Raw genomic sequence first — 576,716 nt, 5'->3', positions numbered from 1 at the left:
TGTTTATGTAAAAATATTTCTAATATGATTATACTTAGATAAAAGTCTGAAAGGATATATATGAAATATTAACAGTGGAAAGATTATGGAAGATGTACATTTTAATCTTACTGTTAGTATGTATTTGTATTTTGGGGGAAAGTATGTGGGTTATTTGAGTAATAAAAAATAATTACTATAAATGATAATACTGCACTGCATACCTGAAATTTTCTAGGAGTGGTGTATTAGGGTTCTCTAGAGGAACAGAATCAACAGGAAGTATGATTATAAAAAGGGGATTTATTAGATTGGCTTACACGACTAGAAGCTGGATAGTCCACAAGGGTCATCTGTAGGCTGGAGAGACGGAAGACCAGTAGCAGTGCAGTCCGAGACGCAGTCAGAAGCCCCAGAACAAGAAGGATGAACGGTGCTATCCTAGTCTGAGACCAAGGCTTCTGGAAACTACCTGGAGAATCACTGGCAGAGTCCACTTTGGAAGAGTGAAGAAGCAAGAGTCCTGGGCTGGGTTGTGGCTCAGTGGTGGAGCGCTTGCCTAGCATGTGTGAGGTACTGGGTTCAATCCTCAGCACCACATAAAAATAAATAAAGGTATTAAGTCCATCTACAACTAAAAAAAAAAGAATCGAGAGTCGGAAATCCTCAGATGATCATAGCAGCAGTCAAGAACCCATTCAAGAAGAGATGAGCTTGCATCTGCTTCTGCCTCCTTGTTCTTCCAACTTTTATTCCATCCAAACCACCATCCTATTGGGTCGTGCTGCCCATGCTTAAGGAGGGTCTCCGCTTCAGTTCACTATCCCACATTCCAATCATTCCTAGACACGCCCTCATTGACACACCCAGAAACCTCTTAATCATTGTCATCTCTTAATCCAATCAAGTTGACAATTCAAATTAACCATGACAAGTAGACCTTAAATGTCCTTACCACTGCCTCCAGTAACTATGTGAGGTGATGGATAAATCACCTAATTTGATTGTGGTAATCATTTCACAATAAATATGTATATCAAATCATTACTTATATACCTTCAAAATATGTAATGCTTTCAATTATGACTCAATAAAGTGGGAAAAATAATTGTTCATGTGCAGTGAAAAAATAAAAATGAATTTTCATTTTTCTATTACAAATAAGAAACCCCACAAAATTATACTATTTTAAAGCATAAAGCTTTTTAAAGGAACACTCAAGCTGGGTGTGGTGGCACATGCCTGGAATCCCAGCATCTTGGGAGGCTAAGACAGGAGGACCATAAGATCAAAGCCTACCTCAGCAACTTAGCAAGAAGACCCTGTCCCAAAATAAAAATAAAAAGGACTGGGGATATGGTTTAGTGGTTAAGCACCCCTGGGTTCAATCTCCATATTACAAAGGAAAAAGAAAATACTCGAGCCCTTTATTTAAAAGTAAGTGTACTGAAGCCCTGGGAAGTTAACTGACCTGCACTAAGTATCACCGTGGCCATGTGAAAGTCAAGCAGAGTCAGAATTTGTACCCACATCAGAAGTTCATTGCTCCTTCTAAAGTCCTGTTGTATCTCTGAAGGGCCAAAGGGGCCCAAGCACAGAGGTGTTGCCAGGAGGGCTGTTGGCATGTTCAGCCTGGTGTGCAGGCATAGTCTTTCATTGGCTCTCAAGAGATCTTGAAAATGGCCCAGATCATGCTCAGTTGAGAAAAACCACTTGGAGCATGAAAAATGCTCCACCAGGCTGCCTGACAAGCTGCGTTTTCCCATTTGGCAGTGAAATTCCAGAAAATACTGTGTTATAAAGAACACCCTTTTTGAGAGTGTCAATGACATCTTTCAAGAGGAAGGTTCTAAGGCGATCATCTAGATGCCAAGCGTAATTAAGCAACCTCCATAGCCCAGATGACACTAATAGGACCAGCCTTCTTTCAGGGCAGTCTGAACCAGACTAATAGATCACCTGAGATCAATAAAAGGGGAAAGTCATTTGAGATTCCTACTCATATGTGCTGTCCTTGCCAGGAGGTTATTTCTTGGGGTGATATTGGAGAGGCCTCACTGGTTCAGTTTTAGGATCTGGTTGACATTCTGCATCGATCCTTATATCTTGACATCTATATAGGAAACAATTAGCCTGTGTGAAGCTAAAGCCCTAGACAGTCGCCTTCCCCACATTCCCTCCGCCCAACTTCCATCTTTATCAATACTCATGGTCTCTCTCTGCTTCCTCTAGGAGCTTGGACTGAAACCCAATAAAATTTAAAATTATTTCTTTCTGGTCTGGTAAGTAGTCATCTTACCATCTTTGGGATGGTTAGAGGAATATTTTCAGTTTTATAACCATAACACTCTCAGTGATTGAGCTGACCTGATAGCTCAATTTTTGTTTTCTCAAACTGGTCTTTTGTACATTTTCATTGAATTGATCTTTTCTTCTCACTTTCCAGGGTTCCCTGGTCCAGGAGGGCTCAAGTTGTTATGTTTGAGGAACTTACCCAAATGATGAACCATAGTTGCATTAGTTTGGGCTGCACATAATAGAAGAATGCATCATATTCTGGCTTAAATTGAGACCAGTTTCTTGTCTGGAAGTAAGTGTGCAGTGTTAGAGCATCTTTTCTGTGTCATCAGAAATTTAGTGTACTATACTTTTTAGTTACTATCTTCAGAAAAATGAAGATCATGAGATGACCTCAAGGTCATGACCCAAGATAGATAAGAGAGCTCCAACCATCTCTTCCCATTCCAGGAGGCAGGAAGGAGGAAGAGCAGAAATTACATTAAAACCAGTTGTAATGGACACTCAATAGGTGGGGGGCAATCTGTTTTCTTCAGGTGACTTTACCCCTTCCTACTCTAATCCAGAATATCCAGAATGTGTTTCTCTTGCTTTTTAACCTGTCCTTTTTTGGTTCTGGGGACTGAACCCAGGGGCACTACTGAGGTACGTGCCTTTTTATTTTTTACTTTTGAGATGGGGACTCACTAAGTTGCCCAGGCTGACCTCGAACTTGGGATCCTCCTACCTCAGACTCCCAAGTAGCTGGGATCACAGGTGTGCGCACTGCACCCAGTGCCTTTTACAATTTTTCACTCACTTCCCACTCTGGTCTTACAGACATTTCTCTCACTTCCCATTCTTGATGGAGCACCTTATTATAGTCTTGAAGTAATTATAATCAGGATTATTTTAGAAGCCCATCAGTCTGTCTGTAGGCATCGGGCTAGAATTCCTCCAACTTGTCCTAAAGCACCACATTTTCAGAACTACCAGGGCAAAATGATCCCTGAAGAAATAGATTGTTACTTCTCCTCCCTCTACTCTTCTTTAAATTCTACCTTTACTGATAAAGAATCTTAGAGATGGAGAGCAGACCTTCCCTTTCCCTCAAACATAAAGAACTTCCCTACATCTAATTTAAAATTCTGAAATAGAAATCAGATGTATTTTATGTCTTATCATCCTTGAAAATGGAGACCACTAGGCCATCTTATTTTTTTTTAGAAAGGAAAAAGGTACTTTGGTTAACAAATGGGTATGGTGGATTTATTTAGATTTTTCTTAGTGAAGAGAGGGTTGCGAGGATTTATAGTATTTAAAATTTGTTCAGCAAGCAGAAGAACATATTGGAAAAACAGTGGTTTATAAATATTGTAGTCCCATCACTCAAAAATTCATGGAAATATTCATGAATATCAGGGTCCGGTCTTACAATTCCGACCGGGATAGACGACCAGCTTCAAGGTCAAGGGGATAGAGCTGACGTAGGAATCAGGAACAGAAATTCTAGGCCTTGTCTTCTCTACCTATGATGAGAATTCAAATTCTTCTACATCTGCAGCAACTATGTGTAAACTGAAAGTTTTCATTTTAAAAATCCTTACAAGTAAATTAAACAACAATCACATTTAGTACCTCAGGATGCCCAGGAAGCCCAGTGTAAGTGAACCTGAAGACCGATCAACAGAGTTTGCTCAAAGAAAAAAATGGAGAGAAGAAAGATCTTTGTTGTTGTTGTTGCCTTTGCTGCTGCTGTTGTTATTTGTAATGAAAAGATCTGCAGTGACCTGAGCAACTTCGCTAGACACTGTCTTCACAAACAAGCCTAAAAAATAAAAGGGAAATTTGGGAGCCTAGGAAGTACTTCAGCTGTAGAGCACTTCCCTGACGTGCCTGAGGCCCTGGGTCGATGACCAGTATGTCCAAAGAACACAAAACGAAACAAAGGAAAAGCAGGGCATGAGAGAATGTGGCCAACACTTCACCCCTCGCATCAGGACAGCAACAAGGCACTTCGACCCTGGACCTGCCAGTTTCCAGAATGTGGGAAGGGGATTTCTATCTTCAATCAATCACCCAGTCCAAGGGGTTTTGTTAAGAGCAGCAGGAAGGGACCCTGGTGTGTGTCAACACCTCCCTTTCCTCTCCTAATGGGGAGGACGCTTTTGCTGGTTCTGGGATTGTCTGCTTCTGTATTGGATCCCTCATCCCTTTGAACATATCAATGCACCGCCTTCTGCGTGCTCCAGGGTTTCTAGGGAGAAATCTGATGAGAACCTTGTGGGGAAATGATGATGAACGCTCCCTCCCTCTCAACCCCATAGATGTTAATGCCTAGCTCCAGAGCATCTTAGGGAGCAGAGCATTCTGTGATAGCATTCCAACGCAAGTGGGCCCCGATCGCCCTGAGGTGGAAGACAGGCGAATTGAATACTTTTGAGTGTAGACATGATGAGGTCTTTAAAATCTGAAAGTTATTACAGATTTTCAGGCAGCAAATGGAAAGACCATTGAAACCTCCAACCGGTTTTCATCTCAAAACATGTAAATATCAGTCTCCAGGACCCATGGACACAGAAAGCTTCCTGGGTCCTTCCTTCTTATTATCATGTAAGTCCAAAGGGTGCAGGAGGCCCCAGAGTGAGATGAACCGTGGGGGCTATGCCTAGGCTTGACTTGGTCATTTCTTGCTCTGACCTCACAAGGAGCCACTGTGAGGTCACCTCAAACCCCCGCTATATAAGAGAGTGGCCGAGGGTGGGCTTTGTCCATTAAGTACAGGAAGCTCTTGGTGGTGACCTGTCGGACTCCCAGGTAGTTAGTGCGTTTGGTGGTTGGTGGTCGGTGGTTGGTGTTTGCGGTGGTTTGCTGTTGGTTTTTTGATTTGGGTTTTTTGTTTGTTTGTTTGTTTTGTGTTTTGCCTTTTGTTGGTTGGTTTTGGTGTTTTGTTTGGGTTTGTTATTTTTTTTTTAGATAGCATCCTCAGTTGGCCTTCAGGCTTAGGATGCTCAGAGAGTGTAGTGAGAGTAGTGTAGAGGCGCAGGGGCCTGGCTCCTGCTTGGAGTCGGCCCTCACCGACCATTATTGTGTCCTGAGGGCCATTGGGGAGGGGAGCTTCAGCCAGGTGGTACTGGCCCGCCACCTCCTGACCGGGGTCAAGGTGGCGGTGAAAATCGTGCCGAAGACGGAGGAGCACAAGCTTGTGCTACAGGAACGCGAATGGTTGATGTCCCTGGAACACCGAAACATGATTCAGCTCTTCCAGGTCATCGAGACCACCCGCAATATGTACCTGGTCATGGAATATGCAGAGGGGGGGCAGCTCCGGCTTCGCATCCCGCGGGAAGGTGGCCTGCCCGAGGTGAAGGTCCGCAGGGCGTTCAGGGAGATGGTGCAGGTCGTGCATTACTGCCACCAGAAGGGCGTGGCGCACCTCGACCTCAAGCCAGAGAACTTCGTGGTGGATGCCAGGGGCCACATAAAGCTCATCGACTTTGGCCTGAGCACCAGCATCACGCCTGGGCAGCAGCTGACCGGGTTCAGGGGCACTCTCCTGTACCTCGCCCCTGAAATCATCCAGCGCAAGGGATTCGAGGGCCCCCCTGCAGACGTCTGGAGCCTGGGTGTCACTCTTTATTTCATGCTCACGGGGAGAAGGCCGTTCATGGCAAGCACCAGTAAGGGGCTGCTGGATCTGGTCTTGCAGGCAAGTTACGAAATCCCCCCACATGTGTCCCGGGGGGCTCGCAGCCTCATTCGGAAACTCCTGACGGTGGACCCCACAAAGAGGCCCACCCTAGAGCAGGTCATGGGGCACCCATGGCTGAGCCAGGGCGAGGACCCGTCATCCAGTCGTCCCAGCCAGCCACTCCCCAAGCGGCCCGACCCCGCCATCATGACCATGATGTTTGACATGGGTTTCGACCCCTACAACACCTGGGTGTCCCTGGCCAACCGCCAATTCGATGAGGCCATGGCCACTTACCTTCTCCTGCAGCACCAAAGAAGCCAGGGGATGGGCTGCCCGCTCCAGACAAAGCCTGTGCGTCGTCGGGTGGCTGGGCCTCACCCAGGGCCCTCGGTGGATCCTCCCAGTGTCCACCCCAACAGGTGCACCAGTGAGCCTGCCCTTCTCCTGCCCCGTGAGCCGCAGCAGCCCGAGGAGGCCAAACCCTCAGGTCAGAAGGACACTGCGTGCGCCAGCGTGCCGGCCATTCCTCTGCGATTCCTCCACGAGAAGACACCTGCTCCCAGGCTCGCCTCCCAGCAGGACTCTGGGCCCAGCCCTGGTAGGCTGGTAGCAGGAGGAGACAGCTCAGCCTCCCAGGGCACCTCTTCGGGGCCTGCCCACGACAGAGGCAGGGGCTGGAGGCGTGTCACCAGGAGGATCGCCACCTGCCTTCGTGGACTCTGCTGCTGCCTTCCGTGCGTCCAGGGGCCCGCTCGGAGAACAAGCGTGGCTCCGGCGGACGGAGGACACAGACCCCCTAGGCTCCCCAATAGAGTGGTTCCAGAGATCGTGCCCACGTGACACAGCCCGTTGGACAGCCAGAAGACCCCGAGCTCTGAGCATCCCTCCATCACAAGCGGACTCGCTTCTCGGACTGGATTCCACCCGGGAGCGCATCCCAGTGCTCCAGGACTCTCCTCCACCCCCACCTGCCAGAGACCTGAGAGACTTTTCCCGAGGACGCTTCCCCCTGTCCTGCTCTTCTCTGCCATCACAGAGATGTTTCTTAATAAATTTGTTTCCCTCAAATTGTGTAATACGATTGATGTTCCAATGTTTTCTTCAAAAATAGGTTTAGAATAGGAGGAGGAAGGAAAAAGGAGGGTGGCCTCAGCAGCCACCCTTGTCCAAGGCCTGGACCGAGGTGCCTCCGCCTACATGTTCAGTGTCAGTGGCGACTCCTGCCCCTTGAACCAGTGTAGAACGGGGCTCTCACCTTGTGCTAGTGTAGATGGGGGACTCGCTTGTCTTAATTCCATTTGAGCTGATTGCTTTGGCGGCAAAGAATCCCTCTCCCTGTCTTCAGGCCCCTCCCTGAGGTGTGTGGAGAGGGTGGGTGGCAGCTGTTGGAGAAGGGGTCTTGGGGACTCCAGAATGTTCTGTGGCATCAGCTCCATATTCCAATGTGCAGGCAAGGGAGAGGTGGGTCAGTGGTATGGGTGGACCTGCCAGCGCGGTGACTGGGTGCTTCAGCACCCATTGTTGTCGTTGCTCCTGCTGCTGCTCCTTGAGTTAGTTTTAATGAATAGAGCTTCAGTGACCTCTGAGGTGGTCTAGCATTTATACCATCAGAGATTTCAAATCAGAGATGGAATATGGCATAGAAAATAAGTATGATTCAATTTTCCAATTTGGTCAAAGACACGAATCTACAGACTAAAATAGCTTAGGAAACTTCAGTGGGCGTAACTCAGAGAAACCCACTCATACCCACCGACATGGGGAGCCCTTACACACTAGGGATGAAGGAAAATTCCTGCAGTCGACTGGGAGCAAATGATAGCTTGTGAATAGACATGGAACCATGGAAATGACTGTGGAGTTCTTATCAAATTATGCAAGGCAGAAGGCAGGAAAAATAACATTTTTGAAATCCCTAAAGGAAAATCATAGTAAAAATCAAGATTTGACATTTAGAAAAATTTCTCAGGAAGAAAAGTAAAATAAACATAATTTCATAGAAAATCTAGGGGGACTAGGAAAAGGTGATACCACAGACATATGATTGTATGGCTGGATGCAGAATAATTACAGGACCAAATTCAACACCTAATGATTTTATAAAATCTCTCAGGTATGTAGAAGCAGGGAGTGTTATGGATTAAATTATATCCTTGGAAGAAAGGTGTAGGTTCAAAACTCCACACTGAAGGAAAAGTTGTTTTCGTTGTTATTGTTTTCATAAATGACATTATTATGGTGTGAATACCTAAGATGAGGTCATTGGGGCTATGTTGAGCTCATGGTTCAGCCTGGCTTGCATCCTCATAGTGGGGTGAACTCTTGGTTTGGTGTGGCTGGCTTCCTTATAAGAGAGCAGGGCAAGTTTTGATTGTGTGACTTATGTCGTTCTATGACTATCTTCTCTTCTGTCTAATTGATGTTTGTGGTAAAACATATGATTCTTATACCTCTCACTTTGCATATATCCTATAGATATTTCTTTGTGGTTCCCACTGGGAGTTCCATTTAACAGAAGAAAGGGATACCATCCAGATGTGAATCTGCATCAGGGCAACTTCAGTAGTGTAGAGAATGCTGCTGCTGTGTCTCTCCAGCTCCATTCCCTCAGCTGCTGATGTCACAATGTTGCACACATACACACCGTGTGTCTAATACCATAGAATACAGTTGAGGTTTTCTGCCGCCTTATTCTCTTATATCTTGTAGAAAACAAAAGTGGCCCTAGCTTTTATAATTGTCATGAATTTGCTTTAGCAAAGATCTTTCTGCCTTCATGGAGATCTGAGTTCCTAATTGGGTGTCCTTTGTGTCAACCTTAAGGATCCCCTCCCACACACACACAGGGCACATCTGGTGGGGACCAACTCTCTGGGCTCTTGTTTACCAGGAGCTGTGGTTGGAATGTATGTGTCTCTCCAAAGTTCCCTGTTGATGCTTCAGCCTCATTGTAAGGGCACTGAGAGGTGGATCTTGAGGAGGTGGGTAGACCATAAGGCTCCAACCCCAGGGATTGGATGTGTACCTTACCAGTGCTTCTCCCACATAGGCAAGAACCTGTTTTACTTACCAGCAAAGCCCCCCTGCCCATGACACACACACACACACACACACACACAGAGAGAGAATTATATTTGTCAAGCTGGACATGGTGGCGTATGGCAGTGTGTTGTTTTGTTTTTTAGGTCCTAGGGATTAAATCCAGAGGTGCTTAACCACTGAGCCACATCCCCAAATATTTTTTTTTTATGTTTTCTTAGAAAGAGGGTTTCACTGAGTTGCTAAGTGCCTCGCTAAGTTGCTGAGGCTTGATCTGAACTTCAGATCCTCTGCCCTCAGCCTCCTGAGCCTCTGGGATTTAAAGGCATTTGCCACTGTGCCCAGCTGCATGGCAGTGTTTTAATTACTTCTTCATCACTGTGGCCCTGACACCCAACAAGAAAAACTTGTTGGAGGGGAGGAAAAGTTTACCTGGGGATCACAGGTCAGAGGTCTCAGACCACAGATGGCTGACTTAATTGCTCTGGGCCCAAGGTGAGGCAGCCCATGATGGGGGATGGGCCCAGCAGAGGAAAGCTACTCCTCTGAGGGCAGCAAAGAGGTAGAGGCAGACCCAGAGACAGAAAGAGGGTGGGGCAGTGGTCACAGGGATGAAGCATCCTTCCAGGGCATGAGCCCAGTGATGCACCTCCTCTAGTCATGCCCTACTTGCCTACAGTAATCAGACAGTCAGTTCATTCAATGTAGGATGGATGGACTGATAAGGTTACAGCTCTCCCTTCCCCACCGGTTCACTTCTGAATTTTTCTGCACTAGAACAGGAGCCTATGCAGGGGACACCTCACATCCAAACCGTAACAGGCTGTAATGCTTTCAACTTGTGACACGAAGGCAGGAGAATCACACATTGAAGCCCCACCTGAGCAACTCTGAGACACTGTCTTCAACAAACAAACAAACAAATGTAAAAACAAAAAGGAAATTTGGGAGGTTAGGGAAGTACCTCATCTGCAGAACATGCAGAACTTTCCTGACATCCCCAAGGCCCTGGGTTCAATGGCCAAAAAAACCCCAAAAAACAAAAACAAAACCAAACAAACAAACAAACAAACAAAAAAACCAAAACAAAACAAAAGATTTGTTTGAGAGAAAAGGGGATTTATTGGCTTTTTGTGTGTAACTGGAACCAATAGATTAACCTATGTTATTAAACTTCTCCCTCCCTCTCCCCGTCCCTATTCTGTAGGACTTGCCTGGTCTTCAGGCTGCCTGCAGGCTTCCTCATGTCACAAAAACAAGGTGACCTTGCAGCTTAAACTTTCTAGCTTAACTTGAATATCATAGAAAAGCCCCTAAATAATCCTGCGAGATTCACACATGCTCTGTAACGATCACTGAGACTAAAGAGTTGGTGTTCCATACTTGACTCATCCTGGATTGTGTGTCCACTACCGAGAAGGGAAGGAACAGGATACCATCAGGTACACTCCAGTTGACCATACGGAGTGGAGAAGCCACAGTTCCCCTGAGGAAGTGACGCTGGTTGACTCAACATGTTTAGGCAAATACCCACCAAATCCTCACATTCCAATATCACAGAATGAGCAGGGCACATTCTTTACAACAGGATTCTGCAGGCAGGCAGAGTTGGCATGAGACCAGTCAGGTTTGTCATTCTTGGACTACATGATCTCCAACATCCTATTTTATGACTTAAAGCTGTGCTTGCAACATATTGTCCAATAGTAGAATTTTTCTGAATAATTCCTTGAATGCCAAGGGTTGACAGAGGAGATATTTAAGTTGTTTGGTGACCTTCAAACACACTTAACCTGAGAGGCATGTCTCAGTGGAGCTGTGTCACATCAGGAGGACCACCCTGAACTCTTCTGGAAGAATTCCTGCCCACAGTCTACTGAGAACCCTGTTCTCAGCCTCTTATAGCCCAGACCATTGGTCAGGGTCCCTGATTGACAGCATTTGACTAAAAAAGATGACTTGAGCTCCTCAGAAGTTATCTTAGGAATTAGAAGTAAAATACAGAGAGGAAAATCCCAGTGCCTTGTGGTCCTAAGGCATATGGTTCTGGGGAAATGGAGCATAGGTGGACCTTGTATAAGTAAGCAAGTGGAGGCTGGTTGGGAATGAATAAAACATGTTGAAACAGACACCGAGGAATGGACTAAGACTTGGTGTTGGGAAAGAAAGAGGAAGGGGAGTGCGCTGTGGCTACATATCCAGCCTTGTAAACCCTGGGCTATGCCCATGGAGGGCTACTCTGAGAGCTTATCTGTCCTTCAGACTTTGGCCCTGTGAGGTGTGAGGAAGAGTCATCCTACTTAGGGTGACCCTAGGGATGGGAATTCTCAAGGCGGTAGATGTCCTGAGAAGTGCACTACAGACTTGAGGAGGGACTTGAGGGCAGTGCTGCTGAAAGCAGGCAGACCGTGAGAATGCAGTGGACCATGAGGCCTTCAGGGAGGAGTCAGGCTGAGGGAGCTGGACAGATTGGGGCTGGAATGAGAGGGAGGGGAGAAGGGCCCCTCGGTGTCATAGGAGAGGAGAGCAGGAGAGTGAAGCACTTTCAGCACTCAGAGAAGGAACTAGGGACTCTACCAGATGCATGATTTTTCTATTATTCTGCTATTAGGCTGAATTTCTACCATTGCAGAAAGGGCTAGAAAGCAAGGTATACCAACTTCGTGGAGGCAGAGTGACCTGTGAGCTGGTGCCTGTGATTCTCAGTCACTGGCTAGTTGACTTGTCTAGTCCTTTAATTTGCCTCTGATCATGAAACCACCAGGGTGCAGGGACCCTCTTCATTAGGTAAGCATCTACCTGTCCTACAGACATCTTTGAAGAGCAAAAAAAAAAAAAAAAAAAAAACACCCCATCTTGGAAAGGGCCTTCAGCTTACTGCAAATGAGGAAAATTAAATCTGGGCTTCCTGATCCTATATTTATGTGTTTGGTCATTAGTTATAATTCTGGCTGTAACTAATTGAAACCACTTCATTTATAAAATTTATTCCACAAATATTGTTGAGAGTGCTTGACCCTGGAGCTCCAGGGGAAAGACCAATATAAACAAGAAAGCCTCCAACCAAATAAAGCCATAACTGCAAGTTGCAGTTAAGTCTATGAAGAATAAGAATAGGATACTGTGATAAAATATTGGGGTAGAGAGGAAGAACAAGTTTAGACTGGGTGGATAGGTAAGGTCTCTGAAACACTTGACATTTAAGCTGAAACCTAAGTGATAAGGAGGTGCACTTTGGGGGAAGGGGACTTCAGGTTGTGGGAATACCTTGTAGTAAGGCTGTAAGAAGGAAAACACATGGGTCAGGGCTTAATAAGCAAGGGGAACGGGGGCCAAAAATGAGGTCTGAAAGGGGGTCCAGATCACATGGAGACTTGAGGACTGCTTCAAAACAAAACACCCCAAAACTTGGAGGCTTAAGGTAATAAACTTTATCCTTGAAGTTTCTATGGGCCAGGAGTTTGGGAGCAGCTTAGCTGAATACTCTGGCTTAGTTTCTTATTAGGTTTTAGCCAAATCTGAAGGCTTGACTGGAGTTGGAGGATCCACTTCAAGGCGGGTCACTCATGTGTCTGGCAAGAGGCCCTGGCAACTCTCAACTTGACCTTTCCATAGCCTGTCCTCAGGACATGGCTGCTGGGTCACTCCAGAGTACGTGAGGTACAAGACAGCAAGGTGGCGTGGCAGTACCTTTTAGGAAACGGCATCAGAAGTCACACCATCAATTCCATCCATTCTAATTTTGTTAGTCTGGCCCACATTCCGGGACTGGGGGTAGAGGGAGGAAAGTTAGTCTTCACTATTTAAAGGGAAGAGAGTCAGAGAATGTGTGGCTACATTTTAAAAGCATCACCTAGTCCCTGGGAAGAGGTTGTTCAAGCAGAACCAAGGGCTTTGTTAGAAGGCTACAGGGGGCACAGGCAAACCTATGGCAGGCACAATTGAAGGTGGACCTCAGCCAGGGCTGAACCCAGGAACTGGGGGCTGTCAGAACACTTAACCCTTTATCTCTGGTTCTTTCTACCTGTTATTTTCCTTTCTCTTCAGGTTGACTTTCTTGCTTCGCCTGTCCACATGGCCGCACGTGATATATATCTCCCACCCTTACAGCATGCTCTGGAGCTCGCAATATGTACACAGACCAAGTTCTTGGACTCAATTTCAAATTCCTGGAACAGAGATGTTGGTTAGGCCTTCCCCTCAGGTCCAATCAGCTGTGGCCAGGGTGGTGGGATGTATAGAACAAACATGGCTTCCAGCAGCTTCCCCTGTGGGAGGGAGTGAGGAAGGGAGTTTCCTGAGCAAGGGAGTGCTGATCAGCGCTTAGTGTGTCTACTTCAGCCTTCAGTCTTGTCACTTTGTCATTTCATTCCTCACAGGCAATAGATTTTCTAAAGGTGGTATTTCCATCAATTGAAGTGAACGAGGCTTTGATCACGGGAATTTTGAAAGTGTAGTAGATCTTGCTTGTTAAAATAGCCCCAAGAAAGGACTCATGAAGCATTTTATGGGGCACTTTTGGAGACTGTTAAATAAAATGGTTTAGTTATAAAACAGTTGGAGTTAATCAGTTGAATAAAAATATGAGGGTTGTTTCAATGAGTTGGCTAGTGTAAGTCTTATTAAAATTAGAAATAGGAGCCCAATACTAGCTGTGAGACAGAGCGTAAACAAAGATCTCAGTAATCATATCAAAGTGGTTCCCAGGGCAACCTACCAGTGAAAGGCAGGAACTTTTATTTTGGAATAGCTACTGCAGAAAATGAGGGCATCAAAGTCTAAGTTCTGATGCTGTAATTGTGGCTGCTTTCAGGCAGGGACTTCCATTTCTCTGGCAGGAAGGTCAGGATGGTAGGCAGTTTTGTTGACTATATCTATAGTTGCAGGAAGGTAACATGACAAGGTGCAGCCTATGACATCAGACTCAGAAGTCACTTAATCCCCCCCAAATGCCTTCCCCCTCACCCCTAGCTGAGGTACTTTTAAGATGGGGGAGAAAACCTTATTTATTCCAGAGAGGTGATTTGATAGAGCAATTGTCACTGTGAAAGATAACACATGGGTTGGCATCACAAAAGCAGGCTTTGCTCAGATGTGCTCTGAATGTCTAACAGCCGAGTGGAGGGAGGTGCCAGGAGAAGGAGGTTACCAGGACTGAAAGCAATCTTCCAGTGTGTGAGCACTATGGCCTGGGGCTAGTTATGAATGAGGAAGTATGTTTCTCTGCATGACATGTCTGAAGAAGGTCTACTGTGGCTTAGTTGGAAAAGGAAAAAAATAGAGGGGCAATATTACCGTTCAATACTTAAATGTAGAAATCTTTTAATAGGCTTCATCTATAGAAAATAAAGATTTCCTGAGAAGTGGAACGTAGTAATAAATTCTAGTCCAGGATCAGATTGCTGAAAGGAAGTGGAAGTAGATTTGGGAAAATTCAAAAGGTAGAGCTGAGTTTGCTTTAAGGTAGGTAAGGGAAGCTGGTCTAGTTTGAGTCATCTTTGCAGCTTATTGTATTTTCACGTTATAAACCAAATCTCAGAAATCTTCCCTTTAATTTCACTTGTTTTTCTATTACCATTCATGAGTGGAGGCAACCCATCTAATTAAGTATACTTGTATAAGCAGGTGTTCCCATTACAGAAATAAAAATCAATGGAAGATAGTGTTAATTTTCACAGCCAACAATATTGGCCCATATTATTGGACCATTATATACTTAGTTTGCTGTCTATTTATCTGTTGGTTACTATTTTTTTTAAATGATAGCATCAAGTGTAATTATCAAGTAATCTTCAGGGCATAAAAAGGAGCTTCATTCAACTCCTTGGTAATAACAGTCATTACTGTACTCTCTAAAAACAATTGGCTAGTTACGTGCATCTTCCAAAGAGTTCCCCAATCTGGAAAACTGCAAATTACAGAGTAATGCTTATTGAGGTTCTGTGGTAACTCCAGTCATAATTTTAGTGCAATTGGTAGAGCATGAATAACTATGAATTATGTCATATATACAACCTATTTTCAGGGAACTCACACAGTTATTTGTGACATGCATAATAAAGCAAAACCTAAATTGAATGTTAATCTTAATAAAAATCACTTTTATACCTCATTTTCATCTGAATGGATACCATCTGTTTTAAAGTGCTAGCAGGGAGTAAAGTGAAATTGAACTTAAAAATACAATTGTTTGTAGTTTTCCAACTTTTCAAATTTAATGCTGAAAGCCCATATATGAAACAAAAGACTTTGATGCAGTATTGTTTTCTAGGGCAGGGGATTATCAAAGACAATTAATATTAGGACACCCCCTTATACTAAGCAAAGAAAGCTCTTGGATTCTAGTTTTAGTTTGCAGATTTGGGGTCCTTGTCCAGGTTAGGATCATTAGTAGCAAACACTCACAGTAGGGATTGACCACAGTAGTTTACTTGTGAGGTGATCCCAGGAAGCCCCTGTGGAGCAGTGTTGAGGAAGTAAGTCAGGAGGGGAAGGAAGTGAATAAAATGTTACCACCTTGGGCACGTGGAGTTTGAAGCCTCCGGGAATCTGGGGTCTGTGAGGAACGTACTTTAGAGTTATCCCAAGCAGAAAACAAGGAAGTCAGGACATTTAGCTGCCAACACCTCCTCCAGCAATGGTTGGGGATCCTTCAGGTGCATTCAGTCTCCAGGTTTGCTCTGAGACTGGGCAGAGTGGGAGATGAAGGTTGAGAGTTCTTGGGAATCACATTCTCCAAAGCACTCCAATCTAAGCACTGTTCAGATGTGGCAGACTTTTAACTGAAGTTGTTTGGTAATGGAAAGGATTTACAGGATAGAATAATTAAAATGGATGTTAAACATTGCTATTCTTTTTTAAATTTGTTCTTTCTAGATAAACATGATGGTGGAGTGTATTTTGCCATATTATACATATGCAGAATAAGTATAACTTGTTCCAGTAAGGATCCCATTATTGAGGTTACATATGATGTGGAGTTACATTGGTCATGTATTCATATATCAGGATAGGAAAGATATATCTGATTCATTCTATTAACATTGCTATTCTTTTTTTTTTTTTTTTTTTGGGTGCTGGGGACCGAGCCCAGGGCCTTGTGCTTACAAGGCAAGCAACATTGCTATTCTTAAAGGTCCTTGCCATCCTTCCCCAGAGAATTTATCCCAGCTGTGCTTCTCCTCACCATTTATTATGGAGTTGAATTGTGTCCCCCCCCAAAAAAGATATGTTGGAGACCTAACCCCAGTACCTCAGAGAGCAACCTTATTCAGAGATAAGGTCTTTTTATGGGTAATCAAATTAAAATGAGGTCATTAGGGTTAATCTTAATCCAATAGGACCGATGTCCTCATAAGAAGGGGAATTTTGACATAGAGACAGACACACTTAGAGGGAAGAGAATAAGTTGCTGAGTCTGACTTTGAACTCATGACCTCCTGCCTCAGCTTCCTGAGCCGCTGGGATTACAGGCATGCACCACTGTACCTGGCCTAGAGGGAAGACGATAAGAAGAGACACAGGACAAGATGGCTATCTGAAAGTCAAGGAGAGAGGTCTCCTCACAGCCCTCAAGAGGAACCGACCTTGCCAACACCTTGATCTTGGACTTCTAGCCTATAGAATTGTGAGACAATAAATTTCTGTGGTTTAATTCATCCCATTTGTGGCACTTGGTTTTGGAAGCCTACTTGTTGGTAACCAATCCCATTTATTAGTTTGTCCAAGGCAAAAAGTCTCTCCCTACCAACCTCAAACTGCAGATAGTTCTTAAAATAAATTTTCTCCTTTTTTGTTATATTTGGTTTTATCATTAAATAATCCCAGGATTTTGATCACATTTAAACATCCCTGTGCTTGGTTTGGATACAAATATAGGCTGGTTCCATAGATCCTGGAATGATCTCCCAGTGACTTGAGACTTTGACCTTTAGAATGGAATACTCTCTCTTCCACATTTTGTAGAGGTATTTGGGATGTAGAGGTGTTTGGTATGAGTGGAGTCTCTTGGGAGAGATAACAGCGCTATGTCTGGGATGCTAGGAAATGTGGCCACTGTGGGGGTCTCTAGGGCTGTGTCTCTTAGTTACCTTGTACACAGGAGTGCCACTTGTGAACCAAAGATCTTTAAGAAGGCCCTGTTCTCACTTCTCCTTCCTTCATTCCCTGTGTGCCAGCTGGAAGATGACCAGAGGCCGCAGGGGATGGTGGAGTCATTATATGGGAGACTGGGATCCTGAATCACCAAGCAGAAAACTGCCTGACAAAATTTGTAACGGGAAAGAGCAATAAGCACCCTTGCAATAAGCACCTGCAATTTAGAGGTGTGTAGGTTACAGCAGTTAGCAGTTCTTAATACTACGCAAATCTATATGTCAGGTGCCCTTCCCTGCCTATGGATTGGCTGCCTGTGGTTGACTAGGTAACTGTTCAACAGTATCTGGTTCCCTCCTGAGGAAGGCTTGTACTTTGCTACCCCATGCCTCATCCTTTGGAGGGATTGTGGCACATAGTAGAGGGTTCCTATTTGCGGCTTCACTATTGCTTTATCTCCGACCACTGGCACTCTTCAAAGTCCTTTGCAAAGGACTGAACAACTGCATTATTTAGGAATCTTTTGATTGTATCATAAACTTATTTCAGACTTGCTAAAATATTCCTTATTTTCAGACTATCGCAGACCCCTAAATTCTTAAGGCCCAGAATGCACACATATTGGTACACAATATAGTAAGGGTTAGAGGACAGATATTCCCTACCTACAATGAACTCAACACTGATTTCAGTTGGCTGGTGCTACTGTCTTGAATAACAATGATCTTCTAAATGTTTGGCATGCTTTGAGCACCAGTTGAGTTTCAACCTGCTTCCTCAGATATCCAAGGTTCTAGGATCCTTGCTTGTTGCTGCCCACAGACAACTATGACCCTGATCAGTCTTTTGCCTTTCTGGTTTGAGCCTCCTGGCTTGAGTCTGGCAGCCATAGACTCCCCTTTGCTCTATCCCACCACCTGGGAATCCCTGGCACTCCTACACTGCCAGCATCCCTGTTCAGCCTCTTTCCCATTGTGAGGGGCAGCCTTTAAGAGGTAAAAACATAGGGCTGGGGTTGTGGCTCAGTGGTAGAGCACTTGCCTAGCATGTGTGAGGCACTGGGTTCAATTCTCAGCACCACATACAATAGATAAATAAATAAATAAAAATAAAGGTCCATCAACAACTAAAAAAAAATTTAAAAAGAGGTGAAGACATGTAAAAACGCATTCTATTGTCATGTACAACTAATTCTATTGTCATATACGACTAATTAGAACAAATAAAAAATTGAAAAAAAAAAAAAGAGATGAAAACACCCTTTACACTCCTGCAGTTGGCAGGTAAAGCAAGGTAGGTATTCAATGCCAACCCTGGCGGGTAGGTTGTGGCTGCATATGAGCTGCTTGTTCTCCACTAGATGGCATCTGTGGAACCTGGGGAGAGAAAATGAGGGCTTTTCTTCTGTTAAAAAAGCACAAAGGAAGGGTTCTGCTTTTCTTTACCCTATTTATTCCATCTATCACCGTCACCACCCCACCCCAACTCCTAAACATTAAAACAAGGCGCCTTTCTACTTCTCCCTCCCAGGAGGGTTCCAGCTCCTCTCAGGCGCCTCTGACTGGGCAAGGCAAGAAGGCTGTTGTTCTTTTATCTCCTGCCTGAAACCATGGTCCATCCACTGTGCTATCAAGTTGTAATTGGAGCCCTCAGAACACCCCTAACCCTCACCTCATTCCATTCCTTCCAAGTGATTTTTTCCAAGGCCCTGCAATTAAGAAATATAGCCCTAGGCTTCCTTTTTTATTTTTATTTTTTAAAAAATTTTATTTTTATTTTTTTACAGACTGATACTTTTTCTTCTTTGCCCTTCTCTTTGTCTTTTTATTTCTTTCAACTTTTCTCCATTTTCAACCTACTTTGAAAGGAAGAAAGTGGGGGGAGAAAATCTCTCCTATGCACAGCGGCTTCGTGGTGCATAGGTGTCCGTGTGGGCAGAGGTGTGATTTGGCCTGAGAGGTTACACTGATTTGTTCCCACAAAAGAAACCGAAGTTATGCCAATGAAAGACCTTGGCATTTTCAAGGAATTTAAATAAGTTTGTAGTTTGAAAGTGAGTTTTTAGATGAATTCGAAGGGAAAAAGAAGATGGAATTTGATCTCTGAGTTCCTTTCCCCAGGCCACATCTGCATGGGAGTAAAAATGTGGTCATAGCATTAGTAGCAAAACCCTATTTCTTTCTTTCTTTTTTTTCTCTCTCTTTCTTTCTTTCTTTCTTTCTTTCTTTCTTTCTTTCTTTCTTTCTTTCTTTCTTTCTTTCTTTCTTTCTTTCTTTCTTTCTTTCTTTCTTTCTTTCTTTCTTTCTTTCTTTCTTTCTTTCTTTCTTTCTTTTTTCCGTGCTGGGGAATGAACCCAGGGCCTTATGCATGCACAGCAAACACTCTACCAACTGAGCTACATCCCCGGCCCACAAAACCTTGTTTCTTTGGGGCTACTCTCAATTGTTATCTTTGGGAACTCCAGGCCTGCTCAAAATCTTTCTAGTGAGTTCAGAAAGCCCCAGGTGAGGAAGTGAGTAAGATTTAGAAGGGCTTAGGCAGTCAGGGCAAGATGGCTAGAGAGGATGTTGGAGGCAGGGTCAGAACAAAGGAGCATGGACAGGGTCTTCTAATGAGGTCAACCTCCTGGTGGAGGAAAGTGCTCGTGAACACAAGCAGGGGACCCAGTCGGACAGATACTTACATATGCATGCTCCTAAGCGGGGATCCAATAGAAAAACAAAAACAGACACTTGGACAGAGGGGACACCAATCAATTGTAGTAAGGAGAGCATCGACAGGGGAGGAGATAAAGAAAGGAGGAAATTCCAGAAACCATAAAAAGAACAGGCCAAAACTCCCCCACTGGATTCCCAGCTCTGGGCCCCTTTTCTTCCGAGAAGTCTCTCTGTAACTCAGTTGCTTTTGCAATAAACCTACTTCTTGCTTGCTATCTCTGTATCCTGTTCTTCAATTCTTGGCTGAATGGAGACAATGAACCCAGCACCCCTAGACCATAACTGAAGTATTCTCTTAGATGCCTGGGAATTTACCCAGCCAGGCTGGGCTGCATTCTCCAGTTCTTGCTGTGACCTCACAAGGTCCACCCAGTGGCTCCCAGTCAACCACAGCATGGAACATGCTCTCTGGGTCCGCAGGCATGCTCCAAACATCACTTTACCCAGGAGGGAAGGACCCCCCACATCCTGACGTGATGGTGTCTTTTCCTTGATGGGACCCCATGCAGTTTTCCTTTTGCTCCCTCCTCCCAACATGCTAGTGTGTGAGAAACCTAGGCAAAGTCCTTTGTCTTTTTTTGCTCACAAAATGATTGAGTCTGCTTTGTGCCCCTTTCTTTGGTTTTGTTCTCTGAAGCTGTTTGGGGAAATCTCTTCAGCTCCTAGGAAAGAGAACACAGCCATACAACTACCAGGGGAAAACGCTTGTGCTAATTCTGCCATTATTGTAAATTAGTTGTGAGCATCTTGAACAGTCCCAACGGAGTGGGATAAACCATGATCTGGTTTTATATTCCAGTCTCTGGTTCCAATTATTGAATCTCTCTTTCTCATCAGTTAGTGGACCTCTTGGTGTCAGCTTAGATTCTATAACCTCCTGATCACGCTTGATTATTAAAGACATTCCAATTTTTCAAAGTTCTCCATTTTCCATCTTGCTAGGCTATGCCAAAAGGGATGTGAAGTGGTAGAGGTAGGCTGTAGATTGCTCTGTTCCTCTTCCTTCATTCCCCACAGGGTGGAGTTGGGGGAGACTTGCATCTCCTCTTGGGTGTCTCCTCTCCAACCTCCAAGCTTTTAGCTCCTCTGGGGTGTTGGTTGGGACCCCACTTATGACCTTACAAATACCTTCTCTCTTCTCTGAGTTGTGGCTGTTGTTTGAAGAGCCAGTTCTGCCCTCCCAGTAAGCCATAAGTGATCCAATGCTTAGCAGTTTTCTTTAGAATGTGGATTATTTACCACTTTTGTGTCTCCAGTGTTGGATCCCAAGTACCAACTTGGGGCAAAGAGAAAAACCTCACTCATTACTCTGTTCCAGACTACAAACCATCCTTCACACCCTCTTCTGTTCCCCCACACCCATGTTCTGAGGACCAGGAGCACAGGAAGACCCCAAGAGGCTCACCACACCATATCCTCCTTCTAGCAGATCTGCCTGCTGTTTCTCTACTCATGTCTGCTAGAGAGACCAGATGGGCCCATCATGACCAAGTTGTCCTGGCATGGGTACAGGAGAATCCTATTCTTTTTAGTGGGTTCTTTTCCTATAAGGCCTAAAATTATATTGATGTGTGGGAGAAAACATCCTCAAAAGTTAACTATTTTGAAGCCATCATCATTAAAGTCTTCATTTTAGCCAAACAATCCACTAACTTGAGTTCCTGGCAGAAGGCATGGCCCTTTCCACAGAGTCCACACACCCCCCGATTGTGGATTCCACTATTAACGTGGCTCCAAAGCCATGTCATCTTGTGCTCTAAATTGCTCAGGTTATAGTGAAACAACTTTCCTTGTTACCACCCCTTCTTCACTAGATCTCTGACACTAGCTCTTAGGAATAATCTAAGGTCTTCGTCTACAAAAAATACTCTCAGCCGGACATTTCCAGCTGGATTTAACAGATTCCTGTTCACACCTACTTTTTGTCTGTGGACCATCAGTTTTTCCTTTTCCTCAGATGAGGTTTGTGTCAGGAGGTACCTTGGCCCCTATGCACATTTAAGTTAAGGCTCCAGATATAGGAAGATTATCTGGATTATCTGGATGACCCAATGTAAACGTCAGGGAAAGAGGGAAGCAGGGGAGTCAGAGATGGAGATTGACATAGAGCCATGAGTCAGGGCATGCAGCAGCCTCCGGAAGCTGGAAAAGGAATGGATTCTCCCCTAGAGCCTCCAGAAGGAGCACAGCTCTGCCAACACCTTGACTTTAGTGGACTGAGACTGGTTTTAGGTTTTCTGACAGAATTGTATGTGGGTAAGTTTGCGTTGCCTTAAGCTACTACATTTGTAATTAGGACTACAATAGTCCTCCAGATAAACTGGGCCATTATGAGAGAATATTGGAATAAACAAAATGTGGGTTTGTTAGATGGGGTTCCTTTTCCATCTTTCAAGTCAAGGCCAAGATTGCTCAGGGTCTCCAATGTTACTCTGCTCCTGGGCTCCTTACTGGTCTGAGGCTTTATGACTTCATGTCAGGTATCTCATCAGCAGGCCTAGGGTGTGGCCCTGATTGACCACCCTGAGTCAGGTGACCACTCCGGAAACAGGGGGACGGCTTGTTCCTCCAATTGACATTTGGCAAGGATGAAGAATGGAGATTTCCTCAAAGGAAAGTGAAGATGATGTGACCAGAAGAAGAAAGAATAAATGTTAGGCATGAAAATCCATTATGGAGAATGAGGAACCAGGAAGAGGAGTCTCGAAGTGGTTTCACTGGAATATTAAAGCAACCTTGCATACCACATTTATTTCAAAAAATTTCACTCTTTAGCCCCCAATATAGTGAGACTCCCATTATTAATTTGCTTTACATCATTTCTTTCAGGTGAAAGTATTTGTTTCCGGCAAGTAAACGGTGTATGCTTTGGTTTCCTTTATGTGTAAAAGATAACAAATCCCATAATGCCTGATGGTACAACTGGCATGATGCTGTTTAACAAAGTCTGCCTTAACTACAAGCTGCCCTTCTCATCCTCAACGCAGCACATCACTGTGCTTTCAAACCAGCCTCACAAATAAAGCCTGGGAAGCAAAGTTAGCTTGTTCTACAAGAGGGTCCATTAATAGGCTTCAATAAAGAAAAGTTCAAACACATGCAGATCAAGGGAAAAGAAAATGACCTAAATGGAAAGTCTGAGACGCAAGAAGGAATCATGCAGAAATGTAGTTGTAACTATATGGGCATATCTAAGCAAAAATCATCTGAATACAATGATTAGTGTACAAATTGTGGGGTTCAAAAGAGATTTTAAAAATTGGATTACCTTGGCATGGAAATGAGGAGGAGATGATCAGAGTAAAAGTATTCTAAGGTTCTCATGTGATTTGTGAGGAGAGTAACATTATTATGAAATGGTGGAAAAGCAGATTATAACCTGTGAGCAGAGAGGGAAAACAGTAAAATAACAGAAACAAAACAAAACAACAATCAATTAATCCTAACAGAGAGAGTGAGAGAGAGAGAGAGAGAGAGAGTGAGAGAGAGAACAGAATAAGTGGAGCACATTGTACAAAATAAGATGATAGAATTAAATCCAAATATGACAGTAATCACAGTAAATGATGTGGATGACATCCTTCAGTTAAAAGACAAAAATAGAAAGGAAGAATGACAAAATCAAGTTCTAGGCCTTTTATACAGGACAAACCTAAAACAAAGACATAGAAATATTATAGTTCAAAAGAGAAGAAAATATATGTTAGGTAAAGACTATATAAAGAAATATGGTGTAGCTGTGTTAACATCAGACAAAACAGACTATTAGACAAAAAGGCAGAATAAGTTGGTAACTACATAGTGATAAAAGTTTTAAGTCACCAGAAAAATATTTAAAATTATAAACTGATTTATAACTACTAAGAGAACAAAAATTAACACACTATAAGAGAAAATTGTCATAACCTCCCTATTTAGAATAGAATGATAACAGTATCATGTGCCCAAACTTGTGGTATCTAGCTAATGGGATCCTTGTATATATATATATATATATATATATATATATATATATATATATACTCTTAATTGCTTCCATTAGAAAAGATGAAAAGCTCAAAATTAATGACCTATGCATGCAATCTAACAAGTTAGTAAAAGGAATAGCAGATAAAACTAAAAAAGTATTTTTAAGTAGAAGGAAGGGGAATAACAAATATAGAAGGAGAAATTAATAAGGTAAAAAGCAATCATATAATTGAGAGTATTGACAAACACTTTCTGAGAAGTTTAATGAAAATGACAAACCTCTGCTAAGATTAATGATAGCAGAAGAAACAAGACACAAGTTAACATGAGTAGGAAACAATGGGAAATATAAATACAAATGGAAAGATTTTAAGCAGAAGCAATGACAGACCATTTTATGCCAACAAATTTGACAATTTGTGAATTCCTGGGAAAAAATACAACTTGCAAAAACTGACTTAATAAAATATGGAAAACTTAATTTGAGTAACACCACAATAACAGTTAAAAAAAAAAAAAAGACATGATCATCCCAACAAGTCAGAACATGTTATCGATGAAATTAAACACTTATTTACCATAAAAACTTACAGCCAACTTGGAAAAAAATAGTCCTTACCCCAATTAAGGACAACTACAAAAAAGTTACAGGAAACAAAATCAATGGTGACTGGTGAAAGCATTCCCTCCACTATCAGGAATAAGGCAAGGATGCCTACTAACATTTCTTTTCTGAACTACACTGGATATTCTGATTTGTGCAGCATATCAAGGAAAGGAAAAAAGAATAAGAATCATAAATGAATAAACAAAGTTGTTATTATTTGTAGATGGCACAAAATTGAGTTTGAGTAAGCTTTCTGGATGCAAAATCACAGGTCAAAAGGCAATGACATTTCAATGTATCAACAGCAATCAATTGTAAAATGAAAATTTGAAAATAGGCCACTTAAAGTAATAATATATGCTGGGCATGATGGTGTGTGCCTGTAATCCCAGCAACTCAACATTCTGAGGCAGGAGGATTTCATGTTCAAAGCTAGCCTCAATAAATTAGTGAGACCCTGAGCAACTTAGCAAGACCCTGTCTCAAAATAAAAAAAAAAATAATAAAAAGGGCTGGGGATGTGGCTTAATGGTTATGTGACCCTGAGTTCAATCCCTAGTACAAAAAAAATTATGAATATATATAAAATTTACCTAGGAATAGATCTATCAAAAATTTACAAATGCATTTCAAAAGTTTATTAAAAGTCTTTAAGGATGACCTAGTTAATGAAAATATATACTATGCTTTTGGTTGCTATATTCAGTATCAAAAAGATATTAGTGTTCTTGATCCACACACTCAATGATAGTCCAAGAAAAATTCCAATAGAATTTTTTTTTTGTGAAACTTGATGAATTGATCCTAAGATTTATAAGGGAGAGTAAAAGTAATAGCCCTTTTGAAATAGACATTATTACCTCATGTACATATATGACTGCATGACTGATGTGATCCTATAATTTATATAATCAGAAAAATGAAAGATTACAAATGTATAATATATCAAAATGTATAAATGCATTCTGTCATGTACAACTAATGAGAACAAAAAAATTAAAAAACAGTCAATTCAAGATAAACTAGACTTAAATGTGAAAGGCATAAATCCTTAAAACCTAAAAGTCAACATATGGGACTACTTTTATAATTTGATGTAGAGAAAAATTTCTTAAAGAAAATTTTTGATAAATTTGGCTATATTAACTTATGAATTTTTAAAAAATCTTTTTTTTGGCACTAGAGATTGAACCCAGGGGTGCTTTACCACTGATCTACATCCCCAGACCTTTTCATTTTTTTATTTTAAGACAGAGTCTCACTAAGTAGCTGGGGCTGACCTCAAACTTCCATCCTCCTGCCTCTGCTTCCCAAATCACTGGGATTACAGGCATGCATCACCATGCCTGGCAAGAACTTATGTTTTTAAAAGACCATTTTAGTTGAGCAAAAAGGCGAGCCCCAAATTAGGAGAAGAAATTCACCAAACACATAATTTTTAAAAAATCAGTGTATGAAATATATAGAAAAGATCTAAAGAATCAGAAGAGATAATCCAACTGAAAATTGGACAACAAACATGATTTACACATCTCATAGATGACAAGTTCATAATAAAATGAAAAGATGTTCAACCTCACTTGTAATCAGGGAAAAAACAAGGTAAATCCATGATATGATATGATTTTATACCCACCAGACTGGAACAAGTTTCGGGCCAAGTGAGGGTGAGGAATAACTGCACTGCTGAGTATAGTGCCACTTTGTGTGACCGCTCTGCTTTGTTCCATAAAGTTTGAGAACACTGACTCAACCATTTCCCTTCTAAGTATTATATATAAAACCTTAGAAAATCTTTTGCACATGGGCACCAGGAAACAAGTACAAGAATGCTCATAACAACATTGTGCCAAAGGGCTCAAAACTGGAAAAACTCATATATTCACTCCCCAAAGAATGGACAAAGTGAAGTATACTCACGCATTGCAGTAGCATTACAGCAATAAAAGTGAATTATATCAAAGGCGAATCTCAAAAACATGAGGCTTCCTCATGAAGTTGTGCTTTCAGGTTGTGCCAATGGGCTGAGTAGGCACTAAAATCTATTCCACCCCCACTGGCACAAGGATGCTTGTCCTTGAAGGAAGGGGTACATTTTTTTTTAACTGCACCAAGTCTCTATGAATTAGCTTTGGACTTGCAAAATCATAATGTTGAATAGAAAGACAAGCCACAGAAGTAATAAATTCTGCATTATTTCACTTTCATAAAGTTCAAAGCCCAGCAAAACTAAACAATAATGTCTATATATGTGGTAAAACTACATAGAGAAAAGAAAGTGATTAGCCCAAAATTCAGACTAGCGATCACTTCCTGGGGAAGGGGAGCATCCAGTTAGGGAAGGGTACAAGATGGGGTTGGAGAGCTCTAAGGTACTGTGACATTCTGTCTCTTAGGCTGAGTCATATGGACTCAACTATGATGTTATTACTATTCTTTATCCTATGTGTGCATGTTTAAAAAATTCTCCTTATATAATCTGGGATGATTTTAAATAAAAATGACCCCACTCAAGAGAAGTGCCTGAAGGGGAAGGACTCCCAGTTAAGGTCGGGACAGAGTAGATTGCCGCAGACTCAGGGTAAAGGGTTTGTGTCCTAATTGGTTAGGAGAGGAAAGACCTGACTGCCTCTGAGGTGAAGGACTCCAGTGTAATCCTCCCAAAGTGCTTCATGCAAAAGTAAATTAAAACCACATGTTATCATCTGTAGAGTGGTTAATTTCTTTTAAATAGGTTGACAATACCATAAATCAGCAAGAATATGGAGTAACTGAAAAATGTATGCATTGTTAATGAGAATGCAAAATGGTGCGGGCATTTTGAAGATGGCTTAGCAGTTTCTTACAATGTTAAACATACTCTTACCACATGATCCGGGAATCCTACACCTTGGTATTTACCCAAGTTAAATGAAAACTATGTTCACACAAAACATTATTAGTATGCAGTGGATATGGATTAGTATGAATGAGATAATATTTATTATTATTTAATAGAATATCCTAGAAATTGGGCCCTATTTTCTAATGATTTCAAATAATTTCCTGAGGAAATGAATTGGGACTTCTGTATAAGCATATGCAGTAAGAAGGAATGCTTCTGTGATCTTCCGCGTATTCAGAGACCACAGACACCAAATGCTACAAGGTCCTCACTAGAAGGAATATGTGTCTGCCATGCACACCACTATAACCTCAGTGCCTAGAATAGTGCTCAATATAAAGAAAGCAGATACTTGCTGAATGGCTGAATGGATGGAAGTCCAAGATACAGATAGGAAAATGAGAAGTGGGATGAACTTTTCCTAAGGCTTGAAGAGCAAATTTTATTTAACTATAATCAAAATGACTTTTATAGATGAGGTGCTCAGGACCTAGACAACAGGTTGAGTCTCAGTTTAGTAAAGATACTGAACATGACCTAAAGTCAGCTAGTGGAAAATGAATGGACTAAGTAACTATAACTCAAAATCTCTCCATATATGAAACACAAATGAGAAGAAATATTTTTTTGAAATTCTCCATGGAGAATATATTTATTTATGTTCTTCTTGCATACTCTAAAACGCACAGTGTAGATTTTGTTTCTTCAAAAACAGTTGTGAAACTGGTAGTTTATCAGAGATCTTCAGAAGGTCTTCAGAAACATTGCCTTAGGTTTGAGCTAAGCGAGTCACAGAGATTGGTCATGAACTACTACAAAATTACAGGAGATCTAATTATTTCCAGCAATTACTAGAAAAGCATTGAGAACACCAGACATACAGCCAGACAGAGGGCAAGAGAAGAGCAGATGCTTTTGAAGTAATAGGATTTCAATATATATGATTCTATGTACAATATCAGAATTCTCTTACTGACAGTACACTTATGCTTAAATCATTATTTTAAGGGCACTCTAATATAAATACAAGTCTCACTAATTTTAATCTTTTCTCTTTGGCTCACAAATGCACGAAAATACCATAAACAGTATTCAGAACTTATTTCATTAATATATAAATAAGATACATTACAAATGGAAAGAAAATACAAGATGTCTCTTTAACATGGTAAATCTCTGAATATAAATAAGCAATATTTCACTGACCTACAGTTAAACAGTATTGAAATCATTACATATGTTCCCCCAACCCAAGATCAGACGACAGTAATATACACAATCTACACAAATCAATCTCTAAAAATGCAGCAATAGTACACCTGTAACAATGACTGCTACTGTTTTCCCCTAACAGGACACTAATGGAGAGGGAGTGATGCTTGTCATCTAGTAGTGCTTTTTCTCATCCATTATTCTTCAGGTGGGAGAAACACTGACAGTGAGGTCAAATCCCACCAACAGTATTCCCCTTGGTCCCTATGACACAGCATTTTGGAGACCATCTTTCCTGTGGTTGTTGGGCAAGCTGGTTTGCAACGTGTTCAACCCCTTAGTAACTGCTGAAAGTGACATTAATTCCCTTGGGGCAGGAGACATGCTGTGATCTAGTACTAAGCCACACTCACTATACATACATATATATATATATATATATATATATATATATATATATATATATGTAGAGAGGTATGTATAACTGTACATATATACTGTGTTCCTAATGTGCAACTTTTTTTTAAAAGAACATTATTTCCTGCTAACTCTAACAAGCTTAAGGTTGTAACAAGTATTCTCCAAGATATTATATTTTCCTTCACTGAAATGGCCTATGTGTTTCAGCAACTTATAGAGGTTTTTTCTAGAGTGCCAGAGAGGAAAGGGAATTTCCATCAATTCATATTCTGTGAGGGGATTACAGATCCTGGCCCAGTCTTTCTATCTCCTCAACGAGGAAGTCGATGTCCGACTGGGTGGCGCCTGGGTTTGAGATGACCATCCGGAAGAAGTTGGCCTTGTCCCCCTGAGGCTGGTAGCCCACCATGGTTGTGCCTGACTCCATCATCAGGGCTTTGATCTTTGGAGCCACCTTATAATGGAAAACAAAACAAAACTCAAAATTGATATTAACATCCTTTCTCTCTTTTTTTAAAGTTGTTTGTTCTTTTTAATAGTTCAACCCAACTGACTTTTCACCATTTGTGTCTACACTGACATAAGCACAAAGAAATATTTTATATCCAGGTGTCTTTCATGGTTAATATCTAATGACTATTTAAGCCTGCCTACTCATAAGATCCCTCAGAAAGTACTGGGTGACTGAATTTTGAAAGTCAGTCATGGAACCACAAAAATAAAAAGAAAGAAAAACAAAGACAAATTCAATGATATAAATTAAGGCTTCTGCATAGGAGCCCAGGATACTGGGTTGAACATGTATTTGTTCAATGGTTGGATAAACAAAATACTACATAAATTAAATATAATAATAACAACTCTGAATAATAGGTAAACTAATACAGAAATCAACAACTAAAATGAATCAACATTAGAGAAGACTTAGACTTAGTTAAAAGGTATCATAACAGGCATAGTTTCATGTAGAATGTTCCTAGGAATATGTCTATCATTCACTTGCTCTGCATAGGGCCCCTGTAATGAAGAACACCATCCTAAGGCAGGATGTGTCCTTAAGAGCTCCCTGTTATATATGAACTGCAGCAAGGGCTCAATTTAGACCTGAGAACAATGTAACAAGATGGCCCCTCCAACACCCCATTGCTAGAAATTCACCCCAAGTCTTAATTTTTTTATTTCTTTCTCATTAGAATGAGGCTGTCCTGACCAGTCAGAGAAACTGCAAAGAATTAGATGAGACAAAAAATGGGTCCATACCCTGTGTAATTTTTCCCGTCGCTCTGGGCTATCTGGAACACCTCTGAGGCTTTGTGGAATATACCAGAAACAGACGTTTGTGTGCTCGGGCTGCAGAGATTTTAACAAACAAACAAACAAACAAAAAAGATAATTAGGAGAACTTGAGAGAAAACTGTTCCCAAGCCCATACGCACCCTCAGTGGAAGTTTTTCAGATGAAAAATGAGGACTGAATGTCTGTCTCAAGGACCTGTTACCTCTACATATATGAGGCAGAAAAATGCCTGGTTTATCCAATCATGTCTGTTAGGAGAGCTGTTCCCTGCAACCAATTTTCTAGATAACTCCAGTTACCACTTTTAAACACTGAACTATTAACAATAAGTACGTCTAGGTAATTGAAAAAAGGGTTACTACTCATATTGCCATTTGTAGAGCCTCACATATAGAAGATCCTTGAAAGATAATTTAGTTTATTGATACTGAATATTTTGTTGTTGATGCTTTCACTTTCCTCCCTCATTGCGTTTCCAGCACCGTGTCTGTCACTGACTGGCTTGAGATACTGCATTTGTTGTTTTCAATCTGCTAGTAGAATGTTTAGAATAATATAAAGAATCAGAACAAGGGCCCACAGGTGAGATGGTCAAGTACTAGACCATTGATTTTAACTGCTCAGAGCTCTTCTGTGCCCATTTGGGAATTTTAGGTGTATTCCTGATAGTTGAGGTTGCCTGATAAATAGGCTAATGAGGAATGTAGTTGGTGTTGTATGAGTGGATTTTCTCTTAGCAGCACTGGCTCCAATTCCATCTTCCTTTTTTTCTTTTTTTATTTTTTTGGTACCAAGGATTGAACCCAGGGGCACTTAACCACTGGGCCACATCCTCAGGTCTTTTTATATTTTATTTAGAGACAGGGTCTTGCCTATTTGCTTAGGGCCTCACTAAATTGCTGAGGCTGGCTTTGAAATCTCAATCCTCCTGCCTCAGCTTCCCAAGCCGCTGGAATTACAGGCATGTGTGACCGTGCCCAGCCCCTCTTTCTTTATTCAACTGTAAGCTCCATCAGGGCAGAGAGAGTATGTGTTTTGGCCAATATTGTATAACCCAGTCCTTGGCATGGGTCTGACATATGGTAGGTATTCAGTAAACACTGGTATAACAAATGCTTTACCGTGTGCAGTGGGGGTGTGAACTCAGGGAAGAGACGATTTTATCTGAATTCTTTATTCTGTGCAGAATAGAATAGAATCTTATGTTAGAACTGGTCTTGGTGGTAAGCATATACCCATCCTAAGAGATCCCATTCTAAGTCTCTTGGAATTAAGAAACACTTTATCATAGAGGTCCAGTACAAGACTAACACAAGAATGATGAAAGAGTCAGACCCACATGGAAAGACCACCAGTCTGCAAAGGGCTGGCTGAGAGTGACATGGTTTTAGAGGAAGTAAAGGGGAAAAAGTTGGTCCAGTGGTGCCAGAAGAAAAGTTTATGAACACGGAGGAAATTAAATGAACTGTGCACAAGAATGAAAATTCAGAAGCAGCTTGTGGCAATGTGGAAATACATGGCTTTGGAAGATTCCCTCATTGGTTTTTCTGGAAGTGCCATGCTTCTGGTCCATGACAACTTACCTCACCATCGAAAACCATCTCAAATTCTTCTCTGTTTTTAATCTTGGCATAGAGATACTCAGCCAGTTCCAGGCATTTGTTGATTTGATTTTCAAATCCCACTGTGCCCTGTTTTAAAGAAAAAAGTCATGGTTGTTGATGGTAAGTTGTATTTCCCTGTGATGAGCATTTGGTAAGGCTATGCTGTCCTTGCCTATGGAGAATACCAAAAGGAGTGTTCTTGGATGGCAATAGTCAGGAAGAACCATCTAACTGAAAAAGTATAGCTTCTTCAAAGCTGTGTGTGCAGTAAAATGAAGTGGACTTGCTTTCTCTTTTGAAGGCACTCTGGTCTCTGGGCAGTTATTCTCAATAGGGCTTTGAGCTTCTGCTAGTTGTTCACAGTCTCAACTCGACACCCATTTCTGGCTTTAGAATAGTGCTACTCAAAGTGTCATATCTGGACTAAGGCCAGTCCACAAACGGTAACTGGTCCAGAACGACATGAGTATAGACACTGAGATTAGGCCTTAAGAAACTTTGAAAGCAATTTAACAGAGCAATTTTATGTATATTGGCTCTATGAAAATACTGGCTTATATTTTATATATTTTGTATTTCATTTTTTTTAGCAATTCTTTATTGCATCAGTCGACGACAGGTTATGAGAACAAACAACTGGTTCTTGAAAGATTACTATCTTAGAACCCATCTTCCCCAGCAAGTCCTGACTAAACACATTCCACACCCTCACAGGCAGGCTGCTTTCCACTTAACACAGAATTATTCCTTTTTAGTGACAGGCAGGAAGACAGGAGGATAAGGAAGTCACTGGTCTCAGTTCAAGCCCTAAGACTGCAATAGCTCCAACTATTGACGAACTGGTTAAGCGTGAGTTTGTAAAGCCAGCATGTCTGGTTACTAACAGCAGCACGAGGGTTGTTGAGTGGGCTGGTGTTAACAAGGAGAGCAGATGCACAAGGCTGGCTTGTGGATGGCTGATAGGCCTGGGCAGAGTCCAAGGCTGGCAAAGCTTGAGCCTTCCCTCGTAGTGTCACTACTGACTGGCCACTGGGAATGAAGCCCGCACCAGGATCCCACCTCGGCACTCAGTGCACCATGAGCCAGTCCTCCTGAGCATGGTCCAAGAGGTTGTCGTTAGGTGAAATGATTGAGACGGGCCATGTGGTCATTACAGTCTTTCAAAATGATAGGGCTCTTTCTCTTAATGCAACATATGGCATTTATTTATTCTGTGGTAGAAATTAAATTCAGACTCTTTCTATATTAAGGCAAACTTACTTGATGGGGAAAAAAACTAATAATCTGCCAAATTTTTCCTACAGAAAAAAATATTCAATACCTAGATATTTTGCTAGAAAACCTTGCTGTTTTGGTATTAGGTGGTCCTCATCTTAAACATGAAAATTATTAATTTATAGTTCTAGATAAAAATGAATGTGATACAAAGCTGTGAAATCAAAACTGCATTTGCTGGGTTACATAAAAATGCTTTTGAAACAAACAAATTATTCTCCATTATTCATATTTTGGGGAAATTCTAATAGTTAAACTTTTTCACCCCATATACTGAAATGTAACCCCAGAGGCTGGTGATTGCTAACACAGTATTCTATGCTTCAGTATAGTATAGAATTTCTCAGAATAAAGTATGCAGTTTCTAATCCCCAGCACCCCCCATACACACAGTGTGTAGTTTCCAGAATAGTGTAAAAAGTACAAATAATGTACAAATAATGGCGAAGGCATTTCTTCAATAGAACTTAAAACTGTTATATATATTCTATGATGAGAAGTCTCATAAAGGAATTTAGGGTTCTGCTCAATGTAATGCAGTAGTTTTATCTTTTATCTCTTTCTTTATATCTACACTAAGAAATTTTAGCCTCCCTAAGGATTGCTGTTACAAGAGAAAGTTAAGAAAATTTCATGATAATTCAAACTGAGGAGACAGAATTGAAGGAGGGAGAGAGAATTTGGCCTAAGGGATAAAGTTATTTCACTCACAAAGAAAATAGTTAACTCAATTATCTAGGCATTGATTACACATAGTGAACTATATGTGATATACCACTGACTCTCTTTCACCAGCCAGACTGTGAAATTTACATTTCTGCTTTATTTCCTGAATGTCCCTGCTTCATACCTTCGCTTTCCACATCAGCCAGAACTTGAAGATGTCCACGTGGCGGCCACACTGAATTGCCTTGTCCCCGGTATCGTAGGAGACATCATACTGCTTGTCTGGCTGGAAGAGGTATCCTGCGCACATCTGGTTGCAGCCTTGGAGTATACCCTTATCACAGAAATCAAGGTGTGTGCGTCTGTATTCACAGATTAGAGATGTGGATGCACAGATAGGCTTGGGGGTCCCATGCAGCCTTTCTTCTGACGTCTTTCTGAGAGCTTATACCTGTTCTGATGTCCTTCTCTAAAACCACTCCTGGAAAAACTTTTCCCCCTTTGCCCTCTGTCGTTGATTAGCAAATGATCTCTTGTCTCGGAAGACCTATCCCTTTTGCGGCATTTGGAAATGGGTGTGTGTGTGTGTGTGTGTGTTGTGGGTTGTTTCAAAGACTGGGAAGTGCTGTGGCATTCAGTGGGCAGGGGTTTGGGATATAAACCTCAGTGGGTGGGACAGTTTCACGATGTGAAGAAAATTCCTCCCCAAGGGTGCCTCCCCAAAGTCCTCTGACTTTTGTAAGATCTGCTATGAAGTTAACAGGGACTCTGTATGAGTGGACTCAAGGGCTATGCAGGTTTGAGTTCCTCTAGCTGGTCTTTCTGGGGTACCTCAGGGTGCAGCAATTTTAGGAGCAGGGATGCTTTGGAAGGCAAGCTCTTATTGTTACATGTCTGAGGAACATGGCATTACCTCATCCACAGAAGCTTTTTGGCCAGTGTTCCTTGTTGCCCTAAGTTGGTATGTGTAGTTCTTATTCCCTAGTCAAGAGTTTATTTTTCTTTATTCCAGCCCTTGGGACTATAAATTCATACTAAGAACCAGTGGGCACTTTTTGTCCTCACCTGATCACTCTCATGTTTGTGCAAACACAAAGGGATGCTCAAAAAATTGTGACAGGTTTGTACTAAACAAGGAGAAAGAGCAGTCAACAGCAAGAGGCTGGAGGAGAGTCTAGGTGAGTCACAAGGGCAGGAAAGGACAGCAACGACAGCCTCACAATGGGGCTGCCAATCTCGTGAGTTAGCTGGCGAGTATGTGAAGGACCCCACGCTCTTCCCTCCTTGTGCCTTCACAGAGACCGGCAGGCCGCCAGTGGCGGATCTTTGCAGGGAGTACAGACCTTTTCCCTGACGAGAATGGCAGAGCACTGGAGCAGCACGCCCATCAGTTTGTGAGGGTTCCAGGTGACTGAGTTGGCCCTGAAAGAAGCACATGATCCTTTGAGGAGAAGGTGCAGGAGTGAGGGCAACTGTCTCATGGACAAAACCACCACCCACTTTACTCCAGTCAAAAATCCTTCCCATGCATATTCTCCCAAGTTGACTATGAAGTGATAAAGATATATTTGCGGGCAGTTTCAGGGTTTTACATTGCAGAGTGCATCTGCTAAGTAACTGTTCTTAATAATACGTAACATTGATGCGTGTTCGATTGTTCTTTGAGCTTTAGGTATATATCAACATGGTAATGTGGTTAAGAGCTCAGATTTTGGAGCCAAACTGTCCAAGTCTAAATCCTGGCTCTGACATTTGCTAACTTGGGCACGTTACATAACTCTTCCAGGCCTCACTGTTCCCATCTGTAAGATGGGGAGTTTACCTCACAGAATCGAATAAAGGATAAAATCTGTTAATAAATATAAAATATTTATAATATTGCCTGGAATACATAATTCCCACACAGCCTTATGATATTGGTACTATTACTGCTCCTAATGTAGATGGAGAAACTAACGTTACAAGCAGGTTAAATGTATTACCTAAAGCCACATAGCTGGGAAGGACTGGTGCAGAGATTCAAATCCAAGGGAATCTAACTGTAGAATCCACTAGACTGTAGACAACAGACCTTGACTTCTTTGTGCCTCTCTGGTCTTATTTATAAAATGGATTGGTGATGTGGAACCTAGCTACTTATGAGGCAGTAATAAAAAGTGACACCTAAAAGCAAAAATCAACTGAGAGACTATTCTAGACTTTGACCACCTAGTCACATTGTTTTTTTTTTTTTCTATTTTTAAAAATTGTTTGAATTATTTATTTATTTTAGCAGCATTGTTTAAATGCTAAATGAGCATGATTTTGCCAGTTTGGGCTACAATGCTAACCCAACAGGCACTGTCTCCTAGCAACTGCATCACTCCATCAGACACAATTATAGTGAAGGAGCACACTGGCCAGGACATTACAGAAACAACCAAGTAAAATGTATGATGATTAAAACTTGGGTAATTTGCTTCAGAAGTTTACGGACTTCTTCTCCTTGGCCTGGTCCAAACTGGGCCATGTGTTTTAATACCTGTGAAGGATGCTTCCCCCCCGACAGAGCAATTGCCTTGGAATTATACTGCCTCTGCTCTTCTAGCACTAAACTCTTGCTGTGAATTTTTAACCTCTTCATCTTGCCCGAGTCTGTTAGAGGGGCACCAACTTAGTGCATATGTGCACTGCATTTCAAGGAGAAGACAGAAAGGCCTCAAGTACTTTTCCCTTAAGTGCATAAACAAGAAAACCTTGTGAAAGAAGCCTGTGAGAAGTTCCAAGGGAAAAAAAAATGTTAATTAACTGCTGACCTCATGAAAAAGCATTCATGTCAAGCCACATTTAAAAAGTAGTGAATTTTTATCCATTTTCTCACTGCTATCATTTATCAAGTCATTTAGAAATCACATTTAGAGCTCATTAAATGTCTTAAATGGTTCTCTGAATATCCTAAAGTTCTGAAGTAAATTATTATTTTTTTAACTGCTATAAATGGAAAGTAATAAGACATGGTATGAATTCAGTTTCATTTAAAAGACACATGTGCTTTAAAATATTGAGAGAAAAAAAAAGGTCTGGTGCAAAATATTTTAGGTTTTCCTGGATTCAAAGACAGAAAGTGAAAACTGCCTGAGAAATCTAATGTCCAGTTGGGCTGGCTCATTGACATTGCAGATATTATTCGTCAAGTTATAGGGCCACAAAATCACGCTTCAAAGAGCCAGTCTCACCCATCTTTAAAACTGAGATGGAAGGGAGACAATAGTGGTCACAAAACCCAGAGTCCTTGCTAGGAGAGATATCACTGGTGTACTTCCTGGTACTTGTTCTGCATCCTTATCTCCAATCTTAGTCTGCTCTTAACCCCTCCTGCTTTGCTCCAACCTTAGTGGTCTCTTTGATGTTCCTCCAATTTGCCAAGAATAGTCCTGCCTCAGAGCCTTTGCATTTGCCATTCCCACTGTCCAGAATACTCTTTCCCATATCCTTGCTTCCGGTTTTCCTTTATCCTAATATTGCTAAGATAAGGTAACCTGAGTTGAGCATCTTGCTTCTTTCCCAGGAGTCAGTTTACTGAGGAAACAAAAAAACAAAAAAACAAAAAAACAAAAAAAAAAACTGAAAGGAATTGCTGACTTTCCTGTGCCCTTGGCTAACTCTGATTTGGCCTCCAAATCCCTATACTGTTTAGTGTCTGTTCTCTCCACCTACAATTTCATCTGCTATCACACTGATGACACAGTGTTAATAATTGTTTGTTGAGGAATCTAATTGAATGCACAGAGAACTCATTTGACTGAGAAATCAATCATACAGTAAGTGCTCAATAAATGCCTGCTGAACTAAGAGTGAACTTAGAGAAAAGGTGTTGGCAAGCAGGGCAGGCTGACATCAGAGCACAGTGTGTTTGGTGTTCTGAATGCAAGGAGGCCTAGCATGCATGGCCCATACCTTTCTATGCCGCTGAGTTTATGGCGGTGCTTCCTGGACATGAGCAGCCCACCACCCCAGGCAGCCTGTGAGGACAGAGAAAGGAGGGAGAGGAGCAGCAACATTGAGATCTAAAACCAGTCCCTCCACACCTCTAGTAAAACACTGGGAGAATGTAAAAGGCAAAAATCAAGCTTCTCTGACAAAAGAAGCCCACGCTGTTCAACCAATATCGTCAACGTTATCGTTTCTTTATCAGAAGTTCTGGGCTGGGAATGTAGCTCAATGGTAGAGCACTTGCCTAGCACATGGGAGGCAATGGGTTCCATCTCTAGCACCACAGGAAAAAAAAAAAGAACAAAGAAACATGAAGTTCTTCCAATTGAATGTCAGAGGAGCTCTCTTATACCCATAAGCCAGATCTGAGCTTGCTGGTGTCTTTTGGGTCTAAGACCCAAAGTACTGTGGAAAGCCAGGGACACTCTGAGACCCCTAGGGAGGTCCTGGAAGCTACAAAGGGCTGGGGCACTCTGTCTGCTTCTTCCTAAAATAGAATTGTAAAAGTTCCTGAGAACTCAGAAAGCAGCAGCTCCCACCAGGTTTGGAGGTCTCACAAAGCTCCAACAGCAGCAGGACATTTTCGTAGGTACTATAAAACATGTTTACTAGATAGCTTGGCATGTCATCTGACACAGCAGCTTTTGTTAGTTATTGCTCAATAGCAGGGCAGATGTCCCCATTGTCCAGCTGTAAGAAGTTAAATGCATCAAAGGATGGACAGAAACAAAGAAAAAAAGATACCCAGTCACATGTGTGAAAGTGTACCTTTTGTGTTGCCAGGAAAATTTGGGACTAAATCATTTAATTGATAATGTCTTCCATATATTTCCTTATTTTTCCTGCATGTAGCAGATAGGCATTCTTCTTAGAAAAATGTCATAGAAGGTTGGACTTCAGACAGGTAGCTGAGTGTTCACATTCATGGTCACTTTCTGAATGTGGTATCTTACACTTTTCCCCTTTGAAATTAGCTATATTTTACTCTGTTGCCATTTGTTTGAACATAGAAATCTGGAAAGGCAATGGAAACTTATTCTAGGAAGAACCACAGAGGACAGCAACTGGACAGTAAGGAACTGGAGGAGACCCAGAGGGTGTACCAGGTCTCTGGGCGGTATCAGTCATGAGGGGCTGGTTGGTGACCAGGGAAGAGCTGAAACTATTTTGGTGTGCAGAAAAGGCCAGCTGAAGTGTTGGGAGCAGCTGAGGCAAATCATAAAACAGAGCTGCTTCCACTCCCTGAAGGAATTGGGCTGCTCTGTGAATTACAGTGCTTACATCAACGTGGAGCCAAAGGTTGTATTTCTCACAAATATCTGCAATCTCTTGTATCGGATCAAAAGCTCCGTAAACAGTTGTGCCAGCAGTTGCGTTGACGTAAAGAGGAACATATCCCTACAAGGTGAGAGAGATAACTGATTAGTGCTTTTAACCTTTTTCATTTTTTCACTTTCACATGAAGGGGAAGAATACAATAGCATTTATTTCAGTGATCAACAGAGCTGATATGGTAGTATTCTTTGTTGATTCATTCACTCATTCATTCAACTATTCAACAAATTTCTTTCAGTAACTTCTCTGTGTCAGGTTCTGTTGTAGATGATGGTGTTATAACACTGAGCAGAGTAGTTAAATTCTGTCATCACAGAGTTTACATTCTAGAAGGAGGGAAGAGTGATAGATCATAAAATTAAATCAGCAAAATACGACCTACGTTTAGTGGTAAGTTCTGTAGCAAAAAAATATAAATAAATGAAAAAAAGTAACAATAAGTGTTTGGAATGATGGGTGGGTATAACTCCAAATATTTCACTTCTGAATATCATCTGGATATTGTTTTTTTGCAGGTGTTGTGCTGTTCTAAATTCATTGACGTAAACAATTGAACCAAAATATTGTTCAGTTATTTAAAGCAGGTCTATACACTGTGGAACCTGAAACACTAACACCTGGTGAAATTTTGACGAGAACAAGAAGCCAATGAGGAAGTGAATTAATAAAACTAAAACAGGTTGGGGGAACTGAATCTAAGGAGCTGCTGAAGCTCAGGTCCACATCTCCTCCTTGGTCAGACCTAGCAACACTTCCTTCTCTGCTAAGACCCCAGCAAACAACCACAATTACAGAAGGAGGTACAAGAAGATAACCACAATAATGATACGTTGGAAATGGCCTGACAGCTACCTGGCAATGACTTGAGGATACATCTGTTCCGTGAAATTTGTTTGTTTAATAGAGTTTGTTGAGGCTGGATTTGCCAAATACTCTTGGCCATCTGCTAGGGCAGGAAAGCACTTTGCTTAACAGAATTCTAAACTAAAATGGTCTTTATTAAAATGAGATTATACTTAAGAAGAAACAAGTTTTTCGATGAGGTTGTATGTTCATAATGCCCAGTTTGTTGATTTGTTGAAGAACATCAAACTAATCAGAAGACAAGTGGTTTAGTGACTAAGCTTTTTTTCATTTTCCAAAAGAAAACTAATATTTTGTAGATATCAATCTATAAGTCATTTGAGGCCAAGTCATTTCATAAGTTGCAAATAAGCAAATATCTGAGAATAGAATTTTAAAAACAATAAAATTATCTCATTATCAAAGATTTTTATTGTCTAAGTCAGAAATAGGCCATTTTAGAAAATGTATAGTTGCTGGAGTTTAGATTTACTACATTGTACATACCTTTTGCTTGGCTTCAAGAATCTTTGCCTCTAAATCAGCTGGAATTATCTTTCCCCTGTAATTATTGTAAAAGGAGGGGAATTAAAAAGAAGAATCAATGAGACTGCACATGAAAAACTTACAGCAGCAGCAAAAAGTAATTTAATCAGGTGTTTTCAACAGACCATTAGCAGCTTGGCACACTGTACTGCACCAGTCCTTAAGCACAATAAAACAAATTTAACAGACGAACACATTTAATACATCAAGAACCTAATATTCACTCTCCCCTGCCTACCTTTCATTGCACTTTATCAAAATCACATTGTCAGTTCCAAAGCCAAGTGCAGCCCCAGCTTTCTTTATGGAATAGTGACTCTGCAACAAATGGAGGCTTGAGGTTAAAAATTAAACAGATTCTTGGAAAACACCACCACCCATGAGCAAAAGGCCCTGACTCACATGTTCTGAGGTGAAGAGGACCAGTTTGGGCACAGCGACCATGCCCTTGGTCTTGACTTCCGGGAAGTACTTGTAGCGAGCAGCCATGATGCCGTACATGTTGGATATGGCTCCCCCTATCAGCAAGCAAACATATGGGCTCTTTCATTATTGTTTCTAGCTCAAAGGCTGAGCTGGTGTGTCAAGAAAAGAGGTGAGGAAGGGGAAGGATAATATCCTGATATGTTTTGCTGGCTTCCCTAATACTAGGGCCTCTCTTCAGACCCTTTGCCCTGGGAATATAAGTGGCCACACTCACTCCCAAAGCCATGCAGGCAATTTGCCTGGAGTGATTCACGTATTCCAGTGCCCTTCCCAGCCGAAGCCTAGACAGAAATACAAGAAGAGGTAGCAGCAGTGGCTATAAAGAGATAGGTGAGTTACAACCTTTCAGTTTCCACTTTCTGTTCAATCTATTAACTGAACAAAGATGAATCTGTTCCCTGAGTCCAGAAAGACTGAGAGAGAGTAATGGAACTTACAGAAGGAAACAGTGACATTGCTTGGTTACTGGCCTGGGTATTGCCTTCAAAGAACAGCCCAACTGAGTTATTAAGTCATTTAGGAGAGTTCTGCGTTTACTTTAAATAAAAACAAACTCAAGTTTAACTAAACAAAGACACAAGGAGAACTGAGGTAACTATCTAGGTATGTTAGGCTGATGGAAACTAGTCACTTTTGCATCAATTACCTGAAAATGAAATAGGCATATTCATGGTCTGCTTGAATTGCTTGGACAATTGTATTTCTTATTCCTTCTCTCCATCTATACACAGTCACACTGTCTCTGACACCATATAACTCCTCCCTACTCCAAGAACACCTGTCCATGTTTTGAAGATTATTGATATTTTTTCTTTTCTTTTTTTTTGGGGGGGGGTGGTGTGTGCTACTGGTGATTGAATCTGGGGGTACTCTACCACTGAGCTACATTTTTAGCCCTTTTAATTTTTATTTTGAGGAAGGGGCTTGCTAAGTCATCCAGGCTGGGCTCAAATTTGCCATCCTCCTGCCTCAGCCTTATTGCATCTACTTTGAACTCGAGAGTCAAAGCAGATACACTATTGACTGAAATTGATCAGTTAATTAATAATCTTGATCCACTGATTCTCCAGCACATCAAATTGCTGTTGAGGAAAAAACTTTGTGTAGCATGACCTCACACAACCTTTGTTACTTTGTACAGATTTAGGCATAGCCTTTGCTAGTTCATAGAAAATGTAGCATTCTTGCTAGCCTTCATCCAAGAATCCTAAGGCCGCATATTAAAAACCTGAGGACAGTCAGAGGAAGAGAAGAGAAACCTACCAGGAGAAAATATCCCATCACCATCTTTACTTGACCATCCAATCATCTCTCTCATCTTCTTAAGAGTTATTTGCTCCATGAGGACAAATACTGGTGCAATTTCATATGTAAACCTGAAAAGGTGTTAAGAAAAAGGATGAAAATAAGGAAGTCAAATCACTTACTTTGGGAACACAGACAATTGGTTTAGAACTTGGATTCTAAAAATAGATGTTCAAAAGCACTAAAACAATTAATTTCCTGGAAATTCATTAAGTCACCAAACATAAAATGCTAGAAACCAGCCTGGGTGACCAAGAGAGAGAGAGAGGTGGTGGTGGTGGGAGGGTCTGCTCTGTGGTACTTCCCCAGCAGAACAGATTCATCTGTCTTAGGTGTGGTTCACCCAGAAGAATAGAAGGAAAGGTAATGACTTTCCTGGGTTGCTTTTACCTTTTACCTCTAAAAGTGTAGGACAGTGCAAATGTTAATTGAAAAATACATATTCTAAGTTCTCCTGAAAATTGGTTTGCAACACTTATAAAAAGGACTGCCAGTTTTATGCTTTTAGAATCTATAAAAGCCAGAGTCAAAGTCTATCTTTTACAAATAATGTAAACATCTGAACGCTAACTGTGAAAATAATTGGAAATATTGACCCATGTTTTAAAGATCTTAATATAATTATCTACTTGGTTTTTCCACTGATAATCCCCAAGGACAGCTATGTATCTATAATTCTCTGAGGTCAATATCTGTCAAGAATTAATATAAGTGATGATTTTCTAATTACAAATTATAAATAACAAGAAGACAGTCAACTGGCATACACAGTTAACTGTGGGCATTAGATCTCCTGGCAGGTTACATTTGACTCCTAATAAATTGATGTGAAAGTAGGAAGCCAGGTTCTTTCAAAACAATACAAAGCAGAGGCACGGTCTAGTAGAACAGCCACTGAAGCAAGATCATGTACTAAAGAGAGCCTAAGAGAAATGAAGGAAGGTCCATCCACAGAAAATTAAGCCAGAAGACCAAAAGATATTTACTAAGCTCTGAGGCTCTTTGTCATTCTTGGTTCTACTTGAACTTAAGCATTAGAATCTGTGGGCTGGGCTTAGACCATCCTGCTGAAGAGAGATGCCTAGACTGACTGCCAAGTGATGTGGGGAGGCATTCTCACTGGTTAAGATGGACTAGTGACTAACACTAATGGGAATTCTTGCTTGTTTAATGATTTAGAAAATCTATTTGCAAGGACGAGATAACTCTTGCTGTACATGAGACACAGGTGAAGCTACTAAGCTTTAATCATCAAGGAAAAAGCAGTCACATTAATCACATGACAGAAGAGGACAAAAAGATCCAAGAGGATCCTCAGGAAATGTCTGTTGATAAAGAATTTTGTTTCCAAAAAGAACATGTCCATTTTCCTTGGGAGGCCCCTGGAAATTTAGGAAGAAGACCCTTGGGAAACGTATGTTCAGTTACCATCACCTCTGGAGGTCACAATCATGCTTTGGTTCTGCTCTGAGCCCCATCACCGTAGCAACCAACACTCCCTCATGTCTGATGGCCTGATAAAGGAAGAAGAAGAGAAGGATTCCTGGTTTAGGCTGTACTCCTGAGTGTACCAAGAGGCAAACTCATGATGTGCTTTTCTACCCATTCTTGAATAAATGTATTATCAATGATTCCATGGATTTTTGGAAAGTTGGAATGGCAAAAATATTTGCATGGTGAAGAGGTACTAGTGGCAAGTGTGTGTGCTAGAATCTTACAAAGCTCTTAGAAAGCTCTCTGGGATAAGGAGAGGAATGAATGAAATCATTGATTATAATATCAGGACCATATCAAGGACTGGATAAAAGCTGAGTTAGAATCAAGTTAGTGTTAGACAGCCAGGTGGAAACCACATGGGGAAGGGAGAAGGCACAGTACCAAAGACTAGGGGCTTGGTTCAGCTCTGTGCTTCATGATTGCATTCTACTTAGGCTCCAAGTTTGCATGAATCGTTCTTCCTACCTAAGACCAGTAACATGGCTATTAATCTCAGGATCAAGAAGGGCTCTCAAGTCAAGAAGGTTCTATCATGAGGCTATCTGATTTTATCTGTTTCAGTTTCCTGATTTTTGCCAGACAAAAGGTTCCTAAACAGTTCTTTCAGTTCTATTCAACCAATGCTTATGAAGTGACTATTTTCTGCTAGGCAATAGCCTATGCATGACAAAGATGTTATAGGACACCATTTCCAAACTTGAGGAAGAAGCTTACTAGGAGGAATTCGGCATCCGGCTTTTAACCTGAGGTGCCTCCTGTTTGACAGTTCCTGCCTAGGTCTGAAGGACCAATTATTCAAATAACACCAAACTTATCCTGGCTCATGAGCTTAATCTGACATTCTTCCTCTCCTATGAGCTGGGAGACTGTTCCATGGCTGTTGATCCACAGCTAAGCCTGATAAATGGGATAAGGTGGTGTTCCCTGTTCCTAACTCCACTTCTGATCCAGGCTTCCCATTCTAGGTCATGTTTATAATTGCAGTGGGGGAAGAGTGCCTGCACCCAAAGCCTTATAGAAGGTCTTGAAGTTTACCATAGAGCAGAAGTTCTTGACTTAATGGGGGTCACATACCCCTTTGGGCATCCTAGGAAAGCTAGGTCCCTATCTCTAGGTAAAAGGTTAGGATACGCATATGATTTTGTGTATAATTATCGGAAATTCCCCTCTTATACAATCTGTACCCCAGGTTAGGTAACCCTTCCTTAATTGACAGATGAGAGCAGATGAAATGAAGAGATCCAAGGCTAAATATGGATTTAGAAGAAGCTAGTCAGATGCTTAAGTCAGAGTTCAAGATCATTTTTCAGAATCAGAGAACAAGATACTAACCTACAAAATACTTTGGGCCATAACAGCATGAGAACATGGGACTGGAAGTAAGGATTTAAAACTGTAAGATGGGGACACTCACAGAGTAGCACTAAAGGAGAATTTTGAACCTTTCTAAATTCTGAGTGGGAGGTGAGTCAGCTCTTTTTTAGTGGTTCAACTCACCTTCCCAATGGGATTTATTCAGGACCAAGGCAAATTGATTGTCAAGGTTCTGTAGTTCCTTTGTAGCAGTCTGCTGGTTACTAACCATATCAGTTTTCCCTTTCTTCATTAAATTTTATTTAAGGTTGCAGTTCACCCAAATCAAAGATTATGTTTTCTGGCCTCCTTAGGTTTGCCCATGGGACTAAGTTCTGGTTAAACTGTGGCTGTGGGAAATGTTGCATGTGACTTTTGAGGTTTCTTAGTAGTAGGGAAATTGTTCCCTTTTTCCCTGCTTGCCTTTCTTTCCTCCTTACCTCCACCCTTCCCTTTCTCCCTTCCTTAATCCTTCACTCTCTCCTGCTTCCCTCCTTCCTGTGTTCGGTAACACAGAAGTGCTGGCTAAAGTTCCAGCTGTCAACGTGAACCCTAAGGTAACTTTGTGGATGAGGATATCTGGTGACTGTCAAAATGAAGACTTCTTTAAAGAAAGAAAGAAGTAATCTTCCACGGTGTTATAGTTTGATGTGTCCCCCAAAAGCTCATGTGTGAGACAATTCAAGAAAGTTCAGAGAAGTGATTGGGTTGTGAGAGTCTTAACTGTATCAGTGGATTAATCCCCTCACAGGCTTAACTGAGTGGTAACTGGAGGCGGGTGGGGTGGCTGGAGGAAGTGACTCATTGGGGGAGTGGCTATGGTGTATATATTTTATACCCAGAGAGTGGAGTCTCTCTCTTGCTGCTTCTTCTGCCACACTCTTCTGCCATAATGTTTTGCCTCATCTGAGCCCTGAGGAATGGAGCCTGCTGTCTATGGATTGAGTCCTCTGAAACTGTGAGTCCACAAATAAACTTTTCCTCCTCTACATTTGTTCTGGTCAGATCTTTTAGTCACAGCAGCAAAAAATCTGACTAAAACACAGGGTGACCCTCTATCTTGACATTCCTTAGATTCCTCACTCTACAGATATGGTGGGTACCACACCTTAAAAGGTAACATGTTTGAGGGGAGCTTAGTGAAACTGTTGTTCAGATTTGATGACAGACCAGAAAAAAAAAAAAAAAAAAAGAAAAAGAAATCCACAAGGCTGAAGGGAGGGGTCTCAAATGGCAACAGTGATCTGTGGGCCCTGCCTCTTCTAGGTGTGTGCACTGTATCTTGTATACACTGGGCATTGAGGACTTCAGGACCACTTTGTAGGATATACAAAATTTTCTGCTGAAGAAACTTAGGCTCAGAGAAATTCTATGCCTTGGGTTAAGATTTCACTTTGGCATGTTTCAGAGCCAAAAGTTCAAGTTGTTCACATCACAACTGCTCTTTTTGTGACAAATGAGAACTACTTGCTTCAGGCTCCTCTCTAACAGCCTGCCCAGTAGCAACTGATGACTGATAACTCCTATAGGAAATTTCTCCTATGTAACTTCTATGAAAATAAAGCACTAGATGCTTGAAATCATAACCTCATAGCAAAGGGTTGTGATAGAGCAGGCCATTAAGATTATATATTGCCATCAGGTGTTTGAGAGAGGCTGTCATTTAAACTTGGGGATTGCTCAACTTGCACATTTGTTCTTGGAGAACTTGTTTTGGAAGAAATGAAGTGTTCATGCCAAGGACAACTACTACACATTTGCAAAGTTTTCTTTGGATATTCACTGGGTCCTTGCATGGAAAAACAAATCTCAAAGCTACATGCACAAGCAGGTGTATAGGCACAAGCATAAATGTTCAAATATTCTTTCTTTGCTAAGAGGCACCTTATCCTTTGCTACTTGAATGAGGATATTGGACAGTTCTTTCAAAGGGACTATGCAGAGAAATATAGCAATTATTCTCTATCACCACTGCCCTCAAACTCAGGGCAGGGTTAAAAAAAAAAAAAGTGTATCACTAATTAAATCAAATCAAGCTCCATCAATGAAAGATCTTTTTGTCATTCTTCCTCAGATGAATTTTGAATGCTGTTCCTAGCTGGAGAAGGAATTGTCCCAAGGGAGCAAATGCTGCCTAAGCTCCTACAGGGCTGCCACATTTCACCATCTTCCAGGGGAACTGGCTTAGAACAATTTCTAGATAATAGTTATTACTTCTTCAGACAATGCCTTGTCTCCGAAACTGACAGAAACTATTTCACTGTTTTAAATAACCTTCTCTATCGATCTGCTGGAATCAGATCATATTTTATAAATACCTACTGTTCAGAAGAGTGGCAATTACTATGTGTCATTTAGTTCGACTGGCCTTGACCTCACATGACTGGGACTTATTTTAGTGTTTCATGACTGAACTGAGGTAAGAGAAAAGTAAGAAATTTTTGATTTTATGAACACAGACAAAAAATAATTTGTGGGATGTATCTGGTTGAAGGAGAGTCTTTTAGGAGAATATCTGGTCATAAATGGTTCAAAGAGTGAGTTCCTTTTATTTACCTTGAGAGTGGCTAGATGTATTGGGAAGCCATAGCTGAGTCTGCAGAATTCGTATTTAAAGATGCTGGATAAATTCAGTACCTTTATTACTATGGATACTTGAGCCTTAATGAATATGTACCTTACAATCTGCTTTTCTCATTTGTTTTCCAAAATTGTTGACTTAAAAAACAGTATTTTCTAATTTAAACTGTTGCTTAGTGTTAGATGCTATAATTAAGCATTCGCGCGGTTGTTTTTAAGTTATAATTAGTCTAATATGATGCCTGTGCTTGCTGGAATATTTTTATCCCCCAGATCATAAGACAGAAAAGATTGACAAGAGGAGTTTTGATTCAAGGACATCATCCCTGGCAAACTGTGTCTTTGACCTGAATTCCTTTCTGTCCCTTGAAGTCCCTTAGACATTCTGTGAAGTTACTCATGACTCATGGGCAGATAGCATGAAAATCATTTTCATTTTTCAATCAGTTGATTTTTTTATGCCTTTTAGTACTGAAGTCTTCACTTGTCACATTTATTTTACAAAACTTGTCAGAGTGTTTTAAATTAGCAAACAAAGCAGGAATTCTTAATTAATAGAAACTTTTCTTGACTGTAGTTTCAGTATTTTGAGTCTCAGCACTAGACAGCTTTGGAAGGCACATGAAAAATATATAATTTTAAAATGCCCACTTGGTTTTGTGGTCGGTCATAGTTTATTTAAGAAAAATGGAATACCTTGAACTTTAATAGCTTGCATTCTGTCTTGATAGCAAATGGAATTTCTCATTTTAAACGATTCCACTCTTTGACCTAAATTCATTTTTCAGAATTGATTCTACCATGAACTTAAAAAGTCAGAGGGGGGCTGAGGGTGCAGCTTAGTGATAGAGCACATGCTTAGCATACATGAGACCTTGGGCTTATTTCCCAGTGCCACACTAAACAAACAAACAAATAAATTTAAAAGTGGGTAATTAGTTTCTTAATATTTCCACATATTAACTAACACCCTTATACTTCTTCTACAGCTATTATCAAATTATTGTAAAAATTTGTTTCATTAGTTTCCCTTGGTTACATTAATGGAATGTGGTGCCATTGTCTGTCTGTATAGATTGTGATGGAACACTGTGATTAAGAGAAAAGAAAGGAGTCTCTAAGCTATGATGACCCTTCATTTCATTATCTCCAAAGAGGGCATATGTATGCAGAGGAAACTCTGCGGTGATTACAAGAAGGCTACCCAGGTAGTTCTTGCACCCCCAGGACCTCAAAGTCAGTTTCGTAATGTAAATTTGCAGGAATTTAGAAATAATGAAGCCTTTGTCTATATAAACCAGTATGGGGAAAATGTCAAATTCAGCAAAACAATTACTTATTTTGAAAGGAATACAAAGTGTATCAGTACCAACTGAATTTCATTTTAGAAATTTTAGTTAAGTAATATGTTGATCAGTTTGATTAGTGGCTTTATGGCAGCTTTAATTATGGAGGAAATATCACCTAAGTGATAAGGATCAATGAACGGGAAAAGGAAACCAAGCTCATACCCCAAAACACAACCTTTTAAGATATACCATTAAGAAGAATGGAGTCTACTAATGTGAAATTTCACACTCTATTTTGAAAGCTAGAATTACTATTTCTCATGACTGTGCTCTTATTCAATTAAAAAAAATCACTTTTAAATGAGGGTTGTGAAAAACCTAAAATATTTTAAGGGGAAAAATGACCAGGAATAAAACAGAACCACTGAAACTGAACTTTGAAAGCAATAAACCATAGTCATAGATCATGGTTGCTTATATGAAAAGAATATATGAGACTTACATATTGGTATTGGCAGTTGATGTCAGCCATTCACCAGCTAAACCAATGATATCTAATCCAGAGGAAAGTTGGTTGAAAAATCGAGGATGACCTAGAGAGATAACAGGCAAGCATCAAGGCAAACCCAGATTTTTCACTTCATTTTCAAAGCAAAAGGTCTGTCCTACTGTATCACATTGATGGGTTCTCATCCCAGTGGTCTAATAGGGCTACCCAAGGATACAGAGAAGGAAGGGCAGATTGACCCATTCTATACCGATATTAGATTAAGATCGACCCCAACTTATGTGCTTCTAAAGCATCATGCTTTTAAATTTTAAAAAAGTGACCATCATAAAACTAATCATGCTTTCTAATATTTTGTTTGTTGATATTCAGTTAAATTCCTCTGTCATGTTTATTTTTTAATTAGAGTATGTGATGGTCCTAACTTTTTTTTCACAACTTTTTCAAGTTTTAATTCAACATCCCAAGGATTTTAATTTCTAAATCAAACTCTGCTGATGGAGAAGAGTCTGTAGACATCAAAAAGGGTTCTTAACTCTTGGATTAAATGAAAGTTGGGGAAAGTACCTGCTCTGATGCTGACACTGAGGCCATCCCATCATTCTTTGGGTTTCTGGGACCAATATGACATCAAGTGCTGATGCATTTTGCCCATATATAGCCAGGTGCCTGTTAAACTAACTTGATTGCAGAGCTGACCTAGCATCTCCTCTGAGAAATGGGAAGATACGGTCTTCCTTTCCTTATTGATCTGCTAGTGCAATAATTGTTATTGATACCCAACTCTGAAGTCCTGTGTACCCACACTATGCTTTAACAGCCCTTGTCCTCAGAAGTTCAAGACTGTTGTCAAATTTTTGCCAACTTGACATTCACCAGAAATTCAACTTCATAACAGCAGGCTTGGCTTGGCTATCCCAGAGGAGTCAACACGACATATTATCTAGGGATGTGTGACGAACTGGTAGAAAGTTGCTGACGATTGTGTTTCCAGTGGAAATTGCCTTTGCCTCTGAAATAACTGTCAGAGAGTTAGTGCCCAAATGTTCCTAGTCTAACTCCCCTCCCTGAGATGGTCTGTTCTTTCTGAGCTGTGAGGGGGACTCATTCACAACATCTGAACTATGATTTCTTACATTAGAAGATACCAATCTCTGCATCTCAAGACCCTCAAAAAATAATACTGCTTTTTAGAAAAAATTAAAAAATCATAAATAGTAAAATAGTATATACATGGGGCAGGTCCCAGATGTTCACATAGACGTGTCTAAATGGTGTAAGCCATTGCATTTTACTCTACTCTGTTCAGTGCCAACGGAATCTATGAGATCTCCTGCACTATGAAGAATCTTGTTGAGGCAGGAGCAGTGGTGCACACCTACAATCCTGGAAGCTGAGGATCACAAGTTCAAAGCCAGTCTCAGAAACTTAGCAAGACCCTATCTCAAAATAAAAAAATCAAAAGGGATGGGGATATTGCTCAGTAGTTAAGTGCCCCTGGGTTCAATCCCTGGTGCCACCCTCCCCACTCCACAAAAAAGTTGTTGAAATCCATTAAAATATACGGTCTTCCTTTCCTTATTGATCTGCTAGCGCAATAATTGTTATTGATACCCAACTCTGAAGTCCTGTGTACCCACACTATGCTTTAACAGCCCTTGTCCTCAGAAGTTCAAGACTGTTGCCAAATTTTTGCCAACTTGACATTCATTTGCAAACTTTTAAACAACAAATGTTAAATCTTACATTTTAAACAGAACTGAAACATACATAGGTACTATCACACTTGGTCTGATAATGCATTAAAAGCACACATCATGGCAGAAGCAAAAGGTGGACAAAGACAGACTGACACAGAGTGAAACATTATCTTTTTTTCCATTCAAATATAAGGCACACAGAGTCCCCCCAAACCTTATTTTTAGTGTGTAGATAAAACCTATGCCTCCAAAATTTTCTACCATAATTTCTATCAAGCAAGAACCTCGTTTAGATTTCAATTTCCAACTCTCTGTATTCAATGAAAATAACTGATGACAGACAAGACACTGAGCAGCACAGGCTTAAGGTCAGGTAACGGAAAAAAAGAAAACGTTATTTTTTAAAGTGAAGTTTTTCAAATAAACTGCAAGTGAAAATAAAAGGGGTAGAGTAGGAAATCTATTGGGGAGACATATGAACCGACTGCAAGGTGAGGGACTTATTTAGATCTGATTCAAATGAATTAAAACAAAATAAATCATTTACAATATGGGTGAGACAATTGGAAATTTGAAAGGAACTGCAAATTGTGTGTGTATGTGTGTGTGTTTAGACAAAACAATGACACTGTCGGTTGTTTTCCCTTTAAAAAAATGAGTTTTGAAAGTGAATATGTATGGAAGCAATAATACTGAGGATTTGCTTTTGTATAATGTAGAAGAGGGGAAAGAAGTGAAGGAGGAACATGTGAAATAAAGTTGTCAGGAGTTGATAATAGTTAAAGCTGGGTGTTGATACATGGGGTTCATCATATGATTCTACTTTTGCTTAAGTTTAAAAAATTCCATAATAAGAAGGAAGAAGGAAGAACAACAACAACCATAAAAGAGATGTGGTATATTTACAAATCACTGAAGTAGCTACTGTGACTGAAGCCTCACTAGTACCTGTATCAATTCATGGAGAATCTATAGATGCTGGTTCCTTCTTTAAAGCAATCTTTTGTTAATCTGCAGAGAAATTTCCAAATGCTTTCATTATCCCTTCACTATTCATTTTTTTGGCTATTAATGTACCAATATCCTTAAAAATTTTTCTTTTCACTGTGTGTAGCTACCTGAAAGGTTTACCCTATTGCTTCTGTATCTAAATCAGAGACCAGCAACCTGCAGCTGTTTTGACAGGGTAGTAGCAGTATACCTCAGTGAGGGTCAACTCCCTGAGATGCAGCAGAAAGCTTTACATGGCTGGGAAGATAACGAATTCGGTAAATGCACACCTGCTTTCAGGGTAACAGAAATGGATGGCTGCAGACTAAATATCTAAGTGGATTCATTCGTTGAACTAATGACTGCTTTCTCTGACCATCTTCAGTTTTGAGATGATATGAGGTGCTATTATGATGAAATCATGTATTTTTCTTTTCTGGTTTTTAATGATAAAAATATGTAGTCCTCGTTTCTCTGAGAAAGTATGTATAAAGTGAACTGACAAAAGAAAAAAATAGACGACCAAAACAAATCAAGCTAAAACAAACACGGGGACTATTGACTTGTTTTAAATCTATTCAAATAACACTTCTTGTTCTCTGAGGACTAGGATAGCCATCAGACCAAGGTGAGATGTGGTTAAATCTACTAGAGCACTTTTCTTTAGCCATCAGACTTTCTCCATATAATTGAGTCTGGTTCACCCAGAAGTTATTTAGTGAAGCTACACTTATTCCAGTGGAATTGTCAGACTTCAAAAGCGATCTGGAATTCCTTATTTTAAAAAGCCTCTTTGGCCAGTCTCATTATTTCATTGTAGCACTTTGTTTTTGACATCCAATAGCCTTGCTCAGCTCTGTCTCCCCCAACCTCCCTAGTCTTGGCTTTAAATCTCTCTTCCTATGGCTAGGAAGGGTGAGAAGGAAAATAAAGGAAAAGGAAAGAGAAAGAAGTAAAAATAACAGTGGGCAGCCAGTTGTGGCCTTGGGGGTTCCTGATGTGATGGTGACTATGCTAAGGACTGCTAATTCCTGAAGATCTGTCTGTCCAAGGACTCAGGAAAGTCAGCTGCGGAGGGGAGAGAGTTATAAGGAGAAGAAACTACTGCTTCACTCCTGTGCTAAGAAACAGTTCAGAGAGAGGACTGAAATGTCCTTCAACCGGTGGAGAGTGGAAAGAAATGACTTCAGCCAGGATTGCTGATTGGAGAGGACCTTGTAAAATGAAAAGGAGGCAAGAGGACAACATTGAGGTCTCCTAGTTGGAAACAAGATTTGGTGACTTGGGGAATGTGAAGAGAGGGTAAGAGAGAGAGCCAGAGAGAGAGAGAGAGAGAGAGAGAGAGAGAGAGAGAGAGAGAGAGAGAGAGAGAGAGACTGACTTTTTGGCTAGCCAATAAAATGGGTAGAACTGTATCCCTCAAAAATATATGTTCAAATCCTAATCCCTTGTTCCTGCAAATTGTGACTTTGCTTAGAAATAGGGTCTTTGTGAGCAGAATCATAAAATGAGGTCATGCTGGATTAAAGTGGGCCCCCATCCCAAGACTGATATCCTTTTGAGAAAACTTTGGACAAATGTGCCCAGGGAGAAGACCATGTGAAGTTGAAGGCAGAGACTAGAGGGACGTATCTATGTCAAGGAACACCCACAACCACCAGAAGCTGGAGGAAGCAAGGATGGATTTTCTCTGAGAGCTTCAAAGAGATTATGGCCCCACTGACACCTTGATTTTGAACTTCTAGCCTCTAAAACTGTAAGAGAATAAGTTACTAATGTTTCCAATCACATAGTTGGTGGTAATTTGTAACAACAGCTCTAGGAAACTAATACAGAAAGGGAGGAAAACAGGCCTACTTCTCCAGTGTCAGTGACAGGTAAGCGTAGGTAAGATTTGTTAGAACGAAACTGGTGTGAAAATGGAGGCAGGAAGAGTAGGGGATGGGTCGCTCTGTTCTTTAGGTTCTGAATAGCTTGAACCCAAAATGAACTTGACCTATTACCATATATCTATCTTTTTAATTTATCTTTATAAGAAATAATGATGAGCTATTTCTTTTGGTACTGAGGATTAAACACAGGGGCGCTCAATCACTGAGCCACATCCCCAGCCCTTTTTATATTTTATTTATTCTGAATTGCATAGGGCCTTGCTAAGTTGCTGAGGCTGGCTTTGAACTTACAACCTCCATCTCCCTGCCTCAACCCCCTGAACCTCTGGGATTTCAGGTGTGTGCCACTGTAATGATGAGCTTTTGCCAGGGTTAATTTTATGGACTCTGAGCACTTTGCCCTTCTTTACCAGGGTGTGTTTCTCCTTCATCAGGAGTTTGCTATCCTCACAACCAGTCAGGGAGAGATGGTTGGAGGATTGCTTCTGTGTGTTTACCTGGCTCTTACCCTTACCTGTGCGAACTCCATACTTCAGGGTGTCTCTGCAATCGACCAGGATCTGCTCCAAGGACTCTGGGTGGTCAGAGAGCTCCAAGTTAAAGCCCTCCATGCCTTCCAGCAACTGGTGCGGGTGATGGAAGTCCAGCACCTTGGTGGAGCGATCAAAGGTCTTGCGGACATAGTTGAGGAGTATGTCCACCACTTCAAGTAGGAACTGCACGGTTTGCTCCTCCCCATTCTTAGCTGGAAGCAGATCTGAGGGGGAAGGCCAATGGGTGGTTATCACCTGCCTCATACCTGGGTTTCCTTGGCCCAGAGATTCCTAATGTCTGTCATGATATCCCAAAAGGTCCAATTTCATTCCAGGATGTGATACCCACTGATGTGATATCCCCAGAAGAAGGCATGTAAGCACCTACACAGAAATTCTCCATATACCTTATGGGAATTCATGGACTTTCTGCTCATTGGGCTGCTCGAACATGAACTGGGGTGCTTGAGAAGCAGTGAGCAACCTGCCCCTGCAGTTCTGCACTTGAGTCTGAATGTGCACTTGTGAGTAGTGTAACTGAAGATACTTCTGATGGGCCCTCCGGGGACCAAGTGTCCCTGTACATCTGATTTGGTGTTAATGATATGCTTGCTCTACTGATGGCAGAGGTTAAAACCTTTGTTGTTTGAGGATGAGGTCCCTCCTGAAGAGGGTGGCCCTTCATGTTGTCCTCAGTTAACTAGAACTGAAGGTGGAGCCTCAAGAAGGTGATAGAAGAGATCCCTGCTTTTCTCTTGACCTCAACCTCATCCTTTGGGGCCTAGTCAGGAGGGGAGGGTTGGGTGGGGACCTGCACTAAAGTCAGCCACAGCTCAAAAGCAGGCTGCCTGGCTACACATGGTGCACTGTGCCTACTCCTGGATTACTGCTGAGGTTTTAGTGAAGTCACTGTTCTGGTCTGGCTTCTGGAACCTTCTGGGGAGTTAATGGAAGCAGGTGGTGGTGGATTCATCTTTGAACTGCTCAAGAGAGATGGTGGAGCACCTCCTGAGAACAGCATTATGGGGGCACAGGAACTGGTAAAAAATCTACTTAAGGAAAGTGAGTTTTAGGTTTGCCCTTGGTTAAGAGGCCCAGTTGAATAACTTCCCACAGGGTGATAATTTTGGGGGGGCAATATTAGAGGATAAATGTTATTAAGGGAATCACTAGATTTTCTTAGATAAGATTCCTTTGGATTCTGAGATTTTATGAATCCATATTTATCTCTGCATGTGCCTTACAATTGGCTGTTTCATGGACTTCACTTGTCTACCTTCCAGAATGATGGGAACCTAGGCAGGAGGGACAGAGGGTGTCTATTATACTCCGATGTTGGAAAAGCAGTTTCATGAGAGCTTACAGACAATAATGACATTTCTTAGAAAAAAGAAATAACATTTCATGAAAAAGTCAAGACCCCAAATAAGGAATCTACTGGCTAGTGCTGGAGCCAAGAACCAGGGGAGGAACCACCTCGAGCAAACAGGTTGGAGAAGTCAGTCTCTGTGCGACGGAAGCGGGCATCCCGGTCACTGTTTTCGCAGGAAAGCAGGTTCTTGGAGGACTGCCTCTCCTTGAAGGCGCTCACGAGGCGACTCTTTTCTTCCAGGCTATTGGTCCTCTGCAAGAAACCTACGATACAAGACGCTGGGTCAGAGAGATTGGGAACTACCCAGGCACTGCTGGACTGGGTCCCCTCTTCAAGCAGGGCTCTCACTTCTGCCGTGAAGAAAAGCTGAGGATCTGTGTTTTACATGTAATGGTTCTGGCATGGCTAGCCTTCAGGCGGCAGGGAGGTAGGGGCAGTGCCAAGTGCCATCAGTGGCACAGACCCAGTCACGCAAGAGAGAAAATAGTAAGTGAGGGTCAGGCTCCTCTCTGAATGTGACAATGAACTCAGAATTAAGTCAACTGGACAGCTTCCACTCCAGTAACCAGCCTCAGGACGAGGTTTTGAGGGAAGGGACCCAATTCGACAGGATGCTGCCAGCACTGGGTTTACAGGCAACCAGGAGAGGAGAAGAGAGGAGAGGAAGGGAGAGGACTACAGGGGAGGAGGGTGAGATCCAGCAGAGGGAGGAGGAGGGTGAGGGCAGCAGAGGGAGGAGGGTGAGATCCTGCGGATCATGGAAGATGCTTTCCTTTGGTGCCAGGGAACCCTCACAGGGTTGAATATAAGTGTAATTTTTCTGATCCAAACCCACAGTGCAGCTTTTCTTATGCTACTGGTTGTGTGTTAAAGGTATTGTAGAAAAAGCCAAGAATGTTTAAAATCTTATGGGACTTGACATTTAATTTGTAAGTGTGTACTGGGCACCTGTTGTGGAAAAGCAGTTTGGTATACATTTAGGGTGGGAACTGATGAAATCCCCACCTTAGTCTGGCAGATGACTACCAATGTTGTGATCAAGATAGAAAGTCATCTGAGAACTCGACAGAGAGTTCTGAGTCCAGTGTGGATTCACAGCCTGTCACCTCTTCCCCCAGAGGCAGGAGAATAGCTCTCACTTGGTGTGAGCAGAGCAAACTGTAGCAGCAGCAAAGGGGAAGCAGGTTGCAACCTGGAATGTACTCCCCTCAGCTGCCCTCCAGGGCTCCTGCCTGCAAGCCCCATCTTTCCCACAACATCTCTTCCCCCAGCACACCCCAGCCTGAGCCCCCAAGGCATCACACTAAAAAGAGAGAGAAAGAGTTGAGCTTCTTGGTGACCCCAAAGCTGTCTTTGTGGATAGTAAGATCCTTGGGGAGTCACAGACATCATAGACAGGCTTGGAAGGAAGTCCCAGGAGGTGCAAAGGAAGAGATTCAATGGTGATGGGTGGAAGAGGGATGGGGAGCAGAGGCCATGGTGGTTAGAATCCTCCCACACAGGAGCTGGGGTCTATTTTTGGAGGGAAGAATAGGAAAGCAGAAGCACCATGCCTTTCCCTATACCTAGCACATTTTAAACTTATTACTAAGCCTCAAAGGACATCAGAAGCTGGGAGATACACTGTAATGGCACTGCATATGTAGATCTGAAGATGGGAGTTGTATCCTTTCCCTCTTCTCTTGTACTTTCTTCTTCTTCTAAACCCCCAGTATCCAGAACCAGGAGCCAGCACTCATTTTCTGGATGTAGGGTCACCTAGTTCCTGAACCCTGATACTGCTCTCCTTGTCCCAGAAAATGACCTTGGAATTTTCCAGAGTGGAGAGACCATATCCCAATGTGGGTGAGGTCCTGTCCAGGTGAAACCCACTCTGCAGTCTCCGATCTCTAGTTGGGCTTTTGACTCACTCCTGGAAAAATCTTAATTCTCCCCACCTCAAAACCCCTTTAGAAACCAGTGGCAGGGAACAGGGCCACAGTTGAGGTTTTTGGATATTGTCTCCAAAGATGGCTTTCACACACGGGCTTATTCGGAGATGTCCTGATAGGGTCGAATGATGACAATTATGATACTGTAAACCTGTATCCTACTCCTGGACTACACATTCGGGAATCCAAATTTTCTTTAGATCGCTTAATTATCTTGTGAAGAACACACTTACATTACATTATAATTTGTGTGAAACACCATTAACGTGCTAATGTAAACTTTTAATCTACTGTCCTTTCTTTCACTTTGTTTAGGAAGGCCTTGTTTTTCTAAAACACTGGGATCCTTTCTAAAATGTAGATTTCTCTAGGCCCCATGAGGTCCTGGGAGAAACTGCTTCTTCAAGGATGATGAGGTGGAGGGTGGTAGTGAGGTGGGGCCTTTGACAACTGTCCTGGCTAGCAAGGGGTCCTGGGAGCAGGGTTCCTGAGATGGGCAAGCTGTCCTTCCTCTCACCTTGCACTCAAACTGTGAATAACTGTCAACGAATTCTACATTTTGAGAGCAAACAGGAAAGTCAAGGACAGTCACCACCGAGAAGTTGTGTTTGTACAGGTCATAGTTGGCCTGACTTAAAGGGAGAACAGTATGGCCCTGGGAGGACTCTACCTGTGGGCCTTGTACTTGGGGTGGGGTAGGGAGTGTTCCTGCTACTGGTTCCTCACCCTGCTCCCCAACCCCCAGGCCTGGGGGATGGTTTGGAGCAATGAGCTGTGTGGAATCAGAGAGCACTTGGCTCCCTCCGGTTTTTCCAAGTGAGGCCCCCGAGCTGTGCACAGTATAAGGATTCATAGGCAACAGGGGATGTTGGATGTGGGATGAAGCCCCCAGCACATTCTCTGCTCACGAAGCTTACTTTCACGAAGCTTAGAATTACTTTTACTTAGAGGAAGGGGCTCTTTTTCTGATTTTTTGAATGGGCTAACAGCACACTGCCAGATCTCCCACTTCTTTTCAAGAGAAACCAAAATACAGAATACTTGAGATCTCTTTAATTTTAAAAGTTGAGGACTAATACACAGTGGCTCAGGGGCTCTAATTGGCAGTAAGTTTGAGATCTCTGCATAGACTAATGATGAAGCCCAAGGACATGCTGGGGAGTGAGCAGAGGGCCAGAACTCAGGGATCCCTGAGACTCATTCTATTCAGGTCACACCACTAGGCCTGGAGCCCCTATCCAACTCTTAGCAAGACCCTGGGTTTCTTCTGTCTGATTACTTTCCCAGGGGAATTCTGCTTCCAGAACTCAGGGTACCACCAGTAGCACCCAGGGTCTTCTGTTCAGCTTCCTGGGTTGAGGGGAAGGAGGACTGGAGAGCAGGTAGGGGCTAACTCTCAGCCAGGCACTGAGGATGCAGTGGAGGTCACCCAGGGCAACGGGCAGGGAAGAAACTGGGGAGAGAACCATTAGTCCCTCTGCTATCTAAAGGTGAAAGTCAAACTAACCTTGATGACAGGTTAAGAGGGCACCTCTGGTACATGAAGGCCTGGTAAAAGAAGTGTGTGTGTGGCAGTGTAGGAGGTGAGACGGGATGGGGGTGGGGTCGTTGTGGTGGTGGAAAAGGGGCTGTGAATCCAGGACCCAAACAGACTGCATTCTGGGACTGGGGATGTGGCTCAGTGGTAGAGAGCTAGCCTAGCACGTACAAAAACCCGAGGGGTGTATGTCTTGGGGGTGGCAGGAAGACTGCATTTTGCTTCTCCTAGATTAAAACAGAAAACCAGAGTTGGCTCAATGTATGGAAACTAAGTCGACCTTACAAATTAAACCAAAAGGGAGTCTTCTAGCTTGTGGCCTCCAAACGCACAGCATTCTAGCAGAAGGTAATTTTCCCTCAACAGACTACCCTGTCCTTCCCTTGCCTCCTGGCACTCAGGTTGCAAATTTCCTGAAATTAGTGTGAGTGTGGGGTGTGGGGTAGGGTAAGAAACAGGGAAGAAACTCTCTGAGGATGATAGCCCTCAAATGCTCAAGAGTGTTCTCCCTCATGGCATTGACTGGCATCAGGGGAGGGGAAGTTGATGACAACTTAGGGCCCCCTATTCCTAGACTAAAGGAAGCTTAACTCTGTCCAGCTCCTTTACCCTTTCAGGGCATAGGGTATGCCCTCAAAAGGGAGCTTAGAATTTTTCTTCCTCCTACCCCACCTCCCCGAGAAGCATAGGAGACAGCAGCGGAGGCAGGATGCCTAGGGATGAGGGCTGCCCCTTCAGTTCCAGCAGTTCCAGAACCACAGGAAAGACAGCCTTCACCCGGAGCCTCCCCCTACCCAATCCTCCAATCCTCCGCTGGAGAGGCTCCCTCGGTTCTGCTTGCCGGGCTACGTAACAATGACAGCTGCAGGAGCCAGCTCCACAGCCGGCCACCGAAAGGACCTGGAGCGAAACGCGCTATTAAGCCCAGAATGGCAGTGGAGTCGGGTAAGGGTGGAGAGGAGGGGGCTATTAATAGAACAAAGCTCCAGGCCCGTGGCTGCCCCAATGCTGAGATGCTGCCCTGGCTTGCCACCAGGAGTGGGCCAAACCCCTAGGCAGCCCTGAAGCAGGGTTGAATTTTTCCTGGAAAATGGCTGCGTCTAGGAATTGAGTTCCTTTTCTTCCCCTTAAATGTTGGGCCCCGGGATCTGGGGGACAGAGTCCCAGAAACAGGGAGGGGGCGCGGCTAAGCGAGAATGGATAGCATTTCCAAAAGCTGCTACATAACCCCTCTCTGTTCCGAATCCTAACTGCCACCCCTCTCAGAACCAGGTACCCAAGGAAGCCGGGAAGATCAGGTCCAGACAGCACCGGCTGACCGACGGGCTTGTGGGTCTGGTGGGGCAGGCGTGCCCTGTGCCTGCTCTGCAGCTATCTCCGGCGCTCAGCAGCTGACGAATGGCTCTTTAATAAGCCCCTCGTTAATCTTCCCCCGCCTCTCCACCCCCTGCCCGGGGACATTCGTATTTTCTAATCCGATAAGGCTGGAGAATTTTAGACGGTGAAATGTAGCAAGGAAACCGAGTCCTCATTGTTCAGCCGGAGCCGCTCAGCTGTGTCCCTTCGAACAAATCTCCTTTTTTCCCTTAAAAAAAATTACATCCCTTGGGCGTTTTCATTTCAGACCCCCACGTCTCCGACAGCGGTTCTTTTTCCTCGCCAGCTCCTGGATCTATTTTCCTTCCTCTTCGGCAAATTTTGTCAGACAACACCCTGTCCTCCCCGCCTGTGGGCTCCCGACCTCGCCTGTCCCTTTTCCCTTCCTTCCTGGCAAACCCTCTGGCCTGCGGCGCTTCTGGCACCTCCCCTGGGCAGGCCACCGACAGCTGCAAGCAATACTTTCCTTTAGCCTCCAAGTCCCAAAGAACGAAATCTGAATCCATTATTACATCTCTGGGCAAAAACTTCAAGGTGGAAATGCCACTTTCGATGCCCCCAGACCCCGGGATGATTGGTGGAGGGTGGATGGGCAATGATGAAGGGGAGGAGTACTAGGCAGCGGCAGCCTTAGGCAGATACTGTGCTTTTGGTTTGGTCCCCAGGAAAGACGGGTCAGTTCACCTTTTCTAGAAGACCTTCCAGACTCCTGGGCAGAGTGCACCCACCAGGCGATCCTGGTGCAGGGCTGGGAGAACGAGGCTGCCACGTGGGGGCGCTGTGTTCCATTTTCCTCACCTACTCCCGAGCCCCAGCGTTCCTTCTAGCAGGTCTCAGGGAGCGGGGACCCCAAAGGAAAAGGCCCCTCAGATCGGGTTAGGGGAGGGAAAAGAAGGGTCAGAACCTCAAAGAAAGTGTCTTCCCTGGACATCGGGACTGTAATTACATTAGATAACTAGACTTAGGGGTCAGGATCCCCTCTGCGTGAGTCTGATTCTTCCAAACCTACATTGCCTGCGCGCCGCGCCTCCCCGCCCTGATCCGCCAAGCTTCAGCCGGCCCTTTCGCTTACCGCAGATCTTCAGTCCCAGTTTTCTGGTGCATCCATGGGCCACGCCACACCAGGTGTCATACGCTAGGAGAGAGAGAGCCAGACAGATGTCATTAGAAGGCCTGGACCGCCAGAACCTGGGTAGAGGGCAAAGTTTTTCACGGGGGTGGGGAAGGTCTTCAGCGCTCCTGGTTAAAAGCTTTCTTTTTTCTGAAAGATGCTAGAAGCCAGATCTGTGGGCAGACAGGTGGACTCTTGCTCTCCGGAATCCTAATCACACTCCCTTCCTGCTGTTGGCTTCAGGTACACAACGGTGTTTCTGTAAGGCGGGGCTCAGGGATTCCCCAAGCGATCCACACCCGACAGACGCCAAGATTGGGTCGGGGTGGGTTGGAGGCTGGCCCCTCATGTGCCAAGGGCCAGAAGGGCCAGGTCCCCCCGCTCGAGTTGCCCAGCCCCCACAGGCCTAGTTCCCTGGTCTCGGCCGGCAGACTCGAAGGGCGACCACAGCAGCACAGAAAGGGAACACAGAGGCATCTGGGACCGAAACGTCTCATAATTTCTTGGCGGGTCTCCAGCCGAGTGGCAGCTTAAAATAAACTGGCATGAAATGGGGTCGCGGAAGAGTTCAGGAATTAATTGGGTGAAAAATAGTATTTGACTAGATGATCGTGCTCGCATGGCTGCTCTTCAGTCAGACTGGGGAGTCAGCAAGACAATAGTGCGCATGGGGTCTTCGTCCCAGTCCCTCTTCCCACCCCGACCCTCATTAACCCTTCCCTTGGACACCTAGGCTCTGGAGCAGGCGAAGGCTAATAGAATCAGGTACCTTTCCTCTGGGTCTGAACCGCCCACCAAGGGGATACGGAATTTTCCTTCTTTACCTAGCCGTCCTCAAACCCCTCTGGGTTTACCTGCCTTCGCGGTTAATTTCCAGCAAGGAGAGAAAATGCTAGTGCCATGGGTCCAGCGTGAAATCTCCGATTCCTCAAAGCAAGGCGCCTCCAGTCCCTCCCATCCCCCAGCCCACCTCAGCCCGAGCCCCAGCCTCCAGCCGGCGCGAGTGTTGGCTGCGATAAGCAGAGTGACATCCATTAAAGCCGAGGCACAACACAGACCGAGTGGGGAGAAAAAACGGCCTGATGTCCGGGAGACAACATGTCACGGATGAAATTCCACTGACAGGAGATCGGTTGGAAAGCAAAACCCAAACAATAATACGCGAGGCGTAAAGAACTATTTCCACCGGATAAAGCGCTTTCATTTTAAACATCATCGCATCTTAACCTCAAAACAACCCTTTGAAACAGACAGGTGGAGTGTTGATCTAAGACTCATTTGACAAAGAAAAACATTGCAGCTCGGAGAGGGTAAGTGAGTTTTCCAAGGTCGTTCAGCTGTAGGCTGGAGTTCAAATACATTGCATTGCCTTTCAGAATTGGGGGATTACCACGAAAGAAAGGAAAATAGGCGGAAAGAGGGAGCCGGGCTGGAGGGCCCCTTTACTTTAGCGGAAGTGGGGAAGACCAAGTGGTTGAGGGCAAGGAGGGCTCCTTGCCTGCCCAGGGGTTGCTGGAAGGAGAGGGTAAGAGGTTGTATAGGTGGAGCAAGGGCATCTCCCAGGAGACCTTGAAGAGACAGAGAAGTGGAACCAGCTGGGGGCTAGGGTGTGTCTGAAAGAGGATTAAAGTGGAACAGAGTGTGGGGCCTGCCAGAGCATTCTGGGGTTCTGACACAGCTAGATTGTAAGTAGGGGATATTACTGGGACAGGAGCTTTTTGCTCTTCCCAGGTGGGGTCCTCGGCTCTCTTGCCTCCACCTCAGTAGCTTTCAGGGGTGCCAGGCTACGTGTGACTCAGGTCATTACCTCTGCTGGGTCTTGCACCTGGAGCTGGGCACAGTGACCCTCCGATGGGAAGTAGGGGCAGGGCATACGGTGGATGAATTCAAGGGCCTCCTAAACCGGCTGGACAGAAAAAGGGGGGCCAGGTGTGGGGAAGATCAGTAAAGAAATCTCTCAAGGCCAAAGCAACAGACAAAAGGCCCTGAACCTCACCTTCCTCTGGGCCTGCTCTGGTCAGTTATGCTGTCTCTGCTTGGCTCACATGCCACCAGGGCTGGCGGCTCTCCCAAGCCCCTCTTTGTTGTGTGGGTAATTGAAGCCCGCCTGGGTGGTGGGAAGAGGAAAATGGAACACAGCCTGAGGACTTAAAACAAGGCTTCCGGCCCAGGAGCCAGAGCAGTGCCAAAGGGTCCTTAGAGAGGGGGCTTTCCCAATAATGCCTCCCACCTTCCTTGATGACAATTATTTTCTCAAGCTTACAGAAAGTGCCATTAAAGCCCAGCAATAAGTACTTCTAACCACACTGTCCTCCCTGAGCCTCTCCTGAATAGAAATTCTGGGGTGATTACTGTCTGAAGCAGATAATTTGGGAGGGTGGGTGGGATGAGGAGACACTTTATTCTAATATGGAAAAACAATCCCTCATTCCCACACCTCCACATAGAAAATCTGAATTAAAGAGAGATTCTGCAAATGGTTGAAGAACGGTAGAGCTTAGGGTAGGGAAGCATAAATCCCACCCCTCTTAATCTGTTTCCCCCATTTCCCCTTCTCCAGGATTTGCCACCTGCTGACAGTTATCTCGGGAGAAAGGAGAGAGATGTTCTGTCTTCCCGCCCTGGAAAACCTTTTTGCTTCCTCCAGTTGCGTACCTCTTGCCACTCAGGATGTTGCTCAACACCCGCTCCCCACCCTTTTTTGTCTCTGAGATGTAATTAAGTGTAGGAAATGTCGAGGTTCAGTCTCAAACAGTTTTATGCACCTTTCCCGCCCCTGGCTTTTCCTTCACTCGTCAAAAGCTCCACGCAAATTTGGAGCAATTAGGGACCCTGAGTTTTCTAAAAGCTGCAATTAACGTCGAAATTTCCTCTGATTATAGACTTTGAGCACAGCGCAGGGGGAAAGGAGGAGGAGGAGGTCAGATCTTAGCTTAACGAAAGCCCGAAACAGAAAAACTCTATTCCCGCTAGGACATCGGCTCCTCACACTGCCCTCTGCTCTGACCCCTGTTGTCCCACCAAGCAAAGAAATTACACAACACAACAAAAACAGCACTCTCCTGGAGCGCCCCTAACCCAATGAGAAGCCCCTAAGGACCGCGGCCGCTAGAACCCTGTGGGGTTCTCACTCTTCGATGCTCTGGGGGTAACCTAGCGTCCCTGACAGTCAAATGACCTCTGGCAGGAACGTGGGCCAGGGCCCCATTTGTTTCCCAGCCTCCATCATCTCCGAGCTCCCCTTTCCCTTTCCGTCCGCTCATCTGCCGACGTCCCAGCGCCCCCATCTTTCCTGCAGACCATTTTATAGGAAACTGGGGCAGGACCTACTTGTGGGGCGCAGGTTGGTGGTATTGGGATCCGTTCCCGCGTTCGAGGAGGTTGCGGACGAAGAAGGGGTGGAAGACGCCATCAGCTCGGTTGTCCCGGGGCCTCTACTGTCTGGGATCCTCGGTGGACCGGGCTGGAGAATAGGCTGTAAAGAGATGCGAAAGCTGTGTGGCGAGGGCTTCTGGAGTCCTGCGTACTGGTGGCGACAGAGCGGCCGGGGTGGGGGGTGTGTGCGTGTGCAGACACTCCCCTTGAAGTCTCGGCGCGGGAGGGAGCAGGGAGAGGAAAGGCAGCGAGCTGGCTGGGTCGGAGTGCACGGTTGGTGAGCAGCGGAGGGGACGTGAGCGCTAGCTCAGGGACTCCGGCGCAGAGAACGTAGCCCAGGGAGGCTCTCCAGTCTGGCGGCGCAGCGGGGCGACCTGGAGTGTCCCTCTGAGACGAGGGGGGCCCAAGGCTAGTGCAGGACGCGGGGTTGTAAGGGACTGGGCTAGGAGCACAAGAGAGCGCTCAGTGAGCGATTTTCCAGTCAAGCCGCGACAAGCCCCATTGGGCTCTAGGCAGCCGGCGTGCAGGAAGGCGGGGGGTGGCGGGGCGCACGGGGCGGGCACGTCTGGTTCAGTGTCTGGTTCTCGTTGTTGTGTCTGGCTAATTCCCTGGAAAGGAGAGCCTAACTGCTCCGGAGACCCGGGACTTTGGTGAGATAAGGTGAGAGGGAAAAAAAATTCTTATCTTTACGCTTCTCCCTCGGACGTGGCCGGGTGAGAAACAAGTCACCTTGCACTCCAAACAGCCAGAAAGCGGAGGGTCGGAACCTCGCTCGCTCGTCTGCTTCTTATTCCACCGGGTTTTGAGCCATCTTGAAGCCTAGGGCGAGGCTCTGTCCCAGTTTCTGTGTTTCTCCTTTACCTACCCCCCACCCCCCCAGAGTTCTCAGTACAGAACCCGAGAGGGTGGGGGAAACGAATGTCACCCGGGAAAAGAACTTGCGCCTAAAGCGCAAGAGGCGGCGGACGAAGATCAGTATGTAGCGTCCCCGCCTGGAGCACCGCGCTGGCGCGATGGAGTCCAAAGGCTCCGGGACAGAGAGAGTGCGGGCTAATCTGGATAGATCAAAGATCCCTCAGAGAAGGGCACACTAACCACCACCTCCGCACCCTCTTTCCGGCCCTACACAGCCCCCTGAGCGCGCTTTCACAGCAACGCGGGCGCAGTTGGAACGCGGCTGCTGGGGAAGTAACAGGTTATCGCTCTTAGTCGCACCTTCTGTTGTTGCTATCCAGGTGCCCTTTCAAGAGACTGGAGCTCGCAGCCTGGAAGCGCAAGGGAAAATCGCTCTCCTTCTACTTCAGCGCGAACCTAAGCCTCTGTGTCACCTCGGGGCACGAAACGGCGGGCAAGGATAGGAAGAGCGCTCAAGGCAGAAGTCCTTGCGCCGCGCACCAGGGACTGGAGCAGACGGGAAGTACTCGGCTCCGGAAGGTGGGTGGTGGGCGCCGGGGGTAGAGGTTGATGAGAAGCTGTTCAGCAGAACAGCGGGAGCTGGGGCACCTGGAAGTTCCAGCGCTTGTATGTTTACCCACCTCGGCTCGGCGACTGCTAGCCGGACGCTCCTACTGCTCCTCTGCGCAGCGTGTTAAGAATCTACCAGACTCTGCTTCGCTCTGCTACAGGCGTATATGCCCGGCGTCACCTCCAGCTGCTAACTCGCTTTTGCTACGCCTGTCCAGCACGCTAGCCCCTGGAGGAGAAGAGAAAGATCCGAAGAGGTGGCTCTCGGCTTTGGGGGAGGCGGGGGCGGAGTGGGGAGGCGGGGACCCGCTCCGCGGGGGAATCACGAGGCTGCCGTTCGCGGGGGCAGCTCGTCGGCAGAGCGGCGGGGCTCCTTTGCAGGTGCCCGACCGCCTCTGGAGCTTTATAGGGCGATTATAAATCCAGCTCACGATTTTGCACCCAAAAAGAAAAAAAAAAAAAAAAAAAAAAAAAAAGGAAAAAAGGTCCTATGAGTAATCCAAACGTATTCAGCACGCTCTATTTTTTGAAATAGGCAGTGGGAGAGGAGGGAAAAGATAATTCCTACGACGATTTCTGCCTTGCTGAGCGTTCCTTCTTTCTTCCCTTCCTTTTCCTCCCCCTTATATCTCAGAGGAGACAAGTGGCTTTCCCCCAATCTCTTTCCGCGTGATTCCCCCAGATCTGAGGCCACAAAATGCTTCCTCGAGCAAAATCGCTCTGGGTGGGTGTCCTCGCAGGCTCTCTGCTGTGCCAGACAGAGATGAGGGGGGCCACTCAGATCATGGAGGAGTTTCCATCTCATTCCAGTTTCCTAATCCATCTTGAGGCAGCCCAAATTACCTCATCTGGAAAAGGGTCCCATTTCCCATTCTGTATACGCTCACTCCCTTGGCTAAGGGAAAAGAAATCCTCCTGATGGATCGTGTCTGAAGGTTAATAACACGCACGAGTGCCGCTCCACACGCTGGGGGAACCCCCGCACAGAGGTGGCCCAGGAGGGATTGGCCGGCCCTCCTTCCCCTGACTCACTCCCCTCACTCCCCTTCGATTTCACGCCCTTTAAAGGTTCTGCCTTTTCAGTATTTAAGCACATTTAATGACTTGGCTGCCTTGGGTCAAGTCCCTCACCGTAAAAAGGCGTTGACCCTAAAATCCCACCAGAGGGCGCCAAGCGTCCAAAGACAGAGTCCCTGCGCTCTCCCGGCCTTTCCTCCCGCTTCTCTGCCGACACCTGGAGAGGTTGACCAGGCTCGGTAACTTGTCAGCTTCTTCAAGCCTTCTCTTAGCCACCCTCCTTGCTAGTTTACCTTCTCCCCCTTTTTATCCCTCATTTTCTTTTTCTTTGGGGAAGAACAAAGTTGGTCTTTGTCCTTGTCTCGGTGTCACGGTGTACTCAATGATTGCTTTACTCGTTTTCCCCTCAGTTGAGATGCAGCAGTCTGGAGTTATTTATTCGCACGTCTGGGGCTTTGCTGGTTTATCCAAGGCCTGCCCCTTCCTCTGAATACCTTACCTCTTTTCACCACCACAAACTCCCAAAATCTTATGTCATCTAAAATTCCATAAGGAAGATCGAAGGCTCCGCCCTGGGAAGATATAGTTCGATCAACAAAGAGGGATTTTGAGGAGAGGTTTGAAATAACATCGTTGTTTTTGATATTAAAGAAAATATGGTGGCCTTCTCTCCACCTTACAATAAAAGCCCGGACACTTTTGACGGGCACAAAAGCATCCTGAAAAGCAGGGCGCATGGTAACAGCAGCTCCCCCGCATTAGTGCTCCCAGTTGGACACGGTGCATGTGTAGAGGTGCCTGTTCAGCGTAGGAAATACCCGGTAGCTTCTCTGAGCCCCTTGAAATACGCGGTTTACAGAGAGGTGAACTAGGAATTCCATCCACGCCCCCTTCTCCAGTCTTGCCTAAACTGTACGGTCCACCAATCAGGGAGCCGGGTGCCGCTGCTAAATCATTCAAGACCACAGGGCAAAGAGACAGGAGGGAGGAAGCAACAAATTCCGGTTCCCCGAGATGTCCACGGTCCTTCCTAGATACCCGTTCGCCCTGTCTCTTCGACCTTCTCCGGAGACCTGAAATTCCTTGGAAAGGAAGATTCATTCACTCACCCTGGCACTTTCTCCTTCGACCCCGGGACCCAAAACACTCCTAATATTTTAGGAAACATAATAGTCTCGTTGAAAAAAGAACCTATACGACTATTATTGCAAATTAAAGCCGGCTCTGTCCAGCTTCGAGGACACCTCTCTCTTTCTCCTTTGTAGTGGGGAGGGAAGGAATGAAGTCTCCTGCTCATTCTTAATCTTTAAAAGCTGAATTAAATATTTGTACTTAATTAAGTAAACAGGTGCTTATTAATGATCTACAATGTGACAGGCACTGATCTGCTGGAGCTTATGTTGATCCTTCAATTTATATTATCCTTGCTCTAATGGAATTGACATTCCAGTGAGCCAGGGAGAGTAGTAGACTTAGGAATTAATGACTTTGATTTATTCCCAATTGTGTTCCCCTCCAGCCCGACGCTTGGGCTCAACAGAGACGATAAGGAATTGAGGGCCCAGAAATCTAGCCAATTTCAGTATATTAAGTTTTGGTGTTGGGCACAGATCTTTCAGCACTGTAGACAGCTCCTGCCGCTCTGTCCCATCAGCCAGAGTTTTGTGGGCATTACCTGGTCAGCCCGCTGGGCTCGTCTTTTCCGCCACCGCCCTTGACAGTAATTGCCATGTATATTTTGCCTGGTTGTGGGGTGGAGGTGATGGAATTCTTCGCCCACTTCTCTGGTAGGAATTTGAATTGAGGATAGCTGTGGTTGTCATTTGGCTCTTGAAAACGTTTAGACCCTGTATTTTTATTTGTGTTTTTCACATTTCTTTTAATCTTAACATTCCCAGGAGGGATTATTTAGGATTATGGGGGTGGAAAAAAGATTCCTCTCTAGGGACTCGAACCGGTGGTGACTGGTGGCCCGGAAGGGAGTGGTGTCTGTCCAGCTGTTTCGTTTGCATTTGATCTAAGGTTCAGCACTTCAAAGAAATTGGAAAGCGACATCCAAAGCAACAAAAGGAGGGGGCGAAAATGCTATCCCTACGGTCTCTCTCTCTCGGGCGTAGGGTTTGTGAGTTTGGCCTGGCTATTCCATCCTGTTTGCCAAGTACAACATTCCTTTCAACTGGGACTGGCTGGGACTTAAGAACACGACCCTCCGCCCGCAATGCCCTTTCCCCCGGAGGTTGAAAGATATTCCAACAAAAGAAGAAAGGACGGCCAAACGGGCTTCCAAAGAGGTTCTCTCTATCCCCCACCCCCCCCGCCCTCTCTCTCCTTTTTTCTTTCTTCCTTCTTTTTTTGCGCACGGGGAGTCTGTCAAGGTGAGTAGATAAAAAACGTCAATTTTGGAAAATGTGCTTAGCATTTTTAGCCTCCAGAAAAAATGATTTAGAGTCACGGTGTTGGTTCATTTCAGCTGGTTCTTTAAAATTTATTTTAAACACGTGATTTATAACGACAACAAAAAGGCAGTGCTCAGCGTTTAAACGGGTTTCTCGAGACGAGGATTCGAGACCAGGATTCGGGGGGAAATGTTGCTTAACCTCACTTTCGGTTTTTCTTAAGTGGGAGCTTCGGTCTGTTTGCTGTTTGTGCACTTTAAAGATAGTTCTCGAATCATTGTGGTCTCTCATTGGAGGCCCATAGCTAAATCCACACTCTTATCCCAACAGATCACAACCCCGCCCCCCCACCCCCGCTCTTGGGGGGAAAGAAAGGGTTAAAAGGTTGGCATTGGTGGCAGAATTCTAGCAAGAGAGGACTGTGGACATACAATGATTTCTCGCATAGAAGAGAACTAAATACGTCATGGTCCTTGCTGTTTGGTATTTAGAAGGCGAAAATATTCTAACATAATAAAATTAATCAAGAAGGACTGTTTGAGTTGTATTTGGTTAAATTTCCTTGTGCAAATCTTAAAACGCCCAATTCATACTATTCCAAACACGAACACAAAGTGACCACCAGGTGGCGATAGATTACAACTTCTGGGCCGGACTCCATGAGAGAGCTGTACTAGGGAGCCTGCAGGCACTTCCATGTCACACTCATCCCTGCTGTTTTTCACAAAGCAGAGCCTTTTAAAATATTGAGAGATACTCCAGATGTGACACCCAGGGTCCTCTGTCCATCTGGTAGGAGAGAAGGGGATGCATGGCATCCATTTCTTTCCCACAGCAGCATCCTGAAGGTACCCTTAAGAGGTGAACCCTGTGCTTTGAGGCAAGAAACTGTTTCATCACAGACCGGTAAACCAAGGAATAACAGATCTGGACTTACAATTCTGACGGGATGCTTTAAAGATTCATCTGTGTTCTGTCCTCTCTTCTCAACAAAAACTAAGGCAAAATCAGTCTTTTCCCAAAAATGTGGGGTGTGAGAAGGAATTTCTAACCTGAGATACCTGTGTTGAAATGGAGTACTGAATGAAAGACTAGGAATAGAACATTTTACCCATTTCTTTTAGTGTAAATGCTCTTGAATTCTTTAAAATAATAGGCATTTAGTCCTCATTTTCAGGTGGTATTTTGGACTGCTGTTTATGAGAAGATTCCATAGGTTCTGATTTGGTTGTGGATAGTCTGTTAAGCTTCCAGTCTCCTAACTAATCCTGGTCAGTTAAGCAGGGGAGAAAACTGGAACCTTAAGGGGAGGGGTTTATCACAGCTGCTCCAACCAAGTCCCTTTTATGCAAAGAACTTATGTGAAAAAGTCCACTGAAATTTATGTGAAATAGTACTTTCACCCAACATAGCCAGGATCTCATTCTTTTCACCTTCAGTTGCCAGACTGAGGTCCTGTTTTCTTTGACTGTGGGTGAGCCAGGGATCCTTTGGATCTATTTGCCTAAAATCTCAAGCAGTCCCTAAACATGAGGATTACATGGGAATCATCTTCTCCCTGGAGTTATGGTTATATTGTCTCAACTTCATAGCCAGGGACAAGCCACGGAAAAGCATCAAAGCATAGGGAGACTTGAAAGTTCTTTTTCCTGGAACAGGACAGGATACTCCCCTCTCCACCCATCCCCTTGAGGTTGGGTTTGGCCACAGAAATGGAGCTGACCTGCAAACCCATGAATTGTGGGGGTGATGTGTTATGTATCAATATTATGGCAGTAGTTGATGAAAATACTCTCCCATACCAAGAAGGCCAAGGGGAACCAAAGTGGAACTCAGGGAACAGTCTTGGCATAGGCTGTCCAGGATTGCTTACTGTGGGACAGTCTGACTTTGTGGCGGTGGCGGAGACTGTCAGGGTACTAGAGATCTGTGTCTTTGTCTCCTCTCAGTCTCTCTTCAGCAACAGAAATGGTTTTATTTTAGAAGTTAGAAATAAATCTCATGGAAATTGTGTGGTGTGTTTATTTTATGAAATCTCATTTAATTATCACTTGAGTTCCTCTGTTGTATAGGTGAGGAAACTTAAATCCAGAGAGGTTACAGGAATTCCGTGACCACACAGTGGGTGAGAGGTGGGTAGGAAATTCTTTTTCCTTCAGTTCCAGTGCTCTGTGCCCTGCTAAGTGAGGTCTTTTACTTCTGTCACTTAATGATGATTTGACCTTGGAAAAAAATTACTCTCTCAGAGCTTGCATAATAAAAGGATTAGAGGTAAACAGATGAGGCTTCATTCATCTGAAATAAGTTAATATTTTGTGACTCTTCTCACTGGGGAATCTTCTCATGTTGTAAAAACTATGGACTCAAAGACCTCTTGGGCTGTTCGAAGTGCCTTTGGCTGGAGGAAAAGTAAAAACATTCAAGTCAGTCTTGAGTTTACATCTTATTCTACTTACCCCAGTTCTCATTTAACTGCTCTAAGTTTTCTCTTCAGCAAAATAGGGACTAATACCAGCTCTGAGAATTATCTTTGCTGGTGTTCATAAAACCTTTTCCAGCAAGTTCAACTATTACTGGCTGATGGTGTTCCATAAATGTTAATTGTTGCTCCTGTTCCTCCCCTTAGGTCAATGTAATTTTGATCCATTTCCATCCCCCTTCAGATGTGTAAGCAAAACATACTGTTTGTTTTGCTTTGTTGTCCATTTGTTTCAGCAGCCGCTGATCATTCTCTGACATGGGACTTGTGGTCTTCTTGCAGGTTGTTGAGCCCACAGAGAAGTTTTGATTCATAGAGGAAGAAATTTTCTGATGAAATGTTCTAACTCATTTAACAAGGGATGAAAGGGAGCCAGCTTCATGATGAGGTGACATTTGCTCATAATTACAGATTTCTATAGAACCCAATTTTTGTATCTTCTTTCTTTTCCTTCATTCCTTCTTTACCTTTGTAATCCCTTCCAGCTTCATGGCTTTAAAAGTCATTCATGGGACTTGGGGTTGTGGCTCAGTAGTAGAGCACTTGCCTAACATGTGTGAGGCACTGGGTTTGATCCCCAGTACCACATAAAAAACTAAATAAAGAAAATAAAAGTATTGTGTCCATCTACAACTAAAATAAAATTAAAAAAAAAATATGATGTCGGCTTCCCAATATTTACATATATACTCAACATTCCAGGTTCCTATCTCCAGCTAATGGACACCTTAAAGTGTCCCAAATTGAACTTGTGCCTCTTACCCCCAAATTTACTACTGTTATATTCTTGTCCATCTCAGTAAATAATGACTAGAGGTGACTCCATTCTTTCAACTGTTCTGGCCACAAACCTTGGAGTCATCATGACTTCTCCCTTCCAATCTGTCAGTATATGCTGTTGGGTCCACTTTCAAACTTTATTAACATCTCTCTGTCTCTCTGTTTCTGCCCCCACAGTCTCCCATTCTCTTCTCTAACACCCACAGAGTAAGATATTTGTTCATAGACCTATCCAGGCTTTCCTCTCTCAAAACTCTCTAGTGATTCTTTGCCTTGCGTCAAAGTCAAGGTCTTAACAGTACTTACAAGGCTGTCCACGATCTGGTCTTGTTTCTTCTACTGCTCTGCTCCATCTGCACTCGGCCCCAGCCCCACACTGTCTTCCTTGCTTCTTCCTGAACATTCTGGGCATGCTTACAGCTCAGGAACTTTTCAATGACCAATGTGCTTGACACATTCTTCTCCCAGGTATGCACAGGTTTTGTTCCTTGTCATTCTGGTCTTTGCTCAAATGTTCATATGCTCTTTTCTCAGCAAGGCCTTCCTTTATCCTTCTATGTACAATTGCAATTCTCAAAAAATAAAACTGCAATTGCAATTCTCCTCCAACATGACTCCAGATCCCCTTCCCTTTGTTCCCCCTAACATTTTTTGTCACTCAACATAATGTATACTTATTTATTGCTTCTTTCTTCCCATTCAATATAAACTGTGAGAACAGAAAGTTTTAATTTTTATTTTTTTACCACCATACTTCCAGCATAGAATGGTTCCTGAATACTGGAATCACTCAATGCATATTTTGTTTTTCTTTGGGCAATCGAATAGGCAATCTATTCCTAAAATCTTCAGATGAGGAGGCAAAGAAAGGAGAGAAGGAAGAAATAAGCCCACTAAAATCACAGTCACCTAGGAGACCTCATCTGGCCTATAGAGCAGCAGCCATTAGTGTTCAAACAATTGCTTTAACAGGTTGTAAGAAGCTCAATTCAGCACATTTTAGTTTGATAAATATCTTGACATATTCTCCTAATTACATTTTGTGACATACAATTTTTAACATTTTCCCTAGGCCTCAGTCTCTTCATATGGAAGTTGTGGATAATGTCTACACCATACAGGTGTTATGAGGATTAAAAACATTATCTTGTGGAAGACTTAATACAGTGCCTAACACAAGCTCTCAGTATATATTATTATCCCTCCTATGATGCTCACATCATTTTGGTCAACAACTGACCACGTACACAACTGAGGTCCCATAAGATTACATTACCTAGTGACATCATTGTCTTCTTAATTTGTATAAGTACATGCTCGGATGTTCACATAATGACGAAATCATCTAAAATTTCTCAGAATGTGCCATCTTTAAGTGACACACAACTATGATCTTTTTTGTGGTCCAATGATACTCCATCTTTTTTCTTTCTTCATATTCAAACTCCTTGTTTTTGCTTCTCTTACCACCAACGCAATCAAATTCACCCAAATGTGGCTCCCCGCCCCCTTTTCGACTGGTACTTTCCCTAATGCCACCGTTCACCTCTTTGCTGTGATCCAATCACCTTTTTTAGTTCTTATTTGTCATCTTTACAACTTTTGGCAAACTGGATCTTTCAGCTTCCTTGAAACTCTTCTGGTTTTCTGTGGTGACATGTGTATCAGCTATGATGCTTTTGGGATCAAGTGAAAGAAACCTTGACCCAAACTGGCTTTAACAATAAGTGTGTCTCAACAGTAAGCTCAAACAGGGGGCTGGCTCCCAGGGGAGTTGGTGTAACAACTGAATATTATCAGGGACCTAGGTTCTTTTTGTTCTTTCATCTGCAGAATCTGCTTCATCCTAAATTGGGTTTTTTTTGTTGTTGTTGTTCTTGTTTTTGTTTTTTACCAGGGATTGAACCCAGGGGTACTTAACCACTGAACCCCTTTTTAAATTTCTGAGACAGGATCTAAATTGCTCGGGGCCCTGCTAAATTGCTGAGGCTGGCTTTGAACTCACAATCTTCTTGTTTTAGCCTCCCTAGCCACTGGGAATATGGGCATGGCTGGATTAGTTGTCATGATCATAAGATGACTACCGGCAGTGACAGGGCAGCATGCTTCCTGGTTCTTTTTTTTTTTTTTTTTAAACTTTTATGTATTTATTTTTTTCATTATCTTTTTTTTGACAGTGTTATACTGTTATTTACTGTTTATTTTTATTTTTTTTGACTGATTTTTAAAAAAATTCTTTTCATATGTGTAAATAGGATAATAATGTCTGTCTCAATCTACCATCCTTCCCTGCTTCCTGGTTCTTACCCAGAGGAATAGAGGAACATCTCTTCTAATCATGAAATAAAGTTCTTGATCACATGGAACCAGTGGAAGTCAGAGTCATCAGGGAAATACCATGCATGGATTGGCTGAAGGTGGAGTTAGCTTTCTGGAGCCTCATAGCTGTGTGTGGGTGGTGGGGAGTGAATATGTGCACAGATCCAGGGTTCTTTTTACAAAGAAGCAGAAAGGGGTAAATGCTGAGTAGACAACCAATGGTTTCCTTTTCTGATTTTCTTTGGGACGATTCCTCAGTCTCCTTTGTGCTCTCTTGGACTACTACTTAAATATTGGTGATCATTGTAACTCTATTCCTGGTTCTTTACTATTCAGACTACTCTCTTTCCATGGGACATCCACTCTGTTTCTTTGATTACTGTCTCTGATTTGATTTCTTCTAAGAAAGGTGTATCTCCAGACCAAGTGTCTTTTTAAAGTTTCACACCATGAACTGCCAAAGCCGAGGTAACGTGTATCCATTATTTCCTATGGGAGGGAGAATAATACACTCCTCCACCCACAAGATGGCCACAACTTAATTCCCAGAACCTGGGAACGTTAAACAGCAAAGGGGAATTAAGTTGTTGATGAAATTAAGATTGCTTATCAGCTGACTTTAAAAATAGGGAGATTATCTAGGGAATTCAGATGGGCCCTGTGTAATCACAAGCATCCTTAAAAGTATAGATGGTAACCTGTGAGAGACATGTCTAGACACTGCTGGCTTTGAAGATGGAGAAATGTGGTCACGAGTCAAGGAATATGGGTGGGTTCTAGAATATGACTGGAAAAAACAAGGAAATATATTCTCTCCTAGAGTCTCTGGAAGGACAATGGCCTTGCTGACACCCTAAACTGGCCCAGAGAGACCTGTATTGGATTTATGACCTCCAGAACTGTAAGATAGTAAGTTTGTATTGTTTTAAGCCCCTAAATTGATGGTAACTCGCTCTGCCAGTAATTGGAAACAAATATACTTCCCATACTCAACTGGTACAAGTGAATCTTTGTCTTGTTGGCAAACCTGCTTTTCTGTATTACTGTTTTTGGGATATCTACTTTTCCAAATGGGATTCATCCTTGATGTTTATCTCTTCTTCACATTAAATTCATCACCCTTTTTTTTTTGTCAATTCTTTCTACTTCTAAAGTTAACTTCTGGGGCTGGTGTAGAAGTGGCTCAGTGGTAGAGTGCTTTCCTAGCACATGTGAGGCCCTGGGTTTGCACCACATAAAAATAAAATAAAGGTATTGTGTCCACCTACAACTAAATATATATATATATATTTTTTTTTTTAATTAAAAAATAAAGTTAACTCCTCTAGTCCACTTCATCTTCACTGTATCTCATCAGGTTACAATTTTGAACAGTTAACAATGGAGTTTTGTATCCCGCTTTGTTTTCTATTCTTACAGATCTTACTTTTATTTTTTATCAAGACCCATAGATAGAAATACATTTCACATCAAGGCCTAGGATGCACACACACATTTCTGAAACAAAAACTTTGTAAAACAAGACCTTTTTTTTTTTTTTTTTGGTACAAGGGATTGAACTTAGGGATGCTTGACCACTGAGTCATATCCCCAGTCCTTTTTTTAATTTTGAGACAGCATCTCACTAAGTTGCTTAGGGCCTTGCTAAGTTGCTGTGGCTGTCTTTGAACTTGCAATCTTCCTGCCTCAGCCTCCCAAGCTGCTGGGATTATTGATGTGTGCCACCACCCCCAGCAAAATAAGACTTCTTATGCTCTTTTGTAGAATACACTATTTTCTATTTCATGTATTTAATTTTTTAAAAACCCAGCTACTTGTGACTCACTATAGTGATTTCACGATTGAGCAACGGATTGATTTATAGTTTGAGAAAAGATTTTTCTTCCTGACGACCACACTGATCTTTCTAAAACACAATCATTTTCTTTCAAATGCCTCCCACTGGGCTGGGGATATAGCTCAGTTGGTAGAGTGCCTGCCTCGCAAGCACAAGGCCCTGGGTTCAATCCCCAGCACCGAAAAAAAAAAAAAAAAAAAAAAAATGCCTCCCACTACTCTAAGGATAAATTTCAAACTTTACCTTGACTTCTAAGGCCTCCATTACCCAGTCCTTTTATCCCCGGGAGCTTCCTTTTCTTCTCACCTCTGTTTCTGTTTGCAACTTGACCTTACTTTCTGGACTCACTGTATCTCTGGGCTTTTGCAAGTCATGTTACCCTACCTACACTGTCTTCCACACACCCTCTTCTTGTAATTAATTCCTATGTATTCTGCCTTCACTTTTCCTCTTGAAGGCTTTCTCTTGGTGCTTAGTCTGGCTTAGGAGTCCCTTTTGAGTGCTCCCTTAGCACCCTGGACTTCCTCAATGGCTGTATTACCCTGCATTGCAATGATAGTACTGGTTAAGAGCAAAGATTGGACCCTCACCCACCCGTCCAATAATATAAACCTACTAGACCATCAGTAACTATTGAATAAATAAAACTTTTTCAGTAGATTCCCGTTAGGTCTGAGTAGGCATTCTTACATTTTCTTCTGTTGGATATTTGGTGATGTTATTTTTTTATTTTTGTTTTTGTTTTTTGGTACTAGGGAATGAACCCAGGGGTACTTTGCCACTGACCACACCCCAAGTGCTTTTTATTTTTTATTTTGAGACAGGGTCTCACTATGTTACCCATGTAGGCCTCAAACTTGCAATCCTCCTGCCTCAGCCTCTGGAGTTGCTGGGATTATAGGCATGCATCACTGTACTTGGTGATATTTGGGTTCTTTACCATAAATGTAATGTTATGTTATTGAAGAAAGCAAGAGTTTGGAACTGAATTGTCTATACAGATACAACTTATTTGTTGACTCAGTCTCTAGAGTTAGCTATATGTGAGGAAGAATGGAATAATGGGTTCAAGATTCACTAGATCTCTAAAACCAGGACAAAACTTATCAACTCTAAGTTTCTATTTCCTCACCTGACTTCCAATACTTTAGTTAACATTTAACCTTATACGTCTTCAATCACTCCAAATTCAATTTGTATAATTGAAGGGGATAACATGCTCTTAAGACTACTGTGAGAAGATAATGGGTTAAATAATTTAAAAATACTTTGTAGATTACTTTTTTTATTATTGTTACTACATAAAGACCCACATACCTAGTGTCAGGCTATGCCAACACACCAATTTTCATTGATTAAAAAGTGCAAGTAGGATGAATTACAGGGAGAGACCATGCTGGATGAGCAAGACTTGTAAATTCTTAGATTTAATTGTAACATGGCCTATGATATTATGACTTTTTATTCATAGTTTCTTCCTTAGAATTACTCTATAGCTTTACAAGAAAACTAAAAATTGCACTGTAACACATTTAGTTTTCAGCATCAATTTGATATTTTGTGAACTTCTGATGGGGCAGGGGTGGTCACAAAATGCTGCAAATATCATGACATTGTGCTAACATAAAAATAAAGAGCCAAGATGTTTACCCTCCAATTGGATTGGTACATTCATAAACAAATTACTTAGGAATATTTTTCTCACTTTTACCTCAGTTACCTTACAACCTAATTTGAAAGTGGCAGGGATCCATTAAGGACTACAGAATCAGCAAAATGATGTTGATTGACACATAAGAAGTGGAAAGCCTTGTAAATGGTTCATTTTCTTTAGCTTTCACTTCATTTATTCACTTGGTGTATACACAGCCTATTATTTGCCAGGCACTTGTCCAGTTGCTAGGGATACAATAGTGAAAAAGAAAATGTCCTGCTTCATGGAGATTATGTACTATGCCAGCTAGGGAGAGGATAAGAAGAACAAGTAATGAAGTGTTTCAGAGCTGATACATGCCAGAAAGAACAAACCAAATGACCTAAAAGTGCCTGATGTGGTGGTCCTTCATGGGGACTGAAAGTATGACTTCTGGAGCCATGATGACCACCATCTAAATCCAGGCTCTATAAAGTAATAGGTGCACAAGATGCTGAGTAAACTACTTACCCTCTCTGCACTTCAGTTACTCATCTGTAGAATGGGTCAAGTTCATGGGGTTGTTCAATTAAATACACTAATGTGTGTACAGCAGTTTGAACAGGACCCGGCACATATTATTTCCTAATTCACACTGAGTTAAGGCTTAAATATAAGGAAGGAGCTCAAACTGAGAATATGGATAACTGAAAAGAACTCTGTACCAAAGAAAGAACAAATAGACAAAGACGCAGCTCTCCCTCTTTATATGTGCGTGAAATACAATAATGAAAATACACAAAGCTGAACCACCCAGCGACCCTCAAGATCCATCTTCACATTCATCAGAACTCTCCTCACTTGTGTCCTCGCTGCTTTCTTCCTCGCTCTCACCACTGCTGTCTTCTTCGCTATCTTCCTCATCTTCCTTGAGATTCTGAGCTTTCTCTGCCATAGAAAGGAAGTGCTTAAAATGTTTCTTGACATTGCCAGTCAAAATAAAAATAATTCTCCTTGACCCTCTCTCCACCAAGAAATATGTATTTCTGGAACAGAAGAATCGAGCTGAACTTTTGACTATTTGTAGGGTCAAAGTAGTAGAATGAGGGAGAAATATATTATTACTGGCATGAAAATGTTTGTAGGTTTAAAGTTAAGTTAAACATATGTCTATGAAATCATTTTTATTATTGTCAAAGAAGTTCTTAAATAGAATAAGAGGGACTGAGACTTAGGAGAGTTGAGAAGCTACTGGCTTTCCTGGAAATCATGGTGTAAACCTTCAACACATGAAGGTGGTTAGCATGTTCTCTTTCCCATATTCAATGTGTTGCAGCCAGGGGGCCTGGGCAGTTCCACCCCACAGTGAGAAGGGGGGTCCTCTTTTCTATCCACAGAGGACAAGCTGATTTTACTAAACCATTTGAGATAGCCATTTGGCTATTTCTTAACCACTCCTAACAAAGCATTTTGACAATATCCTGAGATAATGGGCTTCTAAAGACTGACTACTCATAGTTCTATGAGAAAAAAGGAACTTCAATTTTTAAAATTACCCATCAGCAACACTTCTTCAATAAGTGATAAAAACTCCTTGGCCTCAGGATTTTCTGGTTCGTAGATTAGGACTGAAAATGGACAACAGAATGTGTGTTATTAAGGTTCAAAGTGTTTCAGCAAACAGAAATGAGATTGAAACTGTCAATCAGAGCAGGCAGAAATGCACAAAGCAATAAGCATCAACAATTATACCACAGGTAGATCCAGGTACAAATAGAGAAAATGCTCCACTTATATTTGGTGCTTTATAAGAGAAATGATCCTCATTATATTTTTCCACCTCTTATCCAAATAATGCAATCTCTATCACCTCAATATGTCTTCCCTAATAGGAGAGTAGCGAAAGTGTTCCATGAATATAATCATTCTTCAAAGAGTGTACAAAGCCTGCACATGTGGAGACTTTGGTAATGAAAAGACAGTGTGCCTAAAGGTCTGTAATCCCTCATCTCATCATCAGTATCTATATAACATCCTTTGCTAAAGGTCTCATGTAGCACAAAGGAATGGAGTTTTCTTTGTGCGACTTCTTCCACAGTACAGGTGCCACTTTCAAATAACATCTTTTGCATAGGGAAAACCGATGTTGCTTCTTTCCCTTCATTCTGACAACTCTACTCTAGTCTATATGCCAGTCATCACCTGCTTAACAGAGCTCTCCCCTCTTCATTGAACCCCATTTATTCCTTTGGTTTTAGGTGATTGTTGACCTTCCTTTGGACCACACCAGTAGACTTTTGACATTTTGGTATGTTACCAATGTGCTAAAGATCAGAGTTTCTTTTCGGAGTTTTCTAGAGTATTTATTTTTGAGATCTCGCTACAGTTCACTCTCTCGCTTCTTCCTACATGACTTAAGGAGTATTCATAATTTGTTTCTATATCATCTGTTGAATTTGACTCCTTGTGCAATATCTTGGTGGCCCCCAGGGGGCACTGAAACATCAAGCGTGCTATTCATCTGGCTAAAAGTAAGAGAACTGCGGATGGTTCAAGGTTCCATTGACTCAGAGGACCCTACCCATGGCTTTCATCCTGACAAACCAGTAACTATTTCCTAATCCACTAACATAACAATTTATCATCAATCTGGGTTAGCATGATTGTGTGCTTTGTCAAAACTGCCTTTAAGGCTGAGGAGATAGCTCAGTTGCTGGGGAGATAGCTCAGTTGGTAAAGTGCTTGCCTTGTAAGCACAAGGCCCTGGGTTCAATCCCCAGACCACAAAAAAAAAAAAAAAAAACAAAACAAAAAAAAAAAAAAAAACAAAAAAAAAAACTGCCTTTAAGTATCCCAGGTATTTTATGCATTGTTATACATACATATAAGTTTCCTAATAAAGTACCTTTTTATACTTTTAACTTGAAATTAAATATACTTATCGCTAGTCTAAATCTTTCTCTGAGACTAAGCCTCTTTCTAGAGCAGGGTTTCTCCAACTTCTTCAGATACTAGATTTTTAATACATATTTGAGATACTAGGTTAAATAAAGTTAATCAGGTAAAACTTACATTAAGGAGTAATCACAGGACTTTACAGAACCATTCAGACGTACGAAACTATTATAAATCTTATAGAGGTAAATGTGATTTTTACAAATTTATTTGACAATAGAATCATTTTTGTGGTACACTTATTAATAAAACCTGAGCTATTCCTTGGAACTAGTTTAGAAAATTTCATGTGAGAATTGGAATTATTTCATGGGATTAGAGTTTAAGCTTAGCTACCCTCATGGTTTATCACAACTGCTACTACTTATCAATTTACAGAGAGTGAGGGAAAGGTATCTGGTTTGAAACTTGGCCCAACAATAACTATTCCAGGTGACAAATCAAACATTCTTATTTCACAGCCTAGGAGGGTTTTTAAAGAATTGAGATAATCATCTAGCCCATGCAGTTTTTGTTGTAGGGGTTGCTTTCCAACCTGGGCTCCATAATGGAAGCAGAGCCCAGTATGGATCTTGGAGAAAGACTGTCCGATATGAATTTTGGTCCTGCCACCATATTTAATATGGCTGTACTTCAGTTTCCTTTTCTGTCATAATTGTCATATTGGGCTATTTGGATGAACCAACCAGATAATCCAGATAAAGTACCCAGTTCAGTCCTTGGTGCATGGTAAGTGTTGAATAAATATTGGTTATTATTAGTTTTCCTGGAATGGTTCTTGGACTAGAGGATTGTTTGATTTCTTTCCAAACCTTCAGTGGGTGCTTCCTCTGACTGCAGCTGGTATGGGGAAGTGGGGCTTCTGTTGCTATGGGGCTCTACAGAGTGGGGCTATTTCAGGGTAGAAAACATTTTTCTTATTCACTATTTCTTGCCATGCAGCGTGCCTGCCATGCAGCAGGAGTCCCCAAACAGCAAAAAGGGGAATAAATGAACATAGACAAATGATAAAAAGCAGATATTTTTTACCCCAAAATAAGATGATACAGTAGGCTAATAGAAAGGGATAATTGATTTTACTTGAAAAGAAACAGAGCTTTATAGAAACCATCTTTTCTGAAGATACAACTATAATCAAAGTATTGGTTTCAAGCCATTATTCTTTACTATTTACAATGGTTATAACTGATGACATAGGTCTTGCAGCACCTCACTTTGTGTGTGTGTGTGTAGAATCTCCAGCTATCTGTGAGCAGAAGCTTTGTACCCTGAGAAGACTGAGTTGCAAGTTTCTCACTTACAGGTGAAGTGATCAAGATATAGGAAGACTGATTGGCACAAAAACCTCAGTCATGAATGAGATGAATGAAGAAAAGTACTTTGGACTCTTGACTTCCAGTCCCATTTAAAAACCATTTTTTCCAGGCTGCCCCCACTGCCTGACAGGAAATGGAGCAGAGATATAAGTTCTGCATGAAACAGCAGGAAAATGATTGAGGAAAGATTAGACTATATAAAAATTGTGTGGAAGACAGATAAAATTCAAGCCTACACCAATAGATACAATTTCTTTGGGGGACCTCAGTGCAAATTTTAAAAAGGCAGGCAAAGAGAAAAAGAAGTTGTGTGTACCTAGATGCCAAGTGGGATTCCCTACAGCCAAATGAGGTATACAAGACTAGACTGTAATTGGACTGCAAATAACCACCTCAGGAATCAGGGGCTTCTTTCAAGAAAACGAGTGTGCACATTTTTTTTTTAAATGTGCATGTGTGTATAATCTAATATATACCTTTGTGTGAGCGTATATATGTGTATGTGTATATATATACAGTTGTATATTAGTTGTAGATGGACACAATATCTTTATTTTATTTATTTATTTTTATGTGGTGCTGAGGATCAAACCCAGTGGCTCACACGTGCTAGGCATGCGCTCTACCACTGAGCCACAACCCCAGCCCAAGTGTGTACATTTTAAAAGGGATAGGATGCATTACTTATGTAAATTGACTGACTTTGATATAAACAAAGAAAATAAATATACTGCTCAACCATGGGACCTATTTCTAGCCTGACTGATCCATTAAAATATTTATTTTCGAAGTCTCTGCCTCCTTTACCAGAAAAATAAGCTTATTAACCAAATGAGGAAATAGAAATGGAGTAGGAAAATAAAAGACTTTCAAGTTAGACTTGGGATATACTACTGCATAGAAGCTATGGGATCTTGTATGAATTAGTTCTTGTTTAGCCTCAGTTTCCTCTTCTGTAGAGTTAATGATTTTTACAAAATTGCTTTAAGAATTAAACACTGTTTATTCAAGAATGTTCCTATAGTAGGTATTTAACACATACGTATATAAATGCATAAATACGTATATATATAATCTATACTTCAGGTGTCAAAGGTTATGCATTTTAAAATAAAAATACACAGCACATGCAAAGGGGGTGTTATGTAGGGAAGCTAGAAGATGATAAAAGGGACAGACAAGAATATCTATACTATAAGCATTTACATATAAAGTATTTGGGGGTTCATTTTGTCTGCAGCTATAAATAGATAGAAGGATTGAGCAGCCCTCAATTACCTTTTCCTAATAGCAGCAAAGAACTAGTGTTTTTTCTCCCTGAGAACTCTGTTCTCCCTTGACCTGGCTTGGAGTGCAGACCTGGGCCTCCCTAACTTCACACTCTCTCACATCCCTGCCTCTTGGAAGCAGTGTTCTTACAGGTGCCCTGGATCCTGGTGTCTGATGGGGACCTCCCTAGCCTCTCTTCCTGTAGTCTAATCCCCAGTTTCAGAGGCACCACTATTTGACCCTGACCTACATGAGGGAACAGTGTGAATGTGGAAGTTAGCAGGGGTGTGAAATAGACTTAAGTTTAACCCCCCAGAGGGTTGAGAGCATGGTGTGCCTTGATTCCTGCTTTCTCTCCAGTTTCCAGCATGTCTGGGACAGAGAAAGGTGCTTACTATGTATTTGTTGGAAGAAGAAAAGGAAAGAAGAAAGAGTGAGAGAAAGGGAGGGAGGATGTTTTTAAAGGGACATAGCCCAAGAAAATAGAAGAGTTTCAAGCGTTTCAACCCCATTGACCTGACATTCACTGTATAATCACTGGTTTGAGTCAGGCTGACAAGTATATTATTGAGCACCTGCTGTTCATGTAGCATTCTGCAGGGCACACAGCCAAAAGAGACTGACAAATGTGGTGATATCAGTACATACATTTTGTAAGCTTCAGCCAGAGGCTTTCTAAAATGATTGATGGATAGAGAAATAAAAAAAATACAGAAAAATTTCCACAATTAGGCTCCAGAAGAAATTCGTAGAATTGAAAATGAGTGGAACACAGTCACCTGTTCTACATAAACCACTGGAAAAGAGAAGGTATGGGAAAAACAGGCTTGGGTTTCTATTCTGACTGTGTCACTGTCATTGTGAGTAGTGCCAAGCCAGTTATTTACCCCTCTCTGCTTTAGTTTCTTTATACAAAAGGTGACTGGATGTTATCTTCTCTGAGGATTCCTTCTGATTGGAAATTCTGTTTGTGGGACCCTAAAAGTAGCTTTGACCAAAGTATTTTATTAATGACTCAATAGGTTAAAAGTGCTCTATAGGATTAAATAGGACAAATTATATACCTCTGATATAAAATAGGTAGTGCTAAAGGATTCATGAAAAAAACTAGCCAATCCAGTACTGTGTCCTTAGTGGGGACTCAGGCAAGTGAGGGTAGACCTTCACAATCCCTGCCCTACATTTTCACCTCAAGGGCTTTATCATAAGATTTAATATAATGGGTCCTACTATCAACAGGTTTAGATATAGAGCTGCCGTTTACTCTTTTAAAATAACTCTTGACAAATATACATGAGGAAAATATGGACAAAATAGTTGAAAAGATGGTGGATGTCAGTAGAGAGCTGAAATCTTTCCAATCATTAAGTGAATATTTGAAAGTTGGAAAATACAGTCTTTGACAATAAGAACTCATCGGACAGTTTTAACAGCAGACTAGACACAGCATAAAACAGGATAAGTAAGCACCCCAAAATGTCAACAGAAAATACACAGTCTGAAGTATAGAAATATGAAGAAATAAAAACAAAACAGAGCTAAGTAAAAGATACATGTGGGATAGCATGAAAAAAAAAGTTTAATTTCTGTGTAACTGGAAACCCAGGAAGAGAAGAGAAAGAAAGAATAGGGCAAAAATGGTATGAGAAAAGGTAATGGCCAAGAACCTTTCAATGTTGATGCAAACAACAACCCATAGATTTAAGAAACTCCACAAACCTCCCAACAGGATAAATACCAAGAAAACCACAACTATCTTGCACAAGTCAAACCTCTAAAAACCAGAGAGAGAGAGAGAGAGGACAGATCATTTCCCCTGACTCAAAAGCTTCCAGTGCTTTCCCACTTCACTCAGCGACAAGCCAAGGTCTCCAAATTGAGAAATGGTCCCATGCAGTCTGCCCAGCCCACACCATAGCCTCTCTGACCTGCGCGCCTGCCACGCTTCCCTTACTCCTCTACTGCAGGTGGACAGGCCTTCTCCTTGCTGTCGGCACACTCCAACTCAGCACGCCTGCTGTTTGTCCTGCCTAGCACACTTCTTTCCTCCACTTCAAATCTGTCATCAAGTCTTTCAGGGAGGCCTTCCTGAGTCAGCCTACCAAAAACTACCTTGTCTTCTCCCAGTGCCTTCTATTCCCTGTTCCCTACTTAATTTTTCTCCATAGCACCTAATATTTATGACATACCATTTATTAGTTTATTACCTGTCTGACACTAGGCATAAATGTGGGCTTGTTATTCCATCTTGTTGGCTACTCTATTTCCGGTGTCTAGAACGGTGCCTGGCACACCTCGTGCTCAAACATTGGTGGAATAAATGCATGTTCAGTTAGGCTTGAGTGTGTCACCACCTGACTTTTCTTTGAAACAAAAAGCATGAGGGTAAGGATTCTGACTTATTTTCCAGTGGTGGTAATTAGTCTGAATTACTTTATGTCACTAAAAGCTACTCTAGAAGTCTAAATTAGTCCATATATAACCATTTACTATGAAGTAATCACTGACACACTAGCTGGGAATTCACTAGACTTAGGATAATAGAAGCATCTTGCATATGATAGAATTTATTTTTAGAAACAAATGGAATATTGGAAAATGTGAAAACATTTTGTACTTACTCATCTGACATAATTTTTTTGCAAGATGGTAGTCTCGGCCCATTTCTGCTCTCAGGAACTGGAAAACATTAAATTATTCATATGTAAGAAGATTCAGAGAGAATTTAAATGTCAATTATAAATTTCCTAGAAAATATTCCATTAATGATTAGTTATTTTGCTTTTAAACATACTTTTCCAGGAGTGAATCTATAATCAATTAATGAACCAAGGATATATAAGTCCCTCAGGTAGCAGGGCAACTTGGAATAAGTATGCCACCTCTGCTTTGCTATAGCTACACTGTGGGCATATTACTGAATCATTTAAGAACACGTGGGTTGATTCGACTGGCACAGATAGTAAATACTTCAATTGCTTTATCTTAATATTTCTTTGGTTTAGATACAGGTTTCATCTGTGAATGTAGTCCACAGGACATGACAGTACTTAGTTGAAAAGAATAATTGTGGACTTAACAATTACGTACATTCAATATTTTCCAGCACTGCTTCTATATTATCTAGTTTTGCTCATTTGTATTTTTCTTATTAAATTAACATATATTTGTAAGGTAGGAAATTTAAAAGCTAAATAAACATGTTATGCTCTCAATTAAAAAGCACCTATATATCTACCATCTAGAGGTATTTAATATCTTCATGTATATCCTTTTATCCTTCATATATATCCACAAATGAACACAGATGTATTTATAAAAATTAGAATTATTCAGTAACTTTTTAAATAAATAAACTATTGTGATTATTTTCTCCCCATGGCATTAAATATTCTTATTTTGGCAGGGAGGGGAGCAGTGGGGATTGAACCCAGGGTTTCTTTCAAGCTTAGCAAGTGTTGTACCATTGAACTACATTGAGTCTAGCATTAAATATTATATAATTTTTACTTATTTAGGATACAATTTACTAGATGAATCTTTTATAATTAAATTTTTAACTGCTTCCAATTTAAAAAAAACAAAACCTCTACACTTTTTGCTGATAGTTCCTGCCTGTGTGTGGCACATCTGGGCCACACGCGGGTACATGTTTTACTCTGCAAAAGACAAGGACATTAAGTACTAAGAGACACTTCTCACACATTTCCAGATATGTGATGAATACCCAGGTACCATTTTAAGAAGTTCTCTTCTTTCAGTTTCTTCCTCAAAGTTTTTAAAAAATATTTTTCTGATATAAATAGAACTCTTTAGAGATTTTTCTATCATTCACTAATTTTATCAAAATTCTCATTTACTTACATATTAATAAAAACTATCAACTCATGCAATAGAATTCTTACATTTAAAAAATCTATTCTTATCCAAAATTAAGATGTTTTTATTTTTTTCCCATTTGTGATTTTATTCCATTTAGTTATGATACTTATTGGTTTATCTGCACATTCTTTTTTCTCATATCTAGTTCTTGGTATAGTAATTTGATTTTTACTTTGAATTTTTATTTTTCTTTCTTTTTCATGTTTTATTGTGTTTATTATTTTTCTAGTTTCTGGCATTGATATTTAGTTCCTTTATTGTTATTGTTATTTTTAAATATTTTTAGTTGTAGATGGACACAATACCTTCATTTTATTTATTTTTTCTGTAGTGCTGAGAATTGAACCCAGTGCTTCACACATGCCACAACCCCAGCCCTATTGTTATTCTTAATTCAATCATCATCATCATCATCATAATCACTGAAGCATTTAAAATTTTAAGCTCTTTTTAAAATTGTTATATTAAATGTTGTGGTTATCACTGTTTTCCAAATTGTTAAGTTTAATTTTGATTTCTCATTTTAATTTGTGTCATTTAGAAGAATATCTTTTAGTTCTAAGTGGTTTTAATTATTTTTGTTATAATGTCTAGTCTTAATGATCATGGTCAGAGAATGTGATCAGTATAATAAGGCAGTTGTTCCTATTTTTGAAATCTTGTTTACCAGTTGAATTCCTACACTCTCCTCTTCCTTCAAGTTTATAAGATTTCAGTCATGTCCCTTCCTTTAAAAATCCTTCTCTTATCCCTTGTTCTTCCTGTTTCTTTTCTCAGTCATGGAAGTGTCCCTGTTCCCAGAGAACTTCATAAGTACTTTTATTAGCATGTGTTTCAGTGTATTGTAACTATTTCTGTGCCTATTTTCAAGGACAGAACATGTCTTTCTTATTTATTTCTATATTCCCAGCAGTTAGCATGGTGCCTAGTATGTAGCACTTCTAGCACTCCTTGAAGGATTTTATACCAAAACTTCTCTTATTCCTGCCTCTGCCTCACTAGAATACTGTATTGTCACTTCCAGAACCTTCTTTCACTTCTAACCCAGTGAAGAGAGATGAATAGCCGGGTAAGCATCTATATCTGGCAAGGATCTTTTTTACTGATTTTTAAAACTTCACTTGATTAATCTACTTAATAATAAGACTATATACCATTTAGTTACTTCAGCATTTTAAGTTTCTTAAATTATAATGCAAAAGTAAAACTTACTTCTGCCATCAACTCTAATGGGGCACGAGTATCCTTTTTAGGGTTACTGTCTTCATCATCTTCATCACTGGTATCATCCTCACCATCAGCATCCGTTGATTCTGACAACTTATCAATACCCTGAACACAATATTCATTATTTTTCTCCTGCTTTGCAATAACTGCATCTTTGCCTCCTTCACCTAAAACAGAATACACATAATTTAAGCAATAAACAATGAAAAGTTTGGAAGTTAAATTTTGCCAGTTGCTATTAGCATCCATGAAACTGATATTAAATTAACATAACCACCAAACAAAAATCATCATACCGATCAGTGATCTAGGCTCTGAACACTACAGATATGAATCTATCAAAACCCCAGTAAGATAATACTATTTTTGTTCCTATTTATTGATGAAAAAACTGGGGGACAGAGGAGTGAAATAACCTGCTCAACTTCATATAGCTAATTAAGTGGTTGTTCTGGGAGTGAGTTTGGCTCCAGAGTCCATGTTCTTAACTGTTCTATAATTTTTTTCTAATGTACATCAAAAAATATTAAAATAAATATACTAGTATTAATTTAAAAATTTACCATGTGTTTCCTAAAATAATTTCCTTGGAGCCTGACTCCTTTGGCTTTATGGAGTCTTTGAGTTTCAGACTGATCTTGTGTTATACCCACCCTTTTCTTGTAAGGTTTTGAGTGCCTGGGACATCTTGGGAGAGGCCCTCTTTGATGGAACTGTAGCCATGAGCTACTCTAAAAAATGTATAAACATTTATGTCAGGAAGAAGAAAAAGAGGAAATCCAGGAGACCTCCAGAGAAGATTGGTTAGGAAGACACAGACAAAATAAAACGAAACTCCTGACTCTAAGCCAAGAGTGCTGCCTGAAAAGAGATATGAAGCCCTTTCAATAGAATGACAATGGTGTTATTCAAGCCACTCATCTAACCTGCTTCTGTTTCATTCATTGTCTCCATTGGCTCACAACCACCTTGATCTTCCAGAGTACACCCAGTCTGCGCACCAACTCACCACACTGATGTCTTCAGGGGAAGGTCATAATGAGGAATTAAGGACATTCTATGATGTCACAGGCACTGTCTCATTCATTTTACAGTTACCATGATGGAGAATTTTCCTGTTCCATAAATCAAAGACAGTCCTCTCCCCAGATGCTGTTTATTAGCACCTATCAAAACTTGAAATTATCTTGCATGTTTGTGTTTTTTATTGTTTTTTTATTTTATTTTGAACTGACAAAATTGCACATTTTTATGGGGTATCATGTGATGTTTTGATACATGTGTACATTGTGTCATGTTTAAATCACATTAAATATATCTATCTTCTCAAACATTTGTCATTTCTTTATGGTGAAAATATTCAAATTCCTTCTATCTTTTTAAAATTTACAGTACATTATCATTATTTATAGCCACCCTAGTGAACAACAGCTCACCAGCACATAAGAAGACTTACCCTAGAGCGTGAACTTTATAAGGGTAAGAACTTTGCCTATTTTGCCAACTATTGTATACACAGCTTCTAAATTAATGCCTGGCACTCTGGCTTTCAATCCTGGTTAAGTGAATGGAACTTGTTAATGCTTCCAAAGGTATTTAAATCCATACAGGATTTAATGCCTTATAATTATCATTTTATATAATGTATATCCATGGATCCCATATCTGACTGCACATCAGAATCAACCAGTACCTGAGTTTGAAAAACTACCAATTCCCAGGCTCCACCTTAGAGCTATAGGGTTGTCAACTCCCCAACGTCATCAAAAAGATCTAAATATGAAGACATAATCACTCAATTCAGTAAGACAAATGCTATTACCTGTACTTTGTTTTAAGAAGGAAGATGGCCATAAGTCAGACTGTAGATTTGTTAAGAAATCTTTATTTTCAATACTTTTTGAAAATACTCTTTTTTCAGTATTCTTTAAAGAGACTTTATTTTCAATCTTTTTTGAAGAGACTTCCTTCCTACATGTTAAAGTAGATAGTAAAAAAAATTTCCCTAGGTCACAATTCTGTTTAATACTTCATATGAGTTCATAAACATAGACACACATTTAATATAAGTTTATAATATATAATAACAATAACCTTAAATAGCTAAAAGGTAGTATCTTCTTTGTGGAAAAGCCTTAGGATGATTAAAATTCTATTTCTACCTGGAATTTGTTACCATGTAACATAAATTCTTAACATAAAACTCATAGAAATCAGTTATACAAATGTCATTGGTACACCATTGTGACATGATGGTATGCAACTATTTAAGGAAATTAAATAGTTTTTTGGTTTTTTTCTTTTTTTTAAATTTATAGATTCATGCCCTTGCTGTATGCTATACTTACAGAGTCCAACGCTAATATTAACCCTTGATCATAATATAAAATTGCTTTTTTCATCAAGGAACTAAATTAAAAAGGCATTAACTTTCTTTTTTTTAAGCCCAAAACCTCACATCAATAAACATGCATTGAGGCTGGGGATACAGCTCAGTTCGTACAGTGCTCGCCTATCAAGCACAAGGCCCTGGGTTCAATCTCTAGCACAGCAATTAAGTAAATAAATAAATGAGCACTGAGATAAGGAATTCTTGTATGGTGGCACTGTGTTCACAAGACAGCACCCATGCTTGTGAAAGACTAAATCCCTGCCTCTTTCTTAGTTTTAACAAACTCAACTTCTAGTTTGTATGGGAAGATATAAGATATAAAATATTATTTTCCCACAAATTATTGTGGCTCTGTTTTTTCTGTGTTGAGGTACGAATCCAGAACATTAGTAGCTGAGGTAAAGGTCTTTGGCTCTGATTTAGCAAGTAGGTTGACCAATTTGTTATAGTCCTTATTATGGGAGGGAATGGAACCTTTACTTCCTCCGCATACTCAACTAAATCAAAACCCTTTGCTGAAAATGAAAATACAAAGCAAAGACAATTTACATTTGTTTTGCCTCTGTCCCCTGATTTTCTAATTGTGTAAGAATGCATCCAGGAGAAAACTCTACATATAAAAAGTTGGAAACTCACTAAAATATTCTATTTCCAGAATGGTGAGATTCCTGTTATATTAAAAGTGATTGGGTTGGGGAGATAGCTCAGCTGGTAGAGTGCTTGCCTCACAAGCACAAGTCCCTGAGTTTGATCCCCAGTTACCACACAAAAAAAAGTGATTACTAGAATTTGTATGCTCTAATGTCTAATGGAGATAAGAGGGTTTTGATATTTATTTTCTTTGCTGAATTATAGTATTTCATTTAATCTAAGATATCTATTTATTATCAACATATCATTACTTTATGTACCACAAAGAATGGAAAAATACTGCCAAATGTGATCTTAAGAGGTGTTTAAATATGAGAAAAATGAATACCTAAGAATCTATACATATATGGTACTCGTATATTCAGTAAGTTATATCCCTTAAGTAGGGGAATTTAATTAGTATAGTTCTGGGTATTTGAATAATTGGAAATGTCTTTAATAACCTGAATGAAACATCCATAGAGGTGACCAACACACTCAACAGCTTGAAGACAAATGGTATATTATGTTTGGAAGCAATGATTCTGCCAAACAAACAAAAACCACCTAAATGAGAACTGACCAAATCATGATTTTAAGAGTAAGGTATAAAACCCTTTTCTGTTCACTTCCTGCATTCTTTCTCATATAGTTTCAAAGAATGAGAAGCTGGAAGTTCAGACTTCTCTTCGACAAAAATCTATTGACTGCCATGTGAGAAAGTGATGACATTTATGGTACTAAGGTCCCTAAACATAAGAAAACCAGAAAACTAGTATGCTCTAAAAGATTAGTTTTCACTAACTTAAATAGTTATAACCAAGGAAAGACTCAAATTTTTTATTTTATATAATAATATTCTTTGGAAATGGGACGTCTTTAGTACTTTAAATCTACATGCAGAGTGAATTAGGTTAGATATCCCATGGGAACATATTTATGTTGGAGGGTAGATAGCCTAGGTTTTAAGATTTTTTTTTTCCTTAGTTTGTAAAGAACACTTGGGCATAATTAGAAAATGTCCCCAAATTTCTAGTGGAATTAAAACTCTTTTCAGTAGATTTATACATTAAATTTTGTCTTAAAATGAGTTATATTGCTCAAACATGAGCCAAAAAACAAAATTAACTAAAACTTACATTTCTGAGAATGTCTTAGCTACACTTTGAGAGACTTGTATTGGTGAAGAATAATGTTTGTTGGCCAATCTTAGTCTGCATCCAATGAGGCATTTACTTAAAGTGTAAAAATGGGGATAAAAAAAATAGTTTGTCTTTCATGTCAGAAAAGATAAAACACGATTATGTAACAAAAAAAACCAAACTATTGATACAATTTTTTTTCAACTACAGTCAAAGAGTTGGGTCCTATAGATTTGCTTCATCATTTCCCCCATGATGGGACTGGAGTCCTGCAAAGACCTGGTGAAGACAGAACACCTCTAGTTTTTCCTAATTCAACCTAGATGGGACCTTTTGACAAATCTTACTTGTCTAGGCAGACACAGAGCCATGAGTGGGGTAAAAAGTGGAATAGAAGATATATGGAGAAAATTCATCAACATTGCAGATCAGTCACACTCTTCTCCAAACAAAGGTCACCCCACAATTTAGTATTTTACTACTTGATTATTTTTTTCAAAGACTAGCCCTGTTCAACTTTAACTCTGGATGAGGTAACAGAGGTGGCAAGGCCACACATCTGTGGCTACATTAACGACCCTTTCCCTTCTCTGCAAATGAATTAAAGGAACTGTGATTGATTGATCACTTTGTCCTTGCAAAAAGGAGTTTGATAGTTAAATGCAGTTATTACTGAGATCAAGAGAACACGTGGTCACTCTGCTTTTCTATTTTGACCCAGGTTGCATTTGATTTATCCCTGCACTCGTCTACCTTGGGATGCGGATTTCCCCTGCTCCAGTTCACATCTATGAATGCTGGGGTTTGTGGACACAATAGTGATTAATTTTCACCAAAGATCTACTAACTTTTATTATCATTATTGAAAATATCTTATATTTCCCTCAGAAGTAACTACACATTTCTTAGATTTTTAAATTCAAATGTTTTCAACCATGTAATATGACACATGATTAATTATATGTGTAGAATAATATTCTTAACAAGGCCTTTTTCCTTCCTTTTGGTTGTAACTTTAAATTGACATGAATGTAAATCCTCTGCATTGATTTGCTATATATTTCTTTTTCTTTTATATAAAACGTGTATTATTAAGTATATAATATACAATTTGCAATGTGAGACAAGGTGGACATTTTTAGCTTCAACAGTAAAAATTAAAATTTATGATGCATAAAGTAAAATTTTCCACAGTCAATATAGTCAGAATAAACCAAAATAATGTAAGATTTTTTTCAGTGCTGGGGGTTGAACCCAGGTCCTCACACATGCTAGGTAAGTACTCTACCACTGAGCTGCATCTCTGGTTCTTAAAAGCTACACTCCCAGCCCCAATAACATGAATCACAATGTATCTACCAACTTGTCAATAACCTCTCTGAATGTGTCTTATGACCAACTTTCAAAATATAGTTTTTCATGTAATAAATAATAGTTTTTTATGTTAACATTTGTATTTCAAGACTCATATGCTTTTATAGATATGAAAGTATTTGAATTTGCTGTCACATTCCTTATGGCCCTAAATCAGCAAAGCCTGGGGTTCTGCCATGACCAGAACCAAATGTTATCTTCTTTTTTTTTTTAAATTTATTTTTATTGTAAACAAATGGGATACATGTTGATTCTCTGTTTGTACATGGAGTAAAGGCATACCATTTGTTTACATAGGGTAATATTGTTTGATTCATTCTGTTATTTTTTCCCTACCCCCCCACCCCTCCCACCCATAGATTTTTTTCAAATGTTAGGAAATGAACATATCAGGAAGAGCATTAATACATTTTTAGAATCAATGCTTTGAATAGAGCTGGTACTTAATATTTAGCTATTAAATTGATATTGTACTATGATTTTTTTAGTACTAATTTCACCAGCTAGTTGAGGTGATTTTTTTCAACTTTAGTAGTAATGATTCATGTTATAATAAATAATTGGTTTAAATATTCACTTACAGATATATCCTGAAAGAAATGAGCAAATAGCAAAGGGAAATGGGAATGAGCAATGGAAATTATACAAGTAAAATACAGAATGTATGATGTTTAAGTATTAAAAAGTAGAAGTGGATATTATCTATACCTCTACATTTTTATTAAAATTCATTTTTTCATTTTATATATCCTTCTATTTAAATAACAATTACTTTTAAGCAAAAACTAAAGTGCTAATTCATTCTTTTCTGGCTTTTCAAATTTAATTAGGTGACAAATGGGTGCATTATCTAGTTCTAATTGCTTTAAAGGCATGTGACAGATCAGCTGCACAACCAAAGACATCTTCTTACTCTGACATTGCTTCATTTGGTTCAAGCATCACTTTTTCTGAAAGAGAAGAAAAAACTTAGTACTTTTTTCAACAGTGATATCCCTAATGTAAATTTAATATTGGGAAATAGTTTGGATTTTTTGAATGATATATAACAAAATATTTGATTGCTAAATCATAAAATCACAATCATTCCAATATTCTTCATAATTAATATTTAGGACAGAATCATGATCAAACACATTCTAAGTAATAAATCATTTACCCTTTGGATCAAACACTAGCAATCTGCCATTCTGTCTGGTTTTTAATTCCTAAAATAGAAGCAGGCATAAAAACTAGCATTATGATTATTATTTTAGTTTGAGGTGTTTGAAATAGTTTATTAAGAGCTTTTACATAAATATTTCCATCACGTATGCTAAAATGCAATTTTATGCTAAAATCAATTATTGAAAAACCGTATAAATTGATGGTAAAATAGACCCAACACATTCTTTAAAAAAGCTTATATACTCTTACCTTTGTAGCATCTGTCTTGTCTAGGTAATTCCTGCACAAAATAAAATATTTACTTCATAAGTCTCTAAATGCTTGTATAAATTTAAAATATAAATAAAACAACACAGAACTCAGTCTGTTAGTAGGTTATTAGGTGTTTATTTGTTTTTATATATATTAGCATTATTCACATCCTAACAAAACCTCTTTCTTCTGGACTACACTACAGAGTTTTAAAAATCTAGAGAAATTACGCCTTCCCTTTCTCATGTAAAAAGAGCTATGATTTTGCTTGCCTGTAATCTCAGTGGCTCGGGGGACTGATGTAGGAGGATTTCGAGTTCAAAGCCAGCCTCAGCAACTTAGTGAGGTCCTAAGCAACTCAGCGAGACCCTGTCTCTAAATTAAAAAAAAAAAAAAAAAAAATGGGTTAGAGATGTGGCTCAGTGGTTAAGCACCCCTGGGTTCAGAAGAGTTTGCATAGAAGAACAGCACAGTATTCACTAACCCTCTAATTTTGTTACATTTTTGGTTTCACTTAACTTGGGCTCTAGATCTAGATTCAAATTCAGTCAATAGCCAGCTGAGGACTCTCCTTTCCTGGTGAGCTGACCGTGGAAACCATAAATTCATCTTAGCTTATGTTTACACCACTTCTCTCCCCTACTTCAACAAAATAAAAATGCTATGTAAATCAAAATCTCTGCTACATTCCAATCTATTGGTGCCATAAGAAATGTCTTTTAGAGTGTGAGGTTAGGGCAATATGAAATTTTTCCATATTTCAAGATATGGTATTTTAATAAAGTATTATTTAAACAAATACCTATATAAATTGATGTTTGATTTTATCTGAAGATACATTTTTTAAGTATATTTTTTACTCATAAATTCCCTAGTGTGTTAATGCTTGAAAGTTAAAATGTTTTCTCTGATTTTTGCTTTTCTAAGCTACCCAAGAACAGGGCAGCTTTCCCTGAAATATCTGAATGAATACTCTAATGGTAAAGAGAAGAGAGTCTTAAGGGGTTTTGTTTCTTTTCCAAATATGGAAGAGTCACACTTAAATTTTCCATAAATAACAAGTCACTTGTTGCTCCCTCTAACCCTGGGCCCACATCCCAAGCTAGATGTTTAAAATTGTTATAATTACATACTTAGGGATCTCTAGTATATAAAATTCAGGGTCAAGACTGTGAACAATAAAAGCCAAACTTCATTATTTTGTATTATTTCTTTTTAAAACTCTGTCTCTCTTCACTTACAGATATATCCTGAAAGAAATAATGAATAAAACAGTAGCACATATACTACTGCCTCGGGCTTTGCTTTTTGGGAAACCCTGACAGTTTGTTATTAACTTGATTCTCCCCCAAGAAGCTCACAGAGAGTTAAAGTCTATCAGAAAAGCAAGGCATCTTCTGGGGGAAAACCAGGTGTAGAAAATCTACAGGATAAATGAAAAGAATAAATGATAAATGAAAATCTACAGGATAAATGAAAGAGTGAATTAAATAGGCCTTAGCAAAAGAAATTTAAGCTGATCTCTCCTGAGAGGTACTTTGACTCCACAAATTTCCATAGTCTTGTGGTACCTGGAGCACAGGAAGACCATCACCTTTATATTTAGAACCTCCTCTCCTTTCTATCTCTGGGATCTTCATGGATTACAACCCTATCCCCCTTACCTGGCTATAACAGCAGCACATATAATTCTCTTTCCATCTGCACCTGGTGTAAGGAAAACCTAGGTGGGCAGATCCCAGTCCCTGATGGAGACCCAGACTCTTCTCAGTCCAGCTTTATTATTACTTGGGAAGAATCCAGCTAACCTCCCTTCCTGAAACTGAATTCCTTGGGAGGCAGTAATTCTCAAGAGCTTTGTCTCTTGGTGGAAGAGTCTGGTTTCACATGTCTCAGGTGAGTCTGGGAAAATGACTTAACTCCTTTAAGCTTCAGTTCTTCCTGAAATGGGGATCACAATGGAGATGACCTCTCTAAATTATTGTCAAGATCTAATGGAGAGAGGCTAGGGTTGTGGCTCAGTGGTAGAGTGCTTGCCTAGTGTGTGTGAGGCTCTGGGTTGGATCCTCAGGATCACATAAAAATAAACAAAATAAAGGTTTTGTGTTCATCTACAACAAAAAAATTCATATTTATATATTAATTTATTAATACATAAATTAATTTAGTTAATTTTTATATATATATAAATTTTAAAAAGATCTAATGGAGTCATCTGGACAGATAGTTTAGTTAGCACAGAGCCTGGCACTTAGGAGGGATGCTGTAGAAACAACTTGATGTTTCACCTAAAGGGAAAGCTGGAAAGATGTCCTCTAAGGCTGATAAAAGCTTACTAGGATTGAGATGGTCTATCTCTTAGGGTTTTTAATTAATTAAAAAACTACATAAACCCTAAAGTACTGGTATTGTTCACAAGGTTCACTGACTTCAGGGAAAATGCAGTCATTTAGAACATAAGTTTAATTTTTTTTTTGGTCCTGGGGATTGAACCCAGGGATACTGAGCTATATCCCCAGTACTTTTTATTTATGGCCTCAAACTTGTCTTCCTCCTGTATCAGCCTCCAGTGTTGCTGGAATTACAGGCATATGCCACAGAATACAGGTAAATTTTAAAATCTGCATTATCATTTGCATCTCTATGTTTATCCATCTCCCCCAGGCATATGAGCAGTATGTTGGCCTTGTGCTACCTTAAGTCTCCTCTCTATCCTGTTGTAACTGTTCAAATTAGAGTCATGGTATCCAGAAAGAGCCGTCTTAAGATGTATACTCTGTGTATTCATGACCATTGATATGGTCAGCATTAACATCATGACACTCATTTAATCATTCCTTTGAATCTCTACCAAGTGCACCCTCTGGCTTTTGGAACAGGGTTGACTCACCTGATGTCTTTTAATAGTCCCTGTGACAATGGGAACAAATATTGTGAGGGTTGGGGCTATAGCTCAGTTGGTAGAGTGCTTAGCTCATAAGCACAAGGCCCTGGGTTCAATCCCCAGCACACACACACACAAAATTGTGACAGTCTCCAATTTTCATGCAATATTCAATGTCTTAAACATTTGGGATGGGGGTGTAGCTCAGTGGTAGAGTGCAAGCTTAGCACAAAGAAATAAACTTTTGATGAGCACCTACTATGTATGAGATATGTCTGAGCTAAGCTCTAGGGATATAGAGATGAAGGGAGAATGGCTGCCATCATCTATATAGAATAATATAAGGCCAAAGATAGAATCCTGGGAAATGACACCTAAGAAGCAGGCAGAGGAAAGGCACATAAATAAATATGTAGACAGATTATAACCAAAGAGTGTTAGAATGACCACAAACATGATAGAAGTTTCTTAAAAGAAGAAATTGGTTTTTACTCAGGAGTGTGGGTCATACATAACTTTAAAGGCACACAGCTATTACTGAGTGAATAAAGCTATTAAACGACATAAAATAGCCTGATTGCTTTAGAGTGCTCTTCCAATTAAAAAAGAAAGGCCCACAGAATTGGGAAGAATGATTCTGAGTAAAGAGTTGGGAAAAAGCAGAGATACTTATGTTTATAAAGAATAAAAAAATTTAAAAGAAATGCATAGGGCTTGCCTAGCATGTGTGAGGCACTGGGTTCAATTCTCAGCATCACATATGAATAAATACAATGAAGTCCATTGACAACTAAACAACATTTGTTTTAAAAATGTAGGAAGATAGGTAGTATTCATCAGGAGATAAATATATCTGATTCAATAAGTATATAATGTACACACAGCAAGATAATTTATAAAGGCATAATTATGTGATTGTATGTGTTTTAAAATATTCTGAGCATTTTGGGGGGCGGTATCAGGGATTGAACCTGAGGCACTCGACGACTGAGCCACATCCCCAGCCCTATTTTGTATTTTATTTAGAGACAGGGTCTCACTGAGTTGCTTAGCACTTCGCTGTTGTTGAGGTTTGCTTGGAACTCATGATCTTCCTGCCTCAGCCTCCAGAGGAGACCTCCATTTTTCTTAAAGTGACTTGAGCTGAGTCAAAGAAAAGCACTGTCTCACCGTATCCAAGAGAGAGGTGAACGTCCAAACTGTGTGGAGGGCAGGACACAGTGGATGTAACTGTGTCAAGGACTCTGGAGGCTCTCTCCCTAGTTCATCTCAGTTTCTCCCTGAACGTGGGTCTCATTCTTCTCTCACTGCAGACAGGTTTTCCACATATGGTACAAAATATGGCTCCCAGAATTCTTGTTTTATGTGATATAATTCCAGGCTTTAAGGAAAAATGGACTCTTTCTTAACAACAAAAAATCCCAGTCAAGAGTTTATTAGTTCAGCTGGGGTTTAGTTGCTATTGATTTGTACAAAGAACAAATAAGCTCAAGTCACTTTAAGAAAAACGGAGGTCTCTTATGAAGCCAAATATGGGATTATCATAATTTCATTCATGTATGCATGTATTCATTCATTCTTTGCCTTCCTTCCTTACTAGACTGAGTTTCACAAGTATAGGGACTTTGCATGTATTGTCTATTAGAAGGAAACAAGAAAGCAAAGAATTGAACTTAAGTTCTGCTGTTCAATGTGGTTAATATGCAACTATTCTATCCTTTTGTACTATTCATTTTATAAACTACCTTGTATTCTAATAGACAAAGAATAAATGCATAAATAGATAGCTCCAAGTTCAGGACCTGCAACTGTGGTGAGAGAGAGATAATTAATCACCCATCCTTCATCCTGAAGGAGCTTGGTGGAGAAACAACATGATGCAGGCACAATATTTTATTGCATAGCCCCAACTGTGTATAAAATGATTTGAAAGATCATCCATCACTTACAATCATTTAAAAGTGGCGTAGGGGATGTGGCTCAGTGGTAGAGTGCTTGCCTAGCATGTGTGAGGCACTGGGTTTGATTTTCAGCCCACATAAAAATGAATAAATAAAATAAAAGTATTGTGTACATCTACAACTAAAATTTTTTTTACGTGGCTAAATATAAATTTTGTATATTTTCTCCTTCACAGAACGACATAATGATAGAGTCCAGAATTTAAAGTCAGGGCAACTATGTTCATATCTCAGCAGATTGGGTAATGTTGAGTCGTTTCCTTAACTGCTCTCTGATTCAGTTCCTCAACTATAAATTGAGGATAAAAATTTCACCTACCTCATACAGTAATTGTTCAAAATAACAAACTGGCTAATAAATAATAATAGCGGCACTTATCTCCTACTAGATAACAATTACTACAACTCCTCCTGTTACTATTGTTATTACCTAAAGCCTAGAAAGGACAGTCCTGAAGGTGTACTGGGTAAAAGCAGTCAGTTCTAAGTGCCCAAATGCCACCCATGGGGCAAAGAAATGGAGAGAAAATACTGAGATGTAGCTTAATTAGAGGGTGTGGGTAGAAAGCTTTGGAATTCTGGAGTGATTGTAATGCAACCTCTACAAAGGTCTGGTAAACTCTTAACACTAAAAAAGGAGTGCTGCTGTTGTTTTCTGGAGATTAAAAAAAAATCCCAAACCACTTCAATTAGGAAAAAATTATCAAGTTGTATTTGATTTTTAGGAGAATGAAACAAATCAAAAGACATTTTCAGATTTATTTATTTAATTGAGATGGCATGCCGCCCTGTTGCCCAAGTGGTTCTTAAACCTGGGCTCAAGCAATCTTCTTACCTTGGCCTCCTTGAGTAGTTGGGACCACACACTGCGCTCCACTGCCCCAGTAATTTTCATTTTTAAAAAGCTACTTCCAGAGGTTCTCTTGAGATAAAACAGTTTCCGCATTTTCACTTAGGCCAAATGATAAATTGGTAATTATGTCACGTGCTACTGCAAATGCTACAGAGGCTCAGAGTAGAGTAGTTGAAAAGTCCAAAAACCACAGTATTGATTTTGGAAGTCTCTAGTCATCCAGGCTGGACCTTAGAAGTGACCCATTGTCGGAACCCTTCATTTTACAGAAGATGAAAACTAGATCCAGGAGGTCCAAATTCCACTGACAATTTTATGGTCAGCCAAGTTATATGATCTAGCAAGTAGTGATAAAACTACAGCCAGGGGGTGCTCGCTTCTATAAGCCATTAAGTTTATTTAAACAGAAAATGAGCAAAGGAATTGGAAACAAGGGAGAAGACTGATGAGAGAGCGGGAAGCCCTGAGATGAAACATGGCTATTTTCATTCTGGGGAGAGGAGAAGAGTTGGTACAAATGGGCAGGTCAGAGAACTGTGGTGCAGACACGCCTGTCAGACCCGTCCAACTACCATGCACAACTACGAAGACACGAACCTCTCTCAAGGATCGACTACAGCGGTTCACGGATCCTACCTTCTCAGGCGGCGCCTATGCAGCGGCGGAGCCCCAGAGCCCGAACCTGGAGGGACAGAGAAGTTTGAGGATTCAGGAGCAGGGTATGAGTACGTCCGAGATGAGGGCTGGATCCAGCTGTACTCGGGGACCAGGTGAGCGCAACTCGCAGTCACCCCGACGCCTCTCACCCGCTTGTGTCCCTTTCAAACCGATCATCACAAGGGCGGACGCCGGGTCCCGCTAGCCACCGACGCTGAGTTGGGAGCCTTAAGCCGGGGACGCCACGCTGCCATGGAGACAGGACCAAATGCTTTAGGAGCCGGGGAAGCAGCCAAGGCAGGGGCGGAGGGACCAGGGGGCGTGGCGAGCGAGGCCAAGGGCCGGGAGCGAGATTGGTTGGGCGGTTGGAGGGGCGGGGCGGGGCGGAGCAAGCCGGGACTGTGGTGAGGGCGGAGCCAGCTGCTGGGTTACCCGGCGCCCTGCTGTCCCGGAGCTTCGGTCACGCGGCAAATTGGGTACACAAACTCTCTGACCCACGTGCGCGCGTGCCCTGGTTACTTGGAGAAGGGCGGAAGAGAGGGCGGTTGAAATGTGGATTGCCTTACCGGATCCGATTCTAGGGAGTAGAGGAAAAGAGGCGGTGTTTTGAACTTGTGGAGTAAAAGATGTTTTGAGTTGGGAGGAATGGGTGTCCTTGTTGTGAATGATGAATGCCCCCTGCAGGATTTGGTCCTCCAACTTGTGGTCGCCCCAAGATGATGGGTTTCCTGAGCGGTCTCTGGACGCCAGTTCCCCCAGAAATCTGCATCAAGTGGTTGGAGGCTCGCTTCTCCCGCCAGGCCGAGCCATGTTTGAGTTCCGATTAGTGCGGAGGCTGCTACTCAGCTGTTCATCCCGGCCAGTGGGAGGTATTATGGCTTACATAACTGTTTTGGTCATGGAAGAGAGTGGGAAAGTTCTTCTATTAGGAAATTCTAATTGTCCCTCATGCTTGTCTTCTAGGAAAGAATTGGTGGGTTTTCTCCACTTGGGATTTGGAAGTCACTAGGCTCAACATATTTTGAAGGAAGCCCCTTTGTTGGAATCAAATCTGACTTAGAATTTCATATAGTAGTTACATAATATGAGGTGTAATTGCTGTTTAACCTCTGGATTAGGTACCTGGTAAATGATCGTAAACTTCAAATGATAAAAATATGTAAGCGTTGCTTAGTTATGGCTATTATTATTATTATTAAAGTAGAACCAATTAGACCAATCGGGAACCAGGAATATATAGAAAGAGATTCAGTTATTTTGAAATTCTCTTAATTATCTGTCCACATTTACTCTCTCAGTCTTGTTTGAGTCCTGGATGATAGCAAAGAGGCAAAGGTAAAAGGCCAGAATGAAGTTTAAGAATCATTGAGGGGCTGGGGCTGTAGCTCAGTGGTAGACCACTTGCCTAGCATGTGTGAGGCACTGGGTTTGGTCCTCAGCACCACATAAAAACAAAGGCTTTGTGTTCATATACAACTAAAAATATATGTTTAAAAAAACCTCAATGAAGTCACAAATACATTCCTTGTTTGATAAGAACATAGTGAACTGTTATCTTTTTGGTTACAGGGAAACCCTTACATAGGCTGATGTCTGAAGTTTAGTAGAAGACATTTCCACTCAAAGCAAAGGGAAATTCATCCTATTCCTTGGTTAACACCCTTGAAAACATTCGTTTTGTTGAATTTTCTTAGTCTTGATAAATAGGTAACTGGGAAGTATAAGAAGGCATCAAATTGATTAAACTTTCTCTTCTGAACCCCTTCCCCCTTAACAGAAGAGCTCAAGTCCAGGGTTTTCAGTGTTTATTGTTCCTGAAAGAAAGGGTAAGAATAGATTGATGATCTTGGAGAATTAAAGTATTCTCTCCACCTGGAGCTAGACAGACCTGGCTCCCACTTTGGATCTCAGGGTTTTTAAGTGCAAAGTGGGGGTGCATATACAATTTGGTATACTTGTAGCAGAGATTAAAAAAAAAAAAGTAAAGCTCTTGGGGAAACCCCATCACTCTCTTTCCCCTGACTGGCTGCACAGAGACCACAGGAAGCCTGGAGTTACTGTAAAAGAGGTAAACCAGCAAGAGTTCATTAGAGTTCTGACAGCCTTCCTTAAAAAATCCGGCAAGCTGAAAGTCTCCAAATGGGTGGACACAGTCAAGCTGGCCAAGCATAAAGAACTTGCTCCCTATGATGAGAACTGGTTCTACAAAAGAGCTGCTTCCACAGCACCTGTACCTCTGGGGTGGTGCTGGGGTTGGTTCCATGACCAAGATCTATGGGGGACGTCTGAGAAATAGTGTCATGTCTAGCCATTTCATCAGAGGCTCCAAGAGTGTGGCCTGCTGCATCCTCCAAGTCTTGGAAGGGCTCAAAATGGTGGAAAAGGACCAAGATGGGGGACACAAGCTGACAGATACCTCAGGGACAGAGAGATCTGTACAGAACTGCTGGACAGGTGGTAGCTGCCAACAAGAAGTATTAGAACAAAAGGATGCTGGGTTAATAAACCGCCTCATTCTTAAAAAAAAAAAAAAAAAGTAACGCTCTTGACACAGAGACTGGCCCATGGCATCTAATCAATAACTCTTAGTTATCATTGCTACTTCTACTACCCTATGAATGTGAATAAACAAACCTACTTTCAGGGTAGCTGTATCTAAGTAAAGTGCCTGGCCCCATGTTTATTTAAACACACATGGTTATTTTACCTCTCTGATGAAAAAGCATTACACATCATCTTTATTTGTACAACTTCAGAAATAATTCATCTATCTCTATAACTTAGTGCAGAAATTATTGGTGTAATACTCAAAAGTAAAACATAGTTTAGCTCCATCCTGTACATTCAAACCACTGAACAAATTACCAAAAGTATGTGTAGTGAGGGTTTGTCCTAATAATGTGAAGGAAAAAACCGAAAGCTCTTTTGCAAGTATTGCATCACCCCCAAACAACTGGCTTTTATTAAACTCTGTGGTTTTTTTGAATAGATCTGAATGTGAGCAGAGCATGATATAAAAAATTTAAATAACAGTGTTTTTCTGATTATAAGACTAATGCAGGGGTTGGGGGCATAGAGCTCAGTGGTAAAGTGTCTAGCATGTGCAAGGTTCTGGGTTCAATCCCCAGCCCTGCAAACTGCCTCTCCCCTGCCAAAACCCAAAAATGTAACACATGCTCATGATAGACAATATACAACATACAGGAAAGCACAATGAAAAATAAAAACCATCCAGAATACCATCACCCATTAATAACTTCAGTTACTACTTCTATTTTTCCTTTTAGCTTGTTTTGTGCACATATATATTTACTTAATAACATTTGTATTTGATGGCATACACATTACTAGCATTCCTTTTTGCTTAACATTCTCTCTTGAACATTTCCCCAATGTCTTTTAAGTCTTCAGAACATTTTAATGACCATATAATATATAATATATAAAAAACACAGTTTATCCATAATTTATTCAACCAGTTCCCAGTTTGGAAATTTCCAACTTTTCTCTTATAATGCATTGTATCAAAAAGACATGTTGCTCAGTACTGTGCTAGTCATAAGCCTTAAATGGTGAAGAGTAACTATGAAAATAAGGTTTTGATGAACATCTTTTTAAATAAATCTTTGATGGCATTTTTCATTCTTTGAATTCTTAGGACTATGAAAACATAACTTCAAAAGGCATTCTTTGGGCTTCAAAGACAAACAAACTAAAATTCTGAACTGTAAGATATTAACTCTTTGGAAAAATACCAACAACAAAATTAATATTTATTTTGTGCAAAGTGTGAACTTATCCAGAAGATACTTTCTTATTAGTTGCTGTGAAACACCAAGGGTATTTGAAGTGTATTGACTTTGGCTTTTACCTCTAATTCTTTCCAGGATTTGCTGGCTTTCTCAATAGTGTGAGATTGTTTGAAGTCTATGCAAATTGCCTTACTTCCTCTTCTCACAGTAAAATGTTAACTACAGTATTTTATTTCCGGCTTTCCTCTTGTAAACACATGGCTTTTCTACATTTCTTTCATTTATCTTTTTTTGTGAAGCATTTTGTATCTTTACACTTATTAACCTGAAGACAGATACCTTTCTTCTTCATTTTTTTTTTGTACTGGGGATTAAACCCAGGGGCTCTTTACCACTGAATTATATCCCCAGTTCTTTTTTAATTTTGTATTTTGAGACAGGTCTCGCTAAGTTGCTGAGGCTGGCCTCTAACTTGTTATAGGTGTGCACCTCAGCGCCTGGCTATATTTCTTTCTTTTAAACTCAAGTTTATTCCTATAAAGCACTAAACTTAGTGTAGCCTGTAGTTAGTTTTGGTCAAGCAACATGCAAATTAACTAGGGCATTTAGGAAATTTTATAATAGAGATGATTTATTAAAAGCAATGGCCACCCCTACAACACATACACATATACTCCCCACCACACTCTACTCTTCTTTGACAATTGAATTTTTATATATTAGGTCAAACTGAATAAAATTGTCATATATGAACAAGAAATGGTCAAATAATGGCAACTTCATATGGTTCTATCTATACAAATACTTGATGAATTAGTTTATATTTTTTTACCTTTTTCTAAATATTGAGCTTCCTGATTATCATACTGAGGAAATCCTTCACTATTGAAGAAAATTGTGCTTGTTTTGCTTTCATAAATATTTGAATATAGTCAGGAGGGTGCCATAAAATGTTTGTTTATTATTTTGGAGACAGTAGAGGGAGCCTGGAGCCAAAACATTGTTAATGTAGACATGTAAATGACTGTCTTTGAATTCTTGATGTGTGAATGAACTTAAATTTGAGTATATATGTAAAAGAGCAATATTTTTTTAAAATGGTTGATTGTGTTAAATAATCACTTGAATAAGATGAGAAGGTGGCTGACTACCAGTGCAGGCTGAACTTCATAAGGGTTCACAATAGGATCAACTGGAATCCTATTCTTCTGGGCTCTTCTCTGAGTAAGATCAGACACAGCACATTGCCATGTTGATGCACTTGTGCTGACAATTTTCCCCTTTTCAACCTTAACATAGGTCACCCTTCCATTTCCATGGCATCATATCATGATTATTTTTTGAATCAGAACTTCAAAATATGTTACCATTTCCAATTTTATGTTTTAATTTATAGTCTTCATAGTTTAGTTGATTGCTTCCTCCAGACACATGCAGAGGCACTTTGATCCTGTTTCAGTTTCTATACTTTAAGAAGGTGTCTAATAAAAGACCACTTCTTTCACAGAATTTTTGCTAACCTTAATTGAAGTGTTGTCTCTTGCTGACCCTCTCTTTAACCATCTTTATCTTTGGCCCAATCTTTTGTTAAGTGCCCCCTGGCCCTGGTGTTATGAAGAGGTTTCTAAGGTAATTGATGGTGTCACCGCTGTTCTTTAGTACAGGTAGCCTAGGGAGGGTTTCAAGCTCCTGAGATAACACCTCCTAACTCTAGAGATAAGATGGAAAAGAAGGAGAAGGAGGGGAAAGAAGACAAAGAAAGAAAAGAAAGAGAAGGAGGAGAAGAAGGTGAATCCGTAAAGATATTAAACATACTTCCTAAAGAAAATCAGGTTCGTGTCCACCCAGGACACCAAAACAAAAACAAAAAATAAAATTAGGTTAGCTGGTGTGGGTATAGGTGCACCAGAGCATGATCCTCCAGCCTCCAATTTTTATAGATTTTTATTTTGAGTCTCACTAAGTTGCTGAGGCTGGCCTTGAAATTGCAAATTCTCCTGCTTCGGCCTCCTGAGTTGCTGGGATTACAAGCATGTGCCATCACACTTGACAAGCATAGCTCTCTCAGCGGTGGTACAAGGGGACTCCCTCCCTAAGAGTAAAGGCTACTTTCTAGGCTGTTAATTATAAATCTAACATATTCCTAATTTATCAACTTTTCCATTGGTATATATTTAATATGTTCATCACTACAATCAAGATAAAAAAATATCATACCTCTTACCTCATTTAAAAACTTCTTTCTGTCCCTGCTATCACCCCAAGCAATCACTGATCTGCCTTCTACCACTCAGGGTAAATCTGAATTTTCTATAGTTTTATAAAATGGAACCATACACTATGTAATCCATCTTGTATGATTTCTTTTACTCAGTATCATAATTATGAATTTATTCATATTGCTTCATGTATCAATAGTTCATTCATTTCATTGCCAAGTATCATTCTGCTGCAATAATATGCCACAATTTATCCATGAACTTGGCGATAGACATTTGAGCTTCCAATTTCCTCCTCCCTGTGCTGTGGCTTAAAATTTCTTTCCAGGTAGAAACTGGCATATCATAGGATTAACCTTTTGTTTCTGGTCTTTTAAGGATCATTTTCTTTTGTTGCTAAATGTGCAGTATCTTGAGAACTATGATTCATTAGAAAAAATTTTGTTTTGAAGTTTTTTAAGGGTTGAGGGTAAGTTCCCTCCCATTACTCCATCTTGGCTGAAAGCAGATTTCATATTGCCTCACTCTTAAACATGAACAAGCAACCAAGGATTACCAGATATTAAAGAGAAGCCAAAAACGTGTAATAAGCTAATCCTGGTAAACTAATAAAAAGTAAATGATTTCGGAGAAAATAGGTAATTAAGGGAATGGAAGGAAACAAGTAAAAGTGCTAGGAACCATCCTCACAGTGATGTGGGAAAACAATATATTGCATCTATTAAAGACTATCAGGATGCCATAACAAATTTGTAATCAATCTAAGGATAAGAAATAGCTCTTGAGATACAGCCACATCAATGTTCATAGCTGCTTAATTCACAATAGCCAGACTGTGGAACCAACCTAGATGTCCTTCAGTTGATGAATGGATAAAGAAACTGTGGTATATATACATACAATGGAATATTACTCAGCTATAAAGAATAATAAAATTATGACATTTGCAGGCAAATGGATGAAATTGGAGAATATCATGCTAAGTGAGATAAGCCAATCTCAAAAAGCTAAAGGAATGATCTCGCTGATAAGCAGATGATGACATATAATAGGGATTGGGAGGGGGGCAAGAATGGAGGAAGGAGGGACTGTATAGAGGGAAAAGAGGGGTGGGAGAGGTGGGGGGGAAGGAAAAAATAACAGAATGAATCAAACACCATTACCCTATGTAAATGTATGATTACGTAAATGGTATGCTGTTACTCCATGTACAAACAGAAACAACATGTATCCCATTTGTTTACAATAAAAATAAAAAAAGAAAGAAATAGCTCTTGAAAAACTATAAATAGTTGTCTACTAAAGAATTTAATTAAAAGTTTGGATACTATAATGGCCAACAGGTCTATGAGAAAATGCTCATCAATATTAGTGATCAGGGAAATGTAAATCAAAACCACAGTGAGATGCCACCTTACATCTGTCAGAGAGGCTATTTAAGAAAATTAAAAACAGCAAGTATTGACAAGAATGTGTAGAAACTGGAACCATCACACATTGTTTGTGGGAATGCAAAATAGTGTAGCTGCTATGGAAAATAAGAATGAAGTACCACAAAAAATTAGAAATAGTACCATATGATCCAGCAGTCCCACTTCTGGGTGTATTAAGGACCTCATGCTAAGTGAAACAAGTCACCCCCAGTCCTTTTTATACTTTTATTTTGAGACAGGGTCTGGTGGAGGCTGGCTTTGAACTTGTGGTCTTCCTGCCTCAGCCTCCCCACAGGTCCTCATAGCCCTTCTGACTTGTCTTAGGCCATGCTTGATCATCTTAGTCATTCCCTGGCATATACCTTCCTTTTCCTTCTACATGGGTAAGGAATTTGTCAATAATTATGACGTACCAGTTCTAGAGAGTATTAGCAGTAAAAAATCTATATAAAAGTGTATCATGGCTTTTTGTCTGACATCTTGATGAGGCTGCAGTAGCTGCTGCTGCTCTCCAGTCTTCGTGATGCTGCCCAAGGATGACAAGAAGAAAGATGCCGGAAAGTCAGCCAAGAAAGACAAGGACCCAGAGAACAAATCTGGGGGCAAAGCCAAAAAGAAGAAGTGGTCCAAAGGAAAAGTTCAGGACAAGCTCAACAATCTAGTCTTGTTTGACAAAGCTACTTACGACAAACTCTGTAAGGAAGTTCCCAACTATAAGCTTACAACCCCAGCTGTCGTCTCAGAGAGACTGAAGATTCAAGGTTCCCTGGCCAGGGCAGCCCTTCAGGAGCTCCTCAGTAAAGGACTTATCAAACTGGTTTCAAAGCACAGAGCTCAAGTAATTTACACCAGAAATACCAAGGGTGGAGATGCCCCAGCTGCTGGTGAAGACGCATGAACAGGTCCAATCAACTGTACATTTGGAAAAATAAAATTTTATTAAATAAAAAAAAAAATGTGTATCATGGCAGAATCTAGTAGTATGCTGTGGTTATATTTCCTTTCTTGTAGTCCCTGCCCTGCATTTTTCATTGTCAGCCATTACCACATCTTTAGATTCCCAAAACCACTTGATCACAGCCTGGTCAGGTGCAGATCTCTAGCTTCTTTGTGCTTGAAGCACAGATTGACTTGGGGAAACACAGGCAGCTTCACTTCACAGTCATTGTGGCTAACCTCCAGGAGTCCCTCTGCACTGCCTTGCTGTCATATCACACGAGCTTTGTCCCTCTGCTGTCACTTTCCTGCACCGGTGGTCTTCAATCCGTGTTGCTTTTCAAGAAGAAAATAGTTTAAGGGAATTGGCTACCATATCCTCAACATCTGTGTGGACTTGTTCCTACAATTTTTTACCTGAGAATGTGTCTGCATTCACATGGCAAATTTCTTTCTCTCACTCTACAAAAAAGAGCAACCTCTGCCATCTCCAATCTCAGAGGTGGCCCCAGACAAAACCAAAAGGCAGTTTTCTTTTCTCCATTGATAAGGCATCATCAACGTTTATACTTCCTGTCCCTTTTTCCATTCTACATGTATTTCCCTTAAAGCGAAGCCAGCATTAGAAATATAGTGTTTTGACTCATGGACATTTTCTGTTCAGACACCTCATAGGGTGGGATGGTAGATAATTGGTGATAATTTTTGCAGAAATACCTGGTCTCTTCCATCATCGGCTTTTTCTCAAGAACACATCTTTCTTCCTGAAGGGTCCAAGAGAGTAAAGAGAGGATTAGTGAGAATATTGATTGATGAACTAATGAATATTGGTGGGAAAATGGCTTTTCAAATGTATTTTAATACTAGCAAATCTTTTTAACTATTTTCAATACTCATCCTTAGGGCCATGTCATTAGGTGGAAAGAAAAGTCTTTGAACAGTAAATCAGTGTTAAGTTGATAACGCTGATTCTTTCAGTGTACCTGGAATGATTTCTGGGACTACCAGTTTTTAAAAGATATGTTGAATGAAAGTTACACATAAAAACTTCTATGTGATTTCTTTCAGGTTGAGCATATGTTATTAAGTAAGGTAGTTAATACTTATTTTTTAAAATCTTACCATGAAAAATGTATTTCAATTACAGGCAATCTGCATCCTAGAAAATGTTAATTTTGTCTTCCTCTTAATAAAGAAATGGTTGTTACTTTCAAATTAATGTTTTTTAGCTTGGTTATACATTTCTACTTTCTAAAACACACAAAATATGATTCTGATTTGATGTATAGTGAAATTAATGGAATTAGTTCTGATTTGTATTCAAATATTTATTAAATTATTCTCAAAAGCAGGATACCAGCAATCATTTTCATATAAACAAACATTTATATAAATAATTTAAATTATCAAAAAATAATAGCACTATGTAGGCTAATAGACTATTATTTAACTACATATTTTATTATATTGATAAACAATGATAGGGTTAGTTAATTCAATTAGAAGTCATTAATAGCACTAATTAAATAATATATGTGAGAAACATTTTAATAATTTTCTTCGTGTCCTTTGATACAACAAATTATTTTAGCTCTTTTTTTGATATTTAAAATTTTAGGTCTTACTATTTTATGTCTTTAAGATATGTAAACACATGTATTTTAAAAGGAGGATACAAATAAACCTAATTAAGCATATATTACTATATTTAATAAAAAATAAAAGTGACATGTTTCCTTCTATCCTGTGATGTGATAGGTTATTTTCATTCTTTCTGTCTCCTTTTCTAATAATACTTCTCTGAATTGCCTGCAGCCTTTAAGTCATCTGTCTTGTCTTTTATGTAGTGATAACACGGGACACAGTGAGAGGCAAATTCACTTTGATTTGGAGCTCTGTTATTATCAAATTTACATTAAAGAAGTTTATAGAATTCTTTAAAGAAGAATTGAATAGAATTTCCTAAGATTTACATTTATACTCTGTCAAATATACAGGATTTCTTATTTGAATAAAATATCAACAATGTTTGACTTGTTTTCTGCAATTTCATTAAAATCTTCACACAAATCAAGAAAATTATTTGGAGCTCCATTTTAAAAATTAAATTTAAGTATCTGAGAGTAGAGGAGCATTGTTTCAATGCCATATAATTCAATTCATTATTTGATATCTTTTAGAAAGCATGATTATAAGTAAGAACTGATAGAATGAACTCTGCATTATAATGACTTGCACTGGGTTGAATTATGACCCCCACCTCCATTATGTTCACCTGGAACGTATGAATATAACCTTATTTGGAAATAGACTCTTTGCAGGTGTAATCAATCTAAGATGAGCTATGCTAGATGGGCCCTAAATTCAGTATGTCTGGTGTCCTTCTAAGAATAGGGAAGTTTGGACAAAGACACATAAACCCACAGGGAAGATGGCCGGCCATGTGCGATGGAGGCAGATACTGGAGCAAGTACAAGCTAAGTCATGCCAATTGCCAGAGCCTCAGGAAGCTAGGAGAGAGGCGTAGAAAAAATTCTTTTCTAGAACCCCAGAAGGAGAATGCTGACACCTTGATTTCAGACTTCTGCCTTCAGAACTGTGAGAGTAGAGATTTCTGCTGTGTTAAGATACCTGGTTTTTGGTGCTTGGTTATGGCAACCTAACACAGGAACAACACATCTGTTACCAAATTTCCCCCTTTTGTTTGCCCAGAGGTCATTTGAATTCCAACCTGTAAATCAGGAAGTGTAGCTTTACTGAGTTCCACAGAGCCATCATTGGAGTGAAAAAAAAATATGTGTTCCAGGCCAGGCATGGTGGTGCACATCTGTAATTCCAACTACTTGGGAGGCAGGAGGATCGTAAGTTCTAGGGCAGCCCTCAAAATAATACAAAAAAAAAAAAAAAAAAAAAAGCCCAGGGATGTGGCTCAATGGTAGAGGAAAAAATGTGTTTATTTATTCATATGGTATGCCCAAATTAATTTACTGGTCACTATTTTCAACTGAAATTGTATCTTTGGGAGACAAAACAAACTTGATTAAATTAGAAGTACTTCTCTGTCTAATCCCAGATTTGTGAGATAGATTCTCCATAAGTATCTCTACTGTCTCCTTCACCGTGGCCAATCCAAAATTGTTTTCTACATATTGAATAGCATGCTGTTTTGGCTATTTTCCTCCCTAATTCAGTTACACATGTCCTTCTGTTTCCATTAAGAGAACAGTCTTCAGTCCACTTTCCCACTGATATCTGGGTCATGCTGGTGATATTGTAGTTCTGTTTTGTCATGATTTGAACTTTGAAAAAATATTGTCCTGATATTAAAGATGTTAAAAATTAAACTAGCACTAGCTTGATATCAAGGAATCTGACTCCATTTTTTTGATGTTTGACTACTGACCGCTGTAAGCCTCACCCGTCTCCTTCTCACCTGACTGGTGCACTCTTGTTTTGGGGGAGATTTACATCACCTGTGCTCCTTCCCACAAGTGGGAACCCTCACCCCACTCCCCACCCATAAGCACTAGAAAAACACCAAACCAGTCTCCATCCCCTGCTCTCTCAAGCTGTTTTGGAGCTACTGTGGATCCTGCCCTGTTTCCCCAGAAACCTTGCATATGTGAGTAACCAACCTTTCTCTCTTGGTGTGTGCAGTGTCATCAGTCTTGACATCCAAACAAATTCTGGGAGGGGGTCCTTCCTGATTCTCGAGGGTGGTCACTGTAATCTTGGTATAAAGCACAACAGTTAATTCACAGGTCAAGTCAAACACAGACTGTGAATATCCAGGGTTGCAACTCAAGTTTGCATCGCTTGACGTGATGCCACATGGGTGACTGATGACTGTAAGCACAAGTCTCAGTTGCCATATCAGTGGTCAAGGGAAAAATGGGCAACAGTGACCACCAAAGGCAGATAGTCTATGTTATATCAATTGAACATTAAAAATAGCACTGCCTCCAGCCCTATATCGGGAGGGGGTAACTGTATGGCATTGTACTTTCTCTCCCAACTTCCGCAACATCACCAAAATCCAGAACTTTCCATGTTCTTGGGAAGGAGTTTCTGGGACACAGGACTTTCAGTACTACAACTGGGATTGTTTCAATGAGAGATCTTAAGAGACACCTGCTCAACTGAATCCTATCCCAATTCCTCACCAACAGAAACCATGAGTGATGATAATTAGGCATTGTTATTTTGAGTTGCTAAGTTTTCCAGTAGTTTGTTATGTGGTAATAGAGACCCTGTTTTTTTTTAATAAGAGAATTATAGTAATTGGGTTCATGTTGACAAAAATCATACATGCATGGAATTTGATTTATTACATTTCAGTCCCATTTCCCCCCCTTTCCTTCTCCTCTTCCCTCCCCCTATTTTCTTTCCTTTACTGATCCTCCCTTCTTTATTTATTTTTGATTGATGTTCCTGAATTTTTCCTGGAAAACCTGTTCTTCCCAAGTCTTCTCCATCTCATTAGGTGATTAACTCCATTCTTTCAGTTGTTGGGGTCAAAAATTCTGTAAAATGTGCAAGGCCCTGGGTTCAATCCCCAGCACTATTAAAAACAAAACAAAACAAAACAAAAACACCTTGTAGATATTCTGGACTCCACTTTTTATTCCACATCCAATCATTCATATTGGTTCTACCTTTAAAACACACCCAGATTACCCTCTCAGTAAAGCCTTCCCTGCTTAGCCTACCTCAGATGCCAGCCCCTTGGCCTGAGTCTTCCTATTCTTAATCCTTGCTTTAGTCTCTTCTTAGTACTTTCCATTATCCAGCTTGCTTCATATTTTACATCTTTGTCTTCTTAATATCTGTCTCCCTACTGACATGAAAGCTCTATGGGAGGAGAGGGGTTTTGTCTTGTTCCCTGTTTTATCTGCAGAGTTTAGAGGACAGGATCCCAAACACAGCAAACTCTTAGTAAATGTCTATTGTTTAATGAATAGTCATCAGAATAAAGATACTGTTTAATAATTTTCATATTTAGATCAACACTCAGGAAAATAATGAAAGACAATTATGATCACAGGACAGAATTGCAAGTGCTGTCTACCTGTCTATGATGACAGAAGTTTGAAGTGAAATGAGGAGAGAAGAAAAGGAGGGAAGGGACACCAGTATCTTCATCCTGCAAAATATCAGAGGCAAGGGATACTATCTCTGGTGACTGGAGAATGAAATGGCTATAAATACGGAATTAAAGTCTCAAGCATAACAGAGCTAGAAACAACCAGTCAACTAGAGGACCACGGGAGGAAGATGGGGGTAGATGGGAGTGATGGTATAAGTGGTATCTGGAAGTTCTTAAATAATAATAGCAATATCTGTCTTTGCCTGGTTTCCTGAGAACAGATTCAAGAGGAGGCTGGAGTGCTAATGTAATTCCAGCTCTGAAAACCTGGAGAAAAGAAGAGAGGCAGGGAGGACTGTGAGCAAACACAAGGTGATGAGTTACTGAACTGGCCATTGTCTCAGAGAGCCTGGAATCATCAGCGGGTGACTTTCAGAAATAAGGAACCTCTCTGGACAGGCTGTGTGGCAGTATCATGCCTGTGCCAGATCATCAGACTCTTCCTATTCTCCCTCTTTGCTTATTCTCTTCTTAATACTTCATTATCCAGCCCACTTGTTTATTGTTCATCTCCCCTTTGAGACAAAAATTTGGAAGGCAACGGTCTCTGGCTTTTGCTTCCCCAATCTGAGGGCAAAAGAAAAAGTATTGGTAAGCTCTCCTTGCCTCTATCTTCCAGTGTCAAAATGTGACACTGGGGAGTTGGCTCCCTCAAGTATCCAGTTTGTGTCCCCTGACCCCTTTGGTAACCACTGGGGAAGTTGGTTCTGGGCATGTGGCCTGATGACTCTTGCAGTGAGACCACATCCTCAGACTTGGTCCATCCGCTCCCCACTGGGATGGGCAAGCCTGAGGAAATCTAAACAAGCACTTAAGATGTGTCCATTATAGTGTGCAAACTTGATAAGTCAAGAAACAGAGATAGAAGTGTGTGTGTGTGTGTGTGTGTGTGTGTGTGTATGTATCTCATATATATATATGAGATAAGAAGAAAACCACTAGCAGAATAAAATGTTATAGTTACCTCTGGGAATGGGAAAGAGGTTGAAGATCAGAATGTTTATTGTTAGCTTTTCTTTAAAATTTTTTGAACACATGAATTATATTAAAAACTGCTTAAAAAAACTAGATTTTGATCCTTTTCCTCTCCAAATCTTTCAGTAATATCCATGGTTTTTAGAATAGTTAAAACATGTTAAACCACTCAACTTCCAGTAGGAATATTAGCTCTCAGACACTGCAAGTTATAGTGTTGCTATCTATTTAGACTAAATTTTTTGCTATTAAAATTTACTATTCAAATGCCAGTGAAATACTGGTGATTTTTGTAAGAGACTGCCACAAATGTAATATTTAAGGGAAAAAGCACAATTGCCCATTTTGAATTTTTTATATATTTTTAACTGACACATAGTAATTGTACATATTTATGGGTTATAGTGTGACATTTCAACACACGTATCCAATGTATAATGATCAGTTCAGGGTAATTGACATATCTATCTTCTTGCACATTTTCATTTTTCTTTTTGGCGGCACTGGGTGGGAAACTTTCAAACTTCTTTTTACTAGCTGTTTTGAAATATTCAATCATTTGTTATCAACTGTAATTTCCCTACTGTGCTATATAGAACATTAGAAGTTATTCTTCCTATTCAATCTACCCTTATACTCACTTTGATCTGGGGGGATTCAGATCTGAACTAAAGTCCCTGAATATCAGGGCTGTACTGGCTTCTCATGGCAAGCTGCAAGCTGCTCTTGCTTTCAGTTCATATTGTCCCTTGTTTCTGGAACCCCCCGAGTCTTTCTTCCATCTCGTATTTTGTCCCTGGTGAGCAGAGCTTTCTCTCTCTCTCTCTCTCTCTCTCTCTCTCTCTCTCTCTCTCTCTCTCTCTCTCTCCTTCCTGATTGTCATATCCCGAGCTGCTTTCCTCTGTCACACCCTCCACCCTGTTGTTCTGCCTAACCTATGACACAGAGCAATGGAGTTGGCCGTCAATGGACTGAGAACTCTGAAGCTGTGAGCACCAAATAAACCTAAAATTGTTCTTGTCAGGTCTTTTGGTCATGGTGGTGAAAAAGCTGACTAAAACTCCTTGTCTTGCTCATGATCTTAGAAGAAATGCTTTCAGCTTTTCCTATTCAATATACTGATGATATATAGCCTTTGTTACATTGAGGTACAATCCTTCTATACCTAATTTATTCAGGGATTTTATCATGAAGGGGTGATGAACTTTATCAAATGCTTTTTCTGCCTCTATTGAGACAATCACGTTTTTAATCCTTCATTCTGCTGATGTGATGTATTATATTTTTGGATTTGCATATGTTGTCTCCTTGCATCCTTGGGAAACCAATTCGATCATGGTAAAGGTCTTGTTGATGTGCTATTGACTTCTGTTGCCAGCATTTTATTGAGAATTTTCCATCTGTGTTCCTCAGGAATATTGGTCTATAGTTTTCTGTGTCCTTGTCTAGTTTTGATAACCAGGTAATTCTGGCCTTATGGAATGTCCCTTTCAATTCTATAGAAAAATTGGCAATACTTCTTTAAAAGTTTGGTAATGTTCAGTAGTTAAGCATCTGGCCCTGGACTTTTCTTTGTTGAGAGACTTCTTAATTACTGGTTTAATCTCATTACTTTTTATTGATCTATTCAGGTATTTTATGTTTTCATGGTACTCTGTGTGTGTGTGTCTGTGTGGGGTACTGGGATTGAACCCAAGACCTCATGCATGCTAGATAAGCACCATGGTTCACTTTTGGTAGATCCTATGTGTTCACAAATTTGTCCATTTCTCTAGGTTTTATAATTTGTTAGTGCCTGGGTCTCATGCCTGGGTTGTTAATTCAGAAATTGAATGAGGGCCATGGGGGATGAAGAAAAGACAGAGAGACACACATAGAAAGAAAAAGGCAGGGCCAGGTGGTCAGTCGAGTTAGTTCAGCAGATTATTTATTTATTTTTATTTTATTTTTTTGCCGTGCTGGGGATTGAATCCAGGGCCTTGTGCTTGTGAGGCAAGCACTCTACCAACTAAGCTATACCCCCAGCCCCAGCAGATTTATTACATAGGATTTCATCAAAAGGTTATTTGTGGGAAAGTTTCAGCAAAGCAGGCAATCTGAAGGGTGCAGGACTGGCGAGACATTAGGGTCATCTTGTTATGCTCAGAATTCTTCACTCCTGGGAGTTGGTGACTGAGCTTAAGTTTTTGACTAATAACTCTGGTCTGCACAGTTTCCTCAGGCTGGCATTACCATAGCAACTGGGCCATCTTGACCTGTACTTGCACAGGCAGTTCCCATTGCAAACACAGGCACAAGAGAGTCAGACCATGATTCAAATCAGCATGTTAGCATATAGTTTTTCCTATTAATCCCCAATGACCCTACTTATTTCTGTGGTATCATTTGTAATGTCTCCTTTTTCATCTCCAATTTTATTGATTTGGATCTTTTTTTTTCTTGGTTAATATGGCTGAAGACTTCTTGATTCTTTGAAAAAATAGACAAAAATTAACTTTTTAATTGATATTTTGTATTTTTATTTTTGTCTTTATCTCTGCTCTGATCTTTATTTCTTCTACTAATTTTGGATTTAGTTTCTTGTTTTTCTAAGGCCTTGGATATATTGTTGGGTTACTTGTTTGAAATTTGTTTTTTAAGCATAGGCATGTAACAGCAGTCCACTTTATGCTCTTAATATAACCCTTGCTGCTCTGCCACTGCAATTTATTTTTAAAGTGATCATGTTTCTTTCTCTTCTTCTCTCCCTGCTCCTCCCTAATCTCAGGGGAAACATCTCAGGGGAAACCTTTCTTAATCTCAGGGGAAACCTTCCTTTCCCATCCTAGGCAGAGTTATCTGTCCTTGAGTACACACCCACCATAGGAATGAAGTAATCCAAACTTTGAGGATGGTACCAGAAGACCTCAGAAATGACTATCTCCCAAATTAACAAGTGAATTACAACTCCAACAGAGACCACGTGGAATGTGGCCTTTGAATCACCCCTTTAAAAGCTCCCTGTTCCTGCTGATGGGCAGAATCTGGGACAGGAGTTCCCTGTGTTTCTCCTTTGCTAGCAAAGCAATCAACTTTCTTTTTCCTTTTTCTCAAAACTTGGTCCTTGTTATTGGATTGGCATAGGGGACAAGGACTGAACTTTTGGCAACAGACACCCATGGCTCTGTGAACTTCCGTTGTAGTACTGCTTTTATTATATCTCACAAGTCCTGCTATGTTGTGTTTCCATTTTATTTGTTGGAGAAAATTTAAAATCCCTTCTTCCTTGATAATCCACTATTTAAAAGTGTGTGGTTCAGTCTCCATGGATCTATATTATTTCTAAAACTTTTTTGTTGACTTCTGGTTTCATCCATTTTCATCAGAAAAGAACAGGATAAGATCTCAATGGTTTTGACTTTAAGACTTGTTTTGTGGTCCAGTATATGTTCTAGCCTACAGATAATTTCATGTGCTGATGAAGGGATTGTGTATCCTGCAGCAGTTAGATGAAATGTGTTATAAATGTCTGTTAAGTTCATTTGATCTACAGTATAATTTAACTGATGTTTCTGTGTTTTATTTCTGTCTGGATGATCATCGATGAAGATGGGTTTGATATCGCCTACTATTACTGTATTGGAGTCTCTTTCTCCCTTTAGGTTTAATAGTGTTTCTTTTTTAAAACTGGGCTCTCTGACATTAGGTGCATATAGGTTTACAATCTTTATATCGTCCTGAATTAATCCCTTGACAATCTGTGTGTTCCTTGCTTGTAAAGTGAATTTTTTGTAGGTAACACATTATTGTTTTTTTTTTTTTAAATCTCAATTATATGATGATGATTATTATTATCATTATTATTATTATTACAGTACTGGGGATAGGACCCAGGGCTTTTAGCATGCTAGCCAAGCACTCTATCTACCATGAGCTACATCCCCAGCCTAGTTTGTGTATTATAATTGGAGAATTTAGTCAAGGTTATTAAGGACTATTTTTTTTTCCTCTAGTTGTTTAAGTATTCTTTTCATCTTTTGTTGTGGTTTGATGGTTGACTGTACTGACAATATTTCATTCTTTTTCTCTTTTGTGTATCTACTCTTAGGATTTATACTCACATACTTTCATGATAGTAGTTCTTTATTTTTCACTTCTGGAGTACTCCCTTAAGCATCTTTGTAAGGCTAGACTAGTGGTCATGAATTCCCTCAGTTTTTGCTTATCTTGACAGGTCTTTATTTCTTCTTTGTTTCTGAAGATAGCCTTGCTGGGAATAGTTATCTTGAGTGGCAGTTATTTTCTTTAGGACTTGTAATATAGAGTTCCGTTCCCTCCTGGCCCATAGGGTATCTTCTGAGAGACATGCTTAAATGTAAGTTGCTGCTTTTCTTTGCTGACTTAAAAACCCTTGGGCATGGTGGTGTATGCCTATAATCCCAGCTACTTGAGAGGCTGAGGCAGAAATATGGCACTTTCAAAGTTGTCCTCAGCAACTTAGTGAGACCCTGTCTCAAAAATTAAAAAAGGGAGTGGGAAGGTTGGGGATGCAGTGCAATGGTAGAGTGCTCCTGGGCTCAATTCACAGTAAACACCCCCCTCCTCTGCCCCACCAATTTTTGGTGGGGGGGAATTTTGACAACTTGTAATATGCCATGGTGAAGAATTTTTTTTTCTGGTTGTTTATTTGGGGTTCTATAAGCCTTTGGTACATGGGTGTCTATATATTTCCCTGGGTTAGGGAAAACTTTTGCTATTATTTCATTGAATAGGTGTTCTGTGCCCTAACCTTTATCTTATCACCTTCCCATATTCTGAAAATGCAGGTGTTTGTTCATTTACCAGTGGCCCAAAGATCTTGAATGTCCTCTTCACTATAATTTATTTTCCCCCCTTTCTTTGCTTGCTTCATTTCTTTCCCTTTTTGTGTTTCTTCTTTTTTTTTTTCTTTTTGTCTGAACAGGATATTTCAGAAGATCTATCTTCAAATTCAGATATTTTTTTCTGCTGCTTGATCTAGTTGGTTTTTGGGACTTTTAACTCTACCTTTTGACTTATTGAGCTCTCTTCATTTTGAACATTTCTGTTTTCTTCTTTTTAAAAATCTCTTTGCTGAATTTCTCACTTATGTCCTGCAGTGTATTCTTTTTTTTTTTTTATTATTGTATACAAATGGGATACATGTTGTTTCTCTGTTTGTACATGGAGTCAAGGCATACCATTTGTGTAATCATAAATTTACATAGGGTAATGTTTGATTCATTCTGTTATTTTTTTCCCTTCCTCCCACCCCTCCCACCCCTCTTTTCCCTCTATACAGTCCTTCCTTCCTGCATTCTTGCCCCCCTCCCTAAACCTAACTCTAACCCTAACACTAACTCTTCCCACCCCCCATTATGTGTCCTCATCCACTTACTAGCGATATCATTCTTCCTTTGGTTTTTGAGATTGGCTTATCTCACTTAGCATGATATTCTCCAGTTTCATCCCTGCAGGGTATTCTTAACTTCATTTAACTATTTATCTTTATTCTCTTGGAACTCACTGAACTTTTTTATAATCACTCTTTTAAACTCTTTATAGGCATTTCATTCTCTTGAATTTCTTTGGTATCTGTTGTTAGAGAATTATTATGTTCTTTGGAGGCATGACATTACTTTGGTTTTTCATATTTCTTGTGTTCTTATGCTGAGCTTTGTGCATCTTTGGGATCAGATATCTCTACCACTTTTATGGAATGGCCTTCTTAGTAAGCAGTTTTGTCCTGAAGATGCCTCTTAAAAGTGTTAGTTACTATGCAGCATTGGCTTTGATTCCAACTGGGTGATATAGTGTAATCTTCCTGTTGCTTCTTTGGCTGTGTTTAGTGAGTTTGGGCACAGCGTACACTGTGTCAGAGTTGGACAGACCCACTCTCTTTGTGGGTCATGCAAGAGTAGGGACACATTAGCAGTTCAGGCAGGTGTATAAACAGCAGTACGTGCATGATGCTCACTGTATAGCTACTCTCACAATGGGGGTGGTGGCCCTTATCAGGCAATGGGTCTTCCTCAGACACTCTGATGCTAGCTCAGGTACTAGGAGGATCTCTGGTATTGGTGGCATCAGCAGTTGTCAGGGGCCTGAAATACTTTTTGTCCAATTAGTTGTGCATGTCCAAATTCTGCATTGGGAGAGGAGGTGGTAGTAACTGTAGAAACTTCGGTGGGGTTCACATTCAGTCTTAATAGCAATGCAGTGGTCAGAAAAGGCATGGGGATAGTAGCAGTGAGAGCTGTTGATTTCCAGTGTTTTCCTAACATCACTCATCTGAAAATTCAGCTGTTACCTGTTACTATAGCTTTTTCTGGAGGAGGAAGTGAGCCTGGGTACCTGTATTCAATTATCTTATCCTAGCTCAAGAATCTTAAGGAACCACCTGTCATTTCAGTTCACAGTTCTTGAGATTTCCAGGAACTGTACTAAAGGGGCTCATTATGGTTCAGATACAAGGTGTCCCACATACACACACACACACACGAAACCTCACATTAGGTAATATAGGAATGTTCAGAGGTGAAATGATTAGATTTTGAGAGCTGAAACCTGATCAATGGATCAATCCATTTGATGGATTAATGATGTGAATGGATTATTGGATGGTAGCTGGATTACTGGTGGACAGGTGGGGCATGGCTGGAGGAAGTAGATCACGGGGGTCATGGCTTTTGGGATTATATTTGTTCCTGGCTCCTCTGTTGCTCTGTCCACTTACTGGCTGCCATAAGCTTAGTAGCTTTCCTGTGCTATGCCCTTCTGCCATGATGTTCTCCGTCTCACCTCAGGCTCAGAACAATGGAATTGGCTCAACATGTACTGAAACTTCTGAAACCATGAGCCAAAAACACATTTTTCCTCCTCAAAGTTGTTCTTGTCAGATATTTTGGTCACAGTGATGAAAAGCTAAAACAGGGCTGTACCTAAGAAATCTCATCAGCACTGGCATCTGATTAGATAGCAAGATTTTGAAATTCAAAATGCAGTTATGGGATGAGACTCTGAGGATCTTGAAGGAGGAATGAGTATATTTTGTATGTGTGTGAATTGTTGCCATAGTGCAGATTGTACTTTTCCAAAAAAGTGGTGGCAATAAAGATGATTTATTTGTAGCGTGAGCTTGCCACTCATTTTCTTGAATCTGGGCTAGCCTTAGTAATTTGCTTATAATCAATAAAATATGCCAGGGTTGTCGCTAAGTGACTTTGGCTAAGTGTGAAAAGTGTGACAAGGTCATGTAACTTTTGCCTGCTTTGGAATACCTAGTTTTCCAAAGCTCAGTCTCTAGACAGTCCCTCTTAGAACCTAGCTGCCATGTTGTGTGAAGCCCTATCCACACAGGAAGGCCACAAATAGAGGCTCTGGTAGACAGAGTCAACTGAGTTCAAGCTTCAAGTCATTCTAGCTCTGGCGACAGAAACATAAGTGAAGCAGTCTCTAGGTGATTCTAGCTCCCAAACACGTGAATCACGCCCAACTGAGGTCCCAGACACTGTGCCTTTGGTGAAATCCTGTCCTGTAGAATACAGGAATATAATACTGTAATTGTTATTTTATGCCATCAAAGGTTGGATGGTTCAATTTGTCAATAGATAAATCAGAACAGTTATGTACGCAAACGTTCATAAAAATCATGTTATTTTCAAGCAGAAAGGAACCACAAGAGATCACTAAGTCATATTCTCTAAATTTTCAGATAAAGAGACTGAGCTTCACAGAGTTCCATGACTTGCCTAACATGCAAATAGCTGGAAATAGATGAAGCTATTCCATTATAGTACAGATAGGCCCACCATGCAGACTCCTATGAACCGGAATGGAATCAATTACTCTGCCAGGATTAGGTCCTTCACTAAAGTTCCATCTCCCTGCAGAGATAAGGTCCTGGTTTTGGGTAAATCTTTAAATGGAAGCTTCCCTCAAGACCTGTCTGAAGAGTCAGTCTTCACATTACTAGGCTACCCAATTTATTTCTTCTTTTGCTTAGTCTTCCCTGGTCTCTATTCCTTCCATGTGACTTCTCCTCTCCACTATTTTCTTCCACTTCTCCTTCCTCAGCACTGTGTATTGAAATGTTATATATCAACCAATGTCCCCAAAAGACATGAGTTGTGCTGGTACTTCATGGGGTATAGACTCAGCAGAAGTGAAAGGGATCATCTAGTAGTTTTCAGAGAAGAATGGGATATGAAAAGGAAGCAGAACACCCCTTCTACAGGGAGACTCCTGAGGCATCTTATCAGTCACCAGGTCTTCTAAGGAATTACATGGAAATCTCCTTAATCTCTTTCCTACTTATAGATGGGGAAATTGATCTCAGAAAAGTGAAATGATTATTTTCCCCTAGATTTCCCACATGATCTTTTTATTTCTGTGGATCTCAGAACCAAAATCCCCAAGAATCAAAATGGGCAGTTGCACTTGCCCTTTTAAAGATCTTATCTATGGCAATGTCATTTTAAATCACTGATATTCAAAGAATACATTTTTCTGGAAAATCAGTGGAGTAGAGGAGGGGAATCAGGGAGGAAGGGAGGAAACTGGGAGATATTGAGGAATGAAATTGACCAGCTTATGTGCACAAACAAATATATCACAATGAATCCCTCAAATATGTATAATTATAATGTACAATAAAGTAAAAAATATAAAGAATACATTTTTAAATCACAAATTTAGAGCATACAGATAACAACAATAAATTTTAGGGTTGACAGTGCAGGTAAAGGGTTTTCTTGAAGAGTTTAACAGAGCATATGTATCTTTTTAAGAGCAGAGGTCTTGAACAGACATGGAGGGGGAGAAATCTAAATGAGGACATACTCTGCAGAGATTTAAATCATTTTTCTTAACTACCTTTGGATTATAAATGCTTTTAGAATTCAATTAAATTTTATATCCAGAAAAATGCATCCATTAAAGAATTTTCATATTTTCTAATCATTCTGGGCTGCAATAGCAAAATACAATAAATTGGGTTTATAAACAAATTTATTCCTCCCAGTCTTGGAGCTGGAAGTCCATGATCAGGGTAACTGTCTGGTTGGGTTTTAGTGAGGATGTACTTCCAGGTTTCAGACTGCTGACTATTCATTATAGCTTGAATGGTGGGAAGAGGGCAGGAGAACTCTGTGGGGACTCTGTGGGGACAGCTAGACACTAATCCCATTTTTGAGAGCTGTGCTCTCATGACTGTATTATCTCCCAAGAGCGCCTTTTCCTCACCATCACATTGGGCATAAAGCTTCAACAGAGGAATACAAACATTCAGTCCGTAAGAGCATACAGTGCTCATTCATGGACCCCATGTCCGTGAATCTCCAGGTTAAAGAGAAGATACATGCAGATAATAGATAAAGCAGCTAAAATGATGAACTTCACTTACATTTTGAAATGGAAACTGAGCAATGTTACTGAGAGGATCATGTACATATATGACTGCATGACTGGTGCTTTCCGGCTGTCACGAACTGAGCAGCTTTTCTCTGCCATCCCCTTCCTTCGTGATGTTTGGTCTCATCCTGGGCCCAGAGCTGTGGAGTTGTTTGAACATGGACTGAACTTCTAAAACTAAGTTTGTATTAAAAACTCATGGAACTGGAACTTGTTGAATAGTCTTTGAAAAAGGAAATCAGGTCCAGGATGTGGAAGATGTATCTATAAGCATCTGGGCAATAATTCACTAGGACATGGGGAACTCCACTGTCTGTCCCACAAAAGAGGACAAAAGTAGACACATGTAGAATCTCAAAGGAAATAGTACCCGTTCCAAGATTCCAAAGAAGCAACATAATTGCTGTGGCTCTGACCACAGAGAGTTGAGTACTGATAAATCTTGCAAAATCAGAACTGTGCATTTGCTGAATTCTTGACCTGAGTCATAAATATTTGTCTACCTATGGGCTTATAGAAGAAAGTGTCAGCACTGAGAAATCTCCTCGGACACCTGGGCATGTGGATGACACAAGAAGAAAAAAGTTAAATAGGAGATATTGGGAATTTACTGGTAGTTTTGTGTATAAAATCAAATTTTTAACCTGTTTAAATATTTTTACTTATCTTATTCTTTCTCTTCATTTCCTAATGGCTCAATTGCTATAATACTAGTAAAATAAAATTTTTATTATAAAAATATATTTAGTCAGGTGATTAAGACTCAATTTGCCTGTATGGTTATGTGTAGGACCTCTGGAGATGAATTTTAATTCTTAGGGGGTAGTGCTGGGGATTGAACCCAGGGCCTTGTGCTAAGCATGTACTTTACCACTGAACTGCACCCCTAACACCTGTTTGACTTTTTAATTCCCTGAATTTATTTTGTTTATTGTATCTTTCCCGCCCTACATTATCAGCGTCCTGCAAGCATTCAGCTTGTATTTACCCTGCAAGCATTAAGCATATGTTTGCTGTTTCCCTGGTGCCTAAAACAGTGACCACTACATAAGAGCCCCATATATAAGAGCCAAAGAAGTGAAGAGTTGAGTGAAGTTCCCTGAGTATCTGAGCATGGGCAAAGTAAAAAGCAGTGTCCTCCACATCTCCATAGCAGCCTCCTAAGAGGGCATACTCAAGGTCGTGGGAGCTGATTTTAGGGCACCAGCAGATGCAGCCTAGGAGGAGCTAAAAAGGTGATGTCACACAGGTTTGTTTTCTCAAATTCAAAGCTAGCCTTAGCAATGGTGAGGTGCTAAGCAACTCAGTGAGACCCTGCCTCTAAATAAAATGCAAAATAGGGCTGGGGATGTGGTTCAATGGTTGAGTGCCCCTGAGTTCAATCTCCAGTACAAAAAAAAAAAAAAAAAAAGGTTATTTTTAAAATCAATACAAACCCTTAAATATTTTATTTACTATATATTTTCTTACAGATATTATAGTACTAAAATGTTCTAATCTTGTGCACAAGGCAACCTAGAAGTAAATCATCATGGGCTGGGAGACTAGTGGGATTACAGAGGAGGCAGGCTATATCTGGGAAACCCGGGTTGTTGGCTCTTGGCTTTTTTATCTTTTGATAATATTGGTGTTTGTTGCTTCCTCTGTGCAATGGAGAGGTTTGATTGGGTAAATTGAGATCATTTTGGTTGTAAACTTTAAAGAGTCTTTGATTCTGAATTGTCACAGCAAGGTATGGATTTATTATTTGAGGACTTGCCATCATCAGAATGCTCAGAAATGTCCCCACCCACTAGGATTTTTCTTGTAACGAAGCGTTTCTCTTACAGTGGTCTTCTAATCACCTATCTTAGGGAGACAGGGGAGATGGTTATGATGAAGCTAGTTTCTTGGGCCTCACTCCTGGACTTAATGAATTAGCAGTTCTAGGGATGTAACTCAAGATTCTGCATTTAAATAAGCATCCAAACCAGGTATGGTGGTGCATGCCTGTAATCTCAGCAGCTTGTGAGGCTGAGGCAGGAGGATTATGAGTTCAAAGCCAGCCTCAGCAATTTAGCAAGACCCTAATCAACTCAGTGAGACCCTGTCTCTAAATAAAATACAAAAAAGGGCTGGGGATGTGCCTCAGTGGTTAAGCACCCTGGGTTCAATCCCTAGTACCAAAAAAAACAAAAACAAAAACAAAACAAACAAAAAAAAACACAACCCAAAAAAAGGGGGGCATCCCAGGTAAGTTTCACACACATAAAAAGTTGAGAGCCTCTGTTTGCAGTCCTTCGGCTATTTGAGGCCAAACTTTTCTCGATACCATTTCCCTGAGCCTTCTCCATGTCTCCATCATCTCCAACTACCTCTCCCTTTTCTAGGCTGCTGGATTTCTACGGAGTTGGCTTTCTCTTTAGTGCATTAGAGATGATACTTGTTTCATTTGATCCAGGATGCTTTCAGTTTTCTTCTCTGTAAAATGAGAGGGTCAGACTAAATGGTGTTTAAGATCTCCAACTCCTGCATGTTAAATTTACCTAAATAGAATTTATAGCAAATAGAACTTATCTAGTCTTTGAGAACTCCTTTGATCTCCCAGTATCCTGGGGACATTTTGGGACTGTGTTATAGACAGCATCAACCTACCTTCTTGTTATTCACTAGGGGTCCTCCTAAAGGACCCCTGAGCAATGGTGATTGGGTAGTTTAAACTTGGGGACAAAGAGAGGGGCCTATTTACAAAATAAACAAACAAAAAAACCCCTTTGGTGTTATTTGTTAGAAACCTCCCTGGGACTGTTCATTCCCAGCAGCTTTCTAACTCCCAAGATCAGAAATAAGCTGTTTTCAACAGCCTATTTTACTCAAATCACATTCTTTTCTGAGAAACATTTGAGATGCATCTTGGACAAGAAATGTTTCATGAAAAAGAGCGGTGGGTAGGCTAACGACTGGGATGAAACCAGAGGAAGAGTCTGAAATTAGATCAATATCTACAACCTCCTAAGTTTTTTTTCAGGGCTTTAGAAAAGTCCCAGGCCTCTGCAGCTCCCTTGGGGAGATTTTAAGTTATTGAGCAAAGGAGAGGCTTGTTGTAACCATGCTTGTCTTTTAGAAGTGCCACTGTGGCATTCCTGAAGCACAGGGTGTACGTGTGTTTTTTCCTCTTAGTGGTGGAGTTTATACGTGCCCTGTGATATTTAGTTATTAATCATCCAGTGACACTGAGCTAGATGTTAGCCAAGTATTTCTTTTAAGAAAACAGATGTTGCTAAGAAGTCACTGTTCTACTTTGAAAAAAATTTCACTAATGTAAAATGATTTATTTTTTAAAACGAGAAAATTATTTGATTTATAATTTTAAAAAGTTAATCCTCCATTGCTATTAAATACTATAAAAGGACAATTATCTACATTATCATATAACATCCATGTTAAGAATCACTCTGTAAGGGCTGGGGATATGGCTCATGGTAGGGTGCTTGCCTAGCGTATGCAAGGTCTTGGGTTTCATACCCAGAACCACAAAAAATAAATAAAATAAATAAATCTTTAAGACTATTACTGTTTTCTCATTGAGATCCCACTTTTCTCAGTTGGAGGGCATGTCAGTTAAATGGTCTCTCCATTTCTATTTCCCCCAAGTAATTTGTAAGAAATGTTTTAGGTTAGTATTTGCTTATTTTCCATCTTGCACATGATTAAAATAAACAATGTCTTAAACCAGTGGTTCTCAAACGTTAGTGTGTCTTGGAATTCCTGGAAGACTTAATACAGATTTCTAGGCCCCCTGAGTTTCTGACTAAGTCAGTCTAGGGGTTGAACTCACAAATTTGCATTTCTAACAAGTGATCTCAAGTGATGTTGATGCCATTGGTCTGGGGACCATGCTGTCTTGGACCATCAACTCTGTGTGAAAATCCAATTGGGTTCTGAATGCTGCAGATAGTTTGTGAATAGTTTTTGAAAGCAGAATGCGCATTTATGGAATGAAACATTTTATCAATATTACATGAAGCAGTTGGGTTTGGTTATGGAGAACTCACAAGTGTACTGTGATGTCTTCCATCTTTGATGCCAGCGGTGTCAGAGTGCCTCGGTCAAGGCTACGCGGAGGTTCATGAAGGTAGTTGTATGACTTGGCGGAGTAGGCCCCCAAAGGTGTGTATCCTCAAGCTCAGTTGAGCAGTAATGACACCGGGGCTTGTGGTGGCAGCTGACACACTCTTGGTGTAGGATAAGAGGACTGTCTCCAGGTCCCATCAAGGGTTATTGTTTAGCAGCCATAGTCTCCAAGCCAAAGGGTGTGAAGGAGAACTCCCCCAGACTCTCAGGGTGAATTTAGGAGACACCTGGGCCTGTGGTATGAGCACCACAGGGTGGGATGGGACCTTCCCCCAGCCCCATGGGTTGAACACAGATGATGCTGGGGCCTATGGCTCTGGTAATCACAGACTCTAAGTTGTAGAACAAAGCAGGTCTTCCTTAGGTCCTATGGGGGTGATTGCAGTTGGTGCTTGTAATGCTATTGACAGCTTTTGTGGACTGTGTGACCCAGGTGATAAGTACAAATGGTAACAGGGTTTTTGGCACCAATAGCTATGGTCCCAAGTTCACAGGTTGTGTATGAAACCTTCCCTATGTCCCTGAGGGCTTGTGCATGTAATGTTTAGGCTTATGGTGCTGGTGTTCATGATGCTGGAGGCGAAAGAGATGGAGAAGACCTTCACGGGTTGAGCATGGGTGGTGTTAGGACTTGTGGCTTTGATATCTATGGTCTTGGAGGTGCAGCATATGGCTGGAAATGTCCCTAGATCATGTGGGACAAGCTGTGTCTTGGGAACAAGGCTTGTGGCATTGGTATCCACAGTCCTGGGGCTACAGGACACAGATGAGTCCTTCCCTAGGCCCCAAGGTACAAACCTGGGTGATGCCAGGGTTTTCACACCAGCGGCTATAGTCCCAAGGTCATGCACTAGGGACTTTGTACCTGCAGTCTTGAGGCTGTGGAATGGTGAGGAGACCTCCTTACTTCTCACAGGGCAAATGCACGTGGTGCAGGTGGTGGTTGGGCTACCAGTAGCCAAACTCCTGGAGCAATGGGACTTTGTAGAGATCTCTCCCAGCTCCTAATGGACAGGTGTAGGTGAAGCTGGGACTCTGCAATAGTAACTATAGTCTGCAAAAGTAACTTGTGAGCTGGGGCAAGACCTTCCCTAGTTTCCAATGAACAAATACTGGTGGGATTTGGACTTTTGACTGTTGCAGACATTGGTTCTGAAGCTGCAGAATTCCCAGTGAGTGTCTTCCACTCAGTGAGGCACATACTAGTGTAAGGCTCTGGCAGCATCAGGGTCATCTTCTGACCCCTAAAGCAAGAGGGCATCTAGCAGTGGCTGTTATAGGAGTTTAGGTTCTGGGAGCTGGGGGAGGCCCAAAGTGATTTCCTCTTTTGGAATGCAACAATCACTCAGACCAGACAGCTCCTCAAACTGAATTTAAGCCTGTAAGGACTGTGAAGTTCTCCTGCAGTTAAGACTGCCAGTTGGTCGCTGTGACGGGGTTTCTGGCACTTACCTGCTTACCTTTCCCTGGAAATGTGGGGTTCTCCACTTCTAGCCAGAGACCTGGGTTGAAATTGCAATTTGCTTTGCTTTTTTCTCTAGGTTGTGAGATCAGTCAAGGTTTGGACACACCCAGATGTAAATTCCTTAAATAGTCTTTCAGGAAAAGCATCCAGACCTTGGCTAATGATTCTTACAGTTTGAAACCAGTTTTTCAAGAATGGACTTTAGCAGAAGTCAGTTCATCTGGTCAATGACAACATAAGCTCAAACCCATGGGCACAGAACATAATTTCCCATTTAAAAAAAAAAGTGATTGTGCAGAGGTATGCCGTCCAAACAAGTAACTTCTGCTCTCCTCTCCCTTCTCACAAACTCCCCTGCTATTAACTGATTGAGGAGGCAGATTTGAGCTTCTAGCTCCTGGTCTCCTTGCTGGTTGGCAATAATGCTTCATTTTTTCAAAAACCTGATGACATGTCATTGACTTCTACGTGCATTGGACACTAAATGCTTGCACAGTAACAACTCTGGCAACCCAGATGTGACTTAAGTCCTTGGTTCTCTTCCCAAGGCTCTGTGACTCCATTGGCAGGAAGTGGCTCTGGATGCTGACCTTCAGAGGCCACCTGGACTGATGTTACTCTGGAAAGCTGAAACACCTGAACCTGCTGCACCAACTTCGTTTTTGCAAAAAGAAACTGCTATAAGAACAAAATGTCTTTGGGCAAGCCTATTAAGGGTAATTGTGTTTGAACTGCCTCTCTGGTTTTGACTTTTGGGGGTAAAATAATCCCTTCAGGAAATTGTCTATGTTCTGATTTCTGGAATCTGGGTTTTGAGGCAGAATAATGTTTCACTCAGGGTCTGCTCATCAGTCATGTGACCTGGTCTAGGAATGAACTCTTATTTATCATAATTATGATTTTATGCATTCTTTGATCTATTGTTAATCTGTTTTATTGATCTGTTTATAATTGACTTGAGAGAAGCTAAGGGATTGGGTGGCTGCAGCAATAGTCCTATTAGAAATACATCTGCAGGAGGGTCTTTTGGACACCAAAGTAGAGACAAATGCCCCCTCCACCCCACCTGGGTTCCCTTAGGTGACCAGAGACTTGACAATCCAGGCTGTGAAGTGGTCTTACAAGAAACAGGGATTTCAGAAGAAAATTCCTGTTCCTGGGTTGGGAAGCACTCTAACAGCTCATCTAGGAGGTACAATAAGAGTAGTCACCTGCACCTTGTGCTACCCTACACCCCTTAGTGTTTGAGGCTTTCTCAGACGCATAAAAGAGGCTATCCAGCCCATCGATGATCTGGGAGGGAACACCATGAAGCAGCACATTACCAACCCCAAACATTTCCTGAACACTGGCTCTTGGAAGCCTCTCACAAAATGGGTCTTAGAGATGGTACTGGGCAGAATATAACTCAAATACTTCAAGGTAAGCTGTCCCAGAATTCCTGGGAATTGTTTTTGCAAGGGTTTTCATGGTGGCTCTCTTCTTTTTGGCAGTGTTTTCTCTTGTACTTTTTAACATAATTGAGCTTATGGTAAAACTTATGGCCTTTTTACAGTGAATCCACTTTTGGTTCGGCATGCCTAGTTTAATGTTTTGTTTGAGTGGCATGCTTAATTGAAAACTTCTGGTAAATACCTTTAAGATAATTTTTAAACTGCAGTTATAGTGTTAAACATGTATAAGTTTTTAGCTTTTTTTTTTCTCTGCCTATTTTAAATGTGTTGATTATTCTAGGTTGTTTGGAAATGTCCTACCTAAAATGTCAACATTCAAGAGTTAACTCCTAGACTCATTGGGGACTTAGAAGAGGAGGAAAAAGTAAAGTTCTTTTTGCTGTTGTTTTAAACAAGTAGATATTTATTTAACAAAGGAATTTATTTACCTGAAAAATTTGGTCTAAAGCTTACTTAAATTTTCACCATAAGAACTTGTTTCATTTTGAAATGAATATAATATGGATTCATCTCTTTTTATAAACTGGTAAATTTTTGTTACTATGTTTGTCTCATGACTAAAATGAAAGCTATAAAACCTTTATTTGTGTATACGTTTCTGTATGTTACCTTTAAGTACGTTATATAGTGTCTACGTGATAAAATCTCCCAAAGAATTGTATTCAATTTGGTTTACCGATAGATGAGTTTACACAAAAAACTATTAACCAAATGTCTTTAGTTCAAAATTGTTAGCAATTTTACCTGGGTTTGCTAGCCAGGTAGGGTTATATTTATCTTGGTTAGATATTAATAAATATAAAACATTTGAATCACTTCTAAATAAGTTAAAATACTGAAACATCAATTATTAGATATATTTAAGCACTCTTCACTGCTTAAGTTTTATAAAACAGGATAATACATATGGGTCTATAAATGTATTTTCACAAGTTTTTGGTATAGCAAACAATTCAAGATTGCTTTCTTCTTGGACCTTACTGAAAGTTACTAAGAGTTTTAATTTTAATTAACATATGTAATTCTAGATGCAAAGGACACACAATGTGTTTTGATAATAAACTAAGAAGGGAATAAAATATATTCTTTCATTGAAGAAAAAATTGTTTCATATGAGGAGGGATTTGGTGTGGTATAAAAATTTTTGTCTTAGAAAAAATGACAGGACTGGGGTTGTGGCTCATGGTAGAGCACTTGCCTAGCATGCGTGAGGCACTGGGTTCCATCCTCAGTACTACATAAAAATAAACAAAATAAAGGTATTGTGTCCATCTACAACTAAAAATATTAAAAAATAAAACAACTGGATTGTTCCAGATGGAAAGAAAATGAAAAAATCTAAAGGTTTAAGCAAGTCAGAGAACCTGAGCATGTCAGAGATTTGTAAAGGACAAATCTTAGAAAATGTATGTAATCAAGTTGGAAATGTATGCTAGTAGTTTGATGTGTGCGCTCATTTATTGTAAACCAATTTGCATAAATTCCTTGGGACATTTTTATATAGATACTATCATGTACTCAAAGATAACACTCAGAAAACATAATTTTAAAATTATATTTTTTAAAATTTGCATATTATATGTGAATAAAAAGTCAGAATCCAATTCTCTACGTTTAAGGTAACAAGGCTTTCTTAAAATATTGCCCTATTCTTAGTAAAATTTGTAAAAGTCTGATGATCTGTATCATGTTAGCAGTTATGATTGTTGGCTTAAAGTGCTGTATGCAGGGGTTGTGTGTGTGTGTGAACTGCTGAAATCTCATCAAAATTTCACTATGGCTATCTGAAACTGTTATCCAGTTTTTTTCTCTAAGGCATGTGCAATCAGATTTATGAAAAAAGATCATCAGGTACTCTAGTTTGTTTTGTTGCTCCTCGGGATTGAACCAAAGGCGCTTTAGCACTGAACTACATCCCCAGTCCATTTTATTTTGAGACAGGGCCTTGCTAAGTTTCCCAGGCTGACCTGCGATCCTCCTGCCTCAGCCTCCCAAGTTGCTGGGATTGCAGGTGTGTGCCACCATGCTGGGTGATCAGGTACTTTTTTTTTTTTTGGTGTTGGGGATTGAACCCAGGGTCTTGTGCATGCGAGGCAAACACCCTACCAACTGAGTTATATCCCCAGCCCATTAGGTACTCTTAAATACAGTTTTCTGATAAAACTAAACTCATTTTACAATCGAATTATTCTTTGTGTTTGGTAAAAATGGCACAACTATAGAAAATGATGCTTCTTTAACTGTGAAGCAAACTGGATTTGCTTTGCTCATGTTATTTTCGTTTTATATTTTCCTTTTCAAACTTTGTATCTATTGCCTGTCAAAATCCTGCACAAGTACAATTCCTAACAAAATTGTACTGACCCAGTGCTTTGAAATGAGAAGCATTATCTATAGAGTAGATAGTTCGTAATGAATTCCAGGTAAGCTAAGCCTGAGGACCACTCCTTTATATGTCTTTGCTGCTCCAGAGTGGCTAAGAGTCATGACACTAACTCCCAATCATCAACCATGTTCCCTCCAATGTGGGATAATATCCTACCAACTAATGGGACAGATCCATCCCAGCAAGGGACAATCAAAATCTAACAGATGACTGGTCAGCAAATTTTTTAAAAAAATATTTTTGTAGTTGTGTGTGGACACAATATCTTTATTTACTTAATTTTACATGGTGTTGAGGATCAAACCCAGTGCCTCACTCGTGCAAGATGAACACTACCAGTGAGCTACAGCCCCAGCCCCAACAGCAAAGTTTTAAGAGAACAAAAGAGGGGGAATGTCAAAGATGTGTGAAAGTTGTCAGAATCAAAATGGATTTGGGTTAACCCTACCAAAAAGTAAAGCCAGAAAGTTGTGAAGAAATGTTCTTACACATGACAACTCGATAATAACTATCACAAAAGATTCTGCCAGACCACAAGTTTGCAGAGGCCACTACAACCTTATGCAGAAAGAACTTCTACAAGTATATCTGCTCAGTAATTGTTCAACCTTGGACTGACACCACTCATTAATCACTGGGCCAGGGATTATTGTTTGGAATACCTGATGTAATCCTCACTTTTGTCTGTAAAATATTCCTTTGCCTGTGTAGTTTTGTGTAACCAGGTTATTCTCAACTACCTGCTAATGAGGAAGAATATGCACAGACACATGTACCACTCACTGTACTTATGTTAACACTTGGAGAAAAGTAAAACCTGGTTAATCAGGATCAAATATTGGATAGCTATGGAAACTGGAAGGTGATCTCATTTTAAATATTCTTGTGAACCATTAACTGACCTTAAGTTACTTTTTAGGAAAAATAAGAACAAGCCTTCCCCACCCCCCCCATATTTTCTGGAAAATATTGACCCACACTGACTACTGGAGCCCAACAACTAGCAAAAATGAGGTCCAGTATGCAGTTGGCATAATAGTCCTGAAAATAAAAAGGCCTGCAAGACCATGATGGAATCTCTGGTCTATGCATCCTTGAATAGAATTTCCCTACTTTTTTTTTTTTTTAAACTGGCCCCTCAAGGTGGAGTCTATGCTATAGTAAATACTAGCTGTTGCATAGGTATTAACACATCCACAGGTGGAATTAGAAGTATCCAAGATTTTAAAGCTAGCAAATTCACTGAAGGGAATCCCCAATGCCTGGCACTTTGGATTGGGCCCTCTTTCCATTTTCAGGTATCTTAGCTTCCCATTGGGCTGAGTTCTTTTCTATGTTCAGTCCTCATTTATAACATTTCTTATTCTAGGCAATTGATTGCCTAGATACAATGGTGGTCTTCCACTAATGACTCTAATGACTCATTTCTCAATGCAAAACTTAGACCTCTTATTACAGGTTTAGCAAGAAACACTTGATGCATGTACTCTCCCCCACCAAAGAAAAGGGGGTCTGGTCACACCCAGACATAAATTCCTTAAATAGCAAAGTTCTCTTTCAGAAAAAGCATCCAGACCGTTCACTAATGATTCTTAAAGTTTTAAACCAGTTTTTCAAGAATGGACAAAAGCAGCAACAGCCAACTCATCTGTTGATGACATCACAAACTCAAACTCCCAAGCACAGAATATAACTCACTCCTGAAAAGTACGTAATCTGTGAAGAGGCAAGCCACCCAAACAACAAGAACCTTCTCCCTCCCACCCCCACTTCCCATATATTCCCCTGCTACCAACTGATCAGGGAGGCAGATCTGAGTTCCTGGTTACCTTGTTTGTTGACTGTGCAATAAAGCCTTTTCCTTTTGCAAAACCTAATGCCATAGTGTTGCACTGGACAGTAAGAAACCCTTGCTTGGTAACAGTTCTTTCCTTATTCCCATGCTGTTTAGGATTCCAGTCTCCATCTTGCTGATTTCCAGAGTTCTCCTCCAATCACTCTCAAAATAGTTTTTCCTTTGTCGCTGTAGTTCTTTACGGTGGCAGAGTTGCACACCTCTGTTCAGCCAGCTTGGTGGCACTCACTCTGCTAATTACACCTACTTGTCAGTAAAGTATAGGTAACTTTCAGCATACTTGTGTGAGGTACTGATTTATCCTAAATTACCTTTGTTCCCCTTTAATGCCTCTTTAAGAATTATACTTTTTAAAAACAAGATTTCTGAAATCAGATGCCAGTGTGCAATACTGCTGCACTGTGGGTAGCTGTCATTATTTATTTGAACTTTCTCATTTACAGATTTTAGGTTTGAAGTGTTTCAGCTTTGGAAGAGACCATAAAGATCATGCAGGTCCAAAGGTCCTCTGTCAAAGTTCACAGCTCCTCTACAGCCCATTCACACCCATTTTTGGTTTAAAACAAAACAGAAAGTAAACAAATAAAACAACTGACCCTTAAACCTGGGGGTGAGGGAAGCACCTTCCTCCCCAGGGGTCTATTCTAAGTTGAGAAGGTGCTCAAACCTTGCCTTTTGGTTTTTACCCAATGACCCTATTTGAACCCCTTTCAATATCCTGTGTAGATAGGATATTCCCCATGTCTGTTATTCCGAAGGATTTGTTCACCTTTCTCCCACTTTTAGATGTGCCTGGAAGAGTGGGCAGCTCAAGCCTCACTGCTTCTAGTTCCTGGCTGTTCCAGACACACATGCTGCTATTGACAAGCCTGAACTGTAATTGATGGAGGAGTGCTTTCTCCTCAGAGAACAGTATAGCAACTTTGTACTTCAAACTCCGGCTCAATACAAAATTTGTTACCACAATGACTGTCTTGGCAGTTATCTGTGTACTATCAAGAGATGGCATGGATTTCATCAAGGATCAAACAGGAGAATAAAGACTGTGAGAGAAAAGTCTGTATCAAATATTATAACAAAACAAAAAAGCTAAATATTTAGTGTTCACATCTTCCCCATTAAAATTTCAGCTCAATAAGCAAAGGGCTATATTTATAGATTTGGGTAATCTATTTCCTTTTGTATAGTTTTTATTAATTAAAATCTATCCAAGCTGGGATTATCTCACACCAAAGTCTTAGTTACAATTTTACTTTCAATTGTGGTATCTTCCCATTTCAATAGTGATTCTTCCCATTAATGTTCATAAATCCACAGGAATCATTAAGCAAGTTCTATGTAAGTAAAACATGACTTGAATCTACAAATTATACATTGAATTTACCCCCTTCTAAAACTAAGACCAAGAAATACAAATGTCAAAAATACAACAGATTTAAAATATTGAATTTTTTGTGTGTGTGTGTTTGGTGCTAGGGTTTTATGCACACTAGGCAAACTACATCCTCAGCCCTAACTGCAGTTCATAAGCCTATGGAATTCTGTATCACAGGGAGTCATATCTAATGACAGGCATAAATACTTTGAGAAAAGAAAGGCACATGACACAAAATTTTCATGCAAGAGATGGATATGGATAGATAGAATATGACATCCATAAGAGACAAACCAAATGGAAAAAGCAGTACACAGAATATGAACACAAAATTCACAGAAAAATAAGTTTTCATAGTATGTAGACTCTTAGAAAATTGTTGCCAAATACTTATAAAATTAGGACGTATTTTCCCAACCATAAGCATAAATGAGGAGTTAGCTCTGATACTTGCCTTGTGAATTGAATGACGTTAAGCTGAGGCCCAGATGTTTTCCATCTGTGTTTTAGATTGTTAAATATAAAATCATTAGAAAGCACCTATGTGATGGAGCAGTTTAATATTTGAAGAATCAGATGACATGGAGATACCATCTTAGACTTTAGAAAATTTTAGTATATTTTTGAAGTCAGTATTTTAACTAGTGAAAAATTTTGAAGTTTTGCTGTAAAATAAATTTCCATTTCATAATATGCAGGCTCAATCTTCATAATTCAGAAAGGACTCACTGAAGGGTAAAAATTGCAGATTTTTGATATGATATAAAACTTAACAAATGACTTATTTTCCTTGGATTGAATTTTGGTATTAGGTAGACAACCAAAATACATTAGTTAATTAGTTATTATGTTGTGTAGAAACTACTGCAGTTCACATGTACGGACTGAATTATGAATTGTCAATGGAAATAATGCTTTATAAAATCACTTAAGACATGGAAGGAAAAGTCTAGAAAGGGAAGCAATTAAAATGTCAACATGGAATTATACCATATCAATCATAAATGTGCAAATCTTCAATCAGTAATAAGTTGTAATAGTAAAACAACTGTGAAACAAAGTTGTCATGGTCAATAGCTGTGTATACACACACACACACACACACACACACACACACACACATATATAATTACCAACATGCATCTATCCAGATGTTTCCCTTATTTTTTCCTACTTTATCAAACTATGATGGGCATGTCACCTTTTAAAACTGCCCTAGTACTCATGCTCTCTTGATTTTATTTTCCTTCTTCTAATATTCTCTTAAAATTCCCCTCTACCCAGTTATTGGGGAGGCTGAGATAGGAGGAACACAGTTCTAAGCTCTGGCAACTGAGTAAGACATTGTATCAAAATAAAAAAGGGCTGGGGTTGTAGCTTAGTGGTAGAGTGCCCCTGGGTTCAACTCCAGTAAGTAGGGGAGGATTCATTTAAGCTGGAAGAAGGTAATGATATATAATTGGGAATAAACTATAGTTACATTTACTATAAATCACACTTCAGGTATGAATGTGATTCCTTAATACAAACTGTTTCCTAATGAGACATTGTCAACTTTGCAATTATGTAATGTGATGAACTAAAGCAAGTTAAAGATATTTGCAGTTTTAGAGCCTACATAACTCCTCAGGTATTTGTGTGAATTTGAAGTCTTAGCTACTGCTATAGTAACATTCTGTGGAAACTCTCACAGCAGAACCAAAATAAATGAAAAATGCTGAAGATGTAGCTTTAAACAGATGATTTAAAATGTTTGCTTCATGATATGTTACAGGATGGTCATTTAGGTTTTGAATACTTTTCATTGTATGCAATATTCTTCAATAAATTTATTTTTGAAAGATACTAAAATTTGAACCCCAGAAAACAATTTGAGAGTGACCATTTCCTAAAACAAATGCTCTCATTTTTCAAAATATTTAACATTTTTATGCATAAGGAAATAAATAAATACAATTTAACTTCAAAATAAAAAACCTACAGTATTACAAAACAGTGCAAGCTGGAGTCAAAAACTTTTTCTATGAATGTCACTGTTTGAAATAGGTTTCTGCAAGAAGCATGCTTAGCAAGATTAATATTTTAATTGGCATGTCTTGTTTGACTTAAAGTAAACAAACAATATAAGCAACATTATAAGCCATACAGTTATAAGATTTAAACTCTAGGGGCTGGGGATGTAGCTTGGTGCTTACCTAGCATGTCCTGGCCCTGGGTTTGACCTTCAGCATCTCAAAAAAAGATTTAAACTCTAGATAAATCTAGAAAAGATTAACAGAGGTGAATAGTGCAGTTTATTTTCCTTAACATAATTTACTTTCATTCATTATGAGAACTATTAAAAATTAGTGATTAGCTAAGGTTATATTTACAAAATTTTCCCTTAAGAAAAGCAGAAAACTCTTGAGTGTGAAGTTCATAAACACACCATTCCAAATTAGCTAATTTGCTGTTAACTCAATTTCTCTGTTTCCATGTGCTTGATCAAAATGTTTCATTTACTCATGAGTATAAAGTTTAAAATCATATAACACTAATTTTAGGGTTTTCTAAAATATGGCATTCTATATTTGTATGCTACCAAAATAGTTGCTTTTAAAAATGTGAAAAGCCTAGCGACATTTTAGGCAATCACTAGCATATTAAATTAATTTTTAAAACTTAATTGTGTGCTGTGAGGTCTTTATGTAAAGCCTAGAATAAAGTTGGTAGATTAAACTTGGTTTGTGGATGCTGTCAAACCCCAGTTTAAAAAATTTAGTTTAACAGTATCTTGGTACCAAACTTCTCATTTGAATTTCACTAACTTTTTCTGCTACAATGATGTTTAACTTATGCATGTTATGTATATTATTAATTCTTGCATATTAATATATTTTAAAATAATTTTCATGACCTAAGTTGTACTTTGGTTGCAGTCTTACGAAAAAGTATACAGGAGCAGTTCAAATTTTAACAGCTTATAAACTCTAACTTTCTGCATTGCCAAACTTGCATTTGAGCATTTCATAGCTTATTTTTCAGTATCAACATGAAATTCCTTCCTATGCTTGGATAATAATATCACATTATTATGGCTTCCTGACTTCCACTTGGAAAATGGCATAAATATTTTTTTTCTAAAGTAACTGGAACATAGATTTGAAGTGGTAAAATGAGCAACATGCTTTCAGGTGTACTAAGTTAAAGACAACTTTTTACTGTACTTTAAAAAATTTGTAGGTTCTATTAAGCTCAACCATAAGAAAAAAGTTATTGTCATAAATGATTTTTTTTTTGGGCTGGGGTTGTGGCTCAGTAGTAGAGCACTTGCCTAGCTCGTGCAAGGCACTGGGTTCGATTCTCAACAACGCATATAAATTAATTTTTTAAAAAGTCCCATTACTGACTAAAAAATATTTTAAAATATGACTTTTTGCTTGAAAAAATTATATGTGCCTTTTTTGGTAAATTCCATACATTTTACCTTGTTCCTTTAAAAAACCACATAGTTAGAAGAAAACTATCTTCAATATCTCATCAGTTTAGATTTTAAATTCCACACATTAAAGCTATTTTCGCTGAACTTTATCTTCAACACTTCATCTCTTTGAATACTAAATAAATCATAGCTGTCAGTAATAGCCATTAGACTTATTTCAAAATTGCTGTTTTTCTTTTCTACCAAAGGTATTCTCCCATATGAGATAATCACTTCAAATTTCCTGAGTTCAAAGCCCTTGGTCTTTTCACTCTCTAACAAGGATTCCTTTCCCTATCACCTGCCAAGAAAACTTTTCTGACTCTGAAGTTGATTTCAGGTGTGAGAATTTCTGTAACTTCACGGAATGGGAGTTTCTGTAACTCCTCACATTGATTTATACATCTAAATGTGTACTCTCCCTCTAAATCAAGATTAGATTGATTAATTGGAATCGATTTAGATGAAGAGTACACATTTACATGTATATTAATGTCAAGCAACTTTATTACTACTGCTTGCAAAACTGCCACACCCTTGGAAATTGAGCCCAAATTGCATTTCCCAGGTGGAAAATCCAGGACCACTCACATTCCTGTCATTAAATAGTTCCAAAATGTATAATGAAAGTAAATAGCTCCAAGGCATACTTCCACAAAGAAGCTAATATTTATTTGCTATCTTGTCCATTATAGAGTAAAATTCTATTTCTTAGGAGTATAAAAGTAATTTTCATCTCATTTATGTTGATGTTTGAGATTTACTTAACACAAGTCTCAAGAACTACCCAATTAGCTTTTAAGAATTTACCCTACAGTTTGACTTCAAAAATTAGAAAATTGTGAAATATTATTGATTTACATTCACTTCTATTGTGAAAAGATGATTCATTGAAATTTGTCATTCATGATGTTAAAAAAAATAAGCCACTTCCTTTTTGTTTTCTCTCTTTTTTGCTAATTCTAAATCAAACGGTTTACCTGTTCATTAAGTTTTAAGTTTCAGGCTTAAAAATTCAAATATTAGCAAACACCAATAAGTTAGTTAAGACATTTGAAAAACACATTGGTAAACTTTAAAATTTCAAATTTTAGAGAAGGGTGAGAAGTTGAGATAAAAAACATCCTGTTTTCACATTTCCAAGCTATAAGTATTCCTGGATCCTCCCTGAGAAAAATCTTAGTCTATTTTGATTATTAAAAAATAATAATAATAAATAAAATCTCAAGAAGCAGAATGCCCTGGCCTAACCAGATATCTCTAGGTAGTTACTTTGATACAAGACTTCTTAAGATTTCCACAGCAAAAAGATTAAAAAGCAAGCAAGACAGCAGTTGTAAATGTTGACGGGACTGAAAAATGGGAGTGACACCTGGAACGGTTATTTTCTTGGTTCTCTTCCAGGCAAAGAACAACCATAACTAGGGTCCCCAGTTTCTCTGTTCTCTTTAACTCCAATATCTCACCTGTGCACAGACTCTTACATCTCTACTACCTCCCCAACACCAGAGCAACCAAACTCCAGGGAGACAGATCAGCCTGTGTGTTACCTGTCCTGAGAATACCAACAAATGGAAAGCCACAGGGAATTCGCCACATAAAAAGAATGGATATTATCTGCAAATACAACCCAACAGTCAAGTCCTAAAGTCGCATGAGAAACTCAAACTAAAAATCTTACCTTAGCCTCTACCACAAATCTGACCTTGCCCTACTTCTATCCATGCACCCAAATGCTTGCCCATAACTTTGCAAACCAAAGAAGCCGCCGACACATGCAGCACACTGGAGCCATCAAATTCCCAGTGAAACCTGACCGCTTAGTAAAGCCTCCCGGAAGAAGAAAAGATCAAATGAGATCTACTCTGCGGGGTCTTCCTAAGGTGACCCTAACGTATTTATTTTCACGCTGCAATCGCTGGTCGCTTTACAGAGACATATCATGCTGTAGCTCTGCGTGTAGCTGAGGACAAAAGAAACACTTTATTAATGTATAATTATTATAATTATTCTTTAACAAAGCTATTAAATAACCTGTACAAAGCCCGAATGGGTCCTAGCGAAAACCCGAGCACTATTTAAAATCTCCCGAGGTCCTTTCGCTTTCATTCAGCAGCGTTTCTATATACAAGGCCAGTTCGGGGTGATACCCCCGACTGTAAGTCTCCCAGATGGTGGGAATGATTCGCAGTTTAGAACCACTCCTGGGGTAACTCAAGGATCCTAACCATGCCCAACAGGTCCCAGATCCCACCCGCCCCTCTGTTCTAGGGCTGGGGATAGTGGGAGCCCTGCTCTACTGTGGGAGGCGGACAACTGAAAGTTCAACAGTTGAGTCTCCCCTGTGTCTGCGGCCCACAGGCCTCGGGACCTCCGGAAGAGGTACTGGGAAGGGGGTCCGAGGCGGGAGTCACCTCGGGACGTCCCAGGATGGGTTCACAGGTCCCGCGGATTCTCCCGCTTAACCCCGGTCTCAGCGACTTTGAGCTTCTTATTTTGGTGCGTCTTGACGTGCTTGGCAAGGTGGTCGCTGCGCATGAAGCGCTTGCCACACTCGGGACAAGCGAAGCGCTTCTCGCCGGTGTGAGTCCGCAGGTGCCGCTGCAACTCGTCTGAGCGCGTGAAGCTCTTGCCACAGAAGAGCCAGTTGCACACGAAGGGCCGCTCACCCGTGTGCCAGCGCAGATGCGCCTTCAGGTGAGACGTCTTGCCGTACACCTTGCCGCAGCCTGGCACGTGGCACACGTGTTGCTTCTTTTTGCCCGGCTCCGCCTCAGGGGCGCCGCCCGCCGCCTGGCAGTTGGGGCAACGGCAGCGGCGGCACCTCCTGGCCGTGGCCGCCAGGGGGGCCTTGGTTTGCAGCAACGCAGCGATCTGGCTCTGGTACTGCGCGAAGTCCGACGGGCCTAACACCAGGCCCCGTTGCAAGGCGGCGGCCGCTGCAGCGGCGGCGGCAGCTGAGGCGGGGAAGCGCGGAGCGTGGGGGGCCCCAGCACAGGCGCTGGAGAGGCCGCCCCCCGGAACCGCGGAGGCCCCTGGCCCGGCGCCCGACTGAGGAATGCTCCACCACGGGAGGTCGTCGGGGGCCGGGTTGGGGGACAACTGGCGGCAGGTGGGCGGCGGAGGCGGCGGCGGCGGCGGCGGGGGCAGCAGGTTGGAGTAGCCGGGCGGCAGGGCAGCCTGCGTAGCGTAGGGCACGTAGGCCGGTGCACAGCTGGCCGGCAGAGCTGCCATGCTCGAGGGCAGCATCTTGACCGGCGAGAACTCGTAGGGGTACGAGGGGTCAGCAGGGGGTGTGAGTGGTAGCTCGTGTGCAGCACCAAAGGACGGCTGCAGGTGCGTTTTCTGTGGCGTCAGCCCCAGGCTGGGATGCGGGGGCGGCAGCGCGCCTGGCGAGTGCGCCGGCATGTCCGCGGTCCACGGGTGGAAGAGCCTGGAGGGTGAGCCCAGCGCTGGGTCGTAGGGCACCTGCAGGAAGTCCGGGGCCGCCGCCGTGCCTGGCTGGCCGATCCGGCTACAGGTGGCGGCCAGCAGCGCCAGGGGCGAGTGCTTGCCCAGGTCCGGGGAGGCACTGGGGGTGCGGTCCTGCATAGGCGGCGGCAGGGGAGGGCGGAGAAGAGACAAAAGGTTAGCGCTCCAAGCGCCGGACTCTGGGCCAGCCCGCCACCCCCACGCCCGCTATTATACCTCCGCCCCTCCTCCGTCCGGCCGACCCTCCCCTGCACCTCACGCGCGCACCCACTGGTCCCGGGAAACTTTTAGTGCCTGCGCTACCTGAACGCGGGGCGCACGAGCGCTTCCTGCTAAACTATTTAGTGCAAAGAGACACCATCCAGCCTTTAAGGAAGGCGCAAAGCGAGAGGCGGAGAGATCCGACGGGCGGCTCCGGGCTCCTGGGTCAGTAAGAGTATGGAAACACCCACAGCCCGGCTGCCCATCCTCCCACCCTCTCAGCATCTTTTGAGCTCTCTTCTCCGCGCTCCCCTTGCGCTCCACCTCCACCCGCCCCAGGCTGAACTCAGCACGAGGGCCCAGTAGGGTGAACTGAGGCCCTGTTCTCCGTCACTCGCGCACCTCCGGCCCCCCAGATCCACGTGTCCCTCCCCCAAAGGCCTCATTCTTGACCCCAGGTTAGGTGTGAAGTTGATGTGGGCATCTCTAGGTCTGACTCCTGGTGCACCAGTCGGTGGGGTTCCCTTTGAGATTCAGGGTGCACAGAGTATCAGGAGAGACGGGCACAGCACTTCCCACCTGTCCCCACCCTCTCCCGGCCCGGCCCTGACCTGGAGGAAGGCCTGCAGCGAGTCGTTCCGGAGGACAGCCACGGCGGCCATGGCTACAGCTTGGAGGCCGCTCGCTGCGGAGCGGGGCGCCACCGCCGAGGCATGGACACCCGAAGGCGAGGACGAACGGCCTCCCAGCGTGCCTCCCCGGCGCCCGCTCTGCGTGCCGGGGCCCTCCCCGCCCTCGCCCGCTCGCTCGCCCCGCGCGCGGTCTGAGCGCTTCAGGATCACCTCCAAGAATTTGATAAGGACTTTGCTGGGCCGCCAGCCAGTCAGAGGGAAGATTTATGGCTTTGAAGTTTGCCGCTACCCAATCATCAAAGAATAGCGGCTCTTTCAGAAGCGAAAGCAAATCCTTTGAATCCACAAAGCTCCTATGGTGTGTTTGTTGGTCTGGATAAAAGAACTGATTATTAGGGGGGATGGGAAGGGAGGAGATAAAGGCGGGACAATTAATGAAGTAATCACTATGTGGGAAATGTATATACACAAATAATTGGATTTTCCTGATCAAAGGGGGCCTTGCCGCCTGGAGACTCGCGCTTGGGTTGCTCTAGACACTCGATCACCCCGCCCCCCACTTGCAATTAAAGATTTGCACCAAGGCAGCGCCCAAAGTGACAAAGTGTCTTTGTTATCTCTAGAAAAATCTGCCTTCAACTTTCAGGCGCGGGACTTTGAGACTGGGATGAGGATAACTCCTCCCGGTAATTACCCCAAATCCGCACAACACACTCACCCGCCCGCGCCTGCCGCGGACCGGAGCGAACTCCCAGGGCGGGGCGTGGGACCGACCGCACCCGGTCGGCCGCGTGTCCCTGCGACCGCCGCGGGCAGGGCTGTGACCCGGGGCGGGGCCAGGCAGCTGCCTAGGGCGGCAGTGGGTGGCGCGCACGCTCCAGGGCCGCCAGCCAGACTAGCCCTCTGGTGACGTTACTGCTGGCGACCTGGAAGTTTTCCTCAGGCCACAACTTTTGCAAAGAGTGAGCTTGGGAAAAACATCCGCGCCGCGCTCACTAGCAGAGCTGAGCTTGGCAGGATTCCAGAGCAACCCGTAATATACACTCGAGGGGGCAAAATGTGCTTTGCCGCCCAGTTCTCCCCAGGCTGGAAGTCCTGGATGCTGAGGAGGGCCGGGCAGGCGTCGGACCGTTATTAGGCCACACTGGGAGTCCCCAGCGATGCTAGCAATTTGTCTCCCTATGGCTTCTAAGAGTGCACGTTGTCGAAAGCCGGACAGATCTAGGAGATGAAGTACTCTGAAAAAGGCACACCCAAGAAAGTCTTTTTATTGTGGTGGTGGTGGTGGTGGTTCAAAAAACCCACAATCATACGAGGGATGACATTCCCGGAGGGGAAAAAAAAAGTCATCAGGTACGGGGCGTACTTCACCCTGAGGCAGAGAAGCCCTCTCTAGGGTGTCTCTCCCATCCAACATCTCTAGCCATCCAGGTCCAGTAAGGGAGGTACAGTCGACGGGCCCTCTGCCTCCCTCCCGTCCAGGGCGCAGGGTGCATCCTACTGGGGCGGACACCCAGATCCGATATCCTGGGGGTGCGGGAAGCAGAAGGAGGAAGAGGCTGGCGGGGCCCTGCGGTTCCTCGCTGCAGTGGTGTTAGTGCACGCTGGGAACCGCCTTGGAGGCCTTGAAGCCACGACTCACGTGACTGCACAGCGACGAGGCCCGCCTCGGTTTTGGTGTATCCTGACCATCCAACCTCTCTGAGGACAGTTTGCTCTCTTGAAGGCCGCCAGCCCCTGGGAAAACCCCGAACCAGATCAGTTCGTACCCAGCCTTTCTGCGTGTTGTCCTTTGGGGGACCGCAGTGCGACCAGGACTGACTTTCGAGGACCAGGTGTCCCCATTCCCCATGCAGTGCCAGAGGTTAGCTTAACTCTAATGGTTTTGGAATCCGAGCACTATATTGGTGCCCTTCACAATTCCATCAAGGGTGGTGACACTGCGCCATCAGGCAAGCCCTCATTTTCCCACGCCCAGAACGTCAGGAAATGCGAACGATCTTACTGCTGACAAATGTGCTTCTTGTGGCTCAAATACGATGAACATCCTCTCCTACTCTCCAATTTCCTTCTTTTCCTGCAAAAGATCTCATTCCTGAAACTGTGAGCAATCACTCAATGCTCAGACACACGGCCTTGTTCCTCCTGAACGTGATGTCCGTGTTCTGGAAGCAGCAAGGGGAGAAGAATTAGTGGTTTTGCTCTGGGGCCTGGCAGGTCTTCCTCTTCCTTCCCACGTCCAGCCAAGAAAGGGATGGAGTCCCTGAGCTTGGGACCGGAGGGAACCCTTTGTCAGCTGCAAGTCAGAGGTCAGGGAGGGAGCCCTTTGGTGTGCACACACGCTGGCACATGCACACGCCCTCGAAGTCGGTTTGGTTCTTTAGTTTTTGCTTCTTCTTTGGCTCCTTGGGACTTTTCGAACTCACTTTACCCCAGAGGTGGGTAAGGTTGGGCTAAGCTGGTTTACCAAGAAGGTTAGAAGAACCAATTCACATGTCCTTCGTTATAGCTGTTAACTTTTCTTCTAAGATACCCAATTAGCCAATTAAGTCACCATCAGTGGCCACAGAGAGGTGGCTAGGTGATTAAGAGCTAAGTGATTTAAGAGTCTGAAGCCAGGTTTTCCCTGCCTTGCCATTTTCTAGTTGGAGATCTTAATAAGCAAGTTAGTATTTTGTGCCCAGTTTCCCCATCTGTAAATTTGCTGCCTCTATAGAGTGGTTGTGAACTTAAAAGAGTTCATGCATCTTTAGGATAGTGCCCAGGCTCACAGTAGGACCATTCTGCAGCGTTCGCAGTCGTTACTCTTCATCGTGAAAAATCTCGAGGGAATCCAGCCCTCCCAGGCCCTAGCTGAAGTTTGAGAGAGATTTTGCTGAACTGCTGTTTAACCTCCTTCCCTTCGCACTTGGAGCTCCAGAAAAACTTCTTCCTAATGAAGTAATGTTTGGAGCGTCCATTAAAAATGCAATGCCGGGAGATCAAAGTACAATATTTATTTTAGAAATTTGTTGCAATCACCAAGAGATACAGGTATCAAGGCCAAATGTCAGTTCCGTTACACAAAGCCCGGCGCAGGGGAAGAGCGTGTGGCTGCTCTGCCATAATGTAAAGAGACATCAAAGACCAAGCGCGCTGCAAAAGTGCGCAGCCGGGAGGGAGGGAGCGAGCCCGGGAGGGCTGGGAGAGCCCCAAACAGCGAGGGGGCTGTGGGGGCGGGGGTCAGTTCAAAGAGGTATCCGCTAGGGCGTGAGTTCACAGGAGGGAAGATTTAATGGGCTTTCCTTTGTTGGTGGGTGTATTTGTGCACCACGGACCCAGGAACTCCTATGCGGTTCTCCCGCCTGGGGGCGAAGGTGGGGGAGCAGCGAATCCAGAGCAAACTTTCACGGCGGCGGGGGCGGGGAGGTTGAATACCAGTCTCTTGACGGCCAGGGGCACAGCGGAGCGGCTCTCCAAGCATCTCTCCAAGCAGCGGGGTTCCGAGGCTGGGAAGTTTGCATCTCAGTTTCTTCGCAGGCAGGCAGGCGGCAAGAGCCGACCAGGTGCAATCTGGGAAGAGAGGCGGGTAGGTGAACCAGCAGGGGCACTTGTGCAAGGGGGGCGACCCTGCCCTGCTTGCTGTAGGATCCCTTCTGGGATCATCACTGTGGTTGATACTTTGCGCTCAAGCCTGCTACTTGCCTCGAGCGAGCGTTTCCTTTCAGCAACTGGACACCCACGCCTCTGGCAGAAATCCAACCATACACTCTACTTGATTAAAAAAAAAAAAAATCTGTACATTATTTAGGTTATCTCAACAAATTCTCCACGCACTGGCCTTTTACAGACAGCAGTGTTCTGGTCTCCTCCTGCCAGCCTTCCAATTGCCTATATCTGCCTAGTTAATGCCAGTCCTTGTTTTATTAAGGTGCTGGGAGGAAAGGGAAAAGATTTTTCTTCGTGCATTAATGGGGCGCTGAGCCGCCAGAGAATGCCTATGCGTTCTTTAGTCATCTACAACCAACCACTCTCAGAGCAGTCCCCCGGCAGCCTTTGAAGTCGTGCTATAGCAGAAAGCTTCTATTGTTCTCGGCTCTCGACATGGAAGGGATCAAACTTTGCCTCTTCAATTTGAAAGATTTTTTTTTTTTTTAAATGGCAATTGGGTGGAGGGATTGCAATCTGATACTAAGTTAACTTGGAGGATTTGGAGCGGTCTCCCTGTTTAAGCTGCCGACCAAATGACAGATGCCCCAAAGCCTATGACTGACGTGGGGGCTCTTCAACATTAATATGATGGAGAATTCAGTAGCAAGCAGTTGTCACGCTGGGAACCTGGCTCGGTGATCAAGTTTTTCCTTGGAAAAATTTTCTTCCAAGGAAAGGAGAATATTTCCTCAACTAGAAACCTTGAGTTCACTGTATGCTTAAACTGAAATGATCACTACCTTAAGTGACATGAAACTAAGAGGGCTGTGTTACTAATTCTGTTTCATTTGAGGGCAAGGGGAAATTATTTGCATGATTTGTGATGCATGTACAGTGCTGTGAACTCAAGTTGATGCTCAATAAATGCTCACTGGTAGTGGGTGGTAGAGTGGAATTGTGTGTTCCAATGTCACTTGTATCATGATTGGTGCCACAGAGCACACTAATACCTCATGTCCTCTCCTATCTGTGGAAGCTAAAAAGTTGATTTCATAGAGTTAGAGAGTAGAATAATGGTTATTAAATGCTGGGAAGTATAAGGTAGAGGGAGAATAGAGAGAGGTTGGTTAATGGGTTTAAAATTACAGTTAGAGAAGGAATAAGCCCTAGTGTTTTGTAGCACAATAAGGTGACTATAGTCAACAATAATTTATTGTATATTTCAAAATAGCTCAATGACTTTGGATGTTCCCAAAACAAAGAAATAATAAATGAGATGATGAATATTCTGCTTATGATGATTTGATCATTATATACCATATACATGTATCAAAATATCACACTGTACCTCATAAATTACACATGCCTGCAATCCCAGTGACTTGGGAGGCTGAGGCAGAAGGATCACAAGTTCAAGGCCAGCCTCATCAACTTAGCAAAACCCTCAACTTAGTGAGACCCCTCAAAAAAAAAAAAAAAAAAAGACAATGTAACTCAGTGATAAAGTGACCCTGGGTTCAATGCCCAATATCTACATAAATATAATGACTATCAATTTAAAAAATTCTATCATTTATAAGCTTAAAGAAAGGATGAAGTGAGACCTTTTCCTTACAATACACACAAAAATTAACTACAAGTTGATTATAGTTCTTAATAGGAGTCAATCTCTAAAACTCTTAAAAGTCAATCTTTAGGACCTTAGGTTAGGCAAAGACTCCTTAGATATGACACCAAAAGCATGAATGACAAAAGATAAATAGATACATTGAACTTTGCCAAACTTTACAACTTTTGTGTTTCAATGGAAAACATCAAGAAAATGAAACCACTATTCACAGAATGGGAGAAATAATTTGCCAATTACAATAAGGGACAAATAATTTGCAAATTACTAATAAGGAAGTTGTATTCACCTACATAAATAAGTCTTACGGCTCAGCAACAAGTACTCAATTTAAAAATGGACAAAGGATTTAAGTAGTCACTTCTGTAAGGAATATATGTAGGTGACCAATAGGCACATGAAGAAAATGCTCTATATCATTAGGTACCCCTGAGGTGTACAAGGAAGAAAGCCTTTATACCTTGTAGGATGGCTCAATTATAAAAAAGATAATAACAAGTATGGGATAGGCCGTGGAGAAATTAAAACCCTCATGCCATGCTGGTGGGAATATAAAATGGTATAGCCTCTTTAGAAAACAATTTGGCAATTCCTCAAAATGTTAATTAAACATAGAGTTACAATTCCACTCCTCAGTGTATACCAAAAAACAGTGAAAATATACATCCACACAGAAGTTTTCACATGAATGTTCATAGCAGCATTATTCATAATAGCCAAAGGATGGAAACAACCTAAATGTTCATCAAATGATGAATGGATAAAATGTGATGTTTCTATGCAATGGAATATTATTCATCCATAAAAAGGAATAAAATATTAATACAACTGTAACATGATGAACCCTTAAAACCCTGTGCTAAGTGAAGGAAGCTCATCATGAAAGATCACATGTGTTTCTACTTATATAAAATGTTTAGCATGGAAAAATCCAGAGATAAAATACATTAGTGGTTACCAGGGGTGGAGGGGTTAGAGAATGTCTGATAAAGGAGGGCAGATGAGAATGCTCGTACCTATTTGTGACAAGGGGGCAAGGAGGTGTGGGTATTTAGTGAGGAGAAGAGTCTCTGCAAGAGTGAACTTCTGACTTGGGAGATGCCAAACAAAGCCCCAGGGGATGCTTTTTATATATTTGAAAGTACAGGGCACAGTCACTCTGGAGAGTGAAACAAATTGATATTCAAAGGCTTTTTGGTAGAGGTAATTTTTTTTCTCAAATTGGGGTGATAATTGCATAATTCTGTGAATGTACTAAAAAACATTGAATGGTACACTTGGAATGCATTAATTGTATGATATATGATTATATGTCAATAAAGTTGGTTTTTTTCAAAAAAGGGACCCTTAGGTTTTGGCCTGTGAGGTACAAGAATAGCTCAGTTGCTGATAAAAGTGGAAGAATAAGGAAAGGAGACAGTTTGACTTTAAAGAGAAGGCTGAATTCAGTTTGGGCTGTTGAGTCAAAGATTTTGACTGGCTGCTCTTGGGAAATACGGGGAGTAGGCAATGTAAGTAAACAACAGAACTGGAGAGAAGGATCCTGAACTTTCGTTAAGTAGGGATGCTGAATAAGTGGCTCATAGGAGTGAGTGGAGATCATGCAGGTAGAGAAAAACGCTCACAATTTGGAGGAAAATCACAAATAGAAGATAAACAGAGGAAGAGAAGTTGTCAAAATAACAAAAGGAAAAGAGAGGCAAGAGGAAACAAAATAGAAGTGGGAAAGCAAACAAGGCTACTGGATTGTCCAAGGCTGGGGAGGGTCACAGGGGGAGAGGGAAGGCTGTGACAAACAGGAAGAGAGAGTTGGTCTCAGCAGGGAGCTTTGAGCATCCACCTTCAGAACTGAGATGGGAACAGAAAGCAGATCACGAGTTTAAGCAGAAGCAAGAACAGATAGCAGGGGAAAGGAAAAAGTTCTGTCATTGATATTTTCGGATGTAGTAAAAAGGAAGGGTCGGAAAGGAGGCAATTGTAGGTGAGAGCCTAGAAACTGGGAACTCGAAGTGCAGGTGTGAGTTTGCTTTGGTGAGGAGGGGAGCCTCTGCAGGCGGGAACTTCTGACTTGGGGAATGCCAAACAAAGCTCCAGGGAATCGTCTTATTTATTTGAAAGTACAAGGCACAGTCCCTGCTGACAGAGAAACAGGTGGCCACACATTAAAAGGAGAGGCACACCCCCTGTGATCCCCACTACTCTTGGGGATGCTGAGGCAGGAGGATGCAAGTTCAAGGCCAGCCTCTGCAACTTAGGGAAACTCTGTCTTCAGTGAAAGAAGGAGAGGGAGAGGGAGAGAGGGAGAGGGAGAGGGGGAGAGGGATAGGGAGAGGAAGATGAAAGAAAGAAAAAAAAAAGACAGTAGGAAACTGGTGGCAGATGAGGATGCTTATTCCTACTTGAGTCAAGCTTTGTCCTTGTTGTTGAACTGGATTGCATTTGCATGTTAAGTCCTATCTTCTATTCTACTCTGCTGCCATTGAGATTCCCTCAGACAAGAAGACAAGGAGAGGGGCAGCATTAATGTTCTGCTGTGGGGTAGTAATATGTGGCAGCGGGAGGAGTCCTGGGGTGCCACCTACCTCCCCACGCAGGTGTTGAAATTACTTTCAACAGTACTGCTATGGATGTGAATGTTCTTTAGGACCAAACAATTCCACGTTATAGAAGATGCACCTCAGGAAAAGATAGTACCAAAGTTCTTATGCTAAGCATATCTTTTTCTACTTAGTTTAGTCATGACTGTTATGTAATCAGAGTAATCTTGTGCCAAGTATCATTGGATGCTGGAAGAAATAAAGGCACAGAGAAATCCACAGACTGGAGGTCACGACAGGAGGCTGCAGAAGCTCAGAGTATCATCACTACATGGCTCTTTCTTCTTTCTTTCTAGGCAGAAGGAGCCAAATCTTCACTGGGTATAGTGTGGATATGCCAGGTGAGCACAGCACAGAGTCAGTGATAAAGAGGACACACCTGCCCTCAGAATTTAAAATCCAGTCCTGAGGAAAATCAAGGTTGTAGGGAGCCATTGGATCCTAGGATCATGGGAAGAATGAGGACTGGAAGGACCCTGGCAAATATCTTTGACTGATGAACAAACTGAGACCCAAAGAAGTGAGGTGGTTTCCTGAAATTATAGAGCACAAAGAATTGAGGTGTAAATACAATGTTTTTCTAATGCGGATAAGGAAATCTTGTTCCTTATCAAGGAAAAGAGTCTCCATGTCCTCTTACCTATTTGTGGTGGCACTTATTCCCTGAAAAGAGTTGAAAGTGATAAGTCTTTTTCTGAAGCTAAGCAATGACTTTACAGGTAAAAAAAATTCTTGAAATTTGATCTGGTGATAGCAATAAAATAAAAACATGCATTAATATGTAGGAAAATTACTTTGGGTGCAAGCCTAATAAACCATTAATGAAAAACATTCTGTCCATGTGACCAGAATTGCAAATAAAGTCCGGGTCCTCTACTTGCAACCATTTAAGTGGAGCACCCCTGGATGGGAGGGGTGGAGTTGGCTAACTTAGATTGGGGAAAGGGGTGTTGGTGAGGTCGTAGTTGCTCTGGTTTGTGGGAATAATCTGCTGCGTGGCACACAGGAACTTTCACACATATTGTGCTTAGATGACCATGCGCCTGGAGGGCCCTGATGCTACTGCCCATCACAACAACGTGGGATCTTGCAGAATCCTCTCTTCAACCCTGTTTTGTAGATGGGGAGATTGTAGCACAGAGGGCTTAAGAAATTTGTCCAAGGTCCCACATTTTGTTATTTTGTTACTCCAGAGGGCACTTTTAAACTATCACAGTAGAATGCCTCACTGGGTGAATGCAAATCTGTTCCTATTAAGGGAAAAACAATCACATATGTGTGAGTCCGGGCCTGTGTGACACTACTAAATAGGAACTCTGGGATAATGAATTGCACACATTACAGGTTATTATTTGCTGGATGGTAAAAATGTCAGCCCTATGTAAGATGCTTGTTGTCTGGTTTTACCCAAGGGGAAATATGGGTCTTGACCTCAAGGGTCAAGTCTGGATTCATGATCTTTCCTTTCATTTCTGGAGTATTCTTTTTTCTTTACCCCTGCCCCATGCCACCAGGGGGCACACAGAATCAGCTATAGTATTACCTTGAAAGTTTTAAGGTACCGATTTTAAGGATACAAGGCAAGTATTAGTTCAATATTTTTTAGGGGTACACTGGGAACAGACTAACATAAGCATCAGGTCTCTATCTGTACCCCTTTCCATTTAAAAGGTCATCTCTACTTCCGCTATGACGGGCAAGAGTCCACCCTTGGGTCTTTGGTCTTGAGGAAGCAATGATTCTTTTATTTGGGTTCCAGAATTGTGCTATAGTTTCGAGTTAGACTTGTTTTCTTTACCCTGCATCTTTCTCTGCAAAATCACTCAGATCTTGTCCTCCCTTTCAGGGTACCACCCCTCTTCATTTGTTCTCCTCTCCCCCTCACCCCGAAATCTTGCTCATTTGTAATTTTTCTAAAGTTCTTCTAGATGGCTGCTACAAAAAGCCCCAAGATCTATACCAGGATCTCCATTAGCATTCAGTTACAGCTAACAGGATTCACCCTACCCAGTTTAAGTAAAAAGGGATCCATTACAAGGTATTTGATCCTTTAGCAAATGACTGAAGGCTGAAGAAACAGAATCTGAATTGAGATTTGGGGAATGACTGTTAAAGCCATGCCACAGACCTAGGTTGTCAAAGGGGTCACTGCCCCTGTCAGGATCAGGAGCTGTGGAGTCAGAGCTGCCTGCCTGCTGGAAGGTCACAGTGACAGCTGCCCAGCTTCAGAATCATGCCATCTCTACTGTGATCTGCATCTTGTCTCTTGACAACAATGAACATTGGGCAGGAACTTAGACTTCTGTTACAGTGGTCATACAAAGGTACCACCCTTGTGATGACTAGTAGGAACAGCAAATGCAGAATTCCTGCCTCACACTTGTTTACTTCTGCCTTCCATATTTGGTATGCTGTATCTGATTGGGACAATCTAATCATATATCTGGAATCTTAGCTGAAAGAGAATCTGGGAAATGGATTTTAGCTTTCTAAAATAGAAAGAGAAAAGTCCTAGAAAGAGGTTAAAATAGTGACTAAATAAGCCAATCCAAGTATCTACTACATTTTCTGACTAAGCAGTTGCTCACTTTAATTCCTAACCGCCACTTCTAGACCCTTGCTTCTCCTCCAAGAAGTTGCCCAAGAACTGACTGCTCTTTCTTCTCATTACAAAAATGAATTATGGTTCAGTATTATGGTTTGGACCTGGAATATCCCCACAAAAACTCACATGTCAGGCAATGCAGCAATATTAGGAGGTAAAGTGATTAGCTCACGATGACTCTGACCTCATCAGTGGATTAATTCATTCACTAGGCTACTGGGATTTGGGATCTAGTTGGAGGAAATAGATCACTGGGGGCATGCCCTGGAAGGGTTTATCTTTTCCCAGTCTCTCTTTCTCTTTCTGCTCCCTGGTTGCCATAAACTGAGCAGCTTTCCTCCACCATGCCCTTCCGCCATGATGTTTCTGCAGTGGAGTTGATCAACCATGGTCTGAAGCTCTGAAACTGTGAGCAAAAGTAAATCTTTTTTTTTTTTTTTCTCTTCTAAGTTGTTCTTGTCAGGTATTTTTAAAATATTTTTTTTGTAGTTGTAGATTGTCAGCATGACTTTATTTATTTTTATGTAGTGACAAGAATGGTACCCACCCAGTGCCTCACATGTGCTAGGCAAGTGCTCTGCCACTGAGCTACAGCCTCAGTCCCAGGTATTTTGGTCATAGTAGTAACACGCGAATACACCGTGTCTCTGGTCCTAGACTCAGTGCGGTTGTCCCACTCAATCAACTTTGTATTGGGTTTCTACCATGTGTACCTCCTTGGTCATAGGTTACTTCTGGTTTTAACTTTGACCTTCCTCTAGAATTCCAGCCCTGAATTACTGTCTCCCTGATATGGCCTCAGGACTGTCTCATCAAACCTTCAAAATATGTATATCCCAACCAGCTGCAGTGGCACACACCTGTAATCCCAGTCAAGAGACTGAGGTAGGTGGATGGAAGTTCAAGGCTACTCTGAGCAACTTAGTGAGACTCTCTCAGTAACTTAGCTAGTTTCTGTTCCAAAATAAAATAATTAAGTAAAAAGGACTAGAGATGTAACTCAGTGATCAAGTGCCCCTGGATTCAATTTTCAGTATCCCATAAATACCCCAAACCAAAAAAAAAAAAAAAAAAAAAATGTACATTCCCAGGAAACATATTCCCTCTTCCCATTTTCCAAACCACCTCATTTCCCCAATGTTTCTAATTGGAGTTTTTAACTTGGCTCAGGTAAAACTCATCTGAGGTTTCTCCTTCCCTCTCCATTTCCATCACGGCTTGTTCTACTTCCATGCTATTATTCAATTCTTGCTCCTCCTTTTTTTCCTCCACTTCCATTTTCTTGGCTGAAGCCTTCATTATCTCCCAGCTCCCACTTCATGGTCTTTGAGGCAGATGTATTTTCCAGGGATGACCACAATATTTCCCACCCCACAATCTGTCTAGCCTTAGTGACCTTTTTTTGGGGGGGGGGTACCAAAGATTGAACTCAGGAGCACTCAACCACTGAGTCACATCCCCAACCCTATTTTACATATTATTTAGACACAGGGTCTCACTGAGTTGCTTAGTGCCTCGCTTTTGCTGAGGCTGGCTTTGAATTTGTGATCCTCCTGCCTCAGTCTCCTGAACTGCTGAGATTACAGGCTTGTGCCACCAAACCTGGCTGAGTGACTCACTTCTAATCAATACAATGCAGACAAGGTGACTTTGGAGGCAGTAAAGGCAAGTGGCTTCTCTATCTGGTGTTGCTGGAATGCTTACTCTTTAGATACTCTCCCAGGGACACTCCCTCTTGGAATCTAGCTGTGAGAAACCCAAGCCACACGCAAGGCTATCTGACAGTGCTTTGGTCAAGAGTCCCGGCAGAACTCAACCTTTGAGCGATTGCCGCCCAGGAGTCAACATGTGAGCAAAGAAGCCTTGAACCATTCCACCTCCAGTTGTTTGAGACACCCTGGCTGAGGTGCCAGACAACACGGAGCCAAGATGAGCCATCCTCTCTTGCTGGGTTCAAATTCTTGACCCAGAAAATCCATGAATACAGTAAAAACTCTTATTTTCCTACACTAAATGTATGGTGGTTTGTTATACAGCCAGAGGGGATCAAAACAGCCCCAAAATCCATGTTGTACATTATATAACAACCATCTTTCCAAAACCCAAGCAGTTCATGTTTTCACCCTGCTCAAAAACCTTAACTGTGAGCATGGAATGAGTTGTATCTTCTTCAGACTTGCATTCAAGTTGCCTCATCTTGACTCTTTCTACCTTATCTTTCACTTCAACCCACTACTCACCACTACCCACCACTACTCACCTTTCATTGCAATCTTATGAGATATTAGATTTTTACCTGGTGATAAGTGACACTTTCCTACCTCCATGAGGCTCCAGTCTCATATCCTCCAAGACTCTGCTAGTTGCCAGCCAGTACCATTTAGTGAGTGTGTTGCAGCTAGTATTCAGGATCCACATGTGGCTATTTAATTGAAAATTTAGTTCTTCCATTTCACTGGCCCCATTACAAGACTCAGAAGCTACATCCCCCTGAATAGCACTGTCTTTTTTGCCTTCCTTTTCAATTAATCTCTCCTACATAACCTTAAAATTGCATTTTTAGCAATTTTGATGTGAATGACAAGTTGAATGTCATATAAACCAATGTCAAAAAAATTATAGCTGCATCTTGGCTTTCTACTCTGTTAGTGTGTTGCTTGGTAAATGGTAGGTGCCTCTAACACTAAGTTGCCGGGAAACAATATCAAATCTCTGTATTAAGGAATTAAATGACCTCTTAGAATCTTTTCCACTAAAATATTCAACAATATATATTCTCCCAGGAAAACTAGTTCTCAAGCGACAAATAATTTGGGAGGAGGGTCTTTTGAGAAGAACATCCCAGTGCAAACTTTTCTGTTTCTCTAGTTGCTATTTAAGGGATTTATTTGAGAGAGAGTGAGAGTGGGGAAGCGAGAGAGAGAGAGAGAGAGAGAGAGAGAGAGAGAGAGAGACTGAGACTCAAAGTAGGCCAAGATTTTCCTAGTTGTCATAATGTCTTAATCTACCTGCCAACATGATGTAGCATCAAGCTAAGAAGGAATTTCCTTCTCGTTGTCCCTCCTCTGACCAAGTGGGACATGGGGACAGTCCATTACTGAACTGATGTTTTCTTAAACTTAATCTTCAGTTTAAGAAAAGGGTATTATATCTTTAAATTATCAAGTTTATATAAATAAAGCACATGAAACTAAGATCTAAAATCATGTAGTATGTGACAAGACTACTTCATTGTGTGTGTGTGTAGACAGAGGGATGAGAGGAAATTAATCATTCTAATGTTAACCATCTAAATTTTACTTGTACAATAAAGCACAGTAATTAGTCATGTAAATCAGACACAGCCTTGTACAAGCCCCGTAAAAGAGAGGCCATTGACAATTTTTCTATATGACCCCATGCTCCTGTCAGACAGTGTTTACGGTCATCATTTCCCTTCACTCTTAACCACTGAGTGAAACTTCTAATAAAAGGAGGCATTTTTGAGGTTAATATTTATTTAATCTAAACATTCTATTTTAAACATAAAACCTGAACTCTGTACCAAAAGCCCCTTTTTGGTTACTCAGTAAATTTACTCTTATTTGATGGTTTTGACAATGATAATTGGGAATTTGTTTACCTTTTTCTAGAAGAGATACTGAAAAACAGGGCACTGCTCTTAGGTTTTAGATTCAATGGCTTTTGAATAATTTTGGGTCACATGCCTAACTTAGCTGTCCCTTTAGATCCTTTTTTTTTTTTTTTTTTTTTTTCATTTTGCAGTGCTGGGGATTGAACCCAGGGCCTCAAAGCATGCCAAGCCGAGCTCTACCACTGAGCTACATCCTCAGCCCAGCTGTCCTTTTAGAATAGTTATCATTTCAAACACATTTACAATGTCTATACTTTTTAGTTAAAATGAGTTTTTAAAATGCAGAAAGCATTAATTTTCTTGATATTTTAGAAAGGTGCCTTCAAGTCTCATCATCATTATGAAGCATTTTAGGGAAATGCTTTTGGGGCTGAGGCAAAGCAAAGCCCCAGCCGGGGGCATCTCAGTGTAGCTCAAGCAGGTCAGCACTACCACCCCCAGGCCCTTGTGCCTTCTGAGGGTACCCTCATTGTCTGTCTTTACCTGGAAGTCTCTGCCAAGTTATGGGTGCCCTGGACTCCCATCCCAGGAACAAGAGAGAGTTTTAATATCTGTCTACATCACATGCCTTGATGACAACTTCTTCAGACCCCAACAACCTGAAATTGATGCTTACATATAAATCTAAAAGGAAGAACTAGGTAAATATCTATGTATTTTATTCTATACTAGCCTAATTAATAATTGACAAATATATATATTGCTCTGCCCTCTTGGCACAACATGAAGGGTTAACACAATTTTCTTCTACAAGCAGTATAGAGAAACAATGGAGTTTTCAAATGAACACCCACCCTTTATACTTATTTATTTATTTATTTATTTATTTTGATGATTGAACCCAGGGCCTGGCACATGCTAACATGTGGTCTACTACTGAGCTACATCCCCTACCCATGATCCTGTTTTTAACTCTCCAAACAGTAAGAAACCCAGTCTGGGCATGCACACAGTCATAGCTCTGTGACTATAGGCAAGGCTCTCACCCATTCTGGGCCTAATTTTCTTCACCTGTGAAATAAGGAACTAATTTTCTGACTTTTTTTTTTTTTTTTTCCTTTCTGGATTTCAATGACACAGTAAAAATGCTTTTTTGTTTGTTTGATTTTGATATGTTATGTTTGAGAAGTTATTTTCCCCTTTTAAAAAATTAATTTTGGCAAAGGCAATGAAATTTACCATCTTAACCGTTTCAGTAGTGGTTAAGTATATTCACATTGTTGTACAATCTCCAGAATGTTTTCCTCTTGCAAAACTGAAACTCTCATTAAATATCTGCCCATTTTCCCCTGGGCCCTCAGCCCCTGGCAAGTAAAACTTTGCCAGATCCCTCATATCATGGAATCATGCATATTGTTCTCCTGTGTCTGGCTTATTTTCACATAGCATAACGTCTTCAAGGTTCATCCATGGAGTAGCATAAGAGAATTTCCTTCCTTTTTAAGGCTGAAGTGATGACCCATTAAAAAAAAGAAAGAAAGTAAAGAGAAGGAAAAACAAAGGAAAAGAAAAATAAATCTCATTTCCGAAGATAGCTAGGATTGTAACATTTTAGGGTAGAACAGGCATTGAAATCTGTTCTGTTATTTCAGATGTGGAAGTTGAAGCCCAGAGAAGGTAAGTGACTCACAGGAGGCTGCAGGTTGGTGAGGATTCTGGGTCAGAACCCAGGTTCCGGGGGGTGCAAGTTCTCCACCACAGGAAGGGCTGGGGCTGCATCAGGAGAATTCTAAAAGAAGGGTCACCGGGTTATACATTAGGTAGGAGGGAAACAGCTTTGGATGTGCTGAACAACAGGTGGACCTGGAATGCAGGCCAGAGCCAGCTGGGATTAGGGTGTGAGGTGTTGGGGGAGGGAGACAGGAGAATGGTATGGGGGAGGGGCAGAGAAATTCAGGGAAGGGGACACAGGAGGAGAAAGGCAGGCCAGGCACCAGATAGGAACAGAGCCTTGGTGGAGGAACTAGGTTTTGAAAGGCACTAGTAGTGAATAAAACAATGCAAATACTTCCATCCTCCAGGAGCTAAATCAAGTTTTCTTCATGCCCACCTCTTCCACTAAGTTTAGTGAAGAAATTATGGAATTCTCAATGATTCCCCCCACCTGTCCATGATGCTTGACATACCTGAAAACAGGACAGAGATATTAAGGATGTTGAGAGAAAAATCCTAGATAGCAAATGCCTGTTGAGGAAGCAGATTGGCACTCTGGCTCATTAAACGGTAATCAACACTCCTGGACAAGTGCAATGTGATTTCATCAGGAACTTTCTTGTTTGGGACAGAACATGTGGGTTGCTGGGATGGTTAGAAGAGGAGGTATTCGTTCAGCAGAGAACAGAAGCAGGAAGGAAGCCCAGATGAGGGATCCATGCGTGTGCTCCTCTGCTTGGTCTTGGCCTCATCTGTCTGCAGTTGTGGGCCTGGGGTTTTGGTGGTTAATTTGCCTTGACCAGAACAGTCTAACTGAATTCCTAGAGTCACATGATTTATGATGATTTTACTTTCTCAACCCAGTTAATTTTTTCTTACACCAGAAGTTTTGTCTCAGATGATTCATTAATAGTGGTATCAGGCAAAACATTACATAATGTGTGTGTTTTATAGGCACCCAGAATGTATTCCTGCCACCCACGGGAACTCTGATTTGATGTTCATTTATTTTGAGAGACTTTGTTTTCCAAGAACTAATTCTTCAAAGACTTACGGAAGAGAGCCAAGCCACCTTTATGGTGGACACAATTTTCTTTTTCTCCCATGCTCCAATTCCTGGCTGGCTATAAAGCTATCAGACTCATTTCCATATCAAACAAAGAGAAGCAGAAAAATACTCCCCTGATTCACATAAAAAGACACATTACTGCAGATTGTCTAAGAACTTGTTTTTATGGCCAAAATTAGCAAATTATTCACAGTAATAGGTGAGTCAGATGACAATAGTGTTTAAGAGAACAAAGCTGTTCGTCAGGACTCTGACCCCACATCTAGCCCAAGGCGGGTCCCCAGCTGCCAGAACATCTCTGCATACTGACAGCCAAAAGGCTAGAGAGAGAGAGAGAGAGAGAGAGAGAGAGAGAGAGAGAGAGAGAGAGAGAAAGCACAACCAGGAAGTCTGCCATTTAGCTGACACAGCTACTAGAAAATGCATTCCAGGACTTGCTCCCCAGCTGCCCAGAGGCTCCATGGGTGGCCACTGTGTTAACTTAGGGGCACATGTGGCTCCCATCTCGCTAGTGGTCCCAGGGAAACTGGGGAGCTTCAGTCACCCAATAGCTATTTCCTTCCTTGATTTGAAACCCTGTTAGAGGTTTTGGAGACTTTCAGCTGAAACATGAGCTGCCAACTGCCATGTATGAGCAGAATACTCTTGACCTGCTCTTAATTGATACTGATTTAATAACCCACTTGGAAATGTTAATGTACACTGGGGTGCAAGGTGTTAAAAACATGTTTGGCACCTTCTGTATGAGACCTGTCCTGGGGACAGTTTATCCAGCCAGGGTAAATTGTCGTTGACCATCTGGGATTCGGCTATGCTTCCAATGAGGACATGGTAAAAGATGAAATAAATATGCCCTGAAACTGGGCCTAGTACCTGGGCCCTCCAGTCGGGAAATGTGTCCTCATGCAGGAGCTGGAATTCATCTGTGGGCAAATGGGCCCAGAATTCCAGAGGTAAAACCTGCAACAAGCCCAATCAAGCAAGCAACTTAGGACTTTAGGTTGCTGTTTGTTGAACTCTTACCTAAGGCCAGCCCAGTCCACTGCCTGTAAGTAGAGGATATGTCTGGTGTCCTGGCCCCTCAGGGACTTGTCTTGTGCCAGCTGGCAGCTAGAGCTCTCCAAGAGTGCCTCCAACCCTAGGGATTCTGGGCACTGGCTCAGAGGTGCTTAGCTCTGGCTGCAGGTAAGAATCATCAGGGAGATTTCATAGATATCCACAACCCAGGCCCTATTTAGATGAAGAAAATCACAATCTGTGAGGCCTAGGTACTGAATTTTTTCTTCTTTCTTTTAAAATGTTTACATTGAAGGGCTGGGAGGTTAGCTCAGTGGTAGAGTGCAAGTTTAACAAGCGAAGACCCTGGGTTTGATCCCCAGCACCACACACACAAAAACAGGCTCTTACATTAAAATGATTACAGATATCCTGGAAGTTATAAAATACAGAGATGCCCCATATACCCTTCATCCAGCCTCCCCCAATGATCATATCTTATATAACTACAGTTCAATATCAAAATTAGGACATTGACATTAATATGATAAGTGTATACTTCTATGCCATTTTATCACATGTAGGTTTTTGTAACCACTACTGAAACCAAGATACAGAAATATTGCTTTATTGCAAAACTCCTTCCTGCTACCCCTTTATAGACATATCCACACCTCACATTCTGTCACTAACCCTTGGCAACCATTAATCTGTTAATCTCTCCAATTTTATCATTTTGAGAATGTTATAGAAATGGAATTGTATAGTATGTAACCTTTTTAAAATGGTTTTTTTCCCACTCAATAGAATCCCCTTGAAAGCCATTTAAGTTGTTGTGCGTATCAATTGCTCCTTTTAATTGCTGTATAGCATTCCATATAGCATTCCATTGTATGGACATACCATTATTTCTTCATTTATCTAATAAAGGACTTTTTGATTATTTCCAGTTTGGGGCTATTACAAATTAGGTCTCTGTAAATATTTGTGTACATTGTGTATATATATATATTTATTTTTTTCAGTTATTTCATTTTTAAAAAGTTTCCTGAGTGACTTACTTGAGAATCATGGCTAGTAGGAACCCTTGGACTAGGGGAAAATAAAAAAGTGGCTACTGAATGTCTCAAACATTTATTAAATCCTCTTTGTGGCAATGAGCTGTGTGGTCAGTTGTGTATCAGAGTACATAAGAGCATAGGTACTGAAGTCAGGCTGTCTGGGCTCAAATCTTGGCTCTGCCTCAGTAACTCATCTATAAAATGGGGCAGTAACACCAACCTCATAGTATTGCAAGCATGTATTATGTAATGAATGCATAGTACATGTAGAGGATTAATACATAACTCAATAAATTGGTGCTTATTATCACACTGGATATTGAAGTTAGGTCTTGCTAATTCTTGGCTTAACACTCCTCAATGACTATAACAATAAATGCTTCAGATCCTACATATAAGCCTAAATGAATTTGTGTGGATGACTTACTATGGTGCTAAGGTCTAAGGGTGGGTGGTACTTTCTCCTGAGAACCTTCCACTGGTTTTGCCCCTTTACTGTGCTCTCCTAGTTTACCCGTTCCTCTTATGACACTTTTCCTGGATGTTGGAATTGCCTCTTTATATATGCATCTGCCTCCATCTGTATGTACATGAGGATTCCTTAAAGGCAGGGGCTTGGTGTCTTGCTTGCCGTTGCATCTCAAGTACCTAGCATGGTACGTTTCAGTCCTCATTAAATATATGTTGAACAAATGAATGAACCAGAGTCCTCTTAGTGTGTGTGGCGGGAAAGGATTTAGAGCCTGGTGAGTCCCGGGGGAGGTCCTGATCTGCAGCTTATTCAGGGTGGTCAAAGCTCAGGAAGCCTCTGCAGAAGGCAAAGTCCAGAGTCAGTCACTGACTTGCTCCTGCTGGGAGTTGCAAGGGCCTTGGGTTCCTAGGAGCTTGCTTGGCTCCTTTCTGAGTAAGACACCACAGGCTGGGAGGATACAGACGAGAGCAGCAACACAGCATCCTGAAGTCTGTAAGAGCAAACAAGTCAGGACTCACAGTTAGAAGAGACAAGTGTGAGAGGAGGTAGATCAAGTACTTTCTCACCCCTGGGAGTATTTATTTGTAAAATGTGGAAAAGAATTCCTTAGGCCCAGATTCTGGGGTCAGAATGCTTGGCTATGAGTCCCAGCTGCTTTGAGTCCACTTACTACTTTGCGACTTTGGACACTTAACCTCCCTGTGCCTTATTTTCTCATCTCTAAGATGAGGATAATAAAAGAACTTACTTTATAGGGTTGTGGGGATTAAAACAGTTCATAAATGTTTAGTATGATGCACAGAATTAATGTTAATCAAATTAAAAGAAAAAGCCACATGTACAATGAGAATAAAGGACTGCCATGGGAATCAGACAGAAGGAAAGCGCAGCCCTATTGCCCATATGATTCTGGAAAGGCTTCCCAAAGAAGATTTTATTTGCGCTTTTAGTCTACATTCAAAATTACACACTTGAATAAATATCTAGAAAATGGTGAAGCTGTAGCAAGGAGCTGTGGGACACCATGTAACAATCCTCTCAGGAGGGACCAGAAGTTGCTACCATCTGATGTCTGCCTTGTGGCTGCTTGAAAGGAAGTTGGGGGTAGAAGTCCAGCTCCTAGTGGACAGGTGTTTGAAACCCAGAGCCATCCTTACAGTTGGCACCTCGGTGAGGTCTCCACAGACAGGCGCGGATTAAGTCAAGAGGAGACCAAATTGCTCTTCCACCTGGTGCTGGTGGCCCCAGCAGGACAGGGCTGAGGCTCAGTGACAGAGTGGGCAACCACAGCTAAAACCTTCATTTGCTTATGCTTTGTTCTGCAGAGAAATCTCAAGTTCTGGTCCCCAGAGCAGTCAATTCAATGACTTTCATAGATACTGTCATATTCACATTATACTTCCATCTGGCCACAACTGTTTCAAAGAATCAGTTGCATCTCTTTTATTATCAAAAGAATAATGTAATTAATGCAAACTTTTAGGTCCTGAATTCAGCTGTCAGAAACAAAATAAAAGATCAGTGCCAAGGTCATTACCTTTTCCTTAGAAGTTTTGATGTCAGTTAAAGAAAAGAGATACCAGGAAGGAAAGGAGTTTTGAAGTATTTTATTCTTGTTTTCTATTAGGAGTTCAATTCTGACTTCATTGATTTTAATTAATGAATAGAGATTTTCAGAACCCAAGTAGAGCATATAGGCAAAATTAGGAACAAAATAAGAAAGGAAGTTCCTCTGAAATTGAAATATAAATATTTATGAAATGGTGGTACCTTTGGAAGTTTCTCAAACTACCCTAAGAAATGATTTGCAAATGTGACTGATGAGACTAACCAGGATGAGCAGGATTCTAATTAGTGGTGTTCTGCTTTGCCTGAGACCCTGTTGTTAGGTCAGAGGACCATGGTGATGGAGGTGGAGAATGGGAAAGAATTTGAAGGATGGAGTATTTGTCAGCCATGGGCAGGTGATGCTCAGCTGGCTTGACCGAAGCAGTGTCTTCTCTGTGTTCAGGAAAACTCCCCTGGGCAGAGAGCCGCCAATGGAGATCATGCCCGGCTGTCCTAACTGCACACCAGCTCACTGCAGACAGGGTCCCTTGAGAGCGCAGAGTCCTAGTCCCAACTTGAACACTGATCAGTCAGCATGGCTCAGGGCTTGGGACTCGACAGCCCCGTTTGTGGCCTGGGTGGCTGTAAGGCAGAGCCCCCCAGCCAGCACTTTGAGAACCTGCCTATGGCTCCTCTACCTCACGGACTTCAGCCTCCCCAAACACTCATTCTATCTTGGAGTATGCTCAGATTTTCCTACTGACAATTAATTCCCTTTCTGTTTTATTCATTCGTCATCTGGAAGATTAGAAAGAGAGGTTTCAGCTCTCCTAGGACGGCAGCAGAGGTGTCTCAGGGAGCAGGAGGTGAAGAACCCACGGGAGCAGCTCAGCCCTGCAGAACTCGTTCACAGACTTTCTCCTGGGCTTTCCTCAGATTTCACAGGAAGAAAAAGATCTTGACTTAAAACATTTTGAAAACTATTTGATTGTACTGATCAATCCTCCAGAGCCAGAATATCACACAATAGACCAAAGAAACTGAGTCCTCAAGCTTGCCAGACTCAGGCTATACTGTGGGTAGGTGGTGACCCCACAAAGGCACAGGCCCCCAAGTATTCTGGTCTAAATCTTCTTGCTTCTCTCTCTCATATCAGTCCACTCTCGAGTCTCATGCAGTCCTCGTATTTTGTAATTTTTGGAAGTTCAAATGAAAACAGAAAAGTCAGAATCCATCTTCTCACTGGGCAACCCATCTGCAGTCATCTGTGTATCCATTACCTCCCTCGATCTACACCTACCATCGCACTGCTGAGACTATAATGTACATCACGTATATCCTCCCAACCTCTTGTCTAATTTTACCATAAAGATTTCTCCCTGGTTCTGCATAGTTAACAATATCTTAATTTCTAATAGCTGCACAATAATCTATTATGATGTGCCAAAATTTATTCATTAATCAAAAGTGCAGTTTATAAGGCCTTTCCTCTGGAGAATTGGTGGCAAGTCCATTCCTAGAATCTTTTAACAAGAAACAGAAAGATTTAAAATAGGATTAGATAATGTTAAAAAGATTACATGGAAAAGTATTTTACATTCAAGAATGAATTAAATTGTAATTAGGTTTCTTCGAATATAAATAATATACGTCTCATGAAGGGAAAAGGGTCAGCTACTCTCTTCCCTTTAACATTTCTTTCCTAATAATGACTATTAAATATTCAATGCAGGAAGGCCAACATCGCCAACCTTATAGTGTTCCTAATACTTTTCATGGTTACTTGGCCTGTTTTGAAAACTGAAAATAGTATTTATATTGTTTATAAGAAATACTATAAAAAGGATTTTTGTATTTTTTATAACGGGGTTTCTTTTTCCACCTTTTTGAGTCATTTTAAGACTAAATAGTATTCCATGATGTGGCTACACCACAATGCCCTACTTGTGAATATTTAAATTATTTCCAGTGGGTTTCGTTTGTTTGTTTTTGTTGTTACATACAGTGCTGCAAAGAGTAATATTTTGTACATATCTCAGACTGATCCCTCAGGCTATATTTCTTTTGGGGGAACAGCTGAGCAAAAAGTAAGCATAATTTTAAGGCTCCTGATATACTGGAGTTGCAGACCAGGGATTTGATGCCAATGTATATGCCTACTGGTAGAGTTTGAGAGTACCCATTTTCTAGTATCCCCAGAAATAGCACTTTGATAAGAAAACATTGCCATTCTGAAAGTAAAAATGATACTCTATTTAAAATTTCTATTTTGTTATTAGTGAGGTCTAACACTTTTTCATACTTTATCAATTTGTATGAGCTGCCTATCTTTATTAGGATGTTTTTCTTTTTCTTAAAAGTCTGTAGGAGCTTTCTACTGTCCTTGAAGATGAGACTGTAAGGTCTTGATCTTCATGTATTCTTAGCTCATCATAGTAGTCAATATAGATTGATTAAGTGAAAAAAAATGGTTTATATGCCACAAATGTCATTTCTTGGATTATATCTGCAATCTAATGTTTTAAAATATGTATGACAAAATTTACCATTTTAAACATTTTTAGCTGTATAAGTCAGTGGCATTCAATACATTTACATTGTTGGGTAACCATTGCCACCATCCACTTCCAGAACTTGTCATCTTCCCAAACAGAAATTTAGTACACATTAATAGTAACTTTAACTCCCTAGTGCAATTTGATGATAATTTAAAATTGTAAGTAGTGAAACCCATCTTTTAAGGATTAAATGTATTTTTAAACTGATACATAAAACTACAAAAACTGTAAATCCATTTTTCTTTTTCCTTTAAGTTGTCTTTGACATTATGTTTGGAAAGGTCTCTCTATCTAAAAAATATGGAAACATTTGTATATATTTTCTCCTATGTTGTTATAATTTCTTCTTCTTCTTCTTCTTCTTCTTCTTCTTCTTCTTCTTCTTCTTCTTCTTTTATATTGATCTCTTTCTTTATCCAGATTTCTTTAAAAACCAAGCAAAAATTAATGGGAGGCCATTCTCCTCTTGTCATGTGGCGGTGTGTCCCATGAGCAGAGTCCTGACTGTCATTATCCTCAGCTATCTTTTCAAGGATGTTTATGTGGTGAACAGCCTTGGAAAGCAGAGACAATGTCCCTTAGGAGCAGAGGGCAGGGTTTTGGTTGTGCAAGATAATAAAGATAATACCTTGATCTGGGGCAAAGATCAGGCAGGCTTACTGCCCATTACAAAATGGCTGAATTCCTCAAGCTTGGGGTGCCTCTCCAGTATCCCCTGCACTGTAGCGGGCAGCAGCTGGCCCCCAGCATCAGTCTGTGGGGATGGGGACTCAAGAAAGGTGCGAATGCTGACTCTCTGGCTTCCTGTGGCTGCCTGGCTGGTCAATGCTTGGGCCATGGCCTGGGCTGGGGATCCACCTGCAGCTGTGAAGGTGAAATGGCTAGCCACAGCAGAGAGGGGCCTACTACTCTGGAGAAAAACAATGAATTTTCCAGCCCAGGTTCATCTGGGTTTTGCATGAATTTCTTCATTTCTCTCTTATATTCAGCTCCCTGAATGTAACAGTTGTTACATTCTGGAAAATTGGATAGAATTTGTGTCAGCATTTAATTTGACCTGGACTACCCATAAGTGCTTCATACAGAAATAGAGGTATTGAAATTTCAGAGGTAGGACTAAACATAGTTGAAAGTTTCTATCTTCCACCCACAAGATAAACTTAGTTTTCAGATAGTTTTAATGCCTCTTTTTCTATAAAGCAGGCTCCATGTCGTTATTTTTTTCCACTTGAAATTATTCCCCAAATTTAGTAAAGTACTTTGTAATGTGTAAGGAAAATGCATATAATTTCTAGATACATATAACTTCTAGATGATAATATTTTAGTGAGGAGCTTGTGACCTCTGTTTGAAACCAGTGACTGGAAAAGAAATGTGTTACATCAAAAAAACAGACTCTTTGCCAAGGATTGCTAGGATGAATTTGAAGTTGCTTCCATTATTCTTGAAAGTGGAAGTCCCCTTGTCCCAAATTTAATTGTCAAATGCATCTGCATCATTTGGGTAATTTTGAAGTTGCATAGGTGGGGCTTAAACATTCTGCTGTTGATGTTTTATGTTTATAATCTTTCTCTAATTGTTTATCCAGTGAAGATGTGAGGCTATATAAGCTTCAAAGGAATAGGGATCCCGTGTCTTTATTACTTTGATATTCCAGCTCTTGGCACAGTACTTGGAGTATAGTAGGTGCTCATTAAGGATGTGTTGAATATAAAGATGTGTTGAATGAATGGTGTTTGGGTGTTACAGACTAGAGAAAATACCCTGAAGGAAGAACTGTAATTTGTCTAAGGCATTTCACAAATCATAGTAATTAAGGAATTAGAAATGGCATTCTGTTAATTTTGGTAAATAGCTTGACGACTGAACTAACTTAATCCAGGTAGAATTACTCCTTATGCTTCTGTGACCACCTACGCTTTGTAACCTTTTTTTATTTTTATTTTTATTGTTTTATTTTACTGGTACCAGGGATTTAACCCAGGGGTGCCTAACCAAGGAGTGACACACCCAGCCCTTTTAAAAATTTTATTTTGAGACATGGTCTCGCTAAGTTGCTCAGGGCCTTGCCAGGTTGCTGAGGCTGGCTTTGAACCTGTGATCCTCCTGCCTCCACCTCCGAGTTGTTGGGATTACAGGCATGTGCTATCATGCCTGACTTCTTTGCTACCTTTTTAAGGTAGCAAACATTATTAACAGTCCAGAAAGGAGGGAGGCTGGAAACTAAGGGAAAATAAAAGGATTAACTAGATAAATTGAATGCATATGCTTTAGCTCTCTAAAAAAGAGGTGTTTAATCTCTTCTAGTTTAAAAAGAGTTTATGTATTATTGTTGTAATTTATTTGTAGTGATACAGATCTAATATCTACAATGGGCCTGTGGACAGAACAAAGTTTTGCCAAAGGAAAGTGACTCCCACTCAACCAGGAATCAAGGACATTTTCAAAAGGAAGAGTTGTGCTTATAGCTATGGGGAGAATCTTTGCAAATAAACTCTTTCCCCCATAACCAAGGGTTGCCATTTTACTAGTGGGAAAACATTGCCAATTTTAGGAAATACTTTAGGCACAAATGCAAAACCTCTTAGATCCTCTTTTGAAAATAACTTGACATGAGCTTTTTCCCCATTCCCTGAGGTCTGGAGTTGGGCTCTGTAATTTACAGGACATGATTAGGAGGGTTCCATGCCATTTTAGACTAATTATGTAAATTGGAAGGAATTTAGCCTTTCGTTCTTTATATCAGAGTCTTTCCCTTCTATGAGTACTAACTTCTAATGAAGCTTTAGTTTGTTTCCTTTTGTAACACTGCCTTAAAGTGCTTTGTCAATGAGCATTAAACAAATAACCAGGCATCTCTTTTTGAAAGACAAAAATTAAAATCCCAGATAAAGAGAGTGAGACAAAACACATTTTGCCAGTAGTTAGTCACCTAATTTGGCAGAGAGGGATTTGTTTTTGTCGCTGCTCCCTAAAAAGACCCGATGATAATACAGTATTGTCAACTAGATTTTTCCCCCTTTAACTTTTCCTATCGTTTCAGGCTTTGCTACTTGGCAAACACAACTTGGGACAGATTTCTTTATTTTCTCCTCTGGCCTAGAACGAAAAACCCCCACTTTCCAAACTGTTACCACCGAAGAGTTTATTAAATGGCTGAAAAAGACAGCTGGTCCTACCATCTGTTAAAAATTTTCAGGGGCCAAATAAAACAGGTTACACCTTTCGCCATGCCAAGTCCTGTGATACCCCCTTCCTCTCACAGCCTGGGGAGGGCTAATCTGAATTTCACGCTCTGATTTTGCTCTTGCTAATGTTGGAGCTTCTTATGCAGGCTTCTCCACGTTGCTTACATTACCTCTCTTTTTTGGGTTACAAAGCTATTCTCACATTTCAACCCGGCTCATTCGCAACCTATTACCTTACCCTTCCATAATCTCTATAGTTACCCCAGTGAGGAGAAGGAAATCCACAGATAACTAACTAATTTCTGACTTTTCAAGCCAAAGGGGAGAGCCAAAAGTACGTTTCTGTTGTTTTGCAACCATTTTTTTTTTTTCTATAAGTGCTAATGGAGGTAATTCAGATTTTGGAACAAAGGCTTAGCTCACCACACGCTGCAGGTGTGAAAGGGTTGAAACAAAAGAGATGCTAACCCTAATGGTATTTCTTGTCATTAACAATTCTTTGATGTTCACACTGGAGCCTCCCTTTTATCTTTTAGTTTTTCAGCCATCTTTGTTAACACGCAGCTCAATTGAATCTTTCCCCCCCACCTCCCCCTGGCCTTTAAAGACATCTGCAAAATGTTTATGCTAAGTTAGTTTCCACTGCATCTTTTAGTACCAAGGCAAAGTAAAATGAGATAAAGCTTGTGAGGTTATTATTAAAACATCAGTAAGTTTCTATCATTAAGCTGAAGGGGAAGATCAATAAAAAAGGAGCACTTAATGTTACTTTAATAAGGATGAGTTTCCTGTAACAGGACTTGGGATTAACTTTAGTATCACTGAAGAGCGCTTCACAATAAAGACGTTGCTGTGATCAGAAAAGGGTGACTTGCCTTTACCCAATTAAACAGTTTGCAAATATTTTGAATGCACTTGATGTATTATTTCCTGTTTCATTGAAAGCCTTCATTATGAACATATTTTAAGAATAGTTTACCACAGCCTTTTCTTCCCTGTGTTGTCCCTGGCAAGCTGCCAAAGATTTTTTTTTTTTTTTTTTTAATTTTTTTGGAGATTTGCTTATCTGTCCCTCTGTCCATTTAGGATTGGGGAAGGAGGAGGCAGATGACAGGGCTTCAGAAAAGTTTGTTTAACTTGCTTTGATGACAGCAAAATGTAGGGAACAGTCAGCACTACATAATATACTGTCCTAAGCTATTCGGCAGCTGGATCTGCAACCATACTGTGGGGGCAAAGTAAAATCATATGTTTCTCATCCAAATGGTTCCACTAATCTTGCTAGTGCCTTTTGCATTGTCTTGAACAAAACAGAAATGCTTGTTAATTGCTTCTGAATTGATACATCTTTCCTTTTAACCGTCACGGGGGGAGTGAATTTTTTAACTAGTTTAACACTTTTATGATATAAGTGGGAATCTCTCTGGACAGTTCATTTGTTAGAGGCTGAGAACTTATTTTTTGGCAAGTATTAATTTGGAGTCAGCACAATACTGAGTCACAACTGAAATAGACAAGAAACTCCCCCGGCCTTTATATACAGTTCAGCCCCAAATGACAGATACTAGAGAAAAGATAATAAGCAAAGATAAAATACAAATTAATGTTAACAATGTATCTATTTTATGATTTTCCTCTCATATTATTTAATAATTCTCAGCATTTATATGATGCTTTTCATCTTCAAAGCGCTTTACAAATGTTAGCTAATTAACCATGAGGTAATGAGGCCTGGATGATAATGCTACAGTAAATTTTCTCTAGCTCGGATTATGAAGTAAAAATGGAGATGTATGTATTCATACATTTTTAAAAAAATAGCATTAGATGGTTGTAGAGATTTTGTGAATCAGAGACTCAGGCAATTTATCTTCTATGTACAACTTATGTCTCTGTGCAAAAAAATCTTGGGCATTTCAGAAGCGGATTCTCCCACCTGGCAGGTGGTTGGCATGCTTTCTGTCATTTCATTCTTGATGGTCCTATTCCTTGTTACTTTCACCTTGGCTTCTCTCTTCTCATCCAATAACAGACAGATCTAAAAGGAAGGACACTCACTGTTGGGAATTAGGGACAGACACACATTTTCTTTTTTTCCCAAATTTTCCATGGACAAATTTTGATGAAATACATGCTAAAATACCTGTGCTATTTTTCACTACCTTTTATAATGATGCTGGTAAGTTGAATTCCATTACTTTAGAATGTGTGTATGTGCTCTGTGGACCGTTGATCTGACATCGTGTAAGGCCTAAATAATATATTTTATTTATTTATTTATTTAATTTTTGGTACCAGGGATTGAACTCAGGGGCACTGAATCATTGAGTCACATCCCAAGCCCTTTTAAAAAATATTTTATTTAGAGACAGGGTCTCACTGAGTTGCTTAGGGCCTGGCTAAGTTGCTGGGGCAGGCTTTGAACTTGTGATCCCCTGCCTCAGTTTCCCAAGCTGCTGGGATTACGGGTGTGTGCCACCGCACCCAGCAAATGATACAATTCTTAAAAAGAAAAGCATACTTTATTTAATCTAAATTATATCTTCTGATATAAAATGAATGCTAGTAAAAAGTTAAGTGATTAATAAAAACTTTGCAGTTCATAGTAGACTTAAATTACAAACTAATAAATAGACCCCTTTATGAGAATGAATTGCTAGACTCAGACTCTAAGGGCAGGTCTTGTTTTCCTGAAAACTTAATTTGGAAAAACCGAGAAAGTTTATCAGACTTCATGAATAAGACTGTGTGTGTGTGTTTGTGTGTGTGTGCGCGTGCTGCTGGGGACCAGGCCTTGCTTGTGCTAGGCAAGTGCTCTGTCATCAAGCTACACGCCCAGCACCACAGTAATTGATCTTAACAATTCAGAGGGAATTTTATTTAAACCACTGAAAGTCTTATATGCTCTAATTAAAGAATTCTAATTTAGCAAGGATTTATCCTGTTTGTTAAAGGCTTTCTTGTTTCTGTGAATTGTGGTGTTAAGTTATGACATATAAGACTAACAAGTAGAGGTTTGTCTAGGTTCTCTTCCCCTAAGACTTGGGGAACTTGTGGATATTTTTTGGAAAAAGTCAGACTGGAGTACAAGAGACAATAATGTCCAGATGACGGGTTAAATCTTTTACTTTTAATTCTGGTAGTTTTGAAGTCCTGAATGCCTAGTATCTGCTTCGGTGTCTTCACCATAATAATAAATCAATCAAGGGGAAGACTCAAAGACTAAGATATATTGAACCTGGTTCTATAAATGTCTTAGTGATATGGCTTTTTAAAACCAGTGCCTACTGATAGATTGTACATAAAATGCACAGTTGTCATAGGACTAGATGCCCCCAATAAATGAATTATACTAAATGAATAAGAGAAAAAAATTCATTTTGGAAAAGGTGATATACACAGGTGAAGGAACACTCTAAACTACACATAATGTGCCAAGTCTCTGCCATGCCATGACACTGTTTTAGTATTCTACACATAGTAATAACTTGCTATTTCCTGGTTAATTGGTGATTTGGTTTAAAATCTGGGGAATTTCCAGAGCAGATCACCCATCCTTGTTAAAATGAATGACTGGGCCACGTGTGTAATTCCAGTGACTCAGGAGCCTACAGGAGGATGGCAAGTTTGAGGCCAGCCTCAGCAACTTAGCAAGGCCTTGAGTAGTTTAGCAAGACCCTGTTTCAGAATAAAAATAGAAAGGACTGTGGATTTAGTTCAGTGGTAAAGTGTCCCTGGGTTCAATCCCTAGTACCAAATAAAATAAAATAAACGACTCAAAATATGTTCTGAGGTCTCACACTGAGACTACTTTCTGGTGTGGCCATTCTGACCCCATCAGCAGAAATGGGGTGCTGATGTTTTCCTTCATAAGGATGGGTAAATAGGCATTGATTTACTATGGAGTTGTGTACCATGTTTAGGTGTTCTCTTTGCCCCCTCTGTCCACCTGGAGAGCTGTTTTCGGTAGGCAAAATTCTCTATTTACATTTAAAATTTTTTCATATTTTTTTTTGGGGGGGATGAGTTAAAACATTAACTTACAGACAGCTTTCCTGCGTGGTCTAATTTCATCTTCTTCCTAGTATTTTCTCTCTCAGATATTAATCAGTATCTCAGGGTAATTAGTTCCTGCATGATCTCTAAATTTTCTTACTTTACTATACTTATAAACATGTATGTATCTGGCTTAATACCAACATGTATTTTCCAGTGCAGTCAGGAGGGAACTAGGTAAGACTGTGCTTTAGGTGTTCAGTGCCAGAAAACAGAGAGAGAACTGAAAATCTACTCCAACATTGTTCTATTATTCATCCCTCCCCTTTATTTTTGTGTAATTTAAAAGCTATCTTGGTTACTTCATAAAATATAATAACATGAAGCCAATGAGATTCTTTTTACAAAGTCCAAGTAAAACTTGTACTTTACCTTAAAAATTTATTTAAAAGAATTTCTTCATCAAATACCTTTTGTTTAATGCCCCCGCCAAAGAAACTCTTTCTCATTTGCAAAATGTTTTCAGTAGTGTATGGGAAAGAGAGTGCCTAGAAAACAGTAAAAGACCTAGGAGAAAAATCAGAGTTCACGGTGGGCAGAGAGGGGAAAGAGAAGGCACGAGTCACAGCCAAGAGGATCCCACCGGAACCAAACATCGGATTTGGATGTCTTTGCTGTCCCCTGCAGATGGCATGAAGTTGGAGGGAAAGGACATTCACCTCTGTATCTAGAATCAGTCAGAAATTATGGAAGGAGTATAGGGACCAGAGGTAAGCTAGTAAGCCTGGCCAGTGATGGCAGGGTCACTAATATGGGGCAAAAGTCCTGTGAGAGCAGCAGGAGGAGGAGGGAAAGACCACTGGGTGTCATTCTACTTAGGCAGCTCAAGGACGCGGCAGAGAGAGTCTGAGGAAGAATCCTACTTCTTTTAATAGGGATAACGGCACCCCTATCTGTAACGCTTATCAAGATATTTAGCAGGGTGCAGGGTGCACACCTGTAATCCCAGCCACTTGGAAGGCTGAGACAGATGGATTGCAAGTTCAAGGCCAACCTGGGCAATTTAGTGAGACTCTGACTCAAAATAATACAAATAATAAAAAATAAAAGCGTTCAATCTCTAGTACTATAAAAATAAATAAATAAAAATAAAGAAGTTTAACTTCAGGACAATTTAGAAGGAAATTCTATTTCAGGGATACATTTTCCAGTTTTGTTAATCTTTACAGATTATAGGTGATTTAGATACATAGGGAGGAAATGTCTACAAAAGAAACTTAAATATTTTGCCTTCTTTGATCTTTTCAGGGACAATTTCCTAGCCTTGAGCTAATGCCTAGTCCTGCTCTGCATCTGACCTGCAGTCTTTGTTGCTGGTATTGTTGCTACTGCTATTGTTTAATTTTTAGCCTTAAGGGACCCTTCCTTTGTCCAGAGAAAGGGGAGCTGGAGAAAAGAGTTTGGGAGAGAGAAATTCAGAGACCCACTCCAAGGTAAATTTTTGGCACTCAACGTGATATTTTAAGGGCTTGAGTTTTAATAAACTCCATTCCAATATCTTCCATACTACTTAAATCAATGCTTTAGTTCATTTAAAATTAAAGATGTGTAAATTAATCCATGAAGATTTGCCACAGAAGTTCTCACACCTTTTGTGCAGGGGAATCACTTAGAGCTGGGTTTTTCCCTTACCCATCTCCTGAGCTCTGATTTCCAACGTGTGGGTGGACTGGGAAAAGACCTCTGTCAAGCAGGACTGGTGGCTCTGGTAGACCACGAGGGGGCTCTTGGATAAACACTGGTATAGCAGTCATTATCTTGACTTATCCTGGGATGGGGTAGGTCCCTAGAACTTTCTTTCACCTGTCTCATCTTTTGAAGAAGGGGAGGTAGCTCCTGCCTGAAAGATCTCTCTTGGCCCTCTGGAATTGAGTGGGCACAGTCAAACTTCTGTGACCTCAATCCCCTTCTTTATTCTTACGGCTCTTTCACGCATATCCCAAAGCTGAAAATAGCAGGCTCCTTTACAGCTATAAATGGAATGGGTAAAAGTGGGCACTACCACTGAGAAAATGGGATTGGTTAAATGTGATGTGACATTGTGACCCCCTGGAGCCAAAATCATCAAGAGAAAGTGGGGGATGCCTCTGAGGTCCTTGTAGAAAGTGATTTTCCCTGTGATCTTGGTGTGAAAACCTTATCAAGTAGACAGCTCAGTATTTATCAGCAGAATCAGAGAACTTGTCTAGTGTGGCTTATTTACAACAAGAAGGCAGAAAGAAAAGAAACACAAAATAATGTAAGGGTTCCATGTGTAGTGGAGATATGAGTTTAACCTAATCTCTGGTATAGACATAGGTATTCAATATACACTTTTTTTCACACTTGTTGAGTAAATGAATTTTCTAAAAACAGATCCAAGCTCCATTTCAAGCTATTTAATATAAACATGTGAAATACACAGATAATTTCTCTTATACCTCTTAAGAGAACTCTGACAGTTTTTAAACTCTCAACTGGGTTTTTAAACTCTTACATGATTGGAAAGAATCTATAATCATTGTGTTGCAAGTACAATGAATAGCTACTCCAAAACATAAGTTAGTCTGCTGTCAGTTGTTAAGAATATCTGTTGAAGCCCTTGAGAAGTTAGGGATCTTGGGGTGTTTGATGAACTGGTTTCTTATCATAGCTAGCTTGCATGTGTTAATATTGGGGAAAAATGTGAATTGGCTAAGAAAAGTCATTAAATCATGCAGATATGTTATATGTACAGAAACTAAAGTTGCTCAGTAATAAGAAATCAGAGAGACGTAGAGTACTCACTCCACATTCCCTGTTCTCTTGTTAACCATCACCAAGAGATCAGAAATTTCTCTGTGAATCCATCAAGGTTCTTTCACACTGACTCAAAACCCACAATCATTTCATATTTCATAAACCAATAGTCTGGAAACTTCAAGTTCATTTCTAATTGTGCCCCCATGAAGGCTCTGGCAACCTATTCTGGAGTCTCCACAACTTTCTTGATGGCGGCACTCCTACACCCCTCTGCAGACCTCCTGCAGAGCTTAGAATTATTGCCAAGAAAGTTCTGGGGCCCAACTGCACAGACTCAAATCCTCAATCCAAATTGAGAGTTCTTGGATTAGTCACTGAATGCCTCCCACCTCAGTTTCCTGTAAAAATGGTACTAATCATGATGACATTTATCTAACAGGTTACTGTGGAGATTAAATGGAACAATGAGAAAAAGCCAGGCCTTGGCACACAGTAAGTACTTAATTCATGTTAATTGTTACCATTTGCGGATAAAAATTAGATGAAAGCATCAGTGTTCATCTAATTGAATACATTCTGATCACTCTGGTCCCAGGCAATTGTCAGTCCACTGTCAGTGTCTGCTGGCTCCTGGAAAGAGCAAGGTGTAGGACTCTGACATACCTGGATTTGTGTACTTGTTCCTCCCTACCAGCTCACTGTATATGGTTGGTAACATAACCTCACTCAGCTGACCATTTGTAATTTCTCCCTATTTAGCATAGCTGATAGGAAGACTACGTGGAAGGATGTCAGTGAATTGACCATTTTTGGGCAAAGGAACTGAATAGGCACTTCACAAAAGAAGAAATATGATTGGTTAACAAATACATGAAAAAAATGTTCAACATCTCTAACAATTAGAAAAAAGCAAATTAAAACTACACTGAGATTTCATCTCACTCCAGTCAGAATGGCAGTTATTAAGGATATAAGTAAAAATAAATGCTAGTGAGGATGTCAGGGAAAAGGTACACTCATATATTGCTGATGGGACTGCAAATTGGTGCAACTACTCTGGAAAGCAGTAGGGAGGTTCCTCAGAAAACTTGGAATGGAACCACCATTTGACCCAGTTATCCCACTCTTTGGCTAATACCCAAAGGACTTAAAATCAGCTTACTACAGAGACACAGCCACATCAATGTTCATAGCAACTCAATTCACAATAGCTAAGCTATGGAACAAACCTAGGTGCCCTTCAACAGATGAATGGATAAAGAAAATGTGCTATAGATACAATATGGAATATAGATTACAATGGAATGAAATTATGGCATTTGCTGGTAAATGGATGAAACTGGAGACTATCATGCTGAGTGAAATCAGCCAGTCCCCCAAAGCCAAAGGCCAACTGTTCTCTCTGTGTGGATGTTAATACACAATGAGGTAGTCGGGAGGGAAGAATAGAAGTTCATTGGATTAGACAGTAGTAAGAAAGACAGTAGAATGAGTTGAATATAACTTTCTAATGTTTACATATGAATACAGGACCAGTGTAACTCCATATCATGTACAACTACAAGAATGGGAAGTTTATACTCCATGAATGTAAGATATGTCAAAATACATTCTACTGTCATGAATAACTAAATAGAACAAATAAAAAATAATACAAATAACAAAAAAAAAGAAAAAAAAAGTCCATTTTTCTAAATATTTTAGTTCCAAAAATGACTTTAGATGTCATCAGATTATATCTGTAAGTATCTGGGAAATTCTTGCAGGGCACTAGGCTTGGTATCAATATCCTACATGTTAGAAGAATTCAGGAAATAATTTTGGAAAGAAAAACATCTCCTTTCTATTACAGTTTGATGTCTGCTCTGTGTAGAGACAAGGCTGGTTCTAGATAGCATGATGTCACTGGAGAATCTGGTAGGTTGGTAGAGAGAACACAGATTACAGAATAACTGAGCTCAAGTCTTGTCTTGATTCTGTTACTGACTCACTGCATGGCCCTGGGGCAAGTCACTGGGCCCTCTGTCTTACCATCTGTAAAGAGGATATTGGACCAGCTATTTCCCAAAGGTTCTCACTATTCTAAAATATAATCTCTGTGAGTGCAGGACAGTGTCATTATTTATATCCCTAAGCTGATCTGGTAAGTGACATCCAACCATCCAATGTTCCAATATTATAAAAGGAAGGTTAATTGGTAGAAGTATTGTCTTTGCTTTTAACATTGCAGGGATGAGCGGCAATAAGGGTTTTGCTGTTGTTTTATTTTTGTTTCACTCCTTTTGTTTTGAATGGTACATGGCCCAGTAAAACCACAAGAGGGTGTGAATGAAGAGAATACTCTGTACGACTCAGAAGACCAACATTTCTGGCTGTCATTGCCCAAGGGGCTGGTGTGGAGAACAGCGAATACTAGAAGTTCCTGTAAGTGGGAAGTGCTACCCTAAAAAGCAAGTAGATCCTTCCCTCGTACCTCTCACTGCTTATCACTGCTTTATGTAGGTCAAGGTAAATGCACAAAACCCTTCTTTATTTTTAACACAAGCATCCTAAACCCTGAGCTGGCTGGGCCTGCAGAATAGTCACAGGTTTGACACATTGAAACGATCTGAGCTGATGACCCATTCAGTCATTTAACTAATTGATTTGATCAATAACTACTTTGTGACTTTATTGAGAGGTTCTCAATGCATTAAGTGACTCAAACTACCGGGCGTGATTAGATATGCTATCATGAGTGAGTCATGATACAAACAAGAAAAAATTAGGAGAATATCTTAACAACCTTTTAAAATTTCCACTTTACATAGACTTTAATTTAGGATAAAAACTAATATATTTCTGTCTATTCTACACAGAAAAGGGGCACCGTATGTAAATAAAAAAAAAAAGAAGTCCCCAAACATTTACTTTACGAATAGTCTCTGAACTTTGAAATGTCTATAAAATGGTGTAGGTGATATGACAGTCCTTTTCTATTGGAGGTTATGTTAACTGTCACTAGGGAACTGGTAATAAATACCTTTCGATATCCCACAAATCAACATTAGCAAACATGACCCTGAGCAAGCCACCTTTCAATGACTAATGATTAACAAGAATCCAGGGCCCAGATACTAGACTGATTTTTCACTTTTGAATGCTACCTACTTCATTAAAAATAGAAAAAAAAAATTAGTTCCTCCCACCCTCAGTCTAAGTCTTATTTTGAGATGGCGTCTGACTAAATTGCAGAGACCGGCCTGGCGCTCATGATCCTCCTGCCTCAGCTTCCAGAGCAGCTAGGATGCACCCGACTTCCAGTTTAAATCTCATCCTGATCCTTTTCTTTAATCTCTGTTCATTTCCATCCCCCAAATTTGGCCAATCCTGCAATCTCTGTGAATTGCCTTTCCATCCCTTTTATTTCTTTTACCTCCAAATTTCTGGATCAGCAGTCTTCTGCCACAAGAAAGTAAAGTGACTGGCTAGTCACCCAGTTAATAAAAGGTGGAGCCAGATCTTAACCCATTTCTTTTGCCTGGGACAATCCTAAGTACCCTTCCTACACCTCCCTTCCCCAGCCCCTGCACTCCCAGGTGCAAAGGATATGTTCTCAGGATGCACTGGATTTGTGCCCCTTTCTCTTCTCCTTCCACCACTCCAGTTCAACATAATTTTTAGCTTTTGCTGCACTACCACGTGGGTCTTCCAATCCATCTTCTTGCTTCTTGCTTTTCCTCTTTACACTACTGCCAACAGGCTTTTTCCAAATCCCAGCTCTGTTCATGGCATGCCTCTGTACAAAATTCTAGAGGTTTCTCATTGCCTACTACTGAGTCCCAACTCCTTAACACAGAATTAAAAATCCTCCACAATCTCCAGTTTTCCTTTTATTTAAGGTCCATGCTCTGGTCAAACCAGAACAGGGCCAGAATCTTCCTTCTGCTTCAATCTGATTGGGCGCATCCAGAACACTTTTGGTTGGTCTGGTTGCATCAGGGTGCTTGGAATGTGGGGGCATGGGCACCATCTCTGACTCATACCAAGGATCCCTTGTGCAGCATGACACCAACAGCCCCATCACCCTTGTGTTAGGGTGCCAGTTTGTCTTATCTCACTCCATTTCCACTCTGCTGACCACTCAAGATTTTGGTTAAATTCTAATGTCTTCATGAAACATTCCTTACTGTGCCCCCTGATCTTACTTTGCATTTCCTAATGCAAATGTTGAGATACTAAGCAACTCGGTGAGACCCTGTCTCTAAATAAAACTCAAAAAGGGCTGGAGATGTGGCTCAGTTGTTGAGTGCTCCTGAGTTCAATCCCTGGGACCCACCACTCCCCACCCAATATCTAAGTATGTATCACTTTTCCACTTCAATGTTGTAAGCTCTTGCAGCAGCCCAACAATAGTACCTTAAACCAGTGGTATCTGGAGATTTGTCATCAGGCGTGGTACAAATAACTTACTCTTAATTATAGTCCAAGTACATTGACTAGAACACTTTAAAAGGGAAGATTTTATGGTATGTGAATTATATCTCAATAAAACCTTTTAAAAAATAAGTTTGAATACTCGTATTTGTAAATGACTTATTTTGAAATGATCTTAAGCAGGATCTGCTACAAAGACAGATATAACACACTCACATTTGTTTCCTCTGTTTCCTGAGATTTTATTTAAATGGCAGTAAAAAAGAACAAAGAGAGTAGAGTCAGTGGGCATGAAACTATAAGAGAGAATCGACGAGGAAGGAGAGATTTTAACATATTTCTGGAAGATAAAATATGGATGGAAGAAGATATTTGCTCCCAGTAATTCAAACTGCCCTCCTCTTAGTGTAAAATAGTAAGTTAGGATAAAATGTACACTATGCCTGATTGAAGGCACTGGAAGAAATAGAGAACCAAGGCCAAAGAGAAGTGACTGAGTTGAGAGAGGAGAATTTAGCATTTGAAACAGTTTTTCATCTGGCCAAAACCCAGAGGAGGTCATTGAGAAGCTATGAGGTTGAACCCTGAGGGACCAAGGGGACAAAAATTAGAGTTTTACACACCTACCCCTCACAGCGCGCGCGCGCGCACACACACACACACACACACACACACACAACTTTGACTAGGGATCATGAAGTGCTGCTCTCTGCAGACTGACCTTACAGGCACCACAGGTCAATTTCAACCACTCCCTGGCTCTGATGCTGGATTAAAGTGGTCCTGCTTACTCATGCCCCTGGTATATATTACTGTTTTATGGAGCAAGGGAATGTTATCCTGGACCTCCAATTATTTTTTTTACAAATAATTTTGCAGATATAATTGCCAGCATGCAATAAACAAATCACCAAGGGAGTGCAAAAACATGAGTGAGAACGATATTGTAGTGAAACGGCTAAAAACAAAACCTCGAAAACCAAGGATAACATCGAATTATATGTGGTCCATGGAATGAAACTAACAAATTCTTCAATTTCTGAATCATTATTGAGAGAAGAGAAGGAGTAAATAAATGGAAGGATATACCACATTCAGGGACTTTCCTTCATTACTGGAAAGATGACAATTTCTTCCAAATTGACTTACAGATTCACGATAATCCCAAAGAAGGGCTAAGGAACTGAACAGACACTTCACAGAAGAAGAAATTCAACTGATCAACAAACATGAGAAAATGTTCATCATCTCTTGCAATTAGAGAAATGCAAATCGAAACTACTCCAAGATTTCATCTCACTGTAGTTGGAATGGCAATTATCAAGAATACAAGCAATAATAATTGTTGGTGAGGATGTAGGGAAAGAGGTACACTCATACATTGCTGGTGGAATTGCAAATTGGTGCAGCCACTACCAAAAACAGTATGGAGATTCCTTAGAAAACTTGGAATGGAACCACCACTTGACCCAACTATCCCACTCCTTGGTTTATACCCAAAGGACTTAAAATTAGCATACTATAAGGACATGGCCATATCAATGTTCATAGCTGCTCAATTCACAATAGTTAAACTATGGAACCAACCTAAATGTCCTTCAACAGATGAATAGATAAAGAAAATGTGGTACATATACAATGGAATATGACTCAGCCTTAAAGAAGAATGAAATTATGGCATTTTCAGGTAAATGGACAGAACTAGAGAATATCATGCTAAGTGAAATAAGCCAATCCCAAAGACTGAATGTTTTCTCTGATAAGTGGTGCTGATCCATAGTGGATGGTGGGTAGGGAAGAATGAAAGAACTTTGTATTATGCAGAGGGAAGTGAGAGGAGGGGTGGGGCAGTGGGGTGGGAAGGACGATAGAATGAGACAGATATTATTACCCTATATGCATGTATGATTACACTGCTGGTGTGACTCAACACCATGTACAGTCAGAAGAATGAGCAGTTGTGCTCCATTTGTGTACAATGCATTCTACTGTCATGTATAATCAATTAGAACAAATTGGTTCTAATTGAATAAGTTTAATAATAAATAAATTTAATAAAAAGATAATCCCAAATAAATTCCAACAGTTTTTTCCTATAATATGCAAAGTCTCTTGATTTATGTAATGATGGAATTTTAGAACAGTAGGAGAAGAATGGCCTTTTCTTTTAATAGGGCTGAAATAGTTGAATATAGAAAATATGAAAATTGACCCTTAGGGCACACCATTCACAAAATTGGTTCTGGGTGAGTTGAAGATCACAAAGATATTTTATTTTAGGTTCTTCTGGAAGTGGAAAATATCTTCATGATGTTGAGGTAGAGTAAGATTTCTGAACTGGCCATAAAAAAGCACTAATCAAAAAGGAGAAGCTTGATAAATTGCATTATGTTAAAATCACACACCACTTTTTTTTTTCATCAAAGGCATTTTTTTTTTTTTTTTCAGTGCTGGGGATTGAACCCAGGACCTTGTGCTTGCCATCAAAGGCATTTTTAAGAAACTGAAAGGGCAATCTATCTAGTAGAGACAATATTTGCAATATGTGTAACTGAGAATATAAAATACATAGATTCCAATTAAAAGAAAAAACTAGTCAACCCAATTAAAAATGGGCATGTGACAAAAGAATTAATCTGAAATGGCCATGAAACACATAAAATGCTCTCAGTATCATGATTAATGAGAAATATGTAAGCTAGAATCATAGTGAGATTTGGCTACATACTCATTGGAGTGCTTTGATGAAAATGAGTGTTCGTGGCAAGAGTTGGTGAGAATGCAGATCAGTGAGCACACTCTTACAGCACTGGTGGGATGACACAGTGGTCAGGTCACTTGGGAACACAGTTTGGCATTATCTACTGAAGTGGAAAAACATATACCTTATATTCTGCAATTCCAATCCTAGGTATATAGTTAATAGAAAAAACACACAAATACTGAGAGACATATGATAAGGCTTACGGGAATAATTTCCAAAATAACCCCAAATTGGAACCATTTCACATTTCCCCATTAAAAGCAGAGGAGCTAAGTCAATTTTCATATTCATAGACTAGAATACTACATAGTCAAGAAAATGAGCGAGTACACATTTTACAACATAGATGAAGTTTACCAATAGTACACTGAATGAAAGAAATAATATCTAACAAAATCATTCACTGCATGATTTCATTTGTATGAAGTCCTCAAAACCTAACTAGAAGAGGCAAGACCTAATTAATGTTTGGAGATCCATGTACGTGTGAAAATCAAGGAAGGGTTGAAGCCATGAGAATGGATACCTTGGGGGAGGTGTGGGAGTAGTGATTGGGAAGAATCGGGAGGGAGATTACTAGGCTGCTGACAGGGGTCTAGTCTAGACCGTAGGAGTTTGGAATATAGTGCCAAACGGTCTGCAGTGAAGCTTTTAAAAGAAGTTCCATGCCCAGAATTATTTGTTTGTCCTGACATGATCTTGCAGCCTGCTGACTTTCTTCATGTCAGGTATCCTCACAGAGATACTACTGAAAGAGCAAAATTTTAATTAGTTAAAGTTTAAAAGGTCAAAGTCAAAAACAATTTAAAGTTATCAGTATTGGGAGAAATAAGGCGGCAGGGGGGTTGAAATAGATCTACATTATTAATATTAATAATAATTAATCAATAATAATTAATATTAATCAATAATTAATTAATTATTAATATTAGGGAAAATTAATATTATCTAAAGTGATGAAACAAGAAAGTAGAAGCAAATTAGCCATATGTCATTTAACAATGGGATATATTCTTAGAATGTGTCATAAGTAAATTTTGTTGTGAATACCATAGTGTGTTTATTTAAACTTAGATGGTCTAATCTACTATATACCTAGGCTATATGGTATGGCCTGTTCCACTGGAGTATGTGCAGTTCATTATTGACCAAAATGTCATTATGTGGCACTGTTTTAGTCAACTTTTTCACTGCTGTGACTAAAGGTTCTGACCAGAACAATTTTAAAGGAGGAAAAGTTTATTTGAGGGCTCACGCTTTCAGAAGTCTTAGTCCATAGAAGGCTGGCTCCATTCCTGGAGGCTGGAGGTGAGGCTGAACATCATGGGGGGAAAGTGTGGCAGAGGGAAGCCGCTCACATCATGATCAGAAAGCAGAGAGAGAGAATCCACTTTCCAGATACAAAATGCATACCCCAAAGCCATGCCCCAATTCCCACCTCCTCCAGCCACACCCTACCTCTTCAGTTACCACTCAGTTAATCCCTATCAGAGGATTGAATCACTGATTGGGTTAAGACTCTTACAGTCCAATCATTTCTCCTTTGAACCTTCTTGCATTGTCTCACAGGTGAACTTAAGGGGGACGTCTTACATCCAAACCACAACAGGTACATAAACTCTACTTAGAGGTGTTGTGGAAAGCAATTAGAATAATTAGAATTAGAAATAATTTTTTAAATGTTTGCTTCTGGTGAGGAATGTGGAGAGGACTGCTTTCCACTGTAAACCCTCTGAAGGATTGATTTTGTTTTTTACCATGTGCATATTACTTTGATAAATCTAGTAAGACATTTATGAGCTTCCAGGATGTATTATTCTCATCTACTTGAATTAGGAATTGCTTTTTGAGTTTGTGGCATTATGAATAACCCAAGAATAATGTCTTCAGTCTGTCTTATCTATGCTGCAGCCGATAGTGACCACTGTTTCCAAATTACTCTCAGGAATTATAGCTGTATCATTGCTTAGTTATTACAGAGCTTCTCAATTATAATTTTATAATTACTTTCTTCTTAACTTTATTTAGAGATACATTTAAATTAGAAACAAGGCAGGTTTATAGTTATGTTGTACATGAACAAGTGGGAAGTTGTAAACATCTGAAAAACAGCAATATTATCAAATCAAAAGTAGACTAATCAGTCGCCAGGTGTGGCGGTGCTCACTTGTAAGCCCAGTGGCTCGGGAGACTGAGGCAGGAGAATCATGAATTCAAAGCCAGCCTCAGCAACTTAGCAAGGTCCTAAACAACCTGGTGAGACCTAGTCTCTAAATAAAATACAAAAAACGGGTGGGGAGAGGGCCTGGGATCATGGCTCAGTGGTTAAGTGCCCCTGGGTTAATTTCCAGTACCAAAAAAAAAAAAAAAAAAAAAAAATCAATTCTAAAGTGGTATTTCCAAAAGTACTCATATATTACCCCACCTGAGGCATTATTTCTTAAACAATAAGACAAAGTTAATTTTTGTTTCTTTGACTTTACTTGCATGCCTTATAAACATTGCCTTTTGGTGGAAGAACTGAAAAAAATTCAAGATTCATCTTTTAAATGTAAAATTTACCTATTTAAGAGTTGACTATAGCTTCTTTTTCTTTTAAAACTCTAATTTCTGAGTCTTTAAAAGGCATTTCATTATTTCTTTTCATGAAATGTTTATTAATACCCTGTCTTTAAAAACTTTGATAACAATTTTTTATATATCTTTCAGGTTATTTTTCTCAAAATCTAGGTACCCCAATGCATACTATCTGCTAAGCATTTTAGAACTAAGAACCTCTGTTCTGAGAAAGGGTTATATAGGTTTTTGGTTTTTTTTCTATCACATATTATTTCACATGGAATAGGTGGTCAAAAAACATGTCATACTGAATCATACTGAGTATTAGAATATACCAGATAATATCATATAAGAGGACAAGCTCAACCTTAAATGAAAGCACAGCTTATGATGTAAGACTGATCAATCACTTATGCCATAAACTGAAAGGAACTGTCGTGTCAGATGTGTTTGTATGACCAAATGAAGCCTCTCCATCTATTCTGTATGCACTGGTGTCTATTCTGCTAGGCTCCTGTGCACATACAGATGGACTAGATAAGATCCTTCCCCCACAGCCATTCCCAGCCTAGTGGAGACAGCTGACCAGTGAGTGGGAGTGACAAAATAATGTGCCTGGACTTGGACAAGTCCAAGTTTTCTTTCCTTTTCACTTGTTTCTCTTTGCTCTTTAAGTGATGGGAGTGTCTTGGCAGGTAGAGTGCAGAGTTGAAGTCTTTCTCAATATAACAATTAGCAGGAGAGGTATTCATTTACCTTGTAGAAAGAATCTGATTTAGGCCTTTGTGTGGAAACACAGAAAATTTTTCTGAGCTAGGAGACCTTAGGGAACTCCTCCAGGATGCTGGGCACTGGGCAATGGAGCCTTGACCTTAGTGGAGGCAGAAGGAGTAGAAAAGTACTGTGGAGACAAGAGCAGGAAGGGAACTTCTAGGTCTCTGCAGGGGCGGGTTCTGTGTGGATGGAAAGGTGACGGTGGGAAAATCAAAGGCAGCTTATCTGTGTGATCGGCCTACTTTGAGACTTTGCTACCTTCTTAGATGCTGGGGACATGAACTGTCATAACTGTGGTGCAAGTGTTCTCAGCATCCCATGGGGATCCATGGGATGAGATAAGGAAGGACTGCCCAGCTCAGGCTGCACAACAGATGTGAGAAAGCAATAGAAATAGAAGAAGATATTTAGGAAATCTGAATTGTTCAGCAGGGCTCAGCACAGACGGTGCATCCAATGAAGCCTTCATGTTCAACAACAATAAATTATCGACTGTTTTTACCTTGGGCAGATTTGGGGTCAGGAAGCACAACTCAGTGTTGAGCAAAAGAGTTTCCCTGTGAGGTCGAGGAAAAAAAGAAAAGGTGGGCTGCGATGTTCTCAGGGATAGCAGCCACAGGGTACAGAGACTTGTAGTATTCATCTTCCCCATCCAGTGCTTTGATTTGGCTGCAACAAAGAAGAGGATTTTTCAGCAGAAAAAAGCAAACAAATGCCACAGTCATCACAGAGGCAGCAAAGCTGTGTGAGAAGTTGGAATGGAGTTGGGTTCCAACAGCAGAGGGAAGACACTTAGGTATCTCAGGGTCTCCCAGCACAGAGGTCCAGGGCTCTGATCCACCAAGCCTTTCACCTCTGGGTCATACACTGATAATGGATTCATTTTAGTAGTGTCTAGAAGTTGTGATCATCTTGCAACTTGATTTGTGTGATTAATTGCCTGTCTCCATCTGGTTTCCTCTAGATGAAAAAATTCCCCTCCTGATCTCACCCAGTTCTCAAACTAGTAGCGATCATCTACTTCACTGCTGTTCTCTGTGGAGATGCTAACAATGGATGAGCACAAGCTAACTTCTTAACTGTCCTCTCTTTCACCATTAGGGGAAGTTTTCTTTTGTGCATGTTTTAAGGCCCAGGGGTAGGATAACGTGGGCAGGAAGCAGCCCATTTGCACTCAGAAGAATCCTTTTATTTGTGGAAAGAGAATTTAATCCAACCCGCTACCTGTCTTCAATTATGAAGAAAGTACAATTCCCTAGAATAATTAGGAGAAATAACATTTGCCCTTAGGTGACAATCTCAGTCTTTCTGGACAAAATAGATTCAAGTTTTGTATACTTGCTACTGTGAAAAGTCACTTCCAATGTCAATAACAGTGGCAATATCCGGATTGAATATTTTTAGAAGCCTCTCTGGAAAGTTTTGCATTTTCTGTAATATCACAAAGGACCCCTTCTGTTTACAGTTGCTTAGAACTAAGAAGACAGATATTTACCCAAGTTTTCTTGGCTTCCTCTTGCTCCCTTGATATTCTAGAGTTCCCTGTGGAGAGGGCCAAGAACACACAGTCAAAGCAAAGCAGCAAGTCGTTAATTTTTAATTCAAAGTGATTTTGTGTTGAATGCAAGCAGATGCTGATAATATCAGAAGTCACAGCATAATTTTTTTGATCAAAGGGCTCAAGTGAGCCTGATGAAGCATGCATCTTGCTCGTCTTTGATAAACCACATCAATTATTCACCGTGAAGGCAGACATCCTGACATGAAAGCAACAGATAAAGAGCCTAAGCACATGTTCACGAGGAGAGCATAAGAGAGTGGGGGTGGGGCTGGAGGGGCTGGAACAGGTATTAATAACAGAATTATTAACTGGAAACAAAGCCAGCGAAGCAGCTTTATGGCCACTTTGAACTCACATTTAACTGGTTATAGTACATGGTGTCCTCAGGGCTACTCAACATTTTGGGCTGCTGACAGCGTCGGCGAGGTGTTCGCTGCTTCTGTGCAAGACCATTTTCTGAACCTGCAACCAGACAGCAACACTCGACTGTAAGCCGTTCCAGGTGTGGGGGAAATTAAGCGAAAAATGACTTTTATGTGAAAAATGATTTTTCACAAAAATTCACTTAGGAGGAGATGAGTCCTCTTTTAATGGGCACGCCGTGAGCTTTGCAACGACTGGGAGAAATGTCATCCTAAAAGCACACGCTCAGGAATGGCTAAGTATAAACACAGGCTGGGGTCTGTGACTTTGACTTCGTATTTCTGATCTGAATCAGCAGTCTGGCGTGACAGAAAGCAAATTGGTGTGTCCGTACTAGTGAGGGAGAGGTTGGTGGTCAGCCTCTGCAGAGAAGAGCGCCTTCAGTGGGATAACTCCATTAGGAAGACCAAGGCAATCTGGGATTGTTTGCACCCACATCCTTACAGTGAGAGTTCAAAGACATCTGGAGCACACATACTCTTGGGAAGAAAAGAAGCAAATCTTTTGGTGGGATACACTTTGGGAGAAAATAGCTTGAGCTAGCATTTACCGAAGTGCTTTGAACACTACCACTGATCCATGCAGTTTCTGGAGCGAGCGTCTAGGAGGGGAAGGAGGGTTATCCTGTTTCATGGACCAGCCTCTCCCTGTTAGCCTTGATTTAAGAACCCTGGACCAAGAGTGCACACTGGAGATTAAGAAACCACGCGTCAGATGAACTTATGATTCATTTCCCTCCGAAGCAAAAGATTCTTGTGGAATTCGCTGCCCTTTCGGCCGTATATTTGAATCTAGATCCAGCAGTTCTAACTGCTCGCCAGCAGGTGCACTCAGGGATACCGCCGTAGAACATCGTCCTCGTCCGCGGATGTCCCAGTGGGCGGGGAAAGGATGTTTCCTGGACAGGGTGTTTATGATAGACTAATTGTTCATCAAAAAGAATCAAAGATTTGTACTTTGAATCTTCTTTTAAACTTCAAGAGAGATTTTCACTACTGAAGGAAATTCTGGGGGATTGTTTTCCCTGTACATTTTACATATTCCTTTTTGGAATTTAAATTTAAATTTATTTTTAAGGTTACACAAAAACATTAAAAATTTACATATTAATGGAGTACCATGGGCTGTTTCCATACATATATGCGTCGCATAGTTTCAATCAGGTTAAACATATCTATCTCCTCGTTCATCGTTTCAAACTTGTTTCTTCTAGCTTTATGAAATGTACAGTAGATTACCGCTATCTATAGTCATCCAACTGTGCAATGGCAAACCGAAATTTCTTACTCCTGTCTAACTGTAACTCAGTACCCAATGATCGACCTTTTCCCACCTTTGCCTTCCTGTGATTCTTCCCAGCCTCTGGTAACCAGGATTCTACTCTCAACTTCCAGATCAACATTTTTATATTCTGCATGAGTGAGATCTTGCAATACCTGTCTTTCTTTTCCTGACTTATTTCACTTAGCATAAATGATTTCCAGTTGCATTTGTGTTGTTGCAAATGGCAGAATTTCATTCTTTGTTGTGGCTGAGTAGTATTCCATGGTGAAAATGTACCACTCCTTCCCTTCCCTTTCTTCCCTTCTTTTCTTGGGGATTGAATCAAGGGCCTCGCACATTCTAGGTAACCACTCTACCACTGAGCTACATCCACAGCCCTTTTTTAGTTTGAGACAGGGTGTAAGTTGCCCTCTGGCCTTGAATTTGCAATCCTCTTGACCTCGGGCTCCTGAGTTGCTGGGATTACAGTTGTGAGCCACTGGCACTTGACTTCCACATCTTCTTTATCTATTCATCAGTTGGTAAGACGCTCAGGTTGTTTCTGTTTCTTGGCTTGATAAACAGTGCTATATGAACATGGGAGTGTAGATGTCTCTTCAACACACTAATTACCCTTCTTTTGGATAAATAGGATTACTGAATGGCATAGTAGTTTTATTTTTAATTTTTTGAGGAACCTCCATACTGCTTTTCAAAATGGTCACATTAATTTATATTCCTACCTACAGTGTATAAGTATTCCTTTCTTCCCACATCCTCAACAGCACTTATTATCTTTTGTCTGTTTAGGAAGAGCCATTCTTGGCAGGGCAGAAACACATGCTTGTAATCCCAGAGGCTTGGGGGGCTGAGGCAGGAGGATCGCAAGTTCAAGACCAGCCTCGGCAACTCAGTGAGACCCTGCCTAAAAATAGAAAAATAAAAAGGGCTGTAGATGTGTTACTCAGTGTTAGAGCACCCCTGGGTTCAATCCCCAGTATTGCCAAAAAACCAAAACCAGGGGCTAGGTGTGGCTCAGTGGCAGAGTGCTTGTCTAGCATGTACGAAGCACTGGGTTAGACCCTTAGTACCACATAACAAATAAAATAAAGGTATTCTGTCCATCCCCAACAAAAATAAATGAATAAATAAATAAATAAATAAACCAAAAACCAAACCAAAACAAAAACCTCAAAGAATAGCCACTCTTACTTGAATGAGGTGATATCTCATTGTGGTTTTAATTTGCATTTCTCTTAACATTAGTGATGTCCATTTATTTTTTCATATACTCATTGACATTTTCTGTATCTTATTTTGAGAAATGTCTATTGCCCATTTTAAAATTGGGCTTGTTACTCAGCCATAAAAAATGATAAAATTATGGCATTTGCAGGCAAATGGATGAAATTGGAGAATATCATGCTAAGTGAGATAAGCCAACCTCAAAAAACCAAAGGACGAATGATATCGCTAATAAGTGGATGATGACACATAATGGGGGGTGGGAGGGGTTAGTGTTAGGGTTAGAGTTAGGGTTGGGGGGGCAAGAATGGAGGAAGGAAGGACTGTATAGAGGGAAAAGAGGGGTGGGAGGGGTGGGGGGGAAGGGAAAAAATAACAGAATGAATCAAACAACATTACCCTATGTAAATTTATGATTACACAAATGGTATGCCTTTACACCATGTACAAACAGAGAAACAACATGTATCCCATTTGTTTACAATAAAAAAAATAAATAAATAAAATTGGGCATGTGAGTTTTTTTGCTATTGAGGTTTTTGAGTTCCTTATATATTTTCAGACACTAATCCCTTGTCAGATGTACAGTTTGTAAATATTTTTTCCCCTTCTATAGGCAGTATCTTTGTTTTGCTGATTGTTTCCTTTGTTGAGCAGTTTTTTAGTTTGGCTAATCTCATTTGTCTATTTTTGCTTTTTTTTTTTTTTCCCTTCTAGGGTCTTATCCAAAAAATCATTGTGCATTCCACTATCCTGAAGCATTGTTTTCATGTTTTGGGGAATTTTTTTAAAATAGAGAGTTATTTGGCAAGGACCAATGTAAATAACAAATTATCTGTTTCCTAAGTATGAAGTTTTGTATCTTGAGTTTTCTTGAATTGTATATGTGTGTGTGTGTGTGTGTGTGTGTTTGTATAATGAATATATAATTATATATAATATGTATACAATTATATATATATTTGGACAAAATTAATCCTTGATTTTCTTGAATTTGGACATATCTGTGTTTGGAAAAGACTAACTCTATAGACTTTAAAAGCTGTCCATCTGACTACTCATTGTTTTTTCAAGAGAATGACTGATGCTCATAAATGTTGAATGACTTATTTTAGATCAAGTGGCAGGGTGAAGACCCAACTCTAGATCTCTTACCTTGTGTGTGTGTGTGTGTGTGTGTGTGTGTGTGTGTGTTTAACCTCAGCATATTGTCTTTCTTAACAAGAAACTTTTAAAGTCAAAAGTCTAAATAGAATCTTCATGAAAACACATTAATTAACATAGGAAAAACAAACAAACAAACAAGCAAAAACAAAGCACCTTGATTTCAGAGTTTCCACAGTTTGAAGACACATTTTTGTCTTCAGGAACACTGTGCAGAGCATAGGTCTGCTGTAGTCTTTGTTAGAACTGACATGGGTTCTTTTTGATGGTCCCAACACACCTACTTCCTGCTTGCTTTGCAATACCCATATTCTACAGGGTGGTAGTAGGAGGTAGGTGTGAGAACCCTTGTGTCATCTCCGTTCTGATTTATAGATTAATGAACAGAAGTCTCCAGAGGTCAGGTTGCTGGTGTGAACAGGCACTAGAGATCTGACATCTGCTCTTTCTTAGACCTTCTAATATTGCCGGAATTCTATCCATGGCAATTCAAAAGACTGATCTGAAATAGTTTTTGGGTTCAGCTGGAGTTCAGCCCAGTTCAGCTGGACTTTATATAATGTTTAAACTTGATCAGAGACTTTTATTTATATTCTTTCAATATATTCTTTCAACTGGCAAAGTTTAATTTAAGATGTGGTTCTCAACTTCTGCTCTGGATGACCTTACTGTTCCATGGGCTGGTAATTTTTGACTGTTGGAAGGAATTAAGTTATTGGCTATAATTTCATCAATTCTAACACATCTCACTTAAGTTAAAAAGAATTGTTGTGATTTTATGGCATCTACCTACACTAGAATCTGGCAAAACTGCCTAGTTTAACATTGGATTTTAATTTTTATTATTTTAAGTTTAGTATCTCCACGGCACAATATTCTGCAAGGAGTGCTGTAACTTCTAGGTGCTTTGCCATTGGGAAAAAAATCTAAGTGTTACTGATACATGACCAATTTTAAGCAACCATATAAATAATTGGGAAAAGAATCATTATTTAATAAATACTGTTGAGTTGGGCATGGTGGGGGACACCTATAATCCCAGTGGCCTGCCAGGCTGAGGCAGAAGGATTTCAAGTTCAACGTCAGCCTCAGCAAACTCAGTGAGGCCCTAAGGAACTCAGTGAGACCTCAAAATAAAAAAATAAAAAGGGCTGAGGATGTGACTCAGTGGTAAGGTACCCCTGGGTTCAATTCCTGGTACCAAAAATAAATAGATAAATAACATTAAATAATAAATATGGTTGGAACAATTTGACATCAATATACAAAAAATATAACAAATTCAGATATAATAACACTTATTCTATATGTAAGGTATTTTGCTGCACATGGTGGGAAAAGACAAAGGGAAATAAGACAAAGTACCTGCTTTCAATCTAGTAGAGAACAATGAGTCTTGAGAAGTTAGGGGATTTGTCTGGGGCTGTAAGCTAGCGCTGCTGGACCCAAATGAGTTTTTCTTCAAAATCCTAAATCCTTTAGTTTTCTCAACAAACCGCTTGATTTTCACTGCTGCAATAAATTTCAGATGAGCTCTACAGTTAAACATTTTAGACATTCCCATAAAAACTTTAGAAAGAAATAAAGACAATTTATTTCCACTGTGGAAGAAGATATTAGTGACAAGGATGGATTCAATTATATAAAGTAAAATATTCCATATGATGGACAGTTGCACAACTAAGATAAAAAGAAAATGCAACAGAAAGATAAAACAATTAAAATAAATACCCAGAAAAGTCTAAATCTATAATGTAGATGGTCTGAAGCAAGAGAGAGACAGAGAAACTGTATCTGCAGGTTTCATATCTATGAATCACAAATGTGTGTGTGTGTGTGTGTTTGTGTGTGTAAGGCCCTGGATTCAACTCCCAGCACCAAATATAATATGTATAACATATATTTAATATATTAGATATACTATATAAAATATGAAAAATATAATATAGTCTATACATATATAATATGACATATATTTGGTACTGGGGATTGAATCCAGGACCTTGTGTATGCTAAGGAAACACTTAACCACTTGCTCTATCAGTGAGTTACACCTCAAAACTTAAAAACATTTGAAAAAAGGTTGTCTCTACTAAACATTTACAGAATTTTTTCTTGGCATTAATCTCTAAACGATATAGCATAACAACTGTTTACATAGCAGTTAACATTGGTTTAGGTATTATAAGAAATCTGGAGATGGTTTAAGGTGTATAGGAGGATATGCATAGGTTATATGCAAATACTCTAGCATTTTATGTAAATGACTTGAGCATCCTCACAACTTGATATCTGGGTCTTGGAAAAATCCCCCATGGACGCCGAGGGATGATTGTATGTTGAATTATAGTTAGGAAATGAGATACTGAAAGATGTTCAAATACCCTGACAAAGATCTTGAATCCAAACAATTACAACTGTTTCTCTACTAATAAGAAAAACTCCAAAGTTTAATACAATGTGGGAAGGAATCTCAGGAAACAGTGAATCCTGAATTTATAGATTTCATCCCTCTTCAAGTGACACTGACAATAATAACAAGAGCTAAGCAACTTGTCCATCTCTCGTGTCTTTAAGCCAAACCAAACTCTCCAGTTTGTGATACGCAGGTGGCTACCTCCCTACTGAGCTTTTTAAAGTTTATTCTGTCACACATACAAGTTTGTATTTAACATGGGTCTATTTCTTTTTCAAGAAGTTCTATACCTTTGGATTTCATATTTGAGACCTTCAGTATATCCTTTTTTTCTGAGTTGTAGAACTTTACAATAAACTAAAACTAAATTGCCAGAAAACAAAAGAAATCTGAACAGTATTTCAGAACACTGGGAAATACATACTCCCTACGTCCAAGCCCCAAATCCTCACACTGTGTGACTGCACACTTGTTCAAGCCTTGATGAGAGATAAATAGCTAAATTCAGTTCATAACTCCAAACAATGGGTTTGGAATGTCCATATTTCTTTTCTCTATATTGGTCATACAGGTAGATCCAACCTAGAGTTGCCACTTACACACAGGACACCCAGTTAAATTTGGTAGCAACCAATGCTTTTTTATAGTCTGAGTATGTCCCATGACATATTTGACATATACTTATGTTAAAAAAAGGAGTGGTTGTTTTTCTAAGGTTCAGACCTAGAAACTTGGCACCTTAATTCAGGCACAATTTTAAGCCACAAATCAGGCTTTTCATTCTCTCCTACAATCCTAAGAAAATGACTTCCTCTACTCCATTTTGACTTGCCAAGTCATAGCTATTTTGGCTACAGGTGCTCCCTCCTACACTGTCCTCTAAAATTGAATATTTTACTTTTTATCACTTGATATAGATGCACCACCAGTTTTGGTAAGTTTCCTAGCAAGGTTTCAGGGGCAAGAGGTCACAAGCGTGGGCAGGGTGGGACATGCAGCCCAATATTCCCCAGCTTGGTAGGGCAGTTTGGGTCCTTGGTCTCTGAGAAACGGGTAGGCAGTGAGCAGGAGATCTGGGAGGAAAGGGAGAGAACCCCTGGGAGGGCCGCCATCCCTGGCACCCATGCAGGTCCTCAGCAGGCATGAGTATTTTCTGGATAGTAAAACTGCTGATCTGATTGCCACTTTGTGGATGAGGCATTCCCAGGGTCACCTGCCAAGTAAAACATCTCCTTGAAGCAAACAAAGTCTTCAGTGCTCTAGATTTACAGATGGCAAGACCCATAAGAGGTTATCAGATATACTCCTGGGGCATTTAGGTGGGATTAGTGTTACACAATTAATTTACAGAGCTCTGCCGACTCTGCATAAAGGGAGGTGCGTCATTTCTCTGACCATGGTTCTTAGGGCATTTGGAGGTGACAATAACCCAGCTGTCAGCTGGGCCACATTTTTCCCCCAACAAAGCTGCCCATGCTTCATAGTTCTCCAGAGGATTCCATGTGTAGCTTCCAAACAGATGATCTGTCTTTTCTGACTCTGTATCTCTTTCCCTTATCATTTTATTTTTAGGTAGCAAATCATGTTTATAAATATATATTTTTTTGGTGTGTGGGGGGGTACCAGGGATTGAATTTAGGGGCACTTGATCACTGAGTGACATCCCCAGTCCTATTTTGTATTTTATTTAAAGAGAGGGTCTCACTGAGTTGCTTAGCACCTAGCTTTTGCTGAGGCTGGCTTTGAACTCATGATCCTCCTGCCTCAGCCTCCTGAGCTGCTGGGATTATAGGCACGTGCCATGGTGCCCAGCTGTACATATCTTTTTATTTACTTCATCTCATTTTGGGAAGGACAAATAACCAAGATAACAGAGGCATAAAGAGATTGAGAGATTACACAGCAAGTTAGAGGCAAAGCTTAACTAGGAATTCAGGTTTCTCAATATCTGATTGGAGTATTTCTTTTATACTACACCAGTTACTCAACTTTTAACATATCCCAGATCAAAGCTGAACAATAACATTTTTATAAAAAAAGGAATCTCTTTAGGTGCTTCTCATGGGCAGCCAGAGTTGAGAACCATGGTACTTGATCATATTAAATCTTTCGTTCCCAATAAGAATTGCATTGGCAGAAAGTCAATGATAATCTATACTATCTTACAAATGCTGGCCAGGGAAGACTCTTCCCAATGGGTTGCAAAACCGCTTGTTTCTGATAGGCCTTGAGGCATTGGCTACTTCAGAGTCCTTACGGGGAGGATGAGGGGGAATTATGCCTTGGTAATTCAGATTTCTAGATTTAAGTCATGACATGGGGAATAAACTTCTGGGGTTTGGCCCCTCCCTTGCTTTCATATCGGAGGGACAAGAGGACTAGGAAGCTTAGGCCCTTCTGTTGGTCTCCCATCAAAGACAGGATTAAAACTCAGAATTCCTGATTCAAAATCCCAATCTATGCCTCTGCATCAATGCACATTCTTTCATTGAGACTTTCTTAGAAGTTTTCACCTCACCAAGTTTAACTTCACAGGGGACTTAAGGAGTTCATTCAATGGGCTTCTGGAACACACACACACACACACACACACACACACACACTCACTCACACACATACATACACACACACACCCAGAAAGACAGATTTTCTCTTGGGGTGCATGTAATTCAGATCTTGCTTTCTAAGATGAAAGGAAAACTACAAATTTTCCCAGTTGCCATGTTATGTCATGAACAATCTTCTTCAAAATTGCAGCATTGCTACAAAGAAAACAATCCTGAGTTAAATTAGTGCCTGTGGAAGATGTTGGAGTTATAAATTGTCGATGTGGAATTTTCTACTTATTTGTTAGGAAGGTGGCAAGAACTTCCTCGGAAAATGGTTTCATAGCTCAGGGCCTGATAAACATTCAACAAATAATGACTGAATGAATGGATGAATGAATGGTGATTCTTCCCCATTCTTGTATAGATCTCTTCCATCTATGTGGCCTACCCTTTGATTCCCAGACTCTTAATCATGATGTTGTTGCCAAGACTTCTAATAGGAAAAGGGCCTTTCCTATCCTGGGACATCTTAGGAACTTGCAGTGCAGCAAGGAGGGAGATGAAATCCATCTTTTAAAAGCAAAGCTCATTAGATTTTTTTTTGTGTGTGTGTCCAGTATTTTTCTGGGACTCTATATTCATTTATATATATATATATATTTTTTTTTATTAGTTGATGAACCTTTATTTAATTTATTTACTCATATTTGATGCTGAGGATTGAACCCAGTGCCTCACACATGCTAGGCGAGCACTCTACCACTGAGCCACAACCCCAGCCCCATGTATGCATTTTTGAACCAAAAAAATTCAGCCATCCATTTAATTTGGGCTACAACTTTTGCCCCTACTTAATGATAAGTCATAAATATTTTACATGCTATTAGTCTACTTTAAAATAGTATCTTTTACTATTTTTCACAGTATTTTATACAGTAATAAATGAACATGTTGTTCAAATAAATGAAGTGTGAAAAGTCCAATTTTTTTTTTTTTTGACCCTCTGATTCTCTTCTCAAAATAGTAGCAACTGCTGGAACAAGTTTCTTATGTCTTCTAGAGATAGCTTAAAAGCCATAATTTCTAATGGTTCAATAGTATTTCACTTTAAGGATGAATCATGATTAATTTATATAATTTCCCATCTGGGGTATAGAAGTTGTTTCCAACGTTTTTCTAAAATAAACAATGCTTTGAGGAATGTACTTGTAGTTTGAAAATCTTTGACAAACCTGCATTTTTTCTTAAGATAAATTTCTAAAAGTAAAACTATTGACCAAGAAGTATGCATGTATTTAAAACTTTTGATTTGTTTTCCCAATTGCCATCCAGAAGGTAGGTAGCACAATATTATTCTGCCTCCTGCTTTTAAGATGTCCCATTCTGGCAGCCCTCACCAGCATGGGACAGAGCTATATAAAGAAATCTAATAATTCAGTAGGTACAAAAATAGCAACTCGTTTATATTTTTATTTGCATTTTATTGATGACTTGAGAGGTTGACTATTCCCTACCCATCACATTATTAACCATTTGTGTTCTAGGGTTCCTCTTAAATAGAAGCAAGCAGCAGCAAAGGTCATAGGTGTTGGCTGTGGGTGGAACAGGTCATTGTTTATGTGGTGGGATGGCAGATGAGCAGCCCTGTTGGCTAATTGGCATTGATATTTTAAAAAATTAGTATGTTGTAGGTGAGTACTTCTTACACTGTCATTAATCTACCTCTCAGTTTCTTTACTACATTCAACATCTTTATTATTTTTCACACCAACTAATTTCCTCTTTAAATATACTTCTTTAAAAATGAAACTTTATTCACCTCAGTCATTTGCCATAGTTAGAAGTAAAGCACATAGTAAATAAAAAGAACACAGAACAATATTAATGTACCTACGTAATATTCCCATAGGAAGTTCTGGGCTGCTTCTTTATTTTTTATTTTTATTTATTTATTTTTTTCTTGGTGCTGGGATTGAACCCAGGGGCACTTTACCACTGAACCATATCCCTAGACCGTATTTTTTTTTTTTTTTTTAATTTTGAGACAGGATCTTGATAAGTTACCTAGGGCCTTGCTAAGTTGCTGAGGCTGGCCTCTAACCTGGGGATCCTCCTGCCTTAGCTTCCCAAGCCACTGGGATTACAGGAGTGCACCACCATGCCTAGCGGTTCTGGGCTTCTTAAAAGAAGATTTGGGACACCTTGATCATCTAGCCAGTGATACAGGTCTCTATGAATCAGAGTATTCTTATTACTGTTTGCCTCTGCAGTCTCATGGTAACCATACCCATCTTGTCTTTGATGATTAAATGCTGTCACTTGGTCTTTCCCCCTGGGATCCAATTATCTGATTGCTCTTAAGAATCTCGGTTTGATGACTGTAGTTCCTAATCTATAGAGACAGACCACAGAGCTCCTCAAGGATGCTAGGGTTCATTCTCATCACAAATTTGTCTATTTCTCATGGGCCTTATGTGATAAATCCAGTCTAACATTCTAGTCTCCCGAAGCCTGTGGATATTTTTCTCCATAACACACCAAAGCAGTTCTAGCATTTCACCTTTGTTAGTCTACATTTTGGTCCATGTTTCAGTCAACCAACCTGACTGGTAGAGCCCTCTCTAATCTCTTGGGTTATGGCACTGAATCTAGAATCTCTGCTTTACAGCCTCACACCATACATTTGACCCACGTCAACTCTGTATTTCTTCCACAATTATGCCATACCCCTAATAGCCATTTCTACACGTTCTCTGGATTTCTGTCTGTATAAATTGGAAAAATCTTGCAGTCATTTTGAAATGTAGCTCAATTCCTTATAGGTCATGCTTTAAACCTCACTTTTGGAGCCTGTGGAACCTTTCAAGCAGTACCTTTCAAGGTGAGATCTGTGTCCTCCTTCCCCACTTCTTCACCACAGATTACCGTATTAATTTTGCTTGATTAGGTTTAGACTGACATTCTCCTTGTCCATTCCCCCTTTGGAGGTACTCTTCTGGAGGTTGTAGTAGTGAATCATGACAAAGCTGAAAAGTCATCCTGACCTAGAAAGACTCTCTTTATGGTGAAACATAAACTCAGGGCAAAAATCTAGAGTCTCAGGAAGGTTTGAGACAACTAAATTTTAAAAGGCAGCCCAGTGTGGTGGTGCATGCTTGTAATCCCAGTGGCTGGGGAGGCTGAGGCAGGGAGGTGGAGTTCAAAGCCAGCTTCAGCAATTTAACAAGGCCCTAAGCAACTCAGTGAGACCCTGTCTCTAAATAAAATATAAAATAGGGCTGGGGATGTGGCTCAGTGGTTGAGTGCCCCTGAGTTCAATCCCTGGTACCAAAAAAAAAAAAAAAAAAAAAAAAAAAAGAGAGAAAAAAAAAGGTAATCAGAATCAGAGTGGAGCAATGTTTTGCTATTGGTCTTTTTGTTTTTGAACAGCACTCAAAATATTCGCATCATGTCACGCCTTTTCGTTTTAGAGTTTTAAAATCCCGTATTCCGAGGCCTTCCTTACCATGGTCCCTTGTACCAGGTGTTTCCACTTGGTGATGCACGACAAAATCTATGCCCTCTTTGATGATGGTTTTTGCCTAAACTCAGTCACGGGAAGAGCAGGATTTAAGGAGAAATGGGCACCCAAACTGTGCCCAGCGGGAAAAGAGCATTAACTTAGCTTTTTGAAAAATGTCAACATGAAAACTCTGAGACCTGAGTCTGATGCTTAGTGGACCCGAGATCGGCAGCAGTCTGGGGGGTGTCAATTCTACAGCTCCTAATGAGATGCAAATCACCTAGCCAACTATGGAGGAGCTGGGAAACAATGTCCTGGGTAAAAGCTGATAAAAATGGAATGAAAGAATCTCTTTGAAGGCTGGAATGACATTTTAAATGCTTGAGGATATGGGACACCAGATAGTGCTGGTTTTACTAACTAATTGTGCCTGGGTCTTTGATTCCCGAGGCAGCAGGCTCTGGGGCCCTCCTCCCCAGCTCTGCCTCTCTGCTCTGGTTCGGGTTCCTGCTGAGAGCATGCAAGGCTGGTCAGCTGGAGTGAAGTCAGCACAGGTCCATGCGACAGGCAGGCGCGGTGGTCAGAAGACCTGAGTAGACAAGTTCAAGTTCTGGCATTTATTGGTATATGACTTTGGGCGAATCCCCTACTCCTCATGGGCTGCCTTCAAAATAAGGGGAGTTGAACAGGTGGTACAGTGATTTTTAACGGGGGATGGTAGTGAGGCAAATGACACATGTTTTCATCTAGAGATTCTAAGCTGCTGTTCTGGGAGTCATGCTCCTTCCTGTGTGTGAGCCTCTGTGAGCTGTCAGGGATATGCCTAATGGAGGTCCGTCGCCAGAAGTGTGTGAAGGTGGGTAAAGGGAGAGAACATTAGCCAAAATGCTTTTTAAAATCCCAACTTTAGGTTTCTGTAACTGCACAGTAATAGCTACTTAACCTTGTGGGGCCTCATCTGTGAAATGGACTTCAATGCTTTTGACTCTCAGCTTGCTGGAATTTAAAGTAGACTAATCAGACTTTGTTCAGGCTTCAGAAGGAAAAGTTCTCCATAAATACAGTAGAACATCATTCTAACACAAGTCATTCATTCAACGAGCAATGCTGCACAAAGTGGGCTCCTCTGAACCCCTTTCCAGGTCATTTGGTTATTGATGGACTAAAAGTCCTCATGATAATCTCACCTACTCAGCCTTTGCCCAGCTGTGTGCAAAGCCCACTGTGTACAGGTTAATACTGCACAGCTGTACAAACACCCACCCAGGTCCATAAATTCTTAACTATTTCACACATAAGGAAGGGCAGTCATTAGTATGAATGACGGTTTGGGGGAGGTTATGCACATGAATGAATAGCAGGTGTGTGTGTGTGTGTGTGTGTGTGTGTGTGTAAGAAAGGGAGAGAGAGAAAGAGAGAGAGAGCACTTATCTGAAATAGAAAAGAATGTGACTGATAAACCCAAATGGAATCACAGGTATGATTTTCATTTTGCATACATGAGATAGATGCAAAAGTAAAATCATCAAAAAATCGGTGGTGAAAAATCCCATCCTTGTACTTCTTTCAGTCTTAATCTCAAAACCAAGAAAATAGTCTCTAGAGGAAAAAAAGTTAAATAGAAAGTAGTTGTTGGATTCTTTCCCTATCTTGTGCTGACTGTTGGGACAAATTTCCTCAGTACATTATAAAATTCAATTTTGTCCAACTATCTGGTAAACATTTAAAGAGTGGGTACAGATCATTTAGTTCTCTGCTCTAACCAAGAATTTAGACTTCATTTCTTCAGGGTCACGCTGACCTACTAAATTTCTTTGCTTCTTTTTCTCGCCATCTGATATGAGGTTAATGAAAATCCATTATGGAAGCAATGCACAAAATGATGGCCTCTCATGGCCTCGGTGTCCTGAGGGAGTTATCGAGTCCAGGGGAGAGACTCAGGACTCAATATTCGCAACAAATGAATGTCATCAACTTTTTTCTCCTTTTAAATCCCCATTCTCTGAGTCATTTACCTGATCAATATAGTTATAAGCATGTTCCACCGTGTCTCAAAAAACAAACCAAGCTTAACCCAAGGAAATACTTGTAGCTGCTACCATCTTCTCTGCGCTTGGGTATCTTCTGTGTTAGACAAGTGATTTAGCCCTTGACAGCGACATTAATCATCCCCTTCCCTCAGGCTTCTTTGCCCTGACTTTGTATAACGACACTCAATGAACTGCTCTGGTCACTAAGTTTGACCAGACTCAAACATAGTTCCGGTGCAATTTAAGGTTTCCAAATGAACATATTTTAGGAGGTTCTTATCAGTGGGCCCCAGTCCTGACCCTGAAGGAAACATTCTTTTAGTGACTTGGTTGTCTTGGCTTAGTCAAATAAAATAGTAACCATCAGAAGACTGGTATTATTTATCTGACAATATAGAGAAAGTCATATTCACAAGAGCTCGCCACTGGAGTGATCTTGGACATCAGAGACAGTGCTGGGAAATGGGCCACCAGCTCTGACAGGGTGGGAAGCCCTGGCTGACTTGGCAGCTCCTCACCTCCAGTTCTTACAGCCTCCTCCTGTGTGAGATAGGGACCCAGCAGAGAGGGGTTAAATGGGTTGAGGAGCCAGTCCAGCCAGGGGTCACTAGCAATCAAGGACCAGCATTAAAAGGCAGCAGGGGACTAAGGGTCTCTGACAGGCTCAGCTCCAGGCACCATCTGGAAGGAAAGAGGCTATGGACACTGGCTTACGAGAGGAAAAAAAAAAAAAAAAAAAAAAAAAACATAAAAAGGAAAACAGGACTTCATGGAAGGCCTGTGTGGAGATAAAAACTCGAGTACTTGTCATTACCAATACAAGTCCTTCACTGAAAGTTACTTTATTTTCAGAGTGGTCTATTTTTGAGATTAGGGATTGCCAGTCACATTTCCAGGTCAGTCTCTGACCAGGATAGACCAGTTACTGGCACCTGAGTTGGGACTAGCCCATGACCAAGTGTTAGGTCAGGAAACCCCTAAGTCCTCGCTAGTGGCTAGTGTTGGTGGCTAGCAGTCATAACACACATGCTGAATACTCAGGTAGCCCTCATGTGTGAGGCCTGAATTGTGGGCAGGACTCCTGCAAAGGAACATACTTAACTATATCCCACACGACAATACCATTGGGACTAAAAAGAAAAAAGTCAGAGAGCTTTACTTAGACAGTGGCCAAGTTGATCATTTAAGATGTAATTGGTGGCGGGTACTGGGGATTGAACTCAGGGGTACTCAACCACAGAGCCACATCCCAACCCTTTTTTGTATTTTATTTAGAGATAGGTTCTTGCTGAGTTGCTTAGGCCTCGCTAAGTTGCTGAGACTGACTTTGAACTCATGATCCTCATGCCTCCCAAGCCCCTGGGATTACAGGCACTCACCACTGTGCCCGGCAAGATGTAATTTTTGATGCAGCAAAAATTTTAAAACAAGCAGGAGCCTGTTCATTTCCTCAGGTAATTCCAAGGTGATTTGTACAAGGAGATGGCTGTATCTGTATGTATCTGGTTGCATGTATCTGGTCATGGGCTTGGTTTACATTAATAAATTAAATTGCTTTCTCTTTTTTCTTGTCTTTTTTGGCACTGGTGATTGAACCCAGAGGTGCTTTACCACTGAAACACATCCACGGCCCTTTTATTTTGAAATGAGGTCTTGCTAAATTGCTTAGAGCTTCACTAAGTTGCTTAGGCTGGCCTTGAACTTTCGATTCTCCTGCCTTAGCCTCCTGAGTCACTGGGATTACAGGTGGGGGTCACTGTACCCAGTGCTTTCTCTTTTTTCTGTTAGACATTTGGATCTCCACTCTCCTTCTTCTCTATTATCTATAAAATGTATGAAAGCAAAAAAGGTATTAAAACACAGAAATTTCTTTCTTTCTGTCATAGACAGAGAATGGAGATGACTTATAAGGTGATCCTTAAGATTATATTACAAAGCTTATTTAGACAAGCTTCTAATCTCATTGTGAGAATAACTAATATTATAGCTAATTTCATAAGAAAATTTGCATTCCAGTTCATTCAGTGTGGTTTAACATTGGTCTTCAGCATAGCTTTTGTTCTGATATGAAAGCAGCCAGAGTAAGGAAGAGGCTGTATTTGTTTTTAGATGGGAAAGTACCCTTCTGATACTGCTATGATTACCCTTGGGAAGCTTTTGGAAGGTTCTAGATGGCTGGGATAGGGGAGAAGTAACAGGGAAGGCTATGGACACTACCCTGAGATACAGGGTCCGGAGGGGTTGGGTCAGGTGATACTGGCTGCTGATCCAGTGGGACTGAGGGCCCTGCTTGGTGGGGTACTCAAGGTGGCTGGCAAACCACCCAAGAGTCTGAGGGTTGAAGTTGGATCGTTTTAAATCATCCTATTCTAAACACTTTCCAATTTACATCCATAATTGGCCAGCCTGTCAGAGATAGCATAGTAATTAAAGGTCCGGTTATAAAGAACAGAGCTTGTTTAAAGAGACATGCCAAGTCTCAGAGAGGGAACACTGAGCCATAATAAAAGGCACAGATTCTGTGCTTGAGTTTCCATGGTTGGGTTCCCTCTCCTTTTTGTGGTTCTTATGGAAGCTTTTGGTTTCCTTCGGATATAAGTAGGACTATATGAACATGAGTTTTAAGTAATGGAAACCCACCAATGGTTAGAGTTAGGGGATTCCTTGTTTATTTCATATTTACTATGTTGTTTAATAAGAATATCCAAACTTGAAGACTTCTGTTAGTGTGGATGATCATCAGGAAAAGGAACTTCTAGGGCAGCTTTCATACCTGTAGTGACAGCAGGCTTTATAATCTTCAAGTGTGGTTTTCAGGAATATAGGAATATACCCGTGTATTTACTTGTGGATTAATAGCACAAGAAACTGTTCACAAGGACTTGGGTAAGGCTTGTGAGAGAATTGTAGTTTTCATTATATTCCTTTTTTGTTTAATTTGAGATTTTTGTTTGCTTTTCACACATGTACATGTATCACTGTACATGATACTAACTTTCTTCCCTTGGTGGTGCTGGGAATCAAACCCAGGTCCTTGTGCATGCTGGGCAAGTGCTTTACCGTGAGCCATGTCCCCAGTCTCACTGTACAAGATACTTAAAAGCTATTCTATATTCCATGCTTGAACAATTATATCAAAATGAATTCTACTGTCACGTATAGCTAAAAAGAACCATTAAAAATTAAAAAATAAATACAAAAGAAAAAAAACATTAATTATAGTACTAATAAAATGATTACATGATAAAAAATAAATGAATTATATGCTAAAAAAGCTATTCTTTTCAGGCCAAAAAAGGCACTTTGACTCCTAATTCAGTCATTGAGGATATATTAAAGTAAAAGAGTTTATAAGACTATGGCATCATCTTTAGCTTCTGGATTATAAGGATAGATTAGGATCAGAAACCTTATCAATTAGCCACACTGCAACACTGAAAATGACTGATTTTCTGAACATTTAATAGTTTAACCTTCCTTATATGAAAGTTGAAATGTGGGAATTTTTCTTTTGAGAACTATAGAAGGAAAGAAAATAAAAGTCAGATTATAAGTATTCAACAAGGTAAGACGAATTTAAAGTTAGAAATATGGGGCCAGTTGGTTTTTGGAATTAAGACCGAGGTATATTCACTCCAAGTTGCAAGACTACTTCCTGAAGGTCAGCTGAATGCAAAGCAAATACAAGGATAAGACACAAAGAATTTGAAATCTAGGGAATGGGTGGCATGCATAAATAAAAAATAAATAAAACAAGGCAGAACAAGGTGTGTACCCCAAGACAGGTACAAGATTACCTGATGAGAAAGGTCATCTCTAATCAGCGAATCAGTAAAGGTTTCGCACAAGAGGTGATTTTCAGGATGGAGCATGAGGGATGTGTGGACGGTAGGAGAAACAGGCGACCTGTAAGTCCATCACTTGACTAAGGAAAGGTGTTATATTAGAAGAGTACTGAAGCTGGGCACAGTGGTGCACGCCTGTAATCCCAGTGACTTGGGAGGCTGAGGCACGAGGATGGTCAATTTGAGGCCAGCTTCAGCAGTTTAGTGAAGCCCTAAGCAACTTATAAGAACTTGTCTCAAAATAAAAATAAAAAAGGACTCAATCCCCGGTATATATATATATAAAAAAGAGAGTATTAATCCCTATTATGTACCAGATACTCAACATGAATTAACTTATTTAATAATTGTGTGTGTGTGTGCTGGGGGACAAACCCAGGGCCTCAAGTACACTGAGCATAGGTTCTACCTCTGAATTCCACCCCAGCCCCTCATTTAGTACTTATGACAGGTAGATGAGGTGACTCCTTGACTTTCTACATCTTGGTGATAACTTTTGTTCTGGACTATTTTTTCAAAACTATTTGTGTGGCAAACATCCTTTAAGAGCAGAGATGTGTCTTCCTCTAGTGCAGAGTTGTTTTCTGACTAGGGTAATCAAGAAAATGTGTCCCTCTAGGCCAAGGGTTGGAGAGGCTTGGCAGCATCCCTTTATGAGGTTGGGCATTCTGAAGCTCAGAGTGACGTATACGGCCTGTGTGTGTGCGCGGTATCCGCCTGGGCCACTTCCCGTCGACCTCATGCGACTTGGGACAAGAAGAACCAGCATGAGCATGAAGTGATGATGCTGTGATGCCCTTAGTAATGAAGTCCTTGTTCTGTGACCTAGGAGTTTCATGGCACCTGCATATTTCTATGAAAATATGGCAGGCTAATTTGTTAACCTGCAAGCAGGACAAAATCTCAGACTTTGCAGTTCTTGATGTAAGTACCATCATTGATCCCATCTTATAGAGGGAGGAACGGGCAGAGAGAGGTTTGGTGGCTTGCCTAACATAGTTCCTAAAGGGAAGAGGAGCCGAGACTCCAACTCAGATGCTATCTCTGGAACGAGTTCTTGTTAATTGGCCTCAGCTTGAGTTATGGGCAGTGGGATCATAGAAGTACAGTCCAGAAAGGCAAACTGGAGTATGACTTGAGTGTTAAAATGAGGTGTTTGTATGAAATTCTTATGAAGAATTGCTCTTTCTCATTTCACTTGGAGAAAACAACAGAGTCCTTACAAGCCTCACCTCCTATTCTGGGGGCAGCCTCTAAGGAGGCCCTCTAATGATCCCCACTTCCTAGTGTAATTTTCTCTTCTTGGGCCCAGCACCCTGTTTCTAATGAATAGAATACGGCAGAAGTGATGGGCAGAGATTAGGTTTCAAAAAGACTGTGGTTTCTGTCTTGTGAGCTTTCCCTCTCTCTGGGGAAAGACGCTCGCCATGTTGTGAATCAACTGTGAAGAGGCCAATGGAGGTGAGAGGATGCACTGGAGTGAGCTTTGGAATGGATTCCCAGGTCCTCGCCTAAGATGAGACTTCAGATGAGACTGCAGCTCTGGCCAACAGCTTGGCTGCACCCTCCTGACAGACCATGAGCCAGAAGCACCCAGTTAAGCTGTGCCCAGATTCCCAAAACTGAAATTGATATAATAAATATCTTCTGTTTTAAACCAGTAAGGTTTGGAATAACTTGTAAGAAGCAATAGATAATGAAAACACCCATAATTCCTCTCATTCCCTTTCCTCAGTCTATACTGACTTCCCTGCTGTTTCTTGACTATATCAGCTTTGTTCCCACCTCAGGACCTTTGCACTGGCTATTCCCTCTTCACAGAAAGCTCTTTCCTCAGATATCTTGGTGCTTCTGGCATACTCTGTCGGGTGTTCCTGATTTATGGTGTATTTTCCCACCTTCTCAGATACAAGTCATTTTATTTCCTGTCTGTCTCCCTTCACCCACAGCTCCACAGGGACGGGGATTTTTGCCTGTTTTGTTCACAACTTGGCCCCACATTGTCTTTGTTATTCTTTTTTTGTGGTGCTGGGGATTGAACCCAGGGCCTTGTGCATGCAAGGCAAACACACTACCAACTGAGCTATATCCCCAGCCCTTGGCCCCACATTGTCTAGAACTGCGCGTGGCATAGCGTGAGCACTGAGTAAACCTTCATGTGTGGTGAAGGCAGGGAGGGAGACGAATCAGGAGCAGGATCTCTGGGGCTGAGTTCCTGTGGGAGTTGCAAGTTCAGAAACAAGTGCAAATGGGATCTGAAAGGTGGGGGTGCAGAAAAAAGTGGCGAGGGGAGGGGAATTTTCACAACGGAAGAACGGCTCCAGCTCTGTGGCAGTGAAGGCTGCAGAGAGGAAGAGGCTAGTTAAAAACCAGAAAGGGACTGCTGTATTTACTAACTGACAGCAGTTTCAGGAATGTGTGGGGGACAGAGCCAAACTGGTGAGAAAGGGAGTGAGTAGGAGGTGAACGAGGGCCAGGAGCATGAGCAACTCTGCCAAGGAGCTTGGCTGCGAGGAGCAGGGACGAGAACAAATAGGAGAAGGGTTGGTGTTGGGAGGGGACCTTGTAAAGGTAGAGACTGCGCCTGTGTCTCTGCGCATCGGGAGGGAATGTGACATGGAACTCTCTACTCAAAGTGTGGGCCGTGGACCAGCAGCATCAGCATTACCTGGAAGCTCGTTAGGAGTAGGGAATCTTAGCCCGTCCCAGGCCTCCTGAAGCAGAATCTGCATATTAAGGTTTTAGCTGGTTTTTATGAACTCTGCATTTGAGAAACTGGTTTCTCAGAGGGGAAGCTCATGATGGGTGCAGCTGGATCGAAAGTCTAGAAATCCCTGCAGGGAGCAAAGGGGGATCCTGCCTTGTGGCCTCTTCACACCAAAAAGAATACAAGAAGTCTGCTGGCCCTCATGAAGAGCACCACCCACACAACTGTTGGGTACTGAGCAGCCTGGCCAGGTCAGGTGGGATACCCGGTCTTATGTAATGATCTCATTTAATCCTCCAATACCCTCACAAGGTGAGAATCATTATCCTCATTCTGTAGAGAGGATAGACCACTCAGGTTTACTGGACTAAGAAGCACAGAGTGGAAGCCATGATTCATCTGCTGCCGAAACCCACACTGTTTTTGTTATGCCCTATTATTTCCCCTGCACGATAGGGGTAGGAGAAGTGGGAGAGAAAGAAGATTGAAGAGGGTGAAGAAGCACTTGGAAGGGTGTAACAGGCCCAGCTGAGACAGGAGGCAATCGTTGTGAGAGACGTCCATCTGCACTGATGTGCTTTTTAACCGCAGCTGGTAGGTGCTCTGCTGTAGTAGCAGAGGAGGAAGGATTACCCTGGAGCTTGGCGTTCTGGGTAGCAGGTGGAAGGCCTGAGGTGTTTGGTGGAGTTGAAGGTCACTTCAGGTACCCAGTAGAACCACCTCTGCTGTGAGGTCCTCAGAGCAGTGAGAACTCAAGTCCCCCGCCGGTGGGTGAGCCGGGAGCTAGCAGGCTGGATCCTGTTCAAGGCTCCAAAGGTTAAAGGAGACAATCTGGTGTTGGTGTCTAGACTAGAACTGAGAGTTGGAGGGCAGCTGGGAAGTGACTGAAGGGGTCCAGGTAGAAGGGCAGACGCTGGCTTCTGCCTTGTCTTCCCCCTTGCCAGTCACCTGCTCTGCGGGTCTGTCCACCGGGCTAGTGCTGACCTCATCCTAACCACTCTGCATGGGCTCTCCCCATCTGGAGGTCACATCCTTTCTGATGCCCCAGCCCATGGAGGCTTACTGTCCTTAAAAAGATGGGGTTTGCGTTTTTAGTAACGTGAGAAGGCCTCTGCCTTGTGTCCTGCTCTACCCAGGAAGGCTGCTGGTGTCCCGAGGTGCTGTGGAGGCTAACGCGGCCTCTTGCTTGTTCCACCAACATGGCTCTCCCTCCCCGCAGATCTACCCCAGGCTGGGTGACGTAGGACCAGCCCATTGCACCCAGAATCGCTCCTCCCCTTGGCTCCATGGCAGTGTAGGGTCAGAGCCCGGGGCTCCTTTTCTCTCTGATGGTGAAATCTGTCCCCTACTGTGTATTGGATTTCATTCAGTGCTCCTCTGAACCAGGCCTTGTTCTACACACCGGGGGAAGGTACAAAAAGCAATAGGGAAAATGCATGTGAAATTTAACAAGTTAGAGAGTGATGGAGATAATTTGAAAAAAAAGAAAAAAGAGGAAGAGTAGAACAGGGCGCAAGGACTAGCCCCACTGTCCGGAAGGGGCTGAGCACCGGCATTGCTGGAATTCTTTCTCAAGGTCTGGTGATACTGACACAAACCCTTCGCAGCAAACACATACCAGGTGTGGCCCTGGCTCCACAGATGGGCCTGGACAGTCCTATGCTCTTCTCTATAAAATGTTGGGTTCATGAGGGTTGGATCAAAGTGTGGAGCAGACCACAGACAAGACAATGCATTTCTTTATGCTTCTTGGTATAAGTGCATCTTTGTAGCGAAGAGGTGCCCAAGACCAGGCCCTCCTCTCCTGCCCAGGTGTAGAAGGGTGGGGAGACCCAGCAGCCCTCTGCTGCTGCACCCGCGGGACCCAGTATCCCTGGAAGCTGGCCTGAAGACCCACTAGCTTGCTAAGGACAGTCTATTTTAGACATTTCAAGAAGGATTTTTGAGCCAAGGAAGTAGTGGATTCAAAATTCTATTTATGAAATTCGTGCATTGGATCGGGGATCGACACAGGAGGGGAAGCCCTGGTTCTGTCTGGAGGTTCTCTGTAGCACAGAAAGATAAATCTGTTAACCCCTCCTTGAAGCTGCAGGGAGGGAGGACTTGACATTCTATGAACAAGTGGTGGCATATGGAAATTAATTGTGCTGTACCTGTGGTTGCTATTTTCAAAGATTTATCTCATGTTATTGTTAGTCACTTTCACATGCTGTCTTTAATTTATTTTATCAAACAGTAGGAGAAGGCTTTTGAATTCTCCTGCCTTGTCCTCTCAGTCCCTGAGATTGTGACCTATGAGGGAAAAATACAGAATTCTTCCTAATCCCATTTCCAGTCTGTAAAGTTCCCAGAGTTTCCACTGTCCCCCCAAATCCCCGTTTCATGCAGTTTTTATGTTCATAAACATTTCTTACAAATTGTTGCGATAAGCATTATTTTCGGGGCACATTACTGGGGATTTCAGTTTGCTAAATGACTCTGGTTCTTGTTCTTAAACAAACAAATGAATAAACCGCCCCCACCCACAATCATTCAAGACTTATCACTCGCTGATAGAATCTTTATTGAAGCAGGTTATCCCAGCCATGGGTTGAATGCACTTCTTCCAGGCAGTGTCCTGTAAGTCATTATGAGTGGAGTGGTTTTAATCAGCCAGATCTCTGCCTGGTAAGGATCTAGGTGGTGCCCTTCCAGTTGCCTCAGGCTAGCCTGCTAATTCTATCCATTCCAGAACATGGTTTGTTTGTAGTCCTGATGAATTTGCCATGCTGTTAGCTGGGGTTGATCTGCAATCTTCCATGGAGGTTTGTAAAGCACAAACCACGCTTCTCTGGGCTTCCCCATAAGGCTAAGGGACTCGGCAACTCCTCCAGCCTCCCAGATCCACCCCTATTTGGTTCAGAGACTTGAGTCTCTTTACTGTGATAATACAGCTTTGGAGAGTGTGTCTTCAGCTCTGTCTCACGTACTGAAAGATCTAAAACCTAGCTCCACAATATATAAATTGCTCATTAATTAGAACAGGCATCTCACATCAAAATATGCAATTCAGATTTTACTCACTACCCAAATGCACCATCCTCAAGAGTGCTGAGTGATGAAATTGTTCAAACACAGAAATTAGCATTTTAAAAGTTCTCAACTGAGAAGAAGTACTGTACTCTGTTTATTTTTCCTGAGTAGATTTTAGTAATAGCAAGTGATAAGATATCAAGCACGAATACAGTCCATGAAGTATAAAGTAGTAGAAAGTAGGAAGAAAGTTGTTTGGATTTATTTGAGAGTGCTACCAAAGCTGGGGAAGGAACGTACTAGGTCTCTCGTTGCTGCTATTCAAGACCCACAGGGAGTGTATGTTTAGACCTTGATAGAAAATTACTCGATCTCCTGATAGAGGAGATCAACTTTGTCAACCAAGCTGAACTGGCTGTATGTACACAGGCCACTGTCTTGGCCTCCCCTTCTGTGAATTAGCTGTACTCAGTAATTGAGCATGATGCATATGCTGGAAATAAATTCTTGAGGTGGACTCTGGTTGTTTTGGCCTCACCTCTCCACCCCTCTGCTAATGTAAGAGAGTCTCCTCTTCTCCGTAGGGACACATTCCAGGTATTTGGATAACCAATCTCCCTCCCCTCTCCCCACAAGTCAGTCTTGACACAGGGCCCAGGCCTGGCCCTGCAGAGCCCCTATTCCTCGCCCGGAAGTGGGCTCAGAGGTGGGCAGAGGGCCCACCACACCTGAAGAGAGACTGCCCCTTGTTCTTTAGGATCTTGAGTTCTGCTTTGTGGTATGGGCTCAGGGTTGGTGGGGGCCACTTGATAAACATTGGAAGTGCCAGGTGCTGAGAGTCAGAGCGTTGAGTGATGAGAAGAGCAAGACAGCAGCCTAGTCATGTTATTGGAACCCTCCCAAATTGCATTTTGGCTTAAGCTAGTTTGAGATGGGTTTCTGGTTCTTGTCTCTAAATGCATCCTTAAAAATGAGTAACTTCCATTGTTATTGCCCGTCTTCCTAATTATCGGTGACAACACTCCATACCTGCACAGTGTGGAGTGTGTGGTAGGGGGCATGCCAGAGACCTTTGTCAGCAATGCCCATGCCCTTGGAGTGGGCTAGCCTATAACACATTAGGTCATTAGGTCCTTTGAGTCACTAGAAGCTAATGTATTGGAGGTTCCTGAAGGAGTATCTGTTTGTATGGTGTGTGTGTGTGTGTGTGTGTGTGTGTCTGTGTATGAGAGAGAGAGAGAGAGAGAGAGAGAGAGAGAGAGAGAGAGAGAGAGAGAGAGTATGCAGCACTCCATTGTCTTAATATTAAGGAAGTAAACAGTGGCATTTGTGAAGAAGCATGAGCCAGGATCTCAGCAAGCACGTGGGCAATTTCCCACCTACATCAGAGGAAACATGAAAGAGCAACTCTTAATTACAACCAAATATTAGCTCTGACTCCTGGGAACTCATCATCCCATCTCAAGGTCTATATTTATGAAAATTTAAGCAATGTCTTAAAACATGTTAATTTGTTCTTTGTTTATTTCTTTCCCTGACAGATTAATTTATTCCAAGGGACTTTGGTTCTCAAGCGCTTATATATCGATTGGGCCCATGTACGACATAGCTAACAGCCTAGGGAGGAGATTTTGGTGGAAAACAAAAGTCTTTCTTGTAGTTTTCCTTAGGTAATTAACTTTTTATTGTGGGCCCTGGAATGCTTCCAGTTTTCTCAGGATTTGCATCTCTGACTTTTAGATCAATGGTTAATTTCATGAAAGCCTAGTAATACTTAAAAAATCTCTTCTCTCTCTCTCACACACATTCAGGCTTGAGTGAGCCAGTTGGAACACACTGAGGCCAAAAGGAAAGTTTTGTGCTTTCACCCCTGGGTTATGTCCTGAGAGCATCCATGTGAAGGACATTTTGACAATAAAAATCTGCAGTACTGGCTCTGGAGAAGCGAAGGAGAGGGTGTAAGAAATGCTGTTCATCAGTGATGGAAGCTTCTCCTGGTGGCTTTTGGGTCCCTTTAGGAAGTCAAAGTAAAGTTTACAACGTGCTGTCCTTTTACTGTCTATTATCTGATTGCCAGTTCTTCTGTCGTCTCTAATTGTACTGAGAAGTGTAATGTGTGGCACTGGCACATTATAAAGTATTGATATCTCATAGAAAGATAAAGTACATTAAGCAAGTACATTATGAAATTAGCCCAGAACCTGTATGTTCCAAGACCCCCCCTAATGTCTGACTATTCTTTACCTCATGGGATTAGCTTAGTAGAATAGTAATCCTCTAGAAATGCCCTGGTCCCCAAATTTTAGGTAACCTAAAGTATCCTTGGATTTTATCTCTAGATAACTTTAAAAGTAAACAAGTTTGAAATAGAACACCAAAAGTCAATGATCTCTAAAGATATCATTTACTCTACAAATATTTTGAATCAGCAAAGCAGAGAAATTTGTCACTTTTTAGAATTACTGATTTCTATAAACTTTATTTCTTTACTACAGCTTCTAGTAAGTAAAAAAAAAACTACAATTACTTATAAAATGCTAAATATAGGTTAGAACATATGTTGACATTTTTAAATATAATATTGCATTTATAAATAGGCTAAATGGCATCAGCCTAATCCTATGTACTGCTAGAACCCAGACTTGAAATGTACATGTCTACTACTCTCAGGCAAAAGCAGTAGCAGTTCAGGATAACTACCATAGACTGTATTCTTCCTTTTACACTAAATATTCCTTCCTTTTGGGGGGTTGGGGGTGCTGGGGATTGAACCCAGGGGTGCTTTAGCACTGAGCTACATCTCCAGCACTTTTTATTTTTTATTTTGAGACAGGGTCTCTCTGAGTTGCTGAAGGTCTTGCTATGTTGCCCAGGTTACCTTGAACTTAGGATCCTTCAGCTTCAGGTTCCTGAGTTGCTGGAATTGTAGGTGTACACCACCACCATGTTGGCTACACCAAATATTTCTGTTCTACTCCCAAAGTGCTTCTCCCAGCAGAAAAATTCATCCCCACCCTGTTGCATTCTGGAGTGGTCATGTGACTTCCTTTAGTCAGTGTAAGAGTACATTTCTATGTAAAAACTAGAATATTATTTGCCAAGTCTTGGCCATAACTCTCAGTGAGGATCTGGATAGAAACTGCTCCAACAGCCTGGGACCTGGAGGGAAGGTGACAGAGCAGAGCCATAGCCAGCCCACAAACTGTAGCACTAGGGAGAAAGAGATCTTTGTAGTTTTAAGTCACTGAGTTGTGAGCATTGTTTCTGCATTAAAATCTTATTCATTTCAACTGAGTTAGTAGCTTAAACTACATATTTACACTTTCTTGATCTAGTTTTTAGTTTGCACTTTAGAAATTATCATTGGAGAGTAACAAACTAATAGCAACAATATCACAATTCAATTTATTATAATTGAGAAGAGTAGGAATATAAATTTCTACTCATGAATACTTTTCCTTCCCAGTTATAATTGCTTTATTAATAGAAAAGAATACTTACTGTAACCTTTATTTTCTTTTCATAAGGAAGATTACAGCAGAGTTAGGAGCATGGTTAGAACACACACACACACACACACACACACACACACACACACACACACCTGAGCCCACAGCGGTGCTCATCATAGCCTGTCTTCCCTGAGTCAGTTTCCAGGGAAGCTCTGGGGAAGAAGACACATGACTCAGACCTTCATAGGAATTTCAATCATCCTAGTGTTGGATGGAGTTCAACTGTAAGCAGGTCAATCATGACAAATTATGACATGTACACAGAAAAGGAAACAAATAGGTTGTTTTAAGCCAGAATTACAGAGAAAAGGGAAATAAAGGAGAGGGTGGTAAGAGATGGATCTGGCCACATCAAGAGAGGTAGACATGGGTACATGGGAGCATTCCAGGTCGAGGGAACAGCATATTCAAGCACCTCTTCTATGACCTTAAGGAAAATCAGACCTGAGCAGTGTCACTGGGCTGTAGCAAACAAGGCAGTCATGAGAAAGGCTGTGGACATGTCACTTAGGGCTCTAATGGCCACATAGAAGTTTGGATTTAATTTTAAGTCAATGGGAAGTTATTGAAGGAAAATAGAAAAATAAGCCATAGAGCAGTTATTATTATTATTTTTTTAACACAGATTACTTTGTCTAATGGGAAGCTCACAGATGCAGTGAACAAGAACAGAAGTGAGTTGAGTGAGGAGGCGACTGCAGGTCAGAGGTGATGGTCATCTGGACCAGGGTGGTGGCAGGGAAGAGAGACGGACAAAATCAAGACTTGTGCATGTCAAAACCAGAACTTGATGGATTAGATGTGCAAGGTGAGGGGAAGGCAATGATCAAGAATGATTTCCATTTCTCTAATTGCTAGAGATGTTGAACATTTTTTCATGTATTTGTTGATCATTCATATTTCTTCTTCTGTGAAGTGCCTGTTAAGTTCCTTAGCCCATTTATTGATTCGGTTATTTTTCTGGTGTTAAGTTTTTTGAGTTCTTTGTATATCCTGGAAATTAATGCTCTACCTGAGGTGCAGGTGATAAAGATTTTCTCCCATTCTGTAGGCTCTCTGTTCACATTCTTGATTGTTTCCTTTGCTGTGAAGAAGCTTTTTAGTTTGATACCATTCCATTTATTGATTCTTGATTTTACTTCTTGTATTTTAGGAGCTGTATTGAGGAAGTCTGTTCCTAAGCTGACATGATGGAAAATTGGGCCTATATTTTTTTCTAGTAGGCCTAACGCCTAAGTCCTTGATCTACTTTGAGTTGAGTTTTGTGCAGAGACTCCATCTCACTCTAGTCAGAATGGTAATTATCAAGAACACAAGTAACAATAAATGTTGGTGAGGATGTGGGGGGAAAGGTTCATTCATACATTACTGGTGGAGCTGCAAATTGGTACAAGCACTCTGGAAAGCAGTATGGAGATTCCTAAGAAAACCTGGAATGGGACCACCATTTGACCCAGCTATCCCACTCCTTGGCATAAACCCAATGGACTTAAAATTACCATACTACAGTGACATAGCCACATCAATGTTTATAGCAGTTCAATTCACCATAGCTAAGCAATAGAACCAACCTAGATGCCCTTAAACATATGAATGGATTAAGAAAATGTGGTATATATACAATGGAATATTACTCAGCAAAAAAAAAAAAAAGAATGACTTAATAGACATATAGACCAATGGTACAAAATAGAAGACACAGAGACAAACCCACATAAATACAGTTACCTCATTTTAGACAAAGGTGCCAAAAATATATATTGGAGAAAAGATAGCCTCTTCCACAAATGGTGCTGGGAAAACTGGACATCCATATGTAACAAAGTGAAATTAAACCTCTATCTCTCACCCTGTACAAAAATCAACTCAAAGTGGATCAAAGACTTAGGTACTAGTACAGAGACTCTGTGCCTAATAGAAGAAAAAGTAGGCCCAAATCTTCATCATGTTGGCTTAGAAAGTGACTTCTTTAACAAGACTACTAAAGCACAAGAATTAAAATTAAGAATCAATAAATGGGATGAATTCAAACTAAAAACTTCTCAGCAAAGGAAACAATCAATATTGTGAAGAGAGAGCCTACAGAATGGGAAAAAAAAATCTTTACCACAAGCAGCTCAGGTAGAGCTCCAGTATACATAAAGAACTCAAAAAACTTAACACCAGAAAAACAAATAACCCAATCAATAAATGGGCAAAGGAACTGAACAGACACTTCACAGAAGAAGAAATACAATTGATCAACAAACATGAAAAAATGTTCATCAGCTCTTGCAATTAGAGAAATGCAAATCAAAACTACTTTAAGATTTCATCTCATTCCAGTCAGAATGGCAATTATGAAGAATACAAGCAATAATAAGTTTTGGTGAGGATGTGGGGAAAAGGTAGACTTCCACATTGTTGGTGGGACTGAAGATTGGTGCAACCACTTAGGAAAGCAATATGGAGATTCCTCAGAAAACTTGGAATGGAATCACCATTTGGTCCAGCTATCCCACTCCTCAGCATGTACCCAAAGGACTTAAAATCAGCATACTACAGTGATGCAGCCACATCAATGTTTATAGCAGCTCAATTCACAATAGCTAAACTTTGGAACCAACCTAGATGTCCTTCAGCAGATGAATGGATAAAGAAAATGTGGTACATATACACAATGTACTCAGCCTTAAAGAAGAATGAAATTATGGCGTTTGCAGGTCAATGGATGGAACTAGAGAATACCATGCTAAGTGAAATAAGCCAATTCCAAAAATCTAAAGTTTGAATGTTTTCTCTGATAAGCAGATGCCAATCCATAGTGGGGGATGGGTAGGGAAGAATGAAGGAACTTTGTATTATGCAGAGGGAGTGAGGGGAGGGGTGGGGCGGTAGAGATGGGAAGGGCAGTAGAATGACATTATTACCTTACACACATGTTTGAAAAAAATTTAAAAATAAAAAAATGCATAAAAATATAAATAAAAAACTCAATATTCTTTAAATAAAAAAAGAATGATTTTATGTTATTTGCCTGTAAATGGATGGATCTGGAGACTATCATGCTAAGTGAAATAAGCCAATCCCCAAAAGCCAAAGACCAAATGTTCTCTCTGATTTATGGAGGTTAGCACACAATGGGGGATAGAAGTTCATGGATTAGACAAAGGGTAATGAAGGGGATGGAGAAGAGGGTGGGTATGGGAAAGACAGTAGAATGAATTGGGCATGATTTTCCTATGTCCATATGTGAATTCACGACCAGTGAAACTTCACATCAAGTACAACCACAAGAATGGGACCCTAATTAGAAGTTATACGTTATACTCCGTGTGTGTATAAAATATGTTTGTCAAAATATACCTACAGGAATGTCAAAACATACTGTCATGTATATCTAAAACAAACAAACAAATAAATAAAAAAGAATGACTTCTAGGCTTCTGGTGTGGATTCTTGGTTGGAGGGTGATGCCTTTTACTGAAATAGGGGAGACCAAGGGAGGATGGAGGTTCCTGAGATGGTGAAGCAGTCGCATTCAGTTCTGGACAAGCTAAGCTTGGATGCCTGGGAAACATCTGAGAAGAGATATGGGTTGGGACACTCCCCGGGCAGATCTGGAATCAGGGAAGCCAGCTGTCTTCCTGCGCACTGGGGAGTCATCAGCACATCAAGGGAACTTCAGGTTTGGGGAGTAGATGTAGGGGTGCCGGAGCAAGAGGAAACAAATTTCTCTAATGTCTGGAGAGTGCCAGGGTTTAGAGGATTTGATAGGAAATAGGGAGCAGCTATGAGGTTTGTGGGGAGTCAGCAGGGTGAGTCTCCACAGAAATGAGAAAAGAATGCAGTTGAAGAAGACCACAGGTCGGCCTCCTCATGCTGCTGACAGGTGGAACAAGAAAAGGACAGAGGAGGCCGGTGGATCCGGCAACCTGGAGATCTATGGTGACCCTGACAATGTGTTTCAGGAGTTATGGGTCCTAAGGAGATTCTGCAGGAGAGGAAATACAGACAGTAAGTACAGTCCCAAAGTGCTTTAAAATTCTGCTAAGAGGCTATGAGAAGAGGGATAAGGAAGAAGCCTGAATTAGCTGAGATTGTATTAAGGAGAGACTACGAAAATTCCTGGAGGTGACTGAGTTTACCTAGAAGCTACCAAATAAAAGCAGGCTTGAGCAAAGCGGCACGGCAAAACTTTCAAGTGGGGACCATAATCAACGATTCTTGACTTATGAAGTTTATAATACATGCAAGGAAATTCTAAATCAATGCATGATAAACATTTCAAAGATTCTTAAATTTAAACATTAAAAACAGTTTCAAGATGATAAAAAGATTCAACCCCCAGCCCTGTTAAAAAAAAAAAATAGAAAAGAAACATGGTTGTATATACAATCATAGGGGCAGGAAAGATTTCCCTAAGCATAAGACCAAAGGCAACTACTTTAAAATGTGGAATTGACTACATTAAAATTAAAACACCTCCCCAAACCTAAAACCCAAACACCCCTTTGACAGTACAAACAAGCAAACAATAAAAAGAACCCAAGCAAAGTTAAAAGACAAGTGAGGAAGTGGAAACAATATTTGTAAGAGTCATATGAAACAACAGAGCACCATGTCTAATATGGAAAGAGCTCACAAATCATTGAGAGAGGAGATTTTCTACCATGAGCTGTTTTCTGGAATTCCTGTCCTTTGATGTAGCTACCCAGAGAATGACCAAACAGGTGGTACCAGCCCTCACAGAATCCTGTGCCTTAGCTTGACCTAGCCTCTCTCCCGGGTGGAGAGGAGACAGACGATGGCTCGGATGTGAAAAGGGCATGATGGGAAATCTCGTACAGTGATCCTGTACAGGAAGGATGTAGAAACACTGAAGAAAACCAAGAGAGAAATGCCAAAGCTATTTTTCCAGTCCCTCAGCACTCTGGGGCTTAAAAGCATTTACCACCTAGAACCCGAACTGTCAGCTGGCACTTTAGTAAATGTCACTGAGTTTAAGCAGAGGCATGACAGCACCTGAGTCAAAGAGGTGGAGGTGGAATGGGTCTTGCCTTTAATAATACAGCAGTAAAATAGAGTAGCGTAGCTTATCAGGTACCAGAGTCTCAGTTCAGCTCTGGACATTGGTAATTTCATTGAATTCTCACAGCAATGCTGGAAGATTTATACAATTCCCATTTTACATATCCAGAAACTGAAGCTCAAGACTACTTTACCCAAGTTTACATAGCTAGGAAATGGCTGGGTGATTAAAATTTGAGCCATTTACTCCACGGCCCACATTCTTAACCACACTGCTGTACTCACTGGGCATCCCTTGCCAGCAGGCAGATTCCAAAGACTGCAGTTCTAGGTTTCCACATGGGATGGCTGATTCTCCAGAGGCCATGAAGTGTCAGGCTATACTGGGGGACCAAGAGACTAAAAAAGGAAGAGCTGTCACAAAATAAATGATGTTTTCTGCCTTCTGATCACTCTAATCCTACTTTTCAGTGACCAGACTGCACTCTGTTTATTCAGATGGAGGGGGCCGTGGTGCCAAGCACTGTACATTGCAGGGGAATTTATTCGTGAGGCTCTTTGATGTCACATGCATCCCAGGAACACCCGGTTAAGGCAGAGAGAGCAGCTTTGTGTTTATCCCTCTAAATAGAACCATTCGAGTACACAGACCAGAAGACCTGATCCAGGAGTGCTGCGTTTTCTCCAATAGAGTGATTCATTGCTAATGTCTTCATTTTGGACACTGCAGTTGAATGTGAAACCATATGCTTTAAATTAAAAGCACACTAAGCAAATCACAAGTTTCTCAAGATGATGCTTAAAGTCTGTTTTGGCATCTGTTGGTTGCCAAAAGACCCATATGATTCTGTAATTAAACAACAAATTTTTTTTTTTTTTTTTTTGCAAAATCAATCATTTTAGTTGTCCCCAAATGCAATGATTATGATTTTTAGCTGCTATGTTAAGAAATAGGTTGCATAACTAGACCCATTTAGAATTGTTTGTTCCCTGATCCAATGTTGTCTTGATATTTCTCTGGTCATCTTATTCTAATTCAGTGTTTTAGATGCAACCTTTCAGTTACATGAGCCACAAACAGCTGAACAACAGAACTGCAAGCGTTGGCAGCAGAATCACCAAAAATAGTTGCTATTCTATCTACTTGGCCAGAAGATTCATTCACCTGGAGGTTGGTACTAGAATCAGAGATGGTTCTTGATTGCAGTCACCAGAAACCAACTGAGACCATCTTAAACAATAAGGACATTCATGGGAGGGAATCAGGGACTCACAGGATTGATGGTAGCTAATCCAGCTTGGACAATAGGCCAGATCCAGGGGTACTCTGGAGGGTCAGGTAACCAAGACAGGCCTGTCCACTGCTGTGCTCCAACCTCCCCATGTCCTTCCTGGTTGGTTCACGAGTCTGGGAGGAGAAGCAGCATGGCAGAGCCTTGCTCCATGGTGACTCTGCAGTCACCATAAAGAGAGATGGATGGCCTCTACATCCCGCCTGGACAGTGAGGAGATCCCAAAGAGAACTGGGATTGCTGAGAGTGAGGCAAGGGGAATGACAAAGATCCTTTGCCACACTCCCAAAATGGAGCCCCCTGCTCAGCCATGTTTTTCTGCCTAAGCAGAAAAATATGCAGATAGTAAACCAACCCCAGGAAGGTCAAAGAGAGGTGAAGTAGTACCCAGCACCCAGTTAGCAGGAGCCAGCCAGAGAAGGGACTGTGCTGAAGGACTGTAAGCTTGTTTCGGAGGCCTGTGTGTGGTGAGATCAGTGGCTCCTCGAGGCTAATCAGCATGCAGTTGGCCTCACGCAGTGCATCGCTGCTTTTCCCTTTCCAGGGCCTGCTCTGGGCCCCGGAGGGTAGTGAGGTGTGTGGGGTAGTGGTGGTGGGGGCAGAGGATGGAAAAAAAATAAAGGAACAGATGCTTATTCAAAAGTGTTCTTCCCCCTATGAACCCTATGGGTAGGAGAAAACATACAGTCAGAATTAAGGAATTTCATGGCCAAATCAAGTCCAATTAGGAATGTGTGGTAATGCTTAGGTATGTGGAACACTTAAAAATGCCGTTCTGCACGATTTATGCTGTACTCTGAGGCCAGCTGAACCTAGGTAAGAGCCTGCTGGAGTAAGGAGACAGCAGAGGGGCTGGGAATGGTAAATGTCAACAGAAGTACCCCCTACGGAATGAGATGTGAGCAGCTCTTGGGCCATTCCTCTCTCGGGTCTGGTATCTGAAATGATTGCATTTGGAGTGTATAGTTAGGAATGCTTTTCCAGAAGATTGTGGGGATTATTTGCAGTATCCCAACATATCCAGACAGAATCACAATCAGGTTAATTAGGCTAAATTATAATCTTGGGAGAAGATATAAATGTCAAAATGCAGCATCTGCAAGAAGGAGAAGAATAAAAGATGTTATAGATGGCAAAAATGTTAGGAAAGATCTAGATTCAGGCATTTTGACTACAAAAGGTCTCCACTAAGATGTAGTTGTATTGGAAGTCGGACTCAAAGAAAAAACGACCATAGAAGCCTCATTCATTAACTGGATTAGTGAAGCAATTTGTAAGGATGGGTTAAGATGAGATAGCAACCCTTGAAAGGCTCAGATGGCATGTTCTTTGGCACTGAGGGCCCTGGATATCTGGAAGCACCCTTAAAGCACTTAGAGAGGAATAGTACATAAGGGCAGAGGGACAAAATTAAGATGTGGCAGAGATGTAAGGCTAATAATGGCTTCTACCTCATAATTTAGTCTTGCCTGTTCCAAAGCTGTACCAGGCAACTCATCTCCCTAGGGGCCACAAGAGTCCCCTCTTCATGTGGTCATCTTTAGTTAAGGCTGTCAGAAAAGAACTACTACTGTTTTTGGACATGTTCTGTATGCAAAGGACGGTCCTGATGATTGGAGCACACTATCTTTACTCTGCCCCACAACCACAAAATGATGGTTATTTTTCCTACTTTGCAGAGATTGAAACTTAGGTTCTAGGAGGATAAGGGACTTGCCTAACATCTCATGGCTAGTCTATGTCAGAGCCTCTGTCCTTTCTGGGTTTTTCTACTGTACAGGTTCTGTGGGACACAACCCTGTCCTTAGGCTGGTTCCACATGACCCTGTCAGCTGGGTCATGTGCAGCCACTAAGGACGTAATAATCACCTTCAGTGCTCAGTACTGCACTGAAAGTAGACAACAAAGTGACAGATGAAGGTGTGCAAATCTGGTTCAGCAACGAAGGTGTGTGTGCTGGCAGAAAATGCAGATGTGAACAACCAGAGAAGAGCAAGGGGAAAGGCTGTCAGGAGGCGGGTTGGGGTGGGTGGCTGTTCTGGCATGCAGGCGGGCGTGGGACTGGTGCAGGAGGGTGGGACGGTAGATCTAAAACACCTGCTTCGCTGCTCAGGACCTGCCAGGCTCAGGGCAATGATGGCACAAAGTTAGCTATTGTGTTGTTTATTCTCCCAAAATCTGTGGTTAAATTTCCATTTGCTATTAGAAAATGTAACACATGTGTTAATTGCAAATGACAGAAACTATCTCAATTTTTTTTTTTTAACCTAACACAGGCAACACTGGCATACTTGACAGAATAATCCAGAAGACTGGATCTGGCCTCAGGTACTCCAGGGACTTAAGCCATATAGCCTGGGTTTCCTTGCTCCTGCATCCCTGCACAACACCCTCTCTCCTCTACCCGTCTCTCAGCTCTTCCCTCCCTACACACAAGACATGCTCTCTACAGTGTGCTTTCTGTAGCCCTTCTCTCTCTGTGGAGGTGACGGTGGCTGTGGTAGGGCAGCAGGATGTGATTTGGTTGGGGTGGGGATGAGAGGGAGTCATATATAAACCTCAGAAAGGCCTAATGAGGTATTTACTACACCCTGGACCACAGTACCAGGGGGAGAAATGATTCTGATGGAGGAGGCCCTGATTATATACCCAAAAGTTGGCCAGGGTTCAATGTAATATGCCTATGAGCCCTATCAGAATCTCCTAAAGTGTGCATGTTGGGGGTCAGTTTCCCAAAGAAGGAAGTTAACATGATCAAAGGAGTGGAAGAGAAGGAATGCTGGGCTGGCCTTGCTGGTGGTGTTGGTGACAGTATCACTGTGCATATCAGGATGTACAGCATCACTGAGCTCCATGAAACAATAAGAAAACATTTTTCTCTACGAAAAATGGTCAGATGTTTTGTGATAGAGGAAAATCTTACAGATGCTCCTGACTAATGACTACCAGGGTGCACATCAGAGAGAGCTGGAAACAAAGCAGTGGGAAGCCAAGAGTGCCTCATGTTCAAGTGTATGGAGCTCATTTATTTTAAGATGTACAGTTCTCTTTTAATTACTTATGATACTTCACAGCATACTGTAAGTGGATCCCAGTATGTTCTGTGAGAATAATAACATGTTAGGAATAATAGTTCTCACTCAAGTCACGGTTCTGCAGTTCTTGCAAAGAGATGAGAATGAGTCAGTAAAAGTTGATATTCAGGACCTGATTGATTAGTGATGTATCTTTTCTGTACTAATGTGCACAAAGAGTTGTGGGGTTTGGGGTCAGCTGACTTAGGTAAACTCTGTGATCCTGAGTAAGCTCTTTTGGGCGACTGCACCTCAGTTTTATCATTTACAAAATGGAGATGCTAAGGATCTCTTGAAAGCTGGTCAGGGATTCACTCATTGAATGTATTCAGTCACACATGTTTACTGAGCATCTGCCAGGGCTGTGTGACATGCACCAAGAATGCATCACAAAATAGTATGGACATGATCCTACCCTGGTGACCCTTATGGTCTGTGAGGGAGACAGGTGAAAGGTGAAAGGGAGACAGGTGATAAGATAGTAAAAAGCACCTGGCACAGAGTCAGGTACACAGGAAGTGCTCAATGAATGTAAATTGCCTTCTCTTTTCTTTCTTTGCCAATCCATTCACTCATTTCTATAATCTGAATATGTCCCTCCAAAATTCCTACATTGATACCTAATCTCCAAGCAGTGATATCAAGAGGGGAGGCCTTGGGAGATGATTAGTCTTAGTGCCCTCAGGAAAGATCTTGAGGACATTCCCCCTTTTTACCCCTTTGCCATGTAAAGACACAGAAGCTGTCATCTCTGAAGAATGGGTCCTCACTGGATGCCATGTCTGCTGATGCCTTATCTTGGACTTCCAGGCCTCCAGAACTGTTAGCAATAAATTACTGTCTATTACAAATTACCAAGTAATTTATCAAAAGCTTAAGATAGTTTGTGATAATAGCCTAAATGAACTAAGACACTCAACTCAGCCTAGAAATGACGGCATGCCTTTTCATTCCTCTGAACCTCATTTTTCTCGTGGGTTGATTGAGGGATTTGAAGAGACTTTTGGATGTTTCCTCTTTGTCAAAAATTCTGTAAATTTTTGGCTCCTAACCCTCTTTACCTAGGGCATGGGGAATGGGCTTGTTAAAGGGAATCTTAGTATTCCTGCCAAGCTGACCCTGCACCATCAACCTCACCCCAATATGAAGCTTATTAGGGATAGTTACCCTGCCCCATCTGAAACATCTTCAGAAAACACATCTATCAACAGAAGGACATATGTAAGGGTGGTTTTACCACATACATTAGAGACCGTATGGCCATGGTGAGGACTTTGGTTCACACTGACATAGTTGGAATCTCAGTACCAGCCATGTAATTTGGGGCAAAAGATTTACCTCATCATACTCATTTCCCATGTCTGTGAGTGGGAATAAAAAAAAGCTTTTCGAGTGGGGGTATTGTGAGGCTTGAGGGGGATGATCTATGAGGGATGCTTGCAGTGGAGGTGTTTAACAGAATCAATGCCTCGAGTTGAGAAGTAACTGCATGTTCAGTGCAACTGGTAAATGTGAGGAACTTCTGCTGGGAAGTAAAGCATCTGCAGCTGGTTCCAGATTTCTACCATCAGGCACGAGTATTTTTAAAGACTCCCACACATAAATATTGGTGCATTCTGTAGCTATGTTACTCTTTTAGCAGAAGGCTGGGAAGAGAAATGAAGAGAGTTAACCAGCAAGTATGGAGGCCTTGGGCCAATTGCATGCTCTGGGCTTCAGTTGCTTGCTTGCAGAGGCTGGACTAAATGGTCTCTAAGACATCTTTTTAAATCCTGAAGTTCTATGATTCTGGGTCAGAAAAATCTGTGGGAGAATTTGCCAAGAGAAAGAAAAATGGAGTTGGACTTGCGACTTAGTGGTAGAGTGCTTCCTAGCATGTGCAAACAAATCACTGGGTTCAATTCCTAGTAACACACACACACACACACACACACACACACACGTCCCCCACCCCCAAAAAGAGAGAAAGAGAGAGAAAGAGAGAGAGAGAGAGAGAGAGAGAGAGAGAGAGAGAGAGAGAATGTCTTTGTTATGTTCTGCTTCTCCCTCCAATGCCACATCCGGCCTGCCAAGTGACAACTGTATTATCTACCCTTTGTTATAACTAACCTCATGTTTTCATAGACAATCTCTTTTGTTCACTGAAATATGAAAAGGTGTGGTTTACAACCCTGACATTGCTTTGATTTTAAAATTTTTGATCTCAGAGAAAGTAGTGTGAACTCATTTAACACAGTCATGAGAAATACTAGCCCACTGTACCTTTAACACAGAGACCCAAGAGTTCTAGGCTTCCTGGGAATGAGATGAGCCTCTGTGAAGGTCTAAAATTGCAGGCACATATTGATACTGTACAAGCTCTTAAGTCCACAGGAGTCCGGTTGTGCTCAAAGGAGAGCAATCAAAAACCTAAATTAATAATTATGTCAATAGATTTTCCTAAGGAAAGAAAAAATTATCTACGCCTGAGGCTACTAGAAAAAAAATAAGGTTCCAAGTAGGGAGGAAGAAGTAATAAAGTATCCAAAGGCCCAGTTTGATAAAGTTCACTTTTAAATGTGGAGAGCAAATGTGGTATCACGACCTTTTTTCTTCTAGCAGTCCATAAAACAGTGCATACTTATCTATATATACATTCGCACATACATATGTATTTCTGATTTTTGTTAAACACATACACATATACACACACCAAGGAAATTGGAATTAAATGATTGAATACATACATATTACATACAAATATGTATGTATATAATTTGGATAGTGGTTGTGATAAAAAAAAAAAAACACATTAACTATAGAAAGTGACAAGTTTGAGTTACATTTTGACCAAGTTAGTAAATGTAAATTGTCCATGGTTTCATGTTTGAAAATAGTTGTTTTCTTTCCTTTACCTGTGTTAGTGTGAATTTAGCAAAACACTCCTAAAAACCCAAGGTTGTACACATTGTAAAGGCAGATGCGAGGAGTTATATGGATCCTTTCTGTTATAGCTGGTTGACATTACTTTTCTGTATCACAAAGTGGTCCTTTAGCAAAAATGCCAAAATTCTTGCTTTGTTGGCATCAGGCAAACTTGGCAAGACAGAAAACCAACATACCAATTCACTTAAAAAGAATCCGTCCAAATTGAGTTCCAAAGCTTTTACTTGAGTGTTGTATATACAAACTGCTAAATATTTACGTTCTCAATTGTCAGGGTAGCGGTTGCTGGAAGAATCATGCTCTATGAAGCTGCCAAGATACCTGATTTTGACATCAAAATTAATTTCACAAAACTTTAGATTTAGTTTAAATCTGATTCATATTTGATTCAGAGCCATCAGTAATTGAAGTTCATCAATTAAGGTTTCCTGACTACTGAACCCCAAACTTTCACCATGTGCCCTTTGTTCAGGGGGCAGATCCACTTATGAATTAAGAACATTTCATCTCACAGAAAATGAAAAATAACGAGCCATTTCTTTGGGTCACGTATCTCTGTTGCCAGAAAAATAAAAGACATCAAAATTTTTCAGTAACATACATAAGAGGCACCATTTTTGCTTTTATGTAAAGTATCAATTCCACATGTAATTGCTGAATATTTTCTAAATTAAGAGCCCATGTGGTGAGCGGGTGCACACAAAAAGATAATCAGAAAAATCTCAGCATTAAAATATAGTCTCCAAGTCAAAACACATAAATCACATTGGCAAGGCCCAGGCTGCTGTGAAAATTATTGCTCTCAGCCTCATGTTTCTGTTGAGTCTGGTGCACAGGAACTGCAAAATGACTAGGTCTGTGAACTTTAGGTCACAAAGTAAGGCAACCAAAACAAGTGGCTACAAGCCACAAAATGAGCCCTAACACAAGGCAGCATGGAGATCTGCCCCTGGGGAAAAACAGTCTTTACTAGAAGATGACTGGCATTCTAGTTCCTAGTTTTCAGTCCACTGCTTAGAAAACTCACTTATCCAAAGGAGTCACTTATCTAACTGAAGTCAATAAAACCTTTTCTTCTTGAGCAAACACTGTGTGATTTCTTTGAAATGATTCCCAACTCCAAGAGGTGTGACTACTTATGTCTTTCAATATAGATTTGTCTGATCCCCTGATGTCTTAGTTTATTTTCTGTTGCTATAACAAAGTACCTGAGACAAGGTAACAAATAAAGATAGTTTATTTGGCTCACAATCCTAGAGGCTGGGAAGTCTAAGAGTGTGGTACCAGATTCTGCTTGGCAATGGAGGGCTTTGCTACTGTATCATAATGTGGCAGAGGTATCACATAGTGAGACAGAGAAGGTGTACTAGCTCAGGCATCTCTTCCTCTACTTATAAAGTCATCTGTGTCATCACGGGGTCCCACCCTTATGACCTTATCTATTTGTAACAACCTCCCATAAGTCCTATCTCCAAACACATATGAATTAGGGGATCAGGCTTCCAGCACATGAACTCACACCGTGGCACCTGAATTGTTCCATTGCCCACAAATGGTGCCCCTATTGCTGGCTGGTTATCTCACAGATGTTACAAGGGGGTCAGCCTGAGAAGTACCAGTGTGACTCTGTGTCCATTCCTGGAAAATCACAAAAGGATGTGCACAGCTGAGGATCACTCTGAGGATCTCAGGCTCTACCATGCAGGCTGGGCTCAGAGGTGACAGACTGCTCAGCCTCACACAATGTTCTGGTTTTTCAGAGGTGAGCCAGGGTAGAAACAGACGTTCTTTTGGTTCCCCGCTAAGAGAAACACAAGCTCAAGTGATTTCTGAAACAAAAAATCACCAGGAATACATTATTCACCTGGGATACATTATTCAGGCTAGTAGAAACATTTGCAAGCGGAGGACCTGCTGGGATTTATTTGTGTGACATATGACCAGGTTTCCTCTTTGTGCATGTCCCTAGAGCAGTCATTTTCAACCTTGGCTGTACATTAGAGTCATCTGGGGAACCTTAAAATAATCCCAATGGGCAGGCCACACCCCAGAACAATTACCTCAGGATCTCTGGAGGTGAGACCCAAGCAGATCAATATTTTTTTACAGCTCCCTTGGTGACTTCAATGTGCAGCCAAGGTTAAGAACCACTGGATGGGAGGAATAATTTGTCAGTACTATAGACCTTGTTCTCAAGAGCTGAGTGCAGAAGGGTGGAAGTGGTCTCAGGTAAGCTCATTTATTGAAAAGAGTTCCAGATATCTAGGGTAACTATCTAGTGTCTGTGGAAAACTTATTTCAGTTTTCCTCCTAAGGGTCTGAATCAAAGGCAGATATAGCCTAAAAATAACTCAGCAGCAGTTTGCCTGACTGATGGCAAAGCTGGAAATTTTAAGCTTCCTTTTAAGCTTATTGCCTTCCCTCTTTAAAATACTGTAACTATTAAGAATCAAGTTACAGGTCAACAAAAGGTCTTTTTAATCATGTGACAAGTGGGAAAGGTCCAAACCAATGCCCAACCTCTGTGGGTATTCTCTGGTACTCATGTAACCCCTTTACCTGAAATCCAAGAAACCCTTAAAAGGGGAAGAAAAATCTACAACTGCCACCAAAAAGGCACAGATGGTTGAAGAGAACTGAATTTCCTTAAAGGAACCACAAGTGATACATTTTCCACATTAATTTATATCTGCCCTTCATCTCCACAGGCTCAATTAATAAAAGTTATGCATAAATCATATGAGAGATCATTAAATCAACCAGTTCACAGTGCTGACTAATTGGTAAATAAATACTTTATGAAAATGGTGACGGGTGTACAGATTCTGTTTTTCTTTTAAAAGTGGGGGATGGTGGTGAGTGGAAGCTAGATAAATAGCTTTAGAACAGATGCCTATACTTCATCCAGTTCAAGTTTAAAGTATTTTACAATTTTGAGGGGTAGGGAGATAAGCTATAAACATAGAGTCCTACAGATGGACCACAATCCTGGATGGAAAGTTTCAAATCAAATAAAAAATTCAGATTCCTTTAATTAGCCAGATGCCTAGTAGCATGTACATAGATGTTCTAAATCCGGGTGTTACCAGATTTTTGTTTTGATCCATTAGTTTGGCATTGTGTGAAATAACTATAGGAAGAGGAGAAGAAAGCAAGACAAGGACAGGAGAGGATAAGTCCTAGTTCTTTGCCAGGATACCTTGAAAACAGAAAAGGTCTTTTGTAAATTATTTTGATTGCTGAGATTTGATTTTTTTTCCCCAAAGATTACTGTATATGAAAAATAACATCTTCAGAATAGTAAACTTATTTTTCCCCCATCGTCATGAGGTCAGCTGACCTACATGCCAGCTATACACGGGTAAGATACTAAACCTGTGTCCTCTCATGGAATACAATTGACACATACTTACTAGGATGTTGTTAGGATTAAATATGACATTGTGTTAAAAAAAAGAAAGAAAGAAAAGAAACAGCCCAGGTGCAGGAGCAGAGTAAAATGCTTAAGAAATATGTGCTATTGTTGTTATTTACTATGCATGGTCAATTCTAGCACCAGTATTGATTTTTCTACAGAGAAACACAATGCTAGTAGAAATGAGTCCCTCAGTGCAAAGGCTTGGGTTCATATATGCATTGAGACAAGTGGCCCTAGGCAAAATGGAAATTTAGAAAAACTATGCTCTGGCCTTGACCTGACATTTCCATTTCTTATGGTGACTTTGTGGCCAATGGAATGGTTGAGAAAAACTCAAAAATGACACAGTGTTCCCAAAGGCCTGTAGCAGAAGGCTCAGCCAGAAGGGGCCCAATCTCTGCCTAGAGACAAGGTGAGAGAGGCTGAGATCTCTTCCCTGAACACCTTCTCTCTGATCAGCCCTGGGGTCCCTAGCTCCCTGCTCTCAAGATCAATCTGGGTTAGCGGATGCAGGGACACATACACATATACCTATTCCTTAAAAAATTAAAATCCAATTGAGTTCTCTGAGGACAGGGCTTGGACTCAGTGCGGCAGTAGTCCAGGGACAGGGATAGCCAAAGCAGAGGCAAGGGGCACTGGGCTAGTTTCTGCGGTGTCTGGGAGCCAGGCTGCTGATTTTACACCCTTTGAAATGATCTGTGGTTGGAAAGAATCTTTTGCTCTCCAGAGAGAAGGTTCCAGATGGGTTTCTGTGGGAGAGTGAAAGAGAATATCCCATTGTTTCTCTCCCTTGGCTCTAGGAGAGTAAAGCCACAGTGACAATTGTTTTTCTTAACAAAGGTTTAAACACTTAATGCCTGTTGCTGAGTACTTATTTCACTATTCAGGGGAACCAAGGAACCATAACTCCTGCTGGGTTTTTTTGTTTGTTTGTTTGTTTGTTTGTTTTTTTTTGACTTTAAAAGAAAAAGTTGAGAGAAGAAAAAGCAGAAAAAGGGCAGGGGGCAAAGTGGGGGAGGGGAAATTGTAAGTCAGATTGGGACACTGAAGAAAATTGGGTTTCTTCCTGGGTTTGGGGGAGAGCAAGTACTTTCTGGGTACCCATAGATTGGGGCTACCCTGTCAGAGCTTCCACCTTGGTGGCCATTCAGGATGCCCCTCATGGGGATGTGAGGTTGAATGTGCAATACTGTCAACGAGCCCAGAATTGGACAGGAGGGCAGAGGTCACCTTCCCTTGAAATCTGTGCTGCTCCTCTAAAGCCTGACTCTACCCCCACACATTGGCCCCAAATGCCTATCTTGTTCTGTTTTCTTTACACTAACTCTTCACCCTAAAACCCTTCTGAAACTGCTTCTCTGAGTGACATCAAAACCCAGAAGCTCTAGTCCCTTTAATTCCTGGGAATTTTCCAGATCTACACTGATAGGGCATCTCCATCTATCATGAACTTGAATCTTATTACAATCCAAAACTACTTCTTCTCAGAGTTCTGTTAAAAGAAGATCATTTGCCCCTGCAAAGATGTTACCTTTTTTTCCTGAAAAAATGGGTAGAGAGTAATTTATCAAATAATATGCTATATTCCAATTATTGGTCTGTCCAATCTTGGGGTGCATTTTACATTAGCTTAAGATGATCCTTAATTTTTTTTAACCTGTTAATAATAACACAAACCTTTTGGCTCATACCCATTACACTTTTTATTTTAAGTTTCATTAAAACTGCTACAAAAGATTCCTGCCTGAAAAGATGGTGCATTAATATATACCACCATCAACAAAAAGTATAATGTTATTATTGTATATATTATTGGTATTATTGTAACTATTAGCTTTTGTAATAGGTCAGATAGAGGTTAAGTTGATTAGCTGAGGATTGAGCAAGACCCAAATATGCACAGAAGCCTACAGCCAGGCATGGGGCAAAATGAATTTGGTACAGCTATACCAAACTAGAGACCCCTCCTCATAATCAGTGCCAACACCCCTTCCATGGCCCCCTAAATAAACAGTCTCAGCAGAAGCAGTGGACTACAGCATAAGCACAGCTTGGAGGCTGTCTTCCAGCAGCTCTCTCCCCAGGCCATAATCCCTAACATCTGCTTGTGTGGGAATTCTGGAGTCAGTACTACCCACTGCTATTAGAGAAGCAATGTTTGGACTTTTCCACTTACTGAGGAGATACGTAAGCGAGAAGGAAATCCATTTGACTTTTGTATAGAATCATTCAAAAAACATTGGCTTCCACCAGTGAGCAAGGAGCCTGACAAAGATTCTTTGCTTGGGCACCCTTAGACTTCTGACCCTTCTACTAGGTTCAGCTGTGTACTTCCTTTAAAAAATCCAGTTTAAGGAAAAGAACCCTGAGAAGTCAGTTTAGCCAGACCCTCCCATCCTCGATATCTGCTCTGGTTCCTCATCTTCCACCATCCCCAGGTGATTTCTGATCACCTTGACCTGTCTTCAAGCAAGAATCCTGTTAGGTTGATTTAGCCAGAATCCTCCTCACCTCTGGTATTTCCTCTTGGTAATTTTCCACCCACTGACCCCATCCAGTTCCTTGGTTATAAATTCTTACTCACCCATGCTACTTTCAGAGTTAAGCCCCGTCTTTCTCCCTCATTGCAAGAGCCTGTTGCAGTAGTCTCTATGTCTATTGTGATGATCTCGAATCAAGTCTTATTTACCATGCTCTACCAAGGTATCATTGAATATCTTTAACAAATCCTATTAAGGTGTCATGGAAAATGCCCTCAGTATGAGGTCCAAAATTCTTAGATTGTTGGTAGTTCTATCCCTTGCCCATCCCTCCAAGCATACGGTATGCTAAATACCAGTCAGACTGGACTTCTAATTCCTTATATATTCCCTACTTGCTTTTTTCTTATAGCTCTGGACCTCTCCCCCCCACTGGAACACACTTCCCACTGTAAAGTATAAGAATAATTTCCAGTCATCCTTTAAGTCTTCATTATAATTTTCATTATAATAAAGCTTCATGATGATTATAATTTTCTAGGATACTCTTCCCTGAGTCCTGGGACAGACTGTGTTCCTTTGTTACATGTCCCTGTAGTGTCCTGAACTTCCCCTTTCATGCAACTCCTTTCATGCTTACCATGGCTTAAAAGTTTTTCCTCATTTCATGAGGGCAGAGACTATTTGTATCTCATTTACAAATTATGTTTCAAATAGCCCAAAACTTGATGCCTAAAATATAGTATTTGTTTCCTTTTTAGTTATTCTTTAACTGAATAGAATGATCTCAGCTATAATGTATCCTGTAATAGGAGGGCACTATATTATAATAAATAGAAGAGCGGTAGGTGTGCATACTTAAGTACAAAAAATTTAAACCAACCCCCCTCCCCACACACACACCTCAAACCAAGACTTGCCAATTTTATATTTTCCTAATACTGAATATCACATGGGTTTAAATCTCTACTCATGTTCATTGCTACTGTTGCAGATATTTAGCCCCTGTTCATGAGAGTGAGTAAAAATAATGCAGTCTCTGAGTATTTGTTACTTTTTACCCTATATAGCTTGTTACCATTTGAATATGAGGTATCTTTCAAAAGTTCCTGTGTCAATGCAAGAATATTCAGAGGCAAAATGATTGGATTATGAGAACTGCTACTTAATTAGCCCATACTAATGTGAATGGTAGTGAGAACCTGTCTCAAAGTAAGATAAAAACGGCTGGTTAGAGTGCCCCTGGGTTCAATCCCCAGTACCACAAAATAAATAAAAAAGAAAAGGTAGAGGAACAAAGACTGGCATCTAACCTCCCTTGCCAGTTTTCTTCCCTTCCTGGGTTCAGGCCTCTATCAACCAAGGTCTTCTATAAGGAAATCCTACTTCCTGTAAAGGTTCTATGTACTGAAGTTCAATCAGGTCCTCATCAATAATCAAGGCCTTATAACTATGCTCAGGGTCCCCCAAACTAGTGCTACAGCTCTAATATGCAAAGAAAGGGAAGTCCGGCCATTCCTGGAAAGTTCCAGAACTCCTTGCAGGAAAGCCAGGTGACTGATTTTGCTCAATAGAGACAAAAAGGCAGCAACCTCATAGAAAAGTACGAAAGTACAAATAGAGACAGATGGAGACTTAGAAATAAATTTTTTCAAAAGTATACTAATATATGATACCAATATGTCACACTACTGGAAAGCTAAAGAAAAAAACATAGGGTCTAAAGTAGAACTTTAGTTCTGTTGTTCATCTATATAGATGCAGAAATAGCTTCTGACAATATATTATGCTCACAAGGAACAAAAAGATAATGCACTTTTTCTTATAAAATTAATTGTTGAAACTTTATAGAAAAAATCACAATGGTGAAACTTTAGAGGCTCTTTTTTTTATTAAGTCAGGAACTGGAAAACCATTCTCATTAATTCTGCTTATATTCAATGTTGTAGTGGCACTTCTAGACAATGTGATAAAGCAAGAAAAAAGAAGAGCATAACTAGAAATAAAGAAATACATATTTCTATGTAACAGTATGATAGACTATATAGGAAATTGGAGACAATCTATAATGAAGCTAAGAGTCTAGTAAGTTGATGTTAAAAATCAACAAACAATGCTGGGTATGGTGGCACATGCCTGCCATCCCAGTGACTTGGAGGCTGAGGCACAAGAATGGCAGACTTGAGGTCAGTCTCAGCAGCTTAATGAGGCCTAAGCGACTTAGCAAGACCCCATCTCAAAATAAAACAAATAAAAAGGACTGGGGATGAAACTCAGTGGTAAAGTACTCCTGGGTTCAATTCCCAGTATAAAAATAACTAGCATATAAAACCCAATAATGTTTCTATGTCCCAGCAATGAGCAATTCAAATATATAATACAAAAACCATTTATAATAATAATAGAAAATATAAGCAGAGTAACAAGTCTCCAAGATGATCCCCAATGATGCTCCCACCCCCTCCATTTTCTTGGCATTCATTTACTTCTGTATCTTCTATCTGTAATATGACTGATAGTGTAATCAATGGGATCACAACCTTGTGTGACATACAAGGTTGGGTCATATAAGATATTATGGCTTCAGTCTCTCTCTTGGATCTTGTGGGTACAGGCAGCCACCAAGTCATGAGGACACTGCAGCGACCTGAAGCAGAGGGCTGCATGGTGAAGAAGTGAGGCCTCTTGCCAAAGGCTAATAAGGAACTGAGACTTCCTCCCAAAAACTCTATTGGAATTGGGTCCTCTGGCTGTAGTTAAGCCTTCAGATGACTGTCGCCCTGGCTGTCTCATGAAGGATCCCAAGTTAGAATCACACAGCTCAGCTGCTTCTGAGCTTCTGGCCCTTGGAAACTGAGAAATGATAAATGTCTATTTTACTAAACCATGAAGTTTTGGGGAGAGTACTGCAGCAATAAATAAATAATATTAACATAAATTAATAAAGAAAAGATTTATGAAAGACATAAGAAAAACATTTTTAAAACATTAAGAATTTAAACTACATATCTACGGCAAAATTCCAACCTACGTCCTATGCAACTTGATGAGCTAATCCTAAAATTCATATGGAAGGTTAAAAGAGCAAGGACATTGAAAAAAAAAAAAGAAAAACATCAGCTATGTGGGAAGGGATGAGATTTGTCTTCCAGATATAAAATTTATTACAAAGTTGTTATAATTAAGATAGCATGGCACTGGCATAGAGATAGACAAACAAATCAATGGAATATAATAGGAAGGAAGTCCAGTAGCAGATTAGGAATCTTCAGCTATGTGATGGGTAGAATCAGGCCACTTCCCCTTCCCTTAAAGATATCCACTCCTAGCCCTTTGGATCTGTGAATGTTAGGTTACACAGTAAAGGGAAGTTGACATTCCAGATGGAACCTCAGTTGCCATCTGACTTGACCTTAGAATATGAAGTCTATCCAGGTGGGCCCAATGTAGCCCAATGGGCCCTTAAAAGAGGAAGTGGAGGCAGAATTCAGTGTTGAAAATACAGCCTTGAGAGAAGGATTTGGTCTAACTTTGCTGGTTTTGAAGATGGAGCCAAGGAAAGCAGGAGGCATCTAGAAATTGGAGAAAGCAAAGAAATGATTCTCCACAAAGGTTTCCAGAATGAACACAGCCCTGCTAACACCATTTTAGACATTTCAGATGTCTGACCTCAAGAATTATGACATAGGGGTGTGAGTGTCAAGGTTCTGGGTTCAATCCCCAGCACTAGGAAAGAAAAATTGTAATAAATCTGTGTTGCTTTTGGCTACTAAGTTAGTGGTCATATGTTATAGCAGCAATCAGAAACTAGAACAATCTACAATAGAGATAGATGTTTTACAAAGCAGGAGGGAAAGGGTGAAAAAATCAGAGTGGGACCAATCAGTTATCTATAGGAAAAAAAAAAGAAAATTAGATCCCTCATACATATCATGTACACAAAAAATTATGTGGAGTGAATACCTACATGTGAAAAATGTAGGTATTTTAAAGAATGTGAAATTTACTACTTTTATGAATGAAGTATGGGAGTGAAATTTCTTAAATAAGGTGCATGATGCACAAGCCATAAAGAAAACAAATTGATAAAACTGAGCATGTTAAAGTGAAAAGGTACTATATATAAATATAGAAGGCAAAGCATAGACTTGGAGAATATATTTGCAAGGTATATAACTCACAAAGAAATAATAGTCACAATATGGAAATAGCTAATTCTTGTAAGAAGAAGAGGAGAGGGAGGGGGGAAAAGGGCAGAAGGAAGGGAGGAAGAGGAGGAGAAAATTCCATAGAAAAATGGGGGAGGGAGAAATTTGAATGGTTAGAATATGACAAAGTGTTTATCTCTGTTATCACTTTTTTGCTATGGCATTATGTTTCTGATTGGGATTTTTTTTTTTTTTTAAATCTGAACATTCCAAGAGTTGGTGAAGACATAGAGAAAAAGAAGGCTCAAAATCTGCAGATGGGGATGCAAATTCTTATTGTTGTAGAGAGCAATTTGGCCATATTTTGAACAGCGAAAGATGTACATTCTGGTGGCTGAGCAAATCCTTTCTAGGAGGTACACACCCTAGAAAATCTCATGTCCTACATAAGGAAGCAAGTACAAGAACATCCATGTCAGCATCATTTATAATACTGAAAATCTCAAACAACCTAAAGGTCAATTAAAAAGCAGAATTGTGTTACACCTCAGGGTTAAGGAGCAAGTTCTACATGCATCAGAATGGATAAATATTGGGAAATTTTAAAGGAAAAAACCAAGTCTACAGAATGACAAATACATTCTGCATCTGTACAGAGTTTTAAAACATACTGTTCGTGCTTTCACGTAAGTAGGGTTTTGTAGGACCTGAAGCTTATACAATTTGAGGGACTCTTTAAGAAAAAGAATATAAAGTTATATATTTAAATTAGGTACAAATGTGAATATTAATTTTGAATCAGAAAAAATCATAACAAATCATAAATTAAAGCTGATAAATACCATAAACAATAAAATCCAGAAAAACAATGTAATAACTTTGATTAATGATTAGACATACCTTTATAACACCATAGTTCTTACATTTGTTGGTTGCATTCCTTTTGACTCCAGTTTTTCAATAAATTTTTCTATAGAGAGTTAAAAGAGAGTTCTATCTTTTCTCTAGCACGATTAATCAAGAAATTCAAGGGAAAATGGGTCTTTAGAAAAGATTCTTTAAGCATCAAAACTCTGTGACTTCTGCCCTTCTTGCACAGCAGATTGGTGGTCTGACCTCTCTGGTCGGTGCTGTCGGGGCAGCCTGGGCTGTAGGCCCTGAGCAAGGGGTGGATCCTTCTGACAGGGTGGGTGGAGCATGGGAACCAGAGATGCAGAGCATCTAGCAGGGGCAGTCTCCTCAGGAGCTGCAAGACTGTGGAGGTAGTGCTGGCAGCACTGGGACCACCCACTCCAGCCCTGGAGCTGCCCCCTAACTGGGGTGGCACTTCATGCTTCCAACCTGAGGTGGGGCTCCTACCCTACCATTGGCTCTGACAACTTCTGAGCCATGGAGCAAGCCCAAGGTTCCTTATCTTCAGGACAAACTGGCTCTCCAACACTTTTAGTAAAAGAGAAACAAGGGGTAGGAAATGAAAAAAGAATTCAGGACAGTGATTACTATAGGGATAAAAGAAGAACAGGGTTGGGATGGGATAAGATGGGATTTTAACAGTATTTCCATTGAGAAAAACTTGAAGCAATATGGTAAGATATTAAGACCTATTATGTGGGTGCTTTTTGTATTTTTTCTTTTCTTCTGGGTTATTGAAATATGTTATTATTATGTTAAAAGAACAAAACAAAGTCTTACTGACAGCACCCTTGCTCCATGTCAAAAGGTCTCATCCAAAGGAGTATATTGTTTACAGAACATGAATCTTTACCTGTGGTGAATCTTATTCCCCAGTTCTTTGCTGGCCATAGTTTTTCCATGTTACTAGTTATATAACCAAGAAGTACATTTTTATTACCTTTATATGAATAGTTGCTTCCATAGTGATGTATTCCACAAACATGCTTTGGAATTAAAATCCAATTCATGACTTTTACTTTGCCTAGGATCTATAGATGAATTAGAATGTGGATTTCTTAAAAACAATAACTTACAAATTAAAAAACAAAACAATAACTTGTTGATCCTCATACCGTATAGAATATTAGTAAGTGACTCCTTTCTCTAAGAAAGTGCTAAGCATTTTTGAGCAACAGCTAAAGAGCTAAGCTTGGGTGAAGGGTCCAGGACCCCCAGTGTAACGCCACCACAGACTGTGATTTCTGGGGGCTTAGTTCAGACCACAGTATCTACAGCAAGGTTCACACATGAACTAGCTGTTAGTTCAGAAAAATGAGTGCAAATCGTGGCTAATACAGTGAATATATTAACAGCCCAGGATATTTAACTCATTTTTAACAAAGCGTAAATTATGCGAAATGCAAATTTGAGCAGTAGTTAAGAATGTTCATTGTGTTTATCTTAGGATGATTTTGAAATGTTTCACCAGAAAGCAAACACTAAGTTTCTAATATCTCCTCCCTGGGAACTACTTCTGATATTTATTTAAAAACAAAGGTTCTTCACAGGAGCTCAGGAGAAGCAGACACTTCTAATATGGAACAGCTGCTTGGTTTTAAGTCCGGGTCATCCCTAGAACTCCTTCAGTACTAGGGATATAATCACAATTAATGTGCCTAGTCACTTTTTTGTCTACCCCTGCCTCTTTCCTACAAACAACCCTCCTTAGGCTTCCGTCCCCAAATATCACAATGCCCAGAGCAGAGGTCTACCACTGGGGTCTGTGGGAGACTGTTTCCCCCTCAGGCTCACTGCTCTTCCGAGTTGTAGAATGAGCCTATGTCCCTCCTACTTCTTCCTAATGAAGCTGGAGGTTAACACTGGGGACCAATAAAGACAATATGGTATGTTTACGTATGCAACCTTGTTTAGAGAGGGGTTTGGGCGTAATATTATATTTCTAATAATATTGAACAGGAAAAACACATGTGTGGGCGCATGTATGTACACATGCACACACATAAACACGTGTTCTCTCATCCCCTGCAGTTCTGGAACACTGCAGTTTGAGCAAAATCTTTCCTCTTCACATTTAATATTTGTAAGTGCTTGAGGTCGGAGGAAAACACTTTCATTAGGCGTTTGATGTTGTGAAGGAGCTCTAGGCAGTGGAAGATGCTTTGGCTTCCATTTCAGGGGCTCCTCGGGATGTGGGAAGAGCAGCTAATGAAATGTTTCCCTGGTTAAAGTCATGGGAAAATGAATCTTCTAAAATGTGAGATATTCTATTTTAAAGTGTATAGTAATATTAAACACTATCTCAAAGCCAGAATTCTCAAGGGGAGAAGGACCCACCCTCTCCTCCAAGGAATTCACATATTTGAAATTGTCAACCTAAGGCCGATCAATGGAATTGCTGAGTCACATATTACTGGAGTTATATTCCTAAATCCAGAGACCAAAGAAACCCATCTTTCATGTGTAAGGTGCCAAGGAAAATGAAAATAAAAACAGATGTTTAGTCTTCTAATCCTAGCCAGTTAGCCCATAGTTAGCTAACCTTCAACCTATGGGTTACTGGGTACCTTCTACCAGCATTTGGATGCAAGGTAGGTAACAGGTGCTATAATAGGGCCCACTGGGCATGCAGATGGGTAGCTTCAGACTCTGCCCTCAAGGAGATTAAAGTTGGAGGTAAAAATATATTTTCAGGGAAGTGATAAATCAAAGATAATGGGTTTACTCTGACATTTTATTGTTGTTTGCATAATTAAATAGTTTTATATAGAATTTTTGCTCCGGTCCCCACAATTTTGAGTTCTGCTAGAGTGAAGGTATTCAAGAAAAAAATGCTTCCAATAGGGGACACAACAATGGTTACGTGAATTAGAAAACAAGATTGCCACTTGGCATTTTGGGGCTCTTCATGCTACTGACCTGAGAGGCAAAGACAGAGATTGCTCTATAGGATCTATTGATCCCTATTAGCTAGGAACTGGACTTATACAATGGGAGTAAAGAGGAGTATATCTGCAAACCAGAAGACTCTCTGGGTATCTCCTAACACTTGTAAGTTCAATAGTAAAAGTCAATGAAAACCACAACAGTAGAGATACGCAGAACCACTGAAGAATCAGATCCTTATGAGGTTTGGGTCACCTTGTCAGGAAAAGAAGTTCAGCCACCTGAGGTTCTTGCTGAGAGATCATAGAGTATGGAATAGGGAAATCACAACCAACTCTGGTTTTGTGACCATTTCATTTCCACTCACAAGGATTACAGCAGCTGTGCACATTTCCTTCTTGTTGTTTTTTAAAATGTACAAGAAAGTCTACACAGGCACACTAACTTCTTTCCTCTTCCTTCTTGTCCTAATGTTATTACTATTACGCTCAGCTTCATACTCTGATGGTAGGATAGGAATCTTCCCTGCAGATTCTATATCTCCTTGGCTGCAAGACACCCTGTTAGACTCCGCCAACAGAGGGAGCTAGAGGGAGACTGCAAAGCAGGATAGGCAAGGAGGGGCTGCTGCAGCTTTCATGTCACCACAGCAACAGGTGATTATAGCAGTAGCAGTTAGTTCCAGTTTTCAGTGTCCCCATAATATAAGAACCAGCCTCATTGGTCCCCTAGATGCCAGCCCTTGCTGGACAGTGACCCTACTCAGAAGTGTAGGTTTCAACTGTACAAGACCAATCTTTCAAGGTTACATGCTCACAATCACATCTTCTTTTTGTTCTTCAAGCTGTAGGAATGGCAGATGCGTCTTAAAGTGTGTGTGGAGGACACTACGGTGTCTTCCTTTTGCCTTTTCAATTCTTTAATATTTATTAACAGTTAAAGAATTGTTAAATTCTTGCCAGGGATGGTGGTGCATGCCTGTAATTCCAGTGACTCAGGAGGCCGAGGCAGGAGGATCGCAAATTCGAAGCCAGCCTCAGCAACTTAGTGAAACCCTGTCTCTAAATAAAAAATATAAAGGACTAGGAATGTGGCTCTGTGGTTAAGTGCCCCTGGGTTCAACCACTGGTACCAAAAAACAAAACAAAAAGAGAATTGTTAAATTCTCTCTGTGAAGATAATGAATGGTTTCTGCCTCCAGATTGGGCCTTGATTGATAAAATGAACACTTGTTTTCCCACTACCCATCTTACTCCTTCCACCATGCACAGCAGTCATGCATTTGAAGAGATTGATTCCACTCCCAGATCCAGGGACGGGTCTTGGTGGGCCTAAGCCAGGGAACTCCATTCCTTCCCTTATGGGGATTGGCATCATCCAAGTAGCCTACAGCATGCCCCTGGTTGGAGAGCTTGATTAGAGGTGGTCCAATTCAATTCAGAGACATGGAAGCCCCAACGCCTTGCAAACAGTGTTTTGTTTAGATATAAAGCCTAGAACTGCTTCAGTCATTTAGCCATTAAAAGGGGAACCAAATGAGAGTGAAGCTAATCCTGCAGGATGACAGAGTTGAGGGAATTGTAAAGGACAGAGTGTGAAGTCCTGATGAAGTCATGCCTCATGTACTCAGGACATTGCAATTAAGTGCGTCAATAAATCTTCTTTATTATGTTAGCTGGTTTGAGTTAGGTATGCAATTACTTGCCAGCAAAAGACTTACAATAAAGTCACCAAACTTCTTTTAAAGGCCATGCTGTTTTATATTAAGAGGTAGCACTATCCATGTAAATTAAACACTCATGGAACACTGATGGAGTTCAGTACTATCCCAGAATACGGCACCGTGGTGCCTGAAAACAGCAGAAGCAGGAAGGTCTCTCTGACCTTCTCTGCCACTCTCTCCTGAAGTAGAGCATGAAAGAATTCTCTGACCTTCCCCCGAAACAGATGCCTAGACCCAGAGAAAGGAGAGGGAGAAGGAGACTGAGACTGATTAGGTACATGTTCATTTGCTTCTATGAGCATATTTCCTTTTCATTTAAATGGGGGTAACAGTTCTTGGAACGAAGTGATTTGGGGCTGGGGATGTAACTCAGAGGTGGAGAGCTTGCCCAGTATGCTCAAGGTGCTGGGTTTGATCCTCCATACTGGGAAATAAATAAAGAAATATTAGTAATAAAATAAACAACAGGTTTGCTTTGACATCAAAAAAGATGTAAAAGTATCTCAACTATTATAGTACAATAACTGTGCTCATAATTATTCTGATTCCATAAAAGTATACATGCTTTCTCTTTCTCTGTGTATATGTGTGTGTGTATATATAACATATATGTATATATATAATTTATATATAATATTTATACCTAAAATCTCTACGTATTTATATATATATATATATATATATATATACCTAAAATCTATCTATATGTATGTGTGTATATATCAGCAAGTTCTCTCCCTGTGGGGGAAAAAAAATCCAGTGTACCATAACTGTCCTTTTTATAAGAGAATCAGGTCTTAACTTCACAAAGAGTATTTCACCCTTGAGTTACATTCTTAAAATTAGATCCATGTGTTTCTTTTAATTAGTATTTGATACAGTATTAATATTCTTATTTATCTTCTACATGCCATATGGATTAGATTCTCATTACCTTTGATCTTAATACTTTTAAAATATGTAAATCAGCAGACACCCTCTTTAAAGCAGTGTTTGCATCCCTGTCTATTATTGCCTTGGGCAAAAGGAAAATATCTGCATTGCAAAAAATCCCCAAAATGTTGTGGAAATCCTGAAAACCATATATTACAGTGGTCAATCTCAGTAAATCAAGTAATGGCCAACTGCAAATAAAGACAATTACCATGAAGTATTTTTGAAACCTGACAAAGGTTCAGCAGGGTCCACCAGGCCTGCATATCATCACAATGGGCACATCTCTGGGCAAAACTAGCTAAGACTTTGTGATTTACTCCAATTCTATAAATAGGGCACAATTAAGTTTTTCTGATTGGTGAATGCCAGCAACTCAGAGGAAGTGCTTCAGCAATGGGAGCAGAGTGTGTATGTGTGTTGGGCAGGAGGAGGGGTGTCTTTATTTATGTTGAGTTGGTGCAAGTCATTTTGCATTCTTGTTTCTTTGCTTCCTCAACTATAAAATGGGTAGATTAAGCAGGTGATATTGCAGTTCCAAGCATTAATAAGAAAGAATAACAAAGCAGGTGTTGAACACTTTTTTTTTCTTCTTGTGGTGCTGGGGATTTGAACCCAGGGCCTTGTGCTTGCAAGGCAAGCACTCTACCAACTGAGCTATCTCCCCAGTCCTTGAATGCATTTTTAAGGAACTTTAAGTGTTAACTGGGATTTTAGTTAATAATCAACTCAGGAGTGAATAGGAAGGGAAAGGAGCGGCTACGATTGACTGATAGAAATTAATCTTAAACAGGACCACTTATATGTTCCATTTACAACCAAATCCAGGATTTTAAAAGTTCTGCTCTCCTTTTCTTAAAAAAAAAATGTATTGTGAAATTTGTATTACCATTATCTTTTTACCTCTTAACTTGAAATGCTTCTAGCTTATGCGGGAAGAGTCATTCCCTCCCCTTAGAGTTTTTTCAATAATGGTACAAAATATTTAGGAGAATTTCGAGTCAATTAAAGTGGAATTTGCATGCCACTAAATGCCACAATTATTCCTGGTTATTTATAAGAGTGCTTGTCTTTTGCCAGCTATTCATTCTACTTTGGAAAATAAACAGTTACCCAGACTTTCCAATGGAGTTAATAGCTGTCTTTGGACTATATCTCTTAAACCTACAAACAGTTCTTTTTGGAACAATTCATTTTTAATTCATCATATAGGTAGCCACTTTACTGTCTTCTTGTGCTTCAACTCACAAGCACCCCATCTCCTACTCATTACCAAATTAGATGCAGTTTGATTTTAAATTCAATTAAATTTGCTGACACAGCATAGAATATATATAGAGAGAATGTCCCTTAGAAGCAGTCCAATTTCTAGAATACCAGAACTCTCCCATAGAGGTTCTGCCTTGAGATTACATATGATTATAGTATATGTATATGTATATGTGTTTTTAAAAGATATAGAACTCTCTTTTATTGGAGCCCTATCCCAATTAGTAAAACAGAGACAAACTACAAGGACCACCCAAAATATCAAGCACGGGAGACTGGAATTTACATGCCAAATTACCGAAGTGATAAGAGGTGCAGGAATACCCAGAGGAAAACAGTCATGGCATGGCTTATTTCTCATAATTGACTGGACTAGAATAAATGAGAAACCAGGCATAGGTTTGCAAAACATTTTGCATTATGAATCTGTTTCTCAATTTGTAGATATTTGTTTGTTGAAATCTTTTCATTAAGAGGGGAAACCAGAAGAACACCTGCCATGCTGTACAGGAGGGCCATCACATTCCAAGGGGCCAGCTTTGGCCCTGAGGACGGGGCTGTGCTGTTGGTGGGAGGAGGAGGTACTGACCTTAGGCCTTTTTCTCCACCCAACCACTGATATTTCAATCTGCATATTGAAAGGCCGACCCTTGTTTGTTTGTTTGTTTTGGGGTACCGAGGATTAAACTTAGGGGCACTTGACCACTGAGCCACATCCCCAGCCCTATTTTGTATTTTATTGAGAGACAGGGTCTCACTGAGTTGCTTAGCACTTTGCTGTTGCTGAGTGCTGTTGCTGAGTCTGGCTTTGAACTCGAGATCCTCCTCCTCAGCCTCCCGAGTGGTTGGGATTACAGGCGTGCACCACTGCGCCCGGCTGACCCTTGTTTGCACACTTACTTCTCTAGTATCATTTCATTGCAGCTGTCATTGAGCTGTCATTGCAGCTGTCATTGAGACTCGGTGCCTTAAAGAGTTGTTGAGAAGACATCACTTCTCTGAATTCTGTTTAGGAAGAACTCAAGTCAGAAACATGAGCGCCTCATTCCAGATTCCGGCCTCTGCCACTTCCCACCACACACCAGTCCTCAAGTCCTGCATGTTCCGTTTTTATCCTCTGGCATGAACCATGGCAGTAATCTCAACTGCTTTCGTTCTGGCTTTCACCGGTTCTGGCCTGGACCACAGCGACTACCTCTCTGCCAATCTCATCTCCAGTGTTGCCTCTATCACACCTACTCTCCGCAAGGTAGTCAGAGATAATTGTCTAAGTGAGCATGTCACTCCTCTGCTTATCTTCAATGATTCTCCATAATGTTCAGGACAGACAGTTCCCTGCTCAGTACACATGGCCCTTCCTGATCTGACATCTCCTTACCCCTCCAGCTTATCTTCTACTGGTTCTCAGAGCTCAGCCTCTGCTCCAGTACCACAAACTCTTAGTCCTCTAATCCTGTAAGAACCATCAGAGGCCCTTCTTCTCCTGAAAGCTTTCCCTAAGTCCCAAGTCCATGTTAAATGTCCTTATGGTAGGCTACAATTTGATCTTGTGTATAACAACATAATAACAATTATCCTACCTGAGGGCAGGTACAGAATCATATTCATATTTCTATTTCAGTGTCATGCATCATAGCAAATAACAAATTAATGTCTATTTAAGGAATTTAAAAAAAAAACATTTAGTTGCTATTGCTCGAAAACATCCACTAATAGCCCCTATTCCTTCAGAAATCACTCATTGCTAGGTAAAAGCCCATGAGTCTGATGAATTAAATCTACATAAATTCTATCTATCTCAGGAAACATAGGCTTTGTTAACAGCATGCTTTTAGGAAGTAATTCTACATCACCAGAGATATTATTGGTGAGTCTTTTAGAATGATGGAATAGATTCGTTTATTTCATAAAGATTGAATCCCACTATGCTGGCTAGCTTTCTGACACTGTAACAAAATACCTGAGAATAACTTACAAAGATAAAAGGTTTATTCTGGATCACAGTTCTGAAGGTCCATGACTGGGCAGGCCCATTGCTTTGAGCCTCTGGTGGGTAAGCCAGATGGAAATGGCAGGGAGTATGTGGCACAGCAAACTTTCCACTTCATGGTCAGGGGACAAAAGAGAAACAGGAAAGGACTGGCATCCCAAAATCACCTTCAGCATACCTCTAATGACCTAAAGTCCTCCCACTAGGTCCCTACTCCTAAAAGTTCCACCATTTCCCCACTAGCATCACCCAGGGGACCAACTTTTCAACATAGTGGACCTCTGGGGGACACTTATCTAAACCATGACCCCTATCTTTTTTCCTAGCACCAGACAGGCAACAATGATAGCATGAGGAACAAGGAAAAGGCCAGAGGAATTTCCAAGGTTCTGCCTATCCTTTTCAGATGGGGGTGCTGGGGTAACGCTAATTGGTAAATTAAGTGTTTTGATGTTTGTGCCATTGAAATTTGCCTGGAGATCTGCAACACACTGAGAAAAACTTCAGCTAAATCCAAAACCAAGAATGGAGTAATACACAAATGGCTGTTTTTCAAGAACAAATAATCAGAATGGTCATTTGCTAAATAAAATCAGCCCTCCCGGTCTTATAATAATCATTAAGGAAAACCGGCAAAAAGCAGGGTTAGGTGTCTGATTCCACTGAGAAGAGTGACATGTGTTTGCAAGGAAAATAACAGAGCACAGCAATCCAGCACCCAGGCTATGGAGCAAAGAAAGCCTGGGTTGAATCCTAGCTCTGATGCTTTCTGGCTGAATCAGTGTGGACAATGTGAAATAGAGTTATTTTGTTCACAAAGATCCAAAATAAAAAAACATGAATTATGTGTCTTGTAACATAAGTCTAGCATAAGAGAAGGAGCTAAATAAAAAGTAGATCCAACAGCTCAACCCCAAGCAACCCTGATGATGATTCACATTCAGGTCTCCTTTTCCTTTAAACATGGCTTCCCTGACCCTGTTCCAGCAGCTGGGAGAGGTTGGTTTTCTCTCCAAATTGGAAAACTTGTTTTCTTTAGTCAGGAACTTTTGTACAAGATCTAAAATGATTTCACAACATTTGAAATGATAGTTTTGGCAGCTTGGTACTTTAATCTTGGATCTTCCCCCAGAACCATACCAATGTCTAAGTCTCCTTAATTCCTCTTCCAAACTAGCTAAATTAGGTTTAGGTAGAGGAAATACCCTCATGTTCAAATAATCCATATTGCCTTATAATGAGCTCTTGTTGAAAGAGCCAGGTTCTGTAGAAGGAGCCGGCAAAGACTATCTGAATTCTAGGATTTAGGGAATAAAAGAGCAACTCATTTCCAGGACTCCCAGTTTTCTGTGGATCACTGTCCAAAACATAAAACTTGAGAAAACAACCATCCGATTTTACAGTCTCTCTCTCTCTCACAGGGTTTCAGGAAAGAAATGACTCTTCTGTCTGTGTATTAGGGTACAATTCAAGGGTACAATTAGGGTACAATGAGGCTGGTGGTGACTGAGTGGGCATCTTATTCTGGTCATACTGAGGATTCCACACTAGTGTGGAGAGAAGACCATGAGACTTGTGTAGCTTTGGAAGTTGCCTGAATCTCCTTGCCCTGGGGAAATGTAAGAATGAGACACTGACTTTAGCTAACCTTTGGGAAAATGATGAGGTGTGCACCTAAGAAAACTAAATACAGAGAAGAGGAAACACAGCAGGCACTCCGGTGGTCCCTGGAGAAGTTCCAGGGCCTCCGGTGACGACAATAAAAAAAAAAAAAGACCTTCACAGTCTTGTGAATTTTAAGGTGTTATTTTAGTTTGTTTTTCTCTCCTCCCACCCACCCTAGCCAACAAGATTAGAAGTGGAAATGGCAGACTGGATATTTTTGGAGAGGAAATACCAACATATCTAATAGGACATATGCCCCCGGCTTCATTTTTGCAGATCTTGTCCCTGGATATTTTTAAAGAAGATTATTCAGCCTTTAAAAGAAGTAATTGTCAGCTCTATAATTGTGGCCCAATTCCTGCTACAGTAACCACACTGGGGAATCTAAATATCTCAACACCTGCACTGAATGTCCATGTGATTTCCATGGCTTTCTTTTACACCTTAACTTTAATATTCCAAGAGCCAGCCAAAACCACTGTAGAAAGTCACTGGGCTGTCATTGATAAGCAAAGTGTCTTGGGCACAAGAGCCAGCACCTCTGCAGAACATGGTAAGGGAAACTGCAGGATTCAACCCTGGGAGTTTGAGTTTCAGAGATCTAGATGCTTCTCATCTCTGACTTGAGCAAAGGAAGAGCCAAACAAATTCATGCAATAGCTAAACCAATGCCATCTGCGTGGAAATCATATTTTAAACACAAACAAAATGAAACGCTCCATATGCCCTCACTCTTGAACATTTGCTAGAACATTTCTGAGTTATTTATTGTTAGAGAATCAGTGTGGTCAAACAAAGGAGGCAGCAGTACCTGGACTGAGGCTCTGGTCTCCCTTCTCTGACCTCCTTCCATGTTCTTCTGCCTTCATTTATTTACTCATAATTTTACACATCCCTTCCTATGGAATTCAGGTTATTTTACAAAGTACGACTACAAAGTAGGGCTTTTCAGTCTTTACCATGTCATGGCACCCAGAGGATAAACAGGCTGCTCCCGATGCCTCTCCTGCTTGGCTGCTTTGAGAGTGCAGAGCACAGCCCATAATCTATCCATGATCCATCAGTGCTCCTCAGGAACCATGTGAAGCTCATGATAAAATGCATTTATTTCCTAGCTGTTGTTAATACTACTATTTCCTTAGAGAGTTGCTAGATGGAATGTGAAATTTTACTTAAAAAGACATCAAAGATGTGCATGACTCTTGGTCATCCCACCCTAAATTTCTTCAGGCTCTTTTTTAGGGGTGGGGGTGGGGTCTGTGTTAAGACCACTAAAGATGCAACTTTCTAAGCACTTGTAGTTATTTCTGGTCTTTGTGAGAAGCGATGGGAGGTGTGGCTTTCCTCAAGGTGACATTCAGCTTGTCATTCTCACTGTGTTTTATTTTGTCCCATTGAACTTGCTGCCTAGAACCTCAGCATTCTGGGAAAGCTGCTCATTGGTCATCCCTTTTCCAAACCTCAGCCAAAGGCCAAACCAACCACCTCCTGTAGACTGGATGCAGAGATTTGTTCTTTGCTGCTCTGGGTGAAGCTGTACCTACTAACTTCTTAAACATTTCAGTTTTTTTGTTTTTTGTTTTTTAAATAATAAAAAAGTAATGTTATACTTCCAGATCCAAAGAAAACTTTGAATATTCTGTGAGTCCTTTGTTTTGGATCTCCCACAACCTTCACTAACATCACTTAAAATTTTAGGGTAAAACCCACACAGTTGAGAATCTGAAACTCACAAAGACCTTATCGACTTGCTTATCCATTCCATTAACACTCATCTAGTTATGACTTTGGATGAGAAAGACAGTTTCAGTAGAATGCATTATTACTATAAGCATCAAGTTTACATCTGAATCACTTCCTCCTCCTCTACTTCATTATTTGATTTTTGCTCTTTGGGCATAGACTGGCAAGACAAGAAGACACGATCTTCGAGACGATATCTGTAGTCAGTATAGCTCAAAGTATTGTTTCAACTAAAGGTTGCTTACAAAAATTCTACAACCTCTTTCTCACATGCCACTGTGTTAGCTGTCTCATTTAAAAATGTGACAATTTTCCAAGTTAGATGATTGACAAACACCTATGTTCAAGCCCGAAGGCTTGAGTCTGTGACTCGGCATGGATTATGGTGGTCCTTTCCCATTGCTTCTGCTCTGCTCTTAAACCTGGTCCCAATCATGACAAGATATGAAGAACTCATACACTCCACTAATCTTGTTGCCTTGCAGGAGGTACCAGAAGACAGCAGGGCACTAATCAGAAACATTTGAACTTCAGATTTATGTAGAGAAGATTTACTTACTGAGAGCGATGCCCTCTTCAAACTGCAGAAGGCTTTCACACTTGGTGCATAAGTTTAAATAATTTGAACTATCTTTTACCAGCATGATCTCATAACTATAGATTTCAATATTCTAATAAGTTTAGTGTGGATAATTTTAATAAGTTCATCAGTGAAAATGCTGTTGAAGAAATTGAAATTTTTCCACTGGCCACTCACACAAGATCAAAAATAATTGTTCGTTGCTAGGATGAGTGGAACACAGAAAAACTCAGGTGATAGAATTCTAGCTGCAATGCATGTTCAAAGCATGACTTATGTATAAACTCCATTCTAACGTTATTGCCTACACAATTCACATGAGGTGTTACTATCAATGAATAATAATATGAAAGTCATATTTTGGAACTCATTGTTCCTCTGTGTCACCAGTACCTAAGCTGTACTTTCAACTCAAAGAGACCTTTTAACTGAGCAACATTGCTTCATCCTTCCCTTTATAATGTAACAGTTAGGAATAAGTCTCTTCAGCTGTTTTAGATTCTTTCTTATATTATGTGATTCGAATACAAACTATTGGGAATTACTAAGAAAACAATAATGAAACTCACAGACATTTTTAATTCAATGTATTTTCATTGTTAAAATCCAAGTGTATTTTAATGTGTTATTCCCTGCTGATATTAAGACTAATATTTCAAGTTGTCATCACTGTAGCCAGACTCTTTTGTAATACAGGTTTGGGGATTTTTTTTGAGGTGTATTATGGGAAGTTTAAGGAGAGGAGGAGAAAAGACTTGAAAGCAAACTATAGTCCTCTTTCAGAAGGTCCTGAGACCCTCCTCTAGACGATGAAAATGTATCTAAAATGATCATACTTAATCAGATGGCCCACTTTAAAAAAAAAAAAAACTGTTTTGGAGATTGAACACAGAGTCTTCTGCATGCTAGGCAAATGCTCAACTACTGAGTCATAACTCTAACCCTTTTTATTTTTTTAACTTTTTGACAGAAGGGCTTGCTAAATTGCCCAGGCTGGTCTAAAATTTGCCATCCTCCTGCTTCAGTCTCTCAAGTTGCTGGGATTACAGGTGTGCCCGCCATATATTACTTCCTTGTATTCTCTGCATATTATCTTTTTGTTCCATTCTTGTCTATTTAATACACAAAAATACAATTTTCATTTCTCATTAAATTTTGAGATTGAGCATTTTTGCAAGCTGTCTTAGGTCATTTGTATTTCCTTTTATGAATTATTCCTTAAAATTCTTTGTCATCATTGTCTTTCTAAAACCGTGTTTGGGGATTTTCCTGCAATTTGAGATGGTGATAGCTCCTCAAAAAGTAAAGTAGAAATCCTACTGTTGAATGGGATGGAAGCTCAAGCCATTTTTGTTGGATATTTAGGGAGAGGGAGAACTTAGAGAATTGGAATACTCAGGTAAAGCTGTAGCAGAACCTAAGGTTATTATGAAAATAAAACAGTTCTCCCACACTCTCTGAAATGCTGAATAAATGTCAGTTCTAATGGTTACATCTTATTCTCACATGTGACTGTACCAAATTCATTTAATTGTTCTCTTAATTTTTTCTAGACTTAAAAAAAAAGAGATTGTGAGTAAATTATTGGGATAAAGGATCTAAACATTTTTTAAAGGTTCTCAATACATACTGTGAAATATTCTTGAACAAAAAATTATATCCTTTGTACTTATGCCAGCACATTCCCAAAATACATCTTTTCCATTTTTTCCCCTTTTTTCCAATTTCTAGATTCTACCAGAAATAGCTGCATTTTATTTGCACAAACTGTTTCCACAAGACCTTAAGACCTTAAATATTTGCCTTGGGATTTTATAATTTTTGCATGTAACTGGCTTTTCAGTTGCCTGCAGGTCTTATTATACAATGTAGAAAGACCTGATGGTAAATCTGAAGAGTCAGAAGGGAAGGTCTGATTCAGATGACTTGAAAACTCTCAAGTTTGGAAACAGACATAAAGCAGTGCCCTAAGCCCAGGTGCTTCCAGTGGTTAATGCTACCTTGAGTAGACATCACTGCCGGCCGGCTCAACATCATTCTCCCTTGTTTGCTTCCCAACAGAACCCTTAAATCAGGGGAGGCAGCAAGTGTCATCAACTCAGATATGTCTCCCAGCTTCTCTTGCAGCTAAAGGAGGCCCTTGAGATGTGAAGAGAATTCACTGGGTGGGGCTTCCAGGAAAATCCTTCTAGCTCTTTTGCAAAAAAAAAAAAAAAAAAAAAATGCAGTCACGATAGCTGGAGATCCAGCAGTAGCTATTTTTGACCATGCAAGAAAAATAAAGAAAATTGCAGAAAATTGACCTTGCTTATTTTTTGATCGTCTAAACCAACACCAGAAACTGTCCACCCCTGGAAAATAGATATTTATCTGTTAACGTTGTATTCTAGTAGGTCTCTTTTGGTACCAGGGGTTGAACTCAGGGGTGATTAATCACTGAGTCATATCCCCAGTCCCTTTGTAATTTTTATTTTGAGACATTGTCCCACTAAGTTGCTGAGGTTGGCCTTGAACTTGAGATCCTTCTGCCTCAACCTCCTAAGCCACTAGGATTACAGGTGCATGTCACCATGCCCAGTTAAGACATGTTTCTGGAAGCAGAGAATAATTCCTACCTAAAGCACCAGTTTAAAAAATATCTTCCAAAGAAGTGTTTTGCAACTTCGTGACAGAGGGTGAGAGCTTGACTGAGGGATTGAGGTTATATGGAGTCCCTTTAAAAGAAGGAGCATTCCTTCCTTCCAGATTCTCACTTCATCCATTTTTACCTCACTCTGGGCCCAGAGGCTGACTTGTATGGGCAAGTCTGACTTCCCACAATTTTGGCCAATAGGGAGCCTGAGCAGATCAGATGAAAGGAAGAGATGAGAACAGAAGGAGGAATAACACTCTCCTGTTTCCCAGCTCGCTTCCTGAGGAGTTGTCTTGTGTTGACTCTCTTTGCCTGAAGGTCATCTCTCTTCTCAAGACTCCTGTTCCCACATGGCTCCTTCCTTCTGGGTTCCAGATGTGACTTAGTTTTGTAAGTGCAGAAACTGTAGTCATTTTTCAGGAGGCGGAAAGATGACTAAGTATCTGTTGAAAAATAGGACTTGGGTACTGACCCCAGCATCTTCGCCATATCAAGTCATGTAACTCTAGGGAACTCAGTGACTGAGGCCCACCTACCAAGTTTTCATGGAGAGTTAACTAACTAGCCCAAACCAAGAATAAATACCTCATTTCTAGGCTTTTAGTCTTGCTTTTGTTATTATTATTTATTTTTGAGTTTTTTTTCTATAGTTCCATTCTTCTCTAAATTATACATAATGGTAACTTAGTCTTTAATGAAAGAAAACCTACAGACAATGTAAAAACTCCAAAACACAAAATATGAGATATCTGGGACTCTGATAAAGAGTAATTTTGATATGAAGTCAAAATAGGGTTAACATCTAAGTACAGACTGATACTAATGAGAACCAGGGAAAAACTGCTTTCAAGGACAGCAACAACACTAATTTATGTTGTGCATAAATTATCTTAGCATATAAAAGTGGCTCAGAAAACATTAACCCCACTTTGTAGGGAGTTCAAAGTAAAATGTAAAGTGATATTATCTCCAGCTTTATGTTCTAACTTTCAGTCTAGAATTCCACTAAGAATTCTCCCTCTTTATTAAATATGGAAAACTGAGCAGTAGTTAAGTAATAATTTGAATTACAAAAGGAGCCATGCCAGATGTGGTGGCAGACAGCCTTAAATCCCAATGACTTGGGAGGCTGAGGCAGGAGGATCTTAAGTTTGAGGCCAGCCTCAACAACTTAGCAAGGTCCTGAGTAACTCAGTAAGACATCATCTCAAAATTTAAAAACATTAAAAAAGGGTTGGGGATGTGGCTCAGTGGTTAAGCACCCCCTGGGTTCAATCTCCAGTACAAAAAAAAAAAAAAAAAAATGAAGGTGATGAAGACATAAATAAGCTTAAAGTTTCATTCTTTGAAAGACTCCTGAGATTTTTTTTTTAAGGGATAACTTTCTTCTTCTTTCTTTTTGAATGAAGAAGAAAAAGACCACAGCCACCTGTCTGCCTTGACATTTTGAGTAGCCAGGCTTCTGATGCTTTGGGGATTGAGTGCCCATCTTTAGTCCCCAGGCCTCAGATAATAACGCAAAGTTTTCTTAAATAACTTTTGTGTGTCATTTGATGAATTTTAGAGACAAAGCCCCCAAAGAGAATTCTAACTGAAAAAGCCACAGCAATCTACAAGTATTTGAAGATTTGCCACATAGAAGAAGAAACAGCCATTTTAAAATTGTTCAGCTGTGGGAAGCAGGAAGAAAAATCAGTCTTTCTAACCATGACACTGAAATCTCCAAAATAAATCAATTCCTGTCATTGGTATAGGGATTCTTAGCCTGGGATGCAGACCCTGATGGGAACGAGAAGTGTTAAGGAAGTCCTTGGCATCATGTTCAGCATTTTGCTGGTGAACATTTGTGCGTGCTTCTAGAGCGAGGCTGCGTGACTGCCCCTGGCTTTCTAGAGGGGCCTGTAGTGTCATGTTCTGCAAAGGATGTGTGAAATCGGCCTGAATGACCATTCCGTCAGCGTGCCCGAGGGAAGACAGTCACCTGAGGCCAATGTTTAGAATGCTCTGGGTCTAGCTCTCTCATGAGCAAAACCTTTATGTAGTATGCATTCAGTCCTCTAATCCTCTAATTTAGGACTTATTTCCAGGTTGTCAACTGTGCTCAGATGGGTGGTTTGCTCCGGGCAGTAGGTTAGAGGGGCTATCTGTTCTAACTCCCCTCTTAAGGGAAGGGGAAATGTGAGGTCCTTTTTTTCCAGTGCTTTCCCACAGTGTTAAACAGAAACTGCTCCTTGAAGTGAGCGTTCCACTAATGGACTAAATCAAAGGGTGCAAGTCTGGAGCAAAGAATGAGCCGACTACAAGAGATGGGAAGTCTCCTGGTCCCCAAATGGCAACCCAAGATGAAAAGCAGAAGGCAGAATATAGCGTGCTCTGTGCTGAACTGCCTGGTGTATCGTGAATGCAGCCGTGAAAAACACACAGAATGCACACTGTGTAATGTGACCCTTGGAGATTTGGAATGGATCCTTGGGTGCTCTATCCCCCACGGGTACCCGGAACATTCAGACCTGTGTAATGAGTTAGCATGGAAACTGTCCTTTGAAGGACCAATCAGTTAAGAACAGAAACAAACCTAGAGTTCTTTGCATTTATCTGATTTCTGCACAAATGCCGATTGGACATTTAAAGTGGATGCGCGCCCACTGGGAGAACCCAGCCATTGTGACCTGGCATAAAAACGTCTCCTCTGAAATGAGGATAGTGTGTAAACTCATCCCCTAAGAGCTTTGTAGATCTCTTGCATTTGTTTCTTGGGCCTGTTTGAATTTGTTCTTTTAAAGAGGCTGCTTAGGGAAAATACCTGGCACCAATGGAATGAAAAGGGATATCGCTCATTTCTTCTTTTAAAAAGGGACAGTCCCCCTGGGAACACGATATCTGCATGTATATTAGGTCAGACGCACTGGCCTGGGTAGACTGGCTGTTCTAACTGCTTGCTGCGAGTTCGAATGCGGATGGAGTTGGTGGGGCCTCTAAATATACCCTGTGCCGTTGAGGTAAATTAATACAACTCAACTCCTTCCCTTAGTCCTACTCTTAAGTGTAGAAAAAGTTCAAGGGGACAAACTCATGACACCTGTAGTGGCATCGAGGAAAAAATCAAATGTAAAGAAATGCTAGCACAGGCCAGAACACTTGACGATGTGGATGGAATGAAGAAGGGGCTACTAATTCAGAAACGAGCTACTCTCAAAAGTGATTCTTGCCAGGTGCAGTGGCGCACGACTGTAATCCCAGCAGCTCGGGAGGCTGAGGTAGGAGGATCACAAGGTCAAATCCAGCCTTAGCAACTTAGGGAGGCCCTAAGCAACTCAGTGAGACCCTGTCTCTTATTAAAATGTATTTTTAAAAAAAGGGTTGGGATGTGGCTCAGTGGTTCAGCAGCCCTGGATTCAATCCCTGGTACCAAAAAACAAAACAAAAAAAAATTGTGATTCTCATAGGAGGAGCAGGAAATAGCAGAGGCAGCAGCTGAACTTTATTAGATGCTGACTGTGGACCAGGTTCTATTCATCTGCAGCGAGCCCTCACCTGGAGCCTTAGTTTTGAAGGACGGTCCCAACCCAGAGTCCTCTTGGAGCTGCTGCAATATCACACATGGACATAAACACACATTCTCTCTCTTTGGGAACCTAGGACCATAGATCATGGAGCAGAGAATTTTACCTTAATACAAAGAGGGGGAATGTGACCCTGGAGGGGTGCATGGCAGTGGTGAGAAGCTCAAGCAAAGTTCGAGTCTGACACTGAGTGTGTGATATGAAGTGGAGTGTCAGGAAGTTAGTGTGAATGTTTGTTTGTTTGTTTGTTTGTTAGTCCTGGGGATTGAACCCAGAGCTATACCCCTAACCTGTGAATTGCTCTTAATTGGGAGAAAAATCATAGGCTCATTTAATATCCATTGTGCACTGTATTTCTCCCTCCTGTCTTTACCCCAATAATATTCACAGAAATATGTGGTTTTTAAAATCACAGTTAATGTTATTCCAAATCTAACTGTCACTCCAAACTAAACATCATGCCTATACCTAAAGCCAATAATCTGTCCCACCCCCAGTGACTTTATGTCCCTTATTTTGTTCTCTCACCTTTGAGCCTTACTAAGATAGAGCACTTGAAACCCTGTGACCAAGGAAGAAGCAATGAAATAATTTGGATGTAAATATAACAGACTTCACTGTCTACAGATAAACATAGTGCTAACGATCAACCCTTTGAGGTTTTATTCTCCCAGTTCTTTTATACAGCAAAGAGGAAAATACATTTAAGAAGCTAAGATGACCTTTCAAAGGACCCACAAGAATAGACTGGGCTGGAAAGCCCGTCCAGAGGTATCACTTCGCTACGTCTCCTGAGAACCCAGCTCTGGGTTCAGTTTGAGAGTAGCTAGGATGGAGTTTCCTCATTTACCAAATGAGTTGAACAAAAGGATCTCAAAGCCTTCTATAATCTAAAATCTGGAAGGTCAGGCCATATGTACTTGGTAGAGAACTTACTCAAAGAACAACAGAATATTCCCATGAGTAACAAGCATAAGCCCACATTCACCATTGTCAAATGCTTACAATAAATGAAGTACTGTGTTAAGCACTTTCTAGGCACAGCCTATAAAGGTGGTGATTTTATTATTCCTATTTCAGACTTTAGGAAAGAGAGGCACAGGGAAGTTAAACAACTTACTCAAAGTCACAAAGCTGTTAGAGTGGCATGACTGGGACATAAATTAAGCTTGATTCCAGAGACTGCTATGCCACACTACCAAGAGTATGGGACCATTTTTTTTTTTCTTTTTAAGAGCTCCAGCTGCCCATCAACAGAAAAGAACAACCCAGAGGACCATCAAGAGAAGGATGGATTTGTGAAGGGTGATCTGTTTCTAGAATGGAATATTATACAGCAGTGACAAATCTTAAAAATATAACATTAAATGGGGTGGGGGACAGAAGAAGCAATTACACACCAAAGAGATATGCTGTTTGGTTCCAACTGCACAAAGTTTACAAACAGGCAAAATTAAATTATGATATTTAGGGTTGCATGCCTAGGCGGCTACCATAAGAAGAACAAGAGTCACAATCCTAAAGGGACACAGGGGGCTCTTGCTGTGGGTGAGTTCTGTCTGGTCATCTTGGTTGTACTTGCCTGGGTACTTATATTACAATAATTCATTATGCTCTCCATCTCTATTTAAACTTTTTTTTCTGTAGGCAGGTTTCATTTCAATTTTTTTTTTTTTTTTTTTGAAGTCAGAAACAATCTTAATCTTGTATCTCTCAAGTGTGAGCTTTTCCCAGTATGGAAGGGCAACAGGCAGAGGGCTGGAAACATCCTACTTTACTCTTTGCCTGGCCAATTCCTGAGCCATCTCCTGCAGGTCTTAGCTCTGGAATAAGCGTGTGTGACTCTTCTCCCCGGAGAACCAAATTTCTCTCTGCTGTATTTCCTATAGCTCTCGGATACCCTGGCCAAAGAGATTTGATTTCAGACTTATATGTCCATCTCTCCCTTAAAATAGAAACTTGACAAGAGCAAGCCCAGATCTGTTCCCTGTGTATTGCCAGCAACAAATACAGTGCCTGTCATGTAGTAGGTGCTCAATAAACACCTGTGGAATGAATACCCAAGTGAGAGTGAATGAGTAAATAAATACTGCCAATTCTCCTTAAATTTAAACCAATAATTTCTCTCTTGCTAAATCTTGTTTTTAGTGGAAGCTAACAACCTTAGAGATTCCCAGTCATTCTAGGAATTCTAGTTACTTAAGGAGCATAAGTGGAGAGGAAACCAAGAGAATTGAAAAAAAATGAAAATTGAGAGAAAAATCTTTCAAGGTTCCATGCATAGTTCTATAACCAAGTTTCTTTTTTTCCTTATTTAATTTGGGGCTCACCTCCATCTTGCTCTCCCTATAGCAGTTACAATGCTCACATTCAATTAGGAAACCACACTGTGTCGGGCTTCTCATGTATCAACTACCATGCAGCCTGTTACCTACCTGGATCCCCTAAGGCTGTTTGTATTTTCTTGGGTAGGTAGTGGGTGCCAAGCCAAAGTGGGAGTCTGGTTTGTTTAAAAACACTTTTCTCCCTGATTACATTCATGAAAAAAATCATTACTGTTCAGAGAATGAAAAGCCAGAGACTGGAAGAAAGCGTATGCAAAACACGTATCTAACATAGGATTGGTATCCAAAATACACTAAGAGCCCTTAAAATTCAAGAATAAGAAAATAACATAACTTTGAAAATTGGCAGTTCTGAACAGACGCCTCACCAAAGGGGAATTATTGATGGCAAATAAGTAAATGGAAAGATCGCCAACGTCATGTCATCAGGGAATTGCAATAATGAGATGCTACTATGCACCTGTTAAAATGACAAAATCGGGGGCTGGGAGATAGCTCAGTCAGTAGAGTGCTTGCCTTGCAAGCACAAGGCCCTGGGTTCGATCCCCAGCACCAAAAAAAAAAAAAGACAAAATCCAAAACGTTGACAAACATCAAATGCTGGTGAGAAGGTGGAGCAACAGGAACTCTAATTCATTGCTGAATTAGTCCCTTTGACAGTTTGGCAGATTCTTCCAAAGCTAGACAGGCTCTTCTAACACAATCAAGCATATTAACCCAAATGAGCTGAAAACTTACATCCACACCCAAACCTTGTGCACAAACCTTTGTGACAGTTTTGTTCACAACTGCCCAAACCTGGAAACATCCAAGATGTCTTTCAATAGGCGAATGGATAAACAACCGTGATCCATTTATGCAACGCGATATTATTCAACTATAAAAGGAAATGAGCTATTAAGCCATGAAAGGACACAGAGGCATCTTCAATGCCAATTTAAAAGGATATTTCCTGTGTGATTACAACTATCTGACATCTGGAAAAGGCAAAATGACAGAGTTAGAAAGAAAAAGGAAAAATTGGTGGTTGCTAGAAGCTTGGGGGAAAGGGAGGAATGAAGAGGTGGAGATAGAACCGTTAGGGGTTTTAGGACCAGTTAAATTATTCTATTTCATACTATATTGGAGGATGCATGTTATTATGTATTTGTCAAAACTCAGGATGTACAACACCAAGAGTGAATCCTAAAGTCAAATAGGGGCTTTGGTTAATAATAATGGAGCCATATTGGCTTATTAATTCTAAGAAACAAGTCACAGGAATGCAAGACTTTTTTGGTGCAGGGGATTGAACCGGGGCCCCTTGAACTCCAAGCCCATGCTGTAGCCCGGAGCTGCGCGCCTCACCCCCTGCGTGATATTAATGAGAACTCTATACCTTCCGCTCAATAGTTCTGGAAACCAAAAACTACTCAAGCAAAGTCTAATGAAAAAAAATTTTAAAAAATGAATGTTAATATGCTCAATCTTGGAAAACAAATAAAAGTAAAAAGAAGAAAAAAGCACTCCACTCTTCCCATGATAACAGTATATTTAATTTTAAAGTTGAAAGAATCCTTTAAAAGGACGTCAACTGGGCCACTCAGGTTAACGGGTCGGTCTATAGAGCATGTACTGTTTCAATTACTTCAAATAAGAAAAGAATTTAAAAATAAAATTTCCCTAGGCACATTTTACAGTCATGCCATCAACATCCCATTCTGGAAGCCAAGTACACGACCGGGCTTCCACAGCCCGCCTCGCGCTGCCCGGCAGCTGCACTCCTGATGTCCTGGGTCCAGGCCAGAAGCGAACTTGGCGGCAGCAGAAAGTGCATCCCGACCTAACTTACGCAGGAAAGCCCCGGGAAAGTTCAGCAGGAACTTCTCCCTGACATGTTTGCGGGAACAATCTAAGCAGAAATGATGTCACAATAGCCAACTCTGTTATGTGCTTTAATGAACTGAAGGAAGGAGAACAGGCTGTGAACGGCTTTTCCCAAGGTACGTGGCCTCAGGAATGGTGTCCTGGCATAGGACCTTCCACTCTGCCCTCTAACCGCCACAGCTGTGACCATTTCTCCCTCCAGCCTCCATTCCTTCACCAAAGTTAGCATCTCACTATCAGCTCAGCAGCCTGAGGAGCCAGTGGGGGCAGCCCTGACCTTTGTGGACTGCACCCCTCAACTTTCAAAGAATATCGAGACCCATAAGAAATTGTTTCCTCTGGGTGGGCATCTAAGGGACCTCAATTTTGGACAGAGTCCTAGGTTGGAATTAACTACCAGGGTGACAACTGATGTCCCAAGCACTCTGCTGGTCTTCCTCACTATTACAAAATAAAGCAAAACAAAATCAAACTAGAACCCCAGATCTAGCAAAAATGAGAAAAGTCTTAAGCAAAATAGGAAAGGTGCCTGATTAATAGAAATGGGGCTAAATTGAATTTGGGACAAGGAGAACTCCCCTCTCTTCCTTCTCCTTCCATCCCTTTTCCCTCCTGTCCACAAGCTGACCTTGCTACATTCCAAAATATCCAGGGCACAAGCAGTATGGCAATGAGGCCTCTGTTAGAGGTACAAGGAAGCACTCAGACTGGTGAGATTTAGAGTAATAGTGCCAGGCAGGAGGTGACAAAGTGGCCAGGTTAGCACTGATGCTATAGTTTATAAACTAGAAATAAACTTTAAAAATGATAGTTCTGAATAGTTTTAGAAATTGAATAGCCACTCTTTAGAAAGGAGTGAAGAACACTCCCTTCTTCCTCCAGTATGTGAAGCTACAAGTAAATATAATTTTGTTTTTGATAACTTCCTAAGAATTTAATGTGACCACTTGAAATAAGTGAGGATACTCTGCGAGTCTTCAAACTGCTCTAGAAACTATCAGTGGCAAAGACCAATATTTTGAATAGGATTTGTCTCTTAAGTGTGTTCTTTTACTTCATGGCTCTGTGGTTGGCATATAGTAGGTGATCAATAAATGTTTGTTGAATGATGGAGTAGAGAACCACATATGTAATGCCTACTTTGAGTCAAGGTAATATGGTAGAGTTGGGAACACCCAGAGCAGTTCTCAAGGGAAAGTCCCTGTGGGATTTCATCACCTGGGAACTTGACAAAAAATGCAGATCCCTCTCCAGTCCCACAGGTCAGAGACTATGGGCTTAATTCAGCAATCAGAATTCTAACAAGTCCTCTGGGTGATTATGATTTCTGCTGATGGTTGAAAATCACTGGTTTTAAAAGATTCTTCTAGGAGGGACATTTTTCCTGCTGTGCATGCTAAAGGTAAGAATCCTATTCTGAGTCTTGCCTGACAGGAGGATCTAATTTAAAAAAAAAATTCCTGCCCAAATGAAACTTAATCTCCAGTATCATCATGAGGTGACCAACTTGTCCCAATTTACCTGGCACTGTCCCATACCTGGGACTCCCATACCTTCAGTCCTAGGAAAATTGAGATGTTTGGTTACCCTAAGGATTAAGAGTTTCAGGGATAAAATGCAGTTCAAGTTTGCTTTCTGATAGCTGAACTGCTGCCAAGAGTGAGAAATAGTTAGTGATAAACAACTAGAAAGGCAAAGAAAAATAATAAAGTAACTGGTGCTAAGAAAGAATCTAGGGAAAGAATGTGACGATTTCCTTGGCAGCTGTTGGGTGGACAGGCCAGGGAAGCTCTGAAATCAGATCACCATAGCCTGGGGCCAGGCACCAGATGCTCTATGGTGGCGCTGCTAGACGCCAAGGCTGTACACTGCCACCCACACGCCCAGAGGCTGGCCTAGTGCCATGTGCCTCATGCCCTTAAACATTGAAGGTGTGATATTATTACAGTTCCTCCTAACAGGAACGGTGATCTCGTGACCCTCAGGAAGAACTACAATTAACCCCTGTAGATGAGAAGATAGCCAAGGAGAGAACACCTGCCTTAGGTGAGGTACACAGGAAACTGGCCATGCAGAGGCCCCAGAGTTAAACCGAAGCCTTTGTGCTCTACACCAAGAAAGTGGAGCGAAGCTCCTGGTGCCCGCTGCAGGTCCCTCCCACAGCAGGTCCCTCCTGCACGAGGGGTCCTGCTCCTGGATCCCCTCGATCCTCCACTCAGACCCATTAATATTACTGCAGAAGAAAAAAAAAAGGCTAAACCCTATTTTTTTGACCACAGCAAAGAAAGGAAAGGAAGAATGGCGAGGAACAATGGCGAGGAACATCAGCTTTGTGTTGAGAAAGAAGTAAGAAAAATGGAATCAGCACATTAACTAAAAATCATAAGGACTGAGGGTCATTTAATTCAGGGGCAGGTGGCTGCATTTCAAAATGGTCTTTGGCATCTCTCTGCATTATGGTCAGTGTGATAACTGTTAATCGTCATGTCCCAAGAAGAGTGTTACAGGTTTTACAGAGTTTCTTTGTCTGGACATTGCTCTCATACAGACTCTCTCATTTCTTGATGATGTCTACAGTCGATTCTTAAGCCCCAAACTGGAGGACTTGCTTAAAAAAGTGAAACCAAACAACAACAAAAACAAAGAAAGAAAGGACAAAAAAGAGAGGGAATTTCATCAAAGTAGAGGGAAGATTGGTAGAGTGGAAGAAAGGGTTTGAGAGGGAGAAAGAAAGAACAGGAAAGGGGAAAACAGTGGAATGAATCGGACTTGGCTTTCATGTGAGCATGCGTGGATGTGGCCGAGTGGGTCCTGGTATTGGGTGTGTACACAGAACACTAGGGAAAAAAAAGCAAAATAAATGGATTGAGGAGGGATCAGTGAAGTGGCAGGAGGGGGGCTGCTGGGGACGGAATTGGAGCAGGCTGGGTTCCCTGCTTTTGTGATCCTGGTGTACATAACTAAGAAGAATAAATTTTTAAAAAAATTTTTAAAAATCAACAAACCATAACTGAGATGATGCTCCTTCTGTGCTGGAAATACTGGCTGGTCCCTTCCCTGAGATGACACTCTGTCGACTCAAAACGGGAACCTCGGACCCAAAACACGTCAGCCCTTCCAGAAGCTCCTTAGAGCTGCAGAGTGTCAGAGGCCTGCAGACCTGCAGATTCACCCCAGCTCCCCGGGGTGTGGCTTGGACTCAGAAGAGCGGCCCTGCACTGTCCGGCTCCTCATTTCCTAGGACTCTCCTCTCCTCTCTCGGCTCCAGTCACACGGGCCTCAGGCCTGCTCTCTTCTCAGGGCTTTGCCCTGCCTGGTCCCTGCCTGGAAGGCTCTTACAGATGGCCACTGACTTGCCAGCTCCAAGCCTTTTCTCGAAACTGGAATCCCCAGTGAAGCCAGTCAGACTGTCTGTTTAAGGCACAACCACCCCCATCCCCACCCTGTGCACTGGGGCTTCTCCTCGCCACTCTCGCTGTGCTTCCCCCAACACTCCGCTGACTTCTTTATTTTATTTTTTAATCGTGTGCCGTTTCCCGTTTGTCTCCCTCTGCTAGCCTATGGCATCTTGTGAACAGGAGAGTGACTGCAGTTGCAGGCTGGCCCCAACGGATCAGTAAAGAAAGATTAGTGAAGAGTGATTTGATGTCGAATAAAGAGATTTAGAGAAGTTGAGACCAATTTGTTATTGGCACAATAGCCCAGTGTATGTTTTTTTTTTTTTTTTTCTCCTGATGATTTGTTTTTGTGGTGTTTCATAAAAGTATCAGATTGTGCAAATTGGAAAACAATCAGTTGGGAAAAATGATCTTTCGAAACAATTTGAGAAGTACGGGCAGAGGACAGTTTCTGGCACTTAGTAAATGTTGATAATTATTTTTGACTAAATAAAGAGAAGAACATTTATTCCTAAGGAATATTTAATAAATATTTACATAATAAAATCTGATCAAGTTTGTATGCATTTCTGTGAGTCCCATTAAATAATTTAACTGTTTGGATTAGCGGCAAAGTGATTTGTGTTATGTGCTTCCTGGGTGTGCTGATTTTCTGTCCATGTGAGCCATAAGTCAGAACATGGGCCAGGTGGGGACATTTCTTGGACTCTCTCACGAAGGGACAGCTTTGGCCCAGACCCCCCTTTATAGACTTCTCTGTGTGGCTGCTTGAGGGGCAGAGCTTGAGATGGGGAACTTTAGATGGACCCCCCGCCCATCAGAACAAGGAAATCCATCCTTGCTACAAGTTAGAAGGCAAATCTGTTGGATGCTACTGTTATTTTTTAAACTGAAAAGGTCATGATATTTTCATTTAGCCTTCCACAAAAACACAGGTTGAAAGAGTGGGTTATTTAAGGCAAAGAATGTAAAAGTATATTTAAATATAAAGCTATAATTGGTTGAACTGCCTCTTGAAGAAATACTCTCATTTTTGCAACTGATTCTATAAACAAAACTGTAAATTTTTGTTCTTCATCTTTGTTGCTTTCTAAGGATAAGGGAAATTTGATTTATATATAATGCTTTCTCCTGCCTAAATTTTCTTCCTTTCTCTCCCTGTCAAAAATATTAGCAGCAAAGTGAAACAACTTGGATTCTTTTAACTTGTTTCATTAGTATGTTTTATCTATTTGGTGGTAACTAGGAGACATCGATTTTGTTCCAGAATTATTAGAAATGTATTTTAAAACTTTTCTCTGACTCAAGCAGAGTTTCATTTCATTCTTGCTTCCATTATATTTCATTATGACTTTGGATGTTGGAGAATTCAGTGCAAAAACCAGAGCAGGGTCTGGGGGAGAGCTCAGTGGTAGAGCACAGGCAAGCGTGAGCTGAGTTGTGAGGAGAGAATCCGTAGAGGAATAGATACGATCCCAGAGAGAGTAAATCTAGATGCATGAAAACAACACAGTACAAGGCAGGATGAGATAGGCACCATGTGAAAAATCAAAGGGCACAGAATGGGGAGCCTTGGACCTGGAGGATGGAGAGGAATGGGGACGGAACACAGAGGAGAGGCGACAGCATGACCAACACCACAAAGGAGGGAAGAACGCCATGGGCATGTTCAGTGTAGATTCTGAACAGAGTGAGGGTCATCAGTGGAAATTAGAGCTTGAAAGGAAGATTGAGACCAGAGAGCAGAGAAAGCCTTGAATGTCATGACAAGAAGCTTCCAGTTGGTGCTGGGGAGCCACTGAAGAGTATGGAGGAAGGGAGCTCATAATGAGGGTTGTGCTTTAGAAAAGCTCCTTAGGCTTCTGTGCATAAGTGAGGATGGAGGAGGAAAAGAATGAAGGCAGGGAAACCCCTTGGGGTGCTGTTCATAAGACTGCAAGGGAAGCAATGGGAATGGTAAGAGACCCAATGGAAGCTTATTTAGATTAAAAGGAAGGGACAGTTGTGAAGGGAAAGCACATAAGAGCCATTTACAGCCAAATAGATTCGTAACTCATAGCTGGGTGCAGTATCCAGCCGCAGCAACTTAGCGAGGCTGTAAGCAACTCAGTGAGACCTTGTCCCTCATAAAATATAAAAAAGGGCTGGGGATGTGGCTCAGAGATTAAGCACCCCTGGGTTCAATCCCTGGTACAGAAAAACAAAACAAAACAAAACAAAAAAACAGATTTGTAACTCATACTAAGTTTGACCTGGGGATATTTTTCTAAAGACTGAAAAAAAATGATTGTAATCCAGAAGTCTCTTTTTTCTTTAACAGCTATTAATTTAAAACACAGTATATGTTTACTCCCCTGAGCTATCCCACCACAACCCAGTGACTTACAACAAATAAGGACAGTATTTCTTGACCTGTTACTCATACTCATAGATTAACTTTGTGTTTATATGCACTAACAATAACCACCACAGCAGTGGTAGACATTTATTGAGCCTTTTCTATGAATCAGGCACCAGGCTGTGTCCTTTACCTACAGTAGTTCACTTGATCCTGATACAACCCTCTCAGAGATGAACTACTGTTTCCTGCAATTTATAAATGTCAGGACTCAGGCAGGAAGCTGTTATGTAACTTGATTGACGCTACAGGGGAGAACAGAGATTTGAGCCCAGGAAGGTCTGACTCTAGAACCTGTGCTTTTAGCTACCCAACCATACTTTAATTTTCTTTCTCTCTCTCTCTCTTTTTTTCTTTTTCTGGCATTTTTATGATGTCACAATAGAATAATAGAACAAAGACCAGGTGGGACAAATATAAACAAACAGAGGGTGATAGATTTAAGTCAAACTATGTCAATAATTGCATTAAATATAAATGTGCTAAACACCCTAATTAAAAGGTAGAGATTGTCAATTTGTTTTTGTTTTTGTTTTTGTTTTTTGGGGGGGGGGCTACCAGAGATTGAACTCAGGGGCACTTGACCGCTGAGCCACATCCCCAGCCTTCTTTTGTATTTTATTTAGAGACAGAGTCTCACTGAATTGCTTAGCACTTTGCTTTTGCTGAGGTTGGCTTTGAACTCATGATACTCCTGTCTCAGCCTCCCACACCGCTGGGATTACAGGTGCGTGCTACCATGCCAAGCTGAGATTGTCAATTTGGATAGAGAAAATATCAACCAAACTCTTGCATAAGGGATTCTGCTCTACTACACTATCTTTCCTCTAATCCTCCTCTTTGAGCTGCCTTACTCCTGTCTCACTATGGCCTTATTCCTGAACACCATCTGATAATTAGGGTAATGATGACTTTGACAGGTTTATCACTTACTGCATATCCATGTAAAAGGTTCTGCTATAATGGATTTTTCCTTTCTTATCTCTCACAAGTCTAAATTCCATTTGGACTGAAGGTCATAGCACATTTATTATGCATTTCCTACTTCACGTTGTACTGCTTTGTCACTGAAAAACAGGCTATGAAGACATTTGGAGAGCCCTGAGAAATTACTAGATCTTTGCAAAACATAGATGAGGTTGACATGAAATAACATCAATACCTTAAGTTGAAAGGGTTTTTTTTTTTTTTCCCTTTGGAATGACTCACATTATTCTGAGTATTTTCTGTTTCAGAAATGTTTTTTATAATTGGTTTCTATATTTTATCTTCCAGAAGTACAGATTATAGCCACCTACAAGCCTGAAACTGACTTTTACCATATTTGGTAGCAAGGAATTTAGAAAAGGGTTCAGATACATCATTTCCCAAAGGCATGTGACAGGATGTCTGTCTTCTTGCTGAAGGAATGGCTGTGTTGCAGTGCTCTCTAAATCCATATCCTTCCCCAAACCCCAGACTGTGGCCCTGAAGGACCTACACCACTGAAAGCTGTTCATTATCTTTCCTTGAACAAGGTGAAGTTGCAAAAGTTTCCTAATTTGAGATTCTTGCAAGTAAAGGGAAAAGTATGGCCTTCAATATTCATTATCTTCCCTCAGATATGTAAATGTAGGTGGCAGGAGGAGGCACTGAACTGCCACCTTTAATAAGAGTTTTGGTCAGGCTTTACAGCTTCCCAAACCTGAACTTTCTAACATTAAGTCATCATATTATCTAATTGAGATCTGCCTTGTAGAAAATCCTGCACAAACAACTCACTAAGGTGTACACAGACATGCAAATGGTAGGAGAAGCATGCAATTGAAATGTCCTTCTTACCAGGTTTCCAAGGGGCTTCATAGGGACCCAGTCCTTGGTGATCTGGGGCAGCATGATGTGTCCAAGAAGTTAGTGCATTAGTCCCAGCCACTGAGTGCTTCAGAAAGACCCAGGAAGAGAAACGTTATTTTTTATCTTCTGATGAAGCAGCCTTAAGGAACATGGCTTCCATTAAACTAAGGGACCCTTAACCCTGATCGTCAAGGCAAGAAGCTAAGTATATTGGTGCTGTTTGTAAGCTGCCCCTGTCTTGCATAGAATTGAGTGAAGGTCCCCTCCTAGGGGCAATTAGAAGCAAAGTCTCAACGCTTTTTGCTTCGTTCATTTAGTTCTTCCTCCGTACAAGTCAACCTAGCCCCCTTCTTAAATTAATTATAGTCCAGAACAGAAAAACAGCTCTGTGCTGATTTTCACCTTTACTTAATTTTTATCCTTAAGAAAGAAACAAGAAAACCTATAGGAAGGTATTAATCTACTTAACATTTCTAAGTACATCATCCAAAGGATTTTGTTTTTTTAATCTTACATATGCTCAGCAGAGTTACTGGCAAAAACTGTACATTTTCTTCATTTCATCCTTTCAACATCAAATAGTAGGCAGCAAAAATTGGATCAGACTTCAAAGCCTGCTGTGGGCTCCAAGTCACAGAGAGACGCCTCCATTTCACATATTGAATTCGAGCAGGATATCAAAGTGCTACCAAAGAACCTCGGGTCCTTACTCAGAAAGAGGCTCTACCATCTGTAGAGAGTGGAGTGCTCAGACAAATCACCTCAGGGAGCAGTGAGCATTTATTCTCAGCAGTGAATTTCCAGGCTTTTGATTCTCTCTTCCCTGTACCTCCCTGTCTCTCTACTGAACCCAAGTTCTTTAGCAGGCTGGGCTTTTGTCTCAAAGACTTCAAAATATCATTAAGAGTTTCATGTTTGGATGGCCTGGCCAAGCAGCCATGAACAGGTTTCAAGCTCATGGACTTGAAGGAAAGACATGCAGTTACTTCAAAATCAAGATGTCCACCTACCTTGTTTGCAGGTCTTGCAAAGACATCACACACTGTTGGAGAACTCTGGGCCTGTGAATGCCTAAAGAAATAATAACAACAATAATTTTTAGAAGGCTTGAAAATGATAATTAAAAAACAAAACAAAACATAAAGAGGATTGTTTTCCTCCAAAGAGGCATTGAAACATATTCTACAAGCTTCCATTGTTTCCATGCTGGCCCCTGGTTAAAAGGACGTGGTCAGTTTAAGGAAACACATCCCACGAGCTGCAGCCCCTACACAACACAACACATCCATGATCTGCTGAGGCCCTAAGACCCAGGACGCTGCTTTTTAAAAAGTTGCATGATTGAATTTGGGTTAGTGAGTATTACCAGGCTTTCACAAACTTTATCAAGAAGAAAATCAAGTTAAAGGTAAGGCTGAGGTCTCTGCACAGTACATTCACATTCGCTGTTTAAGAATTTAAAAGGATTCTGTAGTCAAATGAGTTTGGGAACTGCCTGGTAGTACAATTTCATGGGGTTTCCTTGCTGCAGGAATAATGTTTTAACAATCACAATATACACTTACGGATCGCTAATGTGGACGTGGAGGCTGATGCCGGCTTTTTAGAGTAATCAAACCAAGAAACTTAAAGTGAGAACTTACTGGCTAAAATTTCTAGTGAAATTTTAAGTTTTCATGGAACAAAGTTTGGGAGAACCAATTGTGCTCCATCAAAGGAGTGATTATAACACACAATTAAGATAGGAGTCGCTCTGTTGGTACTTTTCAGATGGAACCCAGCAGAGAGGAAGGCACTGAACAGGGAAGAGCAGTCTGTTTTCTGAACCTGCCTCAATACCCCTGGTCATGCAAATGTGCTGCGCGTGCGCGCGCGCACACATACACACACACACACACACAATATATGATTATAGTAAATTCCTTATTCTTTACGGAAACTGACAAATTCATTTTAATATATGAGAACTGTCTGTGGATATTACCTTTGAAATGTATTTACTTGTAGTGGACTGTAAGTGATATATATGTACATTTAAAAAATATCAAATCAGTATCTGGAAGGAGGGACTGTAATCATTGAAACACTGAATCATTTGTGTATGTATTTATCTTATGTCCCTCACAATGAAGTATGAGTTCCATGAATTCAGCGACTAGAGCTGCTTTATTCCATCTTCTGTATCAGCACTACCCCAATGTTTGGTACATAAGTGTTCAAAAAAAATAAATGAGGTGAGTGGACCCCCAAAATAGATCAGTAAGAATAACTTCAACATTAAAATTATATTAACTAGCATTTCATAGTTTTAAGAATGCTCTTAAGTATCTAATGACAGCTTCATAACTATTTGAGCTAAACACTTTAATTGCACCAATTACATAGATGAAGAAACTGAGCTTCAGAGAGATTGAGGGATTTTCCCAGGTATCATGGCAAATATCTGAAGATCTAAGACCATTGACCCATATTCTGGCTCCAGATCCTCTGCTCTTCCACTGAACCAGGATGACTTCTATGCTCTCCAGTATCTGGGCATTGGTCCATGGGACTCACTCATGATCATCCTAGACAAGTCCCAGTGGCTATGGGTTACTTATAGGACAGGTGCATTCTGAGCTCCTGTAGAAGTCCTGGTGAGCTTGGGGGAAAATCTAGGGAAGACAGCTTTGCTCTTGAATTACTGTCCAGTTCCCAATTTCTGCCTTTCCTGCCCCCAACAAGGAAATTCAGATCTCTTAAGAACCCCTCTAATTTGGATGGCTTTTTAGGACCCAAAGGCCGGTAGAGACACTTTCCAACACTCCACAGGTGGCTGGTTCATCAGTGTGACTCTCTCCTCATTTAAGCCTTTGGGAGAATCTAAGGCAGCTTGATGTCTTGTTCATATGTGTTACTTGGCTTTAAAAAGCAGGGTTGGGGAAAAGGAGCACAAATAAATTAGAAAGCACTTGATTAAACAAAGTGAAGCTCATTTCTCTCCCAAGAAAACTTCCAGAAACTTTAACTAGATAATATGTACAAATGTTTCCTAGATGTCATTTTAACAGTGGACCCTTCTCCTGTGGAGCACGCTGAGGGACCATCGGTTCTTAGAACACACCTTGGGAAATGCTGATTTAAGCATAAGTGGCACCAGGCTCCAGGCAAAACCTGTGTAACAGAGTTATCCTGTGTGATAGTGCCGTGACCACGGGGATTGATTCTATTTCTAGCCTCATTTTTACAGATGAGAAAAATTAGGATCGAGAAGCTAATGTCTTGCTTCATATCATAACTGGCGAGAAGTGCACCCTAAGACCTGCTGACTGTGGAAAAGGAGATGCTAGAGGAAAATTACTGATTGAGCAAGGATTATCAACTGCTGATAAAACAGATGAATTGTTGAAGGGGACCAGGGCATTCATATGGTGCCAAGTACCATTATATAGACTCCTTATTTCAGGTCACAAGAGTAGCAATGTCCATGGGTGAAATTTGAAGGTCACCGTTTTAATCCAGTGCTCAGACTTAGTACCATAGATGCCAGGACAACATTGTCTTGTGATGTAGACAACATAAAGAACTCAATGTCACTCATTATATGTATTTTTTCCTTTAATCTTAAATCTAACTGAGGCTTTAGAGTTTGCACAAAACACACAGCACAAGATAAACAGAACCTCAAGGAAGCAAGCCCATGAATATAGAAGATGAGCTATTTTATGGGATAATTGGCTGGATCTCTTAAAAAAAAAGAACTCTTCTATAGTAAGAGATTTAGGGACATAACAACCCGACACAATATGACATCTTAGGTTGGATCCTGACATGGACAATGGTGCAAAGGACATTCTTAGAGAAACTGGAAAAATTGGACTATGGATTGGTATTAGATGATATTAGGAGGTCCTCCATCTTTAAAGTGTGATATAGTTTTTGGAATCTGCAGGAAATCTTTTAAAAATTACATTGTACTTGGGTTGGCAATAAAGCTCAGTTGGTAGAGTGTCTGCCTCACATGCACAAAGCCCTGGGTTCAATCCCCAGCATCACCACCAAAATAAATAAATAAATAAAATCACACTGTTGTGAGGAATCACATGCTAAATGGCAGAAGCAGTGAATCTGGTTATCAAAGGGAAGAGAATAGGAGGTAGCCATCCCTCCCCGTATAATTCATTGCACATTTCCAGGGCCCACTGGTGCCTCAAAGCATAACTAGTCTCAAGCAGATTGCCTCCAGGGCTCAGCTGTTTCACGGCAGTCAGTTCACTGAACTGTGCCTTCTAGGGGAGCCGCAAACTCTCGGTCACCGTTGAGAACCCTTATGCTGGGCATCTGCCCTGAAAAAAGTCTGCAAGGGAGACTTGCACCTAATTCCCTCATAAACTATCATCCCCATGTGAGGGGACAAGAGGCTGAGCACAGGCTGGCTCTGAATGCTGGCCAGCACCTCCCTTCTTCCATAGCACAGGTCCTCAGGCCAGCTGGCTCTGTCATGCCGTGCTGGCGGCACTGGGTGAAGTCGCTGTGGTCCAGAGACTGGGCCTCAGCTTCACAGGCTCCAAAATTCAATTTGTCAGTTCACTGAGGAATGATAATTTGGGGGGGAGTTGAGTTTTAGTAACCAAACTCAGAAGAGCCATGTTTGAAAACCAGAATGCTAGTGTTGGATTTAAAATGAGCAGTACGATCTGTACCATTCTGTTCCCTCTCTAGGTGGGTGACATATTCCGGAGACCAAATGACGTAGTAGAATTAGAGCAGAGGAAGAAGGGTGCTCTTTGAGGATGTAACTGATGGATCAAGCTCGTCTGGTAACTGGTCTTTTTCTACTTCGGGGGTAGAATCAGTAACTTTCTTCTTAGAGGAGAGGGGAGACACACCACTGTCCCCCAATTTGCCCATTTCTAAGCTTCATGTAAATGACTTTTTTTGTGCGCTTTTTATTAATTTTGATTATGTTTCCAAGATTATGTCTTATCTTTTATCAATTACAACTTAGAATGACTTCCAGACGAACCAAGAAATCCATTAGCGCTTCACACTTGAAAGCATATTCTAATTTCAAAACCAGATAGGTTGTAGTGAATTCATCATGGGATGATTTTCATTCGTTTCCTGCTGTCTCTAAATTTGGGAGTACTTCTTGTCATAAATTTACGTCTCACTTGGTAGCCCTGGAAGAAAAGCTAATCAGCATGACCAAGCAAATTTGTTTTCTGCTTCTTTGGTAACTTTGAGCAAATAATCTTTTGTACCTGGAGCTCTTGATAAGAGGTTCATTTCTTGCTTCCCAAGAAGTAGCATTCAAAGTGTTTTATAGAAGATGTGCTCGGACCAGAATATTTGAACATAGTAGGGTCCCCAAGAACCTTGAGAGAGGCGAGTTTCAGACAAACAAGCTATACGTTTCCTTATGGAAGTTATTACCATGAGAGATAGAGAAGACACAAACATCTTCAGAAATAGTTTTAATATAGACAAGCTATGCAGGTAAACGAAGACATTCAGGAAATGACATCAGACAAGAGGCTGCCCTCTGCTGAAGGTCTGGTGCTGACTCTAGCTAGCACTGACATTATTTCCAAGTGAACTGGCTATAGGTTGAGCCTTCATTGGCAACGCCAGCATTCCTATTAGTTCTCATGTGGAGTCAGAACATTTTCTGGGCTGAGAGTATGAATGTGGAGAACGCCAGACCTGAATCCCACGGCACATCTCTGATTTGCATCAGCTAGGTGTTACTGCATATTCTTCTTACTGATGTATTTATGTAAGTAGCTTTGAAGACACAGAAGTAGAAGGTATTAAAATGGTTTCAGAAGAACACAAATTATCGTGTTAAGTTCAAAGGCACCGAAAATGTATGTTAATGAATCATTTATTACAAAATCTAGAAATCTAGCATTTCCATAATGCTTTGTTTCCTATTCACTATCACCACCACCACCACAAACAAACATTTGTCAAACACCCACAAAGTCTCCCAGCTGCTTTTGCATGCTGTCTCCTGTCTCCTCCACCTGACCACACTGCATTCTTACCCACTGGCTCAGGGCATCAGCCCTTCTGGAAAGCATTTCAAGCCCCAGCCTCCAGGTCCATCCTCCACCTTTTCCACGCTAGCAGAGTTGGAGGTGGCCTGCTTCATTCACACGAAATACTCAGCATAACCACACAGAAAATTTGATTCTGCAATCGATTTTCCGGGTGCCACATTCTGATCAATTATGTGTCTGCACATCGCCTGCTGTAGGTGAGCTTTGTGGAATCTCAATCAAGGGGAAAAGCTTGACTCTTGAGGCACCAGAGCCCTTATTGCTATGCTCACTGGCTTGTTTTATTTTTCAGAAGATGAACATGCTCCAAATTCTCAAGTCATCCAAATATTCACCAATTACTAATCAATGAAAATAAGTAACTTTCTCTCCAAAATAAGTAACTAAAATAACTGGCAGCAAATTTGCCCCTTTGCTCTTTTTTTCCAATTAAAAATTACTTTTTTTTTTTTTTTTTAAACAAAGATATATTCACTATACAGGTCAGGAATAATTTCCACACCCAGATATAATTAGCTAATATCTTGATGTATGCCTTTTCAGACACTTCTTTGTACATACATTTATTTTTACTTCATTTTTATTCTTTTTGTGCTACTGGGGGTTGAACCCAGGACTTTGCACATGCTAGGCAAGCATTCTATGCAGCACTATAATCCCTAGCCTTTTTATTTTTTCTTTTGAGACAGGGTCTTTTTCAATTGCTGAGACTGGCCTCAAACTTGTGATCCTCCTGCTTTAGCCTCCAGAGTCACTAGGATTACAGGCATGTGCCACAGAGCCCAGATATAATGTACATTTAAATAATAATGACATTTTTACCATTTTAACTTTCCCTTTTATGAGGATCTTTTTATATATGCATGAGTGGGTAATATATACATATGCAGATATATATATATATATATATATATATATATATAAATCATATTTATGGCCATATAGTATTCCATTGAGTGATTATTGTGATTTTGGTAATCACTCTTACTTTTTAATATTTAAATTGTTTTCAATTTTTTCATACTATAAATAAGGGATCATTAAGTATTCAGTGTAAATAGTTATGAGTACTTATCTAGTTATTTCCATAATATACACCATGGTGGTAAAGTTGTTGGGTCAAGAATGATAAAAATCTTTTTCCTATTTTAAGATTTTTGAATATTTCATCAAATTCTCCTCTAAAATATGCAAAAAAGGAACACTCACAGTCACAAAGGTATGAAGGGACCTATTTCCTAAAATATACACTGGGTATTATCAGACTTTTTAATCTTTGGCCCAAAAATATGGTATTTCGCTATTTTTTTAATTGGCATTTCCTGATTTCTAAAGAGGGACATATTATTCCTGGGCTGTAATATTTGATATGAAGGAAATACAAAGAACATAGGAAAAGAGAAATCAACAGAAGTGTACAATAAGTTCCTTGTTATTGTAGAAAAGGGGAAGTTAGCAGAACTGAGCATCATAGCTTTATGCTCTATTTTTCTTGTTAGTTTTAGATACTCGGTAACATTTATGACAATTTTGAATGCAGATTCCATGTCCCAACCCTATCAGTATTGTTGCTAAATAAGTTGAACATGCAAGTTATACTTAAATATGTGAATATTTGCTTCCTCTAAAACACACAATTATTTTAAGTTTTAGAACATGGCTCAAGGTCAAATTCATCAGAAGGGCTCAAAAAAGCTGATAAATGTTTCATAAGGCCATTGCTCTAAGTTAGTACTAGATTTATGTACTTATGTTAATTTCCCAAATCCCACGGAGCCCTTTAAATTTGATCATATTTGTTTGCCTCATTGCTTTTCCCCAACTGCGAGCCCAGTCTTAATTTGCCAGATCTTGCATTTTCATTTCACTTCATTTTCCCCCTCCCTCACTCCTTTATTGCAGGCAGCCGTCACTGTAAAAGTCTGAGGAGCAGAAGGCTTTTTCTCATTCTGCGGAGAATGCTTGCCTTATTAGAAAAAGGGACACTCAACTGAGAGCCACTTAAGAAGCTTCCTTCAGCTCTTTGTCAGTAACCTAGCAAGCTGATAGAAAGTCTGGCCTCAGGCCCAGGATGGAATGAAAGAGGCAGCAATGACAAAGGACGCCGTGATCCGAAGGAACGTGGGGCCACAGCATGGCTAGCTCAGCTACCCTTTAGTGGCATCTTGGCTTTGGGTGGAATTGGGTGGAATGCCCTTGGGACAGTGGTAGAAACAGCTTCCTTAGTGCCAAGCACCCTGCTGAGGACATGGCCAGATCATCCTACCTAATCCCACTCCAGTGTGCTAGGTCCCCTGAGTGTCCCCATTTCTTAGACCAGAAAGCAGAAGCTAAGGTTGTTTGAATAGCCCTGGGAGGTCACACCAAGATACAGCTCAATCTGACTGACACTGGGCTGTGCTCTTACCTCCAGCGCCATTTGCCACAGACTCTTCCAGTTACACCATCATATCTGGGATCTTAATGAATGACACCTGGGGCAACAAACATTTAGTTCTAGAAAATTTGCAGGAGGCAGATTGGATGAAGTCCCAGTCTATCTTGAGGTACTCCTAGATCCCTACTGACCTCTAGCTACCTTGTGTCTATGGATCAATATTAAGATATACACACTGTAACACACTCCAGGCTCTAGTTTGGTGGCAAGACTTCTTAAGATTCTATATGATTATAAGAACAATGTGAGCCCCGTGCCTGGTGCACACCTGTAATCACAGCAGCTCAGGAGGCTGAGGCAGGAGGATTGTGAGTTCAAAGCCAGCCTCAGCAACTTAGTGAGGCCTTAAGCAACTCAGTGAGACCCTGACTCTAAATAAAATATTTAAAAAGGGCTGGGAATGTGACTCAGTGATAAAAAAGACCTGGGTTCAATCCCCAGTATCAAACAAAAACAAAAACAAAAAACAAACCCACAACAAAAGTGTATGAAATGTGCAAACTAAGGTTCTCTATAGTCTCCAAGACATCACTTATTCTTCCCACAAACAATTTTAAATTTGTCTCCTCCTGTTACAGGCATCAGGGATACAGCAGAAAACAAGGAGACTGAGAGTCTTTTGCTGGGTAACTACCATCTAGTGGCCCACAATGATTGAAACAAGTAAGTTAAAATTTAGCATATTAAATAGAGGTAAGTGACAAAGAAGAAAGTTAATGCAGAGAAAGGTGACAAAAAGTGTCCAAGGCAGGATCTGAAATGTTTTAGGTTAAGTGGCTAGAGAAAGTGATGTCTGAGAAAAGACCTTCATAAATAAATAGAAATTGATGTTTTTGAATGTGTTTCCAAGAGTTCCTGAAGGTCATAACGTGCTGCTATTGCACGTAGAGGTCAGAGGAGCACTGTAAATATTTGTAAAGTATTTAAACATGCTATAAACATATACATTTGTTTTATGGTTAGTTCCAAAGAACTTAAGCTAGAGTTGTCAGATAAAACACAGGATGCTCAGTAAAATTTGAATTTCAGATAAATGACAAATAATTCTTAAATACAAGAATTTTTATCTGGATGCTGTGGCACAAGCCTGTAATCCCAGGAGTTCCAGAGGCTCAGGCAGGAGGATCATGAGTTCAAAGCCAGCCTCAGCAACTTAGCGAGGTCCTAAGCAACTTAGCAAGACCTTGTCTCTAAATAAAATATTAAAAGGGGCTGAGGATGTGGCTCCATGGTTAAGGGCCTCTGGGTTCAAATCCTGGTACCAAAATATAAAAAAAGAAATTTCAAATATTTCACAGGACATACTTAGCATGAAAAAAATCTTATTTGTTGTTCACATAAAGTTCATATCTAAGTGGAAATTCTACATTTTTACTTACCAAATAGGGTAACTCTCACTTGGGCAAATCAGTATTTCCACTTCTTCATCAACAAAACATAAATAAAAACTTTGATCTGAGCTAGGAGAAAATGATTACATTTGTTCTTTTAGGCAGAACAAAATTTTAAAAAGTAGGATTCAAAAAGGTTTAAATCAAGAGATGTCTATGGGCCAGAAGTTAGAAATAAAACATAAACTTAACAAAGTGTTAGACTTATTAAGATTTTTGCACTTCCCAATGACAATTCCCTAAACACGAAACTTAAAAGGAAGAAAACAATGATGAGGTATCCAAGTGTCTTCCTTTCTGCAATCTTTGGTTTTTCTTTGGTTGGACTTTTTCTTTTATTGAGCCAGGATCTCACTACATTGTCCAGGCTGGTTTCAAACTCCCAGGCTCAAGTGATCCTCTTGCTGTAGGCTCCTGAGTAGCTGGAACCACAGGCTCACACCACTGTGCCCAGCCAGGGAGGGCTCTTAAGGTAACTTGTGGGTCAAGCCACTTTTGAGTTACAGTTTTAACACTCTAAAGACTGAATCAGACCATGGCATAGGCTTGTGAAGATAGGAGACTTCAGAGACCATTCACTATTTCCTTGTCTTGCTGTATTGTAACTTGTCTGAGTGCGTTAGATAAAGACGAATCTAACATCCAAGTTCCTTGGGTAATTCTTTTTAAAACTACCCCCAAAAGAGAACACTGAACCCAGTTTTCCTCCTTTAATTCTGCAAGCAGTGTTCAGTTTGGGGAAGGAAAGTAAAGAGATGCTAAAATGAAGTGTATCTTGTATGTGGCCTTCAGGGATGTGACCTTCAGTGATAGGGCCCAAAGATAGGCAAGGGAGGGGTGTGAGAGCACAGAGGGATGTTTTAGGGAATTTTTAGACATGAAAAGCCTGAACAAAGTTGTGTGCAGTGACTGGTGACTAGTCAGCAATGTCATAGGAGAGAAACTTGAGATCAGTCACCAAGTAGGGCAAAGATGATGTGGATAGACGCTCAGGTGTGGATGGAAAGGGATCAGGAATCTAAAGAGAAAGTGACTGTTGGGCTGTCCTGTGCCAAGAACAGCAAGTGGAAATGACTTGATTTTTCGTTGTAAGTTTTACTTTGATTTAATTCGTATTTATAGGTAAGATACAAGAAGAGTCTAAGGAATTCTGTATATTCCTCTGCAGACTCTCTAACTCTTGACATTTCACATATTTGCTTTGTTCTCTCTCTTTCTCTAGGTACTGACATACATACACTTCTACGCACACAAACACATACATTTTTTTCTGGACCATTTTAGAGTCATTGCAAACCTGATACACCTTTATCCCTAAGTGCTTCAGGATCTGTTTCTTAAACAGAAGGGTGTTCTTGTCCATGACCAGAGTAAAATGACCAAAATCAAGGAATTAATAGTATTAATGTAAATATTATCCAATCTATAGATCATATATGATTTTGTCTAATGTTGCAATGATGCCTTCTGCAGCAGAAGAAACCCTGGATGACACATTGCATTCAGTTGTCACTGCTGTCATGTTGCTCAGTCCTCCTCTGCATTTCATTTGAAAGCCTACAGGCCAGTCATTTTGCAAAAGACCCCTCCTTTTGGGTTTGTCTGCTGTTTCCTCGGGATTAATTTCAGGACATGCACATTTGGCAGGAAATGCAGAGAAACGAGGTTGCCTCCTTCCCAGTGCCTCACCTCAGGAGGCATGTGCTGTCTGTCTGCTCAGTTACTGGTGATGCTGATGGTCACTGCTTGGTCAAGGTGGCTTCTGCCAGGTTCCTCCATGCTTTCCCTAATTAATGTTTCCTATGGGTATTTTCTCTGAGACTGTGAAAATAACTTCTTAGCCAGGTGTGATGGTGCACGCCTGTAATCCCAGTGGCATGAGAGGATTGCAGGTTCAAAGTCAACCTCTGCAACTTAGTGAGGTGCTAAGCAACTGAGACCCTGTCTCTAAATTAAATACAAAAAAGAAGGAATGTGGTTCAGTGGTTAAGTGCCCCTGAGTTCAATCCCTTGTACAAAAAAAAAAAAAAAATTTTTAAAAAACTTCTTATTCCCTGAATTTTTGACTACTATTTTTGCCTGAAACAATTATTAGTTTGGTGGTTGCCAAATGGCAATTTTTCTGTTTCCATCATTTCATCTACATTTATTATTCCACATTTACTTGCAAGAAAGTTCTTCTTTCCTTCCTTCTTTCCTTTTTTCCCTCCCTCCCTTCCTTCCTTCCTTCTTCCCTCCCTCCCTTGTTTCCTGCTGTTAGTGTGGATTTGTGAATTCTTAGGTTAGTCAATAAATTGTATTTTTGTCATCATTATTTACTTTGATACTCAAATTGTTCTTAATTTGGCATTGACTTGATTTTAAAAGGCTGGAAGTAATGTATTCCGAATAAGTACTTTAGAAAAATACACAATACTAAGGATTACATAAAGAATAGTAGATGGCTCTGGGATAACAATAACTGCTCTTACTCATGGGTGCTTTTAATGATATCCATATTCTGTATATGCTATCTCATTTAACCTTCAGGACTTGTGAAGAAGATATTATGCTATTTGATCTTCCATTAAAACCTGAGGAAACTGAGGCGTTGAGAAACAGACTAGGTTCAGGAAATTCTTACCCTTAGCAATAGCTAGTCTAGTGGCTCCAGGACCCCTGCTCTCAACCACGAGACCACCCTATGAACAGATGTGAAAAAGAACGGGAAAGAACAAGGCTTGCTGGGTATGGTGGCACACTCCTGTAATTCCAGCTACTCAGGAGGCTGAGGCAGGAGGAGCCCAAGTTCAAGGCCAGCCTGGGCAACTTAGCAAGATTTTGTATCAAAATAAAAAATACAAAGTCCTGAGGATGTAGCTCAGTGGTACAGCATCCCTGGATTCAATCCCTAGTACCATAAAACAAAAACAGAGCAAATAAAAAACAACAAAACACCAAGGCTTTGAAAACAGGGCTGCACTGTTCTTAAGGGTGGCAGGACATTTCTTCAAGGACCTAAGGAACAACCCAAACTTTTTGCATTTTTACAAATGCAGCATGTGGAAGTGGTCTGCAAACCTGTCATCACCCCAGAAACTTCCCTAACCTGCTTTGTGGAAACTGTCCAGCCCTTCCCCAAATCCAGTGACAGGAGATCATCTGTGTCAATGTCAGAAGACAGATCCAGAGAGGCATGACATGGTCACATCACCCAGGGAGCAATCTTGACCCAGGGTCAAGAAACATGAAAGCCACCTTTGGATAGCTGTGGTAGGGTGCAGGGGGAAGGGGACACAGAGAACAGCAGAGCAGGAACTCTTCAGAAATCCAATCCACTCAATTCTCGAGATCCCAGGTGAAGATGGAGCTGTAGCTTCCACTATCCTCCCTGCAGGCTAACAGACTAGCTCCTTCTTCCAGTAACAGTACCACATCCACTATCACTGCACCTTAATAACAAATTTCAGATTCTACAAAAAACAAGTTAAGGTAAAGAGGATGCTTCATGATAGTGAAAATTTAACGAGTGTCCTGCCTTAGAGGAAAAAGCTCGGTTGGATCTGAGAATAACATCCTTACCCTCCCAGGAGGAGCAAACTAAAAATAAAAGACAACAAGGTGCTTCCTGTCAGTCGGTAAATCCAATAAAAAGAGGATGCTGGGTAGTTAACGCCAGACTGACTCCCTCCACCGAGAGTGGCCATGTGGTTCTCAGAGCCAACAGCTGCCAGGCAGAGCCCTTCAGATTAACCCATAGGTGGTGTTGAACCACTTCCCATTAAGATATTTGCAAAGCAAACAAAAATGATAGCCCCACTCTGAGTCCTGGGAGCCTGCCAGGAGCGCTGGCTGTTCTTATTGACACAAAGGGCTCTCTGGGGAGGGCCCGGGATTGGAGCAGGAAGGCCACTCCTGCCTATGTCTCCAGACTGTGTTGATCTTGGGCCACTAGAATCTTGGTATCAGGACTGTTTATTATCTAATTTCCCAATCCCAGCAGTCGCAAGAGCTCTGTTTGGCCAGAGTTCTCTATTGCTCTGTCTTCCCAACCTCTACCACTCAGATGAAAGGCACAAATCCACTCCTCCCCCTGTTTTGTCTACTGATCAAGGAGACAAATCTGAGACGTTACAGTGATGCACACACAGACACTGTGACATTGCTACTGTTAACAGCTTTGACAGCAAACACTTGCTCGGGTCCCTCCTTAATTTAAAGTGACTAGGGCAATGCTAATGGAAAATATATTGGTGTATTCGTATCCTACAGGTAGGAGTCAGCTGCTATTTAATTCACAAAATATACTTAATATATTAATTATTATATATTATGTATTAATATATTAATAAAATATAAATATTGATCTCTTCTAACCCAAAGAAGAAAATGAAATAAAGTTAGTAAAATTGTGGGAATGTATAAAGTTAATCTTTTTTCCACCTAAGGTTATCCTATAGTATCATTAAGTGTTGAACATTCTTATATAAAGTTCATATTTACACAAAGGATATATTGTTTCCTGCAATACTGTCCACTTGAATACATTTTCTTTTCTTGAACTTTTTCAAAATAGACTCAACATAAAATGGTATTTGGGGCAGAAATTTATTCTGAGCCTGAACACTGTAAAGGTCTTGATGAGGGCAGACACTTCGGATATTGGCAATGTGCTACATTTCTAGAATTTCCTACACTCATGAAATGGGTAATGGAGGAAGGTGACAAGAGATGGAGAAATGGTCAAATAACTTACCAGATATTGTCATTACTTTAAATTGTCTTTTAAATTATAAATCAGAACTTTAGCGATATAGAGCATTAATTATATAAGAAGAGAGAGAGAGGGAGAGAAAGGGAAGACAGGAGAGAAGAGAGAGAGGGAAGACAGGAGAGAAGAGAGCTAAAGAGAGATTGAGATTTCTTTAGAAAATGTAGAAGTATTTTCATATTAAAATGATTTTTTATAAGAGAATAGAGCCATCTGACATTAAAATTAAAGAGCATTTTTTAATCTTCAACACATCTTTTAGTTTTAAATGCTGTTCATCTACGTAGAGTTAAATATGGTTTTGTAAATGTGTACATTTTCTAGAGATAAAGCGAATCTGATCTTGCAGGTCAGCTTTGCTGAGCAACTTTGCCAATAGTGAAGGTGTTTGTTGATAGATTAACATAACCAGGTCTTGGTGGGATGGTGCTATGACTTTAGCTTTATAATATGTGTTGGAAAATCTAAAATTGGCTCTTGTGCCCAACTGATTATCTTTGTCTTGGGCACCAGGAAAAAAACACTGTCCTGAAGTGTGGATCTCATAGGGGAATAGGGAGTCAGATAACCCAAGTCGAACATATAGTCCGACATCATTTTGCTGAAGTTCACTATGTCCTACTTCCTAGCAACTGACCCTTAACTGAGATGCTGACCATAGTTACTACCTGCCAATAACTGGATTTCCTAAAGGAGACAATTAAGCATCTTCCCAAATATGGGATTTATTTTTTAGAAAGGTAGGTCCATGATAGAAAAATGACAGTGTTAACAGCGCCTCCCTTCACTTAATTAATTAGCACTGTTGGCTTTCTGAGAAAGTCAGCTTCTTACTTTATGAAAATTAGTATACTCAAATCAAACTCAAGAAAAGCAGAAGGCATTTCTTTAGCACAAAGTGATTAACTTTTTCTATGAACAAAATTTGGACAGAAATAAAAATTCAAGAAACGCATAATCATTCACTCATTCATCATTAACGGCCAAAGATTCTAGATTCTGTGAGTGATATAGAAATGAGTACCAGTTTTAACCCCTAGAGTTTATTCTCCCTTGTGGGATATAGCAACAATAGGTAACATTTTTGGTCACTTAACTACATTTTAGGTAGTCTTCCAAATGTTTTTTTATGGTTTATTCTCACAACAGCCATATCAAGTAGGTACCATTATTAAAAACATACTTGCCTCAGGCCATTGAGCTGACTGGACACACCCTGAACCTAGAACAGGGAAAGTCTGGCTCGAGAGTCTGCCGTCTAGCCTCCTCTACCTGGATGGTGCCCCTGCACACAGAGAGCAGCAGGATTCAAACTCAGATGGTTTAAGCCGTTGAACAAGCAGGGATCCAGGGAAGACAGCTCCTACTTAGTCCAGGAGATTGCTATTAGAGACTCCAATATTTCCAGAGCTATCAGAACTTCAATTGTCATGTGAAATCTTTTTATTTTAATTAATTAAAAACCAATTAAGAAATGTTAAAGATAGTACACAGACCAAACAATTTGTCTGCAAACCATATTATACTAGTTTCTTTTTATCTTTTGGTCTATAGAAAATGTCTGAAATATTTCATGCAGTTCTTATGGTCTTCCATATCCTGGCTCCCAACTGCTTTATCCCGTAATAGTTCTCCCCGCCTCACTTCTTTCCCTCTCAGCCTTCCTCCCTCTGGACTTCAACCCCTCCCCAGAGCGGCCCCTGGACATCCCACCGCAGGGTGCAGCCCACTCTGTGTGCCCTGCCTGGGATTCTCTTCTCCTGCCCCTTTCTGCTTCAGGGCCCTACAGGAGACCTGAGACCTGGAAGGGTGGGTAAAACATGGCAGGTAAAGAAAGGATGGGTCAGGGAATTTTATCTAGAAGGAACGGCAATGAAGAGATATATAGAAACTGGAAAACAAAAGACATGTTGAAAACCACCAAACAGCTCCAAATACTTGAAAAGAGAACTCTGGTCCTTAGAATCTGGTACTATAAAGAGATTGCTGACATTCTTGACATACACAAATCTTCTAAAAGGGTCCTTTGCATAAGCATCACTGATGATTTAAGGTTTGTTGAAATAGTTCAGATAAATATTTATGTACAGCCATAAGCAAATCCACAAGGAAAACTATAACTCAAAACAGATTTTTTTCCTTGAAGCTCCTTTTAACTGGCGATAAGGTTTCTGGCTTCAAAAAGGTCTTGAAAATAAATGTGACCAATTAATAGTCTAAAAATCTAGGAAGTCTAAGAAGTCTCTAACAACCAACTGAGCTCTGAAGGCGGTCCTCTGAGGGTATGCTAGTGGCCCCTGGACACGTTTGCAAGGGTGAGTCTGGGACCCAAAGTCCACCTCAGATTTACCAAAGATAGGAGCCAGGAACACAAGAGAAAATTCAGCTCTCATGTTAAAGCAGAGAATGAACATTGATCAGAGTTTCTAAGGTGTTGCAAGTATTTAGTTTAGTGTACAATTCTAGACCTAAACCAGAGAGATCTTGACCCTTACTATGAATTTAGTTTTATAGGAACCTATAAAACTATTATTTTTGTATTTATTCTGATTAGTTATACATGATAGTAGAATGCATTTTGACACATCATACATAAATGGAGTATAACTTCTCTTTCTTCTGATTGTACATGATGTAGAATTACACAGGTCATGTAATCATATATGCACATAGGGTAATAATGTCTGATTCACTCTACTATCCTTCCTACCTTCATCCCCCCTCCCCTCTCTGCACTCCCCTGTTTAATCCAAAGTACCTCTATTCTTCCATAGTCACCATCCCCACTTATTGTGAATTAGTATCTGTATATCAGAGAAAACATTCAGCCTTTGGTTCTTTGAGATTGGCTTATTTCACTTAGCATAATGTTCTCCAACTCCATCCATTTACCGGCAAATGCCATAATTTCATTCTTCTTTAAGGCTGAGTAATATTCCATTGTGTATATACACCCCATTTTCTTTATCCATTCATCTGCTGAAGTGTACCTAAGTTGGTTTATAGGAACCTTTCAAATACTACCTACTACTAATATTGCTACTACTTTTATCACCATTTTATAGTTTGGATATAAGTCGTCCCCAATAAGCTCCTGTGTTAATACAGGAGGTGAAATGATTAGATTATGAGAGCTGTAACCTAAGCAATAGATTAATCCATATAATGGATTAATAATTTGACAGAACTAACTGTAGGCAGGTGTGGAATGCCTTGAAGAAGTGGGCACAGGGGATGTGCTTTTGTGGATTATATCTTGTCCCCTGACTTCTCCTTCCCCACCCCGCCGTATCCTGGCTGCCATAAGGTGAGTAGCTTTCCTCCACCATGCCCTTCTGCCATGATGTCCTACCTCGCCTCAGGCTCAGAGATATGGATAGGAGACCTTGGAAATGGTAAGCCAAAATGACCTTTTCCTCTGAGTTGTTTGTTTTTTTGAAATAATTTTTGGTTGTCAGTGGAGTTTTGTTATTTATATGCGGTTCTGAGAATCAAGCCCAGTTCCTCACACATGAGAGTCAAGTGCTCTACCACTGAGTCACGACCCCAGCCATCCAAGTTGTTCTTGTGTCAGGTATTTCAATCACAGTAGCGCAAAGCTGACTGACACACCATGACAACAACTCCCATCATCTCTCATTGAGCACCTATTATGTCTGGAACTGTGCTAGCTCATTGGTATAGATTATCTCCAATCACCCCAATGATTACCTTTTTGCAGTCTAGGATATGGGGGTTCAGCAGAGGAAGGAACTTGCCCAATATCTCATAGCCTGGAACTTGCCCAATATCTCATAGCCTGTAAGCAGTTGAACTAAATTCAAACCCAGGTCTGACCCAAAGCCCATCCTTCCTCCACCCCAGTCAGATAACACACAGTGTCGACCACCTCATAAGCACCTGGCCTGTAGTCCCAGCTACTCAGGAGGCAGGAGGATCACAAGTTTAAGGACCACCCTGGCAACTTAGCAAGACTTTGTCTCAAAAGAAAATAAAAAGGACTGGGGATGTAGCCAGTGGTAGAGTGCTTGCCTAGCAAACATGAAGCCCTGGATTTGATCCCCAGTACTGCAAGGCAGGAAGTTTTCTGGAAGATTTGTTCTGTTCTATCATCTCAGCACTGCCGCATGTTTCTGCAATGACTCTCCACAGAGTGTTTGTCAAGATACGTGGCAATCTGTACTTCACAGCCCACATGAAAATCTGGCCCGCAGTCGGCCCTGCTGACTGGGAGGCTGTTTCTCTGGCTCATCAATTCTGAGGTCAGCCCAATTGGCTCCAAGCCTCAGAGCCACAAGGGTGACACACAGGAGAAATATGCTCACTTTCCCCTCTTGTGAGGTGCCAGGTCTCCTCAAGTCGCCTGAGTCATGAATGTTCCCGTCACTCTGAGGCTGAACCCTCACTGACAAGCCCCTATGAAGTAGCTTCTCTGGGGGTGTGTTACAAGCTGCTGTGTAAAAACATCTGCCCCAGTATTATCAATCTCCTGCCTCCTTCATATGGGCTCCTTTTACAACAACAGGCTGGCTGTGCTAAAGAATGTCACATAAAAAGCCTGGCGAGAGCTTTGCCATATGCAGGCCAAATTAAATCAAGGGGCATAATCCTCACCATTGTACTTATCGGCATTAAAATGGAGGATTACCATCATGGAAGCAAAGCCCCACAACACAAAAGGACTATTTCCATTCTGCTGCCCACTGTACACAGTCACAGGCTCACGTAGGAAGTGAAGGAGGAACCATTCACCCCGACCACTGCCTTCTGCTTTCAACCTGAGGCCGGTTTCCCCCGAGCCCAGTGACCCCACCCCATCACACTCATCACACACAGGTGGGAGCACCTTTCCCGCGAGGCTGTAGGCTTTCTCCCAAGAACTGGATGCTGGAATGTCTTCCGTCAATCACAGGGGGACAATTTTATGCCAATCAGGGTATACTTCTTAGCTGATTATGACTTAAGATTTAGGTTATGATAAGGACAACATGGATAGAGCAGAAACAGCCCTGCACTAACCGCTTGGAGTCTGGAGCCTAAAGAGGCAGTAGAAAGTACCAGTTAAAAGTGTCGTGGACTGGGGATAGAGCTCAGTTGGTAGCGTGCTTGCCTCGCAGACATGAGGCCCTGGGTTCAATATCTTGCACCGCAAAAAAAAAAAGTGTAGGTGCTAGAGTAGAAGGCCTGTACTCATATCCTTACTCTTGTCATTTTACTAAATGACATTAGGAAGTTACTTGTAATCTCTGAATGTCAGAAATTATAAAATGTGCTCATCTCCCACAGATCAGATACTTTAATGCATGTAAGATGCTTAGCACAGTGCCCAGAAAATCGTTAATGAACACCAAGTGTTAGCTCCTGTTATTATTGTTGGAGACAGAAGATCTGGATTCAAACCCCAAACCTGCCATTTATCTCCTTGTGGCACTGTGTGATCCTGTGACATACAGACTAGCCGATCAGGAGGCAGCACTAGGTAAACCTGACACAACCAACCCAGCACCAGCCACCTTCCTTCCTTCCCTTCGTTGCATCCTGGGGGTTGAATATAAGGCCACACATGTGCTAAGCAAGCACTCTATCACTGGGTATCTGGGAGCTACTTAGTTCACCAGGATCAGCTTCCCCATCTGTAACATGGAGTGGGTAATGCCAACCCAAAAGACTGGAGTGAGAATTATGTGAGGTAACATGTGGGGAAAGACCTGGCCTAGCAATAAAGGGCGGGTGAAACTGAATGGTGGCCTCAGACTCCCCTGTTCTTATTCTTAGCGATCCTTCTTGTCATGTCTGGGTCTTCCTTATGGACTCTGCCTCTGATTTTTCTTTCCTTCATCTCACACTGGTTCCTGTCTGGCCCAATCGCTGTCCCCTCAGGACTCTGACAACAGACATCATTAGTTGCTTCCCCCGATCCCTTTCCTCTTTGCCTACTCTCTCCTGCAGAGGCTAAAAATGCCAATACTTACTTTTGAGGCCTCCACTGCAGCTCCCTGCAAACCCACCATTGCAAAATATGGCCAGTGACATGCAAGGAGAGTCTCCTGGGGAATTTCTAGAAAAACCTGGAAGAAGGCTCCTGAGGAGAGCCTCTTTCCCATTCAGCTCTTCCTTCCCATGTCAGACAATTACATGTGAGCGAACAACGCTTAGTGTTGCTTCAGTCACCTTGTGGACACAAGCAGGGGCACTGCTGACATGTGAAGAGCAGCAAAGCAGAGGTGCAAGGGGCCTGTGTCCTGGACAACATCACTGAGTGGCCAAGCCAGCCCTGGAACTTCTGCTCACAGCTCATGTCCTGAGGCATCCTTAAATCTATGGCTGGAGGTCTGTTACTTGTCACTGAGGGCCTCATCATTAGGACATCAGCTCTCTTATGCCACCTGCCCTCTGAGCTCTCTATCCCAGCCCAAGAATTCCTTCCTATTAACTCTCACATTGATCCACAGAACACTGAGTTAGTGATCAAACAGGGGGAAACAGGACCCCAGTTTGGGGTGGGGATGCCATCACACTATATCCGATGAACGATTCCAGACCTTCTTGTTGCTGCCGCTACCCTTGTACTCAGCAGGAAGCGCAGTGTCCTAATAAGTAAGGGACATCCTTGGAAGTCAATGCCATAAACTTACTGAGTACCTACTGTGTATACTGATACTGGATAAAAGAAAGAATAAAATTCAATCACTGCCCTTAAAAAGTTAACTTTTATCATATGGTTAAGCACAACACAGGACAAAATATAAACAGTTAGAGAGAGTGACAAACCAAAGTGTGATCTGAACCCAGTCTTTGAACTGCCATCACTCACATGACATGAATACCTTGTGCCCAAACATAAATCAACTCATTCCTAAGTCTATTGTTTAGTTGGTGGAGAAGGCAGGGGGTTGGTTACATTTGCACAAGTTCAGCCAAAGGCTGGCAATAGTTCAAGGAGTGTTAAAGAGAAGTAAGGTCTTCATGGAGGAAGAAGGGACGTGAGAGTGTACCTGGATGAGAAGATGGGAGTTGAACAGAAAGGAATGGGCGGAGAGAAGAAAAGCAGGTGCATTGATAGAACAAGTCTGACTCCAGTTAGCCCTGAGGTAGATGTGAGGAGAAACCGGAGGTGAGCCCAGAGGATGAACTGGAGCCGGAAGGGAGAGGCATGGCACAGCAGAATGAGAAGTCTGAACCTCTTTTGGTCTAAAATGGGAAGCCATTAAAGTTCTTTGAACGAATCAGAACACGTTATAGGACAATTGATCAGATGTCAGAAATGAAAGCTTGTCCATAAAGAGGAAAGAATGGGAGAGAGAGAGATAATAACAGACCCGAGCCAGGGAATGATGCTTAGAAAATGATTGGAGGTGGGATTAAGGAAGAGGTAGGGATCAAAAAGAACAGTGCCAGGTGTCAAGAACAGTGCCAGGTGTCAAGGTCAGATTACAAGAAGGTGTTTTTGCCTCTCAAAGAAGTGGGAAGATGTGGAGGAGAAGGTGTTTTTGTGGGTTTTTCTGCTGAGGCCTGGTGTGCAGGAATTAGGAAGACATGTCCGACGGGAGTTGGGTGTAGGACTGTGGAGGAGAGAACAGATCTGGGACTCAAACTCACACAGCTGAGAGCTGATACCAGAATATACCAACGAGAGATGACATCACTCAGGTGAGAAGTCGAGAACCAGGAGAACCAGGACCTGGGGAACTGCCTGTGTTCCCCAGGAGAACGCAGGAGAATGTTATGGAGAAGAGAAGGAGGATGCAGCCAGAGAAAGCATACTGAGGACGTCTCTGAGGAAGAACCTGAAGAACACAGTATTGCTGACTCCCATGACAGTTCAAGGAAAATCTGGCTCATGGACATAAATGCTGCAAAGGATCAATGAAGATGATGCTCTAGTGACTGGAAGCTGAGCTTCCTGAAGGCAGTTTCACCAATCAGATTTCAGGATTAGGGAAGGAGGGCTTGGTTTGGTGGAGGATGATGCAGCAGATCTGGGTGTCGGTTTCCTGAATTCTGCTGGTAAAAGTAGGAAAAGGGAGGGGCGGAGCTAAGAGGAGGATTTTATTAGAATGGGGGCAGGGAAAAAGGAAAGTGCTAGGGGATCTGGAAAGATCCAGAAGCAGGGTGGATGCAGCTGGGGCTTGGCAAACAGTACCCCAAACATGTTGCTTAGACTTCAAACTGGGAGTAGCTGGGAAGCAGAGAATGCAGTCAGGATTTTCTTTGCAGTTCCTTACCTGCCTAAAGACTAGACTCACCAAAGAGGAACTCCAATCTTCTTATTGAAATTTCATTAATCATATATCACAGAGGGAGAGATGGAAAATCATATATCACACATAAAACCCAGAATAACTTTGACCCAGACCATTGTCTGTATTCTGGGCTCACTCTCTCCCCTTAGAATCCTTTACTCTTCCTCTAAAATTGCCCACAGCCCTCATTACCCTCTCCCGTCTCCTGCACAAAGAGGGTAATAAGTCTCAAGCATCTGGGCTTTCTTTGCATTTCGTATTTTGTGTGGCTCCCATGCATATGTGCATGGTAATATACTTGTTTGCATTTTCTCCTGGTTATCTGTCCATTGTCCATTTATTTGGAGTAGGCTGTTATCGAACCTTCAGAGGGCAAGTCAGAACTTTCCTTCAGAGGGCAAGTCAGAACTTTCCTATAGTGCTGAGAGTGGTAGGGTCTCAAGGGCAGGAACATGGTGCAAGAAAGATCTGTGGTCTGAGAAGCAAAGGATGGCCACAGGAAAGATTCTACAGTGCAGGGAAGGGTAGTGGGAAGAAGTCAGATATTCTCAGTGAAGTTAGCTGTTATGAAGCCTGAGGGGAGTCAAGCTGGGGTTAAAGTCATTTTCCAAATTGGTTCAGTGACTTGTCCAAGGTCAAACAGATGCAACAATGTTAGCATAGGATCAGAACCCAAGTCTTCCACCTGCCATATTAAGTGATCTTTCTGCCACATGAGAAATTCTAAACTTTGTTATTCTAATAGGAGGTGTTAGGTCTTTTCATCAAGTACCCTTGATTAAGCTATTCTATTTGGACAAGTTGTCTAGAGTAGTCTACTTCGAAAAGTAGTCCAATGGCAATTTGAGACCACTAGGGAAGGACTGGATTGAGAGTTTAATTTTTCAAGTCTCAAAATACTAAAAAGTCTCAAAAATTAATTTTTAAAAAATTGCAAACCAAGACAGTTTCTCTTTCCATGTGAAAAGATGCAAAGAACTCTTTAATGACCTGCTTCTTTCAACAAATCCTTGACTAAACCTTCCATGAAGTTCCCAACAATCAATTTGGGGCAAAATACAAAAGACAAGCTTCATCCTATTTGCACCTTCCCTTTTGCATAATCCACTTTTTCCTGTAGCTGTGTCCTCCTGCTGGTGACACATGTGATAGGGCCTGGGACCCTCTTCTGAGAGAAGGCAAGTTAGAACTCTTCCCTGAAGAACAGACCTAGGAATTCCTTAGGTTTCCAGGGCTTGGTTTCATGGCCTGAGCTCACATTAGCTGGTCACAACCTCTAACCTTAGTGGCTCAAATGGGTGCTGAAACCAGTGCACTAGGGCCCTGGGCAGGCTGGCTCCTTTTGAGTTATAATTAACTAACACTTGTGGGTAAACAGGAAGTTACAGTCAATGCTGAGTTTATTGACATGTCATTGTGCGTTTGCAGGATGCTTAGCAGCGTCGCTAGCTTCTACCTCCTAGAGCCAGTGCCATGACCCTTCTTTTCACAGTCATGACCATCCACCAAAAATGGCTTCAGACATTGCCAGATGGCTGGTTGTGGGGCCAGGGGAAGGGTTGCCCCCAGTTGAGAACCAGTGCTGTAATTTAATGTGGTCAAGTACAGACTTTACCATGAAAAGGACCCCCAAACGGGATTGTGTTCAGGTTGCCCTTGTAGAATCAAGACTTCTGCTCACAGAATAATGGCCTCTGATAGGGGAGAATCTGATGGGAAGCACGTTTTGGCTCCACTGTCTTCAATTCACCAACATGACGGTGGTAGGAACACTGTACTGCCTGTTAGAATAGAACACCTGAGTTCACAACAGGAAACTGGTGTGGATGGATAGGACTCACCAATTTTTCTTAGTGGCAGCAGGAGAGTAGTTTGAAGTCTCTGCATGGCCATAGTTAAATTCCACTTCTGGATGGCTTTTCAGATCAGTACCTGCCCTCAGACCTGAGAGAAAACAAATGAATGCTTAGAGGTTTTAAGCTAAGTTCAGAAGCAGGTTAGATTTTGTTGCCATCTGCACCTTGAAGCTCCTCTCTCCCTGCTCCCATGCCACTCCCTGACCATCTGGAGCCTTTCCTAGGATGTCATTAAAACTGACCAGTGTTCAATTTCCAGTACTGCAAAAATAAAACAAAAATCCTGACCTATGCTGGGACTCCAGGTCTTGCTCAATGCCAGGGCCCAGCTAGCAAGTTGGATAAAATAGCTCATGCTACTTCTCTCTGGTGATGGATATAAATAGTGGACAGGGATTATAGGCCCCTGAGTGAGGTAGGCCCAGCAGAAGCAGCATGCAATATTTGGAAGAGCACTGCTAGTCTTGTCTGGGCTGCCCACTGATGTGGGCAGGAGGTGGAGGAATAAATTCTCACAATGTGGGTAGGATTTGCTAGGAATCATCATCCCAGAAGTAACCAATTTCTACTTTTTAATTTTTTTTATTTGGGGATTGAACCCAGGGGTGCTCTGCCACTGAGCTACATCCAAAGTCCTTTTTGAATTTATTTTGAGACAGTCTTGCTGAGTTGCTGAGACTAGCCTCAAACTTGCCTCAGCCTTCTGAGTAGCTGGGATGACAGGTGTGTGCCACTGTGCCTGACTTCTGAATTGTTACTGAGGGCAGTTTACTGATGAACTTTTCAAGAGTGAGGGCAACAAATACAATTGTTTCTTTGGGCAACTACATCTGCCATGACTAATCAGTCATGACCCTCTTGTCCCCTGAAACTTAATTTAGCTTCAAGTTCCTCAACACAACACATCAATGGTTGTCAAAGCATGGGCCCTCAGCTAGCAGCATCAGCATCACCTGGAAACTTGTTAGAAATGCACATTTTTGAGAACTACCGTGGACCTAGTGCATGAGAAACCCTGGGGGTGAGCCGGCAATCCCTGTTTTAGGCACGTTCTCCAGGTGACCCCCTCCCTGTTGGAGAGTGAGAGACACTATTTTTAGATCAATGATTCTTAATCCTGATATTGCATCAGAATCACCCACGATGATTTTTAACATACCTGAGCCCAGCCCCTAGAGATTCTAAAACTGACCTGGCATCAGTTATTAAAAACTCCCCAGATAATTTTTTTTTTTTTTTTTTTTTGGCAGTACTGGGGATTAAATCCAAAGGTGCTCTTTTTAAGTTTTATTTTGAGACAAGATCTAAGTTGCCCAGCCTGGCCTTGAACTTGCAGTCCTCCTCTGCCTCCCAAGTCAGTGAGATTACAGGTGTGTGCCACAACCCCTGAACCCAAAGAATTTTAATGGGTGACCAGGCCTAGGAACCATAGTTCTAAGTAGTCGCTACCATTCAGTTGGGGTAGAAAAGAGTCCACACCTATTCACCATCTTTATTTTAGATAATCTAGAAGTGACCAAACCAAAGTACAACCTACAAAGATAATCTATAGACTTGACAATTGTGATATAATATGGGACACTAAAATGTAAAAAGTTGAACATTATCATGATAGAACATTTGACAGAAATGAAGCATAAAAAAAGAAAAATATATATAGAAATAAATTGTTTTGGGTTGTCTGTTTTGGGAAAAGTGTACTCTGATTTTGAATTGCTGTTTTGGTTCCTTAAACATAAATATCTCTGTGTAGAAGAAATGTAATCCTTTGAGCTATTAGCGGTAGATAAAACCATCTGTTGTTGTTATTGCTATAGACATTGAAAGGATAAAGAAAAAAATTTAATGGAACATTATTACATTTTTATTATTACACAAAAAGCATTATAACCAGGCAATGAAAACAAAATTGAAAAAAAAAAAAAAAAAAAAAAAAAGACTAGGAATGCAGTCTCAGCCTTTCTGAATATCATTAGCTGATCCCCTCCCTCCCTCTCCTGCCCTCTAATGATTGATAAACTCCAGTTAGAGCACAGGCAGGCCTTCTTTCTCCCTCTCAATTGTTCAGCCTCAGCTCACTTGTCGTGCTATGATAAGCAACATAAAAGCCAAAGCTGACCGAGAAAAAGAAGAGCCCACTTCAGCGACACAAATATATTTGTTTTCTTATTAAGAAGGAAAATTGCCACAACTAATTTGTAACCTAGTTTTCTGGCCCAATTCAGCAGCACCAAAAGCTACCACTGATCAAAGCCCAAATGGTACTGCTTCTGTGGAAAGCTGAGACTGCAGGCTTTTGTCTGAACCTACTTCAAGACCCTCCGTTAAAAAAAAGAAAAGAAAAATAGTGTTCAATAGCAATCGAAGCAGGTAAAAAACATAAAGTATAGAAGACCCAGAAGCCCTTTTTTGGCTTTGGACTCTCCTTACGATGATGCCATGTTCAAGACCAGAAAAAGAGGAAGAATCGACATCTTTACCTGGAGCTCAGCAAATACCCTACCCCCCACCCTGTTACTTGGCTTGCGTTTCCACTAAAACACATAGAATTTCTGTTCATGTAATTGAAGGGAAAACTTATTCCATGTTTCTTATTCATTTACACTTCAGTCATCAAAATATTGATTTTTAAGAGTTATTTGAAGTATAAAAACCAAACAGAAAACTTACAGAATATTCTTAATAAAGCTTAGAGGAAGTCTGTGCCTCCATCCCCCAGCCTTGCCTGAAAAGCAGGGAGAGGAATTTGGGTCAGACTAAAGAGATAAACTTAAGTAAATTGAGATTATCAATCCATTGAGTTCAAAGCAGGATCCAAATCGTCACATACTTCTAAATGTGCCCTGGTGACATTGATCACTAAACAAGGAGATTGAGGGAAACCGAGATATAGAGAAAGAAACAAAAGAAACAAGTCACTCAATTTAGGTGAATGGGTGGGTTGAAGGACTTACACCAGCCACATGGTTAAAAAATACAACCGTGAAGGTAAATGGCATAAATGTTCATAAAATGCCAAACTTGGGGAATGTGCAGCAGGGGCCATAGAGATGGGGAGGTTGTTAAGTTTCTGGTTTTAAAGAAGTAAAGCAAAATTGGGAGTGGAGTTCTCCAGAGGAGCTGGAGCCCTTCCGAAATCTGATTGAGAACGTGTAGATATATATCTTAGAGCTTATAGAACATATAGAGCTTACAGAATAGAAACCATTCATATTGTCCAGAAAAAAAAAATGAGCTGAGTCTTCACTAGACCATTTTGAAATAAGATGGGAAAGCATTTGACTGTCAGGGGAAGAAAAGAAAACTCCCTTAACAGGGGTTGGGAACTCAAATGCCTTTGGGGCCACCCAGGAAACAGAAGCATGTGAGGAACCAGGCCGAGGAAGGGGAGTAGGGAGGCCTGTCGTGAACTAGAGGATGCGGGCCCCATTTAAAGACTGACACAACATCTGTGGAGGCTGAACCTCAGGAAGCTTCAAAGAGAGGCATGGGACAGCAGGTCCCCCAGAGCCTCCAGTAAAACCAGCCTCATGGACACCTTGATTTTGGACCTCTTGATTTTGGACCTCTATCCTCCAGAACTGTAATAGAATAATTTTCTGTTGTTTTAAGCTATGGAGTTTGTGACAATTTGTTATGGCTGCCCTAGGAAATTATTATAGGGACTTGGGTGGCATGACAGATGTTAAGGCCTAAAATTACAAGAAGGAACAGAAGAAAAAGATCAGGAATCTACATTCAACTTGATTTGGCTGGTGGGGAAGAAAAATTAGAAAGTGATGGGGAAAACTCCATTTTTTTAAAAATAAACACCAATGTATGGATGATTATATTCTGTGTGTCGTTTTAAGAACTTAACAAAAGATAACTCATTTAATCCTCATGGTAACCCTAAAAGGTAGAGATCACCATTATTTGCATTTTGCAGCTGGGGATATTGAGGCAAAGGGAGATTAAATGACTTGCCCAGTGTCACATAGCTGGAGAGGGGCAGAATCAGGGTTCAAACTCCTGTAATTTTGCCCCAAAGTCTGAATCCCTAAATATTATATTGTGCAGCCCCCTTACTTAAACATTAAAAATTATAACCCCTACTCTTTTTCTCTTTCTCTTTTTTTCCCCTTTATAAATGGAAACAAAAATTCTTTCATGTTCCTGGAGCTTGAAAGGTCCCACAGATCAGCAGCTGCAGGTGGAACTTCTGGCCTGGCCTAGTGTTTGGTGACCACCCAGTGGATAAGACCCAAGCAGTGCTTCCGCAGGGACAGTCTTGGTAGAGTTCCCAGTTGGTGATCTGGGTTGGGTAAACTTTCCTGCCCCCCTAATGGCCCTGGCAGAGAAAGTGCATAAAGATGAGGCTCAAAAGCCCAGCCTTCTCCTTCTAACCACCTCTGGCAGATTTCATAAGGAGCCAGAGTGGTTTCTGGCTGAAGTGACAGCTGGTCAGCAGCCATCCTATCAGAACATGAAGAGTCCAACTCGCGGGAGGTCTGACAGGCAAATGCCACCGAAAGCAGCACTGAGAAAGTTAAATTCCTTTCTTAAAGAGCAGGGTCTCATGGACACTTTTTTTCCTACACCACATCTAAAACCCTGGCCTCTATCTCCAACACATAAGACAAGTGCAGTAATTTTCAGGCCTCGGAGTGCATTTTCCACTTTGATTCTCCAGTACTTAATTCCAGTTATTATCCCAGTTAAACTTTCACAGAGTTCAAAGAAAATCTTGCCTGATAATTGCTTTCCCCAACTTGGAAGCTAAGGAGGAAGGTTTTCCCTCTCCTTGGAATCAGCTGCTTGCTTATCTGGGAAGTTCCTTCACTCTGAACATGGAGGGCTGTTATTCCATTCACAGTATTCTCATTCACCCTCCAACTGGATTTATTTTTATAATTTATGCCCTGCCTGCTTCCAAAATGGGATTAGAGGTAGCTTCATACAGCCTGTGCTCTTGTGATTCTGTTCATTGGCCAATACAGTACTTTTCTCAAGCCTGGGGCACAGAGGCCTGGTTCCACGTGAGACTGTACCCATCTGAGGGGGAAACAATTTTAATGTTGTTTATGTGATCACCCAAAAGCACTTCGCAGAATGTTTTGCACCGACAGAATGTTGAGGAGACGGGGAGGAGAACAGCAGATCAGGAGTTAGGAAGTCTTGACACAGGAAAGTTCCTTGCTACCATATGTAAAATGGGTAGGATTCCCACCCTACTTCTCAAGGTTACTATAATGATAATTATTGCAAGGAAATTGGGGGAAAGCTCTTTGTATAAACTGTAAATTGCAGTGAAAAGTATAAGATGTCAGGAAAATAACAACTAATCAAGAAAGAAACACCTGTTGGGTCATTTTTATTTTTTCCAGTGCTGGGAACAAAACCAGGTCCTCAGACATGCTTAGTGCAAGGAGCCAGACTTCAAAGTCTATCTAGTGTATGACTCCATTTATAGATCCCTCTGGAAAATGCAAAACTATAGGGACAGAAGACCCATCAGTGGTCACCAGGGGCTGAGGGTGAGGGAGCAGGACCATGAGAGAACTTTTGGGAAAGTGGTGAAGTGGGGTTACCTGGTAGAACGTGTTAGGCCAATCTGATTAAAGTATTTGAATTTTACTGCTTATAAATCATACCTTAATAAACTTGACTTCGAAGAAGTTAGTAGAATTTGAAAAAATAAAATGAAAAGGTTTCCTTCTCCTCAAACTGGGCCTATTCCTGGGAAGCAGGACCAATCTGCCTCTAACCCATCAGGAGAGGGTGGGAAGGGAGGGCCTTGCTGTGGATGGGGACCCTTCACAACTATTTGCAGCATTGATCATAGCTGGTTTTGACACTAAGCACTTGGCTCAAAGTCTATGAAATTAGCAGGCTCTAGTTGCTTGTACATTTCAACCGTCACAACTTTATTGATGAGAATGGCTACCAGCTGTCACCCTTGCCTCCTCCTCTGTGCTTGGCCATTCAGACTTCATGGCCACAGCAAATCAAACTGGGATCCTGCTATGGCTCTTCATGTTGGGGTTTGAACTCTTGGCCAAATGACTGCAGCTCAGCTGTTATGCTGCCAATCACCCGTCACTGTGGGTTAAACTTGATAGGCACACCAAGATCTTCCAACTTCTCAGACATCTGAAAGGCCACTTTTTTTTTTTAAAGACCACTTTCTTTCCACACCAGCAGGCAACAAATCAACAAATCTGGGTGATATTTAGTTCCTGAACTTTCTTACAGAACAAGTTGCAAAAGGACCTCAAATCAGTGAGAGGAGGAAATGGTGTCAATCATCCATCACCTAAGTCTTAGCAGTTTTGAATTTCCAGAAAAAAACTACCCACACAAATGAATCAAGCTCTCAGAACCATGGAACATAGTTCTTTGCAAAAACAAAGGCAAAACCCAAACCCGAGAGTTTCACCTGTTATTATTGTGTTCTAATTTTTCTCTGATAAGTAAGACACAAGTTAAAACTTAGAGAGCTATAGTTTTATAAAGATTTTATTGTAACTATTTGAGATGTGACTTAAGCAAGAGATAAGTGAAGACTTGGAAAGTTCCTTTTTCATAAAGATTTTATTGTAATTATATCTGAGATTCGACAGGTACTATTTTTCTATGAAGGTAAGAGACATAGTTTCATCTTTGAAGTTGCAACATTCTTATGCTAACCTTAGAAGACTATTTCACATTTTTTTTTTCACATTTAGAAAAAGGTACAGAAAGGGAACATTTACCCACTATCTACCACGTGCAAGGTACTGTGCAGGAAGGTTGCATATAGTATCTGCTATCATCTGCTCAAGGTCCTCATAATCAGGCCTCAGTGGGTCCCCTTTTGCAGCTGCCAAGACTTAGGTTCCAAAGTTAAGCAGTTTCCCCCAAAACTATATGGCAAATGGTGGGATAGCCAGATTTAAAGTTCTTTATTTTGACTTCAAACTCTACATGCTTTGGACAGCATAGTAAGTCCTCCCAAAGCATTGATTAGTACTCTATGTCCATGGGCCATGCCCAAGATGACCACCCATGGCAGAGTCTGGTCTATGGAAAAAGTCTCTGAAACCACGCTTAAACTCACAGGATCCATAAGAAGATATAATATATTGAAACTCTGTTTCTGTCTTATCTGTAAAGGGGGAATGACTTCTATTCACAAGAACCTTTTGAGGAAAAGAAGTCTGATCTTTCTTGCCACAGCACAGTTAATTTTTCCTCTAAGTATTTCTTCACTACTGTGTAATTGCAGCCTGGAGAACTAATAAAAGTTACAAAATGTGGTAACATGTTTTATTCTTCTCATGTAACAAATGGAAGGCAGGGCATCAAGGTAACTAGAGTGTGCAGCGCTGTCATTCCATGTGCAGATGGAGGGTGGCATGTGGACACAGCCTTTTTGTCCACAGATTATGATCTTTTATCTGAGGGCCATAATGGAGAGAACAGATGCCAAACTAAAAGACTCTAACCACTGACTCCCTCTGAAGTTTTGTTTGTTTGGTTTTTGTTTTGGTATTAGGTACTGGGGATTGAACTCAAGAGCACTCTACCTCCGAGCTACACCCCCAGCCTCCTTTATAAATTTTTTATTTTGAGACAGGGTCTCAGAAAGTTGCTGAAGTTGGTCTCCAATTTGTAATCCTCCTACTTCAGCCTCCTGAGTAGCTGATATTACAGGTCAGCTCCACCCTCAAGTTTTAATCTCAAACCTTGGGGATGCCAACTGCCATAGCCAAGTTTCATTGTAAGCATGTTTCCCTGTCATGCCAATGACAAGCGTAAGTGGCCACCAGCCCACATTGATTTTGAGACTTTCTGTGTGTGTACTAGGTGGACAGTAAACACCCTGCCCTCTGGTTTGTGTAATCCTAACACAGCGGTAATTTTATTAACAGCAAAGGATATTCCTCTGCATTCCAAACCAAGCCATGACAAGAATTCTGTTGTTTGTGCCAAGGAGAGTTTTGGCCTCATTTCTTGACAGACATCCTGAAGCCACAGGCCTGGTCTTCTCCCTGCTGTAAATCACTTGCTATAAGCCACACTTCTAGTGACTCTCTGTGGGTCCTAACCACGCTCATGGCAGGCACGTTTCCCCAGAGTGAATCATGATGCTTGCCCCCAAGATATTTTCCCCTCTAAAATGTTAAGCCTACAGCTGTCAGAAATCAGCCACAGCTCTTCACTAAGAGCTGAAGAAACCAAGACAGCATGAGAGTGGACTGAGCGGGACCCCTGGCCTCAGCCTGAAGGACACCTTGTTTCTGAGGAAACAAAGGTTTTACTACCGGCTAGCTTGCAGTTCACAACTCATCTCAAGTCCAGGTGTACGAGTAATTTTTTTCTTCCAGATGTTTCTTTGCTAATGTGAGAATGTAGCCAGAAATGCTAGGAAAGGGGAGGCAGCCGGCTCCTTCCCTGTGGCCAAGAAGCATTTGGAACTTGTCTTCTCCCACACTTGTGCTTCCTCTGACAAGGACTCAGGCTCTGAGGAATTAAACTTTTGTGAAGAATGAAGAAGTATCTTTCTAAGAAAGAGAGATGGAGTGAAGAAAAGAATGGAGTAGATGTAGAACAATAACTAGAGACACAGAAAGAGGGACAGAGCCATGCTGGTTCCAGGTGGACCTTTCTCTCAGTGTCCCTCTTGCATCCTTCTGATTGACTTGTGGTCAACAACCCACGGTGCACAGCTTCATCAGAATGAAAAATATCTACTGTGATCGTTTCTACCTGCACGAGTCAGCTCAAGGCGTATCTGGGGCTGTTTTAAGACGACTCTTGCCTTTGCATTGTTTTAAATTTTGTAGAACTTCTGTACAATGTATATTGACATAATAGAGATTTTTCATTTATTCAAACAGGGTCCCTTGAAGGAGAGCATAGTTTAGAGTTCTCTATGTTGGAGTTAGAGAATTTGAAGCTCCAAAACAAATCCTATTGTTTACCACAAATGTCCCAGCATAAGGCATGTGCTTAAACGAAGCAATGAATGAATGAAAGAAATGCCCAAATTAAAATGAAGTTGTGGAACACACACCTACAGATACTCGCAGAAATCTGGTTCTAGGAAATTGCTGCACCCTCCTAGTTATTGCCAGTCCACCAGAAATGCTGAAGGAAACAAGCTAACTTTAAGTTAGACAGGGCTAGCTACCCTGCGAGAGTTTAAACATTAAGATAGTTATAAAAACCAAAACGAGAGTTGGTTGTTACATGACCGAGTCAGGCCATCTGGATGTGGAGCTTGCTCTCCCTCCTGGAAGCAGCATTTAAAGCAACTCCTTTCTGCAGGAGTCACAGGATACACTCGGCGTTCCAACCGCAGGCCATTTAAAATGCCTGTCCACAGACTCAAGGCGCCCCCTTGGCCTCTGCTGTGTCACTGCTCATACCCAGAAAAGCACTCCCCGAGAGGGCTTCAGAGGAGAAACGCCATTGATGTTGGCCTATTGTTGTCTTCTGGCCGTATTGTGGGCAGGGCCCAGGAGGGTATGCAGGGAGCTGATCCCAGAACAGTGAGAAAGAACAGTTTCCACAGAAGCCAGGAGATGAAAGGTGCTGTAAACTAATGGGCTCTTCTGTGTGTGTGTGTGTGTGTGTGTGTGTGTGTGTGTGTGTGTCTGTGTGTGTCTGTGTAAGAGGGGAGTGTGGGACTGGACGAGCCAGCCCCTCCTGGGAGACACTCTGAAAGTCTGTTCCCAGCCCTCCTCGATCACCTACTCAGAGGACATTTGCTCACCACTTTGCTCTTTAAAAAACAGATCCTGAATTAGAGGGCAATTGTAAGTTAGTGCCATTAAAAAATACCAAAGAATGAGACAATATAGAAATTCCCTGTAGTTTGTGCTGACAGTATTCACTGAGGAATACGCACTTTTTTAGTTGAATGATTATAGTTAAATTCACTTTGTGAAACCTAATAGCTGATTAAAAAAAAAAATCATAGATTAGTAATGGAATAAATATAACTTAATTTTCACTTAGAATAACCCATCTATTTTCCAGTTTAAAAATGAACATGTTTTTAATTCTTTGGCATTTAAAGGAATGCACTTTCCTATGACAAGAGAGTATCACTAAACTTAACCAATTAAAAAAAAAAATTGCCACTTTTGCCAAGGTGACATTCAAAGTTGTTTCCCCAAGCCCCAAAAGGAAACTGGCAATCAATCCGTTGGCACAGGAGCCCACACTCCCTCATCCCTGGTCTCCCCACAGCTCAAAAAGGCCCTTTACTGCCTGCACAGTTAGACACACAGGAAATGTATCCTTATGTACCTAGGGTGTTTTTCCCATTTGTTTTCTCTTCCAGCATTTGATCACTGACTGGTGAACTGTTTAGGCCCACAGAGATCTCCAGACCACCAGCTCATGTATTTAAAAGGCATCTGTTTATTTTGAAAATGCAAATAGGGCCTACCTCAAAGACTGATAGGCAAGAAGTGACCCCCTGAGCTAGGGGAAAGGCTTCCAGTCTGAGGCTGGTCCCTCCCTCCGTCACACCAAGATCACTTGCCTCAGAGCCACTTAACCCAAGCCTGGGAATCCAAGGGAAGGCCCACAATGAAACAGAGCAGGCTCATCTCTCAAGAATCAGCCAGGGGGATCATTTTACCTCCAATTTAAAGCACTGAAGCCACTTACAAAAGAATCCTGAGCCTTTGAAACAGTGGTTCCTCCTCTGAGGGCTGCCTGGAGGAGGACCCCATCGTGGGGACATTGGCTCCTACCAGTGGCTGCCCAGTCCTCACAGGGAGAAAGCCCGGGAAGGTTAATACCGACTTTGATCTCTGTCAAGGCATACCAGAAAGAATTAATTTACATTTCAGATGAAAAAGGTTGACAGCATGAAAAGGCAGCTTGTTGCTGGTATGTGAATGCGTAGTAATAGATCGGGAATTCTGAGAGGAAGTTCTGAGGAAGCTGAAGGGATCAGCCACGCGGCTGCTTTATTGGGAAGGAGATGAAAGGAAAACAAATTTCAATATGCGCTGCTCTGCAGCAACATGTAGGCCAAATGCTTCCTAAATTTCAAGGGCTGCTCTTTAAAAAAAAAAAAAACATATTTTAGTGACACCCTTTCTAAAAAAAATGACTATGATTCAGAACTAGAAATACCAACAAATACATTTCACAGAATTTAAATTCCAAATAAAATAATAACTGTTGAAAAAAATAATCAATTAGAGATTAATTTTAGAAAACTACGAGACATGGCTGTGCTGAGATATTCCTGAGTTTTCCCTGTAGGTTTCAAAATTGAGGCAACTGCTGTATCTGGGTCTCGTTCCACTTGGAAATGTCCTAGTGGCAACCAGGGGAGCTTGTAATGAGAAGATCATGCTTTGGGAAATTCTGACCCCAAATGGAGAAGTCCAGATGTGTTGCTTTGCTTTTCAGGTAAATATAACAAGGCCTTCGAATCTAAGCTTACAGAAAACATTCTCAAGGCAAATACTCTGCCTTTGAAATTGCAAATGCTGCCATCCTATTTCTGGAACCCTACCACCAATGCAAAACCAGCACACCGGTCCTGTTGTGGTATTGGCTGAAGAGCAGAGAATTGTTTGCCTTCCCTCTCGCTGCCACCAAGGGCAGTGGTGGCCTTGGAGCCACCTTCATGCCTGTCTAAGCTCCTGTGGAGTCGGTTAATATATGTCCCCACACCACTTAATAGTTGGGAACACTGGCTTTGAGGCTAAGGAAGAGGGGTGCTTGCAAAGCTCTAGGGAACAAAAAAGAAAAAGAGGCACTTTAAAAAAACACGTCCTGTCCAGTTCCATAAAGTACCCGCCCTGCTAGTGATTCACCGAGCCAATGTGAAGGTCACTGTCCTGAGACCACACTGGTGAGGCAGTGTTCACTTGGCATCACGCAGTGCAAAACAGGGAGCGTCTCAAGAGGATTTTCAGAGAAGGAAAGCTGAATTTATGATTTTTATATACTGGACTCGGGGTCTACGATGTACAAGCTCCAAGTTTATATTTTAAAACGTGCTGGGATTTGGGGCAAAGCACAAGATCAGAAACCAGCCTGGTGTCCTCTTTTGATGGGAGACTGCGTGTGTGTGTGTGTGTGTGTGTGTGTGTGTGTGAGTTCTGTGATGCCTGTTAGGGAAGCAGAGAAAAGCTACAAGGTGAATTGTTCTCTTCCTGAGACTTTGAAGTCCTAGAGCTTAGAATTGTAGGAGATGGTGTTAAAAGTGACACATTTGCATTTAAATGGCTTCCAAAATATATTAGTTCTGAATGAAGATTTCAGGCCTCCACTGGGGTCTAAGACAGTTCTGAGAAGTATCCTGGGAGCTGAGTTCTGTGTAGGGACCTGCTTGAAAGGTTGCAGCTGTCTCATTGAAGAATTTGCTTCCAGCTTGGTATTTTCTGAAACCCTATTTTGCTCCCCATTGCTCAGTTCACTGGGACTCTCTCATTCTGTCTCCAATTTCTTGGGTTGCTGAAGCTCCTGGCACACACAGGGGCTTGTTTCTTCTGATCCTCAATTAGGAATATACAGCTTCAAATGAGGATGGGGGCTTGACCCAGCAACCAGAGTGGACATACCATTTGCAGAACAGCAGAGTGACCTGAGATCCAGGGAGCCGGTAGATGAGCCAGTAACCAGAGCACATGGTTCTTAGGCTGCCAAGGGCCAGCTGAGCTGTAAGATCAACCATGTGCTCACCCGTGGGACCCAGAGGTCCCAGCTAGTCACATACAGGAAACTTCAGTGACTGGGAAGTTGCTGAGTGAAATTCCTCTTCTGCCATGCTGAGAGACAGACAGGTCTTGTGAATCATCAGAGACATTCTAAACTAGTGCTGTGGTTGCACAGATGAGGGACTTGTCACTCCAAGAGGGAAAGAGATTTGTCCAGCTGGCAGTATGCCTGGGTTCAGATGGCACTGACAAGCTATGAGGTCATGGACAAGTAACTTCACCTCTCTGCGCCTCAGTTTCCTCCTTTATAAAAGCAAGACTATCAAAACCTGCTTAGTCAAGCCTGGCAACTACAAACGCTCACTGTGACATGGGGGGGGGGTGAAGGAATAAATGTGAGGACCCCCCACTGGAACCACTGGTTCACACCAGGGCTCCTATTATTAGCTTTCCAGCCTTTCTACACTCATTTGAATGTAATCACAGAATATTTTCAAGTGGACACTGTGAAAATGATGTTTTAATTACCTGCTTGAATATGAACAGCAGACTCACTCCTTCCGTTGCTTATTTTCTTGAATTTGCTTCGAGCTTCATATCCTCTCCAGGCTAAAAATATAAAACCATGTGCTAGGAATGACATTAATTTAAGAACGTGCCAGAGAATTGATAGAAGCTGTTCCCCGCTCCCCCCAATCTATTATGCCTCTCCTCCTCCCTTTTGCTTTCTCACTGAACAAAATAAGCAGAGCTACGTGAGCTCTGGTGGGGAAGTGGGGCCTCTCTTTGCTGGCAACTTGGCTTCCCAGATGCTTCTGAGGAGGCATTTTTTGTTTTGTTTTGTTGTTTTGTTTTGTTTAAGCAGCGAGTTTCCAGAGCATGCTGAATTCTACTTATGAATCCCTTGGGTCAGTTACCCCAGGTGAGGTGGTTCCCTCTCATTCCAAATCATGGAGGAAACCTCTCTTCAGGACTTGGAGTTACGGGTGGGATGAGGGGAACAGGGGCTGGAGGGATGGTGGAAGAACTGAAATAGCCTCGTCCTTTTGATATTTTGTATTTAGGAGAAAGATATAAACATGAAAGAGAGAAAGATAAAAGAGGGGAGTCAAGGGAAGTAACAAGGAGCACTCTGCAAGAAGGATGCGCAGGGAGGGGAAGCGGCCATGGGAGGGGAAGCGGCCATGGGAGGGGAAAGGCAAGGAAGACAGCTGGACAGGACAGAGGAAGGAGCTGGGGTGAGTCCTTTAGATACAGACTGAAGCAAGAAGCCACCCAGCAGCCGCAGGAGCGGCTCTCTTCTTTGCTACCCGACCTCGGCCTGAGCATTGCAATTCTTCAAGCACACTGTGGTCTTGGGTCCTGAGAACATGAAGGAAGTCATCCACCAAGGCCAAGATCTGGTGCTTTCAAAAACAGACACGAAGACCAATGGAACAGAAGCCACAGGGACAAACCCACATGTATACAGTTATCTCATACTAGACCAAGGCGCCATAAACAAACATGTAATGGAGAAAAGACAGCTTCTTCAACAAATAGTGCTGGGAAAGCTGGAAATCCGTGAGTAGTGGAATGAAGCTGAACCCCCATCTCTCTCATCCTGTATAAAACTCAACTAAAAGTGGAGCAAGGACCTAGGCATCAGACCATGGGCCTGCACCCACTAGAAGGAAAAGGCCTCACTCTCCACCATGTTGGCTTAGGAATGAATTCCTCCATAAGACTCCTAAAATGTACAAAGTAAAATCAAGAATCAACAAATGGGATGGTATCAAACTAAAAGGCTTCTTCACAGAAAGGGGAGCAATCAAGAATGTGAACAGAAAACTTACAGAATGGGAGAAAATCTTTACCATCTGCACCTGAGAGAGAGCATTAATCTCTAGGATATATAAAGAACTCAAAAACCTTTTTTTTGGGGGGGGGGTACTGGGGATTGAACTCAGGGGCACTGAGCCACATCCCTAGCCCTATTTTTTGTTTTATTTAGAGACAGGTCTCACTGAGTTGCTTAGCACTTCGCTATTGCTGAAACTGGCTTTGAATTCTCAATCCTCCTGCCTCATCCTCCCGAGCTGCTGGGATTACAGGCGTGCACCATCACGCCCAGCTAAGAACTCAAAAAACTTAACACCACAAAAATCCAAATAACCCAATCAATAAATAGGCAAAGGAACAGAGAAGGCACTTCACAGAAGAAAAAAATACAAATGGTCATAAAATTTATGAAGAAGTATTCAATATTTCCAGCAATTAGAGAAATGCAAATTAAAACTACACTGAGATTTCCTCTCACTCCAATCAGAATCGCAATTATCAAGAATACAAGTAACAATAAATGTTAGTGAGGATGTAGGGGGAAAAGTTTCACTTATACATTGCTGGTGGGACTACAGATTGGTGCAACTGCTATGGAAAGCGGTATGGAGATTCCTTAGAAAACTTGGAATGGAACCACCATTTGACCCAGTTATACCACTCCTTGGTTTACACCCAAAGGACTTAAAATCACCATATTACAGTGATACAGCCATATCAATGTTTATAGCAGTTCAATTCACAATAACCAAGTTATGGAACCAACTTAGGTACCCTACAACAAATGAATGGATAAAGAAAATATGGTATAGATACACAATGAAATATTGCTCAGCCATAAAGAAGAATGAAATTATGGCGTTTGCTGGTAAATGGTTGGAACTGGAGAATATCATGCTAAGTGAAATAAGCCAGTCCAAAAAAACCAAAGGCTGCATGTTCTATCTGATGGATGCTAACTGATATCAAAGGAGAGTAAGGAGAGGAAGAATAGAAGTTCACTGGATTAGACAAAGGTGAATGAAGGGAAGGGAAAGGGGATGGGAATAGGAAAGACAGTAGAATGAATTGGACATAACTTTTCTATGTTCATATATGAACACAGCCCCAGTGAAACTCCACATCATGTATAACTACGAGAATGGGATCCTAATTAGGATGAGTTACACTCCATGTATGTATAATATGTCAAAATACATTCTACTGTCATGTATATCTACGAAGAACAAATTTTAAAAAAGAAAAAGAAAAAGAAAAAGATCTGGTGCTTTTATAACCGTTTGTCCAAAGCACAGAAGCTCAGCTGCTGTTGCTAACCCCCATGACTCCTCCATGTGCAGAGAGGCACCCACAGGGTAGGACTTAGCAGAAGAGAGCCCAACCTTTTGTCCCCATGTTCCAGGTGGGCTAGCAAAGCCTGCTGGAATGGTGTGATGCTAATGTGTGGCCCTGAGTGTACGTCCTGCTAGTCATTCTGAGAGATGGGGCATGTGTTGGTGGGTTGGGATGTTACACCATTGGCTCCCTCAAACTGCCTCTGTCTTGTCACTCAACCGAGTTTGTTGCAATGACTTGTGTGCTCCTCTGCAAGGTCAGGGACCATGGCGTTTTTCTCCTGGCTATGTCCCCATCACTCAGTACAGGTAGTAAACCCCAGCACTAATGGAATGTCAGGACTCAGAAGAGTGTATGAAAACGGGGTCATTTACCTGACTGGATGGTGATGGCACCCTTCTCTCTCTTTTCTCTGACTCTCTTGTATCTCCTGGCTCCAAGCCACCCCTTGGTATATGCCTGTAGGACAACCACTCTGCCTATGACTTCTCGCAGTAGCAGATTTAATTGCTCGACATGGTAATATTTGAGAAAAACCTGAAAGGATACATTAGTTTTAGTGTTACATATGGGCTTTCCAACAGAAATCCACTGTACCCCAGTATATTCTTAAGGTAAATATTAAAGTCATTATCTAATTAAAGTTTACAGTGCTTTGACATATGCTCATGTCATTGACTTCTTGAGGGCAAATACAAATCCCCTTCTAAAGCGAGCCAAGCCTTGGTTCTTTATGTAAACACATGACGAGGTTATAGGGTGTCAGTGGTCCCAGATGCTCACCAGGCTGCTCTGGGTCAACCAGAAGTTCCGCTTTCACAGCCTGACCTCTGCTCTCCTCGTCCCTCACAACCTCTGATGGAGGTGCCACCGACAGGACAGAATAGTGGCCAATGGAGGAAGTCAGAGGGAGAGGGACCTGGATGACCCACTGTGATCTAATTTCTGCTGAGAAGCACGGTGCTACTATGAGTTCTCAGGCTAAAACTGGCTTTGTGGGGCAATTCCGGATGGACCATAAAATCCTGGTATCCTGCAAGGACATGATGTTCCTCTGAATGAAAAGCTACACACGATGAAACTAATAAACAGGGTATGCAATAAATAACACAACATGAGTCTAATGAAAAAACGACCAGAACTCTAAAGGAAACTCATCACTGCCATTCATATGATTTGTATATTTACATGTGTGCTAGAATACCAAGTCTTGAAAAAGGGACATTTGAAAGTGAGCTCAAAGATCTCATTCTAGAAATGCTAAGTGACTCTCAAGTTACACGCAGAACAGGAGGCAACTTTCCTCCTCTGGCCCCTAGGGTCCCTGGACTCCTGACTCAAGACCAGCAAATATCCTTTTTAGGTTGGGTTTTTGCCCGCTAAACTATACCACTTACAAAGCTCTTCTTGACGGAGATACCAGCAAGGAGAGGCAAAGACATATGGGAAACATCACAGGTGAAGACGTGAACAATAAAGAAAGGACTACCTTTGTTTTCCCCAGTACCCAGTGATCCAATCTGGACTTTTCCAAGATAGCAGCACAGCTCTCTTTACTAGCAGGAGGCGTTTGATGTGCTCTGAATGCCAAGTAATAATACCTATTGAATAAAAGAGGAAAATTAAGTATGTTTAGTCATTATTTTAGTATAGTAGAATTGCTCTGGACTCACTGGCGAGCCGTGTTTTTTAATAGTAAATATTTCTCAAGCACAAAAATAGCATGGTAGATAGTGAAAGATGTGCTATTTATTCTTACTAACTTGACTCATATTTTCTGGGGTGTGGATTTTCCTTTTAATGTTGCCTTAATTCACATTCAATGTATACTTGATGTGTTTTGCAAGCAAAATCAAGATACCTGATCATTTAAGAAAGCTGACATTTAGTCATAATTTTAAATGTTAGTATTACTATTATAAAACAATTTATATATTCTGACTCTGCTTTGAAAAGTCCCATCTCAAGTGATCTGTACCTAGCAAGTGATCATAGCCTGACACTACGGATTCTCTGCAGAGCTGCATGTCTTAATCGAGGACTAAAGTAGGCATGTTTTCTTGATGCAGTCACCAAAACCACATTTGTTTTCTTAAATGACATCATTTGAGTGAACTTCTAAACTTTCAGATGAAAGGGTTTCTGGGTAGATTCAAAGAACACCAGTGTAGAGGAGGAAAAAGATCTTTTCCTGGCTCATCCCAGGTTCACAGCTGAGGTCCCCATAACAAAAGACAGATTAACAAGAGGAAAGAATCTGAATTTATTTAAAGTAAGTTTTATGTGACAAAGAAGCCTTCCTTCATAAGAACATGAAGATCCCCAGAAACAGTTATTCTGGTGTATTTTTATGCAGGTTTGATGAAGACGTGGATACTGTGGAGAAATAGGATTGGACGAAAGGGTGTGGAAGAATGGAAGGAAACCGAGGGTGGGGACTCAGCAAGGCCTCGCTGTTCTTCAGATTCTTCTGTAGTTCCCAGTGTCTTTAAGAGATGAGGACATTCCTTTTTTCTGGGCATAGGGAAGACCTCTCTCACATGAGGGTCTATGGCTTGTTTCAGGGAAAGTCAGAAAATCCCCTCTAGGTTTTGTGACCTGCCTCAGAGTAAGAAGGGCAGGACCAGGTCAGAGCGATTTTCCTGTCTCTGCAGTTTTCTCAGATGACAAGGTGCCATGCTTTGGGCTGGTATGTCCTAAACACCATCACTACCAGAAGACTTTTTCTCCTCACTCTTTCTCTCTCTCTCTCTCTCTCTCTCTCTCTCTCTCTCTCTCTCTGTGGGGTGAGGGGTGCACTGGTGCTGAGGACTGAACCCAGATCCCTGCACATGCTAAGCAAATACTCTACTACTGAGCTCCACCCCAGCCCCTCTTTTCTTCTTTGGTCTCCCTGTTTTTAAAAATAAATTTGTTGTATATGCTATCCTTTTAGAAAATCTTACTTTAGTTTTTCCTCAGAAAACTTTTAAGGATCTTTTTCCTGCTCTTTGCTGCCATCTATAATTAAATTCAACCTCCTGGAACCTTAAACTTTATTTCCTGGTCAAGGATTTTTTTTTTTTTTTCTCCTTCATCAGACAAAGTTAATCTGCTAGTTGGAAATTACTTTTAAATATACAATTGTTTTTACTTTTGTAAAAAATCGTCAAAATATGAAACATGTTCCTTCCTCCTGCCAAATGTATCCGTATCTTTCTGTGATGGAAACATTGATATACCGGATTAGTACTTGAGTCAATTTTATTTTGGGGGCTACAACTAGGATATAAGGCTGGATTTGCTGGATACGTCTGCATTCAGAGATCCTGGGACTGTTTCCAAGGCTCCAAGTCTAGGTCCCCACCCTTTGGAAGGCAGGACAGTGTCCTCAGACCCTGGATGGTGGCCGGGGCCAAAGGATGGTGGATCCTTTGGCCCAGGATTTTGTCAACAGCAGATGTCCTCCAGAGCTCAGTGGGAGGAGCCGAACCCGGGCCTATCTTGGCAACTCATGGCTTCAGCACAGATTCGTCAGCCTGACTCTCTCCAGGACTGTAGCTTCGTCATGGCTTCTCTGACTTGTCTTTGGTCACAGCAAAAAGACTCTCCTGGTGTTCATGGAGCTGGTGGAATGGTTGGAAGGTTTAAGTAAGGTCATGGGATAGCTGATGTACAAAGAGCTTAAGCTATAACAGTCTGTGGTAAAACTGGGATTTCCCGCACTTTCCTGCCTGGTCACTTGTCACATGAGCTCCCTCGGCTTCCAGCAGCCCAAACTCACTCATGGTGAGTGTTCAGTGCCATTGGTGATGAGATATTTAAAGAGAACCTAATGAATAACCAGAATTGTGAAAAATACAAGAGGAGTGCAAGGTAAGTTCCAGTTCTCCAACCAAGGATTTATACTTAGTTTTCAGGTATCTGTGAATGTTTCTTAGCAACTGCTAATATTTAAACAGGGAGTATGCGTCCTGAACTAACATAAATATTGGGATTTCACTGATTTTTCAGTCCTTGAAACCAAATCTTTTAATTTATTATGATGAGATGATAAGATATTTATATCTGACTTAGTTCAGAAAGAGATGGGTAATGGCACTCACAGAGGTGAAGTTTCAAAAACCAATGTAGAGGGCTGGGGATATAGCTCAGTTGGTAGAGTGCTCGCCTCACAAGCACTAAGGCCCTGAGTTCAATCCCCGGCACCGCAAAAAAAAAAAAAAAAAAAAAAAAAAAAAAACCAATGTAGACACAGACAACAGATTTGTCTATAGTAATCACGCTAAAGAAGCATAATGTGTTTCTTCGTGGAGTAAGTTCGGATTCCAGCAGGTAATTTGGTGAAGCAGCACTTTGAACTCCTGAGTGCTTCAAGGTCAAGGTTACACTAAAGGAATCAACCTATGAGGTCTGCCAGGAAGACTCTTTTAGGGGAGATTCATTCCACCTTCTTCCTGAGGCAGTTGAGGAGTTAAAAAAGCAGAAAGTAGGCAATATCAAAAACAGTAAGTATATATGTTTATTTCAAGGGTCTTGACACATGACAGCATTGATAAAAACTAGTTCGTCCCTAAAATGCCTCTTGTAGGTAGAATTGATCTCAAAGGCTGGAGTCTGAGCAATGAGTTAAGAGTTAGACAATCTCTGTCTCTTCTATGGGCAAGTCACTCACCTGTGTTCCTGAACCAGATAAGTGGTTCTTAATTCTTTTTTTTTTTTTTTTTTAAGGTGATGGATGATATAGATATCAATTTTAGAAAATGTTCTTAACATAACACAGAGCATACAATGTCAAGAGTTCCACATCCCTTTGGATGGCCCTCTAAGGACCTAAGAGTCTTTCCTGCTTCAGAACCCTATGGAAATCTCATTTTATTAAAACATATAAGCCATCAAAATAGTAAGTATTCTGTTGAAAAATATTGCTATTCAAAAATGTTGCTATTTCTAAAATGTTTTGTTATTTGAAATGCAAGCTGTTCCATGAAAAGTTTTAAAATATAATAGGCAAAGCAATAGGTGAAATATAAGCAATGTGTCCTCCTTTTTTAAAATTATGGAACTATAAACTGGAAGGATTGGTAAGGTTCAAGAATATATTATTTTCTATGACTATATAACAGATTATCTCAAATTTAATGCTTTTATATATATAAATATGTACATGTATATATATATATATATGTATATATATATATATATATATGTTATTTAAAAAACCGATCTCATAGTTTCTGAGTGTCAAGAACTCAGCAGTAGTTTATCTGGGTAATTTTGGCTCAGGATCTCTCATGAGATTTTAGTCAAGATATTGCATAGGGTTGCAGTCATCTGAAGGTTTGATTGGCACTTGAGCATTCATTTCCTGGAAGATTCACTTCTGTGCTTGTTGTTAGGAGACCTCAGTTCCTCACTGGCTGTTGGTAGGTGGCCTCAGTTCCTTGCCACATGGGCCTCTCTATAATGTTGCTTGAGTACCTTCATCACATAGAATGACTTTCCTCAGATCAGGGGATCCATGTGAGAGAGAGGGAGCCCAAAAAATCTGAAATGCCTTTTATGACCTAGGCTTAGAAATAACATACCCCTGGTTCTTCCATATGCTTAGTGACCACACCTAAGTCACTAAGTCCAGCTCACACTCAGTGAGAGAGAATTTAAATTCTATCTCTTGACGGGAAGAGAATCAAAGAATTTGTGGGCATATTTTTAAATCACTACAAAGAATCTCTAGAACATCAAATCTTCTTTCTAATTGATGAAAAAAATCACCCTCAGTGATAAGAAGTGACTTATCCAAAGTGACAGAAAGTAAATGACAAGTGCTAAAATTATCATTCAACTTGCCTGACTTCTAGGTTATTAAATTTTTAAAAGAACTGATATGAATCCAGCTACTGAAGTTTGATTTTTGTTTCTTTTCTTTAAAGAAAAGAAACAAATAAATGAAAGGGTAAAATTAAATGCTATTTCTCACCAGAAAAAGACTTATAAATTTGTCTACATGAAAAAAAAATTGAAAATTTGGAAAGAATAGGCATTTTTTTAAAGTGTCATGTTTATCTATTACACTTAATTATGCAGTTCATAAAGAGGCTCTCACAATATGTGATTGCTTGAAATGTAGACATCTCCCACAAAATCAATGGTGGTGAATTTCTTGGCCAAACTTCAAAGCCTATTTAATCTTTTTAATTTGACTATTTCCTTTGAGGAGAAAGAAATTTTCATTTCTCATTTTTCCTTCTTATGCTATTTAGTACAAATGGAGAAAATCCTTGGTAAAACAGAGACTGTGTTAAATGCACTGAAGTTGCCTTCTGAGACTTGGTCCATCTCAGCAAGAGGAAGACTTTTTGGTCTTAATCGTGGCTCCACTCATAAGAATGTGAGGAACATAAAAACCTGTAATGTCCACACATTGCCCTTCCAGGATGGAACAAGGAACAAAGAATATCAGGTTCCCGAGAACTTCTAAGCTTTCCCCTAGAGGGAACAGTACCTTAAAGATTAGGTAGAGGTTGAGAGACTGAAGGGGCCATGAGAAGTGCAGTGGGAAGGTGCCCTTGGACTGTTTTCAAGATTGACTCTATAACTACTGAAGGGAAACTTAATTACCAAGGAAAAGAAATGTCTGGAAATTTTGGAATCTTTGAGTGTTTCTGATCAACCATCAACTATTCTTTCTTATAAGAGTTGGACCTGAGCTCTTATAGATGTAATGTGGGCAGAACTGAACTTCAACTTAACCGATAGGACTTCAGACCCTACCACCATGTGTTTGGTGCTAAAACCAAGGGCCTTAGATTTGTAAGACAGAATACCAGGAGAGAATTAAAGAGACAGAGACAGAGAGAGAGAGAGAACCCTGGAGATCTGTGGAGGATTTCCTCAAGTATTCAGCAGAGTATTGATTGGCACATGAATCAGAGGGAACTACCCAAGTCTGAGGAAAGAACCATTAGTGAGGATTACAGGGAATTGTGCCTAATGCTCACACAGGGCTGGCAATAGTGCCTGTTTCCACCAGCCAGACTGGTTAACCTCATAATTCATAGGACAATGCGTGAAGTACTCAGGAGGGTTTTGTTTTAATAATGAGAAAATATTAGTGGTAAACATAGCTCTGTTTTCACCTAACAAATCTTAAAGGCAAGGAAAAAAAAAGGATAAAATTATTTCCAAGTAACTTAACTGCATCCCAGAATAAAGCATAGATATTGATAGGAATACAGAAAAGATGAAATTGGCAATATTTGGCATCAAATCAAGATTCCTATTCTACAAGAAAATATGACCCATAGTGAGCAGAAAAATCAACCAACTGAAATGGATCCAGAAGAGACACAGGTATTAAAATTTACAGATAAAGAAATTAAAATAACTATTTTAACTATATTCCAAATATTTAAAAAGTTAAGTACACAAAGATACCAAAAAATCTAAAAAGAACTTTTAGAAATAAAAGTTACATGATGTCTGGGATGAAAAATATATAAAACAGAAGCAACAACAGATGAGGAATTGCAGAAACAAAGATTTGTGAACCCGAAGACATGACAATAGAAATTATAAAAAATAAAATAGAAAAATAATTTTAAAAATGAAAATAGCATTATGAACAGTGGGGCAATTTCAAGGGGCCTTAATACATGTAATTGCAGTCCTTAGAGGGGAGGAAGAATAAAGCGGGATAGAAAAAATATTCAAAGAATTAGTGACTAAAACATTCCCAAATTTGATGAAAACTATAAACTAATAGATCCAAGAAGTTCCAACCACAAAAAAGTTAAAGATAACCACATCAAAGGGCATTAAACCAAATTTCTCAAAACCAGTGATAAAAGGCGGGTGCAGTGGTGCACACCTGTAATCCCAGAGACTTGGGAGGCTAAGGCAGGAGGATCACAAGTTCAAAGCCAGTCTCAGCAACTTAGTGAGTGCCTAAGCAACTTAGCAAGATCCTGCCTCAAAATAAAATATAAAAAGGGACTAGAGATGTGGCTCATTGGTTAAGCACCTCTGGGTTCAATCCCTGGTACCAAACAAACAAACAAACAAACAACAACAAAAATAGTGAAAAGAAAAAACCTTGAAGACAACCAAAGGAGGGTGGGGACAAGTTATATAGAGAGGAACAAAGATAAATATGCCAGCAGAAGTCTCAATAGAAATAAGGTAAGTGAGAAGACAATAGAATAAAATCTTTAAAGCACTGAAACAAGTAAATTCTATACCCAGCGAAAATACCTTTCAAAAACAAAGGCAAAATAAAGACTTCCAGACATACAAAAACTGAATTTTATCACCAGAAGACTCACACTAAAAGGAAATCTTTCACACAGAAGGAAAATAACACTAATGGAAATAGGTATTTACTTGAGGAATGAAGATACCCTCTGGGAACTGGTTAGTAAATAGGTTTAATTTTTTTTTCTCTTTTGCAGTACTGGTGATTGAACCCAGTAGTACACTATCCCTGAGCAAGATCCCCAGCCCTTTTTAATTTTTATTTTGAGACAGGGTCTTTCCATGTTGCCCAAGCTGGCCTGGAACTTTCCATTCTCCTGCCTCAGTTTCCCAAGTAGCTCAGATTATAGGTGTACCATTGTACCAACCAAAATTTTTAAAAATTATTTAAATATCTTCAACATACACTTGACTGAACAAAAATAATAGCAGTTGATTGTGGGGTTTATAATTTATAGAGAAATGAAAAGTATGACAACAGCATAAAGGTCAGGAGAAAAGAAATTGAAGTGAACTATTTTAAGATTCTGAGACTATAGGTAAAGTGGTGTAATATCAGTTGAAGCTAGGCTAGGATAAATTAAAGATGTGCGCGATAAATCATAGCACAACTCCTAAAAAGACAAAACAAAGTGCTATAGCTATGTCAGTAAAGGTCAATAAAGGTCAATATAGGTCAATAAAGATAAACAAAATACAACATCCTCAAAAAAGTCTTAAAGGAGGAAAAGGTTAGATGAAACCAATAAAAAACAGATAGCAAATTAATGGATTAAACCTAGTCATCTGAATAATAATGTTAAATGTAAATGGTCAAAACAATTTCCCTGCCCTTCAGCAATCATGTGCAGACCACCTGCATCAGATTCACCTGGAGGTTTCATAGAAGATGAGGATTCCTGAGTCACACGGGATTCTTTTGACATAGAATCAGAGTTTCCAGGGTTGATCTCAGGAATCTGTATTTTAATAAGCTCATATGATGATTCAATATAGTTTGAGAACCTCTGGCTTAGGGGAACATGATAATTGACTGCCATCAAGTGGAGAAGGGAGATGATCTGTTTAGTAAAGCCCAGAGGAAAGAACGGGGATGGAAGGGAGGACACGTGGCAATCACATAGCTATAAACCTGGAATGACTGTCTTGGGGCCCAAGGAATAAAGTCAATGGGAAGTTAGTTGATAAGATTAAGAATGTTACCAAAGGATTTCTAGGTATTTTAGTTAGGCAATTGGACCTGGTGACCCTTTGAGATTCCTTCTAACAAAGATGCTATATTGACTTCTCCCTGGGCCCAAAGAATTGCTTCCATGATTTTAAAACTCATGTTTGTCATTGATGCAATACTATTATGGTAACAAATCTTGAGTTACTGCTTTATATTTGGACAATAAATTGGAAGACTCCTAAAATTTCCCTAGATAGTCTGTTAGAGGTTCTTAGAAGCTCCCCTATGGTCTCTTTCACAGAATATTCTTCTCAACGTCCACCTAGAATCCTGGTTCTCAGCCTTATCTGCCCATGAGGAGCAGCACCACCATCTGGAAATTCAGGAAAAATGCAAATTCTCTCCTCTTTCTCCCTCCCCCACCCCACTGAATCAGAACCTGTGGGGGTTGGGCCCAGGAATCATTTTAACAAACCCCCAGGAGACTGGTGAGAAAGCTCGAGAACCACTGAGAGAAACAGAACCCTGGAAGTGAAGTGACCAGTCTTCACAAGGAAAGAAATGATTCCCTTGTCTCTCTGTCATCCTTTCTCTTTGTTAAACTCAAATGACTTATAGGGTCTCTGGAGCTCATAATTTTCCCTTGGAAATGGTCACCTGCTCAGAATCTACCCTAAAGAAATCCTCACATGTGTTTAATATTTAGGATGTGTCATTGAACATTGCTGACAAACAAGTGGAAACAATTTCAGTGTCCACTAACATGGCTAAAAAAAATACCATGGATTTCAATGAAGGAGTTGAGAGGAAGATGTGAATGCTATGGAACAGCTTGGATTTGTATCTAATACAGATTGTTCTATAGAAAAAAAAGTTGCCAAATGGTATAGAAAGTGTAATTCAAGTTGAGCTGAAAAACACAGAGCTTTTTTTCTCTCTTTCTCTAGCTTTGTGTGTGTGTGTGTGTGTATTCTGAAAGTAAAACTACTGAAAGAGTTAACAGTGGCTACTTTAGAGAGGGGCCGTGATTGGGCAGAAGCTGAGAAATAAATTTAAGAATGTAGAGAAAAAATTATAGCCTTTACATAATACTTCAAATTTTTAGAGGAAATGTATTCATAGATTATTTTTATATTTAAAAATTAATTTCAAACCTTAGGTAAAAATCATTATGGTTTTATTATAATGGGCCCAAATCCTGGCCAAAAGAATCACGGATTTAATAATTCAATCAATATTACTTGCATCTAAGTAGGAATATCCCCTATCATGTGGCCAAAATCCTTAACTGTTTTCCTATTTTAAATATTCATTGAGGGATTCTCAATCTCCATCAATGACCACCCAGACTGTCTATTCAGAAACCCCAAATACTGGACAATTATCTGAATAATTCAATCAATATAAATAATTTTCTCTTGTGTAGAAAATGGAAATAGCAGAGCTATTTTAGCCCAGATAATTTGATAATTACACCCAATTGCCCATTTCCCTTCATGTATTTAAAATTCCAGATTTAGTTTATTAAGTTCTTATATTTACCATAAGCCCTTTTATTTTAATTTTTTCCCTTCATGTTTGGCCTTGAGTAAAGAGACAACAGCTGGCTACCATCTGCTGCCAGGGAGTAAAAAAGCCATTATATTCATTATACCCTTAGGAAGACTCCTAAATTTGGGTCTTGGGATAAGAAGTCACATTGATCTCTGCAATTAGATTGCAGAAGTCCTGAGATTATAAATATTGGCATGAGATCTGCTATTTTGCTGCCGCTATTATTCTCCCTCCCCCACACCAGATTGTTACAACACAGATTGTTAGCCCTCAAACTCTAGCCAGCCATTGGTCCATTGTGATTAGCCCGCCAAATTCCACTACTTAAGAATATCCCTCCTGCCATTTTCTCTCTCTCCCTCGCTCTCACTCTTGCAAGCGTGTTCTCACTTTCCCTCTCGCTTGCTCTCTCTGTCTCTCTTCTCCTTGCTTTCACTCTCTCTCTCTCCTCACTCTTGCTCCCTCTCTCGCTTACTCTCTTTCTCTCCCTCTCTCTCTCTCTCACCTTGCGTGCACGCTGCCTGTCCACTTAATAAAATCTCTTGTGTGAGTTCCCGTGTCCTGAGTGGTTTCTGGGTGCCTTCAATAAACTCCTTCTGATACAGTACAACTCACTACAGCATTCTGTATACAATAGGCATTTAATAAATGTTTCTGCTGCTGCTGTTGTTTTATAAGCTTAATAAGAGGCCTTCTAAAAAGAAAGAAAACCAGTGACACTGGGAATTAGAAATTGGGGCTGAGTTTGTAATAAAATAAAATTTGTAATAAAAAGCTAAACTTCAAACTGCTTATTCTATTTTACAATTAGAAAAGTTATCAATGGACATGCTTTCTGATTGAGTTCCTTAAACTGTTTTTGCAGATGAGTTCAATTGTTGCTATGGTTTAGACATAAGGTGTCCCCTAAAAGCTCAAATGTAAGACAATGCAAGGAAGTTTAGAGGTGAAATGATTGGGTTTTGAGACCCTTAACCTAATCAGGGTATTAATCCACTTGAATGGATTAACTGGGTGATGACTGTATGCAGGTAGGGTGTGGCTGGAGGAGGTGGATCACCAGAGATACACATTTTGTCCTTGGTAAGCTAAGCTCTCTTGCTTGTTGCCAACTCCTGTTCTACCACACCCTTCCACCATGATGTTCTGCTTTACCTTGTGCCCAGAGCAATGGAGTCAGCCATATATGGACTGAGACCTCTGAAACCATGAGCCCCAAATAAACTTTTCCACTTTTAAAATTATTCTTATTGGGTCTTTTGGTCACAGTGGTGAAAAAGCTGACTACAACAACTTATTTATTTTGAGGATGGGCTTTGAAATTCAATAGCTCATTTCACTTTCTGACTCCACTACATACTGTCTGAGACTTTGAGCCAGTTTCTTCATTTGTAAAACCAGAATAATATTATCTATTTGGGGGTTAAGACCAATGTTGCAATGATATATGCAAAATGCTAGCATAAAGCCTGTCATAAGCAGATACTCGATAAATATCCATCTCTCCCTTCTTCTCTTCCTTTTTTGACAAACGCGTGAGGAAAAGTAGCTAGTAATCTTTCTTCTGAGTCATCCTGAAACCATGGTGCTCAGGCTGTAAGATAGAGGTCAATGTAGGTCAGCAGTTTCCCAGAGCGTGGCATTAGGAGGAATTCCAAGGTCACGTCCAGGTTCTGAAGGAAAAAGGCCTTGACTGAGGAGCCGGGTCTACAGCTGGTTTAGTACTGCCATAGGCCGGGTATTTATCTTCCCCAGGCTGGAAGTTTTCCTTATATTCTTTCTCCTCTTCCCCTTTTCCTTCCTTTTTCAATTATTATTATCTCCATTAATTTTTTTACTTCATTATTATCATTACCTAACATAAATTAACCTTACTGAAATTTATTTTAAGGAATTCCAAGGAAGGTACAGAGAGTTTGAACTCAGCTTTTGATTTTGATTTTTTTTTTATGGGGGGGTGGGTACTGGGGGTTGACCCCCTGGTTGCTCTACCACTGAGCTACATCTCTGGCCCTTTTTATTTTGAGACAGGGTCTTGCTAAGTTTGAGCCAGGCTGGCCTCAAACTTGTGATTCTCCAGCCTCAGCTTCAGAAGTCACTAGGATTACAGGTGTGGGTCATTGTGCCTGGTCAGTCGTGGGTTTTTATAGGGTAGCCTGGGTATTCGATCTGAGTGAGTCTTCTCAATCAAATAGACATTGTTCAATACCTTCACAACATCTTGCTCTTTTTTCCCTTTAGAAAAAAAGACTGACTCCATAGTTTGGCAGTTGCTCCCTGTGTTTCTTTGGATAAGTAGATTCTTCTCTGTGACTGAGTCAGTTTCGGAAGCTGCTCATCATGCAGAACATAAGAGAAATCAGGAAAGATAGCGTGAATTTATTGTGACTGCCACCACTCAGTATCTTTGAAGAACAGTGTGATTGATATCACCTCTTGCATCCACTTTTCCAATCACTACTACAAATTCCTGATTAAATTTACAGAGCTATCAATGACAAAGATGATTTTGCTGATAATTGAATATGTGAAAGGCAGCTGTCAACAGTGTGCGCTCCATGAGAAAGGCTCAAATCATTTGTTTTGGATTTTGAATTGTCAAAACCCTGAGGTAAGCTGGGAAACTTTCAGCAGCAGCAGCCAAGGACACTTCGGACCCTTCCTGTCCCAAAGATACTCTCTTCAGTCTATGGTAACCTGGAGGGACAGATAACCACCACCTCCTAGAGAGGGGACCTCAGAAAGCTATTTCACCTCTCTGGTCTCAGACTCGTCATCTGTCAGTCAGGTCATACCAGGCCATCCCTCAGAGTCTTTTGATGACATCATAAAAGGCGCTTATAAATTTTTTTTTGTTTATTGCAATAACCGAAATTAGAACAATAGTGACATCACTGTTAAAAGATAAAAGAAGTCATCCAAAGTCCAACCTCCATGATACATAAACTACTCTAATACACAAACTACCCAAAAGGTATCAACACACACACAGCTGGAGAGGTAGCAACCAAAGAAAGATGGGCAGGAAGGGCAGCCTGCAAGGACAGCAGTCAGAGATCTGACCCCAGAGCCTGCCCCAGAAGGTCCCTGTGGGCTACTCACTTAAGCACGGTCATAATTTCCTCACAGTGTTGCCGCTGTCCATTTCCCTCTAAGTACTGTCTCTTAACAGGCCCCTCACTACGGCGAAGCCCATTTCCAGGGAATTGGGGGTTTTGTTCACCTTGCTACAGATATCCTAGCTTACCTGAATGGCACATAAAGGTCTGTATACAAGAGACTCTCACCCATGTAGTTACAGGTGAAAAAAGTCCCAGTTTGTCTCCAAGGATTGGTTTCCTAATTCCTTATTCACTGGTGACTTCCCATAGAAAAGAGCAGAAGCTTTAACTCACTGAAAACTGAAGTTCAACTTTAGCCTTTTTTTAAAAAAAATATTTTTAGTTGTCAATGGACCTTTATTTTATTGACCTGTTTATACTTGGTGCTGAGAATCGAACACAGGGCCTCACACATGCCAGGCAAGCGCCCTACCACTGAGTCACAACCCCAGCCCTGATTCCAGCCTTTTTTGAGGTGAGGTGTCTGAGTTGTTCTGTGAGGCTTATGTTTCCCTGAACCCTGTCTTATGAGCTGGCATTAAACTTGGGGCTCTGTGAGGGAATGTGAGGGGCTATGTGCTGGTAGGTGAGCTAAATAGTTTTCTCATACTAGACAAAGGTGCCAAAAACATACAATGGAGAAAACATAAACTGTTCAACAAGTGGTGCTGGGGAAATTGGAAATCCATATACAGCAGAATGAAACTAAACCCCTATCTCTCACCCTGCACAAAACTCAACTCAAAATGGATCAAGGACCTCGGAATCAGATCACAGACCTGCACCTTATAGAAGAAAAAGTAGATCCAAATCTTCATTATGTCGGCTTAGGATCAGACTTCCTTAACATGACTCTCAAGGCAGAAAAAATAAAAGCCAGAATCAATACTTGGGATAGATTCAAACTAAAAAGCTTTTTCTCAGCAAAGGAAACTATCAGCAATGTGAAGAGAGAGCCTACAGAGTGGGAGAAAATCTTTGCCACTCATACTTCAGATACAGCACTAATCTCCAGAACCTATAAAGAACTCAAAAAACTTTACACCAAGAATACAAATAACCCAATCACCAAATGGGCTAAGGAAATGAATAGACACTTCACAGAAGAAGATGTACAAGCAATGAACAGATATACGAAAAAATGTTCAACATCTCTAGTAATAAGAGAAATGCAAATCAAAACTACACTAAGATTTCACCTCACCCAAATTAGAATGGCGATTATCAAGAACACAAGCAACAATAGCTGTTGGTGAGGATATGGGGGAAAAGGTACACACACATTGCTGATGGGGTTGCAAATTAGTGCAGCCACTCTGAAAAGTAATGTAGAGATTCCTTAGAAAACTTGAAATGGACCCACCATTTGACCCAGCTATCTCACTCCTCAGCCTATACCCAAAGGACTTAAAATCAGCATACTACAGTGATGCAGCCACATCAGCGTTCATAGCTGCTCAATTCACAATAGCTAGATTGTGGAACCAACCTAGATGCCCTTCAATTGATGAATGGATAAAGAAACTGTGGTATATATACACAATGGAATATTACTCAGCCACAAAGAAGAATAAAATTATGACATTTGCAGGCAAATGGATGAAGTTGGAGAATATCATGCTAAGTGAGATAAGCCAATCCCCCAAAACCAAAGGATGAATGATCTCTCTTATAAGTGAATGATGATACATAATGGGGGGTAGGAAGGAGGCAAGAATGGAGGAAGGATGGATTGTACAAAGGAAAGAGGGGTGGTAGGGTTGGTGGAAGGAAAAATAACAGATTGAGACAAACATCATTTCCCTTTGTACATGTATGATTACACAAATGGTATGCCTCTACTTCACGTACATCCAGAGAAATAAGTTTTACCCCGTCTGTATATAATCAATCAAAATAAATAATTTTTTTAAAAAAAAGAACAAATGGGTTGTGAGGAAGTGAAGTATTTGTTTTTTCAGTCCCTTTTCATTCTGTAGCTCCCCAATTGATAAATATTAGATTTCTTCCCTGAAAAATATGACTAGCTACCTCCCGTTTCCATGTTCCCTTCTCCCTGGTTAACTGGACTCTGGTTTTTATGTGAGTGACAGGGTACCCAATCCGAGTCCTGAACTCCACTTCCTTTTTTTTCTTTTTTTCTTTTTGCAGTGCTGGGGATTGAACTCAGGGCCTTGTGCTCGCAAGGCAAGCACTCTACCAACTGAGCCATATCCCTAGTCCTAAACTCTACTTCCTAACCCTCTCCCTGCTGCTAGGAATGGTCGTGTGGCTGAGGTGGGGACTAATGAGGTGCACCTGAAATAGCTTCTGGAACAATGTTCTTTCCTGATGAAAGTGGTACAGACAAAGCTGGCTTCGCCCCTTTATTTCTGCCTTAGAAGCAGACCTGGAGGCTGAAGGGGCAGCCCTCATTTTTTACCACAAGCCTATAAGCTGACTCACACACAGAAGATTGTACGAAGGGTCTGAGTCAGAAGGTGTCCAGGTCTCCGATGGCACCATTGAGCAGTTGAACTCATGCTAGAAATAGCTCACCTCTAAACTCCTCTTTATGAGAGAATAAACCAAAAAGCTCAGTTGCCAGTGGTATCCATGGGGCAATTTTGCCCCCAAAAAGACATTTGACAATATCTGGAGATTTTTTTTTTTTTTCAGAGTTGGGGATCAAACCCAGGGTATCACACATGCTAGGCAAGCATTCTACCACTGAGCTTTATCCCCAGCCCCCTAGAGACATTGTTGATTGTCACAGCTGCAGATAGTGGGGAGGGGTGGGTATTGGTATGTAACAGCTAGAAGCTAGGCAAGAAGCTGCTAAATATCTTATAAGATGTAGACCAGTGGCTCACAAATGAAGAATTATCTGATCCAAAATACCAAAGTATCAGGTTGCACGGTTGAGAAACTCGGGTTTAAGCCACTAAAAATGTTCGTTTCTGCTACTCACAGTTAAATGCATTTCTGACTTACAGAGTCCTTCCTTTAGGAAACAAGGAACACGCTCTACGGGCCAGACAACACGCAAGTGAGGTGCTCAGAATACAACAACCAATAAGGTCGACTCCATCTCCTCCAAAGCTCCTAGTCTAGTGGGGCAGGCAGACAAGTTAGGATAAGAACAAAAGGGCATTCCAATGCAGGGTATCAACCTTCAGTGTGGACGCGGAGGGTGGAGCCACCTCCAGTTGGAGTCCAGGAAGGCTTCACAGGGAAGGTACTGGGCTGGAGATGGAGAGGAAGGGAGACCTCCATATGCAGAAGGCTTCCCAGGGAGAAGACAAAGGCCAACCATCAAGCACGGCCTGGAGGGCCCAAGGTCAGCCAAGCACTAGTCTAGGGTGGGTGAGTCAGAGCAGTGTGGGGGGAACAAGAATAGTAGGTTGGGGTCAATTATGGAAAGTCCTGCCTGCTGATCTTATCATCTAGGTGGTGAGGAACAGGCACAGTTCTGTGTTGATGAAAGAACCACAATTAGAGTTTTATAAACATAACTCTCAGGGCAGTATAAAGGGTCATGCGGAAGGGCACAGGTGAATGAGTTAGGAATGTCAGGTACAGCTGAAGGCCAGGCAAAAATTCCACTGAGAGACAGATCAGTGTTCTAAAAGGTACGAAAAGGAAGTAGTCAAAAGAGAAAAAGTGTTTAGGAAGCTCTTTGTCATGTTCCTCTGTAGTCCTTCCTATATGATTTTCTATTAGCCCAGAGATCCTAAAGGCAAGAAAGTGCCTCCTCTCCCCTTGTGTTCTCAGCACCTTGGTACAGGACTTGCCCTATCCATGGGGCCTCATGATACACTTTCTCTTGATAACAGGAAGGTAGTGTCAATGGTCAAGAACTAAAAAGGCCTGAGGTTGGCGGCTTGATCTGGTAGTGAGACACATACATCTTCCTCTTGGATTCATCCATAGGGACCTCTCTGGGATAAGGCTGAAGGAAGATAAAGTCAACAATCAAAGTCACAATATGAAAACCTTAAAAATAATGGTCAGCTCAAACAAATGTCTAGATGTCCAAAGTCAAAAATAAAAAGGTCTGGGGCTGTAGCTCAGTGGGGTAGAGCAACCCTGGGTTCAATCTCCAATACCCCAAGATATTGGTAACAAGAAAGCAGATGGGAAAATGGTAACAGATTTGGAAGAAAATTAGTCCTAAACTGCAGCAGGGACCGCTGTATAGCTACCTGGTTTACACCAAAGGACCCTCCCTTTCCCCCCACAACACCCTCATTGCAGAGACTTAGAATTGTATAAACCCAGACACCTCTGAAAGTATGGGAGAAGAAGGAGCTAAAACAGGAAAATGTCTTTAAAATTAGTAAAGAAGGTCAGGTGTGGTGGTGCAGCCCCTCATCCTAGTGACCTGGAAGACTGAGGCAGAATTGGAAGTTCAAGGCCAAACTCAGCAACTTATTGAGGCCCTAATCATCTTAGTGAGACCCTGTCTCAAAATAAAAATTTATAGAAAGCGGGGGTCATGGATGTGACTCTGTGATTAAGCATCCCTGGGTTCAATCCCTGTTACCAAAAAAATAAAGGACTGGAGACCTAGTCAGAGGTAAAGTGCCCCTGAGTTCAATTCCCAGTAGCAAAAATACATAAATAAGTGAAAGTAATGAAGAAGCAGCCTTATCACCAGATTGTCCTCCCCAGTTGTAGAGGAAAATCTTCTAAAACAGAAGCTTTCTATTTGTAGTAACTAAGAGGTGACTCCTAGCTCTCTTCTTCCACGGGACTCGAGAATCCTGGCAGCTGTTCTAGGTGGAAGACTCGTTTATCAGAATTTTCTGAGGGCAAACATCAGTCTATGAATGGATCAACATTAGAGGACTTTGTATTCATTGAGTAGCTGGCCATCAGATGCTATTTTTGATCTTCTACACCCAAGGAGGATGTCATAGGAGTGTGACACGGTTACAACTCTGCCCAGAGTGGGAATCTGATTCAACTTGAACTCCATTTAGGACATAATACAATGAAAAGGAATGGGGAGAAAGCTGTTGGTGAATTCTAAACCCAGAGGTGGCGGGTCGACAACTTAATGCAGATATTGTGTAGGAAGAAGGAAACACTGCAGACCCACAGAAACAAAAAGAAGGCTTTGGGGAGCACATCGTAAATAATGGTGAGAATTTTGCAGTATAAACAGGAAAAAGATGTCTCCTTGAGCATAGCAACCATTAAAGATTACGCTTAGAGCACAAACAGAGGCTGGGAAAGAGACCTTGACAAAGGAAAGTAACATCCACACAGTCCCATGTGGAACAGGAACCTCATGGGTCAGGAACATCATGGACCGCATCAGGAGGATCAGAGAAATACATCAACTATAAGAAGATGATTTCAAACTGGGCCAGAATTCAAAACCCAGACAGATTGGGTTTTCCCTAACCCCTTTAAGCGGAGTTGGAAACTGTTTTCAATAACTCATTGTAGAATATGTGGAGTTATATAACAGAAAGACAAAGAAACCAAAGCTCAGTTTATAATATAGTACACTGTATATAGTATTTTCCAGAATTAACATCCAATTGTTATCAATAAAACTTTTGTTCTTAGAAAATTCTAAATTAAAAGAGTCTTATAGGTAGGTAGATACCTGGGTAGGGTGGACCTTTCTATAGTTACAGTTGGTTCAAGGGCACAGAATGGTCAAAATAAAGAGCACTGGCTGAGGTCTTAGCCTATCCACACACACTCCATTTTTTTTTTTTTTTTCAAGTGGGGCTGGGGGATTGAACCCAGGGCTTTGTGCACGTGAGGCAAGCACTCTACCCATTGAGATGTATCTCCAGCCCACACACTCCTTTCTTTAACAGAGCCCTGGGGACCAGGGTTCACGTGGGGCTGACTCCACCCCTGGCACTTGACCCCAGGTCATGCCCTGGGTACCCTGATTGGCTCAAGAGTGGACATGTGATCCACACTGGAACCAGAGTTCCCGGTGTGAAAACTCTCAGAAACCCTCTGTGGCAAATTTCCAGGGTCATCTTTGTCAACATGTAAGGACTGCCCACTAATAAGAAATTCATTAGAAGAGAGAGAAAAACAAGGAGGATGGAAGGAAAGAGCCAGTGACTTGGTAAACTCGTGTGATGCCCTGGATTCGAAGGAACCTTCGGACTTCTTAGTTTTGTAAACCAAGACATCCCTCCCTTTTCATTTTTGTTTCAATTACTTTGAATCGACCTTGGTCACTTACTCTTGAGAGATCGCTGACTCATATACCAAGCAAGCAGCCTGTTTTACAGAGGAGAGCCTTCACGAGATGTATCCATGCTATGTGAGCTCCAAGTGGCTCCTTTTTTTTGGAGTGTGGGCTGTGAGGTGGGGAAATGAAAAAGAAGAAGCTAGAACAGGAGGCAGAACAGAGTCCCTTGTCCTATTGAGCTTACCATTTTTAAACTGGATTCTCAGAAAACTCATTCTTTGTTGTAGAGAAAGAAGGTAAATTTGTTTAAAGTCACCCTTCCCATGTGATCTCTAATAATAGCATTTTCAAAGAAAGTTAGAGCCTTTTGAAAACCAGTTTATTTAGGGTTCTCACTTCTTATTAATAAAGAGTTACCATAACTTCTTACCTGAAATCTTATGCTTTATCAATCTAAGTTGTCCATTCAGTGCAAGTGAAACTTAACCTCAACAAAGTCAGCTCCAAAGATCTGTCATGAGCTTCAAAAGAGCAAGGACCAGAGTCAGGAGATGGTAAAAGAAAATAGAGATGAAAGAGAAAGGGTAAGAGTTTGATTACCCTCAGCCAATATTTATTAAGCCCCTAACTTGTGGCAGGTGGACAACACAGATATAAAGTAGGCTGAAAAATAACCCGCCTCCAAGACAGTTCAGGGTGCGGTGAAAAGCAGAGCATTCCTGTACAGTACGGTGAGTGTTACCAATGGAGCTCATCAGAGGGCTCCTGACCCAGCCCAGGAGAGTCAAGGAGGCATCAGAAAAGATGCTGCCCATTCAGAGCCCTGCAGAAAAGGGCAGGGGTCAGCAGGTTGAGGGCTGAGAGAAGAGAGATCCAGGCAACACAGTGTGAGCAAAGGCACAGAAGATGAACAGTCTGAGGAGTTTAGGAGCTCCAACTAGCTCAGTTTTGGCTGGACTGTGATCTGGGAGAAAAGAGAAGAGACTGAAAAAGTAGACAAATCAGGGAGACTCCCCTATGGGGCTAAAGCTTACTCAGTGGGGGTCTGGATGCTTCTTTTAATCAAGACAGCAATAGACTCAGATGGGAATTTTAGATAAATCCTACTCAGTCACTGAGTCCAATCAGGAAGTATGGCATGAGGGTGGACAAAATAGCTTTAAAAGGCCTACAACAGTCATAGATCATTGAAATAGAATGGAATGCAGAGTCCAAAATAAACCCTTACCCTTATGACCAAGTGATGTTCAACAAAGATGCCAAGACAGTCCAATGGGGGAAAGAAAAGTATTTTCAATAAATGGTGCTGGGACCGTTGGATATCCACATATGAAAGAATAAAGTTAGACCTCCCCTACCTACCAGACACAAAAATTAATGCAAAATGGATCATAGATCTAAAATACAAGAGCTATAATTATACAACTCTTAGGAAAAAAACATAGGAGTAAATCTTTGTGACCTTGGGTCAAGTGATGGTTGCTTAGGTAGGATACCCAAGCACAAGCAACAAAAGAAAACCTAAGGCTTCATAAGAATTAAAAATGCTGTGCTTCAAAGAACACCATCAAGAAACTGAACAAACAACTCACAGAATGAGAGAAAGTATTTGCAGTAAGGGACTAGTATCCGGTATATGTAAAAATCAACAATAAAAATGGGCAGAGTTTAGAAACACATTTCCCCAAAGAAGATATACTAATGCCCAATATGCACATGAAAAGTTGTTTAACATCATTAGTCACTGGAGAAATCAAATCAAAACTACAATAAGATACCACTTCATACCCACTAGAATGGCTAAAATAAAAGACCTGACAATAACAAGTGTTGATGAGGATGTAGAAAAATTGGAATTCTTATAACATTGCTTATAAGCATATAAACTGATGCAGCCACTTTGAACTTAGGGTTACCATACTCAGAAATTCTCCCTCCAGGTAATACCTCCAAATAAGTGAAAATGTATTTACGTCAAAAGTTACACATGAATCAACACAACAACATTATCTCAGAAGTGGAAATGATACAAAAGGCTGCCAATTGAGTGAATAAACAAAATATGGCATATCCACACAATGGAATAGTCATCCATAAAAAGGAAGAAAATACTGATACATAGTGCATCATGGCTGATTGTTGAAAACATAATGCCAAATGAAAATGCCAGCCACAAAAGACCGCATGCTATATGATCAATTTACATGAAAATTTCAGACTAGGCAGATCCATATAGACAGAAGTTCGATGATTATTGGTTGCCTAGTGCTGGTGGGGTGAGGAGTAAGGGGAGGATTGCTAATGGGTAGATGGTTTCTTTTTAGATATTACAATGTCCTAAGATTAGATGATATTGGTGGTTGCACAACTCTGTGAATATACTAAAACCGTTGAATTATAGACTTTAAAGGGGTGACTTTTATAAATCCTGAATTATAACTTATTAGGCAGATAAGAGCTACCACAACAACGCAGGCCTGGACTTAAGCCTTGGGAGAGGGATGGAAGGCTCCCTAGGAAACCTTGTGGAGAAACTTCAGCAGGTCCGAACATCAGGACCTCGTCATGTGTTGTTTAAAGGAAATGAAGAGAAGTCGAAAATGACTCTGAAGGGGAAGGCAGTGGAGGAATAGAAGGGAGAACGAGATGAAGGAGAAATCAAAGCACCATGACGCTCTGTGCCATCACAAGAGGAATGGAAGATGCCAATGGAAAAAGAGGGAAGAGTTTCATTTCCATCAACGGACGTTGATTTAACAACTACTAAGAACTGGGTCCTACTGGGTGCAGGTCTCACATCTTGCGAGCTCAACTAGGAGTCAGCTAGCATCTCCGGAAGACGTAGAGGCTAAGGAAGGCCTAGGAATCTGCACGAAATCCCTGAAAATCTTCAAGATGTGGGCTCTGCGCATGCCTGCCTTCTCATCATGCGGATCAGAAACACCTTTTACAGCAGCACTGGGTTACTTACCAAATATCATGTCTAAAAGGATATTAGAACTCAGGTCCCCTTATTAAACTGCATGATTAACTATGATATTTAAACACACCATTAGCCTTGGCCTTATTCTTTAGACATGTGCTAGGACACACCCCAGCATATGCAGGTATATGTGTCAGCCCCAGTGTGGACCTTCTGAGGGATCCTGCTTCAGACCAGGAGGACAGTGAATGTCCACCTGGTTTTCTTGTGGTGTCCCTCAACATTCTGGCTTATAGGGAGGTTTCAGATACCCGCTCAGCACTGCCAGGTGTCCTCTTTTGTACCAGTGAACAGATGAAGACTTCCAGTTCACCTGGTTCCATTGACTGGGAGGGTGTTGATGGTTGAGGGGCAGGGAGCACCCCTATCCTCAAAGGTCCATGACTAGAGGATAAGAAAGGGCACTTCCAAGTTATTTTTCCAGAAAATTCAAGGATGACAGAGCAAGTAAGCATTTGCGGTTTGGTCAGGCTTGCAGACTTGGGGGACTGGAGATGTTTTTCCCTACTCTGGATGAGACAACAGAATCCCAAGAACACTACCTTTCAGGTTTTGGTCCTGAATGCCAGAAAACCGGAAAAGGTAAAGCGCAACCTTAAACAAGCCTTTACCTTTCATTTGCCTCTGCTTGATAAACCCTGAATGGCTCTGTGGCTGGGTTCCCTGCCTTTGATTGTTTTGTCTGCATATTTCCTGCTAAGAGTTTACAAAACAGCACTCTTGAACAGGAAGATAAGAAGCACCTATTTGTTGAATAAGATCAAGGGGGAAAACTGCTAGCTCATCCATTTTGTTGTTAAGTTGCTCAAAAGGATCAAAATACCAATTAACTTGCTGGCTCAGAAATCTTTGATACCCTCAGATTTACTGACATTTTGAAACTCTTGTTCATACTTGCCTAATGGCTTTCTGATTATGAACAAAGAAGTGCCAATCTGTTTAGCATTTGACCTGTTTTCTTAAATATTTTTCTGTATTCCACATTTTGTGGCTAAAAATACTTGACTAGTTACATTCACAAGCTAGGTCTTTTTTTTTTTTTTTTTTTTTTTTTTTAACGTGCTCCACCTCCAAATTTAAGAGAGAGAAAACAGAGGCTTAAAGACATTTAAGCCATTTCATTCTTATTTTTAATTTAAAAGCTCTCGATGCAAGGAACGCTTTCATTCTTCCTTCTCCCATCCCCATGGAATTTTGCAGAATTTGGAAGACTTGATGAAGCAAGCTGCCATATTTAAGATGCATTCTCCCCAGACAGTAAGTTGGAAAAATGACCTTGGGCACATGTTTCAGAATGGGAGTAAAAAAGTACTAATGGTGGCTAGTGAGCAGATTTTAAAACAGATCCTAATATTCCCCTCTGGGCATGCTCGGATAGTAGTACTTCTTTCTCAAAGGTGATTTTCTATTACTGTTGCTTATTATTTCTTCACAGAACATTCTGTAAATCCTACCTGTAATCATATGCACACACAAGGCATCCCTGTGGCAATTGTGCAGAAAAGAGCAGTATTGCATCCAAAGGCAGTTTCTAGGTTTAGAAAGCTATTTATGCAATTTATGTGTTCAATAAACATTGATTGAATGCAGTGAACCGAGGAGATTAAATGTGTGGATGTCGAAAACAGACTATTTGGGTTCAAGTCCTGGCTCTATCATTTATACCATGGGATCTTGGAAAAAAATCATTTAAATTCTTTGTGCCACATCAATGGAATATTACTCAGCCATAAAAAAGAATGACTTTATGACTTTTGCTGGTAAATGGATGGATCTGGAGACTATCATGCTAAGTGAAATAAGCCAATCCCAAAAAAAACCAAAAGTTGAATGTGCTCTCTGATATGTGGATGCTAATACACAAAAAAGCGGGGGAATAGAAATTCCATGGATTAGACAAAGGGGAAGGAAGGGAAGGAAAGGGAGATGAGAACGGGAAACATGGTAGAATGAATCAGACATAATTTTCCTATGTTCATTTATGACTACACGACCAGTGAAACTCCACATCATGTACAAACACAAGAATGGTATCCTAATTAGAATAAGTCATACTCCATGTATGTATCATATGTCAAAACACACTCTACTGTCATGTATATTTAAAAAGAACAAATAAAAAAATAAATTCTTTGTGTGATCTGATTTCCTCACCTGTAAAATGGGAATGATAATAGGGCCCAGCTTATAGTGCTGCCCTGTGGATCAAGTGAGATGTTACAGTTGAGGATAGTGCCCTAAAATGTCCTGTACTCTTAAGACATTTTAGGTGTCAGGTAAGTGTTCATTTCACTGTTATACCATGTCAGACCCTGGAAGATAAGTGCCTCCTTAGATACATTTAAATCCTCCAGAATCTTGACCCACGCATGAAGGGATACATCCCTCACAAATATCTGCAGAATTTGAGACCTAAGAATTTCTAACATGGAAAAGGCCTATGTACACTTATTTTTAATGTGATCAGAAGGACGCTTCTCCTGTCCTCTGGATCTCTGCGGCTTTGTTGGAGCACAATAAAAATACAACATTTCAGCAAGTTCATGGCAGGGGGTAACCATCCAGCTACCTGTTTGGAGGGAAGTGGGAAGGAGGAGCAACCACAGGGGCAGGGATGACCAGGGGACAGCTATATTTGCAGCACACATTTCCTCTTCCCCTCCCCAGTACTGGAGGTGGAACCCAGGGCTTCATGCGTGCCAGGCAAGCACTCTACCACTGAACCACACCCAAACCCTGTAACACGCATTTCCAAAGATGCCATTCTGACCTTTTCACAAACTCTTCGAAGAGGATGCGGTGGGAATAGCCCTGCCTTCTGATGTTGACGGTCTCCAGGATCCCTGTGGAGCGGAGCTGGGTGAGGACCCTCTCTCGGGAGAACTTCAGGGCCTCTCGGTCATCGTTGGGTTTAATGCAACGCACAAAGTGAGGCTGTCCAACCACCATTTTGGAGAGCAAGTCCATCAGAGAATACTACCAGGGAGAAAACCACATACGAAATGAGGTTCCCACCAGCACGGACCTGCAGGGGCCTTTAGAGTAGTTTGGGGTTTGCAAATGACTCACAGACCCTTGAAGCAGAATGTGAAATCAGCAATGGTTTATGGCAGTGTAAGTTCTCCTTAGAGCTGCCCGAAGATTCACAAGGATTCTTTGAACATCTCCTAGTGCCAAGCAATATCCCCACGTTGGCAGAAACCTGAGAATATGCTCTAGTTGGAATACCCTTGGTATCCAAAATGATGGTCCACAAACTGTAATTTTAAATAACCAGATTTGGGGAAAGCGAGTGTTTCTTCAGCCTAAGAATCACCAAAAAGTCTAAGTAAATCCTACCCATATGGTTGGCAAAAGGAAGAGAAACAAGAGGAATAGAGAAAGACAAAACACACACACACACACAACCAAGAAAATTATAGAAAAAGAAGATTATGATGATCGACTAACATACACTTGGTAGAGAGAGGAGGAAAGGAGATGTGGAACCACAGGGGTGCTTGTGCAGGAGGCTGCCATTGTCCCTCAGGATTGGTGGGACTCCTCTTCCAAGCAACCCTTCAGGTGCAATTTCAAACTACACAGGAAATCAGTTCCATGCATTTATGATCACCCCACTGCTGATCAAAATTGGCCGTACCTAGCTTATCAAGGTTCTCTGATAGGTTTAGTTTCAAGGAACCAGTATTTTAAGGGCATCAAACTGTTGTCATGGTATATTTCTGCAAAACTATAAGCAAGCAGTTTCTCCAATAATGGTGGGGGAGGGGGGTTTTGCTTAGGATCTTGAGGATGATTTCACATAGTCCAAGAGCCTCCAGATCCCATGGGCACACACACACACACACACACACACACACACACACACAGAGCAAGGTTAGGAGGGGGATGATTATACAGTTGATAAAAAGGTCAGGACCAGAGTGGGGTTTCAAGATAAGAAACAAGTAACACCAGAGAGGTCAAGCAGGTACTGAAAGTCAACTGCATTCGTGGAGGGCTGGACAGAAAGATCACACCATGAGCTCAATTTAGTCTGCCTCTGAAACACAAGTGGCTCGGTTGGACTTTGTGGCTTTCGATCCTTCTTGCACCCATGAACCTTCCAAGGAGAATTCCACCCACAGAGCTGGTTCCCAGCACTAAAGGTCCTGCCCTTCAGACCGCTTGCTCCTTCAGCTCTCGAGCCACATCCTCAACCCTATCACCCATCCCTGCAGAACCCCTTCTGGTGTCAACTCCATCTTACCATCTTAATCTGTCACTGAGATAGGTTCCTACTTGGTCCTAACAGCATCTCCACCATGAAGCTACCCAGATGGCTACCCACCTTAGCTCCCGAGGGCTCCTGATCTCTAGCAAGCTTCCAACTCTAATGCTTTGTAATAATTTGAAGATGAACAAATCTGTGCAAAATGGTAGAAGAGGGCATGTGTCTTATCTTTGCTATATCATGGGCATTTAACAGAGCCCTTCTAGAGACAAATGTTTTCTACCCAAAGGAGGCAGAAATGGGAACTAATAAGGCTCAGGCAAATGGATTTTGCAATGGGTCAACTCAACCTAGGAACATATAGCTAACACTTTCCTCAGTATCTCAACGTCATAAGCCACCTTCAGGAATTGCATCGACTATGATTGTTTGCTGAAGAAATGGCCGACTCCTGTAGCTTTCAAGCCAAAAAGTAGCTCAAAGGCTACCGGAGTCAGGGCACTCAATGGACAGTGGTCAATGTCACTCAGTGTGACAGTGTTTCTGCTGCCGCCTCCACTCGGCCCCAGCCCCCACTCCCACCAGCCACTTTCTTAACTGTCTCTTGAGCTTCACCCTGTTCCAGTGACACTGAACCTCTTGTGGGAAGGTTTGGCGAGGTCTTTCTGGAAGAAGGCTGGCTAGAGATCAAGGAGACCCCATACCCGGAAGTAAGAAGCCATGGTTTGCCTCTTCATGTTGGTGCTTTCTTCCGGATGCCGTAGCACCTCCAGGGTGTCCACCTGGAAGCACAGAGAGAGGGAAGTGGTTTTCGAATACAGACACTTCATTCATTCTCCAGGTTTTCCCAAATCTGAAAGGCTATGTGATCAAACGCCCCAGGGACCTGGTGTTTTAAGTTTCAACAGCTTCACTGTGAGGAGAACTTTAAAAGAAGAAAAAAGAACATGCATTGTTCAAGAAATCAGCAAAGGCCCCGAGGCTGGGTGATTCTAAGGACACGGATCCCGACCACAGGGAATGAGGTCAGCACCAGTCACCTCCCTGTCATCAGCCCCTGGTGCTCAACGTATGTACTCCTGCCTCCCGCGGTTCCCAAGAGCTCACTGCAGGCAGGAGCCGGGGCACCAAATCACAGGGAACCCAGCAGGCTACACATGTTCCCAATCATCTCTCCAAAAACTACCTGAGCTGATGGGAAGGAATTTCTGGATGAAAAATAATGTAGGAATGGATTACAAGCAACCTGTGTTTCATTATTGTAACTCGACAACAAAAATTCTGAGTTGGTTGGTGGAGTCTATGAGCGGCAGTTCCCCATCTTCCCTGAGCAGGTGGCCCGGGGTATGAGGCAGGAACGTCAGCACTTCTTCAGGTGGAGGGCTGTCCAGGCAGCCTCCTCCCCAGGCCCTGAGGACAGCTGCCGCCCTGTTCAAGGAAATCAACAAATGGGTGCTAAAAGCAGTGGTGGGGGCCCTGAGAGGGGAGAATAATGAGGTTCACCTGGAAGGGTGTTCAGGCGACTGTGGAAAATGGAAGGAAGCACTTCTGTTGGGTTGGAGAAAGAACACAGGTTTGTTTAAGAAGGGGGATAACTTCTCAAAAACTGGAAAAGCAACCCAAACCGTGAGCTGGAATACAACCCGAGTGAGGACACATCTGGGCTGTGCAGCTTTCTTTTTAACGGGCTGCACTCTGGGTGCAGGCAGGTCATCCACATGCAGCTGAAATAGCAACATACCTGCTTGTCTGCTTAAATTTTTAATGAAAAAGGAGGAAAGGAAAACATCTGTGATTAGAAGGGAGGGTGCTCTAATACAGAAAAGGGAAGATCCAGCGCCCCTGCTCCATCCACCACGCTCTCCACCTCAGCACGTCTACACTGCAGGTTTCCTCCCCCTCCCTCCGCACATGGGAGCACAGAGCTCAGAGCTGGTGAGGGTTGGGGCAAGCTAATAAGGACCAAAGGGAGGATGGTGGCTGGGGTCAGCCTTCTGCTGAATGGTAAACTTGGAGAGTTTCTTCAACTTTCTTTCTCCATGTTTTCTCCCCTTAACCCTGCTTCCCACTTGACCTACACACACACACACACACTGTTAGGAATTCCCCCCAGCCACTTCCTTTTATTTAGAGATCCCCCCTGAAGAAGCACCTCTTGCTTTGAACTTTGCTTTTCTTCTCATTGCCCTCCCTTTCTATTCAAATTAGTAAAGGAGGACCAGCCCCCAAGGCTTTGGTGCCCTGAGAAAGGACTCAGAAAACTTATCCATAATTCTCTACTCGTAGGTGGTGATAGATTGACCTGTTACCCGCCTTCAGAAGGTACAGTAGACCCTTGGCATTCAAGAATTCAAGTGTTTAGTGATCAGAAACCCTTGATGGCTCAGACATAGTTTTATTAGCTTGTTTGCTTGGGCCCAGTCAGCTGGCCTTGAACTTGTGGGCCCAGGTTATCCTCCTGCCTTAGCCTCCATATTAACTGGGACTATACATGGATGCCACCAGACCCAGCTACTGAGACACAGTTTAAAAGGAATAGTGTATTATTTTCAAGCTCAGTACAGATTTGTACCCTGTAGCAAAATGGAAAGAAGAAGAAGAAGAAAAAAAGGACCAATTTGCACTTCTAAGGTTGTAAAACTAGTGTGGACAGGAGGGAGGCACCCCCTTACACACCCCCGCAAGTGGGAGCTGGGCCTCACCACCCAGCACTCAGTTTCAAAAGGACTGTCCTTGCATTCGCATACAGGGAAACTCTTGGAAAGGAAAAGAAAACCTGTTCTTGGTTACCTACAACCTGGAAATGCTAACGTTTGTAATTCATCACCTACATACTCAGCACCGTACTTTACAGAAGAAATAATACATTGTTGAGATATTTTCTAATTTAAGAATTTAGAAAAGTCTTGGGTTGATGAAAGGTCTTAAATATTTACAAAATCATAAGGTTCTCCTGAATACAGAGTGGATCTAAAGAGGGAACCAATCTTAAAGCAATTGTGGAAGGGATATTCTAGATAAAACCACTGTCTGCCTAACTCAGGACACTTTCCTCCTACAAAACCAATTCACATAACAGTGTAAACCATTTGGAGCTGAGCAAGCTTGCTTTCTGCCCAGATGGCAAATGTCCTGCCTGGCCCTTGTGAGTGGTGCTCATTGGCCTTCAGGTTCCACAGGGAAGCTTTGCACATTGTATTGCAGGTTCCCAACCACGACAGCTGAGCAGGCTTCTATGGATGGCTACCAAAACTTGAGAAATAAAGCATGTATTGAGTATATCCTGTGTGAAATCATTGTCCTGTACTGACATTGAACTCTCAAAATGACAATGTGAAGTAAGTTCTACTATTAGTCCCGTTCTACATACGAGAAAATGAAGGCTCAGAGATTTCTGAAATTTTAAGTACGTTTTCCAGAGTCTTGAAGCCTAGATCTGGATATAGTTCTGATTCCTAAATGTGACTTCTTAACATGTTATGTGGTTTGATATAACTTAAAAAATCAAAGTCTGAGGCACAGTATTATTAAAAAGATTTGCCTCATCTGTCAACTGAATTTACTCTAGGATGAAGACATAGACTCCAAAAAGTCCCATAAACCATCCAGATCTCAGCAACAAATGAAGAACCAAAAAAATGTCTCCTGGTCTCAGTAAGTGCTCACTATTTGCATCCTGAAACCTCAGAAGTGCTTATACTTATTATCTTCCTGACAAGGTCTTTTGTCAAGAATTTTTACTGCTACCAAGTGATAGATTTATCCCTTAAGAAGTAAAACGCCCACGGCATGACCCCTCTCGAAGGCCCAGTGGCACTGAATGGGAAAGCAAGCCTGGCATCGCACACAGGCCTGAGCAGCCATGCTTCCTGGATTGGAGCCGGCAGGGCTCAGGACAAGCCGCCCAAGAGATGGCATCGTGGCCTTTGGGAGAACGGAAGCAGGAAGGCCACCCCCTACTTTTTGCCTTTCTTTTCTAAAACAGGTCATAAAACCTAGGATTGTCACTCTCCCACCTTCTCCTCTAAGGCCTTCATGTGACAGGAGTCTTACCTAATACCAGAAGGAAACAAGGTCACGCAAGGACACTGAAAAGGATCTAAACAAATCGCCCCCAGTGTATTACCACAGGTAAAGCCTCTTGGTCCCCAGTGATATTCCTGCATGACTGTAAAACTACACAGATTGTTTCTTCGGGTCTTTGTTTCTGAAGGCTCCATGTCATGCAAAACTTACATTAAATAAATGTGTGTGCTTTTTTCTCATCCATCTGTCTTTGACATGAGGGTCTCAGCCATGAACCTTATAACAAATGAGGAAAAGATTTTACTTTTTCTCCCATATAGAGCACAGCTTCATCTAGGGCTGCTTTGCTCTTTTATCTTGGATAAAGTTGAGATAGACAATCAAAGTTTGTTTTTAAAATTATTGTTGCCCTTTATGTTTGTTTTTGGTTTTTTGTTTTGTTTTGTTTTTATTTTTTGCAGTGCTGGGAATTGAACCCAGGGCCTTGTGCTTGCGAGGCAGGCACTCTACCAACTGAGCTAAATCCCCAGCCCCCTTCATGTTTTTGGATGCCTTAATTTGAACTTCCGGTTCACCTCCTTTCCAAGTGAAAATGAATCTATGGTTGTTTCCAGTTTACCCATACATGTTATTATTATTTTAATGATGTAAATATACACCCCATGCTAGAAGGCACCCTTCTCATGGGGCAGGGCCTGAAAAGCAGTGGAGAGAGGATACTGGGTTTGGAGGGCAGGGGAAGTGTCCTGGCAGGCTCCCACAGTCAAAAATCAAATATGGGAAAGGAGAGGAATCTGGGCTGGCGAGGAATACTGTACAGGAGTCTTTAATCTTTTTGCATCATGATCTCTTTTAGAAACTGGTGGAAGCCAATAACTCCAAAACAAAACAAAACAAAACAAAACAAAAAACCCCACCACATCTCAATCCATCTTCATCCCTTGTACATTCTATAATGGCAAATTTGCCCCCTTGTTAACTAACATTCACCCCAAAGTCAACGCTCACAAAGCGGTGAAAACTTTGAGTCTCCTGACACACAAGTTTCCAACTAAAGTCAAACAGGGCGATGCTCAGCCTCTTTTGTTTCAACTCTGCTCCTAAACATGAGTGTCTATTTTTGAGGTCTATTTAACTGCCTCACTTTTGCATGTATTTGTGTTTGGTCGTGCTGTTTGGAACGCCCCCAGGTATGGTGCTGAAGCACTCCTTCACTGTTCCTAAGCACAATCAGGTTGTGCGGTGCTTGTGGAGAAGGCACGTATTCCACAAGCTGTACTCAGGCATGAGTTTTTGTGCTGTTGGCTGAGTTCCGTGACACAGATACAACAAGAGGAGCACTGTTTTACATAAAGAAAGGCTGAATTAATCATTGACAAGAAATATACACTAAATCAGGTAGCTCTAAACAGAAACATAAAATGAGGTTATGCATTGATCCGTTGACCCTGACCAGTGTCTCTCAGGAACCTAACCCTGTATTTCCTCAAGGAGCAATGGCCCAGTGTTTGCTGATCCGGTGAGTGCAGTGATTTATAGCCCAGGACTCACACAAATACTAAGAATTGGCTGCATTTAAGATAAACAAACGTTTAAGTGTAAGATCAAGAGACACTCAGAACCCCTCCATGGTTCAAAAATACAAAATAGAAAGTGCCAGAAATAAACAATTCACAAGTTTTCAATTGTGCACCATTGTAAATAGATTGCAATCCCTCTTGGTCCCACACAAGATGTGAATCAATTTATCTAAGTCCCTTCTAGGGGCCCACATAACCCCTGCTAAATAATTTTAATATTTTCCCATGAAGTAGCAAGGTTGAAAAGTAGGACACGAAAATGGATCATAATAGTAATGTGGGTACAAAAGTTATTATTAACAAAAATCTCTTGATTTCCTACTCTGTGCAAGTAAGTCTTTTATTCTCATGAAAAGTAAGGAAAAATATATACATATGTAAATATATCTGTATTAATTTGGGGATAATATTCAACAGTATTATGTGTGGTTGAATTTCTTATTCTTTATTAAAATTAATATTTTATGTAAACAAAAAAAAGAGAATTCAGAGTTGTAACCTGTTTATTTCTTGATCACCTTTAAGATAACTGTTTTTGGTATTAGTACATAGTCTTCTCTGATCCCTGGGGGATATATCCAAAGACCCCCAGTTGATGCCTGAAACGACAGACACTACCAAAACCTATATATTATACTTTTTACTATACATACATAACCATGATAAATTTTAATTTATAAATTAGGCACTATTAGAGATTAAAACCTGTTTTGGTCAGCTTTTTTTTGCCACTGTGACTAAAAGACCTAACCAGCACAACTGTAGTGGAGGAAAAGTTTATTTGGGGGCTCACAATTTCAGAACTCTCAGTCCACAGACAGCAGGCTCTATTCCTCAAGGCTCAAGGTGAGACTGAACACTATGGTGGAAGAGGGAGGCAGAGGGAAGCAGCTCACAAGATGATCAGAAAGCAGAGAGCGAGAGCAAGAGCGAGAGCGAGAGAGAGAGAGAGAGAGAGAGAGAGAGAGAGCTCCACTTGCCAAATACAACATATATCCCAAAGTCACGACCCCAATGCCCCACCTCCTCGAGCCACACCCCACCTGCCTTTAATTACCACTCACTTAATCCCATCAGATGATTGATTCACTGGTTGGGTTAAGACTCTCATAACCCAATTTCTTCTCTGAACCTTATTGCATTGTCTCACACGTGAGCTCTTGGGGGACACCTCACATCCAAACCATAACAAACCCATAACAAATAATAAAATTGAGCAGTTATGACAATATACTGTAAAAAAAGGTTTTCTCTTATCTTTCACTTAAAGGAAACATTTTACAGCTTCTCCTGGGCATACTCAAATTACAAACATCACTACTCTTATGCTTTGGGACAATTATTAGGTTAAAATAAATGTTACTTGAACAGAAACCCTGGTTCAAGTACTGTGATACCATGACAGTTGATCCGATAACTGAGATAACTACCATGTGCCTAATGGGTGGATAGTGTATACTGCATGGAAACATTGAACCAAGGGATGATTCACATCCTGGGCAGGACCAAGTGAGATGGCATACTGCTTAGAATGGTACACAATTTAACACTTATGAATTGTTTATTTCTGGGACATTCCATTTCATGTTTTTTGACCATGGCTGACTATAAGTAACCAAAATCATGGAATGTTAAACCACAGACAAGGGGATTACTATAATGTATATAGTAATTACTATATACTATAGTATATAGTATAGGGGGATTACTATAATGTATATATATATCATAAATATAGATATTTATGAACTCTTACACTCCCCACTACACACATACCCAAAGTATACAACTATACAACTCGTGTTTCCGAGAGCAGAGCAGAGCAATAGAAAGGAATTTGATTTCTTTCTTTCCTGTTGATTCCATTTGGTCCTCTTATCCTCCTCTGCAGGCTAGTGATAGCCTCAAAGACATGTATTTTACCTCTTTCAAGATGGAGTTTATTTTCAATTGTCATTATCTTGTATCTTAAGTGGTCTTTCTGAGAGTCAGAATAGTAGAGATTCTATGATGTTCTTTCAAATTTCCTAATCCCTCATTTCCCATATAGCTTCAATTTCTTTTTTTTAAATTTTTTAGATGTTGATAGACCTTTATTTTTATTCATTAATGCGGTGCCGAGACTTGAACCCAGTGCCTCCCAGATGCTAGGCAAGCTCTCTTCCACTGTTGCTTCGATCTCTACCAGACTTACCAGACTACCGGACAGTGGGCTGGGTGACGGGAACTAATGCCGCCCACTGCAGCAGTACCTGCAGGCTAGGAGCGACCCCTCTCGCCCACACCCATGCATAATTTTTGGTGCAATTCTTCCACTCACCTTAGCTCTCCCAGAATTGAAATGTGGAGGCAAAGATCTTGAGGATGCAATTATCTTGGCTCTTGTCTGGGCCAAATTACCTGAGCAAAAATGAGAAAGAACTTAAATTGAAGGAAAAGTTAAGAAACTGGATCATGAGTGATTTCTCCCTTTGTGTCCTTGTATTTTCTTTTTCAATTTTTCAAATGATCTATTCTGAATTTGAAAATATTTGAACTTCGAAACTTCAATTATATAAATTATAATAATTACTTTTAAAGTGTAAGTGATTTTAAATAATTTATAAAACAAATTGAATTTACCTTAATTTCACAAGGAAAAAAAACAAAATCAAAAACAAAACCCAAAAAGCATCTAATTTATATACTTAGAAGGAAATTACTTCAACATAACAAAGGATGAAAAGCATACACCTAATATCATGTTCAGTGGTGAAAAACTGAAAGCTTTTCTTCAAAGATCAGAAACATGGTAAAGGATGCGTACATTCACCCCTTCTATTTAACATAGCACTAGAAGTCCTAGCTAGAGGAATTAGGCAAGAAAAAGAAATAAAACCATTCAAATCAGAAAAGAAGTAAAATTATTCAAGATTATGACATAATCTTATGGAAACTCTGAAGAATTCACATTAAAAAGATACTGTCAAAACTAATGAATGTAGCAAATTTGCATATACATACAATGGAATATTATTCAGCCATAAAAAAGAAGGAAATTCTGTCATCTGTTACAATGTGGATAAATCTGAAGACTGTAGGCTAAGTGAAATAAACCCATCACAGAAGAACAAATACTTCATGACTCCACTTAGATGGGGTATCTGAGGTCATCAAACTCACAGAAACAGACCAGAATGCTGGCTGCCAGGGGCTGGGGCAAGAGGAAATGGAGTTGCTGAGAAATGGATACAGAGTACAGCCTTACCGGTCATGTAAGATGAACGAGTTTTAGAGATCTGCTTACAACAACACACACGTGGTTAAGGATACTGCACACTTCATAATGCACTAGGAGGGGAGATTTCATGCTGTGGTTTTTACTACCCAAAGAACAAACAAACAAACAAACAAACAAAAAACGTAAAGCCTGGCTAATCATTGAAAGAGATGAATATGAATATAGAGAAAAAAGATGCCCACAGGAGTTTTCCCCGTAAGAAGCTGGCTGACAGAGGCCACGGTGAGGGTTTGAGACACAGAAGAATAAGGGTCCTATAGGGGAGGAAAAAGACTGTTCTCCTCAACCATCCTAGGTTCATGGCTGAGGCCCCTAGAACAAAAGGAAAACATGCAAATTTAATTAATGTGAGTTTTATATAATACTGGAAGACTTAATAAAGAAATGAAATGGAAATATGGTAAAAAAAGAATATGATCCAATAGTGTAGCTCAAACATCCCTGATCTGAAATTCCAAAGTCCAAATGCTCCTAAATCTGAAATTTTTTGAGGGCTGATCTGATGCTACAAGTTGAAAATCTGCCCCCTTAAACTTTGTTCCATACACAAAGTTGTTGTTGTTGCTGTTATTGGTATTAGTGGCTGAGACCAGGGCCTGGCCCATGCTAAGCATGGACTCTACCACTGACCTCTAGCCTTAGCCCCATGCACAAAATAAACTATTGTGTAAAATAGATGATGTGACTATAGCTCAAAGGTAGAGTGTCGACCTAGCATGTATAAGACTCTGGGCTCAGTCCCTTGCAGCACATGCTCACACACACACACACACACACACACACACGTGTAAATAAAATATTTATCATAAACATATACTGTTATATTTATATCATTTATATATTAACATGAATAAGATATATACCAATATATTTCTATCATTCATATTAATATAAATATATAGGTATATAACTTATTATTAATAAATGTATGCTACATATAAATATATATACTTAATATAAAATTGCCTTATGCCATTTGTATAAGGTTTTTGTGAAATATAAATGAATTTTGTGTTTAGACTTGGGTTCCATCCCCAAGATATCTCATTATGCATATGCAAATATTCCCAAGTTTAAAAAAAAAAAAATCCCAAATCTTAAACATGTCTAGTCCCAAGCACTTTGGATAAGAGATATTCAATCTGTATCATTACTATTTGTTGTGAACAATTCGCATAGATCTCAAAGCAAGAATAGAAAGCAAGAGAAGTTCAGGGAATCTCACCAGTTCTCTTTGTGAGCACCAAGTAGTCAAAAAAATAAGTAAATAATGAAAAAGAAAAAAAGAGACAGACAGAAAGAAAATAAATGGAGGGTGCTGCTGCCTTTACCTTTGAAGGCTCAGAGTGTCCTCTCAGACTCTCTTCCCTCCTGACTACCACCCACCTTTATCAAACCAAGTGTGTGAAGAGATTTGTTTGCATTTTTACCCACAGTGTCATCTGATTCTGTAGCAAAATAAAAAGTTGTCAATGAAAGGAAATGCTGCAATTTGTGCATATGCAAGATGCTCAAGATTTCAAAGTTTTAGCGAGTCTAGCACAAAGATGTCCAAATGTTTTCTCTGGCGATATCTTCAGAGGCTAAACTGTGATTAATAGCCCAGAAAGAACCCTTTGAAGCGGGATTGGTGACATCAAAGTCGTAATCCAGGGGTGGCAGGAGCTCTATAATGAGTGGGAAGCATTTTAACACATTTCAAAGGATTTACAGCATGAATAAACAATAGGCCTCAGCAGATGCGCCACACACACCTTCCAGAAACATAACCTATAAGAAGTTTCCATTTTAATTTAAATGTAAATACAGTGTTCACACTCCTTTCAAATGTTAAGCATCCTCAGTGCTTCACCCCGAGACAGCCTCTTCCTAGCTAAGCACGCCTCCCTGCCCAGAACCCCTCCCGCGATTCTCAGAAACTGTGACTACCTAGTGCGGGAAGAGAACACGGAAGTCAGAGGCCTCTGATGGAATTTCTATCCTATGCAGGAACTGGGTTAAGAGAGAATCTGAAATGGTGTTTACCAGGATCCCACATGATTTCCCTCTTTCCATCTTAAAAGGAAAGAGATAGGGGGTCTGAAGACAGAGTTGGTACTTCTAAAAGGTGGCTCTTTTCCATCTTCTTCCTAGAATTTTCATCTCTGGGAAAATCCTTGGCACCATCATTTCATCTTTTAAAAATTGCCCCAAATGTTGGGCTGTCGTTTTTTTTTTAAATAATCCAGCATTGACTTTCATCTCCTTCTGCTGCCCCCTATGGGCTGACTCGGTGCACAGCACTGGTGACTAGGTAGACCCTCATTTGGGAAATTTTTCTAAGTAATGCTGGAACTGTTAAAAGCTGTTTCAAATTGCTATACATACAAGGAACTATAAACAAAAAATCAAATCTTCAGGTCATGTTATAATATTAAGTGATATAAGTAGACCAGAGGTTAAAACTGTTACCCCACAGCTAGCTTGGATACCAAGAATGGACACCATATCCTGCTGTCCACATTATAATAACTATGTGCCGTTCCTGCCTCCCTTAGCATGACCTTCTTTTTTTGGGAGGTGGGGAGGGTGGGAGGGCAGGGAAGTGCCCTACCCAGGCAAATTGTGTTTATTCCCTTCCTGAAAGACTCATCTATCTTCCATAGAAAGTGTCAACTGTTAGTTGATGCACTGTGGTTCTATGAATCCTTCTTTTCAAAATTCTCCCCTTGCTGATTCCAGCAATCCCGGACTGCTCTAGTGTGATCCTTACCCAATCCTAATCAACGGTCCTCACTTTGAAAGTCCTGCCTAAATCAAAAGGGGTTGTGGTCTTGTGAAGGGAAGGAATCAAGTATATATGAAAGAGTTGGTGATGTAGCTTTATTTCTCAACAAACTCTGTCCTTGGCTTCCTTTCTTCAAGGCACTGGCGAAACTTTGAGAGGTGGTCTCTCTTGCTGCTATAAGCAAACAAACAAACACACAACAAACAAAAAAAAAACAACAAAAAAACTGTGCTTTGTCTCATAGAGGGATTGGGTTAGTGAACTGTGTGGAGCTGGCTTGAGACAGACCTATGCCATTGTGATACTTGCAGCTATTGAAATATTCTAATTTTAATTCATAGCACTGTGGCTAGCAAAATGCAAGGAGTTAATTCAGTAGTTCTTTTAAAACACACTATAGAGCCAGAAAGTTCCCAGCAGCTTGAGAGGCTGAGGCAGGAGGATCACGAGTTCAAAGCCAGCCTCAGCAACTCAGCAAGGCCCTGTGTTTAAATAAAATATTTAAAGGACTGGAGATGTGACTCAGGGATTAAGTGCCCCTGGGTTCAATTTCCGATACAACCCACCCCAAAACAAAAACACTATAGAATTTTGTATATTAAAAAATTTTAGTTCATCTTTATATAACCATCTATCCTAAATCTGTAATAAGGACTTGCTCAGATTTAATACATTAAGGAAACTTAAGATAGCCATAAAATATGACAGAACTGCAGGAGACCAACTAGAAGAAAATGTATAATATTAGATTTTGTTCTGCAGTTTTTACTTTCTCTCCTGACACTTCTCTATGGCTTTAAGGGTTAACGTCAATAAATGGGTAGAGCAGGGTGGAAGAGTTCCCAACCCACATGGACACAGCCTAATCTCTCATGACAAGAACATAGATGATTTATATAGAGAAAAAGGGGCTGTGGTTTTGTGAAGGAAGGAATTAAGAATTCATAGGAGGGCTGGTGCTGTAGCTTGGTGGTAGAAGTTTTGCCTGGTCTGTTCCAGGGGTCCTGGGTTCTGTCTTCAACACATGGGGGGGAAAACAACATTTTCTCCCATCTGTTCTATGGAAGGAAGAAATGCGAAGATAATAAGTTCACTCTTTGCTAAATACACAGCTTTGCTTTGTATTTTTATCATACATGTGGGAAATTCAAAGACCAAAAGAAACCCTTTCTCCATTTTGGTAGTGATTTCTAATTGGCAGTTATAAGAAATTTCTGCATAATTAACACCTCCAGATGATCTGCTTAAAGGATTATTATTATCACTATTATTATTATTGAAGTAAATGATATCTTAAAAGATTTGTGACCCAGAAATCTCAAATTACAAAGCTAGAGAAAAACCAGTAACTCCTTCCTCCCTCCCTCCTTAAGCCTTAAAACTTATAAACAGGATGCCAGCCCAGCAAACAACTGTGTCCAGTCCCAGACTGTTACCAGGAGGCAAACAAGTTTTCTTTCCTAACACAGTAAATAGTGAATTGTTCTCTGTTTTCTGCATTTTTTACTACAACTGCAGAATTTGCCAGTTCAGTCTTCATTAATGATGAGAATTTTCCTCTTAGAACCAGATGAAGGAAGTTCACCCCCTTATTTTATTTTATTGTTTTGTTTTATTTTAGTTTTAGTTTTAGTTTTCTATTTGTGGGAGCTGGAGATTGAACCCAGGGTACTTTACCACTGAGCTACATTCTCAGTTCTTTTTATTTTTTATTTTGAGCTAGTGTCTTACTAGGACTTCACTAAATTGCTAAGGCTGGCCTTGAACTTAAGATCCTCCTGCCTCAGCCTCCCAAATCGCTGGGAATACGGCATGCACCACCATGCTTAGATCATGCCCTTGATTGATTGATTTTGGTGGAACTTCTTGGGAAAACATGACTGCCACAGGACATAATGTATGTTCACAAATGTATTAGAGCCTAGACGACTGACATGTGCCTAAGATCTACCCCAGAAGACTGACTCACTCAAACAAAAACAAAAGAAATCCACATATCCATATCTGTCAGCACCCACAGTCACTGAGGTCTGAGAATGCCATATTCCAATGTCAGAGCAACATCCTATGAAACACAGTTGTTTTCAGTCCAACCAAGGCCAGTTCTGGGCAAAATCATGAGTTAGGCAAACAGTGTATTCAAGTTCCCAAGCTTCTTTTCACTTCACTTTTTCCACTTCTGAAGGTGCACTGTGGCTTTAATGCTGTTTCTTTCCTATCGCTACCACCAACCCCCCTCACTTCTTTGGGCACCCTTGAAATTTTCCAGTCAGGATACACCTTCTTGAGATTCCCATCAAATCTCCTTTGTCTTTGTTCCAAAGTTGAGGTCACTAGGCTCCTTTGATAATGTAGGTTACTAGATAAGTGTATTAGTTTACTTCAGTGAGATGTTTGCATAGATTGGAAAGCTTTCTTGAAACCATTTTTTAATGAATAATCCTAGACCATTTAGTGTCCAGGTAAGAGGGATAGTTTGAAAATAGGAGAACTTTCATTCAGTGATGCTCAAGTTATTCACATTTGGAGAAAATATATTAGGATCTCCTGTGAGTCCTCTTTCTTCCCTGGAATTGAACCTAGGAGCACTCTACCACTGACTTAAATCCCCAGTCCTTTAAAAAAAAAAAAAAATTTTTTTTTTTAAATTTTGAGATAGGGACCATCGAGGTAGAAGGCAGGCAGCTATCCCGCCCAGCCAGCAGGCCAAGGACAGACATCATAACTGAGTGACCCCTCCTGACCCCTGCACCTAGCTCGATGCCATTACTGGTTGGTTGCAGTCACGGAGCAAGCTGGCAGGCGAGTCAGGCTGCTTGCATCGCGGAGGTAGCAGGCCGGCACTCAACCCGCCTGCCTTGTGGAGCGGGCAGCAGGTAGCCAACCTGCCCAACCACCAGGCCAAAGACAGACGCCACCACTGAACAACGCTGCCCGACCACCACACCGAGGTTTGTAGCCATCACGGAGCTAGCCAGAGGCTTCGTTATAGGCTGGTGCAGGCATTTGGAATTACTCCTGAGGGCGTGGCCATCGTCATCGGAAGGGCAGCTCCCTTCCTGAGACACCTACAGGAGGCTAGAGGACCTTTGACAAGACCCAGGAGCCAAGAAGAGGAGGTATTGAGAGACTCGGGACCAACTCAGAACCACTGGGGAATATACCCCACCTGAAGGCCACCACCCCTAGAAAGCCAGCTTCCTAGTGGAGCACCGCATTATCAAGTTCCTCCAAGACTTCAGGCTACTGAAGGCTAAGAGGTGAGTTATTGGAAATCTACAGAGACAATATTAGTCAATAGAGGAAATCTGCAATATCCCAGAGTTTCACTACTAGAGGGGTAGATACCTGAACACTATGAGAAAACAAGGGAAGAAAATGTCCCAACAAACCTAGATGCTATAGCAATAAAATCCAATGACAGCATGGCAGAAGAAATGTCAGAAAGGGAGTTCAGAATACACATAATCAAAACGATCAGGGAAGCAAACGAGGAGATGAAAGAGCAAATGCAGGCATTGAATGATGAGATGAAAGAGCAATTGCAGGCATTGAATGATCGCACCAATCAACAGTTAAAAGAGCAAATACAGGAAGCAAAAGATCATTTCAATAAAGAGTTAGAGATATTGAAAAAGAAAACAAACAAATCCTTGAAATGAAGGAAACAATAAACCAAATTAAAAACTCCATAGAAAGCATAACCAATAGGATAGAACACCTGGAAGACAGAATCTCAGATATCAAAGACAAAATAGTTAATCTTGAAAACAAAGTTGACCAAACAGAGAAGACGGTGAGAAATCATGAACAGAATCTACAAGAACTATGGGATATCATGAAAAGGCCAAATTTGAGAATTATTGGGATTGAGGAAGGCTTAGAGAAACAAACCAAAGAAATGAACAATCTATTCAATGAAATAATATCAGAAAATTTCCCAAATCTGAAGAATGAAATGGAAAATCACGTTCAAGAGACTTTTAGGACTCCAAATACACAAAATTACAACAGACCCACACCAAGGCACATTATAATGAAAATACCTAACATACAAAATAAAGACAGAATTTCAAAGGCTGTGAGAGAAAAGAATCAAATTACATTCAGGGGGAAACCAATATGGATATCAGCAGATTTTTCAATCCAGACCCTAAAAGCTAGAAGGGCATGGAATAACATTTTTCAAGCTCTGAAAGAAAACGGATGCCAACCAAGAATCTTATACCCAGCAAAACTTACCTTCAGATTTGACAACGAAATAAAATCCTTCCATGATAAACAAAAGCTAAAAGAATTTACAAAAAGAAAGCCGGTATTACAGAACATTCTCAGCAAAATATTCCATGAAGAAGAGATGAAAAACACTGATGTAAATCAGCAAAGGGAGGAACTACCCTAAAGGAATAACCAAATAAAGGAGAAATCAAGTCGTGCCAAAAAAAGAAAAAAATGAGCCAAATGATCGGGAATACAAATCATATCTCAATAATAACCCTGAATGTTAATGACCTGAACTCATCAATCAAAGACATAGACTGGCAGATTGGATTAAAAAGAAAGATCCAACAATTGGCTGCCTGCAAGAGACTCATCTCATAGAAAGAGATACCCACAGACTAAAGGTGAAAGGATGGGGAAAAACATACCATGCACATGGACACAGCAAAAAAGCCGGAGTATCCATCCTCATATCAGATAATGTGGACTTCAAGCCAAAGTTAGACAGAAGGGATAAAGAAGGACATTTCATACTGCTTAAGGGAAGCATAAATCAGCAAGACATAACAATTATAAATATCTATGCCCCAAACAGTGGCTGATCCATGTACGTCAAACAAATCTTTCTCAATTCCAGAAATCAAATAGACCACAACACAATAATACTAGGCCATTTTAACATACCTCTCTCAACACTGGACAGATCCTCCAAACAAAAATTGAACAAAGAAACCATAGATCTCAAAAACACAATCAATAATTTAGACTTAATGGACATTTATAGAATACACCATCCAACAAAGAGCGAATACACTTTCTTTTCAGCAGCACATGAATCCTTCTCTAAAATAGACCATATATTATGCCACAAAGCTACTATTAGCAAATATAAGAACATACAGATAATACCTTGTATTCTATCAGATCATAATGGGTTGAAATTAGAAATAAATGACAGAGTAAAAAACAGAAAGTACGCCAACACCTGGAGATTAAATAAAATGCTATTGTATGATGAATGGATAACAGAAGACATCAGGAAGGAAATTTAAAAATTCTTAGAGGTAAATGAGAACAAAGAAACAACATCTCAAAATCTCTGGGACACTATGAAAGCAGTTCTTAGAGGAAAATTTATTTCATGGAGCGCATTCAATAAAGAAGAAAAAATCAACAAATAAACGACCTAACACTAACTATGGCTGAAAGTCCTAGAAAAAGAAGAACAGAGCAACACCAAAAGTAGTAGAAGACAGGAAATAGTTGAAATCAGAGCTGAAATCAATGAAATTGAAACAAAAGAAACAATAGAAAAAATTGACAAAATAAATAGTTGATTCTTTGAAAAAATAAACAAAATTGATAAACCCTTAGCCACACTAACAAAGAGAAGGAAAGAGAAAACCCAAATTACTAAAATTCGGAATGAATAAGGAAATATCACGACAGACATGATTGAAATAGAAAACATAATTGGAAGCTATTTTGAAAATCTATACTCCAACAAAATAGAAAATCTCAAAGACATCAACAACTTTCTAGAGACATATGAATTACCTAAACTGAACCAGGAGGACAAACACAATTTAAATAGATCAATTCCAAGTAATGAATAGAAGAAGTCATCAAAAGCCTACCTACAAAGAAAAGTCTGGGACCAGATGGGTTCTCAGTCTAGTTCTACAAAACCTTTAAAGAAGAGCTCATTCCAATACTTCTTAAAGTATTTCATGCAGTAGAAGAGGAAGGAACCCTCCCAAACTCATTCTATGAAGCCAACATCACCCTGATACCTAAACCAGACAGAGACACATCGAGGAAAGAAAATTTCAGAACAATATTCTTAATAAACATTGATGCAAAAATTCTCAACAAGATCTTAGCAAATCGCATACAAAAATATATTAAAAAGATAGTGCACCACGATTAAGAGGATTTTATCCCATGGATGCAAGTTTGGTTCAACATTCGGAAATCAATAAATGTAATTCACCATATCAATAGACTTAAAGTTAAGAATCACATGATTATTTCGATAGATGCAGAAAAAGCTTTTGATAAAATACAGCATTCCTTCATGCTCAAAACACTGGAAAAAATAGGGATAGTGGGAACAATTCCTTAACATTATAAAGGCCATCTATGCTAAGCCCATGGCCAATATCATTCTAAATGGTGAAAAACTGAAAGCATTCCCCCTAAAAACTGGAACAAGGCAGGGATGCCCTCTTTCACCACTTCTATTCAACATTGTCCTCGAAACTCTAGCCAGAGCAATTAGACAGACCAAGGAAATTAAAGGGATACGAATAGGAAAAGAAGAACTCAAACTATCCCTATTTGTTGATGACATGATTATATATTTAGAGGAACCAGGAAATTCCACCAGAAAATTTTTAGAACTAATAAGTGAATTCAGTAAAGTAGCAGGATATAAGATTAATGCTCATAAATCCAATGCATTTTTATACGTAAGTGATGAATCTTCAGAAAGAGAAGTTCAGAAAACTACCCCATTCACAATAGCTTCAAAAAAAATAAAATACTTGGGAATCAATCTCACAAAAGAGGTGAAAGACCTCTACAATGAGAACTACAGAACACTAAAGAAAGAAATTAAAGAAAATCTTAGAAGATGGAAAGATCTCCCATGTTCTTGGATAGGAAGAATTAATATTGTCAAAATGGCCATACTACCAAAAGTGCTATACGGATTCAATGCAATTCCAATTAAAATCCCAATGACATATCTTACAGAAATAGAGCAAGCAATCATGAAATTCATCTGGAAGAATAAGAAACCCAGAATAGCTAAAGCAATCCTTAGCAGGAAGAGTGAAGCAGGGGGTATCGCAATACCAGACCTTCAATTATACTACAAAGCAATAGTAACAAAAACGGCATGGTATTGGCACCAAAATAGACAGGTAGATCAATGGTACAGAATAGAGGACACGACACAAACCCAAATAAATACAATTTTCTCATACTAGACAAAGGGGCCAAAAATATGCAATGGAGAAAAGATAACTTCTTTAACAAATGGTGCTGGGAAAACTGGAAATCCATATGCAACAGAATGAAACTAAACTCCTATCTCTCACCCTGCACAAAAACCAACTCACAATGGATCAAGGACCTTGAAATCAGACCAGAGACCCTGCATCTTATAGAACAAAAAGTAGGTCCAAATCTTCAACTTGTTGGCTTAGGATCAGACTTCCTTAACAGGACTCCCATAGCACAAGAAATAAAAGCAAGAATCAATAACTGGGACAGATTCAAACTAAATAGCTTTCTCTCAGCAAAGGAAACTATCAGCAATGTGAAGAGAGAGCCTACAGAGTGGGAGAAAATCTTTGCCAATCATACTTCAGATAGAGCACTAATTTCCAGAATATATAAAGAACTCAAAAAACTCTACACCAAGAATACAAATAACCCAATCAACAAATGGGCTAAGGAAATGAACAGATACTTCACAGAAGAAGATCTACAAGCAATCAACAAACATATGAAAAAGTGTTCACCATCTTTAGTAATAAGAGAAATGCAAATCAAAACTACACTAAGATTCCATCTCACCCCAATTAGAATGGCAATGATCAAGAATACAAACAACAATAGGTGTTGGCGAGGATGTGGGGAGAAAGATACACTCATACATTGCTGGTGGGGCTGCAAATTAGTGCAGCCACTCTGGAAAGCAGTGTGGAAATTCCTTAGAAAACTTGGAATGGAACCAACATTTGACCCAGCTATCCTACTCCTTGCTCTATACTCAAAGGACTTAAAATCAGCACACTACAGAGATACAGCCACAAAAATGTTCATATCTGCTCAATTCACAATAGCCAGATTGTGGAACCAACCTAGATGTCCTTCAATTGATGAATGGATAAAGAAAATGTGGTATATATATACAATGGAATATTACTCAGCCATAAAGAATAATAAAATTATGGCATTTGCAGGCAAATGGATGAAACTGGAGAATATCATGCTAAGTGAGATAAGCCAATCTCCAAAAACCAATGGACGAATGATATCGCTAATAAGTGGATGATGACACATAATGGGCGGTGGGAGGGGTTAGTGTTAGGGTTAGAGTTAGGGTTAGGGAGGGGGGCAAGAATGGAGGAAGGAAGGACTGTATAGAGGGAAAAGAGGGGTGGGAGGGGTGGGGGGGAAGGGGAAAAATATAACAGAATGAATCAAACAACATTACCCTATGTAAATTTATGATTACACAAATGGTATGCCTTTATGCCATGTACAAATAGAGAAACAACATGTATCCCATTTGTTTACAATAATAAAAAAAAAGTAAAAATAAAAAAAATAGATGAATGGATAAAGAAACTGTGGTATATATATATACCATGGAATATTACTCAGCCATAAAGAATAATAAAATTATGGCATTTGCAGGCAAATGGATGAAGTTGGAGAATATCATGCTAAGTGAGATAAGCTGATCTCAAAAAACCAAAGGAGGATGATATCGCTAATAAGTGGATGCTGACACATAATGAGGGGTGGGAGGGGGCAAGAATGGAGGAAGGAGGGACTGTATAGAAGGATAAGAGTGGTGGGAGAATTAGGGGGGGAATAACAGAATGAATCAAAAACTATTACCCAAATAAATGAATGATTACACAAATGGTATGCCTGTACTTCATGTACAAACAGAGAAACAAGATGTATCCCATTTGTTTACAATAAAAATGAATTTAAAAATTTTTTGAGATAGGGTCTTGCTAAATTGCCCAGACTGGCTTCAAACTAGCAATCCTCCTGCCTCAGTCTCCTGAGTAGCTGGAATTACAAGTGTGTGCCACCACACCCAGCTTTTCCTATGTTTTTGGTAGTTTTTTTTTTTCTCTATTTTTTTTTTTTCTCAAGGAGAGACAGCCTAGAGAAGCTATTGATGGACAGAGAAAAGACTTTAAAACAACTCATTGCAATTTGGAACAGAAAAGTATTCTAATAAACCTCTGAATAAAATGACATGACAGAATAGAAGATAAGTTTTCCTGAGAGAATGAGGAAAGACCCTGAAGAGTTGGCAATGAACGAGCTATACTTTGAAGGATTAATGGAGTTTGACAGGAGAGGGAATAGATTTTATTTGGAAGACATGAGCAAGAAAGATGCAGAGTGACAATCTGGAAGTTCCAAAGAGTTCCAGAGAGTTTGTAAGGAAAATTCCCAGGAAGCTTCTCATTTTAAAATTAGAGATTGAATAATAACATTAAAACATTCATTATTTTACCCTATGAGCACATTTAAACATAAGTGATTCCTTATCAATGAAAATAGCGGGCCGTTTTGGGGAGAAGAAATCATGGAAAAGGAAGGCTTTGCTTAGGCATCATAAATCACTTGTGGAATCATAAACAAAAGCTTTGCTTCACTCTTCCAGGGGCCTTTAGACACAATGTCCATTCATTGTGTGACTAAAGATAAGTGGTTTGCCTACAAGCTACTGGGGCATGTGTGCTAGTTAAGTTGTACACAGTGCTAATGACTCCAAAGTCTTTAGTCGCATCTCATGGGTTAGATAGTTGGAGTATTTCATATTCTAAGACTAGAATTCTAAATGAAATGTCCAGGCAGGAGAGAATAAATATTACTGAGTCACATGACTCCCCAAACACCTATGCTTCCTTGTGTTTCCAATGAAGACACAGAACTACATGAGACTTCAGAAAACAAGACACCGTTAGCTTCCCATTGGGCAGGTTGACAATTCAGGAGATGTAAACACTACCTTGGATCTCCCTCTCTAACATGGAAGCAATGGAAAGAACACTAGACTTGAAACTGAGAAACAGATTCTTGTCTCAGTCAGGCCATCGACTTAAGGTCTTGTGTGTCTTACGTGTCACAGGGAGTTTGGGTAGATGGGTGTTTTCCGCTCACGTACCACAGCATTCTGCCTTGTGACTGGGGTGCACACATTGTGGGGCTGCACAATTTCATCTAGATCGTTGTGGGGCGTGTGGTGTCAAGAAGGGTAGAATCTGTGAGGGGATTTCAGGGACTAACAGAAGGGCATTCTGTGGCCATACAAAAACTGTGTGACACCTGAGGCCAAGGCATGTGGTAGCTTTACTTGGTTAAAAATGAGAGGACTAGTCAGGGCCATAAACAGTACTTACTGCTGAACAATAAGCAAACCAGTAAGTGTAATAACTGTTGATGCAGCTGGCACAGGGCGCATGCGTAACCCCAGCAAGGCTGAGTGAGGCAGGGGGATCTCAAGTTCAAGGTCAGCCTGGACAATTTAGTGAGACCCTGTCTCAAAACAAAAATAAAAAGGGTTGCAGATGTAGCTCAGTGGTAGAGCGCTCTGGAGTTTGATCCCCAGGACTAAAAAGAAAAAAAAATTGTGGATACAAATTGGAATTTTAAAAAAAGTTAAGTAATAGAGTAATGATAGGCTTCCATTCAGCTCTGAAATTCTATCTCTGGTTGTGAAAAATATTCTGAAAGACTCCTGAAATAGGGGTAATAAGAAAAAACAAAATAGAAAAGATAAAATTAACCAGCATCATTCATATCTAATAACCTACACTGCCAGTGGTTTTCCCACTTACTTGGGAGGCTGAGGCAGGAGGATCATTAAATTCATGGCCAGCCTAAGCAACTTAGCAAGACCCTGTCTCAGAATAAAAAGGGATGGGGATATAGCTCAGTGGTAGAACACTTAACTAGCATGTACAAAAAATCAGTAATCAATTATATCCTAAGTCTATAAGATAAGATTTTAGAAAGTTTGTAAAATCAGTTATTCTAAATACCATATTCCAATTCTATAAAACCAAGTTCTCAAAAAGTGAGCCCATACTTAAGAAATAAAAGTTACATTAACTTGATTACTTTTTTTTTTTTTTTTTTTTTTTTGTACTGAGAATTGAATCCAGGGGCATTTTATCACAGAGCTACATTCCCAGTCCTTTTTTATTTTGTATTTTCAGACAGGGTCTCATTAAGTTGCTGAGGGTCTTGCTAAGTTACTGAGGCTGGCCTCAATTTGTGATCCTCTTGCTCCAGCCTCCAAGTTGCTGCGATTACAGTCTTGCACCATTACCCAGCTTAACTTTACTCACTAACACCACAATACTTACAAAGTTCAGTGAAAGAAGACTTTCTGGGAACTGGCATTTTATGAATTAGTAAACAAACAAAAAACCCAAACACATTCTCTCTCTCTCTCTCTCTCTCCACCACCCCCATGTAGACAGATACGCACACGCACTCTGTACATATATAAAGTATATGAGGAAACTTATCCTCTGTCCTGTCATATCTATAAGGTATGAGGAATGTGTGTGCCTGGCTGTCCAGAAAACCCCTGGCAGGGTAGGAGGGGAAGGCACAAGTCTTATAACAGGTGCTGATTTTTAAAGGCTTATCTTACAGACTTAGGATGAATTGGTTGCTGATTTTTTTGTCCCCGGGTCTTGTGCCTGCTAGGTAAGTGTTCTACCACTCTATATCCCCAACTCTTTTTATTTTAAGACAGGGTCTTGCTGAGTTGCCTAGGCTGGCCATGAATTTAACAATCCTCCAGCCTCGGTCTTCCTAGTAGCTGGGATTATAGGTTTTTGCCACCACGTGGGGCTCTGAATATTCTTTTTTTTTTTTTTTTAATTCTATTTTTTGCATCATTCTTTTTTTTTATTGTAAACAAATGGGATACATGTTGTTTCTCTGCTTGTACATAGAGTAAAGGCATACCATTTGTGTAATCATAAATTTACATAGGGTAATGTTGGTTGGTTCATTCTGTTATTTTTCCCTTCCCGCCACCCCTCCCATCCCACTCCTTGGCCTATACCCAAAGGACTTACAATCAGCATATTACAGAGATATAGCCACATCAATGTTCATTGCTGCTCAATTCACCATAGCCAGATTGTGGAACCAACCTAGATGCCCTTCAGTTGACGAATGGATAAAGAAACTGTGGCATATATATACAATGGAATATTACTCAGCCATAAAGAATGATAAAATTATGGCATTTGCAGGCAAATGGATGAAATTGGAGAATATCATGCTAAGAGATAAGCCAATCTCAAAAAACCAAAGGAAGAATGATCTCGCTGATAAGTGGATGAATATTCTTTAAAAGACTAGAACCTATTGAGAATAAAGGCCAGCAAAGTTTATTTATCTGAAGAAGGCATTCTACAAACACCACAACTGTCTGCTAATTCTCCAGCTGCAGTTCTCTGCACTCAAGTGTGAATTCTTTCAAGTCAATGCAAATAAGCTACCTTATATTGGTATTAACCTCTAAAAGGTACATTGATTCCCTTTAGAAGTTACAAGCTCTTTGAAGCCAGGCACCAAGTATCCATTTCTTTTCCCATTTATTAATTTAAAAAAACATATTTCTTCAGGGTTGGGGATGTAGCTTAGTGGTAGGGCACATGCCTAACATGCCTGAAGCCCTGGGTTCAATCTCTAGCACCACCAAAAACAAATAAAAACATTCAGCACCTGCTATAAGACTTTTAATGTGCCCTACACAAGACACTAAAAAATAAAAAGTTCATTGAAGACACTCTGATCCACCAGAATATTTTAGATGGTTTCTACCCTTGCCTCCTAGAGGTGGATAATACCCACCATCTCTTCACAAACTTCAGTATGCCAGATTCTTCTTTCAGTCATCCAAGAACACTTATGGCTCATTATTCCTAAAAGTTAAGCAATTGTGAGCCATTGCAAAGTTAGGACAGAACCACAATGAGTAATAAATTTCTGGTTTAAATATTTCTATAGCATGAAAATGAAACAGGGGGTATCACAATACCAGAACTTCAATTATACTACAAAGCAATAGTAACAAAAACGGCATGGTATTGCACCAAAATAGACAGGTAGATCAATGGTACAGAATAGAGGACACGACACAAACCCAAATAAATACAATTTTCTCATACTAGACAAAGGGGCCAAAAATATGCAATGGAGAAAAGATAAACTCTTTAACAAATGGTGCTGGGAAAACTGGAAATCCATATGCAACAGAATGAAACTAAACCCCTATCTCTCACCCTGCACAAAACTCAACTCACAATGGATCAAGGACCTTGAAATCGCACCAGAGACCCTGCATCTTATAGAAGAAAAAGTAGGTCCAAACCTTCAACTTGTTGGCTTAGGATCAGACTTCCTTAACAGGACTCCCATAGCACAAGAAATAAAAGCAAGAATCAATAACTGGGACAGATTCAAACTAAATAGCTTTCTCTCAGCAAAGGAAACTATCAGCAATGTGAAGAGAGAGCCTACAGAGTGGGAGAATATCTTTGCCAATCATACTTCAGATAGAGCACTAATTTTCAGAATCTATAAAGAACTCAAAAAACTCTACACCAAGAATACAAATAACCCAATCAACAAATGGGCTAAGGAAATGAACAGACACTTCACAGAAGAAGATCTACAAGCAATCAACAAACATATGAAAAAATGTTCACCATCTTTAATAATAAGAGAAATGCAAATCAAAACAACCATAAGATTCCATCTCACCCCAATTAGAATGGTGATTATCAAGAATACAAACAACAATAGGTGTTGACGAGGATGTGGGGAGAAAGGTACACTCATACATTGCTGGTGGGGCTGCAAATTAGTGCAGCCACTCTGGAAAGCAGTGTGGAGATTCTCAGAAAGCTTGGAATGGAACCACCATTTGACCCAGCTATCCCACTCCTCGGCCTATACCCAAAGGACTTAAAATCAGCACACTACAGAGACACAGCCACATCAATGTTCATAGCTGCTCAATTCACCATAGCCAGATTGTGGAACCAACCTAGATGCCCTTCAATTGATGAGTGGATAAAAAAACTGTGGTATATATATACAATGGAATATTACTCAGCTATAAAGAATAATAAGATTATGGCATTTGCAGGCAAATGGATGAAATTGGAGAATATCATGCTAAGTGAGATAAGCCAATCTCAAAAAACCAAAGGAGGAATGATCTCTCTTATAAGCGGATGATGACACATAATGGGGGGTGGGAGGGGGGCAAGAATGGAGAAAGGAGGGACTGTATAGAGGGAAAAGAGGGGTGGGAGGGCTGGGGGGGAGGAAAAAATAACAGAATGAATCAAACAACATTACCCTATTAAATGTATGATTACACAAACGGTATGCCTTACTCCATGTACAAACAGAAACAACATGTATCCCATTTGTTTACAATAAAAATAAAAATAAAAATAAATAAATAAATAAATATTTCTAGAGAATGTCTCATCAAAGCCAATGATGCAACTCTGGAAGCTACCTGTGAATCTTATTAACACTATGCCTTTGACTCCCATTGGATCCTAAGTGTCCTGAGGATGGGAACAAAGTTTACTCCATTTACCACCCTGTACCTAGTTCTAAGCTTTCAGGAAATGTGAATCAACGAATTGTGTTATGATACATTTTTATTTAACATGATACCCAAGCTCTCTGGGAGCAGGCCCTAGCTTACCTCGTTTCCCTTCATATTCCCTAGTCAATCTCTCGGCATGCTCTGATTCTTTCTCATTTCAGGCTCAGGGTATTGGACACCTAGATTGCAGTGGGGCAGTAATTATGAATGTGAGTTCTGGCGTCAAAACACCTGAGATTTGTCTCAGTTCTGCCACTTGTTAGGAAGGCTTGTATGATTTACTTGCCTTCTTAGTGTCTGGGTTATATTTACTGAGTTCAGGGAATCAAGTGTTTCTGTTAAAGTCACAGAGAGTTTCAGTGGCAGTGGAGATGCCAATGTTGAGGGTGCAGGGAATTTATCTGGAGCCATGTGGAACCTCTCGAGGTCTTGCTTGGGAGGAGTTCTAGCTGAAGCTAAGTCACATGACTCTACTTACTAACCATCTTTTCATCATATATTTTGGGCTTCACAAAAAATGCTATTAATTAAAGTTTCTGATTAATCAGAGATTTTACAGACTTATCCAATTTTGTATTGCCTAGAGCCTCATTAAATGTTGGTTTGGATGAATCAGGAGAAAAAGTAAATAAATTGAGGATTTAAGGCTTGAGGATTTGTTTTGTTGGTCCCTGTTTATCTTAAGATATTAATTAAGTAAGTAAGTAATTGTGGTACTCGGGATTGAATCCAGGGATCCTTTGCCACTAAGTTACATATCCAGGCACCCACCATTTTTGGTTGGTTTGTTCAATTTTATTTTGAGACAGAGGCTCACTAAGTTGCTGAGACTGGCCTCAAACTTGTGATTTTCCTGCCTCAGCCTCCTGAGTTGCTGGGATTACAGGTGTGCCCCCAACACACCTGACTTTTTAAGGTATTATTTTAAGACATAAACATTATAAACATTTCAACAAAGAGTGAGAGAGAAAGGGGGAAGTTGACTCATAGTAATGTACAGTTTTATCTACTGCTTTTCTTAAAATTAGAGATCAAGAAAATAAGTGTAGAAATTCATTTATTTTTGCCCCAAATCTGTTCCTCTGCTCCAAATCGGAATAAATACTAACATTCATTGAGTGTTTATGAGGTAGCAGATATGCTAAGTGTTAAAATGAATTATAGAATACAGCCCTGTAAGCCATGTCATTAGTCCAAAGAAAGGAAACTGAGGCAAACAGTGTTCAAGCCCCTTCTCCAAGGTCAGAGCACTAAGCAGATATGCTGAGAGAGCCCATCCAGATGCCCTGATTAAACTGTGGCTGTTTCAGAGATGTTTATACTATACAAAGCAGACCACTGAGTGATTGATGAGATTGCCGATTGACCAAGTTGATTGAACCCCATTGATTTTAGATGATGTCAGAATTTTTTTGGTCATTTACACACCAAACCAAGTCAACAGACTAGTGCTCCCATTGACTACCCAGCAGTCCCTATTGCTAGGGCGAAGCCAAACCTAATCATCTGGAAAAGAGTTGATTTGATTTTTATATAACTTGAACTACTCTTGTGAAGAGCAAAGAATGGAACAACTCTACTGAGATTAAACCTTAATAAAATCTGAGCAGTCCTCTCTTTCAACCTCCAATTCTTCAGTTTAGTTAGGCAACATTTAATTTAGTTTACTGATGTCTCATATGTGCAGTTGGATAAAGTTCACAATTGTTGCTCCACACAGCTATGGTTTGCAGTGTCTCTCTGCACATGTTGGTACCAAAACAAATGATTAACTTTACATACTTTGAACATATGAACTATAGTCTATAGTCCTATAGACTATTAGGAGTTGGTCTTGTGTGTGAAAGAGAAAAATATAGTTTCAAGGAACATGACTCAAATTCCTGGGGGAAAAAATGTATTAAGTTTTGATCCATTTCTAAATAGAGAGATCATAATTATAATGGCTTTGTTTCTAATTCATTTGACTTAAAGTGCCTAGAGTTATCTTTTAGTAAGTGTGTGTGTGGGGGGGGGATGAATGACCTGAAAATTCCATTATAGATTTCATAGTGGCATAAATTAATAAACTGTATTTGGCTTTGAGATTTCTGCTCCAATAGAAACTATTGAAATATGAAATGATATGGAAATGAAAGAAAACCTTTAATATTAAACTGAAACATTTTTCTTTTCTATGAATGAGAAAGATACTGGCAGGGAAACATAGACTCTATTTTCTTATATTTCTGACCATTGGGAAAATCCAAGTGGCTATATTTGCTACACTTGACAGGATCATTAAAAGGAAATAAAACAAAAGGACTCTAAATTGAACTGCCACTTAAAAATAAAATGTGCAGCTGCCATCAGATTTAGGAGCTATGCAGGAACTATTAAGATGTGCTGGAGGGAGATAGTGAATCTGATTCACAAGTTACTAATTTTTCCAATATTAGAGTCCTTATCACACTCATTATTGAAATCTATTTTCTTTTTTTCCTGAAGACAAAGCAGCAAGAGAGCCCCAAGAGCTAGGAAAGTAGGAGGATCTTTTAGAAATGGATTTGAGCCCCACACTGGAAGGCTTCTCTGGATGAGAAAGACTTAGGGAGAAAAATTCTGGGATCTTCAGTGCCTCAGTGAGGCCTATATGATTCTCCACCCTCAGATGTTTTTCACAAAAAGGAACTTACTAGTTTCAGAAGCCCAAACATGAAAGCCATTTCTTACCATTTCTGCAGTAAAGATATCTACTGGGCTTTCAGAATCAATATTCTCACACATTCTGACCATGAAAATATTATTCAGCTCACATCCCTTCACATCCCACAGACCTAGTGTTTCATGAAACACATCGCGGAAAACATGGCTCCACCCTGAAAATACCAGACTTTTCTGTGTCGGCAAAGAGCCACAGGAACTGCAGAAAAGCTTTTGCTGGGACCCTGCAAAATGAGAACATTGACTTCTCTCACACACTGGGAAATAGCCTGAAGTTAAGTCTGTGTGCAACAAAATATTATTTTATGAAGGTGGGACACAACTGTAATCCCAGCTACTACAGAGCCTGAGCCAGGAGGATAGCAAGCTTGAAGCCAGTCTGGACAACTTAGTGGGACTTAAAATTTTTAAAAAAGGGCTGTCATGGGTTCAATTACCAGTATATGAGGAAAGAAGGAAGGAGAGAGGAAAGAAAAGGAAAAGGAAAAAACAATGAATCCACCTGTTACCTGACTTGATTTTTCTTTGGGTTGATCATCATGAGCAGCAGCAATTCTGCATACTATTCAATAAGGCAATTAATAAGTGAACCGTCGCTAGTCTGATTTGAGAAGTACCCTAAACATAAAACACACGCCAGATTTTGAAGACAGTACAGAAAAGGTATCTCAATAATTTTTTATTAACTACATGTTAAATAGCAATACATTTGATGAGCTAAAGATGTATTATTGACACCTGTTTCTTTTAACTTTTTAAAATATGGCTAATACATAACTGCACAGTATTGTCCTCTAAGGTTCTTCAAAGAGAACCAACTTGGAAATTTCGAACCATTGCAACTCAAGACAACGTTTCAGTTAGAGATTATTAGGGGTCCCTTAGCTGAAGGTTTTCCTTAAAAACCCCTCTTTGTAGATGGGGAAGGTGGTGAGAGCTTTAAAAAGAACCTGCCAATGCCTTCAGGTAGATCTTAGCCTGAGATCTCTTTATTCCACCCCAGCTGGTGGGGTAGGAGAAACTGCAGACAGAACTTTTGAAAGGAAAGAAGCATTTAAGCTGCTTATATCTGAACGAAAAGAAAGCAACACTTGGAGAATACAAATTCAAAACCTAAAGGCATCCCGGTGTGTGTCGGGTGGGGGAGCAAGGAGAATTTCAAAAGATGCCCTTTTCACTCGCCACAACACACCCTCATCCGGCTCTCAACAAGCCTCACCAAGATCATCAAGATAACTGGAGTCTCATCACAAGAGCCAAAAACCATTAACAAGTGGGGCAGGAGCCAGGAAGGCGTGGTTTCTGCCGGGGCTGCCCAGACTCCTCTGCTTCTCCCCCAGCCTGTTCAGAAGTCGCGGGGCCCCAGCAGCTTGGACCGGACAGCTGGTACAGTGAGGCGCGCAGGCCCTGAGTCCACACGCCCGGGGCTGCGGAGAGCTGGGCGGAGGGAGGACGTGGCAGGTGCTTCCCGGCACCTTCTGTCCTTGAATCATGAAAGTGGCTATCTACAAGCCAAGGAGTCAGTTGTTTCTGGGAAAGCCAACCCACCCCCCCACCCCCCACCCCCGGACCTGGTCGACAATCACGTTTAGGTGGCAGCAGTCACTGCAAGCCACATCTGCAGTCCCCTGCAGGAGTCCTAATGAGGGCCTCATCCTTGTCTTTCTAGATTCAGAACACAGAGTTCTGAGTGGAGCTCCTTCTGAAGTTCACAGCTTGTTAAAATAGACCCTGGGCTCTGGAGAGCTTGCAGCCAGCACCATGTACCACAGGACAGCCCACGTTTCTGATGTGCTTCAAGCGCACTCAGGACTACCCGGAGATTCTATCCACAAATTATTCTCAGGCTCCACTGAGCACCTACAACGGGCCAGCTCCTTTCTATGAGCTGAAAAGAGGAGCCCATTTTAGGCTGAAATCCTCGCGCTCAGAGACTTAGATTCCAGAGGCGCCAGGAGTTCCACCCAACCCAAAATTCTTGGAGGAGGTGGGGCTAGGGCTGAGTTTTGAAGAAAAATTTGGGAGCGGGTGGACAAGGATGGAAAGTGTGTTGATGGGAAACCCTACAGACCCTCTGTAGAAGTCATTCTAGTAAGCAGAATTAGTATGGAGTTGTGAAGCAATGTGGTAGTACTGATCAGATGTGCTGTATATAAATGCAATTGAAGACACCTCTGTTCTTATCAGAGCTTGCCATCTTAGCAGATAGGCAAATAAGATGGTTACATGAGACAGCAGCATCTCTTGGCAGATCAAGGCGCTGAGGCACACAGGTCCCCTTGTAGATGGTTGGAGATAAGGATCCTGTGCAATTAACATATGCTATTTCCATTATTCACAAATGACCCTCGGTGTCATTGCCCGTGTCCTGAAACAAGAATCTTACTGTTACCCACTGAAGACTAGTGCTGAGAAAATCCCCAGCTAATGATGGAACCTGCCAGTCTCCCAGAAAGCTTTGTGGTTCTCAGCTTGTTCTTTGGGAATGAAATCAAGGACTCCAGGTCCCTAGGCTCCCTAGGGATAAGCAAGAAACAGCTTCACTCTTCTCTTTGACTTCCCCCACTTCTGTGAGACGGGCAGCTCCTTAACCATATCTTAGAACCATTTTATAGATCTTCAAGTATAACCACTGGAGTCATGTCCCAGTTATTTTGAGACAGTCTCACTAGGTTGCTCAGGGCCTCGCTAAGTTGCTAAGGCTGGCTTTGAACTTTTGATCCTCCTGACTCAGCCTCCTGAGCTGCTGGGATTACAGGTATGCACCACTGTGCCTGGCTCATTGCTTATTTTTAACCTTTAATACATCAGTATAAAGCTTTTTTGTTTTTTGTACTGGGGATTGAACCCAGGAACATTCTATCACTGAGCCATATCCCCTCCCCTTTTCATTTAGAGACAGGGGATCACTAAGTTGCCCAAGTTGGCCTTGAATTTGTGATCCTCGTACCTCAGCCTCCCAAGTTGCTGAGATTACAGGCATGAAATTAAGTTGCTGAGATTAAAGGCATTTGGCTTTAAAGCTCTTTTTCCCACTCTCCCCTCCCCTAGGCTGGATGTATGGCTTTAGTGGCTTGTGGGCTCTTCTCTGGACTAGCTCCTGGGATATGGGGAAGAGAAGAGAGGAGGAGAGGGCAGAACTCTCCTTCCCTGATGGGGGACCCTACATATCCTCCCTCGCTCCTCACAAGGGTCCCTATGCTTTATGTAGAGACATGGTAGCCCCCACATGCCCCAGAGTTAAGGAACTCACACTCAACAGCTAACCAAGCTCTTTGTGACCTTTTAAGGACTAAGTTGTATCTTCTCAAAAGTCCTTAGTTGTATAACGCTGAGTACCTCAGATTGTGACTCAACTTGGATGAAAGACCTTTAAAATTGAAGCAAGGCCTTTAAATTAAAATGAGACTGTTAAGGTGGACCTTAATCCTACCTGGTTGTTATTAGAAGAGGAGATTAGGACACAGACGACATGGCCAAGGGGCAACCATGTGAGAACACAGTGATAGGGGGCTATCTGCAAGCCAAGGAGACAGGCCACTGAAGAAACCAAGTCTGCTACACCCTGATCTGGACTTCCTGGAATGGTGAGAAAACATGTCTTGGTGAAGCCACCCAGTCTGTGTTAACTGGTTGTGGCAGCCCTGACTAGTACATGATCCCTTGCCCAATGAGGCCCCGTGTCTGGGTCCAGCGGGGGCATCTCAGCCTGTCTGCTCTCTGATCTCAATTTCTTCCACATCCTGTGAGTTCATGAAAAATGCTTCTATTTTTCTGAAGAACTGATAAACCCAAAGGGGAGCAGTTTCCATTATGACTTAATTCATTCTCCACTTAGCTTTTCCCCCAACGAAGGGCTAATTGTATTTTATTAGTCAAGCAGGTATCCAGCTAAGGGATATATATATATATATATATATATATATATATATATATATATACACATATATATACATATATATATATATATATATATATATTTTTTTTTTTTTTTTTTTAATAATTGACTCCAAGTTTTACTAATGACCCTTTTGGGAATTCCCTCCTTTTGTCTGTGTTGGGAGAGGAAAAACATATTTTTCCTTTGCCCCGATGAGGGTCAGGGGATGAAGGTGACTTGCAACAACCCTTCTCAGAACTGAGAATGTGGGATGCAGGGACTTCTAGTTTCACCCATGGACCTTATTTCTAGGTAGTCAAGTCCCTGATTCTATCCTGCTGTGCACACTCGTTCTGGAGAAAACACCTGAGCTTTTCCAGTTTGGTGCTGGGGCAGCGAGGCCCTCTACACAACCCATCAGGCAAACTGATTGTGACAAGAGTACCTGAGAAAATAATGATCTTTGTTTTTGAGATTTGCAGAATTGAGAAACATCTCATGACTAGGCGAGTAAGATGTGTGACATGTGGTCACAAACCTTCGCCTATGAGAAGGTGCCCATCAGTCTGCAATCACCTTTGTCCTATACAAACCACCCCTTCAAGGGCCTCCTAGCAAGGCCCTTCAGGACAAGATGGTCCTCCATCTTCCCATCAGTTAACTTACTGTAATGGGGCTCTTTCTCCACCTCTGCCTGACCCCTTAACTAATTGGCTTCTGTCATGTAGCGGGGACAGACAAAGCCTGTGCGTGGTGACAATATTAATACAGTAATGCCTCTAGTGATGAAAAGATGTGTCCCAATAGCACAGTTATTTAAAAACCAACCAACCATGCTCATTAACACACTCAAAAATAACAGGAAACCAAGGCGATATGGGGGAGGGGCACAAACCCCCTCTGCCCTTCAGGCAAGGACACCCTGTCTCTTTTGGTCCAAGTGAGGGCAAACCAGACTCTTGGGGTAACAACCCTACCCATAATATGAAGGTCCAAAATCTGACCTCACTAAAACCTCTGGCACCCCCAAGCAATCAAGCAATTCAAACCTACTAGAGTACTTCACCCTCCCAGGCCCAGGACTCGTTGCCCCGTTCCCTTTTGTGGTGGTGCCTCTGTGAAACCCAGGGAAGACCTGAACAACACCCCACTCTTAGTTTCTGAAAAAACCCTCTAGACTTATTCCACCGCTCCTGCTCTTAGTTAACTTCCAATCACCCTTCCCCACGCCTAAATCCATAAACATCCCCAAGCCCTGTCCTCAAAGAGGCAGTTTGAGACTCAGGTTCCTCATTTCTTCACTCTCGACTACCTTGTGAATAAATTCCTCAGTAGAACTTATGTTTCAGTGATTGACTTACTGGAGGGTGGGTGTGCAAAAGGGGCTTGGGTTGGTAACATTAGTGTCCAAGACTCTAAACTCTCTGAACTCCCCATTCACTACTCGGAATGAGTGGTTTGAATTGTGTTCCTGCTACGACAAGATTCATGTGTTGACGTCCTAAACCCAAGTACCTCAGAATGTGGCCTTATTTGGAAATAGGAGTTTTGCAGATTAATAATTTAGATGATATCATGCTGGAGTAAGTGGGCCTTTAATCCAATAGTGACTAATGTCCTTATAAATATGGGGAAGTTGGACACAGACTCACGGAAAGAACACCATGAAAGGATGAAGGTAGATATAGGGGTTGTACAGATGCCAAGGAATGTCCAAGAGTGTCAGAAAACCACTGGAAGCTAGGAGAGAGGCATGGAACAATGCCCCCTGACCCAACCCTCCAGAGGGAACCAACCCTGCCTTCCCCTTGGACTAAGGCAATACATTTCTGCTGTTGAACTTTGTTGGTGGTACTTTGATAAGGCAGCCCTAGCAAACTAATATAGGCCTCAGATTAAAAGTCAAGAGTAGGTTTCAACTTAAGCTTCCATTTTGCAGAAGTTATTGAGTTCTTTAACAATTATTTATTGAATACTTTATATGCACTGAACACTGCTCTGAGCTCCAGATATACAACAATCGAGGACCCATAGAACGCTACCATCAAGTTGCTTACAGACTAGTATGGGGGTGGTATGCAGAAAGGAGAGAGAATCACAAGATCCAAGTCCATGTGAAGGTAAAAGGAAAGAATGAAGAAGATAAATGCAGCACTATCCTGTATTAAGAGCAGAGACAGTTCAACCCTTTAGATGAGAAGGGAGAGAGAAAAAAGGAATAGATCCAGCTATGGGTAAATTTCATTTACCCATCTATTCATTTATTCAGCAAATACACATGGTGATCCTGGTATATGCCAGGCTTTTTTCAAGGCTTAAGGACTCAGTAATGGATAAGCCAGATAAAAATCTCCTACTCTCTTGGAGCTCCCATTATAGCAAAAAAAGATAGAAAATAAACATAAAAAATTCCAAAGAATCCACAGAAATGAAAACAAAATTTTAAAAACTCCTGGAACAAATAAGTGAAATAAGTGAATTTAGCAAGGGTGTGGGAAATAAAGTCAATACACAGAAATCTATTACATTTCCATATACTAGCAATGAATAATAGAAAATAAAATCTTTTTAAAAATTTATGCTAGTTCTAAAAATTGAATACTTAGATATGAATCTAATAGACATATACAGTATTTTTATGCTGCAAATAACAAAAATGCTGATTAAAGAAATCAAGGAGGAGCCAAATAAATAGACACATACCATATTCATGGATTGGAAGATTCAACATAGTAATGATGTCAACTCTTCCCAAATTGATCTACATATTTCAATGCAATTTCAGTCAAAATCCCAGAACAACTTTTCACAGATACAAATGAGATGAATTTAAAATTTACATGGAAAGGCAAAGGAATTGAAAGAACCCAAACAATTTTGAAAAAGAATAATGGGGGAGGAATCATACTACTTGATTATAAGACCTTCTAACAAAACTAAAATAGTCAAGGCAGTGTAGTTCTGGGGAAGAGACAGATACATAGATGGATGAAACATTCTCACACATACTAACCAATTTTTCATGAAGGTAAAAAAAAAAAAACAATGCAACAGTTATTTCGACAAATGGTTTTGGAATAATTAGACATGGAGAAAGAAGCAAACCTCCACCTCACATTTTATACTCAAATTTACTCAACCTGGACCCTAGATCTAAATCTAGAACGTAAAAGTATTCGTTGAGCATCTATCTGCATCCAGCTCTACAGGCAGATGCCTGGGTACACCCTGGCTCTCATTAGTTGGTCTTTAACACCCCTGCTCAAATATTCCTGTCTCATCCTAAAGCTGTTCTGTTCAGAGGCCCACCCTGACTGCCTACAGCAGTGAGATCAGTGTCACAAGTCACTCTGCCATCCTTTTCCCATCTTGCTTCCTCCTGACACCCTCCCTCTGCTGTGGGAATCCTTTCCTTAGTGTCCTCTTCACTCCATCATCCACTTCCACCTCCCCCTCCCTTCCAGTGCTTAGACTCTAGCTTAGAATGCTGCATTATTCCAGAATGCCCAATTTTCTTTACTCTCCTATTTGAAAGGCAAAAAAAATTCTCCAAGAAGGCTTTCTTTACTAAAAGAAGCCTTTCCCCATGTTGACCCATCACATTTCCTTGACTTTTCCTTCGATTTTTACTTGCATAGGCCTAGGGTTTACGTTGACCCACTTATTGATTTATAGATTTATTAGAATTTATTTTTTGTCATCCTTCACATATTTTTAAATTTGGCACTGTTTCTGACCACTCTGGATAAGACTTTCTTCTGTTGTTTCTATTAAACACTTATGCATAGCACCATATCTCAGCAGATACCAAATACATAATTATCTGTTGAGTGAAATATAGTCTCAAACAGAAGAGGTAGGCCTCATATGGTCAGAAACTCACTCCCCAGGGATCCCTGATAGGATTGACTCATCTGAGCTTCCATTTCAGGAAAAGCTGGGCACTGTCCATGTCTGTGGCCCTAAACTTTATCACTTAGATTTAGGTCATCTACCAGACCCTTTTGCTGCATTGCCAGGACACAGGAGCAACCATAAGGAGAAAATGGAAACCCTGAAAGATAATTACCAGAAGGCACCCTCTTGAGGCCTTAATGCCTTTAAGAAACATTAATCAAGAATGGGATCACTGATATCAAGGACTTTAGCAGAGATGGTGTTAAAGTGCTTTAAAGATATTATAAGGTAGAATCTCGTCTTGTCTCCCCTATCCCAAATAACAAGGGGAGCAAATGGAAGTCAAGAGAGACTTCACTGTTGATTATCACTGTGAATCAAATTCCAAGGGAAAGACCTGAGAGTCCCTGGACAGAAAACAACAGTGGTAAAACTCAGCTCCAGGTTCTAAAGCAAAACCAGACTGGGAAGTTCAGAGAACATTCCCTCTGGTGCTACTTTTATTTCTTCTAGTTTCTCCCAAGTTCCTAACTCCTTCACCCTGCCCCCCAAACTGCTATTTGGAAGTTAGAATTCATAATTCAAAGACAGAGATGAATTTTCCAGTTCTTTTTGAAACCTCTTCTCCTCCCTCCCCTGATCATTTTGAATTTTACTCTAGCTTACTAGGAGCAGGTGGAACATTCTTCAAACAGGAAACCATGCCATGAAACCTTGTTATAATATCTTTCCTTTTAGTGTTTTTCTATCTACATCATTCAGATTGAAAAGTCATAGTGGAAGGGTTACATAATAGTGATGGTGTCATGCTGAATTTTCATTCACAAAATCTCCTGAGAATTTCTGATTACTAGGAAAGATTACAAAGAAAATTTTATCAATCCGACATGGCCCCTCTGCAGGCACAAGGATGGCTGTGCTGGCAAGGGAGGGGACAAGAGCATGCATATGGACTGACTGTCCCCATTTACCCAATTGTCACCGAGAACCTTGGAATGAGAGTGCCCTTCAGGCACTGGCATCTCTGCCACCAGATGTAGCTAGTGCCAGTAGCAGGGGCCACTGGGAGGGGGCTGCAGGAACCTGTGATCCCGGCAACCCTGGGCCTCACGACTCCACTTCACGTGTTCAATCTATTTAGTACTTCAGTACTCTAGAATGTACAGCATGAGCAGGAAAGAGGGGGCAGAAAACAGGAAAAGCCACACAGATTACTATCCCTGATTTTCTATTATGCTTACTGCTGCCGTTTGGATCTGGAATGTTCCCCAAAGGCCCATGTGTTAAAGGATTGGTCCCCGGCTTGGCACTATTGGGAGGTGATAGAACCCTTAAGAGTTGGAGCCTAATTGGAGCTCTTCAGGTCACTGGGGTCTTGCCCTCACAGTGAGAACCCTGGTATCTTCCTCTTTCTTTCATTTTCCAGCCCTGAGGTCAGTGGTTTTGCTCTGCCACACACTCCTGCCATGATAAGGGGCCACAGGCTCTAAGCAATGGGGCCAACTGATCATGGACTGAAACCTCTAAAACAGAAAGACAAAACAAACCTTTTCTCTTTATAAGTTGATGATCTCGGGTGTTTGTTATAGTAAATAAAAGTTTACTAACACAATTGCATATAGACATACAAGTTGATTCTCTCCATCCTGATAAGAAATTAAATAAAGCCTCAATACTTCCTCTTCATATCTACTAATGAAGGGAATGTTTCCTACTCAGTAGTCCAGACAGGATGCTAACTTGAAGAGACAGAAAAGTCAGTCTGAGGCTCTCTGATACCATTGCTTAAAAGTAAAAGACAAGAGTAGTCTAGCTACCAGGAGGTCTCAACTTAACTGGAAGGAATTCTTTGATAAAGAAATTAAATTAAAGTTATTCTTTACATTTTAAGGGGCCTTCCTTATATTTTGTGGAAAATCACCCATAATACTGTGAAATAGAATGCACATATAGAAAGTGTGCAAAGCAAAAATATACAGCATAATGATTATTATAAAGCAAATGTCCATGAAACCACCATTGAGTTCAGGAGCCAGAGCGTCAGAGTATTGCCAACATCCCTTATGAATCTTTTAAACAAATATCCTCCCCTCTCAACATTGAGGAATCCACTGTCCTTTTATTAAGTGTGGGGATAGTAGTCCCCAAGGCTTCCCGACTTTGATATTTTCCTTCCTCCTCATAGTTCATTCCCCAAAGAGGATTATAAAATAATTCCCCATAATATCTAAACTCACTGAACACAATCCCCCCCCACTTTTTTTTTTTTTTTTTTTTTTTTTTTTTTTTGGTTACTGAGGGTTGAACCCAGGATCTTGCTACATTGCTGAGTCTGGTCTCAGACTTGAGATCCTCCTTACTTAGCCTCTCAAGTCGCTGGATTACAGACGTGAGCCACCATACGTGGCCCAGTTTACTTTTTATAATACAACGAAGGTTTTGAAGCAGGATGAATAAAATAAAAATGACCAAAAACTGGTTTCTCATGCATGGACAATGTTATTATATTTCATTTTAAAACACTAGTATGTATGGGATCTTGTTTCCAGCAGGAATGTACAACTACTTACCACTTCATAAGGGGTTGGCATGTGCCCGAAACAAATATCTGCAATTTTAGCAAAAAATGGTACAACCTACTTTGGTCCAGTAAGGTTTTTCTACCTTCAAAGGCTGTAATATAATAAAATCAAAAAACAGCTACAGATGCTTTAAAATGTAGAAGTTTAACATTCTGGCATTCAATAGAGGGTGCACAATCACTTTAGAACTAAGATGTGAGGGCAACTGTTTCATAAGACAATTACTTAGCGTCCAATTCTAGACAGAAAGTGAAGTGAAAAGAAAGTTCTAGCTGCTTTATGGCACAGTACTACCTCTGAAGCCCCCTTTGTTGACTAAATAGCACCTTGTTACCAAAACTTGTTCAGTGTTTGTTAATTGAATGCATTTTGACATGAATAAGTCCACAAACACAGAAGAATCATGCTTATTAGATTCGTTGTTCATATGTGGCTTCCTAATTATACTCAAAGTGTGGAGAAAATCAAACTAAGGATTTTGAAGGAAATTACTATACATAATGTGCAAGTCAGGAATACAAAGAAAAGATGCTTAAAAGAATATCACATTTGTTTCCAGTCTTTTTTTTTTTTTCTCACATTTATTTCATTCAGGTGATGAGGAGAGCAAGTTCAAGGCAAGATTCAGAAAAAGCTACAAGCTGTTTGAGACAAAAGGGAAAAGGAAAAAAAAAAAAAAAAAAAAAGCAGCAATTGAGGCTCTCTTTGTTCCTCTTCCAACATTCAAGGCAGGAGCCAGAGTTTCCCTGCATAGCCTTACTTTCTGAGTAGCGCCACCTAGTGTCCGGGGCCATGAACTTGTTTTCATTTTTCCAAACGTTTGAAAAATCTGAAATTCCAAAGTTGTGAATAGATTTGACAAGTCGTTACTCGCATATGAAAGAGGGTGAATGTCCAATGGAGAGTCACTGGTAGATATTTTTCTGTTTCAGAGAATACGTTCCCTATTAATAATGACCATCTCCTTGACTACACAGAAATTGCCTCAGGATAAAAAAAAATTCTAGCTGAACTCAAGGAGTCTCTGGAGAGGACCCTTGTGGTGGCCTTCTGAGGGGCACCCTGTTACTAGTTTTGATTATATGAGCATGTCTGAAGAAAGTTAAGAGCCTGGTTTCAACTGTCCTCCCAAATTAAGACAGAGAAGATGAAGTAAAGTTTGTAGACTGTGCAGTTTTTTCTTTTATCTTTTTCTCCTTAACCAGGTTTTTCCTTCCTAGACCTGGCAGTGACTCTCTTTCAGCATATAAACGTCCCAATCTAGACACAGTGCCAATTTTAAGAGGGATGTAGGAAGAAGAGGAAGAGATGAGTAATGATAAAGAGGTCTCCCCCTCTCTCTCTTAAAAGCATATCCTCAGCTATTTCCACACATAGCCTCATAAACATAAAGCCCTTGAGCCTAGAGCTGTGAGAAGATTGTTGGCTGCCCAGCCAAAGGCAGCAAACCCCAGGTAAATCAAATTGATCCAATTGGAATCCATTTGGAAAAACACCAAAGACCGGGGAGTCCCTGTCTTTGGCCCTAGTTTCCTGCTTCCTGGCATGAGCGCTGACTGAGCAACTAAACAGAAGTTACTGTCAGTCGGCAAGGCCTCGTATTTTCCAGTTGATTAGGAAAATGGTGGCGTGGGGTTGATGATTGGGCCACACGTTGGACTCTGTAACCTTGAGAATCCCATGATCAGCTGACTTTGATACAACACTCCCTTCATCTGGAATTACATATGAACAGCAATCATCTTCCCAATAATCCTAGGTGAACTGAGACTACCCTAGAAAGTTTAGCATGAGTGAATGGTATTATATGTCTTTAGAAGTAGAAGAATAAAAAAAGGCGGGCAGGGGGACTCGCTTGCCATGTGCAAAGCCCTGCATTCAGTGCTTAGCACTGCAAACACACAAACAAAAAGAGACAGGCAGAGAAATTGAGAAGTGTAAGAGTTGGAAGTGTGTGTGTGTGTGTGTGTGTGTACTCATGTGTACATGTATGCTTCTCCCGTACAGTTAAATTATGGAAGAAACAATCAATGTTCTTTTTTTGAATTTAGATACACCCTGTTTGAAGAAGTTCAATGTTAGTAGTATAGACACAGCAGTGTTTGGACACTAACTAGAAAATGCCATCTGAACTTGTAGAAGCATCAGGATTGGGGCTGTCAAGGAGATCCCATGTACCTGTTTTGGTCAAAGGGATGGAGAAGAGTTGCTGAAGAAGCTTGTTTTCTGATGTTCTCAGGACTATAACCACATCAGCAGGGAGGGTGTCTCTGTTTTTCTCAAGAACCCCAGAAGCGTCATATAATACCTACAACATAAACAGCAAATGGCAAGTTAGCTGAGGCCACTGTCCATCTCTGGAGACACTGATAAGCTGTCTGGTCAGTCCTTGTTGACCTCTGTATAGAAACTCATCTTGACACAGTCAGGCTTTTAAACCCTAAGCACCAGAAATGGGGGAAAGTTGTAATTTTGATAGGTCAATTTATCTTAGCTTCTTATCCAGTTGTCTTTGAAGATCAAAGACAGGTGCTATCAAAGATATATCACATCAGACTAAAAATGAAAATATACTGGACACTGTCCACAGCATCTGTCCTATGAGGTAAACACTATTTTATCTCCCTTTTACTGGTAGTCAAGCAGAGAGTAAAGTAGCTGGATAGCATGAGTAGTGGGCAGGCAACAAAGCCAGGCAGGCTAGAGTATGTACAGTTCAGTGGTAGAGCACTTGCCTGGCATGTGTGAGGCCCTGGGTTTAATTCCTGGCACCAAACACACAAACAAATAAAAAAAACTTGGGCAGTTTGGCTCCATGCTCACAACAACTGCATCGCTGCCTCCCAAGGTACTCACAGGACCTAAGCTGTCACTCAAGGACACCGAGCAGTTCTTGGGTCTCAGAGCAAAGGGGATCCAGGTCAGAGAAATTTTAAGGACTATTCCAGAGCATCCCTAGTCTACAAATAAGCTTCGAATGGTAAATAAACTCAGCAAAGGACACAGAACCCAGAGAGAAAAGGATCCTAGAAAGGAAAGGTGGAAAAAGTGGGAAGAAGAGTGGGAAAGTGGAAAAGATGGATGTAAAAGGATGAGATGGAAAAAGAAATGACAGGAAGAGAACAGAAACAGGAGGTAGAGAGAATGGGCAGGGGGTCTGGTAGATGCTGGCATCTCAGACTCAGAGGACATTAATAGGTAGTCAGACATCAGTGTTGAGGTAAATGAAGTACTTAAGGGCAAAATGGACCACAATTTCTAACAGAGATCCAAAATAGACAGCATAAAATACTATGTAGAGAAAAACAAGGTCCCCTCTCCTAGCATTAGAAAGTGCCTTTTGGTCAATATGCAATCGGCAAAATTAATTTCAGTGTCATGATATGAATATGAAAGATAATTTTGATTAATTTTATCTCAACTAAATAATCCCAAATGCCTTTTATTGAACTCCTACCCATTTTCTGGATCCAGGGCCTCAACAAAGCCCACAGGAACCAATTAGCCATAATTCGGTTGGCTCCTTTGGAAGTAACATGAGCAATGAGTTGTTGGCTACGTGACTGGAGAATTTCCTGAGTCAGTCACTGATCTGTGCAGGAACTTGCCATTGAGACTGGGGCATAATGTATGAGAAATGGAAACTTCAGTTAACGTTGCAAAAGTTTAACATCTGGATGATGAAGTGAAATATTTCTTCTTTTATCCAGACCTTTTTTGGTGGCCTGTAGACATATGTTTAAAGTGCTAAAAATTGAGCCCCTCTCTGCTATTAACCCTCCTGCACTACCTACGCCTCCCCAAATGACTTTAAAATGTGAACATTCACTGCAAAACACTGCGAAATCTGTAATGTGTTTGCTCTCTGGAGAGCTGTCAGTCCAAGGCCAGCCTTCAGGTGAGGAGCAGATGGCAGCTCTGTGGGCCACCCCAGTGAGAAACTGCTTCTATGCCAAGGGGCAACTTTCTGTTAGTGGTACCACTGGGAAGGTCTGAGAATTGCGATTTGGGATTCAAGAATTAAAAGGAGGATGAAATCTGCAAAAAAATTTCAGGGATGACACTGACAGGGTAAAATGGGCACTTACCTTCCGTGACACAGGGGTCTAGACTCGTACTTGCCTTACCTTTCCAGCGTAGTGCCAAATGCCAAAGCATAGCTCCGCTCCTTTGGGCCTCCAGAAGTACTTGCACCGTAGGTTATTTTCAAATTTATCTGCATAGATTTTCATGTGGAAAAATTACAATATGCAATGTTTGTTCTTTCAAACAAAAACATGTTCCTCAAGCCATAAGAGATTCCAAATAATGGCTTTCAGACAAGCCCAATATTATCTCTGTATATACAAGGCTGGAGAAAGATCACCCACATGATGGGCATTTCCTGTCTTGCTTTTGCTTGGTTGATTAGTGCTGTGTTTAGTGTCAGGCTGTGCCCTAAGATGGCATATCTTCCTGTAGACCCTAAGAGCCCTGGCATGCAAGCTGAGGACACCCCAGGCCTGCCAACCACACAGATAGCCCACAGAAGACAGGTAGCCCTGGTTTAAACTCATCTTGGCAAATTATGACAGTATTACAGAGAAAAGAAAACCACTGAGGTGATAATTTCAATTCCTAGAAGTGAATCTCTCCCATAGATCAATTCTTCATCTGGGGAAAAGGCTGGAACCTTCCTGTTCCTCCCTTGCAAGCACCTTTGCATTGCATGGTTGCTGCTGGGAGGAGCCTGCTCTGTAGGAGGAAGCGTGCTCAGTACTGAAGGCGCACAAGCATTGGGGCCCTGGGGCCCTGGGCATCTCACCATCTAGTGAGAAGTAAAGCTCATATCAAACTGAAGATTCCAGAAGAAGGGAGAGGTCAAGAAGAAAAGGTTGAAAGAATAGAGGGCCTTAGCTGCCAGGAAGAAGCGCCCCTACCTTCACCCTGTAGACACCAGTAGCCTAAGGAAGCGGGGTTTTAGAAAGACTAAATGAGCAGGGACGTCTGGCAAGCGGGGAAAGGGTGAGCCTGGAAGCCAGGAGACCGGAAGAGGCCTGCGCTACCTGGGAACAGAGGTGGATGGTGGTTCAAGTGAAGATATGCAATGGGGGTACAAAAAGGAGGGGGAGCAAGTGAAGAGAAGGGAGAAGAAGTCTAAAGATTAAATTAACATAGGGTCATATAGCATTTGTGTTGGCAGGAATAGGAAGGAGGGAAGGTAAAGGGATTATGATGGGTTTCCTTTAAGATACAAATTCTACCAGGACATCACAATTCAATTAAAAACAGGTTTATACTTTAGCAACCCACCAGGTAGCCAAAATACATAGATATACTCATTAAAACACATCCACTCGATGACATGAACCAAGTTCTCTTCCAGGTATGTGTGCCCCTTTTATCCCAGAAGGTACCTACCAACCAAGGTCTGGTCCCTTGCTTGCGGAAACCGACTCTCCTCGTCTAAAAGTGCAAGCAGGCCCAGGGGCTTCTGGAGGAACATGTCCAAGAGTGGGCGATTGTCCTCATACTCCACGGGCATGGCATCGATGCCCTCATTCTTGTACTCCATCTGGAGGGAAGGAGATTGTGAATCTCTCCAGCCTGAAACTGGCCTCAGTACCACCAGGATACTTTGGCCTGGACTTTCCAGGTTTGGCAACCTCGAATGCATGTGGAAAACAGGGTGTGTTTGATGTGTGCAGTAAAGGAATCTTCTGAATGTCAGACTGTCGAAGCTGTTCATTTAAGTGTGGCTTACAGGTGGCATGTGATTGGCAACTCAAGCCAGCAAAAGCTGTCTCCCAAACACAGACCTGGGGGCTCCTAATTTAGATACTTTTGCACAAAGTAAAATTGAGAAATGATTATTTTGATGACAAATATGGTTTAAAATAGGAAGAAAGAAGACTTCGATAGTCTACACAAATGAATCATTCTGGGCTAGAAAACTAGAAAAACTCCAGATTTCCCAGGGAGATAAAGGGATGGAAGCAAAGTCCAGTTGGTGCAGGGTGAGCTAGGGAGGCATGCTCTGCAGGTTTATCCAGCTGCTGTATTTTCACCTGGTGTCTTTGTATTTATCTAATCACAGCAGAGTTCATATGTCCTCACAGTTGTATTAAAACAATTGTCCCCACACCCCTGAGGCTTGTTAGGAATGTTCAATATTATGTCTCTTTCACACAGAAGAAGGCTTGGGGTTTAAGCAAGGGTTGGGGTGGGGTATGTGTTGCTATGCAGGCTGTTGCCACAGGAGAAGGACACCCCTTGGGTCCACTAGCTTCTTACCCTGTGGTTCTAACCACTGAGCTCAGAAAGGAAAGACTTCTATTTCTAGAAATCCACAAGCAGATCTTAATTCCCTCCAATTACTGAGGCATCTGGTACAGAGGAGATGGAAGACAGGGATGGCTAGTGCAGGTGTTGAGAACTACAATTAATTAAAATAAAATTTAGAAAATTTTAAGAAAGCACCTATGTCCCAAATTCAAGATCATCCTGTGTCATTTTTGACACAATCAGATATTTTTAGTTAAAACAAGAGAATGAAGTATTTCAGGCAATATACATGAAAGAATTTTGAAGCAAGTTTTAAATAATTGGCTTGTCACCAACTCCAGTCAAATGAGGAAATATAACTGTCCACAGGAATCAAAACCTCTTTTTTTTTTTTTCAGACTAAATTTAGATAGTTTATTTTGACAGGACCATCTCATCACTGATTTTAAGTCTTTTACCAGTTAGCCTAACAGAATTTTTGCTTCAAATCATGGGCAGTAACTTCAGAGTTCACTCTTACCTGCTCAAGAGCAAAAACATGCTGATTGAAATAGTACTGGATTTGCTCATTGGCGATGTTTATGCAGAGCTGCTCAAATGAATTTCTCTGAAAGTTCTCGAATCCAAAAATGTCCAAGATTCCCACATTCATTCCATTATCTGCATGACTGCGCAAGAGAGATAAATAAAAACTCTCAAGGGAGGAAACATTCATCTCAAAACCATGAGAACATACGTGCCTCAGTTTCTATCAACACAGGGGCACACCCACATGCAGAAAGAAGCTGCATGCTGCCACCTCCAAGGCAGGGGACAGCTTATGTCATCAACCTTTCATTCATTAGGCTTTTTAACGGTATTTTTTTTAGGCAGTAGAATCCTTTCAACCCTTCCTCAGAAGCTCAATCTACTAAAGCAGCGAAGGGGATGCAGCCTATGCATTCTACCACGTCTGCCCACAGAGCTTATTTGGAAGCGTGCTCTTCAGAATTCAGTGTTATCATTTCCTTCACAATATAAGAAACAACTAATAACCAATGCTGAGGAGGGAAAAAAGGAATCATCGTGATAATATAAGATGCTGTACTTAAAAACTTATTACAAATGTCTATGTCTTTCTAAAAACTCAATGAGGAGACCATAGCAGATGGGAAAATTGTAATTTTGAACATGGAGCTGACTAAGCCGGAGAGCTTGGTGTGAACTCAGTCTGTCCAGCTCCCAGCCAAGCCTACTCACTTGAATGGCTCCCCTAATCATTCACTTCTCTGGTATAATAAACACTTTGATCTCTTGGATTCTATTGTGTCTTTTAAAGGAAAAATGTCTGAAAACTCTACTAAAGAAAACCCCAGAGAGGATCAAATGCTTTCTCTTGCAAACCCTAGGAGACACCAGGTTGAGGACGGCTCTCCCGGTCTTTGCTTGTTCTAGGAGAACTTACCATATGTTTTTGTCTGGCTGCAGGAGTGTATTGATGCGATTCACAATCCAGCTGAAGAGCCTCCCATACAGAGCTTTCGACATGGCATCTCGAACATCCTCAGCCCTGTCCACGGGGTTGGCGCGGACGATGGTCTCGCCCCGGGTGACCACGCAGTGGGACGTGAGGGCCTTCAGCAGCTCTTTGGGGCAGATACTGAGAATAGAAGCAGCTGGAACAAAAAGTAAGGATGACACTGGGGAATGTGGCTGTCCCTTCATTCGGCCAGTTGGTCAGCATTTATTCAACATCTACGAGGTGCCAGGCTCTATCCTAGGTACTTCAGAGTCAAGACCAACAAGCTGGGCTCCTAGCCCCAGGAAGTATCCAGACTGACACAAACTGATCTAAACTGATCTAAAGGCTCTTTATAAGTTTTTGATGAAAAAAGGGGATGGGGAGAATGTGGTCTTTTATTAAATAAGTTGGAGGGACAGTTGTAGATTGTATCTCTTCTCTTAGAGAGTCACAAAGTACATTATTATATTAAGGGCCCTAAAAAGTGCTAGAGTTTAACACAGAAAGATTTTTGTTGTATTCAAATCAGCTTGTTTATTTATAACTGAGAATTCTCATTCTTTGTGCCACCATAATTACCCATAGAATTTTAAGAATAAATAGGTGACTGCTTTCTCTCCTGCAGATGCTGATTCAGTGTGTTCACAGTGAAAGACCAGCCTCCTCCTTTTATTTTAGAAAATAGAATCCTATAAACCCTTACTCAGATGCTCCTTCTTTTTGTTTTGTTTTGTTTTTTCAAAAAATGCTCCTGCAACTTTTTTTCAAAACATTTGTAGATAATTTTCAAATACAGCCAAGGTTGAGAACCACTGCCCAGAATTCTTTTCTGTGGAACACCCATTTGCAGTCTGTGGAAGAAACACATATTCCATAGGATATCCTTAGGGAAATACTGCTGAGTGAAAATATCCAGAGCCAGTAGAATCAGCAACAGCTGCATTTCATTCTATAGATTTTTGGAAAACTACCACAGTGAAAGAAATATTACTTGGCAATACAGCACACAAGCATCAAAGAATTACCATTTTCCAAAGCTTCAGCATTGGGCACCTCACTTTTATCAGTTTGGTGTTGAGAGGAAATAGCTGCAAACTCAATGTTCCCAATATTCAAAATCCCAGCCAGAATTCTGTACACGGAGTGCACCTCCTGAAAAGGACATGGAGAACCACATTTGAAGGTCATTGCCAATCAAACCAATGAGTCACTAGCTGTCTGGTGGAAACTGCTAGTTTTCCATCAAAATCCATCCCTTCCCCCTTTCCTAGACATACACAAATTTCCCAACTTCCTTTGCAGTTAAAGGTGCCATTAACTAAATGTTAACAATAGAATGAGAACAATAATGTGGACCTCTTCTAGGACCAAGCTCTCTGGGGTGAGCCTGTGTCCTTCACACTTTCTTCCTCATTATTGCTGTCTGGAACGCCCAGCAACCCAGCCTTAACCATGCCCCTGATGAGGACACTGTAGACCAATGATGGATCACATGGAACAGAGTTGCTCTGCAACCTGACCCTCCTTCCCTGGAATGGTGGTGTAAGAGGGAACTGACCTTTGTTCTTTAAGCCTCTTTTTAGCTTGGCACCCTAATTAATGCCAGCTCCCAAATTCAAGTATGGTCCTTTCATCAAATCAAGAGAAATAGTGTTCCTTTCACTTCTTCGAGTATAGCTTTCATGACAGAGTTGGGTGGACAGCTAATGACTGCGAACTGGAATATCTCAAAGTTACATGATGTAGCATATGGTTATGAATGAAGTCAGGAAATATTTTGGGACTCACTAGAAATTATCCGTGTTATTGTGATATAATAATAAGTATTTGGTCCTTGTCACCAGTTCTTGGCACAAGAGCTATTAGGATCCTTGAAATTGGGTGACAGGAGTCTTGTTATTGGCAACAAGTACCTCTCAACCATACCTGAGTTTATGCTAATAAGGTGACTTGGCTAGCCTCTAGATAGACTCATGGGAACCGGTTGGCCAAGGAATGTGATTAGACTAGAACATTCAGCCCTCGCCCCACCAAACTGGGGAGGGGAGCAGGGGCCAGAGATTCAGTTAATCAACAGTGGCCAATACTTCATCAATCATGCATATGTAATGGAACTTCCATTACAATGGGCTTCTGAGAGCTTCCAGGTTGGTGACTTGGAGGAGGTGGGGAGGGTGGCATGCCCAGAGGGCAAAGAAGATCTGAGCCCTTTACTACTTGTGTTGACTTTGCATTTTTCCTTTGACTATTCCTGAATTTTATCCTTTATAATATATCTGTAACTGTAAGTAAAGTATTTTCCTGAATTCTGTGAACCATTGCAGCAAATTATCAAATCTGGGGAGAGGGTCATGGTAACCCCTAATTTATAACCAGTCAGTCAAAACTACAGGAGGTTTGGGACTTACATTGTTGCCTGAAGTAAGGGCCATCTGAAGGGGTCTGATGGTAACTCCAGGTACAGAGAATTGAATTGAATTGTAGGCCATTCAGCTGGTGTCAGAATTAGTTGGTATAGGGGGGCCGGAAATACCTCACATATTTGGTGTCAAAAATATGAGTAAACACAATTTAGATTATTTAAGTCATGTTTTATATTTAAATTGAATATTTATGTAACATTAATTGGTTTAAAAAATAAAGTTTATCTATTTTAGAATTTACATTTTCTGTATTTGAAGAAACAAAATACTTAGCTAGAAAATTTCTGCATTTTATGCTTATAGACGGAAAAAAATACTTACACAAAAATACTCGGGCAGGTTACTTGATTGAGTACTACACAGTAGCAAACTAATAGGAACTGTCATTACATCATTGATAAAGCATTGCGCCCCCAACCCCCAAAGTTGAGCTTTCCTGTAAACATTACTCAGTAAAGCCAAAAAACTGAATGCAGGCTTTAACAGTGACATCTGCTGGGATACCTGATAATGCTACAAAGACAAATGAGGATTCTAATCCGGCTTCTCCTACAGATAAATATTGTTCTTCTAACTTCTAAATCAAAGGCAAGATGTCATGTTTCTGACTTCAAGAACCACTGTTAATCGCGCAACTTGAAAGTGGCTAAGGAGAACACCTACCAAATGGGTTTTCTGGGACTCGCCTGGATTTAACATGACAGCACCTCATTACCTTGATCAATACAGTGTGAGACTTGCCGAGTGCATCGGGAGACTCCCAACTCCCGCGGAGGCAGAGCCAAGAGGGTGAAGGAGTCTCGAGCAGGGAGTTCTACATCTGCTGTTCTATATTCGGTTACCTCAAGAGGGTATCTACAACTTGGAATATTCTTAGAGGAAAACTGTATTTCCTCTAATTAAGCACATATCCTTTATATGTTATAGTACAAGGCTCAAAACTTCCCAAAATCAAACTTCTAGGAATTTCACACTGGGATGATGATTCCCAAAGAAAATAGTTATCAATGACCATGCCCTTGAGACAACATCCCCCCAGTTGCCCCTGTGGCAACAGTCTCTTCAACATAATGCCCAGTCAGCCAACAGAAGTGGAAAACTGCCGTGACCTTGAGTGAAAACTTTTAGGTTCAAACACTGTGTGACTCACCAGAGTTAATGGTAGCTCACCTTGGTTCAGTGAGGGAAATGGGGACGGAGTATCCAATGCTCCCTCACTAAGGGATTATTAGCCTTAGGGTACTCCCTATGCACATTTCTGGGCCATTCCCTCTCTGACTTCTTTAGCCCTGTGTGTGGATTAATCAATTCTTCCCTTAGACCTAGGAACCTACATCCACCATTGTGTTTGTGTCAAAACATCACCTACATATAGTCATGGCAGAGCTCATTCAGTTGTGTGTCCATCTGTGAAATGACTCCGCCCTCCCCAAAACTCTTTGTTCAAATTTCTCTTCATTTCTGCTTGCAGACGTCCTGGGGAAGCTTTTTCATCCCCCTCATGTTGTTTGTTTTCTCTTACCTCATCTCCAACGATGGCACTTTTTCTAGAACCTCTACCTTTCCTGTGTTTATCTCACTGCTGTCTCTTTATTTCCCATGGGGTCCCAACTTTTTATATGAAAAAATGAAATAGCCTCACTGAGAATAAGCAATATTATCAGGAAGACTATGAAGTTCTCCTGTTGGGTTATCTTCATGTACTGTTGATGAGCGCGAGCTCAGCCTCTCACCAGCCAGCCAAAGTGGGGACAGTGTCCTCCATTTAGCCCCACTGCGGGTGCCCGGTCTTTACTGTCTCTCCCTTTTTCTCAGAAGGCTTTTCTTTACTGATGTGAGCATTCCCTGGATGGAGCTGAGGCCACGTTGAAAGTTGAGCAGAACCTAGTACTGATTTACTGGACTCTCCCTCGACCTGGCTCCCAGGCATTTCAGGTGGTTGTCCCTCCTGCGCCTCCTTAGGAATTTACTTCTCCTACCAGTCTTGCTTTACCTTCTTTCTTTTCTGTAAATCCTTTAGTTTTTCACCAGTTCTGCCCCAAGCCCTGCCTTAGGACCATTGCAGATAGAGCTTACAAGCTCTATCCAACACATTACTCATCTGTTATCAGGAGGTTCGCAACAGTAGGCATCTTAAAAGTCAATGGTACCTGATTCTCTAAGTGAAGACATTGGAAACCTTAAGGCCCCCCAAGTTACATTTTAATGTAAAACCCTACAATCTCTCTTCAGCAATACTCTCAGAATTTCTTTGGATTCATTATCTATTTTGAAGAAAGACAAAAAATTTTGCTCTAAATTCAAAGCCTTCTCCTTAACCTTCTGCATCTAGGGATCTGCAGAATGTATCCAATCTTGACCATCACACAGATCATCTGCCCAAAAGGTTTTCTTGTGATATTAAATATAAACACATTTTAAAATTCTGTGTATTTGATATGTTATGATAATTCCCATACCAACAAGGCAAGCATAATATTAAACATAAAACAGCATGGTTTGGCTCCAGACACAGAAATTGAAAAGCACTGGTATTCATGATAGGGTTTCAGGTATGATCCCCTGAGACCCTTGCAAGGCATCACCATCACTAGTGAACAGTTCCTTCCACCAGGGAAGTTTCTTTACAATAAACTCAGAGCCAAGTGTTCCTTGCAATACTTTTGGCCAGTGTCCCAGAATTAAAATTCATCCTCCTGAGTCCACACCAAGGTTTGCTATTCATAATTGTGCTGTTACTGGTTTGAGAAAAACTTAAGGGATTTCTGTAGGGGACTAGTGACCTTCCAAGAAGGACAGGAAACATAATTTTTATTGAATTGACCAGTTCATTTAAGCTCTGCCTAGAAATGCCTGCCAGAAAAACTTCAGAGAAAGTTCTATTACGTCAGTCATTTGGCATCTGCTGCCTGACTTCATTCAACTGAATTTTTCTGAACTTAGTCACATTACTGTGAGTTTATTAAACACAAAGTGAACTTAGTTAATTCAGCAAAACAGGTTGTCTTCAGAGACATAAACACCAAATTTAGTGTTAGGTAGAGAAGATCCAGCCTCTTCTTCACATTTCCAAGGTTGCTAACTGACCTAAGTTGGTTTATTTCAAGTATAAATTAAAGTGGGACATGGGAAAGATACAGAGACATACAATTACACTCCAGTTATTCATTTAACAGTGTAGAGCAGGCACAAATAAAGAATTTTCAGTCTTTTTCATTTCTTTCTTTTCATGTTCATTTGTACATTCATTCATTTATTTGTTCATTTCTACAGTACTTTTCTTTCTACAAGGGCCAGGAGTAGCTTACCTCAAGGACATATACTTAATTTCTGCTGTTTTTAATTTTGTTACCTTTAAACAGCATCTGTTTTATTATTATTAGCAGTACTTAAAGGACTATTATAATAGCACTATTGTCATGTGTTCTGCTAGAGCTAGGACCAATCTCCGCACAGCATTCTATAGCCATCTGTGTATTCTCTGGAAGTAAAATATTATCAACCCTAGGGGCTGACTTTGCTATGGCTCCTGTACCTTCTAAGGATGTATGTCCCCAAACATTTTGGCATGACCCAGATGACTTTAAATAACTCTGCTGCCGTCTCTACTACACTTTGAGTCTTCTGGTGATGCTTATTGGATAAAAACCAGTTCTGTAAATTAATAACATAAAGCTCCTTTAACAATATTGAAACCTGTTTAATTGTTCTCCTCTAAGGAACTAAGGGAAATTTATTTCTATTTTTAACTGACCTTTGGGATTTACCTCTGTCTATCAGTTTAAAGTCAGTGGGAGGCCAACAGAGAAAATTAACAACTGGATGGAAAAAAGAAAGGTATTATTATGACTAAAATCAGCCGTGCTGGGGAGGGGAGGGCTAGCCAAACTCACTGGGTTACAGAAGCAATCTATTCAAAGTGGCTGTCCCAAGGTGACTGGAGTGTTTTATAATCTAATTTCTTAAGATGTAACACTCTTTCCTACCTTCTAATCATTTACCCCCTTTGTTGGAAAAGCAAAAGAACCTATATGTTTTGCAAAATTGATGGCATGAAGGTCAAATACTATGACAAAATGTATCTCTGAATAATATTTGAGCCTAGGGTTATAAATATTGTCTGTCACTTCTAGCAGACAACCTGTATCTGTGTGATAAGAATAGCACGATACTTAGAACTCTAGTTAAAAATGTGCAACTGTGTGCCATGGAGAAGGAAGAGATAGCGAGAAAGTCAAAAGGGTTTTAATTAATTTGTCTCCATGTACAAAGAGCCACTTGCTTAAATATAATTCTGTGGCTTGGGTGTAATGTATGCATTCCTGTACTCTAGTCACAATTCACTTTAATGGTGAAGGACCTCAACTTAAAAAAGGGCAATATTGCCTTGGTGTTTGTTATTCAGCTATCGTGAATTGACGACAGTGATAAGAATTCATAAATACATGATTGTGACAACAGTGTTTCTCTTCTTTATGTCCCCTGGGTGTCTTGCTACAATGCAGATTCTGATTCAGTCATTCTTGGATGGACCCAAGAGTCTGCATTTTGAACAAGCTCTCAGGTGATGACAGTTTTGGTCCTCGGACCACACTTTGAGTAGCAAGACCTTATCAATGACCACTGTGGCATGTGGAAGGTATCCTGCCCCAAGCTTGAACATCCATGTCTTCATTCGTGGTCATTGAAGGATATTAACACTTGAGTTTCTCTCTTGACAATCACTTACCTTCTCAGAGAACCCAATAATCCTGAAACAATGCTGAATTGCTTCAAACTGTCTTCTGTAAGACTCCTTGGAAATTATGTCATGCATGACTCTTCCAGTTTCATCAGCTATATACCTAAATGAAATGAAATGTGACCAAACACAATGAGCACTGACTTGAAAAATAGTACCTCAGGTGCCAGGACAAGAGCCATTTTGGCTCCTTTGCAAGGGCATTTCCTTTACGGTCTAACACTGTGGGGAATGATGGTGCACAAGGCTGAGTAAAATGAGTGAAGCTGAGTTTTTGAACATTCTAGAAAATGCAAATGGTCAGCTGTGGTTCCTGCCACCTCCTCTATGTGTTTAAGATAAATAGACTCTGAGTTTCCAGTTAGAAAAACAGCTCCATGTACTTCTGAATTTGCAAATTGCCAATTTGCACATGCATGCAAAATTAACAAGGAAAACCCCTGATACTTACCTAGGAGGTTTTCCTCAGGAAGTCTGAACTCAGAAAGTTTCTTTTGGTGATAAAGACCGGCATAAATGTAGTAAAATATGTGAAAATTTTTCTCTCCCCTGAAACAAAGAGGAAGAGACTTTATTAATACTATATGCTGGAATTTCCCATTGTATGTCATTTATATCATTTCCTTTCTATGCAAAATAATCCACAGTGATTTTTCATTCTCAGGCAATTAAATATGCTTCACTCCAATTACTGAGTAGAAATAGTATTAGGATTTATACAGTAATTGTCACAATGTTACATTATTTAAACACACTTTACTATAAGCAGAGGGAGGTTTTAAGAATGGAACAGGTAGGTGCTCAGGTAACATATATTTAGAGCTCTTTCACTTCTAGCCCCACACCTATTCATCTGTCACATGCCTTCTTTTAGTAACCCCTGTTACTTCAGAGATGGTGAGATTCAACTTAGATGAGTCAAATCTCCTACTTTCCTGGAACCTCGGGCAGGAAGTCCCTTGCAGGTCCTACAGAGAAGGATTAGTCCCAGAACTGAGGTCTGCAGGCTCCCAAAATGGTGTGCTCTCAGGTACCATTCAAAATGTCATTCCTCAGTCTCTCTGGTCTTCTGCTGTCAGTCCCTTTTAAGCCTCTTTGGTCAGGGCCTTCTCAGATATGTGCTGGTATCAGTTTATGAGAAGAGAAACATTCCTATCACTGTCCTGTATCCTAGATGGCTCTATCTGACATTTCTCACTCATTTGTTCACTCAACAAATTTATTTGAAAATTAATCTTCCTCTTTTAAAATAAATTGTATTGAGTATATTTAAGGTATACAATATAATTTTATGGGATAGGGACTCACAATAAAAAGGTCACTATCAACTAATAAATGTGTTGACTGCGGATCATGGCAGGCACCATGCTGTGGGGTGCCAGGGACACAGGGCTAAGAGGATTCAAGCCCTTTTAAGAGCATTCCTTCTGGAGATGAGTTAGATGAAACAAACAGGAATGTGAGATGAGGGCTTTGAAAGAAATGAGTAGGGGGCTGAGTTGAATGTTGGAAAGGGATTGCCTGTGCCAAGGCAGGGAGGGCCTGTCAGGAAATGATGCTTGTGTGAAGCCCTAAAGCAAGAGGAGCTGGAAGGAGCTCCAAAGAGAAGGGGAAAGCAGGCTTCCAAACAGGGAGCACACATACACAAGGGCTCTGAGCCACCCGTGGAGGTCAAAAACGGTGCCAAGTGAGAAGAAGTGAACGGGCAGGCAGTGCCAGGCCACAGGGACTTGGTAGGCACTAGAAGTGTGTGACAGGGAGAGCTCTATAGTGAAAGTACTGTCCAGTCGCAGGATGGGAATAGAAGACACAGTGGATACAGAGAGACATATTAGGAGGCCCAGGTGAGAAAGCAATGTGGCCTAGACAGGGGAATGGCAGAGGTGGTGGAGAAGAATGGGCTCAAACACATGCTATGGAGAAACAACCAAAAGAACAGCCTAATAGACGGAATGAGGGTGGGAACTGGAGTCTGCCTCCTGGTTTCCACCTTGAGCATCAAGGGATGGCGGCTCTACTCGCTGAGCTGGAGGAGGTACCCCTGGTATGGATACCACCTGTTCCTTAACCTTCCATTAAATGTGCATCCAGGCTTTGGCTGACCCATCTTGATTGTACTTTCCTACAGTTTTTTTAGCAAACACCTCTGGTTCTCAATTCTTTCTTTCAAGTTTTCCCTAAAAATGCATTCCTAGCATAAATTCAGTTTGATCTCCATCCCTTTATCTATTAGGATTGGCTAGGGCTTGCCACCATTGTAAACACAGTGGCTAACCTCTGCCAAGCCTTACTTCCTGCTCAGACTCCACATCCAGGGTGCTGGTAGTGGATAAGCAGTCAAAGTGTGCTCATTGTGGTCATGAGTGGGCCCAACCCTAGGGCAGCCACCATCTTACTCTTTGCCAGTCTCTGGAGGGTTATCATTAAATGCCCATTTGCCAGAACTGATTATAAGACCACACCCAACAACAAGGGGACCAAGAAGAGGAATCCTACAGAGTGCCCACAAAGAATAAGAACCACCATGGATGGACAGGACTTGCAAGGGCCCTATCTTCTCTTCATCTCATTTAATTCTCCTAAGAGCCTTGTGGAGTTGATATTATTAAGCCCATGCGGCACGTGAGGACAATGAGGAGTGGGGATGTCTATGCCGAGAGCGACACTCCTCAGAAAGTGGTGAGGATACGTGAGGAGCCCTCCACCCACTATCTTTGTAAAAGAGCACTTTACGTTTGAACACAGAACAGGATAGTCTCCATTCTGTTAGAGGTGGCTCCCTAAACATTAAAATCATTCTCATTAGGGGACAAAGACAGAAGTAGGGTACCTCATAAAACTTAACCAATAAGCTTCAGGGAAGCCTAAATGCAGATTCTCACTCTGTTTTGTGTTCATTTGTTTAATGTTCATGCCAGTCTCCATAGTGTGAGGAAACTAAGAGTGTGGTAGAGGAAGACGCCTGAGGTTGCTTTGGCTTTCTGTGGTGCTGGGGATTGAACTCAGGCCAGACAAATGCTCCAGCACTGCACTCCACCCCAGTGCTTGGGTTCTTAGGCTAAACCCAGGCCTGTGGGATTGAAGCCAGAATTAAAGGCAGGAAGTTAGTGTAGATAGATAATCCAGTCGAATGGAGAAAATAGTGACTGATTCCAGAAAGTTGGACACTGACCCAGGAAAATTGGAATGTTCATGGCTCCAGAGCCCTTTGATAACCACCCCTCGCAGAAAGGTTGTTAATGAAGCAACTCCTGAGCAGACAGAGAGCTACTCATCAACGCCCCCTTGGCTGCTGCTCACTTCCTGCCTAAACTCCACCTTGGCCCTTCTGGTCCATCCGCTCACCCCGTGACCATTCCACCAACATCTCCCAGTCAGTATGCAGGATGGGGAGAAATGAACAAGATAAGGAGAAAAATTCAAGAGAACAAAGGAAACTTTAGATGTATAAAAGAGACAGGACTTCCTCATCCCTCAGATTCCGCCTTTGGGTTCCCTGCTTTCCGCCCAGGAGAAGTGTGTTTTACTAATCTTCAATAAAGTTTCTTACTTTCTACCCTACACTTGCCTCAGCGTGCTTCTCTGGTGTTATACTTCAACGTTTGAGGAAGCAGGACTTATCAAGGTGACCAATAGCCAGCGGTATAATCAGGATTCTCCTTGCCTAGCAGCCCTGGGATGGTCCACCTCTCTACACCTTGTCCAGGCTGATGTTCTCTCTCAGGGAGATTTAACAACAGCCCCCTTCCTGGTCAGCACAAGCCTTCTCTCGTCTCCATTGGTTCATCAAAACTACTGTTAGCATTTCAAAATGCAAATTGGGTTTGGTGACTCCCCTTCTTGAAAATGTTCCACAGCCTCCTAGTGGTTTTTCAAAAAAGGTTTAAAATCCTCAGCCTGGCAAAGCCCAGCAAGAACTGCTCTGTCTCATCTTTGCCATTTTCTTTGCTCCCATCCCCACCTCGTTGGCTAACTCCTAGCGATCCTCAGATCTCAGATTCAATGTCTGGTATGGGGAGCTCCTCTTTCCTCCAGGACTAGCTTATGTGTTCTTCCCGTGTCCTGTTTCACCTTCCCAGAATCTTACATTGCTTCCTGGCACTTATCACATTTGCTCTACATTTGCATTTACTTGTTTGATAACCAACATATTCCCATCTCTCCCCCACCCTCTACACACTTCAAGCTCTGTAAATATAATGATCTTGTCTGTCTTGTTTACTCTTAAGGAAAGAACACAGCACTGGTATACATCAGGCATTCAATGGTGCATGTTTGTTTATATGAAGCTATGCTCCTGAGGAACTCTGGTGTCCTGCAGTGATAATAATAATAGGAAGAGTGGCTAACCCTCTGATAGCATGTACCATATCAGGCATTCATTTAACTAACTTATATAAATGAATTTATTAATCCTCACAGCAAACCATAAGGTTGGCAGTAGTAGCATCTCCATGTGACAGAAGAGGCACAGAAAGAGTTGTGATATGCCCTAGGTCACACAGTATCAGGGCTGGCATTTGAATTCAGAGCAAAACCCATGCTATTGATTACGATTACCTATTAATATTACTTTTCTTAAGACAGAATAATTGTGGATTTTTCTTTTCTCATCTAGGGAAAATATTAACATGTGGAAAATCCTCTGCTTTTTTTTGTTGTTGTTGTTAAATAGACAAATTCAATTTTAAGGGATCTAATTTTTTTTTTTAATTATTTTTGTTGTGTTCGGGATTAAACACAGGGCCTCACACATGTGAGGCAAGCTCACTACCACAGAGCCACACCTCCAGCCCAGATCTAGTGAATTTTAAAAGTGTCTGCAATACTGTTAAATTCTACCTGATCCAGCCAGCGGAGGAAAAACAGGTACACCTATTCCAAAACCACTCCAACCCCAACCCTTTGTATTATGCCCCTTTACACTGATCCTTTGCTTTAAAAAAAATTCCTTGCTCCTGCAGAGGCTGGGGAGATGCTAAAGAACAAGGACAGAGATGGAACCATTAAAATCCCCAAAGCTATCGGGCACTATGGCACACACCTGTAATTCCATAATCTCAACAACTCAAGTGGCTGAGGCAGGAGGATCACAGATTTGAGGTCAGCCTCAGCAACTTTTAACCCCTCAGCAACTTAGTGAGACCCTGTCTCAAAAGAAAGAAAGAAAGAAAGGATGGAAGGAAGGAAGGAAAGAAGGAAGGAAGGAAGGAAGGAAGGAAGGAAGGAAGGAAGGGAGGGAGGGAGGGAGGGAGGGAGGGAGAGAGAGAAGAAAAGAAAAAGGGGCTGGGGATGTAGTTTGGTGGGGCAGTACCCCGGGTTCAATCCCCAGGACACAAGTGCATGCACACACACACACACACACACACACACACGCACGCACGCGCACACACACACACATACACACAATCCCAAAGCCTCCAAATTTATATTGCATAATAAAAACAGTGGTTAAGTGGTACACTCACGTTGCCTGTTTTATAACTCTGGATTTTTCAAGGAGATATTCAGAGATTCTTGCCCCCATCACAGCTCCGGTTGGTGTAAACATCATTTCCAGATATTTTCCAAAACGGCTTGAGTTATCATTGATGGCAGTGCATGCATTCCCAAAGGCTTCCACCAGGGAGTTGACTTGTAGAATTTTCTCTCGCAAAGTCTGATTATTGGCCTGGGCCAGAAGACAGTCAAGAGAAGCCTTCAGAAACATTACTCCAGCAAAGTTGCCAGGGACCCTCCCTTGCTGCCAGGGGTTCACATCATCTATTTACAAAGAGGACCATTTGGGGAAATTCGTGTCAACTGCCAGCACTTTCTCCAATGAACAACTCACCAGGTGGGTATGCATCAAATTAGTCTAGATTAGGACAGCAGCTTTAAATCTTGCTGTACTTCATTTAAAATCTTTGATAGGTGAAATGCAAAACAGTTTAAACAGAACTTTAAATAGAGAGATGCCAAAATTTTTCTCAGTCATTCATTATAATCTTCACTTAACCTTTCCTACTTAAAAAATTCCTGAAATTCTTTAGTCATATAACACACTAATTCCAAGTATCAGCAACCACTAGACTAATTTTGCGGTTGTTTCTTCAATGTCCATTTTGCCAAGCTTACATGGTTCATTTCCCTTAACTTTTGCTCAAAGATTTCCATTTTCCATCCCTCCAATTCCCGTAGAGACTCTCCCTGATCCTGTTCATAGTGTTTAATCACTTTTACTACTTAATGGCTCAATGTTTCTATTACACTGAAAATATGAAAAATTAATTGCGGATAATCTGGTGAGTTCGCACTGGCATTATTTTCCTCCCTATGTGAAACAAGGATGGCATGCTGACATCTGAAGAGGACGCACTCCTAGGAGGCAAACAACAAAGATGGAATGTTTTCGTGTAATCCCTGATAGAAAGCAGTGCGACCCTCATTTATGAATCGTGCAGCTGCTCTGCAGGAACTCCTAGCCATGATACACAAAGCAGGTTGGTCAATACCTTTCCCAAGAAAGTCAGGTGCTGAACAATCAGGTGGGCGCTTTCTGTCTTCCCCGAGCCACTTTCTCCACTGATGACAATGCACTGACATGGAAAATGGAGGATAGAGAGAAGAATTCAGGGCCACAGTCATTCAGCCACAGTCTTCATATAACATCCTCTACTCTATACTCTACACTGAACAATAGATCTGTCCTAGGAATCTTTCCATTTCAGTACATGGAGAGCTTCTTCAACCTGTGGCATAGCTACTTGTCATTTCAAGGTACAGAAGTACCTTAATCTATTTCTTAATGTATATTGAAGTTTTTTTCTTCTGTCATTACAATGTTTCAATGAATAATGCTATATATAGGTCATTATATTTATATGCAGGTTCGTCTACAGAATAAATGCTGAGAAGTGGGGGTATTCATCATAAATTTGACAGATACTACCAAATCCCTTTCTTAAAGACTCTACCAATGTATCACAATGCCTGCCCTCCTACCGCCTCACCCACACAGTAGATTGGATCTTTGCCATCCTGATAGGTAAAACATGGGATCTCAGTGCAGTTTTAATGTGCGTTTCTTTTATCAGAGTGATTTTGGGCATCTCTCCCTATGCTTTAGGTCACTTTTATTTTTTTCTTGAGTGACCTATGCATATCCTTTGCCTCTCTTTTTATCGTATTGTTGACCTTTTTATCATTCATTTTTAGGAACTCTTCATGCATAAAGGAAATAAGTGAATGTGGCATAATAGAAACTGCAAGTTTGGTTTTTGTCCCTGGTTTCTGGCATGAAGCTCCTAAAACCTTTGGAATTTCCTGAGGGGCAGAAGTGATAGGAGCACCTTTTGTTATTCACAAGGAACCCCTTTCAACTATCCCGGGTTTACTAATGAGGTGGTTCAAGGTGAGGGACCTAGGCTGCTTCAGGATGGGGACAGGTCATCAGAAAGACCAAGGAGGTGATTAGAGGGTGGGAACTGTCAGCCCTACCTCCCAAACTCCGGGAAGGGGAAGGAGGTTAAACATTGAGTTATGAAAACTCTTGAACAATGAGTTTCAATGAGCTTCCAAGATCATGAACACATGGAGGTATGGGGAGGGCACAGGAGCTATGGGAACCACAGACCCCCCTGCCCCTGTAGCTTGCCCTCTGCATCTCTCTCATGTGGCTGGTCCTAGGTTGTACGCTTTATAATAAACCAGTAAACTTAAGTATTTCCCTGAGTCCTGTGAGTTGTTCTAGTGAATTAGCAAACCCAAAGGGGGTCCTGGGAACCCCTGAATTTACATTTGGTTTGGCAAAAGTAGAAGAAGTCTGCTACTCCATTTGTGATTGACATCTGAATCAGGGCAGTTTTGTTGGATTGAACCCTTAACCTGTGGGATTTGTGCTAAATCCAGATAGTTAATGTCAGAACTGAACTGAATTGAATTTTAGGATACCCAGTTGATGTCAGAGAGCTGAAGAATTGGTTAGTTTTGGAAAACACACATTCAGTGTCAGAAAAAAAAAATAAACAGCACAGTGGGATAACTTCTTAACTTGAAAACTACATTAACTCATTCCATTTACTTCCTCTCTATGAAACCTATGGACATTTCAAAAGTCTCTGAGAGCGGTAAGAATCTGAGAACCAAGTTTCTAACCTACAGTGAATCCATGTATTCCATTTTATAGCTCGTTATAAATTTATCTATTTCTTAACATACCTAAAAATTTGGATTTTGCAGGTCTCAAAAAATACACACAAGGTGATTTTTCTCATAAAATATGCACTCCAGATTAGGTCACCTCTATTGCAAAAAGAATAAAGAAACAAAGGAAAATGCATCTTTTGAAAGTAAAGGAGTGGTCAAAGGTAGGATGTATCACTGTATGAATTGGAAGTCTGGAGAATGAATGGGTGAGTAAAATCTGTGCTGAACCGGCATTGAGTTTAAGGCTCGTTCAGTCTTAACCCAGCCCATCACGATTTCTCAGCAGCTAAACAGAGTGACGCAAGATAAACCAACTGATAACCTAAGTGCAAAATTTCATGTGAAATGGGCCAAGTCATGAAAATTCTGAGACCTGACTAGGAAGGAATTTCACTTAGACCCGTCTATATACTGTTTTTATCTTATCATTTCCATGTAATCAGGGTATGTTTGCTCTATGTTCTCACTATACGTATTTCACTGCATAATCACCAACCACCACATAACTGTCGCACCTATTTTTTCAGTCTGAAAACTGCTTTATAACCTTTCATTCCATAATCATCACATGGCGCGATTCTATTCCTCATGCTACTTAAAAGGTAAAGAGAGCAGCAATGTGTGCACCAGTGGGATATGGATACGTGTTTGTGTTCTCACACTCTGCGAGTTGAAGCCTGGGATTCTCAGGGCGGTGCACACACATTGTCGGCATATTTCTGAAAACCAACTTGGAATTTGTGTGGTTGGGTTAGAGCGCTGCAGTACTGATGGTAAACACATCTTCTATGAATGATACGGAAGATGAAGAGTCAGATTAACCAATGATAGTGATGCCAAATCTTTAGACACAGATGACTAAATTTTCTATGTCCATACTCTGCAATACTGTAGTAAATTTTCTCAAGTGTAATATTTCAACTTTAATGCACAAATCAGTAACAATTAATATGTTAACTTTTTTCCAGACAAAAAATATTCACTAAACTGCACCTATTTGTACTATTCCATTTTAATGTATGTTCATGAGTATTCTGTGCATCCTAATCTCGAACTAAAGACAGTTTGGTAATAAATAGAGTAATACTGGCAAAAATTTTTTAAAGTGTCACATAACAATTGTACCCTACCTTTTTGCAAAAACAAAAAAAATTTAGCATAAATCTCCGATGATTATATGGTGAAATATGGTATTCGTTATTTGTATTAGAAATATCTTTATTACTTTTTGTGAGAGAAGGGGAATGCTCTTGATGTGAATGTTTCACATTTCTTGAAGAGGACTTTCTCCTGCTACTGTGACTTTATCAGTGTTGCAGTTGCTCTGAGCTGCAACTTCATTTCCCATTTCCTTGGGCCAGCCTCAGCAGCCGAATGGAAAGGTTCCAGGAAGACTCAGGAGCTCAAGGGGAAGAGGAAGCTTATCTCACTAGGTGACTTGGTGGGAAAGGAAGAAGAGTCCCTACCTGGTCTTTGCTGAAAGTAACCAAGCACTGGTAAGCAGCATCTGCCGATGCAAATATGTGTGGAGGATTCGAGACACGCTTCACTCCATGATAGAGCCTGGAAAACTGAAGAAAAGAATAACTAATTTAAAGGAAACTTCTAAGGCTTCATGGACCACCTAACGCTTTCATCATCGATTGCCAAGGAAACCAAGTTTTATCACTTATGTGGGAACTTGCTGCCTCAGGAAGGTTCTGGATTCTGTAGGCCTGAGTTCAAATTCCAGCTCTTAGGAGCCTATGCCAGGGCATTAACTTCTCTGTGTTAAGTTTCCTCATTTGCTAGATAGGCTTACTAAGAGCACCTGACTCACAGGGTTGTGGGAAATGATTGTAATTCCGTGCCTGGCGTGTAGCAAGCATTATAATCTGCAGTTTGGGTATACACCTCTAGGGTGGCTTGATTTTATTAACACATCATCTTTCTTTTCATTTGCTTGTGTGATTTTATTTGATTTGATTTGATTGATTGATTGATTGAAGTCTTGGGGATTGAACCCAGGGCCTTGTGCATGCTAGGAAAACACTCTACCACTGAGCAACAACCTCAGGCCAGCTTTAGTAATTCTGAATTTCTTTAAGGAACCTTATGCTCTTTTATGGCTTGGAAGTGAGGTATCCCCCAAAAGCTCACGTCTGAGAAAATGCAAGAAGTTTTAAAGGAGAAATGATTGGGTTGTGAGAGTCTTAACCCAGTCAATGAATTCATCCCTTGATGGGGTTAACTGAGTGGTAACTGAAAGCCAGTAGGGTGTGACTAGAGGAGATAGGTCCCTGGGAATGTGCCTTTGGGGTATATATTTTGTATCTGACAAGTGGAGTCTCTCTCTCTCTCTGCTTTCTGATTATGATGTGAGCTGCTTCTCTCCACCACACTCTTCCACCATGATGCTCAGCCTCACCTTGAGCCTTGAGGAATGGAGCCAGCTGTCTATGGACCGAGAAGTCTAAAACCATGAGCCTTTAAATAAATTTTTCCTCCCCTATAATTGTACTGGTGGGGTATTTTAGTCACAGCAACAAAAAAGAAGCTGACTAACACATGCTCTTAAAGTATCCCTTACCTGTGGAGAGTAGATGCTTAGATTCTGGAAGGGGTTTAAGGCAATCAGAATATCTCCGACATATGTGTAAATCAGTGAGTCTGCATAACGCTTCTGCAAGTGATGAATAATTGTTTCCTGAGAAAAGGACAAGTGGTATTGAGAGCAGTAGACATTACATTCAACCAAAGTAGAGATTCTAAAAATAACAACAAATTTGTTCTTAGAAGAATATTTTTCTCTAAAAGATTAAAGTAGTTCATTTAAATCATAGTGACTCTACTGATCTCAAATCACTAAAATGACACAGATATTTGCCTTGAAAGAAGAAAAATAGGGATGTATCGAAAAATTAGGACTTGTTAAAGGAGATTGAAATAGTCAACAAAAATTTTATTTGTTATCGGGGTAAAAAAACTTGTCTATTTAGAATTTGATTGGATAGGCTATTCCTATTGTAAAGTACAGACAAAATAGTAATTTCATTTCTCAAGGCTTTGCACTTAAAATCTAGGTGGTAGGAATATGGAATTGAACTCTTTGACATTATGCATTAGTGATTCAGTCGCTGAAATTAAAGCTCCCCAGAGTTAGACTCAGCAGAAGCAGGTCCAGTACAATTAGTGGCTCTATTAAATGTGCATATTTTAAATGAGGATTATCACAGTATTCAGATTTAGAATGTGAGCTATATTAACTTCACTACTTGCTAAATGAAGAGCCTCTTAATGAAGAACAAACAACTATCTTGAGGGTTAACTGCAATTTTTTATTAGGCAGAAAATAATTTCACGGAAAGAATTCATCATTTAGACCTATCATATAATGGGCTTTATAGGAAAAATCTAAATTCTTCCTCTTCATCATTCTAGGGACTTTAAATGAACACAACACAGGATCATAGTCACAGCAGTTGAATGCTCCCAGAGTTTCAGCCTATGGCTACACAATTAAATTGTCAAATGACCTTAGGAGAACATGGTCTATGACAGAAAGGTCAAACTCTTCACATGCAACAAACACCACCAAGGAGAACTGTCTACTGAATATTCAGTACCTCATCCAGGACCTCGAGATTGACCAAATCATCCTCGAGGCAGTATTTTTCAGCATCCTGCACATGATAGGGTCCCCTGGTATGCATCCTCTCATGCCTAGAAACATATCAAGAGAATATTGGCATTCAGGCAGTAAATAACATAGCAGAAGGTCTAATGAGGAGGGTTCATTCCCAGGGTTGTCACATGACACATTAAGAGACTTTGGAGACAGAAGAAGTAAAAGCAAGCCCAGAGCAGACACCCAGGCTCTCCCTGTGGAGCTACCAGGGGGAGGCGGGTGCCATCATAGCTCAGTGTCTCTCCTGCCAAGTGGGGAGCATTGCCAAATGGCCCACCCATCACATATATTTACTTTCCTTAAATTCTAACCACAGCACTTACAGGAATACGTAACTCCTACATTTCTCTCCTGCTTGGTATGGTGCAAGATCACTGTCAACCCATGTGCAATATTTCATATAAAAAGGGCCAAGTCGTGAAAATCCTGAGGTGTCAATAGGAAGGAATTTTGCTTCTGGCTTTCTGCAGCCTGTTTTCCTTTCAGGCATAGAGTTTCACTGCGGTACAACCATAAGTGCTTCCCTTCCTTTGAGGTCCCCTCATCTGTTGTTCCAGCACCATCCCCAACTTAGTGAGATATTTTTAAAACAATCAAAAACTTCTGAGAATACAGTAAATACCAAAGAGCTTATCATTCTTTACATTTCATCTTATTCACTTATGTGAAATCCCTCGATGACCTTTGTCCCATTGCAGTGAGGTGATCACTATTTGGTAGGCATCTTCCCAGTCTTTTTGTAAATATTGGTCAAATACATATATGTACCCATGAGTAATATATAGGTTCCTTTAGTTTTATTATAAAAATGATACCATACTGTGGATTTCATTCTGCAGACTTGTTTTCATTTAACAGTATGATTTTTAAAACTATCTACCTAGTCAGTCATTTTAATCACCGGGTAACCTACATCATATGAATATGGACCAATTCATTTACCTTATCCTATGTTAGTCAACATTTAGGCTGATTCTAATTTTTTTCTACTAAAAACAAACTCTCTATATACCCTTTTGTGTATATGTTGGGATTTTTCTCTTGGGCATTGTTCACCAAGCATTTAAAAAGTTTGATTGGTAATAAATAACAATCACCTTTGGCATTCTTCAAGTTATAAAATTAATTCAGTGTTAAAGTAGGCCTTCCCATAATTCCCTTTATAAACTTGTCACTATTTCAAATAATGCTGGGGGAAGCACTGGCCTAGACATTAAGAGCTTGGGGTCCCCGTCTCAGATGTGTAAGTAATGTGGTGTGGGACACTCAGCAAATCCCTTAACAACCATCATTCATGACTTGTTTCTCTTTTTTTCTCTCAAGAGTCAGGTAAAACTGTTACAGTCACTCACAGATATAAAAAATGCACAAGGGCTGAAGAAATGCACCAAGTCCTATTTTTACATCCTTTTCAAAATTTGGAATCAACAATTTGCCTAACTCTAAACATTACTCAGAATACAATTAAATGAGCAAAATTACATGTAAAATATCCTCCCATGTCTCACCAGTGGAGAAGCCTCACTGCTGGGTTCTTCCCAATCAATTTCATGCCCATCAGTATCACAGCATAAGAGGATGCCACCCAGGGACAGGGTCCTATCTAGCCAGGTCCCAGAAGCTGACTTTGTTTCACTATAAGTGTCACGTGGAAGTCATGGAATGGGAACATATTCCTCACCCTTTGCTACACACATTTTGCAAAAGTAGGTAAAAAAAAAAAGAAGAAGAAGAAGAAGAAGAAGCAAACGCATCAGCTCTGCGTATTGAGTCTTGAGCTTATAACGCAATAGAAATGGGCAAATAAAACATTGACTTTTCTTTTCTAGTCTCTTAAATTAAATATTAATTTCCAATCCCCATCCCTGATACATTTAAAGAACGGATATTTGAGGCATACTATTAGTCACCTCTACTATTAGAACCAGTTTTACTGCTAATTCATATAAAGGTTCAAATTAGAATGACACTTAATGTTGTTTAATAAAGCCAAATTTATAACCTAAGCATTTTTCAAATTACTAACAGAACAATTTATTGATCTGTGTCCTTGCAGATTGGTGATATAAAAGAGAAACCAAATTGGTTTTAAATACAGATTTTCACTATAACTCAGAGCTGCTTCCTGCTGCTAGCTAGCCATTTTGCTAAATAGAACAGCAGGAAAGTGCACAATTCTGGCCAAAATCCCCTCCACATAAATCTAAGTACTTTTTTGCCTGAAGTTCATCATAAAACAAAATAATGCAACACTTTTTAATGGGACAATTAAATTTGCATTATATTAAATTCAGCTAGCTAATCTCTTTCATAAATTCATATCTTATAATTATATGAAATAAGCTAAGTTAGAGTTTATTCTATATATAATTTGACCCCCAAAAATTCAGGAATTTAAAAATTGCCCACAGATCTGGTTCCAGCCAAGATGGAATAAGCACTCTTGATCTCTCACTTCACTAATAGCAACTAAAATACCCTGGATGCAATGTAAAGAAGCAGTCATCTCAGGATACTCAGAGGTAAATGGTAACAGGCAGTTTGGGGAAGGAAATCAGAATTCAAAATATCACTGAAACAATGTGTGTCTCCTAGAGGTATTTTCCTCCCGTCATTCCTGACCTGGACTTAAAGGCAGCCTGAACTGCATGCAAGGATGTCAGGCTTCATGTTGGATGAACTTTCTATAGCCAACTAAAATGGAAACACTAACAAAACCTCACTTGCAACCTTGCAGATAAATATACTCGAGTAGAAAGCTGATTGTGAACATACAAAATCCAATATCACCATGATCAAAATTGGTATCCTTGGAGCCCATAGTAGATTGTCAGCATGCCACAGCAATTTTTATGTCTGTCTCCAAATATCACTACAAGAATCAGGCAGATGCCTTTTGTAAATCTGAGCTCAATGCTCATAAAAATCTTCCTCAATAATATATTATAAACAGAAGATAGCATTTAAAAGATTTTACCCACTGATTTAGTAGCATGTGATCTCTTTCCCTGCTTATGGGCAATTAAATTCTTCAGAATTATTTGCTCCCCAAATTGAAGCTGGCAATCTAGATACTGATGTAGATGCGAGATATTTCTAGTTTGAGAGATGACTTTACTTTTCCAATCAGAAAAAAAAAAAAAAATCCATCTATCTCTATATGAACACATACATATAAAATATAGATATATCCCTGTATGCCTTTCCCAACTACTAATATCCCTCTGAAACTGCTGCCTGCTTTATTTTCTTCCTTTTTCTATGGGATTTGGAGGGTTTGTAGAAGAGAAAAAAACATTATCAATTCTAATTTTTATCTCTTTTTAAAAACATTATCTTGAACTTTACATGTATTTGTAAAAACTGTCATATTGCTTTATATTTTTCTATTTTTAGTTTTAAATTTCTAAAAATTTTTCTGCATTAAACGATTTGTCACCAGTAACTACAAACTTAAATTTTTCCTTAAATTAACATGCTCCACCTAGTGCCTAACTTGAGAATAGCATCTATTGCCAATTTTTGCTGAAATTCCTTTAAATTGCAAAGATTATAGATCTCCAACAAAAAACTTACTTGGATTAAGTATTTCAAAGTTTAGAAAAATGTAAAGACATATACAAATAAATAGATAAATAGCAAAATACATTCTGTTAAATCAAGAGTATATGGTAAGGCATTATAGTTTTAATGACTCCAAAGATATTTTCAATTTCCAGGAAAGTCTATTGCCTTTGGCTACATTTTCTACTTGTGTTTATGAGGTCCTATTGACTGTCAAGCCCAGCTTCTAGGACAAATAGAGTTTGGGGATTGAAGCTCAGAGGATAAGCTCTGGCTTGGACTGTTACCTGATGTTTGGGTTTAGTGTAATAGTTGGGGATGGGGGCATAAAGTGGTGTTGACTTACATTTCAGGACTCAAGTAAACAGGGAGCTGGTGTCTGAGTCCATGACCTGAGTTTGAAACATCAAGTTCAAAGAAGTGAGTGGAGAGCAAGAATAGAATCTGAACAATGGGTGAGACGGAGCCAGAGGGTGGGATTCCCTTAAGACAACAGCAGGCATAGAAGATGGGCGTCTTTCCTGGAAAGTCTTTGGCCCAGCCCATGTGTGGGAAAGGAACTTTAGAGGTCAGCATACTCGTTCAGATACTGGAGGAACTCCTCCATGCAGTGAATTCCTGAAGTGTTGCAGCTTTCCCTATTGTTCCATCTCTACATGCACTATGGTCAAACCAGTTCTGTGTGAATTCGCTTCAACAACCCATCACAGGGCCTGCCAACGTTTTATTCCAGCTGCTGGTCTTATGATTGATTTTGCCCCCAAGTGACTCCTTACCCCTTAGCTTCTCCCTGCCTGCCACCTATGTGGAGATGTCCTTATAGATCAGAACAAACAGGGCTGCAAGAGTTCCACACGGGGCAGGCAGGACGCGGTCTTCTTCCTCCGCTGTGATGGAGGGCAAAGCGACAGAGGGAAGTGTTCTAAATCATTACTCAACAAGGGGAGGGAAACAACTTCTTTTAACCTAACCTAAGCCACATGCCAGTGAGAGGTTATTCTCGGTACCATGACCTTTTAGACAATCACCCTGTGACAGGATTATGAAGGTCACCTCTGCCTATGCTCCTAATCCAGTTCAGAGCCTCCCCTCCATTCAAAGGTGGAACTGGAAGGATTGGAGATGACTGTTATGGTTTGAATCTGGAATGTCCCCCACAGTCTCACGTGATCAGAGGTGGTGCTTTGGGAAGTAATTGAATCAGGAGGGCTCTGACCTTATCAGTGGATTAATTAACTGATGGCTGAATGAACTAGGAGCAGGGACCTAGTTAGAGGAAGAAGGTCACTGGGGTTGTGCCCAGGAAGGGTTTGTCTTCTGGACCCTTTCTTTCCCCCAGCCCATCCCCAACTTCCTGGCTGCCAAGAGCTGAACAGCTTTCCTCCGCCACACACTTCCGCCATGATGTTCTTCCTCACTTGAGAGCAATGGAGCCAGCCTACCATGAACTGAAACCTCAGACACCCTAAGCCAAAATAAACCTTCCCTCCTTTAAATTGTTCAGCGAAGTATTGTGGTTACAGTGAGGAAAAGCTGACTAATGTAATGACGAACACTCCCACCACATTACAGATACAGAAGGAAGTAATATCTATGGAGGCTGTAGGCAAAAGGGGGATAAAGACGAGAGGAAACAAGGGAGAAGGTTCAGGCTCAATGGTGATGGCCCTCAAGACTCTAAGACAAAGGCCTCATGGCCCTGGACAGAGCCCAGGGACCATCCCCTCATCCCTGCAGCCCTGGCATACAGAACAAGAATACCAAAACTGGGCTGGGGAGATAGCTCAGTGGGTAGAGTGCTTGCCTTGTAAGCACAAGGCCCTGGGTTCAATCCCCAGCACTGCAAAAAAAAAAAAAAAAAAAGAATACCAAAACTGAGCACTGAAGACATTGCTACACCAGTCAGTGATGCTGAACACATCTTCCAAATTGTTATTTCCATTTTAGTATACAGTTGAATATAGAGTCAGTGAAAATGAAGCTTTTATTTGACTATAGCTATATAATTACAGACCTAGGAAGAGAACAGCAGTAGCAGACTATCTACACGAGACTATTCTACTGACAGTCAACTACGGATAGAGATACCACTACATGAACTATATCCTGATGCCAAACTTAAGGTTGTATCTCTCAAACATTATAATACAGAGATATAAAAATAGGAATTATTATAGTAACTCCATTTTTCATCTAAGCACAGTTTTAGCCAGAATTATAATAAATCAGCATTTTATTATCAATCATATTAAACAGTATTTGATAATATACCCACCTTCTCGAGGCAGCAAAAGTCAGTGACAACAGAAGAAAATTAAATATCAATCCATTCTCTCACTCAAAGAGAGAGAGAGCAGATCCTAATCATATCAGGATATAGAATTATTTCTTCTCTGTTGGGGCACCCGGAGGATTTTTAACCTCCTGTGTTGAACTTCGGCACATCATGATCATTCAGGAGTCATTCATTTACGTGGAAACCCTCAGTCTACAGAATACGGGGTGTCTGTGTGTTTATGCATGGGTGTGCCTGTGCGTGTGCACACGTTTGCAGGTAGAAGAGCAAGCGAGTGAGCAAGGCTGATTGGAGAAAGCTCCACAAGCCAGCAGTCAGAAATCTGTTTTTAAAGGTCACTGCTGCAGGTTGAAAAGAAATAACAGAAGTCATTGTTTTAATCAGCCTCAGGCAAATTACAAGGGCAGAACCAAAATCCATTAAACAGAGCAGGGGAAGAAAAAAAAAAAAAAAAAAACCAGCACCAATTCTTCTATCAAGTAATTCTTACAGTAGACCCTTGGCATTTGAGGGTTTAATATTTGCAGTCTCAGCAAGTCCCAAGTCACCTGCAGAGGCATGACATGCTTGTCATTTTACTGAGACTCGCAGCCGAGTTCATGAACATGACAACCAACCAGGCCTTCCCTGCCTCCTTTCACATTCCAGAGAGTGGTTTCTGTTCTCTTAAGAACCCTTGAGACGTGATAAAATGCATGTTTTCAAGTCTGCTTCTCTAAACTTTAATGGTTAGATGACATAGCAGGTAATATTAATGAATTTGGGGTTTTGCAAAACTAGTTTGGGGAAGAAGTCCTTTTGAAGGTCAAGGAAATCGGAACTGACAGCAAGGAAATGATCAAATTGTTTCAAAGCATCCCTAACAGATTAAGTAACAATGTAGCCTCAACTATTGTTCACAGAATCTTACAGCTCTTGAACTTCCTTTAAGAGAGTAAGCCTTGGATCCATGACTGCTCTGTTGTACCTAAACCAAATAAATAGAATTTACCAGAAGAACTTAAATTCCAATGGGGATATGCATGTACCATCATCAGCCTTCGGGAATGGTCAAATATCACTTTTCCATAGGTGCCTCCATAGGGCTACATAGATATAGCCCTACACACACACACACCACACACACACACACACACACACCACACACCACACACACACCACACACACACACACACACACACACCACACACACCACACACACACACACACCACACACACCACACACACACATCACACACATACCACACACACACACATACACACACACATACACACCACACACACAAACACACACACACCACACCCACCACACACACACACACACACACATAACACACCACACACACACACACACACACACACACACACACACACCTGTAGCACTTATGTAGTGAAACAGGAATGGATCTCAGTCAGGTTTTCCAAAAAGCTGCTGTACTCAGAAAAGCCAGAATGCTTAGGCCCAGAAGAAGTGAGCTGGGGCCTCAGGACAAGCTCCCCTCCATGCATGGTGCCCCTTCTGTTGTGCCATGCACAAGCTCCCCATGATTCCCAGCCTTGTTCTGGAGTTCTCTTTTAAGTATTTTTTATTTTTAATTGTAGATGGACACAACGCCCTTATTTTATTTATTTTTATGTGGTGCTGAGGATCGAACCCAGTGCCTCACACATGAGGGGCAAGTGCTCTACCACTGAGTACAGCCCCAGGCCCCTGTTCTGGAGTCCTGTTGAGTGACATTTTATCTGCTCAACATAGCAGACATGGGCCACTTCCCCATATGGCTCCTGTCCAGCACCACCTCCCATCTGCTCACTGCAGGGGGCATATCTCTCCTGCTACCACTGTCCCCCCTAACCTCTTTCTCCCTTTTTAAATGCTCACATCACCCTCTGAGGTCTGTCCTCTTCAGCACCTGGCCCTAAGCTTCCCTTCTCTACTCCTCCCCTGCTTCAGTCCTTGGTTTTCCATCCCTCAGTAATGACTTTGTTCATTCTTCTCACATTCTGATCTCAGGGTTCTTCAACTTATCAACACTTGAAAAACTTTTATTTCTGTCCTTCTAGAGATCACAAGGATTCTTTGCTCACCTTGACTGCCTTTCTTTTGTCCACCCATCAGGTCCATGGAAGGCAGGCTCCACCCTGGAGAGGACCATGGAATTCCCTTTCTCTACCCCTGCTCCTTGTTGCTAAGAGTCACCCCAGATGACCCACAGGAAAGGTGGTGTTGGTGATGTACATTTTCTGAGAGTTTCGGATACTATCCTGCATGCTCTACACATCTCGTCTTAAACACTGATAAACTCCACTATACTGGAATACTATTCAGCTACCCTCTATGTGGGTTTTCATTTTCTTTTCTTTCAGGGCTGGATATTGATCTCAGGAGTACTTAACCAGAGTTATATCTCTGGACTTTTTCTTTTTTTAAACCCTGAGTTAGGATATCACTAATTATCCAGGTTAGCCTCAAACTTGCAATTCTCTTGCCACAGCTTCCTGAGTTGCTAGGATTATAGGCATGTACCACCACACCTGGGTTTTCTATGCTTTTGAGCAATCATTATGTCTATCATTAAGGAACTCTTTATCATATTCCTCATAGTGTCTCTTTCACCTTCCTGGAGTCCAAAGCACACTCCCAGTTCTGACATCACCTTGCTTCATGTTTTGGAAAGATAAAGACCTTGCAACATGAACTTCCTCATAGTATCTCCTTTAACTCCCCATTTTTTCTGAGTATCTTTATCTAACCTTTATGTGTCTTTCCCAACTTAAAGGTTCTTTCTCTCTAAGGCCAACCAACCTTCTTCTTAGACCTTTGATCCACTTCCTCTTGCTTTCGCTGCTATCTCCTCTCTTCTGTCTCCAGTGTCTCCTTCTACATAAGACCCATCTCCTTCCCCTGTGCAGTCTGCCCCATCCTTTAAAAACCTGCCTTCTTCCCTGCAGCTCTAAGCTTCTCTCTCCCCTGGGGAAAGTGCTGTAAGTGTTGCGGACCTTCCTTGCCTTTGTGGGAATAGACTTTCATGGGGTGTAGGTTTCATTCCACTGGATCAGCTCTCAAAATCTCAGTCTCTCCAGCAGAGGGGTTGTGGGGAGGACTGCTGTTTGAAGTTTTGAGGAACTCTGCTGTGAGTAGAGAGCTGGAAGCTATGTGTATATCTGTAAGTACTAGGCGTTGTCTTTGATAGGATGGAAAAGAGAGCAATCAGTCTTTTTGACTTATCTCTTAGTGTTGGGCCATTTCTATTTGATTGCAGTGTAAACTGGGCAGGAAAGAAGCTTCATTTGGATAGGCTCTGATGTACTTCCCTTTATCCCTAATCTCTCTCAGCCAATCATCACTAAGTCCTGACAATACTGTTACCCTAATGTCTTTGCCACTTACGTCTGCCATGACTGCTTACCGGTCTCTGGCCTTGCCCTGCTGTTCTCCATTCTCCACTCTGCTGTCAAAATGATCTTCTAAAACACAACCCTGCTTGAACTCTTCAGTGGCTCCTCTGCCTCAGGAACAAGACCAAGGTCCTGAGGCCCATCATGACCTGACCCTGCCTACCTGCTCTCCCTCCTACCTGTTCCACACCAAAATCCAGCCATGTCAACCAATTGTTCACTGAATTCCCCAAACCCAAGCTCTTTCCAGTCCTCTCTCCTTTGCCCTTTGCTCATCCTTTCCCCTCAACATAGAGGAACCTGCTCCCCCAACTTTCTTCCATTCATTCTCCAGGACAGTGCAAGCACCATCTTCCCCCAGTTTCAGGGGGCCTTCCTCAAGCACCCCTATCCCGGGTTGGCTAGGTTTCCTTTCCCAGGTGCTCTGGGGGTACCCCAGGCATTCTTTATCCAGGTGCTTCTCATGTAATCAGTTCTTATCTGATTCCTATCCGTATCACACCAGACTATTAGCTCTTTATCAGGAACTGTATCAAATTCCCTTTGTAGTACCTCCGTTCAGCATAGGGCCTGACACCTACACACATAAATGTCTCTACGAAGAATAAATGAATACATGAAATTGAAATCTTTAACACTTGATTTCTTAGTTCTATTTATTGTCATGATCTTGTATTCTAAAAAGATGAATTTTCACAGAGTGAGGGCAAGAGGTAGTTAATGTGAAAGACAAATGAAGGTCTCTACATTAAACAGACCATGTGCACTACTCCTACTCCTAACATTTGTTGACATTTACCTCTGCATCGAGCAATAATCTAAGCATTTTACATGAAGACTCGACCCTTAAAATAATCCCCATTTTATAGAAGAAACTTAGGAAAAGAAAAATTAACATATTCAGTAAGTGAATGACAGGGATTCAAGCCTGATAGACCTACTAGTTTTGATTCCCACACCATCTTGCTGTGTGGCCCTCTTTGTACAAAAAAAAAAAAAGAGTAAACATTTGCTTCACTCATCTGTTCTCTTACCTTAATTATTATTTGATTTTTCCACCTTTACTGGAAACTCACAACTTTAAATTATTGACTTATCAACATTGAATGATGGCTGACAGTTTTTCCGAGTGAACTTTAAAAACATCTATGTAGCCAACTCCTTGCCAGTTGCTAATAGGAAGTAGCCATGTGGGAAAGGTGGCAGGGTACGTGTCAATTATACACATCGTGCTTCCTTTGGAATTAATTAATTTTTCTACCTCCTAAAGAAAGGGTTGTTTAAAGTTTTGATGCCTATTTGTGAGGTCATAATATTTTAAATTACTGTTCAAAGAAACCCAAACTACTGAATAAAACTCAAGATTATAAAGACCCCTTGAGAAGCCTCTGCCACCTATGAGGTTTTGAACATCAAAGGGAATTAACAAAGACAAAGAGAAATTAGTGGAAGCAAATGAGAAAGCACAGAGGTATAATTTTCTATGGTGAAAGGAGAAAAGTTTTTAAAAGAGAACATAGATCTAGACAGGTCAAGTTACGCAAACATGCAATCCTGGGTAACTTTGCAAACCTTAGAAACTATTCTGTGGCAGGTCTCAGAACAGGAAGCCAAGGAGGGGACACTGGGTTTGACTTACCATATTTAAGGGATAGCTTTGTTTGGGGCTTGATTTATATTTTATTGTATTCATTTTCATTTTGGGTGGTGTGAAGGTGGGTGGTAGGGGGCTGGTGTATAGGAACAAAAGCAAGGGAAGAAAGGGGATTTCAGTTCCCTGGGGCTTAAACACAAGTTCCCACTGCTTCAAAAAGGCACCAAGTCACAAGAATTTCTCTGCATTTCTCTATCCATGGGCAAGCCACAGAAACAGAAAAGGGGAAAGAGTAGGAAATTTTTGTTTTGAGTTATCCAAACTGGAACCTGGTGTTAGCTGGAGAAAATCAGCAAAATACAGTTACTTAGAAACTCTGCCTCTAGCTAGTTGTTGCCAATGTTTGACTTTTTTATTTGTAAACAGTTTTCTGCAGACTATATGAATATTTCTAGAACTTGTTATTGATACTATTTCATTTTCTTCACCACCAGTATTTCAGATGTCTTTTAATAAAAATGGACTGAAGCTTATCTGCATCCTGGTTGGTTTTATAAAATCAAATAATTGCTGAGCAGAGGAAGCAGGTTTATTTGCCTTTTTTTTTTTTTTTTTTTTTCCCCTTAAAGAGAAATTCTGCCACCCTCTGGACAGAAACCAAAGATCTATTTCTGAGTGATTCATCAAAATCACTGTTTAAAGCACTTACCCCAGAAAATAACTTAAAAAAAAAAAAAAAATCAACCCTTTAAAAAAGGGAGGGAGAGAAGGGTGAGAACCACAGTTGCTTTGAGAACATAAACTATAGCTGGAAAAAATCATTTTAAAATGGCAAATTCACTCCAAGGAATTTTTAATGAAAATGGAAAAAGACTCAGAACACATTAAAGAAAGTCTTTAGAATTTAAAGAGTAAAATTTCCCAAATCACTTTATAGCCTATATTTCTGTTCCCAGGTCTCTAACAGCCAAGTAAAGATTTTTCACATAATCTCAGACATGACTGCTTTCCTTTATTGGTTAAAAGAAAAATCTGCATTTTTATTAAATACAAATATATATGTGTATCTACTGGTTTTTAACTAGAGCTAACCAAACATGAGGGCAGTGGAGACTTTAGCTATTTGAGAGAAATTAGCCACAAAAGCACAAATGGGCAGTTTGTTTCTGAAGCCTGCCTGCTCATCCACTGGGCATGGAGTACTTAATGTCACATAAATGAAACTCTCCCAAATGCAGGAATGTGATCGTTACCAGTTAACACTGAGCAAATCAAAACACATGCCATTTTTATAAATAACCAGAGGGAGGATGCAGAATGACAATGGAGTACCGTACCTGATTTTAACAGCAGAGTTTAGCTGCTTCTGGTCTTGGAGTACCTTGGCCAGCCATTTTTGCAGAAACAAAACCTTCCCATGAGCTCCTTTAATAAATGGATGGTCGAGGAGATGCGTGACAGAAGGCCTCTTTTCAAAATCCTTAATAAGACACCTGTTTGTAAAAATCAACAAACAATCCAAAATACAATCTTAGATACTCTGTTCCTCTGAATGTGTCAGAGAGGAGGCAAGAAGGTTTATGTATACAATGAACTCCTTTTTTATTAATATAGACTGGAAAGTAGAAAAACATAATTCTATATTAGTCAAATTAATTATCAGAAATCTATTTTAGTTTGTTTTAAATAAATATTGAAAGCACAAATTTTGCCATCAATTTGCTTTGAAGTATTCAAAACATTGAAAAAATAGAATGGTCAGACAATATTCTGTCTGATTTTTTATAATAGAAAAGAGTTTTCAATAGAGTAAAGTTGATTAATCTATGTATTTTATTTTAGAAGCATGTAGAATCAAATACTATCACCTAGATTAAATCTTAAAACATGAAGCATCCATTATTTTGTGATGGGGAAACACATTGAGGAGCTTGCAAGGCAGGAAACAACTCTTAACGGAGATAGTCCAGCAGCTTGATTTCTAAAGTCTTCTGAAAAAGCAGAAAAACCTCAGAATAGGAAGTGACCACCATATCATTCAGATGAATTGGGACGGAATTATGCAAACAGGGAACAAAGCATCCATTCGAAATGGTAAAAATCAGGTTGCATTGAACTCTCTGCGGTTACTTGGCTAAAACCACACCAGTGTAACCACTTTCTGTTTCAGATTCAATGCCCTTTTCAAAGAAAACAATGACTTAGTGCATTTTGCTGCGTGTTCTGTTACTAAAAATGATTTTGACACAAGGAAATTCCTAGTGAAATGGAATCTGATGAATAGCTCTCCAATTATCATCACATTTCTATTCTGAGTAGCTGCCCTTGGTGAGCAGAAGAAATTTCAACATTCATCCTGTTAAACTAACGGTCTTCAGCTCACCTTGGTGGCTTAGGATAAATACTGGAGGCCATTCTGCCCACTCCTTGAAATCAACAGCTTCAGTTTACCCAATTGTAGCATGCCAGTGACATCAAAAACACTACATATTTTAAATAATTAAATGTACTGACAAATGGTAAAAAGTTCACCATCCCCTCTAGCACCTTTCAGAACATTTAAGCTGGAGTCCCCAAACAATCCTCAACCATGGGATTTATAAAAAGAACCTTAACCTGTGCAGTTTTTGCTTCAAAACACTTTCTCAAATAAGCCAATCCCAAAAAACCAAAGGCCAAATGTTTTCTCTGATATGCAGATGCTGGTCCATGATGAGGGACGGGGAGAGCAAAAGAAGAATGGAGGAACTTTGGATTGGGCAGAGGGGAGTAAGGGGAGAGGAGGAACTATGGGGGTGGGAAGATGGTTGTACAACCAGAGGAATGAAAAGTTGTGCTCCATTTGTGTACAATGAGTCAAAATGCATTCTGCTGTCTTGTACAACTAATTAGAACAAATAATTTTTAAAAATTGGAAAAAAACAAAAACCACTTTCTCATTCCTCACCTTCTAGTCCTGAAGGATATTCAGTTAGTTTCCCATCAGGCTGAGGACTGGCTCAGGGACCCTCCTGTCTCTTGCAGTTGGAGCTTACAGCTAGGAGAGCAAACAGCACCTAGCCTAATCCCATCCTCTGCCCACAGGGCTATAAAAATACCACCTCCATCTTGCCATGGGAGGAAATCAATCATTTGACTTTTATCGTTCCAGGGTCTTTTGAATAACCTATTATTTTTCCTATCAACAACACAAAATCCATGCACATGCTTAAAAAAGACTGATCCTGTCTTTTTTTATCAGCAGTCTTCCTTTGAAGCCATGTATATTCATGTGTCTATGTGACCACTGAGGGAAAATAAATGTGAATCACTATGTTTCCTAAGAAGCTAACCCTAGAGGTAGCTAGTTGGTCAGTGATAAGAGTGATGGCCAGTCCCCCTGGCTGGAGGGAAGGTATATGAAAACTTCTAAAATAAGAATGGTCACATGTCCTCTGAGGGCTCCTGCTGAAGAGAGACCTGGGTTACACAACACCCCCTGGAGTCTCAGAGGGAATGGGTGGAATGGGAGCCCAGGATCTGCTGTGTCCACAGCTACAACTACCCAGGGACAGCGGGCAGGTCACACCGAACACATTCCTGGACTAAAGAGTTTCCCCAAATGCAGGGACAGAGAGTTCTTTTTTCCCCACATAACAACGCCCACTCACACTTCTGATTTTGCTTTCTTTCTGCATTAGCTGTGAAGCAGGTGCTTGTTGAAAAGGAAAGAAAGAGCATAAGGACTGGAGCAGCCTCCTTGCCCCATGACTAGCCCCAGCACTTCACATGAACAAACTCAGAGAGCTGAGGCTGAAGCGGGGACAAGTAGCCATTTAAAAAAAACACTCAGAGCATGTGAAGGGGACTGTGGACCAGAACTACCTCCATCTTCCTCCAGGGACAGGTCCTGGGAGCATTTGAGGAGAGACCTGAAGAAAGGTCCTTCAGACACTTGAGGAAGGAAAACTCCTTGAATAGGATTTTCGAGCACCTAGGAACCCCGTGCTCCACCCAGCCTTATGAGAGTAGGTCTCTACTGGAGTCGAAAGATGCAACTGAAGGTGGTGTATCTTGTTTCACAGTATCAGCACCCACGGGAGAAGCAAGGCTTCCAACACTGTTGCCGGGTCATTTGGCATGTTGGGGAGACTGTCTCTGAATCACAGTGAGAAATGTGTGACTAATAAAGTGAGAAAATCAGACAAGGAAGAAACCAACAAGTGAATCTGTTGTCTTATGGAGATCCAAAAACTAGAAGCAATGACCAAGAGGATTTGTTAGTTCTCTCAGTAAGCATGGAGCGAGCTGACTGGCACACTGTGGAATCAGCAAAACTGAAACCTGGGTGTGTGGGGATAAATGCTAAGGAGGGTTTTAGGGGAAGGGCAAGAAGACCTTGAGGGTAGACTCATATCCTACAACACTCCTGTGTACTTTTTTCTCATGGGGACAAAGAACCAGGCTGAAGTGGAATTACTATTATATTAATAAACAGAGGAAAGTTCTCCTCTCAGAGCAGATATGGCTAAAAGTCATACTAGATAACAGCATTGTGTTACTTAATTTACTCAATAAACACTTATACAGCACCAGAATTAGGCAAAAATAAATTAATTCATAAAAAAATGATGACCCTTTTCTAATTGGAAAGATGAAAGGATCAGAGAAGCATAGGAAACAGAATAAGCCAGTGTTTGCTTATTATATTTAGGATAAGAACTAATAACACAAAAACAGGGCTTCAGAGACACAGGGACCAAAATTTTCTATTCTAACCGCCTGTTTCAAGAGGTGAGGAAACTGAGGTCAAGTTCTGATAGTGATAAAGCCAATGCCCCAAGTCCCGTGGGAGAATCCCTCTTACTCAGCTCCGTGCAAAGCAATATGGGGACGGAGATGGTTGGGGGAGCTCTAGCCAGGAGACTCTTCCTGGAACTGTTAAGAATGGAGCCAGGTCTTGGAGGAACTAATGTAAATTAGATTGGTGGAAAAGAGGTAGAAGACATTTCAGAGTTGAGGAGTCCCACCAAGCAATGCAAGAGGCAAGCTATATAGCCAAGAACTGAGAAGCCACCAGAATAGTCACTTCACCTCCTAAGCCACCACTTGTGAACATCCAGGAGTAATCACTGGTTTTAGTCCCTCTATCAACTTTAGGACATATTATTGCTTAAGACGATGCAGTTTGATGCCCCAAATTCTCACTGTTGAAGTTTGTCGGCTCATCTTTCCATCTTACTCTCCTTCAAGGCAGGGATTCAGTGGATGAAGATAGAACTGACTACCAGGATCATCAGAACTCCAACAACCTCCTTGTACTTTTTAAAAATAAGTTAGAATGCTCTCACCTGATTTGGAGAACAAATGTAAAAGTAAGAAAGTTGAATATATGTATTCATTTCAGGATTGCTTATTAAGCCATGAATTACAAATTTCAGATGCTATAACTTTCCCAACCAGGGGCTGAGCAGGTTTTTACAAAAGGATGAGTAAAATAAAGGGTGAATAAAACTTTGTTGTGGGAAATGGGTGCCAGACAATGTGAGATGAGTTGGGTGAAGCATTCCATCAAAAGAGAGAGAAAGAAAGGAACAAACAAAGGAGTTCGAGAAACATTGATGATCCTCTAAACCAAGTTTGGAGTTCCATATTGTACACAAGCATCTTAAAGGTTCTTACAAATCCTGGGGTTTAAAAAACCTTTTAATTTTGTTTGAGCCCATGCTTCAAACCTTACTTGATCACCACAGAACTTCTTTGTTTTTTTTGTTTGTTTGTTTGTTTTGTTTTTTTTAATCAATGGGTTTGGCAAATGATATCCTTGGAAGTTCTGTTGCAGGAGTTGTTAGTACTGTGCTTTTAGAAGCAGGGCAGAGATGCGTCTTCAGCTCAGTGGAGGAAGGGGAGAGGCACAAAGCCCCTAGTTATTAGCACACCTGGGACACCTGTGGGTCATTCGATACAGTGTCCCAAACAGGGGAAAGACATCCCCCAGTTCAGTTCCTTCCAGAGTTTTTTACTCTCTAAAAAAGAAATTAAATACGAACTAGCTTTAGGGGAATTACTTTTGTTCCCCCAAATCATAAGTAAATCTTTTGCTGAATGTTTAATCTCTTTTTAAAAATTTCAGTTTAGATCAGTTTCTATGTGCTGAGGCACAAAACAACAGAATAAAAAAACACATTTATGCTGTCAGATATATGTAAGAGACCCTGAATTTACAAGGCCATGTTGAGGGGGTTGGAATATGATAGAAAAATCCACCAGAAGGAAAAAAGAACAAATTTCAACCTTGGAGGAAATCAATCCATTACCTAATTTGAAATTCTAGTACTTTCCATCATGCTTTCTTGGCTGAAGATTAATTCTCAGAATTCATTAGTGTCACCACATTAAACACAGGTTGTTGCAACCATTTGCAGCTATCTCCCAGCCTGGCTTATGCCCAAAACAGGCAAAAGGGACATTTTTTAGCAAGAAGCAAGGTTGGGCTGTGGAGTTGAAGGCGCCTGAGCACCCCCTCTTTCCAGATCATAATACTGTTGAGAGGCAGCAGCACTGTCGTTGTAAACTGCCATTTCATAACCAAAAATCCGGAAGCTGCAAGGGGGAGCTATTGAACAAGAGTCACAGGCTGATGTTTACCCATGAATAAATGCACTTGATATAGAGCAGCTGAAAAAGCAAAAACTAAAAATACTGGTGAACTTGGTGAGAAAAGACGTGAGGGAAGGCAATCTCATCCCACACAGCGGGGCAAAACTAGATCAAAACTTGGGATTTATGTCTCTTCTCATTTCTTTATCAACATTCTGTCTTTCATACTTTTTGCTCTTTTCTTGTAGGCTTGCTACTTAAATGGTTAAGTGTTCCCGTTGGTACAGAATAGCTCAACGTTTTTGATCTGAGCAAACATTTCCCTGCCCCGTGACTCACTGTGCTGCCCTGCGGTTCCTATCATCCTCAAACAGCAGCCTGACTGACAAAGAGGCCTCCACATCAAGAGGAGAAAATCCTCCAGAGAATACACTAATTATAGGCTAAATAGCAGAGCCCGGGGTACTTTGTCTTGGAAGAAAATTTCCATTCTGAAAGACAAGGCTATGACAAACACAGGCATTCTCCCAAAATGACTAATGCCTTAATTTAAAAAAAATAAAAAAGCAGACTGAGAATCTTGACATTGCATGTGTTGTTTTGGTAAACCACAGCCTCTCTGGTGGAATATTTAACTGTGTTGCAGTTTTCCTGAAACTTGCAAATATGGTATTTGGTAGTGGTTTATTAAGGCCTGAAATTCCCTGCTAACTTCACACCTGGGGTGGGTTGCTGGAGAGGTGGAGTTCTCATCCACAACAGGTTAATGAGCTCCGGAGTACATACCCAGTGAGGCACTTTAGTTATCAGAAAAGAGCAGACACTATTTACTATTAAAAAAAAAAAAAAAAAAAAATAGAAAGCCCTGAAAATGTAGGAGGGAAGGTTTTAGAACAGGAAACTCAGCCTGCCTTTGAAGTGGTAATAGGAACAGATTCTGTCCTGCAAAGGAAGAGACAGGGAGGGCAGGGCAGTCACCATCTTGCCTGAGATCCCAAGGAGAGAGGCTTGGGTGAAGGCTTAGAAAGAAGAGCAACTCAGCTTGACCTGAAAGTGAAACTGTCAGCACTGAGAGTCCAGAGTGAGCGTAGGTGAAAAGGAAATGGAAAAGGAAGAAACTGGGAGATAGAAAAGAACAATTTTTCATACCCAGTAAAGAAGACTCAAAGAAGGTAAAGAAGGTAGGAGAGAAGGTATGAGAGAAAAAGTGCAATGTGGTTTGAAGACCAACTATCAAATCGAGGAGCAAACAGTGCAGAATCTCCCTTGAGAGTAAAGAAATGTGCACCAATGGTGCTGGAAGTTTCTATGAAGGGGCTAGAGGCCTGGCTAAGGCAGGCCTCTAGTGTAACCCCAGAATGCCCCAGTGGTGCAAACTGAGTGAACCTGGCAACACTTCATTTTACTCTGTTTCTGATCCCTTGGGCCATGGTAAATAATTAGAAAAGCCCAGACTAACGATTGTGTCCCTGGAGAAGGAGCTGTGATACAAATTCTAGATCCTTAAGCACGCATGTCTGGGGATAGCCTGAGGACCACCACATGGGAGCCACAGAGGGAAGGAGAGCATACATGAGCATCAGTCTGGGCAAAACAGGGAACCTAGGAATGTTAGTCAAATGAAAGGAAGAGTTCGCTTGCTACAGCTCCAAGTCAAGCAGCAGGTGAAGAGGAAGATGGGCACAGGTTCAGGGTAAACAGGCTTGTCCAAGGAAAAGCCACCAGAAGGCCTGATGGTGGAGGTGTTGCTTTATCATCTTGTTGTTGGGAATTCCTTCTTCTGTTTAAACTGTTCTTCCCAAGGGTCCTGTGGCATTTGCAGAAGACTGGCATCGAGAAGGCCCTCTGCTGGACGTGTCAGCAACCAAAGAACATCTCGACTTCTGTGTCCTGGTGACAGTCTTCAGAATAGTACTTAATGGTCCCAGGTGACCGACTTCTCACTTCCCCTATTTTGTTTCTTCCTTTCTTTCTTAGTTGGGTTTTTGTGAAAAGCACTTTGCCATTACACAGGTATTTCTCCAAGGCAACTCCAGTCACGTGGTACAGTCAAGGCACCAGACAGCACGAGTCGTTACTGCATCACGCAGTCCCCCAGTAACTAGCTTACGAGGAGGGTGATCAAGTGCCACCCTGTAGTTCCCAGGGCTGAGGAAGGTGTGATCCCTGCAGCACAGAATCCTGCAGTGCTGGATCTCTCAGTGGACACTGGCAGCGTCCCAGAACCTGGCATTCACTGCTACTGCAGGCGTAGCTAGGCATCTCCTGCAGCACCCCAGCCACTGTCTCCTGGGCCTCTCCAAGGGCTGGGACTGGTCATACATCAGCCTTGACTTCTTTTAGAGGTCTTTGTTTAAGGCAAAAATTAAGGAAATATTTGCATGAAGCAGCCCAGGTAGACAAGGAGCACAAAGGGTGAAGTGATAGGTGCATCCAGAGGACAGTGGTTATGGAAAATGTGTGGAGTTGAGGCAAGATAATCCAGAAGTTGGCAGATCTTTGGTTTTTGTTTTGTTTTGTTGTTGTTCTTTTTTTAATTTTTTTTTTTTTTTTTTTTTTTTGGTTGTAGATGGACCCAATATCTTTACTTATTTTTAGGTGGTGCTGAGGATCGAACCCAGTGCCTCACACATGCTAGGCAAGCGCACTACCACTGAGCTACAGCCCCAGCCCATGTTTTGTTGTTTCAATTTGGGTTTGTTTTTGGTACCAGAGATTGAACCCCAGGGCTATTTAACTACTGAGCAACATCCCCAACCCCCCCCCCTTTTTTTCTTTAAATTTTGAGACAGGGCCTCACTAAGTTGCTTAGGACCTCACTAAGTTGCTGAGGCTGGCTTCGAACTTGCAATCTTCCTGCCTCAGTCTCCCAAGCTGCTGGGATTACAGGAGTGTACCACAGCACTTGTGGCAGATCCATATTTTAAAGATATATTTGTTTTGTGGAAACATCATCCTTAATATAGTCTGTTGATGTAGTTAAATAATATAAGCTCTCACCAAACCTGTTATTCTCCTAAGGACAATGCATATGTTCATTCATTTTAAAAAGTATTGGGCAGTACTTGCTAGGATTGTAGCTCAGTGGTAGAGCGCTTGCCTAGCATGTATAAGGCACTGGGTTCAATCCTCAGGACCACGTAAAAATAAATAAATAAAATAAAGGTATTGTATCCATCTACAACTAAAAAAAAAAAAATTTTTTTTTAAATGAAGTATTGGGAAGCCAATCCCAAAAAACCAAAGGTCAAATGTTTTCTCTGATATGCCGATGCTAATTCACAATGGTGTTGGGGGCACCTAGGGAAGAATAGTGTTACTTTAGATTAGGTAGAAGGGATTAAAGGGAGGGGAGCGGGTATGGAGGTAGGAAGGATAGTAGAATGAATCAGACATTACTACCCTATGTACATATATAACTATATGATGTAGTATTCTATATCATTTATAACCAGAAGAATGAGATATTATACTCCATTATATATGATGTATCAAAGTGCATTCTCCTGTCATGTATAATTAATTATAACAAATAAAAAATTTTTTGAAAGTGTTGGGGCAATAATACATAGTGATTAAGAGCCAGGTACCACAGACAAACCTAATGCAGGTACCTCTTAGAGATATGTGATGACATGTAAGTTTTACTTAAATTCACTGAATCTCAGTTTTTTTATCTATAAAATGGTCATAAAGGTTGTTATAGGGAGTAAATAATGTGATCTACATACATTACTTGGTACATAGTGACTGCTTAATAAATGCCAACTACAAGGGCAACCCCTTTACCAGGTGTTGGGGATATAGTAAATCAGCCCTTTAGAGGAAGACAGTTGTGGCATTACCCAATTAGCAGGATGGGAACCACACAAGGGTCTTGGTCCATTGGTGCCGCTATAACAGAATACCAGGGGCTGGGTAATTTAAAATGAACAGAAATTAATTTCTCATTTCCAGAGACTATGAAGTCCAAGAGCAAGTACAGCAGGTGCAGTTGTGTGGTGAGGGCTACTCTCTGCTTCCAGGATGGGTTTTCCTGAGGGGAGGAAGATGTGCCCTACTGGGTGGGAGGAGAAGAGCAAAGGAGATGAACTCCTTCCATCAAGCCCTGTGAAGAGAGGACCTAATCCAGAGAGAGACACACACACATACAGAGAGAGAGAGAGAGAGAGAGAGAGAGAGAGAGAGAGAGAGAGAGAGCGGGAGAAATTGAAAGAGAGGAGCCCTACTGACCTAAATGCTCTGTGAAGGCCCCACCTCCTAATATGGCACATGGCAGCACCTGAACTTTGGAAGGGACAGTCAGACCACAACAAAGAAATGTCAAGGTGCAATGGCTTGCTGAGTTAGATTTGAATTACACTATACTCATTAATTAATCACTTTCTCTCAGTGTGATCCCTACCACTGAGGACAAAATTCCTCAGATATCCTGAGGAATTTGACAGATATCCTAAAGGAAATTTGCAAAGTTCTGGGGTTCCTGGGGATGGGGCTTTGAGGGTCTGACAATTCAGCAAAAACAAAGAACTTGGAAATTTTCAAGTTCAAGGATTTGAGTACTGTTTTTTGTTTTTGTTTTTGTTTTTTTAATGTCTGGCTAATTTCTTTGATTCAAAAATCAATTTCCATTTTGACAAACAGTCATGGTCTGCTTCTTAGTCCAGGCTTAAGTGCCCAGGGACATATGAATTGTATTCTTTCCCCTTGATCCCACTTGCCACTCTGCCCTGAATTAAATCCATAATTCTCATTTGTATGCATTTTCTCCCTACAAAGGGAAGAAATGAATGGTACCCAGCCTTCCTTATAAGAAATGAACAACCAGTTCCACAGTGCATGACTGTTACATGCTCAGGACCACCCTAGGATGGGGGCCAGGAGAGTGCAAAACAAACAAGATTTCGAGAGGGAACACACAGACATGAGTGGTGGGGACTTGAGGTTAAGGGAAAAATTCTACAAACTAGGCCCACTGTGTTGACCCCCATATGCTTTCTTCAAAAAAAAAAAAATATATATATATATATATATACACACTGCCCTGCCTGACATAATTCAATAGGATAGGTTATATTCCTCAGCTAACAACCTGTTATCTACAGGAGAAATGTAGGCCTAAAATGTAGATAAAAGAAAACAAGTTACCCAGAAGTGGAGGACTTTTTGTGACCCCCACACAGACCTGATCCCAGACCTCAAGAACATAAGGATAATTTCTCCTAACCATAAAATCCATAAGAACAGGTCTGATTAGAACTGATCATTGTGGTCCAAAGTGACCTAGAGTTGTCATGTGCAGTGGGGACTTGAAAGTCTGATGTCATCCTGCTGTCAATCAAAAATCAAGAGTGGATGTGGGCTGGACTCTCTGAAAACTTCCCTGGGACCCCTTCTCCCCAGTAAATATTGGAGGGCAGGAGAGGCATGCCATCATTCTAAGATGGTCAGCTTAGTGGCAAGTTTCGTGCCCTCTAACAATATAATGTTCATCCATAAGAAAATTAGCATCTTATGGGGTAATACTAAATTTACACATATAAAATATTTAGAGAATAAGGTAATATTAAAATTATTAATTCACTCAAAAACATCTTAGGTATGTACTGTGAATGGCACGACACCAAGTGCTTGGGAGAAAGACCTAGAGTGAGATTGCTACTGACTTTCACAGAATTTAGAAACAAGTAGCACAATAGACATGAACATAAATGATCATAATTCAAGGCTCAAATGCATAAGCACTAGAATACTCAGACAAAGTGAATGATTCTAGCTAGGATAACAAGTGTTTCATAGGAAAGATGACACTGGAGTTTTAAAGGACAAAGGGGACATTGAAAGTGCAGGGAGAAGCATTTAAGTGAAGGGTATAGAAGCCCCTAGGGGCGGCCCATTGGTGTAAAATCCAAGACTCAAGCAAGGAAAGAGCAGAGCAGAACCCTGCAGGTGTAACACAGATAGGAGTAAGAATCGGGCTTGCAACTTTTTTCTGGAACCTAGAAGGCCCTGCACAATGAACCCAGGCTTGCTTCTTAATCTTAGCCATATTGAAAGAGTGTTTGAGCAGGAAGATCACACAATTACATCTTCACTTTAAAAACAAACTGGCATCCCATTACAGAATCAAATGAAGGAAGGGAGGGGGTCCTTTTAGGAAGCATCCATTCTGCACAGAGGACATGAGGAGGGAAAGAAAATGACTATAGCTGTGGAAACAAGACAAGGCTGGGGATGTAGCTCAGCGGTACAGTGCTTGCCTCATGTGTCAGGCCCTGAGTTCAATCCTCAACCCCAAATACAAAAACAAAAGCAAAAACAAAACAAACAACAACAAAAAAAAAAAAAACAGAAAAAAAACTGAAGTCAAGCCAAAGCTCAGAAAGAGAAGAGAAAAAGTCACCAGTGGAAGGCAAATTTCAATTCAATAGATGGACCTACAGCTAAATCTTTGTGTGCATAATGATCTATCTTTCACCTTCACTACCCACTGGACTATCTCTCAAGGACCCCAAAATCTTGAAGTTACCAATTCCATGATCTTTTTTTAGTTATCTTTGTGCTCAAGTGCTCTGTTCAGGCCTGGCTGATGGCTGCTGTTGATCTGCCCTGCCTTCTTGAACATTCTCTTTCATTGTCTGCAGCAATGCTCCATCTCTTGGTCATTCTCTTACTTCTTGACCACTCTTGCTCATTTATTTTCATTGCTGGGTAAAGTAAAAGGATAAGGGCAGAGGAGATGGAGTAAGCAGAGACAAGGAACAGTGAGCATAGAACAGAAAGCATTTGTGTCCACAGGCTGGGAGTGTGCTCCTGAGTCACCTCTCAGTTTGTCCAGTGGATCAAATGTACTCAACAATGTTGAGGGAATTTGCACATCACAGGGAAGGCCATTCCTAGCCTTGGAGACTCACGATCCCAAACAAATCTGCAGATTCTGCTGAAAAGCAGTGGATTTAAGTGCATGTCTGGCACCAGGTAAAAATTACTAGTATAAGAAAATGAGTAAAAATTTACAACTGACTAATTATTGCAAATAATTTTTATAACAGTTTTAATGAGATATAATTCTCATACCATACAGTTCACCCACTTAAAATGTATAATTTAAAGCCCTTAATTATGTTCACACAGTTGTGCAACATTTACCACAATCAATTTAAGAACATTTTCATCACCCCAAAAAGAAGCCCTGTACCTCTTCACACTCGCCCCCGACCCCCTGTCCCTTCGACCTTCTCCATATCAGTAATCTATTTTTCTCTTTTGTATAGATTTGCCTAATTTGGACATTTATATAATATTGTGCATTTCTGTGACTGCCTTTTTTCACTTAGCATATTTTCAAAGTTCATTGATATCACAGCATACATTATATTTAATTCTCTATAATATTAAAAAATGTTCCATTATATGGATATACCACATTTTGTTTATCCATTGATCAGTTGACAGATTTGGGGGATTATTATTATTATGAATTAATGTTCTTATGCACATTTCTGTCCATGTTTTTGTGTGCACATGTTCATTTCTCCAGATGTGTACCTAGGAGTGGAATTGCTTTATGTTCACCTTTTGAAGAACTACCATACTGCTTTCCAAAGCAGCTGTGTTGTCTTACATTCCCACCAGTAGTGTATGCAATTGATTTTTAAGACCTCATCTGGTTTCAGAAATAATTTCAGGCATCTTACAATAATAGGTGCTTTGATAAAAGTACACGTGATGAGGCAAGAAATAAGGCAAAATTTGGGAAGAAAAATAGAATTTAAAATGTCAAATAAATGATTTTGTCAGAGGGGTCCACAAATTTGACTCTAGTCTAAGTTGTCAACGTGGAAGGGAAAATGTCTGTTCTTTATTTCTTAAAATCCATGATAGACAAACAGATCAGCTGTGTAGAGAACAGTGATGTGATGATGATAATTGGTAGTGAGACTAAAGATGAGCTCTCCTGGGTTTTCACAGAAATGACTGCATGTAATGTAATGAATACTGTTTCCCTCTAGTAAACATGGCCATGAGGTCCATAGAGCATTATTTTTTCTTTCTTTCTTTTTTTTTCCAGCAGTGCTGGGAATCGAACCCATAGCCTCATGCATGCTAAGCAAACACTAACCACTGAGCCACTTCCCCAGGCATAGAGTTGTTTCTTTTTTTTTCCCCCACATTTTTTTAAAAAATTGGTGTAGTACAGTTGTACATAATAATGGGATTTGTCATTACATATTCTTACCTGCACACAATATAATAATATAATGTGGTCAATATCACTCCCCAGTATTTCCCCTTTCCCCTCCCTCCACCCTCCCTCTGATCCTTTTCCTAGAGCTGTTTCTTATGGTGCTCTTCAACCCTAACTAGTGCCTAATGCAAAGAATCATCTAGTAAAAAATTCATCCTGGGTGGCCAATACGAAGGGGCACAGACCTCTGATCTTAATCCAGGGCTAACCCCACTAGAGAACCGGTGAACTTTTACAGGCTCAGACCCCTTGATTCCTAACATGTGGAAACCAACACTCACACACTGCAGTGCACATCTATGAAGTAAAGAAAGGCAGGTGCCAAGGCACTATGTGCTGATCACACAAAGACCGAGAAGAGGATTGCAGGGAAAGTTTACTCCTTGGATTGAGAGCAGCCCAGAGAAAGGAGCAACTTCATTCCAACTGTGGGAGCTGGGGGAGGGGAGAGACTGAGCATCCCAGGGAGGTGTGGAAATAACAGGGCTGTCGATTTGCCTCCTAAATGATGCTGATAAGGGTTCCAACAAGAATTTCAAGTCATAATACATAGTGGGGAAGGGGAGTCAATGAAGAGGAAGAGCGATGACCTTCAGCCCCAAACGTCCTGGTGTCTCTCACGGTCACCCACATTTCATGTATTCTTTGGATACAGACGTAAGAGGACTGAACACTCCTCGTGGGTCACCAATTCACGCCTATTGTTGATGGTACGAACATCCAACTGGAGCAGTGAACCAAACCAGGCTTTCCTAACAACCTGACCACTCCCGAAAAGCCTGGAGAAAATCTCATCAGATCATATGGAGTTGTAAATGTTTTGTGCAACTCTGGATCGTACATGGCTACTGACTGCCTTGGTTCATGTTCCTGAGGACACAAACCCCCATGGTACCTGACACCTGTTATGCCCCACTTCTGAGTCAGAAAGCTTCAAAGGATAATGAACTGCAAGGCCCAGATTGGTATGCTGCGGCCCCTTGGAAAGAGAACTCTTCCTGAGGAAGTGACCACCCAAGGAAGCCTGCGAGTACTGCGGCTCTGTGCTTTGAGACCAAGAAATGAACGCGTCACCCCCCAGGGATGTCAATCCAGTGCCTTGTTCAGGCACTGAATTTTGTAAGATACAATATTTTTCTTTTTTTAGGCAAGGGAATGAATAAAGACACAGACTGCCAAAGAGAGTCTGGGGAGTCCTTAAACTCCTCCATTAGCATGATGGAGTAGTACAGCTCCATCTATTACATCAAAGCCTCATCAGAGGCCCTAATCCTCTCTGAAAGGAACTCTCAGGCAGCCAAGCCATTAATTTGCTGAATAATAGGCCATCTGATTAACCCTTGCAAAGCAAAGCACAGGCAATGCAGGCAACAAATGTTCCCAGGGGCTGAGAATGGAGGGAGGGAGGCCTTTGGAATGGTTTCCACTCCACTGTTGGGGAGCCAACTCTAAGCATAGGTTTCTGGTTTCCTTTCTTATTTTCCCCATTCTCTCTCCGCAGGTCCTACTGATTCCTTTCCCTGGTACTGTAGTGTCCTGAGCTTTAAGCCAGTCACAGACTCAGTGATGCATAGACAAGTGATGTGAAAAGTCAATGTCAGAGAATAGACACGCAGCTGCAAATCGGTGACAATGAAGACTCTGAAGACCATTTACCCACCTACCTCTGCTCTAGGGCAGGCCACTTGTGTTCTGGGGAAAACAGAAAGGAGGCAGAACGCACTCCTGGGAGAAGAGGAAGAGCAGTGAAAGGAAGACAGGGGACACTGGCTTGGGCGTTGACGGGATCACTTCTAACTCAGCAGGAGAGGCCTAGCATTGAACCAGGTTGGTTCTTTTTATGGGATCCTGTGTTGCTGGAGGTAGACAACTGGAAGCTGTGTCGCCAAGGACAGGTAGGTAAGCCGGTGGAGGGTTTCACAATGGCGTGCTTTAATAAATCACGCACACATCGGCCTTTCTGCTGGTTGTATCAGATAATGAGATGAATGATTGAATGTATGACAGAGCAGTCAATTATCATGTGGAGGATATAAATTCTATTGTGCTGAGGACATTTATCTCTGTATTGATCTGGCTTTGCCAGCAAGGATCATAAATTACTAGCCTTCCACAATCGTATGATAAATACTCTAATAACAGAATGCCACCGACTGTTTTCCCAATAAATTCTTTTATGGTTTCAGTTAGAAACATGCAGAGTTTATTTTATTTTACTAAAGACTTTATTTTTTAGAGCAGTTTGGGGTTCACTGCAGAATGAGAAGGAAGGGACAGAGAGCCTCTCACACTCCCCGCTCCCACACATGCATAGGCTCCTCCATTATCAGCGCCCCAGGCAGTACATTTATTACCATTGGTGAGCCTACACCAACACATGGGAACCTCATAGCTTACCTTAAGCCTCGCTCCTGGTGTCAGACGTTCTGTGGGTTTGGAAAAATTGATAACGACATGTATCCACTACTATAGTATCATCTGAGTATTTTCACTGCCCTACAATCCTGTTATGCCTAGTCATCCCTATCCCGGCCCCACCTCCTGATAACCGTAGATCTTTCTGCCATCTCCACAGTTTCTCCTTTTTCAGAATGTCATATAGTGGTAATCATTCAGCAATGTGCATTTGAGGTTCCCCCATGTCTTTTCACAGCTTGATAGCTCATTTTCTTTTTAGTGCTGAATAATATTCCATTGCATGGATATACCACAGTTTACTTATCCTTTCATGGCCTCTTGCTTCCAAGTTTTGGTAATTATAAGGATTTTATAAACATCTGTGTGCAGATTTTTAAAAAATATTTTTTAGTTGTAAATGGTCTTTTATTTTATTTATTTATTTTTAGGTGGAACTGAGGATCAAACCCAGTGCCTTATACATGCTAGGTAAATGCTCCACCATTGACCTACAGCCTCAGCCCCTATTTTTTTTTTTTAAGGGATTGTATGGATTCCATGGGCCAATTTGGTGAGAATTTCTTCTTTTTTTTATCATTTTAAAAATTTTTATAGACTGCATTTTGATTCGTTGTACACAAATGGGATACATCTTTTCATTTCTGTGGTTGTGCATGATGTAGATTCATACCACTCATGTAATCATACTATGATATTTGCAGATTTTTTACACATAAAAACACTTCTGGTTGAATGCTCAGGAGTATGATTGCAGAAGTATGATTGCTGGGTTGTATGGTAAGAGAATACTTAATTTTGTAAAAAACTGCTGAACTCTCTTCCTTAGTGGCTGGACCATTTTGCATTCCATCCAGTATTGAGTTAAGAGTCCCTGTGCTCCACATCATAGTCAGCAGTTGGTATTTTCAGTGTCTTGGATTTTGATCATTCTGATAGTAATATCTCATTGATGTTGAATTGGTTTAATTTTAATTTTATTGTCTAAAAGTTATAGGTAGTATGAAGACCATGGAGGAAAGTCTGTCCATTCCAAACAAAGAAATAGTGATGTGTTAGAGCCAGCAGCCACGAGCTTAGTAGGTATCATTGTTATGTTTCTAGGAATTTTGTGAAATAGCTGATATCACATTGGTCATGGTGGGCATATTTAAACCACAGAAATCAGTAAACACTATGAATCATCCCCACCTACCCTCTGCCCAGCAGGCTATTAGAGAGCACACCACTTCTTGGGTACTGGAAACCTCAAGGAAAACTGACTGCCTGGTCATTCCAAAGCACTGCCATATGAGTACGAATCTCTTTTTACTACTCACTTCCTCTAATTCTTTTTTCCTTTCTCACTTTCTGTCTTCCATTGAATGGAAAAAAGTTTTCCACAGACCCTTTTTTCCTTTTGTTGGCTTAAAAACTATACATTGTTTTTCAATAGTTTTAGTGATTGTTTGCTTAACTATAAATTTGCCAGTAGTTCTACCCTCTTTCTTTTTATAAATTTTTTGTTGGTGCATTATTATTATACACAATAGTGGGATTCTTTGTGACATATTGGTACATGCACCTAGCATAAATTGTGCCTTCCCTCTTCCATCCTCCCTCTGATCACCTTTTTCTACTCTACTGGTCTTTTTTCTATTTTCATGAAGTGCCTTTTCTTTCCTTTTTTTCTCTTTAGTTTCCACATATGAAAGAAAATATATGAACCTTGACTTTCTGAATCTGGCTTACTTCACTTAGCATGATGTTGTCATCCATTGTCAGCAAATGACATAATTTTGTTCTTCTTTATGACTGAGTAAAACTTCATTGTGTATATATGCCACATTTTCTTTACGCATTCATCTGTGGATGGTCACACAGGCTGATTTCATAATGTGGCTATCGTAAATTGCACGGCTATAAACATGAGTATGCATGTATCACCATGGTATGAAGACTGATTCTTTTTGGATTCTGTCCTCTTTGTGAGCACAGAAATCTGTGCATGCTTAAACCATATCTTGAACAGTGCCCTTCCCCCAATCTTAAGATTAGTGTTAGCTTTTACATATTTTATCCCAAATTGTTTTCCTTCTTAACAATTAAGTTAATTATTTCACTACTTCAGGCTGATCCATGAAATTAATTTCATTTCAGGTGAATTTATGTTTCACTTGTTAATTTGGTAGTTTCTTAGATGCTTCCATGTGTTTTGAAACTTCATTTGGTAGGTTGAATAGGAGGAGGAGGAGTCTGTTTCCCTCTTCTCTCACTTCCTCTGTGCCTACTGGCCTGGTATAATAATTTTAAGGTTATGTCTATCTGGCTCTCTGGGTCGCTAGCACAGAACCAGGTTTAAGAATAGCATTATTTTTTAAAATCCTGTTTTCTTAGGTACATGGGCAAGCCCATACTGTAGCAACTGAAGTTCTGGTTGCTTATACATCCTTCTATCCAGAAGGCAGCCCAAAGCCAAAGTCCCAGATGATGGTCAGTGCTGGCCCAGGTGATGGAGAACAATGTGGAAGAAATTGAGGTGCTCAGAGCACAGGACCATGTGGCCCCTCCCATCTCTCCACCCCCAGGCTCTTTTATCAGCCTAGGAGAACCACCCCAGACTCTCCGTCAGAGCCCAGCTCCAGGCCCTGCCTAGCTGGGAGCCCTCTTATCCCTTGAGCTACAGAAGCCAAACTCCCAGCCTCTCTGCTCCTCCTGCCAGCAGACTTCAGTCCATTGAGCACTTTGAGATTTATTCCATTCCGATCCATCACAACGTTTAGGTTCCTTCCCTCTGTCCCTTTCCTCCATTCCTTCCTTGCTTTTCTCCTTCCTTCCTTCCTTCCTTCCTAGCAATATGATTTTGGCCTTTTCTTTTCACATGGGGGTTTTTTCAATAATTATATGTTCAGGAAAGTATAAGTCCAAAGAGCCATTTGGACAGAAAACCTCCTGCATGGAAGCATATAAAGGCGAAAATCCTTCAAATTCAATCTTATAATTTTGTCTGCTTATTATCATCCTGAATTATTTTTCTTTAGTGTATTTCCTCATATGTTGGTATGGAGAATGTATTAAACTATTAATATATATGGCCAAGATTATCACCTATGAGAAGGGACGTTGACCTTTTATAGCGAGGAAGCAGAGTTTGTCATTGACCTCCAACTTGTCCACGCCTTGATTGCCACCTATCACACTACACACTCTCCTAAGGCAGCTTTGGTCTGGTGATGATTACAGTAGAAGGAAACACCATTCCTGTAGAGTCGTGGCAATGACCATGGTCCTGAAATATCATGAGCCCTGAGAACAACTGTTTCTCTTAATCCTGAATTCAGAAGTGGCTCCTTTGCAAACTTTCTGTGGAATTCCAAAGAAGGTGATGGAGGAGGTGGAAATAGGGACGTGGGAGGTGGGGGAATGGAGAGAAGTGGGCAGAGCTGTTGGAAAGGACTGACTGCTGAGATTGGCGGGGGGGGGGGGGGCGGAGGGAGTTTGTTTGGACATCATTTCCATATATCCAAAGAACCAAACAGAACCCAGAGCTAACCCTGTAGCTTTCATCAATCATTTTTTTAAAATCCTATGATGATTCTGGGAGTTCATTTTTCATTTTTGCTCTGGGAAGGTGGGAAGGGCGGTGGGGGCAGGGCATGCATTTGACCACTTTTCCCACGCCTCTTCCTCAATTTTGTTTGAGGTTAGGGGACATTTTCCAGAGAAATTGAAATCCATTCAATTTCTAACCCGGTCCAATAAATGCTGTGCATAATTTGGAGGATGTCCCTTCCTCCTAGAATTCCTGGTTCTTCAAAAGGAGTTTGTTTATTGAACTTCTGCCACATGCTGGAACTGTGCTAGGTACTGGGGTACAAAGCAGAGCAGATGCATTCTCTGCTCTCGAGGACATCATAGCTCCAGTGGGGAGACACACACAAGCAGCTTCAGATGGTATGCTCTCCTTTCCCCTCCTGATTACAAAAGCCAATAAAAGGCACGATGGAGCCATGAAAGCACCAGGGAGGGGCCTCCGAGTCTTCCGGGGACAGTGGGGGGAAGCACCACTTGCTCAGTTTGCTAGGATGGGCAGGCAGCGGGGAGGAGAGGGTGACATTGCATAGACACAGAGACCGGATCCTTTACAACCTTGTGTGAGTACAGTCCTAGCACACCTACACGCAGTGCAAAGCCACAGAATGGTCATGAGCAGGGAGGACTCGATCCATTTGGGATCAAAAGATCATGCTGTTTTGCAGGATGGTTTATAAAGACTGCAGTTGCAGGGCTCGGAGGCAGGGAATGTCACAGAAGCTGTTGCTCTAGTTGGAGTAAAGAGCTGAAGTGTCCCCAGAAAACACCAGGACACTGTGTACTAAACGTGAAAGGAGTCAAACGTGAAAGGTCACCTATTGAATTCTTCCATTTGTGTAAAATACACAGAACAGGGAAGTTCATAGAGAAAGAAAGCAGATTAGCTGGCAGTCAGGGGCTGGAGGGGAGAGGGAAATGGAGAGAAACTGCTTAATAGTAATGGGACTTCTGTGAGGAGTGATGAACACATTCTGGAACTGGACAGAAGTGGCAGTTGTATAACATAGCGAATGTTTGAAATGCCACTGAATTGTTCGTTTTAAAAGGTGAATATTGTGCTATGTGAATTTCACCTCAGTTAAGCACACATACACACGCACCAGCATCCTGAGCCTCAGAAAAGACAGTGGACTGTGACACAGACCTGGGTTGGAATCCTATAGCTCTGCCAGGATGCAGCTGTGAGACCCAAAGCCTGCCTGACACTTAACCTTTAATAAGTGTAGTCTCCTATCTGAGGAGAACCTATCTTGTGTGACAGCAGTGAGAATTCACTGAAATTATGCTAGTACAGTGCATTTCACCACGTTGGATGCACAACCTGACAACAAGCTCTAAGTAAGGCTTATTGTTAGATCTTTAGGTATAGCTCCGTGGTAAAGTACTTGCCTAGCATGTGTGAGACCCTGGATCCATCCTCATCACCACGAGGGGGGAAGAAAAGCTTATTGTTAAAATTATTACCTGTATTATCCTCAAAGACAACTCTGAATTTATTCAACTACTTTTATTTTAGGTCTCAGGTATTTTTTAGGATATACTGATTTAGATGAATATCAGCTAATTGGCTTTCTTTGGCTGAGTTTCGTCATGAATTTTCGCATTGCAGAGAACTTGGTCAATATTAAAAAGAAATGTGAACTTCTGTCCACAAAAGTATGAGCTTCAGTAAGTCCACAGCAGATATCACTGAGTGAAACTAGTCTATGCCCATGGCAGGTAGCACTGGAACTCATGGGCTTTACCTTAGATGGAGACTCAGAATCCTCCACACAGTATTCTGGGGAGTCTGTCAGTCAGAGTTGGGTTGCAAGATGATACCCATCTACCATCTCTTATGATAATAATTTGTTTCTCTTGGAGAGGTACATGTAACCAACAAATCTCAGTGCTGAGCATATATATTTTGTTCCTGAAGCATCTATAAAGCCAGTAAATCACTGGGCATTACAGAAATTTCCCACCTTTAGTATTGTGCAATATGTTTTGAAGGGAGAATTTAGCATAAACCTTTAGTACTTTATACATATTTAAACAAACAAAGAAAGGAAGGGAGGGAGGTACAGTATGACCTTAGATACAATACTAATTACAATACTAATACCTAATATTCTCCTGATGTTCTACCGTATTCAAAGGTATTATGAGCCTCACTGGTAGGTGGGTGTTATTATCACCACCAGCTTAGGAAGCAGAGATTTGGAATATCAAATGACTTAAGGTGCTGTAACCAGCCAGTCATGCATGTATTGACATCCTGGGTTGCTATAATAACTATCGCAAACTGAGTGTTTGGAGGCTGGAAGTTCAAGATCAAGGTGTTAGCAGGACATGCTCCCTCTGAAAGCATCAGGGAAGGATCCACTAAGGCCTCTCCTAGTTTCTGGTGGTCCCTTGGACTGAGACATTGTTACACTAGTCACCGCATGATGTTCTCTCTATAGGTCTGCATCCAAATCCCCTCTTTTTATAAGGACACTAGTCATATAGGATTGGGATCCACCTTACAGCAGTATGACCTCATCTTAACTAATTATATCTTCAAGGGTCCTGTTTCCAAATAAGGTCACATTCTGAGATACTGAATTAGTCTTCAACATATGAATTTTAAGGGGGCACAGTTCAAACCATAACATGGGTGATCAAAGCCAGACTTTCTGTGCTTTTACTGTGTGTGAAACATTGTTTTAGCCGAAGGGTTCAAATTGCTGGACTCTCTTAAAGGCAAGACTTCCCATTACTCACTCTAATATCTCCTTTTCATAAGATTCTTTTTTCAAAAAAAAAAAAAAGTTCAATAGCCCTCATATAAAAAATCAGTTATGATTTTCCTCATGCATTAACCTGACATAATAGCTAAATATCATGTACTTAATGACCTCATGAAATCCTGAATTAAAAAACTAAGAAATTAACAGAAACCACACACATACCCAAAAGTAAAAGGAAGACCAAGAGATTCTATGACAACTTACCATATTTAAAATAGATGCTGTAAATTTTGAATCCATTACACACACACACACACACACACACACACACACACACACACACAGAGCCCTTCCTTCATTAGAGCCCACGGGCTATAACTGATATTTTTATCCCTGCCAGAAATTATCAGCGGACTGAAAGAATGGGATACTGGTGATGTGGTGATGTGAGCATTTTCCATTTTTAATTGAAATTCTAACTGATCCAGAGCCAGATTTCCTTCTGTGCCACAGCCTGCGGAAGCAGCCTGGGAAACTCAAGCAGTCAGGGAGTGGAGGAGCGCGGAGTCCTATGGAAACAGGCGAACATCGCAGCACTCAGGAGAAGCCCAGGAGAGATGTCCACACAGTCACTCCACCTTGTCCTTACTGCCAGTCTCTCCCAGGCCACAGATCATCCTTGGTGGGGGTCATGACTGACCCTCCTCAGGACCCTCTTCATGACCCCTTGAGCCCTACAGGCTGTCCTTCCAGACTCATGTCTCTTTGGAGAGCACCACCATCAGATGTTATTCATTATCACCATTTGATAATGTCCCTTTCATAATAAAATGCTCACCATGAGCATCTGCTGGGCTCTTAACTCTGTATCTCACTTGGTTCTCGCAGCTCCCCCATCAAGTGACTTGATACAGAATGCTGTCTCTTCACAGCAGTGGGAAAGGAAATGGATGCCAGGACCCTGGGGGGCAGAACCACAGTGCTGGCAACTGTGGAAGGAGACAGCAGCCACAGAAGGAAGAGGGAGACCCGACTCCAGTGATCTCAGGCTCCTTAGAAAATATATGTTGGAGAGATTCAGAGCACAGGACCTGAAGGCAGAGTATATTCTAGCACTGTCATTTGGGTTTTTTTTTTTTTTTTTAATGGTTCTGGGGATTAAACTCAGGGGTGCTCTACCACTGAGCTACATCCCAAGCCCCTTTGATGTTTTATTTTCAGACAGGGTCTCATTAAGTTGCTGACACTGGCTTCAAACTTGCTATCCCCCTACCTCAGCCTCATGAGTAGCTGGGTTTATAGGCATGTGCCACCACTCCTGGTACTTCTTAGATATTTGACATGAAACAAGTTACATAACTTTTCTGAGTTTCAGTTTTCTCATCCGTAAAATGGGTCTAATAAATGTATAATAATAGCACTTGGGATTAAGATGAAGTCTGTATGTGATAGAGTTGCAGCCAATATTGTATTATGTGAAACTGTCAGAGGGTCTTAGGGTAAGGAGACTTATTCCTTCCACCCAATTAAAAATGTAAGGGTTCTGGAGTTTCCTGCAAGAATGGGAATTTCTTGAACATGAAGTACACTACGAAGTGAAGAATAATCTTGTAATATCAAGAGCAATTCCCCAGCGTCTTAATCAGAGAGGCATAAAGAAGAGTTGGAAAAAATGTTCCCACAAGCTGATAAGTTTGGAGGATCTGTACTGGACTATCCGTGAGGCCAATGAGAGACCAAGAAGTGAACCACTGCCTTGTCCTTATGGAGAGGCTGTACACAGGATCCTGGGACATAGACAGAAGGACACTGACCTCTCAGGTCCTCTCTGTGAATATGCTGCTGCTGACCTCCTGCCTCCTGAGAACCAACCCAAGGACTGCAGTATCTCCATTTTCCTTGAGGAGCCGCTCTGGGTCCCTCCATCTGTGATCTTCGTGGAGGATCCTCAGGTACCTGGATGGGAGTCCTGGAACATGGATCCTGCATGGACAATTCCATACATGCTTCCTGCCATTTTCCCAGGGAAACTCCACCCAGCAACAGACCAGTACGCCTCTGTAACTGGTGATTTTTTCCTTTTTCTATTCAATTGAATGAGAATAAAATGTGAAATTAAATGAAAAAAAAAAAAAAAAAGAATGTAAATGTTGCCACTCCAACAGCCACTATGGCTCATGAGGTGCCCTTAGGAGTGGAATAGCATGAGGGCAGGAGCCCAGTGGCTGCTCTAAGGGACTGCCACACCACATGTGGCCTAATTCCTTTATGTATTCCTTTATGTATTCCTTACTTTATGTAAGGGAAAAAGTAAAACTCAGTCCATTTCATGCCACTGACAGTTGAGGTTTTCCATCACATATAGCCTTGATCTGGGCTTGGGACATAGCTACCATTACATGGGGATGATATTAAATGATGTCGTGGGATTTTAAGAACCCAGTGACTGGAGAGAATAGCACCAGGCATGAGGAAGTTACTGATGTTATTGTTATTTTCCAGGTTCTGATATCATTTAATTCTTACTGCAACTCTCCTCTCAGCCCCAATTTCACAAATGTGGACTGAGGATCAGGAGGTTGAGTAGCCCTCCCAGGGGTGCGTAGCCAGAAAGAGGCACAGCTGGATGCACACACTATAGCTCCATCCATGCACAGAGGCCTCTCCCTGATGGTGACCCAGGTGGCACTCTAGTGAGAGCCCCACATGTGCCACCAGGCCTGTGTGTGCAAACACACAGTGCAGAGGTCACTGTCTCTTCTGTTTATATCCATGACTGACTCTTTTTGATGCACGTTATGAAAATCAAGTGCAATTTTTAAAAAAGAAGAAAGAAAAGTCAGTACGGGGAAAATGGTACACGATGTCACTTCAGAGCCCACAGCACAGCCACAGAAGTTAGCTACCATGACAGGCCATGAGCACTAATGCGAAATCTGTGACACAGGCTGCAGATCTGGTTCTTGCAAAAGCCCACCCAGCACCTACCAGGAAACAAACAATGTGCTGCCTGGTGTCTGCAGCTCTCAGTTTACTCTTTTAGGTATTTTGGGTGAGGCCAAAACTCTCATTTCTCTGGCACAGGTACAGTTCCTTGGAAGACAGAATGTTCTAGAAATATGTGGACGCTGCACCATTTCAAGCTTCAGGTCATACTGAGTTACCTCTTGGTTTGCACTCTGAGAAAACCAGATCATATTCGCTGACTGTATATGTGAGATCAAATCAGGCCCAACACTCAGTGTGCTTGATGATCTATTAGTTCATCTAAGTTAGAGGCTCTTCTGGGAAGTATAAACTTGAAACTCATTGCTTTATTTGTTCTCATGAAGAGAAAAAAAAATTCCAATTTTTAAAAATGAAAAAGGAGATAAATTACATTTATAAGCGTATTGATTGATATTTGTTAATAGGGTAGAGGAGAATTTGGGGGTTTTTAGAATTTTGTTTTAAATTTTGAGCTTCTCTGTGAGTTTTTATTAATTCACGAATTCCCTGTAGCTCAAGAGATGCTAATTAATTCAAGAAGCCATAATAGCTAATCATTGGCTAAATAAATCTAAAATGGAGAGTGTGTCACTGGAGATACCACTGCTCATTTTAATTAAAGCTACCAATTTGTGAAGTAATGTAAATAAAGGTTATTGTATCCTTCTACTCCGGGAGGGATTAACCCTTTGCATGGCCTCCTGAGAATCCAGAAAGACGTAAAAAGCCAAGAATTTTTGTGGGACTTAATAAATTACTGGGTTAGGATTTTTATCAGTGCAAGCCTGTTGTTTGCTGACATTATAAAGCCACATGGAATTAAGCAACCTTGAAACACAGAATGGAGAGGCACAGAGCTGAGGAGTGTTGCCTTGAGGGAAATATAATCCATGCCAAGGAAACAGACGCCCCAAATGGTGGGTTTCATCAACCCCCAGGTCTACAGAGAATGCGAGTGTCCCAGTCTCACGATTGACAGCAGAGATCAGATAGCTCCCTCTCGGAAAGAGGGACCTGTGCACTGGCCACTGATGAAGCATAGGGAACACTATCCCCACACAGGGCACCTCTGCACACTGAGTACTTCAAGATGAAGGAAATCAAGAAAACTGCAGAAGCTGGAAGGTCACCCTGACCCCCCACCTGCTCTCTATGGAACCTCATGTGACAGGTGTCCTGCCCTCTGCCTGGAGGAACCTTCACTGTGAGGCCCAAAGAAATATGAACAGGCAGGTCGTGCCAAGTTCCCCCCTGGTTTATTACCCTTTTTGTCAGTCATACCTCTGCACTATTCTCCAATCTTACTCAAACACAACCTCGAAAATATAGATTTTTTTCCCCTAAGTCTTTGGGCCTTCATTTCTGAAGGTTCCCTTGTCACCTAACTTACAATAAATAAATTTGTTATGCTTTTCTCTTGTTAATCTGTCTTTTGTTATAGGGGCGTCAGTCATGAACCTTGCAATGAGTGAGGAAAAGATACCATTTTTTCTCCCCTACACTGCTCAAGTGAGTCACCCCAAGAAAGCAGTTTATGTGTGGATGATCATATAGTGTCATCGTTAAATCCAAAGCTGAGCTGGAGTGATGCTCTTGGAGGATTTGCCCTTGACCAAGGGAAATCCATCTTTATTGTCTCCCTAATCTGCTCAAAAACCATTGATGATGAAGTCCTAAATCAAATTCCTAATAAAATCCCAAAAGTTTTAGAGGCAAAATCAGAATACGGCTCACAATACCTTTCGACCAATGATGAGGAAAGTATTTTTGTCGTTTAGTCCAAAGGCCCAAACTTAGTTTGAAGGTAAGAAAGGGGTGGGGCGGGCGGAGCATTGGGACCAAGATGGAGTTTACAAAATGAAAATTATTGTTATCTTATCAAAAGGCTACTTCTGAATGGAGCCTCCTGACAAAGCAGAAGTCTGGCTGGTACTTGAACCAGATAAACTTGTTATGCAAATAGCTTTAGCCATAGGGGAAAGGGCTGATAATGAAATTGCTACAAAGCCAACTGCACATTTATAGAGGTGACAAAAACATCAGGCAGGGTCCTAGCATAGGGATGAAAGCAGTGCAGAATTTATGTGAGCATCGTGTTTAATTTATCATAACTAAGCTGTCAGGAGTCATGCTTTGACAAATGCATAACTAACACATATAAATGAGTCAATTATCACCAACAACCAAAGGTTCAGAACCAAACAGGGTAACCGTTTTTTTTTTTTTTTTTTTTTTTTTTTTTGGTCTTTTTTTTTCTTTTAAACCCCAAGACAGGTTTGCTAATGGGATTTTAGACTTTAAAAATATATCTCCTGTTTCCAAATAAGGAGGTAAGAAGCAAATCTGAAAAACACTCAGCCACATCCAGCGTTGGTGCTACCTTGCTTTGGCGGCCCTTCTGATGTCTGCGCGCCTGCGCTCACGCCCTGTCCACGCTGCCGTAATCACTAGACTGCAGCCAGCCCGACCCATTCAGAACCCTGCAGCCCATGAGATGTCACCCAGGTCCTTTGGTGAGAAATAACCAGCATAAACTGAGAAAGTCCTAAATGACCAAACAGACCTGCAGGGTCTGCAGTTTACATGGGGACAAGGTATCAAAGGTTTTAAAACTGTTAAGAAATTTCTAGTCCTGTTTGTTCTTTAGAGAGAATCAGTTCTGTGTACCTGCATACAATGCTCTGTGGCTTGGTCTACAGAGGGAACTGAAGTAATTAGGTGAATAATTCAGGTTAGAGATAATTTTCCTAAAATTGCCAGATAATCATCTTCCCTGCCCCGTCTCTCCAAAAATGAAAAGCTTATAATGTGAAGGCTCTAATCCTCCACCCTTCTTTTCCAGTATGAGCAAGGTAAGTAGAAAAGCAAACCAAAGCTCTCTCTTTAAATAGACATTTCAAACCCAGGAAGTGCCATTGTTTATATTTAATTAGGGATTTGAATTAATACAATGAAATGTCTTTGGGTCCGAGTGATTCAGCTAGGGTAGGCAACCTCATTTACAAAACTGGAGGAGATTATTTGGAAATGGTGGGCAGGTTTTTGACATAAAGATATGAAAGATCCCCAATCTTGAGGGATATTCCTAAAAATATTGTAGAAGGAGAATTCATGGTTGAAAAATCTAAGATGTTATAGGAAAAATAGAATTGTGGGGCTGAGGTCAAGGAAGACTCTGTGAACATCTATAATATATTCACTAATAGGGCTGGGGAGATAGGGCCCTGGGTTCAGTCCCCAGCACCACAAAAAAAAAAAAAAAAAAAATTTAAAATAAAAAAATATATTCACTAATAAAAAACAATAAAGACAACTTATTCGAGAAAGAGAAGATTGAGCCAGGTGTGGACGTACATGCCTATTATCCCAGTGACTCAGGAGGCTGAGGCAGGAGGCTCACCATTTAGCGAGGCCAGCCTGAGCAATGGTCTCAAAAATAAAAAGGGCTGCAGTTGTACCTTAGTGTTAGAGTGCCCCTGAGTTCAATCCCCATACCACAGGGAAAGAGGGAGGAACAGGGAGAGGGAGGTGGAGAAGGGGAGGGAGAGAGAGGTATTATTGTTTTGCCATAGGAAATAGCAGGGTGGGGAGGAACTTCTATATTGCCTATAGCTCTAAAAGCCCCAACCCTGCCATCAATGATGTATCTGAATTGTCAAATCCATCCAAGCAATAGCATAGTTGGTTTAAGTACACAAACTTACTCTTGAAAAAGTAAATTGAAGCCAGACTTCTGAGAGTCAAATCACATTTTAGAGGCATCAGGAAAACTTGGAATGGGAAGGTGCATCAGTGAATGTGTAATGGATTTTTCTAGGCCAGTACCTTAGGAAGGTCAATCAAGGGTATCTGTGTGCAGCAACAGAATGAAAAGGAAAAGTGTTTGGATCTGTCCTTGCCAACAAAATCACTGGAACCTTAGCTCCCAGATTTCTTTCTCTGGGGTGGTCTGAAATGAGGCCCCAAGCCAAGAGGATACAGTTCCCTCTTCCTCGTGAGATTCCCAACCCTCAGGAAGGGGCCCTTCCTCTGCTCCCTGTGAGCATCATCCCACCTGCAGGTATCTGATGTCCCTCCCACCCTGTCCTGACATTCCCACCCTGACTGTAGCTGATCCTGGTATATTCTGTAGACAGAGCAAAAATGTCAGAGTGGGGTTAGAGGGCAAGGGCATGTCCTCCGCCCCTGACCTTCACCTTCACAGTCGCATTCCAACAAGCCTCTCTTGGTAGAGTTCTTTTCCACTCGCCTCTCCTGAGGAGTGTGGCACAAGTCCAGACAAGCATACAATTTCAGGGACCCTGATCTATATTGCATTTGAAATGGAAATGAAATACAGGTCTACAGCTCTTATTCAAACCCCTTGGGGCCAAATAAATTTCATCAAATTTTAGATAGGTAAACTGGTACATTTACTGTATATTATATAACACCCCCAGAAGGATCTGGGGCAGCACTCTGTAATCAAATACTAATATATCTGCAGCAAAATACATGAATATTCACACTAAGTAAGACAAATAATGACTATAAATAGCCTCACATCAGTTCAGGTCATGTGTTGCCACCAAATTGGTTCATATAAGGTCAGGTTTTGCTGCTAAATGACTCAACTGTGAAATAACTTTGATTTTTCAGAGCTCTTTGGATTTGGGGATTGTGGATAAGGGATTATAGAGCTACACTGTGATTAAGGAAGATGATTAAGACATCCAGTTTGATTTGTTGCCCAGAATCTTGACAGACACTAAGTCTGTCCATTGGCAAAAATGAGAAGAACATGAGTTGACCTTCTCTACTTAGTGTTTATCAGTTATTTGGTCACTTCATTTCTCCTCCCACAACCTCTGAGAAACTTGCTTGATACACTAGGTGCTGAGGTACCTCTTCCCAGCTCCCGCACTTGGGCATGGCTTACAGTATCTGATCCAGATTCCTAGCCCACAATTCAGCAGATCCCATCTTGAGAACTTGTGACCTCTCCAGCAGACTTAGTGTCTTCTGCAGATTTGGAACCAATGTGGTCCCCTTCCAAGGCCAGGCCCACAATCCCAGCACTGAGCCACCCTGCTGGTGTACTGTTGGTTCTGTGTCTTAGAACCAGTAAGTCTTGCCTGGTGGCATAGCACCCACCAGGATATCACACCATCAACTCGGTTCTCATCCTGCTCTCTATGACCTGAGTATGGACTAGGGGGTCTCAATGTGGTATCCCAGGCCCAAGTTCTATTTTGTCCCCTGATCATCTCAGAAACTAGAGCTGTCTCTGTGCCACAGATCCTAGAGCCAAGTCCAACACGCAAGCAGCAACACCTGCTAGAGACCATTAACCTCTGTCTTCTCTCTGGTCCTGGTCCCAGGGTGAACATCAGATTGTTAGATGCTGAGTCTCTTCTCTCATTGAACATGACATGTTGATAATATTTGGCCCATGACAGAGCAAGTTCTCAGATAAATGTGACCCATATGTTCAAGGGACTGATTATAACCGAGTCAAATGGAACTCCTTATTTTTCAGATCCTGCAGAGGCATCTTCTGTCACTCACTGGAACAAATCCTACATAATAATGTGCTCTTAGGCATAGCCACTTCCAGCACGAAGTAAATCCCGCAACTTGGATTTCTCCGATCGTTGTCTAAGGCCTTGCTAGATAAGCAATTTTCAGAGGAAGAAATACTCACTGTGAAATAAAGTGGTTGAATTCCTCACACCATTTTTCTGGATGCAGTAAGGTAGGAGGAGGATTTCTAAAAAACAAAAGCAATTTTTAAAAAATTAAAGTTCAGCAAAAGGCAAGATGTCAACTTGTCTTTATTGACGTCCTTCTAAATCGCTGTAATAAAATCTGGTTTTTCTCGGGTGGGAGTCATTCATTAGTGGTAACTTATCAAGTGCTGGCGCCTGCTCCTGTGGTCACTCCTTTTCATTTACTGAAGGCCTAACCATGTCCCCTGCTTTCTCGGCACCTGTGAGAGTCACACAGCTCAGGGACATTCTGCAGCAGCGGTCACTCTAATGAGGGGTGAGGCAGACGCCCAAGCCATTAGAATGCAGAGGGTTACCAGGGCCATGAAAAAGCTATAAACATAGTGCTAGGGGCTTTAGAGAAATAGACTTTTAATTGTATAGGATTTCCAGATCATTATGGTACCATTTGGATTAATTATGATGCATCCAAAGTGTATTCATAAATGCATCCATCACATTTTTAACCATTTCCTTGTTCCAACTTCTGCAGGAGGCCCTGGAGAAAGCAGATCAGTCCAAAGAACATTCCAGATTCCAAGAGGCTCCTGGGAAGAGAGGGAGACTGACATGTTCTATTCCCAATTGTTGGAGTCCCAGAGAATGAGAGAACTGCAGAAAAACCCTCAGGTAACCAGACCACCTCCTAGTGAGAAAGCAGAAAAAAGGGAAGAGCCCTGAATGTAGCAGAAATTTTACCCCAAAGAGATTTAATTTTAAAACAGAAGGGGCTATGTTACTTTTAATTGATAGTATTTTTTTCTAGTCATTAATGGAAATAGGAGCTTGTGGGTGAGTCAAGTTAAGTAAATAAAGAAAGTAAAATTTCTGCACATCTAAACTATAACTGCGAATTTTAAACCGTTATATGTAATCTGTGTTATCACCTGGGTTCTAACTGCTTCCCAAAGCCACAGAGTGCTCAGCTCCAACAAGCAGAGAAATGGTTTAACACCAGGAATTACCAGAATAAAAATAAAAACTGTGATTCCAATTTGCCTCTCAGTATCTAGTCTCTTCTCATATTGTGTGTGTGTGTGTGTGTGTTTGTGTGTGTGTGTGTGTGTGTGATTTATCCCAGGAGCACTTTACCACTGAGTTATATCTGAGGTCTTTTTTAATTGTGAGACAGTCTTGCTAAGTTGTTGAGGCTGGCCTCAAACTTGTGATCCTTCTGGGGCAGGTTCCCTAGTAGCTGAGATTTAGGCATGTTCCTCCATGCCTAGCATCTCTGCATTTCTTTTGGCACAGTTTTTATTTTGACACATTGCTGACATAATAAAGATTATAATTTCTTGAGTCGCTTGCCACTAAATGTGGCTACCTGACTGAGTTCTGACTAACAAAGAAGTAAAATTATTGTGCAGTATTTTCAGAAACTTTCCTTTAAAAAAAGAGAGAGAGAGATTTTATTCTTTTTCTTCCTTTTCTCGCATTCTGGAGCATGGAGGTGATGGCTGGAGCTAGAGCAGTCATTGTAGACATGAAACAAACTTGAAAATAAAAGCTCTGAGCTGAGTTTGGCAGAGAGGATAAGGAGGAAACTGAAATCGTGATGTCATTACAAAGCTTCCTCATGGACTCTAGATTGCTTCTCCCTAGTCTTCCTTAAAAGGAGAGAGAAAAAAGTTTTCACCGTCTTTAAGCCAGTGTTATATGCAGCTGAGCCTAATCTTGAGTCACATATTGTTTCAGGGTAATATCCTACCCTAAGAGTAGAATACAATCTGATAAGTGACGTATCAGAAGCACAAGTGCAAAGATATGTAGAAGCATAATTAAGGGCTGCTTACCCAATTTGGGGAGTTCCAGAAGACTTTATAAAGAAGATGAACTTAGCTGACCCAGGAAAATTATGTTGGATCTTTCAAGTTAGGGAAGGCAAAGGAAGCCATTCCAGGTTTAGAATGCAGCATGCATCAAGTCACAGAGGTATTTTTAAAAAGTCTAGCAGTTTCAAAGAATGTGAGTAGTTTTTTGAGTATTTTTTTTTGTATTTTATTTTGTATTTTTGTATTTTGTGTTTTATTTAGAGACAGGGTCTCACTGATTGCTTAGCGTCTCTCTCTTGCTGAGGCTGACTTTGAATTGGCAGTGCTCCTGCCTCGCCTCCCAAGCCACTGGAATCGTAGGCATGCTCCACCATGCCAAGCAAAGAAGATGAGTACTTTTGAGGTTAGACTTGCACTTTGCTTGATCATCTCTAGTTTTCTGCTGCTTCCATCCTCACGGAGGTGGGTTCTGCAGGTGAGAGCTGCAGAAGCAGCCCACTGGCTCAGAGCTTCACTTACCCCCGGTAGCTCACGTGACCACGGAGTCCTTTTCCGACAGACTGGACAGACTTGACTGCAATAACACTAGTGGGCTCAATGCCAGTCGCCCTCTGGGACCCCCAATAATTAGGTGAAGAATGTGCCTATCTTCCTTTTTACTCGGGAGCCTCCTGGTGTCTGGGGCACCATTTTGGCTGTTTTGCTTTCTCCAGTCAAGCAAGGAGGGGTGTCTCTCCACCACAGTTGAAGAACACCCTGGCAAGGGTCCAGTGAGCAGCGGATGGCAAGGGTCTGCTGTGGCACAGGAACACCTTAACTTTATGGTTTTAGTCTGTTCCCCAGCAAGGAACGTGGACAAGGGCCACTGCTGAGGTTTGGGCCTCAGGACAGTGGTATCATGTCACCACTCAGTCCAGTCACCCTCGTGGCAAGGAAACGAATTCGCTGAAGCTGAGCATCATCAGAATTTGGTTAGAGAAGCTCATTTGCTCTCCAGGATTCCCTGCCTTCCTGGAGCCCATCACACTGTGGCTCATAAATCCAGATCTTGTGACAGATTCTTATCTGCGTATAACAAAAACCAGTAGGAGGGCAGTGGTGGTGGCTCAGTGGTACAGTGCTGGCCTAGCACGTGTGAGGCACTGGGTTGGATCCCAGCAACACATAAAAAAACTAAATAAACAAAATAAAGTATCATGTCCATCTATAATTAAAAATATTTAAAAAAAAAACTAATAGGAATTTTGAAGACTTGATAGTACTTTCTTGGGTCTGGCAATAAAATTTCTAGTTCTCTCTTGGAATCCAGAAAGGTCACAATATAGTAACACTGTCACCTCTTCAGTTCTGCCAACCCTGCAAATGTAGCCCTACCCAGAGGGTCTCTCTTTAAGAGAAGGTGAGACGCAAAATTCAGAGCCAGTGACTGTGACCCAGGGACTTCTTATGCATGAGGGTGGCCTGCAGATGGATGAGTGACTGGAAGGCCCACACAGCACAATGAGCAGCTCTCGTTTGGATAATGTTGAGAAAATACAAGACCACAGAGATTGCCAGTGACTCTGAAGGAAGATGACTATATGCAGTTTGGGTTTTGCCTACCTGGACTTTAGTCCTACAGTTTAGATCCTCAATGCCTATAATGATGGTTCCCTGCCACAGACAGCATTAGGGCCACATGAGGCTAAGAGTGAGGGGTGAACCTACAATCTTTCTATTTTGATGTAATCCTGTATCCAGCAAATACAATGCAGGTAAAGTCAACCTTCCTGCCCCCAAAGCCTGAGCTGTCAGACTGGATTCATTCCAGTTCCTGAAATAGAAAAATAGCTAATTGGACCATGATGGGCACCTGGCCTCAGGACAGCCATCCTAACTTAATCTAGTGACCCGTGCCACATTGTGACTCCGTATGATAAGTTGGGTCCACTCCATTCTCCTCAGAAGGTTTTTTTCTTTTTCTTTCTTTTCTCTTTTGAAACTTCAACTGAAAAATACTGAGAGAATAAGGCAGTTTAGAAATGGAAATTGAAACATCCCCAAAGAGGCAGAGAGGCCACAGCACATAACAGAAATGAGGCGTGGGCAAGGTGTGGGCAGAAAATAGGCCGGTAGAGGGGAGGCAAGAAATGTGCCCCAAGGGACAGAGACCCTGCATGGGGAAATCAGGCCAGTGCTTCTTCAGTTTCTTTGGTGAGTGCTTCTCCCATGGGTGCACCCAGTATTATGGACCCCAGGGTCCTGCTGGTAGTCCTGTTCTCTTCCCATTCTACACATTCACCAAGGGCTTGCTGTACGTTAACAGCTGCCTGACCAGCATCTCCTGCCTTGATTTCTTGTCTAACTTTTGACTGGCGCATCTAACTACCTCCTAGCTGGTTCCTGGGGACATCTTAAAGTCAACATATTCACAAACAATCTCAACTCTTTCCTTTTTAGGTGCTGGGGATCAAACCCAGGGCAGGAACCCTACCACTGAGCTGTATCTCCAGATCCACTTTTAATTTTTTTTGGAAGTTTCACATATTTAATATAGAACCAACCAAAACAAGTACTACAGCACCTTCATAACTGAAAAAAATCACATTTCTAGGTAAATATTCTCAACTGTCCCGATAATGGTGACATTTTCAGCTTGACAAGATGACCGAAACCTCGATAACATCCTAAATGTGTAATTCCTTATAGACACAGCTTGATTCTCCTCCAATGTTTCCTCTTGGAGTTATAACTGATTGTTTTTTTTTTTTGGGGGGGGGGGTGTTGGGGGTACCAGGGCTTGAACTCAGGGGCACACAACCTCTGAGTCACATCCCCAGCACAGTGAGAAACCAAATCAAGCGTACACTCCTCGATGGCCAAGAAAAGGCCAAGAGTCAAATCCTTCCTTAAAACTGATTTCAACCTGGTTCTCAAAGTCAGAAACCTGGATTCTACATTCTCTTTACCCCACAACCGATTAGAGAAGGGATAATAGCTGCCCTGAAGAAACACCCCTTCTAACCTACAGTATCTGTTAGTGTGCTACTGCATATGGCAGCAGGAACTTTGTTGACTGATCAAGGTGGAAGACCTAGAGATGGAGAGGTTATTCCTGGGATCTGGATGGGTCTGATTTAATCACCTAAGTCTTTTCAAATGGAAGAGGGGATCAGAAAGAAATTACAAGAGGCAGGAAAGATTCAAAGAATGAAGGAAACAGGACCCTCTATTGCTGCCTTTGAAGACAGGGGTGGTCCATGAGCTAAGGAATGCAGGCAGCACCTGGAAGATGAGGCTGGGCCTCAGCTATACCAAGCAAGAAAACAGGGACCTTAGTTCTACAAACTTGTGGAACTGCATTCTGCTAATGACCTGAATGAGCATTGAACAAATTCTCTGTTAAGCCCTAAGAAAGGAGCACAGCCCAGTTGGCCCTTGATTTTACCCAGTGAGGCCATGTCATATTTCTAACCTAGAGAAATCTAAGATAATAGATTTGTATTATTTTAAACCACTAAGTTTATGACAATTTGTTATGACAATGACAGAGAAAAAATACATCAATCAAGGCCCAGTCCTCTCAATTCTACTTCCTAAATCCCTCTGTCATCGCCCTGCCCCCCTTTCACATCCCCACTGTCACTCCTCCTCTCGTACCCATACTACTCCAGTAGCCTCCTTATTTTTCCTTCTCACCACCTCTTCTCCCTCCCCCAGTTCATCTTGCACTGGTTAGCTGAAATTTCTTTATAACACAAATATGACTTTGTTATTTCCTTGCTCAAAATTCTTCAGTAGATCCACACTATCTGTATAACATGCAACTCCTTTGCATGGTATATGGATGGTCTTGCCCACCTGTCCACCCAATATCACCTCAGATATTTCCCATGCTCACCCAAAGCCACAGTGCACAGAAGGTGTAGCTCCCAAACCCTATTCTTTTTGCTTCAGGGACTTTGCACATGATGTACCTTCAGTCTAAAGTGTTTCCCCTGGCAGATTCCTGCTCCTGCTCCTGCTCCTGTATATCTATAGTGCCTAGCACAGCAGCACTCAGTAACTTTTGCTGAATTAAGTGGCTACATGAATGAATGCACACAAGCATACAACCTGTTGGAAGTCAGAAATATTGCCAGGACAAGATACAACTTGGCTTCCAAAGTAGCATAAAAATTAGATAAAAAATGGAGCAACCCTTTTGGATATGAGCATATCCCAACTAAATTATTTACAGTAAGCAGGGTTTGAGGAACAAGGAAATGGTGACTTGGGTTGGATTTGATAATATACCCTTATCCTTCTACTTAGGAAGCCCAAATGTCTCCAAGCCCTGAACATAGCTAGTCAAATCAGCAAACAAATCATAATTTAAGCCTCGTTATGGACCTTACTGAATATCAGGGCATTATAGATACATGACAGGCTGGAGAAAGAAGGAGTGAAGACCAATAACTGTCACAGGTTGGGTGCTTACCACCCACACAAAGCCCTGTGCCAAGTGCTTCACATACAGGTCACCCAAACACCACAATAGCTGGGCGCAGTAATCTCAGTAGCTGGGGAGGGTGAGACAGGATGATCTGAGTTCAAGGTCAACCCCAACAACTTAGTGAGGCCCTAAGCAATTTGGGGAGACCCTGTCTCTAAAATAAAAAAGGGCTGGGGATGTGACTCAGTGGTTTAGCACCCCTGGGTTCAATCCCTAGTACAAAAAACAAACACACAAAAGAACCACCCCAACAATCGCAAAATATAATAATTCAGTTTCACAAATGGTGAATATGCAACTTAAAAGAAGAAAAATTCTCAAAAACATCCAGCAAAAAGTGGAAGAGTCAGGTTTTGAACTCAGATATTTCATTCTCCAAAGTCTACACATGTCCCTGTTTTCTGTGTTTATTCCATGAAGAGTCTATTTCTTTGGAAGATGAATTAAGACAACACATATGTAAAAACATGACAGAAACCAATTAGCAAGCAACGCCTCAAGAAGGCGCAAAATGAAGTCCTCAAAGATGCCAGCACTCACCAAAGGGATGTGAGCAAAAGATTTCTCCAGGAGGACAAGTTAATTAAGAAAGACTTCCTGGAAGTTGTGCATTTGGGACAGGTCCTGACCAGAGGGGACATGAACAAGTTGGCAAGGGGAGGAGAGTATCAGGGAAGGAGAGGAGGAATACAGACAGGAAGATATAGAGACTGAAATCTAATCATTAATAACTATTAACATACAGTTAAACACTTCAGAATGTGTTCAACAGGAATTCTACTTATTTACTCATAAAAGCAATAAAGCAAGACATTTGAGCGCGATTATCTGTTTGGAGAGTATTAACTACAGCTACAGAGCTGCCATTCTGATTGCAATTAGTAGATCACATTAATGAAGTGAATAGTGAGGCATGTGCTTGTGTCCTGTCCCTCAGTATCACACCCCAGCCCTAGCCAAGGTGGCTTTTCTCCCTAAGTCATATCTTCCATGTTCAAAGTTAATCATTGAAAAAGTGTTTATATTTATTAGTAATGCAGGATTCCATTTTGGTGTAAGAAATTTTCCAACACAGGAACACTGAAAATAAAAAGCAAAATTCCTCTTCACTCCAACACCTAACCCAATCTCCTCCCAGGTCAGTACGGTGTGTGTTTTTTCAGATCTTTTACACCCATTTGCTATTAACATATAATACACATACTGTTTTTCTATGCCGTAAGTATCTAATAAGTACAATATAAATTTTATAACATTAATTTAAATAATTTTTATAGTTTAGGGCAGTATAAATGAGATTCCATGCTACACATCAGTGTTCTGGTACTTGTTTTTTTCCATTCATCTATTGGGGAACATTTAGGTTGTTTCTATTTTTCAGACTACATGTCTAGAAATCATATGTGATTTCTAACTTTTAAAAGGTTTCTTTGGTGGCAAACAGCTTTTGCCAGTGATCACTTCAGATTCTATCAAGTAACTTAAATGCTAGAGTAGACCATTGATTGCCTCATCATCTGGGGTGGTTCCATGAGCAATTTCAGAGCAGAGGGGGCCACAGAGCAAAAGCCAAGGAGGAAGTGAACAGCAAACAGCCCCTGCAGTGCTGTGAATTGCATCCCTGGGCCACAATGCCATTGAACACACTGTGAAAGATGACCTTGAGTTGTTCAACTCCCCCAATGGAGTTCCATTCAGTCACTTACAATAATCTGCTAACTGGCTCCAATGGTGGGTATCTTTGAGTAATGACCTCAAGATATATGACGCAGACCAAGATCTATTCAGAATATACATGTCACGATTCTGCCAAAGAGGAAACATCTCAAAAAGTTAAAGAAATAGCTGAAGACATTTCATTAAAATCAGAAAATAGATAATATGAAAATAATAAAGAAATTACATTCACAATGCTATTCACTGCACACTTGTTTCACGTAAAAGGTACTGTGCTACATGCTCAAGCCTTTAGAAAGTCTTCTTCCAAACAGAGTCAGTTCTTTGAAGTAGGGGAAAGCAGGAGAGGAAGAGGTTTGCAGAGAGGCAGAGAGGTTATCTGAAAGGACACAGGAACAAAACACACCAGTTACATCTTAGCCTTCAATGGCCACTAAGAAAGGAAAGGGTTATGATCAATAACCATGAGACTTCTTTCCACAATGACTGAAGAAATTACAGAAGGCAATAAGGAAGAAAGCAAAGATTTGTACTTAAACTTCAAGGTGGTGATTCTTTTGATTCTGATTCTGAATAATCTTTTTGATCCTGTCCCTTATATAAAGTCACCTGCCAAGTCAGTCTATAATCATTAAGATGTAAAGTCACTGTATCAAATCACCTGGCTCATAATAAACCCAGCCTTAACCATTACACTCAGTAAGTGACAAAGTGTTCACTTCCTCTGACTTTTCAGCTCAACACCAGTCAGCTTCAAAGGTCAATGCAGGATCTCAAACTCACATGTCCCCATGTCAGTTATTATTACTCAGACCTATGCTTAAGATGGGGGTGTCATCAAGCTCCATCAATCCTTGGCCACTGCTCCAAAATTTTAATGTTCACAAAAGGCAGGAGTTGCACTTCCTCGATCTCTCTACAGCACAGGGCACCTTTCCTCTACAGTCCTCTCCTTATGCAAACACACAGGATACATAAGCAGCTCAGCCACGCATGCAGAGTGCAGGAGAAAGTCAAGGGCAAGGGAAGGTGCCATGTCCGTAGAGATGATGGAGGGAAGAGTGGGTGTGTGGCTCTCTGCCTGAGCCCAAGTGGTCATCTACGTGCTCCATTCCTTAATTCCCTCCTTCAACAAGATCTCACACCACCACCAAATTCAACTGTTAATATCCACTGTGGCAGAGATGTAGACCTTGCCCCAGGGCTGACTAATGACCTTTTTCCCAAGTGGTCCTCCACACACAGAAAGGAGACCACAAACCTGTCTGTTTCATACACATTTTTAAAATGCATATATATTTTTTTAAATTCTTGACTTTAAAGAGGTAGGTTTCAAGTAGTTCATTGCACTACTTGAAATGTTTCCCCATCACCAAATTCTAGACTGTTTATGCAGGATCTTTGGGATTGTACTCTTTTAAGAAGATCACTCTGGCATGTCTGAGCATTTGGGAGATAAAGAACAACTCTGCAATTGGGTTAGCATTTTAAGAAAAAACAATTTTATAGGTAGCATATGAAAATAACAGTGATCCAGTGGATGACCAGAGGATAGCAAAGCCAGGGATTAAACAGGTTGTGCTTTCCTGAAGCATCCTTCAGTTTCCTTGGGTGATAAGTTATTTAGAGTACTTTTATATGAAAATCACTGGGGAACACAAGGGCCATGGTTGACAATAAAAATCCAAATTTCCCTTTGCCTGGGTCCTTAACTAATTGGGAGACAAGATAAAATAGTCAGCAGATAGGGTCTAAAATAACACCCTGGGCCACCCTTAGCCACTGAGTTTCTTCTACTGAGAGCAGGCAGACTCCTCAGAGAAAGGAGAAGGGGACAAACCAGGCCTTTCTCCCCAAACTCACTTCTGAGCCTCTAGTGTAACCATGGTCCACTTTACCTTCTGAATATAGTCCTTTTTGCTCTGAGGCTTATTTTTTAAAGGACATTTTTTTTTCTCTCTCTCTTCTCCCCTTTCCTAACAAGATTAAGGAAAGTGTTATCTTTTTTTCTTCCCCTAGTTAATTGTCCTTGAACACACCCACCACAGGAAGGAGATGTTTGCCAGAATAGATCCTCTCAAATTAACAAATGAATCCTAACACCATCAGGGTGCCCTGGGACCCCCTGCCAGGGCACACCTGGACTGCCACTCTTCAAGAGTTTCTTTAAAATCCCCCTGTTCCTCCTGATGGGCAGAGTCACAGCCTCTGGCACAGCAGTCCCCTGTGTTTCTCCTTTGCTAGCAAAGCAATAAACCTTCTTTTTCCACTTTCTCAAAACTGTGTCCTCATTATTAAATGGGCATGAATTGGCATCGGGGACAAGGACCGAGCTTTTGGTAATACTAGGATTCATTCAGTGTAGGCGCAATCAGAAGATAGAAACCACACCAGTAATTTTATGGGGGAAATTTTGATATAAAGAATTATTAGCTTGTGACAGGGGATTAGAAACTGAGCAATAAAGAAAACGGGAATGAGAGATATGAGAGGAAGCTGCTACCTCTAGCTGAGACACAGTACCCAAGAGGAAGCACATTTCAAAGCACACCTACCCCCAGACCCAAGGCTGAGCCTCCGACCTCACTGGGAAGAATGTGACAATGGCAGCTGGTGGTGGAAAACCCTCTGGAGGGCTGGGGAGCAGGAGGCCACCTGCTGGCGTGTTTTTGAGACTCAGTGGGAAGCCCCCTCTTTGAATGCTAGTAAAACCAGCCGGAGGGTGAGCACCACGCCACGTGCCATGCATGTCCTAAATGCCACTGGGAGACAAAGGCCACTGAAGCAAGAAAGAAAAAGCACACCGACACCAGTGTCCCTTCCTCCTACAGTGGCCTTGCAGTGCCCTCTACTGACAAAACTTAGCATCTGCCACATGGCAGAGGAGACAGGTTCACCAAGTCCACAAAGCAGAGCTAGGCAGAGGTGGCATCCAAAGGCAAAGGCTTGACGGCTGGTGCAGGAATGATGTGACTGAGAAGACAGAGGCCAGGGATGCCGCGCTGCCCTCTCCTTTTATTTTCAAAGATGAAACACCGGATATTAAGAAATTTCAAACTCAGACTGACAACTTCAAGTCATCAGTTGAATGAGTCCAGTCTCCTCAGACACTGGAGGAACACCTGCTGGAGGTTTGTGAGAGGGAGCAAGGAGATGGTGAAAACCCTCCTCTTCCGCCTAAGCCATTCATGATTCAGATTGAGCAATTCATGCCATTTTAATGGGAATAGAATTGTGATGTGGGAAGCCAGTAGCTTCCTGGCATCTTATCAACTTATACTTAGTAGTCTTTGATCACCAACACGTATTTTATTTGGGATGCAGAATGATCAGTAATAGGGAGTATGAGCTGAGAATGTTTTCATCTGTCGAGTTTTATGTGCTTTCTGTCATTCAACTCCCTCCAAAGTCACAGCTGGTAAAACCAAATGGATCATTTTACCACAATCAGACCAACGTCACAGTTCACCAAGCACCATTTGTCCTCTAAGGCAAAGCCGTGCACCTAATTACAACACCCTGTTAATAAATTTACAATGGACAAAAAGGAATCGACTGCTATGGGTTTTTTTTTTTTCCCTAGCAAAGCCAAACCATTTAAAGGGCAGATTGCACATCTATTCCTTCTTTTATTGTTTCCATAAAGTTAGTGATAGATTTCTTGACAGGAAAAATCAGGGCAGAACTCAGATGAACAGATTGTATCATCAGATCCTACCACATTGTCTCTAATGGGGGAAATTAGCAGCTGAACATCAACACCTGTCACCATGAGCAGACCCTGGCACACACACCAGGTAGGAAGGCTCTGCCATTCCTTAGAGCAATCTGAGCCTGGGCCACCAGAGACAGCCCACATGCCAATGCCCACAGAAGCATAGACAGGCAGGCTCCATTTAAAATTAGGTGGATGTATAAAATGCCACGGGAGATGTAGCAGCAATTCCTAAGAAAGACTGGGCATGAACAAAAGTGAGCTCTAAAAAGGTTTCCTAGAGACAGTGCTAACTATGTAAGAACAGAATTACAGAATCGAACAGAGAAACCAGTCCTAACAGGAACCACTGAATTCGCCTCCTTTCAAGGGTAAAAGATGCCACAGTAGCAGCCCTCTCACACCTGGTGGCTTGGGTCACGACTCCACTGAGCCGGATTACAGCCAATTGTTTTCCCCAGCCTCAAGGTCAATTGCAATAATTGCAACTGAATGGATTATTCCACAGGCCCTGACAATTTTTAAAGGGGGCCCAAGTGAGGAAGCCCACATTTATTTTTCTGACATTATAAGCATGTCTTCTCTTTACAAGGGTTTCAGCCATTTTTCTACCTGGTTGCCTAGCAACCCTTCGAAGGGACAAGAAATATGGGAGAGGGATGCCAGAGACTTACAGATGAGTGAATTTGTATTTATTTCACAGATTCCTATTCAAAAATCAATCTGTTGCCTTCTCCTAAGGCAGGAGTAGGGTAGGCAAGGCAGGGTCGTGCTATAATATAGCAGGAATACACAATGCCAGAAAGTGTATCTACACAAGCATATTCAGCAAATGGGATTGCATATTAGTCAAGTACAAAATCATCAAGTCATGAGAAACATATTGAGTATAAAAAGTGCCCGTTTCATCATCCTCTGTCAAGAAAGTCTCAGACCAACCTTGAGGGAGTCCTGAAGGCTCTCCTCACTTCACTCTTCATCTTGTCTGCCTAATATCATTCCTTTCATTAAATTATATGTCCTGCAAAAAGAATATTTCATTTCAATTGCTCAAGTTCATTTGCAAGGAATTAAGTTAAGTAGTTCTCTACTATTCTTTTAATTTCCCCAACTGTGGTTCCTTTCCTCTTCTTATTTTGTATTTTTAAACTTACTCTTTTTTTTTTTTTTGGACTGGGTTAGTTAAAAATTTATCTATTTTATTATTTTTTTCCAAAAAAGTTCATGATTTATACATTGGCTCTATCATTTTTTTTCTATATTGTTCCACTAAGCTTTACTTCTACTTTATTTAATCCTTCCTTTTGCTTTACTTAAAAAAAAAAAAAAAAAAAAAAAACTCTAATTTCTTGATTTGGAAGTTTAATTAATTTACTCTCATTCTTTCTTGATTATTGATACAAGTATTTGGGACTATGAATTTACCTCTAATCCCTGCTTTAACTATTTCCCATTAATTCTAATGTGCAGTATTATTCTGATATGCAGCATTTTAAACATTATTATTTTCTATTTATACCTCAGTTTCCATTGAGATTTTCTTAACCCGAATTTCTTGCTTTTTGTGGGATTTTTGGTTTGTTTGTATTTTTATCGCATATGGTCAGAGAATACTGTTGCTACTACATATATTTTCGGAATTTGAGAATATTTGTATAGACTTTGTAGTTTTTGTAACATATATATGGACATATACATGTATATGATAGTTATATAGATCTTTAAAATGTATTTAAACATAAGGAATAAATTCATATGTAATATATAGTAGATATACTTTGTAAATATATTATTATATAAAAACAAGTACATGTAGATGTCACAAACTCTGTCCCTTAAACATGGAGTGTGCTCTTCTCAAGGGTCCATGAAACATTAACGAAAACATACACTGCTGCTTTTCTCAGTCTATTTTTTTAAACTATATCTCTCGTGGAATGAGATATGTTCTTTAAATAAACTCTGCAACTGCTGTGAATCTCTTTATACTTTATGAAATTTCTGTTTTATGACTATGACACCATAAGTAGATATGCTTCTGACATCATCTTTATTTTAAAATAACATCTATAAAAAAGTATCTTCTTGGACTAAATGTTTCTGTCATGAGTTCACTATATTGCCTATTAAGCTAAGTTATCCTCTACACTTCTTTTCATTTCCCTCAAGCGTGGTTCCTTTCCACCTCTTATTTTGTATGTTTAAAGTCACTCCTTTTTTTCCTGGACTAGGTTAGTTAAAAATTCATCTATTTTTGCTTCATAAAAATCAGGATATTTTAAAGAAATTATGAGAAAATGAGAAGACTATATTAAAGGACTATATTGACCTACATTTTTACCATTCCCTGGGCTCTTTATTTCTTACTATGGACTTCAGGTTACCATTTGTCATCATTTCCTTTTAGCCTGAAGGAACACAATTAGCATTTCTTGTATGAGCTAACAACAAAATATATTCATCTTTGTTTATTCAAGACTGCCTTTATGGCACCTTCATTTTTTGAGGGATAGTTTTGCTAGATATAAAATTCTTAATTGACAATTTTTTCCCTGGCACTTTGAATATCTCATTGCATTGTCTTCTGACTTCCGCCTTTCAAATGAAAAGTCAGCTATTAATCATACCTGTACACGACCTGTACACGACCTGGTGCTTTTTCCTTGCCAATTTCAAGATTTCCTTTTCTTCTTTCAATAGTTGACTATGGTATGTACAGGTGTCAATCTCTTTATATTTATCCTACTTTATGTTTGTTGATCTTCTCATTTGTGAAGATTAATTTTTGTATCAAATTTGAGTGGTTTTCAGCCATTATGTGTGTGTGTGTGTGTGTGTGTGTGTGTGTGTGTGTATATATATATATATATATACACACATACACATACACAAACATATTTTTTCCCCTCTTACCTCCTTCTGGGAAGCCCTTTATAAGTGTGCTGGAATGCACGATGGTGTGTCATGTGTCTTTGTGGCTCTGTTCATTTCACTTCAATTTTTTTGTTTTGTTTTGTTTAATCTCTGTTCTTCAGACTGATTAGTTTCTGCAGATCTATCTTCAGGTTCCTTAGGTCTTTCTTTTAACACCTCAAATCTGCCAGACTCTCTAGTGAATTTTTTCCATTTTAATTACTGTATTTTAACTGTCATTGTGGTGGGATGGAGGAAGCACAGCATGTGAAAAGGGCACAGCTCCGAAGTTTAGCTTCATGAATTCAAGTCCACAACCACCATTAATCAACTGCGCACACTGAAACGATTTACTTGGCTTCTCTCTACCTTAAATTCCTCATGTATAAAATGGGAACACTAATAGTGCCTAATTAATGGGCAGTTTGAGAACTGAGATAATATATAAATTATTTAAAATAAGGTACCATAAAGCAAGCAAGCAATCAATAACTCTTTGATACTGTTATTACTGGTGATATAAAAATTTTGTCATCACTAGAATATATGGACTAGTTAGTTTTGTACCTCAACTCTGAATATTGATGTAAAAGAGACCCACAAGTGTGATCCTTCCAGCCTTTCTTCTAAGTTCCAGTGTTCCATTGGTATCCTTGTGTTTCTCTAAATTATACTCCAGTCACATCACTAGAGCTATGCTAAGTATACTGAGAACTTTTGACACACCATGTAGATTTTTCTAGCCTCTTGCTAGAGTTTGGATCTACAATGTTCCCCACAGGCCCACATGTAAAGGTTTGGTCCTAGCCTGTGGCACTATTGGGAGATAGAGGAACTTTTAAGAGGCGGGGTCTAATGGGAAGTCTTTGGTCACTGTGGGTATATCCTTGAAAGGGATAGAGAGATAACCAGCCTCCTCCCCGTTCTCCCTCTCTCTCTTTAACTTCCCAAACATGATGTGAGAGGATTTGCTCTGTCACATATCCCCACCATGATATGCCACAACAGGCCCAATGCGATGGAGTCAATTGATGAAGGACCTCCAAAGCTGTGAACCAAAATTAATTATAATCGTGGAAATAAGTTATAATGATGGAAAGCTAATACATTCCCTCCCTGGAAGATGTGGACCTTGATTCTCATGCCTATAGGTCCTAGTTATCCAAGCTCCAACCCATACTAGCAACTCAGAATCACAACACTCTACCTATTGAATGGTAAGCACTTTCTCTGCATTGAAGCAAGATAGTGGTGGCCCTGCCCTTGCCACCCACTACTGTGGATTTCTTGTACGTAGCTCTTACCTGGAGCTAAACTTTGTCCTAAGTCCTTAAGACAATGGAATTTTGTCTGCGATCACTTTTCCCATGGGCACAACTACATCAACACCCGGGGCCCTTGTTCTTCCCAATCCCAACCCTTCCCTTCCTATTGACTCATGACTCTGAATATCTCCTTCACTGTGAGCCAGTCATCTCTTCCTAATCCTGGTTCTGCATTGACTGTAAAGAATCTAGGATTCTCACATTTGGAAAAATCAGTGTGTCTGTGGAATGATCTAGAAAGTGGGGTTCTGAGAGTTTCTAGTTAGGAGAATTTCCATTAACATGGGATCAAGACAAACCCTGGTAAATCAAGCAGACCAGATTTTTCAGTCCCATTTGATTAGTCTAAGGAAAGTCTAAGCAAAGATAAAGACAAACTGTCTAGTGCTCACTCTCCATTCTTCAAACTTGCATGCAATTCATAAGTTTTTCAATGACAATAAAAACAATTCACACTTCACAAAGCAATGTCACCCATGTATTTCACTGGATCCTCAAAATGACCTTGTGATCTAGGCAAGGTGACATGATTACTCCTATTTAAGAGATGAGGAAACAAAATCAAGGAACATGAGGAATACGACCAAGTCACTCAGCTATCTGGTAAAGAGCTAAGTTTGAGAACAAATTTTTCTTGCTTTCAACTCACTGACTTTCTCAGTGTTGTTCCACAAATCAGTCATCTCATGAGAAATTCTATAACCAAAGAATTTGGGGAATGGTGAAGATTTTGTCATGATGAAGACTCTGAGAACCCATAAATAAATAAAACTGGTTGCCTTTGTTTTCCACACTTATCTGACCCTGGAATCCTCCCCCACCTTTTTTTTAATAACTGAGAACATGCCTTAGAATTTTGGGAAACACTGTTCTACACGAGGCTGCCTCATAGGCAGCACCAGAATGCCAGGTTGAATAAAGAAGGGGCTCCTTGGAGGAGCACTCTTCTCCCTGCAACCTCCAGCCTTTCATCAAACATCTCCTGTGTGCAGGTAGAAACGAACTTGTGATGGATCAAAGTAGGTAATGGGAATGAGGATAAGGAACACATCAAAATACACAGATATCTTTACAATAAGATCTGGAAACTTCTAGAACTAGCCCTAACAGTGTTTTTCAGAACAGAGTTTACAGCACATCTGCATCAGAATCATTCAAGAAATTTGGAGACCACGAAGATGCCCTGACTCAATGGCCAGACCTAAGGAAATAGAATCTCTGGGGATAGGGCCAGGGAATCTGCATTTTAACAATCTCACTAAGTGATTCTGATATGACTAGAATTTGAGAAACACAGCCTAAGGTAGTCAACAACAGATGTGAGATACTTTTCCAATTAAATCAAAGTCTCAAACTAAAATGAAAATGGTCCAAGATGCATCCAATGGGGGACTATTTGGTTCCTCGGTAAATAACCACATCTCAATGAGACCAGCCTTCCTGAGGAAGACTATTCCATGGTCTATCAGGTCTCTTCATTAGGGAAACTTCCCTGCTATTCTATCTAAGTAGCTTTTCTTAATTTGATCCTATTACTCCCATGCTTTATACACAGCTGAGTACAGCAGTTATACTCAATAAACAAATGCCACTCCAAGATCACATTTCCATCCAAGTACCCTCAAATGACCATGTCTCCCTACAAAGTGAAAGTCAATCTAGGTGTTCAGGGCCAGCTTTTTTAGGTCTCCAATTTTGATTTGGGCAAATCTTCAGAGTCAAGTGTACAGCGACCAATGGCCCCATGCGTGCAACCAGATGGTATTCTCACAGTTCCTCAGTTACATTGCAGATATTGGGATTCAGAGGGCTGTTCAAGATGGAAGCACTTAAGGAAATTGAAATGTGACCATAACTATTGACTCAGTTGTAAATGCTGTGATTTCCTGATCTTGGAAAAAAGACCATGAGCAAGATAACATCGGTACCATGACAATCAAATGGAATGAGCCAAGGCAGCAGGGGACCTTTGGGTTGCATACCAGGAAGTACCTGCTGAGGATCTAGATTATTAGGAAAGGCAAGCTGCCAAGTTAGGCGGTGCAGCATCCTCCATGGGTCATTAAAAACCGAAATATGACCCTCTAAGATTTCCTGCTCAGGCACAGGTGGGTAGACAAAAATGACCTTTACAGATTTTAGAAGGAAGATTTTACAAGTCTTCAAAAGATGCACTTAGTGAAGATTGTTCTTGGGAACAACAAAAAAGTTCTGGAACAGCAAATGATCCATTTAAAGATCATTTGAAGAACTTCAATTGATTTTCCTAGGAATACCTTGGTTTCAGAGTACCTTGCCAAAAGTTCGGTAGATTGGCACACCTAAAATAATTAAAATAATCAACTGTTCAAATCAGATACATCATGTATACACACAATTGAATATATAGATGTACATGTACATTTGCATATGTGACTGAAGTTTTGAAAATAACACTGTGGATAATGAATATGGAGGACTTGGCAAATTATTTCGCCTAAAAATGCAATAACGATCAATAGCAACCCACAAGCAAGCTTTGGAATCATCTCTGAAATAGTCCAGACATCTGTCATTTTGAGGTCACATTTGCCTTGATCTGCTTAGATCCTAAAAGAAAAAGAATTCAATTTTTCTAGATATCTGGTAGGATCACGATTCTAGGCAAAGAAAGGAGCAATGGCTGGGAGTGTGGGTTATGAAGTCAGATAGCCTGCGTTCAGTTCCCAGTTCTACTGCTTACTATCTGTATAAATCTATACCATTTCTTACATCCCCTAAGCCTCAGTTTCATCCTATATAAAATGGAATTGCAATGATACATCCATTATAGAAATCAAATGAGTGTTACATAAAATGATTTATGTAAAACATTAAATACAAAGTCAAGCATGAGATAAACATTAGATAAAGGATAGTTAAAATTGTCCCTATTGTCAAGAACTATAAGAAGATCACGAGTCTCTTCACTTTCATTAATTCTCCAGGTCTTCCCTGACAATGTATGAAAACTTTATAAGGAATCAGTATTCAAAATAGAGCAAACTCCCTGGAATCATAGGTTATATGCTTCTACTAATTCCTGAAGCTTCAATCTTTTCAGAAGCAAAAGAAAAGGAGAATTGTTGTGCTGCTTCTTGAGAACCCAAAAATAACAGAATGAAACCAAGAAGAAGATGCATGTGATTTTGAAGCAAATCTCCAAAGTATCAGTAAAAGTCTTAACTACCCAACACAAATTCTGTGCAGTTAATGAGCTCCTGCAAAGAATGACCCATGCCTTATGAAGCATATGGATACTGAGGAACTAGCCTCGAAGAACACGGGGGATGAACTTGAGTAACACAATGTTGGGTAACATAGCTTTAATGAATTTTTTTTTATATATTATAACTCCGGAGAGAAACTCTCAGCACCAGCAAGGGATGGTTTTCTTCAAACAACTTCCCAATCTAGAAAGACTAGCCGTCTCTGTGGACTCACCCAAATCTGACTCTTCCATTAGAACTTGTCAACACCCACCCTCACCAGCCATCCTAAGACATTTAGTTTAAAATACATAGTTCCTTCCTCGGATACTCATTCATTCATTCCCTAATGCTTAATTCAATTTCCTACAAACAATATATTTTAAAAACTCTGTGCTGAGAACTGATAGCAATGTGTTTTTATATATACTCCCCCTTTCTTAACCATGTTCTCTGTCCCCAACAAGTTAAAGATCTAATGAAAGCTGATAAGACTCAGCAACACAACCAAGAAAATGCAGAGGAAGGAGAGAATGCTTGGAGTGGGTGAGCCAGTAAGTGGCACACTGACCAGGCTGCAAGAGGTGTCACTAGGCAGGGGTCACTACGGGGAGAGAAGAATGCCCTTCCTCTAGATGACCACACTGTCCTTGCTGTGACTCCATGATAGCTGCTGGTTGAACACATGCATGAACCAATGTCCCTGAGCCCTCATCCAGGAAAGCAGGCAAGTCAGGTGCCGGTTCAAGGTCACAGAGGTCTTCTGGAAAGAGGTGCTTGGCAGAACGCGGCCACACTAGGATTCTAAACTGAACACTAAATAAGTGTAATGCAGACGTGAGCTGGGGGTGGAGCGGCCAGCAGGATGCTATTTTTCTGGAAATGGCATGTGATGGGGGAGCAGTAGGGAGGGAGCAGGGCTCCCCCCTTCCCCCTCTTACTCCTCAGGCTTCTGGTTCACTGAAACCCAACCGGACCCTTGTTTTCTTTCCTGGGCAAGTATTGAATGGCAGTAATTATCCACTCGGGCTCTGTGTGAGTCACAAGGCAGCTCTGGCTCCTGTCTCCCTGCAATTTTGAGCAGATAGAGAGAGAGAGAGAATGTGTGTGTGTGTGTGTGTGTGTGTGTGTGTGTGTTTCACCCAACGCTATTGAGGGATGCAAAATAGATTACAATCACATGGCAGCTGGCTTTTGAAGACTTGATGGGCAGCTGGAGAGAAATCTTCCCGCAGCTGCTGGGATGAGAGGGTGGCCAAGGGGTGGGCGTGGAGACAGGAAGAGAGGTTCTGTCAGGAGAGGGAAACCATCAAAATGAACTAGTATATTCTCAAAGGGGTATTTCTAAAAGATCAGGGTTGCTGTTGTCAAAACTGAATCAGGTCCAGGCAGCTGGTTGTATATGTGTTCTCTTTAGGAACATTCCGGTGCTCCGATCCAAAGATATGGTCCCTGCCTTAGACAGCAGCAAGAACAGAGCTGGACCAAGGCTGGCCCTGAGGATGGGCACAGCCCACAGCCCTGAAGCAAAAGGCTCAGTGGCAATGTTCTTCCTTCATCTGGAATCTCTTTGCTAATATGTTTCTCAACCAGTTAAATACAATGATTTCTAAATTCCCTTCTACCCCTCCCCAACACTTTTTTTCCCTTTGTGCAGTTGGCAGGGAGGAGGGCTCTCCCTGACTTACTGAGCACTACATGCCTGGCCCTAGGCCATACATGCTGTCCACAAATCCCATCGGTCACACACCCCTCCCCCGCAATGAGGAGATCAGAACCCTCAATTCTCAGAGGAGGAAAGTAAAGTTCAGAGAGCTGAAATAACTAGCTCAAGGATGTAATGTGTCAGGGTGAGTAACCCAGGCAGGCCTTCAAAGTGTCCCACCCACAGTGCCATGCTGAGCCTCCATCTGGTTACAGGATACTCTGAATCATGACTTCACAGGCCATTGAAAACCATTGTTAAACCCATTATCCCATTATCAAGGAGTAGTTGGCCTCAGTGTGTGATACAAGAACAGGCACCTGCCTATGTACACGGAGGACATGGGAGGCCCAGTGCCCAGGTGTTGTTCTTGGAGAATGGCCTGGGAAGGGCACAGAAAGACGGAGGCAGAAGCTGCCCCAGGAGCACAGGGGACAGTCATAAAGGGGACAGTTACAAGGGGGGCAGTCTCCAGAGAGGACAGCAATGCTGAGCTGCAAAACAGCTTCCTGACTGTCCTTGAACCATCTCTAACTCAGCTGTTGTACTAGTCTTACACACATTCATTCTAGACACCAGGAATTCTGCCCTGATGACTTAAACACTTTTAAAGAAGGTGGGCCAGGGCACACTGCCTGAGCACCATGAGCGTGCTCCATGATCTCAGCCACAGTGTCATTGCCAGGGTGGCCTTTTCAAATATACAAATACCATAGGCATATTTTTAGGTGTCATTTGTTCAAAGAGTCAGAGTCTCCAAGGTGTAAGAATTGCCATACACTCCTCACAACATGGGAGAACCCAAAAAAACTCCCTTAATCCACATGGAGTATTTCCTAACAGAATTGTATTTTAGCCTTCTACTCATGAAAATAGATAATAGAAGGATAAAAAAAAAGAAGAAGAAGAAGGAGGAGGAGGAGGAGAAGAAGAAGAAGAAACTGCTGTTCTTTGGAACAGCTGGTTCATCTGATCTTTCCCCTGACACACTGGTATATGTGTGTAAGTTACCAGTCACAGGCCTAACAGGCACAGGTTCATTAGATTCTGACCAAGAACCCCTTATTTCTATGGTGTTTCCAGCTTTCCTTAGTCTAAGTAGATCTAGATCATCAAACACTTGCAGGTAAAATAGATAGGTTAGCCAATTTTCCATTACTATGACAAAATACCTGAGATAAATCAGCTTATAAAGATAAAAGGTTTATTTTGGCTTACAGGTTTAGAGGTTGCAGACCATGGTTGAGTCCATTGCTATGGGCTTATGGTGAGGTAGCATATCGTGGTGGGAGCATGTGGTGTAACAAAGGAACATGCATCATGAACCAGGGAGCAAATGGAAAAAGGAAGAGATGTGGGTCCCACGACCCCCTTCAAGGGCACAGCCCTAATGACCTAAAGACCTCCCACCGGATCACCTCCTAAGGTTCTACCACCTCCTAATTGTCTCACCATGGAGACTAAGCCTTTAACATGTGGACCTTTAGGAAACATTTAATATGCAAATCACAGCAGAGGGAAAAGACAATGCCTCTTCACTGGCTAATGGTCACACTCCGAGCTAAATGCAGTAAGTCCCTAATGTCTCATCCAGTCATTCCTGTTCTGAAGTGGCATGTCAAAGCAAAAGAGGTAGAACAAATCAGGCATCAAAGATGCTGAAGTACAATGAGAGGTTTTATTTTGAATTAATTTATAAAATGTTCTTTAATGTTTCACTTCCTAAGACAATTGAAGAACTACAAATTTGGAAATCGAGAATGCCAACAGCTGAGAGTAGAGGAGAGGGAAATGCTGACATATTTCTTACTCTTGTCCAAAACAGTTGCCTAGGTCCTGCAAGTCCACAGTGGTGAAGAAAACGCAAAGGTTACATCACCAACGAAAGGCAGAAAGCTCCTCTGCATAGAGCCTGGAAACATTTGCAGGTATGTGGTGGAAAATCCCCAGTCCATGTGAGAAGCTGAAAAGTTCACTAGATTTAAATGCAACCAGAACTCAAACAATTGTAGGTAAATGCACCTCCCAAGTTCCAGTAGGTGCCATTTCCCCTGATACACAGATGGAAGGGTTTACACAGTCCTCTCCCCTTCTGGGAGAACAGTTAGCAGTGGTCTGCCTAAGGCCAAGGGAAACATTCAGAAAAGTCTTTCTTATCTGTAGCTAATTGCAACATAAACATTTCCCCCCCATTCCACTACTCTTCCACAGAGGGATCACTTTGATGGCATTTAACCATTGGTTTAGATTAAACTTAATTCACAATCTAAGAACTGGTTTGTTAAGCACCAGCAGCAATTCCTTAGTCAATTCGTTTCCCTTCCACAGCATGAAGCAATTTTTACCACATTTAGTCAGGGACCTCTTTGTTGAGTACCAGCTCATGAAGCAGAGTAAGACCCTCCTGACGGCCAGGGGCTGTACTAAATATTCAGGGTGCCCTCCTCATACTCTGATTGCTCCTGGATAAGTAAATGGACCAGTAAAAGAAAAACAAAATGCTACCTGGGGCTGGGGAGATAGCTCAGTTGGTAGAGGGCTTGCCTGTCAAGCACAAGGCCCTGGGTTCAAATCCCAGCACCAAAAAAATAAAATAAAATAAAATACCACCTGGAGTCTCAGCTGGATAGTTCAAAGAAGGATGCTTGTGTGAGATTTTGGTGAGCCCTCGTCCATCCTATCCCAGACCAGTCTTGGAGAAATCCATACAAAATCTCAGCAAACCTGAACTCATCTCTGAAAACATTTGTGACTATGAAAAAAGAAAAAGAACACCTAAAGAAAGATGCATCTTGGGACACGTTGACTACATGAGTGGTGGAAAGCACAGGGCATAAGATAATGTGTACAGAGAAAAATGACCAAGCACTAAAACAGTATTGGAGAATAAGAACAAAGTTAGAGGATTCACACTTTCTGATCCTAAGACTTATACAAAGCAATGACAATCAAAGCAGTATGGAACTGGCTTAAGGACAGTCATATAGATCAGTGGACTAGAAGGAAGACCCTAGAAATAATCTCATTTATCTTTAACAAGGGTGCCAAGACCATTCAATGAGAAGGAGTGGTCTCTTTAACAAATGGTGCTAGGAAAATTGGATGTACACAAGCCAAAGACAAAGTTGGAACCGTAACTTATACCATATGTAGAAGTAATTCAAAATTGATCAACGGGCTAAATATTAGAGCCTAAATAGATAATATTTTCATTTTTATATTTTTGGGTGTGTATCAGGATTGAACTCAGGGGCACTCAGCCACTGAACCACATCCCCGGTGCTATTTTGCATTTTATTTAGAGACAGGATCTCACCGAGTTGCTTAGCACCTCGCTGTTGCTGAGGCTGGCTTTGAACTAGGATCCTCCTGCCTCAGCCTCCCCAGCCACTGGGATGATAGGCGTGCACCACTGAGCCCAGTTAAGAGCCTAAATAGAAAAGAAGTTAGAGCAATAAGTGAAGAGGGAAAAGAAGATTCAGGGCAGTGGGGGAGAACATTTCATTCAGTGGAATCACATACAAATACCTAATGGCAGAGGCCAAAAAGGAAGCCATCAGTCTTTGGTATTTGGAAGATTTTTCAGTAGTAGTTTGGACTACTACACGCAGCCCAGTGGTTTATAACATGCAATAATTCATAATTTGTAGAGACATTAATTCAAATCATTACAATGAGTGGGCCTACCTACCTTTGCTATTTTCACTATCCTATTTTCATTTAATGTTAAAGGGTCACTTAAAATTTTCACGTATTTTGTGGTATTTATGGTGGAAATTACATGCCGTAGTGGTACACATGATTTTTAAGGTCTCAGAGAGGTCTCCCGTGAGAATATCCAGTGCTCTATGAATTTGATTGATAGAGTGACTCTGAGCCTGGTACAGTGTTGCATACCTGTAATCCCAGCAACCTGGAAGGCTGAGGCAGAGGGATCGTAAGTTCAAGGTCAGCTTGGTATTAGGGGAGAGGCAGATAAGGATGGTGGGAACATGAGGTTAAGAGAATAATTCTATAAAATGGGCCCACTGTGCTGACTCCCACATGCTTTCTTTGCTAAAAAGTCATTTACCTGCAGCTCTGCCTGGCCTAAGTGGATAGGAGTCTATCACACTCCTCAGCAAACTACCTGTTATCTGCAGGTAAGTGCAGGCAAGACATAACATTGAGAGGTGGAACCCAAGTTACCTTGAAAGGAGAGACATTTGATCTTTTCAGAGACCAGATTCTGGAAGAGAAGGATAATTCACCCTAACCAACAAACCTGTAAAAATGTTTAAGAATCCAATTAGAATTGCTCAGCATGGGCCAAGGGAACCTAGCATTGTCATGGCAATAGGTACCTGAAAGTCTGATGTCATTCTGCTGTCAGTCAAAGGTCAAGAGGTGGACCTGGGCAGGACTCTCTGGAAACTTCCCTGGGACCCACAAGAAAACTGGAGTGCAGGAGAGGCACATTGTATCTCTCCTCTTTGAAAGGACCCACTCTCCCTTGAAACTGTCCTCTTTCCCTTTTCTTACTCCCCGTGAGACCCCCTGCACTTTCAATAAACTCATTCTTTTTACTCTGAGTGACATGTCTGCAATCTTCCTGACTTGATCACAAGAATTGGGGTTTGAAGAGGGGGGGTCTTTGCCCTGCCTCAGTTTCCCAGAGACTGCTGCTCTGTAACATTGGGAAACCTAGATTCTGTCTCCCCCCAAAAAAGGGGGCTGGGAATGTAGCTCAGTGATGTGCTGCCGCTGGGTTCAATCTCCATCGTGGCCAAATAAATAGATAGAGCGGGGCCTTCGAACCTAGCAGAAGATATATACTGTGTGACATTAAAAAAAAAATGGCATTAAAAAAAAAAATCCCAATGCTTTTACGGAGAGGGCTTGGCCTCTTCAGTCTCATCCTGGACCCCTTCTCTTCCTGTTGTCTTATTTCACACTCAGGTGTTTCCCTTGTTTTTCATTTTCTATCTGTCCTGACTACATTTATTTCTGTGTCCCCTTCTCAAAAAACAGGCATGTTAGAGGGTGTGATCTTTCTTGAGCCTGAAGACAAGAGAAGCTGAAGAGACCAATGGTGAATGTCTGTAGGAATGTGAGAAAGAATCTTGCTGGTAATGCAGAATGAAGATGGGATTTTCAACATATCAAGAAATGAAATGATTCCTGAGAGAAAGGTGGGAAGTGAAATCAACATGAGTGTGGAACCAGCCTCTTGGACTTTAAACTACAGAGATCCATAGTCCCCCATAGTGTGCCCAGCACTAGAGACTGAGACGGAAGAGGCAGCAGCAGCATCCTCCTATAAATTGAGATTGGTACAGAGGAGCAGCAATGTTTGCATATTCATTGACCCAAGACCTTGGGGATATTGCCATCTATTTCCTCCAGACCCACGGGGTGCCTTTGTGCCATGCAAGGGGAGGGAGTCGTATGTGTCACGTTCTCTCAGCAACATGGCTGCAAAAATAATCACCAGAGGCAGTTGTGTCTTTGATTTTTGCTTTCAGGCTTCTGTGGACCAGAAAGGCCTCCGAAGGGCACCGTGTGAGCAATTACAACCGCAGCTTGCAAGGTTGCTACGACTAAGCATTCACATCAGCTCAGAAACCCAAAGCGGACTATTACCACAGTGTGTTCTGAGACAAGGGGGTTCAACAGGGCAAACAAGAGGCCAGAGTAAGAGGTCGCACATTCAAATCACGGACCCGGAATTCACTCAATAAATATGTATCGAGTGGTGACTGTGAGCCGGGGCGGGCCAGACGCAGGGGACACAGAAAAGAGTGACTTTCCATGCTCAGCTGAGACAAATCATCCCTTCCATGGGTGACACAAAGGGTCTTGCCTTTGTTTTCAAGGCCATGTGGGAGGCTGGGGAAGCTCAGCTAAAATGCAATTTAAAAGCTTAACAGGGTCATGGACAGGACTGATGTGCAACAGATTCTCTGTCATACTGTGATAGTGAAAAAAGTGTGCTGAAAAACCTTTTGGCTCACTAAAAACAGAGCATTTTAATTTTCTTAGGTTAAAGTACAGTTCACTATCTTTTCCGTGGTGAAAGTACGTGAGACATTTTAAGTCAATGGTAGAGAAAAAAAGAGAATCTTATGATCAATCTAAAATAAAGACTTGATGAATCACAGATTTTTAAATGAAAGAAGGATTTTATCACTTTTGGATGAACAAGAACAAAGCATGTGAAAGAAATGCTTTCCCAATTTCATTTGCCAGAGAGAGCTGCTTGCAAATAATATTAATAATAAAAAATAGTTTTCTACTGCAGTACTCAATTGTACAAAATACTCATATATGACTAATCCATACTTAATGACTTTTATGCACTAAAACAGCATCACAGACCCAGCTTCAGAAGGTCTTGGCTTTGTTTTTTCCCCAGACAGTCATCTATATATGTTGTCATTTGGTATCCACACATGTAATGGCAGACAGGCTAACTGGGACCAGAATTATAGGAGTCTTCCTATCTCACATGGGAGCTAATGCTCTGGGTTTGGGCTCTTACACGTAGTGCTCCCACCAATGGAAATCTCTACTTGACAGGGATATTTTAAAAACCACAAGTCAAACTAATGGCCAGTTGCCAGTCACTGTCTGATAACCAATTACTTTCAAGGATCAGGTTGTTTGAATTCAAATTTCCTCATATGACCACCCATACCACTCTCGTCAATTTACAGAACTCACTAAACAATGTAGAAAGACTTCATATGGCTCAGACATTAGGCTTTACATGCTATGGAAGCATATTCAAAATAATCACTAAAAACTGCCATGCGCAAATTCTTTGGCAAACTCCTCATTAAAAGGTGGGGCCTATGCCTTTCCCCTTCGAATCTTGGCAGGTTCTGTGACTGTTCTGAACAACAGAATCTTGCAGAAGCAAAATGGCAGTGAAACTCAGACCTTAGAAGAGGTCTGGGAAACTCAGACCTTAGAAGGGCAGCCTCCACTCTCCATCTCTGGGAATGCCTACCCTCCCTTGGAGTTCTGAACAAACATGTGACAACAATTATCCTGCTAGGAAAACCACCTTCAGAGAGAGAGGGGTCCAGTTAAGCCCAGGCCACTAGTCATTCCCACCAAGGCACCAGGCATGTGAGTGAAGCCACCCTGGGTCCTGAAGACTGGTCCAGTTGATTTCCAGCAGATTAGCTTTGGGTGACCCGGGTCATATCACATAAGGTAAAAGAATCACCTGCTAAGCAGTACCCAAATTCCCAACCCCCAAATCATGAAATGTGATCAAATTCTTGTTGTTTGAACCCACTACATTTTGGGACAGTTTGTCATGCAGCCAGAGGTGCATAGAACAAAATTTACAGAGTCTCAGGGCTGGGACTATTGGAGTGAGGGCACAGGGAAAAAGTGTCCTGAAAAGGTATGAATGATAGCAAAGTCTGTATCTCTTTCTCGTTGTTATTTTTCAAGATTTAAATGCTTAGGAACAGGTTAGGAAACTGGAAATGTAAGGGTTGCATCACAACTGAATAATGTTCTTTCCTAACCACAAAGAAAGTACCTCTGAGACCATCACTGTCTATCCAAAAATGAATTGCCTCTGCAGGAGTAAATGGGAAAAAACAACAGAGACATTATTTGAAAGAAAAAAAAAGAGGACTCACCCTTCTGGATAAGAAATTATACTTTAAAGTAACAAAAATAAAAGCATATATCTGTTTAATCAGAACAAAATAAAAAGTGCAGAAATAGACCCATGTATGTGTGAGATTTTAGTGTGGGGTAAATAGATATTCAAATCACTGGGCAAGGAAGAACTATCCCATACAGTGATGGAGAATGGAGGATGTGTCCTATGGTATTGGAACAATAAGTTATCCATATTTTAATATGTCTAATCATATTCCTCCTTGAATCAATCAGAAAAATAAATTCCAGATAAACTAAAAATCTAAATACCCCAAATCTTTTTTGTTATTTCTTGTTGGTTTTTGTTATTATTGCTGTTATTGTTTGTTTCTTTGTTTCCCATACTAGGGATTGAACCCAGATGTGCTTTATCACTGAGATATATCCTCAGTCCCTTTTTATTTTTCATTTTGAGACAGGGTCTTGCTACATTGCTGAGACTATCCTCAAACCTAGGATCCTCTTGCCTCAACCTCCTGAGTAACTGGGATTACAGGTGTGTGCCACCATGCCCAGTCACAAAAATCTTTAAATATTTTTATCATACAAATGTAAATCTTCAAATGATAAAATAAAAGATACTTTTGGGAAATCTTGAGAGTGGAAAGAGATTCATAAGCATAATACAAATCCAAAAAACATCAAAGGGAAAAGGTGATAGGTTTAAATGCATTAAAATTTTATATTCTATGCAGAAAATAATACATTAAACCAAATTGAAGGCCAAAAGAAAGCTGGAGAAAAATACTTGCCACATATAACAGTCAAAGAGTTAAGAGTCAATATATTACTGAGAAAGTATAAAAATTCCAAGAGAAAAGTCTATGAAAAACATCCTTAGGTGAACAAGCAATTCACTTAGATGATGTGCAATGGTCACAAGTATACAGAATAATCTCAGCTCCACCAACATCGAAGCAATGGAGATGAGATGTAGTTTTACCCACCACATTAAAACAACTTTTTGGAAGTTACTAATATCCAGTGTTGAAAATAAAATATAGAGAAACAGGTATTCTCTTACACTGTTGGAGGAAAATGTAAATTGCACAACTATTTTTTAGAACACCTTGTCAATATGAGTCAATATTAAAAATAAGTATATCTTTTGATGCATAAATTCTATTTTATACTAATTATCCTATAGAAACCTTCACACTAACACACAGAGATACAAATATACACACAATGGAGTTTTGTTTATAATAGGTATGAAAAGAGGAAACAAACTATAAGGGAATAGTCAAGTACATAATGAAATGTCTATAATACAGAATACAGCACAGACATTTAGGTCTGTGTAAGTACCAATAATTGGCAATGTCTTCAATAAAATTGCTAGGTGAAGAAAATTAGTAAAATACAAATGATAAGATCACATTTTGGTAAAAAAGCAAATTTACAAATGAGTATATATGTGCATTTATATATTAATCTGTGCATAAGAAAAAAATAAATGTGCATAAACCTACACATTCATACATATACCAGAATAGAGAAAATAAATGGGAAAATATAAACCAAGCCATAACCATTGGCTTCATGTAACAGAGAAATTAACAGTATTTTGTATTGAGTGATCTTTGTCTAACAAAGACTTATGACAGTCCTTTTGTAATAGAAAAACCAGTAAAAGCATAAATTGGCATAAAAGAAATACATCATCTTCTCTGTGCAGCTGCATCCTTGCCTCATGGCCAATACCTCCATGTTTCAGCTTTTAAATTTTTTTTTTTTAGTTGTCAATAGACCTCTATTTTATTTATTTATATGCAGTGCTAAACATCGAACCCCGTGCCTTGCATATGCTAGGCAAGTGCTCTGTCACTGAGCTACAACTCCAGCCCCCATGTTTCAGCTCTTTCTCCTAATAAATGCTCAATTCCAGAGAGATCAGCTAGCACGTGCGTTGTTTTTTGCAGGACCGCATTCTAAAGCAGTGATCTCAGTGCAGGAAGGTGAAACTTGTCAAGCCATACATACTCCATCCCCTCTACATAATATCTTTCCTCCCACTCGTCAATGGTTACAGGGAGGCGTTTATTAGAATTAGCACGAACTTCACAAGTACAGGAAGTCCCTCCTTCTAATAGGAATATGTTACAGCCCTGAGGAGTTTTTTGGCAGGAAGAAGGCTGGACCCCTTGCTCTAAAGACGAGTTAGTTTTTTCCTTCACCATCCCGGGCTGAGATGGAGGCCACTGTCACTTGTTATGGTTTGGATATGAAGTATGCCGTGAAAGCTCTTGTGTGAGACAATGCAGGAGTGTTCAGAGGGGGAACGATTAAATTATGAGAGTTTTAACCTAATCAGTGAATTGATCCAGTTGATGGATTGACCATTTGAATGAATTCATGGGTGATGATTGTAGGCAGGTAGGGCATGACTGAAGGAAGTAGGTCATTGGGGGAATGTCCTTGGAGATTATATTATCCCTGGCTCCTTGCAGTCAAGCTCGCTCTCTCTCTCTCTCTCTCTCTCTCTCTCTCTCTCTCTCTCTCTCTCTCTCTCTGTCCTCCTTGGCTGTAATGAACTGAGCAGCTCTCCTCCACCATTATGTTCTGCTTCACTTTAGACCCAGAGCTATGGAGTTGGCCAACCACCGGCTGAACCTCTGAAACTGTGAGCCAAAATAAACTTTTCCTCCTCCAAGTTGTTCTTGTGGGGTGTGTTGGTCACAGCGATGCAAAGCTGACTAATATATCACAAGATAGGCAGTGATGCTTATTTAGCTTGTACAGTTCAACACCAGTCAAATTCCTTCCAACTTTGGAAGAGAGAAAACACACTCATTTAAGGTAAATACTTCCACTCAATGTTGTGGCTTTGTTTCTATCTTTAAAATCCCTGATCCTAATGAGTAGGTATTAATTATGTTGATTTATGTATTGATTCTAAGGGCAAATACCTTGTAGAGTAAGAGTTTAAGAAATGCAAGACTACACACAAGGTTAAAATCTGAGTCATGGAATTTCAATTTTAACTGTTATTACTCATTGTGCCCCTCCCTTCCTCAAACCAGAAGTCACGCAGACCTCATTCCCTCTGGCAGCACTGTGGATTTTAGGGACTTTGAGAACTGCTGAGGGATACATCCCAGCTTGGTGGAAAGACTTGATGGCACCTGCTCCAGCACTTCAGTCTTGCTTCAAGGCTTTGGAGAAGTCTCCAAAAGCCACAAACACCTATCTCTTTGGAATTTCCCAGTAAAGCTTTAATCTGCCTCCTGCTGCTGGCTCTGATTATCTGGCCAGTGCCTGAGAGGGGAAATCCGGCATCCTGGCAGCTCTGCGATGCCCATGCCCGTGGGCTTTCTCATCTAACCAGACCCTACACACAAAAAGGCCCTGCCACACCAGGCCAGCAAGTCCCCAGGGCTGCCTATCTCAAAATCAGGAAATAATCACTCTGGAGAGCTATCCTTTGTCATTGCACATCTACTATTGAGGATTGGCCTTTGAACCACCTCAGCAATCATTGTTTTGCTTTGCCTGATGGATGCTGGCATTCTGGCTAAAGGCATTTTCCTTAAAGGATCCTACCCTCTGTCCCCTTCTAGCTATTTTATTTATTTATTTATGTATTTATTTTGTTTTATTTTTTAAATTTATTTTTATTGTAAACAAATGGGATACATGTTGTTTCTGTTTGTACATGAAGTAAAGGCATACCATTTGTGTAATCATACATTTACATAGGGTAATGGTGTTTGATTCATTCTGTTTTTTTTTTCTTCTAGCTATTTTAAACATAAATTGAACTTAGCAGAAGAGTTTGAATGCAGAGAAATTTCTTTGTACATCCTACCTTATTTTGACTGTTTTCTGTGCTCAGAAATAAATAAAAGTAGAATGATCTATAACCATTCATTCAATTTGAGGTACTATGTTTCTAAGTAGTTATTTCCTGATTCCAGGTAAATCATTTGATGTATTAAGGCAAAATATTATCAGCATCTCCAAATTTGACATAGGAATATATTGCTGGGATTCAGTTATATTTATGTCAGTGTAGAATATCTTCATTCATCAAGTAGAATACTTTTAACCAGGATTTGAACACCAAAATAAAACCTGGTTGAGCAGCTAGTACAAGTAACTAAGGAGCTTGTGGCCTTCCCAGTTCAGCAGTGATCAGCACACATGGACAAGCAGATTGGGTTAACAGTTGAGGAAATTACTCCCATTACCAGCCAGTTAGAGTTCAGCTCCCCTTCCTGGTAGAAGATCTTTCCCCAGGCAGAGTGCACAGATATAGTCGTAAAATCAGTAGTGTCTAGTTGGCACCTACTGTGATTCGTCAACAAACTCTGTCACTCAGCACCTCTTCCTGAGATTAGTTTTTAATCTTCAAGAGATTCCAAGAGATCTTCCAAGAGATCTGGTGAATACAAATCTGATTCATCCTCAAGCATAGCTAATTTTGAGATGGGGAAAAATAAAAACAAATCCTAAATCTAAGTCTTACTAAATAAGTCACTTGAGATGTAATTTAGTAGATTTCAAGAAAAAAAAAAAGGAAAAATAGAAAGATACTACTGTTTCATGTGCAGTGAGTGGCTGAAGCTACTTGCAGGTTGGATATGCTAAGATGAAGACAGTAACCAGGATTCTAGGTTGGACACTGCTATTGTTTGCTCTCCCTCCTTGACCTTCCTCATTTCAAATCCTAAGGTGAAGAGAAAAGGAGAAGTAGGTTTTCTTACATCTATAGCAGTAAGCCCCTTATTCTGCCACCTTGCTCCAACCTCCAAGTGCTCTTATGCCTGATTGCCAGCTTCCCAGGGACACCAGTACTATTTACATAATTTTTTTAAAAATTTTGATTCATTGTACACAAATGGGATACAGCTTTCATTTCTCTGGTTGTACACGATCACATGACTTCTTAAAGGGACATTTGGGGGCAGGGACTAGGAGAAAATACACAAATTACAAGGATTTAGAAAATAGTATTCTTGCCAGGCAAGGTGGTGCACACCTATAATCCCAGCACCTCAGGAGGCTGAGGCAGAAGGATTGAAAGTTCAAAGTTAGCCTTGGCAATTTAGCAAGGCCCTAAGCAATGCAGTGAGAACTTCTCTAAATAAAAATATATATATATATGTGTGGAGATATATATAAGGCTAGAGATATGTCTCAGTGGTTAAGCACTCCTGGGTTCAATCCCCAGTACCAAAAAAAGAAGGGAAAAAAAAAGAAAATAACATCCTTAGATTGAGGGCTAAAAATGAGCCTTCTCTGTGACCCTGTGACACCTGGGAAAGCATGAAATAAAGGAGGTGTTGATATGCAGATTTCAACTTCATTGTTTTAATATGGGCCTTCCCCTATCAGTATCAGTCCTCCAAGTGCAGGGGTTGATGAATCCGCATTATGCAGAAGGTTATCCATCATGGTGGCCCAGAAAAGAAACCATGGTGACTCTCCTTCAAAGGCTTCCACTCAAAAGTGTCCTGTTACCTCTACTCTCATTTTCTTGTCCAAAGCAGCTCATAGGTCAGACCCATGCAAGTTGGTAAGTGCAACCCACCCTGTGCCCAAAGGAGGGAACCGGAATACCAACCAGCTCTAAGGACTGTCCCATTGGCACCGCTTATCTCAGTATGTGAGGATCAAATAAAACAAGATATGAAAGTTCTTTACAAGACCCAGACAATAGTTATTTTACAAGATGCCACACCACTGAGAATATTCGAGATCTTTCCCACAGAGATGTAATAATCACACCCCAACAACAGAAGCATGAATGCTTCTTAATATTCCGAAAGTGTTAGGTCTTTCAATCTCATCACATATCTCTTCCTGTGACCTAGGAATGTACTTTTTTTCCCTTACCACCATTGCTTGCAATTAAAAGATCTTTGCCCAATTTCTGGGACTCAAGAATTGGTTTTATTTCCATTTGTACTCAATGTCCTGGAAACAAAGAAGGGAAAAGAAAACTAAATTGCTTGGTTTCCAATTCTGGGTCTTCATTTGCTAGTTTCAAAATCTTAGCCCAGTTACTTATTCTTTATGGGCCTCAGTTTTCTTCTCTGAAAAGTGGGAATATTAATAATGCTTACCCTCCAGGGTTCTTGAAGAGATTAAATATAGATAGCAATATGTAAAGTACTTAGACTAGCACATTAGAATACTATCTCATAGTAAGTACCAAGAATAGTGTCTTTTTTCTTTTCAGAAAAACAGAAATTTACTAGAAAGTTCTTTTAAGGACCATGATAGCAGAGACAATAACTGTGATGTCAGCCAAGTCATTGGCAATATCTAGGGATAACTATAGAAAATGGGATGTGAGCCTCCCTCAGTAGAGTTATTCATTTAATCAATCAATCAATGTGGGCATTTATTTACCACTCTCTCCATATTCCAGGTACTATGCCAGCTCTATGATTCCAGATATAATTAAGATAAGATCCCTCCCTTCCTCCATGAGCTTATATTCCCAAGCATAAGGAACATCATCATAGACAAAAATCCAAAAGAGAGTCCAAGGCAAGCCTCCGTCACCATCCATCCAAAGCCTCCATGCCAAGTTATCTGTGCTTGAGACTCTATCCCTAAAGTTCTAATCTTCTAATTTAAGAATTTCTCTATCTTATTAAAATAGCCCTGAGAGAAGAACTACATTATTCTCACTTATTTCCAGCTAGAACATACAGTCCAGTGGGTGATGTGGTTCATACCTTGGGAAGGGCCATCTCTTTAAGCTCTCCTCCCCTTTCCTGCCATGGGGCCTAATATTTCACATCTGACATTCCTTTATTTTGATCATTTCTTAGCCAGCTGGGACCTTACTTAGAAATAAAACAAATGACATTGAGAATAATTCTGGTTTTCTGCAAGAAAATTCCCAGAGAGGCAATCCTAGAATAGGACATATTTATATGCACATATATAAATATACACATATAAAGCCTTCATCAAAATTCTAACAACCCCCCAAGTAGTATTTCTAGAATATGATTATCATCATTATTATTTCTTAGCCTAATCATTTTTCCTTCAAGTATTTGTGTCTTTGGTCTCATGATGGCACCTGTGATAGGCTAGCGTTCCCTAAGTACTAATGGTACATTCGCAGCTATTCCTATAGTATTGCTGCTGTCCTAATCATGAACAGCGATTAAATATCCTGCAAGCAATTTTAACATTCATCAAATTGATAATGGCAAGAAACAAATTGGAGCCTTTCAGTGTTTTACTAAATGTGCTCTCTAATTCCTTATTACTCTATATATTTCTGGAAACTATTTCCATACACAAACCAAGCTGAAAAGAAAAGTGCTCTTTGCTGCAAAAATAAAAGAGCGAGTTTAAGCTGCCTGCCACCCTGGGGATAATCACAATCACATTAAAATGCAGCTCGATGGCTCATCTTTCTTCTTTCCCCTCTATCAGTCAGTAAATTAATTCCTTTATAGATATGAACATCAATATTCTATTTTTGTAAAAAGTGCCTTTTTTCAATTACTTCCTGAGAAAAGCAGAGTTACTATGGCAATGTCTGAATCCTGTACTCTGCAGCTTTCGACTACCCCTGTTTTATAAATGGGAAGCTATAATTTAGCTCAATTCATTTACAAAGGTATGAGGAGAACACCCACATATTCCTAAGAGTCTGTGGCAACAGGGTGATGTGTGTGGCAGTGGGGGTTTTTGTTTCCCAGGCCTATAAGATGTGGCAGGGGAGTAGGAAAAGAATCTTCTCCTAGGGTGCATTTCTGCATTTCAGCACCTAGTGACATGCCTCCGTTACATAACAGTTTGTTGAAGATGAAGATGAAATTATGCGTCATTTTGCAGATCCCGCCCCACCCTGTGGCTCCCTTCTAGTAATACCTAGTATTTCAATATGTGAAGGAATCAATTGGTAAAAAGACTTTGTTCTCCTTTGGGCTACAAAGAATGGGCTCATGGGCCTCACCATTGCAGGGCTTTGCTCAGTTCTGTAGCCTCCTTTTAATCCCACATCATGTCATTTTGTAGTTTCCAGTGTTCAGATAACAACTGTGCAGACTCGGAGAAATTGAATTAGTTCCTACTGGAGTGGAGAGTCCTTCTAACAGCCCTTTTAGGATGTATTAGGGTATAGCTGAACCCTTACCACCAGTGTTCATCTAGACAGACTAATAACATCTTAGCAATCTGTATTTCATCTCCAGCTTCTACTTGGTTAGCCCTTTAGCAATCTCTTTCTCATTCAATCAGCTTCTTTTCTCTACTCTTTTAGCTAAGCCTTAGGCTGGAAAGATAAAAGGAACTCCCTCAGCTCGTGCATGGTCTAGTCCTCTGCTCATCAGAGTAAGAGCATTAGGGCCAAAATTCTGCACAAAAACATGTAGGGCCTGTCTCTTACTTGGAAAGACCTTCCACCTTCGGAAGCCCTATTACAAGTATTTGTAAACTGGAATCCTGAGTGAACATCAGAGCTTCCAAATTCATAGAGCAACATTTTATCCATTTTTCCAAGAGAAGGTTATATGATTTTCATTAGACTCCTGTGGTTTCAGGACCTTTGGGGGAAAAAAAATGAAGTGCACTGGCTCAGCGGATCCAGAGTAGGCTTTGGGTAGGGGAGAGTTGAAGCAGATGCCAGTATTTCAGAGAATCACATCTTCAATGTGCTGAGAGAAAATAACACTTGGTGTGGAATTCTATACCCAGCTATGTTATTCATCAAAAGTGAAGATGTTTTATAATGAAGAAGAAATAATATTTTCAGAACATCAAAGACAGAGAATTTATCACTCAAGGGCTCTGAAAGAAACTTTTAAAGTCATACTTTAATCCTGAATGAAAAAATGGAATATTAGAGGCTATATTGAACAAAGATGTTTGGCAAATATGGAGATTTATTTTAAATGATCATAGTAATAACTAATTTGGGGGCAGAGAATGTTAAAAACAAGATGTAAATAGAATATATGGAAGAATTAAGAGATTTACAGAGTTAAATGTTTTTTAAGTTCTTTATATTCAAAATATGTAAAGATACAGATTATATTCAGACCTTGTTAAATCAATATAGTATATTAAGAATTTAAGAGTATCCACTAAATAATATAAATCTAATGTACAATTCCCAAATGATAGAGAGGGTGAAAGGGAAGCAATAAAGAAACTCAACCAATACGATGTACAAAAAAAGAAAAGCATTAGACATATAAATTAAATGGTAGAAATAAATCCAAACAGATCAGAAATCATGAGTATAACAGAAAAAAAACTAGCCAACTAAAAACCCTCAGATTGAATTTTTTCAAAAATTCAAGTATATGTTATTTTATAAGACATTCTTGAAGCCTAAAGATACAACAAAGTTGAACAGACTTAATAAGATACAAGATGATACTAGCAGAAATTTATATGTGAGAGTAGAATTAAGAGATTACATTGCAACAAAGGGAACTATTAATCAGTAATAAAAACTAATTCTATATTGTTAAAATGTAAAGAATTACAAGAAGAAAATGATCAATCTATAATAAGTATTGTGAGACTATTTCATAAGCTTTATTTTTTATAATAATTTTATTTCCATAGAAAAATTGAGTAGAAGGTATGCAGATTCCCCAATAGCTCCTACTCCCATTATCCATATCTCTAACCAGAGTGGCACAACTTAAACTACGTGATGCATCATTATCATCCCAAGTTTAACTTAGGGTTCACTTCGTGGGTTTGGACAAATTTATAGTGAAATGCATCCACTATTATGTTATCACACAGGGTAGTTTGATTAAGTATAAGAATTTTTAGCAAGTTTAATTTGATGACGATATGTAGGATTTTGCCACTCATAATTAAATAACACACATTCCTTTTAAGCATCCTTGAATCTAAAAGTTGAACATGAACTGAGTCACAGGTTTTTTTGATAAATAATATTAAATTGTATCTATACAAACAACAGTGTGGAATCACAACAAAATACAACTAAAAATCAATTTTCAAAAATAGTGCAATCTATTTGCTTGAAAGAATAAAACAAATAAATAATCTGAGTCAAAGAAAACTATAAACATAGAAACCAGGAACTACTTAGAATGGACTTACCATGAAAATAAACATGTCCAAAATCAATGTTTTGAAATTTTTTACAACATTATTTCTATGTACATATGGAGCTGGGAGAGACAGACTGGGCTGTCTTCAACTCAAGATTGGGGGCGAAATGGGGGAATCACAAAATAATCCCCAGAAAATAGTATGTAGGGAATTTTGTTTTTAAGTATAGCAATTAGTGAAATAGAGGCAAAGAAATAATAAAATTGATCAAACCAAATGCTGTTTCTTTTAAAAGATCAGAAGGTTCTAGTTCTGGGTAAGATGAAGGAAATGGACTTTTTCCTCTCTCCCGCTGAATGCAGCTACAAAGTGTGGATAGATTGCACAGAGCAATTCTGGAGAACTCTGAAAAGTAAGTGGGAGCAGGACGATTAGAGCAAAAGATCAAAATCCGGAGTCCTGCCCAACCAGTAGTGCGCTTTTGTTTTCTTCCTCATCCCCCAGTCTGCCCTTAAGGCAACCTGAGCCCAGAAGTGGATGCTGGCACAGGCACGGGAAGTTTCAGGAGAGTACCTCTAGTTCACACTGAGAGGTGGGAAAGGAGCTTCCTGGCAGTCACTGGCACCTAAAACTCTAAAGGAGGCCATCAGAGGAGCTGTGTCCCAAAAGGTGGGGCGCACCCCCACTGCTCTCTCTATCCTCCAACTACTTGGCCCCAAACACAAGAGCAGTGATAGAAAGTGTGGAATGAAGCAGGGTAAATGAACCCCCAGGTTTTTGGCTAGAAGACTGCAAAGGAGGGACTTCAGGAAACCAGCTCATGGAGATGAGAGAGAGAAAGAGAGAGAGAAGACCTTGTGAAAGCAGAACATGAAGATCTACAGCCTGACAGAGTATTACTCCCCAAACACAGGAAAGCGTTCTCTTAAAAAGGCAAGCACCGCTTTTTCAGCATAACCCAAGAAATAAGCATTAAAACTAACAAGTATGAGAACAAACAAGCAAATATACCAATTGTAATAGTAACAACAAAAACTAAGCATTTAAAAAAAAATTTTTTTCTAATGTGTAAGACTTTTATGGAAAAAGCATAAAATTTAACTGGAGGACATAAAAACCTAAACTAAAGGAAAGGATATTCCATTTTGATGTATGGTAAGACTCACTTATTCAAGAAGTTGATTCTTCCTGATTAGTCTTTATGCAAGTCCAAATAAATTCCCAATAGGACAGAACTTGGCATACTGTCCTAAATTTCATATTAAAAAGTAAAAGGCCAAGAATAGCCATGACAATTTTTGAGAAGGAGGAGGAAAAAGAGAAAGAACATAATAGTTATGACTAGATCAATCTGGGAAAATCTCTAAGTGGAAACAAATGGGAAAAGCCTGAGAGCACATAGTACAATTACAGGTAGACACCAATCGCCCCAGAAAACTGACCTGGCAAGACCCAAGGGCTGGTGTAGAAGATTACTGACATTCATTCATAATCCTGGTTTTAGGTTCATTGGATCTAGAAGGCATCTAACTCTGCAGAGGCTACCAAGAACTTTGACCTTCAGATGTAGTTCAATGAGATTTGAAGATACCAGTCATTTCCTTTGCATTGCTTATTAGCTGCTTCAAAAGTTCAGCTCACCCATCCCCAAACCTGTCTAGACTCCATGATTTGGCTGATTAATGGGGGGCTTGCTTTACAATACCAAGAATTATTTCAAATTATAATGAGTTAGTAAGGTATGGTGGTGCACACCTGTAATCCCAGCAGATTGGGAGGCTGAGGCAGAAGGCTCACAAGTTCAAAGCCAGCCTCAGCAACTTAGTGAGGCTCTGAGCAACTTAGTGAGCCTTTGTCTGAAAATAAAAAAATAAAAAGAGTCGGGGATATTGCTCAGTGGTTAAGCACCCTTGGGTTTAATCTCCAGTACCCCCCACCCCCCCACACACAAAAAGTATAATGAGTCAAATTGAGTGATATTCACACAAAGATTGTGAAATAAATCAATGAAACCAAAAACAGAATCAGAAATAGATCTGCATACAGATGAGATCTAAATTATATGGTAGATATGACATTATAAATCAATAGGTAAGACACTAATTGATAGATGATATTATAACAATTGACTTTCCATGAAAAAAGAATGATTTCTCCCTCATATATAAAATTTTTAATTCTAGATGAATTATCAATACCTTAAATAAGAAAAGCAAAACTTTAATATTTATTTTTTAAAAAGTGGAAAATAACTGTACAACTTTTAAATAGGTAATGATTTCTACAAAAATAAAACCAAAGACAAAATTCTTGAGAAACATGATTGCACTAAAATTAAAAGATTTTGCTTTTAAACAACGAAAAAGATAGGACAGAGACTGAGAAGATATTTGTAACAAGTTAAAAAAAAAGATTAGCAACCAGAATACATAAAATATGCCTATAAATTTAAAAAGACAAAAAAGTCCTGTTTGGAATCATGTTGGTAATATCTGATTAAATTGATATTGTAGTTTTACTTCTAAATATGTCATCCAGAGAAATCCTCATGCAAATCCATAAGAAGACAAGTAACAACAATCTAGATGCTTATCAATAAGGACATGGATAGAAAAGGTACTGTCTAGTTCAAGAATGAAATACTACACAGCAGGTAAAATGAACAAACTATGTTCCAATGAATGGAGAGAGACCAGTGAGATGGGTAGGGGCACTTTACCATAATTATATTTGGAATGGGGGAAGAAAAAGGAATTAAAGCAAATGTTGGAAGTTTCAACATTATTTTGAATATATGGGAGGTTGTTCTAGTCAACTTTTCACGGCTGTGACCAAAAGACCTGACAAGAACAATTTTAGCGGAGGAAAAGTTTATCTGGGGCTCATGATTTCAAAGGTCTCAGTCTGCAGATGGCTGATTCCATTTCTCAGCCCCTGAGGTCAGGTAGGACATCATGATGAAAGTGTGTAGAAGAGGAAAACAGTTCAGTACATGACAATTAGGAAGGAGAGAGAGAGAGAGAGAAACTCCCCTCACCTCAGACAAAATATAAACCCCAAAGACATGCCCCCAATGACCCACCTCCTCCATTCACTCTACCTGCCTACAGTCACCACCCAGTTGATCCCCACTAGGGGCTTAAGGCACTGATCAAGTTAAGGTTCTCATAACCCAATTATTTCACCTTCTCGCATTTTCTCACACATAAACTTTGGGGAACACCTCATATCTAAACCACAACAGAGGTCATTTTATTTTTAAGCCTTCTGTATGTTTTGAACATTTAGCATAAACATAAAATTAAATTTAACAATGTATGTCATTCTCTTCTGGGAATTTCTTATCACAAACATCTTTCTGACAGGTCTCTTTTTTTCTCTTTCCTCTTTCTCCATCTTTCCCAGTATTCACCAAGTTCTTTGCAGGCCTCGATTCCACTGAAAAAAATTCCTGGACTCCTGGCTCTACTTTTTTCTCCTCCCTTCTCAGAGCATCTGCTGAGGGGCTCGCCCACGAGAGAGCTCTGCTTTTTGCAGGTCAAAATAGTTGACAATAGGGAACGCCATGAGTTCAACCGATAATTACATTTGCATGTTGGTCTTTCCTGTCAGACTCTGGGTCCCCCAGTGTTCACATCTGAGTTACTGCCTTATATGGGGTTGGCACTCATAGATGCTCCGTGGTCATGTGAACTGAGTTGGATGGATGCCATGAAGATGGGATTTTCATCTACACCTCTTCCTTCTGGATTTAAAGGATAGATAAATGGCAAACATGTCTTTCCACCCCAGATCAGCAAGGAACATTGCTATTGTCTTCGTTTCGTGGAGTTCTGCTTGTGGAAGGGACTAGAAGTAGCCATGTAAGCAAAGAATTCACAAAAACTGCTCAGCTACAAACACAATTCTTGGAAAACTGAGGAGCACAATGGTGTGTTTCTTCACGTCTTTTCTTTCCTTCACCCGCTTATTCACTCAGAATCAATATGCAGCTCACCCGGACTATGGCAGGAACAACCCAGGAATCCACACAGAAGGTGCCACCCTGCCATTTTAACTGGAGGTGCCATTGCCTACCTCCAGCCTTCTGACATCTAACCCTGCACAAAGAACTGTGCGAAACCTTTCAACAAGAAGCCATTAAAAATGTCATTAGCAAGGTGTTGGGGATGTGACTCAGTGGTAGAGCACTTGCCCAGCAGGAGCAAGGTCCTGGGTTCAGTTCCCAGTACCTCGGGAAAAATTAAAAAGTAAAAAAGGTTGTTGTTGGTGACTTGTAGCTTTAGGTAAGCTGGTCTCAAGGAATGAGCCACCATGTGTTACTAGGACCCAAGGATGTTCCACTTATCTCCCTTCTTCCCTTTCTGTAAAGGGGTATGTACCATAACCACTGGCCAAAACAAAGGGGGAAATGCTAACGGGAAAGAGCATCATAAAATTTTGTAAACACTACAATAAATTCTTTTTCAAATGGAGGGTATTTGGAACCATTTTTAATAGCTTCAAAAACTCGCAGCTTTTGCCAAAAATAGATGTGTGCTATTTGAATTCCAAAAGTCTGTTTTATAAAGGAAATGGAATGAATTGTAGAAGGGATTCTGAGTATAATCTTTTTCTACATCCTTGCTGTATATAGGACTAGGACATTCTTAACATTTCAAGCAGGGAAACCTGCTCTGGTTACCTTGGTGATAAACTGGGGATAAAAATTACACATAATTGCTGCTGATGTCACTACTGCCATATTGTTTCCAAGGCTACAGATTGTCTCCAAATAATTGTAATGCTTTGTGCATTGGAAGCCCACTCTGTAGCAAAAAGCTTAGTACTGCAGTTATTCTTTCTAAATCTATCTAATAAACCATCCATGGCCTCTCGGGGACTTTGGATAATTATGAAGATAAATAGGCACTGAAAATGCCTCTATCTCAACCTATTCCAGGCACACAAACATAATTTGAAAAAGCAAATATATAGGAAAGTTAGTTTCTATTATGTATCAAAAAATTTCCTTCTAAAATGCATTTCCCCTAAAATGCTGGGGGTGGGGGGAAGCAAATTACAGAGAGGTACCTTTATGTATTCTGCATGGAAAATGAATGTGCAGCTGATAAATGTGCAGCAAACTGTTGACAGTGGCCCTCTCTGAGGAGTAGATTTCAGTGGATTTTCATTCTCTAGAAGACACACATTTGTGTAATATTTAATTTTTTGCCATCAGTGTGTTTCTTTTGAAATCAGATGAAACTGTGCAGGTAAAACCAAATCCCTGTCCTCAGCAGCACTATCCTTAAATCATCAGCCTAAAAGAAATGATTTCCTAAGCCGAATGCATAGATGAAGCCATTTATTAAGGACAATTTCCTCTGACCTGCTTTCATTTACGAAAACAGTGCCCAGTGAGTTCTTTGTGTAGTCACACTCAGCCACAATACAGTTATCCTGACATAAGTTACATTATGTAAAAATCAAGAAGCTTTCTGAACACCAGCAATTGATGTATTTTGATCTAATGACTTTTCGTATCAGTGTAGAATGTTGACTGCCCAAGAAATTGCTGCCAGACAGCTGTGGTCAATGAAAAGGCACTACTACATGTCAGCTGCTCAGGAAATCCTATTTAAAGCATAATATGCTCTAAAAGCACAGTGGCGATGATGTGATTAACAATAATGGAGAATGGAGTATGTGGGTCCTACTGCAAAAACTGGGCTTCTGGGTGCAGCTGGAGTCCTGTACCTCACACCACCCTGACCAATAGCAGACAGCACAGGTGCTGCAGGTGTGGGACATGATGACCCTGGCTGCCAGCCCTGCCCTTGTCAGCAATGCTGTTTTCCACTCTAGCAAAACAGGGCCGATGCTCATTTGTCTCAGCTCTTGCACGTCGGACCAGCTGGTTTTGAATAACAATTTAACTTTGGAGCCCACTCACGAATCCATTAAATGGCCCACATCTGGAGGAATCTTGCCTCAACTTTGAGACTGGAATACCCAGGGATCAGAAATGAGAATTTTAATCTAAATAAATAAACTCTAAAGCCAAAAGATAGCCCCCCTCTTTGTCCCACAGGGACAATTTCTGCTGGTGAAATTTACAGACGAAATAGTTGCTACAAAAGATGATAGAGATCAAAGAATTATGTGTGCCAGAAAGGTAATTGGTTCTATCGGGCAGGCATTTCATTATCCATCTGTGAAGGACCAAATACTAAATATTCCTACCTGCCTCTATGTGGTCATCATCTTAGGCTCCAGTGATTTATTTTTGTGCCTCCAATAATTGGTCACATGCGCCTAACTGCAAATTTACAACTTAATTATAGCAGCAAACTGTACAATTAAGATGACAAGACTGTTAAGCCACAGGTTTTCATACTGTATATAATGTTTCCTCATTTTACCAAGGTGGATTTTGGAAGCTCTTGGATAATAAGTAAGCATATGAGTTTTATACTAGAAAGTTCTTTAGAGCATCATGAGACCCGAGTTAATATGGATTGGGTTTATGAATAAATAGTCTATAAATAACAGAAAATCCCTTCATATTGCTCCAAGTTTCTCTAAGTGACCCACTGATTTACCACCTAATGGGCCATCATAGGAATAATTCACTCAGGAATGGAACCCACATCAGTTTCCACATCACCCACTCCTGACATAGGTGAAAGTCTCTTTCAGTGACAGTACGTATAGGTGGGAAATCTATACCAGACCTTTACAGGATTCCATTTGTCTAAAGTGGCCATCACTACTCCAGAAGTAAACCTCAGAAATGATCTATGAAAGATCCCTTCTAAGAAATGACACTGGCTTGCATGGAAAAGTACAGAACTGCACCTCCAAGGTCGTTGCAGAGAGAAGAGCAGCTCAGATTTAGTAAAGTTTACAAAATTCTGTTGTTAAAAAAAAACATAACTGAAGGAGAGGATTTAAAGGTCCACAACCACTATAACTATGTGCAGAAGCTCTTGGAGATACCTGCTTTTTGTTTCTCTCCCCTGCATATACAAAGTAAAAACACTGTTATTTAAGGTGAAAAATTCTTCTTTTACCCCCACAGGATGCCAAGTAAGTAGTTTAAAACATTTATTTTGCTTTTTTTTTCTGCACTGATTTTACCTGTTTTATGGTACTATGTGTTTTCTGCAAGGCATAAAACACTTTTTTAATAAAGGAACGTGCCTTAGAAGTCAAAACAAAAGGCAGGGAAACCATTCATGCCCAGACAATGAGTTTTTCTTACAGGTTCCTGAACAATTTTTAAAGTGAGCTGGCGTGCAGTTATTGTATGTGTTATTTGGCATAAACATGAATAAGAAGTTCAAAAGGCCCTTGCTTCATGTCTTTCTAAAATAAAATAAAATGAATGCAACCACATCGTATTCAGGACAGAGTACATATGGGATATGTCATAGTAACAGTAATGATTTCATTAAATCAAGTTCCAAAGCAAAGGTATGTGGGGGAAAATGACAACTCTGGAAATTGTGGATGAAACTCGGTGTCTATTCTAAGATATCAGGAAGTGCTGAAATAAAGAGGCCTGTTTCTTTTGCTAAAGCCAGAATTTCCCAAATGCATCTGATCCTGCAACCTTCTTAAATTGTCATGTTGTTTTCCATTAGCCTGTTTAAACATCCTGCAAACCAGTGTGTCAGTCTGGGAGATGCCTATTAAGAACGGCATGATCAATACTGTTTAAAGCTCCCAAATCAAATAGTGAATAGGCAACAACATCAAATGAGGGCCTAGTAGAAGTTGGAGCTCAGGAATGTGAACTTACTTCTCCTTGAACAATATCCTTTGTTTCTATCACATCTCAGAACTAGAGAGTAGAGAATAGTAACTTCTTGGCAAGTTTGGCAAAGAGCAATCTGATCCACAATCGGCATCCCTATTATCTGGATCTTAAGGTCACAATTTATAAAAGAGAATTGGGTAAAACATACATAAAAATGTACATTAAAAAATTGTTGCATGGCTAAGGATGTAGCTCAGTGGTAGAACACTTGCCTTAGCATGCGCAAGGCCCTGGGTTCAATCCCCAGCACAGCAACAACAACAACAAAGTGTTAAGATTCTTTTTTAGGTCATTAACTTGTTGTGGAGAATATCTTATTTTACTTTGCTTTTCTCCTTTTTTAATTGACTCTTTTTTAGCTTGTTTATTTAATTATAATCTATATACATTAAAAATCACTCTTTTTAGGTGTTTCATCCCATGTATTTGATAAACATACAAAGTGAAATAATCACCGCCAGAATCAAGATATAGACCATGTCCATTACACTAAAGAGTTGCCCCCTGCCCCTTTGTAGTCAGACCCCTACCCACCCCCTGCCTTTCAGGTCTTGATTCTGCAGGATAATTTCCTCTACAGCATTCTTAGTGCCTTCTGTCAGCTCACTCATCCAGTAATTATTGAATGCCTACCAACCAGGTACTGTGCTGTATGGAACTAAGGATACAAAGAGGAGAAACTTTTTGCCTTTCCTCAAAAGCTCCCAGAGGTATGTTAAGCAAAGCTCTTCTGGTTGCATCGAAAAGAAACTTGCTTCAAATAGCTGAAGTAAAAGGAGTTTTATTTAAGGATACAACACTTGATGAATCTAAGAACACGAAATTAAATCCAGACAGGCCTCAAGTAAACAGGCTGGGAAGGGAAAGAGGAAAGTGAGGAAATTGCTCATATCCTGGACCATATTGGTTCACCAGCTTCTGAAGTCAACTTGGTCTCACTCAGTCTCTCTCTCTCTCTCTCTCTCTCTCTCTCTCTCTCTCTCTCTCTCTCTCTCTCTCCTCTTCTCTCTCTCTCTCTCTCTCTCTCTCTCTCTCTCACACACACACACACACACACACACACACACGCTCTTGACATAGGCCCAGCATGACCATCTCAACTCCAACTGTCTCCAACCCCTTGGCTAACACACATACTACCAATTGGCTGACCTTCTGTGTTTCAGCTAAAATTTCCAAGAGAGGAAATCAGATTGGCTCAGCACCATAATACATGGCTTCCCCAGCTGTCTTCTCTATTTAAAGTAGTCTCTCCAGCTCCCTGTTAATAATTATGACCTAGGAAATTGGGGTCTTTTTGAACCTATTGATGTCTTAATCCAGGAATAAGGCAGGAGAAGGATTTAGGAAACATACACAAGTGTCCGATCCTGCTTGGTGAGTTTGAAGGTTTCGCAGAGGAAAGGACATATAAACTGAGTCTTGAAGGACTTTCATCATGTAGATAATGGCAGGGTCCAAGAGGAAAGTGGAATATGGGAGAAAGAGGAAGACAAGCATTCCAGGCTGAGGAGAATGTGTGAAAACTAGAAATAACCAAGAAAGACATGTCTTGTGAAGGGAATTTCATAGACATGGCGGGAGAGCCGGAGGCATTTGGCAACGTCCAGAGAAAGTCGGTAGGAATCAGAGCGTGAGATGCCTGTAGGCTTCAGCAAGAGATCTGGACTTCATTCCATGGACAACTGTGGGTTATTCAGGGACTTGAGAGAAGAGGAAGGTGCTAGACTTATTGGGAAAATACAGAGCAAGAGCCAGAATTCCCAGATCCCACTTTTGTCTCCAGTTCCCATGAGAAGTGCGGAAGGGTTTCCCCCAGCAAAATCTCTCTTGACAGCTGAGGTTTTGAATTCAGCCCCTTACACAGCCTTTGGGTAAAGTGGGCCAGACTTTGGGGCTCAGAGGGTCCCTTTCACCTTGACTCCAGGCAGCCCTCAGGCTTACAAGAGCAGGCTCAGTGACCTCTTTAGATCCTTCCTGGAGACCCAAGTTTGAATCTTGGCCCTCTTATCTTAAAACCAATCCCAAGGGAAACACACACACACACACACACACACACACACACCACCCGTCTCAAAGAAAGAGAGCAAGCAGTTCCCCAGTGCTCCTTCCCATCACGGCTACCACCCCACCCTAACGTCCCCATCACTACTATGGGCTGCTACATCCGGTGCCTTAGCCTACACTCTGTGGGTGAGCAAAGTGAAGGGGGAGACGTGCGCTTCCTCCAGAGTGTTCTGTGACAAGAAGTTGGTGTTTCATTAAGAAGGCCAGTGGTGCTGTGGAGAATGGTCTGGAGAGGTTGGTTCTGGAGGGAGGGAGATTAGTTGAGGGGCCACTCCTGTGACCCAGGTGAGGGACCAATGAGGGACTATGCAGCTTCCCAGTGTTCTCACGCCTGAAGGGGCCTCAGAATCACCCACAAGGGCTGTTCAAACATGGAACACTGGGTTCCACTCATAGGACTTCTGATTCAGTAAGTTTGTGGCAGGGCCTGAGAATTATTTCTAGCACATTTCTAAGTCATGCTGGTTCTAGGGTCCCAGCTTTGAGAACCATTGGATAGCCTTCCTCATGGGCCAAGTTGAAAAGGAAGTGTTTCTCTCCTGCCCTGTTTAGTGACGGGGTCTAAAATAAAGTGTAGAAAAATAATAGCCCCTCACCTGTTGGCTGGTACCAGCAAGATTACTCAACGCAATACAGGAAGCTATTTTCACCTCGTTTTACACTGGAACCTGGGTTCAAACAGGACAATAAACCTCCTAGATCTACCTGAAATTCTGAGATTATGTTCAAAAGCAGCTTGAAGACAAAAGCCATTTTAGGGAAAATTTCCAAGTCTCATTATAGTATCAGAGTCAGTACTGGGCATAAAGTAAGAACTCATTAAATTTGGCTTCTCTATAGTTAAAATTCTCATTATGATGATTAGCAATTTTCAAAATCTCTTCATAAGACCAGGCAAGTAGTGCTGGTACACCACCTCTCACATGATCACCCAGCTTAAGGAAGTTCTGGGTTGTTAGTGTGGCTGATTACAAGGACTCTCAGCCCCAGGCCACGTCGCTCTGTGCACTGGGCCCGGCACCGCACTTGGGCAGAGGCAGCAGATGGAGGGGGTTAGAATATCAGGTACCTGAGCATCGACTTAGGCAGCCCACCTCCCTTCCTAATGCAGACCCTTCTGTTGGAGATCTGAAAATATATTCTAGACAGATGACATGTTAACAGAATCATTTCATGGTTCAGCGTCCTCCCAGTGTGATTTATCTGTATCTGGAGGCACCAGAGGGCCCTATTCAAGAGATTTACGAGCTACCTATATGATTCCATTTTGTTGAAAGGAAATGTATGCATTATTGAGAAACAAAATGATAACGTTAAAGATCATGCCACTTTCCAATTAGTGACTTTAGACCTAAAACACGCTCACCACTTTTGCATTGCCCGTGCACATTTTTCTACCCCATTAACGAATACTGAAGCGACACCCTGAAGAGGGAAGAAGTCTCTCATTTCTGAATTCTTGGCAACTGCCTTTGAGGCTACAAAACCCAGATGTGAAGTCCCCAGTTGCAATCTTTATGGGCTTCGGTTTTCCTGTGTGAGAAATGGGTCTATCATTTCCTTGCAGGGGCTGAGAATTCTCTGAGAGAGTACGCGTGGATGCACCGTGTAAATGGGAAGGAACTGGCGGCAGTGGTAGATAGAGTGAAATACTTTTCTTTCTTTTTCTTCTCTCATGTTTACCAAATTCAACAACAGAAAGGTGGATGAAAGCAACGACGAATTGTACCAAGGCTCTCGGTTGGGGATGGTTAGCCTTGACTGGCAACTCCCTGGGGAGTACTCTCCTACCCTGGGGTCACAGCTCCCACACTTGTGAGGTCCCTTGCAGCAATTGGAGGTGAGACACAGCCTGGCTCTAGCAGTGGGGCCCTGCTGTGGAGGCCTTCCACAGAGGGCCGGGCAGCCAGGACAGGAGCCCAAACTGTGCGAGGTGGTGGATGTGACAGGGTTAAACAGCCCTAGTGTAAGGCTAGAAAAGTCAAACCCAAAAGCCAAGAGAACAGGCTCAGAGAACAGTAAACACCACCTTAGATCTAAGCCGGTTATGCATCCGGAGTCTGAGAGACCAGCAAATTTCTAAGTGAAAACATTGCATCCTGTGGTTCTGCCATCCCATCATAACCAATCCTTCTCATGCCCTCTGCAGTCCAGCTTCTCTGACACCCACCAAACAGACGGGTTCTGAGGGTGGAGCCAAAGGTATGTGCAAACTTTCTGTTTTCTTTTTTGTCATTTCTCTTTTATTTTTACTTATTTATTTTCGGCATTATTCGGGATTGCACCCAGGGATGTTCTCCCACTGAGCTACAGTCCCAGGCTTTTTTATTTTTTATTTTGAGACAGAGTTTTGCTTAGTACCCAAACTGCCCTTGAACTTGAGATCCTCCTGCCTCAGCCTCCTACGTCACTGGGATTACAGGAGTGCGCCACTGCACCCCACATCGTTTCTCTTTTTTAAAACAAGAATAGGTAAATACACCCTCAGTTTTAAAAGATGTAAATGATGCCACTATACAGAAAAAGCAAGGCACTGCCCCGCTCAGAGGGGGCACTGAACAGTTCCTTGGAGCACTTTTACAGGAGTTTATGTTCACTAAAATTTGCAGAGATTTATAACAACTAGGTCCATACTGCACATAACAACCTGCAACTTGATTTTTTCACTGAGCTTCATGTTTTGGAGCAGTTGTCCTCTATCTGTGGACCCCAGACCAGCAGGATCATTATCACCTGAGACTTGTTCAGAAAAACAAATTCTTCCTGCCCTCCTTGCCCCTTCCCACCAGATCTACTGAATCGGACACTCTGGGGATGGGGGTCCAGTAATCTGGGTTTTAACAAGTCCAGCATATGATTCTGAGGCACACTAACGTTTGAGGACCTCTGTTTTTTGATATCTCTCCATGTCAGGACATACAAGTCTACCACACTCTTTTTCTGGGATGCATATGATTCCACAGAATATATATCTCGTAATTGTTTAGGTATTCCCCTACTAATGGATTGTCTTTCCTAATGCCAAAAAAAAAAATAAATAAATAAAACCACCAATACCAACGACCATTCCAATCTTTTTGCCTCAATAAACATGTGATAGGAGTAATGGAATCATTGAGCCAAAGTGCATTTTTATTCGAACTTTGATACTACCCCAGTGCCCCCCAAAGCCTTTGCTGATATTCTCATTGAGAGTCAAAGTGGTCTACCCACAATCTCTCCAAACTTACTAGCAGATATTTCTCAGCTTTGCCAAATTGATGAATTAAAAAATAAAAATAAAAGGTAGACTATAACTCCATGCTCCCAGGAGGAAGAGGTTACATTCTAAAGTGGCAGGGTGAAAACCAGGTAGAGCAAAGCTCATCTTTGAAGACCTTGGAAACAGGCTATTTCAGTGACCAACACACACACTCCAAATAAGGACAACCCAATCAGCTTTTTTCCTAGACTGTCTCTGGAGCTCCAGATGAAATGTTGGGGGCACTGTCAGATGCGCAGTACACGTCTTTACACACCAGACTCACCCTCTGCGTGGCAGGCTCCCGCAGTGGAGGAGAGGCCCCTGAGGGGTGCAGCCCAGGTTCCAGAGGCATCTCCCCTTGTCTCCAGCAGAACTGCCCCACCCAGGGCCCTCCGCCAGGCTGGATTCAGGTAACTGGAAGGCACCTATTGTGAAGCTCAAGCTTGTCCTTTTATTTTCTTTCACCTTTTCTTGATTTCTTTGTATCATGATTTGACCAGTTTAAGCAATTTTTCATGTTTTGAATGGCCACTTGTAATTCTTCTGCTGAGTGCTCATTTCTTTCCTTTGCCCTGTTTCTCAGTTGGACTATCTTTCATTTCATAGCATGGACACTAATTTTCTATTTTGTGTTGCAAATATGTCCCTCCTATCGTACTGTAGCTCATTGGGTACTCCTTTTTATATCCTTAGTCATGTTCTTTACCTTTTCATGTAATCTTTTCAACTAGAAGACTAACAAGCAGTGAAGATGGCCTATATACTTACATGTACCTCCTCATCCCCTTCTGCCAACAAGTTTGTAGTAGAGTTACATGCAGACAAAAAAAGTTCAATAAATTGAATATGTAGAAAAGCAAAGTTGTAAGCACATAAGCCTAGATTACTCAATATTTATCACTCTGTCCTCTAAGATTTTTAAATTGGGTTCTTCAACCTAGGTGCCCTTCAATAGCTGAATTGATAAAGAAAATGTGGTATATATACACAATGTAATATTACTCTGTCATAAAGAAGAATGAAATTATGGCATTTGCTGGTAAATGGACGGAACTGGAGACTAACACACTAAGTGAAATAAGCCAATCCCAAAAAACAAATGCCAAATGTTCTCTGATATGATATGTGGATGCTAACACACAATAAGGGGATGGACAGGGAAGAATAGAAGTTCATTGGATTAGATAATGGGGAATAAGTGAAAGGGAAGGAGGATAGGAATAAGAAAGACAGTAGAATGAACTGGACATAACTTTCCTATGTTCACATATGAGTAGGTGACCGGTGAAACTCCTCTCCTGTACAACCACAAGAATGAGAAGCTATATTTCGTGTATGTATGATATGTCAAAATATCTACTGTCATGTATATCTAGAAAGAATAAATAAAAATTAATAAATAAATTGGGTCTTTGGTATCTGACTACTCCTTCATTTGAGCTCATCCTTTCTTGTGCACAGACTATCATAACCAACATAAAAGTTGTCTAATCAATCTGCCATTTTTCTCAACCATTTCAGTTTGTTTTCATCACAACCAACAAGATGCTAATTTTGTGGAGTTTTCCCTTTTTCTCTGGTGTTTTTCTTTTTCCCTTAAAGTCCTTTATGCATCACCAAACCACCTCAGATCCTTCAGTTTATCCATTTCTACTCCACGTGGGTTCTCTTTAAGCCTAAACTCTTACACAACTAAATATCTGAATGTGAGTTTTTTATACTCTGGGTCTCCACACCAAGTCTTCATATTTCATCATCTGTGTTCTTAAACATAATTATAAACACAGAAAATTAGTTTTTGTTGGAATTTCCACTTTAAGTCAGCACAAACCTTTGAAATGGATAATCTGACAGAGCTCAAGACCTGTTAAAGGATTTGACCTCTACATCTTGTTTCTATGGTAAACACAGATACGTAACTGTATATACTACACAATACTACTTTTTTGAAGGTCAGATATGTGTGTTGGAGTGGCAAAGACCAACTTGTTGTCCACCAAACCAATTCCCTTTCCTCCTGCCCATAGAGCTAGGTTACATCTCCCAGTCTTATAAGTAGATGCAACCGTGAGACTGTTAACCAATGGAATTTGGGCATCAGGAATGGATGCTCTTCTTGCAGAATGCTCCATTTTCTTTCTCTCCGTGTCTACCAGTCCAATGCAGAGCATCAGTAGAGAACTAAGAGGCCCTAGGAAATGCAGGTTCACTTGTGAAATACGCCAGTGCCTCCTTCTGCCTGGTTCCCCTGAAGACCATATGAGAGAGAGCCTGCCTTCCCTCTGCTGCTGTTTGAGCTTTCTGTAAACAAAAAAGAAACTTCGATCTGATGAACCACTGAGAACTGGGGAATTTCTAACCAGCTTTCCTGACTCTTATACGAAAATACATCCCTAGAAAAATATCCGAGAAAATACATACCAAGATACTAACCAATTGTTGTATTTGTTTTTCTTCACTTGATTTATTTATATGTTTGCATTATACATTTTTTAAAGGTTTTTAAATAATAAAATACATAACAGTTTCCTTCCTGGAAAATTGCAAGATTAGTCAGTTTTAGGGGATATTCCCCAAGCGGAGTGGAGGAGCCAGGCATGGTCCTTCTTCCACCATCCACCATCTTTCCCCACAGCCATCAGAGGAGCTGTAAGGAATGATCCAGGGCTGTGTACAGCTTGTGGACTTTCCACCAGCTCTTGACTCCACGGACATGAATTGGTGGTGAATGAAGAGGCAGGAACTCATTATAGACTCCTAGTTCCGACACCTGCACAGAGCCTGGGACTTCCTTCTCACCGTATCAGAGTCCTCCTGCTCATGGGCTCAAGAGGGAAAGGCTGGCAGGCACATTTCTATACGCAGAGCTCTGAGCTTTTCAGCCCAAACCGTTAAGAAATAGATGGGCCAGAGAAAGGATGACTTTGGAGCATTCCGAAACCAAAGGTAAAATTTCTAATAGCTAACCTACAAAAATATAATTAGCCTAAAACCATAACTACCACCTTAATCAGTAATCTTGAAATTCATTTTTTTAACTCAGGAAACATACCAGGAAATGACAAGAAGTTAGTTCAAAAATTAAAATGAGATGTTTTGTGGCGTTTAGATGTGCTTTATTTTATGATCAAGGTAGACACTCATTTCATTACTCTACAAAATCCAGATATTAATCTTATATTAGGCCAAGACTCCAGAGAGCTATACCTGAGGACCGCAGTGTTTTATTAATTTGAACTGAATTTTTCTTTGTCATCATGAATTTTTATATTTTGACCTATGTGGAAAAACTGGAGTTACTATAAAGATGCTAGTGAAGACATCGTTTACTCTGTTATCCCCTCTGTTTGTTGTCAATCCTCTGAACACTACAAGTAGTGCAACTGATGATATTTTTCTTTTTGCATTGGCAGCTAGGAAGCTCGGGAGCAAGTGAATAGGAAAGCATGGTGTACATTTTGTTTGGCATCCTTCCCTTCACTTAATTTTCTCTAGCTTTGTTTTCTATACCTGCAAAATTCCTTCCCTTGTGTGTTTTCACCTTGTTTTTAGTCTGTGCTTTTATAAATGGCTTTAAATACTTTCAGCCAAGTGACGGAGAGATACACATTTAACCAAAGAGAAAAGACGATCAAGGGTAGGATTGGATGCTCATAGTGAACTCTCTGTAGGACCCAGAGCTTCTTCAAGCAGCAAATCTGGTTCAACCAGGAAACTACCATCCTTCAACTTCCACCATCTGTGCCTATCTTGAAGTTCCTGGTTTTGAGTCCCTCTGATGTGACAGCTCCTTTACTTTTTTTTGTCGGGGCCCCTGCCTCGCCTGCCCCTGACGGCCTCAGTCTACCCAGACCTTGGCATGACACTGTGTCCCTGACTGTGTTACTAATAACCCTGATGTGCTGATGTTGGCCCTGGCCGTGCTGTACTTACCCCACGTTCACAAATGATTAGGTTCTATGTTTATTTTACCTCCAAGTTGTACAGAAAAGTGCTTTAAGAATCTTTCAAAACACCTGATCCTTTTTATAGTCCCTCCCTGCTCCGATTTGCAGTGAGCATTCATGTTGCTCTGAAAGTGAGGCCAAGACTTGCAAGTCTCGAGGAGCTGCATACGCTGGAAGTGTCTGTCTCCAGCCAGAGGGAGACTCTGGGAAGCAAGGACCAGAGAGCCTGTTGCCAGGAGGCAAGAACAGTCAAGGAGATGGAGGCCCATGATGAAAGCCAACCCCATGGCTGTCTGATTCATCATCACAGCCTTCCAAACATGAATTCTATAAAATCTTAAGAAGCCTTTGGGGGTGGGGGTCCTGCCTCAGCAATTATCTCCTCTCACACGTCTTCATTTTTCACTTGCCCTTTCTACTTAACCTGACTTACCTTTGTGACAGCCAGGTTTCCCTTTTCACTGCCAAGCAGCACTTGCGGCTCTCAAATCCACTTACAGCTTAACCTTTGCCACAAGCTCTTGCTCTTTACTCTACTGTTAACTGTGTTCCAAAAGTCGCCCGTTATCAAAGGTCTCTTAGGTGCCAAATCCAAAAAGCATCTTCTTTCCAATTTTTATTGCATGTATCCTTAAAGTGCATTTGACAGTAGCAGGAACAGTAGCAATTATTTATTGAGCACCTACTACATGCCAGGGTACTTTGCTTTGTCGTGTCTTTCCCTCACAGCACGCAATAACATTATAGCAACTTAGAAAGTTCACATCACTTACCCCAGATCCCACAGCCAGCGTGTGGCAGATTCAGGATTCCAATCTGGGAATATCAGTACCATAGATGAAAGATGACAGTCAACACTTGGCCACTCCTCTGGTGGAGAGGTGGAGCCCACTTTCCTCCCCTTGCACCTGGGCTGGCCCTGTGATGGTTCTGATCAGGGGGATGAGGTAGAAGTGGTGTGTGTGATTTCCAAGGCTGGGCCTTAGAGATCCGCAGCTCTGCCTCCACGTCCTGGGCAGCTCCCTCCTGGAGGCAGCCTCAGAAAAAAGTCCGACTACCTACCAGAGACCAAGGTACTTGAGGAAGCCCAGTGCAGGAGGAGGCATGTGGAGGAGCACCTGGGCATGTAATGAGGACTTCTTGGAGCTTCCAGCCCAGTCCAGTTCCTGGCAAGTGAATGTAGGCGTCATGATGAACGCAACTGATATTCATCGATGGTGCAAAGACCCAGCCAGCCAGCCTGCCTCCCTCCACTCTTGACCCATAACTCACGAAGAACATTTCAGCCCCTGCTCCACAGCAAGAAGTAACCAAAATCCAATTCTCTCTCTCTCTCTCTCTCTCTCTCTCTCTCTCTCCCTCCCTCCCTCTCTCCTCTCTCTCTCTCTCGGGGATTGAACCTTCCCAGGCTTGGTGCATGACAGCCCTCCAAAATCTGATTCTTGACGCAGGTACCACTTGGCCTCTGATTTTCACCATCCTCTCACTACTTCCCACCAACTTAACCTACTTGATTTTAAGACGTGTTTAAGGACACAATCATCCTCAAGTCCCTCAAAACCATTTATCAAGTCTAAAAACATGCTGACCGCAGTTTCCATTAAGTGTGATGTTAGGCATCATGACACGTAGAAAGATTCAGAAAGATCTAGTCCTAGCTCTCAGGGGCCCTTACCTCAGGAGTGGGAAAATCAAAGACACACCCCAGACACCCAGAGGAGGGAGCAAAGGTGGAAGCTGGAGTAGGAACCCGGACGGGGAGAGTGCAGGCCTGGGCTCTGACCCAGACCCCCAGACTGAGACAGCGCCTTCTGCACATGGTTGGTGGGACCCTGTCCATCCGAACGTGTGCAAGGATCAGCTTCGATTTCTCCCAGAGACCCTGCCCTGCCACCTCCCCCTGTGTGGTGGCTCCTCCCCCCCGCCCTGCTGACTGCTAACCGCTGACAGATCGATTCAACCTGTTACAACCTCCTCACACTCGCCAGGTCTCCTGCCTCCCATTTCCTCCAATTTGTCCTCACTCTGCCTCTGGAGGGACCTTTCTAAAACACAGGTGAAATTCTTGGTTCTCAGAAGCAGCTAATGACTTCCAGTTTCCTAGAATCCCAACCAATGACTCCTCGTGGCCACCAAGACACTCAGCATCCTAGTCTCGAGGTCATTTTCCACCCTGTCCCACACCCCAGCAACGCCAGGCCCGGGCTCGCCCTTGCACTGCTTCAGCTCTGAAGGGTCACCTACCGTCCCCCTGCATGCTACAGAGTCCTTGTAGATCCGGCTCAGATGAGGTACCAGGCCTTTCTGGCTCTCCGTGGTCAAAATGAATCACTTCTTTTACTTCCACAGCTTTCTCAATGCCTGCACTCTGTTCCGCCTGATGCATACACTTGGTTACATGATGGCGTTTCAAATAAACTGATCTCAGAGGACAGAAGCCCTGCCTGACCCGGCTCTACATTCCCCCAGCTTCTAGCCACTCTGCATACCCTGCAGGTGCCCGGGCACACACCTCATGAGGGTCTCCCATCCTAACCCTTTATATACCTACGGTGAACCCTTACTGAAGCATACTGACCTAGGTTGCTCTTAGACATTTGTATACTCAGTTCAAAAGATACAGATCAGTTCCAGGCAGGATCACACTGTGTGATCCTGCGTGGTATGAAACAGTGCCAGCCATAGCAGCGTGCCACAGCCGTGCATGTTTCCCTAGAACATCTTTAAGCTGCGGACACTTCTTAATAAGACTGCATCGTGTGTGCACAACTCACACACCGCGGTATCAGGCATACACGCTGGCAGCCCTCTACTTGTAACACTCACATGCACACACAGAGAAAACCACTGAAACTTAAAAAGTGTACACTTGATCTTCCCCTCCAGCTATAACCCCCTTTTTCAGCATGACTCTACTCACAATCTCAAGTTCCTAGTTTTATCCCCAAACCTTTTTTTTTTTTTGAATTCTTTTTTAAATTTGTTCTTTTTGGTTATACATGACAGCAGAACGTATTTTGGCAAATTATGCAGACATAGAATATAACTTATTCTGTTTAGGATTCCACTCTTGTGGTTCTCCATGTTGCAGATTTACCCAGTCCTGTATTCAAATACAAGGCTAGGAAAGCCTGTCCAGCTAGGAAAGTTTGTCCCATTAGTTCTATTCTCTTTCTTATTCCCCTCCCCACTCCCTTCCCTTCATTCCCCTTTGTCTAATCCAATGGATTTCTCTTATTTCCCTCCCCAGTCTCCCTTGCTGTAGGTTAGCATCCACAAAAGAGAGAGAACATTCAGCCTTTGGTGTTTTGGGATTGACTTATTTCACTTAGCATGATATTCTCCAGTTCCATCCATTTACTAGCAAATGCCATTATTTAATTTTCTTTATGGCTGAGTAATATTTCATTGTGTATATGTACCACATTTTCTTTATCCATTCATCTGGATCCATAGCTTGGCTATTGTTCATAGCTTAAACTATAAACATTGATGTGGCTGCATCACTGCAGTATGCTGTTTTTAAGTCCTTTGCGTATAGACCCAGGAGTGGGATAACTGGATTAAATGGTGGCTCCATTCCAAGTTTTCTAAGGAATCTCCATACTGCTTTCCAGAGTGCCAACCTTTTTAACCCAACACTAGGATAACCACTCCCCTAGAAAAGAGAGTTATTTTTTAGGAAGTACTGGGGATTGAGTCTATGCATGCCTAACCTTAGAACATATTACTGAGCCACTGAGCTATATCCCTAACCTGTTTTATTTTGAGACAGGGTCTTGCTAAATTGCACAGGCTGGCCTCAAACATGTCATCTTCCTGCCTCAGTTTTCTGAATAGCTGAGATTACAGGCATGAGATCTTGCCACCACCCTAGAACCTTCTCCAATTTGGTTTTTATCCCAATAGCTCCATCAGAATATCTCTGAACAGGGTCACTAGCTTCCTGTACCTTGTCAGGTCTTCTTAGTCTTCACCTTATTGATTAGCAGCACTGGCTATCCCTGATCATTGTCTTGCCCTCCACCCTTTCTTCCTTGGCTTCCAGAATAGTATCCTCTTTAAGTTCTTCTCTTTGGCCATTCCTCAAACTCCTTTTTTCTTTCTTTCATCTTTCTTGCCTGCATTGCCCTGAAGAGATCCTATCTTCTTTACCTATACCCACTGTGGATAAAGTCTATTTATCCATGACACTGATATCACCTAGACTCTGGCGACTCCCACATTTGTATCTCAACTCTAGATGTCTCTGCTGAACTCCAGACTCCTGGGTCAGCTGCCTACTCACTGTCGACTCAGATGACAAATTTGCATCTCAAACTTATTGTCTGAAATGGAGTCTTTGATTCCTGCGGCAACCCACCAAGAGCTCCACCCACAACCAGCCCCAACTTGAAAAATGGCAACTCTTGTTTTCCAGCTGCTCAAGCCAAACACTGTGAGATTTTCAGGATGTTCTCTCTCCTCTCACACCCTCCATCTGATCCATAGGCAATCCAGCCAGCTCTCCCTTCAAATGATAGCCATAATCTAACTACCTCTCACCTCCTCCACCTTAGTCCACGGGGCCATTCTTCCTTACTTGGATCCATGACAGCCTCTTACAACACACCTCTCTGTTTCCACTCTTACCAGAACCTTCTCTAGCATTCTATTTTCCACCCAGTATGCAGACAATTCCTTTAAACAGAAGTCACTTCTTGTTACTTTTCTGTTCCAAACCAGCTTCCCATCTTATTTATAGAAAAATCCAAAATCATTACAGTGACCTGTAAGCCCCTACACAATCTGCCCCCCCCCAACTTCCTTTTGTATCATCTCCTAACACCTCCCTGGTTCTCACTGAGCTCTAGCCACCCTGGTCTCCTTGATAGTCCTAAAATGAGTCTATCATGTTCCCACTTCACTCCCAGCCCAAGGCCTTTACACATTCCTTTTCCCTAGACATGGATTGCTCATTTACCCCCTTGAGAAGCCTCTCTGTTTGAGGGAAGGCTTTCCTCAGCCCCTTATACAATAGCAAAGCCACCCCAACTGCCACCCTCTATTTCCCTTGTCCCACCTTCTCTTCCTTCAGTCACCTGTCATCACCTAACATTATTTGTTTGCTTGCTTGTTATTTTCTCTCCCTCAAGAATGTAAGCTCTACGAGGGCAGAGACTTTGTTTGGCTCAGTCTGCACCTGATACTGTGCCTGACCATAGTAAATGCTCAACAAATATTTATCAGATGATTGAAAAAAGTAGTTCCCAGCATCAACCTCCAGACCATTTGTAAGTAGGTCACTATTCACACACATGCACTTAGAGAACTGAAATAGTTTTAATTAGGAAGTTCTTGCATTTTGCCAAACTCATTTGGCAAACTTCTGTCCCTGGGGTTATTCATTCCTTACTTGTAATTTTATGCCAGATGCATTGATTTTTTAAAAATCTAGTTCTAGTTGGAAAACATATGATTATCAAGCCGCTGAGCTATTTCTTTTTTGGTAGACATATTTAAAGTTGGGTATTTTTCTTTCTATTTACATAGACCCTGAACTGCCAACCAATGAACTTTGGAAGGAAGGGAAGGAAGGGCGGAGCCAGAGAACTGTGATCTCCAGGCACACACACGCCTCATCCAGGTGAGGATGCAATGCACTCTGCATTTGTTCCTTGGAAGTGGCGAGCTGCGCCAGGTCACCGTGGACCACCAAGGCAGGACCAACACCAAATTGAGTTTCCTCACATTCACTTCTCCTGCCTTGACATTGAACTTAGGGATCAGGACACATGGGAATGATAGAGAGCTCACTCCCAGTCTCTGGGCTTCCTCCTCTGCTTATGGCTTCCCTGGATTATATCAGTGGTTTTAAATGTCTTTGGGTCTTGGGCCCCTTGCAAAGCTATGGACCGTTGTTTCCTAGGCTACTGTAACAAAATACCAAAACCTGGATGACTTTGAACCTTAGAAATGTATTGACTTGCAGTTCTGGAGGCTGGAAGTCTAAAGTCAAAATGCCAGCAGGCCATTCATCTTCTGAAACCTTCCTTGCCTCCCCCACCTTCTGGTGGCCCAGGTGTTCCTTGACTTGTGCAATCATTGTCCTCCCTCTGTATGTGTCTGTCTCTGATCCAAATTAACCCCTTTTCATAAGGCCCAGCCTAATGACCTCATTTTAACCTGATTACTTCTATAAAGACCTTATTTCCAAACAGGGTCATGTTCTGAGTTGTTAGAGGTTCAACTTCATTCCTGAGAATCACAATTCAACCTATAACTACTATTTTTCTTAAAATGGTAATGTTTTGCATTCAATCTGTGGGAATTTATAGACCCTTTGGAAACTTGCCCTCTGATGCTAGCTTTTATTAACTACTTGTCTTTGAGCAAACCACAACTCTGAGCCAAGTCCTCAACTCTAACATGAACAGAACCCTCTTATCAGAGTTGCAGTGGAGATTCAAAGAGATTGTGTATAAAGCAGTAACTAAATTGTGAAGGGACAAGCAATTGTAAAAGAGTTCTTCAGGCTGAACTAGGGTCCAAAGCTTCTGGTATAGAACAGGAGTTTTATTTATTTATTTATTTATTTTTGTGATACTTTATCAGTAAGAAATTTTTGAGTGTACAAACTACTTCCTTCCTTATTGATTGTATAAACATGTAACTAAATTTTAAAATTGAATAAAATGAAATAAACAGTATGTTTTGCACTTAATTTGTCAAGGTTTATCTTCTGAATGCTGATAATCTTGAGATGTCATACAAATAACTTCATGCACAAAGTACACTCAGGAAGAGAAGCGGGCTCATCATTAACAATAGTGAATGTAATCCATGTCTCCAGTAGTCTTCACAGCAATTTTGTACTTTTTAATGATGTCCTGGCAGATATGATTAGTTTTCCATTGTTCTTAAACTCATGTGGTTGATGAAGAGCTTTGTCCTAGGAAAAGTGTCCTCATCTCAGTCATTTTTAGGGTTTCTCTCTGATGTTTGCATTAGAATTAGATTCAGTCTTTGTAGAAATCTTTCAAAGTCACCTGTCCATTTTGTGAAGATCTATTTAGTTCAAATTTAGTGGTATTTGCCCTAGAGTCACTTAAAGAGGCACACTTAAATGAAAGTGTTTTCCAAGGCTTGAATACCAAACCCACCATTAGGGCTTCTTCAGTCCTCTGCTGTGGATCCATGACTCATCTGTAAGCCAACCCAGACAGGACCCTCCAACACTGGCATGGAGTGAAGGCAGCAGTGTCCATCTTTATACTTGCACAATTTGCTTCTAGCTTTTTAGATTACATAGACATAAGCATGGAAGCACTAATATTTTCTCTCTGCCCTCTGAGGGATTGTTTCATGTTTCCACTTTGGACACCCTAGGAACAGTCAGCTCTGCTCTTATTCCTCTCCTCCCTCAAGTATATGTCGATGTGATAAGAGCACCTGTTTAGTAACTGCAGAGGCCCAAAGGGTGAGGTTCTGCGCAGAGGAAATAGGGAGGAGACTAGAGGGAGTAGGGTGGGTTTTCCTCTTCTCTGATTCATTAAAAGAATGGGCATAAAAATAGAAGAGCCTATTTTTATAGAGGGATTGATGTTATTCCATCAAGAGAAGAGGCCAGAAGTTGACCATAATGGGGAGACTCTGGGCACAAGAATTGTTTAGGGACCCAGTGGTACAGTACGGCTCAGACTCAGAGGAGGGTTTGCTTCCCTTCCTCTGACTGAAACTCAACACCATGGCACCTAGGACTGGAGGGTTCTGGAGTACCAAGAACAAGCAGCCCCAGTAGGTATCAGAAGAGTATTATGATGGTGAATGAATGGGAAGAAAATACAAACAAAGAAGGGTCAGATGTGAGAGAAATAACAGGAGAGAGGTCAGATCATGATGGTGGCTCATAATGACTGTGGGCACATGAGGAGCACACCCTCGAAGATTTCTAAGAAGTCCTGGGAAATACATGAAGTAGCATCCTCGGAAGATGTCCAAAGGTATTGCATCCTAACCCCCAGCACCTCTGAATAAGTCAGGTTTCATGGCAAGGGAGCAGACAGAGGTATGGTCATTACTCCACTGGCCTTCAGTTAGGAATATTATCCTGTACTGCCTGGGTGGGTCCATCATAATCACAGTGATCATTAAATAGGAAAGAGGGAAGCAGAAGTCAGTGTCAGAGTGATGTGATGTGAGAAAGACACCACCCGCCATTGCTGGCTTCGAAGATGGAAGAGGCCACCTACCAGGGCATGCTGGCTGCCTCTAGGAGCTGGTTAAGGAAAGAAAACAGATTCTCCCCTAGAACGTGCAGAAAGGAGCTCAACCCTGCCACCCCTTGATTTTAGCTCAAGGAGACCTTTCAGAACGATAAGATAACCACTAAATTTTTTTTGGTAATTTTGTTACAAGAGCAATGGGAAACTAAGACAAGAGATGTGTGGTGGTGGCCGTTTTTCTCCTCTAAGAGGTGACATGATGGAATGATGACATCGCAGAAGCAGAACCAGTACCTAGGTGTCTGAATCCCAGTTAATTCTGTTAATTCTGCTGGGATCCAGTAGAGCTCTGCTGGAGGAAGGCCCCCTAGGGCATTTTGAGTGAGGCCTCCGAATGAAGCCATCATGCCATCTGGCTAGGACAACCAATTTGGGGTTGCGGTAGGTATTTGCTCTTTCAAACTTCATGTTAGCCATGCAAAGTTGTCTTTCTGTTTGACCTCTATGGAGTCTATAGCCACAGTTAAATTCATTTTTTCATCTGTGGGCTATTAAGTCCTAGTTCTCTAAGCCTGTACAGTTCACCAGGGTTTCTGAGGGTTCTATTTGCCTGTTAGAAACCCAGTGTCTTTGACAGTTATAATCTTTTGGGATTCCAAGACTGTCATCCAGAATACCAACTACCCCTCCCATGAATGTGACCCACAGGTTACCAATGTCCTACAATTCATGAGACATTTGAAAATGTTCAGCAGGCAGGACCGTCAGCAGAGTCCTGCCTCAGACCTCCAGAATGTTGCCCACCCAGTGTGTTAACACTGACACCATCATTTAGCACTCCTTAATACAATCCTTCCCGGGATATGAATCCTTCACTGCAACCATGCTCCTATGTTTCTCCATCTCAGCCACCAAGATATCACAGTAGCATTTACCTAACATTAAAATCTAAATATATTATGTTTAAAACAGTCCCCATTCATACCAGTCTTAGAATTGCACCAAACAAGAAAATCAGTCTGAGATACCTTGTTTATAGTGAACCCATGATAATTCCTAGTGAACAAAGGTCTTTCTTCTAAGAATTCACAAACTATTTAAGAGGAGATATTAGTACTTGTTCCAGGATAAAAATGAAGCTCACCAGATGGGAGTTTGCAGACTCTGCCTTCTTCCCTCTTCTGAAGAACTTTCTCCCTTCTCCACTTCTCTAATTCTTGTCCTAGTCTCCAGAATTGTTCTAAGATCAGTAGCAGCAGATCAGTGTTCTCACCTGTGTATTCCGTCCACATCTGGGTGCTACTCCTCCCAGACAAGAAACCTAAATTCATGTGGAACAACCAGATACTCTTCTTACAACCCCATCATCTGGCTAGGGTTTCTGTCTCCTCCTGATCAATGATGAGACTTTCCAGACTATGGTGGAAAAACAATTCAGTTTGATAGAGGAAATGTGATAAAATGATTCAATTTTGAGTCAACAATCCTGTGTCGAGGACTCTTGCTCTTATCCCTTTATCTGGGGACAAGAAATTTCTAGAATCCTGAAGGAGGTTGAACCTACCAAGGGGGCAGAAAGGACCTTATAGAAGAAGGCAGCCAAGTCCTCTTCACATAACACATCAACCAAGCACACAGCCACCACAGAAGAGAATTGACAGGAAAACCCGTGGGAGAATAACAGCATCCCCATTCATTATCGCCCTAATGTGAGTGGGGACTAAGGCCAGCCTTGCTTCCCAATGGACAGTTCCTATCTCAACATTCAAATGTGTGTATGGGGGCAGGGAGGTGTCACTATCTCTTAGGAGTATGTCTACTAAAGAAGGAATTGACACAATGGATATTAATGACAGAGTCCTTCAGTCAGATGCAGGGTAAGTTGTAAAGATTTATTGGGAAATCCACCTCATTCCCTCATCATTCCTGATATGATCATCCATCAATCAATTAGCTGAATTTTCAAATGATTGCTCTCATGGGTGGTTCTTTTTGAATGGAAGCTTTCAATTCTTAAGATACAAAAATTCCTCATAATGTAAATACACCCTAGAGCTCTTTTTCTTTGGTAGCACTCAGCAAAAAACTGCTTCCTATATGCTATTCTGGGAACTTTACATTCATTAACTCTTCGTAGCAAGTCGATGAAGCTGATGCTAGTCACATCCCCATTGTATAGGGGAGGACCCTGGGCCCCAGAGATATGAAGTAACTTGGTCGAATGCACACAAGTAGAAGATCTAATGCTGCTGGATTGAACCCAGGCAGATGGACTGTAGAACTCAGCAGTAAAGTGATTATGAAACTGGCCCAGTTTTCCACCCCTTCCTTTATCTCTGCTCAGAACCCTGTCACCAATGTGAGAACAACCCTGGCTAGCCTGCTGGGGGATGAGGAACCACAGGGAATGCAGCCAAGTTATCCCGTCCAGGGCCACCCTACCCTCAGCCAGCCCCAGCCAAATCCCCAGCAGACCACAAATGTGCAAGTAAGCCCAGCCAAGAGCTGCAGAACCACCCGGAGAACCCAGAGATCCTCGAGAAATCATAAATGATTGCTGCTCCGAGCCACTAAGTTTGGGGGCAGTTTGTTACCTACCCATAGAAACTGATAGAACAAATGCTGGATGACAACAGTTTTCCTTGTGATGACACTGGCTTCACTGCACTCTAGAATTCTCCAGGAATGGATAGATCCAGCTGTGCAGGGCTTTTCTGGGGGCTCCCACCACATCTCCTCATCACTGTCTTGCCCCACCCCTACCAGCTCATGAAGCAGTTAAAACCGTTCCTCACCTTTAGTCCCTAGATTTTTTTTTTCTTTTTTCTGCATTTGAAAAGAAACCAGGGTGCTTCAACTCTTTAGTCCTTTTTGAACTCTGATCCCTTGCCTATCCTCTTTGCCTCTCTCTCCGTCATTAGAAGCTAAGCTGGAATTAGCCAAAGCGAATGGTGCCAACCTAATGGCAGCAGGGTAATGAGGGGGAAACAGGACAGTGCTGGACGTCAACACCTCGCATTTTTGGTCTTTCCCTTCTTGCACGCACGTTGGACTTCTCAGCATGCAGGCTGGGCTTCTCACTCAGCGCGAAGGGGGTCCAGCAGCCCCTGAAGGCATGCTCCTGCTTTGCCACCTGATCCCCAAATGAAACGTGCAAAACTGAACTGCCCCTGCCTGCCAGGACTCAGGGGGGCAGCAAGCTGTACCTCCACAGGAACTAATAGCCCCAAATGCTCCACTCAAATTAAAAAGGAATTTGGAAACATGTTCCACAGAGTGGAAGCCTTCTGGGGCATTCCTGCCAGGGGCCTCCAGCTACAGAGCTCCCAAGAAAATGGAGTGTCTAGACCTGGTACAGAAGATATTGCAAGAGGGCCCCGGGGGCCAGGGTTGGGGGGGCAGGGAGAAATGCACACTGAAGGCATCCTGAGGGATGTGGACCACAGACCGCTCACAACCGTATTAGAAATCCTCCCCCCAAAGAAAAAAGACTCATAAAAGATACTTGTTTTTCTATCAGAGCATTTCAAAATCTTTTTTGCTATTTAGGCACTCAATAAATGCTAAATGATGCTAATTCTCCTAGCACTTCTTACTTTATGAGTGAAGCTGGGATTGTGTAGGTTCATTGCTTAAGAGGCCAATAGCTAAGTGACCTAGGTTGGTGAAGAGAAACCAAAAGTCCCCAGGGCAGATCCAGCCTTACTGTGCCATTAAACACCCACCACCCCTCACTCATTACACTTCCAACAATAGTTTAGTTTTAATTTCTTTTCCTTGTATTTCATAGCCCTAAGGGAAAATGTCCTGTGACAATTCTGTAATAGTAAGACAATTACTGGTGACTCAGGGCTCCCTGCTGCCTCTCCATGCTCTACAACTGAGGAGCAGACGGGGCTGTGCTTCCCAAGTAGGAATGACTTGGTTTGTGAATTAGGAAAATCAAAATCAAAAGGAATCTTTACCTTAAAAAAAAAAGTCTACTTAAGATGAAAATTCAGCACAAGGATTGTGCTTCAGAATGTGAGTCAACTATAGTCACGAGTCCCTAAGGAGACCTTTCAAACAGGCTCAGAAACATTTCAAGGGGTGACTTGCCCATCTGAGCCCCCATCACCCACAGGATCCAGGCAATCCAAGAGGATCCTCAGCCTGGATTCCCAAAATCTGATTTACTCTCCTTATCTCCATCCAAATCATGCCCCTTCCATTTTTGCCATATATAGGGAGGGGACAGTAGAACAACAAGCTCTTGTGTGCAAAGACCCTGTCTTGTTCATCTTTGTAACTCACACACCCAACCCAAGCCTGAGTTAGGATGGGCAAAGTTAAAGATGTCCTAGGGTAAGGAATATGGATGCTTCCAAGCGTCCACATTCCCAATGGACTGTGTTCCAAAGCACTTTGTAAATTGGCAGCTTAAAAACTTGGGAAGTACTTTTTCCCCATAAGTATCAAGTTCCAATAGAGTCTAATTCTCAGACTAGACTACAAAACTTTAGCCTAGAAAAAAAAAAAAATCCAATAATGCACCCAAAGTAGAGAACATCAGCTATTATATAGCTTCCTCCTAAACAGCCACTTAAAATGCTGTTTTCATAAGAAAATGCATTCCCATTTAGGATGGCAGAAACTGTCTTCCACCTCCCCCAACACCCAGTGTGACCTGGCCTTTGAACAAATAAGAGGAAGGAAAAGGGGAGTCTACGTTGGCGAGACCAGAAATAGCCCTGACCTGGCAAGGAGGGGTTTGCAAAGAGAATCAGATGGACAGAAACTTCTGGAATCCAAGAATACTACCCTGAAGTACCTCTCTGCTTTTACATAACATGTTCTGCAAGTCTCTAATTCAAACACTTGTCTAAACACTTGTTCTAAATTAGGAAATAAAAGGCAGTTGCTTGAAGGGGAGCTTGAAGAAGGGAAGAATTTTTGGGTTCTGGGTCATAAATGGAGCTAAGGACGTCCTATGCTCATCTACAATGGCCCTCTTAATTTTTGTTCCTCAGTTCCCTGACTGATAGCAACCATTGATGCTAATAAAAATTCCAACTTCAGGTTGACAATGTCAGATTAAAGTTGGGAGTGGGACAAGGATGCTGGACAGTAGCTGCTCAAAGGTCAGACTGTGTCCTATTCATCTCTATATACTCTAGTCCCCTCGGTCCTCAGCACATAATTCACCAACTAATAAATACAAGTTAAGGAAGGGCTTTAACTTTTCAGTGTAGAAGCAAAATGTGTGGCTTTGGAGTCAGACTTCTTAGATGCAAATCATGTTTTCTCCCTAGGCGCAGGACCAGGGGTCAGCTGCTGAATCTCCACGGGCTTCAGGTTTTCTCACCTGGAAAAGGGGCCACTGACAGCACCTTCCTCCTAGGTGCTGTGGGGATGAAATGCTTTCCCATCAGTGAAACAGAGCGCTGTGCCTGCCATAGTTGGCACTACTATTATTATCCCCACCATCATTTAGCTGGCCGTCTAGTATTTTGCCCCCAAATTAGTTCCTCAGAGAACCTGGCAAACATGAAAGTTGGTTGGTACAGTGGGTTGAATTGTGACTCCCAAAAGATACATCTGTCAGAAGCTGAGAATGTGAACTCATGTGGAATTAGGGTCTTTGCAGAGGGCCTTGATTAAGGCAAGACCCTGGAGATGATTCATCCTAGATTAGGATGGGTCCTAAATTCAAAGTCCATAGAATAGACAAAAAAGAAGAGCCAGAGACACAGGGAAAATGACCAGGTGAAGACAGAGCCAGAGGTGACAGTCATGCTGCCACAAGCCCAGGAATACTAGGAGCCATTGGAAGGTGCAAGGGTGAGGAAGGAAGCTTTGGAGGGAGTGTGGCCCTGCTGGCCCCTGCACGGTGACTTCTGGCCCCCAGAACTGTTGTGTTAAGAAACCCAGTTTGTGGTAATCTGCCAGTAAATTCTAGAGTTGGGGAGAAGATGACTCTGAACAACCTAGATTTAGTGAGGGAAACAAGCCAAAATGTGAAGTGGTGATTATCACGGGTCTCCTTTTCTTAGATTGTGCACTGCAGGGAAAGTTCTCCTCAGCCAGGTGCTATCGCTGGCTTGAGGGACTGGAGAGTCCAGGCCAGCCTGCCCCATCCGCTTCCAGCCAAGAGTGTCTGCTGGGAATCTTGAAAATAGCCTGCATTTTCTCCACAAAGAATGAAGTGGAAACAGTAAGTAAGTCTGACTCCAAAGCCACACATTTTGCTTCTACACTGAAAAGTTAAATCCCTTCCTTAAATTGTATTTATTAGTTGGTGAATTACGTGCTGAGGACCGAGGGGACTAGAGTATATAGAAATGAATAGGACACAGTCTGGTCTTTGAGCAGCTACTGTCCAGCATCCTTGTCCTGCTCCCAACTTTAATCTGACATTATCAACCTGAAGTTGGAATTTTTATTTTATTACCTTGATAACCTGGGCAGAGTTGGCTGCAACCTGGCACCAAGTAAATGGGCAGGCCATGAGGTGCCCGGTGCCCATCCAGTACACATACCCACATGGTCCACGCCATCTCCCTATACCCCTCTGTGAAGGCTGAAGGAGTCAGTATCCGAGACTCTCATGAAGGAAAGATACCTAGATGGTAAGAGACCAACATAATTGTATATTTCTCCTAACTCTACCGGTTCCAGAAATCTATCTATGAAACAGATCTCCTTTACAGTGGGAAAAAAAAAAAAAAAAGTGTATACAGGTCATTGCAAGATCGTCCTAAGCCTTTGGAATTTTAAGAGTCCTCAGGAAAGAGTCATGGGAGAGTTGAATCCACTGATGTTCAGAGAAATGGTTTTCATTCTCTTCCTTTCTTCTAACTCCTGGAGAAAAACAGCAGCAGACAGAACAGCAGCAGTCAGAGAGGGTGACTTTTTTGGAGCAAAAGCGTTAGACAAGATGACACATACTGACAAGTTCAGCAAATAGTGAACGCTGTGCCAATCAGCAGATCATTCCTGGGTGTTTGCGACGGAGGAAAGATTGAGAGTCACGCAGTATTTCAAAGACAGGTCACGATTATTCCGTGTGTCATCTTCTAATGTGAAGGTCAAGGGAGAGGAGAGGCGGGTGGAGGCAGGAGGGGACATGCAAGGAGACCCGTGTGCAGGCAAATTAACCAGGCAGGTCTTGCTTCATATTTCCCAGCACTACCCAGGGAACTGTGTAATTGCTGGCTTTGTTGACATCTGAGGCTCTCGCCTTGCTGGTAACCTGGACTTCATTAGCCCCTAAGTCCTGTAACTTGTGAAAGTCAATTCTTCCCCAGCTCAATCAAGGTTTTCTTTTTTCCCCTTATGTGGAACTCAATTTTTTTCCTGTAAGTAAAGGGTTGCAGTGAAGAGGCCAGTGAGGAAATCCAGAGGAGGAAACCACAGATTCGGGATCCCAGAATACCCCGAAATGACTCCATTGTTTAACTGAAAAGAATTCTATAACTCTGAAAATACATTCAAAAAGAAAAGAAGTAATTCTGAAGCCAAATGGAATCAGAAGACTTTTGTCATTATTTGTCATTTGTTTTTCTCTATTAGGAAACAAAAAAGAGGAAGAGGGGAGGGAGAAGAGGGGGAGAGAGAAAGAGCCCCCATGTAAATCATCCGAGAGGCTTTTTAAAATATGTAAGTGCTTAATTATCTCCATTCTCCATCAAAGAGTTTTTCTGAGGAAGGGATACATTTTTAGCATTCAAAATTAAAATAATATACTCATGCAAGCACACTCAATCACACACATATTTGTGCACACACATAGTATGATCCACAACTTTCAAAGAGAACAATGCAATTCTAATTGACAGGATAATTTTTAAGCAAATTGCTTGGGGAGCCCACTGTGTTCCTGTTGGGGTGGGGGGAACACTATACATTATATACAAATATGCTAACAAAAAAAATTAAAACCTTCCTCCTTCCTGTCCACGAATGTCAAGCCAGCCCATTAGGGTTGTGACAATGGCAAATGTTGAGCACACATAATCGCACTGAGAATCTGCTGACCGATTATTGCTGACATTCCCTGGTTTCATCGGATCCATCACTTTGCACAGGAACCAAGAGTTAGAAAAGGGCAGCAGTTTACCAGGAGAGAAGCAGCCTCTGTCTAAGTTGGGATAAGGACGCTTTTCTTGCAAGTGCCCTGCTCTTGGGACCCTCCCGCACCAGGCAGACAGCCAGGGCTTAGTTATTTTGTGTCCAGATTTGGAGGCTTCTCCCAAAATGGAAGAGATGAGTGGAGCAAGAGAATAGAGATGATTAGAGATCAGAGGCTTAGCTGGGCACAGAAGCAAACTAAGTGGAGTCATTAGAGTTGAAGGGTCTATTTAAACACCCGCGTGGCGCACGCATTTAACATCTTGTGAAATATTTGAACGGTCAGACTGTATACAAATGCATACTAAAAACTGGGAAGAAAATACAAACCCAGGTAGAAGATCTCTTATTAAAAGTACATATATTTTGCTGACCAGAAACCACGCCTTAACCCTGATACTTGGGCAATTAGGTTGCCACAGTAAATAAACAGTGAGAGGTAAACCATTTGTAACAAATCAAGCCACACACACAAATCATTCCGGACCCTGTTTCTCATTTCCTGACATATTACTGTACACAATGCTGCCGTTGGGTCCTGCATCCTTACATCCCTTTGAACGCTCACCAGACAATTAATTTAAAAAGTCAGGAGCTGCATCTGCTCCTCAAATCACCATAACCTGGTTTTGTATTTGGAAAAAAACAAAAAGACTAACCCATACTTGGGTGGGAACCATTTCTGGAATAGTGGTTGGTGCTTGTTCACATCTGGATTAGGTTTAAAAATGATAACACTATGATGATGAACGCCAGAGAGCCTCATCTGCATATAAATAGGCCTAATCAGAAATGCAAATTGCAATCAGGAGAAATTTTTAAAGGCTGTGATAGCTGTGTGATTGTGCAGATAAGGGAAGGTCAATGTTCGTATTGTTACAGCAGTTAAATGCCTCCCAGCCTGCCCAGAGCTTTCCTTTGAATGGGGCGTGTGGAAAGTACAAATTATCTATCAATCTGCCCCCTGACCCGGATGGAGCCCTGAATAACTTCATTTTCTCTAACTAGAACCTGGGGCTGGCCATATATCAGCCCCATTCCAGTGAAAGACAACCAAACCTCATGTACAAACCTCCTAATGAACACATAGAATAGAAAATATACTTGCATTTAACCATCCAAACAGACCTCCTTTCAGCACGATTTCCCACTGAGTCAGAAATTAAGGGATGAAGAATAAAACGTATGATTGATAGAACATTTTTTCTGATACGTTTCATTGCTGGTCCAAGTGGATAAAGCAATATGATATGCAGTTTTTGCCCCCCAAATTTTCCAAATACCAGAAAAAGCACACAATTAGAAAGAAAACACCACTGTTGAGACAGATTACTTAATCCTGAATTGCATTTGTGTTCTTCTCAAGCAAAGCACAAAAAAACGAACATCTCAGAAACATCAGAGTGCTGAAAATAACGCAATTGTTACAAGGTCCTGTCATTCCTTGGGTTATGTTATCTTTCAAAAACATCCTTTCTTTGTGTCCCCCTCCCTCACTGGTTTCTTCTCTCCCAAAAGGAAATATATTTTGCAATCAGGCTTTCTCAGGTTTGGAGAGGAATTGCGTAAAAACTCTTTATTATCCCTCTAATGACGCTTTCACAAGGCACTAATGAGTCAAGAGCGCCATCTTGTGTCCTACCTCGGAATCTTAAAGAGCGTTTTCACAGGATGCATGTCAAAGAGGGGAGGGTCTCCATCCCCCAGTTCAATGGCTGTGATCCCCAAGGACCAGACGTCACAGCGAGCATCATAGGAAGAGTCATACTGCTGCTCACAAGCAATGACCTATGAGACAAAATCAGGAAAAATGCATCAACCCCTGCCACCTCCACTGCCCTAGAAAGTCCCTTGGCGAATTCAGCCCCCTTCTCAGTTCCCTTGGCTGCAGATGTTAAATTCCAGCGATAAGATGTATGTATTCTAAGGCTTATTTCTGTGACTTGTCATCTGATAATGTTCGTCAACTTTAAAAAATGTATCAGTTCAGTTCAAAAAACATGCATCGAACCATCCAAGTACCAAAAACAGTGCAAGGGGACACACAGAATGGATTCCACACGATGGCCACACTGTTATCATTTAAGGGAAAAATGTTCACCCTTGACCTCCTTTCCAGCTACTGGATTCAACAAGGAGCAGCTGTCCTTGAAGGTTCTTGACTACCACACAACATCCCCAGCAGGGTAAACCACCCGGCAGAAAGATGTTGGATGACCGAAATGGTTAACAGAAACTAGGAATAAACCCATGGCTCCCATTCCCCTTTTCTCGGAACATCTGCCCCCTCTTCAAACCCCAACATCTGGTTTGCAGCTGCCCCTGCAGTATGGGTCTGACTGGGTACAGAAGTAGCAGGACCAGAAAATGATCCTGGGCTCATCACTGGGTGGAGCCCAGGGTGGCCTTGGCCCCTGAGGAGGAATCTCTTTCTGTCAACTTTCTGAGTCAGACAGGAAAAGGCCCAACACTCAGACTCGAGACGATGGCAGCAGATGTAGAAGGTGACAGGGGACAAAGGACATGGAGGAATGAGATGCCCCCATTTGACCAGCAATCTGCTTTCCAGACTCCCCCTTAAGTAAGGGCAGGTGGGAAGTTGGTGTGTGGTGATCAGGTGGACCAGGGTGGTGGGGCTTCCCTCTCAGCCCATCGAAACTTCTCTGGTGTTTGGTCTGAATGAGCCCGGACAGTTGACTGTGGCGAGCAGAGGAGCAGCAGATCTGGCTTATGTGTCAGCGGGATTACCCTGGCTGCTTTGCTGAGGGTGGGTTGAAGTGGGACATAAGAGGAAGATAAAAATCAGTTAAAAATACTACTGCAGGAATACAGATGTGAGTGATGGCCAATAATCAGATCATGGGTGCAATTTTGAAGGTAGAGCCGACTGGATTGGCAGAATGGAGCGTCTAAGAAAGAGAAGTTGAGGATAACTCCAAGGTGTTTGACTTGGAGCAACTTCCAGAATTGGCATTTCCTGGGATGGGGGAAGACAAAGGTGAAGTAGGTTTGGGGTACAAATCTGGAGCTTTAAGTCTGAGAGATCTGGGAGACATCCAAATGGAGAAGTTGATGTTAAGATTCACACTGCACTCCTGACCTAGAGAACTAGAAGATAAGTCCTATGGTCTAAAGGTGTGCACCAAAATTCATGTTTTGGAAACGTAGCCCTCACTGCAATAGAGTCGGGAAGCCGGGCCTTTGAGGAAATGCTTGGGTCACGAGGCTCCACTCGTAAATGGATTAATATTGCGACACAGAGGGCTTGCACTGATGGAAAGCTCTCTTTCACTTCCTCCACGTGGGGACACAGTAAGAAGGCCCAGACATATGCCAGAACCTTGATCTTGGATTTCCTAACTATGGGAGCACATTTGTCTACTTTTTAAATTACCCAGTCTCAGGTTTTCTGCACAAACTGGACTGAGACAATAAGAGATGTGTGTTGTTTTAAGCCACTAAAACATAGGTATTGTTACAGCATGAGAGAAAAACGAGTGCACCTTCTGTCTTCCACATCCAGTTCTTTGGACTTGCAAGGCCCAAGGAGATGTGTTGGCCACCTTGCCCTTGACCTTGTTCTCTTGCTCTCACGACTGCCCTCTCCCCTTCTCTTCTGGTTTCTCAGCTGGAAAATGTTTTTCCATATACGTGCATTCTTGACCTGGCCCCATCCCCTCTGTCTAATCAGGATGTCCTATCACAGAAAATCCTGCCATGCTTTCAACACATTATTTTCAAGTGTGCGTTCAAACTAAAGTTCAAGTAAATCTAATTTTGGAACCAGAGGCCATTTCATTGCTCCCAAAGACCTTACTTTCCTTAGCCCAATCAGGTAACAATCTACACTATTTATAAAGAGCTCTAGATAAGGCTGTTCAACACCTTCCCTTTCAGAAATGACATTTTCAGAAGTGTGAGACAAACGTCATTTTAGAGCTATCAACCAGCAGATGGTCCGCTGTTCTCATTCGTGACATTGTGTCGGACCCTGCGAGAGAAAGAGAAATAGACTCTACCCTTCTCCCAGCAGGCACTATGTCCAGTTGGAATATAAAGTGCACCTTTAATAATTAAATGACAGATTATGACAACTGTAAATGTCCTCAGTGTGTGCTAACATGTCCCATAAAGGATATAGACTCCAAATGTTCATGATGTTAGAGGGAGACACTGTCGGATAAGCACCACAAGGAAAATGCCCAACATCCACAGTACAACTCCCGGGGAGAAATTCAAATCAAGGTCTAGTCATCTTGGGCATTCCAAGAACACATCCTAATGTGGGGCTGGATACATCCTAACACTCTTTGAATGTTGTCATAAAATATTCAAAACATTTATCTGGCTTCAACTTCTCTTTACAGAGAAGACACTATCTTCAGCTCAGTCTGATTAATGAGAAAGCATTTGTCAGCCAAATTCTTCTTCCAAAACACAGCTCATCACATATTCTTTAAATTCAGCCTTCCAAGGAAATTTACAGAAAATTACACTAATGGAATAATTTTGTAACCGCGGAGTCAAAATAGGAGACCCTGAGGAGAGAAGTCACACATACATCCATAAAGTCACATCATAATTCCATAAAGAAGGTGCTATTATCTTCTTTAATCACTGCAGAAACTGAGGCACAGCAAAGTTGAGCAGCTTACCCAGAGTCATGTAGCTAGGAACTGTCACGCCAGAACTGGAACCCAGGCAGAGAGAGAGACTAGGGAACAAGTCATCTCCATGCATTAAGTGCTACACATAATAAGGGCTATTTCATTAAAATCAACAGCTTTGCTCTCAGATTTTGACTAAACTAAAGCCATTTTTTGAGGTTTTTGTCGCCTACGTTCCATCTCCTCAGAAGCGATCCTCCAGTCAGGACTGCTCCTTTCCAGGAGTAAACAAGGGGGCGCATGTGATGGGATTGGAAGAAGCACTCTAAGAGGATGCGTCTGACTGAAGGTCAAAACCTCTGGACTGAAGGCCAACACATCCTGGACTTGTATTACCTGTCAATCTAACACCACGGTGTGCAATTATCTCCTTAAGAGGAAAATACAATCACTGATCTCAGCTCTGCATTCTCTTGGTCTCTAGGTGAAGGAAAACTGAGATAAGGATGCTGGAATGGTCGAATGGCATTTGATTCCTCTTCTCCCAGGAGAAGGCTTCGCAAAGCACTTTGGGAATCAGTTGTTCTGAAGCTCCACTGAGAAAGGAGAGCAGGGATGGCAAGTGGGTACACTCCCTTGGTACCAGAGGAAAGGGACCTTTCCCGGTCCCTTAAGTCATACCAGAGGAGTGGAGAGTAGTGGGTTGAGATGGTGCTGACACCAGGCCAGGATCCCAAAACCTCATCCTCTCTTGCCCTCCACCCCCACGGAGGGGACGTGCCCAGAGCAAGTGTGTGTTCCCCCTGAACTGGAGCCTTTGCTGCCGTCCCAGCAGTGTGACTGGGGGTGGCAGCCGTGGGATGGGGCAAGAGAATGGGCATGAGAGGGAGTCTGAGGGAAGAGCAGCAGGGTCTGGCGTGTGATTTAACGTGGGAGGTTAGGGAGAGGATGCGTCAGCCCTAGGTGACCAGGAGAAGGATGGTGCCATTCACAAAAATCAGAAGTCAGAAGGGAGAGTCAGTTTGCCAGGCAGTTCAAATAGGGTCTGATCCTTCCCCTAGGCAGGTGGAAACAAATCACTTGTGTTCTCAGAACCTCTCTTGATCTGCAGAGTGGCGAGGTGGGAATGAAGGGTCTCCACCATCCCTTCCCGCTCTAACACTCCATGACTTCGCGATTTCCAAGTAAGTGGTCTTGGGGAAGGATCTCCAACCGAGAGGCTAACATCTCCATGCAAATTGGCTAAGGCAAACAGTAGATGGACACTTGAGGCAATTTTAGTGCAATATTTTGCAGAAGGTCTTAAGGTCTATGAAAAGATGCCGGCTGCTGCGCTAATGCCTCCGTTAAGAACCACCAGCATCTGCGACAGAGCAATTGTTTAGACGTGCTTAATGGAGCATGTCCAGGCTCCTACCTTAAAATGCGAACTTATGGCTCTTCTGGTGCACTTGGACTTCCCTGTTGCTTATTTTAGGAAGAGGAAAGACACTAAGGCCGAGATTACTAGCAATATCTATGCACTCGCAGCCTTCAAGCTCTATGCCAATAGCTGTTTTAGCCAGAGGTGGGCTCAAGTCCCCAAATGTTGATCATAACCACTTCAGCTTCCCAAAACTTTTCTTCCTGGTGAGGAGTGAGGACGAAAAAACAAGTTTTCACTGATGGCTTAGCTCAAACTGGTCTTTGGAGCAAAGGCTAGCCTGCCCTTGCCTCTGATTGCAGGGACAGTTCGCTTTAGCCTTCTTCTGACTAACAAGCTCCATAGATGCAAACTCCTTAATGTGCCCTCAGGGACCACAGAGGGGGCACCGCCCCTCTCCTCCTGCAGGAGCTTATGGGGAAATGCGCCAACCGATAACCCAGCTGCTGAAACGGACCACCCTGTCTCGCTCGGCATGGCCAGCTGAGCTCTGATGAAGACGGCAGACCCTGTCCTCAGTCAGCAGCGGTCAGCAGCACTTAGGGCTGGAGAGACCCGCTCCAGGAGATGTTTGGCAACATATCTAATCTCTCTGCCGCTCCTCTTCTCGTGCCAACTGAGCAACTCCCTAATTGTGGGCCCCATCTGAAGTATTGCCTATGAAAATATACGAGTTATGTTTTCTATGGTACCGAAATGTCAACAGTAGCTATCAGTGGGTCATTGGCATCTGGATAATATTTATTTTATTTACTTCTTGAAGAGCTTTTGGATTTTCCAAAATGTCTATAAGAAGTATGAACTATTTCTATGATAAAAAAAGGGGGGGGGGCAAGTTTTTTTCTTTATTTGTTTTTTGTCTTAAAGTTATAAATTTTGAAAAGTTTACCTTGACTTTCAAGGGTACGTTTCCTTCTTCAGGGATATCTGTTGACTGTTGGGATTCTGTATCTAAGTCTGCAGGTTAAAGTGCCTTGGTTATAAAAGTAGGTGCCCATGAGATTGATACAAGAAGAAAGCAAGAAATTCCCTTCCAAGGAGAGCTCTTTCTATTGCACGCAAGGGGCTTGGGTAGCACGTTTTTTTCGGGGAGGTGTTACCAAGGACTGAACTCAGGGGCACTCGACCACTGAGCCACATCCCCAGCCCTATTGGTATTTTATTTAGAGACAGGGTCTCACTGGTTGCTTAGCGCCTCACTTTTGCTGAGGCTGACTTTGACCTCATGATCCTCCTGCCTCAGCCTCCTAAACTGCTGGGATTATGCTCATGCACCACCACACCCAATTTGGGTAGCACTTTTTGCTTTCTCAAGCCACCAATAATCCAAGAAAAGTCCCAGGAATGCAGTTCCATTTCAATATTTCAATTTTTTTTTTTTTTTGGCACTGAGAATTGAACCCAATGGTGTTTAACCACTGAACCACATCCCCATTTAGAGAGAGGGTCTTGCTGAGTTACTGAGGCTGGCTTTGAACTCACGATCCTCCTGCCTCAGCCTCCTGAGCTACTGGGATTACAGGTGTGCACCACTGAACACAGCCTTCCATTTCAATCTTGACCAAGAGTAGGACTTACTGATGAGGCACCCCACCCCAAGATAGCGGTGAGAGGTGCCCTCTGCCTCTTAGAGGAAGAATTGACTCTCAGAACTTGAGCTTCTGTTGTCTCCAAGTCTCTTTATCTGAAACAAACATCTGGGTTTGTCTAGGAATAAAAGAGATAGAAATAGTCCTGGATTCAGAAACCTAGACTTCTCTAAGATATTTAACTTAAATCATTCATCAAATTATATATCAAAGAGCCACTGGGCCCAAATCTCCTCAAATAATGGGATTTTAACCTATGTTTTAAAACGAATAATATTACAATATATTTTGTTCTCCTAAAAAACAATTTATCAAATTTAAAATAGAAAAAGTTTTTTCAGATGTTATTATTTTGCCACTAATATTGTTAAATGTCATTTAAAATGTAATTAGGTTTGGCTTCTATATTCTGTTTCCTTTCTTTACTAGAATTGATTGTGCAGTCCAAAATAATAACCAAAGGTCGAGATTAAAATTTCATTCAAGTACACAGGCAAAATGCTGTTATCTCAAGAGCTAAATTCAGCTAAATAAGAGGCAAGGCAAATAGACCTAACGCTATTAATCCTTGGCTGACCTTGAGCCCCAATGTGCAGGCAATAGACTGGCAAATAAGATGGGCTGAGGTAGGTAGGTAAATGGGATTCTTAATTTTGCTTACACAATTCACCTAGCATAATTGATAAATGTTTTTGATTGCAAAGATTTCTAAAATGGAACTTCTGTGGAGTCGAAAACTGCAGTGATAAATATTCTGGTGGCAAAAATCTTTCATAGTTTGAGATGCAAACATCTTCAACTGCTACAAGCCAAGATACTTGAATAAACAAGCCAAATCTCCTCGCTAGGATAAAATGTGGCTTCCAGGGAAGAGATATTGCAGCTTTTAGGTTTGTTTTGTTTTGTTTTTTCCAAAAAGGAGGGGGACTAAATGAACTGGAATTGATTTTTTTGTTGTTGTTTCTTTCATAAAACTTAAACTAAGAATAGGGTTGAATCTATATTCTGTACACTGAGAAATTGCCAGAAATAATTTAAACTATAGTGTTCTTATGAACTTCAGAAGGGTCTCTAATTAAAATGTGGTGCTCTACAAATCTTTTCCCAGGATTGTAATATGCAGCTTAAGCCCTTAGAGAAATAAACCCAGGTTCAAATTGAAACACAGGAGTGAGCTCACAGAGACGACTCCCACCTCAGCAGGGGGAGCAGGCAGGGGACTCTTTCTGGATTTGAGGCCAGCACACAACTGACGTTGGCACCTAAATGTCCCGAAGCCCTGAGGACACAGCTCTCGTCCTTCCTTGTGTGGCAAATCCTTCTCAGAATTAGGATGACACTCACGTACTCCCCACCCTTCCCACTCTCCTCTGCAGGAGGTAAGCCAGTAGGTCAAAAGAAATTGTGTCCTGCCCTTAAGACTCAATGGACTCAGAAGCAGCAAGTTTACTAGGAGGCCCAGTGCATCCTCTGCCCTCCCCTGCTCCATCAACTCCTCACTGGATGCTGAAGGGACCTTAGGACTCATTCATTCCATCCCTTTAAGGAAAAGGAGACTGAGGTCCCTAATGGAAAGTTAGTTGCAAAGTCACACAGTTGATTCAAGACCAGAGTGGGAGCAAATTCCATGGCTCCCCATTGCCTTTTGGAGTGAGCCAGGTCCTCGGAATCCTCATATCATGAACATAAGGGCCACCTCCAAAGAGATCCCATCCTTGGTGAATGCAGCCATAGTAATCCCCACACTCCAAGCTTGTGAGCCTGTCATCGAAAGCATTAGGCAGAGGGATTTCCTGCAGCTGCTCACTTTCCTGCCCCTCCCTCCTCCTTCCTTACTCCCCCTTGCCTCTGCCAGATATGGTCCACCTTCACCAGAACACCATCAAGGACATTTTGTGGCCTATTAGTTCAAGTACTATTACTTCAGGTGAAAAGACAGATTCAGAAAAGTTAAGTAACTTGTCCAAGGTCACACACTTGAAGCATGAGCCCACAAGAAACTAGTGAGAAGGAAAAGAAATTTCTTTTTCCTCCATGATGCATCTGAAAAATAGGAAGGAAAGTCAATTAGACAGAATATCTGAATGTTCCTGCAGGGGCATGCCTCTTCATCTGCAAGTAGTTTCTGAATTCTGTCCTCACCCAGGCTCTTATCACCATGCAAATAAGGATGTCCTTGGGAATGTCATTCATTCCTATCAGAGAGTCATTCTGTTTCATTTTGTAAAACTAAAGATGGTGTGGAAAATCCCTGGGATGGAGGAGAGCATCATAAACACTCATTTCCCCACCTCCACCTGCTCCTGCGTCACCTCCTCCCAGGCTCCTCTGGAGTCCCCTTCCTGACACTGACTGCCACTTCCCCTTGCTTTCCTCTGACAAATCATCAGGCAAGGAAGCAGGTGCACTGTTGGCTTGGGCATGAATTCCCCTCCCTGCGCTGAGCCTCTGTTTCTTGGACAAGCAGAGACCAGACCAGGTAACTCGGGACTCAAAGCTCAGGGACAGGGAGGGTCGACTCTGATGTTCCTTCAGCAAATGCTTCTGCTCCTGCAGGAAAAAGATGAAGAAGGGGGAACGGAGATGCCCTGACCCTCCTTACCTCCCCAGAAGACAGAGGGAGGACAGCCTGGAAAGTTCCAAGTGCTCGTGGAGGCTGCTCCTTGACACTTCCTGCTACGCCCAGGGTGGAGAGGAAGTGAGGCCTCTGCTTTGGGCCTTAAGTGCGTATGCCCATCTGGGACCCAAAGCCTTCAGACAGGGTCCTATACTTAGACCTGCCAAGAGGAGGGTGGTGGCATGTCACCACCGCCTACAGGGCCGCCCCCCACCTCCACACTGACATGTGATTTATGACTCAACTTCCCCGGAGAGCTGCAACTGAAAGGGAAGACATCACTGGGGCTGGGGAGGGAAGGTGGGCCTGCACCCTTCTTCCACCCCTGCCATGGGCCCTTCACCCACGGGACCCCAGTGCCGAGTGGCACCTCGGGTCTTAGAAGGATGAGCCACTCTTAATGCAGGCAGGGCCAGCCCCAGAGCTAGAAGGCAGGGAATCTGCCTGTTCCTTAGGACAGAGATTTCTGCTCTATATCTAGAGCAAGAAGGGAAACAATCTCTCAGGCTATGAAAAGGCACTTGGAGGGGACCAGGGAACAGCAAAAGCTACAGAATCTTAGAGATGAACACTGCTAGAGAAAGACCCACAGGGCTTTTGGTCAAAGATCTAAAGTGTTTTGGGATTTTTGGTTTTGTTTTTGGTTTTGCTCCAGGAATTGAGCCCAGGGATGCTTAATCACTGAGCCACATCCCCAGATCTTTTTTTGGTTTTGGTTTTTTTAGTTTTAATTTTGAGAGAGGATCTTGCTAAGACCTCCCTAAGTTGCTGAGGCTGGCCTTCAACTTGCCATCCTCCTGCCTCAGACTCCAGGGCTGTTGGAATTACAGGTGTGTGTGCCACTGCCCTGGCTCAAAGATCTAAAGTGAGAGATTCCCAGGGTCTGGCAGATCTACCACTGAGCTACACCCCCAGCCCTGCCCACTCCTTTAAAAGAGGACCAGGTGGCCTGGGCTGTAGCTCAGTGGTAGAGCACTTGCCTAGCATGCCAGGGTCCTGGGTTTAATCCCTATCACTGAAAAATCAACTAAATGAAGTAAAAATAAGAGGACCTGGTACCATGGACCCAGAAAGTCAACCCCTCATCATCGTTCACCTTCCCAAGAGAGTCACCCTCATTATTCAAGGAACTCCAGGGCCATGGGACATGAGAGCTGGAACAGGCTTTTCCTCTAAAAACTGCCAATGTTCTCTGTAAAACAGAAGGGAAATTGGAGCAGAACTACCCAAGTCAGTCCTTATTTTTACAGATAAGAACAGGTTCAGCAGGGGTGAGAGTTAGGGCAATAATGCCACCACTTTTTAAAGCACCTACTAAGCCAGGTACTGCCCCCCCCATTTTGGGGGGAGTACCAGAGACTGAACTCAGGGACACTCGACCACTGAGCCACATCCCCAGCCCTATTTGATATTTTATTGAGAGACAGGGTCTCACTGAGTTGCTTAGCACCTCACTTTTGCTGAGGCTGGCTTTGAACTCGAGATCCTCCTGCCTCAGCCTTCAGAGCTACTGGGATTACAGGTGGCGTGCACCACCTCACCTGACTTGCCCCAAACAATTTTAATGTGTTATTTTATTTTGTCTTTGGAGGCATTTTCCCCCTCCCCATTTTACCTTTCAATGTCTCTCCATTTTACTGGTTAGGAATACTCAGTAACTTGCCCCTGGTCAGTGGTTAAGAGGCTAAGTAGGTATCTGCAATTTGCTTCCAGAGCTAGCAGACTCCAAAGTTTGTGCCCTTAACTTTTGTACCTAAACTGAAGCCATATTATTATGTTAAGTGAAAAAAGTCAGACTCAGAAAGTCAAGGGCCATCTATTTTCTATTATGTGGAAACTAGAGGAAAAAAAAGGGTCAGGGGAAGGAAGGGGGAAGCTCATGAAAGCAGAAGGGAGACCAGTAGAGTGGAGGAGCAGGACCAGAGGGAGGGGGAGGGGGAGGGGAAGCACCGGGGGTGAAATGGACCGAATTACGTTATGTGCATGTATGAATAAGTCATTATGAATCCCACCATTATGTATAATTATAATGCACCAATAAAAATCTATTTTAAAAGATAAAACCAAAATAACTGAGCCACGATTGTGCTTTAAAGATGAGTGGCAGAGCTAAGACAAAAACTGAAGTCTCCTAAATTCAATTCTAAAGAAATTTATTTTTTCTAGATTTTTCCCTTGGGCCTTAATTGTGCTGACTTTCATCGCTGTGTTAAAATATTACATTTTCCTCAATGTACTAGTGTGAAGGTTATCAATAGAAGAAAAAGTCACTTATGTCTAAACCCGATAAGATAGAGCCGGAAGGCCAAGAAGAGGCACTCAGGCATTATGCCTGGACCCACAGATACCAAAGGACATTTTTTCCAAACTGCAGCTTGCTACATGAGTCACAGAAAGATGGCTAACCACACAAGGACAGTGAGTCACTTGCACAAGAACACTTGCCTGACACACACCATCTCCACCAATGAACTGACGTCAATTCCTGGGATGAGCCCCTGTACCCAGTGTTCTCATCATTGCAAAACTTCTTATGTGTACTTCTTTCTTTGTCTGTAAAGCTTCCCCTACTCCCAAACTCTTTGGCGGTGCCTACAGTCTGCTGTAGTATGCTGTTTTAGTTAGCTTTTCCACTGCTTTGACTGAAGGATCTGACCAGAACAATTTTAGGGAAGAAAAGTTTATTGGGGGGCTCACAGTTTCAGAGGTCTCAATCCATAGACAGCAGCTCCATTCCTCACTTCACGTGAGGTAGAACATCATGGTGGAAGAGTGTGGGAGAGGGAAGCAGCTCTCATGGCAATCAGGAAGCAGAGAGAGACTCCACTCGTCAGATACAAATATTTACCCAAAGCTATACCCCCATGCCCTACGTCCTTCAGTCACACCCCACCTGCCTCAAGTTACCATTCAGTGAATCCCCATCAGGGGATTAATTCTCTGATTTGTTTAGGACTCTCACAACCCAATCATTTCTCCTCTGAACCTTGCAGTCACGTGAGATTTTGGGGACACCTCACATCCAAACCATGCATATCTGTAATTTCAGTTCTTTGATATTCTGGAACAAACTCTTTGAAGACTCATTTCTCTATTGCTCATTTTAGATTGACACTAGGATAATTCTTATCAAAAATAATTTTTTTTAAAAAGAAAGGGGGCTAGAGTTGTAGCTCAGTGGTAAGAGTGCTTGCCTAGCATGTGAGAGGCACTGGGTTTGATCCTCAGCACCACATAAAATAAATAAAGACATTGTGTCCATATACAACTAAAAATATTTTTAAAAATAAAGAAAGACTCACATCTTATCCAGTACATGTGTGGTTATAATAATAATGTGTTAAAATATAGTGGTTAAGAGTGAGGATCTTAGAACCAATTATCTGGGTTCAAATTCTGAGACATCACTTAATAGCTTGTCCAAAGACAAGAATAGGTGACTTATGTACTTAATGTAAAACATTGAATTAGTAATATCACTGACTTTATGAGGTTTCTGAAAATTATGAATCAGTGAATACATGTAAAGCACTTAGTGCCTGGCAAATAGTAAGACCTCAATAAATGCTAACCCTTATTTGGAAATCAAACTCATTAGCTAGAGCTTAGGAAATAAAATGATAATAATGACAACAATACTATTTCAGCGTAGTAGTGTTTTATGGCTTTCTCAACCCTTCAACAACAACAAAAAAAATCTCATTTTTCATCTCTATTCCTGCCAGTGCCAAAGGAAATGGCATTATCGTATCATTTAGCTGGGAACGGCATAATTAATGAAGTCAAGAGTGGTTGCAAAAAGCCTGCTATATGTCTGCATTGGTGCAAGCTGGTTGTTATGGCAACCATCCCCCGTCAACGACCCTTTGCCAGGCAGAGAGAGACCCATTTGGGGAGCCGTCACAGCACATCTGTTTCTCTGCTCAACTGATTAGCTGTTGTTTGCAACAACGAGCAGATGGAAGTAAAAAGGGGGAAAAATTCTAAAAAGAAGCAAATGTTTATTTTATCCACAAGTCTGTTTTCCAGTACAGAAACAGACCTTTAGCTGTTTTAGAAAGATGCCAAGTATCCAGGGTCCTTACCACATGGGCTGCTTCTTGCATTGCTGGGATTGCAAAGTGTAGTCAGGCTGTAAATTGTAGGTGATAGTTCCTTCATGTGTATCTTTTCAAACGATGTGCCTCACATTCCAATTTCAGGGCACCCTTCCACCATATCTTCGTGTGCCTCTGTTGGATGGGCTGAGGCACCTGCCTGGAACACACCTTCCGCTCCGAGCAGCCTGCATGAATGCCCCATACAGTGCAAGTGCAAGAATTCCTTCCCTGCCTCGGTTTCTTCACCTGCAAAATGGGGTTTGCATTCTCATGCTCTCTGAAAAGCCAAACAGCCTTAACACCTATTAGGTAAGGGAATTGACTCTTCTTTAAGCCCCACTTATCTCAGTGGCAAAATGGAGAAATGGTAGCTACTATTGAGAGATGTTGTAAGAATGAAATAAAAGAACGCAATGCAAAAGCACCTATCCTGATAGATCGGCCAGTCCTCAGGAAGTGAGAGGTTCCTTTCCACTACACACTGGCTCAGCAACCACCATATTCAAAACGTCTGCCCATCAGCTGGCATGTGGCACTGGATGTTGGAAGGATGATCACTGGAGCTGACCCTGGAGGCTCTCTGCTTGCCAGACAGACTTCACCCCCTGTAGCTGCTGGGCCATTAGGAGGTCAGTGATGTCCTGGATAAAGAGACGGCACCTCTAGTGGCTAAGGAACACTCAAGGGGCTCTGGAAGGCAGCCATTTACCATCCGGAATGGGAAAATGTTTATGTGTTAATAGCCAGCATGGTCACACCAGTATACCAGCTAAATACAGGCATTTTTTTTTTTTTTTTTTTAGAGTCTACATATATACTCCTTGATTCTTCCTGCTCTGCATGTGTTTCCAGCGTACTTCAGAGCTCTCAAGGGTTTGAACCCCTTCAGCCTACTGGTTGTAAGATGGCTCTATATGGTTGAGTGTGCACCTGGTAATCTAGAACTTCTCTCAGTGGCACAATATCCCAGGGTGGGGACCAACCCCCATTTCATCTGTCCCCTCCCCCATGGTGGACATTCAGGGGCCATCACGCCTGTGATAACTGGGAAAGATAGATCACATATCAACTATCCTTAACCCTCGTTATCACCATTAATAAACACAAAATAGGCTTCTGTGGCTTTTGGCTATCAACTGGGGCATTACCTGACATGGGCTTGATACAAATACTGGCAGAGCAATGCTGATATTGACAGCGGGCATAGGTTGTGTTGGAAATGCCTTAGTTCAGCAAGTCACAAAATATGGATTCCAGTTGCCATTGCCTACCTAGCCACTCTATGTCCATGGACACTTGGACTGGCTGTCTCTTGCATCCCTCATCTATAATACTAATGTAATCATCCTAATTGGCATGCTCACAGGTAGTTGTATTTACTACCTGTTAATATTTCTAAAAATTCCATGCAAATGTGGGATAGTATTATTCATATTATTATTACTACAAGAAATTGGCTGTCAGGAAAGAGTGGAGGAAAGAAGAGATAACATAGTTAACAGAAAGATTGTGTTGGGGAAAAAAAGTGCCTAAGATACAGGTTAAAATCACAGGCCAGGAGACCAGAAGGGTGTGTGTATTTTGCTGGGGATGGAACCCAGGGCCTCCCACATGCCACAATCTAAGCACATGCTCTACCACTGAGCTATAGCCCCAGTTCTAGAAAATAAACAGAAGGTTGAGGCAAATGGTTATAACTCAGAAAACATGAAAGATAATTAAAAAAAAAAAAAAAACACTAGAGAGTATGTAGGTTATACTGAACAAAATTCTGAAGATGTAGAAGCTTACATGGGAAAGCTATTTGATATGTCTGGCACATTCAGAAAGAATCATATTTGCCTCAAACACCAGAGGCAGAGAGAGAGCTGTGAGTGTGTGTGTGTGTGTGTGTGTGTGTGTGTGTGGGTGTGGGTGTGTGTGGGTGTGCGCACACCAGTACAAGCAAAGCTGAGCTCTTTTTTTTTAAATTTAAGACATTAATTTATTAAATAAAAGTGATTTTATACACTATTGCAAAAATCTGCTTTGTCTAAAGGCAGTACAAGTTCCCATAACTCTCTCCTTAAGTTATAGTTAAGCCATGATTAGTTCCAGAAAATAAGAGAAAGGGAAATTTTTTTCATATTTCTTTAGGTCTGTCTAGTATAAAAGAACTTCAGAGCATGAAGGTAAAATGAAGCAGATAAAGTTTTAGATACTGACAATTTTTCTTTGAAATTTGTTTAATATTTGGCTTTTTCTCAAAATTTGGTATTCATATTCACAGATGTAACTTTCTATTTTTGAAAAACTAAAGAACCAGATGATGTTAGATTGTTACCTATAACAGTAAATAACAAATACCTTGGCAAGCAGGACCAAAAGTACAAGAGAAGACATCCACAAACACATTTTAAACATCTCTTGGGTGTGTTATGGCTACAAATTAGGACACTAAGCATTATGGTTGATTGTAGGGTATTGGTGGGCCTTAATACATTCACCCCCAACAGACATGAGGATACTTGGGATAAGTCAAGTAAAGTAGTGGGGGAAGAAAAAAATCCAGAAACACCGTAAATCTGATAACATCTCTTTCTGTCTCACAAAAGGGATTCCCTGAAGCATGAGAAATATCTATTGGTGTGAGTGCTTCTATTCTGTTATCTGGGGAGGTCTTGACACAGATTCTGGCGATTCATACACATCTGGCAGCAAAGAATCATACTCACTTTGCCATATTCTTTCTTTAAAATACTCGGTCTTATCTTCAGGTTCTAGGTATCGGAAAGCCATTTTATTAGCATATAGGGATTCTGTAACTTTAATAGCAATGTTAATAGAGACTTCCTGAATATTAGCAAGTGGTGGGTAAAGTCTCCCCTGAGCTAACTCTTCACCTGTCAGTTGACTTGTCAGTGCCTTTGCAGCTTCTAGGAAAACATTATCACTGATATGTCAAGTTTGACAGAGGATAACAGCTAAAGCCACACCTGGAAAAATCTACACATTGTTTCCTTGACCTGGTGTAAAGACTCGCCCATCTTGGAGTTTCACTGGCCCAAATGGACTACCACTGGCAAACAAACACCCTCCCTCTGTAAGTGTGTATGCTTCTTTAGGGGTGCACTCAGTCTTTGTTGTAGAATTACTTAATGCAAATATTATAGGCCTTTCATTGATAGGGGCCATGGCTTTGATCACAGCAGGAGTAAAAAGTCAGCCAGCACCAATTATAGCTGAAGGCTTGAGTATATTTACTGCATCTTCAAAAGTATCAGGTACACTTTCTGGGGCTGGATGAGCAAATGGTTCCTGATTACTATCTATTTTAGCACTCCGTCCCTTAACTAATAAACCAAACTTGTCAAACATCCAGATTTTCTTTTGTGCCTCTTCTTCTGAAAGGCCATTTTCTCCATAGACATAACTGTAAGTTTTGCAATCCCAAGAGCAGCTTCTCCTGCTCCAAGAAATAGAATCTTGTGTTCTGTGATTGGTTTACTAATAACTTTTTGGACTGCAAGAAGACCTGCTAGAGTTACTGAAGCTGTCCCTTGAATATCATCATTGAAGGTACAATATTTTTCTCAATATTTTCTCAAGAACCTAAACACATTATGATTCCCAAAGTTTTCAAATTGAATAAGGGTGTTCCAGCCATATCTGTCAGTAATTGCTTTCATAAACTCATCAATCAGATCATCATAAAGTTGTGAATAATCTCGTTTCTGATACCAGCCCGTATAAAATGGATCCTTTAAGAGTGCTTGATTATCAGTTCCCACATCAATACACACAGGCAGACACTGACTAGGCCGTATTCCTGCACAAGCTGTGTACAAGCTAAGTTTTCCTACTTTGCTTCCCATTCCATAGACGCCCAAATCTCTAAGACCCAGAATTCCTTCCCCATCAGTCACCACAACAGCCTTACCATGATTTTCTGGCCAGTTATCCACAATTGATCTAACATGACCTCTGTCTGAGATTGAAATAAATAATCCCTTGGGTCTTCTAAAGATGTGTTCATACTGGGAACAGGCGAGACCAACTGTTGATGTATATACAATTGGCATTAGACTTTCAATATCATCTTGTAGTATTCTATAAAAGTTTCTCATTTCTTTCTTGTATTCATATTATATAGATGTACTTTTCCAAAGGACTATTCATTTTTTTCAAGTTTTTATGTAATCGTAAGACTTGAATACCTTGTGTCTCTATTTTAAGAGGTAAAAGTCCTTGAAGACCAACCATTTGTCCTTCCTGTAATGTAAATGCCATTCCCTTGTTTGTTCTTGGATTCATCATGAGTGGTTTGCCTTTCTCTGTCCTGTGCAAATGACGACATGCCACCAAACAAGGAGTGGCAATTGCTCTTAACCGGGAAAACATCTTTTCTTTCACCTGTAGTTCCAGCTACTTCAGGGGCTGAGGCAGGAGGAACCCTTGAGCCCAGGAATCTGAGGTCAGCCTGGGCAACAGAGTGAGACCCCAACCTTCTTCAGCCTGAGCCCACGAGGTTAACTGTTCTGAGACCGCATACGCTGGTGTGGTCACGATCCCGAGGATGGGAGAGGGACCACGCAGTGTAGGAGGAACTCAGAGGTGCACCTCTGTGACAGGGCCAAGGCAAGCTTACGGCGACCCACGCCAGGGTCTGCCAGCATGTCAAAGCTGAGCTCTCTAAGTGAGGACCAGTAACCAGCAGACTTGCAGATACCAAGTGGCTGGCTGATTACCTTGGAACTTGAATGATTTACTACAGAGGAATGATGGTAGGCCTTTGGGAGTCATTATAGGGTGAATTATGTCCTCAAAAAAGAAATTATGTTGAAGTCCTATGTCCCAGCACCTCAGCACGTCAACCTATCTGGAAATAGGGTTGTTGCTGTTGAAACTAGTTAAGATGAGGTTCTATAAGGATGCCTCACCCAGTATGACGGCACTCCTAAGAAGACAGCCACGTGAGGATGCAGACACACAGGCAGAACACCATGACACCATGAAGGCAGACCCAGGACTGGGCAGCTGCACACTGACAGCCACCAGGACTCCAGCAAACCTCCAGTGGCCAGCAAGACAGGGCACCATCCTGGGACCTTCAGAGGAAGCAGGACCCTGCCGACATCCTGCTCCCGATTTTCTGCCTGAGGAATGTGAGATGATGAATCTCTGTTGTTTAAAGCCACCCAGTTTCTACCACTTGGTTAGAGCAGCCCTAGGAAATTACAGAGGTGGCCAAGGCTTCAGACTGGGACAAGAGGACACCCCAGTTTAACGGGGTGACTGGCTGTAAGAGGATCCACTGGGAACAGAGGGCTTCTTCTGTGGGATCATACCCTGAGCACTTCCACCCATGGCCGTTGGAATGCTGGAGTCACTACTGCCACTCAGATATTCACAGGTAGCATGGTCACAGCAGTCCCCAAGGCGGACCCTGAACACTGAACACACAGCCCACAATAATCACAGGCAGAGAGGCTGAAAAATCTGGGTTTTGACTTAAGAATTTGAGTTTTCGATGACTTTATTGGGCTGCTTAATCAACGGACTCTGGATCCACCTCCCTCTGCTATTATATGAAAAATAATTGTCTATTAGTCAAACTATTTTTCTCACGGTAATCTTCTCAACACAGTTTTGTTTTGTTTTGGTACTAGGGATGGAACCCAAGTGCCCTTTACCACTGAGCTACAGCCCTTTTAAATTTTTTATTTTGAAACAGAGTCTCACTAAGTCTTCCAGGCTGGTCTCAAACTTCCAATCCTTTTGTCTCAGTCTTCCGAGCTGCTGGGATCACAGGTGAGTGCTACCACATCCAGCTAAACACATAGTTTCTATGTTGAACTTCTTTCTTTCATTTTTAAAGATATTCTTCCCTGTAGTCACAGTGTGTTGCTGAGATATTTCATTTAAAACATGTACTGATCTTGACTTTCGGATTACCACACAATTGATTTGCCTGATAATATCATTTCAAAATACTAGCATGCTAAGGGTATTCCATAGTTATTCTTCTCCTACCTTGCTAGGGTGATACTGTTCTACCAGTATTTTTCAACTTTAGTAGTGTCCAAATAAGGCAGTGAGAGGAAATGAGTGGAAAATGTTGTGAGGATTGATTCGTGCGGTGGCTTGGAGCTGCCCCAGTGAACTGTGCATCTTGACTACTTGTCAACATTTGATTGTGGTATCGTCACATTTCATTAGCTACCTTGGTTGTAGTCTAGCCTATTTGAATTAAATACTGTGGCTACTCAAGCTTGTGAAATAAAAATAAGATCAAAATGGAAAAAGAATAACATAGCTCAATTTCTCAAAAATAAAATAGGATCAAGGATCTTTCAGTTACATTTTAAAAATAAAATCTTGGGTTGTCTGCTATGGTTTTTTTCCACTGGCCTTGGTATTGAATGCATTGTTGTTGAATTTAATCTAAAACCACTTATTCACACAAACAGAAGGGAAAGCATATTACAATCAATATACTATGCAGGCTGTCATATGAAAAAAAGAGTTAATTTGAACCATTATTGATTATTCTTTCTAGGATTGCATTTGATCCAAAGCATTGCTCACAGTGGAGAGTATAAACATTTGTTGAGTTGAACTGACCAATGGAAGGTTTTCCTGTGAACATTCCTATGGAGGATGTTTGGATCTGGAATGTCCGCCAAAACCTCATGTGTTGAAGGCTTGCTGCCCCTATGCAGTGTTCAGAGGTGGGACTTTGGGGGAGTGATGGATCATGAGGACTCTGACATCATCAGTGGATTAAGCCATTGGTAGCTGAGTAGACTACTGGAAGGTTCTAAAGACTAGGAGGTAGGACCTAGTTGGAGGAAGTAGGTCACTGAGGGCATGTCCTTGAAGAGTTTTATCTTGTCCCTGACCCCCCACCTCCCTCTCTGCTTCCTGGCTGCCACCATGTTGTACTGCCTCACCATAGCCAAGAAACAACAGAGCCAGCAGACCATGGACTAAAACCTCTGAAACTGTGAACCAAAGCGAATCTTTCCTCCTTTAAGCTGTTTTTCTCAGGTATTGTGTCACACTGTGGAATGCTGACTAACAGGATTATGAAGCAAAAAGAGGCTTTGTTTCCATTTGGAAAATAAAAACAAGGATGATGCAGGTCTGGGTCCCCGAACATACTGGACAGGAGCACACACCCTGACAGAACCCAGCTCGGAGCAATCAGACACTTGCTTCTCAAAGGTGCTGCAAGGTCCCCACACCATGAACTGCAGCATACAGGATGTGGCTGGCTCTTCCCTGCTGAGAAGGGAACTGCTTTCCAAGCAGTCTGGGTGATAAGAGCTCACTGAGGACTACCAAACTTCCCTCTATAGAAACACTTCACATGCTGGCCAACCCAGCTGAAGCTGGGAATCACAAACACCTCTTCATAAATGTACGAAGCCAGGTTCAGGCCTTCTTAATTACATCTTGTGGTCCTGAGAACCAGTCTGCTATGGATTACAACAGGAATGGCTGCTTTCGTGTTACACCATCTGAATGTGAGCTGAGTGACCTCAGCTATGCTTTCTTTTCAGAACAAATCGACCAAAATCTACAGAGAAATTTGCTAATGCTCTAGCTGTGGAGCCGTCCTCAAATTGCCCCAGCTCATCTTATCTGCTGGCTTCTTTACCAAAGCATTCTTTCATCCAAACTTTTTTTCTTTTTCTTTCTTTCTTTCTTTCTTTCTTTTTTTTTTTTTTTAAGCACGTACTCTCTATCAAGCACTGTGTGGAGAACTGGGCATCCCAAATCCCTGCCAGAGCTTCAAGTTCAGATAGACAACCTGCCCACCTGCTACTATGAGCTTGGTAACCATATGCTAATGGAGGGTGGAAGGCTGCAGGGTTGGCTTCTACACTGGGATTAGGAGAGATTTCCTAGGGAAACTGGCATTTGAGTTGAGACTTGACGATTAAGGAGTAATTTTCCAGAGCTCTGAGGGTCATTCTGGGTGATGATGTAACAGTACCCCAGGGCTTAATTGAATGATATATCAGTAGAGATTTGGAGAATTATTGTTGTTCACTCTGGTGGGGTATTGCGAACAAGTAAGTTGGGGAAAAGTAATTCAAAGTGAAGATGGACAGATAGAAAGGAGCTGGAATATGAAGGGAGGACTTTGTTTACTACCCAAACAAGTTTTGACTTCATCCCACAGTGTGTCCCAAAGCAGAGTCCACAAGGTCCCTATGAAAACTTTATTTCTGTTTCAGTGGTCATTATGTTACTACTCTTACTACTGACAATAATAATGGGAAGAGGCGTTAAAACACACTCCAGATCATTTGCCATATAATTTCAGTGCCTGTGTTGTTTATTATAAAGCTGGCAACAGTTGGAGGTCAGAGGAAGTGCATTTTGAACAAAGAGATCACACTGGCTTAAAAGAGTTACATAGTGGGAAGGCTGGGTCACCACAGGTGGTGGTAGTAGGTTTGCCAGACTCAGCCCACGCTGTCCTGCTCTGAAACACAACCACATTATCAAAGACAAGAGAGATTCACAGAACAGTATCTTTTGTCTCATTAAACTAAAGCTGCTTACTTGAATATCACTGGCTTCGTAGTTTTTTCAAGACACACTTTTTTCCTTTGGATTTTATAGTTCTATAGATATGTGACAAGAAGCTAGCCAATCCAAGAAACATGTAATATTGCAGTAAATAACAGCAATATGTCAGGGTTTTCTTTTTAAGATGGGTCTATCCATTTCTCACTCACAAAACAGAAGGCCATTGACAAGTAGGAACCATTGAAGAATTCTGAGCAGAGATCAGTGTGACGTAATCATTTAGTGAGGAGACCACCTTGGCAGTGACACAGAAGGCTGTCCAAATGAACAGACGACATGGAAAGACACCTAGGAAGGTGACTGTCTGCATCCTCTTCTTTAGAGAGCCTCTGCTTATTCCCAGAGAGGTGCTCCAGGCAAAGGCCCAGGTACTGTGGAATGAAGTGTTGACCTGATAAACAGAACACACTGCCATTTCAAGGCATGCCTTATCTAGCCCGAAGGTTCCCTAAACTTCCACGTGTCATTTCCCAGAGAGTTCTGTGATGAGGCCAGAGATAAGTTAGGACCAAATACCATGTTTTACTGCAGAGAACCAACAAAGTATGTGAGAAGTTGCTACATACCTGGCAACAGAAAACAACCAGGCTCACTACCTAGAGTTTGTAGGCTGTTACTGATGAAATGAGGCTCATTGTCAAGCCACGGGTCACTGGGGCTTCACCCATCCAGGGAAAGTGACCTTTTCTTAGACAAGGACTGGATGGACTTGCCCAGCCATGACCCTGGAGAGGGCTACATCTCCTGGAGGGGGCACCTTTTTCTAATTGCAGGAAGGTACCTTATGAGCTAGCTGTGACTTAATCCTGCTTCTGAGATCAAGCCTTATCAGTACCACTCACCAAAATAGAACTCTTACCAGAACTACTAAAACTTACTATAACTGTTCATGAAGACAAAGGAATTACTTCTTCCTTGAAAATTTTGGAGAACATATTACTTACCCATAAAAAAGCCTAGAATCCAGGCACTCAACAAACACAGAGAACGAGATACACCCTGCTTACCTCAGGGGCCATCCAAAACGGGGTGCCAACTGACGTGTTTCTCCTTAAACGTGTGCTGGTGAGTTGAGCTGAGACACCTACAAGAAAATGGTATCAGAACTTGACAGTGAGCAGATGATGCTTCCAGATCAGGACTTGGCGATTGTTTCTACAAAGGACCAGATAGTAACTATTTTGGGCTCGATGGGCCACATGACCTTTATCACTACTATTCAACTCTGCTGTTAGAAGGCTAAAGAGCCATACAAAACACATACATGAATGAGTTTGGCTTCACTCTGACAAAATTTTATTTATGGATATTGAAATCTGAATTTCAAAATTTTTTATATCTCAATATATTCTTTTGCGTTTTTTTTCTCCAATCACTTAAAAATATAAAAGAAAGTCATTCTTAGTCCATGGGCTATACAAAAATAGGAGGTAGGTCATATTTGACTGTGAGTTATAGTTTGCTAAGTCCTATCTTAGAGCATTTATCCTTCCATCTTTAGGTAGAATCATTAGACTTTTTCTAATGAATATTCCTACCATATCATTGCAAATTTGGAATCAAAAGAAAAATATCAATATTTAGGATCAACCCAAAATATCTTCCTATTCTATTTCCCAGTTCAGGTGATTTCTTTCTTAATAAGGTGCTTCATTTTATGGAAGAAGAAGATTGGCATATATTATCTATAATAGAGCATCAGTGTAGACATGAAAAGATTTCAGAGCTTTATCTTGCCTAGAAGCCTGGAAACTTGGCAAGAAAGTTATGTTTTTCAAATGGAAAGAAAAATTGACAGTAACATTATTATCTAAAGCTCAATGTTGAGGACCTGAATTTTAATATAATTTCAGTGTCCTCTAACTCTCTTCTCTACACCATGAGTGAATAAAGTAGAAATAAATGTACGCCAAGTTAGGAGTCAGGAGATCTGTTTTCCGTCCCAATTATGCCTTTCACTGAGATGTGATTGCCTCACTTTGAGTCTCAGTTTTCTCATCCTTAAACAGGATAATGACACAGTCACACCCGATATAGAAGGTTCCTCTTAAGACCAAATAAGAGGACCGTTGTGCAATGTGTTTCCAATTGTAAGGTATTATTTTTTACCAGCAGAAGTCTAACACAGTCCTGAACAGGATGACAAGGGATGGCACCAACGCTGTTAATGACCAGAAAATGACCAGAACGTGGACTGTATTTGTTAGTGAAGGACACAGCCTTGAGGACCTGCGGCCTACATTTTCCAAGGTCCCATGGGTGGTTTTTTTTATAGTTGCTTGCTCCATCAGAAAGATGGGGTCTTGCTATGTGACCCAGGCTGGTCTCAGAACTCCTGGGCTCACCCTTTCCTCCCACCTCAGCCACCAGAGTAGCTGGGCCTACAGGGGTACACCAAGGCTCCCAGCAAGAAGGCTCTTTAAACTCTATTTGCCACAGGTAATTTCCCACTTTCCTAAGACAATTTTGGTAGAAACCACTATAGCTTCCCATTTTTAATTTCTAGAAACTTCCTTTGCTGCAATTGGACATTTAGGGAACTTCTCCTGGAAAAACTAGGAGGAATTAACCCTCAAGCAAATCACAAAGTTCTGTAAGTGAATAAATCAGTATTAATCCTTAACTGCATCCTGCAGGCTATTTGCCTCTCAACATATATACTGCCCTCAGGATCCTGTGGAAACACATCTCCGCTATGCACACAGCGCAACATGAAGCTCTATCCCTCCTATTAAGAGAGAAGCATAAGAACAAAATACTCCCCTCCTATTTTTCTTTGCTTATTTGTTTGTAAACAAATGAATACACCTAAAACAACTTCATTTGCTTTTAAGTAATTTATTCTGGAAAGCAAATGATTCACTGACATATTTTTATACCAAATTTGTTCTTACCAATAAAACAATGAATACTCAAAATTGTTAGTATTGTTTTTTACTCTGATGATATTGATAACATTTTGAAATGTTATCTAAATATTTTTCCATCATGTAACAATGACCCTGAAGACTAACTAGTATTGAACTTATTTATAATAATAAACCAGTCCATAAACCTAAAATGGAAAACCAAATGGTTTGTTGGTTTGCCAATATCAATGTCTGAATGTTGTGAAGAGACATTTCAGTTCTCTGGCCTCAGGTGACATTGGCTGCATTTCCTCCCATCCTTCCATTTCCCCTTACTATGTCAGTTCAACCAGCCTCATGTGTGGTAGCAATAATCACAATTTAAAGGGATGTTAGCTCCAAGGCCCCAAGGACTATCCTACCTTCTGCTCACAGGGAATAAATATGCCTAAGGCTAGTGAAAGTCCTTTGAAAAATTAAACTGCTTTCTCTTTTCATATGCAAAAGAAGAGATGACAAAATGCAAATTATAGACAATTGCCCTGAGATGTGAAATTCTTAGCAGAAAACCAAAAACTATCCCAGCAAGTTCTTTTGCAACACTTTTATTTTCTATCTCTAATAAAATTGCTACTAAAGCTGAAAATCGATTAACAAACAGCATCTCCCAGGGTGATCCATCTGGTAAGCCCCCCACTCCCCAGCCTGCGTTTGACTGGAGAAGTCCCTCAGCCTGTGGTGTAGCAGAGAGGCACCAGTCTTCTGAGATTGCAGTAAATTGTCCCCTTTGGCTAAACTGCACACATCAAGAAAACAAACGACATACAGTCATTACCAAAGTCAACGAGCTTGACTCCTCCTTCTGCCGTCAGAAGAATGTTGTTCCCCTTCACATCCCGGTGGATGATCTGGTTGTTGTGCAAATGCTGAAGGCCCTGCATGGCCCACCACCACCACAGGGCAGGAGAGAGGAAGGGGAGATTTACACGCTTATTTTAAAGCAATTACCCCACTACTAAAAAGTCTAATCAAAGTCCACATTTGGCTACACCTTCTTGCTGTCAATAATCCTTGCATATTAAATGGCAGTTTCCCTTTCATTAATATGCAATGAGGACCCATGTGATGGACCAGTTGTTCCATCTGCTGCCATCCCCAGCTCAATGGACATTCTTACCAAGAGGGCCCCATACAAGATGTAGGAGATCACTGCTTCATCCAGTCGCTGGCCACATCTGAGAAGGCCTTTGACAAGTTCAGTGACTGAGCCCCCATTACACAGCTGGACAAGAGGTACCAGGCGGAAAGAAGGAGTAGAAAAAACAAAAACAAAAGAAAAGAAACATCAATTAGGAAGAAATCTCACTAGTTACTCATTCAATGTAGCACATTTGCTGATCACAAAACTCCAGCCTGGAATAACTAAACTTCAGATTAGCCAGTCGAATCTAGCTCTGTGTGCACTTGTGTTCTTTATTCAAGGTGATGATTTATGAGCCAAAGTGCTCACCCAAAAAGCTAACTTTTTAATCATCAAGTAAAACATGAAAGCACACATTCTTATTTAGAATTGGTGGGGGGAGCTTATAAGTAATCATGGTGACTTATTGGATATTTTTCATCAGATGTGCCTATTATTCTTTTTTTTTTTTTCCAAATGTGCATTTTGAGGATAAGAAAGGACTGGAAGAGGCAAGATGGATGCCCTTGATAACCAACAGGAAATAAATTTCAGTGATTTTCAGTGATGCCCTCCAGACATCAGAAGCCTGATCAGTAGCTCTTTCTAGATGTGCCAATCAATGCACGTCAGGTTTATGGGGCTAGAATTATGTCATAGGTGCACCTGGCCTTCTCATATTCAACTTTTTGACAACTTTAAGTCTCTTTCTCTCTCCCTATAATTTAAAACACCACAAAATTTTACTTTGTATCTTTGTTTTATACCACCAAAGTATGAGAACAGAAAGCAGGTATATTGTACTTTCTCAGCAATTGAAGAGTTTTCAAGGATAATTTCTGCTAACTCCAGAAGTCAATGTGCAGGTGTGGGTTTGCTGCAAGCAATCTTAAATCAAGCGTTCTTCACTGTTTGACGCAGGGCATGTAAACACCCTGATATCACAGGCAGCTTGTTGTACATGCATCTTGCATTTTTTCAGAGTTTTCATTAGATTCTAAGAGCCATCCTTGGGATCAAGGTACAAGGCCTGCTTTAGAGATCTAGGTTCTCTCCTAGGGCTTTGTCTGCAATTTGGAAGAGTTAACTAGTGAACAGTAGGTGGTCCCTGGTTTGCGTTTGCTTGAGTCAACTGGCTTTTCTTACACAAGGAAACCTGACGGGGCACAGATTAACAGCTTTCCTAAAAAAGACAACTCTTTGTTAAGGTAATAATACATTAAGGTCTCTCTAATTATGAACACCTGCAACATTTTAATAAAGGGCAAGCAGATGTTTTTATCTGATATGGGTGGCATCCCTTACTATAAACTTGGCAGATACTTTGCACACATTAACAACCAAGATAATCTGGAGCAGAATTTGCCCATGATTTTACCATTTAAATTGTTCGTAAGTGACATGTTGGGACTAAATATCTAATATAGAATTAGGGAATCTTTAAAATGAACATAAAATTACTATCTCTTGGGAATTATTTAGGAGGGACCCTAAAAGCAATGAAATGCATTAAAGACTGTGATGGTCCAGTTTGGGTTTATATGAAGTGACCTTGGAATCTACCATCTATCAATGTCAGACTAACACAATGGCTCTAATGTCCCTAATGTTGAGTGCCAGCATCATATCTTTGCTCTAATAGTTCAGATGCTGAATATCCCCAAATGGTACATATGTTAAAGGTTTGGTCCCCAAGGCCATGCTATTGGGAGGAGCTGTGGACCTTTGGAGGAGGGGCTTGTGTGAAGGCCTCAGGTCCTGAGGATCACACCCCCACACCCCAGGATTGTAGGAACCTTTCCATTCCTCTTTCTCATTCGCTTCCTTAGCCATGAAGTGAGCAGTGTGCTCTGCCACCTGCTCCTCACCATTGCTACTCAGCACCCCTACCAGAGGCCTAACGGCAATGGGTCTACCTAATCATGGAGAGGAACATCTAAAACAGTGAGCCCAAATAACCCTTCTCTTTGTAAGTTAGTCATCTCAGGTATTTTGTTATAATGTCAAAAAACGGGGTACCATCACCTTCAAAGGAACTCCATATTCTTTCAATTCTAGCTTCTTTACATGATTCTGAAAGGACAAATAACATTCAATGTGCACCTCTTTGTTCCCAGTAGTCTGTAACTGGTCAGTTTATTAGCTATTACTTAATCACAAATACAGCACGGGCCCTAGCCCCAAAGGGTTCAACACTCAGAAATGGGCGCAGGAGAAACTGGGTATGGGCTGAGGAAGGAGGGGCGTGCCTAGGGAGAGTGTTGGCACCAAAGAGGGAAGTCTGAACTCTGATGAGGGATGGCCACCAGGGGTTGGCCTGGGAAATTCTTCTGAAGACCTTAACATTTAGGAGTGTGAAGGACAAATGAATTTGGAGCAAGAGGGCAAGAGAGGGAAGAGTACCCGAGGAAAAGAAGTCTGGGAACATCCTGTACAAATAAAGGAAGCAGAAAATTGTGTGTGTGTGTGTGTGTGTGTGTGTGTGTGTGTGTGTGCAAACGCACATGAGCATACACACACACGCTTATGAATCTAAACACTGTTATTCTTGGGACAAAAGGTGCAAGGATCCTGGGGTAGGGAGATAAGGAAAGAAGGTGGGGAGCAGGAATGACAGATTTGCCCTTCTAAGGACTCTGGGGTGTTACTCCATGTCTACTTTTAATACGACATATCATTAGATAAGGAAAGTAAGATTTTAGGCAGCGGGTCTCAGTGTTCAGATCTGCATTCTAGAAAGATGACTCGGGCATCAGATTGGAGCCTGGATGGAAGAGGACAGGACCAGACCTGGGCATCCATCAGGAAATGCTGAAGCCATTGAGGGAGGGAGGATCAAAAAGTCAAGTCAGGTGGATGACAAGGACAAGGCAGATTTGGGAGGCTCTTGTGAGATTGAATGGACAGGAACTCCTGAGCAACTGTATGTGGAAGGTGAAGAAGAGACAGAGTCTGCTGATGCTGGGAGACTAAGAGAAATAGCAATACTATTTCCTCCTCCAGAGTAAAGCAGTGACAGGGATGACAAGCAGGACTGCACCCTTGTCAGGACCACTCTCCAGCCTGACTCACACCTCAGGGAGGCACACGCTTCCTTGAATTACAAACTAACTATTGAAATCTCACCAAGAAAAATTTTAAATTCAATGCTAGGTAAAGATCCAAGCTGATACCAAGCCTGTAATCTTCCCCTGAAACCTTGTTTCGCCTCTCTCCTTCCCTACCCTACTCTCCTTCCCTACCCTACGTGTGGTCACATTTGCAACCAAAGCCTTTCAGCCATGTTTTATATGGAAGCCAACTTACAAACTTTCTTCAGAACCTCAGAACCCATGAAGGGATTTAAGAGCAGTTATTTGTCAGCAGGATCAAAACTCAGCTGTGGATTTAAAAACAACAAAAGGATCTTACTCAGGCAGTGCCTTTTGTTCGCTAAATGTCAGAGTTTAAGAGCTGTCTGACTTCCCAGAAGCCACAGAAACATATAATTAAACTGCTCGGGGCACCTTTCAAGGAAGCTGTCCTGTGAAGTTGACAAGCCCACCAGCCAGGTTTTAAAGGGCAGCCTGTGGGTTATAGAAAAAAGACTTTGGTCACTTGGATATAAAAAAGAATGCAGGTACCCGCTGCTAATTGTCTATCCCGAGTAGATGTTCAGTGAAATGGACATGACAAGAATTATATTTAAATGCATCAAATAAAAATCCCCTTAGAGTTGTAAGAAGGCCACCGAGCCTCCTGCCCTAGCCCAGAGGGTTGGCACATCAGGCCTTGATCCCCACCCACTCTGCCAGCCATCAGATTCAAGTGCAGAGGTGTGTCTCCATCCCTGCAGTTCCTCCCTACGCCCTCAGCATTCAGAAATGTGGCAGTTGGACGCACTTAGAATTTAATGAGCATTTTGCTCCAAACCAAGAAAAACAGAAAAATCATTTACATTCCACATCTATTTTCCAAAACACCATTGCATATTGATTCAATCACGGTATGTACATTTGTTAGGACAGTTGTAATTTCAAGCAATAAAATATTCCTTGCTTAATAAGCTGTCAACTCTCCTCCATGTTATTAAAGAATGGCCCATGCAACACAATAGCCAGACTTGTGTCCTTAGCCCAGACTCCAACTGTCAAGCAGCTTCTGTGCCAGCCCATTGATGTGACCCAATCAGATGGCAGAAACAAAAGGAATTTTTTTCAGTGCCCTTTTATTCAATAGGCTGTCAAGGTCAAGGTCTTTCAGGACTATTAGGTTCTACAGAGAACAAAAAGCAAAAGTCATAGTCAAAACTACCCTAGAGGATGACTTAGGAAGCATTGTGTTGGACACTGTCTCTGTTTCAGTCCAGAGCAGCACATTTTGCCTCCTGTGTGGGGATGGATCATGTTTATTTTACCGGGTACCAGGTAGTCACTGGCTTGAAAGTAGACAGATGAAAACCATGTCACTTGACACCCTACCGCTGCATCAGAGTGGGGAGATGCTCACACCATGAGAGGCAGGTAGGCTCTGAGACTCCCACCTTCCATCTCAGTCTCTCTAGGCACACAGAGGGTACAGTCGTGGGTGGGCAGGATCACGGCCACTCTTCAGCTTCTTAACTGTCTTTTACTGAGCACACAGAGCACATGCATGCAGGATGTAACTCTGTCGCATTTCAAAGCCCTGCCCTTCTCCCATTTGAGTGTTCTGCCCATCTTCTGGACTCCCAGCTCTGCAGCGACTCTCATTCTCTAGACTTGCCAGAAACTACTGTCTAAGTCGGGATTCAATGCTTCAGTGCTTTCTAACTATCTCTGGCCCATCAGAACCTACCAGTCCTGTTCTCCCATTCGAGTCCTGCTAAGACCTTGATTCATTAACCTTGTGAACTTAATGCAGACCACTGTATCAGTAGGTGACAATGGTTTGATTTCGAACACTTCCAATGATATTCAAGCCTAAACTGGACTTTCTAGGGCCATAAGTAAAAACAAAAACTGAACATATGCACCTTCCCCCACCCCCCGGCTTCAGTTCTACGTACTATATACTGAAGTTATACTTAGATTTGAGGGGAGGGGATCAGATTTTTATGAACTAATTTTTTTACCTGGTTTAAAAACAGAGTTTTTCTTTTCTTTCTTTTCAGCCTTATTATAGTACTCTCAACCATTTCTTTTAAGTTGAACATTGGATTCTTACTAAAATGAATAGCTTCTACCTGTCAAGGTGTTACTCTAAAAGGAGATAGAGAAAATGTAGTTTGTGCCTTCGCGCAAATTGAATGTTCTTTCTGAGTATTGTGTTTTGCTCAAAGATTTAATTCCTTATTACATTTTATGAAGGTGAGAGACAATAGGACTTACAGATTTTTAAGAATTTAATATCCACTTAACATAAAACATTTGCAAATTTTCCTCTACATTATATATGTTTCCTCTCCATACCTTTCTAATATAGTTGGTATCTATCATGAAAGGGAGCTTTTGTTTGCTTTCTACTAACAAATTAGGAATGGATTTCAGAAATGACATTTTTATTTGCTTTTGTTTTCAGAGTTGGGCTGATTTAAGGGAGTTATTAATAACATTTTTCTATCCTCTAAAATTGCTGTGTGGAATAGCTTCTCACCAGTCCTTTCACCGCATTCAGCCAGGAAAGAGCAAAGGCAACATAAATTTAATCTCAATATACAGGATGAGGGAACAATGTTAAACAGATGGTAATTTTGTTGCATGAATTTCCTAAAGCACACCTAAAAGAGCTACAGTGGAGCAACACAACAAGGGTTCTCTGTGGCCCGTCACTGTCCAGCAGCTCTGTGTGTGTGGTCAGGAGATGTCATGATCCCAGCTGAAGACCCCAATTCTGTGTTTCCATGCTCCCCCAACATCACACGCAGCACAGGACAGGATGGCAAAGCATGCTGGAGTGTGGTGCTGTGGTTCTGATAAGCCTTCCCCAAAGGACCACATGGTGAAGTCTTGGTCACCAGTCCATGGTGCTTTTGGATGTGGTAGGACCTGTAGGATCTGGGACCTGTTGGAGGCATGCCCTCAAAGGGGATATTGGAGCCCTGGCCCTTCCTTTTTCTCTTTTTCTTCCCAACAAACATGAGGTGAGCAGCTTCTTCCACCACGTTCTCCCACTATGATGTACTGCCTCTTCACAGGCCCAAAAGCAACTGACCAATAAACCATAGACTGAAACCTCTAAATTGTGGGTCAAATAAACCTTTCCTCTTTTTAAGTTTATGTATCTGAGGTACTCTGTTATAGTAACAAAAACTGACTAACGCAAGTGTCTTTCCCTCCAATTCTGCCATCTAACTGGTTATGTGACTATAAGAATGTTGCTCTGCTCTCTGGGCCTCTGTCCCTCAACTAAACATCAAAAGACTGAAGTGAAGAAAAGTGAAAGCTCCTGCCTATGTTGGGCGTCCTGAAATCTTGTGTTTGTATAAGGCTCAGAGGTTCTGGGTGCACCCAACCATCTAGCAACCTGGTTTAGAGAGCCCATCAAGGGACAGAAAAAACTGAGGACATTCAGAATCCCATCTATCAACTCTGGCATGAGCCAAAACAACCAGCAAAAGTCATAAATGTCAGCATATTGTGTTACTGAGGTATAACTAATTCAGTGACTCAGGGCAACTTCATTATCTGCCTGTGGTCACCCTGAATAAACAAGAGGAAGATGGCAGAGGAGCACCTACACAAGACACTCTCTCACAGCTCCTTCTCATCTGTCCAGGTCCTTCCTGGCTTCCTTGGCCTTGCCTGAGGTGCTATGACTGCAGGCCACGCCTCATCAGGAAGAGGGTGCGCTCACCTGGTAGCCCCTTTTATAGATCCTGGAAAATTCCTGGAAGTTCTGGTTCTCTATGTCTGAATGCACAGCTCTTTGGAGTGTGGGGTGAGGTCTGGGGGAGGGAATGAGCAGGAGCTAAGTTTTCTTGGTCACCGCACTTCCATCAGGTTGTGGTGAGACTGCAAATAAATTTAACGGAGACCCCAGAAACTATTTTTTTTTATCATTTTCAAATAAAGCAGCACTGTTAAAGGGCTTCATTGACTGGATAAAATCCTACTATATTCAGGGTAGGGGGCAGATGATAATATGAGAATGTATTATATAACTTAACCAGACAACTAAAGGGACAAAGATGATCCCTAAAAACCAAAATCTCTTTATATCTTTATATTTGGAGGAAAGGCAATTGATGTGACATAAATATTCAAACCATTTTCCCTGCAGATTATCCCACTTGAATATAACAATGAATTCCCCAGACATGGTTGCCATGGCAGCTGATCTATATTGCCCCATGCTCAGGCCCTCCTGGAGCCAGGAAGATTGGGACAAGAGGCACCAGACAGTGGAGGGAGGACTGGTCTCGCCTTTGGTGCTTCTCTCTTACAGTTTCCACATGTGTCACTGTTCCTGGGTCACCCATGTGACCTTAGGCAGGGAGGTATGAGCTGGTTCAGAACAAATCAGGGTGGGCCTAGTGAGAATGAGATGAGAGGCCTGTCCTATTGTCCTTGTTATTTCAGTCCCATGGAGAATTGGAGTTTGGAGAAATTGACTCTTTTGCATCCAGATACACAAATTCATTCCTGCTTACAAAGAAGAGGAAATGGAGGACTCTAGTGGATAAAGTGCTGTCCCTTCAGATTCCCACTTGACAGCAAAAGGTGCTGGGAGTATCTCCTGCTCCCTGCTCTCACCTCCCAGATGCACCCCTCTTAGAAATCCACCCCCCCCCCCATTACAGTTACCTGCCCCTGCCAAGGCCATGCTCCCTCCTGGGCCAATGACTGGCCAACACAGAGATAAGAGTTCAGGACAACCCTGCAAAGGCCCAGCTCTCCATTTCCTCAGAGGATCAGCTGAGGTCTTGGTTGCAACCACGTCACAGTTTGATATCTATCTTGCCACATCTGCCTTCCACACTTCCTTCCAAACCTATTCCCCTTCCAGAACTCTCCAGTAAACCACCTATATGCAACTCTCAGAGTCAGTTTGCAGGACATTCGATCTATGATGAGGACTAATGAACACAGACGAACCAGTTCAAACAAAGTAAGCCAAGAACACCCTGGGTTAATAAGTTATAAACATGAGTTGCAGTTAATTGGTACATATTCTATGAATTGTTTGAGTTTAGGGAACAAAATTATCTTTTCCAATTGTATTCCTGTATTTACTCTCTAGCAGAAGAAAAGATGATTAGACTTTTTAAAATTTTTTTGAGAAAAAGGGAAAAGATGGTTTATTGCTTTGCTAGCAAAGGAGAAACACAGGGGACTCCTGTCCCAGAGTCTGTGATCCTCTGATTGGACTTTTGAGGAGAGAAACAAGAATAAAAATATTCTCCGTACACAGCCTGCCTGTGAGAACTGGCGAGAATTCCACATCTGGTAAGGTGTCTGTGCCACACAGGAGGGACCTGCTCCTCCAACATGTACCTTAAGACACTATTTAGGCACTGAAGCATCTGCTTGCCCTTGGCACTCTGTTCAGATCAGTAGTTACCCAACAGGAGCCTCTTACCTCCAGGACCAGCCACAGCTGTCCTCCCACACAGTGATCGGCTTGGTAATACATCCCATAAAACTTTACAACATTGGGGTGATTCGGGAGAAACCGCAGAATGTTGTATTCTGCTTCAATTTCTTCATCCATATCCTAAACAAGGTAAGAAAAGCATGAACACTGGGTTAAGACTAATGTGTAGAGAAAGGGCCATTTTATTACTTGCTCAATCAAGTAATAAAACACATGTAGTTTTAATGTTATCATTATCATATCTTCAAAATACCTAACAATGGAGATTCAGATCCTGATTTAAACACTGCAGTTATTATATGCTTAATATTTCTTTATGATAGTCTCTTTTTCTTAACCATACTATTATAAATATCCTTTTATTGAAAAATGCCTGAATTTTTAAAGCAGTTAAGAAGTAGCTTGAAGGGACCCGACCCAGGATAGGTCACCCACAACTTCCCTGTGCAAAAAGGCATGGAGCATTCTAACTTCAGTGCTCTGAAATAAGATGTCAACCTAGGATGATCGAATATCACAAGTCCAGGTCACTTTGTGACTTACAGGGAAACCAGGAGTGAAATACATCCCTCTTTCCAAGAGAGTAATTTTTGAAGAGCCCAGAGGGCCCAAACCAAACCAACAGTAAATGGAAAGAAACAAAAGACAAGGAAAGTTTTAACTCTGAGAAGAATCCCTTCCTTCAGAGGAGCTGACAAATCATGACCCATTTGAGATTTCATGTCAACTTTCAAGAAAATGATCCCTAAAATCAGGAGAAGAAGTTGCAAGCTCAATGTGCCTGAAACACAAGACTGTGGTTACAGCTTACTACCATGACTTACGCTGATGGGGTCCAGAATTTTCACTGCAGCCAGACTCCCGTCTCTCTTGTTAGTGACCTTGTAGACCTTGCCATAGGTGCCTTTACCAATGGTCTCTATAATTTCCCAGGTGTCTGTGGGATCTGGAAGTGATTCGAGTCCAAGCATCATGGAGTTGTAATGAAATAATCCATACAGATGTTTCCTGGTGGGGAGAAAGTTTGTTATGTGCAATGGTTAATCACAGGACCATAGGCAGTGGGCTTTGAATATACAAATGTTTATTTCTTAACCAGTACCTTTTGCTACTTTTACTTTTATTTTCCCTTCTCTATTTTAACTAGACTAAAAGCACAATAAGAAGCATTCTTAAGAAATGGTAATATAAAGTGGAGAAGAAACACAACACTGTCATACCCTAAAAATACAGCTCTCAAAGTGGAGATGATCTACACACTACAGAAGGGGATAAAAGTGCCAAAGAGGAGGTGCTGGGCATGACTGGGCAGTCATCTGGCTAGGCAGCGAGTGGTGGCTGCTGCCAGGGAAAGCAGATAAAAACTTGAGGTCTAAAACATTCTTCCCCAGGTTATGGTAAACTTGACCATCAGGATTGCCTGATGGCCACTGGAAACCAATGCCTAACCTCTGTGTGCAAAGTCAAAGCAAGATTAGTGTATGTACCAGACACATCCATGCACAGCCCCTATTGCTGGTAGGTCTTGGGGCCTGTGAAGAAGAACCAAGCTCAGATCCCACCCATACAGCAATAGCCTGGTGTTGGAATCACATGAAGGAGTTCACGAAGGCCTGTCAATTCACTCTGCCTTAGTTAGCAGTGCTCTGTTTACTAAGGACACAGTTCTGTAGGGTTGAAGTACCAATAGCTAGCTCAACAGGTAAAGTCACCCAAGACAGAGCCTGTGGAAAAAAACCCTTCAAGTTCTCTTGCTCTAAGGCTGGGTAGAGGTCTTAAGTCTGGTCTGCTTCTAGATCCCATGGGCAGGCCCCCCCGGCTCCAATAGCAAAAGCCATGGCACCCAATCCCACTCCTTGACTTGGTGTCCACGGGGCGGGGGCACTTTTGCCTCCTGCTGAGATCCCAGTTTGCACTTCTAATGATTTTCTAGACTGCATTCTCCCAAAGATGAGTACTTCCGTCTAGTACCAGAGTTCACATTTTTTCTTTTTTCTTACCTTGTCTAATGGCAACTTTTCAAAAATAATGAAAAACATACCAAAAAAAAAAAAAAAAAAAAAGTTCCCAGAGTCTCAGGAGGCTGAGGCAGGTGGATAGCAAGTTCAAAGTCAGCCTCAGCAAAAGTGAGGCAAAGCGCTAAGCAACTCAGTGAGATCCTGTCTCTAAATAAAATACAAAATGGGGCTGGGAATGTGGCTCAGTGGGCACATGCCCCTGAGTTCAATCCCTGGTAACTTCCCCCCCACAAAAAAAGGCGAACTACCCTCCAAGGGGCCCACAAGAGTATCATGAGGGCCAGGCTAAGCCCACTGTGGGCTGAGGCACTGAAAGGTCCACTGTTCAAACAAGCCTTTCACATGCTGGTTTCAAGGTTCTCAGGATCTGCAACCTCTCCTCCCTTCCAGTGCTTCACAAAATCAATCTTTCTCCCCAGATGTTCACAATTTTTGCACTATCTGTCCATCATCTGTGCTAGTAGTTACTAAACACTTTTAAATTACTTGCCTTTTCCCTTGAATGTCTTTAAAGGCACTTTATAGCATTACCCTAAATGTAAAACCAATAGCATGTGCCACATATCCAAGTTAACTGCAAAAAGATGATTCCACTAAAAACAATAGATGTTTATTCAAGTGCAGCCAAATACCACTGCCCCAGGGCTTCAGCTGAAGGCTGATCATTAAAAAGGAAGATCATTGAGGGATGGACAGAAATTAAAGGCTGGCACAAATTTCCCTTGATGTCATCAGAAAAACTGAAGTAGAATTAATTAGCAAAGAGATAACTCTGCCATGATGTGACTCAATGTTCTTTACTGCAAGGTCGCCAAACCCCTGATACCTGGAAACATTGCTCTAGGTTGAACTTCTACAAAAGGAACAGGTGGGATGGCCTGGCAGGCAGGAGAGGGTGCCCAGGTGGGATTCCAACAGCCACGATGCCATTCCTTACACTAACCACTGTGGTCTCTGTTCATCAGCACAGACACCTGTGTCTGGGCTCAGTCCTAGGACACAGTAACACTCAAGCCCAACTGCTGGCACATTCCTGACCCTGACCAGCTATGAGATAGAGCTACTGACTCGTCCCTGGGCCTCAGCTTCTTCAGCTGCATAATGGGGCAGTGGTAATGGTGACGTGTGGTGATAACTATCTCACAGAGCTGCTGTTCCAATTAGGAGATGAGAACAGAAGGCAGCGAGCATCTGGAGAGATGAGAAAGTGTCCACTGTCACCACAACGGCACGGCACCACGGTCTGCCTCAGAACCTGCAGGGCTTAGCAAACATTTCCCCATTCTGTTTTGTTTCATTTTCAACCACAAACTAAATGACAGTGAAATAAATTTTGCTCCAATCAGTTATTAGTTTTCAATCAAATGACTGGAATTTGCTGTGTGCAAATGACCTTGAATCAAAATGCGGCAACAAGAAGGCCGTTGACTCGGGTGACTTTTTAAGGATCTTTGACTACAAAATACTTGTGTTAAATTCTTCTCACTTAGGATGCTAATGTAGAAGCTGAGAGAAGGGGCACAGCTCTGACTGAGGCAGGCTGGAGAACCAAGCGCCTGCCCTGCTCCCTCTGTGGGAACTGATAGGGTGACCAACTGTCCCGAGTGACTGGGGCTGCCTGGGTTTTAGTGTGGAAGGTCCGCAGCCTGGGAAACCTCTCAAAACAGAGCAAACAAGACAATTCGTCACCCTAGCCTCTGGAGCCTTCTGAGAGCGTGCACCTCCTAAGAGAATTATTAGAAAACCATTGATTAAGCCCCACATCACCTCACGCCCATGATGGCCTAACTGTGCCCCTCCCAATTAGTATCTTGAAGTCCTAATCCCTAGTGCCTCAGAATGTGACTGTATTTGGAGGTAGAGTCTTTAAAGGGAAACAATAGGACTGTTGTCCTCATAAGAAGAGATTAGAGATCAGACAAGTAGACAGGGAAGACCATGGGAAGACACAGGGAGGAGACAGACCTCTACATGCTAAGGAGAGGGGCCTCCAAGGAAATGAACTATGGTGACACCTTGATCTTGGACTTCTAACCTCCAGAACCACAAGGCTTGGTTAAATAAATCTGCTTTTTAAGCCAAGTACCAGTCTGTGGTACTTGGTTTGGGTAGCCCTAGCAAACCAATAAGCCCCTGTTTCACAGATGAAGAAATTGAAGCTCATATTGGCGATTCAGTCTTCAGAGGCAGCACAAGAATGGGAATCCAGGCTTCCCTAGATCCAATCCTGTGACCTTTGTTCCACAGAATAGGATGGACTCAGCTATTAACAATGGTTCATTCTTTCTGACTCACTGCACCAAATACTGAAACATTCCGTAAGGGAAATATTCAGTCACGCAGTCTAAGTACCTCGTGGTCTTAACGAACAGCAAATTCCGCTCCTCAAAAATAAGCACAACTCACCCGGAAGGATTCATTTACAGTGGACACCAGTGCTAGAGAAGCAAAAAGTAGAGGACTCAAGTGCCACTGCCCCATCCATCAGGTTTGGTCTGGCATTCGGAGACAGGGTTAAATAAAGGTTTGACGGCACAGATGCACTCTGACAGCAGCATCTCTCTTCTCATTTTAAAATCAATACCTGACTCTGTCAACTCTCAGGCTACTGATTAAACAGCCCAAACAGCAGCAGTTCATACAGGGTGGTGAACGCCTGGGAAGGGTGGTGAGCCCCTGGTCCAGGAGAGCTGGAGTAGTCCTTTTAGTGGCGCAAAAGCTACTCCTGGTCAGAATGTTAACCTTGAGGGTAGACTGCACTTTGCCTACATCCATGTTTGGGACATGGAGAGTTAGGGCTGAAAGGGCTATCTACCCTCCATGGTGACGTGGAAATAGCCAGGTTTGACAAAAGAAAGGAACAAGAGTCATTTGTGGTACAAAAGATGACACAAGGGACTTCAGGCCTCTGCAGAACCTTGAGAGGCTGAGTGTTCTGCCAGTCCTAGAAATGGAGGCTGCATGCATTTGTTTGAATGTGATATGGGAGAGTGACCTCAGTGGCTAGAAAACTCAGGTTACACAAGTCACATTCATTGACAGACAAATAGAAGGACTTAGGTCTATCTAGGAAGAGTAGATGAAGGCATTGTCCCCATGAGGGGAATTGGGGAGACAGCCTGCAAAACTATCAGAAGCCCTGTTGGCCCGGATGTGTCTCTGTGTGCAGCTGCTCCCAAATGAGGATTTCAAGAACATGCTGGGTTTTTGCATGTAGTAGGATTATGTAAGTCATCACCACAGATGGTTTTTTCAAAGTCATTACTCAGAGAAATATTCTGTTGTTCCCCATGTTCCTGTGGCACCCACATCCTTGCACTCTCAGGAGCAGCCAAGGTATTAGCAAGGCAAAAAGACCTCCCCAGGAAGGCTATTCCTGCTCAGGTAATAAGGGTAAAATAGATACTGATGCAGGATAAACATTTTTCTACCTTTTCCCACACATCATTATCCATCAAATACCTAGAAAATATCCAAATTTCTCACTACCTAAGACACCTTCTCAACAGATAGACAGCTGTTTACTTGGTAAATGGCTACTAACGCAGTTTCTTGGAAATTAAGAACGATTGTCTTTTTCTGATCCTTTTTTCTTTTCTCTTTAGAAGGCAAACTCTTAAAAGCAGAGATTAGATCTTTTTGTGATATTTGAGAAAGTAGACTCTCAATAATATTCTTCCCATTGAAAATAACGCAAGCATTGAATACCCCTATTTGTAACTATCAGCAAGGAGGCCAGTCTTGTGCCTCCAGAGAACAGCTCAGCTCACAAGAGAGTGTTGACTTGCCCCTGTGGAAAATACACTGGAGAAAATCTCCCAGTCCCATGGAGACTAAGTGACCCTGCAGATCCAAGAAACAGAAAATTCTGCTCCACTGAAACAAACAGAACCCACCTGGAGGGATTCATTACAGTGGGTGTTAGTGATGGGACTGGGGAGAGGACTATAAACTAATAGCACAGCTACTTTATCTTATCAAGACTGAATGTCTAAAGACTTCTGTAGAAGTTTTGGTTTCAATTATCAGCAAAGGACATACTTTTAAAAAAACAACCATAAAAAAACAGAAATATTCTGTGGTTAGCTTTAACAAACATTATGCCATAGACATTTCCATTTCTTAGATTTTGAGCATTTCTTTTGCAAAAAGAAAGTCAACACTATGCTACAGGATGCAAGAACACCCCATTATCTAAGAAACTGTGTTACCAGAACAAGTAAACCTGAATCTGAGCTTCAGAGCTTCAGATTACTGATTTATAGGAATAACAGAGGACAGGGAACATGTTAAACAGCTCTAGGGAGATGCAATAAGCTGATTCCAGACTGTGAAAACTTTCCAAGACAAACAACCCAATTTATTCAACAAATGAATTGCAAATAAAAATAAATACATTGAAAATTAACTCTGGGATTAAAGAAGTTTAGAATACATTTCAAAGGGGAAATAAAGTATGGATTCATACAAAAAGCTAAAAAAAATTATAATGTTTATGAGGTTAGTAGAACTCTGATCAGCTAATTGATGAAGTTAGAGAGCAGCATTAATTATGTTCTAGTTGTGATCCTTGTATTTGTGGTGATGTATGTAAAAAGCTTCCTTATCTTTCAGTAGTACACACGGGAATATTTATGAGTGAAATAATTCGATGTATGAAATAATATAGAAGAGAAAATAATAAGGGGCATATGTGAAGTCAGATTGGTCACAGGGGCCAATAAATATTAAGCTACATATGTGGAGTTGCATGATGGTATTCTGTTTACTTCTGTAGATTTTTTAATTTCTATAATGAAAATTTTTTTAAAAATCTGTGTAGGTAACACACCTCAAGATATATTCTGGTTTTCATACACATGGTAGATCCCATCTCCCTGAAGCATTTCCCACCACAATTCCCACCCAGCACAAATCCAAGAAGTCTCAAAGTTGGTGTGGGCAAGTACCTTACGTGTAGGAAACAGTAAGATCAACAAAGAGCACCCAGGCACTGGGCTTCTATTTCTGGCCTTCTTTTTCACCCTCAGTCTGTGCTAGGGCATTAGAAGGAAAAGAAAGACTGTTACAGCACCCACACTCCTACTGTCAGAGTGTCACCTTCCCCATCCACCCCTCGCCTACAGGGGCACAGTCAGTCCCCCACTGGGGCTGATGTCCCAGATAAATGCAGAGCTGTAGTTAAGAAAAACTAATGAACCACTGAATGGCTCAAAGAAAATCAATAATGAGAAGAATGCAAGCGACCTTCTTCTGCCTTTGGATGCCTGTTCTTTCTTCCTGAAGGAGGAAAAGAGAAAGAATATCAATACACAGACACTGAGAAGATCAAAAAGACTCTTCACCACCAAACATTGTAATCATTTTCATCGTGTTCCTGAAAAGAAACTGCCCACGGGCATGAAGGTGAATGTGCTCAAGGATGAACAGGAGCCACGGAAAAGAACCTAGCTGATGGAAAGCCCTAAGCAGCCCATGGAAAGCCCAGGAAGAAAATGAATAGTCTAAGGTGAGCCTTCACTTTAGCAATGAAGGAATCCAAGAAAACAAATTTCACACGGTGCCCTTAAAATTGACGTGTTTAGTGATGAAGAAAGAAAATCAACCCAAAGGAGAAAGGTGCTCCTGATAAATTCCCTGCTGGTTCACCTGTGCCCCTTTGGAGTGCCTGGGAGCTGATCTCCCACACTGGATCAAAAGCAGTAAAGGAGCCCAGTTCTTCCAGGGTTGCAATGAGCATTAGCACACTCATTCAGATGTGATTCTTCAACAACCTGCTGCTTCCTTCCTGCTTTGCCTGTCACCTCTTCAGGCAATTCAAAAACTGTACTAGATCCAAGATGCTAGCACCTCCTCTCTCCTTCTTTCAATAACAGGTTATAAATCAACCAAAATTACTATAAAATATTATTTATGCATTCAATAAGTAGGTATGAAAAGTCAGTTGTATTCAGCTTTACTAGATTTTACAAGAAACAAGAAAGAAGGAACTGAGCTCTGCTTCCAAGTTTCCAAATTTGTTTAGAAAATCCCTGTGACTTCTGGGGCAAGATGGCAAAGTGAAGCCAGGAATCTTCTTTCCATAAAACCAAATGAACAAACAATGGTAGCAACAAAAAATCCAGCATGAAATCCAGTGCACAACACAAAGTGCACTAGCAGAATCGAACACAAGAAGGGATATAACGTCATGCCCTAATCTTTGAGAAGTAGCATTTAGGGGAAGTGAGAGATGGAAGATCCCAGGAGTCACTGCTGTGCTCAAACTAGCTCACTGGTGGAGTTTGGGAGATAGTGAAGGGATAAATTCTGAAAAGTCCCAGCAACTCTCCCCATTTAGAGAGAAGTACAGAGACAGGGTGAGCTAGCAGCAGGAGCAAAAGTACAGGCTCATTCATTTACATATTCAATAATACTTTTTAAAGAACCTTTCATAAACATTACTCAACACCACACTCTTAGAAGAAAGTTTAAGAAATACCTAGGCTGAATTCTAAAACAAGGAACATGCCGTGCTTACTTGGCAGAATGACCCTAGCATAACCATCTATCACTTTAAACCACATTTCAGAAAGAAGAACAAAGTTGATACTCATCAATTAACATGGCCTCTAATGTTCAGTACTCATAGATCTGAGGAGGACATGAACAGGTTTCAGAAGACAGGAAGTTCCTGGTGAAACCACTGAATCTCAAGGCAGAGAAAGAAATTTTCAGGTAAATAGGACACACACACATACCTCAAAACCAAACCCAGAAAAAAGGTTAAAAAATGGGGTTGGTCAAAAGGTCAGATTTCTCTCCACACTAATGATAGCAGAAAAATGTGTAAGTCATGCATATAATGTTGTGGGGCGGGGGGGGGGGCATGAGCAAATATTTTTACATCTACCCAAATTGTTCAAGAATAAAAACAAAAGACACTTTTAGGCATGCAAAAACTCGGTAACTCTATGAGTCCTTCCTAAAGAACCACATAAGTAAAATCTACCAAACCAAGAGATTCAAGTAGAGTTCTAGTACAAAGTCTGGACATAGCAGAAAGAACTGGACCTATTTATATTTAGAACTAAAGCTAATCACCAGTGTGAAGTATGTTTATAAGAAGGAAATGTTATACACTTCAACAATAAAAAAGAATAACATACCAAATCCACCAATTTGAAGCAAGACAGAAGGAAAAATAAGGATGAAGTTTTCTCACATTTCTAGACTTGTTAAGATACAAAATCAAGAAAGTGAGATTTAATTATTATCCTATTTGAAATTATTAAGTAGTGAAGCGAATGATAATGTGAATAAGGAGAAATAGATGTGTCAATTTTCTCTTCCATCTTTTCAGTAAGTAGTTAATAGATAATAAATAGAGGCTAAAGCCACTATATAAAGTATTAAATAAATCTCTAAAAGACCTAAAAATAGATTATAAATCTTTGACTTTATCACAAGAAAAATCACCCTTACTCCTGGAGGCAACAGACATACACCAAAGAAAAGATAATCCATGGGGCAGGATAAGGCAGGGGCTGGGAGTAGGGGAAGGAAAAAGCGTCAAAACCAGAAAATACAAATTAAAAATTATTAAGATTGAAAATATCTATTATATTAATAATAGACATTCTATTATATTAATAGATATTTTAGGATATCTATTACTAGATATCTATTACTAGATATCTTAAATATCTGAATAGAATATCTAAATATAGGATTATTTTAAAAGGTCAAAATATAAAAGAAAAACAAATCTTTAGAGATCCATATCTAAAACCAACTGTCCAAGAGTCTTTTATGACTCAGAAAGGTTAAAAGTATGCATATGTATAACATACATACATATAGTTAAATATACACACCAGGTACATGATAACAAAACCAGAAAGAATCTCAATACCAGAAAAGGGTAAAGTCAAATCAAAAACTATCAAAGAACATAAAGAGTTGTTTACATTCAATAATAATAGCAATTGCCAGGCCCCAAGTGCTTTTCTACACACTGTTAGAATGACCTGAGTTTAAATCAATAATGAGTTTATAAGTATTATAAATCTTTCAGCATCAAAAACTAAGTGTCAAAATCCATAAAATATAAAATTCTAGAAGAAGTCAATGGAACACAATAATACTAACAGGCATTGTTATCCATGACAGAACAAGATGACAAATAAGACATGTAATGCAATCATTAAACTCAGTAAATCTATTTCAAAGTGTTTATCTAACATAAAACATCTTTGCAAGTACTGGTGGGATATTTTAATTTAAAAAATAAAGACTACATTAGGCCATAAAGTAAAGCCTCAAAACATCCAGGAGATGGAATTAGAATGATCTTCCCTGACCAAACTACAATAAAAATAAATATTAACAGGAAGACACCCAGCCACCTAAAAAGTTTAACCTCTCAGATCTTGATGCAAAAGGAAAAAGTCAAAGCTGAAATTACAGAGTATCTATATATATATTTTTAAATGACAATATTAAAGATACATCATCACAGAAAATTTGGGAAACTGGACTCAAGGTAAAACCTTTCAGTATTAAACATTTTCCCAGCAAATAATGACTGAAACAAAATCAATAAACATTCTATTCAATAGTTTGACAAAATGGTATTAAAGTCATTTGGAAATTCAATACATGAAGACATGAAATTTTTGGAAAAAATAGGGGGTTAGGTAGCATCCCTACCTGACTCTTTCACCAAAATAGATTAGAATGGATCAAAAAAATCTTTTAAATAAATGAGTAAGTATATATTATAATCTTGACATAGGCAAAAGATCTTTCAGAATATAAAACCCATAGACCATAAGGAAAACAATGACAAAAAAAAAAAAAACTGCATAAGAGTGAAAAAAAAAACTTTCTATAACTAAGAAATATTTAAGTACTAAAACTCTGCTAAAAATAAAGAAAAATATTTCATCAGAAGTTAATTTTCTTATTTTAACAAAAGCACATACAATAAGAACAACTTAATAGAATAAGAAATTGAAATGTAAAATAGAAGAGATGTTAAATCTCACTCAGAAATGTTAAAGTGCGGATCCAAGATGGCGGACTAGAGGGTGACTGCATCTCCAGTCGCTCCAGAACCCAGGATTCAAGAAGGAGAGGCATTGAGAGACTCGGACTAAAATAGAGCCACGGGATGAGTCTCCCTCACTGGGTGAAGCTTGGCCTGGGCAGCAGGCCCAGATAGGGGTGGCTTATCAGAGCAGGGCAGGGCAGCTAGGTCTTCCCCAGGTAGCCCTGCTCACTCCGGCGGTGGGCTCCTCCCACACGGCCAGCTTCTCGGAGCAGGCCCCCCAGTGAGAGCCTTTCTGCACAGAACCAGCTCCAAGTCCTGGAGCCAGCGGTGAGCTCCGGTCTGCAGGCAGCTTCAGGACCAGGACAGGGCAGCCAGGGATTTCCCCAAGCAGCCTGGCTCCCTCTGGCGGCAGGATCCTTTCACGCCAGCTTCTCGAAACAGACCACCCAGTGAGAGCCTTTCCACACAGAGCCAGCTCCAAGCCCTGGAACCAGTAGCTGGCTAGGGGCAGCTTCTCTCGGAAGCACTGCATTATCAAGTTCCTCCAAGACTTCAGGCTACTGAAGGCTGGAGGTGATACACTGGAAATCTATAGGGACACTATAAGCCAATAGAGGAAATCTGCAATATCTCAGAGTCCCACTGACATCTGACCAATATGAGAAAACAAGGGAAGAAAATGTCCCAAACAACCTAGATACTATATCAATAAAACCCAATGACAGCACAGTAGAAGAAATGTCAGAAAGGGAGTTCAGAACATATATAATTAAAACAATCAGGGAAGCAAACGAGGAGATGAAAGGCAAATGCAGGCATTGAAGGAAGAGATGAAAGAGCAAATGCAGGCATTAAGGATCCACACCATCAACAGTTAAAAGAGCAATACAGGAAGCAAGAGATCATTTCAATAAATAGTTAGAGATACTGGGGGAAAAAAAACAAACAGAAATCTTGAAATGAAGGAAACAATAAACCAAGTTAAAAACTCCATAGAAAGCATAACCAATAGGAGAGAACATCTGGAAGACAGAACCTCAGATATTGAAGACAAAATATTTAATCTTGAAAACAAAGTTGACCAAACAGAGAAGATGGTAAGAAATCATGAACGGAATCTACAAGAATTATGGGATATCATGAAAAGGCGAAATTTAAGAATTACTGGGATTGACGAAGGCTTAGAGAAACAATCAAAGGAAATGAACAATCTATTCAATGAAATAATATCAGAAAATTTCCCAAATCTGAAGAATGAAGTGGAAAACCAAGTACGAGAGGCTTATAGGACTCCAATATACAAAATTAACAACAGACCCACACTAAGGCACATTATTATGAAAATACCTAACACACAAAATAAAGACAGAATTTTAAAGGCCGAGAGAGAAAGAATCAAATTACATTCAGGGGGAAACAGTAAGAATATCAGCAGATTTTCAATCCAGACCCTAAAAACTAGAAGGGCCTGGAACAACATTTACCGAATCCTGAAAGAAAATGGATGCCAACCAAGAATCTTATACCCAGCAAAATTTACTTTCCAGATTTGACAATGAAATAAGATCATTCCATGATAAACAAAAGCTAAAGGAATTTTTAAAAGAAAGCTGGCATTACAGAACATTCTCAGCCAAAATATTCCGCGAGGAAGAGATGAAAAACAATGATGCAATCAGCAACGGGAGGAACTAGTCTAAAGGAATAGCCAAATAAGGAGAAACCAAACCATGTCAAAAAACAAAATGAGTCAAATGACTGGGAATACAAATCATATCACAATAATAACCCTGATGTTAATGGCTGAACTTATCAATCAAAGACATAGACTGGCAGATTGGATTAAAAGAAAAATCCAACAATATGCTGCCTGCAAGAGACTCATCTCATAGAAAGAGATACCCACAGAATAAAGGTGAAAGGATGGGGAAAACATACCATGCACACGGACACAGCAAAAAAGCTGGAGTATCCATCCTCATTTCAGATAATGTAGACTTCAAGCCAAACTAGTCAGAAGGGATAAAGAAGGACATTACATACTGCTTAGGGAAGCATAAAATCAACAAGACATAACAATCATAATATCTATGCCCCAAACATGGCTCATCCATGTACATCAAACAAATCCTTCTCAATTCCAGAAATCAATAGACCACAACGTAATAATACTAGGTGATTTTAACATACCTCTCTCACCACTGGATAGATCTTCCAAACACAAATTGAATAAAGAAATCATAGATCTCAATAACACAATCAACAATTTAGACTTAACAAACATATAGAATATACCATCCAACAAAGAACGAATACACTTTCTTCTCAGCAGCACATGGATCCTTCTCTAAAAATAGACCATATTTTATGCCACGAAGCTATTGTTAGCAAATACAAGAAGATAGAAATACTACCTTGTACTCTATCATATCATAATGGATTGAAATTAGAAATAAATGACAGAATAAAAAACAGAAACTTCTCCAATACCTGGAGATTAAATAATACACTATTATATGATGAATGGATAACAGAAGACATCAGGAGGGAAATTAAAAAATTCTTAGAAGTAAATGAGAACAAAGACACATCATATCAAAATCTCTGGGACACTGTGAAAGCAGTACTTAGAGGAAGATTTATTTCATGGGGCACATTCAACAAAAGAAGTAGAAATCAACAAATAACGACTTAACACTACAGCTCAAAACCCTAGAAAAAGAAGAGCAGACCACCACCAAAAGTAGTAGAAGACAGGAAATAGTTAAAATCAGAGCCAAAATCAACAAAATTGAAACAAAGAAACAATCAGAAAAAAATTAACAAAATAAATAGTTTGTTCTTTGAAAAAATAAACAAAATTGATAAACCCTTAGCCACACTAACAAGAGGGAGAAAACGCAAATTACTAAAATTCGGAATGAACAAGGAATATCACAACAGACACGAGTGAAATACAAAACATAATTAGAAGCTATTTTGAAAATCTATACTCCAACAAAACAGAAAATCTCAAAGACGTCAACAAGTTTCTAGAGACATATGAATTACCTAAACTGAACCAGGAGGAGATACACAACTTAAAATAAATCATTTCAAGCAATGAAATAGAAGAGGTCATCAAAAGCCTACCAACAAAGAAAAGTCCGGGACCAGATGGGTTCTCAGTCGAGTTCTACAAAACCTTTAAAGAAGAGCTCATTCCAATACTCCTCAAAGTATCCATGAAATAAAAGAGGAGGGAACCCTCCCAAACTCATTCTATGAAGCCATATCACCCTGATACCTAAACCAGACAAAGACATATCGAGGAAAGAAAACTTCAGACCAAAATCCTTATGAACCTCGACGCAAAAATTCTAACAAAATTTAGCAAATCGCATACAAAATATATTAAAAAGATAGTGCACCACGATCAAGTGGGTTTTATCCCAGGGATGCAAGGTTGGTTCACATCTGGAAATCAATAATGTAATTCACCATATCAACAGAGTTAAAGTTAAGAATCACATGATTATTTCATAGATGCAGAAAAAGCTTCGATAAAATACAGCATCCTTCATGCTCAAAACACTAGAAAAAATTGGGGTAGTGGGAATATTCCTTAACATTGAAAAGGTCATCTATGCTAAGCCCATGGCCAATATCATTCTAAATGGTGAAAAACTGAGAGCATTCCCCCTAAAAACTGGAACTAGGCAGGGATGCCCTCTTTCATCACTTCTATTCAACATCGTCTTTGAAACTCTAGCCAGAGCAATTAGACAAACCAAAAAAATTAAAGGGATACGAATTGGAAATGAAGAACTCAAACTATCCCTGTTTGCTGATGACATGATTATATATTTAGTGGAACCTGGAAATTCCACCAGAAAACTTTTAGAACTCATAAGTGATTCAGTAAAGTAGCAGGTTACAAGATCAATGCTCATAAATCCAATGCATTTTTATACATAAGTAATGAATCTTCAGAAAGAGAATTAGGAAAACTACCCCATTCACAATAGCATCGAAAAAAATAAAATACTGGGAATCAATCTCACAAAGAGGTGAAAGGACCTCTACAATGAGAACTACAGAACACTAAAGAAAGAAATTCAAGAAAACCTTAGAAGATGGAAGATCTCCCATGTTCCGGGATAGGCAAAATTATATTGTCAAAATGGCCATACTACCTAAAGTGCTATACATATTCCATGCAATTCCAATTAAAATCCAATGAATGTACCTTACAGAAATAGAGCAGCAATTATGAATTCATCTGGAAGAATAAAAACCTAGAATAGCTGAAGCAATCCTCAGTAGCAAGAACGAAGCAGGGGGTATTGCAATACCAGATCTTCAACTCTACTACAAGCATAGTAACAAAACGCATAGTATTGGCACCAAAATACCAGGGTAGATCAATGGTACAGAATAGAGGACATGGACACAAACCCAAAAAATACAATTTTCTCATACTAGACAAGGGGCCAAAAATATGCAATGGAGAAAAGATAGCCTCTTCAACAAATGTATGCTGGGAAAACTGAAAACCATATGCAACAGAATGAAATTAAACCCCTATCTCTCACCCTGCACAAAACTCAACTCAAAATGGATCAAGGACCTCGGAATCAGACCAGAGACCCTACATCTTAAAGAAGAAAAAGTAGTCCAAATCTTCACTTGTTGGCTTAGGATCAGACTTCCTTAACAGGACTCCCATAGCAACAAGAAATAAAAGCAGAATCAACAACTAGGATAGATTCAAACTAAAAAGCTTTCTCTCAGCAAAAGAAACTATCAGTGATGCAAAGAGAGAGCCTACAGAGTGGGAGAATATCTTTGCCACTCATACTTCAGATAGAGCGCTAATTTCCAGAATCTATAAAGAACTCAAAAAACTCTACACCAAGAATACAAATAACCCAATCACCAAGTGGGCTAAGGAAATGAACAGACACTTCACAGAAGAAGATGTACAAGCAATCAACAGATATATGAAAAAATGTTCAACATCTCTAGTAATAAGAGAAATGCAAATCAAAACAACCGTAAGATTCCATCTCACCCCAATTAGAATGGCGATTATCAAGAACACAAGCAACAATAGGTGTTGGCGAGGATGTGGGGAAAAAGGTACACTCATACATTGCTGGTGGGACTGCAAATTAGTGCAGCCACTCTGGAAAGCAGTATGGAGATTCCTCAGAAACCCTGAATGGAACCACCATTTGACCCAGCTATCCCATTCCTTGGCCTATACCCAAAGGACTTAAAATCAGCATACTACAGAGATACAGCCACATCAATGTTCATTGCTGCTCAATTCACCATAGCCAGATTGTGGAACCAACCTAGATGCCCTTCAGTTGATGAATGGATAAAGAAACTGTGGCATATATATACAATGGAATATTACTCCGCCATGAAGAATGATAAATTTATGACATTTGCAGGCAAATGGATGAAATTGGAGAATATCATGCTAAGTGAGAAAAACCAATCTCAAAAAACTAAAGGACGATGATCTCGCTGATAAGCGGATGAGGACATATAATGGGGGGTGGGAGGGGTTAGCGTTACGGTTAGGGTTAGGGTTAGGGTTAGGGATAAGGAGGATGGTAAGAATGGAGGAAGGAAGGACTGTATAGAGGGAAAAGAGGGGTGGGAAGGGTGGGGGGAAGGGAAAAAAACAGAATGAATCAAACATTACCCTATGTAAATTTATGATTACACAAATGGTATGCCTTGACTCCAGGTACAAATAGAGAAACAACATGTATCCCATTTGTTTACAATTAAAAAAAAGAAAGAAGAAATAAAAAAGAAATGTTAAAGTGCAAATGAAAATGTTGAGATAACCATTTATCTCCTAGCAGATGGATATGATTTTTAAAGTTGATAATAATCAATATTGGGAAGAATCTGGAGAAATAAGCACCCTGGAACAACATGAATGAGACTGTAAATCATCATAATCTTTCCTTGAGGATTAACTGGTCAAAATCTATCAAATGCCCATATACTTGATCCCTGCAATTCCAAAAAAGCACACTAGATTCAACATATAATCAGACTAAAAAAATAAAATAAAAAAGAAACCACATTTGATTATCTCAATAAATATAGCAAGAAGCACTTGAAAAAACTTTATTCAGGATTTTAAAACAACAAAACAAAACTTTCAATCCACTAGAATTAGAAGGGATTTCTTTAACCCAATATAGGTATCTTGGAAAAGCCTAGAGTTAATACCACACTTAATGGTAAAAAAAACTGAATGTTTTACTTTAAGATCAGGAACAAAGCAAGGATGCCTGTTCTCATCATTTTTATTCAGTATCGTGGGGAGCCAGTGCAATCAAACAAGAAAAAGTAATTAAAAGAACTCAGATTAAAGAGGAAAAATTAAAATGGACTTTATTTGCAGATGACATGATTGTATGTCTT

General features: G+C 41.1%; 9 protein-coding genes, 1 long non-coding RNA gene and 2 pseudogenes across 17 annotated transcripts; 6 read left to right on the top strand and 6 right to left on the bottom strand.

The window, feature by feature from the left end:
• Nucleotides 1-5,263: 5,263 nt before the first annotated feature.
• Nucleotides 5,264-6,790, top strand: LOC124979481 (sperm motility kinase 2B-like). The gene has a single exon (XM_047543868.1). It carries the CDS (start codon nucleotides 5,264-5,266, stop codon nucleotides 6,788-6,790), a length of 1,527 nt encoding a protein of 508 aa, XP_047399824.1.
• A 21,092-nt stretch (nucleotides 6,791-27,882) lies between these two features.
• Gad1 (glutamate decarboxylase 1) lies at nucleotides 27,883-67,127 on the bottom strand. 2 transcript variants are annotated; one of them, XM_047544144.1, is made up of 17 exons: nucleotides 66,801-67,127; nucleotides 65,221-65,365; nucleotides 61,852-61,914; nucleotides 56,039-56,197; nucleotides 54,544-54,786; nucleotides 49,442-49,532; nucleotides 42,179-42,291; nucleotides 40,832-40,947; nucleotides 40,668-40,747; nucleotides 40,391-40,445; nucleotides 38,987-39,103; nucleotides 37,670-37,734; nucleotides 35,077-35,155; nucleotides 33,918-34,067; nucleotides 31,772-31,879; nucleotides 30,153-30,242; nucleotides 27,883-29,346 (listed from the first exon to the last, which is right to left on the bottom strand). In XM_047544144.1, exons 2-17 carry the CDS (start codon nucleotides 65,300-65,302, stop codon nucleotides 29,173-29,175), a joined length of 1,785 nt encoding a protein of 594 aa, XP_047400100.1. In that variant the 5' UTR covers nucleotides 65,303-65,365; nucleotides 66,801-67,127; the 3' UTR covers nucleotides 27,883-29,172. The 2 variants fall into 2 exon arrangements, with proteins under 2 accessions (XP_047400100.1, XP_047400101.1); XM_047544145.1 differs by lacking the exon at nucleotides 66,801-67,127 and having other exon boundaries at nucleotides 65,221-65,539.
• Nucleotides 45,071-64,626, top strand: LOC124979661 (uncharacterized). Of its 2 annotated transcripts, XM_047544155.1 has the most exons (6): nucleotides 45,071-45,181; nucleotides 59,634-59,750; nucleotides 60,141-60,347; nucleotides 62,048-62,133; nucleotides 62,768-63,200; nucleotides 64,451-64,626. In XM_047544155.1, the coding sequence occupies exons 2-5, from the start codon at nucleotides 59,666-59,668 to the stop codon at nucleotides 62,999-63,001; spliced, it is 612 nt and encodes a 203-aa protein (XP_047400111.1). In that variant the 5' UTR covers nucleotides 45,071-45,181; nucleotides 59,634-59,665; the 3' UTR covers nucleotides 63,002-63,200; nucleotides 64,451-64,626. The 2 variants fall into 2 exon arrangements, with proteins under 2 accessions (XP_047400111.1, XP_047400112.1); XM_047544156.1 differs by lacking the exons at nucleotides 45,071-45,181; nucleotides 59,634-59,750 and having other exon boundaries at nucleotides 59,787-60,347.
• An 11,694-nt stretch (nucleotides 67,128-78,821) lies between the features above and the next one.
• On the bottom strand, nucleotides 78,822-103,443 carry Erich2 (glutamate rich 2). Of its 5 annotated transcripts, XM_047544147.1 has the most exons (11): nucleotides 103,301-103,443; nucleotides 103,131-103,176; nucleotides 96,794-96,824; nucleotides 96,537-96,585; nucleotides 96,291-96,327; nucleotides 94,001-94,096; nucleotides 91,662-91,810; nucleotides 89,825-90,006; nucleotides 87,352-87,409; nucleotides 80,747-80,818; nucleotides 78,822-80,138 (listed from the first exon to the last, which is right to left on the bottom strand). In XM_047544147.1, the coding sequence occupies exons 1-11, from the start codon at nucleotides 103,326-103,328 to the stop codon at nucleotides 80,014-80,016; spliced, it is 873 nt and encodes a 290-aa protein (XP_047400103.1). In that variant the 5' UTR covers nucleotides 103,329-103,443; the 3' UTR covers nucleotides 78,822-80,013. The 5 variants fall into 5 exon arrangements, with proteins under 5 accessions (XP_047400103.1, XP_047400104.1, XP_047400105.1 ...); XM_047544149.1 differs by lacking the exon at nucleotides 94,001-94,096 and having other exon boundaries at nucleotides 78,823-80,138; XM_047544152.1 differs by lacking the exon at nucleotides 103,301-103,443 and having other exon boundaries at nucleotides 78,823-80,138; nucleotides 103,092-103,169.
• Nucleotides 102,943-111,484, top strand: LOC124979660 (40S ribosomal protein S25-like). The gene is made up of 2 exons (XM_047544154.1): nucleotides 102,943-103,264; nucleotides 111,051-111,484. The coding sequence occupies exons 1-2, from the start codon at nucleotides 102,963-102,965 to the stop codon at nucleotides 111,451-111,453; spliced, it is 705 nt and encodes a 234-aa protein (XP_047400110.1). The 5' UTR covers nucleotides 102,943-102,962; the 3' UTR covers nucleotides 111,454-111,484.
• LOC124981278 (40S ribosomal protein S19-like) lies at nucleotides 103,404-105,632 on the top strand (annotated as a pseudogene).
• A 33,607-nt stretch (nucleotides 111,485-145,091) lies between the features above and the next one.
• On the bottom strand, nucleotides 145,092-148,317 carry Sp5 (Sp5 transcription factor). The gene is made up of 3 exons (XM_047544146.1): nucleotides 148,151-148,317; nucleotides 147,412-147,804; nucleotides 145,092-146,713 (listed from the first exon to the last, which is right to left on the bottom strand). Exons 2-3 carry the CDS (start codon nucleotides 147,460-147,462, stop codon nucleotides 145,565-145,567), a joined length of 1,200 nt encoding a protein of 399 aa, XP_047400102.1. The 5' UTR covers nucleotides 147,463-147,804; nucleotides 148,151-148,317; the 3' UTR covers nucleotides 145,092-145,564.
• A 16,121-nt stretch (nucleotides 148,318-164,438) lies between these two features.
• Myo3b (myosin IIIB) lies at nucleotides 164,439-402,407 on the bottom strand. The gene is made up of 22 exons (XM_047544143.1): nucleotides 402,367-402,407; nucleotides 397,350-397,447; nucleotides 396,887-397,001; nucleotides 390,760-390,886; nucleotides 389,678-389,888; nucleotides 388,754-388,901; nucleotides 387,370-387,523; nucleotides 386,097-386,185; nucleotides 384,148-384,277; nucleotides 350,540-350,619; nucleotides 343,318-343,395; nucleotides 341,171-341,376; nucleotides 316,698-316,809; nucleotides 315,583-315,745; nucleotides 312,581-312,661; nucleotides 299,382-299,484; nucleotides 275,686-275,746; nucleotides 274,664-274,760; nucleotides 193,277-193,383; nucleotides 192,856-192,902; nucleotides 191,863-192,029; nucleotides 164,439-167,266 (listed from the first exon to the last, which is right to left on the bottom strand). The coding sequence occupies exons 3-21, from the start codon at nucleotides 396,971-396,973 to the stop codon at nucleotides 191,894-191,896; spliced, it is 2,217 nt and encodes a 738-aa protein (XP_047400099.1). The 5' UTR covers nucleotides 396,974-397,001; nucleotides 397,350-397,447; nucleotides 402,367-402,407; the 3' UTR covers nucleotides 164,439-167,266; nucleotides 191,863-191,893.
• LOC124979662 (uncharacterized) lies at nucleotides 318,792-329,563 on the top strand. Of its 2 annotated transcripts, none has more exons than XR_007107661.1 (3): nucleotides 318,792-319,063; nucleotides 319,919-320,090; nucleotides 328,407-329,563. It is a non-coding gene; the product is annotated as an uncharacterized LOC124979662 (long non-coding RNA). The 2 variants fall into 2 exon arrangements; XR_007107662.1 differs by lacking the exon at nucleotides 328,407-329,563 and adding an exon at nucleotides 324,913-325,032.
• A 36,931-nt stretch (nucleotides 402,408-439,338) lies between the features above and the next one.
• On the top strand, nucleotides 439,339-479,683 carry LOC124979480 (putative uncharacterized protein MSANTD5). The gene is made up of 5 exons (XM_047543866.1): nucleotides 439,339-439,453; nucleotides 444,671-445,198; nucleotides 447,561-447,628; nucleotides 448,962-448,971; nucleotides 479,499-479,683. Exons 1-5 carry the CDS (start codon nucleotides 439,339-439,341, stop codon nucleotides 479,681-479,683), a joined length of 906 nt encoding a protein of 301 aa, XP_047399822.1.
• Nucleotides 479,684-525,366: 45,683 nt separating this feature from the next.
• On the bottom strand, nucleotides 525,367-572,268 carry LOC124979659 (myosin-IIIb-like). Its single transcript, XM_047544153.1, has 7 exons — nucleotides 572,220-572,268; nucleotides 560,054-560,237; nucleotides 559,215-559,349; nucleotides 550,674-550,778; nucleotides 550,332-550,431; nucleotides 547,655-547,731; nucleotides 525,367-525,516 (listed from the first exon to the last, which is right to left on the bottom strand). Exons 1-7 carry the CDS (start codon nucleotides 572,261-572,263, stop codon nucleotides 525,367-525,369), a joined length of 795 nt encoding a protein of 264 aa, XP_047400109.1. The 5' UTR covers nucleotides 572,264-572,268.
• On the bottom strand, nucleotides 540,702-542,444 carry LOC124979655 (NAD-dependent malic enzyme, mitochondrial-like; annotated as a pseudogene).
• Nucleotides 572,269-576,716: the final 4,448 nt, after the last annotated feature.

Source organism: Sciurus carolinensis, chromosome 3 (genome assembly GCF_902686445.1).
Source record: "Sciurus carolinensis chromosome 3, mSciCar1.2, whole genome shotgun sequence".
NCBI lineage: Eukaryota > Metazoa > Chordata > Mammalia > Rodentia > Sciuridae > Sciurus > Sciurus carolinensis.
This window is presented reverse-complemented; position numbering and strand designations above follow the sequence as displayed.

Coding starts and splice junctions, on each gene's coding strand:
- LOC124979481 (XM_047543868.1), top strand. CDS start 5,264: ATGCTCAGAGAGTGTAGTGAGAGTAGTGTAGAGGCGCAGGGGCCTGGC.
- LOC124979661 (XM_047544155.1), top strand. CDS start 59,666: ATGGAAACTAAGTCGACCTTACAAATTAAACCAAAAGGGAGTCTTCTA. Junction 59,751..60,140: donor GCACAGCATTCTAGCAGAAG/GTAATTTTCCCT, acceptor CTGCCCCTTCAG/TTCCAGCAGTTCCAGAACCA. Junction 62,134..62,767: donor CTTCCTGCTGTTGGCTTCAG/GTACACAACGGT, acceptor GTTAATTTCCAG/CAAGGAGAGAAAATGCTAGT.
- Gad1 (XM_047544144.1), bottom strand. CDS start 65,302: ATGGCGTCTTCCACCCCTTCTTCGTCCGCAACCTCCTCGAACGCGGGA. Junction 54,787..56,038: donor CTCCAACCTGTTTGCTCGAG/GTGGTTCCTCCC, acceptor CTTCCCCCTCAG/ATCTGCTTCCAGCTAAGAAT. Junction 40,948..42,178: donor TGATGGGATATTTTCTCCTG/GTAGGTTTCTCT, acceptor GCTTGCTGATAG/GGGGAGCCATATCCAACATG.
- LOC124979660 (XM_047544154.1), top strand. CDS start 102,963: ATGAAACATGGCTATTTTCATTCTGGGGAGAGGAGAAGAGTTGGTACA. Junction 103,265..111,050: donor CAGCTGTACTCGGGGACCAG/GTGAGCGCAACT, acceptor ATGAGGCTGCAG/TAGCTGCTGCTGCTCTCCAG.
- Erich2 (XM_047544147.1), bottom strand. CDS start 103,328: ATGATCGGTTTGAAAGGGACACAAGCGG. Junction 96,586..96,793: donor ACAAGACAGATGCTACAAAG/GTAAGAGTATAT, acceptor CTTCTATTTTAG/GAATTAAAAACCAGACAGAA. Junction 80,819..87,351: donor AAAAAAATTATGTCAGATGA/GTAAGTACAAAA, acceptor GTCCATTTTCAG/TCCTAATCTACGAACCAGAA.
- Sp5 (XM_047544146.1), bottom strand. CDS start 147,462: ATGGCCGCCGTGGCTGTCCTCCGGAACGACTCGCTGCAGGCCTTCCTC. Junction 146,714..147,411: donor CGCTGCAGGCCTTCCTCCAG/GTCAGGGCCGGG, acceptor CCGCCTATGCAG/GACCGCACCCCCAGTGCCTC.
- Myo3b (XM_047544143.1), bottom strand. CDS start 396,973: ATGCATGACATAATTTCCAAGGAGTCTTACAGAAGACAGTTTGAAGCA. Junction 315,746..316,697: donor GGGTACTGGGGAAAACAAAG/GTAGTCCTTTCT, acceptor GTATCCTTTCAG/GTTTTTCTCAAATATTACCA. Junction 275,747..299,381: donor GCTGCCACTAAGAAAAATTG/GTGAGTCCTATC, acceptor TTATTTCTTTAG/GCATTCACAGGCCCAGAGTT.
- LOC124979480 (XM_047543866.1), top strand. CDS start 439,339: ATGGAGAACAATGTGGAAGAAATTGAGGTGCTCAGAGCACAGGACCAT. Junction 439,454..444,670: donor AGAACCACCCCAGACTCTCC/GTCAGAGCCCAG, acceptor TAAAAATGTAAG/GGTTCTGGAGTTTCCTGCAA. Junction 445,199..447,560: donor CCAGTACGCCTCTGTAACTG/GTGATTTTTTCC, acceptor CTTTTGTTATAG/GGGCGTCAGTCATGAACCTT.
- LOC124979659 (XM_047544153.1), bottom strand. CDS start 572,263: ATGAGGATGGATACTCCAGCTTTTTTGCTGTGTCCGTGTGCATG. Junction 559,350..560,053: donor AAATTCTGGACCCCATCAGC/GTAAGTCATGGT, acceptor TACCTTGTTTAG/GATATGGATGAAGAAATTGA. Junction 550,432..550,673: donor TCTTGTATGGGGCCCTCTTG/GTAAGAATGTCC, acceptor TGGGCCATGCAG/GGCCTTCAGCATTTGCACAA.